The 551,418-nt window shown below is 44.4% G+C and overlaps 48 protein-coding genes and 3 long non-coding RNA genes across 121 annotated transcripts in view; 27 read left to right on the forward strand and 24 right to left on the reverse strand.

The window, feature by feature from the left end:
- The first annotated feature begins 10,317 nt into the window (after window positions 1-10,317).
- ncam1a (neural cell adhesion molecule 1a) lies at window positions 10,318-100,556 on the forward strand. 17 transcript variants are annotated; one of them, XM_037270762.1, is made up of 23 exons: window positions 10,319-10,623; window positions 75,512-75,586; window positions 76,912-77,121; window positions 77,191-77,334; window positions 78,408-78,545; window positions 78,620-78,737; window positions 79,523-79,683; window positions 79,756-79,898; window positions 80,879-80,908; window positions 83,230-83,380; window positions 84,727-84,911; window positions 84,995-85,091; window positions 85,500-85,667; window positions 86,971-87,096; window positions 87,987-88,001; window positions 88,684-88,731; window positions 89,239-89,241; window positions 90,347-90,471; window positions 90,589-90,769; window positions 95,027-95,228; window positions 95,312-95,428; window positions 96,050-96,376; window positions 97,502-100,556. In XM_037270762.1, the coding sequence occupies exons 1-23, from the start codon at window positions 10,572-10,574 to the stop codon at window positions 97,608-97,610; spliced, it is 2,925 nt and encodes a 974-aa protein (XP_037126657.1). In that variant the 5' UTR covers window positions 10,319-10,571; the 3' UTR covers window positions 97,611-100,556. The 17 variants fall into 17 exon arrangements, with proteins under 17 accessions (XP_037126658.1, XP_037126657.1, XP_037126659.1 ...); XM_037270763.1 differs by lacking the exon at window positions 89,239-89,241 and having other exon boundaries at window positions 10,318-10,623; XM_037270764.1 differs by lacking the exon at window positions 87,987-88,001.
- A 2,276-nt stretch (window positions 100,557-102,832) lies between these two features.
- Window positions 102,833-104,685, forward strand: LOC119134228. Of its 2 annotated transcripts, XR_005100287.1 has the most exons (5): window positions 102,833-103,163; window positions 103,276-103,393; window positions 103,589-103,705; window positions 103,769-103,884; window positions 104,280-104,685. It is a non-coding gene; the product is annotated as an uncharacterized LOC119134228 (long non-coding RNA). The 2 variants fall into 2 exon arrangements; XR_005100288.1 differs by lacking the exon at window positions 103,589-103,705.
- A 2,612-nt stretch (window positions 104,686-107,297) lies between these two features.
- Window positions 107,298-173,551, forward strand: zbtb16a (zinc finger and BTB domain containing 16a). Its single transcript, XM_037270059.1, has 7 exons — window positions 107,298-107,548; window positions 109,208-110,497; window positions 133,668-133,765; window positions 147,688-147,774; window positions 161,956-162,126; window positions 165,726-165,896; window positions 167,477-173,551. Exons 2-7 carry the CDS (start codon window positions 109,290-109,292, stop codon window positions 167,704-167,706), a joined length of 1,965 nt encoding a protein of 654 aa, XP_037125954.1. The 5' UTR covers window positions 107,298-107,548; window positions 109,208-109,289; the 3' UTR covers window positions 167,707-173,551.
- Window positions 173,552-174,213: 662 nt separating this feature from the next.
- htr3a (5-hydroxytryptamine (serotonin) receptor 3A) lies at window positions 174,214-176,981 on the reverse strand. Its single transcript, XM_037270060.1, has 8 exons — window positions 176,904-176,981; window positions 176,629-176,789; window positions 176,496-176,540; window positions 176,306-176,415; window positions 176,040-176,209; window positions 175,736-175,896; window positions 175,351-175,561; window positions 174,214-175,262 (listed from the first exon to the last, which is right to left on the reverse strand). The coding sequence occupies exons 1-8, from the start codon at window positions 176,965-176,967 to the stop codon at window positions 174,739-174,741; spliced, it is 1,446 nt and encodes a 481-aa protein (XP_037125955.1). The 5' UTR covers window positions 176,968-176,981; the 3' UTR covers window positions 174,214-174,738.
- Window positions 176,982-177,444: 463 nt separating this feature from the next.
- On the reverse strand, window positions 177,445-179,915 carry htr3b (5-hydroxytryptamine (serotonin) receptor 3B). The gene is made up of 8 exons (XM_037270061.1): window positions 179,757-179,915; window positions 179,656-179,700; window positions 179,476-179,585; window positions 179,233-179,402; window positions 178,913-179,070; window positions 178,223-178,433; window positions 177,950-178,135; window positions 177,445-177,876 (listed from the first exon to the last, which is right to left on the reverse strand). Exons 1-8 carry the CDS (start codon window positions 179,913-179,915, stop codon window positions 177,611-177,613), a joined length of 1,305 nt encoding a protein of 434 aa, XP_037125956.1. The 3' UTR covers window positions 177,445-177,610.
- Window positions 179,916-180,788: 873 nt separating this feature from the next.
- On the forward strand, window positions 180,789-189,007 carry usp28 (ubiquitin specific peptidase 28). 2 transcript variants are annotated; one of them, XM_037270056.1, is made up of 26 exons: window positions 180,789-180,972; window positions 182,054-182,131; window positions 182,230-182,350; window positions 182,474-182,561; window positions 182,637-182,799; window positions 183,303-183,389; window positions 183,465-183,602; window positions 183,666-183,736; window positions 183,795-183,871; window positions 183,947-184,095; window positions 184,175-184,302; window positions 184,503-184,598; window positions 184,668-184,805; window positions 184,874-185,031; window positions 185,133-185,203; window positions 185,279-185,507; window positions 185,593-185,916; window positions 185,997-186,142; window positions 186,287-186,556; window positions 186,624-186,719; window positions 186,824-187,002; window positions 187,321-187,399; window positions 187,472-187,551; window positions 187,617-187,740; window positions 187,940-188,135; window positions 188,212-189,007. In XM_037270056.1, the coding sequence occupies exons 1-26, from the start codon at window positions 180,928-180,930 to the stop codon at window positions 188,385-188,387; spliced, it is 3,507 nt and encodes a 1,168-aa protein (XP_037125951.1). In that variant the 5' UTR covers window positions 180,789-180,927; the 3' UTR covers window positions 188,388-189,007. The 2 variants fall into 2 exon arrangements, with proteins under 2 accessions (XP_037125951.1, XP_037125952.1); XM_037270057.1 differs by having other exon boundaries at window positions 182,057-182,131.
- Window positions 189,008-189,571: 564 nt separating this feature from the next.
- On the forward strand, window positions 189,572-189,920 carry LOC119133869. The gene is made up of 2 exons (XR_005100208.1): window positions 189,572-189,616; window positions 189,738-189,920. It is a non-coding gene; the product is annotated as an uncharacterized LOC119133869 (long non-coding RNA).
- Window positions 189,760-194,134, reverse strand: LOC119133864 (von Willebrand factor A domain-containing protein 7-like). Its single transcript, XM_037270058.1, has 14 exons — window positions 193,796-194,134; window positions 193,162-193,434; window positions 192,994-193,087; window positions 192,789-192,923; window positions 192,534-192,720; window positions 192,289-192,464; window positions 192,095-192,207; window positions 191,905-192,021; window positions 191,514-191,838; window positions 191,260-191,412; window positions 191,084-191,176; window positions 190,736-191,007; window positions 190,369-190,668; window positions 189,760-190,301 (listed from the first exon to the last, which is right to left on the reverse strand). The coding sequence occupies exons 1-14, from the start codon at window positions 193,973-193,975 to the stop codon at window positions 189,909-189,911; spliced, it is 2,811 nt and encodes a 936-aa protein (XP_037125953.1). The 5' UTR covers window positions 193,976-194,134; the 3' UTR covers window positions 189,760-189,908.
- A 941-nt stretch (window positions 194,135-195,075) lies between these two features.
- LOC119133534 (rap1 GTPase-activating protein 2-like) lies at window positions 195,076-206,954 on the forward strand. Of its 8 annotated transcripts, XM_037269484.1 has the most exons (25): window positions 195,076-195,324; window positions 197,977-198,012; window positions 200,754-200,838; window positions 201,001-201,036; window positions 201,245-201,292; window positions 201,758-201,790; window positions 201,994-202,227; window positions 202,314-202,417; window positions 202,543-202,621; window positions 202,721-202,774; window positions 202,844-202,927; window positions 203,010-203,110; window positions 203,186-203,315; window positions 203,401-203,556; window positions 203,643-203,714; window positions 203,871-203,957; window positions 204,078-204,224; window positions 204,294-204,398; window positions 204,501-204,592; window positions 204,678-204,788; window positions 204,989-205,076; window positions 205,302-205,371; window positions 205,502-205,572; window positions 205,654-205,679; window positions 205,766-206,954. In XM_037269484.1, exons 1-24 carry the CDS (start codon window positions 195,281-195,283, stop codon window positions 205,663-205,665), a joined length of 2,079 nt encoding a protein of 692 aa, XP_037125379.1. In that variant the 5' UTR covers window positions 195,076-195,280; the 3' UTR covers window positions 205,666-205,679; window positions 205,766-206,954. The 8 variants fall into 8 exon arrangements, with proteins under 8 accessions (XP_037125379.1, XP_037125380.1, XP_037125377.1 ...); XM_037269485.1 differs by lacking the exon at window positions 201,245-201,292 and having other exon boundaries at window positions 195,078-195,324; XM_037269482.1 differs by lacking the exons at window positions 195,076-195,324; window positions 197,977-198,012 and adding an exon at window positions 198,051-198,569 and having other exon boundaries at window positions 205,657-205,679.
- Window positions 206,955-207,217: 263 nt separating this feature from the next.
- ncbp3 (nuclear cap binding subunit 3) lies at window positions 207,218-211,664 on the forward strand. Its single transcript, XM_037269487.1, has 13 exons — window positions 207,218-207,424; window positions 208,135-208,200; window positions 208,277-208,382; window positions 208,459-208,584; window positions 208,713-208,838; window positions 208,908-209,035; window positions 209,132-209,240; window positions 209,332-209,431; window positions 209,533-209,639; window positions 209,725-210,043; window positions 210,167-210,315; window positions 210,587-210,769; window positions 210,851-211,664. The coding sequence occupies exons 1-13, from the start codon at window positions 207,242-207,244 to the stop codon at window positions 211,147-211,149; spliced, it is 2,001 nt and encodes a 666-aa protein (XP_037125382.1). The 5' UTR covers window positions 207,218-207,241; the 3' UTR covers window positions 211,150-211,664.
- A 2,260-nt stretch (window positions 211,665-213,924) lies between these two features.
- pcf11 (PCF11 cleavage and polyadenylation factor subunit) lies at window positions 213,925-222,812 on the forward strand. Of its 5 annotated transcripts, XM_037269380.1 has the most exons (17): window positions 213,926-214,291; window positions 216,242-216,367; window positions 216,585-216,767; window positions 216,873-217,046; window positions 217,250-218,370; window positions 218,497-218,677; window positions 218,759-219,068; window positions 219,147-219,290; window positions 219,427-220,562; window positions 220,645-220,708; window positions 220,807-220,932; window positions 221,030-221,141; window positions 221,269-221,452; window positions 221,543-221,698; window positions 221,789-221,881; window positions 221,976-222,011; window positions 222,087-222,812. In XM_037269380.1, the coding sequence occupies exons 1-17, from the start codon at window positions 214,058-214,060 to the stop codon at window positions 222,315-222,317; spliced, it is 4,611 nt and encodes a 1,536-aa protein (XP_037125275.1). In that variant the 5' UTR covers window positions 213,926-214,057; the 3' UTR covers window positions 222,318-222,812. The 5 variants fall into 5 exon arrangements, with proteins under 5 accessions (XP_037125271.1, XP_037125273.1, XP_037125274.1 ...); XM_037269376.1 differs by having other exon boundaries at window positions 213,925-214,291; window positions 218,759-219,290; XM_037269378.1 differs by having other exon boundaries at window positions 213,925-214,291; window positions 218,759-219,290; window positions 221,033-221,141.
- Window positions 222,813-222,978: 166 nt separating this feature from the next.
- On the reverse strand, window positions 222,979-224,535 carry ccdc90b (coiled-coil domain containing 90B). The gene is made up of 8 exons (XM_037269381.1): window positions 224,165-224,535; window positions 223,950-224,053; window positions 223,752-223,853; window positions 223,634-223,675; window positions 223,504-223,575; window positions 223,394-223,447; window positions 223,196-223,310; window positions 222,979-223,125 (listed from the first exon to the last, which is right to left on the reverse strand). The coding sequence occupies exons 1-8, from the start codon at window positions 224,379-224,381 to the stop codon at window positions 223,070-223,072; spliced, it is 762 nt and encodes a 253-aa protein (XP_037125276.1). The 5' UTR covers window positions 224,382-224,535; the 3' UTR covers window positions 222,979-223,069.
- Window positions 224,536-224,570: 35 nt separating this feature from the next.
- Window positions 224,571-228,079, forward strand: alg8 (ALG8 alpha-1,3-glucosyltransferase). The gene is made up of 13 exons (XM_037269577.1): window positions 224,571-224,680; window positions 225,117-225,195; window positions 225,266-225,459; window positions 225,522-225,631; window positions 225,810-225,877; window positions 225,947-226,064; window positions 226,167-226,270; window positions 226,345-226,465; window positions 226,561-226,700; window positions 226,808-226,947; window positions 227,034-227,131; window positions 227,408-227,480; window positions 227,636-228,079. The coding sequence occupies exons 1-13, from the start codon at window positions 224,592-224,594 to the stop codon at window positions 227,862-227,864; spliced, it is 1,563 nt and encodes a 520-aa protein (XP_037125472.1). The 5' UTR covers window positions 224,571-224,591; the 3' UTR covers window positions 227,865-228,079.
- Window positions 228,080-228,536: 457 nt separating this feature from the next.
- On the forward strand, window positions 228,537-233,780 carry dpp3 (dipeptidyl-peptidase 3). The gene is made up of 19 exons (XM_037269576.1): window positions 228,537-228,634; window positions 229,225-229,390; window positions 229,598-229,742; window positions 229,842-229,931; window positions 230,061-230,198; window positions 230,285-230,359; window positions 230,645-230,735; window positions 230,808-230,938; window positions 231,016-231,146; window positions 231,236-231,294; window positions 231,370-231,564; window positions 231,644-231,756; window positions 231,834-231,926; window positions 232,028-232,090; window positions 232,271-232,395; window positions 232,487-232,607; window positions 232,681-232,860; window positions 232,993-233,155; window positions 233,310-233,780. Exons 2-19 carry the CDS (start codon window positions 229,266-229,268, stop codon window positions 233,447-233,449), a joined length of 2,178 nt encoding a protein of 725 aa, XP_037125471.1. The 5' UTR covers window positions 228,537-228,634; window positions 229,225-229,265; the 3' UTR covers window positions 233,450-233,780.
- Window positions 233,781-233,841: 61 nt separating this feature from the next.
- On the reverse strand, window positions 233,842-236,612 carry LOC119133592 (ras and Rab interactor 1-like). Of its 2 annotated transcripts, none has more exons than XM_037269578.1 (7): window positions 236,423-236,612; window positions 236,184-236,254; window positions 235,889-236,092; window positions 235,700-235,814; window positions 235,454-235,526; window positions 235,249-235,340; window positions 233,842-235,016 (listed from the first exon to the last, which is right to left on the reverse strand). In XM_037269578.1, the coding sequence occupies exons 3-7, from the start codon at window positions 236,090-236,092 to the stop codon at window positions 233,995-233,997; spliced, it is 1,506 nt and encodes a 501-aa protein (XP_037125473.1). In that variant the 5' UTR covers window positions 236,184-236,254; window positions 236,423-236,612; the 3' UTR covers window positions 233,842-233,994. The 2 variants fall into 2 exon arrangements, with proteins under 2 accessions (XP_037125473.1, XP_037125474.1); XM_037269579.1 differs by having other exon boundaries at window positions 236,184-236,251; window positions 236,402-236,612.
- Window positions 236,613-236,984: 372 nt separating this feature from the next.
- LOC119133479 (RNA-binding protein 4B-like) lies at window positions 236,985-242,472 on the forward strand. Of its 2 annotated transcripts, XM_037269363.1 has the most exons (9): window positions 236,985-237,047; window positions 238,067-238,246; window positions 238,309-238,493; window positions 238,745-238,918; window positions 239,002-239,111; window positions 239,296-239,574; window positions 239,669-239,928; window positions 240,090-240,464; window positions 241,757-242,472. In XM_037269363.1, exons 2-9 carry the CDS (start codon window positions 238,086-238,088, stop codon window positions 241,758-241,760), a joined length of 1,548 nt encoding a protein of 515 aa, XP_037125258.1. In that variant the 5' UTR covers window positions 236,985-237,047; window positions 238,067-238,085; the 3' UTR covers window positions 241,761-242,472. The 2 variants fall into 2 exon arrangements, with proteins under 2 accessions (XP_037125258.1, XP_037125257.1); XM_037269362.1 differs by lacking the exon at window positions 241,757-242,472 and having other exon boundaries at window positions 240,090-240,804.
- Window positions 242,473-244,681: 2,209 nt separating this feature from the next.
- Window positions 244,682-253,194, forward strand: LOC119133487. Its single transcript, XR_005100143.1, has 7 exons — window positions 244,682-244,961; window positions 248,376-248,474; window positions 248,906-249,189; window positions 250,275-250,371; window positions 251,727-251,840; window positions 251,916-252,019; window positions 253,087-253,194. It is a non-coding gene; the product is annotated as an uncharacterized LOC119133487 (long non-coding RNA).
- On the reverse strand, window positions 245,640-258,678 carry LOC119133478 (phosphatidylinositol-binding clathrin assembly protein-like). 6 transcript variants are annotated; one of them, XM_037269355.1, is made up of 19 exons: window positions 257,953-258,678; window positions 253,096-253,238; window positions 252,615-252,690; window positions 252,285-252,387; window positions 251,923-252,016; window positions 251,723-251,834; window positions 251,427-251,533; window positions 250,476-250,517; window positions 248,616-248,701; window positions 248,361-248,463; window positions 248,149-248,282; window positions 247,885-247,976; window positions 247,695-247,808; window positions 247,595-247,625; window positions 247,380-247,521; window positions 247,174-247,197; window positions 247,026-247,082; window positions 246,823-246,945; window positions 245,640-246,682 (listed from the first exon to the last, which is right to left on the reverse strand). In XM_037269355.1, exons 1-19 carry the CDS (start codon window positions 258,080-258,082, stop codon window positions 246,668-246,670), a joined length of 1,728 nt encoding a protein of 575 aa, XP_037125250.1. In that variant the 5' UTR covers window positions 258,083-258,678; the 3' UTR covers window positions 245,640-246,667. The 6 variants fall into 6 exon arrangements, with proteins under 6 accessions (XP_037125250.1, XP_037125254.1, XP_037125253.1 ...); XM_037269359.1 differs by having other exon boundaries at window positions 248,361-248,445; window positions 257,953-258,082; XM_037269358.1 differs by having other exon boundaries at window positions 248,361-248,457; window positions 257,953-258,082.
- Window positions 258,679-259,497: 819 nt separating this feature from the next.
- rab38c (RAB38c, member of RAS oncogene family) lies at window positions 259,498-261,547 on the reverse strand. Its single transcript, XM_037269373.1, has 4 exons — window positions 261,165-261,547; window positions 260,228-260,358; window positions 259,978-260,115; window positions 259,498-259,859 (listed from the first exon to the last, which is right to left on the reverse strand). Exons 1-4 carry the CDS (start codon window positions 261,355-261,357, stop codon window positions 259,701-259,703), a joined length of 621 nt encoding a protein of 206 aa, XP_037125268.1. The 5' UTR covers window positions 261,358-261,547; the 3' UTR covers window positions 259,498-259,700.
- A 311-nt stretch (window positions 261,548-261,858) lies between these two features.
- Window positions 261,859-265,111, forward strand: LOC119133483 (ras-related protein Rab-39B-like). The gene is made up of 5 exons (XM_037269367.1): window positions 261,859-262,119; window positions 262,337-262,392; window positions 262,853-263,074; window positions 263,334-263,604; window positions 263,689-265,111. Exons 1-5 carry the CDS (start codon window positions 261,952-261,954, stop codon window positions 263,842-263,844), a joined length of 873 nt encoding a protein of 290 aa, XP_037125262.1. The 5' UTR covers window positions 261,859-261,951; the 3' UTR covers window positions 263,845-265,111.
- Window positions 265,112-266,852: 1,741 nt separating this feature from the next.
- Window positions 266,853-278,106, reverse strand: slc7a3a (solute carrier family 7 member 3a). 2 transcript variants are annotated; one of them, XM_037269354.1, is made up of 12 exons: window positions 277,962-278,078; window positions 277,191-277,296; window positions 272,471-273,008; window positions 272,237-272,398; window positions 271,857-272,031; window positions 271,664-271,779; window positions 271,206-271,568; window positions 271,016-271,118; window positions 270,694-270,929; window positions 270,445-270,611; window positions 269,957-270,065; window positions 266,853-269,874 (listed from the first exon to the last, which is right to left on the reverse strand). In XM_037269354.1, exons 3-12 carry the CDS (start codon window positions 272,835-272,837, stop codon window positions 269,723-269,725), a joined length of 1,950 nt encoding a protein of 649 aa, XP_037125249.1. In that variant the 5' UTR covers window positions 272,838-273,008; window positions 277,191-277,296; window positions 277,962-278,078; the 3' UTR covers window positions 266,853-269,722. The 2 variants fall into 2 exon arrangements, with proteins under 2 accessions (XP_037125249.1, XP_037125248.1); XM_037269353.1 differs by lacking the exon at window positions 277,191-277,296 and having other exon boundaries at window positions 269,558-269,874; window positions 277,962-278,106.
- Window positions 278,107-280,512: 2,406 nt separating this feature from the next.
- Window positions 280,513-284,025, reverse strand: snx12 (sorting nexin 12). Of its 2 annotated transcripts, XM_037269375.1 has the most exons (6): window positions 283,645-284,025; window positions 282,797-282,892; window positions 282,604-282,728; window positions 282,326-282,416; window positions 281,941-281,951; window positions 280,513-281,126 (listed from the first exon to the last, which is right to left on the reverse strand). In XM_037269375.1, exons 1-5 carry the CDS (start codon window positions 283,807-283,809, stop codon window positions 281,946-281,948), a joined length of 483 nt encoding a protein of 160 aa, XP_037125270.1. In that variant the 5' UTR covers window positions 283,810-284,025; the 3' UTR covers window positions 280,513-281,126; window positions 281,941-281,945. The 2 variants fall into 2 exon arrangements, with proteins under 2 accessions (XP_037125270.1, XP_037125269.1); XM_037269374.1 differs by lacking the exons at window positions 280,513-281,126; window positions 281,941-281,951 and having other exon boundaries at window positions 282,006-282,416.
- Window positions 284,026-284,187: 162 nt separating this feature from the next.
- On the reverse strand, window positions 284,188-286,398 carry LOC119133481 (cytokine receptor common subunit gamma-like). Its single transcript, XM_037269366.1, has 8 exons — window positions 286,244-286,398; window positions 286,006-286,096; window positions 285,689-285,858; window positions 285,466-285,599; window positions 285,208-285,370; window positions 285,025-285,127; window positions 284,810-284,870; window positions 284,188-284,696 (listed from the first exon to the last, which is right to left on the reverse strand). Exons 1-8 carry the CDS (start codon window positions 286,305-286,307, stop codon window positions 284,598-284,600), a joined length of 885 nt encoding a protein of 294 aa, XP_037125261.1. The 5' UTR covers window positions 286,308-286,398; the 3' UTR covers window positions 284,188-284,597.
- Window positions 286,399-287,549: 1,151 nt separating this feature from the next.
- On the forward strand, window positions 287,550-294,418 carry LOC119133475 (sodium/hydrogen exchanger 6-like). Of its 2 annotated transcripts, XM_037269351.1 has the most exons (17): window positions 287,550-287,922; window positions 288,200-288,399; window positions 288,500-288,577; window positions 288,762-288,838; window positions 288,922-289,034; window positions 289,221-289,326; window positions 289,483-289,584; window positions 289,833-289,974; window positions 290,104-290,209; window positions 290,292-290,380; window positions 290,478-290,591; window positions 290,707-290,818; window positions 291,123-291,276; window positions 291,383-291,413; window positions 291,491-291,579; window positions 291,823-291,928; window positions 292,005-294,418. In XM_037269351.1, exons 1-17 carry the CDS (start codon window positions 287,643-287,645, stop codon window positions 292,305-292,307), a joined length of 2,202 nt encoding a protein of 733 aa, XP_037125246.1. In that variant the 5' UTR covers window positions 287,550-287,642; the 3' UTR covers window positions 292,308-294,418. The 2 variants fall into 2 exon arrangements, with proteins under 2 accessions (XP_037125246.1, XP_037125247.1); XM_037269352.1 differs by lacking the exon at window positions 289,483-289,584.
- A 425-nt stretch (window positions 294,419-294,843) lies between these two features.
- On the forward strand, window positions 294,844-299,986 carry LOC119133484 (four and a half LIM domains protein 1-like). 4 transcript variants are annotated; one of them, XM_037269369.1, is made up of 9 exons: window positions 294,844-294,978; window positions 295,244-295,306; window positions 296,836-297,022; window positions 297,129-297,443; window positions 298,160-298,325; window positions 298,388-298,562; window positions 298,630-298,799; window positions 298,860-299,046; window positions 299,198-299,986. In XM_037269369.1, exons 5-9 carry the CDS (start codon window positions 298,170-298,172, stop codon window positions 299,347-299,349), a joined length of 840 nt encoding a protein of 279 aa, XP_037125264.1. In that variant the 5' UTR covers window positions 294,844-294,978; window positions 295,244-295,306; window positions 296,836-297,022; window positions 297,129-297,443; window positions 298,160-298,169; the 3' UTR covers window positions 299,350-299,986. The 4 variants fall into 4 exon arrangements, with proteins under 4 accessions (XP_037125264.1, XP_037125266.1, XP_037125263.1 ...); XM_037269371.1 differs by lacking the exon at window positions 297,129-297,443 and having other exon boundaries at window positions 296,836-297,060; XM_037269368.1 differs by lacking the exons at window positions 296,836-297,022; window positions 297,129-297,443.
- A 156-nt stretch (window positions 299,987-300,142) lies between these two features.
- Window positions 300,143-304,751, reverse strand: adad2 (adenosine deaminase domain containing 2). Of its 2 annotated transcripts, XM_037269365.1 has the most exons (11): window positions 304,629-304,725; window positions 303,469-303,524; window positions 302,228-302,368; window positions 302,051-302,116; window positions 301,838-301,966; window positions 301,574-301,724; window positions 301,327-301,497; window positions 301,022-301,236; window positions 300,707-300,941; window positions 300,474-300,606; window positions 300,143-300,392 (listed from the first exon to the last, which is right to left on the reverse strand). In XM_037269365.1, exons 3-11 carry the CDS (start codon window positions 302,337-302,339, stop codon window positions 300,282-300,284), a joined length of 1,323 nt encoding a protein of 440 aa, XP_037125260.1. In that variant the 5' UTR covers window positions 302,340-302,368; window positions 303,469-303,524; window positions 304,629-304,725; the 3' UTR covers window positions 300,143-300,281. The 2 variants fall into 2 exon arrangements, with proteins under 2 accessions (XP_037125260.1, XP_037125259.1); XM_037269364.1 differs by lacking the exon at window positions 303,469-303,524 and having other exon boundaries at window positions 304,629-304,751.
- A 15,702-nt stretch (window positions 304,752-320,453) lies between these two features.
- On the forward strand, window positions 320,454-341,526 carry cpeb4b (cytoplasmic polyadenylation element binding protein 4b). Of its 3 annotated transcripts, XM_037269546.1 has the most exons (11): window positions 320,454-320,880; window positions 321,728-322,952; window positions 329,946-330,036; window positions 332,499-332,549; window positions 333,957-333,980; window positions 334,658-334,828; window positions 335,002-335,091; window positions 335,167-335,285; window positions 335,375-335,489; window positions 336,898-337,079; window positions 337,185-341,526. In XM_037269546.1, exons 2-11 carry the CDS (start codon window positions 321,777-321,779, stop codon window positions 337,410-337,412), a joined length of 2,247 nt encoding a protein of 748 aa, XP_037125441.1. In that variant the 5' UTR covers window positions 320,454-320,880; window positions 321,728-321,776; the 3' UTR covers window positions 337,413-341,526. The 3 variants fall into 3 exon arrangements, with proteins under 3 accessions (XP_037125441.1, XP_037125442.1, XP_037125443.1); XM_037269547.1 differs by lacking the exon at window positions 333,957-333,980; XM_037269548.1 differs by lacking the exons at window positions 332,499-332,549; window positions 333,957-333,980.
- Window positions 341,527-346,276: 4,750 nt separating this feature from the next.
- On the reverse strand, window positions 346,277-352,525 carry slc12a9 (solute carrier family 12 member 9). The gene is made up of 14 exons (XM_037269545.1): window positions 352,299-352,525; window positions 350,338-350,565; window positions 350,136-350,270; window positions 349,924-350,061; window positions 349,507-349,809; window positions 349,331-349,438; window positions 349,064-349,175; window positions 348,823-348,980; window positions 348,650-348,732; window positions 348,456-348,580; window positions 348,088-348,280; window positions 347,853-348,027; window positions 347,194-347,340; window positions 346,277-347,118 (listed from the first exon to the last, which is right to left on the reverse strand). The coding sequence occupies exons 2-14, from the start codon at window positions 350,543-350,545 to the stop codon at window positions 346,277-346,279; spliced, it is 2,727 nt and encodes a 908-aa protein (XP_037125440.1). The 5' UTR covers window positions 350,546-350,565; window positions 352,299-352,525.
- A 1,042-nt stretch (window positions 352,526-353,567) lies between these two features.
- On the forward strand, window positions 353,568-360,753 carry gnb2 (guanine nucleotide binding protein (G protein), beta polypeptide 2). Its single transcript, XM_037269549.1, has 11 exons — window positions 353,568-354,025; window positions 355,774-355,854; window positions 355,961-355,999; window positions 356,117-356,223; window positions 356,558-356,621; window positions 356,762-356,924; window positions 357,823-357,889; window positions 357,978-358,179; window positions 358,277-358,493; window positions 359,239-359,488; window positions 360,020-360,753. The coding sequence occupies exons 2-10, from the start codon at window positions 355,798-355,800 to the stop codon at window positions 359,343-359,345; spliced, it is 1,023 nt and encodes a 340-aa protein (XP_037125444.1). The 5' UTR covers window positions 353,568-354,025; window positions 355,774-355,797; the 3' UTR covers window positions 359,346-359,488; window positions 360,020-360,753.
- A 974-nt stretch (window positions 360,754-361,727) lies between these two features.
- Window positions 361,728-378,939, reverse strand: mink1 (misshapen-like kinase 1). Of its 2 annotated transcripts, XM_037269542.1 has the most exons (32): window positions 377,763-378,939; window positions 375,602-375,667; window positions 375,059-375,241; window positions 374,876-374,986; window positions 374,655-374,745; window positions 374,344-374,474; window positions 374,209-374,263; window positions 373,404-373,482; window positions 372,777-372,952; window positions 372,622-372,691; window positions 372,323-372,533; window positions 371,756-371,863; window positions 371,135-371,221; window positions 370,443-370,619; window positions 370,191-370,361; window positions 369,739-370,005; window positions 369,559-369,638; window positions 369,245-369,348; window positions 369,080-369,171; window positions 368,858-368,881; window positions 368,452-368,603; window positions 368,262-368,379; window positions 367,692-367,808; window positions 367,416-367,527; window positions 367,167-367,316; window positions 366,722-366,865; window positions 366,491-366,625; window positions 366,287-366,387; window positions 366,049-366,198; window positions 365,826-365,985; window positions 365,612-365,751; window positions 361,728-365,197 (listed from the first exon to the last, which is right to left on the reverse strand). In XM_037269542.1, the coding sequence occupies exons 1-32, from the start codon at window positions 377,817-377,819 to the stop codon at window positions 365,114-365,116; spliced, it is 3,903 nt and encodes a 1,300-aa protein (XP_037125437.1). In that variant the 5' UTR covers window positions 377,820-378,939; the 3' UTR covers window positions 361,728-365,113. The 2 variants fall into 2 exon arrangements, with proteins under 2 accessions (XP_037125437.1, XP_037125438.1); XM_037269543.1 differs by lacking the exon at window positions 371,135-371,221.
- Window positions 378,940-379,288: 349 nt separating this feature from the next.
- pld2 (phospholipase D2) lies at window positions 379,289-389,199 on the reverse strand. Of its 3 annotated transcripts, none has more exons than XM_037269658.1 (24): window positions 388,793-389,193; window positions 387,218-387,376; window positions 387,010-387,137; window positions 386,774-386,916; window positions 386,587-386,680; window positions 386,360-386,425; window positions 386,189-386,247; window positions 385,855-386,100; window positions 385,624-385,767; window positions 385,470-385,553; window positions 385,302-385,380; window positions 384,988-385,098; window positions 384,727-384,903; window positions 384,452-384,596; window positions 384,253-384,371; window positions 384,044-384,157; window positions 383,224-383,328; window positions 382,963-383,051; window positions 382,559-382,672; window positions 382,389-382,435; window positions 381,999-382,133; window positions 381,764-381,917; window positions 381,497-381,614; window positions 379,289-381,303 (listed from the first exon to the last, which is right to left on the reverse strand). In XM_037269658.1, exons 2-24 carry the CDS (start codon window positions 387,348-387,350, stop codon window positions 381,079-381,081), a joined length of 2,829 nt encoding a protein of 942 aa, XP_037125553.1. In that variant the 5' UTR covers window positions 387,351-387,376; window positions 388,793-389,193; the 3' UTR covers window positions 379,289-381,078. The 3 variants fall into 3 exon arrangements, 2 of the variants coding, with proteins under 2 accessions (XP_037125553.1, XP_037125552.1); XM_037269657.1 differs by having other exon boundaries at window positions 384,694-384,903; window positions 388,793-389,192; XR_005100172.1 differs by lacking the exons at window positions 379,289-381,303; window positions 381,497-381,614 and adding an exon at window positions 382,205-382,278 and having other exon boundaries at window positions 381,777-381,917; window positions 384,694-384,903; window positions 388,793-389,199.
- Window positions 389,200-389,920: 721 nt separating this feature from the next.
- Window positions 389,921-394,023, reverse strand: chrne (cholinergic receptor, nicotinic, epsilon). Of its 3 annotated transcripts, XM_037269533.1 has the most exons (13): window positions 393,758-394,023; window positions 393,335-393,431; window positions 393,064-393,197; window positions 392,905-392,949; window positions 392,693-392,802; window positions 392,463-392,618; window positions 392,273-392,373; window positions 391,997-392,197; window positions 391,661-391,775; window positions 391,444-391,558; window positions 391,074-391,281; window positions 390,866-390,999; window positions 389,921-390,765 (listed from the first exon to the last, which is right to left on the reverse strand). In XM_037269533.1, the coding sequence occupies exons 2-13, from the start codon at window positions 393,399-393,401 to the stop codon at window positions 390,598-390,600; spliced, it is 1,554 nt and encodes a 517-aa protein (XP_037125428.1). In that variant the 5' UTR covers window positions 393,402-393,431; window positions 393,758-394,023; the 3' UTR covers window positions 389,921-390,597. The 3 variants fall into 3 exon arrangements, with proteins under 3 accessions (XP_037125428.1, XP_037125429.1, XP_037125427.1); XM_037269534.1 differs by lacking the exon at window positions 393,758-394,023 and having other exon boundaries at window positions 390,866-390,996; window positions 393,335-393,527; XM_037269532.1 differs by lacking the exon at window positions 393,758-394,023 and having other exon boundaries at window positions 393,335-393,525.
- Window positions 394,024-395,514: 1,491 nt separating this feature from the next.
- gltpd2 (glycolipid transfer protein domain containing 2) lies at window positions 395,515-398,868 on the forward strand. Its single transcript, XM_037269536.1, has 4 exons — window positions 395,515-396,116; window positions 396,841-396,899; window positions 397,032-397,210; window positions 397,287-398,868. The coding sequence occupies exons 1-4, from the start codon at window positions 396,047-396,049 to the stop codon at window positions 397,876-397,878; spliced, it is 900 nt and encodes a 299-aa protein (XP_037125431.1). The 5' UTR covers window positions 395,515-396,046; the 3' UTR covers window positions 397,879-398,868.
- Window positions 398,869-399,516: 648 nt separating this feature from the next.
- On the reverse strand, window positions 399,517-406,822 carry atp1b2b (ATPase Na+/K+ transporting subunit beta 2b). 2 transcript variants are annotated; one of them, XM_037269537.1, is made up of 9 exons: window positions 406,404-406,494; window positions 403,618-403,746; window positions 403,429-403,536; window positions 403,105-403,310; window positions 402,890-402,949; window positions 402,781-402,807; window positions 402,352-402,447; window positions 402,094-402,261; window positions 399,517-400,471 (listed from the first exon to the last, which is right to left on the reverse strand). In XM_037269537.1, the coding sequence occupies exons 1-8, from the start codon at window positions 406,492-406,494 to the stop codon at window positions 402,094-402,096; spliced, it is 885 nt and encodes a 294-aa protein (XP_037125432.1). In that variant the 3' UTR covers window positions 399,517-400,471. The 2 variants fall into 2 exon arrangements, with proteins under 2 accessions (XP_037125432.1, XP_037125433.1); XM_037269538.1 differs by lacking the exon at window positions 402,781-402,807 and having other exon boundaries at window positions 399,517-402,261; window positions 406,404-406,822.
- Window positions 406,823-407,667: 845 nt separating this feature from the next.
- LOC119133447 (neuronal tyrosine-phosphorylated phosphoinositide-3-kinase adapter 1) lies at window positions 407,668-430,546 on the reverse strand. Of its 7 annotated transcripts, none has more exons than XR_005100129.1 (9): window positions 430,415-430,546; window positions 429,260-429,446; window positions 417,839-418,078; window positions 413,820-414,187; window positions 411,932-413,746; window positions 411,611-411,853; window positions 411,099-411,205; window positions 409,802-410,326; window positions 407,668-409,368 (listed from the first exon to the last, which is right to left on the reverse strand). XR_005100129.1 is itself a non-coding variant. In XM_037269300.1 (9 exons), exons 3-8 carry the CDS (start codon window positions 418,024-418,026, stop codon window positions 409,904-409,906), a joined length of 3,144 nt encoding a protein of 1,047 aa, XP_037125195.1. In that variant the 5' UTR covers window positions 418,027-418,078; window positions 429,260-429,446; window positions 430,415-430,546; the 3' UTR covers window positions 407,668-409,368; window positions 409,902-409,903. The 7 variants fall into 7 exon arrangements, 6 of the variants coding, with proteins under 6 accessions (XP_037125195.1, XP_037125194.1, XP_037125197.1 ...); XM_037269300.1 differs by having other exon boundaries at window positions 409,902-410,326; XM_037269299.1 differs by having other exon boundaries at window positions 409,865-410,326.
- mogat3b (monoacylglycerol O-acyltransferase 3b) lies at window positions 428,742-431,468 on the forward strand. 2 transcript variants are annotated; one of them, XM_037269304.1, is made up of 8 exons: window positions 428,742-428,851; window positions 429,176-429,273; window positions 429,359-429,466; window positions 429,983-430,053; window positions 430,145-430,349; window positions 430,428-430,602; window positions 430,720-430,904; window positions 430,971-431,468. In XM_037269304.1, exons 1-8 carry the CDS (start codon window positions 428,757-428,759, stop codon window positions 431,123-431,125), a joined length of 1,092 nt encoding a protein of 363 aa, XP_037125199.1. In that variant the 5' UTR covers window positions 428,742-428,756; the 3' UTR covers window positions 431,126-431,468. The 2 variants fall into 2 exon arrangements, with proteins under 2 accessions (XP_037125199.1, XP_037125200.1); XM_037269305.1 differs by having other exon boundaries at window positions 428,757-428,851; window positions 429,109-429,273.
- Window positions 431,469-431,552: 84 nt separating this feature from the next.
- On the reverse strand, window positions 431,553-437,899 carry srrt (serrate RNA effector molecule homolog (Arabidopsis)). The gene is made up of 20 exons (XM_037269303.1): window positions 437,775-437,899; window positions 437,247-437,365; window positions 436,959-437,087; window positions 436,746-436,889; window positions 436,383-436,571; window positions 434,937-435,106; window positions 434,665-434,846; window positions 434,447-434,554; window positions 434,227-434,365; window positions 433,990-434,138; window positions 433,823-433,884; window positions 433,626-433,704; window positions 433,315-433,506; window positions 433,054-433,221; window positions 432,823-432,976; window positions 432,535-432,728; window positions 432,242-432,398; window positions 432,018-432,107; window positions 431,851-431,947; window positions 431,553-431,770 (listed from the first exon to the last, which is right to left on the reverse strand). The coding sequence occupies exons 2-20, from the start codon at window positions 437,363-437,365 to the stop codon at window positions 431,695-431,697; spliced, it is 2,598 nt and encodes an 865-aa protein (XP_037125198.1). The 5' UTR covers window positions 437,775-437,899; the 3' UTR covers window positions 431,553-431,694.
- A 305-nt stretch (window positions 437,900-438,204) lies between these two features.
- rnf167 (ring finger protein 167) lies at window positions 438,205-450,303 on the reverse strand. 4 transcript variants are annotated; one of them, XM_037269247.1, is made up of 11 exons: window positions 450,168-450,303; window positions 442,194-442,272; window positions 441,674-441,796; window positions 441,491-441,568; window positions 441,212-441,349; window positions 441,049-441,136; window positions 440,888-440,978; window positions 440,654-440,759; window positions 440,429-440,522; window positions 440,266-440,346; window positions 438,205-440,003 (listed from the first exon to the last, which is right to left on the reverse strand). In XM_037269247.1, exons 3-11 carry the CDS (start codon window positions 441,773-441,775, stop codon window positions 439,582-439,584), a joined length of 1,200 nt encoding a protein of 399 aa, XP_037125142.1. In that variant the 5' UTR covers window positions 441,776-441,796; window positions 442,194-442,272; window positions 450,168-450,303; the 3' UTR covers window positions 438,205-439,581. The 4 variants fall into 4 exon arrangements, with proteins under 4 accessions (XP_037125142.1, XP_037125143.1, XP_037125145.1 ...); XM_037269248.1 differs by having other exon boundaries at window positions 450,164-450,303; XM_037269250.1 differs by lacking the exon at window positions 450,168-450,303 and adding an exon at window positions 442,453-442,595.
- LOC119133895 (olfactory receptor 52Z1-like) lies at window positions 445,127-446,113 on the forward strand. Its single transcript, XM_037270091.1, has one exon. It carries the CDS (start codon window positions 445,127-445,129, stop codon window positions 446,111-446,113), a length of 987 nt encoding a protein of 328 aa, XP_037125986.1.
- LOC119133427 (olfactory receptor 52Z1-like) lies at window positions 447,111-448,186 on the forward strand. Its single transcript, XM_037269251.1, has one exon. The coding sequence runs from the start codon at window positions 447,111-447,113 to the stop codon at window positions 448,101-448,103; it is 993 nt and encodes a 330-aa protein (XP_037125146.1). The 3' UTR covers window positions 448,104-448,186.
- Window positions 450,304-454,383: 4,080 nt separating the features above from the next.
- On the forward strand, window positions 454,384-486,787 carry LOC119133424 (Down syndrome cell adhesion molecule-like protein 1 homolog). 3 transcript variants are annotated; one of them, XM_037269244.1, is made up of 33 exons: window positions 454,384-454,584; window positions 459,520-459,840; window positions 461,271-461,417; window positions 469,798-469,944; window positions 470,037-470,315; window positions 471,093-471,368; window positions 471,446-471,742; window positions 472,363-472,635; window positions 473,106-473,390; window positions 473,477-473,596; window positions 473,671-473,847; window positions 474,335-474,534; window positions 474,767-474,863; window positions 474,956-475,084; window positions 475,172-475,339; window positions 475,418-475,488; window positions 475,949-476,189; window positions 476,956-477,141; window positions 477,690-477,845; window positions 479,097-479,236; window positions 480,580-480,733; window positions 481,182-481,299; window positions 481,390-481,553; window positions 481,624-481,722; window positions 481,923-482,111; window positions 482,202-482,489; window positions 482,709-482,864; window positions 482,954-482,984; window positions 483,088-483,206; window positions 483,295-483,447; window positions 483,524-483,724; window positions 483,799-484,110; window positions 484,291-486,787. In XM_037269244.1, exons 1-33 carry the CDS (start codon window positions 454,542-454,544, stop codon window positions 484,725-484,727), a joined length of 6,174 nt encoding a protein of 2,057 aa, XP_037125139.1. In that variant the 5' UTR covers window positions 454,384-454,541; the 3' UTR covers window positions 484,728-486,787. The 3 variants fall into 3 exon arrangements, with proteins under 3 accessions (XP_037125139.1, XP_037125140.1, XP_037125141.1); XM_037269245.1 differs by having other exon boundaries at window positions 476,956-477,102; XM_037269246.1 differs by lacking the exons at window positions 473,106-473,390; window positions 473,477-473,596; window positions 473,671-473,847; ... (20 more) ...; window positions 483,799-484,110; window positions 484,291-486,787 and having other exon boundaries at window positions 454,450-454,584; window positions 471,446-471,735; window positions 472,363-472,498.
- A 3,258-nt stretch (window positions 486,788-490,045) lies between these two features.
- On the reverse strand, window positions 490,046-492,477 carry rtn2b (reticulon 2b). The gene is made up of 7 exons (XM_037269937.1): window positions 492,319-492,477; window positions 491,929-492,136; window positions 491,665-491,803; window positions 491,509-491,578; window positions 491,283-491,329; window positions 491,135-491,193; window positions 490,046-491,061 (listed from the first exon to the last, which is right to left on the reverse strand). Exons 1-7 carry the CDS (start codon window positions 492,329-492,331, stop codon window positions 490,959-490,961), a joined length of 639 nt encoding a protein of 212 aa, XP_037125832.1. The 5' UTR covers window positions 492,332-492,477; the 3' UTR covers window positions 490,046-490,958.
- An 835-nt stretch (window positions 492,478-493,312) lies between these two features.
- On the forward strand, window positions 493,313-496,701 carry ppm1nb (protein phosphatase, Mg2+/Mn2+ dependent, 1Nb (putative)). Its single transcript, XM_037269936.1, has 6 exons — window positions 493,313-493,998; window positions 494,067-494,638; window positions 495,080-495,197; window positions 495,296-495,410; window positions 495,573-495,636; window positions 495,753-496,701. Exons 1-6 carry the CDS (start codon window positions 493,593-493,595, stop codon window positions 495,768-495,770), a joined length of 1,293 nt encoding a protein of 430 aa, XP_037125831.1. The 5' UTR covers window positions 493,313-493,592; the 3' UTR covers window positions 495,771-496,701.
- Window positions 496,702-498,149: 1,448 nt separating this feature from the next.
- Window positions 498,150-500,030, reverse strand: LOC119133573 (potassium channel subfamily K member 13). 2 transcript variants are annotated; one of them, XM_037269552.1, is made up of 3 exons: window positions 499,907-500,030; window positions 499,287-499,640; window positions 498,150-499,159 (listed from the first exon to the last, which is right to left on the reverse strand). In XM_037269552.1, the coding sequence occupies exons 2-3, from the start codon at window positions 499,624-499,626 to the stop codon at window positions 498,150-498,152; spliced, it is 1,350 nt and encodes a 449-aa protein (XP_037125447.1). In that variant the 5' UTR covers window positions 499,627-499,640; window positions 499,907-500,030. The 2 variants fall into 2 exon arrangements, with proteins under 2 accessions (XP_037125447.1, XP_037125448.1); XM_037269553.1 differs by lacking the exon at window positions 499,907-500,030 and having other exon boundaries at window positions 499,287-499,686.
- A 1,228-nt stretch (window positions 500,031-501,258) lies between these two features.
- ccdc61 (coiled-coil domain containing 61) lies at window positions 501,259-505,575 on the forward strand. Of its 2 annotated transcripts, XM_037269020.1 has the most exons (14): window positions 501,259-501,480; window positions 502,426-502,581; window positions 502,665-502,747; window positions 503,055-503,215; window positions 503,289-503,441; window positions 503,625-503,835; window positions 503,919-504,001; window positions 504,096-504,274; window positions 504,406-504,484; window positions 504,567-504,767; window positions 504,844-504,877; window positions 504,957-505,023; window positions 505,247-505,347; window positions 505,419-505,575. In XM_037269020.1, exons 2-13 carry the CDS (start codon window positions 502,434-502,436, stop codon window positions 505,339-505,341), a joined length of 1,494 nt encoding a protein of 497 aa, XP_037124915.1. In that variant the 5' UTR covers window positions 501,259-501,480; window positions 502,426-502,433; the 3' UTR covers window positions 505,342-505,347; window positions 505,419-505,575. The 2 variants fall into 2 exon arrangements, with proteins under 2 accessions (XP_037124915.1, XP_037124914.1); XM_037269019.1 differs by having other exon boundaries at window positions 505,247-505,575.
- Window positions 505,576-505,854: 279 nt separating this feature from the next.
- On the reverse strand, window positions 505,855-530,527 carry LOC119133286 (transcriptional regulator ATRX-like). Of its 4 annotated transcripts, none has more exons than XM_037268926.1 (35): window positions 530,226-530,527; window positions 528,227-528,324; window positions 528,095-528,150; window positions 527,717-527,745; window positions 527,497-527,618; window positions 527,196-527,327; window positions 527,010-527,119; window positions 526,805-526,872; window positions 525,031-526,718; window positions 524,696-524,756; window positions 521,159-521,307; window positions 520,862-521,032; window positions 520,682-520,781; window positions 511,041-511,140; window positions 510,781-510,966; window positions 510,584-510,716; window positions 510,133-510,242; window positions 509,882-510,025; window positions 509,629-509,806; window positions 509,427-509,564; window positions 509,120-509,295; window positions 508,922-509,039; window positions 508,717-508,853; window positions 508,603-508,646; window positions 508,461-508,525; window positions 508,269-508,395; window positions 508,095-508,183; window positions 507,856-507,961; window positions 507,596-507,773; window positions 507,310-507,501; window positions 507,094-507,237; window positions 506,939-507,010; window positions 506,774-506,869; window positions 506,480-506,608; window positions 505,855-506,412 (listed from the first exon to the last, which is right to left on the reverse strand). In XM_037268926.1, exons 2-35 carry the CDS (start codon window positions 528,306-528,308, stop codon window positions 506,311-506,313), a joined length of 5,532 nt encoding a protein of 1,843 aa, XP_037124821.1. In that variant the 5' UTR covers window positions 528,309-528,324; window positions 530,226-530,527; the 3' UTR covers window positions 505,855-506,310. The 4 variants fall into 4 exon arrangements, with proteins under 4 accessions (XP_037124821.1, XP_037124820.1, XP_037124818.1 ...); XM_037268925.1 differs by lacking the exon at window positions 530,226-530,527 and adding an exon at window positions 529,963-530,052; XM_037268923.1 differs by lacking the exon at window positions 530,226-530,527 and adding an exon at window positions 529,057-529,217.
- Window positions 519,624-551,418, forward strand: part of gng8 (guanine nucleotide binding protein (G protein), gamma 8) — a 757,718-nt gene continuing 725,923 nt past the window's right edge. The window contains exon 1 of the mRNA XM_037269082.1: window positions 519,624-519,807. The gene's annotated coding sequence lies outside the window, so the exon portion shown is untranslated. The remainder of the gene's footprint in view (window positions 519,808-551,418) is intronic.
- On the forward strand, window positions 529,988-538,450 carry pls3 (plastin 3 (T isoform)). Of its 2 annotated transcripts, none has more exons than XM_037268997.1 (16): window positions 529,988-530,197; window positions 533,522-533,627; window positions 533,709-533,860; window positions 534,565-534,694; window positions 534,790-534,922; window positions 535,039-535,120; window positions 535,223-535,388; window positions 535,459-535,601; window positions 535,946-536,041; window positions 536,124-536,319; window positions 536,391-536,469; window positions 536,560-536,677; window positions 536,792-536,922; window positions 537,133-537,256; window positions 537,349-537,473; window positions 537,555-538,450. In XM_037268997.1, the coding sequence occupies exons 1-16, from the start codon at window positions 530,003-530,005 to the stop codon at window positions 537,685-537,687; spliced, it is 2,109 nt and encodes a 702-aa protein (XP_037124892.1). In that variant the 5' UTR covers window positions 529,988-530,002; the 3' UTR covers window positions 537,688-538,450. The 2 variants fall into 2 exon arrangements, with proteins under 2 accessions (XP_037124892.1, XP_037124893.1); XM_037268998.1 differs by lacking the exon at window positions 529,988-530,197 and adding an exon at window positions 533,318-533,336.
- cnga2b (cyclic nucleotide gated channel subunit alpha 2b) lies at window positions 540,832-543,882 on the forward strand. Its single transcript, XM_037269001.1, has 6 exons — window positions 540,832-540,938; window positions 541,087-541,197; window positions 541,379-541,555; window positions 541,773-541,880; window positions 541,971-542,077; window positions 542,153-543,882. Exons 1-6 carry the CDS (start codon window positions 540,832-540,834, stop codon window positions 543,577-543,579), a joined length of 2,037 nt encoding a protein of 678 aa, XP_037124896.1. The 3' UTR covers window positions 543,580-543,882.
- Window positions 547,585-550,578, reverse strand: rraga (Ras-related GTP binding A). Of its 2 annotated transcripts, none has more exons than XM_037269043.1 (10): window positions 550,481-550,578; window positions 550,031-550,190; window positions 549,758-549,857; window positions 549,601-549,667; window positions 549,299-549,521; window positions 549,055-549,150; window positions 548,845-548,967; window positions 548,638-548,729; window positions 548,361-548,476; window positions 547,585-548,148 (listed from the first exon to the last, which is right to left on the reverse strand). In XM_037269043.1, exons 2-10 carry the CDS (start codon window positions 550,055-550,057, stop codon window positions 548,045-548,047), a joined length of 948 nt encoding a protein of 315 aa, XP_037124938.1. In that variant the 5' UTR covers window positions 550,058-550,190; window positions 550,481-550,578; the 3' UTR covers window positions 547,585-548,044. The 2 variants fall into 2 exon arrangements, with proteins under 2 accessions (XP_037124938.1, XP_037124937.1); XM_037269042.1 differs by having other exon boundaries at window positions 550,397-550,552.
- chmp1b (chromatin modifying protein 1B) overlaps window positions 550,896-551,418 on the reverse strand; it is a 2,895-nt gene continuing 2,372 nt past the window's right edge. The window contains exon 8 of the mRNA XM_037269079.1: window positions 550,896-551,393. Coding sequence (XP_037124974.1) covers window positions 551,349-551,393 — 45 coding nt within the window. The 3' untranslated portion in view covers window positions 550,896-551,348. The remainder of the gene's footprint in view (window positions 551,394-551,418) is intronic.

The following is a 551,418-nucleotide window of genomic DNA, read 5'->3' on the forward strand; positions in this document are numbered from 1 at the left end:
TATTATATTGCAAGTAGTTTGCAAATATGTTGTCATTTCTTCCTACTAAAAAAGGCCATTTGAAAAATGAAAAAAAAATCCATTAGCACTAGCATAAATGCTAATCAATGACAGGCTCCACAATACTTGAACACTGCAATTAACATGTAGAGCACATGTTTAATAGTTCGGAATGTCCCAACAAAATATAAATGATTGTACGGCGGACATTTAAAATCCAAACGCTGTTCTGTCATTTACCGGCGTACTGACAATATGGCTGCCAAAATGCAAGAGAACAAGGCCAAGTGGCTAATTAGCCGGAATAACGCAAATGAATGAGAAGATTCTGTCGGGTTGAGAGCTAATTGAACATTTATATGATAGCAGCCGGTGCTCACCACGCAACACCTCCACAAGGACTGGAAGCTTTTTGTTACTTTGTCGTCGCTGCTATCAAGGCACAAGCTGATGATATTTACGGAGAATCAAAATGAATTACGAGAATCGAACGCTACCAAATAAGCCAAGCCGACAATTGCCTTTCTATGTATGTGTCAAATGCGCAGTCAAAAGCCCTTTCTCATTTAATAGTATTGCTTTGCCGCCATCTTGGTGAGTTGTTGAAGTGAGTTGAGAAGCTCAGCATGGTGAGGCACTTTGTAGAAGTACTCGCACATTTTCACAAGAGCGAGAGAACACTGTACAAGTAAAAGGTCATGTAAAGAACCCCAGTCTTTATATTATTTTCAAGTATGAATTCATCGTAGGCCCGCTTTTGCGTTATAATCCAGATGGCTAGCGTACACACGCCCGGTCGTGTGTGCAGAGCTTGTTAGCCGCTTGTTTACGAGCCTTCATTCTCTTCTCTCCGGAGCAGCCGCGAGCTGGCTTCCACCTCCTGCCCCCCTGCCTCCACCACCTCGCGGGGGCTTAGCCAGATTGAGTCAGGCGGCGGGTTATCTCGGATGTGCACAGCTTTGACATAATTGCCCCCCTCATGAGCTCGCCGCTGCCGTTATTTCACACACTGAAACTCGCAAGCGCCCGCGCACGTTACTAGCGCGGCCTCACTGCCTTGCCGCATGATTTGGTGCCAATTAGCTGCCTCTCCTGGTGACGCGGCGGCAACCTCCGAATTATGACTTGTTAGCTAATTTGTCGTCAGGTATGAAAAGGCGTGAATGTCAGGTTTTCTTTTCTTTCTTACAAAGATCGTTTCAGCAAGGCCCCGGCTGGGGTGTTGGCGCAGATAGCGATCATGCTAAGCCAGGTAAAGCTCTGACGCAATGTTTTCATTTCTCATGTCACCGTTTTGGCTCATCCGCCAATGCTCAGCTTTGCCGTAAAACTCAAATGTGTAACTTTTTGCGTCAGATTGACAGACGATTGCAATTTTCTGCCTATTCCTATCCAGAAATATCTCCACATAAAAGACAATAACATGTTGAGCACATCCATTAGTTATATCTTAATGCTAATCTTAATGCTAACGCTAACACGCAGTAATGTCTTGGGCAATGTCTTAAGCATGCGACTGTTGAAGCTGAAGATTTTGGAATACAAACAGTGCAGCAACACATTTAGACAGACAATGTTATTGAATTCAGTCATGTATTTTTTTTTTTATCTGCTGCAAAGAATAACTGTGCTGAGGAATGACATCTCCCGTTTTCATGAATACCCGTCCATATGTCTATCTTATATTTGTGGCCACAATAAGAAGTAAAATGGGCAATGGCTTGATGGTGATTTGTATTCTGTGCTTTTGGCATTGTTGTCTTGTTAAAGGCAGGAAAGGACAAATCACGGCCGGAATGTAACTTAAGGTGCAAAAAGAACAAACAGCGACTTTGACAAATGGTGTCAACTCGAGCATGTTCACCTCCTCGACTCACGGGCCGAGCGGAGGAAGCCTGATGCGGGCTTCTCTGGAGACTACGTGTCCTCCTTCGGTGCTGCCATGGAAGTCCTTCGCTGACACGTCGCTACTTTTTTGTCATTGATCATTGGTGCCAAGCAGGCCATTGCGTCGATTTCATCATGCTTGCTGCACTCGCCACAAAAAAAAAATGCGGTCGTCATACTGTATGCCGAGGACATGCCAGACTTTTTCAAGGCCGTGGAAGATATCACGAAAAACTTTTTTTGCTCGCCTGTTTTTCCTTTTTTTGTTTTCCTTAATCAGCTTTTCATAATGATCGCCACCTCAGATGAAAGTACATCATGAGTTGAACATCTTTCGGCCTGTAATATTAGCAGCTATTCAATCCATACAGGAGCATCACTATAAAAAAATGAGCTCATTAAAAGATGTACCGTCTTAAAAAAAAAAAAAATCCTCAGCATTAGTAGTATTCAACTCATTAGCTCCCTTTCAAATGCCTCCTTTCAATTGGAATAATAAAGCTTCATGTTAGATTTGGGCGGCGTCGGACCGATCAATCTGACGCCATTATGAGTCTGCTCACTTTACGGCGCGTCGATTGGACCGCTCGTATAAATTCAAGGCCGGCCGTTTTGCGCGACGAGCGTCAATGAATGTGTTTAATGCAAACACTATCTGTGCTTTTGTGTGATTACGCCTTGAAATGTTGAGTTTATGAATATTAGCAAACGAGGGGTGTAAATGTTTAACGCCTCTTGCTACGGCTTTAAAAGTTGCCGTCGAAGTAAAAAAAAAATAAAAAAATTTTAGTTATACTTTTCTTTCACACTCATTTAAAGACAAATTAACCACGATAAGGAAACTACATTTAAGGCAAACAACTCACACAGTCATAAAATAAGCTAAAGAAAAAGCACGAGTTCATTTCAACAGTCCCTAATCATTTGACCATTCCTCAGCTGAATGAGAAACAGCCATAAATATAAATGCTGACTTTTTCAAACTAATGCATATCGAAGCAGCGCCATTGTCGGCGGAGCCTATAACAAAGAGGGCCGCCTTTCCTTTTTTTTATGGAAGCGAAGCACCGCAGCGCTCAGAATTAAAAATGAATTCTCAATATGCATACATCTCTTTACAAGCACGCCGTGCGGCCCTAAAACTTCATTTGGAAATATTTGTCAGCGAAGGTTGGATTTTACGAGGACACGCCATTGTTGGGCTTCTCTAAGGAATTTCTCATTTTCTTTTGTCTTGGCAGCTGGGGATGAAAAGAAGTGCTCGCTTAGGAAAGAACCAACGGAATGGAAGACAAAACAAAGGCCGAGACAGGACTGTTGGGAAGCTGAGACAAGACGAAGACCGAGACCACCGGGACCGGGATGAGACCAAAACTTCTGGGAGTCAAGAGCGAGGCCGAGACGAGCCCAAGCCGACTCCGAGATGAGACAGAGACTTTTGGGAGTCGAGACCAATTCAAGACCGAGGTTGAGACGAGTCTAAGACCGAGACCGCCAGGATCGTGACCGAACCATGACTTTTGGGATTCAAGCCCGAGACAACTGAGGACTGAGACAAAATGGAGACCATAATCCAACACGAGTCCGCTTACCGTCACCGGAAGCCCGCCAATGTTCTCGCTTCACTTCTCGTGCGCTCGGAGGAAAGGAGTGCCTTTCTCTCTCTGTGTGTTGTCTTTGGGATTTTACTCCCGAGGGACCAATTGTGGGATCTGGAGACTGGAGTTCGCTGTCATAACACTCGTACTTCATCGACCCAAAGGTATTCAACACCAAAGACAAAAAAAAATTAAGCAGAAAGTTTGAGGCGGTTGTGAAGCCATGCTGGAACGAGGAAAGAATCTGTTCTAAAAAGAAATTCTTCTGGAAATACGGTAAAATAGAAAGTCTGAAAATGTTTTCAGGAGTTTCAGGTACTGGTTCCAGATAAATATTTAGTCACATCATGGCTGTTTGTCAAGAGTGGCTCAGGTGGGAATTTGTGTTTGTGATGACAAGCTTTCCTGATAGGTCGCCGCGGTTCAACGAACGCCACCTCTATTTTCACAAGTTCCGCCTGGCCGCACTCGTGGCCGCAAGCTGCGCTTATTTGCTCTGACACCGTGTTTTGCTTAGCCAGAATACAATGCGAGTTGCCCAAACATTGTTTGATCACAGGCATCATTTTGCTCCAAAGTCGTGTCCCTCCACATTAAACCTAAAAGCAGTATTTGTAACAGGATTGCACCATCTTGAGAAGGTGTCTTAATGACACTGGACCATGTATTAGGGCTCGGGACAAAAAAAAAGCCAGTTGGAAGCGGTTACCTCTTCAAAAGGACGCCGCATCACCCCGAGCGCCGCTAATCAACTTTCATGCTCTTGCGTCGCGCGTCTGAGCTTAGCAGCTAGCAAAGATTTGGCCCGTGGGAAGACGACAGTCATGTGTTCGCAGGGCAAACACATGGCTTTGTTTTTCGGTTTGCTTTTCCGGAATAAATGCCGGCTACAATTCCAGTCAATATCTTTATTGTGAAAAGCTAAGACTACCGTATTTTCCGCACTATAAGACGCACGTAAAAACCTCAAATTTTCTCAAAAGCCGACAGTGCGCCTTATGATCAGGTGCGCCTTATATATGGACCAATATTGAGCCACTACAGCAGGCGTGGTCCAAAGTCCGGCCCGCGGGCCAATGTATAAATCTTATATATGGACAAAGTTTTAAAATGGGCCATTCATTGAAGGTGCGCCTTATAATCCAGTGCGCCTTATATATGGACGTTTTAAAATGGGCCATTCATTGAAGGTGCACCTTATAGTGCGGAAAATACGTACATCTCGACACTCGGCAGGGCTTTCAAGCCAAAACCAAAGAACAAAAAAGTGATGTAATGGCACGTGCTTGCTATGAAAGCCGAGCGTGATATACGGCCTCCGACAAAACTTTGTTCACGCAGCTCAAAAGGTAGAACATGAGTGCCACCATTTGGTCTCTGCTTGAAATGTTCTGAATCGGAATTAGAGACAGTGCAGAAATGGCCTGTCACCACAACCTAACTAATTCCCAATCTTGTTATCACGTAAAAATTCAACTCCAGGCTCGGTTGTAAAGCGCACACACATCTGCGCTCCTGTCCGGGTTAGCTTTTAACAGCCTTCGCATGACTAACTCACCCTAATTACGCCTACAGTCATGATTTTTTTTTTGGCTAGTTCTTTTGCCTCTTTTTTACCTTTTACGTTCAAATTGGACTAGACCGGGTAGTCGTCGACGATAGAAAGCTAAGAGGTATTCTTTTCTCAATATACATTATTAGACAAATATAAGATCCCGGTTTGCATAACCACCAGTTTCTGACTATTTATTATGACAAGAACACAATGTTTGACTGGATGTTGGGTGAGCATCTTGACACTTACACCGACTTGCCCCGATAAATTTCTACTAATGTCATTTGAAAAAAATATATATCAGGCGCCCGACCGAGCAGAAGTTTAAACGTCTGCCTCGGAATCCTCTCTCGGGATGAAACCTAAACACTCTCATTTGCGTACGTTTCTTGTGGAGAGTGCAGCCAGAGAGAATGAGAAGCAAAGCGAGGCGAGGCGAGGCGAGGACCACTTTGGGGAGCATTTTAAATTAGCACTGTGTTTTATTTCCCGAGCTGCTCTGTTTAGCATTAAACGAAATCCAATCTCCGCTTAGACTGCAGCAAATTAGGCACAATTAATTTCTTTCTTGTTTTTTTTTCTTTTCTTTCTTCTTTTAGTGTGTCCCGGGTATTGGGATTAGTCCAAAGCACTTTCTACTCGACACATCCTCCGTTCACCGACGCTCGCTTTTAAGTATTCCAAAAGGCAAAGCGCAAATGTCAACATGAGAGTAAGGTTGAAGGGGATGAAATCTATCGGGCCCGAGGATTGAGACGAGTCGTTTGCTCGGAGCTTGGTGTCGCATTGCTAACTACAGTTTAGCGCCTGATCCCCGTTTTCGTCAAGAACAAGGTATCGGGATCAATAAAGTATTTATCCATCTGTGCTCACCTTGTATCCTTGGAAGTGCTTGATTTGCCAATGAAGGGTAACTTTGGATCTCTTCAGATTGTGGCTTTTCTCATCTTTCCAGTCCTTGCGAGATGACCTGGAAGTGGAAAGAAAATCTTAGATTTCCAAACATTTAGCATCCTTACAAACCACTGTGAAAATTTCCCGACTCTTCGCTCGAGAGATTCCACTCTAGAGACTTCCCGCAACGTCATTTAGGGAAAGTGGAGTGGACTTCATTTCCGAGCCTTCCTCTACTTGAAAAGAAGCAGCTTTTCATCTTGCCTTGACCTGATAATGTTTTCCTCAAGATGGTTTAAAGGTCAGGAGATCTGACTTGTTTGCAAAAGGTTCGTGCACGGTTTGGTCCATGGCTTGGGAGGTTAAGGTGGGCCTGGCTGGATGTCAAAGCTGGTTCCCCTCGAGGGCCCGATTCTAACCTTCTTAATGTATACGGGTAGCTTGACTTCAGAGTGTTCCAACTGGTACTTAAAGTACAGCCAGCGTCAAACGTGTAACGCCCAGGGGACCCAATCCACATCTCGTGTCAGCGCTTTACCCAAGGGAACTGATTAAGCTTCTGACTTTGTTGCCCGGGAAACCGAAGATGTGGGAGAAAATGCCAATCCCACACAGGAAGGACCCCGTGGCTGGGATTCTTCTTGCCGGGATGAAAAGTTTAGGGGGAAAATTCCCAAGTGGCCGGCCGGCGTTGCTATTTTGTGTTTGTTTAAAGGTTGAGGCGCTTCATTTGCTTGAACCCCATTACGATGGCTAATCAATTTCAGGGTACCGTGTTTTCCGCACTATAAGGCGCACTTAAAAACCTCCAATTTTCTCAAAAGCCAACAGTGCGCCTTATAATCAGGTGCGCTTTATATATGGACCAATATTGAGCCACTACAGCAGGCGTGTCCAAAGTCCGGCCCGCGGGCCAAATGTATATATCTTACATGTGGACAAAGTTTTAAAATGGGCCATTCATTGAAGGTGCGCCTTATAATCCGGTGCCATTTACGTATATATGGACAAAGTTTTAAAATGGGCCATTCATTGAAGGTGCACCTTTTAATCCGGTGCGCCTTATAGTGCGGAAAATACGGTATTTCAGAGAACATTGCGTGCGTCTTTTTATTTTTTCTAAGGGTATTTTAAGTTTCGCTTTGGTTTAAGGGGATCATTTTAGCGCATCCGTATGTACGACCCCGGTGACGGCTCATGGCTCAATGTCGCTGACACAAATTGGTTCCAAATACCAATGGGGGGGATATACGGGAACAAAGGGACTCATTTTATGACGCCATTTCAAGCCGTTGATGATTTGGAGCAGTCCAATCCCCAAGAAAGAACAATGAACTATTTATTCCAAAGCCTGAAATCACTTCTTGACCATGTCAGCAGTCAACTTACCGCAGTGTGTGGTCAAGAAATTGAAAATCTATCTAGTTTTCTTTACTTCTTGTATTTTGAATTATAAATAACTCTGGGTCAGAAATATCTTTGCTCAAATAAAATTTCACAGCTGTCCGTGATGCATCAAACCGAAAGGAGCTTTGTGCATCAAAACGTCGTCCCTGCGAGACGGTTAACAAGTCATAAGGATTTATTGGCGGCCAGGTGCGAGAAAGCGCCGTTATTGGATGCCTGGGAGTAGCAAATGAAACGAGACTGGGCGAGTAACTTATAGTCCCCGCTGCCGAAGACATAAATGCACATTATGATCTGACAGTCGGGAGCATGGCGGGCGGGCATCATTTTAAATAAGAAGCTCTGATACGCTATTCTGTGGCGTAGAACGCGTCTTGGCCCTGGCACGTCTTGGGATCTTGTTATGAAGCACCTATGACGAAGGGGCATGCCGACGTGGAGACAAACTTGTTTGAGCTTGTTGTGTTCATTAGCCATTGCCATCACGCAAAATCTTGTCCAAGGAATTCAGACTTTGACTTTTTGCTCCTTCTTAACATTGGATTGGATTTACTGCTGACCGTTTGACCTCATTATAGTGAAGCATTTTATCAACTAATGCATGCACTGTTTTCTAATTTGACCACTCTGGCCAATTCTGCCATCTGCATCCATACTAAATATGCACAAAGAGCTCAAACAACCTCCTTTGCGAAAAGAGCAATCCGTTTCCATTCACGACCGAGAAGACAAAGCGCGGAGAGTCCTGAAAGCGCCACGCATCCAGGCTCGTGTCGTTTTAATTAGCCGTCCGCCGGGCAGGTTGGAGACACGTCACACGTGAAGCGAGACTCCCTCGGAGGCGGTTAGTTGTTAGCGACGGCGGCCCGTTTGGGTTTTCTTCTTCCCCCCTTTTGAGTCACGCCTGGCAAAGTGAATGTAATTAACCTCTGGGGAGCAGGATGGGAGGCAAGAGGCTCAAGCCCCTGATATCCAGCCTGGTGGCCTGAATAGTGAGGAAGTCACTTAGTGGGTGCAGTGGATTTCTGTGATAGCACGCGGACAAAGCCACAAAAAGACAATCTAATAGCCAATGCCTTCTGTAGAACCTCAGAAGTGCTCTGAATCTGTAATACAACATCAAATTCATTGCAGTCAGCGTTGCGAGCCCCCCCTATTGTTCTTATCACCTGAAATTGAGCCTTAGGAGCCACCGTACATTTGATAATTTAAACAAATGATAACATTGGGAACATTGATTTGAATTATTTCATATTAAACAAAATAACATATTGCTGCTTGATTATTAATGGTGGCATACTGAATGTATCCATGCAAGAAAAGTTGCTAGCTCATTGAAAAATGTAGTTGCAGCTGGACCACAGCTCCCCCAAGCGGTCACCACATACCTTTGAAATAAAGCCCGCCTGTATGAATTATTAGAATAAATACGAGATTATCCAAAACGAGGATATACAATATGTGCCTGTATGTCCATATTTTTAAATGGGCCCTAATCTTTTGAATTGTTTGCAACTCTTTCAATCATATATTACTGTTGCCTAATCCGTTCATATTACAGCAGAACAAAAAAATTAAACCACAGATAGAAAACCTTGTCCTGTACTGCTATCTAGAGGCATGATAAAAAACAACACCACCAACCAAGGACAAAAGAGACCCTCAAATGAAATTTGTCCCGCCCAAAAGTAAAACTTCAGATGTTCTATGAAGGTTTTTCCAAGTAATTAATGTCAGTATATGCCAGCATCTTTAAAATATTTAAATATATAAATAATAAATATAATAAATAAAAATAAAATAATAATAATAATAATAATAATAACAATAATAATAATAATAATATAAAAAACAAACAATGGACATTAAAACTCAAGCTTTTTTTTTTTTTTTTAACAGGATTTGAAGGCAACCTCAAGCGAAACTGCATTGTCTTCGTTCGTCCTCTAGAAGGCGCCAGTGCTATTCATTGCCGGTGAGTGACCAGCCTGAAAGGAAACAGCTGTCTCCTCCTTTCCAAACATTTGTAAACAGTGATCATTCAGCTCAATAAACACTCATCTAATCAAAGCGAAACGTTGCACTCGAGGTATTCACTGAGTCAAACTTTCAAAATGTTTGCAGCAAAGCTAAACGCTGGACACTACTGTCAAAGTGAAGTAAAAGTTCAAACATTGCATGAAAGTGTGAATTAGCGCAACAATTTTAGTGGCCAAGAGTTTCAAAGTGGCCTTGGCGGAAATTAAGGAATACAAGTGCTGGCTAATTAAGTGTTGTGCGTTATGCATTTGGTCGATTTTTTTTTAATTCTGATCAAATAATGCATTTTAGCTCTTCCCCAACCCTCTCAAAACTCACCTGGTAGTTTCCCTGGAATGTTTGAAATATTGGACATTCATATTGAAAGTCCCAACCACAATGTCCGTCATTAAACGGGAAGTCGAGCATTTGGAGTGAAGTTTATAAGGGCATGTCTTTTTTATACTGCCCTCGGGTGGCCAAAGCGTGCACACCAGGACCATCGAACTGAAGCCAAAAATTTGACAAATGTTTTCATTTTTGACATCTAAATCAACTACATTATCTTTTAAAAGATCAATATTATAGAGTGTTGCATAAGTGTTTTTTTTTATTTGAAGTTTTGAAATCTATTTTGTTGATTATATTTTATTATTACATTTTCCTTGGAGATGCCCCCTACCAATCAAATAATCAATTTTACACATATTGACATGTAAATTCTTCCTAATTACTAAATTACAACTTTGTGCTCTTGAGCGCCTCCCGTGTCGCTCCTGAACCGCAAACGGCAGTTTGCGTGAGCTCATAATCGAATTAACGGACCGTCTGCTGTCTCCTCCGCCTGCTCCGCGCACTACTTTATCAAGCGCCTCCTCCTCCTTCTCCTCCATCCTCCCTCCCCTCCTCCGTGCAATTGCATGTTGTGCAAGCGAGGGGCCACCGGGCGGAGTAATCGCGTTGGTATCAATTGAGCGCGTGAACGTGCGTGTGTTAGTGCGCGCGCGCGCGTGTGTGTGAGTGCTTCGGCTGCTGCTGCTGCTGCTGCCGCTGCTGCTGCTGCTGCCGCCGCTGCCGCTGCCGCTGCTTGTCACTCATTGTTGCGCGCACACGGGCAGCGACAAGGAGCACAGAGCGAAAGCCGCCCGCTGGCTGTTGTTGTTTACCAGTTTTTTCTAAAACCAGGAGAATATCACGAGTCCATCTTAAAGATGCTTCAAATAAGGGACATCCTCTGGGGATTCCTCTACATCGCCTGCGCAGGTGAGCTTTTTATTCTTATTATTTTTAATTGAGGTGCTGGTGCAGCATCCTCCGGAGCCACCGGCGGCCAACCGGAGGCGCGTTACCCGTCGGAGACGCGCTCGCACCAAAAGTTGCGAGGATTGAAATGAAACGTGGCAGCTTGGAATCAGTCTATCGGGCTCAAACTTGCTTTTATAGATAAATGTAGGCTCTTGGGGTTGCTGGCGCATCACCCCCTTCGCACAATTCCATTCCAAGCTGCTTTTTTTTTTTTCTTCTCCACTCTGACGTGTCAAATGCAGCATGGTGCATGGTGCACATGTTCAAAAGTTGTTTTTTCCACCTTGACTAAAAACTGTCTGGACTGTTCCTTTTTTTGTCTGTTTCCGTATTTTGTAGCTTATTTTATTTCAACACATTTCTGCGGTTGTCTCTTCCCATGTGTGGATGGGAAAGAGGTTTCTAGTTGAGAGTCCAGACAGAACCAACTGTGCTGTTTAACTCCGGTTGGAGACTGCTGAATAGTCATCGGCGTGTATACATAGCTTCCAATCCCGAGGCTCCTGTGGTTAGGGGGAGCCTTTTTTTAACCCCCCCCCCCCCAAGCCCACAAGCGCCTCAAACCTCCTCCACCTCCCCCTTACATCTGTCCTCCAGTTCTATAGGCGACCCCAAGTGTAGTTTGGAGGGCTCCCAGGGGCCTTTGGAGAGAGGAAGAATAGTTGATTTACGAGACGTCCGCCTGGTTACAAAGAGTAAAGTTAGGCATTGTCGGCACACGGTTCTGTTTCTCTTCATACGCCAACTGTTATATTTAGCCCATGTGTGCTGTCAGAAGCTGAAACCTGCAGGTTGACCAGCACTACAGCGTCGGATGAAATATTTACTGGCAAATTAGTCGATATTTTATAGCAAAAATGTGTATTTTTAGCACGGTATTTGCTGTTGATGTGTTTCCACTGGCAACTTGCAAGCATTCCGGTACCACATCTGGTCGCTCGTGGGTCAAGTAGATTTGTCATTGAAATGACAGCAATAACCATATTGCTAATGGGGTTAGCTTATAATAATAATTCAATACATTTTTATAGCGCTTTTCAAAAAACCCAGACGTATGTATGAATGAATATGGATACATATAACACATACTATGTACATACACATATTGGTATATCTGCATTCATATCCCAAAGTATATTCATTAATTACAGCACAGGTGTCAAACTCAAGGCCCGGGGGCCAGATACGGCCCACCACATCATTTTATGTGGCCCGCAAAAGACAATTGTTCGTCAAATTCGTGTGTCAGTACTAGAATTGCAAATTGTCTTCACTTTTAATAACTTTTTTTAAATATTTGACCAGTTTCTACTCGTCTGATTTGAAAACGAGTTATTTGTCAGTTTGTTTGTAGCTTTTTAACTGTATATAATATGAGGTGCTCATACATTTTATTGGGGTTGACAGTCAGAATGACCTCCGAAAGAAGCTATGACTACAATGCGGCCCGTGAAAAAACGAGTTTGACACCCCTGAATTACAGTCACATCTTAATTAAACAATTTTATAATTACCGTAACATAAATACAAATTTCTCTTAGCTGGTGCACATTAGCATTAAACTAAGGGATTCTCGTGATTATATGGTTTTCATCGTGGTTCTGGGTTCTTAAATATTCTCACTGTACAACAATTATTTGTGTTTGTTTTAGTTATGGGATTGAGGTAGTAAGCCCTTAAGTGGAAGTTGGAGTCAATTGTTGATTAGAGTTGAAAAGCCGCTTGAGGCGCTAACCTCTGCACCTTCCGTAGGCTACTGTTGTTGCGTGGGGTGGGATGAATAATGTACGCTAACCTCGCGCTCATGCGGCTTAGCGATATTCTTCCTACTTACAAATACAGTACGGCTTTTACAGGGGGGAATAATAAACAGCTTGAAGCGAGCACACTATACCTCTTTTTAGGAGGAATATTCATGAGCTTCACAACGTTTTAGAATTGACACTACTAAAAATATACATTCAGACATGTTTTTTTGCTGTCTTTAGTTTGTATCCCATGTTTTGAGGCCGGTGGCTTTGAACCACTTTTATTTATTAGCAGATCGATCAGCTCGGCTAGCGTGTCCTTTCTACACTCTGGTCGACGATATTGCGTTGCTTGGGATCTTTCAGAGCTATTTTAAGAAAGTCGCCGCAGTGCACGTAGGCTCATAAAGAAAAACAGTGAAAAGAAGCAAGAGGAAGATAATTAGATATCTGTGAGGTGATGGCGCTCTGTTGCGGCAGGCAAAGAAAGTCAAAGAAATTGATCGCATTATTTGATAGGCCGGGGTGTATTAAAAAGGCTAATGGTGGTATTACTTAGGAGAACGCTGAGCAACTTAATTGGCTTCATTGATTTCCGGTTCCTGTTTCGGTTCAGTGGTAATTAAATTTTGAGGTTGCTGAAATGACACTCAAGATAATGTACTGTATATTCACCCCAAAAAAGAAAGTCAATGCTGTTTGAGTGTCTTGACAGCATCCTGATTTCATTTTTTGTGATGTGTTGCATCACGCTGCATTTGCTTCCAGTCAAATTAGCTGAATTGACGATTAGCCACAATTTGACAAGGGCTTTCCTGTTTTGCCAGCAAATCAAAAACAATAAAGTTGATTTCGCTTCGACGAGTCGAACAAAATTGAAAATGCGGTCTTGTGTCGTGACCGGCTCTCCCTCTCTGGCTTGTGGTATTGTTGCGATTAAATGATGAGCTTTCAATTTGTCATGTCTCGGATGATTTCAGACTTCTTTGAAAAGGACTTGACTTCCATTCTGGGCGTTTTCATGTCTGAATTGTATAACTGATGAGGCAGAGAAACAAGTCCTTGTTGGCCCTAGAATGTAGTTTAATTTGAGAAAAAAAAACACATTTTCATATTTCGCCGGCGTCCAACAGGGTGCTATGTGAAACCCCTTGCTGTTTCACAAATTGCTATCACAAATCTGTTTACAGTCCTAGCTCGGCCCGCGTCAATGCCGACATTATTGCCCGTGTGAAAAATCACATTGCATTAATTTGCTTCAGTGAGAAACGATGTGTCAACTCGGCAGGATCCAGAACGTGAGAGATCTCCGCTAAATAAACATCAAATTAACAGCGCAGGCAGTCTAATATCGTTTCGTGTTTGTACTCTCTTTTCTATACTTTGTTCAAATTGGGCCACTCGAGCTCAAGTCGAGGCAAACATCATTTAGCAGAACAGCATCGGATCTTAATTGTTCCCACTCATCCGCAAAAAAGACGAGAACACAGTGAAAGTTGCTAAAGAAATTGTACAACTGCTAAATGGCAAACACATGTGACTTTAAACTACCGTGCGGTTGTTGCGTTCAAAGCCGCTATGAAAATCATATGGGCTATTTTTGAACCAAGGGGAACGGAGGGAAAAAAAGGCAGCCAAACAAGAGGAAAATTATAAGGTCCCGCTCAGAATAAATAGGAGCCTCTGGAACTTTGTCACTGCACCATCTGCGTGTAAAAGTGACACGATGAACACGCTTTTGCATCTCGCTATCAGAACATAATAAAGTTTTTGGGACGGAGGAAATACGACTGCTCAAAAATCCTCTTTGGATCCATGAAATTTTTCATTTTTATTACATTTTTTTATATCCACTTGTAAGGAAATAGCACTTCATAACATTGTATGTCATAAAAACATAAATAACAATTAACACAAATGTGAAGTTTTTGCATCATGATTTAACGCCGCACTTCTTCTACTATTATTTTAGTACTACTATGACTCAGTAAGATGTTGCAATATCAGTCATTGTGGTAGAAGATAAAGAATATATGCCTGTGAGTGTTGAACTAATGTTAGCATATCAATGGCATTTTCCATTATAATGTTAGCATTAAGCTAGCGGGGCGTTCTTAAGATAGTGTTCTATTTTGTTGTTGTTGTTGCTGTAGCTCATCTTAACAGGCGAAACAAATGTGCCAGTAATGTGTTCCAATACTTTTTGCTCACACAGTTTCAGAAATAAAAGCACTTCTTGTCTAATATTTATCATTCAATGTCTGAGCAAGTATAAAGGAAGTGGTCTGGCTGTTCCAAAACTGCATATCAGCAAACACAGTTCGGTCCGAAGCTAAATAATGCCTTCATTCTTCATCAATGCTCAGCGTATTTTTTCACACTGAATTCGTTAGTGTACCATTCATATTTGACAGTCGCTCGCTCTATTTCATCTCCTGCCACTGTTAGTCGGCGATGGGCCGGCCTTCTGCATATTAATAAGTGCGTGAATGGAGCCGTGAGCCATTTGCATTGTGGGAGCGCTATTGAAAAGTGAATGTGGGGGAAGAAGGAGCACAAAATTGATACCAAAAAGCCTCCCAGCCCGGTCTCATATGCAGAGCATTACTTCCACAGTATGAACACTATATTGAGACTCATTTTTAGGAAGAGGAAAGGACTTTCAATGTGGGTTCCGATGATGTCAAAAACACGTGCAGTCTGTATTTCAACCTATGTCGGTGGTTTACGTCTCATTAAACGTAGAGTAATTCCTAGTTCTAATTTGTACTTTATGTGCTCTTGTCGTTTAATCTTGATAAGTGCCAAGATTATGGTCCATCCTGGAAAGGACTGCGGCAAAACCACTCCGCATACGGCGGGGGGGGAAAAAAAATGAGACTCTATAGTGACAGTAAACTCCACTCACAAACTCATCTTCTCAGTGCGGCAGTAATATTAGTCTTTCTTTACTCACAATTATCCTCTTTGCAATTGGATTATTTTCATTTATAGATGCCACAAATAATTATAATGATAACACATTTTAACATCATGCTAACTTTCCAGAGTCTCTTTAATGTTGGAGCAACAAGCCATTAGCATTACGGCGGGTGTGTGTGATTGCTTCTCAAGATGGTGTCGCGATTGAGAGCCTTAGATTATCTTGTCAAGTAATCCCCAGTAATGCCTTTGCTTTGTTTTGTTTTTGCTTGCTTCCAGTGAATACGGGTTATAAAAAATAAAAAAAAGAGTTGCGGTCAATTAACGGGTTTGCTCCCTAACCAACACCACTTACAGATACGGCGTAGCGTTTCCACTCACCGCAGTGGTCCCACTTACTATTTACCAGCTGCAGAAATCAATTTTGCAATATCATTGTACAAAAGGTAGATTTGAATTTCTTTGTCAGCCAATCAGAAGCAACGTTTACGTGTTGATGATTGGCTGAGGTTAGAGTCCTTTTCTAGTGCAAGCCAATTAGAAGCAGTGTGGCAGGTGTTGTTAACGAGAAGGTAAAGGCCAACGCTTGCACAGGAGCGTTTGTGTACGTGCAAGAATGAAGAAATATGAGAGAAAACACAGCGCTGCAGTGCCAACCTGCACCAAAATAAACAATTAGCAGCCTTAACATCCAAGAGAACCAAAAACTAATGAAGAATCAAAAGTTCCACCTTGCATTTGGTCTCAGGGGGAACTTGACAAAGTGGCAGCCGATGCCGAGGACATACGATTGACACCGGGTGAGTTGAACATTTTCAAAGCACAAGTTGCCCAGTTGCCATGCAAACGGATGTGCTCACTGTCCTGCTTGAAAATTTGAATCATCTGACATATAAATTGCACAAAAATGAGCTTGTTTGGACAGCAAAGTAGTTGTGATTAAATCAAGACTAGCTGTTTGGTGGTGAATGAAAACAAAACCCAAAGTGGGCTCAACAAAATGCACTCCAGTAAGTTCTGAAAACTAAACAGTCCAGTTTTCCCAACCGTCGGCTGACCTCGGCACCTTCCAAACAAGCACCGGTTAATGATTTTATCGACCAAGTCCAAGGACTGGCTCTTTGGCTCCGAGATGAGCCGTCGCCGCGCCTTTGTACCTTTTTTCTTAACCGCCTCCTGACCCCTTGCTATGACTCACCATCATGATGTAATGCCCAGCAACCACGGGGGGGTGGGGGGGGGATCAGTCTGCTGAAATTACCCCCCGGGTCTTAAAACGCCTCAGTCTTTGTGTTGCAGATCCCCCCTCGCTCTAAACGGGTGGACTAAAATGCTGCGAGATGCACCAACTGGTTGTTTGCTGTTCTGAATTGGCAACGTGAGCACATTCTTGAGGCGAGCATCCTCTGTGGCCCCGCCGGTCTTTTTCCAAGACCGGAAAGGCACCACGGGGTCATGTGGCACGAATTTTGCCTTTCTCGCATCTTAAATTTCTCCAGCAGAAAGTTTCTTTCTGACTTCATGATATATTTGGTGGTTATTGTCCAAATGAGTAGTTTCGGCTCCCTTTCGGTATTGCCCTATCCAATAAATTCAGGTTCCTTGTCTGATATGTGATACTTTGCAAATAATTGTCAAAAATATTTTTTTTTCCTTTCCCTTGTAAAGGACATCTCCTCGTGCACTATCCTTTGTTTTAGCACAAAGATAAGAAAGCAGAAACCGGTTGTTCCGTCTCTGATATTGTGTTATCACTTATCTGTGAGACAAAGCAAGATGTCTATGTTCGGGAGCGACGCCAGTGGCACGAGCGAGATGATAATTGTCTGTTCATGTGACCTCTGGAATTTTTTTCCCTCTCGCTTGGCTCAAACTAAAAATATTTTCAGGTCTTTTTCAGTTCAGTCCCAAATTTTTGAGGTTTCCAAAAATGGAAATGAGATAATAAAGCTAGCAGTCCCGGCTTGTGTTGTAGTGTGACATTACGTGAACGCTGTCACCGGTGGGAAGGAGATAAAACGCGGCCGGGAGACGTTTTATTTGACAGGCTCTGAGGACCTTTTCCATCAAAACGTCGTGTCAGTCGTCATCTAATTAGTCGGTAGCATCCGATATGAGAAGCCTGGAAATGTGTGGTGATGAGGTCACGCCGTTGGAAATAATCGTGTTATTGGCTGGCAACAGAGTCTCCGTGATGGGAAGCACATGGCCCACAGAAAATATTTCAAGTTGCTGTTTCATGCAAGAAAACATGTCGTCTAGTAGCAGAATCCAAAATTAGTAATATCCCACATCACCCTCAGATTTTTTCTTCTTAATGTTTTCCAAACTTTCCCGAGGTACAGTGAGAACCCAACCTATTGATTTTTATTTTTTATGAAAGTCTGGCACACTAAAAAGGTCAGATTTTTAGGTGGTATCAATTGCCGACGCACAACCCATCTTCAAATCATCAGGGACTATTGATTTTTTTTTTTTTTGGTGTGCATCCTCATATGTCAGGGTGTCGAGGTTAAATATTCAATGAAGCACATGTTCCCTTTTAAATGCTCAAGCTGTCGCACTTTCAAAACGATTATTTTCCAATGGATACCAACGTCACTGTTTGTAAAGCCACTTAGAAAAATCCAGTCCAGGTTTTGCCCCAAATCACTTGGGATAGGTTCCATCTTCCTGTGATTCTGAGCAGAATTGAAAATGAATCGAAAATGTCAATCCACCCTTCATGATGTGTTCAGGGTCTGTCTGTTGCGTTTGATGGGTTGTCATTTCTAAGACTTTGACTGTTTGAGGTGCAGCGCACACACCACCCCGGGGGAGAAAGCAAATGGGCCGTGAGCTGGGCCTTGAATAAAGGTGCCTGGCCTGACTCCTTGTCAGGACACAATGTGGAGTGTTGTCAAGGGGGCTGTGCGCCAAGCGCTGGATTTATGGCTTTCTTTTCACTCGCGTGCTCTTTTCCGAGATCAAGCGCAAACTGTCCTCTAGAGGAAAACCGGCAAATAGAGTCCAGTTCCAAATTTCCTCCTGAACCGTTGAGACATTGATTTATTCCAATAGATTTTTTTGTCTTTACCCATCCTACAGGCTAAAATGAGAAGCAGCAAATCAAAGGAATTGACTATTCACGTTCACGTTAGGCTCTGCAACAAATCTGCATTGATGGCCCTTAAAGGGGAACGATGTTGCCGCTACAAAATGCTAATGTCTTATTTCCCGGTTATTTATCGACGTTAATGCGTTTTTTTTTTTTATATGGAGCCACCCTGTCTAAAATCCAATGCAATTGTTGTGAGTGATATGCAGAAAGATGTTCCTATTAATATGCATGACTGAATGAAGGACTGAGCGTCATCTGTGCGTCGCCTAATTTGTGTTTTTCACTTTTGCGGCAATGGCGAGAGAAGGCTCCGAAAATAGCGAGACTTTTTTTTTTTTTTTTAGGGGGGGTGCTACCGCTGATGTAAATGCATGAGCAGCTGTTGCCCCGCTGAAAGTTTAATAGGGTTGCAGCACAAGTAGCTTGGCTAAATTGGCGCGCCATCAATCAGGAGCGACGGCTTGCTTTGGGAAAAATTGCCGTAATTGCGCAGGCAGAGCGAGCGTAAAAGACGTGTCGACGTGCCACCCGACTTATTGCTGGCGTTTGTTAATCGAGCGTGGAAAGACTGGTTTTATTTTACGAAGTCAATGAAAGAGGCCGAACGAAGTTCACTCTTCGGTGCTCTGATTTTAGTCTGTTAGCTGTCGAGAAAAATCAAACAGTCCAACAGATTTGTGTCAACATCATGCATTATGAACAAGCTGCTCACTCCCGAATGGATACAAAAACAAAAAGAATCTTTGTGCGTAAATTTGCCAGCAATTTGCCACGGGTTACACTTTGATTCCGGTTTAACTTTCCTGGAGCGTGGCCGGGGCTCCTAGCTCTGTGTGAAATGCCCGATAGTTATTCCGCTCGACTCAGCTTGGCGTTGCCAAGCTGGCAGCGGTGCCATAGTAACCTCCCGTGGCTTTGGCCTGCTCCCATTTCCTCGGGAAGGCTCTGATCATTTTTGAATCACCTGCTTGTTTTTGGTTCAAATAGGTAGTACATCAAAATGGCTCTCGGTCACTTTGAAAATTGAAGAGGAAGCAACCCGGGAGCATTGGCTCAATATTTTTTTATTTTGCACCGACAAAAGATAGACCTATATAGGTTATTTAGTTGCATGTGTATGTCTAGTTTGGGAATGTTAGCTACACGGGAGGCGGCGGGTCCGGCGAGACGGCGAAGCTGCTGAGAAAGACCCGGTTGTTAGTCCCGCCATGCATGAGGCCACTCGCATTTGGATACAGTGGAGGCTGTCATGGGCAGCTTCCCCAAAGCATCCGCTCATTAGGGAGCGCATCTTGCTTTTGTGTGCCAACTTTAATGAGCTTTGCATTCAAACATGTCTGAGCTGCAAAGCTCGTTTGGCTTCGAGTCTTTCCTTGCCACCCTACCTGGCCGATTCCTTTGAATCTTTGTGTGGCCAACAATCTCAGGACACCGTTTATTTGTTGACACGGAGCAGCTTAATGAGTTCATTTGCCGAGATGGCTCCTCTTACTTGCCAATGGCTTTCCTGTCTTGAGGGGGGAACCTCAAATGCCAGCTTCCTCTTGGAGATAGCAGAGAGAGAGAGAGAGCGGCCTCGAAAAAAAATCAAACACCCGTCGGGTTAATAGGCGAGAGCTTGGGCAACCCGACGTTCCTTTTTAAAGCACGTCCAGTCGCGGCCTCTCCGCGTGAGTCGAGGAAAGAACTTCACAACGATATTTGGCTCCTTTAATCGCCGTCTGACTTCAACCAGGTTAAACGGAGATATCTTTGGCGAGAGGAGATATTTCCTTTTAAGATCTAAAATGTCCACTTTGTGTTGTAACTAAATGAGTCCAAAGATCATTTTTTCGGCTTTTGTAAAATGATAACCACAACTCAATAACGGCAAGGCGATGCTCGGCGGTGCTCGGTGTGCCTTTCATCCAATCGGCCCCAGTTTTAAAGTTATCTCATTAAAAGTGAGCGGCGCCGGAAAATGGGATGTCAGGGCGTGCTCGTTGGGCCGGCCGTGGTTCCTGTAACACGATCCTCGAGGGTGAGGGGGTATCTCCGCAATGACATTCCGTTTCTGGGCAACCGGGCGGCAGCTGTGCATATTTTGGTGTCAGCGGGGGGGAGGCCACTCACACAACTCTGTTTGAACAAAGTGGCCATTTTTTGTTGGATGATGTCATGTGACATCCTTTTCTCTTACCACATTTGATCTGAAGCGGGCGACTTCACTCTCGATTATCGGTGACTGACATGATTTAGTTCCAACTCCCAAAAAAAGTTTGTCGTTAGCCTTTAGAGGATCCGCACGCCTGAATTCCTTTCTCCACTTAGATGGCTAATAAGTAATCCGTGTAGCAGCACACTAATGAGATACGGCGCCCATCGATTGGTAATGAGAAGAAAATACTTATGGCCAATTATCAACAGGCATGTTTATGCGGGAACATCTTCAAAAGGGATCTCATTCTAATCCGCTCCTTAAAAGCTGACGTCTAATTTGCTTCCGACCTGCGTAGCCGCTGCTCTCCAGGAGATATTCCGGCGCCGTCGTGTTTGCAGGAAATATATTGTATATCATCGGAGGACATCTCGGGAGTCATTAGTTGTAGACTTGCTTGCGCACTCCAGAGTAGACACGAGGGGGGAGGGGGTGGATGCTCTCGACCGGTGTGGCCTCATTAATCACTCTCCTCTCCTCTTCTCGCCGCTAACTGCAGTGCCTCCTTTTGTCTGCTTTTGTTCGTCGGCTTCGGAGGCCGCGAAGTTCATTTGGCGTTGACGGCGGCACGACAAAAATGTCACCGGCTGCTTTTGGGCAGGCTTATCTTGTCTAAATTGAGATTCCATTAACCTACATACAGCGAGTTGCAAAAATATTCCTTCTTAATGGAACTTGGGGGACTCGATCCATCTCTGTAAGACAAAGTTGGTAGGTTGACCCGCCGGGACGCCAGACGTGGCACGGATCCCACGTTCCGGATGGTGAACAATGAAATTCTTATCGCGGAATTGAAAAGGTTGCGGCAAAAATGAAGTCGACAGCGGAGCCCTCCTCCATTAGACTCGGGTAGGCAACGGCACCAATTACACTGTCGCCGGTGATCACGCAACTCATAAACAAAAGCCAATTAGCTAAGAAGGGGACGGGGGTAGACGGAATTGATGGAGTGGACGCCGCTTCCGTCCTCGGAGGGACGTCGCAGATGCGCCGCTCTACATTTATGCCGGTAATCGTAAATAACGAGGCGCAACCAGCTCTACGGGTGAAGGAGGTGGCGCCAGACCGAGACGGCCTCGCCATCATGGACGCAGTGGGACCGGGAGGGCGGGAGAGGGGAGGGGAGGGGAGGGGGGGCGGCCCTGTTTTCTGCTCGGCTTCACCTGAGACAATGATGCAGGCTGGCATATTGGTGCCAAAGGGAGGCTAAAGGTGACGGCCAGCCTGGAATGTTGAAAGCTGTTCAACATATTGTAGCTTCCCAAATGGCGTTCATTGATTTTTCCGGACGACACAGGGAGCCGGGGAACATTTACGAAATGGCGACAAATCATGGAATGATTTTGCGTGTTAGTTGCCATGATTGATGGCAACAAACGGGACGTATCGGCGGTCATCCGTTTCCGACGATATCGACCTACGCCAGCGATGGCCAATGAAAACGTTTCTTTCCCGTTCACTTTATATTTCTTCTATTGTTTTCTGGCCGCTCCCGGTGTCTTCTGTATTCGTCGCCTCCGGCTGTGCGCCGTCACGCTTCCGCCACGCTTCGTTCCTTCATTAAGTTGGCTCCAATACCACGCCGCTGCGGCAAGAATGGGGAAAAAGTCTAGACGCATCGAAAAAAAAAAAAAAATTCTGATGAATCACCTTCACACCGCTGCGGAAAAGGCAGCATGGCTGACGTGGAGGCACGCGCGTGTGCATCCGCATCAATCACGTTTCCGTCAGCCATGATGGATATTTCATGTCAGAGCAAGTTCATTTAAGCCTTGCGCATTTTTAATGTCAGCTTCCTCGCTCCCTCGCCTTTCTTGTTTAGCTCTGCATATTCCTGACACTGATGTCTAAGCCCCCCCCCCCCCACCACTCATTTTGTGTTTTGTTGTGCGGCCAGGCTGGCCTGACAATCAGGCTAATAAGATAGCGTGCGCCCCTCCAAATAGCGTTTGCATAGCTGATTTTATTTTGAAATTCAAATTTTACTTCAGGGGGACATATTGAGGAAAATAAGCTTTTCAATTGCTCGTAGACAAATAGTGAAGTCTCTGGAGTGGGTGAAATTCCACTTGTGTCCAAAAATGGGTCTTTAAGCAAGCCATTTTTGGTGGAGCACATACTTAGCCAGAAATTGCATGCTGCCTTTATTACTTGTCAGCGTTTTTGACTCCAGCGCCTCATTTGTAATCGTGCTTGCAACATTTGTAATTCAAATCACCTTTTTGCATTGGAATGAACTGAAATATGAAAGCCAAAATAGTTTGAAAAACGTGAAAGCTTAGTGGAGAATGTCACCAAATATCTGCGAGAGCCCTCCGAGTGGAATTGCCACTTTTGGAAGCTGTGATTGATTCCCGCATTTATTTTTGTCAAGTTTATGGGCAGATGATTGCGCCTCTGCCAAGTTTTTTTTTCTTTTCTTTTCTGTACTCGCTGAGTAAATGTTCCAGCGCGCCCATTCCCATTATCCACAGCTAAAGGGAAGCCGTGATTAATCATCTTCGGGGATGTCCCTCCCTTTCCCTCTTAGCCTTGCCACGTCCACTCCACGTGAGCGATGGTGGCTACGCTAGGCCTTTGCTTGCTGTCACGCTCGCTTGCGGAGGTGAGAGAGTCCGGTTCACCCTGCTGCACCTTTTTCCCATTAAAAACACATTTGGTGGAACATCATCCGTTGAAAATCCTTCATTAAAGACACAACCAAAGCAGATGTGCCCTCTTGGGTTTTTTTTTTCTGCAAAAGTTGACAACGTCCCTGAAAAGATTGCTTTTGCAGCAGGAAGCTCTGAATGTGCAAATGGTTAATTTTGCACAAAGGAAGATAACAAATAGGCTATAAGCGAATGTGTGTGGTGTGTTGAGTCTCTGTGAGTCTCTTTTCAATGCAACACTGCGCTCAGTTAAACACTGGGAATCCGTTAAGTAAAAAAAGAACAACAAAAAAGGCTTAAATTGGTCCTTGGCATTTTGTGAAGGTGCGTGTGTGTGTGTGGGGGGGGGAGTGCTACCAAAAAGTTTGACGACATTCCCATGGCCAATTTTACAAACACTGGCAGAGCTAGAATTTTTTTTTTTTCTTGGCCATGGAGTGGCCATGGACATCGCTGGAGAGCCGCAAATAGAAAAAAATTACAACGCCCCTCGTATGTTCAGAAAACACTGATAATTCTGTGTTCCGTAAATGGGATGGGGAAAATACGTTAAAAAGAAAATGGAAGGGGGGAGCACTGCCCTTGCTCCGCCAGTGTTTACAGATGCTGATATCAGCTGCCAGTGGATTAATCTGTCGGGCCCTTCGTCAAACATTTATTAACTGTGAGGAAGAAACATTTGTAGGGCAACATTGCGGCCGCTTGTGAACGTGTCCGTCGAGGTGGCGAGAGTTTTACATTCACCGCGGAATGCACCTTGGGTATATTGATTGCGGGTGGAGAGGCAAACGCACAGCGGCCCCGCCCCCCCTTGAGCGTGTCGGCAGTTCATTCCGTGCTCTAAACAGTTGTTCCGTGGGGTCCCCGCACCAGGCGGGCCTCCATTAGAAGCTGTCCGCTCGGCGCCAACTGTTGCTGTAATAACGTGCTGAGAGGCGTTAGATGGCTGGCAGTTATTTTTATGAGCGGGTCATCACCAGGGTGCCCAGGACATTATTGAACTGATGGAGGAAAAATAGATTTTTTTCTTTTTATCTTTCTGGCTAGGATGTCTTATTGAGTGTACAAATGTTTTGTCAATCATGTGGACTCAAATGGCTCGGTGCAGCAAGCGGCTCGGAATCAGGCCCAGCCAGTTTGCCGCCTGAGCAGGTTTCAAATCCAGACATGTTCTTTTTCGCTTCTTTGGTTTTACACGAGTTGTTGAAGACTCGGAAAGAATGTCATTTCCTCCTAGAGAAAAGACCGTTGTTTCCCGCTCTATAAAAGTCATTTTGCCGTCGTATCAGTCGAGCCAATGCATGTGAATAGTCCGTGGCTGCTAGGCCGGAGATAAAAACGTCAAGACACGCGGGATGGAGTAGCGTCATTGTTCCTAGCGCCGAGGAATGTGGACGGAAGCTAAGAAAGTGGCGGCCGCCGATGAATGGACGCATTTCAGCCACGTATTCAACATGTCTTTTGTCAGCCGCCGTTCAAGATTGCTTTTTATTTTTTTTTTTTGCGCATAATCGCTATCGGCTTTACGAGAGATTTGAGTTGTGTCGGAGGGGGGGGTGTCATTTCATCTTCATAAAAATTGGATGGCTTTGCATCAGTTGAACAGGTGGTTTGATGCCAGAAAGATTTTCTTGCAAGGAGACGCCGAGACGCGGTTGACTTGATTAGACGTTGCGTTTCATCCGTCTGAGTTAGCGCCGGCCGACATCTGGCGCCGACTGTCAACGTCATCGCCGAGTCTCTGGATTGATTCTATCAAACATAACTTCACTAGGTTGGCAAATGAGAGCGGGCAAATAGAACCACATTCTAATCTTTTAAATCATCTTTTCAATTGGATCATTGGAATAAACAAATATAAAAGCAAACAGCCCCTGGTCATATTTGAGACCTCATCCGTCCTTGCGGGTGGGTCATTTAAGGTGCTGACTAATCTCTGCTGACCTATCTCTCTCCGGAATTTTCCATGACTCCTCTCCCCTGGTATTTGGAGAACCCGACTCCGATCCATCACGGGAACGTGGCGACTTTAAAAGCCACGCGGGTCGTGAGTTTGCCTCGGCCCGGGCACGTCCTCGACTGACACCGTTGCTCCTATTTTAAAAAAAATAAACATTGTGGGTCTATTTTCACCTGACAATTGAAGCCCCTGATGGAAAATGCACGGCAAGACGCGGTCAGCTCATTATTTGGGTTAATGCCGCACCGCAGACGGCGGCTAAGTGAAAACATGATGACCTGCCTGTTTGCATCAACAAAGCGCGGCGGGCGCCACGAAGCTGAGCTGGTCTCCCAAACCACGTAGGAGCATTTAATCATAATTATGCCTTCCACCTGCAGTCGTTGCAATTCGGACGTTCTCGAACTCCAACGTACAAAAACCCAGCCGGGTTTGAACTTATGACCGGAGGGGACAAAAATGGATGATACAATTTCCGGCCACCGGAGGCTAACAACAATTTCCTCTGGAGTGTGTCAAGTTTCAAAGATATTTTTTTTTCCACTTGAAGCTACCGTTCCAACCTAATGAATCATAGCACCGCCTCATTGATTTTTTTTTTATTTTACAACCGCTTGGGTCACGGCAACCTGTAAACTGGCCGGCATTTTTAGGGAGGCTCTTGGCACCTGAACACAACGTTCCCGAGTCTCTGTGGGCGTGTTCTTGAAGGCAAAGTGGCACGCTCCGTTAGCAATGCAACAAATCTGCGCTTGTCAGAATAAATACTGCACCTGCTTTGTTATGGCATCGCTCCCTTGTCCCGTTGTTTTTCCCCTACTTGTCACACTTTGTTTTACTTTTATTACCTGTCTGTCATTTTTATGTTGCTGCACAATGATTGAAGAGAGGAAAAAAAAAAAGTGTCAACATAACATGATTAAAAGCTTTTGGAGGAAAATGTATTATCGGCCTCTTGGGGTTCGTCCAAAATTAAAACATGACTAACACATCGGGAGATGTGTCAAGACCTTTGTACTGTCTGGAGCCATCGTCATCTTTGGCTCTGTCAAGAACCGGTTACATGGCCTCTGCCAAAAATACTTATTTTTTTCCCCTGCTCCATCTTCCTTGGCTTTAATTAATCAGGGCCAGGCTCCTACCAAGGGGCTTATTTGGCCCCAAGTCAATTTGCAGCCACCAGCTCCAAAAAGCAGCTCAAAACAGCTTGACAAAAAATTCTTTCCTCACTTCTGTTTTGTGCTACAGAGAGCAAATAATGTCAAGAATGTTGTCAGTGACATTTTGACATACAGGCCGGCCGCACTTACGGGCCACCTGATGCTAGCGCCGGAAAACAGCCACATACGGCCAAGGTGCTGATTAACAACCCGTTGGAAAAGGCACTAAGGAATGTCTAACAATGGACTGAAATCACAAGCGAGTCTGGACTTTTTTGAAGCGTGGCTACGCTGGAGGACGCGTAGCCTCGTTCCGTCGGGTCTTTGAGGAAACCCTCGTCTGCTTTTACCTCCCGATGCGGAGCAGATGTCACGGATCAAAGCGGAACCCGACACCAGACTGAACATTTCATTTGAGGAGATTTATCTCCCGCCGCTCATTAATTTGCCACCGTACGTCACGACCATGCGAGTTCCTCGCTTGCTGCCAGATGCCATTCCGCAATTTTCAACTTAAACGCTTTTCTTTGGCGCAATCCCACGTCGCGAATATCCACTAGTATGTTTCCGATTAACTTGGTTTGCGTCTAGAAGCCCCCGGTATTTATTTACACAACGTCGGATGAGAGGCGAGCGACATCTGTGAGCAATTGAGACAAAAGGAGGACATGAGCTCACATTGAAGCTGCTCTCCTACTGTAGCTGACTTTTTCGCGCTCCTGTTGGAGTGCGCCGAGAGGTCGCCGTAATTACGACCTTTGGCTACTGGAGTGCTGATGTCATGGCCGTATCCAATGTATGCTTTTGGAGGAGATGGAGATAGCCAGGCTACTCCTGTTAGTCAGGAGTCATCCGTCAACTGAAATCTAATTTGACAAGTTTTCAAATTTTAGAAGCCCTGAAGTTTTTCTTTACCTTGTTGAGGTTGTTGATCAAAGTTAAAGCTGATGTATCAGACCTCGTTGGCGCAACGTGCCGTCCGGGGTGACAGGCGTGGTGGAATTGTTATTAAATATTGGATTTTTTTTGGGGGGGGGCGAGCTATCACTTACCGACTCCTGACAGGTCACTGATGAGAATCACAAGCATTTCCTGTCTAACGCCTGCAGGGATCTGTTTCGAGTTTATGGTTGTGGAAGAAACGCAGATCGGTCTAACTTAAATTGACGGACACTGTCAAAATATGCCATTGAAGACACGTACGATTTCATTCCGGTAATATCTGCAACTCCGGGAACATCTGCCGCCAAGCTCAGTTATTTGGGAAAAAAAAAAGGTTAGTCAATGTTTGCAATGAATTTGAAAAAGAAACAAAGACCAATTACTTCGGCGAATAACAAACATCCGCCGTTGTTGTTATTCATTCCATTTGTGAAATTAATTTCACAAACATTCCAGATGGAAATGTATGAATCGCAATGATGTTCATTTGGCCCTGAACACATTTCCGAGGCGACGAGCAGAAAGCGTTGTCGGGAGACCTTTGGCGGGCGTGTGTGAAAAAGCCTCCGATCGTTTATCGGAAGACACGAGGGTCATTGCCTGCATAAAAGCCGCTAATGACATTAGAATCGAATCTGCCGACATACTGGGACCAAAGACACGGGAAGAGATAATATGAGTTCCAATTAGGCGTCTCTGAGACCGGGCCATAATGAGATTGCTGAGGTATGACTTGATTACGCTGTCATATTGGTCAAAAGAATAATTGCATTTTCTGTAATCCCCACAAGGGCGCCGGGCTGGGTTCCGAGCGGGTTGAAAGCGCCACAAACATCTGACCGTTGATGAATCGCGCAGCCCCGACGAGATCAAATCCAGCTCGGATGCCAAAAGGCGGGGAGAAAACATTTTTACAATTGAGCGGAACTGCGAATGGCGCTGGCGGCGCTTCAGAAGCTGATTGGGATGCTTTTCATATTTTTTTTCATCGACACGACTTTCTCGTCGACACGTCTCCCTTGCCTCACCTGACCTCGATTTCTTGAGCACCCGCGAGGCTTGAGGTGATTACCATTATGGGACCGTCGCTAGATTAATAATTTGACCTCCATGTTGGCTTCTTTCCCGACATTTTTATCAGACTGAATAAATTGGCCTTGAGAGCTGTTCAAGAATGTGCTTCACTAAGTTTTTTTTTTTTTTTAAACTTTGTCAAGCTCATTGTTCAGCACATGCAGTGCAAGTTGCAAAATGGAACAGCCTGTTCCATGACAGATTATCCAGCCATTTATTTTCGATACCATTCATTAACGTTGCAGGCGAGCTCTTATTTTGATCAAACGCGAAGATAATCTGTCTTCGTTCATGGAGGACGACAACATTTAGAAAAGCATGTACTGTTGGAAGGCTGAAAGATTTGGAATGAATCGTTGACCCAAAACGATTCATTGATTATCAGCATAATTAGCGGTTAACTAGATAATTGATTACTAGTCGACAAATCTACTACTACTTAATTTTATGGACACGTGTGAAATACGAGTTTCCCTTTCTTACGTTTCTTAGTTTTAATTTCATCTGACCTCCAAATTGCCCCATTTATGGTGGCAAAGCATGTCAGCAGCTCATTCAAACAAGTCCTTTAGCATTGAGGATTAGCGTCCAATTGTGAGGCCTTTTCTCCACACATTCATTTATAGCGTCATGGAGGAACACTAGGTGACCTTCTAAAAGATGCAACGGAGCGGCGGCATGCAAATGAATGGTCCGTATCTCGCCGGCGATTATAGCGCTATCTCTCTGACAAAAGGTTGCGATGTAACTCGAGACAGACGCTAATCCTTTAAGCTGACTCAAATTAAAAAAAAAAAAAAAAAGCAAACAATAGCGGTGGATTTAAGTGCCGGCTCATCCTTATGAAGCTGCTTTTTTTTTTTTTCTACTTTAAACAAGTGGCACCTTTTTAATATTCCAATCAGCGTGCCCTTTGTTGACATTATGCGCAAACATGATCTGCCTGGTGGAGGATAAAGCGCCCAGAAGAGCCATACGTTTCAGAATGACTTTAAAGGTCATCCTTAATATGTTTTTGATTGTTTTCTAAGAGACTGATTTTCAACTAATTTGTCCTTTTTCTCTTTTTCTTTTCTTTCCGGTGGACGCTCCTTGCATCCTTCTCGACAGGTGAGTACTTAATTGTAAAAAAAAAAAAAATCTTCTTACAAAATGCACACCACATTGACAGCAGAGGCCAAAATCGATCCCATTTACAAAAAAATGATTTTGTGGAGCACCAAGCTTAAGAGCACAAGGTTTTTTTGTTCGGTTTGTTTCTGGCAGAGAGTCGTGCAGCTAACCTGGGAGACTCCAGTTAGTACAGCGTTCAGCGCTCGGGTAGTTCATTAGCCAAAACACGGATGAGTATGCTCATATTGACTTTCATCACACAGAGATACTCCCCGTTTGTTGCCATGGTAACTGATAAGTCACAAATATGCATGGATGCCTTTTTGCGGATGACTGGTCGATTCTTTCCATTTTCCGTCGCCTTTTTCAGTCAATAGCTGAGCAGGACGCTAATTTGTAATTCACTGTATCGGATTTTAGGCGACACGCTAACAGGCCGAGCAGTACGAGAAGCAGTCGTATCTTTTTCACAACGTGAGTAAATAATGCGGGAATAAAACGTGACAGCTAGCACGGGGTCGCTTAAAGACCACCTTGCGACACCCAGTCAAACTCTCTCCTGCTTAGGACCTCGTAAATTTTACAAGCTCCCTTCCTTTTTTTGGTTTCAATTCCCAAATCTGGTTGCCATTAAGTTGCAGAGGCGTCTTGGATGCCGTCCAAGCCATAGGCCGCCCCCTTTTCTTCTATTTTTATATATTTTTTTGGCCTGCTGTGTCAGCTGCCCGCCACTGTGCATTCGGGACCCCCGCTTCCATGTGCCTCCATGTGGTCACCCGTCTCAAGCACGGCGAATATCAAGTGGCCTGTCTGAATGTCAGGTCGGAATTTAGCAAGCTGGGCTCGCGGGATTACATAAAGGTGATATTTTTATTTCTTTTTTTTCCTCACTTAAATTCTGCTGGAGAATTTTCTAACTCGCAGTCCCGTCAAATGCGGATGCTTTGTTGGTTACAAATTGTTTTTGACTACTTCAGCTTGATTAAATTAAATCAAAAGCAGGGATGTCTTTTTTTCAATTTTTTTAATTAAGGTGATTCTTCTCTCCACTGCTTCGGCGACCTATCTGCCGGGCGACCACCAGCAGCTGCCAAACGCTGTCGTCGTTTTCGAGTTGTAATCGCGCAGGCCGCCGGCGCAGGGCTGGCACTTGCTTTTCAAGACGCGCATCAAACGACTGGAAAGAGGGAGAGAGAATAAACTCGTGGAGATAAAACCGTTTTGGAATGCGGCTTGAAACACTTGCGGCTACACACTTTGGCATCCTGCCATGACAAACCAATAGTGGGATGATTAATGCAATGTTAATGCTCTGTTTGAGATGTGTCCTCTGAATGGACTGCACCCAAAGTAGCGTGCAAACTCAAGGCTCGGGGGCCAAATCCGGCCCGCTACATAGTTTGAATTGGCCTGCAAAAGCAAATTGTGTGCAAGATATAAAAACGTTGAGATATTGCAAACATTTTTTATTTGCTGCCTATCTCCCTTATAAAATGAAGTTTGTTGCGTGCTGTGCGCAGGTTGAAATTACGCCCGCCACCCACAAAAATAAAATAAAATAAGACATGATATTTTATGGAGTTATTGCCAATGTCCAACTTGTATTATTACCCAATTTTCTCAGGACGCGTATGTGCATTGTTGGCGCTGTGTGATAGGTCGCCGCCGAGCCCCTAAATGGAGGTATGACTGTGAGGCGCAACATATCAATCAAAAGATTCATTCTCAAAATGGAAAGCCAGAGGTATTAAGGCTAGGCCGGGGGGTTCTGCACAGCCCACCATCCTTTCGCGGCTGGAGTTCAGTCCAATCAGCGAACCTGGCGGAAAGTGAGCAATGAAATTGTTTACTCGCCACCCAAACTATTTTTGCACACCTTTGCCCTATTGATCAGCTGTGAATGATTAGGGAAAAAAATACGTCATACCTTTTTGAGCCTAGATATGCCACGATGAATGCAAACAACTAGATTGTTTCGAGGGAAAGAATGTATTTTAGTCAACTTCTGACGATGTGACTTTTCAATGTGGAAAATGTAGTCTAATTTCAAATGGTGTGACTATTGCAATGTCAACTAGCTGCGCTGTGAACAAAGGCAAGCGGCCTCGTGCAATTTTAATTTTTTTTTTTTGCTCTTGCCAAAGAGTAAATGGATTATGAATCCAAGGCTCTCGGTCTGAAATCGACCTTGGTCGAATTACATTTCATTGCTAAGGCCGCGGGTGGATAAGTGTAGTCTTTTACTCTTATCGGCTTGTTATCATCACACAGGGGAGAAAAAAAAAAAGAATTCCATCTATGTAAGGCAAGACAAAGATCATCACATACTATATGATCAACGCATGTATGATAAGTAAGAAAAGAAAAAAAGCTAGATTAGCCCTCGGCTTTATTCGTGCGAGGCTTTGCACACATCTTGGTTCTTGCATAGTAAGACTCACACAAATTCATCCACTTTTTAGGTGCTGCTGTTTTGGTTATACGACCATGCCTGATTGGGGAAGGGAGAAATACAGTCTTGGAAAAAAAAAATGGAACCAGTAAGCTGAGGCATCAATCTGATTTATTGAATGGAACATGATGTCTGGAAATGGAAAAAATGTTGAATATAAGGTTCGGGAATTGGTTATAGCAGCCAAAAGCAATGTTTGACTTAGTTGAGTCATACAGTGTCCAAGTGCACGGAATGTTTCTGTACCGAAAATTGATATGAAGGCAGGCAAACATCTCCACTGCATAACGTCAAGATATATATCTATATTTTTTCTTCTTCTAAAAAGTCAAGACCACTCTGGCTTCTTTGACTCCATTCATGCAGCTCGGGTTGCTTCTGGGGAAGAAGCGCCTCAAGTGCAGTCGAGTGGTGAACTTGTCTGCGGAACATCTGCCTTGGAGGCGGATTGGAAACAAACAAAACATGTAAGGATTCTGACTCCTCGAGGAGTTGTTTGTGGCATCCAAACGAGTGATGACTGCAAGCTTTTGGAAGATCATTCATTAAAGTTTTGAATAGGGATTTTTCTTGTTAATTAAGTGGTACTGCTACTCCCAGTACCATTAGGCAAATATTGTAACATTTATTTGTTTAGTGACAACCTGAAAACTAAAGCGTAGATATTTACCATCTAAGCATTCCATTGGATCTGCGTTTATAGGCTTTGGGAGGTGTTGCTGTTTTGGTTAGCAACATAGGTCATAATCAGAAACTTTGTATTGATGAAGCAGCATCGTATGCTAAAGAACAGAAAAATGCACTGATGAGGGTATACGCTATAATGAATTGCCTTTGGTGAAGCAGCATATGGCTCACGACTAAAGAAAAAAAATGCACTGATAAGGATAAAGAATATACACAAACAAGAATTGTCTTCGGATTATTTTGTTGTTTCAGTATTTCCGATCTGGCAACGCGGCGCCGCGGCATCTCCGGCGTGGGTGTCGACTTTAATTGTGCGGAGGCACTAATGGAAAACATCTGCCAGGGGGGCTGACAAACACAAATGTAGGATGAGTAAAGAGGAGAGAACAGTAGGGTGCGCTTATTGTATCTCTCGCCGCACGACATGATGCGGTGAATTATTAAACGTTGAGGAAATGCTTTTATCGTCAGCTACATTTGGCCATATTAGTGGGAGAAGACATCGTTGGGGATTTCATCCATACTGATTGCTCCCGGTGAACAAACAACCAAGCAGTGTCCGTGTATTACTTAGCAACAGCGTCTCCAAGCATCCCAATATGGATTCTGACTAATCCATCGACTATTATTAATCATTTTGAAAGCGTATTTGCTTCCCGCCATTGTGGCCGCAAAAGCTCCAAACAATGTAAATGTACATTGTCGGTTGATTTAACTGGAGCCGCGTGACCTTGCGGGGGCTCTCGTCGCTCCCTGTTTTTATCGTGTGGCCTTCAGGGAGGGGAAATTTAAAAAAAAAAAAAATCAAACTGCCGGGAGCCGACTGAGATTCCTTTGGCTTTGTTCTCGGTGCCAAGAAAGGCCACAATCCTCTGTTGGTCTTCATTAGTGTGGAAGAAGGGAGATCTCTTTTGGCTTTCAGGGAGCATTAACACCATCGTGCTGATGTTGAAGGTCTGCCAGCTTTGGGAGTAAGTAACAGTGGCAGACAGATGATGGAAACTCGTTAAATAATTGCATTCTACTTAGGAAGGGGTCACTTTTCATGATTCGTCGTGACTGATGGACGGACGGATATTATTGCGGGCGAGGCCGCAACCTCATTTCGCTCGTGTACAAAACAATCCCTCACACGTCGGCGGCGGCTGTGATTATTTATCCTTATAACCGATTGTGATTTTTCATTTTGATCTAAACCAAAATGAGCCAATTTGAAAAAAACAATGCTTTAATTTCATCGGGATCAGATTTTGTCCCTTTTGCTTTGAGCCGAGGCAGACGAGATGAGGCTGCCTGCCTCTGACTTTACTCGCTCCATTTAATAGCACAATGAAGCGCTGATTACCTGCCATCTGCTCTTACGGCGGAATGAACGTCATCGTTATTATAATTGTCCAACAGATACGCCGCATTACGCGCAATGAACCCCGCCCGATGTCTTGCTTTTGATCTTCTTGCGACATCTAATAAGTCGTCCTTTTCTCTTAAATTGAACTTATGCTGTGAGTTTGTGACCGAGTCAAGGCCAAAATATCGACTTCAAATCTCGCGTTTTGAAGCGTTCGTTGCATCCATGCTGATAATATGACGAGTCGATATATTAATGGAGCTGGACTAGAGATGAATACGACCTCAGAACCGGGTTTCCACCCCCACCCCCCCTTTTTTTCCCGAGGCCATACCTGTTTGTGCAATAGAAATGGTTGGGTCGAGAGAGAAAGAGTGCTCGGGCTTCCTTAATGGCTCACAGCCCGTAAACACATAAATAAACATTACAGCAAGGGATGGCGGGGGATACTTTTACGAGGGCAGGTGGTGAGAGGCTGGTTAAGTGGCGCGGAAAGCTAGTAAAACGCCAATAGTTCAGTCTTTAATCAAGTTTCGGCGGGGCGCTCAGCAGAAATCTGATTAGATGCAGACACCGGGCTGGCCGTGATGAATGCAGGCGGGGTGGGGCAAGCAGGACCCGCTTCCACTCTCCACTCACGCCCCATCCATCGCTCTCCCAAGATGCCAGCTAAGATGCTCTGCATTGATTTTTTGCCGACATGTGCCTGGATGCGCCATATGGCGCCGGCTATCAGTTGCGCCGCTGTCAGCCCCGGTAACAAAATCCCCTCAACAACTTAAGCAAGTAGATTGGCTACTTGGTTTGCTTAGCTCGGATTTCAACTCAAGTCATCATTTAGTGGAATTTATGAAGAATCACCGATAAAGAAAAGGAGAACCCAAAAAACTGAGATTGAGGGCAAAAAGAGCTGAGTATGTCCATTGGGCTAATTCTGTTAACCACAAAATATTGACGTCATTCATTTTATCGGCTCGTCTTTTAGATGGAACGTTTTCCTGTCATGGAGTTTCCGGCGATATCTGTGCCTCACTAAGAAGGCTTTGAAAATCACGCTTGTCAAGCTACTGATCTCCGTGATCTCCACGGTAACGCTCCATTGTGATGGAAAAAAGAAGGCAAGGGATAAAGCGAGACGGGCTGGCTCTCTTAGTCCACGACTAATGGGATCAAAATGGCCGACATGCGGATAATTGAGTTGGAACACGAAATCAAATTGGCCTCGTAGGCTTGTAAGTCGAATCACCGTTTATTGACCGCGCAGTGAGTAGAGCTCATCCCTCGCTTGTCCACGCAACATATGCAGCTCAAATGTAGATCTGCAGTTGCAGGGTGGGGAGGGAAGGCGTGCTGGTTTTGGGTTTAGCCGCTTAGTCGTCACTGAAGCGTGCGTGTGTGTGTGTGTGTGTGTGTGTGTGTGTGGGTGGGGGGGTGCTATTCTCTTTCATGTGCAGTGTTGTTGTTCACACACCTCGACATCCTCAACCCCTCCCACCTCCTTCCACAAGGGAGCCTGGAAACATATGTTGCAGAGTAAGGTTACATTTTAATACTTGCTCACGAGCACTTGAATAGCTTCCATTCTTCAATTCCAACCTCTTCATCGTGCATTCCCGATAAAAAAAGTATTATTTGAAATGCTGACAGCATTAATGAAATGACACAAACCTGGATTGGCTCTTCTTGTGCTTTTATTCCCCAAAGACAAAGAAGATTCACCCCAGGTTTCCCTCAATGGAAACGTCTCCCGTCCCTCCGCTTTTGTCTGGACAGCTGCGCACTGCTGTCGTCTTTTGTGCAGCTGCTGGACGCATTTGCTCTTTACTGCCGTGTAACTAAATCTGCCGAGCGCGAGCGGGAAAAGGGAAAAAAAAAATCCCCAATAACTGAATTATAGAGGTCCATCAGAGCTGCTTCCCTGCGGCTTCTGTAACGGCATAATTTGCTTACTGCAGCCGGCCGGCCAACCGACCGCGTGCGTCATGTATGACAATGGTCAGATCCTCTTGTAAATGTGTTTTAAATTGATTTGGCGGCGGTCATGCTTTCATGCCGTACTAAAAAGCACATTTAGCCTCCAGGTGTACTTTGGGATTGTTGTTTGGAGAGAGAGCGAGAGAGAGAGAGAGAGGGAATCGTGTCCATATATGGCAGTTGGTAGCAGCACTGACTCTGTTTTTACGGTCCATGATGCTCCCACACCCCTCCCCCTTAATTTATGGAGCCCCTTGAGCATATGAACCCGAGACGCATCGTGTGGCGCCGGTCTTCAATCCCTCCCAATGGATTTAAGGCGCTCTTAAGGCAAGCCGGGGGGGGGGGGGCTCGGGGAAGAGTGCATAGATCTGAATCGGGTCAAGGACAGGTCTTACTGAGGTCAACACCAAATTATCTAAAGTGAACTAGTTTCCTGAGTCATTAAGATTATTGATCAGCATATGGACAGCACTGGCTAGAAATAGAAGCATTTTGTAGCATCACTTTGAAGATAGTTTTTGGGAAAGCATAAAGGGAAGCAAATACAATCTCAAAGGACCTGAAAAAGATGCTTTGAGAACTGAGCCTGGATCTTTTGAGTTGACACTTTAGACACTGAAGTGACTGAAGTTGAGGAGTAGGACCCTAGATTTCAATCCATCTGTGTGAGATTGAAAATTGCATAACCGTCTTACTTCTGACATTAGCTATACCCTTAACCTCTATTAGAACCCGGGTCTCTTGGTTCTAACTATCCCACATATAAGCATACTGGGACCAGGAATAGATTGTGGCAGTCCAGCTCAAATGCATTTGTGGCCTGGATATGGCCCGAGGGCCAAAGGTTGTCTACCCCTAGTCTACATCATCACATCCCTCAGTTGGGAGTTATTTATTAGCCATTGGGGGAGCTAAAAAAATTGCCTTCCAGCTGTAGAAATGTTTCCTCTCTTCCGATATATGATATGTATTGGCACTTGAAATGTAGGCCCATACATCTGTTAAGAGCTTTTGTCCAGGTTTTCCATCATCTTCACCAGAAGAATTTTTTTTTAAGGAGTAGAAGGTGAGTCCAAGTAGCCACAGATTTTACTGTCTGGAGAAATGTGAAGCAGTGACGCACATTGAAAAGTGACATCACCATGGCGACGGGCTCGTAGTGATCTGGCAAGGTCTCATTTGTCTCATTCTTACAAATGAGACATGTACTTACGGCATTTTCGAGGCCACGAGCCCTTCCACTTAAACGATCTGCATGTAAATAATAATAAAAACAACATATTTTCTTACTGAAAGTTTAACTGGGGAAAGTAATGATCATCAACTTTTTAAAAGTGGTCGAATGGTAGCACAGACAAACTAGTAGCATTGATTGAAAACTGGTTGAATATAAACGTCATGATTTCCATTGCGGCTGAAGTTGGTTGAGCTTTTTGCAGGCCAAATCCAGAGAGGAGCACACGGCAAATGCCTTGGCTCCGCTTCTGTGTTGCGGCTTTTACCGACTCACTCGTATCCAAACCAGCTGTGAGGGCTCTGTCCAAAGCAGCGCTCCACTTGATCAAAAAGATTAGGGACCCCTGCAACCCGCCTACTTTGATGTATACAGCCCTGCCGGGAGGCCGCCGCCGGAGACCTTGCTCGGCTTTAAAACACTCATTTGGGATCTTTGGCTGTTATTATCTTTTTTTTTTTCCGCCATTTTCCTGCCCTCCGCGCCCACGCAGCCCGAGAGGTTCTCGAAAGATGTCATCGGTGCGCCAGACCTCGCGGTTTGGCTTATTGCACATGACGGGGTCCTGCGAGGATGAAAAGCATGAGGGAGTTGCTACGTTGACGACTTGAGCAGATGACAAAAGCCGCTGAAATGAGAAATGTCTGCGCTTCTGGATCTGCGGGAGACGCCGCATGCTTTCCTGCGCGCAAGTGTCATCTGGCAAGCCATGCGTTCATTACTGACATATTCATAAATGTCGCTGACTTAATAGACACTTTTTTGTTCACAATTCAAAAGCGCTCCCAGTTGTCCTCATAAAAGCCCAACCATGTGAAACCTTCCACTGTATTGGGGAAAGGGCTCATCCGTTACAGCTTGTAAAAACACCCAATCCAAAAAGAGAAATGCAAACTTAGCTTGTTCGTAAGCTACCATGTTAGCGCTTTCCTTTTCCGTTATGATTAGCTAGCATAAATCGGGGCTTTACAAGAACAACCGAGTTCCAAACCTAAAATAGCCGAGATGTGAATACACTCCTTGCTCGAGTAAAAACAGTCATAGATATAAATAGGTCGATACATCATGTCCCCTTTAGACGATGTGCCTAGAGCGGATGCTAGGCTAAAATCCATCTGAAAAGCTGCAGTGCAGGCCAACTTGTTTGTGTTGTGTTGTTTGGATTCCCCGCAGACACTTTCAGACTGATCGACTATTCATGGGGCATTGGCTTTTTTTCCGAGCCATCTGCATGTAGGTCACACTGCTAGCTGGTAGAACAGCGACAAAGCTTCGTGGAGTTCAGCGCGACGGATGGAAAATTAGAGAAGCGCGGTCGGAAAGTTACTTCCTAAAGACCGTCTAGATGGATTTAACAAGTCTTCTGCAGTCGGGTGTTTGCCACACAGGATGTCGTTGGATTTTTAGGGAAGCTTCCAAAGGGTCTTAGGTTTTCTCGACCCCGCGTGATAACAAATGGAGGCATCGGAGCCTTCCGACTAAATTCCCACGCTCGAGTGTCACACATTAACCTCGTTATCGTTTTCCAACAGAGTCTCCCATGTCTTCCCGCTCATTCACTTTTGTCTGGCTGCCACAGAACGAGGAGACTCCCATGTTACCCCCCCAAAAGTTCTCCCTGTGAATATGCGGCGTCAGAGGTTGCTTGGGGGTCAGTCGGGAAACCTGCGGAGGGCGCCGGACATCTCTGGGAAAGCGCTATAATAGTCTCGCTCGCTCATTGCCAAGACAATGGAGGCAATTGTCATCGGAACGTCTTGCAAATAAATCATGACGCGCCTCCCTCACATGAGCTTGTAATTGCCGCTTCTGTTTTCAACTTTTGCGCTGGGCTTATGTTCGTTTAAATGGCGACTAGATCTATGAGCCAGGGTGCGGCTTATTCTACTTGTAAATGCTAAGAAAATAATAAAATAGCCGGTGCATTCATTTGCGACATCCAAATATGCTCCACTTCCTTCCGCCCAACAAGCGAAAGCAGCGAGGAAAAGGACTTTTCAAAACGGGAAACATCCCCGAGGATAAGCATGCCCGCCAGTGCTACAAATACCTCGTTTTACTTTCATCCTCTGCGGCGTTTTCCTCTCCCGTGTAATTTATCTCGCGTTTGCAGGAGGCCGTCGACGTAACGTTTATATCCAGGACGTCCTCCGCTGGCTTTATAAAGACAATCCAGTCTTGTTCTTTTGATTTTCCTTTTGTCTTCTGCTGGAGAGCGAAACGAGCTCTTATGCAGAATTTGCGCCTGTTCCTGCTTTAATGCACGATTAGCACCGTACAATTTTAAAACTCATAAATTGGGGCACGTGTAAGTCAAGATAACACTCGACTTATTAAATGCCACTAGGTGACAATGTCGCTCTGCCCAAAATCTTCCCTCCATTACAGGCGTCTTCTGGTTTCACTTTGGTTTAAGCCCAGCGGACTGCTCGTTACCCGACATCAACAATCGTACGGGGAAATGTCAACACTAATTGCCTGTTCGGTGACCTTTTGTATTATCGTGTGAGTACGTCTTGAACAAATGGAGTGATTTACAAACTACGTGTGGAGTGGTTCCTCTCATACAAAATAGGGATATGACAATCCCACTTCAACTAAGTTTAATAAGTCACGAACTGGAATTGTATTAGTTGTTGTTGTTTTAATCAAGAATATTCTGTGGGTTTTATGATATTGTGTGTCTACGTGTGTTGCTCCAGCGTTTGTGTTCAAATAGCCATTGCTTGCAGAGGTATTGTGGCACAACGTTCGATGCTCATTGTTAGCCCGTCAATGGCTTTTTCAATTAAGCGTGTTAAGCTAGCACGGACATGAGGCAGTTTGTTGTTTAATGTGGAATTTCTGTTGTTTAATGTTTGTTGTGTAATGTTGAATTCTTTTTGTTTGTTTTTCATTGTAAGCCCTTTGCTTCCATTTGGCCCTGATCACCGATGCACATAGTTTGTCCGAAAATTAGCCAAGTGCGCGCCCGTGTCGACCGACGCTAATGGTTTTACAATGGTTGTTAGCCAGCTGTTTTGTGTACAGGCGCAAAAAAAAATTGGCTAACGTGTCAATAGGATACACCGTGGGGGATGAGCAAAAGGCTGTGAAAGCACTTTTACTCCTCAAGCCCAAAAGCAAAAAAAAAAAAAAAAGACCACACAACACCAGTGTGCACATTTGTTTTGTCTTTGTAAGCAATCCTACTGGATGTGAGTCATTTCTCCCCAAAAGTGGACTGTAACAAATTCCTTTAAGGTTCAGCTGTAAGCCATCTAAAAATAAAGACCAAGACAAAAGATTCTGGAATGGAGCAGAAACAGATGGCAGCAGCCAGCCAGTCTACAGCCTTACTTTGTAGTAAAAAGATTTTGAAAAAAGATCACCTGCTATTTAAAGATGATCACGTTTAAAATGGAATTTTTGAACCACACTGAAAAGGAAAATATTAGTGTCCAATGTTTGCCATCACATCTTTGACAGGCATCTGTCCGGAAATATCATCCCTTTATCTGATGCCTTGCAAATGTGCACCGGGATGAGCAACCGGGCTGGGGAGCAAGAGACGAGCCTCCTCCTGATAATTCCGCCCAACATGAGCAATGACGAGCTGTCAACGTGTCAACACGCGCCCTATCCATCTTTTCCCGACAAGGCCGTCGCAGATGGGAGAGTCGCGATGCTGCCCGTCGCGGCGTCCGCTCTGTGGAATTGATGTTGTTTGTACACAGTCGACTTCTCTCTGCTTAATGGCTGATTAAGTCGACACAAACGAGAGAGCCCGTGACTGATGAGGCCGACCGCGCCGCGCCAACAATGTTGGGAATAGGAAAAAGCTAGCTAGCGCGACTTGTTCCATCCATCCATCCATCCATCCATCCATCCATCCATCCATCCATCCGACGTAAGATTACGTCATCTTTGCTGGCAGCAAGGTTGTAGACTCATTTTAATTCTAAGGACCAGTATAAACTCTAAATTAAAAAAGGTCAAAATATTCTGCAAAATGTTCAAATCCTGAGTCACAGCCAAATAAGCGCTTCCCGACTTGTTTAACAGTATCAGCGGGCTTCTATTAAATGCGTTCCATATCTGACCCATGTTAAGCTCATGTAAATCCCAAAACACCAAGAATGACTTTGATGTTAAAAGGCTACAATTGAGCCGGTGAACCTTTGATACTCTCGCATTCCTTGTCTTATTCCCAAAAATCCGCAGGGGAGAGTGTTTTTTTTTTTCCACTCGGTTCCTCTGCCAAGTGCCACTGAATGCCAACCCATCGCAAAAAAACCTTGCAAATCCGTAGTCTGCTTCAAAGGTGCACTCATTTTTTGGTGGGGGGTAATATTTGCAGTCGGGAGGATATTAAACATGTTGGCTTGGCGCATTCCGTTCAACAGAAACAACAGATGAGGGTGATAAGTTCAAGTCGGACATGGATGAAAACAACTTTGCTTTTTATGGGGCGGCTTTTTGTTTTTTTGGCCTCACGCTCCAGATAAGTTTGGTTTGTAGCTCATCAAGCGTGTGATTGTGCCTGGCTTTTGTTCATAGCGGACCTTCACTAAGTTCTTAAACGCAAGCTGCCCTGTTCTGTCTAAACAGATTGAAATAGTGCGGTTAAAAGATAGCAAATGATTCCACCCTTGGAATCTAGTCCCATTGGGAAATCCTGTTGGTTTGGTTGGTGGGAATAACCTTCAGGGTAGCTCTCAAAATAACCTTTTGAGGGTTTTCAAAGAGTAAAAATACACAAAACCTTCCCCCCTGCAGCACCTTCTAGTGTTGGTAAATTTACTGAGCCATCTGTAATTTCTATCATGAGCCAACCCACGAAAAAATTTATTTACACAAATCTGAAAAGACACAGGACATTTCACTTTGAGCGACATTTTGGTTGGTCCTGCACGGTGGTGATGTTTGATGAGCCTCCAAAAAAGCACAAGGAAGCGCAAGATGGTTGCTTGTAAGCGCAATATAGCGTTCTTGATTGACATTCAATCTGAAACAAAAGCACTCCAGAGTGTACTTGGAATAAGTGCAATATGCGCAGCGATAGAAGGGCAAGCCGAGCTCGCTTTGAATGAAACTGGTGCCTTCCATGAGACTGCGCTGTAAAAACGTACTTATTAAATGTGACCTGTAAACGTAAAGGAAATGCTTGAAAAGGCGTCAAGTGCGCAGTGGGGATATAAGTGGCTGAGATTTGATGCTAATCACTTGAATAGTGTGGAGGAAAAAAAACAGGCTGATTTCTCAATGAGGTGGAAAAGTCGAGCCATACTGTAACTAGTCCTGACCTAGATTATGCTGAGTTTAACCTTGCTGCTGTGAATTAAAAAAGAAAACAAAGATATTTTCTCCAGTGAGGTTAGCTGGTCGTACTTAGCAACGGTAGCTAAAGGAAAAGGTCAACTCCCTTCTAGTCTGAGCTATGGGACATGCTAGGTGCTTCTCAATGGCGCTCGCTTAATGGTGATTAATGACTTCACCTGGCGGGACACCCAAAGGCTAAAGGAAATCAGTCGCCAGTAAACTCAGCGGCAGTTCATGAAAAAGCCCAAAGCTTTTCATCAAGCTCCCGTCATGGATTTGTTCTTTACGTGTTGCCACTGCAAAGTCGCCTAATGGAAAGACTGGAAAAACAGTTGCGTTGAATCACGGGCCAGTTTTCCGCCTCGTCTCCGGGGAGTCATTGGCCGAAGTAAATGGCTAACCGGCGCGCTAGCACTTACGGCTTTGGCTACTCTGTCATTTAAAGTACATCTGCGCGGCAAGGCGAACACAATTACAGCTCTTTTGCATCCTTTCGGACGAGTGTCCAAGGATAGCAATTTCACTAACGCACTTCAATTTTTTTTTTTTTTCCATGTGTGGCTTCTTCTCTTCTCCCTCCTTGCTGTATACAGGTAAGATACATATCTTTTCAAATGATACCTTTAAAACATTAACTTGCAGTTTGTGCTCAAAGTTTTGGGCCAACGTTTTGTTTTGACATTTTTAGCCCACTCCAGGAAGTACAAAACGTAGGTAGGTGCAAAAAACAAGATCAATATATCCCAGATTTTTATTCAAGGTTATGATTTGGATGTGTTGGACCTCGCCAGGAGTTATAAGTCTGTTTGTGACCCGCCTCGACCCACTTGTTTGTCCTCCTTTTCGCTGACTCTCACAAGGTTAGATTGAAATTCAGGTGAGGTCTTTCTTCTTTCGAGGCAGAGGATTCATTGTCTCCGGTCGAGCGGCTCGTCGGTATTCGCGGAGGGGGGTCGAGACCGCCGTCGCCGGCGTAATAATCCGAAAGGCTTATTGCATTGTCCTCGTCCGTCCTCCACCCCCGATCCATAAATCATACATGCGACTCTATCGCTTTGCCGTAGCTGTTTTTTTTTTGTTTTTTTTAACAAGCATGCCATTGCAGTCAATGAAGCGGAAGCAAAGTGGCGACTTTGTGGCAGGCAGGGCAGGTTAGAGGAAATTCAGACATCAAGCCATTTCCACTGCTTTGGCGGGAAGTATGCGCCATTCATTCCGCAGATGTCGGAAGTGCCTTAGATTGAATTATGTGTGGGACTTGATACGTTACATTCCATCTCCGGCCTAACATATATATTTGATATGAGGAAGGACTGAATTCTGGAGACGGTGAGGTCGATGCCGCGCTGCCATAAATATTCCAAGCGTGAAAAATCAACCAGCATACCTGACCTAGTGTGCTTGTCACAAGAAGTTTGCAAAACAGCTGCTTGACGTGCCACACGGTCATTAGTAGAGGAAGGCATTCGTTGGTAGATGTCCACCCGGGGGCCCGAGCACGTCGGCCTCGCACGCACGCCAGCGAGCTCAACATCCGTTATTGCACACCGGAGGGGAGAGGAGTCTTACGCCGATCCAGCGTCAGCGTTTTTGGAGCTTAATAGCTCAGGTGTTTGGAAAGCGGGTCTCAAAGTGCATGTTTTGACGAAGGGGAACGAGCGCTGTTAAAGAATATTCTGTGGACTTTGATTATTGTGTTGCGTTGTATCTGGAAGGAGATTCTTGATTTCAAGGGATATATCATCGTGCGTGTTGGCCGTCTGGAGGGCTCCCAACATGATCAAAATTTAAATCTGAATTGTGGAAAAACTATATTTGGCTTGGTTTGATGTTAGCTTGCTAGCTAATCCAAACAAATGTGTACTGCTAATTTATGGACGATTACAGTATTTTCCGCACTATAAGGCGCACCGGATTATAAGGCGCACCTTCAATGAATGGCCCATTTTAAAACTTTGTCCATATATAAGATATATACATTTGGCCCGTGGGCCGGACTTTGGACACGCCTGCTGCAGTGGCTCAATATTGGTCCATATATAAGGCGCACCTGATTATAAGGCGCACTGTCGGCTTTTGAGAAAATTTGAGGTTTTTGGGTGCGCCCTATAGTGCGGAAAATACGGTATATAGTTTTCTTCGTGCCTTCAGTCCTGCAAAATGCATGAAAATGGCTTGTCTCCTTTGTTTCTTTTCAAGCGCCAACTATCACAATGCCAAGATCAGAAGGTGTTTGTGTGCCCTTGAAAAATTGATGACACAAACCGCGAGAAGGAATCTATTCACCGAGCGAGTGCGGGGGGATTTGTTGCCCTCCTCGGGAATGATTTTTAGCCAGGTAGGTAGCGGGATAAATTTAGCTTTGTAGGGAGAAATCTCAATGATTCACTGTAAAGTAGCAGCGGCGGCGCCGATGCTTTGTTTGTCACGGCTTCCCGCATGAGGTAATCGGGCCCAGTTGATCTCCCTTCATAAATCTTAAATAAATCATTTTCGTTTATGCATACAAGCCCCTTTTCTTCTCACCCCTCTGGGTTTTATTGACGCAGCTTGTGGATAGCTGCCTTTGTTGCAAGGTTGAATTTGGCATGCAGATGAAAAAAAAGAATCAGTCTTGAGCTCTGGAAAAGGTCAGCGAGTGTTTTGATGTTTGACGGCAATGTGTGCGAATAACCCCTACCTGTCCTCGGTGAGCTGCTCTCTCACGCATTTCTATAGTCATAAATATGCAGCTCAAGACACCGTGGAAGATCAAACTTCAAAGAAAACAAAGAAGAAAAAAAAGTGTTATTTGTGTACGGGAATGAAAACGCAATACTTTCATATAAGTTCAGTATGCCTCGATAACAAATTTAGTTATATGAAACTCTGTCAAGGGATTTATTTAGCATTTTTTACATTATTTTTCCATGTGGCGCTGATATAAGTTTTTTTTTTAGGGTTGCCTTAGGTTACGATCATTAAAACGGCTTTAAATGAGGCACTCAATCTTGAGTTTGAATGACAAAAGTGTATTAATTGGTATGGTAGGTGCCGATTATTTGTTCGAGGTGCGTTGCGTCAGCTTCCTGCGTTAACAGGTGACTGGCGAGCTGCCATATTGTTGGCTGCGTTTGTGAAACGTGCGATGTTCTTCACGCTTTAATGAGCACTTCTTTTGCCTTTAACTTTTCCTCTGTTCTTTGTCTGCACTCACTTCCCTCCTCTTCACTTCCTCGTCCCAGTTTTGGATCAGAAGGTGGTGCCAAGCTCCAACAATGCTTTAATAAAAGGGATAGTTTGAGGCGCATGGAGAGAAGTGCATAAAGCTTCTTTTTTTGGGAGGTTTTTTTTGGGGGGCACCCCCACCGTTCTTCCCCCGGCTCGTTTGTCGCGCCTCGTTTGTTTTGTGGTGAGAGAGAGTTCACAGCTTTCACAGAAGCGCAGGATGTGAGGCGATAGTTAGTTTGCGTCGCGTTCTGGCTGCCGTCTGATGAGATTTAACAATGACCTTCTCGCTGGTGTGTGGCCTCAACGCGACTGATAAATGCGCTAAAATTATCCTTGGACTTCAAGCGTGTTTTTGCTTGTTTAGCATTGATATTTCCGTCCCAAGGGAATGCCTTTGAAAAGTTGAAATGTGGTTTATGAAAAATACACAGGTATGAAATTTGATGATATTTGATCTCTTCTGTTCAGATGTTTTGCTTATATTGAACCTGTTTTTGTCCAAGGGCAACATGGTGCCATAATAGTCGACACGAGCCATTAAGGCCTTTTAGGGACTCCGAGTTCCTGGTGAGTGATGTCATCAATTATATGGAAGGGAAGTGCCGCTGCTTTCGACTATCTGCGGCCATATTGTCATTCTGCACGTGTAGTGTCGTCATCGCCAAGGAAACGAGGAAATCTGTTGATGACATTTATGGGGATCATTTGTCGTGTTTGTGTGTGTCTGTGTGTGTGTGTGAGAGAGAGATGACGAACGGCGTCTAATTGTCTCAGTAGCTCACCTCACCTCACCGGGGCACCTGGCATGGCAACGGTGAACCAAAACAATTCATCACCAGGGGAATTTAGGACTTGAAAGTAACGCTTTTCAAATTGTTCATGCGTGGTTAACTGAAGTCAGCTGTTATTTGACCACATAAAAGTGAGACGTTGATCCGGCAGTTAACAAATCAAACGTGTCGACTTAAAATCCAGATAAGGTTTTCTTGCAAAAGTGAGATTCCCTCTCTTGCCTGTCATCATTCAGTCGCGACAAGTCTGCTGCGAGTTTGTGAGAGGATTAAGTTGTGTTTCTAAAGGGCCCGTCAGTCTCGGATCTTAAAAGCAGGCATAAGCCAGACATTAAAAAAAATACAAACAAATTCTCGCATTGTTTTATTATTATATTATAAATTATTATATATTATCCACCGTATTTTCCAGACTATGAGGCGCACCTAAAAACCTAAAATTTTCTCAAAAGCCAACAGTGTGCCTAATAGTCCTGTGCGCCTTATATATGGACCAAATTCCTAAATTTAAACCGGCCCGAAGCATTGTGTCATGAAATCAAAATAATGAAATGAAAAAAAAATTGGCGAATGATTTGATTTGGATTAAAAATCTGACATGATGCATTAAGGGTGCGCCTTATAGTCCGGTGCACCTTATATAAGGACAAAGTTTTAAAATGGGCCATTCATTGAAGGTGCGCCTTATAGTCCGGTGCGCCTTATAGTCCGGAAAATACGGTATATATGATTATGGGACTTCATTTTAGTTAGCGGCTCATTTTTGCACTGCTCCGGCAAACGCTAGAAGAAAGCAAAATGCCAAGCATCCTGGTGAGGCATAACTTGTGAAAAACAAAGAAACAAACAAAATAAAAGCTATATTGTACCTGTTTTCCCTCATGATAACCTCGCCGGCTCTCAGACGTATAGCCAGCGTGACAACGCGAAGCCCATTTCCTTTTCAATTGTTTTCTCAGTGCACCAAAAGAAAGGCGGCAGATTGCGTCGGCCCGCCACTCGTTCACCTTAGGAACCTGAGCTGCGCTCGCTTGCTCGGCTTGGAAAATAGATGTTTAACATAGCTAAGGGCGGTCGGGCGTTTTGAAACCCCCGTAGAAGGTGGCAAATAACCAGAAAGTGACGCAAGTGCTGAAAAGATGAAGTTTGCCGAGCCACGGGTGGTGGCATTTTCAAACATTTCAGAATAAAAATAACCACAGGCTGCTGGGTCCGTCACCCTTTTTTTTTTGCTTTTTAGAAAGGTAATGGCAAACTTTAAGTGGCTCTTTATGGAGATGACATAAGAAAGCAACATTTGAGGATAGGTGGAAACATGTGCCTGATGTATGAAGCTTAAAAGCGCCTCCTGACCTTGGATCCATTCATTCCATATGACACCAATTTCATAAGCCGTTAGTGTCTGTAAAAAAATGGAGCGAGAGCCGTTTAGCTGAGTCACCGAACTGCCGCCGTGCTTCGCTGGTCTTTTATGGTCTTAGTCTGCTGTGTATCACGCTGAGATGTTTGGAGTGACCTTATTTAGCAAGAAACAGCTAAGAGTCAGATACAGTAATAATTTTGTTAAATTGATAGCATCACGAAAAATATCAGAACGTAATATACGAGCGGTTTGTTAGCAAGATCTACACGACTGAATCATGAATAAATAACATTAAAAATCGGGTTGTTTTTTTTCCTCAACCTTGATGATATGTTTGTTTCATTTTACCGCCGCACTTTGATTCAATCGCTCGGGGAAAACACACTTGAAGCCATTCTAATTGGAGTCATGTATCACGGCCTCATTCATGAACACAATTAAAGGTGCCATTGTTGACTTTTGTTGGCACACCGTCCAGGGATTTGATGTTCTTTCCGATCATGGCGTATCCGGAGCGATTACCATCAAATGTAACGCTTGGGTATTTGCGGCAGAAAAGAAATTTGATGTATTCAAGGCGCACCTTGACACACGCGGAGGCTTAGTTGTCATGGTAACGGGCAGATACTCTGGCAGGTTAAATAACTACGTGTCGAGCTAAAAACAAGAGCTGGAAAGCAGTTGTCTTGGCAGGTTGGAAGAAGGGTGGCCGGATTTGATATGATAGACGGCGGGCACGCAACATGTGTTCTTCATAAACTCATGAGGCGGACTGGACGCTTGCCAAAACGCGTTAAGAGTGTGTCTTTGGTTTTTACAAGGGAGGTGATGATGACTAAGTGATGTCCAGTTTGCTGTCCTCCAAGACCTTTTGGCTCACTTTGAGTGTGCGGCCCCGTCTGCGTCTTTTGCCACTTTCGCCATTAACATTATTTGTTTTCTTCATCTGGAATTTGTTCAGTTTAGATTTGTAATTCACTGACTTCATAGTTAGCAGAGTTGAAAAATTTAATTATGTGATTTATTTACCGTATTTTCCGGACTACAAGGCGCACCTAAAAACCTAAAATTTTCTCAAAAGCCGACAGTGCGCCTTATAGTCCGGTGCGTCTTTATATATGGACCAAATTCCTAAATTTAAACTGGCCCGAAGCATTGTGTCATGAAATCAATCATAAGTGGCCCGCTGAAGACTATGAATCATGAATCAAAAAGACTATGGATCATTATTTTGTGATTATAAAGTAATTTGTTGCGTCTGAAGTTGAAATAAAAAAGATAAAATGGAGAATGATTTGATTTGGATTAAAAATCTGACATGATGCATTAATGGGTTATAGTCCGGTGCGCCTTATATAAGGACAACGTTTTAAAATGGGCCATTCATTGAAGGTGGTCCGGTTCATTTTATAGTCCGGAAAATACGGTACTCAAGTGTAGGTCAAAAACAAAATATATATATTATGCCACTCATACTTTTCTGACCTTTACCGGTTTCACTTGACAGAAGACACGTCGATGCTCCCTCCTGCGGTTCGCCGTGCCTCCTGCTGATAGATATACGTCGAACATTAAAAGCCCCCCCTCCCTCTGAGCTTTTCTCAGCTGGCAAAGGAGCTCTTAAGTGGGTCACTATCAGCCATTGGTTCCAGACGTGGCGCTTCAGCTGGACACAGTCCATTTGGCAAATGAAATTGTGTCGAGGCGCAAGCGTACGTCTCGCCAGCCCGTCGGAGCAGATCCAACGCTAATTGCATCGTTTTATTTAAGAGGAAGTGATCATCAGCGTCCTGGCTGGGTGTTGAAATCTCACCCGAGTGGAAATATTGACAACCATTTCCCGAATAACATGAGGTAAAAAAATAGTGAACACCTTTGACGGGTGCGTTTATCGTTGATACCGTTTCCGTGAAACCGATACGAAGGCCGACATGTTTTAAGAAATATGTAACATAGATGAAATGGCTTGTTTAGTGAATATACAAAATAGCTAGCGCGGCGTTAACCACAAAGCATGAAATCGTTTAAAAGCCAAAGTTTGAAAATGAGCCACATGCTGCTTCACAAAGACATTACCTGCTCCGCAGCCCCTTAGATGTTTATGAAAGGCAGTTTGCGAACGTGACTCAAATGTAAGGAAGTGAGTTGCACACTTGAGTAAACATCCATATCGCACAGCCACCTACACTGAATTAGCAGTAATTACGAGTCGGCGTCAATACCCGAGGCTGTCAAGGCAAACAAATGCGCCGTATCGACCGACCCACTGGGGCTCCACCTCTCGCGTGCTTTTATTGTTTTCTTTGGGAATATGGAAACAAATAATCACTCTTCCTCCATTCGTGACAGCCTGGAGATGGGAGGCTCACATTTGGAAGCAAATCGTAGCCGCTTAGGTAATTAGGGCAACTGGCAAAAAAAACCAAGGTTGGAACAGTTTCAGGAGGTAATCAACATTGAATTGAAGACTGGAAATTAAATGTTTCCACAACCTTGCTCATTTTTTTTTTGTGAATCATGAGATTAAAACCGACAAATTTGGCGGAAAACTGAGGCAAAGCTAAAATCACCTTTGTACATCTTGCCTAGGATAGATGGCTAATATTTAGGCCCAAAAACCTTTCAAACCTAAAGCTGAGAACCTCAATCTCGCACTTTTGAAAGAATACAATTGTTTTTTGTACCATTTTTGAAGTTCAGCCAATTTACAGGTCAGTGGCAAGGCAGAGGGAAAAAAAAAAAGTGTAGTGCCATAAAAACTTTCAAACACATCAGAGTACCTCAAATAGCTCCAAAGTGCACTTTTGATGGGAGAAAGGATTATTTTAATTTCGGGCCTCTTTCAGGTCTGCCTAAAAACAGCCAATCTGTCCACATTCGTCGGCAATTTTGCACAAACCTGTGGATCGGTAAAGCCAATGGAAACAATTTTAATGAGGCGATCCTTTCATCGTAAGAAAAATGACAAACAGCGATTCCCAGAGAACCATCTCAGCACCTGGAGCTCTAATAACTTGGATTTATATAGCGCCTTTCAAGGACGCACGCCTACATGGATTAGCGCGCCACACACATCAATTCAATAGCAACCTTCATTGAAGCGCTAAATCTTGCAACCACCTGAAGTCGACTTGACATTCACGTATCCCTTCCTCGGAACGGCAAAATAATATCGTTTGCTGACTCTAAGCGCTCGCAGGTTCGCTATTTATTTCTTCGGGAGCCGAGGAAACTGCAACGGCGGCGCATTCATCTTTTTCAGACGCGGCTAATAAGATGTAGTGAAACCTCCGGCGCGGAAACGACGGCGGATGTTATCAGCGCGCCGCACAAACACCTCTCCGGTCCTGTAAGAGTGTTGAATTATATGGTGGATGCAAGATGGAGAATTGGAGGGAAGACCCATTCCTCTATCTTGGAATGTGGACTCTTGCAGCTGCCACAGGTTACTGAGGTTCACGTGAACATGCTCCCAACATGTTCCTAATTCCCTCTCCTGTTGTTTATGCTCATAGAGGTCAGCACTGAATTTAGCAACCATTATGAAGATGACTCATTAGCATTTTGACACCATTGACAAAAATATATGAATACAGGTCAATCCGTTCAAGATGCTACGATGAATCGATCGCTTTTGTACGATTTTTGAGGCTCTGCTTTTGTATTTGCCAAATCCGACAAAAGTACGGGAATTTATATCGGCATCTCTTAAGATACTCTCCTGGCGGAGCTTCATCTGATAACGCCGGTGTATTACCATAACATTGCTTGAATCAGAAACATGAAGTTGGCCAAGTCGGTCAAAAAAAAAAAAAAAAGCTCCTGTGAAACGAAGAGGCTGGGAAATGCCGGAGGTGTGTTGCGTTTGTGTGCCGTTCACCCAGTGGCGTTTATTTTTCATAGTGGGCGAGATAGCTTTTGTTTCCTGCTGGCTGTGCGTTTATTTGCACGAGTCCACCAAGGCTTCGTAGTCACTCTTTGCCTCCTTCCGTGTTTGTCTTGGCCTGGACCCACCCTCTTCCACCAGGGCCGGAGTTACAATATGGCCAACGTGGGCAATGGCAAATATGATAAGGGACAAAAAATTGTTGTACGGTTCCAGGAAAGTAAAATCTTATTGACTGTGAAGGCTATATTCTGTTTCCTACTTCCCTTCCCAACTGATTATTTGTTTAGATAGCCTCTCATCTCCACACGCGTGTACATTTTTCTACCTTTAATGGTTGCCGAGCGGAAAAAGTGCTAAGTCATTGCAGAAGGCGGCAAAGTGTATTTCTCCTGAACGCTCATTATGGAGGCTGCAGCTTGAACGCTGACTCAGCACCTTTCCTGACAACATTCTTTACCATTTGGACGTTAATTCATTGTCAGGGATCTTAAAAATTAGCTTTTTTTTAAATGAGGACACAAGGCTCCAATCCGAATATTTTCGGAATGATCTCTCAGGAAACGAGCGGCAAAAGCGCCGTTGTCCTTGCTAAACTAAAGCAATCGTGACCTGAACAATGAAGCGCTCTTTAGTGTTTTTGCCCACATTTATTTGGTTTCGTGACAAGCGACAAATGACTCCACAGTAGTCGATATCTGCAAATTCCTTATCTTCCCTTCCTCTTTTGTCCACTGTTGACTTTTCCAGACGTAGGGAAAGGAGCTGTCAAGGGAGTGTGCGTTACGGTCAAAAGCCTTCAGCCTGAGTCGTGGCTCTCATCATTCAGCTATGCGCCATTTGCATAAGCAAAATGTGCCAGAGAAAGCCCAGTCTGCATTAACAATCTCGAGATGGAACGTGGCATTCCCTGGCAGGACGGAGGGAAAAGGAAAAAAAAAAAAAAAACTCCATCCAATCCATCACTCACTCGAGTCGTTTGAATTTGGTCAAGCGTGAAACATTAATATTGTTCTAAGAAGCGAAGCGCTGCTTTTGCCGTCGTCGCAAGGAAAAATTTCCCGTCTGTTCTTTCTTCACTGCTAGTCAGCGCTAATAATGGTGCCTTGAGATACCAAAAGAGTGTTTCTGTTTCCGTTTACCATCAAACTAACCATGAAATAAATAAAATTGGGTATTTCAAACAACCACTTATTACAGTTGCAACGCTCACAAATATCCCAGCTTCTACAAAACCATTTTCACATTTCTTCGTCACAACTTGTCTAGTGTCAAGTCTGATAAAACAAACACATATTTACTTGCGAGAGGATGACAAATAATCTGTTGCCGCTCTTTTTAATCACCATTTAAATCATCTCCCCCGCTGCCGCGATCCGCCGCTGCGGTCCTGTCGTTTTCCCTTTTATTTTTTGTTTTTGTGCGGCCTATCCCGTTTGCAGTCTGCACCTTCGCGGTCGTACATCACTTTTATGGCGCCCGCGTTGTCTGATAAGCTACCCGGCGCGTTGCCATGACAACGTCACATAAGGGGTTTGACGGAGGGTTACACCTGCAGCCTCGCTCCAACTGACGGTCATGAGGCTGCAGGGCAAATAAGTCCTTCTTCGGCACTGCATGTTGAATAAAAGTGCAAGATGGCATTCATGCCGTAAGAGTACTGGGTCATCATAAAGATGCTTGATGACATTTTTCCTCCACGTCTATATTTTATCTCACCGGGCTACATTATTATTATTTTCTAGATCATTAATACCCCTGCCAGGCAGGATATCAGTCCTTTTCATTAATTTGCTTGTGTGTGACTTACTGGCTGTAGTTTTGTAATTATGGGCTGCTACTTTGACTTCATTCCATGACCTCAAGACGTTTAGCTCACAACTCGCCGGCTCGTAAGATTTGCTATATGACCATTTTTAATCAGAGATTTCAGCAAGTTAAAAAATGCCCCATTCTGGTTGCAGTTCAAAAAACAAATTAAAGCCTTGGTTGGAGTTTTTGTCTTGAAACTTTGTAAAGCAGCATGTGGCTCATCATCTCTTCAAACGAGCATCTTGGACGGACGGCCATGTGTTTGTGTCAAATTGACACACCAAGGGTTTACATTGTTTCCAAGCCTGATGGACAGAGACTTGGGGAGAGCCCGTGTCCAACTCGGCACTTACGATGGCCGAAGAAGCAGAAAGCCAGATGGCGCATTGTGGAGTGCCTGAGAGAGCCATTTGACCAGCGTCTTGTGTTTCTTCTTCTCCCCCGGCACAAAAAGCTGCGCAGGAGATAAAGCCAGGCCGAGGGGTCGACGAGTTGACGTACTGCCGATTCACCCGGACGACATCGGTGTTAGCCACAGGAATGTGACCGAGCTGGAAGATGCCTCGGGGGCTTTTGTTTGCGTAAATAAGCGTGACGTGTCGACGGGTCCGACACCAAAGATAAACGAACAGCATGTAGACGCTGAAACGATTCTTCTAGCGTCCACCGGTCGTCGGGCGACTGCGGGTGCTTTATGGTCACATCACGTCAACCAGTTTGGCTAGCTTATCTCCTTTTACGCACAACCAGTCTGGACAACCACACCAAAACTGTTGAGGAACCATTTGGATCTTCTTCTGTGCTGCGCCCCCCCCCAGCTACGAGCATACTTCGCCCTCCCACGCCACCAAGCTGCTCCTCAGATATGTGTAAGCGTGGAAAACGTATGCCCGTGTCATCGGCTCTTTGCCAAGCAGCTTCTTTGTTACACCTCGTAAATACTCAGTGAAAACGAGGTTGCGGTTTACGTGGCAAAGCGTAAGCGCGACACCTTCGGCAGGCCCGTAAATCCCCGCTAATAATCACACCGAGTTTATTTTGAAACGCTCCACTTCCTCCGTACTAATCCTGTGCTGATGAAATGAAGTCTTTTCATTTATCGTTTGGCCAATTTGATGTCATGCTCTTCATCACACGCAAGTATTGAAAAAAAAAATAATAGACCCGATCAATAAGTCATCATCGGAACATGATAGCTTCAGTCCGCAAACAGGAGTTCATTTTTCACGCCGCTAAATGTGTCTTGTTTGTAAATACAGAAAAAAATATTTCTTTTAAAATGTCAAAGCTTTTTATGTATGATCATAGGAATGGATTAATTATGCAAATACAGATCCCACCCACTATTTATTTCCAACTAATGTTCTAGGCCCAACTTTTCAAACCCAACCACCTTTTTTTTCCCCCAGTTTCACAAACTTCAGGATGTATTACTTTTTGGACAAGCCTTTTCAATAATCCATCACTGCCTCTTTTCAAAGAAGCACTTTCCTTATGTAAATTTGATGTCTCGGAATTTGAGAATATCCAAGATTGACTGTCCTAATTGGGAATTTTTATACATGGCGTGTCAATTCAACAATCCCAGGCATTGCAGAATTGTCCTGTCTACCAATGACCTCACTGAAAATGACAATATTGCGCGGTCGATCAGTTAGCATGCTAGGTATCACCATGTTGGTGGCTCTACCCCATCACCCATCTACTGGTCGCAGGTCCATCGATCATCTTTTTCTGCCAGTATTCCGGATGTTACGACTTGTCCTCCAGTCACTCTGTGACAAGAGAAGTCTTGTTTTACAACAGGCAACTTCCCTTTAGGGCTTGTTGTCTGTTTTTGACAAAGTACCTCCGCTGGTATTTGCCCGAGGTTGTCTCTCACTTGGATATAGTTGTCAGGCCATTAGTCACAACATATAAAAGCTTCCCCGGTTTGGTCAGAAGCTTCAGACAGCTTCTTTTAGTGAATGGAAATTCATGGTCCCAACTTTTTCCTTGTTTCGAGTTCTTGGATCGCTCGCCCATCCAAGTAGGTTAACATCTAGGCTCTGATCAAATTGGATATTCGTATGGCCACGTAAGAAAAACATTTGAAGGACTCTTCCTGGATTATTCTGATTAATAAAACAATTTTCTGTGGCCCCCATACAGATTAGGCAAGCCATTGTGTGTTTTGGTCCCAAAATAAAAAGGCATATTCAAAGAAAGTGGCACATACAAATAAATGCAAAAAAAGCTTTAATATCATTCTCAAGAGAGGATGAAGGAACAGAGGAGGATATGAGCGGAAGCGAGAACAATACCACCCACAGATAAATGTCATAATGACAAAATAAATCTCTTCATTCAACTGGAAGAAGGCTGGTCAGTGATCCGATCCAACACACGTGTAGGAAGACACGATGACTGGCGTGTCGCTGATAGCGCCGTGTGCACGCGCTATTGTCCCAAAATCTAAAAATGGTGGACTCTGCTTCTTGTAAAGTCGACTGGGATTGGCTACTTGCTACCCTAACGAAGACAACACTTCTGGAGACCTGATTATTTGTATGTCCATCCCTGGACAAGGATATGAAACCAGTTCTGTCACCAGCCATTATACCTTGTGCGATATGGCTTAGTAATGATCCATAAACGGAAAGAGCCGAGCTTCTCCGTAATGGATCTGTGTATCTATTTCAGGCACCGTTGGCCACGTCCCCCCCTGTTTATCATTGAAGCCGGCCGGTCGGCTACATTTGGGTGTGAAAACGCCGACTCAATCACCTGCGCCGGAGACGGCGGCGCTGTCACGGCTGGCTGCCGATCCGTCTATGGAAATGTGCCAATGCTGCATTGGTTGTTTGCCTGTCTGACACAGCGGCTCCCTCCAGCGTCATTCATATTCATGAGCGAGACCTTGGATCGCTCCCGGGACTCGTCCCTGTCGACTCAGGCTCCCTTCCTGCACTTCAACTCGTGACAAGATGACATCTCGCCCTCTATCCCCCCGGTGATATGAACACCCACTCAGACAATTCCAGAAATATAATCAACAGGTCCATAAATGTATTTTGGAGAAGGCCATATCTACTGCATACCGCAGGGTTGCTGTAAACCCGGGATTATGCACTCACTTTTGCAAACGTCTGTTTGGTTTTCCTCTTCACATCCCCAAATTTGTCACATAGATCTAGAATCTTCTGTACTTCCGTCTCAGTTTTTAGGAGATGAGAAACTAAGGGCTAGTCCGCTATTCGCGCTAATAGCAAAAGGGAGGCTCTGTCTGATTTGTCCGCCCCCACCCTACTGGCAACAGAACAGTCCTGCGGGTTTGACGCAATAGTCTTGGCTACAACAATTAAATTGGTTAGATCCTGCACCAAATCAGCATGATAAGTTGTCCTGTTACAAATCACGGTTGGAGATACCTCATTATGATGGCTGATGTTTCGAGAAACTCCAACACCCTGCGGTGGTTTGGATGGCATCCTGCAACGAAGCAGGCTGTTTTTGGGCTAACGCAGGAACTATCGTTAAAAAAGATGGAAACACAAGAAAGCGTCTTTTCAAATGAATGGGCTCCAATTATTGCCTGGGAGGGGGAGGGAAAAAAAGAATGTGTGATATTAAAAGGCCAATCAAGAAGACTGTGGCAAAATTGTCGAGTTAAATTATTCAGGGAGACATTACTCATCAGAGAGCGGGATTTTGAATAATGCAAGCGGTTATGACTTCAAATAAGCTGTGCGCAGCTGTACGCCATTCAAAAGTTCCCGTTCATAAGTCAGGGAATCGGTAATTGCTCGTAATGGCACTTTTCTCCCAGAAGAAAATGCAGACAAAACAATCAATAAAATTACAATGAAATACCAAGTGTGAAGAGACTGGAGTGTGCTTAAAGTGCGGCTCACGGACATTTTAGCCTCGTACCTGTTTTATGTCATTAAAAAAATTATAAAATGCTGGTTTGGAGTGCAGTACAACAAAGGCCTTTAATAAAATAAATTATTGTCAGGAAGCAGCCAAGGCATTAGCTATTTTAAATGGCAGTTGAACTTGTAATTTCCTACATGAATGCTTAGAATTTTTTTTTCCCCTTTGCTATTTCACTCGAATGCTGGCATCGAGCAGATTTTTTATTTTTTTTTACTGGTCTCGCTTGAGGGGGCCAAGTTAATGCCCAAAATGAGAGTATGTCTATAGAACAGCACATTTATATTATATATTAGTTTGTATGTATTATCTTGGTATAAAAACATTTCCAAATTAATTTCTGGATAAAACAATATGTCCCATAATCAGGCCGTTGCTCTCCTCTGCATGTGAGTTAGTCAGCTGTTCAGTTTTATCAATGAGGACCGAAGGCCGGCAATAGTTACACTGACGGAACTTTGAAAGTCATGCCCAAAAGCAATATTCCACACAGTCAGCAATAGTTCAAATGAAAGATAAAGTGGGTTGAATATCGATCCTTGCGGCGCCCCGTGGGGCCTTCTGACCCTCCAACATGATTTCCAGTGGGAACAAAATGGCTTCTAAAATGCCTACGACATCCATTTCTGCAGTAACGCTGTCTTCCGAGCTAAAACAAAAATATGCTCACTTGAAAGATTTTGGGATAGTAACCCTCCCCTTGGAAAACATACTGTAAAAAGCGAACTCCCCGACTGTAAAAACTGTTTCTACTCAAACATAAAAAATCTTTACAAGGTTGTACTGAAATTTCAAGTCTGAGAGAGAAATGTATCATCAGTTTGATTTGACTTTTGGGTTCAGCTGAGATTCCGGAACAACGCCGTTTGACTTGTGCCTGTGTTTACAGATATGAGGGTAAACAAATATGTTCCGGGGCTGATTTGTCTTTGGGGCGATGCATTAAGAAACAAAATGGGGTCGTTTTCATTTCTAATTTGAAACATTTGCCATTTAACGCAATTAGCTTTGCCATTTGCCACAGCTTGCTAGTTTTAGTCACAGTCGTTTTCAAATGACGGTTATATGAAGACAAATTTGATATCTGCTTTTAATCGGTGTTTAATATTCAGTACTGCAGCGTAACCTTTAACACCACTGTGTTCAGAAAGCCACTATCGGAAGTCGTACGAGGATTCCGTCTGACCTCTTTGTGACTCGAGCTGGCAAAACAGGTTTCAGATGAACTTGTGGTTTTTCATCCGCATCATTTTGTTTTGAGTTGTGGAGATACATAATTATTGTAGCTGGTTGGAGGAGAAAAAGGCTTTAAAACCGGACCTCTTGCCCTTTTGCGGCTTTGAAAGAAAACTTGCCGTCCTGAAATGAACCGTCTGTGGTGGTTTGTCGATCGTCCGAAAAAGTTTTTTGTTTTTAACAGCTTTGCTTTTTTTTGTTTCTTCCATGTGTGCCCGCCGTCCTTTGCGACCTCTTCATATCACCATGAAGGTAAGAACTTGCCTTTCATAACTGCTGATGTTTTTGAAACACTTTTAATAAGCTGCATAGGAGGAAAACGACACTCTTCTGTCTTCCCGTTTCCCTTCCTGCGGCACTTTACGAAACCGCACGCACATGTGTGATCCGTTAGAAAAATGTCACAACTGAAGTGACTTTTTATTCCGCGAGTTGTTGTCAGAAAAAAATCTGTCATACATCAGTTGTTTTCATTCCTTGAACACTTAGCGTTAGCATTAAGATCAACCGGAAAGCTAAAATGTGGCATAAATAGCCTGAAGCCACTTTTGAAGCAATGTTTAAGATTTGCCTACTCTTATCTCAAAGCGCCACTCTATAGTTCTCTCCCGAAACCAAACTCGTGCGCTGGACTGATTTGAGCGTGGCAGCAATTAGGGATCACATCCGCCGAGTTTTTTTTTCTTGAGATGATTCAGAAGCACTGATCCTTGTGATGCTTGAGTTTTTCGAGAGTTGGGATAAACGGGAGGGGGCCTGGTGTGATGTCTGATGTCGTTGCTTTGATACGCTTTGCATTTAGGAGATAAGGACTTATTGGGTGCAGCATTCAATTAAGAAGTGACAGAGTGCGACCTTATCAGCTTTCATATGACAGAGTCCTCTAAAGATGCTAAAAGGCCTCTGGGGCCACACTATGGTGTACTTGCTCTCCAATGATTGAGGCATTGAATCTTTTTTTTCTTTTCTTACCTCCAGTGAAAGAAATTGTACTTTTAACCTCTAGCATCCAGTTTTGGTCCCGTTCAAGAGCCCGGCTTTCAATGACCTCTGCGATTGCATAACAAGTTGTCATTATTATGAAACAAAACAGATTCAATTGGGCGCACGCGAGAATGCCACGCAGAAAGAAAAAACAAAAGCACACAGAACGCAAGGGAAAAAAGGAATAGGATTTTCTTTGTGACTTATCTCCCAAGAGCTTCCACAGCAATACAAAATCTAATCTGCGCTGTTTTTTTTTTTCTTTTGTGTGTGTGCGTGTAGGCTTTGTTTTCCCTGGTGACTGTCGTTTTTCTTTGTGACTCACTCACGTAGCTCCAATTCCAGGAAATAAAGCCCAAGGAGATGTTGGCACTAGAAGTCTCCAGATTCACATGTGAAGCGGGAAAAAAAACATTTGTGAGACAAATAAATTTAACGTGAACGTTGTAATTGGATGAGGAAAAGAAACACACAAGCAACATTGTCATTTTAACCGCCGCCGCTCACTCAAATGATGGCTTTGTTCTCGTAAAATAGTTTTTTCGTTTAGTTTCGTAAAACACAGCATTTCAAAACTTCTTCACGTTTTAGTCCATCATGACTTTTCTTATAAAGTTACCAAAACAATGGTGGTTTGATGTTCAATAGCTTCCTGTTAATATGAAAGAACATTTGAAATTTTTACATGAAAGAAATCATAATGTTAGGACTGCTCAAAATTGTTCCTTTATTCCTGTAATGTTACATTTTTGCGGTTAAAAAAAACAATGCTGCCAATTTTGTGTAATCATCCCCTAAAACAAAAATATTTAAGTGCATCCGTGCGCAAAACTTGGTATTGATGTCTAGACAAGTCTGTCATTTGGCCTCCTTATCACTCCTTTTAGGTCACTTGGCCCTCCTGCTATCAGCAGCGGCCTTTTGAGCGCGCAGATAAACCGAGCGTGGCGGCGTCTGTTGCAGTTCCGAAAGCATCCCGCGCCTCATCGTCATTCCTCAGGAGTGTGTGGCAACAGCATGTTTTTTTTTTTCTGGCATTTCTTTGTGTCAAGTCAGCGCAGTGACCACAGCGACTGGAATGTTATGTGTTCCCAATGAGACGTTACAGTTTGAAAGCTGCGGCTGCAGATTTTTTCACTCATGCTCGCGGTCCAGGGCTGTTTAAAGTTAGGACCTCCCCCAGGGTTGTTTCTTTTCATGCTTGATTGACTGTTGAGTCCAATGATGCAAAAAAAAATCATTCTGTGAGGTTGCTGCGTCACATTTATTTTGGTCATTCTTAAGGAAGAAATGTTTTCTTGCTTTCTCGCCGTCTCCTTGACATTCAACAGATGCTCGGCAGGGTGGCGGAAGTGTGCTAAAAATAATTGTGTGTGCGTGTCGGTGATAATGTCCATGCGTGTGCTTGCGTGCGTGTTGCCTATCGGTGCTGAAAAGTGGCCGGCCGTCATTACCGTCTGACGGAGGTCAGCATGAAGGGGCTTTCCAATCTTCTTTCTCGCGCTCCTGCCATCTTTGTTTATGTAAGCCCGCCCCCAAGATTGAATAGGCTCAGTTTAGGTAGCGTTCCATTTGAAATTAATTTATGGACTTTGCGTCCAAATGATGGATTTGATGACAATTCAAAGTCTGTCAAGAGAATTACGCAACAGTGAGCAGCAAGCAAACTTGCAGTTGAGTTACTCCATCCTGAAAGATGTTATGACACATCAGCAAAACAAGGCCAAAAAATATATGCAAGTATGGCACAATCAATATGTATCCCGCCTCCGGGCAGCGGCGTAAACTGCACACTCTATTTTTTTGTTTTTTGTTTTAGTACACTATAAACTTTGTCTATGAATCACGCCCTTACACTTTAAGAGACCAAATAAGGATTCCTTTTAGTTTTGCTGCGTGTTTTATTTACCGCGCGTAGCTCGTCGCTAGCCAAACCCTGCGAGGTCGTAAACGGGACCCCGCGTCGCTCTGCAAAACAACACTCGAGTGTCCTTGTCGGCGTCTCCACCTGCCTCAGTATTAGTCCCCCCCCCCCCCCCCCTGTCGGCTCCTAGCGTCCTATTGGAGGAGAGGCGGGCGTTACCATGGCAACTGCAGCCAGCGGACTGCGCGAGAAGGGCCTGGTGGCTGCTAATGCGTGTGTAGGTGTCTGAAAGACGATGCCTCGCCCGTGCCTGAATGAAAGTGTTGATTAGCGGAAACGGGGATGACATCATTCCATTGTCGGAACGCAAATGGATGAGTGAGGACCACCTCAGCGGTCTGGCGAATCATCTTCTCGACTTGGGTCTGTGCCACTGCGGCAAGTCGTACTCCCCAATGTTTACGCTTTGTGACACGTGAAGTGGTTGGAGTGCAGTTTACGCCAGGAAATAACTGTCTACCTGTATATGTGCTCCTCTTGCATAATTTCACGGTGGAACAGAAGAGCCACTTGGTTCAACGCTTTTACTTTCCAATGGGGAGCTCCGGCTGGAAAGCTGAGCGTTTTTCTTCAGATAAATCTTTGGATCTTAATCAAAACTCTGCCAACGGTCACCTTGACCTCCTCTCTGGAGGCGCCATCAAAGAAACAGGCTCTACCAAGTCCCGGAACCGACCTGCCGCAAAACAAATGATGACACCCCGTGTAGCGTTTATTCATCGCTTTCCTTGCGCAAAGAATCAAAAGGCCAGATTCCCCCCCCCACGGCTTTCCGTTTGGGATCTTTCGCACGTTCCGTGCAATTGTTCTGATGAATAATTCTGTTTCCGCTTCAACTTGAAAATTTAAGGATGTTCTCGCTCATCCACGGCCGACTCGGTTTACGCTTCTGTGGCGCTCGTGCATGAAAGCAGGCGGTGGGAGTGAGCGTTTTAGAGCCGGCGTCCCTCAGGGCCTCGGCGGTTGGCATCGAGCCTTGTAGCTCAGCGCCTCTCCAATGAGAAGCTCCTCTGATCTCAACTTGTAGCAGGATCCTTTCGTGGTGCGTGACGACTTTCATGTCAAAAAGCTTGGCGGCTGTCTTCGCGGCTGATTTATATTTGATCCAAGATCATTATATAATGAAGTATCCGGTGTGCTTTCGATTTGTTGCTTGTGCGTCATTTAAACGACAACTGAATAAGATCTGAAAGCAGATGCAATCTACAAGCAACACCGGAATTTCCATGTAACCTTCAAAATGTTCTTGCCGTAAGCAATCAATTTGCGAGCTGGGAGAAAGCGACCTTTGCTCCATTGTTTGTTCCAATCTTGCCGTTTGTATTAAAGCATTGACGCCGAACGAACACGGCCCTGCTACCCCGTGGATTTATTTTTAATTACCGTAAGTCGTCGTGGCCACGTCACGCACAAAGTCCTACGCGTCGCCGGTTGGGGAATGCTTGTAACGCCTGGTTTTGTTGCGCCGTGCTTTCCCATAGTCTCCCAACGCCCGCCACGCGTTTATGAAATCGTCAAGCGGAACGTTAGCGCTACAAGCGAGGGCTCTCGGCGGAGCCGTTAATTGGACACCGGCTCGTTAGGCAGCGATAACGTTCAAATGTGTCAACTATTGTTAATATGCTGATGTTTTGGAGGGGATTTATTATATGAAGTTGTGATTGGGAACAGGAGCCGCTTGTAAACAAGACCACGGTTTACTTGACTTCCTTTCGCCTCCCGTCCAAAACGTTGCCGCTGACACGCCAATCAAAGAGGAAAATGCTTCGGCTTTGGGCGCCAAATGTTTTCAAGCCACGAGACCAAAGAACGTCAAGCCGCAGGGATGCCGGCGTCCTTTGCAGCCGACCAAACCCAATAAGCCATCAAAGTGTGCTTTTGATACTTTTAATTTCTTTCTTGGCATTGAAATATATGATGTTTTTTAAAAAATAAAATGGTCTACATGAGCCCGAAGGGAGTCGACGTGTTCATTTCCTTTCTGTCTTTCTATGCACACGCGCATAATTGGTATAGAGAGGGTCGGCATGGAAAAAAAAAAAAAAAAAGAGCTATATCTCAGATTAATTCCTGTCAGCTGTGGCAGTGGAAATAAATGGCTTTGGGAATTGGGGCTGTGCTCGGCGCACGCAAGGAACCAAGCTAAATTTAGCCACCTTTGGAAAAAAGCGGGAGATGGCGGAGGAGGCCACAAAACGGGCACTGGTGGGTAAAAATGGAGCACCCGCCTGCTGCTGGGATGTTGACAGGGTGCGAGATGCCCAAAAGATCCACTTGGAGCTTTCTTAATCCGAGGCAATCGAGTCGTCCCGATGACTGCACCAAAATAGAAGCGTGTTGGATTACATGACTGGCGGATGTCACGTTCGTGGAAATGGATCAAGTATTGTGTCGTAAGCGTAAAACGATTTGTGTTTGACCTTCCTTCTTCTGTATGGAAGTACGGCAATACCAAAACTAAAATAAAAAATCGAAAAAGAACCCTAAAAACTTTAAAAAAAAGAAAGATATCGCTTCAATGGTAGTACTTTTTAGATGTAAAAAATAATAAAATGGAGTTTTATAAGCATTTTTGTTTATTTCTTTAATTAAGGATTTTTAAAAAAAAATTATTTTGTCCATCAAATGAGTCCGTATGGAATCATTTGGTGCCAATTCAGCAGCAGACGTCTACAATTTTCGACCTCGGCCTCTGAAATGGCGGCTTGTGTACATCACGCGCCCCGAGGGAAACCTCCTGTCAGTCTACGAGCTTGTCCTTATTGAGCGTGCCAAAATGTGAGGTCAACAAACACCTTGCCGCCAACGTATATAAATCAGACCGAGTCCAACACAACAATCGCGGCGTAGTAACACGCCTTGAAAGTAAATCAGCGCCAGCTATTCTTTAGTGCGCCGCCGGGCCGGACAAAGTGACACATTTGCAAAGTTCCAGCCTGTCTTTCTTTTGTTTCTCTTTTGCCTCTCATGTAGTCAAAGTGTCTTTTGTGCAAAGGTTGCACAATTTGAATAGCGAAAATAAGATGTTGCCACTTTGTATTTTCTACCTCTTGCGCCAAAAGAAAAGCCTTTTTTTCTTTTCTTTTATTCTTTCTCCAGCACAATTGAGACGTGTCTACGTTTCGAAAAAGAAGCCAATCATTAATCAGGAGTTGACTCTTGAGTGCAGAAGTTTCTTTTTGTTAAGTTATGGTGAGCAGCAATTTGAAAGGAAACCCAACTGCAAGTGGAAGCTTATTTTCTTCCACATTCGTACTTAGTTATTGCATCCCTAACCTTACCCGCCCCCAACCTGCCCCCCTTTCCCAAGGGCAAACGGCATCCCAACTGTTGTTATCTGCATGGCGAGGCCATGATAGCAAAGCCGCTCGCGTCTTTGGTGATAACGCCGCTCGGCTGAGACGGGCGAGGTCACCCGGGACTGCGGGCCCGCCATTGAAGAGATAAAATGGGCCTTCCCTCCGCTCTCAAAGGAGGGACGTAGTTAATGCATACATCATTGGACAGGCCCATAAATAGAGCTCTGAGCCACCTTTTTGATGGCTTTATTTTATTTCTTAGGTGGCTAACCGTCACCACTCAACCAAGTACCATACTCATGACTGACATTAGAATTCAATAGATTTGTTTCTAAATTACAAATATATATTTTTGGCTAAAATGATGCACAGCGGAGTTACTTATTCCAAATTATCACCAGGCCCAAGTCTGTGAGCTCACAATGCTAGTTGGTGCCTCTAGTGGTAAAACAAAGACCAAGAAAAAATATGACATAATTCGAACGTGAGGTTATATTGGTCACGGGCCGTGCACTTTGTATGTGCTTCAATTACTTTTTTTAGTGACCTCATCTAACAATGATGCAATGTGCTTTGTCTCTTTCTGCAGATGCGCATTCTATATGTACCGCTTGTCCGCACGGGAATTCTATTCAGCCTAGTTTCGACTGCTCGTCCTCATTTTTTTCCAAGGGCAAACTTTCCACCACAATCCAGCAGCAGCAGTGTGCTGCAGTCACCGCTCCTCATTCTATTTCTATCTATTTGGACTTATATGTCCATCTATACATTATTGAAGCATTTGAGAAGTCGGAGGAGTGGGAAAAATGCTACAAGCGAGAAGTCCCTGCATGAAGCAGGAAGACAGATGTGGTTTTTTTTTAACCATATTCCGTTCAGGTGTATGAATAATATATGCACAGGCGTTATATACTCTCTGTCTGGTGGTGCTTGCCGAGGGAAGAGGGTTGTGTGGGAGGGGGAGGGGGCGGGGTGCGCAAGATAGGGATCATCAGTATGCCAAGTGTGTCACTGGAAAGACGCCCTCCACTGAAAGATTGAATTTTGCAGTGAAAACAAGACAGAGAAAAGCCATCAGATTTCGATGGACACTGGAGTGAATTAATGTCGTGTCTCGATGCTCTGGCTTTTCTGATCTAGTACTTTGTTTAACGGATACACGTTTTATGACCCCTTGTTCTATGCAATTTAAATATAATACCAATGTATTTAAATAACCTACCTGTGACGCTTCCGTCGAAATACTCAAAGAATCAAGGATGATAGGATACCGTGTACATCCCATTTTTGTTTTATAATTAACTCAATGTTTTAGTGAAAATGAGACACGCATACTGTTCGGCCAATGGGAAGTCATGCTTTTGTTACCATAACAACCATGTGATCAGCCTGAGCCTTGTGACTTGATTGGCATTTGCATATTTTTGACGACCAATATAATACATTGAAGAAAACAATACACCCTACAAAATGCTGGACCGACCCGGTTTTGCAAAAACAAAAAACCATCAACCCAAATTGATGTATTGTATCATTTTTAATCCAAATTGTTTTTTTTTAACTCAGCCTATCTGGAAAAAGCATTAAGACCCTCCCGCAGCACAGGATAAACGCTTTGGATAATCTTTCCGAAGCATCCAACTGTTGAGCCCTTGATGACTTTAATTGCAAGGGAGGTGAAATGCTCAAACCAGTAAATGTATAGCACGCTTAACTGAATCTCATCTGGCAAAGACAAAGTGTCCTGATAGGCATTGCGCCAGATAAATTCCTGTAAGGGGCAGAATGAAGTCCAGTTCAAATTGAATTTGTCGGAAACGAGGTCCAGCGTATCTCCGACCGACCGACCTGATAACATTCCCCGGGCATCCGTTGTGCCGGAGATGTTCTTCCGACCAAGAGTAGGCGTGTGTTATCCTTTAACCCGTCTTCCTAATCGTTGGGCGGCGGTGAGGGAGGAAAGAAAGTGGAGCGAAAATACAGGCTCGGTAATCTATAATAAGCGTGAATGACTTTACATTCATGTATTTCACGAGGAACGCACACTGCCGTGTCGTCACCGCAGGTGAGAGCTCACGGCTGAGGTTAAGACACGCTGGGCACAATTTCCCGGAGTAAGAACGATAAGCTTACGATAAGCTTCAAATTGTGCTGCCGCACCATTGAAGGATTATCCGGCGGTAACTAAAGAATGTCGACGGTTATAGTTGACCATGAGTCTCCATTCAAGCGACAAAAATGGCCTGGAAGGCTGCAGGAGGAATCCACGGGCGATATAGTGACAAATGCGTCCCGTGGATGAGAAGCGTGAAGATAATGACGCTGACTGTCCGGATGGAAGCTTGAGAAATACCTGAGATTGAAGAGGAAATGTTGCATGCAAATCCGTACTGTACCTTTTCTAACACTGATGGATATTTGTGCAGAAAATCAGTCAGGCTGCTTTTTATTGCAGTAGAATACCTTAAAGGGGACATCTTATGGACAATTGGCTATTTAATGGCTTGTAAACAAATAGTCGAGTCTCTGGAGCGCCTGTCCACCTATCAGGTGTGAAATTGCACAACCAAGTTCATCTTTTGTGAGCTGCCCGTTTCCATAAATGCATGTGTAAACAAGCCATTGTGAATTTGTACCAGCTGCATACATTTTGCGCAGGATCATAGAATCGAGTCATTTTGAAAGACCAGATTGCTTTGGCAAAGTTAACTTCCTTGGACTCAAGATAGTGTGGCTTTCTTCTGTTATTGATTTTTCTCGGCGGTTTAACGGCGCCCTGACGGCTGGCCTGCACGCATCCCGGGGTATCCCTTTATGTTGACGTGTGGGGGTGCCCCCTTCATCCGAAACCTCCTCCGGCCAATCGTCCATCACCGCTGTGCGGGACAGAGCAGTAAAACTCCAACTCCGGTAGAGGAGGGGCTGTTGAAAAGGAGAATTTCTCCTCTAGATTAGTGTCGCACCGGCACATTATTAAAGCTCCGCTGATCCCATTGCACCGCTGAGAATCACCGCAGAACATGAATTCGCTCAGGAAATCAAGAAGCGATGGCGGCAATCCTCCGAGTTAACAAAGCCTTTAATAAAGAAAGCAGACGATGACACTTTTTATTGAATATTTCAGCAGGCAACCCACGGGAAGACAACCTGGATTTCAAATCCCGGCAAGCGTACGCAAGCGTTGATATTCCCCGCCGGTGGCCCTCTTGCTCAGCTAGCAACGCTAACGAGGCCAGTTAGCGGTTGTAACTTTCGTCGAGGCCTATTGCGGCCAATAAATGTGTCACGGAGTGACGCCGTGGGAGAGACGTGACTGGGATTCAGAGTCGATGTTGGGGTCTGTGTTCGCTCGCGTGGTACGAACATCACTGTTGTGTCGCTACGCTATTATCATCATCAGCATTAGCTTAATACTAGCTTAATTATCTTTTCATTATTTACGCGTCAAACCTTCAAAGTCATACCGCAACTTCTTCTGCCTGCCTTTGTCTAAAATTGGCTTTTTACCAAAATTGGATGCTATTTATGCCCCATCGTGACAGCAGAAATGAAAGATAATAATGGGTTGATTTCGACCTACGATAACATTGATGCGAGGGCTCCCAACAAGCCGACCCCAACTTCATTTGGAGGGTGTCTGCGGGGTTGCAATTTACTGACATGCACCTTGGTTCCTCAGCCAAAGGTGTCTCCTATCCCGCCAGAGCCAGTGTGAGAAGCACAAAAACGTTTTCAGACTATAAAAGCAATTGCGTGGAGAAAAATAAGATTGGAAAGGATTTAAGGGTAGCCTCTGCGCCGTGTCCAATCCTGTCTGCAGGCTCAGGTTGATTCGCTGGACCATGTCAGCTGAGCACCGGCTGTCTCCGCCGCATACCATATGTAACGAGGCAAAAGTGGAAAAGCCCAATCTGCTCGAGTTGGAGTCACAAGTGATAAAAGACTTCCTCATCTCGGAACTGGCCTGTTCCAAAATTTAGCGGGCGTCCTCAAACACCATCAGTGACTGAGACAGACAACAAAGCATCACAGAAAACTAATTCAACGCTGCATAGCATATTAAGAGATCCATTTCTTAAGGTAATTGAAGACTCGAAGGTGTCATTGGATAGATGAATCACAAAGATGGCAAGTCTTTATGCATGGTCGGGGAACGCCAAGCAGACAAAGTAGGTTATTAAGAAATGATTTAAAAGCTGCCAAAGTCGTGGCAAGTCGACTGCAGGCTGGCATTTTGTTCCAAACATTTTTTATCGCTCTTGTCCTCATGACAGCGGAGCTGAAGGACTCAGCATTTCTTGTTTTCACTTTTTAAGTCCCTATTGACAATTTTTTCCAATGCAGCGTGTGGTATCCCAAAATGAAAAACGATTCATCCAAGGACAAGACCAGCATTCGATAAAAGGCCGACTCACATCGGTGCGTTGGGGTGACAAAAGCCTCAACGCTTTTTTGCTTTTTAACGTTGTGATGCAGATTTTGGCTTTTGGAATTGTTTGATGGAGGGACGCCGGTCGATGGACTTAAAGCAAGCAGCCTCTCAGATTGAGTTCATTGTGTTGGCCCTATCTGCTCTTCAAGATAGCCGGCTGAAATTGAATCCACATTTGTCGAGTGCCTGTCCACCTGTGCGCAAAGGCATACCAGACTCGTGTCTGGATGGAATTGCCTTTTGGAAGACGAGGCGGGCGATAACCACTTGACTTGTGAGTCGGGGGGGAATATCCGAGACGCCTGCGGAGTGGACGAGTAGGAGGGAGAGAATGTGCCGACTGATTCCTCACTTCAGCTCCTTTGGTACACTCCAAGTTGCTCGGTCAGATGAGAATCCCGTAGGTAAGCCCTTCACCGACACTAGCGACCATTTTAGTCAAGGATATCCAAGATTCTTTACCACTGCAGATAATAATTTCAAATACCGTCTTGTCTGTTGTCTGACCATAAAATAGGATTAAAGATATAAAAGGACCAATGTTGTCGGAAACTGGCAGGCAGACAAAAAAATTGACAAAGTGGGGGATCTTGGTCTTTAGGTGCGCTTTAGCTCCCGAGTCGGTCTACCAGCGGCCCGGGGATCGATAGCGGTCGCAATCACGGCATCGACCGGTGGCAGGGCTGTAAACGGGATGCAGTTGTTAAGATGTGAAGGCGCTGAAATACACTCGACGCCACGTCATAAACACACCTCCGATTTTGTAGCTGGACGGCGGTTTCATCATTGGAAACTGTAGTCAGTGGTTCTTTGAAAGTTAGCTAACTTCAAAAATATTCAAGTTGACCAAGTTGCCCAGTTCGGGAAATGTTTCTGCCTTGATAAAAGCATTGAAGAGACAATTGGGACTTGTTTGAAAAAGTCTCTAATATGTCCTCTTTAATTATTTAGAGGGAACATGAAGTGACTCCAGATAAGGCGATCGAGGGTGGGCTCCTGATATTGGATTTGCCTCCATTAGTATGCCCGGCGTCATGGCTCCACAGTGATTAGCGAGGTTTTGAGATGCAGGGTGCACTCAGGTCAGAGGAAGAGGGGCGGCTCTCGCTCTTTTGGCCTCGTTAGTTAATTACGCCACAGTCTGGCGATCGCTCGCGCGAGCGGAATACGCGAGTGATCGGCGTGTGTCGGGTCGGCCCCCGAAACCACAAACTTGGAAGGGAATATCAAATGTACGTCTAGCAGAAATGTGCCCATAGGTAGCCGATTCCTTGCTGTTGACTTTTGAAATGTCAAAGCCAAATAGGGCCTCTTTGATGGAGTCTAATGGAGGTCGTGATCAGTTCTAACAGCTGCCGAGACGTTTCGTTTAACGCTACGACTGAGTCTGTAGTGCGAGGTCACGCAAAGTAGGAGCAGCTTGAAGTCTGGCCCGGACGTCTCCTCTCGAAGGTACCTGTTTGCGTTTTCCCGATAATAATCCAACCTCACTCGGGGGTCTCTGTCCCCTTCTAATAGACTTTAATTGGAAGGAACATTCAGGTCAGGTTAGAGTTTGACTCGCAAAGCGATAATGAAGGTTTACGAGCGGGTCGGCCATGTTGGAATACTGCCGAGAACAATAACTGCAAATGCCTCGGAATCTCAATAATGTACTACAGACTCCCTTATGACCACAACCATCTGTCCAAACAAGTGGTCGGTCTATCGAGGCGCCGCTGCAACGGATCGTTGGCCCACGTTCACCAGCGTTTCAAACGCTACGAGAAAATCACATGCAGCGAGCTGTTTTGGTTGCGTCAAATCTTCTGAAATACCGAAAGGGGTTAAAGATAAACATACGAAACTCTTGACTTCTACTGGAGACTTTTGTGTTCCTTCCACTTGTAATATCTCTAGATGACAAGTAACGAGGTTGTCGGGTTTGGGGAGTGATGGCAACAGCTGTAATCCCCGCAAAGCCGCGGCTGCTGAATGACTGAAGGCTGCGAAGAGTTCGAGGAGCTTAGGAGCCGACGCGCCTGTGTCGATTTGATTAAGGCGGCCGACACCCGCACCCGGGACTTGGAAAAAGGCCGCTTAGTGTTTTGTGCCTCGTCTGCGACTACAGCAGGTTAATGATAAGTGGTGGAGATAGCTTTAGGATGTGTTCTGAAAGGCTCATTTATTTCACGCCGGCGACACAAATTGTGTGGGCATCGTTCTCAGTGCTTGTTGGAATAATTAAAGGAAAAATTTTTCCGCCATATTTTCACTTGCAAATCTCCAGTGTATTCCTAATTGTTTGATGTCAAAGTCTTATTATCGTATTTGCCGGACTATAAGGCGCACCGGACTATAAGGCGCACCTTCAATGAATGGCCCATTTTAAAACTTTGTCCTTATATAAGGCGCACTGGACTATAAGGCCCATCATTAATGCATCATGTCAGATTTCTAATCCAAATCAAATCATTCTCCATTTTATCTTTTTTATTTCAACTTCAGACGCAACAAATTACTTTATAATCACAAAATAGTGATCCATAGTCTTTTTGATTCATGATTCATAGTCTTCAGCGGGCCACTTATGATTGATTTCATGACACAATGCTTCGGGCCAGTTTAAATTTAGGAATTTGGTCCATATATAAGGTGCATCGGACTATAAGGCGCACTGTCGGCTTTTGAGAAAATTTTAGGTATTTAGATGCGCCTTATAGTCCGGAAAATACGGTAACTCATTCGATGCCATTGTTGATGACGCAGAAAGCCTGACTGGTAAAATATCGCTTGTTCAATGAGTTCCCAATAAAATAACTGCTAACCACACTAGCAGTTGATTTAGACAAAGTGCACTTGCAATGACCCATCTTGAGGTTTTGCCACTTGGGAGAAAAATGGTGTGAATCCAAACTTGCTCCAGCACATATATCTTGTTATGCGATTACAGAAGACAACCTGCAACATAAATTGTATTGCGGGGCTTGACATGTGTAAGACGTATGCTCGGCGTTCACTCTGCTGTCACTCATGGCTACGAATGTCATGCCTCAGTTCACTTAGGCTGTTAAAAGAGAGACAAAATAGCTTCGGGTGTGCCTTTCAACCATTTTTCAACTGGTGAGACACGGGCGGCGGGCCGGGAATGCTTTTGTGTCTAGTAGTGCGAGTAGAACTAAAATTCTACTGGCTTTGGAGCATGTTTGGCTAAGAACACTTTTTTTTTTTTTTTTTTTTTAATCGAGTCTCCAAGATGAAGCTCTCAAGGTCTAAATTTCAAACGAAGCCTCTCGAAGTCTTTGTTACAAAATATTAATATTAATATTTGTTACAAAAGACTTCCATTTTAGAAAAATCATCCAAATTGTTGTCAATTCTGACTATTAGCACAAATGGTGTAAATGTTCAGTGCCTTGCTCAAGGGCCCTTAGGAAGCAATTTAACACGATGAAAAAGACACACACAAACATTTCGAGGCAGCGATTACAGCTTGACAATTGATGTAAATGGAAAAGTGGACCCAAACCGAAGGGTGCAAAGATTATAAGAAATCAGACAAGAAAACTAGCACGCCACTCGACAATCATTTTGCGGTCTCAAGGGTTGAGTGGGAGCCCACCTTCACTTCAAGCTCTACTTTCATCCCCTTCATTACAGAGCATATGAGGTGAATGTTTTTATTAAGGAGATTCCCAGAAGGGATTCATGAATAGATATTGCTCAGACTTGCGCTGATTCTCACTCGCAAGGTCATACATGCACATTGAATGGATCACAACATCCTTGCATTGCGTCCCTTTTATGTCCATTTCTAGCCAGGTAGCTTAGTTGCTTGCTTGGTTGTAGGACCCTAGACGGTTTCTTGGTTTTGCAGTCGCACTTTTCAATCAAGTCAGGCGGCAATATTTTTTTGTAGAAAACAAAAAAGCCAAAACATTTCTTCCCCCAGCTGAACATCCAATGGCGCTTGTGTTGCGAGCAGACGTGAACTGAGTGCAAGCTTGGCGAAATGATGTCTGCGCTTCCCCGCGGAGTGCGTTTTGCCCTCCGTGCATGCTAAGCATCGCTAGGCGACGAGTAGCCTCCTTGTGTCGGCACCGAATGCCAAACTGGGTTTGGATTTGTCTGTTTAACTTCTCATCACCTTCAAATTTTGAACCACATTGTTGCGAAAGCCCCCCCATAGCTAAATCGGTCTTATATTTTGAATAATTCTTTGAAGCAGTATCTTACAATTCATACCACGAGTCTAAATAATTGTTTTGTTTGTTCCGCTGAGAGCACATTTGATCAAGTTAAACAGCACGTTGTCTTACTTTTCTAGGGTCGTGCAAGGTGATGGAAGTGAGTTAACAGTATCTGTGGGAGGGAAAGCACCGCAGGCTATCGGCTTTCGTCTTTCTTGGCTTTTCTTTTCTTTTTTAAAAAAAGTCTCACACGGGTTTGACACACGAGCCTCGGCGGCCTCCTTTGTTCCTCAGAGGAGGAGAGCGAGTGGCTATTTCGAGGACCCGGAGTGAGAAAATGGTTGAAGGAAAAGCAATTCTTCTCACACCGCCTTGGACTTGTTTTTGTTGCTTTTAGCACGGTAGATGTAATCAGTGGGATTGTCTTGGAGGGGGTTCACGGTATCTACGCGAGGTTACGAAATGGACACCGTGTTTTCTTTCTATCTACCTCCAACCTGGAAAAGCAAACGGTGCGCCGGGGTTTAGCACCGCAGCAACCACTGGGAGTGAACGTTCGTCCGGTGAAGTCAATGTCCCACACAAGACGAGGCAATCGTGGAGATTTGTGGCTGATACAAATATCCTTTTATTTTAGAATTGCCCAATCAAATGCTCTCACCGGAACCACGCGGCCCACGAGCTGTAGGTTTTACACCCCCTCTCATAACAGCAGAATCATATTTTAGTCAAGAAGCGACGCCTGGCTCGAGGATCTCATCATGTCAGGATCGCAGCGGGAGTCCTTGGGAAGCGTTTGCACAAATCTCCCGGTGAGAATCCAAACAGACTCCCTCCTGCTTGTGTGATGTGCCGACATAGCCGAGGCTCAGCGGGATTTTTCAGATTAGAGCAGGGATCACAATTCAGCACACACCACTCAATTAAGAGAAGTATAAACCTTTGTGAAATAATCGTGGGAATAAATATCAATTCCGTCATGATTTACACATTATCAAAATAACTGGAATCCATTTCTTAAAATGTACCATTTTTCTATGTTTTGGTAGCTGCGATAAAAAAGACCTGTTAAAGAAAACTCTTTAATTTAGCATCTCACACCGTCCAAATGATCCGATGAAAGAGAAAAGTGTCTTGGAATAACTCGAGTCAGCTCTCTTGTATTGATACAGAGAGAAAAATCAATCGTCGCGGCTAAAAATACTTGCAAGACAGATGCTGCGCTTCTTCTTCATCTGGGCGGTGGGGAGCTTGGCTTTGGGCAAGGTCGCCGGTTTTATGAACAGTTTGTGATGAGTGCAGCGGGTGAGCGCTGTCGCCTCTTGTTTGTTTTTTCGGCAGCGCTAAGGCGAAACGCAAACCAGCGCCAGTGCACTCGCCACTTGACCTCAAGATGAAATCATTTGAAAATGGAAATAACCCACGCTGGCTATGAGTAGACAAAATCCCGCTATTTACCCGATATCGACTCCAATCGATACGGTTTTCGATGAATTGATGTTTGAGACTTCCGCTGTACAGTTTCTTATCTTTCCAGTTATTGACTTGACAGTTATGGTACGATGGGTGGATGCGATGCACGCCTGAAGTGAGAAGTCGCTGAACTCAAACAAAGCAAGAATCTCACTCCTCCATTTTCTCGGGTCAAGGTGGCCTTCATGTCTGCGCAAGCGAGCAACATAATAGAGTTTACAAGCGGAGCGAGACCACCCCCTCCTCAGCGAGGTCCCGGCCCGTTTGTTTATGTCTGCGTCGCATTCGGATAGCCGCGGTCGACGTACTCCGAGATGGATATCGGCCAACTGAATAAGAGCTCACCAATGTTCTTGGATTGTAAATTGCTACGCTAATCTGCTACTCAATATGATATGCATGCTTTTTGTTTTGTTCATCTGTGACGTTCCTTTTTATTGACGTTGGATATATTGTGTTTGTGTCCCCCCCGCCCGACCCCTGCAGTTGCTATCCAGGTGCAGGTCACTCCAACACACAGAGAGATCAGCGTGGGAGAGTCCAAGTTTTTCCTCTGTGAAGGTAAGCTAGCACCTGGAGATGGGACGGACAAACTGGGCGTTGGGTTTTTGGTCTGTTTGAGGTTGGTGGGTTATTACCGACGCCGCAGTCCGTCAGGGGATTAAAAGAGAAACATTTGGTTGTTGGGGTTCCACTTGATGTTTTTCCAAACTGCATTTTTGTTTCAATACTCAGCCGTTTGCAATACTGCCGGCAAAAAAAAGTATTTGGTTCCGAGTGCCTGCTTACTAGTCAGGCATTTTACACCACCTGAGCCGGAGGTGCTGCGTTCCAAGGCAATCTTTTTTTTTTCTGGTCATCTCCTGCTGGGACTGTTTCCCAAGCAAATCTTATCACTTTACCTCAACTCTTGCTTTTGGCTTCCGTCAAATATGTTCGTCTTTCCCAGTAGGAAAGGAAAATGACTTTGGCGCCAGTTTTCCTAAGCTCTGAAAATGCAGGCGGAGGATTCAGTCTTTGCAAAATGGCACAAACTTCTTATTTGTAGCTTTCATGCAGAGGCGTGATGGTCGAAGCGCCATTCATTCACAGTTGCAGATTCACGCAATTATATCTCCGGCGATGTCATAAAAATTGCCATCAACACAAAGAGGAGTGAATAGCCTTCTTCACGTGCGAGTGCTTTTTCCAACATCTTATTGGGGGGGGCTGAAATGTACTACCCAAACACCATTGGCCACTTTCAAACAGTAAATGGTAAATCGTTTGCACTTATATAGCATTTTTATTTACCCAGCTGGTCCCCAAAGTGCTTTCCAAAAGTATTTACAGTAATATATATCCCGTATTTTCCGCACTATAAGGCGCACCGGATTATAAGGCGCACCTTCAATGAATGGCCCATTTTAAAACTTTGTTCAAATAGAAGGGGCATTGGATTATAAGGCACACAGAATAAATAAGTCAACGTTGCTCAAACGTTAATGCAATCACAATATATTAACACTCGAAATTGTGAGAACAATAACAATACTATAACAATACTATATAATAACTCAACGTTGCTCAAATGTTAATATCACACAACACACAAACTAAACACGTCAAGCTTACTTTAATAAATTAGTCCTCATCCACGAATCCATATTGGTCCATATATAAGGCGCACCGGATTATAAGGTGCACTGTCGGCTTTTGAGAAAATTTGAGGTTTTTAGGTGCGCATTATAGTGCGGAAAATACGGTACAACGGTATTCCTGGTAAATGTCGCGTCACAGTGTCCTTTGAGACGGAACTCATCAAATGAATGTAATCCAGTCAGCTAGTTTGAAATCTACTTGTTTGGACTTGTGGATGAAATAAAATCCCGGGATCATTTTCTCAGTTGTGGGAGACGCTAAAGACATAGACTGGTTTGCCCCCAACGGAGAAAAGATCCTGCCCAACAACCCCAACATCCAAGTGAGCCGCAACGACGAAACCACCTCCACGCTCACCATTTACCACGCCGACGTGGACCACGCCGGCATCTATAAATGCGTGGCCAAGAACGGTGACAAGGAGGCCCAGGCCACAGTCCAAGTCAAGATCTTTCGTAAGTGGACCGAACCTTTAGATTTTGCCATCGGATCCCGACTTTACTTTTTTTTTTTCTCCCTTACAGAAAAGATTACCTTCAAGAATGTTCCCAGCCCGCAGGAGTTCAACGAGGGCGACGACGCCGACATTGTCTGCGATGTGGTCGGTTCGCCGGTGCCCTTCATTATTTGGAAGCATAAAGGTGCCAGAATCCAGGCCAACAAAGACGGTGAGATGATGGCAACTAAAATCCCAGTGTGTCACCAAAAAATTGCAAAACCTGAACCACACTGGTCCTTAGCTCCTTCTTCTTCGAATATTGTTTTTCCCTCGCCAGTTCTGCCAGCCGTCACTCAGAACGAAAACCCGTTTCTTCTAAAACATCCTGGATAATGCATGAATGTGAATATTTGATTCCTCTCACCAGGCAGATAGAGTTGACTAGTGTCAAAAAGTAAAGATATCTGGAGGGAATTTGAGCTTTCCGTCTACCCGAGCGAGAGCAGAAATCAAACATAATGTCAGACTTCCTCGCCCGTCACTATCAGAAACACGCAGCGGATCCTTTCAGGTCGTCAGTTTGATCCGCCTCGGCGTGAGCGGCATTATTGAAGGTGATTTTGCCGCAGTCGAGCGGAAAGTCTGAAAAGTCAAGTCGGATTTTCCCGCCATCGCGTGTCAGAAACACAGCGGTGTCACGATTCACTTTTGAAGGTACTGAAAAACACTCCAATGAGTTCTACTTGCCAAACAACAATAAGATAAAAGCGACGACTAAGTCGTCCCCGCCAGAAGAGTACTCTTTAACTTCTTCCAATGGAACAAACGCTAATTTGATGTGACACCGAAGCGCTCACGGAATTTACCCGTCGGACGAGCGACGTGTGAGAAAGGCTACCTGGTTTCACTTACTGCAGTTCAGTTCATTATGTGGCGTTAATGGCCGCTTTAATCGGAGGCGGGAACGGGTTGTCGAGCCGCTCGCAGCGCCCCTTTTTAAAAGCGCTTCCTCCATTACCTAGCATAATTGAGCCTTTTCAATTTGGCTTCCGCCGTCTCCCGTCGAAGCGTTTCAAACTCCTCGTTTTCTACTTTGAAGATGGACGAGTAATTAAAGTTGCAGTTTTGTGTTCGCCGTGGCTTTACAAAGAACATAAAGATTTTACTTTCCCTTAAGGGTCAAATTAAAATGATTGCTCACAATATTGCTGTCCAATAAAAACATATTTTTTCCAATAAAATGAAAACAGATCGGGAAATGGGAAATGATAGCAGCTGTTTTTTGCTTCCTTGCCGTTTCAGTGCGATACAACATTATGGAAAACGGCCACCTGCTAATCCGCGGCATCAAGAAAATCGACGAGGGAGCGTACAACTGCGAGGCCCGTGTCATGGAGACCGGAGAGATCAACTTCAAAATGATCAACGTCATCGTGAACGGTGAGACTTTTCCGACCAGCCTGCCGCTCACAAATCTTCTAATTCGTGGTTTTGTGACTGTCGTGTGTTTTCAGTCCTGCCCACCATCCGCGCCAGGCAGTCGGAGGTCAACGGTACCGCCGACATGGGCGGGTCTATCCTCTTGGCTTGTGATGCCGACGGCTACCCCGAACCGATCGTCACGTGGGCCCAGTACGTTTGACCTCTGGCCGCATTATGGAGGAGATGCTTGTTTTTAAATATCAACTTCCGAATTGTCTTTAAATTGGTTCAGGTGCCACACGAGCAACTCAGTTAACTCAGTCACCAGTCAATCGGTTCACTTCTTTGTCTGAACAAAAGGGATTCATCTAGTTCGAGGGAGTCTTCGTGTTTACAAGACCTATCTGAAGAGATTTGGTATTTTTTTAGCAACACAGAAACACAAAATCAGACTCCTCTTTTTTCGGCAGCGCTAGTTGATGGATGTGCTCTCACTCGCCCTGTTTTCCACCTGATGTGTTGGTGAGGATGATGATGATGAAGGTGCCTCAGCCACAGGAGGGTTGAGGTGGGAAGTTAAGTTACGTGAGGAGAAAACTGAGGGCTAAGCCATTTTTTTTTTCTCGATGGCTGTCGGCAAGGCTGTTGTGACTTTTTCAGGGTGGGGGGCTAAAGACGTTAGAGCAGAGGTGCCTCAGGTGAGTAGAAATATAAAACTAAGATTGATACCAATGGCTACCAACAGATGGTGGACTCCTCAGTACTTAAATGGAAATATGTGTAATTGTATTTTAAATTGAAAAAAAAAGCTTATTCTGTCAAATTGTTGAGTCTTTTTATGGCATGAATCAAGACAAAGCCTGAAAAAAAAAATGCATTTTTGTCAAAGCCAAAAGATCCATTTTCCACGTTCCCTTGTGATAGGAAGTCAGGTTTGTCTTTCATTCCCATTTTCTCTCTTTTTTTTTTTTTTTTTCCTCCTTCCCGGTCGGCAGCAACAACGTCATCCTTGAGTCGGGCGATAAGTACAGTCTGACTGAGGATGGCTCCGAGCTGGTGATTAAAGATGTCATCAAAGTGGATGAAGGAGATTACACCTGCATTGCCAGGAACAAGGCGGGCGAGATGAGCCAGGAAGTCAGTCTCAATGTGTTTGGTAAGAAAAAAAAAAATGTGTGTGTGTGTGGCTCACAATGTAATTATTAATGGTTTGTTTTTTTCCAACTAGTGCAAGCTAAGATTACTTACCTGAACAACCAGACGGCGACCGAGTTCGACGATGAAGTCACCCTGACCTGCGAAGCCTCGGGAGACCCAACGCCCTCCATCTCCTGGAGCTTCCAAAACAGGATGTTCTCCGAAGGGGAGCAGGTAATGATGGAGAGCAAGGTGCTAATTAGTGCCGGGATCAACACTGACAAAAAAATATTCTCTCCAATTCTATACAGTATACTGTTTATATGATTTTTTTATTTTTATAAAAACAAATTCTCCTCTTGATGAATGATACAGTCAGAGATTACCCTTTATTGTTGAGCTTGTACGACCACACGGCATCACACCGAGTCGTGTCGAACGTTATATTGCCTGATTAAAACCGAAACCAGAGCCGCTTGCGTCATTTGCTTAATGAAATTCGACTCTCGCACTATCATTTCCAAGCAGTTTAACCTCGTAAAGGGTACAAGTTAGACTTTACTGCTTTTTAATCGTTCCTGTTAGAAGATTAAATCCAGGGAAATTGACAAAAAAAAGAAAGCCCTGGATGAGCCTTAAAATATTGAGTCAAAGTTATTGCAGTGGTAAGAATACGACGCTAAAAATTGAGTAACCTTGGTGGCATTTTGTTAACAATGAAGCCCAACCAATTACCGTGAGCGCAAGGAGTTTTTCTTTTAGCACAAAATAGGACAGGAAAATGTATCTGTTACATTTGTCAAATGTAATTATTTCTTTTTCTGGTCAAATTTTGACTTCTCATAAAATAATGTGAAAGGCTGGACGCATCTCATGTAAAGAATGAGGTCATTTAATCTTCTAAAATTTCTTTCCAGGCACTCGACAGGTGCTATTTCTTTTTCCGGACTCTTAATTAGTGAAATCCACCGCTACGTTACATGTCAACGGGGGGGCGTCTGTCAGAAAACAATTCAAGCGGCACGCATTTTTGTTCTAATGGCACAGTAGGCGAATCATTTTTCAGCACAGCGGGTCATTTCGAAGAAGTAGTCATTTCACCTTTGATACCCAATTTTGAGCATCATGTGACTCAGCCCCCCCCCCCCCCCTCCATGTGTGACGACTTTACGAAAGCCCCACCGTGTCGTTGTTTTTGTGTTTGTCCTTTCTAGGCTTCGTGGACGCGACCTGACCAATATGAGGTATGGCGACTAAAAAAAATTAGCCGTAGTTGCACGGGCCCCCAGACTTAACACGCTAGCACACCACCCTCAAGTGTTTCCACTCAAGTCACTTGAAGCGTGCGTGCTGTTTCACGGCCACTAACTGTGTTCACATTAGTCACGTAGCACACTTAATGTCATTCGTTTAGTGGACTTTCTTTAGCTTTTTGTCCTCTTTTCAAGGGTTTTATTATTTGGTTGTGCAACGGTCTGATGAGGTAATTGAGGGGTTGACGCCCGTCCATTGGCGTAACTACCGTTTGCTGTGCCTTTATATAAAAAAAATAGCAAGAGAGCAGAAAGCACATCTGGCACACCAGTCGATGTTCACTTAAGAAGCCTTATCATTATGTGAAATTATTTGCACTTAATTGGAACACAGCATTGAATAACAACCTTGGAGAATGAGCCGCAAGCTGCGTCGCTAAGGGCAAATACATGATTAGAGTCTCGATAATTTTGTTTGTTGGCCTGTTAGCGAGCAGACTGCTTCCTGGTTCTCAGAGGACCATGCCACTCTGATTGGACTGTACCAACTATATTTGGTTCTGCACCAAAATGGAATTGGTTCTTCTGTGGACACGGACTTAAAATTTCTATTCCTTCTTTTAGTGGGATAGTCGTTAATAGAAACTGTAAGTTTTTTTACGATTTTAGTTCATGAAATTGAAAAAGGAAAATTGCTGCTATTTGTTTTTGGTCCCAGTTTGGCAAATTTAGACGATCAGTCGAGTAGATTTAGACATCAAGAAGTTGCCCTTTGCCAGTAGATGAGTGTTGATACTGGGGGAAAAGAAAGAAGTGTCTTGACCTTTCCAGTCTGCACTGTTCTCACCATGTTCTTATCTCGACAGGGCAGGCGGCATTCAAGCCACCATTGAAATCATGTTTTCAATCCCAATGTTTCCAATCCGCTGGACCTTCAGAAACGGCCGTGTAGAACTGTAACTCTGTCAGATAGTTAGCTGCTAGGGGTGTAAATCGCGGGTTTTGTCACGATACGATATCATATCGATACAAAGGATCACGATACGATTATTGCCGATATCTTAAAGCCTGCTGTGATTCATTCACGATACATCACGATATAGTGCTCCACGATCGATATTTTTATTTATTTTTTTAAAATAAAAAATATAGAACAATATCCTGATTTATAACAATTCATACGCAAAATCAACAAGGTACTGCAAACTCTTTATTTAGGAAATTACAAGAGTATTGTAGTATACAAAGTGCTTATTTTAACACTGAACTTTATCAAATTCCGATATTTTTTCTCATATAAGTAAAGAAAAATGAATATTCTTTCTTTTTTTGTAATACCATTAACTTTAAAGTGCATTACTGAACTATTATTTACAATAATTTTAATTGTCCGTTGAGCCATCTTTTCTTTGGAATCCAAAGTGCTTCCAAACGAATGACTTGAAGCCCAAAGGGGAGCGAATCTCCTCGTCTTCTTGGACACTAGCCATAGCACCAGCCCAGGAGCCGCGTAGTTGTCGGCTCCCCTTTCACGTGCCTGCTCTGCTCACAACACAACACTGCTCCCGGAAAGAGGAAGCAAGCAACAATGAACTGGATTTCAAAATAAAGTCGCGTCTAATGTCCGAGGTCAAACACGGCGATATAAATCGATGTTTACGTTTAGCATCGATGCCAATAAATCGTAGAGCATCATATCGATTAATCGATGTGTATCGATGAATCGTTACACCCCTATTAGCTGCACCTCCGAAGAAAATCACCTATTGATCTCTCATCCATCGCATTGGCATTGATCTCGTACCATCTTTAGCCGGGGTGCGCCAATAGCGCTGCTCCAAGGCCGAACGCGTCTACGAGATCATCAATCAAAAGGCGCTGGCGAGCGTCGCTGTAAAGTCTCGAAGTGGCGTTTGTGGTTAAAGGATGGAGCCGACAATCAGTCGACCGGGGGCCGATCGTCGAAACCTGCCCCGAGCTACCGTTAATGTCGACACCATTCAGGCAGTGTGGATGAATTACAGTTCTCCTGAATTCTACTTAATGATGCTGTGCTTGCTCCTTTCATCCATTCATAACATCTTACATCATCCACCAAAAAGAAGCCCACCAATTAACCACTTCACCGAAAAATCGTAATTTGTGTTCACTTGCACCAATTTCTCAGTTGTGTTTGTTCTAACAGTCCACGTTTAACGTCCAGTATTTCTGTCTTTCCAGGAGAGTGCTTACTCTGCATGGTTTTCCCGATCAGAATCGATGCGCGATCTGGTTTTCACAATCGATTTCCTTTTGTCTCTTCTCGCTCGCAGAGCCACGATGGAAACATCGTGGTCCGTAGCCACGCCCGGGTGTCCTCCCTCCACTTGAAAAACGTCGACTTCACATACGCCGGGGAATACCTGTGCACTGCCAGCAACTCCATCGGTCAGGACAACCAGCCTGTGTACCTGGAGGTTCGCTGTAAGTCTTCCTGACCCAAAAATTCTCTGCCAATCTAAAGATCCAAAGTGATCTGAGGCCGAGATTTCGCTTCAAGTAGTCGCAATCCGAGACTTTTACAAACATTGAGGACTTAGAGACAGCCATTCCCAATCTTTACTGAGGCATCAAGACTTTGCTGCTCTTCCGCACGGTTGGTTCTCCTTTATTGATGGAAGGACTCTTCCAATTTAGAATGAAACGGTCATCAGATCAAAGCTAGGCACTGAGTCGCAATCCTGAAACATTCTTGGATTATTATGCAGAGGAGGAGCGAGAGCCCAATTGATTTTAGATAACACCGGCACAAGATGTAGCTGAGCTTAAAGATTAAATCTCTACATGGGTCCTTTTCATCAGTCACAATTCTCAACTAGTGTTTCTAAGGACTGTGTGGCACAAGAACACCATTGATGCTAATTGTACAAGTCAAGATCTTGAATGGCCTGGGTTATTTCTATATTTCTAAGGAGGAACCCTATGGAATAGTGTCCAAAACCACCCCTTGATTGTTCTTCCACAGCAGAGCAAGCATTTGCTGAGGTAAAAAATGATTATCATTTTGGTTTTTCATCCAGCAGACTGTCAGGAATGATCTTAGGTCTACGTCAATGAGAGCTCCGGACAGATTAACTGGAGTCGAGGGTGGAATACCTCAAATATCATGGCGGACTGAGTTCAGGCGCTGACATTCTTTACCCGTGATACCTCATCAATTGGGAATCTTCCACGATGAGCTACGGCGAAATGGAGTTTGACAGCATCCAGGCAACTTTTCGGGGTCTCCCCCTCCCGCCTCCTCCATTGTTGTTTGCAGCGGTTGGCAGACAAATCAATAAGACTCGCAACAGCTCACTGAAATCAGCCGAGCGTTTCTTTTTTGCCATCAGGAGAAAGCTCAAAGCTGTTGGCCTTTATTTAAACTTGAGCTCCCCACGTGACTTGCATGTCAAACCTTTTGCCACGCAGGTGAATAGACGCTGATCTTCGACAGACGGGACTGGTCTATTTCCCCTCGGCTGGATAACAATAGCTTTGCTTTAACAACATAAATGACCATTCATTTGGGGACAATTTCTTGGATGGTTTTCAGTCTGGTAACCACAACAAACGCTGCTGGGTGTCCTGAGGGAAATGAAAAATGCGCAATAAAAGACTCAGCATGGTCACATTTGGCTCAGTGAACTCCGCTCACCCTGTGGATTGTTCACGCAAACAATGATTGGAGTGCTATAGTTTCTTTATTGAAGCACTTAGTATTTTCCTTCGAGTCGTAGAACCGAATAGGTTCCGGGTTAGCCGGCGCTAACTGTGGTGTGAAATTGCAGACGCACCAAAGATTCTGGGGGTGGTGGCGGTGTACACGTGGGAGGGGAACCCGGCCAACATCAGCTGCGGGGTGGAAGCCCACCCCGGGGCGTCTGTCACCTGGTTCCGAGATGGCCTCCAGGTGCCCTCTGTCAACACCAGCAACGTGAAGATCTACAGCACGCAGAGTAGCAGCTACCTGGAGGTAACACTTTGGACAACATCTCTCTGTCTTAGGATACAATTCAGTTGTCAAATGTTTGATTTGTTTTGGAATGGTCCGTTCAGGTGTCCCCTGAATCTCAGAGTGACTTTGGAAGCTACAACTGCACGGCAACCAATGCGATGGGGACAGAGTCCAAGGAGTTCATCCTCATCCAAGCAGGTTTGGGTTTTTATCACTTGACAAACGAGAGGATCTGGTTTAGAGAAGTTCCGGCTTGCTGGGTGCTCTTCTTGCTTTCATCCAGCTCCTGAGGTTTACTCATGTAACCCAAAAATGTACCTGAATGTTAACCTTTTTGACCCTTTTGCCTTCGAGTCCAACTATCTGTTTCCTTGACATGACACAGATACGGAATGTGGTTGACGCTGAGATGTTGCCACCTTAGGAGCTCTTATCAGAGCTACAATGGAAGCCAGACACTCTGTGTGTAATAATAGTCAGGACTCGGGTGTCAAGTTTTAATACTCGACCCCGTCTTTTCCATGTTAATGTTCTGTACATTCAAAACCGACCCGGAGTGGAGGTACAAAGTCGACCCAGTGTTGATCCCGAAATTTTCCATTGCAGAAGTGCCATCGCCACCAGAGATCCAACGGCTTGAGCCTTTCTCCAGCTCGGCTGCGGTGGAGTTCGACGAGCCTGTCTCATTCGGAGGTGTGCCCATCATAAAATATCGATTACAATGGCGCTCGGACGGCCAGGATTGGACCGGAAGGGACTACGATGCCACAGAAGGTGAAACAAATCATTTTGATCGATTAATTGACAATGCGCAAGCGTGGTTGCTAGGCAACACCGATCGACGCTCGCTCACGTTTCTGTCCACGCATCCGCTCTCAACTACGGTCAGCCCGAACTTGATGCGAAGCACACGGTCAATGCTTCCCTTCCATCAGCTTTTTTGCGGACAAACAAAAAGTCAGATTCTTTGACGTGACAGAAGGAGGGGCAGATACCGCTCGAGCTATCACCAGGAGCTAATCCAAACATGACAGAGCTGCACGCGGCCCGACGTCTGACCGAGAGCGAGCCTGAAATGACAGTCGGCTTCGGGCCCCAGATAATAGCCCCGTCCCGTCGAGATGCTGCAGCGCTGACATATCTGAATGCTTTCTGTCCCGTTTTGCCGCATGGGGCGTATCTGTCAGCGGATTTGCTTGCCGGTTGCTGTCATCTCACGGTCCGAGAGCCGCCTGTCATGTAAACTGATGCGCGAAGGGATGCACTTTGCATTTCCCTGTCGCATGTGCTCAACATTCATCGGTAAATTCAGGAATAAGACAAAACGGCAAAAAAACATCCAGCCCTTTAATTAAATCAATAAAGCCCCGCCTGGTTGGCGCTTAGAAGTCATAAAACCCACTTTGGGTGAAGAAAAGGCTGACCAAAACAGACATAAAACCCGAGAGCTGCATTTGCGTCAGCTCTTGTCACGTCCCTAAAAATTGTACTTGTAATAAAAACTTTTACCAGAACAGACACTTCCAATGAAGAAATAAATTCACTACAGATCAGCAATTGTTGGCCCACACTGATTTAAGTTACCTCTGATTCCATTTTTGACCCAAAACAGCAGCACCTACTGGGAAAAAAAAAGTCTTCACTTTTGTGAGATGAGCCAAAGTGTATCGTTGGTGCTGGCATGCTCTTGCTGATAAAAAGCAGGACTGCCATCACATGTTTAAAAAAAGTACTGCCACATGTTGAGATGGAGGCCAAATCCCACACAAGAGCCATCCTTAAATAATAACGCTTTGGGTGTCTCAGTCAAACCTCATGAAAGAGTGATTTCAAAATTTGAAATTCAAAATCATCTTTGCCTCTTGGCTGAATGAATTGCACAGTGTATAAATAAACACTGGCTTGACTGTTAACAACAATAACAACTGATGCTAATCCCTCCCGTGTCAATAATGTGCGTCTCGTTATTTTGTCGTCGGAGCATGTTCCCACGGGCAAATAAACTTCATCGAAAACATTTCATAATGGTTGCTGTTGGAAGTTTGTTTCATGTAAATGGCAATTTTCCCTCCGACAGACTTGACCGAGTTCACCATCGGAGGCCTGACGCCTGACACCAACTACGAGGTCAAGATGTCCGCCATCAACGGCAAAGGCGAAGGCGAGAACAGCGCCGTCGTCAAATTCAAGACCGGACCCATCCGTACGTACCTCCAAAATCATGAAACCTTTTGAAAATGGACCGAAGCTTTCACCGCACATTGAATCTAAAAGTATTCAAAGGGAATGTTATTCTTCACAAAGTCACGTACGACACGAAGTTTAGTCATTTCGTTCGCGGTGACGAGATGAGCCTTTGATGACCTTTCCGATCAATTATTTGATAAGGTTGTGCGCCTGTCCATGAATCTCTTTATCGCGAGAATGCTGTAATTGTTTTGTCTTACGAGCTAAATGAAACCAAATGAAATACGCCCACTTTACTGGTCGTGTTTGCGTTGTCGCTAGCAAGTTGTCCGTTTAATTACAATGGCTTTGCATATTTTTGCTAACAGTAGGGCTTATTTGCTTACTTCAAAAAATAAAAATAAAAAAAAAATCACCACGACCGCAAAAACAGACAGAATTGACAAGTCGCTCCTGGTTTGTTTGGCTTAATCTACAGTCATTTGCATTTATAATGCGAAAACTACCATCATATATTTGTCTTTGTATCTATGGGCGCTAACACGTATCTAAAGCGCACACATACAGCCACCCACACGGATCTTAACATATTGATCCACGAGTGAGTTTTCCCAGGCCCCCTTCAGGGCTCATAAATAAATGTCGGACTCTTTGTTTTAAATCCATACCAGCCCTCCCTCCATCCGTCCGTCCGTTCGTCTCCTCGACACCTTACTTTACGAGATTTTCCCACCACTTTGCGGTAATGCCGAGTAAAAAGCATCCCGCTCCGAGTCATCCTCCTAAAAGCCTCTTTTGGGAGTTTTCTCATTTTCATTGTTTCTGTTTCTTCTTTCTTTTTGTTTGTTTGTGTCCGTCTCTTTTCCGGTTGTTTCCGTCTCTTATGTTTTCCATCGGAGCTCTCAGGCCTTTTATTCACACGTAAGTTTCCCCTGTCTGTCTGTCCGTCCGCTTTCTTTTCCCCGCTTTTGAACGAAGTCTTTTTTTTCTTTAAATGACATTCCGTTCCTTTTCTCTAAAGGCCGTGCGCTAGATTGAATCTGTAGCTTAGCTTGTATTTCTCCCTTTTAACATCTCTTCCTGTCGTTCAGTAAATTGCAAATTGGGCTTGAGCAAGGTCGTTAAATGAGGTACACGCTACTGGGAACCGAGGTGTATTATCATAAGGAAATCAATGAGGTACTTACTGGTCGTAATGTTAAAGGCCGGACATCTTTGCATTTAAATCTCCCCCGCAAGGATTACGCTTTAAAGAGCTCCAAGTCTCACAAATCTTTCTTGCGCTTGTTAGCACTGGTAGGAGTGCACTTTTATTTTTAGTCCTCTTAATGTTATGTTTACTCCGATGAGATGCACATTTGGTTGGATCAAAGTCCTTGGCTCAAATATGCATAGTACAAAAAGTGGCCTTGCCTTTATCAATTCCCGCTTTTTGTTGCAAATGTGGCTACCGAAAATGTTAAACGTTATTTGTCATTTATTAATTTGTGGATTTAGCTATTTTTTTGTTTTGTTGCTATTTCAAATGAGCCACAACATGCTAAAAGTACAAGATTCTCTATCGCAGTGTAGCAAATGGACAATGTGTTCCACCATTTTTCAGCATCATCAGAGGCTCCGCCCCTTATCGTTACCACCGTTACGGCGCTTAGTGAGTATGCCACCGTGCTCGTTACTGTTTGCTTGCTAACTAGCTTCGCGTTGGTTTGGAGAGTTGTCTTAGTATCAAATGGGCCGGTATAGTGGTGGATTTACTAACTGCATATTAGAAACGTGTGGCATGGAATTTATGCATTATTATTCCAATCAAACTGAGCATATTTCCTCAAACAGTGGTCGTCGAATTTAAAGCATTAGCGCAAGTCACCAGAACAGTTCTTCTTAATTTAATTTAAGCTTTTATTTAAGCTTCATTTGTGTTGAAAAAAAATATTTTGTGTGTGTGTGTGTGTGTGTTCATTATGTGTGCAACATTGTTTCTGTTTTTTACGTTAACATTTTCATCATTTCCATAAATGTTTTCCTTTTTGTACCCCCCCCCCCCCCTTCCCTCCCATGCCCCGCCCCCATATTGACCACGTCGACCAATCATGTGACATGTGACTTTGACATGTGGCTCTTGCATGGTGCTGATGATGTCTCCATCACCGTCCAACAGAAGGTAACTTTTGTTCATTATTTGCAGACCGTTAAGGAGCACATTTTAGTCGACGAGGCCATTTCAGCGTCATTTGTAATCGCTCATTCGCGTCTAAGGTTTGATTACTTGATAGATCGTCACCGCATCGACTTTTTTTGTCACGATTTTAGAGTGTGACCTTGATAAAAGTGCATTTTTTTTCAGGTTGAGTTAGTTCTTTGAAAGCAGACATGTTATTTATTTATTTATTCATTGCTGTTTTATTAATGACTCATTTGAAATTGCCGGTAATGTCGCACGATATACTATATAATCATCCCATCGTTAAAAAAATGATTCTAAAATTTGCTTAAAAAATGTTTGATTTTTGCTTGTTTTGTTGCTCAATTGATTTATGTTGCAAAATATTTTATGAATTTTGTTGGAACACAATTACCCCATTGTGCTCCCCCCGCCCGATAACCCTTAATTGTTTACATTTTTTTAAATTTCCTATTCCTTGCGAATCGTATTTGATTGGCCAACCAATGACGCCAGTGCTGCATGCAAGTCGATGCCTTGTTCCTCTTCTCCCGCTTCCTCTTCTCTTCTATTTTGATTCTCACGGAAAACCCTGTTTGTGTGTCATCACTGCCATGTCTTATCCATCCCCATAAATCACAAAAATATGTTTCAGAATGAGTGCCTATGGTATCATTTACACGGTGCCCCGAGTACCATGAACCTTTTTTTCTTCTTCGCCTTCTATTTCCCCTTACAATTCTCTTTGTCACTTTGAGCATCTGAAAACAACACCAACAAAAGAAGCAACATGACTTCTGTACAACAATACTGTGTGCCTGGCCTGCCCGTCACCCTTTTGAGCCGCTTCGCTAACATTCCCGTCACGCTAACCGGAATGCGCACCCTGGAATTTAAAATGTCACTAACACCGATATTGCATTTCCTAACCATTTTCGAGCGGCTGTTTATTAACCGCCATAGGCAAACATTCCAATATTGATCAGATGTGAGAGGTGGAGGCTTGCAATATAGGACATTTCAAGTGAGATTGAGACTTTTATATTAAGCGTGACATTTATTCAGGCTTAATGAGCGTCTGTTTACTCTCATTTACTCTTCGTAGGGGAACCCAGCACCCCGAAATTGGAGGCCATGGTTCAAAATCAGGGCAACGCTCTTAAGGTCAACTGGATCATGCAGGACGATGGCGGCTCCCCCATTAATCATTACCTGGTCCGATACAAGGCCGTAAGTCTTTTCCAGTTGCCTCGTTTGCACTATTTTGCAGCATTCATCCAAAATCCATCACGTTTTCTTTTTTCGAGCGAGCTAACCACTAGAAAATGTTGCCGCTTCCTTCCTCAGAAGCACGTGTCGGACTGGAAACCCGAGATCCGCATGCCGCGCAGCAGCGAGTACGTGGTGTTGAGCGGGCTGGACTGGAATACCGAGTACGAGATCCGGATTGTGGCGGTCAACCAGAAGGGCAAATCCGAGCCCGGCATCCTGTCCTTTAGAACGGCCACAGAACCCACCACCATGCCAGGTACGCTAGTCTTTATCCCTCGCTCGAGACACACATTCACACACTCACACACACAAACAGCAGGCATTAATTCGGGGTAGGGCTTTTATTATTTACATTTATTTATTATTATTTATTTTTTTAAAACCATGGCCAACGCCATTACCTTTTTTTTTAAACATCGAACGAATCAGGCCTTTATTATTATTATTATTATTTCCATTTTTTCAATGGTTTGGCTGTTCTTATTTGATTGCTCGGTATTTGTTTTATTTGCATAAGTGCATTTATAATATCATGCTATATTTCCTCCAAATGTCTCTTAAATGTCAAATTTTATTTGCCGATCAATATGAAAGAACATGCTTTCACAATTAATATTTGAGCAGCACCGCTACTGAATTGAAAATACGATGATGACATCATGCAGGGGTATCTAATATATTGTCTGTGGAGGTTATATGGAGAGCATAGTGTTTGGGTTGGTATTTAGAATGTAGATTCTTCAGCGATACCTTCACCAAAGAGAAGTGGATTTGCATTTCAGAAGGCACCTCACGGTGGCCAGGCTAAGCAAGATAACCATTGAGTAAATAGCGCAAGAAGGTTTTCGCAACTGCAGCGCTCGGCATCACGCTAATCTACGGTCAAATCGTCCAGGCAGGCTCAGCCAGCGATATAGCGAGAACATTTTTTTTTATCTCCATTAAAGGCTCTACTCCAGCAGTCACGGTGTTGCTGTTGCGCAATAATGTTACCGTTGGTCCACTTCCCCGCCACAATGCACCACAGACTTGGAAAAGTCTTGAGAAAAACAAAAAATAAATTTCGCCCATCCTCGCCCCAAAGTCTTATTTTTCTTCATTTCTATGGGAAGAGCTTTTCATGTCATGGCCTCATTTCAAAACAATCCGGCTTTTTTGGTCTCATCAAAAAGCAAATATGCACTTGGCTGATGTGAAGTGATCATGTTGAGTGTTTTATTGAAAATGAATTTTAAACTAATGATGCTTGCGTTTGATACCAAGGACCATGATAAAAAAATAATAATAATGGCATATTGAATCTCAATTACTATATTGAATTAGATTTTACAGTCTTTTCACCAGGGCCCCACTATTTCCACTCATGCTTGCCATAAACCATCTGCCTTGCTAACTAACATGCTATGGCTTCTTTTCTTTTTTTTACTCCTTAAATCTCTTCTAACCTTTCAGGGTTTGTATTTCTGTATTTCTGACTTTGTTTTTTTTCCTATTTCTCCCCCCCTCCCCCCTTTCTCTTCACTCCTCTCCCCCCCTTGTTGTTTCCACCCTCTTCTCGTTGTGTCTCTTGTCTTGTCTTTGTCTTGTCCTGTCCGGCCGGGGGCAATGGTGGGGGGGGGTCGGGTCACCTGTGGACATTTGTCATCCGCACCCATCACTGGCGTTTCTTGTACTTTTGTGGCACTTGAATTGCGGCCTTTTGGAAATCTCCGCAGCGACGCTGGGTTGCCATTGCGCAACGTACAGTTTGGCAGCTCTTCTGCTCTCCACTTCGCTGGCTGCGCTCTGGCTCTGGTAAAACTGATTTCATCCGAGGAGAAGGGAGGAAAGGAAAACCCGTTTGTTGGCTTTGACAAAGACCCCCCACCTCCCCCCTTTTACGCTTTTATGCCTTTTTGAGCCTTGCGCAGCCACAAACAAGATTGAAACAAGATGACGAGTCCAATGTTGCTTTTCCGATGATTATTATTATTTTGACAGGGTGCTGCTCTGTACGTGCATCAATTTTCTTTGGCGGGATTATGAGTGGGCTGATTCTTTTTTTTTCTGTTCCGTTTTCTTATTGTATTGTATATGAATATATGGAAGGACTTTCTATATCAGGGGTGTCCAAAGTGCTTCCAATTTTGGCCCCTTTGCTTATATTTTTAATTAGCCCATCATTGCAAAATCAGTTTTGCTTTGTTGCATCTAGAATGAAAAGCTGAAAACCTTTTTTTTTTTTCTCGATCAATCACACAATTGTGTAATAAATTCAATTGCTCCCGCATGTTTACTAAACGTTTTGGACACCCCTGGTCCAAAGTTGGGGATGGGCATAAGAATGGATTTATTGACCATTAGCAATCCCGTCGCTATTGATTGTGGCTTGAACATTTTGCAGTCTTAAGTTGGGAAGCTGATCTGCAGCCACAAAATGGCAGCTCACATCAAAACAGGAATGAAAAAAAAAAAGTTTTTAAAGCATTTCCCCTCTTCTGGAATGCCCATCCCTAGTTGCTTTTATTTTGCAAGTCGGATAACGGGTGGCGTTGAGTTAGGAATACGTAACACATTCATAATGCCTTAAAGTGAACTTGAGAGTCACATGATTGTGTGATTGTGCAGTAGTTGGACTGACGCCGAGAGGCTTTTATTTCTTCTTCTTCTTCTCTTGGCCGGAGAGCATGAAGAGAGCATGACGCATAGCACCCACCCCCCGGTCAAGCATTATGAATGTGTTTAAAGCAGGAGGAATACACTCCAAATTAGAACATTAAATCAATTCTGCTGCACTTATTTGTTCTCCCCACATTTTGACAAAAACGCCTTGAAAGGAAAATGAATGGAATTTGTGTGTACATAATCTTTTCAGAATGAAATCCCAGAAATCAGCTGTTATTTTCACTCGTTTTGTCTTTATACAAGAAATGTCTCGGGGGTCGAAAATCCGTGCATCGTTATGAAAAAGACGAAAAGGAGCATCGTTTTGGATTATGTGAAATGTTTTTTGGTTTGAAGACATTTTTGTAAGTACATATCTGTGTGTGTTTCAATGTAAGCGTTGTTGGGGTGGTGGAAATAAAGTGTGTCTGTTTTTCTTTCACCAAAGAAATTTGATTTTTGTCAGCTGGAGTGTAGAATGCGTCGGTCAAAGTTGAAACCACAAAGGGTTTTTGTGGCGGGCAGCATTATTTTATGTATTTATGTTATTGTTCCCCCTGGGTTACGCTGACAAGCAATTAGCTGCGCGAGGGCACACGATACAAAAATGCATGTGACAACTGAGCGCTAGGGAAACCCGTGTACATTTTTCCTTTAATCAAACAGATGCGCCCGGTGATTGTTTCCTCAGCCTCGCTAATTAAAACATGGCACCCGCTAATGAAAAGAGGACGGGGGGCTCGGGTATCTGCTTCCCTCCGGATGCTCATCAATCATTTAGCGCCGGTTTTCAGACAACCGCCTTCGCCCAAAACCGACAACGGTTTGATGCGGTAAAAACCACGTCGGCGGTTATCATCCCTTGTGGTCAAGGTGACTACGACAGCTTGCCTGGAAAATCTTTGCTTATTTTTTCTCTTGGAATTTGTTCATGCGCATTTTTCCATGCAAACGGCAAAATTAAAGTCGCAATAGCATTTGGGTCTTTTGTCTGCTGTCCTTGCGTCTTTCTGCATGCGAGTCGTTTTCCTTCTTGGTTTCCACACTCTGTCTGTCCTCTCTCCAGGTCTCCTTCCTCGGTGAGAGGACGTCGCGTGGCTCAGGTCCACCTGGAAAGTCGCCTGACGTCCTCCCAGCCGTCTCCTCTATCCGCTGTCACTCATTTTATCGTTGGGCCATCCTGTCTTTCCATACACTCAACTTCTACTTTCCAAATCTGCTGGGGGTTCATTAACATTCAAAGTGATGTCAAAGCAGCCCGCTGGACTACCTGGATAGAAGTAGTGAAAGGAAAATCATTAGCTGTCACTCCAAGGCGTCGTCCAGTCATGTAAAGCGTCATCTTAGTGCTGTATCGATTGCTTTTTTGGCAAAAGGTTTTTAGCGCAGCTGAGGCTTATCGCACGCCACGAGCTGACAAGCACCGGGAAGAGAAATGTCTGCGTTGTCCATCGTGACACTTCCTGATTTATGCTCCCCCGACATCCACCGCCGCCACATCTATTTCTGAACGTACGCCGCATGATTTATTGCGCCTGTTAAAATGTAAATGAAACGCCTTGGCGGGTTGGGGGGGGGGGGGAGCATTGTTGTGTTTACCAGGCAGTGCAAAGCGAGGCCTCGGTGTCCAATTAGAAATCAATTGAGCATGTGTTGCCGGAAAATGTATTTGGAGGAAAAGTGGAAAAGAGGTGTTATCATTCATGGTGACAGGAGCGCAGGCCATGTAAATCGTTAGCCACCGCCATGCCGGTGACCTTCCTTAAAGGCATTCTGCAAATAGAATGAAGCCCCGGTATTGGTCAATCAAAAAAGATGTGTGAATGATTGACAGAATTTCTCATCGGTCCTTCCCTCCTCACCTTTCCAGGCGCCTCGGGCTCCGGCCTGAGCACGGGCGCCATCGTGGGCATCCTCATCGTGGTCTTCTTCGTGCTGCTGGTGGCCGTGGACGTCACTTGCTACTTCCTCAACAAGTGCGGCGTCCTCATGTGCATCGCCATCAACTTCTGCGGGAAGGCTGGCCCCGGAGCCAAGAGCAAGGACATGGAGGAGGGCAAGGCTGCCTTCACGTGAGTCCTGAAAAAAAAAACAATTAAGCTAGAGGTTCTATCGAGGAAGAAGGCTGACCAGTTCTTGTTTCTTGTACCAACAGGAAGGATGAGTCCAAGGAGCCCATTGTGGAGGTGAGAACGGAGGAAGAGCCAACACAGAACCAAGAGGGAGTCGGACCCACCGAGCCAAATGAGACCACGCCTCTGACAGAACCTGAGTGAGTATAAACGTTGACTTGGCGACCGCCATCTTGGTAAAGAAAAAAAAGAAAACTGTTTTGTGAAAATAATGTCAAAATTCTCAGTATCCAAAGTAGCATTTTGTTGTTCCAATAGCATTGTGTATAAAAAAAAAAATCATGAATGTTCCAAGATTTGAACGTACTTCAAAATTAAGGCTACATTTTATGGCACCAGTTCTAACAAAAAATTTTCATGTTTGACAAAAGTTAATACACAGTTAAAAAAATAAAAATAAAGGAATCACTTCACTGGTTCTTTTATCTCAAACAAATTATTTTAGGTGCATTACCTGACATGTTTCGGCTTGTACTTCCGCCTTCATCAAAATAATTTTCAAACAATTCAGGAATATTTTGCACAAAATGAAATTAGCTTTATCATCGTCACCCCTGACATTTGCTTCATTTTGTTTCGCCCTACAAGTGGTTTCTGGCTTGTTTTTATCCTCCTCACATTTGGATTGTGTCGATCTTTGTGTTTGACTGCAGCACAGTATGGCTCACTCACCCCAAACTCTCCCTCCTCTTCCCCCTTCTTTATTTTCTCACCTTTCTGCCGGTGCTACCATCCCTCACCTTTAACCCCCCCCGAAACAGGCCCGCTGCCGCCGATGCCGCCTCCCCAGCAGCACCGCTCCTTTCCAATGCTACTAATTCGCTCGCCGAGAGCTTTAGTCCGCCCAAAGACAACCCCCCGAAAAGCAGCCCGTCCGCACAGTCAGGCACGGTCGAAAGCCAGACCCCACTGGTAGACCTGAGCGACACACCTAAAGCTGTCCCCGTCTCGGAGCCGGTCAGGGCCAACGGCGAGGGGCCGCAGAAGCAGTGCGAGGCCCCCAACAGACCCCCGACTCAAATCGATGGCTCGACTAAGGACGCACCTCACTCCCCCAGCAGAGATGCCACCACACGCCCCCAAAATGAGTATGAATGTCTGATGTATATTTAATATAGATATGTATGTATGTACGTATGTGTGTGTGTGTGTGTGTGTGTGTGTGTGTGTGTGTGTGTGTGTGTGTGTGTGTGTGTGTGTGTGTGTGTGTGTGTGTGTGTGTGTGTGTGTGTGTGTGTGTGTGCGTGCGTGTGTGTGTGTGTGTGTGTGTGTGTGTGCGTGCGTGCGTGTGTGTGTGTGTGTGTGTGTGTGCGTGTGTGTGTGTGTGTGTGTGTGTATATATATCAAATGCATGTATTATTATTTTTATTTTTTCTCAGCTTTCTATGACCCAAACTAACATTCTGAAATTTTGTTTCATTAGTTGAATTTATGTCATAATGCTAACCGGCGCTAAATGAATTGCACTATGCTAATTACGCTATGCCAATTACAGTAAAGTGTTTGTTTGAAAATCACTTTCAGGCATTACATATAAAACAATCCATTGAAAAATAAAGATCTTGCTTTTCCAATATTTTTGGAGGGGACACCAAACTAAGCTGGTTCTGAGTGCAATGATGGGCTGCCCCCTATTGTTCAAATTGAAAGTAAACCTTGATTTCGATCAGTATTCATCTGCCAGATATGGCCTTTCTATCTCTCTTCATTCCTGCAAACAAGTAAGATATATTGAATGAAAGCCTGTAATTAATTTTAAATGGCTATATTTTTAGAACCCTTTCAAGCTATTTTCGAGGCACGTTATTCCCAACAGAATGCTGACCTCATTTTTCTTTTTTTTTCCTCTCCTCTTAATCCGACAGAGTTCCGCGTCAGCTGTTATTTTCAGCTTTTCTCCAAGCGTACGCCAACAACAAGGGCATTCTAACGGCGTGTCGGTCCAGACGGCCCGCTAATCCTCTTGTTAGTTTGTGTAGTTTGCGTTGTAGGTCAGCTCTTTTTGCCTTTCATTGTGTCTCCCGTGTCTTCATTTGCACGGCAGCCGTCATGGCCACCGCTGTCATTCCGATGCATGGCCCCGCCCGGGATCGGCGGCCTGATCCCATTATGTGTGAAACTCGCTTCCGAAAGGAGGGCGAGAGAAACCCAATTTACCTCAAAAGGCTTTGACAAAAGCTAACAGAAGCCTCCCTTGTGTTGTGTCTTTGCAGTGGCAAAACCAAGGACGACGTCAAGACGGAGGCCAACAACACCGCGGCCGAGGTGAAGACGGTCCCCAACGAGGCGCCCCAGACCAACGGCAACGAGAGCAAAGCGTAATCGGGTAGACCGGGAGGGGTCTGGGCTTGGCTTTTGAGGGTCTGAGCAGGTGGGAGGGGGGTGTGGGGGGTGGGTTAAGGGTCACAGTCACTGAAACCTTGACTAAATTTTCACACGGCGAGCCCCGCCGTCCCAACGGTATAGGAAAACGGTAAAGCAGTCACAAAACGGGGCGGGGCGTCTTGTCTTTTAGTGTCTTTGGGCCAACAAAATGTAAAGACTTTGATGCACATGCATTTAAAAGAAACATTTTTAGTCTACTGTCCTGTGGCAACACACACTCCATGTGTGGGCGCCACGCTGAAATGGGGCCTTAGAGAGAAAGTAAAACATTTACAGGAATGAGATCAATTTTACAAAAGTAAGTCGGAATCTAAAAAAAATATATGGCATTGTAGTTTACAGGAAAGAAAAATATCTTATGGAAAGTAGTGTTCATTTTCACACCAAAAAAAATCTTGCAACATTAAGAATTTTCAGCATTGAAAAAAAAAAAACATTCCGTTCAATTTTTCTCTGATTATTGTGACCTAAATTTCGTAACATTGCAACTTTCTCTGGCGTTTTCACGATAATTTACGATTCAATTTTTCTCTTCTGTGTGGCTCTCTAATGCTCCTTCGTACCATCTCAAATACGGACGGGATTTGACTCTGTTGGACTGTAGCTTTATTTCACAAATAACTGCCTTCAAGTGAAAAAAACAAAAAAACACTTTTGTTGCATTGGCACCGTTTGTGTGACTTGGCCCTTTTGTTGTTGTGTTCATGAATTAATATGCGGGACATTATTGCCTATTTAGCTTTTTTTTTTTGTCAAGTGTTTGTCGGATTTAGCCATTCTGTTAGCATGCCAATTTTTGGGTTGCGTTTTTTTGCAAAGTTACTGTATTTCTGTACATGTTGCTGTCATTGGGTTCTTATTGTGATAATGTTATTATATGATTTTTTTTTCTCGAGGATTCCATCAAAGTATGACTCCAGTCTAAAATGACATTACGCAAAACCTTTCCAACGTTGGAATTATACAATCATTTTTTTCCATTTTTGTCATTTTTATCGCATGAGCCTCGACCGCCAATTCGTCTTCTGGTTCCAAACTTAAATTTGCTTGGGTTATCTCCTCTGATGCACGCTATTAACGTTTGCTAATTTCGTTATTTGTTGTTTTTCTACATGCCTGCAGTGATGTGACGTGTATTTTATGATTAGGTGGTTGACAAAATCTTCACATACAGTGTATTGTTTTTAAAAGCCACTAACATTTTTGTTGTGTAAAACATGCGAAATAATCTGTTATGAGACATTTGATCAATTTAGAGTTAAAACAAAAACAAATTTAAAAAAAATAAAATAAAAACAGCTATATTTAGTCATACACTTGAGCAGTGAAATCACAAAATTTTTAACTTGATCTATAGGTACCATTTTAATTAAAAACATTAAAAAGCAAACAAATACAGTTCAATGAAAGTCCATTTTGTTTTCCCATTTAGTTTTTTTAATGTGTTTTATTTTGTTTTCCAACAACAACAAACAAGCAAGCAAACAAAGACAGTGTTTGTTAAAAATGGGAAAAAAAGTGGTGGCATACCTAAAAACAAATAGCATCACGTCATAAGAAAACAGACAAGACAAAAATTTGGTTGCTGAAAGGGAAATTGGTATCAATCTGCACAGTTTAAAGATATAAACAACCACCCAAAAAAAACTTTTTGGTTGTTTTTGGACAAGAAAAATGTTGAATTCTTGGGTTTCAATAGATTGCAAATCATCACATGACAAAATTTGTAAATTTGTTCTTTGCGTGCAAACAGTGTTTGATGTCATCTTTAACTAATTACATTTTGTAATTAAAACTATTTATTGAATATTAACAATAGCTAGCATAATTTTCAACAAGCGCACAAAAACAAAATGGGGAGAAAAAAATGTTTTGGACCAGAAAGAAAAAAGATTTTGAGATGCGTGGTTTTGGTCAACAGCAACGAAACACGTTATCGCAAAGAAATTGGCTGGAAACTGAGCGTCTCCAAAAACTGTTAGCTTAGCCGTGCTATTTCATGGTCTGTCAAGCCTAGCTGGCCTTTTCCTGTGCGCGCTCCACCTGTTTGGCCTTGTAAAAACATTTAGGTTTTTGTAAATGAGTATTTGTTATTTTGTACAGAGTTGCTCCTTCTCAGACTGCAACTGTGAATGTGCAAGTCCATTGTGGCTTTTGCTTCCCCCACACACACACAGACACACACACACCCTCCTTCATAGAGTTAGCATTTTTAGCATACGTAGCCATGCATTACACACTCGTAGATGTGAGCAAACTGGAAACGACACAGTGCCTTTGAATACGACCACAATTGCGTGCATTTCTCGCCATCTTTTTTTTTTTTTAGTTAATTTAATATTTGTTGACCTTCTTAAAATAATAGATGCATCTTTGTATATGTGATGGGTTTTTGACACTGTTCTATGTTTCAGGTCTTTCTTTTTTCCAACTATACATTTACTGCATTACACTTAGAGGTGTCTCTGAATAAATTACAATATTGTGGAAAAGTGACTTTATTTCAGTAGCTCCATATAAATAGAAAATCTGACAAAAAGACCATTGAAAGCCTTTCAGACACAACCATTACTTTTTTCTGGAAATAAATGTACATCGGGTCCATTTAAGTGACTCTGAACAGGACCAAGATGCAATGCTCATTTCTGCTCAGGTCTTTTTTTTTTTTTTTAATCTTCTCCACTTTTGTCCAACATGTACGTAAAAAACTCTAAAACGATATTATTATCATTGCAGCCAGGCTTCATCTGTGTGTTTGTATTCATAGTCTTGGTTCTGGCCAAGCCTTGTGTCATTTGTCTCCCGAGTGGCTCATTTTCGCTTCACATAAGCTCTGAAATGTCAATGAAGGAAATAAAAGAAAATGAATGAATTAAAATAATGGGGAAAAAAATTGCAAAGTATGAGTGATTTATTTATATATGCATGCATTTTGTGTGGTGATTTTTGTTTGTTTAATATAAGCAAAATTGGGCAATATACAAGTAGATTGTCCTTGTGGTGTAGTTATGCTTGTTGACCACCAACAGGCAGCAGAGTTCCTAATTTCCCCCCAAACTAAATACTTCCGAATCCAAAAACGAAATTATTAAAATGATTACAAAATAAAATCAAAAGGTTATACACCATTATGAATATGCTCCAAATAAACTCAATGATGCTCACCTAATATAAACGTCAACGTGGATTGACCCTATGACGTGATGTGCGACTGCGCATGGGAGCGACTGGCTTTTTTTTTTTTTTAATTTAAAAAAAAAATGTAATTCTCCAGTTTCCCCAAAAGATGGCAGCCTAATTCAATTTAACGCGTGGACCTGCACAAGTTCTTTCGGGAAAAAGTTGAATAAGATTTGAATGAAAAGAAGAAAATTGAACATGTACGCGCCCACTGGCCACTTTATTAGGTACACCCGCACAATCTGTTGCCTTAACCAGGAGTAATATTTCGAAATTCAGCAGGTGTCTGCATGTACAATGTGTATATATTTATGGATAGATGTCCTAAAATATTTCTATATATGCTTCTCACTCCCTTTGGTGTAAATTTTACTCCATCTTGAGTGGGCGTGAAAAGTAATCTGATTTCAGTTGTATTCTTTCTTCCTTTTTTGTTGGTATTTGCCACCAGCCTCCACCTCTGCACACAGCAGATTAGTGGGGTCCTTTACAGAGCCCTCCCCCCAACTCCCCTAAACAATGGTCCAGTGTGGTCCGAGACTGATTTTTGGCGCAGATAAGCCAACTGGCCCACTAGGCAGGCCCGCGTGCTTTGGGGTTTTTGACTTGTCTGACCTTTAGATGTTGCAGGAGACTTTTTCTTTCCCTTTTTAAAACTAGTCATCTGTGACTTGGAATTGAGGGCATTACAGTCTTCTGAGCGCTATTATGACCCCCCCCCCCTCTCAAAATAAAAAATATGATGCAACTATTGGAAGACGTGTTGTTCTGCTGTCGCTTCTGCTTTTTATCAAGAAGATTTTTTTCTGAAATTCTGGGGCCTGTTGGCCATGTGCAGGCCAGAAACATGGCTTGGCTACAACAAAAAATAAAGGAAATGATTAAATAAATAAACTGGATTGCTGTAAAAATCAAAATCACGTTTCCACACTATTGATGAGGCCCAATGGGCAAAATGTACTAAAACCAAAGAAACAAAAAAACTGTTCATTCAGCTGGATGTGCTTTCATACTTGTGGGTAATTTGTGGCCTGTTATTCATCAAATAATAATATTTATATAATAATAATAATATATCATACCTATACATATTTGGTTAGTTTGCATGTATTTGTGATGCATTTATGTTTTCATTATCTCATTTGTTCATTCATTCATTTTTGTCAGAATACTTTTTTTTTACATATTTTTAGATACATTAATTTGAAACATGCATTTATTGATTCAGTCATTCATTCCTTTATTTACACATGTCACATTGATGTAATTTATTTTTCTATACATTTATTCTATCCAAATTTATTTATCTCTTCTTTGTTTATTTTTTCCATTGATTTAAGTTCTGATTTTAGAATTATTTATTGTCACACAATGGGTTTTTTTTCATTTCAGACCTGAATCAGGCACGCCAATGTGCCATTTTGGTGTGGAAACACATCAGGCCTGCTCATCTTTGGCGGAGGTCCTGTGCAGAGCACTTAATCCAAAGCGAAATGGCAAACAAATGAGTATTTTTTTTTAATCTAACATTTGATTTCCTAGAAAAAATTCACTGTATTTGTCTTCTCATTGTTATTGTTGATGTTATCCCGCAACGCAGATCTTTGAAGACGCGCTGGCACCAGATGACTCGGCAAGACCACAAACATGGCCGTGGAACGAGGGACAACAAGCAAACCACCCGACGTGCGTTTAATTGATACGATGTGCTCCCGACGACAGCTGCGGCGCACTCGCAATTTGACCAAGCACATTCCGTTGGATTTATTTGATTGTTTCCCAAGCCGTTTCTGCCTTCTTCTTTATTCAAGCAGCCAAACATTCTTTTGCGGAACACTCAGATTTTTCACAACACATGCCAGCCATCACCAAAACAAACACAAACAATGCATTTGCCAGCAGAGGGATAAATGAAATTTATGTCATCGTAACCCATCGGTGTTGTGGCGCTATAACCCTTGGTTACAGCAAACACAAACCTAAACAGTTACTCGCTGCATCCTCTTTAATCCTGATTTTTACGCCGACAGAAAGATGTAGGCTTATTCTAGGCCGCGAGTTCAGTCACGTCACGCTCCGCTTTGGCTTTTTGATGCTACTTTTCGATCAGAAGAGTTGGGTGCGGTATCCTTCAAAGAAATAACTTCCCACATTACTTCTAAAGAAAGAAAAAAGAAATAGTGGCGCTAAATGAAAAGCCTGGGCTCACAGCTTGCAGCCGCAGCTGCCGGCATTGTTGCCCGCCAGGCTCGCCTGGCCGAAGAACAGACGAGAGAGAACGCGAGGCGGCCGAGCGGGTCCGCGCGGCAGGTAACCGACTTGAAACAGCTGCAATTACCACTAAACACCTTTTCCAAACACCATCTGACTCCACAAGGTAATCTGTTTATCCGTAGTTTTTGGGTGCCCGCTTTTTTCTCAGATCTCTCCATCCAAGCATCCTGGATGAATAAGCTGCAGGCGGCTTGATGGTCCGCCTCGCTTTAATGAAGATCACACATTGTCTGAGAGCCACCCCGGGCTATTGATCCTCAACCAAAGTAAGAATCAAAAAGAAAAACACGTCAAGCCTAAAAAAGCTGCATGCCACTTACACAAATTTCAATTAAGCCCTCGGCTGTGTTTACATTGCAATGCACTCTAACATTTAAGCCATTCACCCTTCATTCAGTATGTTTTTAGCTTTTTTTTTGGTTCACTCTTCTGTAATCATGGCTTGGTTTCAACAAAAACAGCCCCCTGTGTGTTAAAATGTCAAGCAGAATAGTGGCCCTGATGCTAATGATTGCCATTTATCGAAGGAGTACCTCAGGGAGCCGTTCTAGAGCCACCCACAAGTAATTTAAGGAAAGGTAAATTGACGACTATTCATCAAAAAGAATAGTTGCGATCTTGACGTTTTGTGTTTGTTACAGTTGCCGCTTGACGCTAGCCAGAAGGAAGCTGGCGAGAGAAAGGGTAGCGATGCGCTAACGGATTAGCTGCCATCCAGCGGCCATCCTGCGGCGAGACGGCCTTGGAAGACTGCGAGGTGATTACTCTGTGCTTTACCATCGCTCCACTGCTTTTGCACTTTTCCCTCTGATCGGCACACCAACGTGCTAAATGTGTTTCTTGGAGCACCAGTTGGGCAAATTGCAAGTCGGAGCCGGTCGAGAGCGAGCGTATATACTGAAATAACAAAAAGTTCAAAGGAAATACACAGAAGACGACTCAGTGAGTTCTGCTCATTCCGCTCCACTGGCATCCTTCTCGTTGTGTGTAGCAGGAGGTGAAGCTACTTAGGAATGTTACCTTGGTTGTTTTCCTGTACAATTTCCCACAAAATTGTGATCAAAATGATTTGGTACATGGCCTAATTTTAGAACTTGAACGAATTGAACTCTCCAAATGACACATTCTCTCCCTTTATCTGTGTTTTTTCAGCGCATTCCTTCAGCCTCCATCTCACCTTGCAGGCCTTTGCGGACTCATTACGGCGATGCCAGATTAATGCCGGTACGCAGGCGAGCGGCGCACTAAACGGAGTCTATCTGCGGGGGCTTTTTGCCCCTTCCAATGTGTCCGCGCAATCTCCCGTGCAGGGGAAGAGGCTATTAGGCGACGGACGGGCGGGCGGGCTCTTCGAGAAAAGGATGGAGCGAATCAAAGCCGGGGAAATTGAACACAGGTAGACAAATACGCTCACACTAGAGCCAAATAGAGGAGCTTTGAAGATCACCATCTGTATTTTTTTTTCTTCCTTTTTTTAACAAGCCAGCATGTGAGGCTTCACATCTTATTAAGGAGCAAAGTGAAGCGTTAAAATGCATTCCAATGGGTCTTTTCCACAATGCAAAGCAATTTATAATATAAATATATGAGGTGGTTAAAGTTACTTTAGAATGAATAAATGTTTTAATGTACTATGCATCTTGTTGTATGTATTATAAAACGTTATTTTCTAGCTTGACCAGACAGAAAAAGGCAGGAAATTCCTTTTCTAATGTCTGTAAATGATTGTCTTGAAAGCATCCAGTCTCCCTAAGTAAAGCAAGTGGTTGTTGTGGACTCTGAGTCTTGAAGGTGCGGCGAAAGTCCTTGGCGTGTCCCAAAGACCTTATCAGATCCACTTTCCATCTGATAGCAATAATGAATGTGGCTCCCCAAATCCCCAATGTCCGCAAAAGGAGACGCTTAAAATACGGTAAAAGCACAAGCTCAATTGGCAGTGCCAAAACTCACTTTTGCTATCTTAAATAAGATCCCAAAATTGTGTGTGTGGAGGGGGGGGGGGGCACTGCCCCCTTCTGTACTGTGCCACTGGCCATTTCTATTCAAGCGTACAGTGAAATGCTTGCGGGGTCAATGCGTGCCACGTCCAATTTCACCGGACATGGGAGAACATTGATCTCCTATCAGCGGCTGGCAGGATGTCCCACCTTGCACTTACGGCGGCCACCTTGAAATGAAGAAGTCAACGGGCGGCGGCCGACCAATAAGACCCTTGGCTCAACGCGGACATTTTACCTATTAACGTCATTGCGCGTTTCTTGTGAATTGTCTGAACCAATTTGAAATTTAAATTTCATCGTGAGTAACACCTAGTAAAAAAAAGTTGAGTATTTATTTGGCCAATCAGATTTGAGCAGATTTGGGGAAACGTCCTCAAGCTCAGGGTTTTGATTTTTGTCTTTGAGCGCAAGCACATGCCTTGGACAAAAACCCAAAAAAAAGCACTTCCAGAGCAAAATCCTGCGCAGGTCAGGTCAGAGGTGAGGGTCAGAGGTCAAAGAGGCGGGGCCTCACTGCCCCCGTGCCCCCCCCCCTCAGACCAGAGGTTTACACAAGTGTAAAAAGAGTCCATTCAGTGTGGCTGGCTTTCACAAAGGTCCACTGTGTGGGGGCCAGGACACCCCCACTGCAAAGCTCCGGCAACCCCCCACACATACACAAACCTCCTCCATACACATGCCTGCACATAATGGGGTGGACGGGGGGGGCTGTTTTTTGGTCAACACTCAGCAACATGGAGATGTTAACCGCAAATGCATGATGGCCCTGATTTAATGCACAATTTCATCTTTGCTTGAGTCCTCAGTTGACCTTTGTAGCAGAAAGGATCAACTGTGGCACCACATAAGATGCAATTCATTCCATGATTTTTTTTAAAATATTGGCAAGCAAATGTAACATCCATTGCTGCCTTATATTGAGCAATAATAATAAATTTGGGGGAATGATTCAACTATTAACTTTTTTCTGCAGTTCAAAAGTGATGCAAATCAGTTCCCTCGTTCAACGTAAAATGTGTGTGTGTAGAAATTTGCATTGGAGTCACGTAAGGCGCCAATCATGAGCTCCAATTCCTCAATCTGACACATAATGTTCTTTGTGTCTAATCTGACACAAGCCCCCAAACTTTCTCCAGTCGCTGTCTGGCTAACTCCTTGTTATTATATCAAAGTGTGCCCATGATCTGGTTCTTCTTCTTCTTTTTTTTTTTTTAATAATTTCGCCCTCCCTCATCTTCCTTCTTCCCCCCTCGGTAAAACGGCGGATTATAAACAGATTAAGGGAGTGCCTTTTTCTTTATCCCCGGCTAAGCCTGCGCAGCACGCAGCTCAAAGGTAATGAAGCACTCTGTGATCCGTGCCCGGATGAATCTAAAGATTCCCAGAGCACAACTGTAAGGCAGTCTGACGGAAATTGGATTTTTACCAACCTCCCCCCCCCCCCACGCTTCAAACCCAGCCAGCCTGTCAAAGGTGGCTCAAGAACCTGTTGACTGAAACATTGGAGATAATGCATCATTTTTTTCTTTTGGGCCTATTGCATCTCCAGATCAAAGGTGAGGGGGCTCACGCCGAGTGACGGTCTGCAGGCTGCACCTTCCTCGCGCAGATAGAGCCCACGCAGCGGCGGCGGCGGCGTCTATCAGCCGCTGGAGTGTCGATGTGCGTCTGAGATAGCCAGGCCATTCAAGTCATCATCTTGTCTACACGTAGTTCCACTTGGGCCGATCGAAAGAAAGGCTCCCGTCGGAGAACCTGGTCAGCTATAGAATTGACATTTCCTGCTTCCAGTTAAGGAAACATCTTGGCCCAGGTCATCCGAGACGGAAGAGGAAATGGACAGAGGTCTCCATGGCAATGTTGTGCCACAGGCCCCCAGCGAGCCCAAGGCAAGGCAAAGTGTGTCTCCAGCACACAATGGGATCTCCAACTCCAAGGTGACTTTGCTGTGTGGTCTCACCCACATTTCCCACCAATCTTCCAACTTTTCCTCCCACTCCAAAAAAAATATCAAAACAAACCCCCAAAATGCTCATTTTAATAACGCGAGATCTCCTAACCTGACGAGATGCGCACGTTCTGTATTAATGATGGAGGGGGCGTGGCTTAGTCGCGCCTTTCACCCGACTGCGTGCGTGCATGACACACACAAGACATACAGACACATGTGGACATGAGACAGCCCCCTAGGTGTCTCACTTTCTCGCCGTTTGCGCTGCTTGGTCTGCAGCCTGACGTCAGCGCCGCCCGCGTTGATTCGCTCCGGCGAGACAAGGGAAGGAGTTAGTGCGTGTTCCCAGAGAAGCACCAGCGCGAGAGAGAGAACCACGGAGCGAACGGGGCTTTACTATGCTCCACAAGCCCGCCTGCCCCCTCTGTTTGTCCGCCTGCACTCCGGACTCCGTGACACGTTAACTTCAGGTGAGTTCTGCGGCTGACACGCACCGACCTTAGCAGCACCGTTCATATTTTTTTTATTTTGATTATTAATAGTCGTCATTTTAAGCCCTTCCACGCACTTTCACGTTCTGGTGCACCTTTCGAGTCCTCGTTCAACCTTGCCGAGTTGTTGACGTGCATGGCATGGAGAACCCGCTACCTTTGGATGAAAGGTTCGCAAAGTTGACCCAATTTCGAAATGGTTAACTTAACCGCAAAAGCACCGGCGACAAGCAGAACGCACCTGGAGGAGTTTTAGTGACGTTGTGGCATCATCTATTTTATTTCATTTTTTCATTTAAAGGCGCTTAATTCTATTTTCTTCTTTCGAGACGGCCCGATATCAATTAAAGTAATTGACAGCTGTCGGTAAATTGTTTGGCGTCATGACATCGGTGACCACCTGTGCGCCAAATGAAGCGGACTTTTTTTTTTTTTTTTTCTCCCCGGAGCGTGTGTTGGAATACCGAATGCATATTTGTCACACTCACATGATCGCATCGATTTGTTTGGTTGGGCTTAAAGGGGGGGGGGGGGGGGGGGGTTATCGCGTATGTTCAAATGCAAGTGTTGTGTCTGCGCTGTCTAGACATACGGCGCGCGTCTTTTTTTTTTTTTTCTTCCGTCTCTGTGTTATTAATAACATAACGTGCGTGATAAAAGAGCACCATTAAGTGCGCGCACACGCGCAGGAGCGCAACAAGCGTTTACGGAAGGGTGGCTGGCGTTGGGGTGGTCGTAAATTGGACGCTATTGGCAAAGCTGTAATACAGATAATGTCGCGAATGACCTCCGTTGACTGACTGGGAGGGAGAGAGAGAGGGCGAGAGCGAGACTGTCGGTTTTGTCATCGCGTCTCGTCTCCTGTTTCAAATCGATGCCATCCGTGTACAGTAGTACTATTTATTCAATGCTCATTTGTGCGAACAAAAGCTGAGAGCACATAGATTGGGATTCTGTGCACATGATGCGGTGCATGATGCTGTGCACATGATGCAATTAGTGGCGTTTGGAAGAATGGTTGCAGGGCTGTGCCTAACCCCCCCCACACACACACACACACACACACACTTTTAAATGCCTGACACTATATACAGTGCAGATCATCACTTGAACGTCACTTCCTATGAACTGTGGGAGCTCAACATGTTGCCCACGTGACTGGTGGCTCATTTTTGGATGTTTTAGTGCCGCAGCATTGTGTGGCGCTTTTCCTCTCTCTTCCCAGCCATTTCTGGCCGCCGCTCCATCACCATCCACCCCCCCTCCCGGTTTGTGATGGGAATACTGAACGAGATGGCTATTTAATTTCCGAAAAGGCCGCTTTGGCGCTCTTTTGTGAGGCTGCCTGTTTAACCGGTCAGCTAAACGAATGAAGACGTGTGGGCTTGTTTCTTGTTTTTTTTTCCTCCCCTCTCTGTCTTCGCATGACATATGTCGGCCTGATTGGTATGCAGGGCGAGCCAGGCAGACTGCTCACAAATTGTCTCTTTTCACAAATCTACAGTCGGTGCCCAAGTTCCTTTAGCATCCCCGCGGGGGACGTTAGGATTGAAAAGACCGCAAGGACTTCCTACTTGTCATTCAAAAGTCTTTGATGATGTTTTCGATTTTTAGAAGGACCTTTGTTCCTCGTTGCAGGTTTCATCCGGTCGCTAAAACCACTGCCGAGCGGGGGGAAGGCTAGCCTCATGAGTCGGCCCGGTGGACTTGCATCGACGTCATGGATTTAACAAAGATGGGTACGATCCAGCTGCAGAACCCCAACCACCCCACAGCGCTCCTGCACAAGGCCAACCAGATGCGCCTGGCGGGGACGCTATGCGACGTGGTCATCATGGTGGACAGCCAGGAGTTCCACGCCCACCGGACGGTGTTGGCCTGCACTAGCAAAATGTTTGAGATCCTCTTCCACCGCAGCAGCCAGCATTACACCCTGGACTTTCTCTCGCCAAAGACCTTCCAACAGATTTTGGACTACGCTTACACTGCCACGCTTCAGGCCAAAGTGGAGGACTTGGACGATTTACTGTACGCGGCGGAGATCCTGGAGATCGAGTATTTGGAGGAGCAATGCCTCAAGATCCTGGAGACCATCCAGTCGTCGGACGAGAACGACGCCGAGGCCGGCGTCAACGACGGCAGCGCCGAGGAGGACGACGAGCGCAAAGGCCAGAACGGGGTCAAGAGCGCCCAAAAGCATTCCATGGAGAGTCTCTACCTGTCGGGTGCCATGTCCGGCATGGTGGACCAGAGTCCCTCCGTCTCCACGTCCTTCGGCGTCTCCAACCTGAGCCCCACCAAGGCCGCGGTGGACAGCCTGATGAGCATCGGGCAGAGCCTGCTTCAGCAAGGCTTCGGGGGCCAGCACGCCAACGCCCACCACCTGGTGAGCGAGATCAAGACGGAAATGATGCAGGTGGACGCGGGCGGCAACGGCCACGAAAGCGGCGAGTCGGGCGCCTCCAGCAACGGCGAGCGAAGCGGCGAGGAGCGCAATCGAGACGGGCCGGGCACGCCCACCAGGAGCAGCGTGATCACCAGCGCCCGTGAGCTGCACTACGTCCGCGACGACGGCATGGGCGACCCTCAAGCCGACGTGGGCCACATGGGGCTAGAAGCCATGGCCGGGATGGCCGAGAAGCACCTGGCGTCCCTCTACTCGCTCCCGGTCAACCACAAAGGCGAGCACGCCATCATGTCCATGCCCGTCTCCATGGCCTCAGCCCTGCCCATGTCGCCGGCCTTGGCCATGTCGGTGGACTTCAGCGCTTACGGCGGCCTGCTCCCCCAGAGCTTCATCCAGAGGGAGTTCTTCAGCAAGCTGGGCGAGCTGGCGGTGGGCATCAAACCCGACGGCAGGAGCCAGCACGAACGCTGCAACGTGTGCGGTGCGGAACTTCCCGATAACGACGCCGTGGAGCAGCACAGGTAGGACCGCTTTGTTTCATTCTGTGCTCTTCTTGCGCTCTTGATAGCTTTCTTGGCCGGAGTGCTATTTACCGCCGGATCATTGTTGTAAGCGGCTAGTGGCGTCCTGTCGGCTTGTTTTTGTCCTATCGCAAACAACGTTTTAGCGAGGGCCATCCAGGAAATGGACGCTAGACCCTGAGAGCTTTTAAGGAGGTACTCCCGGGACAGTGTAGCGCTAGCGTGACACTGCTGCCGTCTCAAGGTCTGCGGCCATTTGCCATCATTTGATTTTTATTTATTTTTTTCTTGCCGTGTCTTTCCTCAATGTTTGCGCAAATCAATGATAATGCCACAGCGGTTAAAGTTCACTTAAGGATTTGAACTCCGTCACCTCACCTCTCGAATGAATTCCCCCTCCCTCCGGCTTTCGTGGTATGTCGCTTCACTACTGTTACCGTAGAGAGGAAGAATTTCTTCAAGCAAAAGTTTTGTCGGAGTGAAAGTCAGAGCAACTTTCCGTCACGTCTACCTGTGTTGGCGTTAAGCGACTTTTAAACAAGCTTTCCAAACTACAAATGGAGTCCAGGCGCGTTTAAAGTAAGACAGACGGCCGGATGGACGGCGGCGGCGGCCGCCTTGAGAAAAGCTTGCCTGCCTGCCGTGTGGAGCCTTGCTTGTGTTTCAAGAGGAATTTCGTCAATTGCGGCGAGCTGGGAAATCTCGTATCAAAGGAGATTTCCACACAGTTTCGTGCATTGATCTGGCGGCGCCTCTGCCCCGCAGCATACTAATGGCGTCATTTAGACGCACCGTTGAGACAGCCCAAAATCAAAATGTTGCATCACACGCTTGGGGGAGAAAAAAAAAAAACACACACAGACACTCCTCGGTTCCTCGGCAAGATGTTTTATTTCAGGCGAGCGGGAGTCGTGTTGCCTTTGACTAATTACGCATCATTTCCCCGCTGCCACCGTGTCGGGGTCACCGCCGCCTCGGCAACAAACTCGCAGAGTTCACTCGGCGCGGGCGGGTCACGTCAAACACCGGCGGGATTGTTTCCAGATGTGGCTGGCGCAGGTCACCGGTGTGAGCTGACGCCATCCGCCCGTATATTTACAAGTTGAGCCAGAAAGAAGGCAACGTTTCCTGTTGGGATTCAGTTGCCACTCACACGCTGCTTTATATCAAACAAATAGTCATTTGGAATTTCAAACGCTCTCTGCAACTTGGGCCGTAGTTCCTTTTCCGTGAATTTCGCTCTGTGAAAGGAGTCGAGCGAGCCGTTTATTGGGGAAAAATGAATGCAAGGAGCTTTGTCATAAGAGAAATATTGCCGATATGGTCCCTAGTGTGCAACAAGTAGCTTGGTCCCCTCTCGTGCAAATGAGCCGTAATGAGCGTAGCGCAGGTGAGAGTTTCCAGAAAGCAATCAGCGCTTGAAATTCCCCAAATATGGCCAGCCGGCGAGGCGGGCCACTTTGAGATGAGATGAGATGAGGATTTCCTGCTCCTCTCTTTGTGTTTGCTTGTTTGTTCTCGCTATTCCTATTATTGCTTATTTGATTCAGCGGCGGTGGAAATAATCACGTTCGCATTAACGGCTGCACTCTCATGCTTTGCTGTTCATTACTTCTCGGCGGCGGCATTGGTGGCGGTGCTCGCTCTTCCGTTTTCTGTCCTTGTGTGGAGGGCGCGCCAATAACCCGCTGCTCCAGGTGTTTAACCAGCGAGCCCGTGGCTCTTATCGGTATCGGCATATCACAGTGGGAGGGGAAGGTGGGGCGGGGGGGACGTAACCCCCTGGTATCTCTCCGAGCGTAGATTGAGTCCAGATAAAGGCGTGCAGTTTGCAGCAGGTGATAATGTTGTATGCACATGCGTGCTCTTCCCGTGCAAGGCAACAACTGACCAGTCACCTCTTCCTGCTTAGTATTTGCTCGCCATTCTTTAGCCACCTGAGTGGATCGTACGTATGTCTATGAAGGAGCCGTTCAAAATCACACCGTGAGCGGCGAGAACCCCCAGGCAAGAGCCGAGGTCCCCCTCGTCCTCCCGATCCGGGGCTGTAAAGGAGCCGCGTTGACCCGCGGCGAAGCCACGGCCGCTCCCGAGCCAAAACCTCTGGCTGCAGCCCAATTATAGAGCGACTTTAAAAGGCTCCGCTTGAACGGTAAAGATTTACACCGCCATCGCTCTGATCTCAGACCTGTGCTCTTACCCGACTGTCAGGATAGGGAGATGTATCGATTAGAGACTTGACACGAAGGGGAGGGGGCCAAGGGGGGCTTGCATCTTGTCAAAGCAACAACACACAGGCACTCAAATGTCCGGTTTTCTTTTTTCGGAGTGTGCTCGCCATGTTAATTCCTCGGCGGCGGCAACGGCGGCGGTGATGCTCCTATGGAATCGGAGGAAAGCAGGGGGGCTGAGGCAATGATCTAATCGGCAGGCTGATTAGATCACCTCCCTCCTGAGATAAGCGGTGGAAGGAGGCGCTTGCGCAATAAAAGTAAGCAGCTTGACCCGATGCGGCCAGCCGCCACAGACATAGCCTCGGCCGGCGTGGCGGGGGGCTACAACACACAGAGGCCCTCATCTTTTTGTCTCTGTGGGGGCCGTGCGGTCTGCAGGGATGGATAAGGAAAACAAACTGTCCTGGGCCTTGCGCGTGTCCACTTTGGTGTGGTAGAGTTCGGAACGGGAGCTCTCGGGAAGTGCTAATTACAGCGTGTTATCAGATGACGTGCAAATGCGTTATCGGTCTTAAACGTTCTGATGTCTATCCACTACCCCCTCCCCAAAAAAAAGCTGTCTTGTTTTGGCACCAATCAAAGGAAGCTCGCCGTCTGCATTTAGTAGTGTGTTCTTTTGCTGTTATTCAACTCCCGCAAGACATCTGTATCAAGGTTTTCCACTTTAGAAAACACACGAAAGAATTACAGCCTCCGAGATGAATAGGTTTTACTTAAGAGTTCATAGAACCTTGGACCTGCTCCGCTCCGGGTTCTAATCCCATCAATATCCCATTAGCATCCCCTCTCTGGGTCCCCGCCACATAAAAGGAAACGTGCCGCCTTCCCTCCCTCTCTGATTCTGTCACTCTGGCAGACCATAGAGAGGATCTCCACAATGAGTAAATGTGGAAGAGCCAGAGGGCTAAACCGAGTGTGCTCACAAATATCCTCTGTGTGTGGAGGAGAAAAAAAACAAAAAAAAACTAGGGAGGGCCCCCAGCCTCCCTGGGAAGTATCAAACCGGAGGCCCGAGCGAGCAGCCTGCAGTGAGAGCTTCTAATTAGCCTCTTTGTTGCTACTTGAATGGCTCGCTAGCGACTGGCAAAAGGGGCCCCAGTGGAGTGATAGCGGCACGCTAAGAAGCTAGTCATAAAAATTAGCCCATTCTCTCCGCCGTCACCTGTTGCAAAAGCGCTCTCAGGTAAGAAAGTGAGGCCAGCTAATCCGCCAGTGGTTTGCGGAGCGTCCGGAAAGCGGCTGGATGCTAAATCAGCCTTTGCCGCTCTGCGCCATCGTAGAGGTCAGGTAGGGGCCCGCAACCAAATCTTAGAGACTTTGTATAATTCATGACAATAGTAAGAAGGTAGATATCGAAAAAGGTCCTTCCCGTCCGTGTATGACGACGACTTGTGGCGAGCATCGGAGCGCTTGCTTTCTCTCTCAGGCCGGCCGGTCCTACACTGAGCTGTAATCCAGGAGGGATCAGTTGGGTAAATCACGGCCGGAAGCTTAAAACCATAATTGATTGATGTATTTGCAAATGCATAGGATTTTTTTTTTTGTTGCATCGCATATGACGTTGACCTCCTGGAAATATTTGACAAAAATCCGCAAAAACTATAGGGGCGGAACTAGGATATTGCGAGTATGCAAGCGCTTGCGTGATTTGAAGTTGCCCCAATTCTGGATGCAGAGAAAATGAAGCTCCCCCTATAATATGCACAAAGTGTTGCTTGATCGAAACGCAGTACGACCCAACCCTGGTTTTTGGATTAGCGATGAAAAGATGTTGTTTTTTTTTAGCAACTGTGGCTTAGTTTTGGAAATTGCTTGAATGTGACACTTGCTGGGTCCTGTCTCTCACGCTCTCAGCCATCTTCAAGGTCTCCCTTGACCGCTTCCAGATTGTTTTTGTGTTTGTCTGTTTGTCCCTGGGCGAGAATGGGCTAGTAAAAAGGAGGCGGCGGTAGTGTTGGGGGGGTGCAGAAGCCATTCCATTTTGTGGACAGATCGCCCGAGCCGGTGGCTTTGGCATGTCATGACTCAAGCAGCATCATTTCTGTCACTGCTGTCTAGCCGCCGACCTTACAAATGATGCCGTATACTCGCCACCATATGCCATTAGGCGTGCAGTAAAGCAGGAGCGATGCCACCCCCCCTCTCCCCCAAACCCCGCCACACTTTTCCGTCACTACTTTCCACCTTTGGGAAAGGAAAAGCAGATTACAGCGTCCATTCTGGCCGGCTGATGATTCTTTTCCCTTGTTGTCCACCCCCTCCGACACCGCTTGCGTTTTACAGAGTGCCGCTAGCGGCGGCGGAGGGAGGCTTTCCCTCAGCAGGTGTTTGGGTGCTTATCGGCCACGTCTTGCGCCCCTTATCTCCGGCCCTCAGCTTCCTGCATCCTCTCACTCGCATGCCTCCGAGCGGGGATATATTTCACTTAGCCTCTGACCCGAAACCTCCCTCACCGTGTCTTTTCGTCTCTCCGCCCGGTGCAGACGCAACCGGTTACCTGTTTTGCACTTTAGTCGTTAGTTTGCAAGAAGCGCCCCCACATTGTTGTGAATCATACCAATGGCTGGGGATCACTCACAAATATCTTGAAAGCATCTTTCTTTTTCGACATAATTGGAAAAATAGAGCTCTTCGCAATGATTCTTTGCCAGCGCCAATTCAAAGCTGAAGTTATCACTTTGCATTATTCCATGGTGTGTTTATCCCACTTTTGGGCAAACCGATTGGTCCCGAGCCTTAGCCACGCCTCACAATTTTGGCCTCCCACGCCCCTCGCCGGGGACAAAGGCTAAAGTGTCTTAGGACGAGGTTGCGCTCCCCTTCGGAGGGGGTTGACCCCCTCGGAGAGCCTAACGGGGAGCCTTCTTTTTTTCCTTCCTAATCCCCCATTCTGAGCTGGCCCAGTGGGGAAGAGAGCCCGCTGCCTAACGCCCAAAGGGGGCTCTATTGTCAGCATCGGGCTCCGTTACAGTACGCCGGACACAAGGCCGGGTCTCGTCGGGGCCGACCCTGGACCTGTTTACAGTATGGCTTTTCATTGGCCGGGTGAAACGGGAACCCGCCGTGGATGAGAGTCCGGAGAGCTATTTGAAGCGACGACCACTGTTTGTGTTCAGTCAGGCCTCCAGTTTGGGTCAAAGAGCACGGAGGGTTCCAACAGGGGGTGGGGGGGGCAGCAGGGGTTACAGACCTGACTTTTGTCTGTGTGTGTAGGGGGGGGGGGGTACGTTGCGGCTTGGTAGCGAAACATCCATACATTGATCATCTAAAGTGCCGAGTGAGTCATTTGAAACCAACCTCACGACAGTTACAGCAGTTTCTCATCACCTAAACAACAAAGAAGAACTTGAATGGACTTGTTTGGCCAACACCTTAATCAGTTCTCCCTCTTCACAAAGTCCAGTTGAAATTTTGCAACACCTGTTTCTGTATGTATATCATGGAACGCTCATGTCACGTTTATTTTCTGACTGAATCTTCTTCTGTGTGCCTGATTACACTACCCATCAAGTAAAACCTGTTTGAGAACGAAGCACAAAAGGCTCTCAGGCTGTTTCGATGAGTTGACACCTAAAGCCATAATTGAACGGCAAGACAACTTGGCTGGGATGTGCCCCGGATTGATCGACAAAACTGGACCCTCTATTGCAGGGATTCCCAAATTGCGTCATGCGTTTTTTAACTCGATTGCATGTTGAACGGGCTCGTGTGTATCAGAACTTTTGGATGGCTAATCTTGCTGTAATCTTAGTGTCAACCTTCCATCGTGGCCTAGCGAGTCGCCGGGATTGAGGGGAACCGCCCGCCAAGACGTGCCATAAACACAGCAGCCGGAACACATTTTATTATTTTTACTGGGACAATGACGCTAGGGGTGAGAGGTCAGCAGGCAAGAACTTTACAGATGAAGCAGGCTTCAGTTGTTGGAGGGGGGTGGTCCCCCCCTCCGCCACCCACCTCTCACCTCTATTGTCCAGCCGAAACACAAAGGCGGCTGTCAAAGTGTCCGGTGGGCAGCGCTTTGACCCAACCAGCCAAAAATGTAACATAATCCTGAATGATTATCAAATAAATCTTCTTGCTGCTTAAGCAAGGCGGTGGCATATGTCCTCAGGGACCTGACCCCTTCTGGACCCCCGCAGGTTCGATCGCTACCCTCTGGCTGACAGTTCATAACCGACAGCTTTTTGTCATAGCTCGACTGTACTCTGAGACTTCTTTTGTAGTTTTGCGAATAATTTCATTGTGTACAATACCTTGTGAGAACGCATCTTCAATTTGATCGCATCTGTGAGAATAATAAAGACGCTCTTGTACTGTGTTTCCAATGCCGATCAGGATTTGCAAGCGAAGTGCAGTCACGGGTGCGGTACACCGTGCAGAGACGCGGCGACCGGCCTGGTCCAAGTGCTCCGGGTAAAGCGGGGGGTGGACATGGTGCAGCTTTCACATGGCCCTGAGGTCCTGACCCCCACCTTTGTTGGCCATATTCAACCCCCCCGTCCGCCCTCTTCTTAGCGAGGCCCGAAAGCCTTTGAGCAGAGCCCTCGACCCCCTGCCGAGCGCACCCCTTCAGCACATTAATAGTGGCACTGGAACTAATTGCCCAAACTTAGATGTGCTTTAGAACCTCCGATTGCCTCAGCTGCCAGCGCCGACACAAACATATCCACCGCCTCCCGAATCGGTCGCTTTCACAACACTCCACCCCAAACAGAATTAAACTTTCAAAAGAAGAATCGGGTAAAATGACCGTCTTGTACGCCCAAACGGCTGCCGTCCATCGGCGCTCGGTCTTTTCGGCTTTGTGTAGTAGTAAAGCGCCTGCCCTGTCTTTTTCGGAAGGGCGGAGCGCCGCACATGGGATCCCCGCCACCATTCCACCGTGCCAGTAATTGTCCCGATGGCCCATATTTGCCCTAGTTCCCTGCAGCCGTGCCTTCTTGAGACTGTGCATGCGCGGCGTCTAGTGCCAGACTGTGGCACTTCGCACCGTAGTGTCTGCCGTCTACTCGGCTGCCCTGGCTATCGCGCCTGTTCAAAGAGGCAAGAAGGCCTCTAAGGCCGTTTTATGATTTTATTGGCTTGGGAAGAAGCGTTCTTGTCAAGGTGTCAGACCGTTAGCTCCGTTAAGACCGCACAGTCACGTGGTGAAGAGGACTCCAACTGGATTAAGACCTGTACAATGCAATGTGCGCGCCGATTGGGAATACTTGCCATCTGATTTAGGACATTTCTGTACACGGTTTCCTTTGCGGCCACGATTCCAGTTTGCTGCTCGGTTCTAAAAACAGGTCGCCTGTGATTTCCCACCGCTTACATAAACCTGCGTAAAGCTGCAGGCTGCAGCCGGGGAAAGTCCTTGTAAACGTCTTTCATTGGCACTAAAAGTACTCGGCTAATGACTTTTTTGGTTAATCCGGCGAGGGCGGCGGAGTGCGCGTCGTCGCACGCACGATTCGTTTGCTTATTTGACTTGCCACCAGCGAGAATAATCAGGCTAATAAGAACACACTTTACTTTGTTTAGAACAATTCGTTGCTCTCGTGACCTCGTTTTTGCTTGTGTACTTAAGCTTGCTGGTAAAGTTGTCAATTCAGTTATGATCACCGTTGACCTTGAGGATTTGCATTTCGAATCATTGTTTTCTGCACCGATAATGACGCAAATACCACACGTGCGGGTTCGAACGGCGCCTCGGGCCGTCTCGCTTGTCAGAAGGCAGAAATGTGATCCACTCCGCCACCGTTCCTGCAGAAAAGGGTTATCCATAAATTAAATCAGCGAATGGGGTGCTGTGTTGAATATAAAATATGAATCCTCAAATTTGAAAATCCTCCATCAAACGTAACACCTCGTTGCACTTGAACCCAAACAAGATGAAGAAATATGACGCAAGGGGGCGGCCCGGCGCAGCAACGCCTTTGTCTGCATAATGTCAGATTAGTTGCGATTCAACTTGTCGGCCATATCAACTTTTTAAGCGCTACGACTGATCGATCAAAGGTTCCCTGTAAACGCAGTCTGAATAAATCCAGCCTTTTTTTTTTTTCTATTTCACCACATCCACGTTGGCATTGATTCCTAACAATCTCCCCTGAGCATCACGCCGAAGAATAAACTCTCCTAGCGTCAGATAATCCGACAGATGTGCACGGCCGGCTCCCGCCCGCGTCTTAGAGGCGCAATGACGAAGACTGAACTTTATCCTCTTGTAGCCACAATACACGGCGACGCTGCACAAACATTACAATGCAAACATGCTAATCCCGACAGGGACTTTACGTCAATGGTTGACGTTTTTCATGAGCGTGCGCTTTTCCTGACATGGACGGACGCGGTCGGTAGATCAGATCAGATTGGAAGTAGCATAAGTGATGGTCTACCTACTTGTCAATTGGTGTCAGTGCTGATGATGAAGTGAACAGATTTGGGGATTCAGATCCATGTCAACCGTAATCTACTGTGGATTTAAAACAAAAGATCCGGTTACGCAATCCATTGTCTGATACAACGTGTGGATATTGTCAGGGACAGCAAAATGTCCCATATGATACGAGAAGAAACATAAATGTGGCACCTACATGAATTTGATGAAATGAAAAGTTGTATTTGTCGCAGTAGCAAGGTGAGGTTTCCACTCAGAAGACAAAAGTTGTTTCACTTGGAAAAGGGCTCTCGTAAGCGGCAGCCTAACAGCGACCCTGGCGTAATACAGCGCGAATAAAGCGCCACGACGTTGCATTTGTTAACACGGCAGTCTTGAACGCATTCTCACCACACGTCTTTTTTCTGAACTCGATAGAAAGCAAACTCCTTCAGCGGCAAAGTGCCATTTTGACGCTGTTAAAACGAGATTTGCCTTTTGTTCACGCTACCTGAGGCATCCTTGAATGTAGTATTTTATTCAGCAGCGTCATCATTCTATACTCCAGTCCGGTGCGTGAAAAACCTTGGGGAGAAGAAAAAAAAAAAGTTTTAAAGTACATTGTCACTCACGGCCTTGGAGTCCAGAAACCCAAATCAGAAAATTGGAGTACGTGCATAATTGCGGCGCGATAAAGCGTTTCCTCATATGTCATGTTTACGCTTTGTGTCGCTTTCCTCAACTGCATCACGCTACTAATTAAAGCCGTCCGGTGCCAGAAGGCAAGAATGGGTCCCAGCTATATGGTGCGTGGTCCTCTTTTTATTATTACTATTGACAAGAATGAATACAGAGAAACTGGTTTTGTTTCTACCGTTGCTTTTAGTGTAAAGCAGGGGTGTCAAACTCGTTTTTTTCGCGGGCCGCATTGTAGTCATAGCTTCTTTCGGAGGGCCATTATGACTCAACCCAAATAAATGTAGGAGCACCTCACATTATATACAGTAAAAGCTACAAAACAAACTGACAAATAACTTGTTTTCAAATCAGACGAGTAAAAACTGGTCAATTATTTAAAAAAAGATATTAAAAGTGAATACAATTTGTAATTCTAGTAATGACACAGGAATTTGATGCACAATTTGTCTTCGCGGGCCACATAAAATGATGTGGCGGGCCGTATCTGGCCCCCGGGCCTTGAGTTTGACACCTGTGGTTTAAGGTGTGTTTGTTTGCGTGCCAGCAGCAACTTCCTGCTTTGCGGTTTTTGATCTTATTCAGCATATGGCGCAATGTGCTCAGGCTTGCCATTAAGGAAGTGATTGTGTCACACAGGAAACAGAGCATCCCTCATTCGAGCAACTCTTCGTTTATTCTTAGAACATCAGCGGCAAGTTTACTCGGATTCACCCTAGGGAGGAAGTGAAAACTACATTGTGGCCATTTTACCGATGTTCGAGATAATTTCGATGGACCGATGTAATGGCGCGGTTACATCACGCTTGGGTCGGACACCCTTTAATTTTTGGGTGCTGCTGTTTTGGTTGGCAATAATGTTCAAATGAGCTCAGTTTGGAAAAGCCAGCAATTGCATGAAAATTGATTGAGCTTTTTGGAGTTTTGTCTTGTGGTGTGCCATCTTCTCGTGACTGGCTCACATTCATTCAGCACTTTTGGATATGTGGCAATAATGTTTCCGTTTCTGGCATTTGAGAAATGTTGACACGAGCTTAAACAGTGCACCTCTTGTTTTACTTGCACTCGGCTTGCACTGCTTTGTATGCCACTTTTGGCAGGCACCTGCCTTCCAGACGCAAAATCAAATGGCGCAGTTGAGCTCGGGTTTTACAAAGCACATTGCGTGCGCTCCCCAAAGCCCAAAAAGAACAATGTGGCAAATTAGCGCAACTGGCACTCCATCAGTTTCCGCATCTGTTTCCACGTGTTTTGCACGTGCAAAACTTTTGTGTGAGCCCAACTGCCAGTGTTAATCATATGTACGGTCCAGTATGCGGTAAAATGTTGGTCTCCAGCAGCTCTCTCCGAGCTGGAGATAAGCCATGAACTCGTATGCAAACGTTTAGCCCCTCCCCCTTCGCACACATTAGCAATCAACGGCCACTTCCTTCAGAACCGGACTGACATGTTTGGAATGGATGCTTTTGCCCATGCCCATTGTCTGGCGCTCAAGCCTCGCGTCGTTTTCGGACAAAGGTCATTCATGGCGACAGCATAAAGCTCTGGCCATTAGCGCTTGATGAATGACCTGGCCTACCGGTCAAGCCTTGACCTCCCCCCCCCCCCTCTGTGTTCTAATCTACTCCTTGCGAGGTGAAGATTCCAGTTGGTCAAGCTTTACTGTATGTGTTTGCCCACCAAGCGCTATTCGACGCCGCACAAATTTGCCGAAACACACATGCGTGCAAACACGCACACAGGATGCTCTCGGTCCTTATCTCTGCTGCTTTTAGGACAGCTGTTGAGTGCAAGAGGCTGACCTCTGACCCCTCCCCACCCAGCGCCTCCTTCCCACCAAACACTAGTACAACCGGCACGACAACCCCCAACCAACCCTCAATAAATTCCTTCCCCCTTTTTGCAAGCGTCTGCGCACCCGCTTTTAGCTTTCAATTTGTCTTGAAAACTCTCCCAACTTATTGATCACAATAGTTTTATTGGTGCTTATTTCATATGGAAGGCAAAAGTGGATATTTAGTTCTCTTGTAGCAGCCCAGCCCCCTCTTAACTGTCTGAAAACGTGTAGGGGAGGGGGGGTCTTCAGGCGAGGACCTGACAAGAGGGTCTTTACCTACTTTTCATCTCCGCTGAAACTTCTCTTTTTACCTTAACCCATTTGTTCTTCCACGTTTTGGGTTTCCGCCCAGGGGGCTCTCTCTCTTGTCTACGCACAAGAAACAAATGTAATAGAGGAATGAACGGCGTCTGGCCAGGTGACACTTAGTAATACCAGAAAGTCCAGTTTGCACCTCAATCAATCCGCCTTTTTTTTTTTTTTCTTCATTTTAACTGCTTTCAGTTGTGGTTGTGCAGTTTTCAAAACTCGAACATTCAATTATGACAAAATGTTAGTGATACCGACGGATCAATCGACCTTTAGTTGACTTTAGGGAGTTCTCTTAACAGACGTTGCGTAATCGGCAAAGACACACAAACGAGGTGTCGCTTGAATAATAATGTTGCTAATACTGGAAAGTTGACTTAGCACATCAATCGATCAATGTTTGTCTAATTTAAATGCTTTTGAATATAATCTGCAAGTCTGAATATGAGCATGTTCTCATTTTAAGTATGAAGAAGAGTGAAAATGTTAGAAGATTGAATTAATCAATGGTTTGAGTTGAGGGGCTTTTTGGTGCACAGCCCGAAGTTTGGCTGCACTTTTAGTTCAAACATTTAAAGCCTCAGGTTTTTTTTTCTACCTATAAAAAAAAAAAAAAAAAATGCAATTGGAAATCAATTTGTATTTGAAGCACAAAGTAGAAATGCAAAGAAAACAGCACTCTTGACAATTGTGCCAGCTCCCGCCGGACACATTGATTGATGAATTAGCGACGCCCTTATTAGCGAATTGACCGTCTCTCTTGGTGATCAAACACGCCTGCTCTTATTAGACCTTGCTGAACATTTGGCTTGTTCCCAGAATTGAACTCGGCTCCCGCTTTCTTGAAAATGTGCACGTCAAACTCGCAGGCCTCAATTGGCTTTTTGTAGACAATTACGATTTCTTGGCGTATCCTTTTTTTTTTTTTTATTACATCAGTTACCACAGAGCACCAGCAGTCAAAGAAGCTAAAATTTGGAATAGTTCGAAGTCCAAAAAGAAGCCATGTTGCCGCTTGGGCCACACGGTGATTGGAAGCAGAACCCAAATTACAAATAATCGGCCCCTTGACCTTTCGCCAAACGATACCTCGGGCGTTTGCATTGTACGGGCATCCTGTGGTGACCCCGTTAACCCTCGCCCGACCCGGGAAGGAAGTAGCCGCCAATCATGCACTCGGAGTCCAAGTGACGCCTGATGGCTATCTTGGTCCTGCAAGGGTTGGGCTGTGGTGGACTGAGGACGGACCTGTATGGTTGCCGCCTCTGTCCACATGCTTTTCATAGCTTCTGCTTGCAATCAGTCACAATTCAAGCAGAGAGATTCGACCAAATGTACTCGGCGTGTTCTGGTGTTCCGAATATTATTGATTATTTTCTACCAGTAGTGAATTGGGTTTATTTGATTGGTTTTAAATCTTGATGCGTTTCTGTCCTTGAAATAGAACATCAGATTCATCACCGGCCTCAAAACAAAACTGGTTTGCAACAAGCAAGAGCAAATTGTATTATAAAGCACGATTTGTAAATGGGCTCCACCTTAGCGTAAATGTCGGGGGGGAGACGGGGGTCTGCGCTCGCTCCCTCCCTCCCTGATCTGTCGGCACGTATCCGCCGCTCAATCGCTCTCGCTGGGGCCGCGGCGGCTTCCCTAACAGCTCAGTATGGCTCTTCCATTAATCAAAGACACTTCCAGTGTCCCATTACAGAAACACTGCTACTCGGCCTGTCTTGAGCTGACAGCTCACCAATTCATCTTCTCTGAGGACAAAAAAAAAAAAAAAAAAAACAAAGGTAAAAAAGGGGGGTGGGGGGGCATTGTGGCATACCGTGGCTTTTACCTGTTCAAGCGCCGGGCTGTTAAGAGCTCGGGAAGACCCCTCTGAAATTGTTTTCTCTAGGTCAGGCAAACAACAAAAACGGTAAATTGCTTGTCTGGGCTTAAACGCGCCTGGGGGGGAGGTGTGTGTGTGTGTTTACGGCAAGGCAACCGGGGGGACAGGCGGAATAAGAAGATGGAGATGTGTTTGTTAAGAGGCGCGCCTTTGAATGACGCCCCCGGTGCGCTTTTAGCCAAACGACCCCAACGCTGTCGTGACACCTGGGCGGAGTGTCTCGCTAAGTACGCTAGCTTGCCGGCTCTCAGCACAAGCGTTTCTTTCGACAATGGATGGGGCGAGGCAATTTTATTTGAATAGCGCATTTTGCTTCATATGGTTCAAGTACAAGCAGCAAAATCATTTCAAAACGTGAAAAGTCCGGCCAATTTAGCAGCTGCTCCAATCAACATGTGCTCAATCTGTGAACAAGATGGCTGCCCAGTTTGATTTCCTTTCCCCCACTGGAAAAAACAAAACCGTTTTATAACCACCCAGTGTGGTGGAATGGTTTTCATTAAGATCAAATATTTGTTTGTTTTTTTCTGTTTCTGTTCGAACATGAAAGGACAGTGTGGGCTGCATGCTTTTTTTTTTTTTTCTTTCTCTTTTTCCCATTCCTCCCATCTCCATTTGATTGGCATAATGGGGCAAAGGCCGGTTGGCACAAAGCTGTTCCGAGGGGCAAATGGAGACATTATTACTTAACGTGTGTGTGTGTGTGTGTGTGTGTGTTGCGGCCCCACCGGGCTATTAATTACCTTCTCTGTAACGTTGCATCTGCCGCGACGGGGCCGCCGAGCAGCTTGCCAACATGAGCGCTCCCTCGCGTCCGTCTCCGCAGACCTCAGCTGCACTCTCACTGGAAGCCTTATTGGATTGCATCTACATGTATGATTGATTCAGCACCTCAAACACACACACACACGCATATTTAGACAGAGTATAAAAAAAAAAAAAAAAAAGAAGCAATCCCAGCTGGCACATAGTGAACAAAGCATGAACCTCGCTAAGATGCTCACTCTGTTCGAGACAGTTGGGACATTTTGTGCAGCAGATGTTTGATTTGCAATTTTGGAAGCAAAGCAAAAAAAAAAAAAAAAAAAAAGCTTTTTTTTTTTTTCTTCTGTCAAAGTGGCAACAGACTGCATGAGAAGCACATTTTGATTGGATGTCAGCAAAGACAAAAAGCCCAGTGGTGAGTGTCAGACTTTCCACCCAACAAAAAACAAATTTGGATACTGTAGACATGAAAGTGTATTACCGACTAAGAAATGGTGAAAATTGATAGACTAATCTTTCTCTAGGAGTAAATTTGTGTGGCAACGTTGCTTTGTCTGTATGTGCCCTGCCACCCTAAGAAAGAAAAATTGTTTTGTTATTTTTGGGCCAGCGGCTAGAACAGATGAACGTGATTTCTATTCATTTCAACGGTGTGCTCCTTTTGAGCGTGCGTGACAATACAACTCACGAGTCTGTACTTTGAAACGCACCTATAAGCGGCCAGGCTATTTTGCAAAGCACGGCGTGCGATTTTGCGGCCTCCCGGCAGATGTTCTGATGAGCTTCCAACTTTCCGACCAGTGAGCGTGACAGTGGGAATGAACATGAATCACTAAATCGAAATCATGGAGAGGAAAGCTTTGTTTTCCCCATTAATTATTAAAAGGCGCTTTTGTAAAAGTGACACATTTTGGCACATGGGAATCATGATTAATATTATGCAACAATAGTCACAATAAACTACAGTGAAAATTCAAAGTGGCTGAGTGTGAGCTCATACAATTTTGAATTCTGACCACAATAAGAAGGGAAACAAGAACAATGTGTTGTAATGTCATTTAAAATCAACATTATAAGTGCCAAGTATTGGTTTGTAGCATCATAACGCCACAACATTGATGCTAGTTTCATTCGCTTGTCTATCACGTTTTCTATTGTTTGTTGGCAACAAGCTAATGGCGATGCGTGGCGATGAACAATTGTAAACTCAAATGTTTCGCCTTGGCCGCCCTGTTGCTGCCGCAGCGATGCTCCTCGGCGACACATATAACGAGTCCACCGCCGTTCCACCTCCTAATGAAAGCGTTCCGCAAGCATTTAAAGCTACATTAACGTCCCGTTGGAATGAGCCACTACATTATCCGTCATGTAGTCCGTCACGGTGGCGGCGGTGGGCGTGCGAGTGTGACGCTCGCTCTCACTGCCTCGGCCTCGACACCCAGACGCTACTTTTCCAATGCTGCGAGCCGGCGGCCAAAGAGCTGTCAGCACATATTTTACCCTTTCACTCGCTTGCTCTTGTAGTTTCCGTTTTTGTTCACCCCCCCCCTCCTGCAGCTGTGTAACCTCATGTTGTGTGTAAGTGTGTGTGTGTGTACATACCATAATAGTGGCACGGCTCCAGCGCGAGGCTTTAAAAAGCGTTTATGTTGGGTATTATTAGATTTGACTTGCATCTGCTGCCGTGTTAAAGAGACGCAGTACATTAGAAAGAGGCTTGCGGTGAAAAGCTCCCCTGGCGTCTCGCCAGCGAGGCCTTCGTTCACACGTGCTGAAAACCGCGCCAATTTCAGTAGCTACAGTGTCATGGCGGGACATATGCAATATGAAGAAAAAATATATATATATATATATTCTTTAATAATTTTCACATATGTTGTTCAAATTGAAATTGTTCAAACACGTTTTTAAATTCCATAGGCACTTGGATCATCCATGTGGCTGTGGTGTTACTTGTAAACAATGATTTTCTGCACACAAATAGTGCAGCAACACCTGTAGACAGAAAATAAAGTAACCAGAAACATTTTTTGGTCTCAATCACTGCGAGTGATATGTTTGAAGCATTGTTTTCGATTCTCAAATTGTTTCTATTTCCGTTTGGCGCATTTTCTAGTCATGATGGCGTTTTTCTCACACCTCATAGCAGAGTTGTTGATGACACAGTTTCACTTAACAAGACGCTCATTTCTGAGGTGTTTGCTGGGAAGTACTTTTCAGAACACAAAGGTTTCTAGTGTTTGATGTCGGAGGGTAAATTGTGGATGACGTACGGTTTCTCTCCTCCTCGTTCTTTTTTTCAGAAAATGAGAAAAGACCGTTTTTTTGCGAGCCAGTATATTCTTTTTACCAAGCGACCGATTCAAACGCTGCGTTTTGTGGCCAAATCCAAATTTCTCACATGACCATCAAGGCTGATTCAAAGCGACAAATTCTCAGCACGGACCGCCCCTTCCATTCAGCGGCTGCCGCTCAGCCGTCACACCTGCTTGCCCAACTTCCCCGCCTACATACATTCGGATGCCGCCGAGGAGGGGAGGGGGGGAGCATGGCGACAAGAAAGCGCATCGTTTAGGTAGGTCAGGAGAAGAGTAGAAACTCAAAAGGAATAAAAACAAAGTGCCGTTATGTCATATCCACAGACGGCAGGTTTGGGAAGCTCCGGGGAGGATGGGCGTGCTGCTGCTGCTGCTGCTAGAAATAGGAGCAATTGTCACACTTCATTAGCTTTGCCAAGACTGTGCCAGTCACATTGAATCATTCCCACCGGGATCAACACTTTTATTCCAAATGAAACATCAATAAAGAAACAGTTGTGGAAGATTCGGAATCTGTCAGCTCAGGGTAGCTTTTTTTAGACAATATTATCTCCCCATCTTTTTTTTTTCAACACATATTTTTGTAAATCTATCCTGGTTGCGTAATGCTTTGAGAGACCTGCCCGAAAACATAAAAAACAAAAATTCAGATGACAATTCCAGACAAGTAAGCGTGTTTGCATGGGCAACGAGACACCGACGTGGTCGGAATGTTGAGCGACGGCCAGTCGACATCTGGGAAGCGGCACAAGCAAGGCTTATTGTATTTTAGTTTTTTTTTTACCAAATATTTCGTGATTAAAATGATATGAGGTTGAATTGGTCACTTGCAGGATGCCTACAAGTTTATTTTTTTGTATCTGAGTCATAAATGTGTTGACTTGATTTGGCGAGTGATGCAACAAGGTGAAATGCAAATCTTCCATCTGCGGCGCTTCCATCTTTACGACTCGGCAGATTTTGAAGCCATTACTGTGTTTAACTCCGATTAGCGCAGCTTTTGCCGCCTTTTTTCTTCGTCGTCTTCATTTATAATTGAAAGAGATTGTTGCACATCCCTATCAAATGGCCAACTGTGCAGAATTTATTTTGAATGACGAAACATGAATGTTCAAATGAATGCAAGAATATACAATTTTTTAAAAGTCGAATTCAACTAAACTGTCCTCGGCGGTACTTTTGAGCAACGCTTGTGGTAAAGTGGCATTCAAACTAAAATAATCTAGCACACCGCAAACTGTCAGGTTATTTTTAAATCCTATGGCGCTCCCCCTCCCACTTCTGCCGCCTTTGACTCTTGTTTTGACACTGCGCCTTTAGGGAATCTCCCCAGACAAAACTTTTCCACCAAGGTCAAAACTTTGATGTGCCGTCATTTTCATCTTACCTAGGCACCGCAATCTGCATTTAGCGCGTCTTCTTCTTTTTTTTCCCCCTCTCTCTCTCTCTCTCTGTCTCCCATCTCGCCTGTGTTTTATTGATGTAACAGGTGCTTAGCGCGACAGACAGCGGCAGTCAAAATAATGTGCTGTGTTTGGCTTTCAGGCTGCCAGCTAAACTTAGACATCTTTGAGGTTTTTCTGCCACTTGATGGAAGGTGATGCCACTGCATTATGCATGAGGCGAGAAGGGAACACTTTGTCTGGCTGCTTTTTATAGGCGCTTCCCTTCCACACACACAGAAATATATATATATATATATACGTATATATATATATATATACGTGTATATATATATATATATATATGTATATATATATATATATATATATATACACACATTTCTATACATGCCAGAGTTTCTCAGATCAGACAAAATGTGCGGAGGCAACATGAAAAATTGCAGCTCTGGTACTTCAAGTCAGCGAGGTTTGGCTTTAACAAAACTATTTTTTATACATGTGGCGTCTTACTTACTGGCGTATCTTTTAAGGTCTCAAAATGGAAAATCTGGGCCAATTTTTTTTTTCATCTATCTTTATTTAACCATCCTTTTTGAAAAAGAGCAACTTTTTCATACATTGCTCATGAATCAGTGTGAAACTGGCATATTACAGTAACTTTGTTGGATTTCTATATAAAAAAGAAGTTGGAGGGGTTGCCCCATGCCTCCCCCTACAGTTCTAGTTAAGTGTAATTGATCTTATTTGATCACAAACTGATCAGATCAAAGTAAGAGTAAATGGCAACTCTAATTTGAGGGAATTTTTAATAAAGTTGCAATTTTTTTTTTCTTTTTAAATCTTAATTTGACATTCTTTTTATTATCTTTAATATTTAAAATCAGTGACAGTGGAGGAGGCTTGTTTAGTGTTTGAAATGAATAAAGCAGCATCTTGTGTTTCTCTGACCTCCCTTGGCCTGGAGGCTTCCGGAATTTGTGCTTGTGGGGTGGCACAAAGTCATTGATATGTACGGGAGGACTCTGAGGGGATAAACAGCGGCGTTACGACAGCCCGCCTGATATATTTTGACTGAGCGCAGACACAGGAAATTGGGAGCAGGGTAAAATGATAGAAAAGGAGCGGGTTTTTTTTTTTGTTTTTTTTTACCGATTCTCCAGACAGCCACAAAATGGAGCCATGTAAATGTTAGCGACTGCGTGTCTGCAACAAATCGATGAGGTTTCACTTTTGTCCCTGTTCTTTTGTATCATTAAGTGCGGCCTATAATTGAGTTACATTCAGACAGCTTTTTTTTTTCCCCCCCTAGGATGCTAATTGGTCATCCACCCCTAATGGACCAGAAAAAAAAATAAACCTCTTAAAACTAATAATCAATAATGGGCAATACTGCAATCAGACGTTAGCATTAGCATCTAAATCACGGGTGTCAAACTTATTTTTGTCGCGGGCCGCATCATAGTCATGGTTTCCTTCAAAGGGCCATTGAATTTGCCAACCCAAATAAATGTCTGAATGTCTCAAATTATATATAGTGTACGGTACTCAACAAACTAGTGAATGACTAGATGAATAACTAGTTTTCAAAACAGAGACTAAGAAAAACTGTTAACATATTTTAAACATATGAATGGTAATAAAAATTGCTAGCAATAGATCTATTTTTTAAAAGTGAAAACAATTAGTCATTTTAATATTGACATACGAATTTGATGTACAATTTGTCTTCGCGGGCCACATAAAATGATGTGGCGGGCCGTATCTGGCCCCCGGGCCTTGAGTTTGACACTGGTGATCTAAATCCATGATAATTTCAAATAGATTGTAATGCTCAATGACAAAATGTGTGTAATCAGGTGAAGGATTGTTGCCGCAAGCGAGATATCAGCAATGTCAAAATAGACTTAAATCCACTTTGTACATGTTTTTCGCTAGGAAGTGTGTCAAATCTTCAGTTTGATGTCATTCTTATTTTGTAAGCTAATTTTGCGATGGCTTAAAAACAATCATTCTAAGAAGAAGGCCTTTTTTCGGGGGACGGTAGAAGAAGAAAAGAAGTCATTTTCCTTCCAGAATGCTAACATCCCTAAAGCACGAGTTCCATTCTTGCCGCAATTATGCTTTCTTTTTCTTCTGGGCCGCCGAATGAATTAACAAACAAGTAGGCCGGTGCGCCGCAGCAGCCTGGCTTCAATTTACCGCCTCTTATCAATTGGCTGGCTACCCTTTTATCTTTTAGTGTTTTCTTCTTCTCTCCATCTCAAGCCGCACATCCCTCTGTTCTGTTTTCTCTCTCTTTCTCGCTCTCTCTCTACCGCAGCTTTTTATTTACGAACGTCGTTCCAGGTAGTTTTATCGCTGCCTTCAAGGAAGCGCCGGATGCGGGAGAAAAATAAGAGGATGGACGGAAGATAGAGAGCAACACTTTCAAGGCCGCGACAAGAGAGGGGCAAAAAAGGCTTGGCAATCACATCAGACTTTTTGCCGGCTCAAATTTAGGCAGGAGTGCTACTTGTATTGTTTTGTTTTTTGACCCCTTCTTTGTGTGCATCCTAGCGAGCCGTTTTGTTTACCGCTCTAACGTGAAAAAATTACCAGCCACGGGTCCTTTTATTTATTTCACCCACAGCGGCAGTGATATACGACCAGACGAGTCCACCGGCAAAATTGGGAGACAGGCAAAAAAAAAAAAAATACCAAGGGGTGGCAAGCTGTTACGACTCCATAACGCAATTCGCATTTGGAGCGCCGGCGTTTTAGTTTTACGAGAACGTGATTAGCATATGTTTTGTTGACATCAATTTGAAATTTACGGCGCTTGTCAAAAGTGAGTGTCGGACAAAGTCGATTATTAAGCTGGCAAATGGCCTGAGAGAGTTTTATGTGAACTTCCCTAATGGCTGCAGTCAGTCTGTTTCAAATCACCCGCACGCGCACACACAAACACTAATCATGCATTTCAGAAAGCCGGCACTTAGAAAAGCGACTGGAGCGTGCGTGCATGCGGGCGGGCGTATATCTCTGAGCAGAATCATGAGCTGTGACAATTTACTATCCTTTTACATCTCGTTAAACTTTGCCGCGGTGATCAATCGCGTGACGCGGCGGTGGCGATGGATGATGCTCCAGTCTGTAAGCGGATATAAAATGCTTGTTAAAAGTTGGCCAAGTGTGTGAAGTGGGACTAAACAAATCTCACGACGCACTGTATGAAACCTTTTATCCGACCGGCAGTCAAAATGGAGACTGTGCAGGCTGATCGCTTCGAAAAGGTTTTTGCCATTTTTAAATGTGACTATCTAATTTGAAGTCGAGTCGAATTTGACACAATAGACTTGGCCGGCGACACACACACATTGATGCATGGCACGGTTCCCAATTGGAGTGGCCTTAATAAGACCATCCATACCTTATCAGTTGTGTGTCTGGGCGACACAATAGTCAGATTGAGAGGCCACACAAAAGGCCTTTGAAAGGCTTTGTGCGTCTTGTGTGTTGCGCTTTACCGCTTAAGTGTGTTTTTTTCTTATCTTGGCAAAAGTGTGTACTTCACCTATGATCCTTAACGCGGGGGAGAGGGAGGGGGGAAAAAAAAATCCGTCCTTTGTCCGCTGCCTTTTGTCCAGCACGTCGCTCGTTGGCGAATTCGTGTTGTGCCGACGGACATTTTGTCAAAGGGAATGGCAGTCATTTGGATTCAATCTGTCTTAAGACTTTGACATCCGTCGGGCTCCTTTTAAGATGGATGAACTCCACCAGAGTTCCAAATTGTAAACTACACAAACATGGATTGCTTTCTGTCTATTTAAGGCCTTCCTCTCTCTCTCTTAATGAACCTGCCTAATGGTGACATCATGATTTCTCTTTGAAAGAACAACATTCCGTACGGGACAAGCATGACACGGCGTGCCTTGCGGTACACCACAACATGCCATTCAAAAAAGGGAGCAGAGCGTTTTCTTGATGAATGTTAGCATGATGCTATGCCGGACGGCAAATAAACCCAACCCATCTTGTTGTCGGAGGAAATGACTTCCAGTACAGGAGCTGCTGTACAGCCTGACGGGATAAGGTCACGCACCTTGGCAACGTAGCCTAGCCTCACTAGATTGCTATCGATTTGTCCAATTACGCGTATGAGCGACTGGTGCCCGGATACAATCGTTCCCGTTCCTTTCGTCCTTAGTCCCTGAATCTCGTCGAGGCCGAAAAATTGCGCCTTTTCCACGAACACGGAACGGTTATGCTTCTGAGCCGCGTGTCAGTTCACCGAAGTCGAAGTGTGTCCATTTGCATTCGACGCGTGACATCCATCAGTCATGTTTTTTGGAGCGGCACCACCACCGCCTGCTTGGGTTTGGTTGAAAGACGGCAAGATGGATGGCTGTCATCTCCCCACCCGAGCTGAGTGCATCGCTTATCAAGGGCGTTGCTTGTCCTCGGGAATTTGCCGGGGTGATGGCTCACCGGAAGGAGCCCGCCACTTCATTTTTAGTTGACATTTTGTCTGGGAAGGCGCTCGCCAGCCGCAACGGGTACATCCGACGAAGCGCTGTACCCAAAAATGGGAAGATCATCCAGATGAAATCTATAAATTAGCCTTTTAACAGCACGTAGCAGACGCAATGATCTTCTCAGTCGTCATCCCGACTCCTCGCCGTCGTCTCCAATATGACGACGCTGAAAGAGTCAAGTGATCAGACTTTGCTACGGTTTATCTTAAAGGATCAAGTCTCGAATGTGTTAACTGCGCCGATAATCAAAGCTGTGTGTGTGCGCGAGGTGTTTTTGAAGATCTCTCCGGACTGGAGGCGACTGTGTGGCAATTGGTGTCACCTTAATTGCTTTAGAGCACTTTCAGATATCTCTCAAGAGTTTTACTGGCTTTGTTCCAAGCCCCAGGCAGGCAGGCTCTTTGAGAGTTTCCTAACGGAGCCCCTTTGGCGACTTTGTGTGTTGTCACATGTTATTTAGTTAGCTAACCTTCAAGGCCTTCTCGATCAAATATTGACCCCTGGTCGCGTCTGACCTTGGGAGCTTAAACTGTTACAGCTTAACGCCGACGCTGCCGCCTATCGGATTCCTCTCGTGGGCGTCAAGAGCGCTAATCAAAAGTGGCCCGGAGAAGTGTTGAATAAATCTTTTCCGTTTGGCTTTATGGCTCCTTTGCCATCTGCAGCTCGTTGGATGTGGGGAGTTAATAACGCCTGGTGTTATTTACAGCGCACACTTGGGGGGGGGGGGGGGGTCGCTGCGGGAAAGCTAGCTAGCTCGCCATCGCGGAAGCATCCCATGTCGCCCGAGGTGAGGTCCTGACGAATTTTTGCTCTTTGTGCTTGCTCCACAGGAAGATGCACAGCGGAATGAAGACCTATGGCTGTGAGTTGTGCGGGAAGAGCTTCCTGGACAGCCTCCGTCTCCGCATGCATCTGCTCTCTCATTCAGGTAAGCAAATCAAAGCGAGCTAAAGGCCGCGACTGCTGGAACTTTGAGTCCAACTTTGGCACATTTTATGATGGGCCTTCAAAAGAAAGCAAAGCACGTCATAATTTAGCCAAAGTTGTGGTAGGCACATTTTGACTGTCAACAGGTGAAGGATGAAGCGCACATGGTGTCGTTTTTTTAGTCTCAACCGGCAGCGTGTTAGGGCAAACTTTTCTTTTCAGCCAGCCAGCTAGCAGCAAGCTGAGTTTTTCTGCTGATGAAAAAGGCGCGAACGGCGCAGACAGACGACAGTTAGGGAAGATTCTTTGATAGTTTTTCTTGTATACTTTTCTCTGACTCTCGCTCTTTTTTCCGCCTCCACCGTTTTCTGACTTTCAAGGCTTTTTCTCGTCTCCATTTTTACTCTCTGTGTAATGATGACACTTTGCCGAGTCCCAAATGCCGCCGCCGCCGCCATCATCATCCTTCAAGCTCGCTTCACAGGCGACAGAATATCAGAGCGATGAAGTGGGTGAGCGGAGGAGCTCTTTGGTATGCGACGCCTGTTGTGGCTGTTTCACCAAGCAACACCGCCGCTCGCTCACTCGCTCGCTGTCTTCTCCCTCCCGCCTCGCCTCGTCGCGCCCCTCCCCTCCCCGCCGCTCTCTCTTTGTGTCTGTCTAGGTCGGTCTGTCCGTCTTTCCGTCTGTCTCCATCTTCTCGCTTACCCGTCTGGTTGTGGCTAAACGATGCCCGTCTATCTGCCTCTCTGCCTTTGGGCCCGTCTGCTTTCCTGCCCGTCTGTCTGTCTACCTGTCTGTCTGTGTTTGTCTGTGTGCACGCACAGGTTGTTTGTAGACATTTGGCCGGTGTCCCGTCTGGGCTGCGTGCCACCGCTGAGAGGGAGGAGAGGTTACAGTACAGTATGTACAGTCTACCGTGTGCCAGCTTGTTTTGATTTTTTTTTTCTTTCTTCCACTCCCGGCTTGTTCTGTCTGCGCTCGTAATGTTATTGAGTTATAACGTCCACCTGAGAGTTTGCGTTTTATCTGGGGACTAATTCTAGTTGCAGAGCTTGCAAAATGTCTCCACTTGTTGAAGAGATTAGCTTTGCATGATGACTGTCACCACTTGTTAGTGTGAACCTGCAAAGTTCTCCAAATGTTCCACAACTCTTCCTTCATTTGGCCCCTGGTTGTACTCACCACCACCACAAAAAACAAACTAGTGCCTGAAAAGATTCACGTTAAAGCTAATAGATAAAACGTTCAAACTTTTAGCAGCATTTGTAATGTTTGGCAAACTGTTTGCGACTTCCTCGGCTTCTGCCAAACTAAGTCAGTGTTGAAATGTTCCATAAATATTCCTTTTGTTTTGTTTGGTTGGCAAAATAACCTTTTTTTTTTCTCTTTTCTCCAAACCACACTAACCAGATCCTTATTTGGTTTTATTCAGTGTTACATAATAAGATCAGCAGATTGTCTGCTGGCAACAACCAGAGAGACCAAATGGCATTAGAACGCCAGAGTACTTCAACATGGGCCATGAGGGATCCCATTAGTCTTCAATTTGTCGATAACTTAAGATTTTATCGTTTGGTTTATCCTGAATTTACGAGATTTTAAAAATAATGTAAAAAAAAAAAAAGAATTTGAATATTATTTTACTAAATGTATATGAATATTATGTATTGTAGTGAAATCAGGAGGCTTCAAAAAGAGGTTGAATTCTACTTTCTCAAAAAAAGAAGATACGTCTTTGTCTGACACTTCCACGGCCGTCGGTCTGTCTCACTTTTACGCGCTTGTGGCGGTGGCAGCGGCTCGGCATTTCTGGCACGCCGCCGCGCCGCTCTTCTCTTCCCTCACGCTGATGACGACACATTTGTGCCGGCAGGTCTGGATGTTCTGCCAGCATACCAGAATTTATGATCGCTCGCAGATGTGAGTCCAGGAACACACTGTACTGTACCCAAACCCAGAAATTAATGAAACTTGTCTGCCTTCCAGGCCACAAATTCAGAAATGTGTGTATGTGTGTGAGCGAGTGAGAGAGTGAGGCCGAGTGGCGGGGGAAAGAAAAGTCCATCTATTAAAAGCAAGTTGCGGAAAAAGAAATAGTTCCAAAGAAAAATGAAAGTACAGCCAGAGGGCAGTTTGTACGTTGGCTTTTTTTGGGGAAGGAGGTGCTGCATTTGATAAGGCATTTGCGCACACACACGCCAAAAAGTACGAGATGTTTTCCCCCCGGGCATACATTGCTTCTTCCGACGATACACAAAGTGATTTAAAATGAACACATTTCCAATAACTTACATTTTCAAGATTTTTAAAGCAAGGTGCCCACGTAGTAATGAATAAGATTTGACTATTTTCACGTGAAGACCGTCACAGCACAGCATATTCCAGCCCCCTCTCGGCTCATCAGTGCGGCACTAATACTCGAATCTCTGCAGAGGATGAAGAATAGCTGCAAGTATTGTTTGTTGGATTTTCTATCGATACGTGCAGCTGCCTAGTTCAGTTTGTTGTTTAACGGGATGTGGCGCCGCTTTCAGCATTAGCCTTAAGCTAGCGCACAGCTAAGCTTTATGGATGTTAGTGTTGTGACGATAAATGCAATAATTGTTGTTGATTTTTGACGGGAGCTGATGTAGCTTTAAATCTTTTTTTGGGGGGGAAGGTTGCTAAGTAGCAAGCAGGCCTTTGCCTGGTTTAATGGGCCTGATTTGGTATTCCGCACTGATGCCAGGTCTTATTTTTGTATGCGAGACAAGTTTTTTGGATGAAGAGTGATTGCCCAAACATCTGCGTGTCAACCAAAGGCTCTCTCTCCCCCCCTTCTCATTTTTTGCATCTCTTTCTCTCTTTTCAGTTTTTTTTTTGGGTTCGATACTGAGCGGGGTTTTTTATGTGTCCTCGCTGTACAGTACACTGTGTGCCTTCTGCTCAAAACAAGAACACAAGTCGATTAAATTTTGGATTCGCTTCATCATCCCTCCCTCCGTCAGCCCAGCTGCTTTGTTGTTGTCAATGTCTAATGTGTGTGTGTGCGAGTGTGCGTGCGTGTGTGTGCACGTGTGTGTGTGCGTGCGGTCAAAGTCAATTATTGCCAAAAGCTTGCCAATTAATTCGAATGATACTGACTATATAGAAGGCACACAACAGCAAACAGAAATGCAAGCAGACAGGACGGGAAGCAAATTCCCGAGTCATTTCTTTGGCCGCCATTTTCCCCAAAACAAAAAAAAGTTACGGAATAGTTAGGAAATGACTCAAGCCCAGCAAATGCCACAGTGGATCAAACCTCATTTGCATAAAGTAAGTGGCCGTTTTGATGAAAGGTGGTGGAGAAAGTGGCATTCGCCTCAAAATGTGAAATGTCTCTCCGAAAATCAGCCTCTGGAAAGAAAATAGTGGCAAACAATTGGGTGGCTGATTTTCTTGTTCTTGTTTCAAACAACCATGGGTCGGCCGTAGTAATGGCACATTACATCAAGAAACAATGCTAGAGTGACTTCCTGTTCTTTTGTGAGATGCCCTGGCCTGGATAGACGTCCCTTGAGTTTGGGGCTTTTTTAGACGAGTGTGCATGTGTGCGCGTGTGTCTGTGTGTCTTGCATCGGCACAACACAAATCCATACTAGCCACGGGCTCCTCGCCAATCTATTTTCTGCTCAGCTGGTTTTAAATGAAGTTATTATGACTCATTAAAATGCCCACAAGCTTGTGGAAGTTGGCCAATTACCATTTAAATTTAGCCTCCTGCTCCCGCAAACCTTATCTGAGTCCCCGTACTCGCCGACCGGCCGGCCGCTCGGCTCTCATCACCACGGTCGCCGCCGCTGCATCTTCCTTTCTCGCTCTCTCTTTCTTTCTTTTCACGGAGTGTGTGTGTGTGTGTGTGCATTTGTCATGCATGCAGAAATGGCATTAAATAACCTCCAAACATTCACCGGCGCAAACCCTTAGAGGGAAGGTTATGCCGATTGAATGATCCAAGGAAATGTAGTTTGTGCTTATCATAACAAAGGGACAAGTACAACCAGAACACAAAAAGCTGGAGAATTAAAGTAATTCATTACTGCTTACTATTTTCCATAACATTATGGAACGCCACTCGAGTAAAGTCTTTCATGAGAAATGCAAAACGTATTGCTAAACCTTTGTAAAACTTCAACATTTCACCGAACAAAGTCAGTGTCGTTGGACATTAACACAGGCAAGTCGTTGACATTTATTTTGATGAGCGAGCGAAGGAGCCGCAGGCCTGCCCGGTGTCACATGTCCGGCGTCTCTTGTAAACTTGCCACATAGGTTGTCATCGTCGCATGGCTTGGAGGGGGAAAAAAAAAAAACCTGCCTGGAAGCTGGCTCACAGTTGAAGCTTGTCCCTGTAATGATATAACTCACTGTCATACCTCCTCCACATCCTCACCCACACACACACACACAAAGGCGCGCTATATGTATTAGATTGTCGACATGGCCGTTTTCTTGTAATGAAGCTCCGGCATGCGCTGACACGGCCACAAATGCGAGGCGCTCGTGTTTGACAAGTCTCCCATTGTGCGGTGACATGGCACATGCTGTCGGGATTGCATGCCCGTCACCTATGGATGAGCATAGCCACGGAATTTTAGTTCAGCGGAAAATGTTGAAGATATTATGTTTTGTCTGAATATTCCATTATTTTCAGTCGGATACCAACATTTTATGATGCTACTTTTTTTTTTTAAGGAAGTACCGAACCTAGGTACCGATAGCGGCCTTATTTCAAGCTTTTACCACCTAAGCCGATACCAGTATCAGCCGCCCTCTTGTGGCCATTTTACGATTAGGAACTAGAAATTAGAAGAATAGAAAATTGCCATTCATTAAGGAAAATTGATTTATTAGCATGTATAGGTCTTTCTTTCAAATGATCTTGCACTGGGGGGTTAGCTTTCAAAAGTACTATTGGTATCGATACTTGGTATCGGTAGTAATTTTGTACTCCTACTGGTGTCGGTCTGGAAAAAGTGGTATCAAACATGCCTAGTTTTGTTGTAATTTTTGAAACATCTTTTTGACAGTGACTTCCACTGTGTCAGCTTGACTAACTGTTTTTTCTTTTAATCATTTTGCATGCTAAAATCCGTTTCCAATTTTGACCGAAATGGCCTGAATGCGAATCCCAGTTGTGACAGCAAACGGCGATAAAAGTAAATATTCTCCCAGGCGCTTCCTTATGATCCCGTTATGTAAGCCGCTCGATCGCTCTGGGAAACTTCCTCGATCAATTTTCGCAGCGCAGATTAGACCGCTTATGAATTCCATTCTCCTTTTTGAAACGCTCTTTATTTGTTTTGGGGGGGGGGGGGGAGCAAAGATCTGCCTGTGGCACTTTCATGTGAGGGAAAAGTGAAAGGAAACGACGACGATATGAAGATAAAAGCGCTCCCATAGCCATCTGGAAGTAGCTAGGACACATAAGGATCGCTTTTATGCCACTAATTCCACTGGGAGGCGCGACATAAAAGACGGTACCGCCGATATCCTGTTATAACTGTTGAAAACAAGCAAGTGGCCGCAGAATACTAATACGCTGGCTTGCTCTGTCACAAGGACGCACGCTTTAATGTGGCCCTAAACAGCCTCTCTTGAAGGCTTTTTTTTTGGGAGCCTTAAGAAAGGGGAGCCAGGCGGCTTTTTATGCATTTGCAGCTCTGAATGGAGCAAGGGGGGGGCAACCTGTGGCTTATGGGCCAGACAAAACATTTAAAGCCAAGCAAAAACCATGTAAAAAAAACATGACAATTGATGTTATAAATAATCTTTGAACATAAAGTGTGGTGTATAGACAGAAAATAGAACAATAAAAAAACATGGATTCTTTATCCTCTGTGAAGAAAAGAAAGTGGCATTCCGGCAGCTTAAACACAAGTTGTGTCGCATAAAATAAATTGAGTGCACGGAGTAAATAATCCTTAAATGACCATATAAAATCAACTTTAATTTTCTATTTTTTTTTTTTCCTCTTTCCTTTTCCCCTGCATGTTAATCCGGGTAAAGTAACAGCAGGGGGGAGAGAGAAAAAAAAATCCCTACTCAGGACATGTTGAACCCTCTGAACCATGGAGTCACCCACCGTTTGGCCTAGTTCTGCATCAGCTGATCGTAGACACACACTCACACACTCAAACATACACACGCTGCGCACGCTGCGCTCTAGCATGCTTTTGGCTGCCCGCCAAGGCCTGTCATCGCTTCTACAGTATCACTTCTGCTGTATTTATATCCAGAGGCCCGTGCTGCAAGTTGCAAGGCGCAAAAGAGGATGTGGAAAGTGTTTGAGCTGCAGGTTGCACTTCCTCGTGCAAGCTTACAAGAAGCTTGACTTTATTGAGAGCCGCTTATGGTGTCATGTGCTAAGTCAATGAGTTGACTTTCAAAAGACCAGCCCCCCACAGGACCTTTGAAAAACACATATAGCGTGCAGATCACTTGGAAATCGTACTCCAGCAGCTGCACAATCAAAGTGTCGTTTCAAAACATTTTTGTCTCTATATTAACTGGCGTACGCAACATTCCGCGTCGAGTTCATTTCGGAAGGGTCAAGTCAAATAAAGACAAATATTGCCATATGATCATAAAAGCAAGTTAATGATTGAACATCCTAAAGCAATAACGCTAAATCATTTACCCAGCTCTTATTATCTTTTTCAAGTGCAACAAGTCCAGAAAAACTTGCAAATGGCAAATTTCAAGAATGAACCAAATGAATGAAGTGCAGATGTCACTTTTTTGAAATTCCAAATGGTGAAATGTTAACTGCCATGGAAACAGTGAATGAGGCTGCCAAATTTCGAACCTGAACTTAATTTGAAAAAAGCGTTGGTATATCTAAATTGAAGGTTCCCACCGAGAAAATACAATCCTCCCTTCCCCCTAACTTTAAGATGACTTCATGGAAAAGGACTCAGCATGGCGTCCTAACACGAGCTTGATGACGACAGCTGAATAGTTTCCCTCGATTAGATCTGATTTGAGTGTTTGAAAGGCGCACGTGTTCCCTTTTTATGTGGAACACTGTGAAACAGCGGATGCCCAACAAAACAAACATGCACCTGAGAGCTGTAAAAAATACAAAAGGCGCTTTTGACAGATTTGCGCTCTTCCCTCACTTTTATCACCCGAGTGTACAACGGGAAAATGTACAGCTCACTTTGCTCTTAGGCGGGCCCCGTGACTGCGGCGGCGGCCTTAATAAACTCTGTGTTGCGGTGCCTTTGACAATGTGTGACTTGAAAGCGGGAAATAATGGGCCCTAAACAGTAAATCTTTACAGGTTATTGAGCGGGCTAGGTGAGGGACTTGTCGCTAATAATGGCGAGTCGTTGCGAGGGGCTCGCTGCTGTCTGACCGCATTACTTCTCGGCTGCTTTGACCGTTTCGTTTCACTGTATACAAAAAAAAAAAAAAAGTAACAGTACTTGGTGCTTTGGTCTCCTCAGTGTCGGCCAAGAATGCTCCAGCAAACAAAGCTGTGAAAGCCTCGTGAGAGGTTTTTAATGAGCGCCAGCCAGGAAGCTCTTGTTACACCGCTAAAAGTCCCCCAAGCTGGCAACCCAACCTCCCTGCTACTGTCTCCCATCGGCCAAGTGAATTTATTCTAAACATTCTAAAGGCCTGACCCCCACCCCACCCCCAAGCCAACTGAGTTTTCCCCACCTCATCTTTTGCTCTGTTTAAGACGCATTAACGGGCCCGTAAAGGTGATGCCGCATACCCGCCCAGCCCAACCGGCCAGCTGCCGGGTTGAGAAACATTCTGCGGCGGTCACGCTGGGAAGCAAAGTTCACAAATTGGTCAGGAGGCTCGGGTAGAACCAGGTGTGCAAAATATATTTGCCAGCTCAGCGCGAAGCAACTAGTCGATGTGTCAAAATCGTATTTTCACGTGAGCCTCGCTGAAAATTTCCAAAAATATGCGGGCATGTAAAAAAAAATGCCATTCATGTGCGCACACGTATTCCCTGGGAAGCCCACCCACCCTGGTGCGGCCCGCTTCTATTAATACCAGCGGGCCCCGGGGCCACGAGGGCGCCTAACTTACTTCCTGCCCTTCACACCAGGACAGCCCCGGCCGGGGGTGCTTTGGTTTTAGCTTGCTCTCCGCGTCCAGCTCTTGTTTCCTCCCTTCCTTCACATACACAACAATAAACACGCGCAGGCGTGTTCGCGTACGACAGCAGTTGTGTGCAAAAGGGGGGGGGGGGCGGGGCTGGAAAGCTGAGCTGAAAACACATGGCACCTTTCACCTTTCGTCAGGCCCAGCAGATATTGAAGCGGGGGTTGGAACATTTGCTCAGTGTCTGGCAAGCAGTACCTCCACGCACTTTATCTTTTACAACTTGGACTGGATTTATTTTGTCCTCTTTGCTCAGGTCGGTCAGGTTAGCAGGAGACGTTCCAGTCAGGTCCCAAATGCAACATAATACTCAAACATAGCAGGCCATTTAACGACTTTAAACATTCTGCTTTGTGGTGCTTTGATTTTTCAAGCTTAGCATTGTTCATCTTACATTGAAGTTTGGTAGCAATCAGATCAAATCTTTGTCAGACTCTCAAAAGTAGTCAAAATGACCGGAAAATGACAGTCAACCAAAATGGCCGACTTCCCGTCTTTTCGTGCACAGGTTCTCTTTGAGTGATGAATATGGCCACCAAATATTGTGTTGATGAAAATCCAAATTCGAAAAAGACATTTGAAGCAAGTTTTCAGAGCGGCCCTGAGATGCCCCTGAGGGCTGCAAATCTCTGGAAACGGTTGCGCCATTCAGCGAAAAGCCTAATAGTGCGTGGGTGTGTGTCTTATACGAAAAACAAATTGGTTTCCAGGCAAACTGGATTAAGAGCCATCATTTAAAAGAACAAGGGCTCGTCGCAATCGGATGTCATCCATTTTTGAACACGGCCTCCCATACAAATGCATGAGTCAATATTTGTGTGGAGACATCCCCATGCCTGGCGCAACAGACTGTAAAGCTGTCAGCAGCGACCTGAATATTCCGTCTGAGTGGCGCTTTCCCTTTGATTTCTTCTTCCTCTCAGCGCCGACAAGTCATCCAAGCGCGTTTGTGCCGCTTTTGACGGGCTCGTCTCCGCCACCCCCTCCCCCCCTCCCTCCCCCTCCCGCCCTGGAAACGATCCCCCTCCCCAACAGATTATTTCCACTTATCTATTACACTGTTTGCTCCCAACATTTCATTGGTGACTGATGGTTATCTGTCGGCGAAGGGAAAGGAGCTTTCCTGTAGATTTGCCTTTAATAAGCTCGTCCTTGCAGAAGTTATTTACTCCAGCTCAGCAAACATTTAGTTCAGTCTGTTTGGGCCACTGCTTGTCTGCTTACCACACACACACACACACACACACATGCTGTTTACACTATTAAAAGTCACTGGCTGTGATATTACTTGTCCAGTCGGCGTAATTAGCCTTTTTTTCATTTCCTACTTAGCCTTGCCGCCTTCCCAAACTGGACTGCCGAGCCCGTCCTCCTTTGCATGGGTAGCGGGTCACAAAAGTGTTTTTCTCAAAAGCTAGCAAGAAAGTGAAAAAATGAGTTCAAAATTGGCCTTGGGTGAAAAATTGGAGGGTTGGAAAACCATAAAGACAAAAAAAAATATGTTTGGAAATAAAGCATGTGTAGCGATCAATGCAGAAGCAGAAGAGAAATCTCGTTTGTGTAGAAATGACAACACACACGAGCGTGGAACGCTAACTCAGACGATGGCAGCGGAATGTTTGCCATGGCCTACTTTGCATCGCTACAAGCGGCGACAGGCTCCCTCGCTCTGATGTTTAATTCATCTTTGATGAAAGATTCCGTTTGGACTGGCACTCGCTCCCCAAGGAGGGCAACTGTTGCAAACAATCGTACCTGTGACGCCAACTAGGTTGGAACAACAAGTGGCAAATGGTGCCGTGCTGTGTCTGTCTCACACACACACACACACACACATACACAAAATCTCCAACCTTAAATAGCACGAGGCTGCGGAATGCACGCGCTAGCAATCAGGACAATGCTCTATTGCGGCGGGAATTTGACGTGACTCCTCACATTGTCATGTTTCCTATCCAGTTCTCACAGAACAGTTGCAGAGCTTACCAGGCAACCAAAAAAAAAAGCATACAAGAATCATAAAAAGTTTGCTCAGTTTGCACAAACAAAGTCCTTCGCTAATCGTGGCGCGGGTTAACCGCACCGAAAAACGCTGACTGGTAATTTAGCGGCCAAAGTCGTCGGAAGACGTTATATCACTCCGTGGGCCCGATGGCCTTGTTCTCCTTTTTTGAGGCAGATTTTTATGAAATAACAACAGAGCTCGCTTGTGCAACAGCTCTTTGAGGAGGAAGTGAAACAGGAAGTGGTTTTTCACGCCGCTCGACAACACCTGATCGTCACTGCGTTCCGACCGCGCGTGCGGAAGAGCAGCTAGCCGAGCGTGTGCTTTGTGTACTTTCAAAATACCACGATCATGAGCATCCCAAAATGTGTAACATTATTCACAGTTTGAAGAAAGCCTGCAGTTGAATGTAGGAAAATAAAAACAAACTTACTTTGTTACAGAGTGGTATCGCCAACTACTGGCCTGGCGTGCATATTACGTATTACATGAATCAGTTTTAACATTCTTGCGTCCCTCCCACTCCCTCCGTGTCTTGCTCACTGAAGGTTAAGTGGCTAAAAAAATCATTTGGGTATATTTTGGCAAATATAAAGGTTTTGAAAATGGAATTCGATTATTCAAATGAAAATGTAGGCATAAAAAGCTTAATTGAATTTTAGATCATCCACCAACCAACTCCTTTCAATTTGATAGTCTGCCATCTCTCTTCCTGAAGACAGGCAATCGAATGAATTGAGAATACATCCACACGTTGTCTATATGGACACGTAATGTTGTTTTTCCTCTTTCATTCTCAGCTTGCTTAGAAGTGATGAATTCAAGTTGATCAATGTGCCCGCCCGCATTAGAGAGAAAGGAGGAAATGGGGGATTCATTGGCCCTCAGCGGCCATGAGATCAACCTGTGTGATTGCACCGCACCGCTTTCAGGTGTCAACTTTGTGTGAGAAGAGAGAATTAATCAGGTTTGAAAAAAATAAAACAGAAGAGAAAAAATGGCAGCCGGGGCTTTCCAGAGGCACGACGTCTATGGTATTGTAAAAGCCAGGTCATTTGTAGTAAATCAGTTTGGCTTTTAAAAGCCAGACCCAGTCTAGCGGGAGGCCACGAGGCATGTGCTAAATGGCCCAGGCACGGCACGGGGCGGGCGGGAGGTACTTTAGTGCGGGCCGTGCCCCCTGCGTGTGCCACCCGCCCATAAATTACGTCCACCCACCCGCCCAGTGCCTGCCTTCAAGGAGGATCAACTTGTGCGAGGTCACGGCAGGGCACCAAGGAAGGGGGCAGAGAGGGTGAAGCCAAGGTACACACCGCCCGGGCCAAGCGCTCGCTTGTCACTTTTTAGCCCGCTAGGCGCTAACGGCGGCATTAGCGACTTTCACTGCCAAATGAAAGCGATAAATCTCCAGATCCCCTTTTGATGGCTAGCCGGCCAACTCTTACGACGTGAACTAAGGGGGTGCACATCAGCCGTTATCCATGTCTGGAGTGTTCTATAGCGCAGCCAACAAAAGGGGGGACCATCCTTCTGCTGTCGGAATGATTGAAAGGAAACACGCTAAAATGGGCTACGATCTGGACCCCAACAATGAGTATCTGATGGCTCAAAAGCGTAACTTATTCTCCCCTGGTACCGATTGTGGGTCGGGATGGCCGAGTAGCGATACGCGTATCGTATCGGGATCGTATTCCAGTCTATCGGCCGTCCCAAAGCGCCCTCTTGTGGCCGTTGTCATTGTGCTAGCAAGAGGCGGTATCGGAAGGAGCTGCACGAGTCTGAAGTTGTTGCTCCGGTTTCGGTTTTGGCGTGACGATTTAGTTTTGTCCTAGTTTCTACTGTTGTGCGTGACAGGATGTTATTTGAGTTCTAATTCATGCTAACGTGTTCCTGATGTAGCGTTGATTAAGTTTGTAATCATTGTGCGCGTGAAAAGAGCTCGACTGTGACACGTCTCCATTTTATGGGACTAGCTCAAAGTAAGTTAGCGCTATTGACGTCGGCGCGCTCAAGCAGATGCACGTGCGCTGCGTCATTTGACTAGCGTCCCTCCCACTCCCTCCGTGTCTTGCTCACTGAAGGTTAAGTGGCTGTTAATCCGCCATATGCTAGCTAACGATGCCGCTTGAATATGCTGTTAGCGTAACATCGTTGTTCTTTTTCTCGGGGATTCAAATGGAAATAAACACAAATGAAAGCAAAACGCGCCACTTTTCATGAGGTCACATTTGACGAGAAGGCCACGCTCACTTTTACTGCATGCTCGCTGTCTTTTTTTTTTCTTTCTCTTTTTTTCTTTTTGCATAACTTGTTGCATAAGCACTCTCTTCTGGCAGGCACACCGTGTCATGTACGTTCTGTGTCATTTCTGCTTTTTTCGCTCGGCACTCGTTACAGTACAGGCCGTTCCCACATGTCACCGCCGGCCGTTGCAAAAGAACCCAAAATATGCTTTCCCGCCCCTCATACGTTCTCATTTTCTATCTCTCTCTCTCTGTTTTTCTTTTTGGTCATCTAAGAATCGCCTTCCTGTTTTCATTGCGCTCTCGCTCTCTCTGGAGGTGTCGTAACCCGGTCGGCCTTGCCAAGAACAAACCGAGAGATGGGCTCGCGCTGGACACACACACACACACACACACACTGACATAGGCGTGCAAACACAAGCACCAGATGTTGGCTTGGTGCATGTGTTTGATGTGTGATGCGTATGGCATGTACAGTATGCCGTGCCAAAGCCCGTAAAAGCATAATTAGCCTGTGCCGCGGCGATGTACGAACATTTATTGCTCCAAAAGGTTGTACACACTCTAGATACACTAAATGAACGTGACACGTCGCAGCCTGGCCTGCCTTGCCTGGAGGCAGCACACTAAAGTGTTTGTATTAAGAACAGCACAACAAGAAAAGTGGCAGTTTATAAAGAGCCACTCTGATTTCAATACGTGCTTCAAAATAATTGAGCCAAATGGAATTTCGTATGGGTGGCATTGATCGCCGCCGTACGTTTTGAAAAAGGAGAGCACGTGTTCAAACGAACCCATTTATCCGTCATCTTCATGGTGTTGCTTCAACTTGCCTCATCAGGGCTCACTCGTGTGATTCGTTTGGCGCAGTTTGAATGTAAATGTGCTTCCTGATTTAGAATTGAAATGAATGCATATTTCCAATCAGTAATATTGGAAAAAATATTGTGAGCGTTTCACAATTGACTCACTGAGCTGAAGTAATATTAGCCATTTGTCGAAGAGTATAAAGAATATTAGTTAGTTAGAATATTACAATAGTCATTGTAAGATCTGTCTACGTGTGTTGCTCCACCTTTTGTGTTCAATTGCTTGAAGGGGAGCCGATGCTAATTGTTAGCTTGTTTTTTGCACGGTTTGATAGCACGAGGCTAAATGAAACGACATCAAGCCTTTCTGTGTTTAGCGGTTACTTCAAAGTTACCGATCTCCGCCCAACCGACCTGCCAAATTCTCGGCGGTCGCAGCATCGTGTAAATTCCCAAGGGCTCGCTCACAGACACATTTTCAGAAATCGGCAGCTCACATAAGAGTTACTTAGTCGTTTAATTTCCAACAGAAGGCATTTCAGAGTCAACTCTTTCTTTCCAAGCAGTTGAAACGCCGAATTTGTCACTCTTAAGATTTCAGCATAAGACAAAAAGGGGATCTTCTCTTTTGTGGCATTTTCCATTGCAACTGCTGTGTTGTGTTGCCTGGCCGTGCAATAAAGGTCCACTCTCCTCTTGTGTTTTTGCCCTCCAGCTGGCGAGAAGGCCATCGTCTGCGACCAGTGCGGCGCTCAATTCCAGACGGAAGAGTCCCTGGAGGCTCACCGGCAGATCCACACCGGTAGGTACAAAAACAACACGGCTCGCCGCTATCCGCTATTCCGATATTTTCTTTTTGACAACGGGGCCACGTCGGCCAATCTCGCCAGAGTCCGTGATGGACGGCGTGATGGCAGCGTGCCCGATTAGCCCTAAATCACAACAGACTCAGCGGTAATCAACATAGTCCGCAAAAGTTGGCAGGCCCCAAGCCCGGTGTTGTTTATCTCCCTGCCCCTTTCTCGCTACGGAGATGGGAAGACGGCGTGCCTGCCAAGTTGGAAATAGGAGGAAGTAAATCCTCCTCCTTGGGCAGATGTGAGGTGTTTAATTTAGACAGACAGGATAGTCTCCCATGTCCGTTGCTGTTAAATAGACCCGATGGTGAGCCAGTCTTTGGCCTTTGGAAATGATGGTGTGATATCAAATATCCTGACAATGTTTACAATTGTGATTGGAGTGGTTTTGAAATTTCACTCGGCAGCGATGGCGTGCAAGCAATGGCGGGCCCAATCAAGCCACCGTTCATTTTACTCTCGACGCGCACGCCAGGAGTTTGCCGAAATAGACACTCATCATTATCATGGTCGCCAGTGGCGGCTCGCTGCCCTTTGGCCGACTTCTTCGTCAACTTTGCGGCCGGCCGTTTTCCTCCAGAATATCTCGAGAGCCGAGGGCAGAGTCCTCACAGCCAATCGGCGCAGCCAATGGAAAGGCCAGGTTAAACCAGGCTAATAATCCGCCAGCCATAAAAGCGGAAAGGAAAGGAGAGCTCTAAATATAGTCTTTCCAGTCTGGAACCAATGAAAGCCATTTTAAATCGGGGGGGGGGCACTTTCTTTCATACATGTCGAGGCTAATAAGCTCAGCATGCAAGCGTGTCTGTGTCAAGTATGACGAAGCACTTTCACGCCCGTTTAGTTTAGTTGCCCGGTTAGCGCCGCCAAATCTCATGCCACCAATTTGCTTATTCAGACGCGTCACCAGAGCACCGCTAGCGCTGTCACGTGACGCGACGCCCTCTCCACAACAGTGTCGGGCCTCGCCGACGTGCCACGTTGAATGGCCGCTGTTGTGGCGCCATCAGCTGCACGCAGCCTGACTCGACCTCGAAAGAAAAAAAAAAAAACACGGGACGGTTTGGAGCTCGCGGACGCATTCCTGAAGCGGTCGTCATTCCCGGCGAAAACATCACGTGGCGTTTATTTCCGTCGTAGCAAATAAACAGCAAATATTCTCCTTCTCTGCAAATCATGGAAAATAATTCAACGAGTCCAAGAATATCTGAAGTGAATCTCTGCCCCTAAACTGGGACTTTTGTAAGCAAACATTCTCCCAGGCGGTGGAGGCGGCTTTCATCCTCCAAAGCAAAATAAAGCCCCGCTGCTGTCATATTTCCAACTCCAAGCATATTTACTCTCTGTCTTGTTTATGAGCGCGCGCTTTGGCTGTTATGCAATATATGCAGCCAGGGCTAATTTTAGCAGCTTTTTTTTTTTTTTCTCTTTTTCTGGGACTGTCAACCAGCAAACCGTGGGGAGGGTGGATGTTTTGGTGGCTGGATGCTTTCACTCTGCGCTCGTCTGAAGCGAACATGCGTCGGGGAACTCTGTTGATTACAGTCACCGGAGTGGCTTCGAGCAACGCTGTAAATCAAACAAATAATATAGCGACAAAATAAAGTGGTTCGTGAAGTTTGGTTGGCATGTCTGTTATGAGTAGACCTACAAAAAAAAGTCTTGAACAAATGCCACCAAAAAAAAAAAAAACTGCCATTTTGGTTTGAAATGGCCATTTTGGGGTCAAAGTTCAATGGTGTTTTGAACATTTAGCACTTAGCATTGACTCCATCTGTTACTATAAGATGCCATTGCCTAAAAAGATCACAAGCTCGTGTGTGTGTGTTGAAGTAACAAGTAGACTCGCTTTGTTGAAGATTGCAGCTTTCACTGGCGCGACTTGTAATTTGCATGGAAATGCGCCGCCGCGAGTGAGCGAAAGAAGGCCGCGTCACAAAATGAGCAGTTACTCGACACGGCGGCGGGCAACCGCCACTCCCGTGCAACCGCGAGTCGGCGGCCTCGACAGGCCTTTGTCGCTCAAGACCCTTCGTACATGAATCATCTACTCCGGCGATGACGGCAAAGAATGGGAGAAGGGGGGGGAGGGGGGTCCCGCTTCATCGCCTCTCGATTTATTTATTTATTTTTTTGTCTCCCGCCCCGTCCTTTTTAAGCCTCGTAATACGGGTGGAAAATATGCAAAGCGCCTCGCGGGCAACGGCAGTGGGAGCGCAGCGTGATTCCAGAGTAAACACTTTCTTTTCTCAAGCCAGGAATAGTTTGGCTGCACTGAGGCGGCAGGGAGAGATGAAGGAGAACATGCGGCGAGGAGCTGCAACAACCAGGTCCCGAGCGACCATCCCATAAGCGCCGGCCGCTCGCGTCTTGTCAAGCCGATGCGGCCGACGGCAAAGTCGCGGGCGGGCGTCAAAAGTGCCTCCCGTCACACCGGCCTGGCATCTGCTTAGCATCGACTTAATTGTGATGTTATTAAGTTGTCAGGGAGCATTAGGCTTGCCTTGCGCAAAGCAAACACACACACACAAGGAGACTTCGGACATTGTCGTTAGACATTTAGTTTGCTCCTTTAACGCACGTCACAAAGAATCCAAATGACTATTATTATTTATTTAGATTTTAATCTCTGCAGCCCTGACAATCACACACAAAAAAATTAAAATGCACGCTAGTCATGCATTGCGCAATAGAAATGAACCAAATGACTAGAATTCAGGGGTGAGTTGCCACATAAAATGATGTGACGGGCCGGATCTGGCCCCCAGGCCTTGAGTTTGACACCTGTGCTATAATTGATCCTGTCAAAAACAAAGTCTTGTTTTCACTTCATTTGGAATGTTTTTTTTTCCCCTCCTTCACCTGTTTTTTTCTTCTGTTCATCCTACCCTTCTTGACTTGGGAAATAATCAGAGTGGGCTGAGACTCCATCGCACGCCGCTAAATGAAATCAAGTGGTGCTACCTTGACTACAGTCACTTCTCTCGCGACGAGACGCCTCCTCTTTCCTGCGCAAACAAATTTTCCCCCCGATAAGATCTAAATGAGTTTTTCCAAGGCGGAGGAAAAGCGCTGATTGATGCCACGTGGAACCGAGAGATGCGCGTAAACCAGAAATTATGCGTAAATGAGAGTTGCCATCGAGGGCTTTCCTTGAGAAACGAACTGAGCGGCACAGGCCCATTGAGGCTGGCGGCACCGCCGTGCCAAAGCTTGTCCGGGAGGGAGTCGCTATTCTTATAAGTGGGTGGGATCCGCTAACAAATTGGGATGGGACGGCGGCGGCGGCACACAGCCAGAAAGAGCAATAAAAGCGTGGGGCCCGGGCGGCCAAGGGGATTATGGCCTCCCGACGGCAGCTATAAAATGGAAGTCAGCAGGACACGGCGCAAATCTGGCCGGCCAATATCCTCAGCGGCCCCCACCTCATCAGCATTTGCATCTTGTTTTGGACAAAAGCGACATCCAAATAGTTTTCTTTGTAAATACGTGTGAATGTAGCGAGACGGCACGGCACGACGACACTTTCGCCCCGTTATTCCAAGTAAATCTGGTAATTACGTCGGCAGTTGTTCGTCGACGTCTTAAGAGTGTTAAAATATCAACGGGCCTTTTTTTTCCCTCCCATTTACAGTGCAAATACTAGCCTTTCGATTAGCGCGCTGACAATAGCAGCTAGTCTTTGAGTCTTTATTATTCCTGAATTGTGAAGCAAGATTAGCGGGATTGCATCCAACCTCTCACCCCAAACAAAAGAAGCCTCGCGTCCGGTTGCCTAGTTACACCGTGCAGCTTTCGCTCATTTACTTCCAATAGCCTCGATAGTGATGCTGTGACGCCGTGCGTTCCCGGTGACGTCCGTCCAAACTTCCGAACCGTTCTTGGGTATGTCGTGCTGAGGGACATTTAGTTGAGCCTCCTCCTCTTTGGTTATTTGCTAGCGGTGGCAAAAGGTCAGCAGGCGTGTTTGCTCAGGTGCGTTGCGAGGAGGGAATCTCCAGGTCACCTGATTAGATGACATTCTTGCTCCACACTGCTCTTTGGTGTCTTTGGGATGCCACCTGGACCGCTTTCATCGCCGGCCGCTCTCGTTCCTTCTCGTTTTACTAAACGTGGAGGCGTCCAAAATCTTACCTTGTGTAGGTACTATTTTAGTGGGGGTTTTTTTTGGTTTGTTTTGGGCATATCTTTCTTTTTTTCTATTTTTATTCTCTTGTCCGCAGTAAAGAGGCAGCAAATTCATCGGTGCCCCAAAATGGAACCCTGTGGAACACCATACCAGAGTTGAGCCAGCATGGGAGCCTAGTTTTATCAAAAGAATTATTTCCATATGAAATAGTGTCGTTTTTGAGATCAAACTAAATCGCATTCAAATATTTTTCTCGGTGAGTCTGTTATATCCAGTGGTAGCCTCCATACCCTCGCTGCTAATTGTGGGCTCATCAAAGCAATTACAAGGGACATTTACAAGTGGCGTGCTAAATATTTATCTTTATTAGAGATGATAAGATGTTGCGTGGGCGTTCATTAATAATTAATGCCCGTCTATTTGGGCGGCCATGTCTTATCTGACTCCAGAGGCCGAGTGTTCGCAGTCACACTTGATTTGGAGTTAAACATTGTCAAAGGACCAAACGATCGCCTTTGCGTCGTCGGGGTGCGCGCGCGTGTGCGTGTTCACGCTGCTACGACATTGTGTGGGCGGCCATCGTCGTAACGCGCTGACCTTCATTTGTAATCGCTGCGCTCTAATGTGAAAATTGTCTCTCAGAAATTAATTTAGCATTTAATTATGTATGCGTACGCATATGCTAGTGCCGAGAGCGCGCGAGGTCACCAGCCAGATGTTCGCCGCTTCGCAAATGTGCGGGCTGACCTTGAGCAACTGGGGAAACAAAAGCATGGGTCGCCTAATGCGTCTTTGAGTTGACATCATTAACGGTTTAAGTTGAAGGAATTTAAAGATGAAGGCAAGTTTTGCAAAGACTAGAAAGCATTTCTTCTTGGGCGCTGCAAAGGTGCTATTTTCTTGAAAACATTGAAGTTAATTCATTTGGATTTGGAAATTTCCAAATTATTTATAGTAAAATAACTCAAGTTGCCATATACACCTACCAGGCTGCTGGCCAAAAAAAAAAACATTTCCAGGCGTGGAATGTTTAGGGGTGGATGCCCCTACCCACCCGTCCGTAAGTATCCTCTTACAGTCCCGGCCGGCCGGCTCTGATTGATTTGGGGTGAGGGAGGAGCCTTTCTGGGGCTTTAGAGGTCAGGGGTCAGCTCTTCTGCAAATCTGCTTCCTATTGTACAGTGGAAACACCAGGAGACCAGTGTCACATCACCCCCTACTCACCCCGCACCTCCCTGCCTCCCCTCCCTCCCTCTCGCCCTCTGCCTGGGAAAATAGAGGAGGCGTCAATTAAAACTATTCTCTGGTTGGCTTCACTTCTCTCCGTCTTCTCAAGCCGCTCTTTAAAGCGCAAATTCTTTGGGTTGCAATGCAAAGCGCTCAAAAGCGTTTGTTAGGGTTTCTCCTTTCGGAATCAAACTAATGCTAATGGAGCATGTGCGCCGCTGTGGAAACGCTTTTTAATGAATAGCTTAAGTAAGCAATTAGGGCCACACAATATCAGTGGAATACCTAACTCGTGGCAATTAGCGCCTTTAATAGATGGCCGCACATCAACAAGTTTTTGTCCAAAAATGCCCTGTTCTCACTCAATACCAATTTTCATCAATGCAAACAAATACGTCCGTATTGGGCCAAAGCAGCAGGCGGCGCTCTAACCGCAAAGCCGAAAGAAAGCGTCACAAGCACATTTTAGCTTAAAAACCAAGCTCAAATAAACTCTCTCAAAACCCCTCTTCGAAATTTACACAATTCATGTTCTACTTTTGCTCTATAAATTTCAAATTAAACCAATGTCGGATCGTTTTAGAAAATATATAGATTAATAAATGTAATAGAAATTTCTTTAATTTAACAAAATGCAAAACAGTCATTTTAATAGAAAAAATAAATCATGTTTGTGAGGTTTAGATGAGAAAACATTTTTGATTGAAGGTCTCGTTGAGGCAAAGCATCACTCCACCGACCGTTCAGCTCTTTGAAATGTGCTCTTTGCAAAAGCTTTGAAACGCAGGGATAACCTTGCAATTTGGAAAATGTGGCCGGTCCTTGGCCCTCGGGGGCCCAAAGCCTTTGTGGTCACAGGGCCGGGATTACACTTTAACCTCCATCACCGCCAGCCTGCAGCCACCCGCCCCCCCCCCCGCCCCTGAGGTCAGGTGAAAGGCCAGGAATCCTAAACACGCTGCTGAAGAAGAGGAAGAAGAAGAGAGAAAGTCTGTTTTTAAAATGGCTGCGTTTCATTTGGACGCCGCTTTGGGGCTTTTGTGCTTTATTGATTAGCATCGGGGGGGGGCTCCTACCTACTTAATGTACGACTTAAGAAAGAAGCTCCCAAATTGCTTTTATTTGGTTGACATTGTTTTATATGATCACAATGAAGTTTCATTAAAGCAGTAAGTCCTGCAGACTTGATTCTATAAAGCTTTATCCATTGCAGGCATACGTAATTTAAAGATTTTTTTTTTATCTTCTTCAAAACAATGAATTGAGGCATCGCTAAAAATGTATTTATTTATGTTTTTCACGCTTGACTGGGGTTGTACTGTTCCACATTGTAATTTACTTCTCGGGCCATCAGTTAAGCAACTGTCTGTCTGTTTGCGTTGCGCTGTCGTAAAGAGCTAACTTATTTCTAAAGGACTTTTTCTACGCCCATAAAAAAGTCAACCATTCTTTTGCTTGTAATCTTCAGGGCAAATGTTAGAATTTTCAGATAAGGCCAACACGCTAGTAAAAACACAAGGACCCCTTTGACAAGGACCTGTCAGGCGCTATAAATCTTTGCTACTGCTAAGGGGGGGAAAAATTAGTAAGTTGCAAACTTTAGCTATTGAGTTAGCATTGCTAAATGGGCTAGTTTGTTAGCTAGTACACTCGAGCAACATTTGATGATACTTGGAGCTTAATTCCAAACATTTTATGATGCCCAAAATAAAAATAGTAGCTATGTCTTATACTAGGTTTAAACAACGCTAGGCCTCCCTACATGCTAATGTCTGCATCTGGAGAATGGTTTTATTTTTACCACCGATTGTTTCTTTGCCAGGTGTACATAAGCAATGGTCGCGGCGGCCGCCCGAGAAAAAGCCGATTTATTGCGTCTCGTCTGGGTCGTGGAGCTAGCGGTCCCTCACTCCCACGCTAAGCTATAATTTGCCAAGCTACGTCCCCGGAGAAATATGGCCCCGAGACAGAGAAAGGCTTTGAGGAACTCGCAGTCAGTTACTTGGAGTTTTCAGATGTAGTTTGTTTTTTTATGTATTTATTTGTACTACAGATGAGTGACAATTGATTGAATTTATTAAGAATGAAAACAAAAGTACTGTACTAGCTGCCCATGTTGGATGTGTGCCTTAAAGGGGCGTGGCCTAATGAGTAGCATCTTAATCTGGACCAGGCTTGTGTCTGTGTGGGCGCTTAGCAATGAGTTTTTTTTGTTTGTTTTTTTAAGGTGCTGCTATATATCCTGGCATTCCTTCCTGGTGCTATTCCCATACTGGAATGTGCATTTAAAAAAATAAAAAAAAATGTCACCCCCAAGCCCTTTTGCCTCAAACACCTGACCCTCTAAACTACTTTCTAATCTCCATTCTCAGCCATTAAGCGCGTGCGAGGCGGCCAACATTGTTTCTGTTATAGCATATAAGAGGCTTTTTTTCTTCCCCCACTGCTTTCCCCCCCCCTTTCCCTGTCCTCCCCTCCCATGTGAACTGCCTGTCAACTCCTGCTCAAGAGGTCATGTGAGGACTCCCGTCTCCGCGGTGCCCCCAGCTGGTCGGAGGCAGCACTGTCACACAGCTGTGTATCACATGCTCCCCACCCCATCCCCAGATGTGTGTGTTTGTGGGTGGGTGTGTGTCGCGGCGCCGCTCGCTCTTTACTCAGAGTTGACTTTATGGGCTCGTTGAGCGCGGATGGGCACTATCGTGGCCGTTATATGATTATCTGGCGCTAATCCACGTGGTTGGAAGAGTCCTGCAGGAGCAATTGAGCGCAGTCTTATCTGCATTTTTTGCCAATTTTTCGGGCCGGCGAGCTTAAACGTGACTGGCTTTATTTGAACTCATCATTTAGGCTGGATTTAAAGTGCAGGGCCAAGTGCATCCATTCCAATTTGAGCTTTTTCCACGTCGCTTTCCAATGACTCATAAGAGCTACACCTTTTTTCTGCCCAAACGATTGGACATTCTACAAGTGACGATTTGCAATATGACCGCATTTTCTTTTTTTTTTCCCCATTCATATTTATTCATTCATTTTTATATTTGACATCTGTTAGTGAGCATTTCCTCTTTTTGATTTCCTAAAGCCTATTTTGATGGACACGCCGGTGAGGTCGATAATAATAAATGAAAAGCGTTTTTTTTTTTTTCTTCTTCTTCTTCTTTTTCCTGGAGCCGCACAGTCGTCCACCATTTTGGCTCCAAGGTCACAGCTGGCTGATCCGGGCTTTATTGCCTCCATTGAGCAGCCGCTAATGAAACGGCCTTTAAGGCTAATGTTGTTGACTGCAAACGTACGTAAACACCACACATCATCGAATGTGGGCTTTTATGGAGGCGCCGGATGCACCTGAATGCCTCTTTCATAACTCTGAGATCACGTTTCATCCCGCGCTGACTTTTTTTTTTTTTTATGACTCATCGAGCAGATGTTACGCAGGGATGAAAAGACTTTGGATGCTCATTGCTCTGTCTTCATTAGCCGAAAGAGGTCTGAAGAGAATATGGCTCGCATTTCCCTTTGCATACTGAGCGCTGTTCCTGATATTTTGAATCCTCAATTGGGCCACATGCATCAAAATCAATGTTAATCCAGATTACGACTCTTTTTCCTCATGAATCACTTTGTCTTCAATGTTCCTTGTGGTTTCCTCTCGTAAGGCGACTTGAGAAGCATCGCGTGGCCTTTTGTAGCTGATCTTATTTTTTTTTGATTACTTTGAAAGTACACTCGGATGGCTCCTCCTTCTGCTGTCTTTAACAGCCCTCATCCTTTTTTTGTTCCCAAGACCCCCAACAGCCCCCCCCCCCCCATCCATTGAAGGAACAAAAAAAAAAACAAGCACCCATCCTGTCCGGCGTGTCAGTGTCGGACAGTACAGCGAGCGAGGTGCTAAAAGCCTTTTGTCCACCAGGAAAGACTAAGTCAGCGGCTTCAGTGATTTGGGGGGGGGGGTCAGGGCTCATTTTCTATGTGTGTGTGTGTGTACAGGTCGAAGGAGCAAAGAGCCCGTGACTAATGTGAGTTGCGCCCCACACTCACCATACACCCCTGTTTTTTTTTTTTTTCCTTTTTACACTGTCCAGATGGCCAGTGAGGAGAATCAATGCTAGGAAGGCCAGGACAGATTTAGGATTTCTTTACAGGGCGTCAGGGTGAAGGTGGAGGTTATCCTTGGTCGATGGCTGCCGCTCACTAAGCTTTAGATTTATATATACAAAGCAATGAATAGAAAAGGGTAGGAATCGTGAAAAGGGACACACACGCTGGCCCCTCGACTCATTACTGGTGACAGAGTGTATTATTGAAACCTTGACTTTTATTTTTTAAAACCACGCTCAAATGGTAAATGACATTATTGGCAGATTCCAACAAGTCCAGAGCCAGCAACCTCACCCCGTCTTATTTGTGTACAAGCCATTAAAAAGTCAATTTGCTGTAATCTGTTACCTTAAATGTGCACTCAGTGGCCGTAGCACTCAGCGTGGGTTCTCAAGCGTCAAATACAGAAAATATGAGCGTTATGTTTGATTTCGTTTTTTTTTATCTTGAAATATGCCGCTCTTGTAAGTCATTAGATTGCGGGCAGTGGGCGGCTTTTTGATGAATAAAAGATAAGAAACGGCGGCGCAGGAAACAAACAAAACGTGCGTGGCGGCAAATTTGCGTCGGAGCCAAGTCCAGACAGAGAGGCCTCTCTGTTCCCCCGCTCGCTATGAATCTGCCCTATCTCATTCCCCGCCGCTAATTCCAATTTAATTGCCAGTAGCCCGAAGCCTCCTCAATAGGAGTAACAAATGGTTTGATTCTGTAGACTTCATCAGAGCGCATTTTAAATGCGACACAGTAACCTGGCGCGAATGCCAATGAAGCCTGGCGAGGAGCTCCTCTGTTTACTAATTATCCTTTTTCTTACTCCCAGCCACACTGCACAAGTTGTCTGATTAAATCGGATTTGTGGGGATTGGAAGGTGTGGAGGGGGGGAAGAGAGGAGATGGGGGTGTGGGGGTGTTACAGCGGCGATGTTGGCCGGCGGCTGGCTTGATGGGATGGATTGGACAACGAGCGCGCTCCGTCTTTGTAAATGATCTGCGATTGGGCGGCGAGAGTCCAGGGCGGCCATGTCGCAGTGAATCATGTTAAAAGACCTCCGCCGCTCACGCTGACGTTAATTCCTAGCATGCATCCTTTATGATCTTTACAGTCTGCGTCGCGGCAGTGGGACACACACAAACACCGGCCACAATTTATACCCACTGCAGTACAGCATGGCTCCAAGGCGGGAATGTATTTAACTGCAGCTGTGTGCCATTAACATATATGTACCTATGTAATTCACAATGGACATTGTAAACGTTGGACCGCCGCGACCGAACTTGACCATCGGGAACAAATGACAGTCGACAATTCAAATCGCTGCGACGGGAAAATTGCTAGCTAGCGCCCACGCCGCCTTTGCTTACTTTTCACCGACCCAGAAAAACACGGATTGTCACGCAAGAAGCGATTTCCCTTTCCCTGACAATTCAAAGGAAAGGCCAGAGATAAAGAATGATCCCTGGGTAATGTGTATTTTATCAACAGAGAGTCTCCACGCTTGGCTTTTTAGTCACAGTACAGAAAAATGGTGCCAAAGACCAAATTTGATTGTGAAATGACGGAAGCGCTGGCCATGTGCCCACTTTTCTATAAGAAGGCAAGGCTCCAGTCAGATGGCGTGACCGCGCAAATAAAAAAGACGAGCTGTCAAGCCAATGGCCGGTGGAGCCGCCATATGGCCGTGATGACATTATCTGCGGGTAATTAATATGGCATCTCGCCTGGCATCTGGCGACATTAATCTCGATGTGCGTCTTCCGGCGTCGGCACTCAATCCGAGCATCGGCGCTCAATCCGACCGCCCTCGCCTTTCCCCAACCAACGCCCGACGTTGAGTTATCGCCAGCTGACGAAAAGCGCCACACTTTTCTTGGATTTCCCGCGCGAATGGCTGCAGAGACTCACCCGAGCGATTGTGTTGAAATTGTGTTGTATATAAAACATGCAGGGGACTGTGTGTGCGTGTGTGTGTGTGTGTGTGTTTATTGTTGTTTACAATGCTACTTAGCGGGGATTACGGCTTTTTCTTTAAGTAGCTGTTAAACACAGATCACATTTACTTCAGCAATAAAATGTCCAATTAGATTGCTTTTCACTAATTTATGCTGCACGCTGTCCACATTCCAGCTTATTTAAAAGTAATCATGTCTTATACTGCCCGTGATTAGCATACAATTAATTGCTGCATTTGGAAATGCATTTTTTTGCCGCCATTTATCTTGCCGTTATCTATAAACCGCGCGGCGTCATACTGAGAGCGACTTTGAATATTTGGATCCACTCAAGTAATAAGTCATTAGGAAAGTAGTACTATTACAACTATTTGGAAGTGAAAAAGGTTTTCATCAAAAATGTCAATTGTTTGCCCAAAATCAAGCTGCTTGTACAGTGCATTCATAAGTAATGACGTAATAGATGATCCATCCATACGTGTCGGTCGGGTCCTATCAAAGTGCAGCGTCGTATCGATCACTATTGATGAGCGAGCCGAGCGGTCACTCAGGCCCGTGCTAATGACCTGTGATTGAACACCTTGTGCTGAGGTCCCGCAACTGGCCGCCTCATTAACTTTGGCAGCTCTCCGGTTCGACTGGCTGCATTGCGGCTCCGACCGAACCGCAGAACGCCGCCGGACGGCTGTCTGTGCTTCATGTTAATGGTGGATTGAAAAGCATAAAGGGTGAGCTCCTGTTCATTATTTGAGGTTTTTTTGCCACAGCTAAAGCAAGAAAAATAGTGATGTGCAGCAATAATATCATGTAATAATATATATAATGTCTAAATACCATCTTTTGACAAGTGGGGCCACATGGAACATATTACGTAATGTTTTTGACTTGACTTCCCCTTTAATCAGACAGCGAGGTCATACGTTTCATATTTTAGCGCCGCTAGCCGGTCGCTGTTAGCCGGTCCGCCCGCTGTCACCTCCCATTGGGGAGTATTCCTCTCCATTACCGCCCCCCCCCACTTAAATAACAGCAGCCCTGCCACTCCGCTCAGCGCCATTAAGGATGCGCCGGCACCGCCATGGCCAGGCAGGGGCCTGCCCGGGCTTCTTTATAAATAGATGTGCGAGACAGAGCGAGAGGCTGGTTAGGGGAGCTAAATTATTCCAAAACAGCCAAACAGGACTGAGGCGAAAACACACACAGACACACACACACAGCAGCAAGCGCCACCTTCAGTGCTTCTTCTCAGGTGTCATTCAGGCTGACTCAATTTTACACTGTAATGGACCTTCTGGGTCAACTACTTTTCTCCCGCCTTTTCTTCTTTTATCTCTTCACAGCTCTCTTCATCCATCAGAGGCACACACACCCTCGCAGCGTCGCCGGCAGTATAGTCTGTAGTACTTAATTTTCTCTAATCAAGGTGTGCATTGCAGTTGCGCCAACTCTTCTTTACGCCGATGTGTTTCAAGCCAAAATGGTTTGAGGGTTTTTTAAAACCTCGCAGTTGTGCAAGAGCGACTTTACGCTATTGTAAACTCGCATCTGATAATCCTATAATGAACGTGCAACCTTTTTTTTTTTTTGATGACGCCCATAAAAGGAAAATCAATGTCATAAAAGTCTTGTTTATGAGACGTTTTCCTGCACAAGTGATCAGAGTATTTTAATTGCGGTGATTTTGTTCTCGGTGCAGTGTGTTGATATCCAGCAGCGGAATGTCGGCCATATTTGTTGAGGTACATCCGCCATGTTTTTGGTTCATGTTACGTTTTAGCCGGCATATTTGGGAAGACTGTTTATTATAGCTAATGTTTATTAATGCATGTTAGCATCAAGCTAGCTAACTTTGGTATCACAAAATCTTACCAAAGTCATTCAAAACCTTACCAAAATCTTCATTAGCGCTAGCTAATGTGTGTTAACGCATGTTAGCATAAAGCTAGCTAACTTTGGTATCACAAAATCTTGCGGTTTAGTTGAACATTAAAAACAAATTAATTCTCTTGGTTTTGTGGCTTTTTTTGGGGCCGGAATTGCTGTGTTCCAATTGATGTAATGAAAAGTGACGTGCCCCCCCCAGCCTCCATCCGCGAGACAGTAATAGATCCAACAAGGAGGCCGATGTTGGCCCCTTTTGCCTGCTGCCGCGCTGCTTATGAACATGAGGCAGCATGGCGCTCTTGATAGATTTTTAAATTAGTGTCAGCTTGGCCCCAAAGATGCATTATCGACTGATTAAATAGAAAGCGGCCAAGTCCTTCCCTCGAGTTTCAACCGGGCCAGGTAATTGAAAAAGTGTAAAGACAAGTGTGTTCAAGCGTCTTTGCGATGTGTTGTGTTTGTCGTCTCGCAGCCGTGTGCTCTTTATCTCAGCTGGAGAAGAGAGAAACAGTCGAGAGAGGATTGAAGTATTGCGTGGAAGATCTTTATCCCAGCACGCTCAATGCGTTGCCAGTGAAGTGTTTTGTTTTTTTCCTGGCCTAACTACAGCGCAGTACACAGTCCGGCTGCAAAAATGCTCCATTCAGGCGTCATAATACACAACCAGGAATCGTCACAAACGAGTTTTTCCTCTTCAAGTGAAGGCCAGTGTCATCAAGTGAAAAGAAAAAACATATTGCGCTGGTATCAAGATACTACGCTATCTATTCAAGGCCCAATGGTACAAACTCCAGGGGTTGATGAAAAAGTGACTAATGGCTATTTGTGTGTGCAGGCTCCGACATGGCCATCTTCTGCCTGCTGTGCGGCAAACGTTTCCAGATGCAGACGGCGTTACAGCAGCACATGGAGGTCCACGCCGGCGTGCGTAGCTACATCTGCAGCGAATGCAACCGAACCTTCCCCAGCCACACGGCGCTCAAGCGCCACCTGCGCTCGCATACAGGTCAGTGAAGGCACCGCGCAGGCAATTTGAAACGCCTCGTTATTTTGGATTCTCTCAAACGTCGGCGATTAACCACGATTTTGAGACGGCCTTGTAGGTGCGGAATATGCGGATTCATTGTACACGAATGAATAAGATCAATGGTTGCAAAACTAGAAACACGCACCGTAACCTCTATGGCCGTGTGCATCCTCGTGAGAGAAGCTAGACGGGACTAAAAATAGCTTACAGTAAGTAAAAAGCCGTGTTTTATTTGGGATGGGCGCTTGCTGAGCGGAGCGGGCGCTCCTCCATTCATCTTCATTCAGGTCAGCAGTCAAATCGGTTCTGCGGCGATAGTGACTTATTTTATTCATTTGCGCGGCGCTGGAGTGCGCTGAGACCACAGCGGGATGTTAATGACACGTGGCCAAATGGACGGATATGAACACATGGAAATGAATTCCATTCCAGTGGTGGCGGGCGGGCGGATGGATGCCCCCCCCACGCCACCCTCGCTCCCACCTGCTCCGCCTCCCTCGCTCTCTCCTTCCCCCGCGTCAGCAGCTTGTCTGCGACCTTAAATAACAGTCTCACTGTCACGGCTGATTTAGCTCACCAGCGCTCCGGATAAATATTTGAAAGGAAAAGGCGGTGAGATGTGAGCAGTCGGCCTCCGTTTGCGAGTCGGACCAATCGGATGAGTTGGGAGGGGGGGGGGTGATGCTGTACAGTACCTGCCCGCCCAGCCGGCGCGAATGTCGCTAGGAATGGTTGGTCGGGTGTTAAATCACAAACGAGAGCGTCGCTTAAATATGACTATGTTCGGGGAGGAGGAAACGGGGATTAGGAAATGGGAAATGGGACCTCCTCGTTTACCCCCGACGGGAAATGAATGCGCCGTTCCCTGCATCATCTTATGCACGGTTTGAAGGGGAAGAAGAAGAAAATGATTATTGTGGTAACACGAGAGCATAACGCTCTCATAGTATATTTGATCATATGCTCATTTAGCTCATTTATATCAGGAGCTCGAAAATCCTCACGCGTCGATTGATATGCATTGGAAAACAAATCGCAATATATCACAATGGGATTTGACGAGAATGTTCATCTCTTGACTTAATGTGACAAATCGTACAAAGACCTGTTTTTTTTTTTCTTTGTTTGTTTATTTGCCGGACGCGTGCTTCATTTACCTGTCTGCCGCCGCCTTATCTCGGCAACGCAGCCCAGAGCCGCCACACTGGAGCTGCGTCAAAGACGTGCAATTTAATGGTGTTTATTTCAGCATCTTAATCTGACCATCTTTATTCTCCTCCAACCACCTGCACGCTCTCCAGCGCGCGCACACACACACACATACACACACGTGGCTTTATTTGCTCTTTTTGTAGGTTTACTGCATGTATGCACAGTGCATTAAAGGTTCAAGTGCACACGCTCAATTATACAGTGTTGGCAGCTGTGCCTTCTCTTAAAACACACACACACACACACACTCGGCAGCAGACCTTCATTAATATTCCATTGTTGTTCACTGTCTGTGCCCAAGTGTGTGTATGTGTATGAGACAATTTGCCGGGGGTTTTTTTGTGTTCGCAGCTGTATTTGAGTGAGCAAATAAAATTGGCTGTGGCCGTGCATCCTTGATTTAAAACCGATAGAATGAACACAAACCAGCGCCCGCCCGCCCCCATTCAATGGTGCCCTCGGGCATCGCCACCCTCAGCACTCCTTTGGGGTGTCACATGAGTGTGCGTGTTGGCAAGGGGACGCAGGTGGCGATGCCCAGGGGCACCCAAGGGTCCAGTGGCCATGTGATGCGGTTCCACCTCACTGTGTTGGGCTCTTCTCATCTGTGGCCTCCCTGCTGCTGCTGGAAGCAAAGAATCACTCTCCAATGTTCTCATTTTCTTTTCCAACGGTAGCGGGACAAATTAGCATTAGCATGAATGTCCACGTCTGATTATGGATGTATTACAAAAGATTCACTTATTTCAATTTGATTTTATACTTGAAGTCCAGGCATTTAAAAATTTGTCTTTAACGTCCTTTTAAAGAAACATTTTTGTTTGCTTTTTGGTGTGCGCGTTGCATGAAGTATGATTTGTCCGCCGAGCCCAGACGGAATGCTCGTTATTGTCCTCACGTACTTATCTCTTCTGGTACACGATATCCGCTTGTAAGTAATCACGGCTTTCAAATGCGGCGGCACACTAAATCCCAGTTGTTGTTGTTGTTTTTTTTAAAAGAATCCAAAAGTGAGTTTTTCGAGCGTGTCCCGATAAAGTTTACAGACATAACAAAAGAAAACAAATCGCGATTAAAGTCAGAGAGAATAGCGTTCGGGTCAGCGGCACCCCGCTGCGTTTGCTGGAAATGAGATTTTCTATCGGATAGTAAACGATGAAGTGACACCTTATGAACGATAGCAGCGTCTAAAACACACACACACACTCTTGCTGGTTATTGCTTTGAACAGAAAAACAAGACAGTCTTGCTATACAGTATGTTAGCATACCAACTGCAACTATCTTAGCAATTTTAGCTACCTTGTTCAAATTGGATTCATTCTGTACTTGTTTTTTCTGTGGGCTGAAATGACCTTTGCCTAGCATAGCATCTGCTAAAATGTTAGCATTTCCTCATTTTTCGACCTGTCCTACCTTTCAACTCAACAGCATCTGAGTTTAGTAACGTCTCTAGTGAGCATACTCTTTGCTCTGCTCTGGGTGGGGATTTATTCCTGAAAATGTTACAGGATGGAATTAGGCGTCAACAAACCAATGAGCTTTGCCGTCTTGCGTATTAGCATCCCGCTCACTTGCTGCGATCAGAGGGCCTAATTAAAGGCGGCTGAATGCCAGGCGCATTGTTATTCTGCCGGCGTGGCGTGGCACGGTGCGGCGCGGCGCAGCCGCCGGGCTCGTTGATGGATGGCCATCTCCTCCGTGGCGGAAGACGCCCCTCGGCGTACAGCAGGAGGCGCTGATAACTTCATGCGGACAAATAAGGAGTGTCACATTTATTGATCCTCAACGCACACACACGCCGCCCCCATCCCTTCCCCCCTCCATCTCTCACACGCTCGTCACATTACGGGCAAGCTCGTTGCTTTGAAAGCGTCGTCTCCCGTGACAAGTGCGGCGCAGCCTGAATGTGATCAGCATTTAAAGTGCGTCTCTCATCCGGCTGACTGTCTACGCGCAACAGCATGCCGTCTGCGTACAATAAGACCTTAAATAACGTAACGCACGGGGTGGGTGAGATTGTCTCTTAGCAGCGGGCATAACGAGAAATGCAATTTATTCGGCGGCACGTCGCCGCTCGGACAGGCAGGTAATGAAAGGCATAGGTCATTGATGGAGACGTAAAGCTGCAGCGTTGCTGTGAAATGCATTCAGAAATAGCTACTGGAGAATGTGACAGGAGGTGCTTGTACAGTGGCTCTCAAAAGTCTACACACCCCTGTTGAGAGGCCAGTTTTTGATGCAAATTTGCCCCACTGTTGTCACATTTTGTCATGTTAAGAATACATTTTTTGAAGGTTTTCTATTGTTGGGGCACCTGTGTTTTGTGAGTTGATGTAACGTGCCTCATACCTGACCACTTTGCAGCCGGGGACCACCCGTACGAATGCGAGTTCTGCGGGAGCTGTTTCCGCGACGAGAGCACGCTGAAGGGCCACAAGCGCATCCACACGGGGGAGAAGCCCTACGAATGTAACGGCTGCGGCAAGAAGTTCAGCCTCAAGCACCAGCTGGAGACCCACTACCGCGTGCACACAGGTAAACACACGCCAATCACTTGTATTGTTTACATTTGGGTTGGGCATTTAGCAAACCGAGTCGATGCCAAGCTTGTGCCGGTTGAGAGCTTTTTGCCCTGTATTCCCCTACTAAATGGAAATCCAGAACAAGTTAGCAGATATGAAGTAGCACAGCATACCGAAAGGTGTTTCTCACATTGATCACGTTGATCATTTGAAGCTCAGTTGACCGACGGCTCGACTATATTTGTGGACGCTTTTGTTCACGTCGGAACTTTTGCTAACCAAAAGAGCAGCACCTCGCGAAGCACACAAATAGTCTTTTGGTAGTAGAAATGATGGACAAGCGTGCCGCAATATTAATTTGGTCCCTAAAACTTCTTTTAATCCGGCACCTCTATCTGGATGTCATTAGACGATGCGTGTGTCCCTACTGCTGAGTGGGAATGAGCTTTTCCGCTAATGCATTCATTGTCACACATTGTGGCTGCAGCACATGATGTGCTACTCACACGCACGCACACGGCAGAGCAGAGCAGAGCAGATGCATATCTTTGTTGCCGCGCTACAGTAAATGAATGTCTCCAAAGACTGCCTATTGATCGCGGTATATTTAGAGCCCCATAAAGATGTTGACACTGTGATAAGCTAGCCTGCGCCGCCAAAGGGAGCTCAGCTAAGACTGATCGGCGAAGCCCATCGGGACACTTGTGCTTCCTTGCTGTTTCCCTCGCACACGAATTCGGTATTTCAAGGGTTTTCAAACTATTTGATCCCGGGACCCTCTTACAGACATTTTTCATCCTAAATTGTAAATAATGGAAATTAAAATGTGCAATAATGTAAACAAGCGACTTTAAAAACTACAGCTGGCCCAGCTCGAATTGACACGCACGGCACACGCGCCCATCTCCCTTTCAATAAGACACACTATCAAGGCAGGCTCTCCAATAATTGGCTCCCACCTCCACACGCATCCAACTCCTTTTTTGTAGAGGGGGCTGCGCAGTGGGGGAGCTCGAACGCCAGATAACGAGAAGGAGCGACAAGCTCGCCGTCAAAGGCCACCTCACATAAAAGGCAGCCGCTTGATGAATCATCGACAAGCGGCGCGGAGCCTGCCTCCCCTCCCTCCGCAAATGCCGATGCCGGATCAATAGCGCCGGGGGAAGGGGGCATTTGCAATTCATTATTAGCCGCTTATGTGAGGCCACCTTGTTTACAGTGCGGTTATCGATATTAGCAGCCGTCGGGCTGGCCCACGTGTATTTACGCTTATTGGCTTCCTTGGCACGGTCAAGGTCAAGCAGGGGAGGCGGGCGACGTCTGGGACGGCAGCGACCTGATCATTTGCCCCCCCCCCCTCTCTCCCAATGCTTCTGGCAAAAGGTCGCCATTTACATGTCTTAGATTGGATCGTCCCCCCCGACATCGCTCACATCAACGTTAGCTCACTTGGCATCATTAGCGCGCAGTTAGCGTTGTTAGCATGAACTATGCGTTCCGGTAGGTATTGCACTCCACAGTCTCGGCCCGTTTTCTCGACACGCTCGGATATTCGACGAGTCAGTACAGGAGAGCCTTGTACTTTTTCCTCAGGTGAGAAGCCATTCGAGTGCAAGCTGTGCCACCAACGATCCAGGGACTACTCGGCCATGATCAAGCACCTGCGCACCCACAACGGCGCCTCGCCCTACCAATGCACCATCTGCCTGGAGTACTGCCCCAGCCTGTCGGCCATGCAGAAGCACATGAAGGGCCACAAGCCCGAAGACATCCCTCCGGACTGGCGCATCGAGAAGACCTACCTGTACCTCTGCTACGTCTAAACGCAGGAAGGTATTGGGGAAGGAGGGAGGGAAGGAAGGAAGGATGGGGCGGGTAGAAGGGGAATGTAGTTTGAAGGCGCTAGGCCAAGCTGTGCAAAAGGACGAAAGACCGATTAGCGTCTTTTCTTGCAAAAGCGATGACAAAAGAAGGGTCCTCCCGGAGAGACGTCAAAGTCTGTTCGTTCGGAATCACCGGGTGGGTCAAATGCGCATTGTGTTCCTTTCTTTATTTCTTTCAGTTGTTCAGGTCGCCTCGTGACGGAAGCACGAGAGCTGCAGGGAAAGTATTGCTGCTACAGCGTTGACAGATTCTCAAGGGCTATCGGACCCAGACAAAATAGCATTTGGTAGAATCTCGAAGCATGTGACATAACGGATGTTTTGTTTTGTCACTTCTTTTGCTTTCCCCTACCAATCTCCACACAAATTCAGGTCACGTGATGATGATGATGCCAATGTGAGGAAGAAAACTTAACACTTTGTGTTTGTGGTCGTTGCTGTTGCAACTGATACGAATGGAGACCTCTGCCAAGGACAGCCAAAGCCCCATTTGGATCACTACCAAATTGTGTACATACATACCAGATAGCCACCATTTTTGAAAATCTACCGCTAGCAATGTTGGTGAGACGCCAAAATGAAATGGCTTCTTCCTTTTTGTATCTTTCTGAGCTTATATCTTAAATCGTTTTTGTGTCATGGCGCTAACGAGACAAACGACCAAACAATCCCCAACTGGATCACTGTTGTTGATGCAGGCGCTCCAAATCTGCTCAAAAGCCTTCTTGGTAGTCTCGCTAATGCACCTCCTTTAGCGAGAATGGCACTTAATCGAGTAGCCCGACATTTGCCCAATTTTGATTATCCGCTGAGAAATGAATGCAAATTCCAAAAAGTGGCCGCCCATTCAAAACAAGAATACCTGGAGCAGCATTGAAATTGATTTTGTTCTTTTTTGTTTTGTTGGAACACGCAGACCTCTGGCAAGGCCAAGAAAGCCCTGGCTATTATTGGTTGGTCACCAAAATAGATGGAGCTTCAAAAAAAAAGCATTGTATGCCCAGCAATGTATTCACTTCTTCCTTCTTGGTGTGGCGCTAACGAGAATGCACACTTGAGAAAATTCCCAAAAAGTGTCCTTAGTATAAGAATTGTTGGGTATGCACAGAAATTGGACAATTGGAGCCTTGCCCCACGACTCCAGCAAAAATGCCCACCGAGTACTTGAACGTCGACAGGTCGTGTCGATTTTTTTTTTTTTTTCCCCGGGATAGCCCCTGAGAATCTTCAGCCGGTCGGAATATGCAGTAGATGACGAATCGGGAGCGCTAAAAACAAAGGATGAACCTAAATGATCAGTTGGGTGGGAGGGGGAGGGGCTTCACATTGCTGCTTTTTTTGGGGAGGCCGTCAGTCTTCCCGGTCCGGGTGTCGAAAGACTGACTTATATTTTTGTCCCGCTCTGCATCATCATCGATCAATGTATCGCCGCAATTACGACAACAGTTTCTGTTTGATATCAGTCCCGCTATATATTCACATTAATCACAGCAATACACCGCCGCCATCCGCGTATACTCTCATTTATCTCACACTAACCACAAAAAAAATGTCAGACTTGGGAAAGAAAAACGGCTGCTCTCGAAGTAGTGAATGTCGGAAATAGGCCGGCGCCATCTCAACACGTGAATGTGAAAAGACTTGCACGCCAAGCTTGGCTGGGGAATTTGGGAGCCCGAAAACGCCGACCGCCCGGCCCGGTGAAGGAAAGTCACTGTTATCCGAGGAAGCGAAAGCGGGAATTGTCAACTGGAGTATTCGGGTGATTGCCGAAGAGGGGCGGGACCAATAGGGCGATGGAAACGTGGACTCTTTTCTCTGTGGTTTCATCTCCTCGTTTTCACTTCATACTTGAATTACCTCATTTTGTGACCTCATGTTTTTTTCTTGTTTTTTGTTAACCCTGTGTTTTGTTAGCGTCGCGAGTCGGAAAGATGCATTGCACAGCGTGACGAAGCTGTTTGTGTGTGTGTGAGCGTGTGCGTGTGCATGAGCGTGTGTGTGCGCACGCAGACACACATTTCAAAAGTGCCGCGGCAGCGATGAGATTTAGTTTGTGCGTGCTACCAAATTTGGTATTATTACTATTAACCGCGCTTGTTGGAGTCAGCAGGTTGGTCTTTTTTATTTGATTTGTTTGTCTTTTTTTTGTGTGTGTTTGTTTGTTAAAAAAAAAGCTACCTCTCTTAAGTTCATGTTTTGGCAAAAGCACATTTTTTCATCATTGCTACTTCATCTCACGCTTACGTTTTTTTGTTCCTCCAATTTGAGTCGCCGGATTTCCTCAAATAGCGGCCCCCTCTCAAATCATTGTGGTTGAACTTAACTAATGCCTTCCCGCCAGTCGACACTGCCCTTGTACAAGTCAGGGAGGGTGAAGTCGGAAGTCAGTTTAGCTCGCTCTGTTGCTAACCAAAACAGCAGCCGCTACCAAGTTGCATTTTTGGATGAATGAAAATGTGGGGTCATCATTGGTCCATGTTTATTTGTTATTTGCTTTTATTTTTTTTATGTAAAAGCCTCATCCCTACACCCACGCATTTGCTTTTTTTTTTAACGCAATGCTTACTTGATGCATTTTGTTTACTGGCTCCCACATTTACTCACTTTTTTTATCTAATACGAGTTTTTTTTTGTTTGTTTGCATATTCATGTTTTTCACCTGATTTTAACTCCCAATTATTTGTTGTGTTGGTTTTTATACCTAATCTCCCACTTATTTGTGTTTTTAGTTTACCTAATGCCCTTTTTTTTTTTGTATTTATCCAATTTATCCAAACTTCACTTATTTGACTTTTTCACCCATTCACCGCTTATTTGCCATTTTTTGATGATGTTGTTTATTCACTTTTGCCTGATTGCCACTTTGTCATGTTTTTTTAATTTCCCTGATCTTCTGCTTATTCATGGTTTTAATTTACTGGCTACCCCGCTTATTGGCTTTTTTTTTTTTTTTACCTGGGCCACTATATGAGGAAATACGGTCATTTTAAAGCAAAAAAAAACTGTCAAAAAATCACCATCGTCGAGATTGATGGGATGAATGGGGACGTAGTCCGAGAGAACGTTTTGGGATGGAAGAAAATAATACAAAAAAAGCAATTTTGAAGCCTTAAGTGATGCGCAAAATGAGGAGGAAGATAAGAGGAAAGCACTATTGCTTCGTGGGTTCAAAAACGAACGTAGACACTTGAACATATGTGAATAGACTTGTAGTTTTGTAATGTGAACGGTGGATCAAATGGTGCTGGAGGTCTTTTCTGGGTTAGGGTTTTTTGCAGCGTGCGATGGACAATTGGACGTTTAGTAATCATCAACAAACAAAAAAAAAAGTCAAAAAATGAATTCCTGAACAAGATTCAACGGAGGTGATTTGATATTAAAAAAAAAGTAACAAATTGTGATATTTTTGTATTGCGTGTCAGTCCTGTCTATTTTTTTGTGGAGAGTCTGAGCAGGGCACACATTGGTCTTTTTTTTTTTTTTTTTTTTTGCTTTTGTTTTGTTTTCTCTGGGTGTAATTCTTGCCTTGCTCCTCTTTGATATCGTGTGAACATATTGTAATAATAATGATAATAATAATAAGTGTTGCTTTCTGGATGTCAATTACATTGTAGGTGAAGGACAAAAAAAATCTTACCGCCAACTTTATTTGGGATGACAACAACGACAAAACAAAAAAAAACGAGAGTACTTGTCACTCACCATTCTAGCAATCAAACTTGACCGTGGGCTTGTTATTATTATTATTTTTTTGTATTATTTGTTTTGTACTTGAAAAGAGTAAAAGAGAAGGGATGGCACGTCCCGTAACACTGTGAGCCGAGAGGTTTGGGGATTTTTGTTTCTTACCCCCCACGACATCACCTGCAAATATCAACAGCAAAACAATCTCACAAATCAATCGTTACCCACAATGCAACACTTACCCGTCAAGTCAATGACGTCATTGTCCTTTGAATGTTTTCTCCTTTTCCTGTGCGCTTGACAGAGTGTGTAGCTATGCGTGTGTGTGCGTACTCGTGGAAAAATGCACTAAATCAGATACAAAACTTCTATTCTATGCCACTGTTTTTTTTTTCTTTCTATGTTGGAAAATGATGTAACTCTATATACTCGTTGGCATCAATATCGTTCTTCCCTCAGTGTTCCGCTACGATGTTTTTTCCCGTACTGTTTGTGTGCCTAAACATGGAAATTGTTGGGGGGGAGACGTGCTCCGTTTCTGTATTTTCGGATAAAAGATTTTGCCAAAAAAACTGGAAAAAAAATGTTGTCTGCCAGCAGCCATGGGATGTCATGATACACATATTTCTTTCTTCAGAATTCGAGGGCTATTGATTTGATAGTTTAATTTGATTTTCATTCCTTTTTTTTTTTTGTTAAACAGCAACAGGTTTGCTGACATTAAAAGAAAATTTATCAGGAAAAAAAATATATCAATGGACTGTTGACACCATCTTTTCTTGCCCTTAATTCAACCATGACCTCATTGTGGCACCTTGACATACAAGTGGCCCAAAATATTTTTTTACACTCTATTTGATTATGTCATTACTGTATATTTTTATAATGTCCAGTAATATTGAGTTCTATTTTTCTTGTTTATAAAAATTGGAAGCAAGAACAGATTAAGTGAAATTCCATTCATTTCAGTGGGAAAAGACGATTTGAGATACGCGTGTTTTGAGTAAATAAGCATTGTATCTCAAGGTAACGCTGTACTTTTGATTGATTATTATTTTTTTCTTCTTCTTCCTCCAACATGATGCTTTTAGGGCGCGTGGGTAAAAAAAAAAGTGGCACTCATGGCATCCCTGGAGCAGGCACTTGTACGTGTGTGTGTTTTTGGTGTGGTGTTCCTTCTCGCCATTTCACGCCCATGTGCCATCAAGGTCTCCACGTATGTTTAAAAGAATATTGACAACATGTAAAAAAGAAAAAAAAAGCACCAAGTTATTTTATTTTTATCCAAGCACTGAGGACCAACAACTTTGCTCCGTTCGGACCAAGCGTAACAATTTTCTTTTTAAGCATAAAAAAGCTTTTTTTTATTGGTTGTTTCTTTTCCATTTTGGTGGCAACACAAGTGCCAGTCCAGAAGTCGCTCTGTATTATTAAGAAATTTAAAGATGATAGTGTTTCTTTTTTTATTATTTTAATGATGATGATGATTTGAATTGCTATAGTTTTTGTCTACCTCAGCACCCAATCTTAGCCTAATCTTAGAAGGTGCCCAATTATTTTTTAGTTTTTCTTTTGTTTTGTTTTTTGGTTTTTTTTGTTCTCTTCTCGTTTTATTTTTTGTTCTTATCATTGAAAATTGCATTAGAGCTTTGCAAAAAATGAAAAATGTCCTTTGTCTTTTCCAACGACAATGTGCGATTTTTTTTTTCCACAACTCCCCACTGTGGCAACATGTTTTCATATGTCTCGCCACCGTCTGTTAATATTGAGGTTACGTTTTGTTTTTGGATTCATTTCCATGTAGAATCAGACGCATCACTTTGTAACATTTCAGTGTTCTCTGATGGAGTGTGAAAAAAAAATGAAATAAACATTTAATGCTGCAGGTCCTTCCATGTTGTCACTAAAGTCGTCAATGTTGTGCCTTTTTGATCGTGGAAAAAAATATTAAAGAATTTTTTCTTTGGGGTTTTACATCCTACTAACAGTATATTGTCTTTTTGTAGTGAGTGGATTGATTTTGTTTGTTTTTTATTTATGGGTTTCATTATAAAAAATCAATTGTACACACAGGAAATAAACAATGGACTTTATGTCAGTTGTCTTTGTACTCTCACTGGCTTTTTTTCCCTTAATTTTACACCAACCATTGTTTTTAATTATCTATACATTCCTCCTAATCACAATTACAAAAGTAAAGTCTATTTTTTGTATTATTTTTCAAACTCGGGGTACTACTAAAGAATGGATTAAAAAGAATACAATAAAGTAGATCAAATGATTTATAAATGATTGCAAAATGTTCTTACATTCTGTAAAAATAGTTGGAAATCTTTGTTGTAGTACATAGCTGAGTAAATGTAGAATTTTGATCGTTTTCCTGTTTCATTTCAAATGTGTTTATTTGTTAGAATAGTTTGATTCCAAGCACATGCGCAGTCTGCGCCGAGCACGCCGGTGGAAGGCGACAAAAAGGGAAATGGCGCCACCTGTTGGAGTAAAACAACTCTAGCCGTACTTCGCTCTGTTGATTTTCATGTAGCCCGCAATTAATTGTTGGTGATTTTACAGGTGAGTCATGTCATTTATACAATTTAAGTGTTGTTATTAAGCTGCTTAGCAACTATGCTACCTGACGGACTGACTGTTATCTTCATTTTCTGTCGTTTTGACAGGGAGTGGGGGGAAATTGTTCACTGCTCATACTTGAATGTTATTGGGGCTAATGAGGAAGGAAGGGAGGAAGGAAGGAACAAAAGGGAGTAAGTCTGCGTCATTTAATATTTTGAGGTAAGCCATCAACTTTGGTCTGGACCTTTGATGCTCATTCTAAGGTTAACATTAATTTCATTGAATTTGGTGAAAAGAATGTTCGTTTGTTTTTCACAAAACCGTAAAATACTTTTATCAAATGACGACAAGCTGGTGAGTTGAAACTGCTGTGTAACGACATATAAAGCACACTAAAATCAGTTTATTTCATTGAAAGTCATCTGGACTAAAATCATTAAGGAGCCAGCCAGGACTTCAACGGAGAAATGCACAGCGACAGCGCCGCTCTCTGGCTGGGGGAGGGAACTACAACGTCGTCAGCAGCCTATCGCGACCACGGTAAGAGAGCATCGTGGTCATGACACACTTGATAAATAATTTGGCCGTTGATAATGTGACTTCCTAAATAATGTATGGGGGAGGCATTGCGATTTCATAAATGAGTGACAAGTGGATAAAGCGGCTGCCTCCAAACTCCTTTTCTCTTTGCCACGGAGCCCAAACATTCTGGCGTCAGGCCACTTGCCACACGGACCACAGCGTGCCTAGCGTAATGCTGTAGGCCACCACGGCCAGCAGGTAGACTCTGAAAAGCATTACGTCCAGAACATAGCCCACCTGCAGCCACTCCTTGGCCACCTCGTTGCCGTGATCTCGTTTCTCCAGGAAGTTGCGTATGGCCGTCACCTCTTGCAGGATGTCACTCACCACGGGATCCCTGTGGGGGGGCAGGCCCCGAGCCAGCGCGGCGGCTTCCCTCTGGTGCCGCCGGCCAATCTCGCAGGTGTGACGGAGCGCCCGGTTCTCGCCCTTGTAGTCGTCGTCATCGTCCATATCCGAGGCCTGAGGGGACAGTCTGGAGCACAGCCGGTGCTTCTTGCGGATGCAGAAGAGGACCGGAGCTCTCTCCAGAACAAAGTACCTCAGCCAGTGGGGCACAGGGGGCTGTAGGTCCTGCTTGTGGACCAGACGCACGATCAACACTGTTTCCGTCAGGCTGATCACCAGGAGGGCCATGCAAACGACAAAATACACGCCTACGGCACAGGCCGGACGGACGAGATGGGTCAGTCGGACAGACGAACGGGGCCCCCCCCCCCACCCCGCGGGGCGGCGAGCGCTCACCTATCAGCGGCGTTCCGATGGCGGTGGCGGGCAGAGTGTCGGATACGATGATGAGGAAGACCGAGTATCCCAGCAGCAGGGTGATCTTGAAAGAAACTCTCTCACCGCTGTCAGGTGGCAGATAGAAGCCCACGATGTCCATCACCATGAGGAAGATGCTCGGCAGCAACAGGTTGACCGTGTAGAATAACGGACGGCGCCGGATCACCACCTGTCGACATGCTTTGCTTTGGTTTCATCCAAACGACGGCCCGGGGGCCATTTCTAGCCCGCTGTCTGTTATCGAGCAGCCCGTAGCGTAACCTTTCGCTTTCTACTAACGCGCTGGATGCTTTGCCTGGGTGAGGCCGCAGTGGCGCGCCTCTGTCTGATTCGCTGGACTCACGTGGAACTTCATCTCGGCGTAGTAGTCGTCGTCGTCCACGCTGAAGATTTTGTAGTTGGACAGAATGTGCAGCAGCTCCCACTCTCCTTGGTTCATAAAGACGCTCTTGTCCTCCCTCAACTCCTCGGGGCTGCGCATCAACGTGATGTTGATGTCGTCAACTGCCGACGGAACATAATATCAGTGGCGGCGTGAGAGCATCAAGGCAACGTCTCGCCCCAACAGCAGGGGTGGACAGAACACGGAGCCCCAAGCCCGAGCCTTTTTAATGAACTGCAATCCGAACGAGTGCGTGGGCCCATACTTGTGTGGAGCCAGCTCTGGAAGGTCAGGCTGCATTTCTGGACATCAAAAGGGAAGTTGTAGATGTTGAGCGTGCAGGCGGTGACCACCTGGATGGGTTTGTAGTTGCGCACCAGTCCGTCGTGGCTCACGTAGACGTACGGGATGTCGGGGGACTTCCCCACGTCCACGCTGCGTGTCGGGATGACAGACGGCGCAAATTTCGACAACATTTCTGGCAAGGCTCCAAAAGACGAGCAAACGAGCGAGCGGACGGACGAAGCTCACAACTCATTGATGAGGATATCCGGCACCCAGATGTTGGCAGTCGGGAGAGAAACTTGTTTGACCTGGTCAAAGTCTTGGGGATTCCAGACGAGGAATTCATCCGTCCATGACTTGAAGATTCAAGAATAGCACAAGCGTCACAAAAATCTATATCTATATAGAAGCTGGTAAACAGCAGAGCCACCTTTACCTGTCTGTACCACACGTACGTCGTCAAGACCTGGTTCTTCTCATCCTGTTGAAACAGGTGAAAGGGGGAAATGATAAAAACAAAAAAACTGATGTTCAAAATATTCAATTTACCAGTTTCCGTCAATCCTCACCACATTGAGGATGGAATAGACCATCAGGTCGATGGCCACCAGGGTGGACGTCCGCCAGTCTTTTACCGGTCGCACCCCTTTCTTGTAGCCGGCGCTCAAAAACTCAGAGAGGCGCACCAATGTGGCGTTGGCCAAGCGGCCGCCGCCGCCCACTCGCTTGGCTGAAATATTTGCAAGCGTTCACTCAGCGGTTTGCATTTGCTGCCATTTGATTGGATACCACTGAGCTGAGCGACAATAATGTCAACATATGTCTGCCAAAGGAGAATGCTTACCTGTGCACGTCCTTTGAATAAGGAAGAAGAGAAGCATGGCAGAGCAGGCTGATGTGGCTCTCATAGCGGGTCCGTCCTGTTGTGAAAATGTGCTTAGCGTGTCCCCATTTGGCCCGGCTCTCTGAGAGGCCCCTCCTACCTGCCCAAAATGTATGCCGTCATCAGCCGTCTTAGCTAATGGAGCTTTAAAAATTGCATTAATATAGACCTTTCCACTGTGGCGCACTTTTCATATTCTCATCCTGACTATTAGGACGCCACCAGGGAGGAGGGGGGGATAGGAGACGCAGCCATCGCCCAACTCGGAATGCTTTTTATTGATCTGTTTTGTGGCGGCAGTGGCGGGGATGAAAGTACGTCGCTCCCCTGGGTGCCACCGGCTCATTATGCACTATCGCTTAGTACATTTCCACGGCTGGGAAATCATTACAACGGCTTTGCCTCCCTCCCTCCCTCCCTCCCTCCGTCATCTTCTGTCTCTGTTATATTTTGCGTGCCGCCGAGTTGCGTTACACCCAAGAGCACAAGGAAACATAGGCATGACAGATATGTTTTATTGAGAAAGCAACACTCGAGCAGGTTAGGAGCAAGTTTGATGAGCGTGCTTGGAGAGCAAATTGTTGAAGTTCTTGTTCTCTAAATCTCTAGGGATTGGCATCACTTGTGTTGTTTTCTATTTTGGAGCACAAAGAACCTCACGCGTGTGGTCAGGCGAAGCTCCAGCTGGCCCAAAACAGCAGCAGGGTCCCGGCGTACACGGCCAGAATGATCAGGTAGAGGCGGAAGAGGAAGCGGTCCACTTTGGAGCAGAGCGCCAGCCATTGGGACTGAGCCCAAGACTCTGAGGTCTCCTGGGAAAAGGCCAGACGGATGGAAACCAGCTCCCTGAGGAGATGCTCCAAGCTGCAAGGATTTGCCCCGATGTCGGCGGGCGGGCCCGGCTCCTCTTCCGGCGAGGGCTCAAACTCCAAATCTAGGAAGCAGATCCAAAAAGGCTCAACGACGTGCTCGCAGAACCACAACACAAAATCTGGAAATCTTTCTACCTTCGGAACGGTCGAGCCGGTCCAGGCTCACAGCGGAGCTCTCGGAGAGGCCGTACTTGTCCAGCAGGCAGGCCGACGCCGACATTTCCCGGACCTCCTTTTGGCTGTGGTGGAGCAGCTTGACCACCAGGATGGACTTGATCAGGCTGAGCATGAGCAGCGCCATGCACACGGCAAAGAACACACCTTGCGCCGCAAAGAAGTTGGGTGGGGTTTTTGGTTAAGGTCATAGGGAACGACTATGATGGAAGAGAAACGTAGCGCTTTTCCTGCCTATGAGCGGCGTGGCCACGGCGGTGGCGGGCAGCTCATCCATCAGGTTGACTCTGAAGAGAGTGTAGCCCAGCAGTGTGCTGATTTTGAAGCCGATGCGGGTACCGCTGCTCACGGGCAAGTAGAAACTCATCACATCCACCATCATGAGGAAGATGCTGGGGATGAGGAGGCCCACTACGTACAGCAGGGGGCGCCTTCGGATCAACACCTGCGGGGGGCACAAAGCCAAGTTTGCTTCAAAATGGACGCCACAAGCAGAAAACAAGATAGTGACTAGCTTTGTGTGCAGTGTCACATGTTAAATGTGTTTGTTTCCCCAAAATGATCTCATATAGTGGCTGAAGTTGTCCTTCATCAAACAGCCCTGGGCTGGCTCCTTTGAGCTGCATGAATGAATAGCAGCAGCAGCCATGCCTGGCCGGCGGGTGGGTGGGCGCTCGCTCCACCTGCAAGGGGGCTGCCTATGCATGGGGCCATTTGCCTCGCCGCTAACAAGACGCTCATTGATCAGTCAGCCGCTGAGACAGTCTCATTATGGTCCTTCGCCCTTTGCCTGTCTATCAGAGGCTCTCTTCTTCTCGCAAACAGCCCCAGCCTCATCAGCTGCCATTAGCTGGCTAGACCCGTCCGTCCGTTTGTCCACAAATGTCACATGCGGCCAATATGACAGATACAAAGTTGGCGCACATGGAAACAGACGTGGGCGTAGTCGGCGCGGTCCTGCTGGAGGCGCCAATAGCGCGCCGGTATGGACAGCAGCTCCCACTCGCCATCGTTCATGAACTGCCGCCGATCGTTAGCGATGGCCTCCTCGCTGCGCCACAGAGCCAAGTCGATTTCCTTCACTGCACGGAGGAAGCGATCAACAGTGGACAGCGTTAATCACGCACTAGAAACAATCGCGCTTTTGTTCATTTTGCACGCTCAGACTGTATGCACAACACGGTGCCGCCCGTCCGGCCCGCTTGAACTTTGGCGTCTTTACAGACAAGGGAAAGCCCGCCCACCGGAATGTAGCCAGCTGCGGAAGGTGAGGCTGCAATTCTGCTTGTCGAAAGGGAAGGCAAACATCTCCAGGCTGCAGGCCAGGACCACCTGCATGGGCCGATAGTTCTTGACGCACCCCGACGCGTTGACGTAGACGTACGGGATGGGCGGCGACCTTCCCTCGGCCACGCTGCACGCAGATCCACCCCGACAAACGTCAGTACGTATCATTAGATCATTTCGTGTCATCGATGTCGACCTACAGTTCATTGACGATAATATCGGGTATCCAGATGGCGTCGGATGACAGCGAAATCTCGTTGATCCCGTCAAATTGGTCCGGGTCCCAAACGAGAAACTCATCCGTCCAGATCTAAATAAGCACACATGAGAGTTTTTTTTGGAAAGCGTTGTCATTCATGTTACGATGAGACGAAACTCACCTGTCGGTACCAAATACTCGCTGTAATACTCTGCGTTTTGGAATCCTGAAATGCAAGCAGGCTTAGTCTTTTTGAAAGGCTACCGTGGAAAGTAAACTTACCACATCAAGGACAGACTGCAAGATGAAGTCGACGAAAACGGTGGTCACGCTGGTCCAGTTCTGAACGGGACGAACCCCGCGGTCGTAATTCCTCAGCAAGGCTCTCGTCAGCTGATTCAACGCCGATCTTTTTGGCTTCTCCGGAATACTTTGAGCCATGTGGCCGCCCACAAGCGACACTGATGAAGTTTGAACAATCGCGGTCGTGAACTGACACCATCGCTTCTACTTGATCTTGAAGATGTTTTAGTCCACGTGCATGCGGTGTGACCGTCTTTCAAAATATTGCAGTTAAAGATTAGCGTGAGATTAGTTATTTTTTTCTTTTTTAAAGCTACTGTATTTCAATGAAAAGAAGAGCATCTTACCTGTCAACAGTAGCAAGCAAATGACAGACATTGAGCTGGAATTCCTTTTCTTCTCTCTTCTTTTTCGTCTTCTTTAATGGCAAAATATCCTGAGTGGGATCAAAGAGGAGCTCGATTTGGAGTGAAGAGCCAGAACACACACAGGGCTAGTGTAGACATTTTTTTTTACGATATTGATCTTCACCAACCCGAGTAAGCTGATACCGTCCATAGAATGATGAAACACACGAAACAAGATGCGCCCTCAGAGACAGACTATCGTCAACATCAATTAAATACAAATGTTTGTTTTTTTTATGTATATTTTTTTTGTCATTTTAACAAAAGCAGAAGAGAAGTCTTATTATACCATTACGACTTTTCGCTGGCTTTCTTTGTTCGACTAACATAAAATTAATGACTAAAAAAAAGGAGGGGGGGTGATAGGATTCTGACTTTTCTTCTCAGAATTCTGACTTTAAAGTGAGAATTCATAAAGTCAGAATTCTGACTTGGGAATTCTCACTTTAAAGTCAGAATTCTGACTTTATTCTCAGAATTCTGACCACTTTAAAGTCAGAATTCTGGGAATCCTCTTCCGTAAATGACAGACTGGACAAGTGATGGGGAAAGCAAATGATTGACGTCGTTGCTGTGTCCCTCAACACGCCTCCTTGTCAATCACGTCGCGGCTGCGCGCACGCCGCCGGGCCGAGCACGCGCGCGTCGCTTGGCGCTCTCCGCGTGTGACAGATGGCGTGCCAGTGACTCCGCACCCGGGGCTGAAATTCGAAAACGGCAAGAAATTTGGTTGCGATTTTGCGATGAGAATCGAAGAGAGCGAAAATGGAGAGAACTCAGCCAACTCGGTGAGCGCAAAAACAAAAAAAATGGACGACGTGAGTGGAATTAACACAAGTGACATATGAGCGTGAAAGGCCCTAACTAACTGGACTTGTGTTACTAACCCTAACGCCGAAATCTCGACGTGGTTAAAGTTGAATTTTTCCTCTAATTATATTGAGAATCAACATAAGACAAAAAAAAGATAGCGCTTGCATTTATTTTATTATTTTTTTTGTGGATTTAATATAAACAAGTATTGGACATGAAGTGACATATTTTTTTCAAACGAGTTATGACATACTGCATTTGAGACCTATTTTGGTGATTTCTCATTTGTCCTTTTAGGGTGTTGTGTTCTAAGTGACGTGCACTGTCTAATTCTGACATATTTTGACAGTTAGTCCTCCGGCAAGTAAACAAATCTTTTCAATTCATCTTGTGTGGAAAGCAATGGGAAGTCGTCAATTTGTTGTTGTTGTTCCCCCCCCAACACTGATAGTATTCAAATGTAAAACTATTCCTCTGTGTCCTCAAACCTGTCATTTATTTATTTATTCAAACTGTGTGTGTGTGTGTGTATATGTTTGTGCGAGAGTGAGTCACAGTGGCTTTGTGATGTGGTCCGGTGGCATGCCGAGCAGAATGATAAACAGAAGCCTGTCCTATCCATGTCAGCATCTTAAAATAGAGGCAAAGCGAGGGCTCTCCGATATACCCGGGACACCATATAAGTCTGGTCCCCCTGCTCTGGGCTTTGTGTGTGTTTGTGTGTGTGCGACGCGTGCACCTGTTTTTGTACTGACAGGCTTTATATAGCGTGGCATCCCGCCCGCCTGCCCTCGCGCAACTCACTGAGCTGCCTCCGTCCGCTTTGTATTGAAACGCTTCATGTGTCCACAAGGTGAAAACACGCCTGGTGCTCGGTTCAAATTGTCCTCACTCGCCATGGGTTGATGACAATGACTTGATGGCCGCTCGCCGTCTTGGCCTCGTATGACGACGACCGCTCGGCATTTGGCGTCGCATCCTCGAGGGCTCTCCTGATTGGAACCTGAAAAGCTCAGATTGGTCAATGACGTGCATCTATTGTTTTTGTTTGGACAGCAGACCGAGATGCTGATCAACCAGCTGAGGGAGATCACCGGGGTCCAAGATCCTCACCTTCTCTGCAGAGCCTTAAAAGTAAGGCAAAGAAGTCCGATCGAGTGTGGCGTGTGCGTGCGTGTTGATATCTAGAGTACGTTTGCGGCCTTTATCTTTTCCCACCTTATCTCCTGAAGGCCGGTCGGGGTGACATCGGACACGCCGTCGGTCTCCTGACAAGTCAGCCGGTGGAGGTTGGGGATGGCGGAGAGCCGCAAGAGTTGGGGACACCCACGGTGGCCTGGGAAGGACACAAAGGTGGTATACACAGCCTTCTTTATTAGCTTTCCAGATTTGGTTCGTTGCAAAACGATTCCTTTTGGTCCAGTAGAACAGAGGCCAAGTGTCGAATCTCCATGAGAAAGATTTTCTTTTCTTCAGGCGTCCACGCAGATGAACTCCAAACCGCCATCGAGCTGAGCCTGCAGGAGTCCCACAAGGCTCAGGAAGAGGAGCGAGAGTTCCATCGGTACTGCCCTTTACATTATTAGGAATGCCTTTTATGCAAGTTGGCAATCACATTCACGACGGACGCCTCGGGCAGGGCTCTGGAGGCCAGCGCCGAGGAGAACCCGGCCAGGGGTAAGAAGAAGAGATGCGAGGCCCACAGCGACATGAGCAACCCCGCCGACTGGATCCGCAAGGACGACTGGCCCGTGGGACTTCGCAACGTGGGAAACACCTGCTGGTTCAGCGCCGTCATCCAGGTGAACGCGAGCGGCGTGCTTTCAACTCCCTAGCGCCGTGGCATTTTCCGACTAGCGACGCTAATAGCATCAAGTGCTTTTTTGTTTTCATCGCGCCGACTATTGTCGATTCAACCTAGCGGCGAATACGAGCTCGGCGGTGAAATGAAATTATGCCAATTGAATCTGATCGCCGGAGTCACTCTTCAGCGCTCAGCGGCTCCATTAAACTTCCCGCTCAAATATTATCAGGAGACACATGAGTGCTCAATTTCATTTTAGTGACACATAAGACAAACTGTTCCCTCAGAGGAAGCACGCATGGAAAGTACTTAGTGCTTATTTCGGGGGAATGGAAAGTGAAATCAAAGCTTAGAAAGCACGCTTATATCGGTGAGAGTCTTTTTTTTTTTTTTTTTTTTTTCCCCCCCCCCCACAAGCGAGTAAGCAGGGTTCAAATCATGGCGGAGGGAATAAGCGCATGCAAGGTGCCATGAATGCCGACTTGTTTTTTCACCTTGCAGTCCCTCTTCCACCTGCCCGTGTTTAAAAGGCTGGTGCTCGACTACCGCCTCTCTGAGCAAATCCTGGACAGGTGTAAGAGCCACACGGTGAGCATCGGCGGCGGCGGATAAGAAAAAAACGGACAGACGGAAAGCAGGTGAACGCTGAATTTGTGCCCACAGGACAAGCGGAACATTGCCTTCATGCAGGAGTTGCGCTGCCTCTTCGCCCTCATGGTGGGCTCCATGCGCAGCTTCGTGGACCCCTCTGCCGCCGTGGAGCTCCTGCGAGAGGCTTTTCGGACCAGCGAGGCCCAGCAGGTACAAGCCGTACGCGAGCCAGGACCATGAGATTTTGGATACTGACCCCCCCTTCACATTCAGGATGTGAGCGAGTTCTCCCACAAGCTTCTGGACTGGTTAGAAGACGCCTTCCAGCTGGCTGCCAGCGGAGAGTAAGTTCTACAAGAGAACCAGCCGCAAATACCATATTGATTTTGCTTTTGCTTCCAGCAACGCTACCGACAAGCAAAACAACCCCATGGTCCAACTTTTCTACGGCACCTTTGTGACCCAGCGCAAGCACCAAGGTACCTGCGTCGGTCTTGGTGAGCTGAGCGATACGCAGCGTTCGCTGGCTCAGCCTGCATGTTTGTTGACTGCAGGTCAAGTTGTATGCAACACGGAGCAGTTTGGCCAGTATCCTTTGCAAGTCAACGGCTTCAATAATCTGGACGAGTGCCTGGAAGGAGCCATGGTGGAGAGGGACATCGAGGCGCTCCATGCCCAACACGGCGAGCCGGCTGGCCGAGAGGTGGGTCGCCTTCAAATCCTTTTTTTCTGTCCTGATCACGATTTGAGGTGTGTGTTTTTGTTTTGGGCTCTTTTTGCAGAGATGGTTCAAAAAACTGCCACCCGTGCTGACATTTGAACTGTCCAGATTTGAATTCAACACGCAGCTCGGCCGCCCCGAGAAAATACACAAGAAATTGGAGTTCCCGCAAATCATCTACATGGATAGGTGAGCGCTTGCCAATGGAAGGGAAGAACTATAGATCATAAAGAATAATACATGATAATATAATATGATAATATATACATATAATAAATCATACAAATAAATATAATCAATTCAACTCCAAAAAAGTCCAAAAGTCATGACAAATTACCAGTCACAGTTGTAATAGTGTAAGGGATTTTTGCTGACATGGTATTTACCAGATATCTTCACCAAAACCTGACATGTACGCACGAGAGGCGAGGAGAAGTGAAAAAAGTGAAGGAGCAGCTCGCAGATCTTCAACAGAAACTGGAATGGTAGCGTACAGAGAGCCCGCTGTTGAATGGCCTCCTGCGCTTGCTGTGACCAAACGTGTTTCCGTGTAGCTATCAACGCTACGGCTCGGGCCCCAACAAGTACCCTCTGGCCGACATGCTGCAGTTTGTGTTGGAGTTTGCCTCCAGCAAACCCGCCGCACTTTCGCCGGTCCTTCCTTCATCGGCCACGGACGCCGGCCGAGAGGACGGGTGAGCTTGGAGCGCAGATGATGCGATGGAAAAGTTCTGTTTGGTGAATGGGATTGATGGTCTTCCCTCAGTGAGGCGGCAGAGGAGGAGGGGGGCTCCCAGCGCATTCCCAAGACCTGCAGCCAGCACTGCCCCCCGGCCAATGACGTCTCCGAGGAGGAGCTGCGCTTTGTTCAGGGCTGCCTCCAGCGGTGGAGGACGGACGTGGAGAAGGACATCCACGGTACGGGAGGGAGGGAACCTTTCGTTCTGGTGGGCCAATATTCCAAGCGCTCGCTCCTCTGGATTCATTCCCACCTTGCTCGTGTTGTTTGGGCGCCGCAGAGCTAAAGGCCAACATCGAGAGACTCAGTCAGACGCTGGAGGGCATGTACTCAGACAACAGCCTCTGCCAGGTGATCTTTCCTCAAGTCCCGCGTCGCTTTCACCCATGGTTTGTTTTAAGATGACGTTGTCATGTCCATACTTAGGTGCCCTACAGACTCCACGCGGTGCTGGTCCACGAGGGCCAGGCCTCAGCAGGCCACTACTGGGCGTACATTTACGACCACGCCAACCAGCGCTGGATGAAGTGCAACGACATCACCGTCACCGAGTCCTCGTGGGAGGAGCTGGAACGAGATTCTTTTGGCGGCACGACCAACGCTAGCGCCTACTGTCTCATGTACATCGATGACAGGCTGCCCCATCTTATTAGCGGTACAGGAGCGCCACCTGAGCTCTTTGTTTCATTTCAACACAAAGGTACCTTCTCAAAGTCCAATAACGGCCGCTTTCCGTTCAGAGCGCGCGGACGACGAGACGGGCCAGGTGCTGCGCGGCATGGACTCCCTGCCGACAGTCCTGAGACGCTTCGTGCAACAGGACAACCGCTGGTTCCAGCAGGAGCTCAGCGAGTGGGAGGAGCAACTCCGCCAGGCAGCGGCGCCTCCGGGCGAGTCGGACGAGCTCCCGGAAGCCGAGCCTCAGCCCCCGGAAGCCGGCGCCGACCGCGACCCTCAGCCCTCGGTGCCTATCGAACCCGTGCCGCAGGCCCAGGGAGCCGCTGCTGCTTCGCAAGCGGAAGCTCGGAGCCATCCAGAGCCTGACGCTGCAGGCCCGCTTGAAGGTCTTGAGGGGCTTTGGAAATATGTATATATTAGCAATATGAATTCATTCAAAGGAAATAATTGTCCCTACCCTGAAAAGAATTAGACGCAGCAACAGCAGCCGCAGCCCTTCCGAGCTCAGACTGCCAACCAGATGACGGCGAGCCCGACAACAGCGACATGGTGGAACCCGAGCGGTGTTCTGACGTCGCCGCCGTCGCAGCTGAGAGAGAGCCTCAAAGTCAGGTGGGTGGAAAGCACCTGTTTCCCCACTCTCCCCCTCCCTCCCAGCTTTGTCAAACACGGGTCACGTATTTCAAGTGCCGTAGATGTTACAGTGATGTGAGGGGCATGTAGGATTCACAATGATGTTGCTCTGCTCTGCGCCAGAGTCCCGAAGTTGAGCTCAACGCTAACCATTCGCTGCCAGACCTCTCCGTGAACAACGAAGACGCGCAGGAGAAGGAGGAAGAAGTGGAGGAAACGGCTCGAGGTGACGTCGAGGCCTCCTCGGAGGAAGCTCCTCGCCGCCAATCCGATCAGGAGCAGCCCATGCCAGCGGCGGGGCGGCGGCAGGCCCAGAACGAGGTGTCCGAGGTGGAGATCCCCAACGTGGGCAGGATCATGGTGAGGGCGGACGCTGACGGATACAATGAAGAGGTAAGTAAGCAAGCAATGCGTCAAAAAGGGATGACAAATCAAACTTGGCTTGTCACCTGCCCAACAGATGATGTTGACCCCAGCCATGCAGGGCATCATTCTCGCCATTGCAAAGGCCAGACAAGCATTCGACTCAGAGGGTCCCGAGGCCGGACTCATCAAGGTGGCTAGCTCACTCGCTCGCTGGCTAACGCTCTTTTTGTTTGGAACTTCTCTTTTCACTTTATGGACGGTTGAAAATGGCTTTGGCTTCCCTCCACCAACCAGGCCTTCCACGAGGAGTACTCCCGCTTGTATGAGCTCTCCCAGGAGGAGACCACGCCGCGGGAGGACGCGCGCCTGCAGCACGCCCTTGTTTACTTCTTCCAGAACAAAGCGCCCAAACGCGTCATCGAGAGGACGCTGCTCGAGCAGTTCACTGACCGCAACCTGAGCTACGATGAGAGGTGACATAGTTTGTGTGGGCATTTTTTCCCCCTACGATTATTGCATTTAACATCACTTATATTATTTAAAGTTGGAAATTCCAAAATCCGACCTAATTCCAAGCATGGGAAATTTGTACTTTTGAAAGCTAAAGAAATGGAGCGAGATGGGCACGGAATACTATCGACGTAGATTTATTGAGGCAAAAAAAAAAACATTTTCATCAACTCAACTCAATACGGAATGTGAATACCGCCATCTAGTGGCCAGATGAAGGTAACTGGTGCAACCTCCTGAATTTCCAATGATTCAACCTGCGCCCAATGTTGGTTTGGCAGAGCCATCGGCATCATGAGGGAAGCTCGAGCCAAGCTGCGCCTCATCAAGCCCGAGGACATGGACATGGATGAGTACCTGGTACTTTCATGCCAATCTTGCTCAGCAATTTGTCTACTTTGATTGACGTGTTCTAAATTCGAAATCCAACAGCAGTGGCACGACGACTACAGAACGTTCCGGACTGTCTTTGTCTACCTGCTGACCGGACTGGAGCACTACCAGCACGGCAAGTAAGTGTTCCGCATCGCTGAACAGCTTCCACAAAGCCTGATTTTTTTTTTTTTCTGCATTCCAGAATGCGCGAGGCTCTGACCTACCTGGCTCACGCCTACGACGCCAACGCCGCCCTGCTGGCGAGCGGAGAGAAACGCGGCGTGGACACGTCTCTGATTGCACTGTACAGGAGAAAGTGCCTCACGGTGAGTGGTTCCAGGTTGCTCAATTTCAATGATAGGAATCCCGCTTCTAGAAATATCCTTTATTACTCAATACATGGCCGAGGTATCGGGTCCGACTCGATATCAGACAACATTCAAATCAAGCGACTTCCACTGGAGTGCAGAATTTCTTTTTATCCTTGTTTCAAGAATTGTGAGGTCCTTTCCGTACTCCTCTCAGAGCTTGAACGAAAGGGCCACGCGGCTCTTTGCCAGCGGTGACGAGAGCAAGGTGGAGGACAGCGTGGCCATCATGGACGAAGCGGTCATCCCCTGCCTGCACCTGATGAGCCGCGAGGTGTCGTCGCAGGAGGACCGCGACACCATGGAGAGCATCCGCAGTCAGTGGTGCTGCTGCCTGGGCCAGGACATGGACGGTAGCTAGACCAGTCTCAGCACTTTTATCTCAGAGACGAGACGGCCTTCCGAGCTTTGGCCTTTTTTCCTCTGCAGACTCACTCCAGATGAAACTGGGCGAATTCCTGCCACGGGTCCTGGACTGCTCCACCCAGACGGTGGTCCTCAAAGACCCCCCCAAGGTCCACGTCAACCAAGCTCATGACCTGTGCAGCCGCCTGGCCGCCGTCATGGAGTCCATCTGCAACACCGCCGTGGTGGCTGTCAAGTAACCAAAGTCGCCCGACGGACTTTTGATAGCCAACCGACCGCCGGCTTGACACTCGCGCGTCATTTCTTGTAATGTGTGTCGCTAGCCGTTAGCCGTGTTAGCAAGTAGCCATTTTGACACGGGATAGTAGTACAAGGGAGGAAGAAGACTCGGATTTGGATCAGTCCTGTCTTGAAGCACTTAATCACTTGTTCATTTTGCCCATGAAGCGTAGTTCAGCACAAAGACGTTCCCCGTGCAGGAAGTGACACGAGTGGGATGACGCACGACAGCAACACGTTTGTAATAATAATGCCCATTTGCATTTGTTTTTCTATATACGTATGTATTTTGTATTTTTACAGACTTTGGTAAGTGGCCGTATGCATGTAGATGAAAGTCAAGAGAGCTAGCGAGGGATGTGATTTGAAGGAAGTGCAATAGAGTCATTCGAAACGCCGGACTCCAAGGAGCAAACACGGTGTATGGAAAAAGCCACACGTGATGGCTGGCGGGGGGGGGGGGGTACATGGATGACATGAAACCTCAACAATGCTCTCAAGTCCAAAAACAACACGTTTCTGTCACGTGCCACCGATACCATTGCGTCGGGCTCGTCCTCAATAAATGTTAGAAATGTGATGTTCTCGTCTTTGCAAATGATTTCACAGCTTCTCGATACAGAGCCAGTAAAGTCGACAGTGCAGCGTGTTGGACAAACGAATGACTATCCATTTTTGATAATGATTTCGACATACTTCACTCAGAAAGTACATCCACAATAAGAAATATCGCCACATCTCTGACAGTGTCACTGAAAAGCATTTTCATGATCCAAGCGGCACACCTGCCTTGCTGCTTGATCAAATACTTGATAAGGAGTTTGGTTAAATGATTGCCATTTGGTCGTAAATAGTAAAAGGGGGGAAAGTTTTCAATCTGCAGCAAAAATAAAAAAATAAAAAATATATATGTATGTATATATATATATATATATATTTTGTTTTTGTTTTTTATTATACACACGAATGTGTGCCTGTGTGTTTAGGGTTGGTCGTGAACATTTTTCCTCCACAGGTTATTCACAAGTTTTAATGTGGCTTCAGTAGTTATCAGGCACTTTTTCACAGCTTATTTACTACTGCGATAAACATTTCCATCAAATTACCAGCATGTTGTTGTGGGACATAGAGCAAAGCAGTCCTTGTGTAGATTTGCTGTATATGTCAAAGTTGTGCATGACTGGAAAAAGTATTGATTATGGCACAAAAAAACAGTTTTCTTAATAGATTGTTTCCACATAATCTCGAAATTACCAACATTTGAACCTGCAGTATTGGATGTTGGCCACTAGGGCAAGACATTACATTAGTATTGATTATGGCACAAAAAAGCAGTTTTCTTAATAGATTGTTTCCACATAATCTTGAAATTACCAACATTTGAACCTGCAGTATTGGATGTTGGCCACTAGGGCAAGACATTACATTAGCACGATTAAAAATTGCATTGCTGCAATTGGCGACGCTTTTGCGACGAGACTTCAGAACATGTTCAGGTTCTCCGGAAATCCGAGCACCAGGGTGAGCACAGCGCAACCGAGGGCTGTCTGAGTGAGGAAAGAGGCCACGCAGCCGGAGCTTGTGGTAAAGGCGTTGAAGGAGCACATGTCCGCATTGCCCACGTTGTCCACCACCAGCAGCTCCACATCGGGCGAATCGCAAAATCCCTCATAGGTGGCCAGGATGTCGTTCTGGTTTTCGGTGTCCGGTGTGAGGGTCAGCGTGCCGTTGCCTTGCGTGAGGTTGACCCGCTCCACGCCCGTCCCTTCGGCGCCGTCGCTCACCTTCAGCGACAGCTCCCACGGGTTTGCGCTGGTGTTGACGCAGTTGACGATGCGCAGCACCTGGCACACGGGAGCCGTGAAGTCCGAAACCTGCCAGGAGACACCAAGCGGTCAGATAATGTTATCCGAGCGTAATGTGACAGGCAAGGCCACCAACTGGATTCAGGACGGAAATTCTGAGGATGGCATAGTTGATGTCGTCGCCTCCGGGGGCCTCCGCTTCAATGACGAGGGTGACGGTGGTGCCTGACGGTGTGTTGAGTGGCACAGCGAGCATCACGGTGCCGTTGGCGCTCAGTCCCGGCGGCTCCACCAGGAGAACGTTCGGAGCGCTGGCTGTGTAGAGCGGGTTGTTGGTGGTCGCCCGGATCGTGATATTCCCTCCAGTTTCTTTGGCGGTCACGGTAAAAGGCACAGAGAACTCCGTCCCGGGGACGAGGTTTCGCTCGGCATCAACCTAAACGCAGACGACGTCGACCATATTGTCGTGTGATGTGCCAGAAGTTAGCCGAGCGAGCGCTCACCTTGATAGTTAAATTGGACGCCCGAAAGCTGGTCGCCGACTCCCTTTGGAAAGGAAAGACTCCTCCCGTTGTGGCGTTCACCTCGTTTCCCTTTACACGCACCACAAACGGCACAGATGGAATATTGTCGACCCGAACCAGGAAGTTGCCGCCTTCCTGCGACTCCACGTTTCCCGGGACCTCCAGCGATCCCGCTGACTCAACCAGAGTGACCTCCATCACATCCGCAGTGTTGCTCCCCGTAAGCATCACCAGCAAACCTCCGTTGGTGCCTTCAAACAGAAGCCAAGCCTCATTAGGAAAACCGGCCTTCTTGCGGTTAGCATCAGGCCGCAAAATTTCTCTTACCCGCCAATGGACGTGAGTCGAGAACATCAAACGTGTTTGATGGGGAGGGGACGAACTCCGCAAAGTCAAACAGGAAGTCAAGGGGACTCTGACCTTTAAAGTCAAAGGAGTCACCAAACAAATGCACCTTTATTATCGTCTTTTCTGTCCATTTCCGTTGGCGGCCGAGCACTCACCTGTGGCCCTCAGTGTGTACGGATTTGTTGCCTCCACCATCACTTGCCACGTTCCCACTTGAGGCCTCAGCTGCCAACTTTCCAAGTTTCCCACCGACGTGAAAGACGAGGTCAATTGGTCCGCCTCCGCGTTGCGCAGATTGACCTCACGGCCTGCAAAGACCAAGCGGAAGGTACGTTTGCTCTCGTCAGTGCCTTTAAACATCTGAGGTCTTAACGTGACTATGATTGCCTGTCTCGAGTTTGTGTCTCACCCTCAGGATCCACCAGCATGACATTAGCTGGATTTCCCGTGATGAAAAGTCGGACATTGCTGGTTGTCCCGTCAATCACAACACTGAAGTTTGCGTTCTCTCCTGGAGTCCTGGAGGCTCGCACGAGTGTCACCACAGTTGAGTTGGACATTTGCCCGATGATGCTGGTAGCCTCCAAGAGTTGGTCCTTGTCCACTTCTATGACCAGACCTCCAGCGGCATCGCTTAGATCTTTGTACACCTGAGCGTCCGAGTCTGCAATCCTGGTATTCCGCCTACGCCGCCGCCGAGTGTTCGCCGGTGTTCCTGTGATCAGGAAGTACACCTGGATGGAAAAAAAAACGTCGGTGAGGGTCTCGGAACGGCACGAGATGAGACCGTGTGCACCCACCACAGATTGAGTCCGCTCAATGTTAGCGATGACAGTGGACTTCAACTGTTCATCTTTGGCCGGGGCGTCTGTGAAGAGGAAGATGTCCGAGCTCCGGGGAGCGTTCGTCAATGCCAACTTGAAAAATAGGATTGTTGTGCTCAGCATTTAGGCTTCATTACATGTTGGGAAGTGAAGATGAATCTTCTACCTGGAGCCCTGAGAGACTCAACTCCCCTTCATCTCCTCCACCGCTTGCCATCAGATCATCCACAATGTCCTTGAAGACTTCTGGGTCACTCGTTCTCATCACCGGCCCGAATTCTGAACCCAACCGAGAGAGCGTTCCTTGTCTTTTAGTTAGGGTAAAAAATAAAATAAAATACTTCCAGTCCGCAACCTGACCTGGATCGTTGAAGGGCACGAGAATGTAGGACAAAGGTTGGTTGTCAGTTTCCACTTGGCTGTCGATGAAGGTGGAAGTCGCCGTGCGCACGGCCGCGATATCATCGCTCATACTCTGCGTGGTGTCGATCACCAAACAAAGAGCTTTGCCGGTTCCTCTGGACACGCCCAACATTCTGATTAAGGAAATACGTACAAGCTTGACACGGCACCTGAATGTCAGCAATCTGTGTCTGTGTGCGTACTGGAGGAAAGGTTCATCTCCTGCCGCTCGTCGAACGTCCTCCAGGATCTCGCTGGTCGCCGACGTGGCCAGACGGGCCGCTTCTGAGTGGAGGAAGCCGTGCTCTGAATCGGTCGTGTCTTTGTTGATCCCGCCGGTGGGCTCGATCCTGCTGGTCACGTCCACGGCTCCTCCGTGGCTGCACTTTCCTGTCCGAGAAATGACGGTGCACATCAAACGGGCCGTACGCAATTCACAAAATTCAGGATTCTCTTACCGCTGGGCTTGGTGTCGATCAATGGAATGAGTCCAAAATATCCCGTGGTCAGAACCTGCTCGCTGATGATGTCCTCCAGGATGTTGTTTCTGCAGTCGTCGCCATCGCAGCTGCGACATGTCGCCCTGCTCTCGTCTGCCGGAACGGAAACCTTCATAAAGAGCTGCGCTTCTTTCTGTGAATGGCCATCTCCTTTTTTGCCTACCTGCTAAGTTGCCGATGCTGGTGTCGGATCTGAGAAGGTTAGAGTTGGGAAAGCTCATGCCGATCTCCACCCAGTTACTGTGGCTGTAAAAGTCCTTCAAGTTCAAGACAAACAAAACAAGTTAGCTTAACGACAAGTTAGCTTAACCACAAGTCAAACAAGGAGAACCTGAAGCGTGTGTAGGGTCTCTCCCAGGTTTTCCCGGGCCGCTTCAAAGTTCTCCTCCTTATTGTTGGCCTTGACCGTCTGCAGGCCGGTGGTGATGATGTTCCGACCGCTGACGAAGGTCTCGTCGTCAAAGTGGAAGCTGGGGTTGACCGCTTCGACCAGGTCCACGCGTATGTTGCGCAACGTGATGGACCTGATGGCTTGCTCGTAGCTCCTGATGGAGTTTCCGGCCCTGCAAGCGGCTGCCACGCCTGTGGCGGTAAACGGCTGCGGCTACACGCACACACACACACACACGAGTCCCGCCGTCATTCACTTGTACACTTGATGTTGTCTGGCAGACTGAAAGGACTCTTAAATTCTGCCTCTGGGCTTTGTTGACGTAAACAAGGGGGAGGGATTTTGTCACTCCTATTTCTACAGCTGATCTCTTCCAAAAAAAAAATTGTATTTCCATACTTTGGCTGTACAATTTATTTTATTTTGCCCAGAGTAAGCTCCAACGTCTTCCAGCTGGCCAGAGAACCGATGACTTGGTCTTATTTTCCAACATCAAGAAACAAAACCTACGATCCTTGACAGACTAAAGACACACAAACACAAAAATAGCGTGGAACAGAAAAAGGAATCTCACGGGAAAGGCGAAGTCGCTGCCCTCAGCTTCGGCCAGCGCTAGGCACACCTGCACGGTGACGTTCAAAATGGCTTCTTCTGTGATCTCTTGGTGACTCTTCGAACTTCCTGGCAGAATCCCGAATCCTTGAGCTCCACTTTGAAGCAGCAGGATGACCCAAACCGCCAAAGCGGGCGACATGTCTTCTCAACCTTGTCCTCAAAAAGGAAAGACGTTTTGCTGAATCACTCGGAAGCCGCTGAACCTTGTCGTCTTCTTTTTGTTTCAGAGTTAAAAGTGGATCCTGGTGAAACGGATGCTGCTTCTCTGCTCAATTTTGGAGGAATGGCAACAGCGGGTAATATGCGGGAAAAAGGTTCAACCTGTTCAACCTGTTGGTTGTGCTATGACATCATGAGCCAGTACGCTAAAGGTGAAATATTTTACCGTTGCTTAAGGCCTTGGAATGTCATCATGATCTGATTAATTATTTGCCTGAAGGAAAAAACCCTTATTATACATGTTTGTTTATTTATTTCATACTAAAAAAACCTTACTATACCTGGTCCTTTAAAAAATATATTATAATATTATGGTCTTTTTTTTTTTTACTAAAAAAAGCCTTCCTTATATATGGTCCTTTTAATATATATAATATTTTTTAAATAATGTGAATATTCATATTCATGGTAATTTTTTTTTTACTAAGAAAACCTTATTAGACATGGTCTTTTTTTTTTTTAAAGCCCTGATATTCACTGTCGTTTTTTTTGTTACAAAGAAAGTCTTACTATACATGGCCATTTAAAAAAAAAAAGCCTTACTGTTTTTTTTTTACTTGCGTAATCCAAAAACAAGTCTTCTATACAGTCAATGACGACTAATATTTCATGTTTTGAGCAAGTACGCCAAGCATCCTCAGTCACTCTCATTTGACATAAGATGGAATGTGATTGATTAATTCTGAACACAGCCACAACTAAGGGGGGGTGTAGACTTTTAATAGCCAGGGCTTTGGCTGCATCTTATGACTTAATATGGCATTTCAGAAAGACTAAGTGAGGTTTTTTTTAAATCTGGAGATAGGTTCCACTTTACACTGTGCAAAAACATTCAAACCAACCTTATATAAGCAAAAAATTGTGTTATTTATATCTACATGAAAAGTTTTCACAGCATCACTGCTGCTATTCTGCTTCGTCAGGGCGGGCCGAGAGAGAGGAAATGCTTCCACTTGACTCTTTGTGTCTCTCCCCCCCTCCCTCCCCTTCTCCATCTCTCTCTCTCTCTCGCGCTCTCTCTCGTTCTCTCCAGGCTGCGTGCAGTGAATTGAAGTGAAAGAAGGAAACATTAACGGCGGGTGGGGAAAAAGGAGGTGGCGTGAAAGACGGTGTCTCTCATAGTATTTATAGCCGACGGGATGAGGAGATAGGACGAGACAAGGTAGGGAGGGAGCAACCAGACACAATAAGAGAAGAAGAAGAAGAAGAGGAGGACAAAGAGACGATGCTGAGGAGGAAGAGGAGCGTGTCGTTCGGAGGCTTCGGCTGGTGAGTGAAGCGTTTCAGGGCCTGTTTTGTTGCTCACTTTGCTCACACACGTGTAAAGGTCTTTGAGTTCATTTCCAGGCTGAGTTGTGCTGCAGTGACATCACTATGACATCACAACACCAGCATGGCAGCGGATGCTCTTGGGATGGGTACGCCTCACATCCATCCCAATTGCATTCGCTTCATTTGTTGTGTTGCACAAACTTAGGCTCTAAAATGTGTCCAATTATTTGATTTCTTCAATTTCTCGTTTTTTTTTTTTTTTTGTTCTTCTATTTTTATTTTGTCTCTTATTGTTGATTCATGTACACTAGGATTAGCTCGCTTAATAGGCCACCTGTCATAAAGACAGAATTGTGAAGCCCGCTAATGCGGACTCTTTCGATTTCAGCAAGCTGTCATCCTTTTATTATTAGGAACAGAAATGAGGATTTGGAACTAAGACCATTTCTGCAAGTCAAAAAATAAAAATGCACATATTACCACATTTTGTAAAGCACAATTACACAATGCCTTCATAATGCTCATTTCTAGATAGCAAGGATGTTTAAATAAACGTAGGCGGATTTATTTCACCCAGCGGCGTGTTGTTAGCCGCAGCTGCTTTGTGGGCGACTTTGCATGTTCACGAGGACACAACAAAGTGTAAATTTACAACTTTGAGGAATAATTGGTGTGTTTACCAAAGTGTTCTATTGACAGCTTTGACCACGGGAACAAAATAAAGCTGCCGTTAATGAACAACTTGCAGTGACAGAATGTTACTTTACATTTTTCCAATACAAAGTCCTGTTTTGGGATGGCTCCTTTCCTTCTACACCTCCTTCTACCCACTTTTCCATTCGTCGGTTCCCTCCATTCGATGAAAATACCGAGCGGTTTCCTCTCAGCGCACCTCGTCTACTTGGGCAGAGCAGAGGTAATAGAGTTGCATTATTGAATAATGCAAGAGCGGCTCCAGGGAAACTGCTCACATGAAATAGTCCATTTGCAATAAAAGTCCGGGTCAATTTTAAAATATTCTACAACACTTTATTGAGTTTGAATCAGGTTGTGAGCATGTGCTTAGTGGAATGTGTTGTACATTCAAATACATGCAAATAGTTCAGCCATCGCAGTTTCACTTAGAAATTGGTCGCTGGCCCTAAGGAAGATGAACGATTATTTCAACCATCCCCTCCGGCCCCCCTCTCTGCACGGCCCTGAGTTTGAATTTAGCATTTGAGTTTGGTCAAGAGGTGGACAAGTGACCAGCCGATTGCAGGGCCAAAGAGCTTGTGTCTTGTCAATGTGAAACTTAAATGTTAATGTGTACAGCCGAGTTAAATATCCAACGCTAAAGAGCATTTGTGGGATTTCGACAGTCTATGGAAACTTGGAAAATGTCACGCATGATTTTTTTAGTGCCATTCCTGTGCAAAGTCCACTTGAATCACAGTCTGGACACCAAAGGCGCTTATATATTACCAACACATCAATCAAAATGATGAGACTTTTTTTTCCATCACAACATAGCTAGCTAGCGATAGATAAATAGATAAATAAATAAATAGATAAATAGATAAATAGATAAATAGATAAATAAATAAATAAATAAATAAATAGATAGACAGATAGACAGATAGATAGATAGATAGATAGATAGATAGATAGATAGATAGATAGATAGATAGATAGATAGATAGATAGATAGATAGATAGATAGATAGATAGATCACAGGTGTCAAACTCAAGGCCCGGGGACCAGATACGGCCCGCCACATCATTTTATGTGGCCCGCGAAGACATAGATAGATCACAGGTGTCAAACTCAAGGCCCGGGGACCAGATACGGCCCGCCACATCATTTTATGTGGCCCGCGAAGACATAGATAGATCACAGGTGTCAAACTCAAGGCCCGGGGACCAGATACGGCCCGCCACATCATTTTATGTGGCCCGCGAAGACAAATTGTGCATCAAATTCGTGTGTCATTACTAGAATTGCAAATTGTCTTCACTTTTAATAATCTTTTTTTTTTAAATATTTGACCAGTTTTTACTCGTCTGATTTGAAAACGAGTTATTTGTCAGTTTGTTTTGTAGCTTTTACTGTATATAATGAGGTGCTCATACATTTAATTAGGTTGACAGTCATAATGGCCCTCCAAAAGAAGCTATGACTACAATGCGGCCTGAGAAAAACAAGAGTTTGACACCCCTGAGATAGATAGATAGATAGATAGATAGATAGATAGATAGATAGATAGATAGATAGATAGATAGATAGATAGATAGATAGATAGATAGATAGATAGATAGATAGATAGATAGATAGATAGATAGATAGATAGATAGATAGATAGATAGATAGATAGATAGGAATATGAAAAGAAACCCTAGCAACCACATTGGAAGAAAGAGCAGACATCTTGTTTTGTTTCCTTGCTTGCTTTTAACCTCTCCATCACCATGTGATTTAGCGGAGGGCAGCACTTTAATAAATAGTGCTTTTTTTTATTGCCGTTCGCCTCCACAATCACACCTCTCCTCCACTCGGCTGCTAAGGTTAATCGAGTATGTGTGGATGTTAATATGTCCTTCACACCTCACATCACTATTTGAGTGTTTGAGTGCAATTTACCTTAACTGCGTGTCTTTTTCGCTGCGCAGGATTGACAAGTCTTCCGTCAGCGCCCTGAGAGCTCGGTGAGTGACATGTTATCTAACAAGAAATACTGTAAACACAACATAAATTGGAGTCTATAAAGTGTTTTTTAGATGTCATATGTACTCATAAAAAGTCATTTGAAGCAATAAAGCACATCTGCTAGTAGGCAGGCTTGCATCACCGCTCCCTTTTTCTTCTTTTTTTTTTAGCTCTTTGCAATTCAGCCTGCGAACACACGTCTCAGTGCGTGTTTTGATTTTTAATTTTTTTTAAAAGAGCCAATATAAACCCGGTTGGCTCTAAGCACAAACATTATTGTGTTTTATTTTCTCCCGCATATAGTATTGCCCTTGCAGATGTGGAAATTTATTTGCTCTCATGTGAGCACATTGCTTTTTTTTTTAAATCCCTATCCGCTTGTAAATGATGGATGTGATGTCATAAATTGTAACCAGTCACTTAGAGAAAGCAATAGAGAGAGTGGGAGAGAGAGAGAGAGTGAGCGAGTGAGAGAGAGAGAGAGAGGGATGCTGCATCTCATCAGAGTGGGATGCTCAGTTACCGACGGCAACGGAACAATGCTGCAGGACCGCTGGTGAGTCTGGCATTAGTCCTCATCTCCCATCTGTGAATGTGTGTTGTACATTTGACACAAAATAGCTCATGTTTGTGTGTTTTTGTAGTGTGTTTAAGTGCGTGTCCTAAAAAACATTAAAAGCGCTCATCAGTCACATCTTGCATCATCTTAATGCCCGGGACATAAAAATGACATTTGCTCATCCTACCACTGCAATATATGAAACATTTAAGATAAAACATAACAACTTCAGAGTGTGTGTGTTGCTAAAGGGCACACAGACCACCTGCTCAACTACAAAGCAGTGAGTTTTTTCCCCCTCCTGCTTCTGTTGTTATTTTGGATTTTATGTATTTGTTGTCTTCTTCATCTCATTGTTATTCTTGTCGTTGTTGAGCGAAGTCAATAATTTCGCAATCAATCTACCGAAAGATAAACACTAACGGCATGTCTGAGGAGGATGCCCCTGCAGGTGGAGCAGATTTACTATGTGTTTTTGCATGTGTGTGTGTGTGTGTGTGTGTGTGTGTGTGTGTGTGGCTATGCTCCAAAAGTGACATAAGTCTGCGTGCACGTGTGCACGCACATGTGATGCCAGACTAATTTGAGGAGCAAAATGCATAAAAAAAAAAAAAAGCAAAAACATTGGACATAAAATAACACATTTGCTTTTGCAGGTAAAGAGTGAGAGTGAACGTTTTTAAATGTTTAGGTTGCTTCGTAGGATGGGTATCCACACCAAAGTTGTTTTTTTGGGGGGCAGGTGGGGGGGGGGGGGTTAGTCCTGGACACATTGTTGTTTGTGATATTGCAAAAAGGTCGTGATCTATGTTAAGTGGCCTACGGGAACATTTTGACATCACGTTACCGTGTTAGCTCACTCGGACATGACAGGATCAGATGTGACTCGCAGCTGTCCACAGACTTAATGAGAAATGACTTGAACATAAATACACACGTTGTATGTGTCACACTAAAGACACCTCTGAGGAGTTTGGTAGAGACTGGATCAATCTTTTTTTTTTTCCTAGACCAAATTAAATTAGGTCATAGCACCCGCTCAATGCGGAAGTGTACCTAATGAAGTGTCTGGTGTTTGAATGACACAAAGACCATCCTGTCCTTTCTCTTTTTCTATTACACAACAGACACACACAGACAGAGGCCCTCACCATGTGTGACCTTTTCTCTCTCAGCAGGTCTTATGTCTCCATGGTCGCATCACAGTGACCTTTTTGTTTGCTCGTCTCTTCATTTTTTTGAAGTCTACATGACCAAATTCAGTATGTAACGGTCTTGTTTTGCCAAAAACTTTCATTTCAAAATTGTGCAAAGACAGAATATCTTGTTTTTATTCGACGTTGTTTTTAATCCTGTTCTGGTTCTTTTTATTTAAATTTTTTTTTTCCATGTACGTCATTTTCATTGTGTCCGTTGTCTGAACCCACTGAAGGCTGTTGACCTCTCTGCTCGGCCACCAGCTGCTCCATTTTTTCCCCTTGAAAACTTCTGCAATTTTTCAGTAAAGGATTAGAATTTCACAGTAGGGTGAGCGTTTCAAAGCAGGCTTCCAAATTAGGCTGAGTGATTCAAAGTAAGAATCTAAATTAGGTTTAAGGTTTCAAAACCAGCTCAATGGTGCATTACTCAAAAAGACATCAGTAAGTCAAGGCCAATTTGTGACATTTGACGGCAGTTATTTCCACAAATAACGTTTTTCTTGCTTACAATCCAATCAGCTTTTTCCTGGAAAAAAATAAGTTGTGATCAAATCTGACCGATTGTAAAGGTCGGACAAATGACCCGTAAAAAAAAACACAATTTCAATCCTGGGAAATCGCAATTAGGAAGCGTCCAACCTGACACTGCCTGAGAAAATGGATGGTCCTTCTGGCTGGTTGGAGGAGATGATTACGCTTTTGTGTGTGTGTTTGTGTGTGTGTGTGCGCTATGAAGTCATCCACATTTGACTCTCTGGGCAGATTGAAGCTCTATCTTTAGAGACACACTCATTGCTCTACTGGGACAAGTATAACGATGGTGTGTGACGCGCTGAAGAAATCAGGACAATAGAAAAGTGCTTTTTTTTTCTTACTAACTCCTAACTGTGACTAATTACTGTTTACTTATAAATGCGCTCTAAATACTATTTTGTTGAGAAGGGTTGAGCTAAGCTAACTAAGCATCTGATGGTTATTCCAGCAAACAGGAGCTCCAGGCCGCCTCCAATGGTGCCGACGCCGACTGCCCCCCCTCGCCTCCCCGCACGGCACCGCCCACCACCAAGGTAAATCGTTCCCTCATGTTCCATGATTACAAATCTGTACATAAAACAAAAGGAGTTGAGGCCACTGTTTGTGTCGTATCAGTTACCATGGTTACCGGCCCCAGATGACCATCACTAAATTAAAAGAATGACAGTAATATTGATCCTGTTGTGTGTCCGCAGTCGGCCCATTTCTTTGACACGTTGGACAAGATGGAGGTAAGTGCTTGGAACTTGGTCATGTGATCCATTTCCCTAGTCGGAATTTGCAAGGCACTTGGTTCAGTGCATAAAGTCAAACAAGGTCAAAAAAAAAAAAAACGCTGTCAGTTTTTATTTAAAAATCCTCAGTGGCTTGCCATTGTGATCAAAAAGCGACGGGGGGCAGCGAGCTTTGGCTAAAAAAAAGCTGTCGTGTGTGATGCAGCAGGTTCCAGAAGCTGCTGAGATGAAGGCCGTCCCTCCGAGGCAGAAGGCACGTTAGTCTGTCCTCAAGTCCGTCGCCATCTTTTCATTTGCCCATTTGTCGCACATTTTGTCTCATCAACATCGGGATAAAATTTTTTAATGTTTGTAGGACTACAAGAATAATAGACAGCGTGTTACATCCTGTGTCCCATCTCATCATGTGACTATTAGAAGCCAAATATTATTTCAGCCACGAAGAACTAAAGTGGGCAATTCGGAGTCAAATTTTATTTTTATCAGCTTTCAGGAAAATTGATGAACGTTTGGATAAACTTCAATCTGGAAGATAAAAAAAGAAAAACTGTATCCAGAATTAATCATTGCTATGCAAATCAAGATATAAATCCCTGAGAATTTATGAGAGCCATAAAACTTTATCCTGCAAAAAGGAGAAAAATGGAGTTAGCCCACTGTAGTTCTCAGTGGCTCGTTAATTTGGGCGACTAAATGTAACAGCACTTTCTTTAAACAGGATGACTACATCCCTTATCCAAGGATCGAAGAGGTGAGTCAATCATTATGAAACAAAATTAATCAAAATAAATACAAAGTGAAAGCGTGCAATTTAAATAACCAATTGCAGGGGTGGAAAGAAATGTCTCAATATATTTGGAGTCTTGATTCAAGAACGTGTGTGTGGCCCCGGGCCGTACTTTGACCACCCCTGTTTTAGCCAAATAATTTTTGTGGCAAACTTTGTGTGTGCAGGTGTTAGAGAAGGGCGAACCGTACCCACAGATCATCCTCCCCCAGTTTGGAGGTTACTGGATCGAGGAACCTGAGGAACCTCCCCCGCCTGCGCCTCCCCCTGCCACCCAGGAGGCCAGCAAGGATGACGAGCAAGGAGAAGGAGAAGAGGCCCAAGATAACGCAAACTGTGGCTATCGCCTGGAGGAGACCAACGAGGCCGCACGTGCGTACAGGAAGTACTTCTTGGGCAAGGTGAGTCTCCTGTATTCTCCAATAAACAAAGGGGAACTTTTTCTTTTTTTTTTTTTACGTGACTCTTTTCTCTCTTTCCTTTATAGGAGCATTTAAATTTCTCTTGCCCGTCCAGCAGCGTTGGAAACGTGTTGTTGTCTGTTAGGCATGAAGAAGAGAATCAGCAAGAACATCTCCACGTCATCATCAGGTACATCCACAAATCAAGTAATGATCCTAGGTGTGTACTGAACACTAGATGGACAAAAGTATTGAGACATTTTGGCACTTGACAGTGAGTAGTGAGTGTAAGATTGTGTTTTGGTGCATCTTCAGGTCCCGAGTGAAGACAATCTATCAGCGCCTGTCAGTGACAGAGCTGCCTGATATACCAAGTGTACAAGAGCTGACTAAGGTTCACACACACACACACACACACACACACACACACACACACACACACACACACACGTCTTCATTTGTCGTCTTCATGTGTTTTTTCTTAATCTTGCAGCTGCTGTGTGACGACGCAGCTGGTCTCCGTTTCAGTCCCGTCCTTTACCCGAAGGTAAAGCTTGATTGATTCATAATTGACAGGACTGAGGATTTTATTCTCTTTTGTGTTTGTCTCTCAAAGGCGTCTCAGCTAATTGTCAACTATGACGAACATGAGGTCAACAACACGTTCAAGTTTGGAGTTATTTTCCAACGCTTTGGACAGGTGAAAACACGCATGCGTGAGATTCTGTTCACTTAGTCAGCACAAATTGTTTCGAATTAATAGCAGTGTGTATGTGGGTCAGGTGTCCGAGGAGGAGCTGTTCAGGAACAATGAGGAAACGCCAGCGTTCCAAGAGTTTCTGCAGCTCCTCGGCGACACTGTGGACCTGCAAGACTTTAAAGGGTCATTAGCATGGGCAGAATTTCACACGTGTAAAAGTACAGCTACATGATTGTTTTGGCTTTGCTCCTGTCACAGGTTTCGGGGGGGTCTGGATGTGTCTCACGGCCAGACTGGTTCTCAGTCTGTGTACACGGTCCACAAACAGCAGGAAGTCATGTTCCACGTTTCCACCAAGCTGCCCTTCACGGAGGGAGACACCCAGCAGGTAGACATCCATGTTCTAAAATTGCTGACTTAAGTCTGAGTCAAGTCATGTGACTGCAGCCTGACTGTGTTTGAACCACCTTCAGCTCCAGAGGAAGCGTCACATAGGCAACGACATCGTAGCCCTGGTTTTCCAGGAGGAGGCCACCCCCTTTGTGCCAGACATGATCGCCTCCAACTTTTTACACGCCTTTGTCACAGTCCAGGTGGAGGAACCCTGCTCGGAGAATACCAGCTATAAGGTACAGTCAAGGCCCACATCATATTGAAGTTTTTCCATGCCATAAAATTGAATTTATTCTTTGACAATATTGCATATGATTGACAGGTGTCTGTTACAGCACGAGAGGATGTACCACCTTTTGGACCGCCTCTCCCAAATCCAGCTGTTTTTAAGAAGGTAAGAATAGGAAAAGATATGCATTTAACTTTAAAAAGGGCACTCCTGTCGAGCCAGCTTGGGCAAGATCCAGCCCACCGGAGAACTAATGAGGACAATGTATATAGAAAATGCACAAGGATAATTTGAACTGCTAACACCTTGGCTGTCATTCAGGGTCCAGAGTTTCGGGAGTTTCTACTCACTAAACTCATCAATGCAGAGCTGGCCTGTTACAAGAGCATCCGTTTTTCCCGACTGGAGGTAATCCAATAGGAAAAAAAAACAATAAATAAAGCAGGACGGTCAGTTTCTTGTACCGGTGGTGTTCCACAGGGCTCCTTTCTAGATCCTCACTCAATTTCCATTTTTTCGCTGTCTTAGGAGCGGACAAGGGCCGCACTGCTGGATACCCTCCACGACGAGCTACAGAGACGCTCCCAGAGAATGCTGGGATTGACATCTACTCTTGATGAGGAGGCTCGGGCTGAAAATGGACATGCTCACGGAGGTCTGCTGGAATCCATCAAGGTAACTTGAAATGTTGGATTTGTACCGTCCTTCCTTCCAATGTTTAGTATTCACTTCTGTCTATTTCAGAGGGCTATGCGCGGGAGAAGCGTCTCCATGGAGACAATGTCAAGAGGTGGCGGGGGGCTGCCCACCAGTTTGAGTGGTGGGGGGTTGGCACATATCAGTGCTGAGGTGAGCACAGGTTGTCTTTTCTGCAGGGTTTGTGAATCCTTGTTGTATCAAATAATATTAATATCTGTCTAATTATATGTGTTTATTATATTTAATCTCCAGGGTAGTGTAAAATCTCCAGTCAAACGCCGTTCGGGTCTGTTCCCTCGATTGTTGAGTATTGACAGCCAAACAGATAAGCACGGCCAGAGAGGGTAACCACCGACTTTGAAAGTATTTTCATACGTACATCAGCTCACAAAAATATCACTGAAGTCTTTCCACTGTAAACTTTGGTTGAATCAGTTTCCTCGGTGACCAGAGGATCTTTGATGGTTGCCAGCCCATGTTAGAGGTGAAGTCAGAGCTGCCGTCCAATCCCAGCTCTCCAGAGGCGGGGCAACGAGACAGGTATGTGTGTGTGTGTGCGTGTGTGCGTGTGTGCGTGCGTGCGTGCGTGCGTGCGTGCGTGCGTGCGTGCGTGCGTGCGTGCGTGCGTGTGTGTGTGTGTGTGTGTGTGAACCTATTAAAATGTCTGTTTTGCATAATGCGCCATCTGTTTCTTGTTTGCATGATTTTTTTCACTGATTTCTGTTCTTCTTAATTTGCAGAATTTGCATGAAAAAGGATAACAGCAAAATTTCCAGATCCACCTCCAGCACGTGTAGCTTCAGTCTCCCCGCAGACGACACTCACCTGGTGAGACACACTTTCCGCTTCTTAAGCACTCTTCTAGTTTATGTCGAAGCCAGCAGGATGAATAAATGAGGCGGATGACACAAAAACAAGTCATTTTGCTGACTGGGCTAAAATAATGAGACAGATTCTGTATTCCCAACTGCCACAGTCTGGAATGGAAGACCTTGTATTTGAGTATACAAAGGGAGCAAGCATTTCATGCACGACTTTTGTCTCATTTGTCTGCAGTTTGCCCAGGCTGTGACAGTAGAAGGTCAAGGTTCAAGTCCGCTCACCGTCTGTCGAAGCCCCACAGGTTGACAGCTTGACAAAACTTTTTCGCTATGTCTCTCGTTTATTGTGCATTCTTGCATGTGATCTCTGACATCTACTTTGTTCCTTCCTTCTTATGTCACTGTGGTCTTTTTTTTTTTGGCACCTTTCAGAATTAAAAAACAAAAACTCACCGAGATCCAACCTGAAGTTTCGTTTCGACAAGCTGAGTCACTCAGCTGCGGTAAGTCTGACTTTTGTGGTCATCTGCTGCTTGCTTGAGTTTGATTTTGTGTTAACGCTAGCACCTCATCTGTGTTGTTAGCAGGGACATTAGACTGCAAGGAAAAGGTACACATTAAATTCAACTGTGAGCATTATCTTTTTGATCTAATAGTGTCTGAATCATGAATTTGATTAATCCGGTGGAATATTAGAAAATCGGGTGGCTTCATAAGCCGACGTCACTGAGGAGAACGACGATGCAGCACCAAGACTTTTGCTACGTGGATTCAATCATTGCCAACTGGTCTCTCCATCACTTGATTATGATCGGCTCACATATTGTGATTCACCACGGAATGCACGGTGAGTGAATGTGTCAGCTGAGTGGAAATAATCCCAATGATGTCACAGCGCCATCACCGGCGAGTAACTGTTTACCAAAGGGAGAGGCACACTAACTGAGTCCTGGGAAATGCAGAAAAATGTTATGCCAAGATCAGCTAATTGCATCATTTTGCTCCGTTTGTTTTCAAGAACGCCCAAATACTGCAGTATCCGCACCTTCAAATTTGATTTGTTTAAGTGAAATGTCTGTTTAAGCATTTACTAAACGACGGTAGCAGTAAAACTGCCCTAGATGGAATTGAATTGAATAATCAGGGAAAGATCCAAATGAGGGTGTAAAATGAAAAATTTATTTTTGTGTAGAATATGATTGACTAAAATTGACATGCAATAATATGACTTATTTTTGTCGCTCATAAATGAAGTATAGTTCCTGGAACAAGACTTGCAATCTCACATTTGAACATTTCTACGGCTAAATCAGCTTGTTTGACACTTTGTTGAAACTACAAGATGGACTGCCATTTCAAGCAAAAAACAAAAGGGTGATAGAAATGATGTTGCACTAGAAAAAAAAGCGCTTCTCCCCTCTGTAGGGGTATAAACCAGGGGGTCCTCAAACTTTTGGGGTCAAGAATGTGAAAGAGCTAAAAATATGTAGTATTCTTTTATTGGGGTGCCGGTCCCTACAGTTACGTATGAACTTTTTAAAATGATCTGATTTACCCAATAATTTACTACAAAATATTTTGTGGGTTACCCCAGTTTGAGAACCACTGGTCTGAACATCAACCATGTACAAAACTCTGTTTTTGCACTGAAAGCACAACTTTCCTTATGTTCATGCATCCTCTTCCAAGCATTTCAGTGTATCAAAAGGATGATCAAATGTAGCATGTTTGTTTCTGTCCTGTGTCCCTTCGTTATAAGTTGTGCGTTTCTTTCAATAAAAAGTTCATTTTTGTTTCCATGAATCCAAAGTGCACTGTAAAGAAGCAAAATGTAAAATAGCTACACATCAAGGAAACAAATGTCAATAAAGCACCATTAAAATGAGTTATTGTTGTGACATCTGTGCTGTGCCTGTACAATAACAGGCAGAATAATTAAATACTTTTACAAAAGATGGCGGAGGTACTATAAATTTATGTTTATCTATTGCATTCATACGTCAACATTTGGGGTGTGTGCTGGGGGTCAGTTGTAAATAAAATATACCACTCCATACCAGTTGGTGGCGGTAAATGATCAATAAGCGATTTGCAAACCGCTACAAAACAACAAATAGAAGAAGTAGAACAGCCAATCACGACAGTAGTTAGCCGTTTCTTCGCAGCGGTGTCATGGCGGCGACGCGCAGCTCGCGGCTGGCGGTGAAATCGGACAGCGGCTCTGACCGCTCCGACTCAGAGTCGGACTCTGAGTCCGAAAAGGGTGCCCGCGAAGCCGAACCCATGGAGGTGGAGCAGAGCGAGCTGGAGGCTGAAGACATCTCCATCAACCGATCGGTGAAGCCTCTGCTGCCGGTAGGTTGTCCCGTGTTGGGCCTCACCAGACACGGCGCTGGCGTCTTCTGCATCCCGGGGAACTGTGAAGGGATACCCGGGGGGTGGTAACAATAAATCGACCTCGGCCCGGGGAAAACTGTTGGGAACATCATTTTCATCCTTTCACTGTCGGGTTTTAAGTCACTTTTAAACACGGCTGGCTGAATTAAGTCAGGCGTTTCTGTCACTTGTTGCCTGTTCGCGCTACCCTGTGGCGTTGCCTCCAAACTCGCTTCGGCAACGTGCACTTTAAACATTCGACGCATGTTGAAAAGCATAAGCGCTTAATATTTTCTGACACCGTTAGATAATTCCGTTGTGTTGTTCGACGTCTATTCATTCGGCTTATTCACAATCAGTTTTATTGTTTGCATGTTTTAAAGGCTTTGTCATGGTCGTTGCTTTCCATTCATCGCTTGCCCTTTGGGAGAAACAAATTAATTTATCCACATGAGTCAGTGATTGAGAATCTAATCTTTTGATTTTGTGTGTTTACGCAAATTTTCATTTGTACTTTTCAAGGTCAGTGGTTTGTATGTAATGTCTTATCCACACCTCGCACATCTAGTCCGGATTGTTCTTACTGCATTGTTTGGGTTCAGATGTCTGTCTCTCATTGATTTAAAGAGTTCTGATCCAGTTCAATTCCACAAAGTTTTGCCACAAGTGGTGATTTGCCCTTTTCGCAGGATACGGGCAGGCGCTATGAGAACAAAGCAGGAGCATTCATCACTGGGATTGATGTCAATTCAAAGGTTAAAAAAAATGAATCCGCCACATGAATTCTCTGCTGTTACACGTTGAAGGACTCATTGATTGTATTCCCACCAGGAGGCGATTGAGAGGAAAGAGAAGCGAGCGAGGCGTTTCCATTTCCATGGGGAGGTGAGCACCACTCAGCGGAACATTTTCCTGGATAAAGATGCCGTTAAGAAAGGTAAGAGGAGACGCAGACTGCAAAAGGATCATTTTTGTGGTTTTAATGGCTATCGTATGTGCTCTCGTGTCTTCAGCCATCCCCAAAGTGCGTATGGAGGCCGTCCACATCATGGGTGTTGATGACATGAGCACACAGGACATCTTTGGGTACTTTAAGGAATATCCCCCTGCGCACATTGAGTGGATTGACGACACTTCCTGTGAGCATTTGCACTCCACTCCAGTACATTTTTCCCTTTAGAATAGGTGTTTTTATTGTATACAAACAATAAAAAGTCAATTGTCTGTGATATGAACCCTTTAAATAAATACCAGTTGGTCTCCCCAGGCAATGTGGTTTGGCTCGATGACAACACGGCCATCAGGGCGTTCATCAACACCAGTCGCATGCCCGACCCACACGATGTCATCACAAATACGGAGAGCGACACCCAGACGGACAAGCCCAGCAAAAGTCAGTAAAGGAACAAATGAATCTCTGACAGGGTCAGGTTAAATGTCTTCACGAGAGTTTTGATCGCAGGTCGTCGAGGGTCAGATGACGGCGACGAAGAAGAAGAGGCGGAGGTGGATGATGAGGTGAAGAAGAGCAACGAGGAAAGCGTGAAAGACAGCGAAGGGGAAGAGGAACACGCGTTGGAGGCTGGTCAGGTACATAATAATAATAAATGTTTTTATTAATCGAAATTTGAAAGGGGAGCACCAAACTAATGGCGTCCATGAATATTTCTGTTGATTTGTCGTCAGGGGAACGACTTGTCACGGGCCGAGAGAGAATCGCTGCTGAAGAATGACTTGCGTCCTGCCATCAAGCCCTTTAAAGGAAACAAGATCCTTCTTCGCTTTGCCACCGAAGGTCTCCTCCCAGACAGCTGCATCTGCACCACCATGTGAGTAAGCGTAGGTGGTCCAACTAAAATGGGACCTTTTTTCATATTCTACTTCAGATGACAAGAAGGAGCTGGGTGCCGCCCGGCGCAGTCGGTACTACATGAAGTATGGAAATCCCAACTACGGAGGCATGAGGGGAATTCTCAGCAACTCCTGGTGGGTCAACGCCCCTCGTCGCTCCCTTTGAAATTACAGTGGCAACTAAGCCCTGTCACCACCCGCAAAAAGTACACAATTGCCTTTCTTATTTTCCTCAGGAAGAGAAGGTTCCACAACCGGCGCGGCCAGCGAGACGGCAAGAGCAAGAAACCTCTCATTGGAGACAGCATGGGACACACTCCACCATACACACATCGACATTCCGGTAAGGAAAAAAAAGCCTTTAGGTCAGGACTTATTTGTATAAAGAAACTAACCTGGAAAAACACCACGACTTTTCACAAATGCAGCCGACCTGGTCAACCTGCCCGAGGAGCCCATCAAGGAGGAGGAGGAGGAAGAGGACGAGGAAGACTACGGCGACGAGGACATGGACTCGGATGACCGAGTGGTAGAGTTCAAAGAGAAAGGAAACAAGGTCGCCCCGTCCTCGCGGCCTCAACTGACCGGGCCCCGGAGCAGGCTGCAGCGCTCGCCGTCCCCGTGGTCTGAATCGGACGAGATGGACTACGATCTGGAGCTGAAAATGATCTCAACGCCATCGCCTAAAAAGAGCAAGAAGATGACCATGTACGCAGATGAGCTGGAAGGGCAGCTGAAGAGCATCAGGTGTGAATTGCAGATTTATGTTTTGATGGTAGTAAAATTACTTAATGTTGCCACAGTTTCCTCAATCTCTCCTCACTGTTGTTCATGTCAGCCCGTGCTGTTCCATTGTCTTGTCCTGAGCAGAAACAGGGTAGGAGGGTCGGCATCACAAAGCAGAGCCAAGTCTCCGTCACCCACCAAGGTGACTGACGTGCGTCAGCTGCTCGAGGAGAAGAGACAGGGGCTGTCTCAGCATAGACAGCACCCCCCAGCAGTCAACAGCGGGAAAACAGGTGAGCCTCATTCCTGGTTTTAGTGTATTAGGGATCAAGCCCTGCTGCGAATAGCGAAAATCCGTAAGGATTGACACATTCCAAAAAGGTTTAGAACTGCCTGTAGATACCACCAGCATTAGTTTTTTCTGAAACATAATTGCTTGGGACCAAGATAACACCAAAGAGGTACTTTTTTTTTCATGTAGTGTGTCCTTCACGATAGACAGGAGTTTGCTGTCATTCCATGGCACGCTAACGGCCATTTATTACACTCTTGCTGTTTTTATAGATGTCCGACAGCGGCTTGGGAAGAGGCGCTACTCACCCGAAAGGGGCCGCTCCGACTCTCCCGTCTCCCCGAGAGATACGCCTCCCCCCGCCAGAGAAGCAGTCAGTGACGTGCACCGTCGACTGGGCGTTGCCAGCGGGGACAGAGGCCACTCATCCAAGTCATCCAAAGACAGAAAGACAAGTAAGTCCGTCACTGAATTCAATTCATCTGTTTTCTGTAGCACTTGTTCTAATAATTTTTTATTCCAATCCCTGTGCGCAGGCAACCTATGGAGCCGACTGGGCGACAAAGAGGAAAAGACGGGAAGTCGCGAGCCTGAGCCAAGGGGCGGGTCGTCTGGGATGTTCTCGTCTTCGCGCCGCAGCAGGAGACGCCGAGGTAGCAGAACGGAGAAGGAAGGCGTGGAAGAGGATGACTCCACGCTGCAGAAGGTGTGGGGCGCCATGATCAAGAAGAAGCAGGAGCGTCTCAGCCACAAGATGAAGAAGAGCCGGCTGGACAACCTGCCGTCGTTGCAGATTGAGATCAGCCGGGACAGCAGCGAGGACTCGGACGCTTGAGACAAATGTACTTTTTAATGATCATCATGATTTCATCTTTGGCACATAGTCATTATAGTTCCTGGATGGATCACTGGGAGGATCTCCTTGGCACCACATGCTATGGAATGTCCAACTGGCTCACCTGTGTCACGTGCTTTCTCTTAAAATAGAGCGTCCAAAATTTGCTTTTGGGTGACATTCAACATTACTTTTGTATTTTGAATTCTGTTTCTTTTTTGAAGAACTCTGTACAGGTAACATGGAACAATGTCGTTTTAAAGACAAGACCATCCCCCAGCAATGTTTTTTTTTTTATGACAGGAGGTTAATCAGCAAACACTTTGATAAGTAATCACTTTAAATGTCATGTGAAGCTTCTCAAAGGGGACCTAGTGTTTAATTTTATAATCATTAATTTGTCGTGTGTGTCCGTGGAACAGCAACAAGGCCAGTTGTAGACCTAATACACATGAGGCCAGCCATGCAATTAAAAAAAAATCATGAATAAAACCTCAAATGAACTGTTACAAAAAGCCCAAAATACTTAAACTAGTGATGTGCAGTCCAGTTCTTTTAAGTGAACTGAATCTTTAGAATCGGTTCACTCAAAAGATTCGTTCAAACGGATTGTTCAACGAATCGTCCCCCCAACACACACACTGATCCTTTTTTTTTTTTTTTTTTTTCCAACTTCAATAACACAACTAAGCAATACACCAGACAAAAAACAATCTAGTGAACACACGGTAATGTCGGCAACGCACGCATTTTTCTCTATACTACAACATCCCGTGGGAACAACATATACATCAAACAATACAACTACACCCCCCCCCCCCCCCCCCAAAATAAATATATAGTAATTGGCTCGGGTAATTCACACATTTCTTTCTGTAATACAACACCTACACTAGTGTTGGCTCGTGAGTGAACGATTCGTTCAAAGGAACGGATCCTTTCAGTGAACGAGAGTGACCGAATCACTTCCTAAAGTGATTCGTTCTTTTTCAGTTCATATGACTTCAACCAGTAGGTGTCAGTAATGCCCATTGAAGCTGGTGCCACCTCGCCGTCAAACATAACGAAGAAGAAACTTCCCGTTCACGAACGCATTTCCAGTTCATCGCGAGAACGGATCGGTGAGGGAACGAATCCTGACTTTCCCGTTCGCGAACGAGTCAATGGGTCAACTGCCTTCCTTCCTGTGCATCAACGGATCAGTCAGTGAACGTGTTGCGTCTCCCTCCTGGCGTGAACTATGTAAGCCAGAATGTCGATTTACGATTTGCCAAGGAAAGAAAGAACCACTCACTGAAACACCACTTCTTTTACGCGCGTTTTCTCCAAGCTAACGGCTTACTTTATTGCATGAAGGGATGCGCCGTTATGCAACAACGGGGAGATTCTGCTTCTCTTTGGGTAATCTTGATTTTATAACACTTATAGTAGTTTTTAAATAACGTGTATGCATATACACGCCTAAATATTGTTATCCAATAGATCTACTGTAATTTCACATTGAATTGCTGGTTTGAAATTTACTTTTAATATTATTTTTAATAAACATTTATGTTAAAACTTGTCTGGTGTTTTATTCCTTGTTTTTATATTCGCCAATTAAAACATGAAAATCAGACATTTGGTTAACTGCTTTATATGACAATATGTGTAGGTACACCTCATGGACACTTTAATAGGTACACTACACGAGGTAAAAGAATAAAGTGTTAATTGCACAATCAAGTATATTCTCCCATCTGGGATCGAACCAAGTTCTTACCGAGCAAGAGCCCGTGTCACTAACCAGTCAGCTATTTCGACCTGGCAGCCCAAGGTCGTCTGTACTCGTCAGTCCATAGTTCACGCCAGGAGGGAGGCACCACGTTCACTGACTGATCCGTTGATGCACAGGAAGGAAGGCAGTTGACCCATTGACTCGTTCGCGAACGGGAAAGTCACGATTCATTCCCTCACTGATCCGTTCCCTCACTGATCCGTTCTCGCGATGAACTGGAAATGCAAATCACTCATTGGTTCACTCACAGATTTGTTCGTTGGTGAACGGGAAATGCAATTCACGACTCGTTCGTGAACGGGAAGTTACGTCATTTTCTTCTTCGTTTTGTTTTACGGCGAGGTGGCACCAGCTTCAATGGGCATTACCGACACCTACTGGTTGAAGTCATATGAACTGAAAAAATCACTTTAGGAAGTGATTCGTTCACTCTCGTTCACTGAAAATATTAGTTCTTTTGAACAAAACGTTCACTCACGAGCCAACACTAGCATAAATTTAGCCAATTGAAATTATGCACGTAAAGTTTTGTTTTTCCCATTCAATGATTTATGAGGTTGGCATGTGGTGACAATCACCTGACGGGCGTTTTTTCGCTCTTTCTGTCAATAGGGGGCAGCGTGCCGTTTCATCCGTGGGAAACAACTACAGTTGCTATACTTGTTAGAGCAACGTTAACAACCAATACAGAGAAAGGCCAAATATTACGACTCATTTCGCTATACGATAATGAGGTGGAACATTTCGCTAGACGATAACGAGGTGGAACATTTGTTCTTGTGCCCTTTTGTTTTTCATTTTGTAAATATTTTACTTCCATGTGGCGTCGACACTCATTGCGTAACCGTTAAACTCGCACCGCTTCTCGCCACTGTGATTGGCTATTCTTTGTGTCTGTTACCGAGGGAGCCAATGGCAATATAACATTTGCTTCCGTTTAAATACAACGAGCCAATAGCATTGCGCTGACGCGTTTTGTGTTGGTGACGTATAAAGCCCTTTAGTCCCCAACGCCATTTTCTTGTCGGCGTCAGCGGGGACAAGACGGCCCTCTAACGCCGCTCAAAAACGGTCAAAACTATTAGATTCACCGTGAGATTACGCGAGGAATCCGACTCGCCACATGAGTTAATGAACTGTCTGCTCCTCAATGCATACGCTCACAACGAAGTTGGTGTAGCTATCCCCCGCTCGAAGATGGACGACGGCGCGGCGAGGGAAGTTGCCTGCCGAGAGTATCAGTCTTCGCTAGAAGACCTCACGTTCAACAGCAAGCCACACATCAACATGCTGACCATTCTGGCCGAGGAAAACGTCAACTTCGCCAAGGATATCGTCGCGATAATTGAAGCACAAATAAGCAAGGTTTTTATGATAAGAATTTTCTTTTTGATTTAACTGATTGATTGTTTGTGTCGGTGTATGGTAGCCGCTTGCTATCTTAAACATGGCGTCGGGCGTTAGTTATCCACAACATGTCGTTTCACCTTCGCTTTTGTTTGGTTACGTCTCTGTTAGCAACGCCAGAATACAAACAATTAATTCTATGTAGTTATAATTATAAAAGTAAAATTACAGTCATACTTGGTGTGTTACTGATGAAGTTTATCGAAGGTTTCTCAGTCATGACTCCCTCGTGCTACTTAAGTGAAGCAAAGTCCACCATAAAAAATATTCTATAAAAGAAATGTTTTCGACGATAATTGTTTGTACTAATGCCTACAGTGACATTTAATGCCGTCCTGTTGTTTCACTTGGCAATTCAGGCCAAGTTTATTCGACATTTTCTAACGTTAACAGGCCTCAATATGTAACGTCGTCAAACAGGAAGTCGGTGTGCAGAAATTAAGAGGCGGGGCGTGTATTACGATTCCTATATTGTGTTAAATATAATTTACGACCAGAATTTAGTCTTGGCGTGCAATTCGGGCCGATTTAAACGGTCATTTTTTTAAAAATGTAGGCCTCCGCGTCAAGTAAGAAGTTATATTTCCCTAAAATTAATAATAGCTGAATTTAAACGTCCTACTACTATATTGTACAATATATACACTGCATTTCCAAGCTTAAGCATATTGTCAAGCGAGAAGCCAGTGTCCATCTGTCTGCTTAGTAAGCGTAATATAATGGTAATATAAAAATGAATAGATTCTGTGCTTTATTGATTTGCTATTAATTTAGTACTGACACATTCCAAGTTGTTGCTCGTGTAGACTTGAGGTCCATATAGTCTAGTGTGCGACCTCCATTTGGGATAATCAGCTTCGACCTTGAGCTCAGTACAGAACAGTGATTACCCAATGCAGCAAAGTAAATACGTATTATTCCAATAGATGTTTGTTTTTTATGGTGGATTTCTGCTTCTTTAGTTGTTGTGTATTTGTTTGAACGTTCACTGTGTTCTCGCAGTCCAGAAATAAAAACCTGCTCCTTGAGACCACAGTGTTTTTTTTCCTCCCTTCCCTCAGTCTTAATGTGACAAATGGAGTAAGACTTAGCTGGACAACAAATGTGGGCTTCTAGTTAAGTAAAATTTATTCGGCAGTGCGCCTAAGTGCTCATTGTTTGCATTTTGCCGCATGACGCAACACATTTCGACCACGTTACCCCCTGCTTCTATCCGGAAGTGAATTTTGAAACTGTTGAAAGTTGACTGGCTAAAATGTTTAATAATAAAAAATGTGAAATGTGCTTTTTGTCATTTTTTTATTTCCCAGTGTAAATTATTGGTGCAAGTCTGGTTCCCTGTTCCTGACAAAGTTGAGCCTGACTGGCACGCTGTTAAAAAAGATCATTCCACAGATGCTGCGTGGTTAAGTTATAGACTCGTTTGAAAGCAGCAGTTTTCAAAAGCCTCCTCAAAAAAATTAAATGTTTTTTAAGGGTTATTGTGACATGGGTGGATTTTTTTTTTTTAATGACCCCAGAACAAAGTGACGAGTTTTGGGTGCCAAGACTTTCGCCGAGGGTAAAGTACAGAGAGTGGTTGGTTCATGGGAAAAACACTCTCTGGAGGGGAACTGGCTTAAGGAAGCTACGTAATTTTTAAACCCCCCTAACCCCCCCCTTTCTGGACATTTTCCCTCATTGACTCTGACGTGAATCCTCTTGGACTGGTTGAGGATGTTTTTAACTTGAGGATGATGCCACGTGGATCTTCACCTTTTCCCTTTTTTCCCCCCCACATCTGGACTTAACCTGTCAAAACATTTTTTGAGGGGCTCTTTTTGCTTCTGTTGAGCATTTTGCATTTGTAGTGAAATGTTTTTTAACCCCTGTTGTGTTCTAAACTTGTCGAGTTTTCTATCGCTCTAGGCCCCAGCAGCCGAGAAGCTTCCAGTTTTGTACTTAGTGGATTCCATAGTGAAGAATGTTGGAGGAGAGTACGTCGCTGTGTTTGCTAAAAACCTAATCACTTCATTTATATGTGTCTTTGAAAAGGTACAGTTGTTCTTGATGCCTTTTTACATTTCTTTAAACTCAGTCACTTGTAGCAGCCACACTTGTTGCTTGCTTTAACGTGTAGTCTCTTGCTATATTGTGCTTTATTAGTGTTCTGCAGTAAAAAATTAGTGATTGGTTAAGCATTGGACAATTTTGTTATTGATCTTAACACTTTCTGAGTAGCTGTGGACCAAGCAATACACTTTGTTTGTAGGTGGATGAGAACACCAGAAAGAGTTTGTTCAAGTTACGATCGACATGGGATGAAGTGTTCCCTCTGAAGAAACTGTACGCGCTTGACGTGCGGGTCAACTCCGTGGATCCGGCGTGGCCAATCAAGCCTCTGCCGCCAACAGTCAATGCCAGCATTCACGTCAACCCAAAGTTTTTAAAACAGGTGTGTAGTTAGAAAGGTTTAGCATTTTTAGCAACTCGTCATACCTGGAGGACTTTGTTCTTTAAACTCAAAACGTGTCATTTCTGTCCGCTATTCGGAATGTAGTCTGAGGAGACCCCTCCACGGCCTACCCCCTCCCAACCGCCTCCGCCGATAATCCAACCCAGTTTGACCCAAGAGCAGCGGATCAGACAGCAACTATTGGCCAAGCAGAAGCAGCTTCTTGAGCTTCAGCAGAAGAAGATTGAGCTGGAACTGGAGCAGACCAAAGCACAGCTGGTAGGCAAAAACGTAACTGGATTTGCAAAAGTTCATAATTTTGTGTTCATAGCTGTAATCTGTCCTAGTATTTTGTTTGTTCCTTGTAAAGTTGGCCTGAGTAGGGAATACATGTTATGTTAGACAGGTTTTTGCTAAAGGTCTTTGCCACATGTTTGCTTTTGTTCAATGTGAGTTAGTTCCAATAAAATATTGTGTTGCAGGCTGGAGGATTTTCTATACTACCAAACTCCCCTCTCGCGGCATCCCCGAAGCCAGTTGGCCAGCCCACCCCTGTGGTTCGACCCCTGATTGCTCCCCAGCCCCCAAGTGACCCAAAGTTACCCACTAGAGACCCACGTCTGAACCGCACAGGACCCCCAGTTGTCTCTAAAAGCAAAGAGCAACCTGCTGGGAAAAGGGAAGTCCCTCCTGCCATAGTAACCCCTGTTTTCACGCCAGAAAAACCAGCAGCAGAAAAACCGTTCCATTCACAAAAGGTATGGACTCCCAAAAAGGAGGAGAAGCCCAACATAAAGTCTCCTCCAATGATTAAAAATGTCCAGAGTAAAAACAAGCAGGCTGAGGTTGAGAACCTAAAGTCTGCAGACAACTCAAAGAAAGACCCCCGGTTGAAGAAACGTCCCCTGGACAAGGCCGAAGATGACAAAGTGGACGAGCAGAAGGAGAAGAAAAAATGTGGCGACAAACGAGACGAGCCGACGCGGGTGCCCGAGCTGCCAAAAGCCTACAGAGGAAGGCTGCAGAACGGCTTGGGGATCAAGCGTGAAAGCAGCGTGTCTGCGGAGAAGATCGGCGGCAATGCCCGGACACACGCCAGGAAACGCACACACTCAAGGTCCAGATCCCGCTCTCCCTCCTCGCCAAAGAGGAAAGGCAGGAGGTCGTCACCCAAGAGCAGAACCAGGAGTACCTCCTTGTCCCCGTCACGCAAGGCAGGTAAATCCAGGAGGGCCAAGGGTGATGAGCCACTGCACGTAAAGAATATGCGGGATGAGCGACCGGCGGCCAAGAAGGACCAGGCGGAGAGCAGGCGCTCCAAGACGCCGGTGGACGATCGTCCCTCCAAGACTCCGGCGGACGATCGCACTTCCAAGACTTCGGTGGATGAACGGCGGTCCAAGACTCCGGGGGACGACCGGCGGTCCAAGACTCCGGCGGACGACCGGCGGTCCAAGACCCTGGGGGACGACCGACGCTCGAAGACTCCTGCGGACGACCGGCGGTCCAAGTCCAGAGACTCACCACGGAACCAGGATGGAGGCAGCAAACAGGCCAAAGATGCTCCTTCACGCTGGCGGAGTGGCTGGGATGAGAACAAAAAGTGAGTCGTTCATATATTTTAATGTTTCGCATTCATCTCGATCGTGGTCAGCTCTCCTGTTAAGTAACGGACATTTGACACCCCCCTTCCAACTGTACTTTTTCCTAACAAAACTGTATGTCTTAGCACTTCCAGTCTTAAGCCAGGAGACTCTCATGACAAGCTTGGACCACAGAGGCATAAAACCTATAGCACTCCAACACGGCCCACCACCCCTCGTACCCCGAAACATCGTCTCAGTGTGGATGCCAACCTTCAGATACCCGAAGTCCTCAACACCGCAACTAAGAAAGACCTGCTCAGAATGGTATGTCTGCTCAACAAATATGAACTCTTTCGACTGAGAACTGTAATATCTGATTTTGACGGCATTGGTTGATATCTGCAGGCAAGCAAGAGCCTGGAGAGCGGTGAAATTTCGCAGGAGGACTTCCTGAACATGGCTCACAAGATCAAGAACTTCTTCCAGTATCAGGAGGAGAAGCAACAGCATCCAGAAAGTTGGGACCCTGCCGCCAACTTTCCTGGCAAGAAGACATTGATGGCCTCGCCTCCCGAGTCCTTTGACCAGGCTCAGTTGACGTACTTTGAGCACAAGTCCAAGCTAAAGAAGACACAGGTAGCTCATCGCTCCTCCGGGGAAGGCTGGGACGGTCTCGAGGAATGCGAAGGGCCAGGCCGGGCACCGCGGGAATTGGGTGAGGCAACGATCAATCGGCCAGCAGCCAGAATATTATTATGCATGTGTCACTCTAAAGTTGTTTGTTCATTAACAGACGAGAGGAGAAGCTTAGAACGCGAAGAATCCCGACCGCCGTTGGCACCAATGATAGAGGAGTACAACCACGGCAAAGAGTTCCCCGCCCTTAAATCTCTGCCAGGTCTTCGATTCAGGAGGAGGGCTGACCCCAGAGAGTCCAGTGAGTCTACACCATACTTTGATCACATTGTGCTGGACTGGTTCCATCATTCAAGTTGGAACAGTCAAAGTGGAAGGCAAAGAAGCAGTTGACGAGTTAATGTAACTCATCTCCGATTCATTTTGTTTATTTCCAGGTGAAAGAGAGTGGAACTCGCCCTTGACTGAGCGTCAATGCGAGGAGCACAAGAGCGGCTACGACGCTCCGCGGCGGTACGTCCCGTCAGCAGAGTCTAGGCACCAGGACCCTCGGCATCTGGACGGACCCTCCCACCCCGGCGCTCTGGTTCCCAGGAACTGTCCGAGCCCATCTGCTCTGGAAACTCCACTCCCCATGTTTGAGCGTGAACGCCTGTCGCCGCTTCACCAGAAGGACATGGCCGACATGAGCCCTGCGCCGCGCTTTGAGAGTCCAAACAGCGAACACTCTGATGATGGGCCGCTCCCTTCTGAAGTTCCCCTCGCCCCTCAATCGATCCTCCAGGGTCCTGTGCTTGGTGCATTGTTGTCTAATATTCATCAGTTGAGTAATTCCCCTGGACACACCCCTCCCCACGAAGGAGGCCCCCCACCTCCCCGGTTTGATGCTCCCGGACACATGGGCCCATCGAGAGCGCACCCGCCAGGCTGGTACAATGAGCCGTCCCACTTTGAGGGTCCGCACCAAGGTATGCCCCTTCATCACAACATGCCAGAGAGGTTTAACGGACCACACGTACCACAGGGATCATTGATGAGCACGGACAATATGGGCCGCTTTGACGGTCCTTTGGGCCCCACAAGGTTTGACGGACCAGGACCTGGAAACTTTGACAATCCAGTCCAGTGCTTTGACAACAACCTGGGACCCGGTCCTGTACCAATGGCCTTCCAGTCGCAGCAGCGACCAATACCCTTTGAAAACCCCGGAATGCGTCTGGAAGGTTCTGCTGGTCCAATGTGTTTTGAGGGACCCGGCCAGCCGGGACCCCGCTTTGACATGCCTCTCTTTGAGGGCCAGCAGGGTCCCCCCAGGTTTCCACCTCAAATCAACATCCCCATGCGTCCCATGCCCCCTCCCATGTACGACAACAACCTCCAGCCTGCGCAAAACTTCGCAATGGCCCCGCAAGCGTTCCCGGAGCCCATCAACCCTCAATTCCACCCTGCACCGATGGGTTTCCCCACGCAGCCCGCGGCTAACTTCAACATGCTGCCCGGGCCTCCGTTCAGCCAGCCGGGCTCCGCCCCATTCTTCAACCCCACTGTTGCTTCCGGTAACATGCAGCAGCCGGTGAGTGCAGTTCAGTTTGATTTCGGTGGGACAATTTGAACCGCAAACGAAATTGACAGTTCTTGCTTGTTGGTTCTCTCAGGTGAATGTGTTGAACATGAACCAGCCTTTCTTGCCTCAGAACGCAGCGCCTTTTGCACAGCCAGGTGAGATGGCAATGTTGTTTTTCACATTTGTTGTATTGAGATGCTAAGAAGTCAAATACTACCCCACAGTGTATCTGACATGTTTTTGTTCCCCCCAGCAGCTCCCCAATTGCCCCCTGCAGAGAACCACTTTGGTCAAGTCGACGTCAACGACTTGCTTTCTAAACTCATCTCCACCGGCATCATCAAAGGGTCACAGCCCGACCCGACAGCCTCCACCACCGGTCGGTGCACCTTTCTTTGTGGCACATTTTGACCACTGCTATATTAGGAACGCCCATCAATTTGTTAATATTGAGTTTGTCTTTTGTTCCCGCACAGCGGAGTTATCTTCAGCAGCACCAGAGGCGCCTCATGTCGAGGAGGAAGAAGAGGAGGAGGTCGAGGATGATTTCCCCGACCTCACCAACTTCAAGCTCGACGACATGAAACAGTGAGTTTTGTGACAATTGTTCTCAGACAAGTCTTTATGTGCTACTGAGAACTCCTTAGCTTTTTTTTTTCCTTCGATATCTAGCAGTCTTTCAGTAGGTTAACTCACTGACGCTTTTCATTGTCAGACGTTATGAGAGCGTGGTGACCAAGCTGTACTCGGGGAACCAGTGCTGCCTGTGCAGCATGAGGTTCACCGTTGCGCAGACCGACCTGTACGCCGACCACCTGGACTGGCACTTCAGGCAGAACCATGCCGGCAAGGTGGCTGGCAAAAAGATCACGCATCGCCGCTGGTATTATGGCCTCAGGGTAAGAAATCAGATGCTTTTTTTTTTTCCTCTTCAGCTTTTAATGGGAAAGCGTGGCGTCATTGTGTCATGTTCTCTCTTTTTTTGCCAGGACTGGGTCGAGTTTGAGGAGATCGCCGACTTGGAGGAACGGGCCAAGAGCCTGTTCTTTGAGAAGGAGAGCGAGGAGGAGGTTCAGAAGAGCCAGGCAGCGGCCAAAGAGAAGGAGTTCCAGAGCGTCAAGGCCGCCAAAGACCAAGTCGCAGAGGTGGGTTCCCCCTTCTTACATTACCCCAATTTGTATGCAAATTTGTCACTGCTGTGGTAAAAACGTCTGTAAACATCTCGACCGAACCAGTTGTGCGAGATCTGCCAGGAGCCTTTCGAGACATACTGGGTGGAGGAAGAGGAGGACTGGTTCCTCAAAAACGCCATCAGGGTTGATGATAAGGTGTGTGACTTTTTGCAGTGGATGTTTCATTTTTTGATACCATTTAAACTACCCGCTGACTCATCACTTTCTGCCAACGTTTCTCTCAACACAGAACTTCCATCCTTCCTGCTTCGAGGATTATAAAAATGTGAGTATCAGGGATGACGTCACCCCAAAAATATAAGTTTGGTGTTGTCTTACCCGCCTCTGTCATCCCCCTCAGACATCTTCGTACATGGACATGACGCCGTCGCCCAACAAGGTGCTGAGCGAACACCCGCTCGGCAGCTTTATAAAGGCAGAGGAAGACGAGGTTCCTCAGTCATGCGCTGTCGCCGCCTCGATCAAGCAGGAAGCTGATTCCGAGGAGGACGAAGGAGAGCGCGATGTGAAGACAGAGGAAAAAGAGGAGCCTCTTTTAACTGACGTGCAATCAGAAGAGAAGAGACTGTGAGTAGCTTATGGGCTGCGCTTTTTCTTTGTTTTGAAGGAAAAAGTTTTTGGTTGGTCGGCGATTAACTTGAATACATTTTGGTATTTGTGCCGAGTACGTCACACTGTTGCTTTGAAATGTTTCCTTTTCGGGCTCAATGTGTAAATGGTTTAATTTATACATTAAAGTATTTTTGGAATCTCTGGCGTACCAGTGATTTGAATGGAACTGGTGTCACCTTGTTCCTATAACTCCTCATTTGGATGATTTGATGACGGGCAGTTGCAGGGGTTGAGTTGTTTGTGGCCGCGATGAAGGTAAGCGTCAATCTTATTGATCCATGGAAGAGCACCTGATCAAAACAAACTTGCGGGGCACTTATTGTTTTTTTTTTGTTTTGTTTGGTGACATTTTTGGGTGTAGTTTCAATAAAGGTTCAGAAACTTTTTTTGTGTGATTGCTCTTTGGTTTAATTGTTCTGCTTTAACGTTAAAAATAAAGTTAATCTGAATTTAAGTGTTTTTGTCTCATCATTATGCAAGCATACTCAAATTGACACTTGATCATATGGGGTGAAAAAATACTAATTAAGTGCAACTCTGTGCCTTGTTTAAGAAAATAAAATTTACTGATCAAAATCAGAAGATAATTTTTCTGACAAAACAAATGAGTTAACTCGTGGTTCACGTCTTGACATGTACATGTTTACTTGACGATAAAAATAGAAATCAGCAGATTTAAAAGCACTTTCTCCGGCCGGCACAAAGAACGCGTCACCTCCACAGCCGGTAAACCCCCAGAGCGATGGCCAGGCAGGAAAACACAGTCGCTATGGAAACACAAAACACAGGGTTTATACAGGCTTTCAAATAACACAGAGTCCCATTGAGAATTGGTACCTGCGAGGTAGCGAATGGTCTCCAGTTTGAGTGACTCCAAGACCGTTTTAAGCGAAGCCACCCGCAGGTCCATCTTCTTGCTGGTCTCCATGTTGTCATGTTCTAGCTCGGTTCTCTAAAGCACACGTCAACATACAACAGGCATGTCAAACATGCTCGCCACATTGGCTGATGAAAGAAGTTTTAATTTGCTTTTACCTTTTGGTGGAACTCTGTGTTGGTCTCCATCAGTTTTCTTTCCTGCTCTGTGAACTGATACGGCACAGAGAGTTCAGTTTAGTTAAGTACACGCACACTCGCACTCTCACCATGTCAGAAACGCGGCTTCTCTCCAGGTTGATATCCAATTTGGTCTCCGCTCGGACTTTCTCGCTCTCCTCCTGAAATCAGACAGTTTATTTACTCACTCACAGACAAACACGTCAACCATAATCTCACCTTTAGTCGGTTCTGCAGATGCTCCAGTTCTCTCTTCATCTTCTGCAAGGAAACAAGTGAGCGTTTTATGCAAAATCCACCAAACATCTCATGGAATCCATCTGCTCCTTTGTCATACTATGTTCTCAGAGCGCAGGTTAGCAAAGTCGCTCTTCTCCAGAATCACCATGTCCTTCCTGATGGCGTCCAAGTGGGCCATGATCTGCTGCAGTGCGATTTCCTGCGACGAGATATTTATTTTCTCAATTATCAGCCACAGAGCTACCAGGAGAGTAATTGCAAGACCTTGTCAACAACCGAGTTCCTCTTTCCCCACCTGATGCGACTTGGTCACCATGTCTTTGTAGACAATGTCCATGTTGGCCGTCGTTAACATCACCAGAGCGGAGACGATCAGCTCGGCCTGGCGTTTCTCCAAACCTGGAGTGTGATGACAACCATAGAACAATAAATGAGACTGGCATTAATCAATTCCAATAACATCTTTCCATTTTCCACAATGACAAAGTCGTTAATAAGTAGTTCCCTCACCACTACTCGCCAACTCCATCACCATGGCGTGGGAGTCGAACGTAAGCTTTCGCTGCTCCAGAGGAGTTAATTCAACCTTTCTCACGTCAAACGTCGCCACCGGGGTGCCAACATGGAGATCTGCCGCACAAATACGAACATCAGTGGCTGGAGAGAGGGCCAAGGACCTCCACCTTTGGAGCCGCCCCAGCGTCCAGCGCCGCAACAATGTATTCATCCGGCTACCGTTTTGACTGTCAAAATGATATGAAAATAGAAGTATTGAAATTAAAAGCGACACTTTCTTGTTTGATGGTCAAAGTGATATGAAAATAGAAGTATTCAAATGAAAAGCGACACTTCCTGGTTTCATGACAACCCGGATGTACAAATGTACAGTACGCTTGTTGTCAATAAAGTTCTTAATTCAAAAACAACACGAGCGGTCATGGTGGCCGCCGTTGTGGCCAGGGGAAGCTGGTTTCCAGCGTTAGCTCTGAGGGTTTCCCTCTTCAAAGCTCTGTTTATCAACGCCTAGTGAGTCGAAATATTTATTGACGAAGACATTTGATGTTTTTTAGTCTATTTGATCCATACGATGGTTTAAAACTGCTCCTATATACTCTGTTAACATCCGCCTAACAGACTGACTGCCTCAAGATTATTAACATTAGCTGTATGATTTTGTTTTCTTAGATTATAATTTTATGTTCAGTGTACACTGCACAGTAGATTTTTTATGATCAAATACTGACACATACAGAGTATGCTGATTCAAACTTAACGTCTTGTTTTCAAATGTGTGCTACGTAGCTTCAGTCACAAGATGTCGCTGTTTCACCTTTTGATAGGTTAGAATGTGTACGTAAGTCGGAACGCATCGTACAACTTCACTAGCCTGGGTTTTACTATTTTATTCGGGCTTTAATTGCATGGCCACTGTGTTTGATTATTTTTCTATTTGTGTGTGCAGTCATTCCACAGACTTTGAGGTGCACAGGAACTGGTTGGCCATCACACACAGCTTGCCGGTGTCCAGGTGGTACCATGAGGTGCGTTTAAAACAATTTTCTGTCCTTCTAAATGTTGCTCCAGGGACTTAATTTGCACTCTTTCTTTCAGAATACATCAGAGTGGACGCTGGACTACCCACCGCTTTTCGCCTGGTTTGAGTTCGGCCTTTCCCATGTCGCTCGGCACTTTGACAACAAGATGTTGTCGGTGGACAACCTAAACTACGCCAGTCCGGCTACCGTCCTCTTCCAGAGACTCTCGGTCATCTTCACAGACCTGCTTTTTATCTACGCCGCCAGAGAGTGAGTGCAGCTACCATCACCACCCGTGTAAATCTGTGTAACAATTTGTGCAATGTGTGTAGATGCTGCAGGTGCGTTCGTGATCGGAAAGGAGCACGGGACATCTTTAATCAGCCGGCTTTTGTCCTGGCTGTGCTGCTGATCTGGAACTTTGGCCTTCTCATTGTTGACCGTATCCTTCAGCTCAGATTGCTGGTGGAGAATACCACAGCCTTGAAGTTGACATTAATTCTCAAAAAAAAAAGGGGTGGCAGTAAGTCTGTCCAGATGTCAGGGGGTGAAACAAGGTGAGGGACTGGTTCCACATGAGTTGTGGAAGTTACTCCTGTTTCCTTAAGGGCCTTCCTCAGACATTCATTTTCAATACAATGGCTTCCTCTTTGGTTTTCTTTTGCTGTCCATCGCCAAACACCTGCAGGTAAAGACTCAAACGATTTCCGGCTCTGTCGGGTCCACGCGCTGAACCTCGTCTTTCTGTCTTCAACAGTCTCAGCACCTGCAGGGGGCGCTGCTTTTTGCCATCCTCCTCAACCTGAAGCACATCTACCTGTACGTGGCTCCGGCCTACGGCATCTTCCTGCTGAGGAGCTACTGCTTTACACACGGTGACCATGACACAAAGGCTTGAAACATTCAATCCACACAGGCTGATTTATAAAAACCAAAATGTGCTGAACAACCGCCATTGTTTGTGTTTTTGTCTGAAGATGGCTCCATAAGATGGCGGAGCTTCAGCCCGCTTCGCCTGCTCGCTCTCGGCAGCATTGTGGTTTCTGTGTGCGCGCTTTCCTTTGGCCCGTTTATTACTATGGTGAGTGGACCTTAATAAGGACACAAAAATAGATGGCCAAACTTAAGAATCACTGTTTTTTGTGCCCATTGCAGGGTCAGCTTCCTCAGGTACTGTCCCGCCTCTTCCCCTTCAAACGAGGACTCTGTCACGCCTACTGGGCTCCAAACGTGTGGGCCCTCTACAACATCCTAGATAAAAGCCTAGCCACGCTGGGTAAGAATAAAAATGCAGCGCATTCTTGTTTTCTGTTGCACTGGTTCACTGGGAATCCACAATGAAGATTTTAAAATAATGAACATTGTTGACAGGAGTTCGTTTGAAGCTTCTGAAAGAGACGACACTCCCTCGGGCCTCCATGACGGGCGGGTTGGTTCAAGAATTCCAACACTCTGTTCTTCCTTCTGTCACTCCGTCTGTCACACTCATCTGCACTCTGCTGTCCATCCTGGTCTGTGCTATTATTATTATTGTTATTGCCCACAGAAATAACAATCATGGTTTCAAATTACTGGCTCTCCCTGACGCCTTTGTGCATTTGCCTGAAACTCTATTTAGCCGGCATTGGCGTCCATCTGGCGCCGTCCTCGCGGCGCTCGTGGGTTTTTACGCTGCCTGCTGCTGTGCGCGCTCGCCTCCTTTGCCTTCGGCTGGCACGTCCACGAGAAAGCCATCCTCATCGCCATCGTGCCTCTCAGGTCTGGGATTGACTCCTTGTTTTTGTCTATGCTGAATACTAGTTTGTCATTTTGAAATGTTCTTTACTTTTTCTCCTTTGACATAGTCTGCTGGCAGTCGAGAGCAGAGAGGACGCTGGGATCTTCTTGCTTCTCAGCACAGCGGGTCATTACTCGCTCTTTCCCTTGCTCTTCACCCCGGCAGGTACAGTGCGAGACAAAATTAAGTACAAGTATTAAGTATGCTGTGCTTTTATGAAGTGGAGTGCTATGGACATTTTTTGTTGCTGTTTTGGGAGGCCTAGGACAAATTAATAGCATTTGTATTCATTTCAATGGCAAAGGATGATTAGAGGTTTTTGAACTAATTAAAGTTTTAGGTCAAGGCACCACTTTATTTTGATATCAACCCTCTCTGTAATAATTGTATCACCTGTGTTGCAACCGTAAAGTGATACAAAAACATCTTTTTTATTGGCAGAGCTGCTCATCAAATTTGCACTGATGCTGATATTCACCATCTTCTCTTTTGCTGCTCTGGGGAGACTCCACAGGTGCAAGAAACTCACCCCATTCCCTTTCCTCCATGCTTTTATAGCAGTAACATCAACATGAGTTGATATTGTTAGTTATTATTAGCACAGAAATACAGTACATCATGCACGAGGCTTTATGTCGGATATGTTGCTGTACCGTTGTCTCATTTCAGTGGGCAGGGGTCCTTGCTTCACCCCCTGGAGGTGGTCTACCTCTCAGGTCTAGTTGTAGTGGCCGTCGCTTGCGAGCTCGTCTTTCCTTTGACGCCATGGCAACAGAAGCTGCCCTTCCTCCCGCTGCTGGCCACGTCCGTTTACACCGCATTGGGCGTCTGCTACTCCTTCTTACGTCTCTACGTGACGCTGCTGCGACAAGACAGTGAAAAGTCCAAACAGCTATGAAACACTGTGTCGCGGGTTTCCATTCCTGCGCTGAAGTTTGTCAGGCAACCAGCAGGAATGCAAGAACTGTTTACCTTCAAGGGATCAATAAAGTTTCTGTTTTGCATCTTGCACTGGTTCTAACAAGTCAGATACAAAGTCAGTGCGTGTTTTTCGGCGATTTTAACCTGTTAAACTGTTAGTTACAAGTTCAACAGTGACTTCTATCCAAACTAGAAAATGGGGGGTTCGAATTGGGGTTTCAAACTTGGTTTAGGGTTTCAGGGCAGGGATTCAAAAATGCCATTGTAGGTTTTTTTAATGACTAACTATAGTAAGAAATTATAAAAGAAAGTATACGTCCAGTGAGGCTTTTAAAAATGACCTCGTATAGTAAGACTTTTAATTTGAATGGCCTGTCACGCAGTGATTGGTCATATTTGCTGCCCATCACAATGTTGGAGATCTGATAGGTAGAGAGGCAGGCCATGATAATATGCTCTCTGTCAAATCATTGATTGAACATGTTTTCTACTTCATGAATATATAATATTTATAATCTTGTCTTTTGTATATTTGGGGGAAATAATATTATGTAATCGCCTTCCTCGATGTTTGCTATGAGACGAATATAAAAGACCGGTAGTGCCATTACGTGATTGGTCAGTGTTTTCGTCGTCATAATTCTACAAGCTGTGATAGGTCAAGAGGCGGGGCTGAGGAAATAGCCAGGAAGTGTGCAGCGTGAGACTGCACTCTGACATGAGCCGGAGCTGTCGACGTTAAACAAGGTAACCCGTTGTTGCTTTCAATAATTCATTGTTAACTCTCCACAAGAAAGGATTCAACATTTATTAAGTTCATAAATACAGGTTGTGACTTGAGTTCCAGTTCGTTGAAGTAGTACTTCCATTTTACGAAGTAAAAGCACGTAAGCAATCGGCAATTAATTATGCTAGTAGTTCTACGATGTTTGCTCTAGCAGCTGGCGATTAAACCTTCTTCCAGTATACGATTACTGTACACCAAATGCATAACACTTAATAATAATAATAATTTCCATTGAATAACTTGGAACGTGATCGGCGGATGGCGGCCGAATTAGTTTGCACACGCGTCAATTTGTACCTTTCAGTTTCGACTCCCACTTTCCCCCCTCACTGTCAAATTGAAACTGAAAGAAGTAATGACTTCTTCCTCTAGTCTTTTCTTCCTATTTATATTGTTTTCTACACTATTAACCATTCATGAATTAGTCTGTAAAGACCATGGATTGCATCAGAATCAATGGAAACATATTGCATTTGTGTATAAATGACAGAAAATAACCACTTTATCTAAATGTCTGTTCTCACTGTTTCTTTTCCCCACTTCCTTCCAGAGTTGAGTTATTTCTTATCAGTGATACCCTCGCACTCAAAGATGGTGGACTCTCAGTACTTCCTACCAAATGACATCGGCATCTCTGCTCTCGACTGTGCCGAGGCTTTTCGCTTGCTCTCCCCGCAAGAGAAGATGTATGCCCACTACCTGTCACGCGCTTCTTGGTACGACTTCGCCGTCCTCTCGGGCCGGGGGGGAGCAGCTGATGTATTGATTACGTGCGTCGTTGCGGGGCTTAGAGACCAAGCCCTGATGAGAACAGCGAGAGGTTAATGGGGGCAGATGGGGAATTGTGATTAGGTGTGGGTAAGGTGTGCAATAAATCAAATTCATTTAAATGTCAAATAAATCAACCAATGCTTGTGTCTTAGGTATGGAGGCCTTGCTGTGCTCCTGCAAACATCCCCGGAGTCGCCTGTCATCTTCGTCCTTCTGCAGAGGATCTTCCGAAAGCAGTCACCTGCGCAGCTGCAAGCTGTAGCAACAGCGGCTGGACTGACCTCAGAGGAGTACCAAGTATGTCCTCTTTATGTATTTATTTTTTTATTACCATGGTTTCTATTCACACATTTGTTGTGCATCAAGTATCACTTTTTGTGTCCTGTTTGTTTTCAGGCCTTCTTGGTGTATGCAGCAGGTCTCTACGCCAACATGGGAAACTACAAGTCTTTTGGAGATTCCAAGTTTGTCCCTAATTTGCCAAAGGTACAAATATTTTGGATCTGTTATAGAGCCACATAAAACTGCTGCTACAAATGTCTCCTTCATGTTATGCTTGGCCACTGCTTTTATTTAATTTTATGTTATTTTTTACCAAATCTTAATTTCAATCAGGAAAAGATGGACGCTCTAGTGAGGGCCAGCAAGGCTTTTCGTGATGACCCTGCTGAGATTGGTGCTCTGTGGGACAGTTGCTCATGTCTCATCTACTCCCTGAAGGACAAACAGAAACAACTGGGCCTTGGCGACAAGGTGGGCACTTATAGCCTTTCAAACGCAGACTCCGAGCAAAATGTTGTTGGTGATCATACTGCAGCTCATGTCTTGTCACACTTCAGGGAATTACCACCTACTTCTCCGGGAACTGCAGTTTGGAAGATGCTGAGCTGGCCCAGAAGTTCCTTGACTCCAAGGTAAGCCTGACTCACATTGGGATTTAAATTGCACTGCAGCTAGCAAATATTTGTTTTGAATGTAGTATCCTACCCAATTAATTAATTGGATACAAATCTGTATATTAAACAATTCCACACATGATATTGATTTTGATGCAACAAATATTACAGTGCTCTTTATAATGGAAACACTTGTGGGGCCAGATTAAAAATAAAACAAGTGGGTCTTTTCCCATCTCTGGTACAAACCAAGCTAATTTCCTTTTCTGTCCGATATGCTTACCTCTCACTTGTGTTCTTCAGAAACTGTCTGCTTACAACACCCGGCTGTTCAAAAGTCAAAATGGCGAGAAAACCTGCTACGAGGTTCGCTTGGCCTCCGCTGTGAAAAAAGGTCAGTCGTGAAACGGGATAACTCAAAAGGTATATGCAGGAGATGGCATTAACGCACACGATTGCTGCACAGACTGCACGGTGGATGGAGAGTGTGAGTCCTGCTGCGGGTGCTTTGACTTTGAGGGCAAAGAGTTCTCAGTGAAAAGGGGGGACTACGCCCCACTTATGGAGAGGGTCTGTTATTATCTTCAGAAGGCTCAGGTGAGTGAGAGGATTGATTTGTTTTTCAAACAACGGCGGTTGATTTCAAATTGGTTGCCGGTTCAATTGAAACCCAGGACCACGCCGCCAACGAGAACCAGAAGAAGATGCTCGAGCAGTACAGGCAGAGCTTCACCTTGGGCTCGGTGGAAGCCCACAAGGAAGGCTCGCGCTACTGGATTAAAGACAAGGGACCGATTGTGGAGAGGTGAGGCCACGTAATGGAGTAGAATTCATTTCTGACTCATTCAGGTTCCGCTTATAATCTGTTGGACGTCCCCCCCACCCTCTTCTCAGCTACATCGGCTTTATCGAAAGCTACAGGGACCCCTTTGGCTCACGAGGAGAGTTTGAAGGTAGCTTGCCGGTGAACTTTCTGGATTTTTGTTTTGCTGCCATTCTTAACATGCTTCTCGCCGCGTCTGCTTTAGGTTTCGTGGCGGTCGTGAACAAGGCTATGAGCGAGCGCTTCGCCAAACTCGTAGGCTCGGCCGAAGTGCTGCTCCCTGAGCTTCCCTGGCCGAAGGAATTTGAGAAAGACACTTTCCTCAAACCGGACTTCACTTCCCTCGACGTCCTCACCTTTGCTGGCAGCGGCATTCCAGCTGGCATCAACATTCCCAACTGTACGTCTGCTAACATGTCAAGATTTTTCTGGGTTCATTATTGCACTAAAAAAATACGTGCATGTTTTTCTCAAACTAGATGATGACATCAGGCAGTCTGAGGGCTTTAAAAACGTTTCCCTTGGAAATGTTCTGGCCGTGGCTTACTCTACAGATAAAGAGAAATTAACATTCTTGGAGGAAGACGACAAGGTGAGGCAACCAGGATGACCACTCGGTCACAATCCACACTTTCAAATTTTGAATTTGGGTGTCCTTGTGTGTGCCAGGATTTGTTTGTCAAGTGGAAGAGTCCATCGTTTGAGGTGCAAGTCGGCCTTCATGAATTGTTGGGCCACGGAAGTGGCAAGTTGTTTGTCCAGGTCTGTCAACAAGATGAATAGTAATGATTTGTGACAAAATATGACATTGGCCTGTTTGCTGTAATTGGCTATGAAATGTTGTTGTGTGGCTTCCTCTACAGGACAACAAGGGCAAGTTCAACTTTGACCAAAACAAAGTGATCAACCCAGAAACGGGCAAACCGGTGAGTCTGTCTTCCACTTGTGGATAAAATCCAATATGTATCGGAGATCTGTGTTATTTGAAATATTCATGGAAATGCAGCAGCCTTTGTGTGATATACATTCTGCAATTTGTACATAAATTGAATGTTTACTTTAGGTGCAGAGCTGCAGTTCCTCATGATGTGTGCGTGTATTTTTAGGTTTCTAGTTGGTACCAGGACAGCGAGACATGGGACAGTAAATTCTCAACCCTTGCCTCCTCTTATGAAGAATGCAGAGCAGAGTGTGTGGGACTCTACCTGTCGCTCATTAAGGACGTGCTTAGGTGGGTGATGTGATTGTTGCTATTTTTATTTTTTTTTTGCTAAGCTTAAGGAATCTTTTCAATGTTAGCCACTGCAATTTTTGTGCTGCAGTATTTTCGGGCATGAGGGCCAGGACGCTGACGACGTGGTCTATGTGAACTGGCTGAGCATGGTGCGAGGCGGACTGCTGGGCCTGGAGTTCTACACGCCTGAGAGCAAGAGCTGGAGACAAGTGAGCTATCAATGAACCTTGCGGTCCTCCAAGATGACAGGATCAAATACAAAACGTGGCTTTCTTGTCCCAGGCTCACATGCAGGCACGTTTTGTGATCCTGCGCGTGTTGCTTGAGGCCGGTAAGGGTCTGGTGGGCCTGAAGGAGGTCACCGGGGCCGACGGCAAACCAGACGCTCGCATCACACTAGACCGAAGCAAGATCCGCACCGTCGGCAAGGACGCCATCCATAAGTTCCTTTGTAAACTGCAGGTATTTATTCCAAAGTCCATACATGGAAACAGAAAAGTCTTCCATTACTCTTGAGTAGAGCGATTAAGAATGACTATTTCCATAATGTATTATTTTTAAACATGCTTTTATCCCGCATTCTCCATCTTGCAGGTCTTCAAGTCGACAGCTGATGTGGACAAAGGGCGAGCCCTCTATGAGGGCTACTCCACCGTGAGCGAGAGCGGCGCCCACAACTTCCTGCGCCTTCGTGAAACGGCGTTGCTGCGGAAGGAGGATCGCAAGATGTTTGTCCAAGCCAACACCAGAATCAGTGGTATGTTCTCACCCCGCAGCAGAGGACCATGTATTAGCATCGCACTCGCATTGTGGGAATATAAGAAAACCCCAGCTGTTTAGTTTACAGGGTTGTTTTCTGCACCCCGCGCCAAAAAACACTGACTTGGTTTTCGTACTTTGTGCTTTTCCAGAGGAGAGTGTCGAGCTGGTCCAGTTTGAAGGCAGTGCATCAGGCTTGATCCAATCCTTCATTGAGCGCTTTGACGACAACGACAAACTTGACGCTGACCTCTTGGCATTGAGCAAAATGGATTCTTCCTGTTGGTGTTGATATGGAGGATGAGGTTTCTCAGTTTTGGGGCTTCTTCAAGTCTTCATTCACCAAATCGTAGAGTCACAAAATTAGAACAGAGCTACTGTAAACTGAACCTCAGCATTGGTCCTGAGTTTTCAAATTGCTGACACATCCTGTATGTACTTACTGGCATACAACAAAACTTGAAATAATGACAGTCCAAAACATGTTGACCTAGCTTTAATTTTCCATGTTTAGACTATTAAAATACTGCCATAGCTTGTTAATTTTGGACAAATGTCAAAACAATGAAATGCATTTTTTCAGAAAATATGATCTGCAAAAATAAAACATTTGATAAAACTTACTGAACGTGTAATCCTTTCGAAACAATTCGTTATAGACTGTACACAATGAAATAGTATGGCTTTTTTTTTTTGTCCATACAATACTCAAATCTAGGACCTCAGATCTGTAAGGTGTACACTAGTGCACCCAAAATCGTTTTAATAGAAACAGTTTACAGAATGTTATTCACTTCACTCATATAACCAAACTGTACATTATTTTAAGCAATTTTTTTAAGATGCTGTTTGCTGGACTCCATCATTGCCTGGTGTTGGCATATCTACCGCCCCCTCAAGGCTACTGAAGGAACTGCAGCTATCGGTGTCATCCAAAGAGGCAAATTCCATTTCTTTGTTTAATTCTTCCACACAGTCATCCTCATCTTCCTGCTCCACCCTGGATTCCATCGCTGATGTTTTACTGGCATTTACCAGATGAGACAAGGAAGGTGAGAAAAAAGGTGACAGAGAGAAGGGCACCTTGGGAGAGGAAGCTGGGGACTGATAGGGGGAAGCAGTGAGTGGAGCCCTGGGCGAAACAGATGGGAATTGATATTGCGTTGAGGTGGTTGGACAAGTGCGTGGGGCGGAAGACAGTTTGGGAGGAAGTGGCGGTACGGATTCAGCTGGATAGGGAGAGAGTGAGGGAGACACGGAGGATGTGATTGCTGAGGATGGCTGCATGTAGTCGGGGTCATCGGAAGGATGCTCCTCCAATGTCGGGAGCTTGGCCTCTACTTGTTCCTCCACTGCTTGTGGTGATTGGCAGTCCTGGCTTGCAGGTGTTGTCAAGGTTCGGGCTTTACATTTTCTTCTGGTCTTGGGCATAAGTGGGGGCGGGGGCGGCGGAGCGAGCGGGGGCAACATCAGGGTGGATGTCTCGGTGGACACCCGCACCTTGAAGCTGCGTTTCATCAAGCGCCGCTTTGATAACATGCTGTCAGACTGAAGGAAAAGAGGATTGATGAAGCACAGCGCGCCAAGGCCCGAGCCACAGTCCAGTTCCCTGGGGCTGCGTGTCTCAATAGGACAAAATTCGCGGAACAGGACTGAATTCGGATCCGATTTTTGGTCACATTCGGCGATAGTCGTCTGGTTGTCGGGTTGTGTGGTGGGAGCAGGCGGAGCTGAAGAGACTGGTTGTGCAGGAGCGTCAGGTTGGGCTGAGACAGAAGAGTCTGGAGTCTTCCCTTTGCTCGTCTGGGTCTTCGGGGGCTCCCGCGGCCCCCGCACATTGAGGTGAGAGCTCCAGAATTCTAGTGAAGAAATTGTTGGTGCTTTATTTACAGAAATTAGAAATCAGTCCACAACCTTTCATGCTGCAGCAAGAATTAAAAATATATATATTTCCAGGCCGCTTTATCATCGAATTAAGCTGCTTCCAAACAAAATGGCCGCCTATTCAATATAGAGCATGCTCCCTTTAATTTCCTGTCGATTGGCGAAACCGGTATTGAGGTGAAAAATATATATTTTTGTGAAACCAACCTATTCCCATGTGAGAGATGGACTCCAGCTCTTTGTGGGAAGTTGCTTTAGCGATGGCTTCAGGAAGCTCCAGAGGAAAGGGTAATACATCTCTGGTACAAAAGTATCATAAGTTCCTATTAATTCTTTTAAAAAAAAATACACTCGTATATTATGTTGGCCATATGACCAAGCGAACCATAGCAGAATGTAAAATGATCTTTACCTGCTGACACAATAGAATGAAACCAGTCTCGGAAGGTCTGGAAAGCTGATCGCTGATGTTTCCAGAGACAGAGCTGAGATTGACAAGTAAACTGTGGTCAACATCTCAACATGGTGGAAAGCCCCCTAAAATAATTACATTCTGACAAAATGGACCCCAACAATAATCATAGACCCGGAACACTTCCCAAACAACAGCTTGGAAGTCAACCAGCATCTGATATCATTCTTAATTGGAACAACTTACTTGAATGTTCCTCCCTGATTCCAAACTGTTGCACAAAGGATGGCACGCTGTCATCCACCAGACGCACGCACAACACATTCCTCTGAGACGTGCGAGACCTTCGCACCAGGAACGTCTGCAAGACAATGCACGATTGGACTATCCGGTGTAGAAAAAGAAGCAAGCAGCTGTTTTTTCCAAGTGTCTGACCCCAGGAGGTTCCCTCTGCAGAATGTGCAGGGCGGTGGCGGGGTTGATTGACAACTGCATCCAGACGGGCACCGTCAACAAGAGTCGGTCCAAGACGCTGACATTCTTCAGAGACCCGCCTCCTCGCTGGTGGCCCGTGAACTTGCGCTCTGACCCCTGGGTAGGCTCTGGAAAATCATACAGAGGCTCCTCTTGCTGCGCCATCTACAAAAAAATGGAATGTGGGTGTCAGTTTTGAATAAATGCATACCATTGTGACAACAGTGGATTTTACAACAGGAAGCACTGCACACACCTGCGTGATAAATCCTGGACCTTGTCAGCAAGTTCAGACTTGGTTCAAGTGCAGACGGAGCTCATGAGGAGCTGTGAAAATAAATGCGGAAAGTAAATTGTAACCTCCCACAGGCACATGGAATTCGCAACAGCACTACATTATGTAACATGAGTGAAGTATGTACAGTAGCCGATCCATATTTCACCATCTTCATCTAAGGTACCCTTCAAACTTACCGACAACAGGAATGTTTTTACCTGGCTGCTCGTTTCCACACGTTTTATTTGCTTTGGATGACACATGCTCCTATTATTGTTGTTATGACATGCATATTTATAAACGTCCAGGGAAAATAACACTTTGGCCTGCCATAACGAGTGCTCCAAAGTCCAGAGTTTGTCTTCTACTTTTCCTCCTCCTACTTCTCTTCCTTTTCTTCTTCATTTCCTTCTTATTCGGTAGCTCCTCCCATCTCACCTGGCAACACCTGGAAATATTCGTTGAGTGGAATAACATAAAATAATTAATAGTGTTGAAATGAAATGCATTAACGTACGCTACGGTTTGAGATAAAGATAGAGATAATGTATCTTAAAACATGTTTTCGTACTCTGGTTGTGACGTCAAAGCACTCCGTTTCCAAGATAAAAAAAAATGGCGTTAAACGTGGTTTTTTAAAACTTGTTTTGTCAACTAATGACATATAGTATTATTATTTGTATTACATATATATTTTATTTTAAATGTTATTTTAAATTCATTTGTATAATTGATAAATACGTCACTGGGATCCTGTATTGAGGGGAAAGTGCGCCCCCTGTTGATCTAAAGAATATCGAGCCGGATATGCTATTTGAAATACAGCTCCGGGAACCGCGTTGGGTAAGGAGTTCTTCAGCTAAATGCTAAGCTCAAATCGTTGTTCTTCCCCGCCTTTTTCGTTTGAAATAGTGGCACCGCGGAGTTTGCTCGTGGAAACCGAGTTGTTATATCACTTCTGTGATTCCGGTTAGGGTAAACACGCGAAAGAGGCTTCACGTAGTCCTCTCTGACGTCGTTATATCGCGAGCAGAACTACGCTAGCTTAGCTAGTAGCATCAGCCACATTCTACAAGATGTCGTTTCCAGCCGACGCGTCACTGGCCTTACTTCCTTCGTGATATTCTAATGTTTAGTTTCCCAGTTTGACACAACTAGGGTTTATTAGTGTGTGCACCTAGTTAACGGTATATTTGGTCCACGTTTTTTTCAATGACGTGAAGCAGCTAGCAGGTTTATTTGCTCAGCTAATGTACCTGTTAGCCAAGTCAATTCGCTCCGATAGAACCTTGGCTTACCTTTTGAAATAATTTCACGTGGCAGTGAAAGTGATAGACGTCATAGTTGTAATAGGCAAATGAAACAGTCATTAGCTGTAGTCAAATGAAGTGGATCTCAAACTTTTTTTTGTTGTTGCTAAGTGCCAGGTTAAATATTTACCTGTACAGAGGTCTCCAAGTACGGCCATCATGGGCAACTCTTGTAGCGCTAAATTTATAAAATATATTAAGTATTATCATAAGACATTGTGCTTAAGTTTGATTGCACATAAGTCAAACCAATATTGTTACTACTCATTCTGTATTGATATGGTAGGTTTTCTGCCTCTTCCTGGGTCGAGCGCATCCACTCATTTTGCCCCCTTTTATAAGTTTATAAATTTGGGCAACTTGGTAGCTAATTTGAAATTTGTAGTTGCTGGCACTGTCGAACACACGTGCTGACTTGTCTCTCAGAAAAGATGTTGGATTGGTTGACCTGGCTTTACTGACATCACCAATGTGATCAACATAACGGGCACCCTTGAGTTGATTAATTCAGAATTCCAACAATGCTGACACCTACATCACTTTTTCTTGCAGATGCCTGCTTGTTACAGAGATGAGTGGCGACAACGTCAAGTTGTTTGTGGGAAACCTTCCTCTAGATGCGACTCAAGATGAGATCAATAAACTCTTTGCTCCTTACGGGGAAATCAACACCTGCTCCTTGCTCAGACAGTATGCCTTTGTTACCCTGAAGGGAGAAGGTGCTGCGGACAGGTATGATCACAGTGGAATATTCCCTCAAATACTGGTTCTTTAATACCCCCTCCCCCCAACAGGGCCATACGGTATCTTGATGGCAAGGAGTACCGAGGCAGGCCCCTTGTGGTGGAGGAGTCACGCGCACGTCCCCCCAACTCCACCAAAGTGTTTGTGGGAAACTTGAGCGCCACATGCTCTGCCGATGACCTGCACGGCCTCTTCTCAACATTCGGGAGAGTTTTAGATTGTGACAAAGTCAAAGGTGACATTCTCAATCACTCCAATGCAAATAAATACACCTCACTCGTGTCAGTATTAAGTGTAGGCAATAGTATGTGCTTTTTTTATGTTTGGGTAAACGTTAAGGTGGGTTGTACACTGCTTGGTTCAAGTAACACAATTGCTATGGAAGGAAATCATGAAAAAAACGTGTGACTATGCTTCAGACATGCAGTGGAATCATCACGATCTGTTTTCTTCTGATAACTCAACAACATTCTCTGTCCTCAACAGCCCGATTATGTTCAAATGTGGGCTATGCATTTGTACATATGGAAAGGAAAGAGGAGGCCATGGCAGCCATCGACGCGCTCAATGGGACCATTTTCAAGGGCCGTCAGCTGGCTGTAGAGCTCTCCAAAGCTCAACCTTTAGTCAACCAGCTTATGTCGTCTGGGAACTCAGTCGGTATGTTTTTCTTTTCTTTTTTTTTTTTTTTTAAAAGGTTTAACATGACGTCAACATGCTAACCGCTCCTTTCTTGCTTGCAGGTGGTAGAGAGGGTCTCCTTCCTCGGCCAGCAGGCTCCATGGAGCATCACCAGAGTCACGCTGCTGTGCTCGCGGCAGCTGCAGCAGCCGCTGCCGGACTTCCAATACAAGTATGTGAATATTAGGGATGAAATGCTTTATTTAAAAAAAAAAAAAAAAAAATCATTCACAATTTCTAAAAGTCAACAGTATGATTTGAAATGTTAATTGTGGCTGATATCGTGTTGAGTGTGACATGCTTTGTGAGCATCCCTTAACACATACTTTGCATTTTCCCATTTTCTCTCTCTGCAGGTTCAACAAAGCGTCCATAACTCGTTTTACAACACCACATCCTTCGATCCCACCTATGCTGCCCTGAAAGGCATTACAAGTTCTAAAGGCGCAGACGGTGTCATATACGGTGCTCTCGCTAGTCAGGTGTACGGATCTGTCGCTGACCAGGTATACCAGGACATGGCCAATCACATTCCTGTTCCCACCGCCGCAGAGGACTACGAGGTTCAAAGCGGGCCGGACCCAACAACACTTTTTGAGGCTGCAAGAGCCAAGTTTTTCCAGGAGGGACAGAAGGTCTTTAGATTTAGTAACTACAGATAATCACATCGTGCATGTTTTTGGGGGGGTTTAAGTGTGTGCTTTTTCCACCCCCCCCCCTTTGGTTCAGGTTCTGGCCGAGCAGCAGGCAGGGAGAAAAACAACAACAACAGCACCTACCAATACAACAACGACAACAACCACGGGCAGTCCAGAAACAGAGCGGGACCGCAGCCCGATCAGAGGGAACCGGACGCCTTTGCTTCCGGACCCATCTCCCGGTTCCTTTGCTCAAAATCGCACCAAACGCCGAGCTCTCCTGCCGACGCCGCCCGGGGTCGCTGAAGACCCCGCCACTGGACCTGCCGAAGGGGCCGATCCTGTCGCGAGGTGAACAACCATCCAACCAATCTGCATTCTGTGTTTCCTGTGTGGCTTCAGCCATTAATCAAATAATTGAATCACCAAAAAAGCTTTGCAGGGATCATCAGCTCTTACAGCCAGTGTTTCTTGCTTCTTTGTGATGCATCCATCTTGAATTGTAACTGCAGGTCCTACTCAGAATATTACCAGCAGATGCATCAGTACCAACAGTACCAGCAGCAGTACCAGCAACAGTACCAGTACCTCCAGTACGCCTACACCAATCCTCCTCCGCCCCCTCCTCCACCGGCCTCCGCAGATTCCACCGACTCGGTCCCGCCGCCTCCCGGCACGTACACGACGGCGCCGGCTTACTCGGCCACCCAAGACTATGGACCCCCGGGCACCTACGAACCCCCCTCCAATTACAACACGTCGCAGAGCTACTCCGGCAGCTACGACGCCTCGGCCGCCTACGATGCATCGGGAGGCTACGGGGCGGCGGGAGCGTACGATACATCCGGAGCTTACGCAGCAGCGGGAAGCTACTCCGCATCCTCACCGTATGAGCAGACAGCCGCACACGGGCAACCCACGCCCCAGCGCAATGATTACCCTTACAACACGCCAGAACCCCCGTATCGATAGTCCCGCCCCCCTTCCTCCAACACACCCACCCACCCCCACACACACACACACACATGCACACACACACACCTTCCATACTGTAGATCGGTGTGTGTGTGTGTGTGAACATGAATACTTGGCTAAGGGGCAGCTTAAGGGAGAAGTAACGCAGGCAGCAAGGTTGTTATTTGAGTGAAGCATTTTGGCTAACCACGTCCCTATCTGGCTGGAATTCCACCTAACAATGAATGCCATCCAAACTTTAAAAAAAAAAAACGACACCCTCGAGTTTTTGAAGAGACACTGTTGAATCAGGGTTTTGTCTTGGCAGTTATGTAAGCTTGACCGCAAATGTGAGGCACGGATTCTGTCTGTCTTTGAAGCCAGGAAACCGGCCAGTTTTCAAGATGTTTTTATCAGGAGTAACTCCAGCATTGTAACGGTAGCCTTGGAGCTCAGTCAACTCGTTCAAAGCTTTCCAGCCTCACTATTATGTTGCCTAGTTCCAGTGTTGAGGGTCAAAATCGTTTGTTTCTTCTTGAGTCAATATTAAACCATATTTTGGATATTTTCTCAGGCTGTAGTTACGTAGATTTTTTTTTTTTTTTTGTATGTAGACAATTCAATAAGCCAAAGCTCAATTTTACCCAATTGTGTTCCGACATTCTCCAGTAACACTTCAACGCTACTTTTAATACCTGACATCGGTTTTGTTTGAGGAGCATGTAAATACTTCTAGCCTTCTTTTAATACTTTGAGCACCTGCGAAATTGGAGAGATGGGAGGGGGATGGATGCTGAGTTGTACAACAAGTTTGTATAGAAGCAGGTGAAGATTTTTAGGCGCTTTACGGTGTTCCACAGATTAAATTAGTGCAGGGTTTCCCAAATTTGGGAATGATTTTGTTTGAATTGAGATTTACTTGTTGATATGAAGTCAGATGAGTGAGGACTCTTTAAATTTTTTCCCTTTTGAATCTGAGCAGAACCATACAAGAATCTATATGGCTTTTTAGTCCCCTGGGAAAGCACACAAACATCTATATTTGGATTCCACATATGAATAATCCCAATCCACATCTTTAGCTCAAATCGTCGCTCACTACTCGAGCGCTAGTCTCACTCACGCGCACACATGCCACAATATTCCAGCTTCTCCATGTTGTTAGTTGCATGCCATGTTGTTGCTGCTGCTCCAGCCACCTTCTTCCTCTTGCTGATTATTGCAGCTAGAGTGGGAGGGAGCCAAACTCTGAGCCCTTGCCCTGGACGTACGCCACGCGCCGCTGTAGCGCGGGATGGGGGAAAACGGCAGCGTTAGGCCCCCCCGAAAACCGCTGTGGACGATGGGGGGTGGCCCCTCCCCACTAAGGTAAACACTCAGACCACACACTCCTGCCCCGGCCGCCCCGAAAAAACACGCGTCACACGGTTTTGCAGACATTCTGACGCACACACATCGACGTCCGGATCTGTTTTCAGGAAATTCCTCACCTCAGTTTCACCCTTTTGGATGTTCTGTTTTGTTTTTTTGCCCCTGTCCACTTCTGCCAAACTCATCCTCATACATTTCCTCCCCTGAAGACCATACATGTATGATCTTCGAAGATGGTGTTGAAGCAGGCGCATCGATAGCTGAGGTCACCTCGTTAGGTTTGCCTTTTTTTTTTTTTCTTTCCCCCACTCCACTGTGGCCACATTAGGGTTAAGTGCCTTGTTTTGAAGGTCACACCGATAGCCCCCCCCCACCCAATAGAGAGGCCGACACCAAGCTGGCGCAGGATCGGTTGCTGGTTCAAAGCTCCACTCGCCCTCAAGTCCCCCTCTCAATCGTCACCGCGACAATTTTCAATGCCACTCTCAACCTGTATGAGGTTTTCCTTTCTTTTAAATGACATTTTGTCCCGTGTTCTTTTGAAATGTTTAATTATCAATAAAAAAAAAATCAACGGTCTATCTTTACTTGTGTGAATGCTTTTGTTTAGTGCGTGACTTGCGTTAGGAGTCCCCCCCCCCCCCCCAAAAAAAAAATAAATAAAACTTGACAGTTAAAGCATTAGATGATGTTTTATTCCATTACCTTCCAAATACATCAGCTCTTGTTTCAAACCTGCCAAGTAATTTTTTTTATGCAAATGAGAAGGGAGTAAAATTGAGTTTCATGCCCTCACAAACAGACGGAAATGTCAATGGAGACAGTCAAAGCAGTCTACACAGATGCTTATTTATACTGAGGTAAGAATTCTAGGACATCAATGTTCTTCAATTGACAAAGCAGCATGAAACTACATGTACATTGTCTTGTGACATTTCTTTCATGCTGGTTTTGGTAGACTCCTGTTATGCAAAAAAAAAAAAAAAAAACAACTGTTAAAGAATTGAATTTCAACCTGAAAAAAGTCCTTCCTAGAGCTCAAACTAGCCACGTCTGTCCTTTGTGCCAATGCTGTGTTAATGAGTTTTTTTTTTCCAGCGCTACAATTTCTATGGGTGAACATTTTACAGTGGGTCGTCGCATTTATCACACTGTGGAAAAACCTCTAGTGAGCAAATCAGCATTGTATCTATATTTCCGGGATTACGTGGGGTCAAATTTTTTTTGCCCTGGTTTCTGAGGGATTTATTATTTGTAAAACACTTGCCGTGTGCTCCAGCTAACAGACTTGTAGCTCTTGTCTCTCTTTCAGGAAATGGCAGAGCAAAGGAACGAGAGCGTAAACCTGACAAGGTAATCTGTTACAAAAATAAAATTTATAGAGGCCCATCGAGATCTGTACACTTGCATGACCTGCCGTGTTTGAACTGTGTGCAAAGGATCTGTTCACTTGTATGACCTGCTGTGTGCAAAGGTTCCGTACGCTCCTATGACCTTTGCTTAAAACTGCGAAAGTAAAAGTTGAGGCTTCTCGTGCATCTCGCCCTGCTTTGACGTAATCAGGGCCGAGAGGGACAGGGAACATTTTAATATCAGCCGATGGGCAAACAGACAGGACGAGACTGGGCAAAACACGTTAAGATACACCGCACAATGTGGACCAGACTCAACACACGTATTACAGTACTTTGACTTTCATCCGCAAAAACCTCCACGTGCTGCTGCTGCTGCTGCTGGCATTAGTATGAAAAAAGAGCGAGCGTTCAAACACACAAACATTGGAAAATAGCAAGGCTTTAATAAAGACCGCAATGTCCGGCTAGCTACAATGGGGACTGGGGGGTAACAATTGACATTCATGGAGTTTTACAAAGACTGTAACTGGGCTTGAAGTTCTTTGCGGGTTTACTTACGTGGTTTGCATTTCGGCATGCAAGGCGGCCTTCAAACCGTTACAGACCCCCTTACGTTGTAAAACTGTTGATTTATGAATGTCAATTCATGGGAAGTTAAAAAAAAATACAAAATAAATCAAGTGAAGGTTCTCACCATGGTCATGCTTTTACCGGGCACACAAGCCAATAAAAAGACGACAATCATGCAAAACAACGCAAAAACTTTCATCTCCCAAAATAAGCAAACACACTAAAATAAGATATGTTTCGAGTTCTGCTCTTCCGTTGACTTAGAAGAAAGCTGCGCTTTTGATGATGACTTTGGTGCAAAAAAAAATGTTCCTGTTTCAAAGAGGGCAGACCCTGTCCTGCCCTCTTCCTTGATGAAGACACTCTTGGTGTGTAGACCAGTTGTGATAGTTGAACTCAGACCCCCTTTTCCTCCAGACACAAACAAACGTGACGTAACATCGACCCCTAAATCCCAACAGCCCCCCCCCCCCCCCTCCCGACTATGACACCTTGAAAAACACCACCATTCAAACACAGACACGGCAATACATCGGTCTCACATACAGTACGTCATCCAAACACGTCTAAAAACATACATGAACAGCATCGCCTATATACAGAGGACAACCAGTCGGCGCTCGACTGAGAAAAATAAGCCCCTGGAACACAGTGATGAAATCGAGAGAAAATAAATTTTGTCCAAATGTCAGTTTTTTTCAGTCTCACTTTGCAAGGATGTCGACTTCACGGATTTTGTGTTGTCGTTGCAGAGTTCCTTGAGCCACCTTCAGACCGCTGTGTTGCACGCACCTTTTCCCACCTCGACGCCTCCAACCCGAGGTGCGTTCCGAGCACGTGTAGAAAAACAACCGCTGATTGATTATTGCCCCGTTCGACTGTACTGTACATCCCAGCAATGAGTTTTAGTTCTATGTTTTTGTGCAGTCAAAAGATTTTTGTGCTATAACGATGATTGCTCATGACCTCGTTCACATTTAACGTCTCGTTACAGCCTCTCGTCTCGGGCTGTCTGAACTCATCTATCGTCGGCGAGGGCCCCGATCGACAGACGTTCGACGTATCTCGCTGACCTTTAGACGTCCTGCGCGTCAATGTTAACGCTACGCTAATGAGCCTGTCTTCCATGCCACGGTAATTACCCTTGTCTCGTTTCTCTGCAGTGTTAAAACACTTTTCTTCCTCGGTATCAGAAAGGACATCATTGCGCACCTTTGGGTGCCTTGGACCTTTTTTGGATCGGAGACAGTCTAACTGGAGCTCCGTGCATTCGTCTTTATAAAAAGAGCGTTACTGTACATAATCCTAATGCGGACATGAGGGATACGACGTGAATTTTTTTTTTTTTTTACATGATATTGCACAACCGTAGAGCAGAAACCCTTCAAATAGTACCAGAGTTTAGATTACATCCAAATTTTGCAATTCCTGGCTCAGTGCTTTTTTTGTCAGTAGTTCCAGTGCCGTTGGCAAACATGGTCTTGAAACCACATACCGAAACAGAAACATTCTAAGTGTGTCCGAAAAGCTCCAGGACAGGTGTCCCGACTGATTTATTAAAGAAATGCATATTCCAGAATAAATCTGAAAATAACTAAAAGTCAATTATGTGGCCTGGCCCCTGTGAGGTCCAAGCATAATTCAAGTGAGGGGGAGGCAGTGCCCCTGCAGTTCCCCCCCTCTAGCTCTGCCAGTGTGGTTATCTCAAAGAGGAAAATATTTCATTTGGATTTGAAATACATGTTGTGACACCAGTCTTGGAACTTTACAGACACCTCGTAACAGTGATTGACAAACGTTAGCCATGTCTCGTTGACCTTTGCACATCCTATGCATAAATGTCAGCCTTTTTTCTTCATATCAGTAAGGACATCATTTCATCACATCACTTGGGGGCCTTTGATCATTTGGCATGGGAGACCATTGAATTGGCGCTCAGTGCATTTGTGTACATAAAAACTGTTACTGTACATAATTCTGTTGTCGGCATGACTGGCACAACACCACAAAACAAAAGATATGATTTTTGCATGATATTGCACTGCCACAAAATGAAGAGCAAGTAGTAAAAGCTTTTTGATTACATCCACATTTTGCAATTCCTGGGTGTGGCTCAGTGTGATTTTTGACAGCAGTTCCAGTGCAGTTGGAAAACACGGTCCTGACATTAGGTACCAAAAGAGAACTCATACACACACACACACACACACACACACACACACACACACACACACAAGCATGCCCCACCCACCCCACTCCCACACCAAGTTAGTCGTATGTATAGTTGGCAAACGAGAACAAATTTGGCTACAAAACAATGATGCGGAACACCGACATGTAAAAACGTTTACAAAAATCTGACGCTATCCGACATCAGGTTGATGGTTGACCCAATCGGTACAAGACGATAAAAATCTCCTGCGCGGGACACACACATACACCCACAACCTTGGCAAAGGTCACATGGAGTAAAGTGTCAGCATACCATCCCGTTTGTTTAACTCCGGGACAGGGAGGGTCGAATTGGAGGTCTAACTGGTGGGGAAATCGGGTCAGGAGGTGGCGATGGAGCAGCTTCAGCGGCCGTAGCGTCATCACAGGTCGTTTTCGGCAAATCAAAGGATGTGAGGTGTGAGTGGAATATCGGGTGCTAAGCTTCTGGCGCCTCTGGGCGTTTATTTTTGGGGGGACCGGTTGGCACAGGGTTTGGGAAGCGAGGAGGGATGTGCGTTGGTTGTTTTTTTCCTCCCTATGTGTCCCCTCTTCTCTTCCTTCGCCATCCTTCTGTTGTCTTCCTCTGTGGCGCTCTCAGCTCTGCTGCCATGGTTACAGCAGCGTCTCTACATGAAGTGCATCTGCAGTCAAAGGATGGTGATAAATTGAGGGTGAGCGAGTTCATCAACAACTTATCAAATGTTAAGCAATTCATTGACGGCCATTGCTGGATGAAGGTCGAATCTTACGATTGTGAGGTATCTTTGCTACTGTTCAGTACCTGCGTCCCCGGGATGGGTCCGAAGGGATTAGTGGGTCTCAGGACCGGCTGGTTGTACATAACAGGCTGCGGGGGCATCATGGGAACACCCCCCATGTGATGGCTCATTTGAGGGGGGAGCTGCTTACAGATTGCAGGGGGGAAAAAAAAAAAGGTTAAAAGTACATCATGTCAGATCATACAAAGTTGATTCATTGTGTTACCATTCCATAGACAGGCACTTGGGGGGTTGTCATAGGAAAAGCTACTGGAGCTGGAGCCTGTAAGGAAAGATAACAACCCCCCCGTTTAAATCTCTTAATATAAAGGCAGATGCATAACATGGATTGATGAAGTGCCTTGGGTACTTACATAGCCGGTGTAGATCACTCCATTCTTCGGAGGCAAAACAAAATACAATGTTATTCGGACCGTACAGTTCACAAATCCTAATTTTCCTTGAAATCAAAATCAGCAAAAGGCTGCATTGTCAGATACCTCTGAAAGATTATACTGACAAATGATCCTAACGTTGGTTTAAATGCACGTAATTTCTTAACATGGCCGTTGCGCGTTACCATCTGAGGGACAGGCATGGGAGCCGGAGCCATGGGATGAGGAGAGTGAGTCCAGTTTGTGCTGGTGCACATAGTTTTGGTCTGCCAGCCGCTCCCCCCTGTCGGCTTCTTCTCCACCAGCTGACTCCACTGCAGCTCAGGCCTGTTGCGCACAAACATGCACTTAAGAGACCTACGGATGATTAAAAAGCAGTCCGCCGGCCCCGCCACCTCACCTTTTGGCTTGCGTCCCCCCAAATTGCAAGTCTAAGAGGAGTAAAGCAAATTAGCGCCAAGTAAGTAACCTCTATGTAAAGTCATCAAGCTAATACTCACTCCCGACGAGGTTGGCTAATGAAGAGTCCAAATCGCTGGGGAGCATCTTACCAGAGTGCAGCGGGGCTCCGGGGTTGTGAATCTGAGTGGGCGGGATCGGCTTGAGCAAGTCACCTAAGAAAGTCGCCATGGTTGTTATCAGAAAAGAATTGTGTTGTTGTCGTTTTTGCACTGTACATCTGCACTGTACCTCCCCAGGCGTTGTTGGGCACAGTGTGTGTGGTCTGAAGGGGGGCAAAGTGGGGCTGCAAGGTGAACAGCTCACCGGTCAAGTTTGGCACACTGCAAAAAAGACACAAAAAGCTAAATTATCTAGTCTGGCATGTGGTGGCTTATTTAAGGGTGGGGGTCGTGCCCCCAGTGCCACCGCTCTACCTCCGCCACTGCTGATCAAATGTTCCATGCATGAATTCTAAACTGAGAGGTTGACGTATTTCTTCTCATAGGAACTCACTGGTTGTTGACGGCTACAAGGGGCGAGCTGGAGAACAGGTCCGTGGCTCCCCCGCTGCTGTTGGCACTGCCCACCGATTGGGTGCCGGGCGACGCGTTGGGCGTCTGGATATCGATCATCTTATGACCGTCGTCCTGCACGTACAAAGTGGCGATGCGGTGGCTATCGTGCGCATGCTAATCGAGGGAAAGCTAACGTGAAACATTTCTCACCTTGTGTTGCTGCAGTCTGTTGTCGTCGGTCTTGTCATCCATTCGACTGAGGGAGATCCCGGTACTGGAGAGGGACGACACCGTGCTGGACAGAGTGCTGGATCTTACGGTATGGTAACACACACGTACATAAAACACATTACAGTGGCACCACAATTTGTCTCGTGGGTGAGATTGTAACTAAAATGAAAGTGCCCCCCCCCCCCCCCTTCTATACTGTAAGACATCATTTTAAATCTAAATCCGCAATCGTACCTGCTGGCAGTGGAGAGGTCTTTGAGCTTCCGGCCTTCCAGAGAAGCTAAATGTTGCTCCAGAGCCTCCAGGAGCGAGTTGGGAGCCTGAGGAGGAAGGAGGTTGAATGTCGGGAAGCAGACATATTAGAATTCTCAGCAAAGTGGTTTCAAAAGTGGGACATTATCACTCCTGTTTCTCATCATCCTGCTCATCACCCACACACACAAAGCAGCACATTTCCCTCAAATTGAAAAACGGATCTACTCTACGACAGCTCTTTTTTTCTTTTTTTTTGTTGCTTTCATCAGGTTTGGTTGTCCGGCATGCACAGATCAGCTCCGTCATGCAGATCCACAACTATCACACCTCTATTCCATGCAGACTGCCAGCACCAAGGTCCTTTATAATCAACACAAGCACTACACAAATCACAGTCCAGAACATCAAGAGTTACCCCTTGGATTCCACTGTCAAATCCAATCCAATCCAATTTGCTCTTTCATTGTGGAAAGTGCAGCAATTTGACAGCACCGAAAACCAAGGAAGCTAACTTTGAAATGAAAACGTCTGATGAGGAAAAAAAAAAAAACAGGTATGCATACTGAGCATACTGTGATCTTTTTCCTCCAAACATTTTTTAAATTTTCATTTCATCACAGTGCACACATATTCAGACACAACAGGCAAAGAAAATAAATGTCTTGTATACTTATTTTTAAAAGGGGAAAGGGGGAAAAAGACAGTAACGTGAATTCTGGATGTCCTTCTCCAGAGAATACGCTATGGAAGTTTCAAAGTAAAAACAGACACATACAATTTCTAGTGCTCAGTCGAGGCGTGTCGTTGAATAGGCGCGTATAAGGTCTTCATAAGCACTACAAACACGGCGGGGTGCTTTAAAAATTAATCACTTCCCAATTTGTCCAAACGAGAAATAAATCCGTAAAGGCTTTTGGCTGTGATATGCAGTGCTGATGAGGACATTATGTGCGCCTGTCCAAGGCGTATTTGCGGAAAACCTACGTCATTAAACCATTCGCTGCTCTCCCCACAGCTAATGCAAAGTGACCTGATTCTCTAATGGACTCAGTTGTTCTCTTTGAGTGTGTGTTGTTTAACGAAGAAGAAGAAGAAAAAAAAAAAACATGGCGTCTTTAATCCTAACATCTCAAAAACCCCGCTTATGGAGGAATACACCATATGGCCAAAAGTATTGAGACACCCAATTTTTGCATTTTAAAGTGATGACTGCATTTTTTTTTTAAACAAATCATTCAATGAATTTAGTTGACATTACATTTCTTTGTTGACTAACTGGGACACATCACATGGTTGGACTGCTTTATAGGGAGTTCAAACTTAGTTCACCAACCTTTCAAGGCATTCCGGACGCTTTTGTGCTTATTTACCGAGCCACCAAATCACGCGTGTTAAGTTGTGCAAAGTTCAAATAAATATACAAAAGAATGGCATAGAAATATTTATAATAAATATTAAATCTTTTTAATACAAAAATACTTTTTCCCAAATGGTGTATCTGACAGATGAAGAAAAAAAAAAAGAAGCCAGCTTAAAAAATGTTGCTTCAAACCACAAAGAGAATGTAATTTTCTTTGAAATGATTTGTCGCTCGTTTGTGTAAATTGTGCCTTTTTTTGTGCTTTCTCTTCTCTCTAGAAGTAAGTTGAAATGTAAAGGGGGAGGAAAAAAAGGAGACGTGGAAGGCGAAGTGATGAAGAGAGAGGGCCAGCTGCAGTGTGGGCAGGTCTGTAGGGTGAGTAGGGAACGGGAGCGCTTTAGAATGAAGCGTTATGGGATCGATCGGATGGATTTTTCGACGCTGCTCGATTGGCGGCTTGTGATGAGATGCGGACTGACCTGTGTGAGATCGGGGCTGTCGCCCTGATCTATCCCAACTTGCTGTGTCACAAAAAAGGAGGGGGGAGGAGAGGGGGAATGGGAGGAAGGAGGGAGGGAGGCAAAATAAAAATGAACCAAATGTCGTAACAAAACCAGGAGTAGAGCAAACAGACTGCAGGGTTTTTTTTTTTTAAAGAGGGTATGGAGGGATAAAGGTGAGCGGAGGAGGAAGAGGAGGAGGAGGGAGAAAGAAGAATCAAACCCGAGCATTCATTACTCCATGCAGAGGCTGAAACAAATAGAAGACAACACGGGGGGGAGAGGGGGAGGGCGCATGCACACGCCTACAAACACCTAAATACACACACACACACGCACATACACACAAATACATGTGCACATACACGCTATTTAAAATGAATGCTGCAAGGCGAGACAACAGGTCACGTGACATCAACTAATGTTGACTTTGAACGCTAAGAGGAGGGAAGGAACATACACACGCATACACACACATTGAAGTTAAGACATGATTGGCTCCTTCAAGTCAACGTTAGTCTACTTCTCAAACCGACTTCCGAAATGGGAGCAAAAAAGCAAGCGGTGAGGATGCCTTTTAAGCGCAAGGACTAGCTAAGTTACCAAAGAAAGAGAAGACAGAAGGATAGAAAGGTCAAAGAGGCTTGGGCATGCAGTGCAGGCTTTTGAAACAGGCAGCGCTCCAGGGCGTCCTCCAGTGGACGCTCAGTGCTATTGTCCCTCTGACTCAGCTGTTACTAGCTGACCCGATAACTCTCTCCCTGTGACTTCCAGGTTATCTTAATGTTCTTATGATTCACCTGGTAGATAAATATCCTGAAGAAAAAAAAAAAATTCTAAACCGGCGTCCATTCCCGCCCTCTCGTCCTCGTCCGTCCCCGCGCTCCTTATAGCCTACCTCGGAGGACCCCGCCCCGTCCCAAACGTTACCTCGGCCACTTTGAGAAACTCGGACAGTTTGGTCATCCTGTTGAGGAAGGTCTTGTAGAGCTCCAGCGCCTCTTTGCACTGGTTCTTCTTCATGTCAAAGTACTTCTCTGCGTAGGGAGGGTGACAAAATGAGCACGGTTACACCATGTCAACAATAAAGGAGACGTGTTGTGCAATCCCCCCGCCCATGATTTAGGACTATCTCATTAGGACAGACATATTTAGAAATGTTCCACCTTGGCTCAGGTAGGACACAATTGTCCAATGTCTACGTGTTGACTGTGTGTACTTTTCACCCAGCATGTTGATGACGCCCTCGTTGTACGCGGCAAACAACCGTATGGAGTCTTTGAAGAGCAGCATGAAGGCAGTGTTGATGACGCCGTTGCTCAGCTCGTTGGAGTTGGGCTGCAGGTCAAAGTGCACGCACGTACGCTTTAGTGAAGCCGAACACCGCACCTGATGATGATGCCCGCTGTTTTGTCTTAGGTGCTACCTGAAAATCCAGCAGTGCGTCCAGCTGGTTCTGAATGATCGGCAGCGTCTTAATCAGCTTATCCGTGTTCATGGTGCGCATCACGCCGTCGACCCTGGTAACAAACGCGGACACGCGTTAGCTTGCACCCGGTTTACATCGCAATTAAAGGTGACATTGCCTAGTTTGAAGGGGTGGTCCTATCTTATGCAAATGAGCCACTGCTGACCCCGCCTCCTCTATTGTAGTAACAATTCCAAGTACAGCTTTTGTTACCTTGACAACCGGGGGGCGGAGCTAGCAACTAGCAAGCTAATGATCTAACTAACGAAGATGCACGCGGTCATTATTGGGCTTATGTTTACGGTAATTGAGTGTATTACCCTCGCTTCATCTTGGTGAAGTCCACCGCCGCTAACCGGAACGACATGGCTTTTTCGTTCAGGTAGCGACTGTAGCGTCTGATGAAGGTGGACATGTTGTATCCTGAAGGGAGGGGTGGGCAAGTTGTATTTGTATTAGTTAAGTCATCCAAGCACAGCACTCAGTTTTTGTGTACCCCGCTAAAATCTAATCAAATAGTGATTGATTAGGTGTCCCAATATTTTTGTTGCCGCAGACTTATTGCCAGCGTTACAGTGCCGGGAAGAGACAGGAAGTCATTCAATGGGCAGAACAGCTCTGCTGAGTCAAAGGGGGGGGTCATAAATCACCTTGTAGCGCGGCCTTATCTAGAAAGTTGTTGAGGTTGAAGAGCGTGTTTCTGGAGGCGACGTACTGCATCAGTCTCTGGGGTGGGGAGAGAGAGAAAAGAGGAGAGGGAAGAGTCGACGACGTGCTCGTGTTCCACGTCGTTACGTCTGTCGCAGACAGGAGTTTATGAGCGAGAGGTATCATTTGTCCACATAAAGACCTCAACTCTTCTGAATGACTTTTAAGGATGTGGACCTAATAAAAGACTCGCTAAGTCAAATTGGCCCCAATGCACTCAAAGTCTTGCACCAGCAAATACAATATCTGCATTCATTAACCCTGCAGTGTGACATTATTTGCAATAGCATATCTGACATTGAAATATAGTCCTTGGCACCGAGGATCTACGCCAGAGCTCTACTTTTATACGAGACAGAGCTTCAGTTCCATTCCTATGGTGGCCACTGACTTGTGTTTGTGTGTGTCGTTCAGCGTCCTCACCTCGTTGCCGTACATCATGAGGTGATGCGTGGCGATAAGTGCCTTGAAGACCACGATCCAGCTGTTGCTAGCCGTGCGCTCCAGCAGCGTGTCCGCCAGGTGAGGGATGCTGACATTCAGCTCGTTGGTGCAGTGGATCAGGTCTGCGTGGTCGAGTACAAAAGATCAGAACGACTTTATTTTACAACAGCCTACTTTGCAGTCGAGACACACGTGGCTAATAAAAATATTCGGCAGTATGTGCAACTGTGTATGTAAGCAGTTATAAGTAACTGCTTATATATACAGTGCAATAGAAAGAATGTGAATAGTCACTAGCATGTATGCAAGTGAGCAGGATTGTCTGCGATCACAACAAAGGAGTGTTGAATAGACACGCAAAGATTGACGAGTACTGGAAATGAGCACGGCTGACATTTACGAGCCTTTAAGCTCCACCTCTTTCTAACTGGTAGCTACCGTGAAAGAGATAAACGGGTCGCGTGCCAAAACTGTCGTTTATGAGGGGAGTGCGCTGATGTATACGTCCATAGAGGTTCAATACAAGACGACAGATCGATGAGCGAATCATTGTTCAACAGTAGTCAAGGTACAGGTGGAGGACGAATTCATTGGCTGGCCGTAACTCGGAGGCTCTCGTCAATAGAAAATCCCGGCAGAAGATGGAGAGTTACACTCTAAAGTCGATCCAGCGGCGGCACTCAATCAACATGCCTCTGCGCATAATGTGAGGAAATGAATAGGCCTGCGATGAATAATTAACCTCATTTTTTTCTCCCTCCCGTGGAGATGAAAAGGAAACAAAACCCGAGCTGACTCCTCACGTCTCGCCCTCTCGAGACGTCCATCCGGCATGTGTATGCAAAGGCAAAATGACGGAATGAGTGCCTGAAACATGCTTATTCTGATTCGACTCTGTATAGAAATGCACTGGTGCATTTAAGTGGGCACTTGAATACTGACAATAAGGCCGAATCGAAACATTTTCCCCTCTCACGATCAAAGTCTACAAAGGCCCAATTGTCGTATCACCGAACGATTGTCCTGCGCCATTATCCTCTGGTGGGGCGTGTTTACTGTTAAGAGCCATTTTCCTTCATCTGTTCAGAAATTGGACTATAATTATAATTGTTAAATGTCTTTAATATTCATACAAATGTCATGCATGTGTTTGACGCTGATTTGGGATCACCAAAAACTGCGCCTTGTCAGAGAAGCTAGGCTAACTGTTAGCTTATCTAGAAAAGCACACTATGCTAGCTAATCTATCCACCTAATCTATGTACAAGCCATAAAAAGTCAATTTACATAATGTTTCTTCTTCAAATGTCATTTTTATATTATTTCTTTACATGCAAATCACGACAGCGATGTTTGATTTATCTATTCAAACGACAACATTGAGCTGTATCACGCTGTGCACTGAGCGGTCACTCCGCGCTTGATGACATAGTCGCATCGAATCCCGCTTCTGTCGCCCATATGAGCAGTCGCGGCTTAATGAAATCCCATTTACTCGGCGTGACGTGCTCATCATTCGCCACGCTTTGTAAATAGTTGAAATAGTCACAGAGACCGCCCCACTCGGCTCCTATCTCTTTGTCAAGGTCACGACACCAAAGGCGGTGATAATGAGAGCCCGCTTTGACTGGCTTAATGAGCAGCAAAAACAATGAATCACGGTTTTAGTGCAATGTGTCACCCGGCCTGGCGAGGGTGGGTCCGTAACATCTGGACTGTAAAAAAAAAAAAGTCCCTTGGTCGTCACTGAATTTAAATTTACATACACAATGCAACATTTGACTGCACTAAAACTCATGATTTGGAAACACAAATGATGAACTCTCCTATAAAAAAAAACAAAAAATAAAAAAGGTTGCCCAGCCACAGTGAAGTCTGGGCAGTGTAGTTGCTAATGGCTAACACTAGCATCAAGTGCTAGCTTCCTGGCCTTTGACAAGTGGTGTCAGACAAAGATACAAACTGGAAGTTAGGGATGATTGTGTGGCTAATTCCAGTTTACTTGACTGCTACACTAACATTAGCAACTAGTCCTCTCTGTTAGCAAGCAATTAGCCACCAACTCGCTAACGGAATGCATGTCACGTGTTTGTAAAGGCTTTATTGCTGCTAACTGTAACACATTCCTTTACATTTGTTTTGCATTTTCTTTGGCTTTTTGTGAAATATATCCCAAAAATGTATAAAAATAGATACTACTAAAAATTAAGCTGAAGAGACTGAGTGCTAGCCACTGCCAGCTACGCTGCAATTCCTTATCCAGAGTTGCGTTTTTCTGTCACAATTACACGGCATTAACAATTCCATTCTTTCTACGCTTGTGCCTTTTACATTTTGCCATGTTTTTTTTTGCGTATTTTTTTCCCTGCAAAAAATTAATATAACATAATGTTTTGGGTTGTGGTGAGCCCTTGTTAGCACAGAGGAACACACAATCATCACATGGCAAAGTCAGGACCAAGAGTCAGAGATGCGCAACAACTAGTCCACTTTACTTCCAGGAACAGTGTTTTATTTTTCATTACCACAGCGGCTACTGGTTTTTACCCTTGTACATCCATTAAGAACATTAAACTGTTACTCAGAATTGCTTGTACAGTTAACAAAAAAAACGTTCCGCTGCATTGTTTGCTCTCGTCTGCAGCAAAAGGTTGTGTGTTTTTTTTTTTTTTTTAATCCCCCTCGACAAGAAGCCAGCGTCTCATTATTTTCATCCCCATTGATTCCGTTCCATTTGCGGGCGAGAGCGATTCTTTAGCAGAAGCAAGTATGCGTCTCCTCTTTATGATCCCATTTAACGAGGCGAGCTGAGCGGGAGCAGACTCGTCTCATGAATTGTTGCTCAAAGACACAAAGACTGCCTCGTCGGGGGGCTTCCTTTACATTCACCGTGATGTACGGCGGCCCGTCGAGGGGCTCAAACCCACGCAGCCGCCTCATTGCAAACACACCTCTTTCCCGTGTCCTTGCTTGACCTTAAAAGCCCATCGAATGGAAACGAGAAAACAAAAGAGTGCGTTGAGCCAAGCGTGCAGTCCCTACTTAAAGCTTCTCTACCCTCTCACGGTCAGAATTAGTCAGATCACAAGCCAAAAAGCTCACGTAGCCTCTTGCTGGCTCGTTTAATCAGAAAAATCGCCATTTTTCAAACCGTTTGGACGCCGCCCCGGTGATGAAACATCCTCTGAAAAGCTCCTTGTGGCTGCGGTGACATTTACTGTTTTGAAGGTGGATGGCCTTGTGTTGTTTAGTAACTGCAGGGCCACTAAGCTAGCGGTCGAAACAACAATAAAGGACTGAATCCAATGAGTGTGGATTCACTTTAGCAGTTCATTTCATTACGGATGGAATAGAAAAATCACTTACTCGATTTTTCTATCATGTCACTGGACACAACATGAGGTACAACTTTAGGTGTAGCTACCCCATTTTTCATGTCAATATTGCACAGTATACGTCAAATGGACACCGTCTCAATTACTCGTCAGGGCTTCCATTCATATGAGTCAAATAAACGCCTCCCTCAAATAGATCCCTTCCGACCTCAGGAGACGAACTGTAACTCCAATTACAGTTCACAGTATAGCTAACTGCTGACACCATTTGGACTGCGTTGCTAACCAAAATAGCAGCACTAATCCAATCATATTTCTCAGAATAAACACCTTCTTGAATTAAACAGATGCCTTCCTTTTCCAATCACACACCTACCAAATTATGTCCTTGAGACAAAATAACCACCCCCACTAAAATGGACACCTCCCTTTTTGCATCAAGAAAAGAAAATGTAACTAAATATTGCTAACACACAAACTAGTCAACTGCAAATGACAAATTAAACAGTCACGTCTCTTGGAAAAGTAAATGCCTCAATCAAATATATGCCTCCATTTTCTCATCCAGATAAAACGAAAGTCGTGTTTGATAATTAAATCACTCACACAAAGTAATTTGCTATTTAAACTATGTTTCTGACCCAAACAGCATCATTGAAGCATGTCTTTCAGATAAGATGGATACATAGGCCACCACTTATAAAATAACAACACTCGCAAGGAGTTGTCATATGATAACACGCACCAGGCCGCACCCCTTAAAGGCATATACACTAAAGTACAACGGCATGTGCTTTATTTACACATTTTAAAACATTTTTTTTTTCCCTGATTGTGTGCCCTGCGATTGGCTGGCAACCAGTTCAGGGTGTCCCCCGCCTACTGCCTCAAGTCAGCTGGGACAGGCTCCAGCGCTCCCGCGACCCTCGTGAGGATGAGCCATTCAGATGATGGATGGATGTTTTCACATTCATTATTTTGAATAATTAAAAACACAACATCATTTTTTTCCATACAGACATATTCATGAAATTTCAATTCATGTCAATGAAGTCTGCCTTACCTATACCTTTTTTTTTTTTTTTTTTTTTTTAAGGCGTGCGTGCTTGATATATTACCTGTGCACTCCATTTGATTTATTACAGGGCCAAAAAACGCCTTCTAACCTAGTGATCCCTATATGTGGCTGGAACCCCCCCCACACACACACACCAATGCAAGCATAGGCAATTAGTAGTGTGCAGATAAGGACACCACACACACATACGCACACATGCATAAATGATAGTAATGCACCAGTGGACAGTGAACTTGAATGTGAAGAAAGGGAAATGCTGCAGGATTTCATGATATTGCATTTAGGCCTCATAGATTACAGTTAGTGGATGAATAGTGGGTAATTAAAAGAGAAATACGAAGGGTAAAAGGCGTGTTTTTTGTCTGTGAAGCGTGCGTGCACTGATGGCATTTTGTGTGCGTGTGTGTGTGTGGTTTCACCTACAGTCAAGGTGCTTCTTCTTGGGTCCGCTCACTTCGTGCGTCGTGGCCTTGCACACGGCTTTGCTGATGGCCGAGCCGCTCATGCTGTGCTGCGCGGCGGCGATCCGGTCCGTCAGAGTCGGCCCGGACATGGTGGAGGAGGAGCGGCTTCGGCTGGAGCCTGTAGGAGGTGACGGGGATGGGGGGGAGTCGTAGTAGAGGACGATCAAAATGTCTTTAGTGGAGGGGAGGAGGTGGTGGGTAATGCCCTCTGCGAGGATCGGCCGTGTCTGCGAGGGGAGGATGATGAGAAGAAGGAGGAAGAGGGCAACGAGCAGCGACGAGTCATACGTTCGCTTAAAAAAAAGAAAAAAAAGAAAAGAAACAAAACTACCTTCGCCTTAATAGGAAGGCATTTGGATGCGTAAATGAAACAAAGCTGAACGCCGGAACGTCCCGAGTGTCCCTGAACGCACCTCAGCCGATGCTGATGAGAGTGCGAATCAGGCTCGCGAGAAGAAAAAGAAAAATCACCAATTCAACATAAAATCGTCCATGATTCAACTGGCCTCCGTCAAAATACGACAAAGGGACATTTTTAGACTTCTTCCTCGCGTGTCCTCTCAAATCTCAATGTCTCGCCGCATGAACAACGTTCCCTTTCTGCAGCCGGTCTTCGTACAAAAGCCTGAATTCCTCTATAGAGGTCGCCCCATAGGCTGGTGATGCGCGTGTGCGCGTGCGTGCGTGTGTCAGTCAAACTTGTGTGCAAAATGGCAGTGCGATGAATCAGGTGACTAAAAAACGAGACTGAGATTGGGCCACTTCTCGAGTCAAGGGAGGGAATCTTAAAGCAGAAGGCATTAAAAAAAGGATTTATTCTTTTTTTTAAGGCACCAGCTGGTTCTTCATCACCTCAGTGCACCCGGCCAATGAAATAGGGACAAATGGGGAAACAAATGCGCTTTTACTGTACATGATACATTTGATTATGACAAATTTTCCTACAATGACTGCAAAATATGTTCACTGCTCCACATCCAGACTGCAAATGAATGTTACATGTTCAACACCTCCATTGGCTAATTTAATAATCCATAACTATGACACAACAGTTAATATGGGGGCTCAGTTTCTGACAAATATTCAAAAATATTCGAGTGTGCAGGTATTTCATGTGATCATTTAAAAAGTAAGTTTTGCACATGCCCCCTTTTTTTAAGGAATGAAATTTAAAAAAAAAGTACATTACCTTTTGGTATTTTGCATGAAATTATGTTGTAAAAACACCTATGTCCTTATGAGAGGCTGTTTACGTTGCTGCTGTTTTGGTTAGCAACATGGTTCACATGCGCTCAACTGGCTGACTAATAGAGAGATTTCAAGGGATTGCACGGGTGTACCTAATGAAAAGTCCAGTGGGTGTGTTTTCGCAGTCGTCACGAATGACAAAAGAACAACGGTGGCAACATAAGTAGGGCAGCATTAAGTCGATTGGATTGCACGTGCAATGTGGCGTATCGAGTGAATAGTTACTCGTGTGTTGCATCACAGAACTTAAACGGGATTGAACAAAATCAGCATGCCATGAACATGTGTTTAATAATTAATTCCTCTCATTATAAAACAACACTTTCACATAATTTACTACTTAGGCAGACACCTTTCATATTTTTCACATTCAGTTAAATGCTGAATAGATTCTTTTTAGAGCTGCTATAGTCCCTGATCCACTTCCTGCTTGTCTGTGATTGGCCAGGACGTGTCTCGTCATTTGGGACATGACGAACAGCTGAGGTGCTCCTTGGTGGCATTGGCGTATCCCGACAGGAGCAGCGTGGCGGGCTCTCGCTCGGTCGGGGGACTCTCCTCGTTGCCCAGGATGTGCTCCACCAGGCAGTGAGCGGCCTCCTCGATGTTGCTGTTTTCCTAAAGTAGGGCAAATCATCAAGCCATCTCTCCACTGTCTGCATTAAGGTCAAAGGTGAGTTTGAGCCAACTGACTTTAGGACAGAATTGGGCTACACTCTTGTCACAACACGCATACCTTGGCCGAGGTCTGGAACCAGCCGACAAAACCGTTGTCTCTGCAGAAGGCGTCCAGTCGGGGTTGCAGGCATGACTCTTGGTCAGCTTTATTGGCCAAGAGCACGGCGGGAACGGGCTTCCCGTGGCTCAGCGTCACCTTTGCACAAAGACAGGATTGAAAGGTACAAAATATATCCTCATGTCACTTTCATGGCTTTGGGCGTGCTGTTCCAGTCAAATTTGACTCCTTTTGACATTGGGGTACTGACCTTTGAGTCCAGGTCGTCCTTCCACTTGAGCACGGCGTCAAATGTGGACGCTCGCGTGCTGTCGAAGACCACCAGCGCTCCCACCGCTTCTCGGTAGTAGACGCGTGTCATGTTGCCGTAGCGCTCCTGTCCTACGACACAACATTTATGACTATGCAGCGATAAAATGACAAGCCGACTAGAACAGTTGATCTTTATTTAGCGTTAGATTTGCACTATGTCTGTGAATTGTTTCTTAAATCATAGCCAGGCTACGTTTTTATGATGGCAGCAAAGAGAAAAAAAAACGCTTGTTTTGATTCCATGGCAGGCATCATGTGAGTGTCGTTTTCCGCATGGGAGTCGCTGGCCACATTCCACAAGCAGGCAACAAATGACAAGCATCGGGAGGGGCCGTGATACACACACACACACACACACACACACGGTCTTTTAGTACATGACTTGGATGTTTCCATGGAGATAGGATTGCCATAATATTTGTAGAAAATACAGTAAATGAACACAATTTTGTGTGCAATAATCTGCTTTTAATGTGCTCTAGTCAGCAATGTCCTTGTGATTGGAAAAACATGCTAAAACCAGTTCAGTGTTTCACACTCAACTCAACTTTATTTATAGGTCAACATAGCAAAGCATGCAGTTAGGCAATTGTCATATAATTCATGTCGTTATAGTAATCAGCCCATTTTTTTATTTAAAGAAATGTAAAAAACGTTTAAATGACAAATTTCTATTAGCCACACAATATAACTTGGAAGATTGCCTCCATAAATCCTGGCCAAGGTGTACACACCAGAAGAAGCAGACCAAATAATAAATAAATAATGTTTTTATGATGTACCAAATGGTACGGTGCTATTTCCCTATTTAAAAGACAGTTCTGTGAAAAGTGGACTTAACTTTGCTTGTGTATATATTTTTAGTGGGTCCTCACCGGCAATGTCCCAGAGCTGCAGTCGGACGACGGTATCCCGGTCCCACTGGAGCACCTTGAGGGCGAAGTCGACGCCGATGGTGGCGCGGTAGTGTTGCGAGAAGATGTGGTGCACGTAGCGCTTGATGATGGATGTTTTACCCACGCCCAGGTCCCCGATCACCAACACCTTGAATAGGAGCTCACGCTGCATGGCTCCCCCCCAGAGAAAACTCCCTAAAAAGTTCTCAAACTATTCAGCTTACTAGGAAAGGCTACAAAACCAAAACGTTTTGTGGTCATTTAGGCCAAACGTGTGGATTCCCACCACTTACTGGAGAGGAGCATGAGGAATTTTGACCTCTGTGGTCCTCTGTGGACCTCCCACTCCCATGCGACTCTTGCCTGGGAGCGACTCCCGCTGCATTCAAGTGCTTGACTGAGGCGTGGGATTTTGAACATCGGAAACGTTCATGTTTTGACTTTTTATTTAAATGTTCAATTTAAAATTAAACAAAAAATGTATGTATATAAAATGTGTGGAAATTAAGTGGAATTATGAACCAACTATTTAATTAATCATGTGATTAAGTTAGCAATAAATTAATAATCTATTCTCATGTATTTTGCGTGTATCATTTATATTTATTTGTATTTAATTTTTAATTGCAATCCATCTGATTTGAGCTTATTGTAGCTATAAACTATGCGTTGTAAATGCTCTTCATAATAAGTATTATTAAAAGTACTTCATCAAGTGACACAAAATAGTGGATGTTATAGCAAAAACCCAAATGGGAATCCCATTATGGGATCAAATGTGAGTAAAATGCCTGTAGTCATAAAGGAAAAATTGGAAATATTCGACGACAGCGAATGCGTCACTTCCGCCGATTTGGGCTTCGTCGAAATGCGTGCACTTACGGTAAATGCAAATGTAAACGGTGCTGATGAGGGCGAGCGGATGCTGGCGTATGCGAGTGTGTGATGCCGTCGTGTTTGTCCTCGTCGCCGTCGTTTCATCCCAAAAAGCAACGCAAATACTCGCCGGACAGTCTTTGTGCTTAAGACTCCATTGGCCGATCCATTTATTTATTTATTTGATTTAAAACGTGAATCATCGCGATGCACAGCTGGTAAACAAAAAGTGTTTTTTCCCCCCTCCTCTCCTCCCTTTGGGCTTGTTTTTGAAAGCATCATCGTCGAAATGGGGCTTGGCTTTTACGCATATTGAGCTCTCGGCTTCAAGGTAAGTCAGTGGATACTCGCATTGATTGGATTGATGATGTATGTTCGTGCAGTAGCTGGATGCTAACGGGGATTGTGAAGGTAAAGGCCTGCGACAGCTCGGGGTGTGGAATCTGAGGCTTGCGGGCCACACATGGCCAGCAAAACACCTGATGCGGACCCAGATGCAGTATTTAAAAACAAGCCCTGTGCAAACGAGGAAAAAACATTTACCTGACAAGTGGAGTTTTTTCTACTAAAATATTTACTTAACTACTTGAGATAAATAAATTGCAATTAGATATATTTTGCCTCACCAATTACCTAACAGATTACGTTAAAATTTATTCTATATGTAAGTAGCTTATTACAAGCCTTTTCTCTATTAATTTTTGCATTTAAAAAAAAAATGACAACAGTAAAGTTAGCCCAGTGTCAGTTCACAGTGGCTGAATCGTGACTGGGTTGTGCTTTCCTGACAGACTTGACATGGACACAATTTGGCTTTACCAGTTCCGTCTGATCGTGATCGGCGACTCCACGGTGGGCAAGTCGTGTTTGATCCGCAGGTTCACAGAGGGCCACTTTGCCCACGTGTCGGACCCAACTGTGGGTGTGGACTTCTTCTCGCGCCTGCTAGAGATTGAGCCAGGCAAGAGGGTCAAGCTCCAAATTTGGGACACTGCGGGCCAGGAGAGGTTCAGGTAACCTTAGCTATACTTGATAAAGATATACAGTAAAAACATTTAATAGTATTTCAAGAACTAAACAATTAAATTAAGAAGTTCAACTTGTAAGTCAAGGAACCAGAGCACTTTTATGCAAGTCAGTACTTGGCAATAAATGAATGGGAGTCCGACAGGGTTCAATTCCAAGTCCACTTTTGCTTACTTTTCATAAGACTATTTAATCTGTTGTAGCATCGTTTTGTCAGGATAGGATACTGATTATTACCTCCCCCAGGTCCATCACCAGAGCATACTACCGCAACTCAGTGGGCGGGCTCCTGCTCTTCGACATCACCAACCGCCGCTCATTCCAGAACGTGCACAGCTGGCTGGAGGAGGCGCAGAGTCACGTCCAGCCGCATAGCATTGTCTTCCTTCTGGTGGGTCACAAGTGCGACCTCGAGCCCCAGCGTCAGGTGAGCCGGCAGGAGGCTGAGAAGCTGGCGGCGGCCTTCGGGATGAACTACGTGGAGACGTCGGCACGTGACGCCATCAACGTGGAGACGGTTTGTTCAGCTTTTTACGTGGCGTTTGCCCTCTCTAGTTCTCAGTGGCGCCATTCTGTCTACAAACGTTTTTGTCTCCTGAAGGCATTCATGGATCTGACGAGGCAGATCTTCGAGCTAGTGCGTGGCGGCGATATCAAGATCCAAGACGGCTGGGAGGGCGTCAAGAGCGGACTGGTCCCCAACACGGTACACTCCTCAGAGGAGGTCACCAAGGCAGGTCGCCAGTGTCTCTGCTGAGCTCATTTCTTTTGGACTCCATCTTTGGGAGATGGGCCTTCTCTTTGTCTGTGACTACATGGCGGGGCCCCACTCTTTCTTAAATGATTTCCATGTTGCAGTAGCACGCTTTAACTTGTCATGTGTCGACTACTTGCTCGGTGCAAAACACACTTTGTTCTCTCAATGAAAAGCACAAGAAGCCCCCTCGTGTTGTTCACCATGTTTTGACATGCACATTTACACTTAGGCAGTTAGTGATGACTACTGACACAACCAATAGAAATTAGACAGACTCTTCACCCCAAAGTGGAGACACAAATACACAAAACTACATCATGTATATACCACTTTCGATCACTGCCCATTGCAACAATAAATATTAGAGCCCAAATGATATGAATGCCATTTCTGTTATTTGGCAGAATGAAATTCAGATAACTGATCAATCAGACAATTTAAAACATAATGAATAGAGAATCGTTGGGGGGATTGCTTAATGCTTACAATAAATGGATGATTTAAAGGCTAAACATTTGACTGTTTTACAATACTTCATCTTGTAATATTTAACATTACAGCAGAGAGAAATAGCCAATTCTTTGTAGATATAGGAAAAAGAAAAATCGATTTGGTTTTTATTTTCCTTGTCACGATTTGAACTTCATATTGTGCTGTTGAGGATCTTGTCAAGTCATTCATTTGATTATTTTTCATGTTGCCCAATACTCCTAAATGCTCCTTAATACATCTTTTTGGCTTCGTATGGATGGTCATAAATGCATCCACTTTCACTCAGTGGTTTTCAATCTAATTGCTGAGGTGAGTCTATTTTGAGTGCCTTTTAGAGGAACGAAGCTTGTGTCCATCTGTGTTTTATTATTCATGTACAGTGGGTATAGAAAGTCTACACACCCCTTAAAAGCGCATTAGAAGAGCTGAACTTTATCTTGGGTCTCTCAGAAACATGTTAAATAGTGGGCACCTGTGTGCTGGATTTGGTTTGATTGTGACTAATTAATTCCAAACGCAGCCACATTCCCACTTACAAGAGGGTATGGACATTTCTAAAACCACGTCATTATTTATTTTGACTTCCCCTCTTGAATAAAATGGAGTCAGAAAGGTTATAGGTCATATTATTGGCAGAGAACGTTTTTTTCTGTATATTTGAGCAGGCGTGAGTAGACTTATTATATCCACTATAAGTAACAAATGTGTAACATGATTCATTTGAACGGTGGCTTCGTGCACGTCATCTATAATAAATAAGTGGAACTATCCAAAAGGATTTGAATGTCATTGGAGGTGGCGGCCAATAGAGGGAGCACTGATGCAAGTTCACAAAAAACGTAATTTTCCATGCAAATACTGGCTATTTGTTTTACTATTTACGTATCTTTAGTTATTCATTTTTTTTTACGTGTTTGTCGGACAAATACTGAAATTATGTGACAAATACAAACATGATTTAGAGCAGGGGTCCCCAACCCCCGGTACCGGGCCGCCAAGCTGCACAGATTTTTTTTTTTTTTTTTTAATCGACGATCAATTAATTCAGGTCAAGACGCTCGTCCCGGTCACGTGACATGTTTCCCCAGTCGAGCTAGCAAAAATGAGTAAAAATTTATTTTGAGAAATGTAAAAAACGTGGCGATTCTCTCCCAATTCCATCCGTCGGTGCAGCTGTGTCTCTTGACACAGGTTAATTCAGCTCAAAACACTCGTCTCAGTCACGTGACATGTCACCTCAGTCGAGCCCGCGAAGCAAACAAATATGAGCAAGAAATAGAGATGTTTGGAAAAAAAGCCCAATGAGGAGACGGAAGAGGCTACGACTTCTAAGAAAGAGTCCTACTGCAAATATGGATTTATCGCCGCCACAGGTGACTCTGACGCGCCAAGCAAGCCTACTCTGCATATGTGGCGACTGGCGACTACTCTAATTTCTGCATTTTTCAACCGATTCAACCCATTCCAACTTTCAACTGTTCATCATTTTTCTACCTATTCCACAACTTCCCACTTACCAAATATTCCAAACTTTCAATTTTGAAATTCACCACAATTTCTCCAAATTTTCTTCATTTCTCAAGTAATTCAACTCGTTTCAACATCATTCGGCAGCATTCCCCGAAGAAGTTATTCATAGTTTTCGCCTTCACACGCAATTTCTCCAGAAATTGCATTTTCTAGTTATAAATGTATTATTTATTTATAGAAATTTATGATTTATTTATATAAAGGCCGGTCCGCGAAAATATTTCTGACACGTAACCAAAGGTTGGGGACCACTGATTTAGAGCAGTGGTCCCCAACCACCGGGCCGCGGACCGGTACCGGTCCGTGGGTTACTTGGTACCGGGCCGCCAAGCCGCACAGAAAAAAAAAATAATTAGCGACGATCAATTAATTCAGGTCAAGACACTCGTCCCGGTCACGTGACATGTTTCCCCAGTCGAGCCCGCAAAGCTAATATGTGGCGACAGGCTAACTAACCAGGCAATGAAGTATTCAAAACTGCTTCAACACATGGAGACCAAGCATCCTGCAATAAAAGACAAACCTTAATCACTTCGGGTGTCATTGTCTCTGATTACATCTAGATGGGACCGGCTCGTTTCTGAGAAACAAACTCAGTGCTCCCACTAATTCAACGTAATGGTGAGTTTTATTTTTGTCATTTGTACTTGTTTTTATGTCAGTCGTATCATTTTATTTCATCGTATTTATATATTTATTATAAATGTATTATTTCTTTATTTATATAAATGTATTATTTATTTATATAAATGCCGGTCCGCGAAAATATTTCTGACATGTAACCGGTCCGTGGCGCAAAAAAGGTTGGGGACCACTGATTTAGAGGACAATTTAAGCACCAATCTTTGAGAAAAAAATTTTTTGTTTGGTTTTCAAGAAAGCCTTCAACTTTTATGAGATACTTTTATGTTAGTGCAGTTGGTCGGTCCCCTTAATTAATTTTGTTATCCGATATGTATTCCCCGCTTAACACAAACAGCATGAAAAAAGGATTTTTCTTTTTTATTAAAACAAAGTACAGCCTGGTTTATTTATACATAACAGCTATATGTACATTTTGGAAACAAGACACAAAATGAAACAGACCATTGTTGTTAAGATCAAAAAATCGATTAAAGACAAATTGTTTTGAAAGGCACTAGGGCTGGATGTAACGTTATGATGAGCAGACGCATATGCCTCATATGATTTTGATATTTTTTCTTGAAAAAAAAAAATCCCTACCAGCCTTGGTGCTTTCCATCCAACAGATGATTATTTTGAGGCACTTCTTATTCCCCCCACAATTATTCAGAAGCATTAATCATGGTAGGTGGGTGGATTGGGGTTCTAATTGACAGCATTTGACAAATATACTTTTACACAAATACTGTACGTACAATACACAGTAAAGCACATTAATTATGCTGGGGGACATTTTTAGAATCACATGACATTATAGACAAACTTTTAAGAGGTCGATATTCTTTTTCAAAAGATGACAGTAGTAGTTCATTTTGGTCAGAAAGGCTGATTACTTCAATGGCAAAACAATAATGAAAACAAAGTCGCAAAAAAAACACACACAGGGGTGGGCAAACCTTTTTCTAGCGGGCCATTTTACTTACGAAGGCCTACATTCAGAAAATATAATAAGACAATCACATACAATTAATAAAATTTATGAAAAGAAAATCAATTTAAAAAAAAAGTAGTTTTACAAGGAAAAAGGGCATAATTTTACGAGAATAGTCAAGCATTTTAACAGGAAAACTCCAGTACCAGAAAAAGTTGGAATCTTACAAGAATAAATTCATCAAAAGTGCTAAGTCAAAAAGTTACTATATTTTTGAGAGAGAAAAAAAAAAGTCAAACTTTACAAGTCATGGTGGCGTCCAGGAAAAAAAAATTTTACAACCATGAGGTCCATGTTGGGAAAATAATTTAACATTGTCGTAATATTATAAAAATAAAGTTATCCTCAAAATTTGATAACATATCAAAGCCATTTTTTTTAGAATAAATGCTATGTGACAATATTGTCTTATGTGATTTTTTTTTAACCATACTATCATAAAAATACTCCCTAAGGTACTGGCCTTGTGAGACTCCAAACTTTCTTGTAAAATGACTTTCTCTTTCTTAATATTAATGTGTCCATTTCATTTCAAGGATCTTGCTTTGCTTTACTAATGCATGGGATGCGATAAATTACATTATGTACACAGGTTGCCCACCCCAGTGTAAAACTTGTCAGTATTTAAGTTAACTGAGCTAAAGCATTTCAATCCACTCATCCCAAACATGACTGATGTACACATTTAAATAAGGCGCTCTACTAAAGAGACAGAAGACTACATCTTAACAGACAAAGCTGCCAAGTTTCAATCAAAACTAAACCGCGAATGACAATACATCTGCCACGATATAAAGCCACGAAGCGCTATCTTGACAAAATTCCTACATACTCAATTGATTAGTCAATGACTTCACCAAGTGCCCCTCACATCTGCAATGACTTCATTGGTGTGGATAAAGGCGGTTTAAAAAAAAAAAAAAATGGAGTGGAACCTCCAAAGCCAACTGAGACTTCAGCTTTAAATGCAGTTCTGCTTTTTCTTTGGCTTTGAAAAGGGTAAAAACCACAATTAATAAAAAAATCAATTCGTTTTCCAGTGCTGTACTCAAACAATAACAATAAACATTACATTTCTAGTCAGACGTCTTAGGGTGAATTTTACTTTTATTTCACTGTGCGTATGAAATTTTAGCAAGTTAAAACATTGACCGTAGGAGTTAAAAATGTATCATGAGGCGAGAACAAATAAATTATTAATTAAAAGTAGACGTGAACCGTTATCCTAAACTTTAAAGTCAGTGAGAAATATTGCCATGCCATTGGCTAAGTTGTCATTCATTAGATTTTGGAAAAGCTGAACGTGTCACAACTTAAGAGGTTCCACTGCACACTCAACACGTTAACAAGAAGTTCAAGTTTTGTTGTCAAAAACAAATTGTCATATTAGAACTACAAAGTCAGCCTAGGTCACAATTATGAAGGGTCCACTGAATGTCAATGAGAAGTTCGATTAATTTGCTGTAAGTTCAAAAAGTTCCAACGTTCTCACCAGCTCACTTGACTTTTTAAGTTAGAGCAAGTCAAGCGACGTGACAACTTTGGCCGTTCTGTTTTGTTGTCGGTAACACATCTACAATATTTGACACTGGAACTTGAAAAGCTGACCGGACTCACAACTTTGCAGGGTACGAGTTTCAAGTTTGCTAGTAACAAGTTTGCTAGTAACAATTTGTCAATTGATGGTGCGCACGAGTAAAAAATTTGCGGAAAAGTCAACTATTCAAAAGTAAATAGGAAAAACGTTTGAGGTGTCATGTAGCTAGCATCAACATGGATAGTGTTCCATTATTGACCTTTCAGCATTTAGGTCCCAAACAGGACGTTAAGCCTGTTTAGTTTCGGAACTACCCTGTTTACACATACATACACACACACGCACACACAGCAGACACAAAGCAACAGGCTGGTGCAATCTAGTGTACGCGGACAAGAAGTTGACATTTGCCAGCGTAGCGTCACAAGCGCTAATCATCATCTCCACTAATGGAGACGAGGGAGGACGAGGATCTTGCGTCAATGTAGAAGAGCGATGCGGCTAGCTACACGCACAGGCGACGTATAGAAGAAAAAAAAAAAAAAAGAACCGGCGTCTGTCACAGTGTCCGAAACATCGCGTTATTATTGGCATCTTGTGTGACGAGAGGCAAAAGCCTCGCCTCCCTTTCGGGCAACGTTCCAAAGTCCACGTGCACGCTGGCAAAGCGCAACTCCCTCCGTTCTCCAGGACCGCGTGTGCGGCTATAAGGGGCTGTTGGCCCCCTCCACGTCGCTGTCGATGGGGGCTCCCACGTAAATGGGGCTCTTGGACTCCAGCTCCGGCTCGTATTTGCGAGGCGATGGGCGGTTAGCGCTGCTGTTGGGTATGCCGTAGAAGAAGTAGATGGCGAAACCTGGAGGCAAGGAGAGCAGGTGTTAGGAAGTCTCGCGGTTGACCCGAGCTGTTTTGCGCCAACCCTGTCTCTTCAAACGTACCAATGACCATCCAGACGGTGAAGCGCCACCACGTGGCCTTGTCCAACTGCATCATGAGGTAGATGTTGACGAAAACGCTGAACAGGGGCAACCAAGGGAGGAGAGGAACCTTAAACCAAAAATAACATTATTATGTAGAAGTGTTACAATGTGGAATTAAAAATAGGCATATTTGCTTTTCAGTTAATTAGTCATGATCTATTTCATTATTTCTACCTGCATTGCAGTGTTGATTTAAATTTGATTAATTGCTCAGCCCTAAAGCCCAAGGAGTAATAGAATACTTTTGTGTGCCCGATTGTTTTGGACGGAAAATTTCCTGACCCAAAAGGACTGTTTTGGAAAATAGTGGCTCATCATGTGGATGTGTATACAAGTCATGTGATGCCTTGTTGCGGTGACTCAATTGTCTGTGTTGCTCAATGAGGTGTAGGACAAAAACAAGAGGGAAGGACTGTTTTTGTGAGATTAGCAGCGGGCTTTTTTACCTTGAAAGTCAGAGCTTCTTTGCTCTCGGGCTGCCTGCAGATGATGATAAGGCAGCCGATGCACAGCAGAGTCAAAATAACACAAGACGCCACCACAACGCCGTTGCCGACCAGCAGCTCCGGTAGAAAGTTGGCCAGGATGATGCACAGGATGGTGATGAAGACGGCTGCGCGCCCACACACAGCGGCACCGTTAAGATACTAAATAAGCCGTTGGCGTTCTTGCATAGCGCGCCGTTGTGTACTCACAGATGATGGCGGTGGTCACATAGACGATTTTGCCCGAGATGATCGTGGGGTTCTTTGAGCCGGGGCTGAGCAGCATCTTGTAGGTAAAAGCTTGGCTTAAGGGCTTCTCCTCACTCTCAGTGTACTCGTCGCCGCTGTCCACGCCGCCCACGCCGCCCACGCCGCCCACGGTCCCTTTCTCGCCTTCCATCAGCTTCTCTGTCTGGCTGGATGACCGCAATGTGCCTGGCTGGTACCTGAAGGAAGACGATTTATTTAGACCAAAGCATGAGGCGCCCAAAAGTAACGATTCAATTGAAACATGTTGGACTGGGTTTCCTACCTGAGAATGAGAACACAAATAGCCACCAGCGAATACGCCAACAACGTTCCGATGGACATGAGGTCGACCAGAGCGGCAAGGTCAAACAGGAAGGCCATCAGAGCTGTGGAGAGAAACACCAGACTGATCAGCTAAGGCAATAGTAGCTCAGTAAAAAAGGAAATACGCTTTTTGGAGCAAGGCGGTTTACCGGCGACAATGCCAGAAACGATGGTGGCCAGCACGGGCGTTTTGGTGCGAGCATTTATCCTGGACAGCGTGCGGAACAACAGCCCGTCCTCCGCCATGGCGTAGATGACGCGGGGCATGGGGAACATGGAGCCCAGCAGGCTGGTAGACAGAGCGCACAGCGAGCCCACGGCCACGATGTAGCGGGCCGGGGCCCAGTCCACGTAGGTGAAGGCCTCGGGCAGAGGGCTCTGGGTGTTCAGTTGGTAGTAGGGCATCATCAAGGTGAGAGCGGCCGACACGCCGAAGTAGGCGACGAAGCAAATGAGCAGCGAGGCCACGATGCCGATGGGGATATCACGCATGGGGTTCTTGGCCTCCTCACCTGCATAAGACAAACGCAGAGAATAGTGAGCAGAACTGACAACCATTAGGACACAATGTCCCAAGCTAGCCACTATTTGAGGAAGTCCGACGTACTTGTGGTGGCGATGCAGTCAAAGCCGACAAAAGCGTAGAAGCAGGTAGCGGCACCGGAGAGAACGCCGGCAAGGCCGAATGGAGCAAAACCGCCAGTCCCGAATTCTTTCTCGACACTAGATGATATTCAGAGGAAAGCACAGTTGAATACACAAAGTTGAAGACACACAATTTCAGAGCGCGCACTACTTACTTGCTGTTGTTGCTTTCGTTCCGGAACGTAGTGTAGTTCTCCAGCGTGAGGTTCCAGTTGGCCGCGTCGCCCTTTACGAAACCCGAGATAATGACGAAGCCCAGCACCACCAGGTTGATGCCGGTGAAAATCTTGTTGACCAGCGCCGACTCGCTCACACCAAAGGCCAGCAGGCCTGCACAGAGCAGACGAGAGCGTTCACACCGAGAAGATCATTGGCAGTGAGTGGGCCCAAGTGTGTGAATGTCATCAAACCACCAAGAAGTGACAACATTCTGCCCATGTCCTCACTACTTTGACATCCCACACTAGGTGCAACAATAGTTTTTATTTGTCCAGTGGCCCAGATCATTTGTATTTGTCAAACAAAGCTGACTCACCGGTGAGCAGGAGCACCAAGATGAGCGCAAACAGGTCAGGGTACTCAGCCAACACTTGGCCGGGCACCTTCATTGTCATGGCGGCTTTGAAGAAGTCCGAGATCTTTTGCTCCACTAGGTTGTCGAAAGTGGAGCTCCACGCACGAGCCACGCTCGCCGTACCTGCGACCGATTGTGAAGGGCAAAGGTTAGTCGGTTAGGAGTGTTCTCATTTTGTATTTGCGTTGGACTCACCAATCACATAGGAAAGTATGAGATTCCAGCCGGTGATGAAGGCCCAAATCTCCCCCACCGTCACGTAGCTGTAGAGGTACGCAGAGCCCGTCTTGGGGACGCGAGCGCCGAACTCAGCGTAGCACAGGCCCGCCAACATTGAAGACAGAGCGGCTATGAGGAAGCAGAGGACGATGGCGGGCCCGGCCTTCTCACGGGCCACCTCGCCGGCTAGCACGTAGACGCCGGCGCCCAGGGTGGAGCCCACCCCCAAGGCGATGAGGTCCAGCGTGGACAGGCAGCGGGCGAAGCGGGTCTCCTCGCTGGTTAAGTCCAGCACGCGGCGACGCAGCAACTTGTTGCCAAATTGGGACAGCTTGTTCGCCATTTTTGCTGTAAAAACGCGTGGGCGCTATTTGACTTGGTCCCTTCTCGATGTGGGTGCGATTGACTCGAGGCGTGGAACTGGAGAAACTTTACGCAGATGGCAGATCTGTTGATGATTGGTCCGTCGGCGTGGGCGTGTTTGAGAATAAGGCAGGGCGCAGTATTTGGCAGCCTGTGAGGAGAAGAAAACAAGTTCACTATTCAGGAACTGCCAAAGTTTCTCAGCGTTTGGCAGCAGGCGGTACATATTATTGCAGCCTTTCCATTCCGGCCGAAAGCTGTTGCCGCGGCGACATGCACTCGGTTTCTTGTACTTTACCAACGACAAATGCTCTCTCACTAGCTACTGGACTGGTTTCACACAAATCGCACTAATAACATGATTCTCGAGTGACCAAAGTTTTTTTTTTTTTTTTAATACTTTGTCAGCATTTAAGGAGAGCCACAGTTGCCGACACGCTTTCAAATGTTTACTGAACAGTCAACTGGGAAAGTATAAACCCATGCACGCTGCTTTTGTTATCTCAGTAAGCTTGAGATTCGCAGAACTCGGTCGGGAAGCACATGGTTTAATATCTGCGAGCTAATATCAACAGTGGAGAAGAAAACAGCAGCTGGATGAGACAAAGTAGCAGCCCGGAGAGAAGCTGGATGAAAAAACAAATAACTCGCCTTTTGAAACATATTAAGTTCCATCGCACGGACCCCTAGAACAGGTGATAGTATTATGGGTGGGTGTAGATTTTGGCTAACCAGGTCACGTTTTATCCCTTGTGCTGTTTAACTACAATCAAGAGAGCGTGACGGTCCCCTGCATAAAAGTCAAACAAAAACAGTTGGCGATAACACGCAACCATGCGCCTTTCTGTTTACAATAGGGGGTTCGGCCATCACCTGATGTACCAACACGGCTCTGACGTGGACTGACGCAGGGGCACGGCCCACATGTGTGCAATACTATTCTCTCCACAGACACCTTCAAGTTCCTGGGAACCACAATCTCTCGGGACCTGAAATGGACCGGCCACATAGACTCTGTCCGGAAGAAGGCCCAGCAGAGGCTGTACTTCCTGAGACAGCTCAAGAAGTTCAACCTGCCGCGAGAGCTTCTGAAGACCTTCTACACTGCCATCATCCAGTCTGTCCTCTGCACCTCCATCACTGTCTGGTTTGGATCAGCCTCCAAACAAGACAAGCACAGACTGCAACGGACAATCAGGACTGCAGAAAAGATCATTGGAATCAACCTCCCTTCTATCCAAGACTTGTACCTGTCCAGGACCAGGAAACGTGCAAGGAACATCTCTACAGACCCTTCTCACCCAGGTTGCAGTCTGTTTGAACTACTCCCCTCCGGACGGCGTTATAGAGCTCGGTACGCCAAAACCAGCAGACACCGAGACAGCTTCTTCCCCCAGGCTGTTGCTCTGATGAACTCACACCACTCATAGAGTCTCAGAGGCATTACTGTGCAATAACATCCTGCTCTTCACACCTTTTGAATTTGTCTACACTGTTTTTGCCATTATTCACATGTCCTGAGTGTTGTTAGTCACCTATATGTTGAACAGAGGGTGTGTTTTACCGAAGTCAAATTCCTTGTTTGGCACGCTCAAACATGGCGAATAAATACTCTTGAATCTTGAATGAGCGGACTGCAAGGTAATGACCGCGCTGGAATGTTCCGGGTGGGTACGTCAACCCAAGCTTGCAGCGGTGTGTAATTTGAGGCGTTGCCTTCTCTATTTATGTCCCCCTTCATGCAAATTAGGAAAAGAGCAAGTTTGGAGAGACGTCCTTTGAGGGAGATTCATTAAAAAAAAAAAAATGCAAATTAGGAAAAGAGCAAGTTTGGAGAGACGTCCTTTGAGGGAGATTCATTAAAAAAAAAAAATGCAATAAAGGTGACAAAATCAATCGATTAATCAGCAGCTAATCGATTATCAAAATAAGACAATTTATATGAAAAAATTAAACAATATTGACGATTTAATAATTGATTATATGCTCCCAATTTAGTTTTTAGTACACAATTAGAAGTGCGACTCTAAAACAGGTTAGGTATGGTTGCTACACTTCCTCATTCAGCAGATGGTTGCAGGACTACATCATTTGTATTATATTGCAAACTGCCCCAGCGTCAAGTAGTTTGACTAAAACAATAACGAACAAAAATAATCAGTCACACCTTAGAATGAAGATAGCTAGCCAAAGTAGTTGTCGTACAAGTAGTGTGGTTATTTTGCAGATATGATCACGCGAAATTCCATTTTAACACAAAATGGAGGGCAGGAAAGGTTGGGCCCTACCTGAGCCGCTAATCTTCTCATTGTGCTTTGAATTTGCCACAGGTTGTGCCAAGGTGCAGCTTTTTACGACGCAGAAATGGACAAACTCACTTCCTGCAGCCGAGTGTCATTTTCCTCATGCTATTAAAAGCATTAATGAAGAATCAGAACTTTCATCCACACAAACAATCCGACATTTTTACAATGTGGCAACAGCTGCCGTGGACTCTAAGAGGATTAGGTAGAAAAGCAACAAACAACTTAACCGAATTAACCTGTACACAACTCGCATTGTAAATATCATGTGTCTTGTCACATTCCACAACACACGTACACATCTATGTCTGCATTAGCAAACTGGCAACATAACCGCTACTAAATTCAGTATTTTTTCCATTCAGATTTGGTTTTCTATTGTAAAATGAGCGGCTTAGCGCAATTAAAGTTTGGAAACATCTATCGTTAATGATTGGATAACTTTTTTTTTTTTAATTACTACGGCATTCGTCTAATCCAAAGACTAGTGCTAAAAGAACACCGTGTTCAGTAGCTTGCAAGACTAAATAGCCATTGAGAAGCACTAACGTGACCTTGCATAACCCTGGAAAGTGTATTAGAACACGGCTGGTTATGCAAACACACACACTCTCCCAGCCCACCCTTTGAGCCACAATGTATGTTTGTATGTGTAAGGAACGCTACAGCTTATCGTAAAGGATCTGACGTGTTTGCATAAGAGGGCGCTCGCCTTTTGAACTTGTGTACGTGCGGACCACTCGACCCCCGAGCCCGAACCGGGCGACCCTTTAAGTCACCTGGCTGGAAGCAAGAACGGCTGCCAAAAAAAAAAAGTAAATAGTGAACTCGCAGGGAGATGGAATGTGCCAAGCGGGAATCTGCTCATTTTCCCACGAGCAATGATCCAGGAAAAAAAATAGTAAACGAGTTGAAAAAAAATTCACCTCTCCAAGAAATTGTATCCAATCGTTGTTTGAAAACATTGTCTCCATTTTGACTCTCAAAATCTGTTAATAATCCAGTGAAGTAGACTTTAAAGTAGACAAAATCCATTACTGAGCTCTCTTTGTCGTACTATAATAACCAAGAGTTGAGGTGTCGAATTAATCAATTAATTGACCACTATTTAACAATAGAGTAGTCATTTAAAGCTATTTTTTTTTTTTAAATTGTCCAAATCTTTAAAAACAAAGCCGCAACGCAATCTTATGTGCCCAATACTACAACTACTACAACATCTTAACTTTACTAACCATTAACTGACTTTATCAAGCCAGCGTGAGTCATCGACAATGTTTGAGATATGACCTTAGAATCGTCTTTAAATGTAGAATGTAAAATGGCTGCTTGTTGATCATGAAAAAAATATTTTCAGGGCACTTAGAAGGTGTGGTGTGCATTCTTCCTGTTGCAAAACCTCCAAGGCGGTTCCTGTACAACTTCACCTTCCACCAATCATACGATGCAAGTATAAACCTGCTAATTACCACAATCTAATATTTTTTGAAAACGTTCAAATTAACAAACAGTTCCGACTTTGAACTTTGTCATAAAGCTTTGAAATGCGTCTACAGAGCCCACCTAGGGCGTTGCATCACAATAACTCATTCATGGGCATAAAACCTCCTGGCTTAATTGTAAATTCCAATCATACAAAATAATGGTACATCAAATCACAAAATGCACTAGTGTTGATTGATACATTTACAGGCTCCAATTATAGCGTCCGTGTAATCTTCTGTGTAATTATCAGTTATCAACGAGGGCACGTTCCACAACCTCCATACCACCATATCAAGACACCTTACTGAGAGGTGGAAATGACGATAAAATATTAATTCTGATCTATTTTACTCTTATTTCCGTGCTAGTTATTTGAGTACATTGTGGTTGAGCGCAGGCTGATGCAACACACGCGTGGTAACTACCCTAGATCATCGTGGCAACATTCAAGGAAAGGATGACTCACTTTTAAGGCAAACAAATTGTTAAGATATATGTCGAACTAGTTTGCTTGATCGTAAAAAGAAGGAATCTGCTTTACTTACGCTATTTGACGCGCCGTGAGGGTAGTTAGGAGCGTCTGTCACCGACAAAACAGCAGCTGCTAGGCTACGTGGCTTCGTCCGACTCCGGTTCTGAATGTTGCTTTCACTGTTTCCATAAAACGTCGTAATTTGCAAAAGTTCAATTCAGAACACGGCCCGAAATCTAACACTTTTTAAATTCATTATTGTTTCATGAATATGGAATGTTGCTATAGATAGCAGGATGCTACGCTACTCTTATTCACGATACAGCGCTATTTAGTTCGCCAATCTTCTGACAGAACTGTAAGATCATATAGTAAAGGGAGGTCCGTGAAGAGCATCACCGTAATTCCACGCCTTACTAGGAATCGTGCGTGTCGTACCATAACAATGAATGAAACACAAGACTAAAATAGCGTATGCAAGTTGAATCGTGCGTCTAAACATAAAAACACACACATTCTTCCAATATAAAAAAAAAAAAAAGCAGCTTTATTTGGAACTCTTTTCAAAGGCACCGACGTCATCCGATTAACCGCTTAAAATGTAAAATAAAGCAGCAAGGCGAACGACGTAACGCTTACTAAAACTGTGGGCAAAGTCAACGTTAATTCTTATTGTTGTATTTAAATAACCATCGCAATAACGTTTTTGAACAATTAGGGGCGCCATTTATGGAGAAAAGCGAATGGAAGGATTGCATCAGTCGACTCGGGTGACCGCCAAAAATAAGTAGAGAGCTTCCACAATGTCGAAGTCACGTTTTTGAAAAGTAATAAAGTTTATTACCGTGAACACCGCTTGGATCAAAGTCCAGAGAAGCTGGCAAAAAGCAGAACGTCTTGCTTGCTTGCTGATGAATTATCTCGCTCCGTAGCTCCGGGAACGTGCTTTTGATCTGCTTGAAAGTGGGCGGAGGGCATGCGTGTATGTGTGTGTGTACGTGTGTAAACAAAGTGACGTCACACGGGATGGCCCTTCCCATTCATTGTCCGAAGCCTAAACATATTCAAAGCCTGAAAATACTCTGAAAAAGAAACAGACCTGCTAACTTCTAGGAAAGGCAAGGCAGCTTTATTTGTATCGCACATTTTATAAACAAGCTAACTCAATTTGCTTCGCATAATTGCATCATAAGAACTAAATGCGGCTTTGAACTCTGGGCTCACCTAATTTGGGATCTAAACCACTCAGTAGCAAAATCTTACAATCTATTCTACAGCTGACTGGGAGCCAGTATAAAGCTTTTAGGATTGGACGAATATGCTCTGATCTCATTCTGGTCAGAACTCGAGCTGCAATGTTCATCAGAAAGTGTTGTCTGATGCTTTTCTGAGTGAGTCCACTATGCAGCCTTGTGTTGAACTATTTTTGTAAATCATCAGCAGTCAGTTCTATTAAAAGGGACATGTATTTTGGATTAAAATAGTCATGAAAATCAATCGAGACTGCAGTTTCCCTTGTGGCATGAATTGAAGACAACGAGATGAAAGAAACAATCCGACCTTGCAATCAAAAGAGAAAGTTGTGACATTTGTCGCTGTGTTATTGCGAAAGTCAACGGTGTACACACCCATGTGTTAGCAATACTGGGTCATTTGGCGGTGAGGCCTCCACTTTTGTTTTAGTTTGCTTCGCACCATCTGCAAGGCTAATTTAATTGACTTTCAGGACGAGCTAACTTGACATCCAACGGGTTCCTAAATCGAAATGTTCTCCCCCCACACCGTGGTTTGAGCAACGCCCCTTTTGTCCTTGCCCGGCCTCGCTGCTCTTTCGATTTATTTCCACTTTATCAAGCTAAACCCGCAATAGGTGTCTCTACAAACACGGACGTCATTGCAGAGCGCTAACCAAACACGACCTAATCTGTGCCTTGGACCGCTGTGCCCATCATGCATGTCCGCTTTCATTTCTCAGGACATCAAAGCTGCTTTGTGTTGCAGGTTACTGTCCTAATTTGACGGGGAAGGTCGGCCCACTATCATTACTCGAGACTTTCAAGACAGTTTTATGTAGAACCTCTGAAGTGAAATGAGCAAGAATTTGGAATTAAATCAACATTTTCAAAAAGTCACAGAAGAGGACCTTGACAAATATTGGCATAGTAAATCGCAATAATATTTTTCAAAATCTTTCCGATTTATGCACAAGTGTGTTGACTTGAGATTATTCTTTGGATTCTTTGACTCTTTCCCCATCAACTCTCAAACAGATGGTTAATATAATTGTTGTAAATAAGACGGACTGCGTTCTGACATAGTATGTATGATTATTATTGGTTAGTTAAAAACAATTCCTCTCTGGTTTGAATGGAGAGGATACAATGAAATCAAAGACAATTCAATGCATGTGCAATGTAAACAATTGGAACCAAGTTACAGAATCATGACTTATGTGAAGCCAGATTTGGCTGTAATGTTTAGAATTCCTATAGTCCATTGTGTCCAATTATAGTCATGTCAAGATCTACATCACAAGATCACTATTTCTGGGACGACTTTAATCCACCTGCGGCCAGCCAGAATGCCCCCTTTGCCGCTTAATCCCCTACTGCGAGGAGAGCAACAACAGGAAAAAGGGCTTTGGGATTCGTGTGTAGTGAAACAAAAAGGCTGTGTTGTACATCAACTAAAGCTCGAGCTTGTACTTATTGTCACGCTTCCTGCTTGCCACACACACTTTATTCCTTTGATTGGCCAAAACACAAAAGTGAGATGTTTTGTTTTGAGACTTTTGAGTTTACGCAAAAAAAAAATGACGCAACCACTTTCTGTAAAAGTTAGTAAACCGAAGTTGAGTAAGGACCTTAGTGTATTTTTTGTTGTCAGCGAAAACTGTAGCTTGCTGAGGTTGATTTTGTGTATTATCCAGCGTCCAGACGGCCAATTAAGTCAACTTTTTTTTTTAATTAACTTACTGTATATTTTTCACAGCCTGACAACAGACCACAATTTTGTGTTGTTTCCATTCATCTTACAGGGTAGAGATTTTGCAAGCATTGTCAACTTTTGAGTTATGGTGCAAGCTGCAATTAACTTCGGCTAAGTTCTAATTGATGTTTTTGAGGGTTGAATCCTGTTGATTATCACATTCTGTCACCATCTAGTTTTATTTCTAACAGACTATGTATGATAATACATGTGATTAATAGTCTCCCAATCCCATTTTGCGTGTCGACGATCCATTACAGCGATTCACATTGATAGAAGTAGGTCATCCGCCAGCGTGAAGCCTCTCATCACACGGCTCCCACGACACGTTTTCAACTCAAAATGGAACTTTGCGCCGTTCACTGACTTTTTTTCCCTCCCTAGACTGAAAGGATTTGTAGACGTAACACAGCAGGCAGCAGGAAATTTAATAGTCGGACGGAAAAATAACAAGAGGAATTCCTCAGTACTCATTGTAGAACTGGAATGATAACATACACTTCACAATCATCTTTATGGAATTGAGGGAAAAAAAGAAAATAAGCCGAGACATCTTACTCGAGATCTGATGACTATTTCAAACGATTCAAATGCGTATGATGAACCTCACAGTGCTCGTATTTGCTTGCTTAACTTATGATTTGCATAAACTGGTAGTGTGACAATTTAGGCGCGATGACATCACTGTGAGTGACCCTGACTAAAAGCGCACACAGATTAAACAAGTCAGCGTTTTCTTTGCGATGCTACATCTTGCTTCACTTTGGGAGGTTATCTTACTAGCGACCAAAAAGCAAATACGAAGCGCACAAGTTGAACGCTTGTCTGAAGCATTTTGTGGCGGTAAATATTCATCATCAGGGAAAAAAATAAAACATTGTCATTCACTAAGTAATGTACATAAGAGGAATTACAGAGAGAGACAACAAACGATTTACACAATGGGAGCAATATTTGGGTAGTTTCCTCCACCGGCTTGAAACTGACAAGCTGTAGAAATAAATGGAGAAGGTACAGGCGTCTGTTTGGATAGTGGAGAGAGAGAAAACAAAACAAACCACAAAGTCAAACACGAGAAGTGCTTTCGTCTGGGTTGACACTGCGGGTCAAGTGGCCAAATATAAAGAGAATATTGTTTGTACTGTCCGAAAATACAATACAAAGTGTTTAAAAGAGAACAAAGGTGCAGTTGTGTATTCTTTATCCTCTGTGCGGAATCTCTGATATTAGTGCTGTATTGATGAGCAGTATATGTCTCTCTCATACTGCCCCCAGCTGGCCAAAGTGGACACATCAGAAGGAAAGGATTGCGCAAATTCCCGGAAGATGGCGAAATCTAAGTTGTGAATAAGAGGAAATGTTGACCCTTCCAATGTGCTGACTCTGACTTCCAAGCAGGTGAGGTTGACTTACTGAATTTTTGTCATAATATTTTTGTCTTTGATCTGCTTGGTGAAATTATTACTTGTATATTATACTAAAATGTGAAATTACATGGTCCCTCACGGATAGCTTTGTGTCGTGGCATCACAAAAAAGTCAAAACAGTCATTTTCTTGTCCACGGTACAGACAAGAAAATGAAGGCTTTACTCATTAATATGAAAATGCAGCATTTAGCCAACAACAGAAATTATTCATCAGCATGATTGCAACACAAAAATAATCAAAGAAGCGTGCAGGTTTAGCATGCACCTGCTTATATTAGTGCAGTTAATTTTGACAAACTTGGTTAGGAGAGTTTTCCGTTAATGAGGGATGTACAATTATGCTCCTTAGCAATAGTTAAAAAAAGCTCATGCAACTGAATTGAGAATTGTAAATAAAGTAAACTTACTTCACTCATACCTAAGACAAAACAGAAAAAAATCACAAAACAGCATCAGAAATTGCATGAGACACTTTGACATTAATCTACTTTATTCACATTATATTACAATCATGATTTTATGACACTCACGGGCGAAAATAGCACACGTAGCGTGTTGTAGTTTGTATTTCACTGTCCAATGAAAAACTACTGTCAGCTTGTAGTTGTAAAACAAAAGCGCACGCAAAAGACAAGTCACAAAGATGCACGGCGGAAGAACATGCTCTGAAATAGAGAGTGTTTTGACTTGATAATGAGAGAGAGAGAAAAGTCCATTCTACATCCCAGAGGAGATTAATTAAAGCCCCACCACCCAACAGCCCCCGACCCCTCGGTAAGCCTAGTGTCGTACTTTTCCGGGAATGTAGTTCCGGTCAATCTCGGCCTCTTGCAAGAACATGTGCAGACAGCGCTCATTCTGGGCCAAAGGGTGACCTGCAATTCTAGAGAAACACACACACACCGCATGCTTCAGTTTTAATATTGCATAACCTATTACAGTAGCACACATTTCTACATATGTGATATGGTTGTGCAAATTTAAAATATTGGACACAATGGGGCCTTCAGAGCCTTTTCATTTCAAGATATTACTGTGAGCATTTATTAGAATTGAACTCATTTATTGACCTGTTGATGAATTGCTCCAAACCCACTCGCCGCTCCTCAATGAACGACTCCTCAAAAAGCCCTTCGTCGTTGCGGAACGGCAACTGTCTCTTCAGGGCTTTACCCGGGAGATGTGATACTACAATCTGATGAAAAATGAATACAGATCAATTAAAAATAGAATCTGCAACCAACGCTCATTAGCCTCACTCACCTTGCTATCTCTCTCCAGCTCATTCTTTAACCACTCAAAGTCACTGTATCGTCTGGTTACACAAGAATCCTTAAGTTTGAAAATGGGAAGGTTGGTCTGCGTAAAGGATGAAGGACACATCTGTCAGTGACTTGCACAGACGACATGTGACCTAGTAAATATTCTACAATGCAAGGGCAGCAAAAATTGCTTCCTATCCGTTGAAATTTGGCTGATGTTGAGAGTCCACTTGGAGGAGGCCGTACTCAACAGAAACGAAAAATAACTGCACTGTATATAAAATACTTGAATAAATAAAGATCTATAGCTATTAATCAAGTTGTATCGCTGTTAACGTCAGTCAGCTAAACTTATTGACGTCAATCGCTACAAGCTCAACTTTAACATTCGTTGCAAAACGGATGCAATGTCTTTTGAATATACAAGATCAGTGTTAATTGTATAACCTACAAGTAAAAGTGCACGGGAATAACTTAAAATGACCACAATATCACAGTGTTAGCTGTTCACGGTTAGCATAGCCTAGCAGTTTTCGCTACAAGACGCATTTTCGTGCCGTTCAAATTATGTTCAATAAAATTAAATGCTGCTTCAACAGTTCCCTCGATGTGGCATTAGTGAACAAAGTTGTTTTACCCTGTGTAGTTTTAAGTATATTTAATACACGTCAAGCGACGACACAGTCCTCCGGCTCAACCACATACTAGGCCTCAAACAATCTCCGGCACTCGAGTTCCGCTGTAGCCAAGATGAGGCACCAATCCCGGCGTCACAGCCCGGTTGCTTCGAGTCGAACCACGTTAACATGTTGGCTAAAAGCTTTTTCGACAGTCATACCAAACACATACCCGCGTCCGAACTGTATAGGTTGTGTACCGATGCCGCCCGACTCCGACGATCTGTGGATCATAAACGTCTATTTCCAGAAAATTGCTGGGTGGACCATATGCGTCCGTGAGCTCCTGGGGCTTGGAATTTAGCCGGCGAGTGTCAGCAACCGAAGCCTCTGACATGTTGTCGGGCTGCAGTTGTTGTTGTGCAATTGCAAAAAAATAAAAGGGGTCAAACTGAAAAGTGGATGCGCAAATGTGCAAATATCACGTAGATACATTAATTAAATGCGGTGGTTGACGGGTTCAGCTAAGGAACTAGCCGATGAGCGTCTCCTTTAGCTGGGGACAGCCACCCTGCGCCCCACCCTTCTAGAAACAGGAAGATATGTATGTTGCCTTAATTCCCTGCTCTGTTGGACACCACCAATTGAGGACAACTGGACTGGGCCTGGACTTCCCGTGCCGAGCGTTCACTGCGACAGAGATAAAACATTGGATGACTTCTGTTGCATGCAAGTTAAAATGCAAGATTGTACAAAACGATCAAAAGGGCAAAACTTTCAGAAAAAGTTGTTTTTATTCCAGATAAATGTACATTAAAGGGGAAGTCAACTCCAAGGTGAGGTTATCCATTTGCAATCAAGTTACTAAGCAAAATAACAGCATATAAGAACATTTAGTGACAGATTTTGCAAGTGCTGTCTGTGTGGTCAGATTTCACTTTAGTTTTCTCCTAATCTGAATTTAATAATTTGTTTGATACCCGTTTTACTGACCAAACTGCTTCCAAAAGGTCGTGGTGAAACCCTAAACCAATAAGGTGGTAAAAGAAACTTAACTCCAGAATAACAAGACAAGGTAGAGAGAGTGGATGTGGACGAGCAACAGGAAGTTTCCCGTTTGTCTGTTTGGATTGTGTCAAAGAGGGACTAGAGGTGGACCTGTTGGATCTCGGGCTGTCAGACCGGTCACTGGGGGACCTGGCGGTACTCTCGAACTGGACAGGCTTGCTCATGGTAGTTTGCCTTGAAGCCTTCTTTAAGGCCTTTGGAGATTTGAAGCCAAGGCTTTAGAAAAAAAAACAACCCAAATGTTTAACAATATTTTCTATAAACCTTGCTTATAGTATTCCATCGAATAATAGATTTAAATTTAAACTGGGAAACCGGTCGCTCCTTACCTCAATGTCTTGAGGAATCAGGGATGGCTTGGGTACTACATGAATGAAGATGATTCTGAACCTAAGATAATTTTGGAGATCATCACATCAACAACAGATTACAAATATTCTTTGTTTTTATAGAATTGTGCTTGTTGCACCATAATTTGTACCATTACTTTTGTTAGACAGAACCTTGTCGTCAGACAGGAGCGCACAGACGTGGTCTGACTCACCTCTCGTAACGCAGTAACAGGACGACCATCAGGATGAGGATAACGGGAGCCAGAACGAACACAATTATCCAGACAAACATGGAACCGTCACCTTGGTCACTCTCTGGGACAAGAAGAAAAATAAGTTGGTAAATTAGATTATTCGAATGCCCCCTGAAATTGTTCAGGGAATATTATTATTACCTGTGCCATTGTTTGAGCCCCACATCACAGAATCACTCCAGTCGCTCCAGCCAGAAGCTCCGCATACTTCATGCAATTTGCTTCTCACCTGAAGCTCATACTGGGATCGACTGGAGGGCAAGTTGATGCAATAATTTTGCTTCCCTCGATTGACTCTATCTGGCTGCGGAATGCATAAAGTATTTCAAATGGAACGCTAGCGCAGATCTCAAAGAAAATGTACCAAGACGGACTCTGATGTGACGTCAGGTAACTTACAACCCACTCCTTGTAATTGATCCTGTAGCGAACCTCATTTTCCACACATGATGGAAGCGTCTGATTCCAATAGAACCACAAATTCCAGTCGGATCCATTCTGAACAGTCAGGTTGGTTGGCGGATTTAACTTCACTGCGGGCAAGTCAAAATGATTTATTATTTTGGGTTGAAAAAAAAATGAAGGACAAATGTTCCCCTAAAATGTGCAACAATTCCAGTACCTTTGCTTTTAAGATAATCGCTCTTCGGAAAAGTGTGGTTGCCATGCACCAGTTGCATGTAGAAAGTGAGAAACCTGTTGGTTATGTCACCATACGGCTGAATGCAGCCAATTTTTAGACTGTTGTTTGTTATGTACTTCTCACATTCTCTGACTGCTTCATCATGAAACCTGTGTAAGAAAAATCAAAAGTATCCAGTTGCTGTCTTAATTATTTTACAGATTGTCATTGAAAACTAAGCACGTATTTATCTGGCACCCGCTTGATTAAAAGGAAGAGAAATTCATCTCAAGTCATAGCGTTTCATTTGAACTAACCAGCTGCGGAAGGTGTAATTGACTTTAGGGTTGCCATGTTTGTTCCAGGTACATTTCACAGACTCCAAATGCAAAACAACACAGTCGACATCTGCGAGACAAGACAAACACAGGAAAAGCAAGTGCGGTAAAACCTTATGGTTTCTGTGAGTCCCCTCAGGAAAATTGCAAAGAGTACAAACAAACTGCAGACTAAGTCAAATTAGCTTTCATTGAATAGAACATCAAATGTTCTTACCTGGGGGTTCTTCGGCAAAGCCAGGACCTACCAGAACGAGAAGTAACAACAATTTATGTAACATCGTGGCGCTTAAGAGCGTGGATGCTTTCAGATGCGGCTCGTTGATTACATCTGAGAGCAATGTGTCACATTTGGGTTTTTCCTGCCCTTGACTTTGGTGGGTTATGCTTCCTGTCAGCGGAAACTGTCGAGTTATCGACTACATGAGCACCTTATGAAAGATCACAAAATAATAATTACAGCTTGGCTCAACAATATTAGGATTGTAAGCCTAAATGTAAATATTATCCTTGCCAATAGAGACACAGTGGATTTAGTATTCAAATATTTAAGATTAAGCCCATATTTGTATGCAGGTTTTGCTCTTTTTGTTTGTTTTCTGAAGTTCTGACGGCATGAGGAAGTCACTGATTGGGTGTATCATGTCTGGTAGCACTTTCCATCATGTGTGCAACTGCAGCTTTTGCTTTTGTTTCCTCCCTGTGAAAGCAACATTGAGGATTTTAACGTACACCCAAATGTGAGTGAAGTGGATATAAAACACATATTATTAAAAAAGAATCTAAATAAGCCAATTTCTAAAAAGATTGATCTTGCCATACCATTCATTGTGTTCAGCATCTAATGTCTTCACAGCAAATAACAGATTCATAGTTTTAATCATATGTGGTCATATCATACACATCAGTTTCATTAGACTAATATTTGTTTATTATTTTATTAATTGTAATTTGCATTCACTTAAAGATGCACTGGCGCCTGTCATTTTTGTCTGAGCACGTTTTATTAAGTACATACATGACATTTTTATTTTATTTATTTTATATTAATTTTAATCAGAGATAGTTTTATCTGTCCCTAAACGTATTTTGATTCAAATGGTCAATTTATTGTGTTTATATACAGTAATCCCTCGTTGATCGCGGATAATTGGTTCCAAAAACCACCCGCGATAAGTGAAATCCGCGAAGTACGGTCACAAGAAGTATTGGGCAGGCTAACGAGTAAGCGGAAAGATGCTAATTCGCGATCGTGCTAACATGCGAAAACGGACTTCTAAAGGAATGTAAACGAACATTTAGAGCAATATTACATTGTCCTAAAGGTTAACACATGTTTCCTCAATTTAGAAGTTTTATTTTCACTTTTAAACGTTTTTTTTTTTAATTGGGGAAAACAAATCCGCGATGTAGTGAAGCCGCAATAAACGAAACGCGAAAAAGTGAGGGATCACTGTAGTAGTAATTATAATACTGTACTACGTGTATTTATTAATCTTATTTTGAATAACCGGAAATTCTTTTATTTTGACACCAGCCCGGAATTTGACTCAGTTTGTTGTGGTCTGTCACGGGGATATTGCGCTTCGCCAGCTACTACAAACATTAGCGATACTATGGCGTCCACGCAAATAATACCCCTTGTTCACGTTAAATCCCCGACGGCGTTGTGGTCGCTGCCGTTCGCGTTGCTATCCTTCGTCCTCGTCGGGAGAGGCGAGGGCAACGCAATGGATAACGTCGTAACAGAGAGGCTGGCTGAAGAAAGCCACCGCCAAGACAGTGCCAACCTGCTCATATTCATCATGCTGCTAACGCTCACTATTCTCACTATATGGCTCTTCAAGCACAGGCGCTTTCGGTTCCTCCACGAAACGGGACTCGCCATGATCTATGGTAAGAGCACTAGCCTCGAGCAAATCACCCGTGGACACTGTGTAGCATCCATGCTAACTAGCTGACTGGATGCTTAATGATGGCGTTGGTTGCACAATTTGACATCTTACAGTACAGCCGCTTCTCGACAGTAACATTGACAATAAGTAATATGGTGGTAACTGAGCGTGTGCGTAAAGATTCCCCAAGTTGCCCACTAGATGGCAGCAAAGCATTAATAGATTCATATAGAAACAATGACCACCACCTAATTGTTTCTTTTTCTCCTCCTTGAAAGGCCTTCTGGTGGGTGTGATACTCCGGTTCGGCGTCCACGTGCCCCCGAGTATGAGCGACGTGGTGCAGGGTTGCGCGGTGAACGCCAGTCCTGCCACCCTGCTGGTGAACGTCAGCGGGCGATTTTACGAGTACACCCTAAAGGGCGAAGTCAGCCGAAGCAAAGGCCACCAAGTGCAGGACGACGAGATGTTGAGAAAGGCAAGCCGAGACCTCGTCATTATTTATTCAATTTTTTTTCTGATTGTTGTCTTATCATTTATGGAACGACTAAAGCATCATTTATTCTCCATTTTCTCAGGTTACTTTTGACCCAGAAGTCTTTTTCAACATCTTACTACCCCCGATCATCTTCCATGCAGGCTACAGTCTAAAACGGGTAAGGCGATCTAAAGAACACTTAATATTCAAAGTTAACTGTGCTAGAGAAGAGGCCCACTGTTGGGACATACTGGATGATCAGGAAACCAATCACAATTGTTTAATTTGTTTTAAGATTTGATTGGGGGCTCTAGTTCAATAGTTCCTATACGTTCATAAATGTTTGTCTTGGTCTGTCCCAGAGACATTTTTTCCGCAACATTGGCTCCATCCTGGCCTACGCTTTCCTGGGAACTGTCATATCTTGCTTTATTATTGGGTAAGTGATCCAATCAGATTCATCTACTTTAATTACAATGAGCTTTCCTGAAGGGTCTGAAGGGTTCGTGTAATGTCCCCCAGGCTCATCATGTACGGATTTGTGTCCTTCATGAAAGTGGTGGGCCAGCTCGGGGGAGATTTTTACTTCACCGACTGTCTCTTCTTTGGGGCCATCGTGTCAGCGACAGACCCAGGTACAACATGGACATTGGGGAAAAAAAAATTGTGAGATCTTTTGAAGCATTATCCAGCTGAATGATTTTTCTTATCGGCCCTCAGAGTCAATCAAGATGCTTGTTTAACTTCTTTGTGGCTTTCATTTTTGTCCCAAAAGTACTCACGGTATCAGTATTTGCAAATCCCTTGTCTTTGTGTTGCAGTGACAGTGCTGGCCATTTTCAACGATCTGAAGGTAGACGTGGACCTGTATGCTTTACTTTTTGGGGAAAGCGTGCTCAATGACGCCGTGGCCATCGTCCTCTCGTCGTAAGTTTTCTTGAAAACCCGCCGAAGAATCAACACAAACTCCCATAATCCCTCCGCGGATCGGCCGATGTCACTAACACAAGTCCCTGTCGTTCCATTGCTGGCCTTCCATTCCTCCATCTGTCATTCATCACCTACCCGTACGTATGCATGCAGTGTTCTTCTCCGTTTGGAGAAGCAAAGTAGGCGGGGGGCTCGAATTGTGCGTCCCGAGGGCGAGGAGGAATGGCTGGAGAAGAACCAGACAGTTATTCCTCGGTGGGTGGTTGGACTTTGTGTTTGATTGTGGTGGCGTATTGGGAATCCACAAAGTGACTCATAACACATTTCCTCAAAAAATACAAAAGAGGGGGTTTATTTTTGAAGTCACAGTGTGGATGTAAATCACATCTTATCAGACATTCATGGCTTCAGGTTCCTTGTCATCCGCTGGGTCCCGCCCCGCTGTTTTTTTTTCTTTTTTCTTCTAACGGTGTGTATGTTTATGCCGTCCGTTCGGCCCTCAGCTCCATTGTGGCTTACCAGCCGACGGGGGACAACAGCCACAGCTTTGAAGCCACGGCCATGCTCAAATCCTTCGGCATCTTCCTTGGTGTCTTCAGCGGATCGTTTGCTCTCGGCGTGGCCACCGGTGTGGTGACAGCGCTCATATCCTTCGCGTTATCTGATTATTGCATCCTTGGTGTCCTGTTTGTTCGGTTATTGTACTTTGGGTTTATTTTTAGTAAGCGTTGCACATTATCATCTGATTACTGTTTTCTCTTAACTTTTCATCACGTGACCAAGTTTACCAAGCTGAGGGACTTCCCCTTGTTGGAGACGGCGCTGTTTTTCCTCATGTCCTGGAGCACTTTCCTGTTGGCCGAGGCGTGCGGCTTTACCGGTGACACATTCACGTCGTTAGAATTGAATCGTATTCATATCGCGCTCAACTGGCTCGTCACGTTCTGAACGTTTGAATCCAGGCGTGGTCGCCGTGCTGTTCTGCGGGATGACTCAGGCTCACTACACCTATAACAATCTCTCTCGTGACTCACAGGATCGAACCAAACAGGTACGCGCCAACTGCGACACGTCAGTCGCCAAAGAATGCCAACAGAGTCGCCCGTGACGCCGTAACCTGTTCTTAACATGTGCTTATCACAACACAGTTGTTTGAGCTGCTCAACTTTCTGGCGGAGAACTTCATCTTCTCCTACATGGGCCTGACGCTCTTCTCCTTTCAATCGCACGTCTTCAACCCTCTGTTCATCATCGGGGCCTTTGTATCCTTCACTTGCATCATTCTCAAAGAGGTCTTGGCTATTCATTTGAAATGTGTGTTCCTATCATGGAATAGAATCTCCCAGGTCTTTGCCCTTGACCAAAATCTTACTCTAGGTAGCAGTGTTCTTGGGCAGGGCGGCAAACATTTACCCATTGTCCTTCCTGCTCAACCTTGGCCGCAAGAACAAGATTGGTTCCAATTTCCAGCACGTCATGATGTTTGCAGGTACGCTGTATGAGGCAAAGGCTCATGATCTGCCTCTTTCCTCCAGCAGGGGGAAGTGTTGTTGAAGGTATAATATGACAGGATGGTCCAAAAAACACATTTCAAGTGTGTATTGAGCACAATTTCCAAATGATTCATTTACATAATTTCTGTATTTTTAATTTTGATACATTATCAGTGTTTGTGGGTTGAATATTTTGAGACTTTTTGTGAGAGTTCTTCTTGCTTTTAAACGGCAATGTTCTCATTTTTTTTTAGATGCACTGATCTGCTGTATTTCTAAACTTCGTCTCGTCCCTTCTAGGACTGCGCGGGGCGATGACATTTGCCCTGTCCATCCGCGACACGGCCACCTATGCCCGCCAGATGATGTTCTCTACCACCTTGCTGATTGTCTTCTTCACCGTGTGGCTCTGCGGAGGCGGCACCATGCCTATGTTGTCCTTCATGAGTATTCCGTGAGGGCCATAACTGAATTCACCCTACCACCTGTTTACATACATTATATATATGTGATTTTCATAATTCCAAAGTCCCACTCCTGTCTTTTTTTGCTCTCCTCAGTGTGGGTGTGGACTCTGATCAAGACCACTCAGTATGTATCCCACGTTAAAATGTGTTGGTTTTCCTTTGTTAAATGAAAAAAATGTAAGCAAATGTTCCGCCTGACAGAGTTCAGGAATGCTGGATGACTCACAGAGGAGGAACACAAAGCATGAGAGCGCCTGGCCATTCAGGATCTGGTACAACTTTGATCGCAAGTATCCTTTAATGTGAATGGGAACTCTAGGATTTTAATTTTAGAGGGAGCATAAATTGAAACGGTAAGGGCCTAAAATTGATCCCTGCGGCACACCTCGTGTTATTTCATGGATTTTTGAGGCGCAGGGATCTTAGCTTATCAGAAATGGGGTTAGTTAACATGCTCTTGTTTAGGTAGCAATCTTCTGGATAATTTGAACTTTTTCAAAAATGTTCACGGTCCTTGACACATTTTTGCGCAGCTACCTGAAACCCCTCTTGACCCACAGTGGCCCCCCTCTCACTGCCACCCTGCCCGCCTGTTGCGGACCCCTAGCACGGTGTCTCACCAGCCCGCAAGCATACGAGGTTTGAATGTCAACATCATTAACACATTTGAATAAGCGCGTCCTCAGAAGGTTCTTAAAATGACTGATCGCACTAGAACGAGGGGCCGCTCCACGACGACGACTCCGACTTCATCCTGAACGACGGCAGCGTCAGCTCCATGTACGCCGACGTCACAGTCAGCACGGACGGCTCGAGCTCCAGCGGCATTAAGCGCCACCGTCCGTCCGCCGCCGACGAGGGCCTGGATCACGATTTAGCGCTGGCTGAGCATGAGGTGGCCATCCGGGGCACCCGCCTGGTCCTACCGATGAATGACCCGGCCGATCCGCCGACTACTGTAACCCTGCCCCCGCCGCCCTCCCCGCCCCGCTCAGACCCCCGTAGGCACAGACTGTAAAACAAGGTTAGCCCTGCCGGGATGCATTTGTTTGTCGTTATCATAGAAAATCCCACCCAGGTTGATTTTTGCCTCCCATTACTCGGGCAGTGGCAATATTCACGTGACCGTACTGTATTTTCTGCAGGCTATTTATTTGGAAATTCCCAACTACAGTCTATGACTGTTTCATTGTAGTCGTGTAGCTTTTCTTATTTTCTGCCCATACCTATTCAGCACCTTTTCCAACACACCAATGAGATGCAGCAATGCAATCCAAGTTGTTTTGTCAAGTATTGAGGCTTGGTTAAGCACTGGAGACATTTCTTGCTGTGGATTCACAGCAAGAAATTTCTCCTCTTGGCGAGGCTCGCTTACAAAGTGGCTATTTTTACAAGACTACAGACATTTGATGGTTTTCAATTGGACTGATTCTGCACTTTTTTTTCCCCCCATTACAGCCCTGCTTATTGGCAATAACTATTCTCACAGTCACTCTCTACCTGGCTGGGAACTGAATGGTCTTCTATGCTGCTGAATTATTTTCACAGACCAAACATCTGTTCTCCTGCTATTAAGAAAGCATGACTAATCCACTTAGTAATGCAAAAAAAAAAAAAAACACACAGCCCGCACAAACTTTTACGGTCACGTAATTACAGCCGCTAAACTCTTCACGACTGGAATAATTATCTGCTTTCACTGTTTCTCGTCGCTTAAAATCTTCTCGTGGACAGGTACGTGAGGGGCTTTGCGAGGAGTACTCGGTGACTGTAGGCGTGAACGTGAACATACCACGCGCAAGGTCAGGTACTATCGAGATATACACGCTGGATGACAAGTCGGCGGTACATTAAGAGTAAGGCTAAACTACTGACAACTTATACACTTCTGTCAAGACATTTTAGCACCACCCGTGTGCTTGACTCATGGATTTATTTATTTATTTGTTTGTCTCATGATATGACATTTCTTTATTACGATTTGTTTTTAAAAGTAGGACAGCTCAGTGGCGAGACGCACCCCGACCGATTCATCCTATGTGAGCTGTGCTGTCCAAACGTAGGTGAGGGCGATTGTCGAGTTTCCATTCCGAAACTTTAACCGTGTGTGTGTGTAAATTTTTTTGTGTGATGTAGCAAGATGCTTCTTACGACGAGCGCTTCCCATGTGAACGTCATTTACAAGCTTGTGACTGGAAAAAACAACTAGATTAAAAAAAAAAGCACTAATCTGACTGATGCACCGCCACGCACACAGACAAAAACGCACACACTGCCATGTCTTTGGTATGAGGGCATGCTGAACTATTGTGAATTCAAGTGCCTAAAATGTAAATTGAACTCCTGAGTGTAGATTTGTACATTCAATTTGTCCAGTCAGGTGATCATTTTGATGGGCGCTTGATGCGCCGATTGATGTTGACTAAGAACAATGCAGTTGGTTGAATTCATTTTTAGGTGTAACTGAGATAAATAATAGATCATCAGAACTACTAGCAACAGTGGAAGGTTTACTGAATTGTAGCATATACGGTACCTGCATAATGGTGGAATCTCCAAAGTTAAACGAAGTAGGAAAATTACCAAAATGTTGCGTTGAACTTGGGAGGTTCCACTGCAGCAATGCGAAAGGATCCCACCTATTCATTCGTTTGCTTTTTGCACATAGGCATCTCTGTAGGTTGGTAGACTAAAACCGGTACTGTCATCTTTGTGCTGGTCAACACCGTAAGAGTGTCTTTAATATACCCACATAACTATTTAATCCCTCAAACTGTTTTTGTCCTTATTTTGTTTGAAGCAGTATTCAGGTTTTCTACACAATCATCCACACAATTTGGATTGTGTGTAACTTTGTGTTGATGATTTAATTTATATGGTACTTTTGTTGCAGCGATCACACACAAATTAAATACCAGTATATTTTGAAGAGCTATGAAGAGCTTTTGTAGAGATTAAACACTCACGTTTGTGAGCATGGAAGAAATGTTGATATGTGTTGATAAGAAATGTGATCTAAAATGATGAAAATATTTAACTGACTTCTTCCTTCCTGTTCTGTCATTCTATATTTTTGGTCTCTTGTCTGGCAAGTTGCAAATGTACCAGAAATAAATGTCAAGGACTGCACTTTGTTTCTTCTTGTCCTGTGAGTGTATTTTGATGCAGTGAGGTAAACATTTAACACAATGTGCTTGCATTTTTTTTAGCTGAATAAGTTCCTTAAAATATAAAATATCCATGCATATTTCAATATAAGGCAGTGCAGCTCACTACATCCACATTGCAGGTTGGACCTCAACGGGGTTACGAATTTGTCGGACTGCAGCTTATTCTAAAAAAGTGAGTACGCACATGTTTGTGCTTATTCTCAAATGAGTGGTTAATCAAAAAAAATCTCATTTGAGTTTGTTATTTCTTTTTTTTCCGGAGGGGGGCGCGATTTATATCACTTCGTGCGTTTTTTTTTTTTTTTTAACTTCTGTAGAAGGAAGCCTAATTTTATTTTATTTTGAAGCTTGACACCAACATCCGGTCTCTGCTTGGTTGTTGATGTCTAGCAGACAGACGACGCCAACTAGACGTGTTTACGCTGAAGCCGGAGGTGCGAAGTTAACACTGGGGGGACTCGCTCCTCGACACCCACGGCAAGACGTGCATCCTCGGCTGCGCGAATCAACCTTGACTCGGTAAGATAGAGGACCAGAAAAAACAAACACGTTCTTGTCGAAACTTGTGACTTAACTCACGATGTAATTTACTAGAAAAATGTGCGCTACTTATCAACGTAAATGTTTTGATTGATGTGCGTGACATTATCAATTCATAAAGAAATTAGAGCAATTCGCCACATGTAGAGTATCTGGAAATAATGTTGTGCTTCCTGATTATAATAGTGTTGATGAAAAGAATATTAATAATGTGTCTTTGTTACCCCCCCCCCCCCCCCCCCAGACTTGCCTTGCAAAAATCTCCAAAATTTAAAGGGAATCAAAAGTTGCATGGGGCGTTGTCTCTGTAAGTATTTCTGCAAGTGTGTGTGTGTGTGTGTGTGTGTTTGACATTTTGAAGCCATGCAATCTGTTTCCAGTTAGCAAGTTTCCTCCTCTTCTCATTCACTGATCGAAGTGTTGAGGCCAAGAAAATGCTCACAAAGGTCAATTAACATTCCTGTACAGCAATTTATTATTGTGCCCTTGACAGAGGATAATATTTGGGGAGACTAATCAAGGGTCAATCATATTAACCATGCAAATGAAAAATTCAAAAGTATTTTTTAGAGAGACATGGGCGAACGAATTGCGTTCCACAGCTTGTGGCCATATTCCTTCTAACTGTAGAGAAGCAACAGTGATCCTGTATTCACTTTAAGCCCTGAAGCTGATGCTCTTTTTTTTTTTTTGGAAAGCACGGAACGGTAAACTGCATCACTGCCTCGTAAAACTTTATCCACTTTCTCAGGCTTCACGCCAGCGAACGTTTAAACGAGTCTGTCTTGTTTTAAGGGGCTTTTATTGTAAAGTGGCAATGGTGATGATGGGACCAGGTCAAGGTTAAGCACATTTTCCGCACTTTTAAAGAGCAATTTTCAAGTTGTTCAGAATAACTGCAAAAAAGCAGGCAGGGTTGATTATAGTTCTGTATTTTCTTTTGGGATATATTGTTCACTCTGCTGCTTGTTCGCTCCCACCTCAGAACTCAAGATAACTGTTCCAATGTTACATGTACACCGCACGTTCAAACTCTCCCAAACATTCTTCAACTAAATAAAGCTTTTCCACAGACCGTAAAAATCGCTGCCTCGGATCACTTAAGTTGTTTTGCAGCCCTTACTGACATTTTCTCCAAGACTTGTTCTTGACCACGCGGGCGCATACAGCTTTCTGCTTTGATGCTTAAATCATCTGCTGCCTAAAAGAGGACATTTTGTTTTTTTAGTTCTTTTGTTTGGCGCCAGAATTTAGCGTGCAGCTTTTGGATTGCGATTTATCTCGATTCTCTTGCATAGTTTGAAATCCCTCAAGACAGTCGTTTAAGTCACATGCAGTCTGTCATGATGTTTGAAAGGCCTTTTTTTTTGTTTGCGTTCTGGTGCTGCTGAGGCTTCGAAGGGTGTCTGGAACGAATGTTGTCGATAATCTCCTAAAAGGAAATTGCTAATAGACAGCTGGTAAAGTCTTTGCCTCTACACTGCCTTCTTCCCTTACTCCACTTTCTGGAATTTGTCTTGCTGGTGACAAATATAGCAGTTTGTGGCAAAGAAATGTTGAGTCAAGCGTGCTATTAAATATTGTGTGATAGTTGTTGGTTGAGTAAGGCTAGGAAGCAGGGTACCGCTGTGTAATTAATTTAAGAAAATAAAGGCCTCCTCACTTGGAGTTGCATAAATAATCGTCAAAACCTTCTCTTTGCTGCAATACAGTAGTAATATATATTTTTTTAAATGATAAAAAATTGGCATTTGTGACAGTGTTTCTTATTTGCCCGCGGACGTTTACTGTGCCAACACTCTTGCGACGGAGACTTCCTGTTTCTGTGTGTTCCAGCACATTCTTGCCCGATAAGCTCATGCCAACACGCGGGCCCGACGCAGATGTCGTGCAGACGAATGTGAAAAATCCGTTCGGTGTCAGATGGCTCGGGGTGGGTGTGAATTCATTGTCGTCGTAATCTATGGAGACGGGCGCCCTTGTGGCGCAGACATGAGGACAAACATCCTTCCAAGTCCAACATGTATCCTGTATCAATATTTAGAGCCTTTACATGCCCAAGTAGGAACAGTCAGCCATATTGTTTTCTTCCCACATAACACGCTTTACGCTCCTTAAATACAAACCAGGACCACACATGATGGCAAACTCACTTGGAGCTTTTTATTAACACTTAACTGCGCATGATAATGATAGCTATCTGTTCTAAAAACAAGGTGTATTATGACAAGAGGGGCAGGAAAAGAGTTGAGACACGTTGGCTTACGTCACCCAAACGAGATTTATTTTTCCCTCCGAATTCCAGCTTGGCTTCCTGTTAGCGAACAATTCCCATCAGATAGGTATCTTATTATTATGCTATTGTTGTTCTGTCAACCTGTGATTGCTGTTTAGCGGGGAAAGAAAACAACAGGTAGCAGCTCCAGAAGCAGGAAGTTTATTTTGTAAGTGGATGGGAAAGGCTCCTTTTTAAACTATGTGCTGACAGTGGAGAAACATATCATTTACTTTGGAGTGTAAATTGGAACAACGGCCAGAAAATTCAAATAAGCACAGAGCATTCCAGCACACTGTTCCTGCACTTGAAATGACCTTGTTGGACACAATTCAATTCCACACCCTCTTCATCCGTTCACTTACTGTTTCTGTCTCAGGAGGCGCACCCAACAGCATTCCATTTAATTGGTGACTTTAAGAACTCAGCGTAGCATATTATTTGTGTGTGTTTCCTTGTTTTTACTGTCATAAATCACGCGTGAAACAAATGTTTGGAAATTGTAAACAAAAAATATCAAAAGTAAGCAAAAAGGGGGCAATTTATGGGGGGGGGGGGGCAATATTCAAATGTCTGTCAAATACCATAATAGACTGCTCGTGTTCAGTACAAAGGTCTTTGTCGCCCTCTAGTGGCGGTTATTCAAGATGTGACCTGTTTTAACTGTTAATGTGCATTAAGTAATAAAATATCATTTCTTGATACGGGCTAGAAATACGAAAAATAAAAACAGAATTTATGATTTAATCTTACTGCACAAGTGAACAAGTTGCTCAATATTGTTTCTTGCCTCCATTTGTGAGTAATTAATGTAGTTTTAAATTGTGACTGAGATCCTGATCTGACCAAAGATTGTTTCATTTATTTATTTTTTTGTCACTTCAGAGACTGAAAAATGTCAGCCAGCGTGCAGTGTTCCTACTGTCGCGAAGACCTCGGCGGCAGGAGATTTGTGCGCAACGAGGGCCGGCCTACGTGCGTGCGCTGCCACACCAAGTTCTGCGCCAACAGCTGCGCCGAGTGCCACCGACCCATCTCCGTGGAATCCAAAGTAGTCACACATGCTCGCATTCATACAATACGGCACCAGGATGTGACACTGGTTCTCATCAGGAGCTGAACCACAAGGGTCGCTACTGGCACGAGGACTGCTTCCGATGCGCAAAGTGCTACAAGCCGCTGGCCAAGGAGCCGTTCACCACCAAGGATGAACGCATCCTGTGTGGCAAGTGCTGCTCCAGAGAAGAAGCTCCACGCTGCCACACCTGCTATAAACCCATACTTGCTGGTTAGAACACAGTGTTTTGCATTGCTTATTAGCAATAAGCTCACATGTGTGTCACCATCATCTCCAGGCACGGAGAGCGTGGAGTACAAAGGCAACTCATTCCACGACGAGTGTTTCACTTGCTGCCACTGCAAGCGACCAATGGCTTCGCAGAGCTTCATCGCCAAAGAGAGCGACGTCTACTGCAGCCCTTGCTACGACAGCAAGTTTGCAAAAATCTGCGTCTCCTGCAAAAAGGTAATTTAGGGAAACAGAAGAATTGGCGATACAAACTGACGTACTTTGATTCGTCTGTAGCCGATCATGACCGGAGGAGTCAACTACCAGGGGCAGCCCTGGCACGGTCACTGTTTCGTGTGTAGCTCCTGCTCAAAGCCTCTGGCTGGGTCCAGCTTCACCACGCACAAGGACCAGGCCTTCTGCGTGGACTGCTACAAGAGCACCGTGGCTAAGAAATGCAGCGGCTGCCAAATGGCCATCACAGGTTCTTTTTTCTTTTTGCTTCCATTCAAATTTGACATACCTGTGGTTTGGTATTCACGTTTTTTTTCTTTTCATGGGCCAATTATAATGTGTCACCTTTTTGCAAATATGGGATGTTACAGAATTTTGAGATCGTTTTCCTCTCCACTCAGGTTTTGGCAAAGGGGTGAACGTGGTGAGCTATGACGGAGCCTCCTGGCACGAATACTGCTTCAACTGTAAGCAGTGCTCTCTCAGTCTGGCTAACAAGCCCTTCATAGCTAAGGGCCGGGACATCCTGTGCTCCGACTGCGGTGACAAGTAGAAAACTAAATCCCTCAATTCCTCAGAATGGTCCTCAATGCTGATAAAGATGTTTCAATGACTGCCCCATTGACATATTGTTTAGAGTCGTTTAGAGTCGCCGGTTTCCACCCCCCGTGCCCAATCAAGTTATCCAGACTCAGCCACAGTCCCTCGTGAGCATGGTGACCTCCGTGCCTGGCTGGAGGACCCCACAGCAGACATCCAACACTCAACCCGGCGTCATCCGCACCAGACACGGAAATTGGCTGTTCCTCATCGTGGGTAATTTGTATCATGCATCGCTATTGTTCTTTGTTTCTGCTAAGTCCCACAAAGGAGCCTGCAATTATGAACACATGAGCATCAGGACCAGGGAGGAGTCTGTTGCCAGGCAACTGGTGACAAGACATTGTTCCTATCAAGCGTAGAAACACAGTTGTAATGTAAACTCCCAATTTCACATTGGACATTGAATTATGTTGCTTTTTAACTGAATTGATAACTGAATCTTTAGTGTGTAATTGCATTTTTCAGAATTATTACTGTACGAGAGACATTTGTAACTCAATTTTTACCAACATGTATTATGGTTCAAATGCCCTACAATATTAGACTTTCTAATACTGTACATAAATAAATTCCATTCTCCAATTGAATGGATCTTGTGCTGTTCCTTTTGGCCATATCTGCACTGTACCTTGACACTTTCTTGTAAAGTTCACTGCCACCATCTAGTGGTGGCGTACTGTAAGCTCGCTCATGTCAAAATATTGATTACAAGGCAAAGCAAAAAAAAAAAAAAGCAGACTTTAGGGTATATTTTGAACAATTTCTTTCCAACAAAAACACTTAACAAAAATTTGGATTGTAAATTTGAGAACAAAAATATCTGAACAGTTCCCCCCTGCCCCCCAAACAGAACTTGAATGCCTAAACATGAAGGAGAACCGTTCAGGCGCTAAAGATGTCCACCTCCTTTTTGGCATTCCAGGGGCCGCTGCGGTTGCTTAGGAAGTGCTGCTTGATTAGCTTCTTTACAGTCTGGTAGACGCTTGCGTCCACCTGAAGCGCACACACAAACAAATACATCCACATGAAGGAGCTTAAAGCTTTAGAGCTCAGCAGACACGCTTTGAGACCCACCTTGACGCTGTGATAGGTGGGCCGATCCAGCAAGCAGCTGAGTCCGCCCAGCTGAGCTGCTTTACGGAAGTAACTGTAGAGTGCTCTCTTGCACAGCCTGCTGGAGAAGCCGGGCCCGCTTACCGACGGGGAACTGCAAGGAAAAGTAAGTCAAGATTTGTGAAAAAATACTAATCAAATTGTGAGCATCATCTTGTTTCCATTTCTTTCCAACAAATTGACATGAGATGTACCGGTGGTCAATGAAGCCTTTCCTGCTGTCAACCACTTCAATGTCTTTGTCTCCAAGGCACCAGTTGATGCTGAGGACATCGTGCTGCGGCGACTCCTCAATGGGCTTAACCTCTTCGCAGCACAGGAACCTGGTGTCATATTTCTTGTAGAACGGTGGCAGGATGTCCTCCCAGCCGTTGCCCAGGCATTCATTGATAAAGTCCGACAAGTAGTCGGTGTACACCTTCTGGCCACCTTCGACGACATGACAACTTCAGAACACAACCCCTACTAGACTCGATGATGACGTATCAACCTAGTGTTGCTAGAATTACCGAGCACCATGCTTGTGATGTAAAGTGGCTGGATGAAGTGGCTCAGCAGAGCGCCCTGCACACCCACAAAGGTCCAGAGACACAGCTTGTCTGTGCCCGAAATGCAGCACACTTTGGCCGCCCAGTGGTTCGGCTCAAGTACGGTAGCGGGCACCAGTGAACCCTTGGCGTTATAATACAGCTTTAGGGGGGTCCAATTGTTGAGGTAGGAGCCCCTTAAGATGGCAACAAATGAGCTTGTCATTTACTTGGTAGTAGGTCATACTAGAGACAGGTATGCGTCCATTGTCTGAACACATTGGCACCTCATGTAGACGTTTTTGGCAGCTCCTTCAGGACACTGATTGGTGTAAAGGTGCAGGCTGGTCTTGGCTTTGAGCTGAAGCTGCGGCCCGGCTCCACAACTCTCTAATATGCATGCTTCCTTGGCCCGCGGGTCGGTGTCAAAGAAGAGCAGAAGCTGCTTGTAGAGGAACCTGAAGACAAAGATGGGATCTCAAACATAGAGTTTGTAGGCGTGAAGGTGGCTTATGATAATGCCAGTCAGCGCACCTCTGGAGTGCCCGCCTGGCAATGATTATGGCGTGACAGTCGTGCACCATCGTCCCGTTGAAAACAAGCCAACCGGTGCAGCTGAAGCAACCGGTTCCCAACGCCACCACCTGGTAAGAATCACATGCACGCCCCGATGTGTCTGTCACTTCTGTGGGGGGGAAAAAAACAAGTTAATTTGGGGAGATTCTGTTTACACTCGGTTGTATTTTTTCCTAAAGTTTAATTTGATGGGCTTAACAGACACTACAAAGCGAAACGTAACTCTCACGAGGACAAACGCCGCCATGTGGCTCTTGCAAGCTTGGAAATCCGGACTCATCTTCAAAAGGCTGTCGAATTTGTTGCTGCTTAATACCGTCACGTACTTTTTGTGGAAATCTGTATCCCAAACTAAACCATAGCAAGTGTGAACAATTTCAACAGGAAAACAAAACATGATGCAGGCCATGAGCCCGTTTTTAACAGGCGCTGAACCTGGTGAAGAAGATGGCGTTTCTATGGCTGTTTCACTGGAATCCTTGTCAATGACAGCAGAGTTGTCTTAAAACAAATACACAAAGATTATTGATAAAGAAATAATCGAACAGGATACGAGGGCTGATGTAGTACAGTTTCAAAGACAGCTTGACAAGTACATTATGAATGCATAACCTTTTACAACCCCTGAGTCCAGGATCTCCTCCACAGTGATGTCTTCCTCCAATGTTATGTCTTCCTCCAATGTTATGTCTTCCTCCGGTAGCAAACTGTAAGCATGGGACATTCTGGCGCTGGGATGTAATCCTCAAATAACTATGGAAAATAACAGCGAAATTCGGTAAACGTCATCAAAAAGCACCTGCGGGCGGTTGCACTTCCAATTAGCGGCACCCCTCGTACTGCGTACATGTGCTTCTATCTTGCTGTAGAGAAGGTAAATAACAATTTGTTTATTACTCCATGTGCATTTTCAGATTGTTACCCGTTACTAATAAACTAGAAAAGTAATGAAGTATAAATATTAACAGCGTTATAATAATACCCGTCGAAGTTTCCTAGCATCCATTACACATCCGAAAACTATTATTCGTATTCGTTTTATTCCAACGCATTGTCTCAAAAATTATATTAAATATGATAAATAATACAGAAAAAAATTACTCACAAGTTCACAACTTTTTGTCGTACGTTGTTCACAATATGTGGCGTCGACAAATAGTTGAACAGTAAAGAGAAAAGAACCCGGAAAGATAATTGTTCGTCCGCGAGTAAACGTCTTCCTGATTGGTTCAATGTTTACCGCGATCTCCAGGGACCAATTAGGCATCATCTTACTCACAGGAAAAAAAAAAATACTTAACAGATTTAAAGTTTCGTCGATATTTTTAGCACTAGTGTCCTTGAGTCAACTCTGCACTAATCTATGAGTTTTATTATGTTTTGATGGTCTACTAAAATTTTCAATGTACATTTACAGTAAACTGGGCCCTCTGTTTTACTGTTCAACATCAATACAATTGTAATGACATTTGAACATGTAGCATGCTTTCATTTACTTGCTCTATTCAAGCTAGGACTCAAACCCAAAATCCAAAAACTGTGAGGCAGACATGCCACCCATGCTACACTGTTTTTTTGCAAATAAATCTCAACTCAAATCTGTATCGGTGCTCCAAAGAATTGAGATGAAATGAAAAGGTGGCACTTGTCATTGTTTATGTATGGATGCAGTAAATAAGCAAATAGATACAGAACGGTTTGGGGAGTTCTATGAATATCAAATTGTGAAGATGAATCCTTCACACACGAGGACACGTGAGCAATCACTGTCGCATAAGTGCAAAGCATTATTTGCACTTTTGATATGTTCCCTTGATTATTATGAAATTCAATACTATTTTGCTCCTGCTTACCTTAAGAGAGCCAAATGGGGCCTTGTAGAGTGTGTGTGTTTGTGAAATCACTCCTGCTGAGACACAATGGAAAACTTCCCTAGTGTCATCCTCGCCTTGTCTTGTCTCTCGTTTCTATTTCTACCCCTTCGCCCCCTCCCCATTTTTGTCTTATGATTTCACACCCACGCAGCCGCTTACGGCTCACAGATTTCCCACTTTTTATTCCTTAAAAAAAAAAAAAAAAAAAACGGCGAGGACACTGTCCCCTGTGTCCTCGTGTTTAATTTGTTCTTTTTTCTCTCCATTTATTGTCACAGCTTTTTGTGTTGGAAGATGGCAGAGAGGAAAACTGTGATAGTGTTTTTAAGTCAGCATATGTTGTGAGTGAGAGAGGCCGCGTGTTGCACATGTGAAAGTAAACACTGCTTGCATGATGAGCGTTTTCCCGGCAAATCACAGCATTAAGTGGTGTTACAGGAAAACAATGGATTTGTGTCAATCTCTCTTTTGTGTCAACTTTTTGTTTTTTGTGTGGCTGGACTGGATCAGTGGTATCTCTATTTATTTCAGTGGCAAAAGATGATGTGAAATGCTCTTAACTCAAATGTCCTGCGTCCTCTTCTTTTTACTATCCCCGTCTCTGCTAATCTTTTAAGACGGGAGGATACAGAACACTATGGCCGCCTGCTCTTACCCTGTGGATGCAGCTTCATACATCTTTAAAGATGAGAGGGAGGCTCCACTTTCTCACGCCTCGTAGGACGAGGAAGGAGAGAGCGAGAGAGCACACGCCGACGTGCCTAACCCACACACTGAGTCGTGAAGAATCACCCTTTGTCTCACTTCTTTCCCCGCCTCTCCTGCATCGTGAGGTACTCCCCGAATATCGTGCCACTCTGGACGAATCTCATCAGGATAATAATTATTCACACGCAAACATCTGCCTTTCCTTCTGTTGACCTTCCGTTTTGCTTTTTAGCCATATACGTCTATATATGGTACATCTGAAATTCTAAATATGGCTAGCAATATTGTGAAACGTGTGTGTGTGTGTGTGTATATATATATGTGTGTGTATACTGTTAACGTAAGTGTGTATATCCATCCATCCATCCATCCAGACTTTAAATATTTAACGATCATATTCCTGCCAATGCTAACACATATGTAACGCTTACCACAAAGCTCCTTTTCCCTCATTAACATCTTTAACTGCGCCGCTCACGCCTGTCCTGTAACATCACCGTCTTTGCTCCCATGCGTGATGAGGCTCATATACCGCCTTCTGACACATGCTGAGCTATAAATAACCTTTCGCGTTTGCGGCAAACGTGTTCCGTTACTTTAACATGAATGAATTACATAGCTGTGTGCAACGACTGCCTCTGATTAACCTCAGAATAAGGAATGTAGTCCTAAATAATGTTGTCTACGTGGCACTCATAATAGTTTGTTGCAGAGGATAAAGACTTTATGACTTTATGCAGTGTTATTGTCTGTTTACGTGTGTTGCTTCATAGTTTGTGTTCAAATATCTCTTGCTTAAAAGTAACACCGCAATAATGGTGTTATTTCGCGTTAGCACGGCCATTTAGTTTCCGATCATTTTGTTAGCATTAAGTGAAGGGACAAAAGTCTTAACGATGAGTTTGTTTTAACGACACAATGTGTATGCCACCTTAAAAACGTTTGGAGGCACTATTGGAAATAAACGTATCGTCTTACATTACAGAACAGTGGAAATCTCTCATGCGAATGCAGAACAGATTTGCCTTGCATGTGAAAATGTCGGGGGGAGGGGGAGGAGCGCCCCGTCGTCATCGCAGCAGGGGGGAAGACGCAGCGTGCATTTTCACATCGGCGAGGGTGCGAAAAATAGACTTTTCAAGGGCCTCAGCGGAAATGGTTCAGTTGGTACACTTAGTCAACCATGGGAGGCTGGGCCATATGTTAATTAAACATTAAAAAGTTGCATCTTTTATGATGGATGGAAATTGAAGAAGAAAAAAAAAAGACTCCCATGTTTCAAAATAGGGATGTGTACGAGTGTGTTCATGCACACGGGGTCTTTCCCCACAGCGGTGCCGTTTCTCTCTCAGGTGCCACTGGTTACCATGGCAGCAACATCCGCTCTCTTCCTTCACCCCCCCCTTGCCTTCTGTTGCTCTCCTCCCAGCATCCTCTCTCTTTCTTTCTTGTTCTCGCCATCTTCTGCCGACCTCATTCTCTCGTGCCGCACCAACAAACAGGCCAGCGACCTTTTCTTCTTTTTCCTTTTCTTTTTTCGTTACGTGGCACATTAACCAGGATTTCCCTCCTCCGGTGGGAGGACTCATGGCAGGCGGCTATGAAAACGTCAAACACAGTGAACCGAGTGGAAAATTATAAGTCACATTTGTCATTAAGCTCAAGATGACATCCACTACACGCTGTGCCCCAAATAAAAATGTGTTTACTTTAGTTTGAGTTTTTGCTCATGTTGTTTCTCCTTTCCAAACACTGACTGGTTTAATAATTTGTGTAGGTTAAGATTGAACAGAAAAACACTTATGAGGACATTTTGACGATTTAGGCTTGTTTTTATTTGGACTTGGATGCTTCGTGTGCGTCCGCACCAAGCCAGCTGTACAAACATGACTACCATACTGTGCGTGTGTGTCAGCCAGGCCAGTGGGTGATCAATATGGACTGTAAGTGATGAGTATAATGTGCCTCTGTCTGTCAAGGGACATCGAAGAAGTAATGCGGCCTGCGTGAGGGAGATTTATTGCTATATGACCCCCTGTGAGTGTGTAACCGTGTGTTGTTTGGTTCCATTGCAGGGCCGCATGTGGAGGGTGTGGATTGTGGGCAGACTCCCCAGCCTCTGCGCTGGATGTACGATAACGATAATCCAATTGAACTGGCGGGACTGGCCTGTGGGATTCACTGCTTGTGGGTAAGTGTATTTGTGTGTGTGTGTGTGTAACCCGATCGCCTCAGGTCTTGAATGAATAAGAGATTAAGGTGTGCACCATGGCGTGTGCATGTTAGTGCGTTTTTATTGACTTTTACTCATCCTTTTCTTGCTGTTGCTCTTTTATTTGTATTTATTATATTGTTATGTCATATCATTATTATATTATCTGATGAACAAATGAATAAAAAAAAAAAAATCATCTTCCCTCACCATTCACTCGTGTACTCCCCCCCCTACTTGGCGTGGCGGGTCGTTGGCAGGCGGCACTTTTCTCCGGGCCAAGCGCAAACAAATGGCAGCCTCCCTCAGCGTGGTGCTGTGACACGCACATGCAGTGAAACACACACACACACACACACACACACACACACACACACACACAGTTTGCCATGCACGCATAGGCTACGTATGAAGGATTCATGACCACACACAGATGGAAGTATTGTGAAATGCACTCCACAAACTGTGCGGCGTTATTAGCATAACCCTGTTTCAACGTGAATCCAGAGCCACGCTCTCGCCCGCATCTCCCAGCGGAGATGGCGCCGTGGCCTGCTTTCACTCCAACAGGGCGGAATCAGGATGCATTCAAGCCAACTAGTCCCAGATTGGGCGCTCGTGGTGACGACGTAATGAGCCGAGAGCAATATGTCGCCTGCTTGCCTCCCCGTTTTGCAACCCGGAGCAAAGCCCGACTGCGCTCGCTCATGTGTCTCCCTTAAGTCGACAAAGGCTGCTCATCACAAACCTCACTCACATCTCCACAGAATTTGATTAATGATCCCCGGCGGTGCGCTGCCATCTAAATAAAACAGCCATCTATCTGTACTAGTTGGAGATGTTTGCATGGAAAAGGAGCCGAGAGGTCAAATCAGGAGGGGGTTGGATGAAGGAGCATGCGATTATGAAGTGGGGAGGGCGATCGTTTGAATATGCAAAGAGAGGAAGAAAACAGAATTTGCATGCCAGTTTGTGTCGCAACGTGGCATCGGATTCCTTCAGCACACGCTCTGGCCTGGATTGAATTTGCCCCCGCTCTGGTTTAAATGCAGCTAGTATATTAAAAGTTTGTGCACCTCAGGATATTAGTGGCACCTTGAGATACACGTAAAGTTTGCTGTCCAATAAAATGTTAAACAACTAGCCCATTTTACCCGAAGAACGCTCTTGCTAGCTTAATGCTAACTCATAGTGAAAATCCCCACTGGTGGTCTAACACAACTTTGATAGCTGAGTGGTGTTATAACTCTTGAGGGGACGGACGGATATTTGAGCACAAATGCTGGAGACGAACATGATCGTAGGCATATATACTTTATCCTCTGGATTTAAATGAACACCGCAAAATGACTTTTGATAGAGAAAAAATATTGACTGCGCTCCTTTTCACTTTCATCATTCGTTTATAGTGTGTGTGTGCTGTTCCTCGGAGGAGGCTGATTGCTTTCCAGCAAATTCCACAGACACGTCAGGCCTAAGTATGAGCAGGGATTTAAAGACAGAAATCTACTATAGTGATAGTACTGATGAAATATCAGTGTAATCTCAGCAGAGATACTTTGGGATCAGAGGAAAAAAAAAAACCTCACCAGAATTGGAATAGATATGTAATGGAGCATTTCTAATCCAATTTTGACCTGGTCATCTGTCTTGTTTTTCTCTCCTCGCTTTGCAGCACACGTTGCCAGGATATTAGGCCTCGCCTGTGTGCCGCAGCAGACACTGGCGATGTCGGGCTTCATCCGTCGCGCTTTCGCCGCATCCTCTCAAAGCTATTTATGGCAAACACGCTGAGACTGACGCTGGCTTTGAAGGAGGGTGTGTGTATACATATGTGTGTGTGTGGGAGGGTTTAGAAGAGGTGGGGTGCAGGGATGGCCTTCAGAGGAAGACTCTTCTATTACTGTTGATCAATGTGGATGGGGGTGAGATTTGATCAAATTGAATGATCGCAGGTGATGGCCAAGCAATTCTGACCAAAGAATGTCAGAGACCTTTGAAGACATCAGTACAACTGACTGTTCATTTTGCATGCGAGCAACTATACATCCCCGGTGGCGTTGAGAGCTACATATAGTCGGGGTCAGACAGCATTTCTCTTCATCACCAGTCGGCGTGTCTCGTGGCTAGCATGTCACGTTAGCGTCAGCGCTCCAGCCAGCCATGCATGTGCCTTGGCCTGCCCTGCAATGGGAACGGCACTATCAGCACTTTGTCTCCTCTCGCTTGTTTGGAGGTTGATGGTGGCAATGCGTGTGCGTGTGCATTTGGGGTGGGTGACTGTGGGCTCAAATGTTAACCAAACACACCCGCCTACTCCTCCATCTTGGCTTCTCTGCTCTGCTGCTCCGTTGGTGACTTTGTGTGCAGCCGGCAGTCCCAAAAAGCTTCATCAGCTAAATTACTGGAAGTTAGCTGTCTCTGTCAATTAAGTCTTCACATGGCTAGCCTTGCGGAGTTTACTTCCTTTACATCCCCCCCGTTTTGTCATCTTTCATTTTCGCCCATTGACATCTCTCCCTTTCATTTACATACATATGTGGCTAATTACATTATCTATACATCACTCTGCACTTCCTCTACTGCTGTTTGCAGGGCGGGCCTTTGGTGCATTTCTCTTTAGTTACTCAGCAAAAGTTTGGGGGGGAAATAAGAGTCACAGGACAAGGGGACCCGAAGGTTATTGGATGAGAAATCACACTGCTCTCATCAACACCATCGGGCTCATCCAGCTTCCTCCCTATGTCAGGCTTATTTTTCAAGCTGTTAACTGTCATCCAGTTTACGTTTACTGTCAAACTAAACATTTACTAAAGACATTCCCACTTTGTGTTTTGAAAACAAGTCTTTGCCATAGGAAAGTCTATTTAGCGTAAACAATGCTTAACGCCATTGACATGCTAATTGTTAGCATCAATATCCTAGCAACGGATATTTGAAACACAGTTTACACGTAGGCAGATGATTTTGCATTACTCACAGGCATATATTCTTTATCCTCCGCAAAAAATGAGTAGTACTGTTTATGAATAGTTTTGTCACCTCAAAGCACCTCTATCATGTATTTTTACAGACTGTGAATCACATATGAGCCGCTTTCCGAGGGCACTTTATCAAATCAGGCTCGCAGATGGCTTTGTTTCCAAGACAACGCCATGCTCATTATCAGTCGTCATTATTGAGTTAACGCACTCTGCTGGGCGTTTTTTTTTTCTTTTTTTTTTTCGTCAAGTGTTAATAATTCGCTGCAAGACGACACCGGCTTCACGCCATCAGTCACACGAGTGTCTTGTTTACAAGAGAAGGTTCAATTAGTGCGACTCGGGTCTTTTACGAGGCTCATTTCTCATTTGCCGACCACGTTTGCCGCTCTGTGTGTGGTACACGCTTATCGCTGCGTACATGCAGATGTGACCCAGTGAGAGAGTGAGTCACATTGATAAGGTCACATGGGCTGCCGCTGCTAGAGGTCCGACTGGTTTCGCATAGCAATCCTTTGACTTTGTATGCGCCGCTTAAGAAATAATCCGTTGCGTCAATTCTTATTCAGAAATTTTGTACGGGCCTCTGAGGACTTTATGAAAACTGACGTGGATGGCCTGATAAAAAAATGCTCTCCCTGTAGTGTGCATGCTAGGCCAGTAACCAGCTATATTATATTTATATATTATTTTTCTATTATATTTATATATTATTTTTCTATTATATTTATATATTATTTTTTCATTATATTTATATATTTTAAATACACTATTATATTATATTACAGTTCAGTTCCTTTGCCCTGTGAATATCTTTGGAACTCTTTCCACCACTGCAAACTACAACCACAAAAAAGCACATATAGTTTAATTCTATTCTGACAGTGTCAATTAACCTGAACATTATTGTTACTTTTGCTTTGGCTGATGAGTGTACGTTGTCATTCATCCATCTTTAATGGGCATTGTTTCTATTATTGCATGCGTGTGTGTGTGCATGCCTTTGTCGCTGCCCTCAGCTGCTCTCGTGCATTCCCAATGGAGCAGCAGTAACAACAGGGGATCATAAACAGCAGCTGTGCCTGGATAGGCCAAACAGTGCACCCCACCAGCCCGCTGAACTTCGACAACATTCTCCAAGATCACTTGAGAGAAATTCCAAGCTCACACCTTGATTTATTTATTTATTTATTTTTTGTGGATGCTTTGCAGCTTCCCACATTAGAAATACAGGACTTCATACCACCATCATGTTATGGGTGGTCAATTAAAGATGGACATTTAACTCCACATTCTGGAATAGGAAAATCATTCTCTGAATGTTCTGAACTCCTGTTTCACTGTTGTATTGTGCAGAATGAATGCCTGAATGAGTTGTGCCATCGCATAGCATCATTGACTTCTTTCTGTGAAAAAAAAAAAAAGTATCCTCAATCACGGAAATTCAATTAATGACAGAGAAAAGCAAATGAAAACAGAAAGCCTAGTGGCGTTGACAGAACGGCATTAACTATCCTACCCTCTTTAACCGTATACATGCAGCTTTAATGTTTGTTCCTATGGTAACAGTAACCAGAGACACCATGTTGGTGTTCAATCACATAGGGAGGTCAGCCATTGTTCTTGCCAATCAGATCATCTATCACACCCACTCGGTGACCTGAAATTTCATACACGTCCCATTTGGGTGGCCAAACACCAGATCACAGTTGAGTTTAACATTGGAGACCTGGCTTATAACGTTCTCATTTGTAAAAGAAATCAATACAAATAATTGTTTGATGTAATAGTGTACACACCACTTTCATCACTAAATGTTGTCACACTAAAGCAAGTATAGAATAGTTTCAGGTACAAAGTGTTGGTGAAATTGGTACCTGTATCTCAAAGCAAATGACTTGTGGGGTTCCCCATGGGTCAATCCTGGGACCGCTATTGTTCACTGTGCAGCCAATTTACAGCAAGTCAGGCCTCTCATATCTCAAGGCACCCCTGTACTATCTAGCGCTAATCACCTCAATAATTGAAAAATATTGTATTAGCTGGTTGTATTCCTATTGATATTCAATCACAAAGAGAATAGGCAGACAAAAGTGGAAAAATTAACGAGATAAAGTAACGCCGCAGTCTGTTTAATACGTCCTCTTCTAATTTTTGCCAACAAACTGGTACTCTGATCACATTTATCTGTAGTGCTGCACCATGGTGAGCTTTCCTTCCACCTTGAGGCTATTTTTACTTTGAAACAGTCTGCATTATTTATGCATAAAAATCCAACCCTAGAATACGACTGACCTATTTGTATTTTGTTCGGGTGCCAAAAGCTCTCAAAGTCTTTGTTGTTTTCACCTTAATCAGACAACTTCTTCTTCCAGCTATTGTCTTTTTTTCCTTATCCTTATTTCCCTCCTTGACATCCAGGCACCGTTGGTTGCTATGGTGAGGGTGTGGGTGCAAAAATGGAGGACAGCGATTGTAAAAGTACCACAGACAGAAGGATGTGGGCTTGGCAAAAAAATGGAAAAAAAGGCAGCAGCATACCGACTGAAGATATCGAAGGTCAAGGTTCTTTCATCTTATTACTGGACCTTCAATAATCTAATACATGAAGAAGCAAGCTAACAACAGCCGTGTCACATGTCTCATCTGTTGATGATTCAGCGCTGCCATCAAGTTTGTCTCCATGGAGCGTGACACCTCCGATGTAACCTCCACGTCAGCGCTCCACGTTGTCATGGTAATTCCATCATTTAGTTTTGCCTTTAGAGAGAGGCACCACACAGACCCTTTTCCGATCAGCGGCCATTTTGGCTTTTAGAAAGTCCATGGTGGGCCCTACTCAACGTTAGAAAGAAACATCATGGGATGATGTATTTTGAAACAAGAGCAGTCGACAAGTTTAGAGAAAGCAATAGCCATCACCTCTCTAGTTTGGTGTTTAGTGGAGGTAACAAAATTAAGATTGTTTCTGCAGTTTGGTCATCCCTAACAAAACGCTCCTTATGAACTGCTATAACAAAGGCTTCAAAGTGGGAGCAGGCATGGTCATTGGTTTATTGTCTTCACAGAGAGGTGGTACAAGAAACAACAATAGCGCATTGTGTGTGAGGGCTGAAATTTGGAAAGTGGTACGTTGCACTTTTTTTTTCCAAGTGTTAGCAGCTGGATCACCAGGGGAACTCTTCCAGTCCTCAAATTGGAGGAAAAAATTGTACATAGATACAATTGGTTCTTTTCTGTGTACCTGCCTACGAATCGCATGTGAAATTAAATAGAGCAAAATAAAAATCTTTTATCAGCTTGAATCTGAAAATGTGCCCGTGAGCGAGCCAACCATGACATGATCAGCCAGGCTGCCTGAAGATCCGAAGCCACTTTCATATTTTTTGAGCACATTTACATCAGAAACTTACTCATTTAGAAACACTCCTCATTGATACCCTTCTGCAAATGATCTTATCTATTGTTTCTAGTCCGTCTCGGTGCGTGTGTGAGTGCATCAATGCTCTCCTGTTTCTGCTGGCTAAATGGCTTCCTCCGACTTGGCAGAGCTCACTTTAGACCTAGCTGTGCATCTCAATGAGGCCTGCTGCAGTGTGAGTCAAAGCATGTCAACGCCGAGGGAGCATTCACGCCAGGGGCTAAGGTGTATTTAAGACGTATGTTTGGGGTAATGTTTATCAGCTCAGAGGTCGTCCGAGGCTGTCCGTGTTGAAAAATAGCCCATTTTGGTCCCAAGTGGTCTGCATGGCCAATGTCATTATGGGTAATTACCAGGCTGAAAAAAATGGCCACGGTGACTCAGTGTTTGTGAGATGTGGCAGTGAAAGTGTGCGTGCGAGTCGCTGTGTGTGATGGAAACTGGAATATTCCACAACACTGCGGTTTGTGTGTCCATGTCACATATGCTCTTAGTTGTCTGTAGTATGTGCAATCCAGAAAGATCCAGAGTTGTGCACTATCATGGTAAATATGAATTGAACACTTAATGCATCTCGTCATTCGTAGACATGAAATGGTGTGATCGCTAACGCTAGCTGCTAGCTAGCTAGTCAGACGAAACGACGGGAGTAACTGCCACCATGCAGCTATCGCCTCTCAAGCATTGATTCAGTTTTTAAACCCCCTTTACGGAAGAACATATGGTTCCTTGTCCCATATAAGAGTACACATGTGGCTTGTTATCTATTATTTATTAGCTCAGCAAATGACGGCTGTGTAAAACAAAATGGTGTGCCAAAGCGCAAAGCTGAGCGGAGTCTCAAAGCCACAAAAGGCACATGAACAGCAAACGCCGCATGCTACGTATGCACTACACTGATACCCCCCCCGTGCAAACAAAATCCAAATAGATCGAGATGAACGCAGGATCCAAATGAATAGTGAACAGAGGTGAAGATGAGGTGGCTGCCTCGTCGAGGTGGCCGCGGTTGACTTGGCAACCGAATCTCTGGGGCTGCTGAGCTCGCAACACACTGATCTTGCATTCAATTTTGTGCAGAAACTTGTATATTTTTTGTCCTGTTAATATAATGTTGAGTAACTGTCAGAGTAAAGAGCAGTCGAGGAAATTATTAGCGTTTCAAATTTTGTGTCCTGTGCCGTGCCATTACAGGAAAGATCATAGCAGAGGTTGTTTGTGGAATCTCTCAAATATTTAAAAATAGAGCTCATTATCTATATTTATTTATATCATTCATATTTTGTTGCTTATTTTAAAAAAATTAAAAAACTAAAAATTGTATGATTGACATCAAATTAAATAATATGCCATGATTCGTTTTTTTAGTAGGTCATGTTGAGACTGCTGGCACTGGTTAAACAGCATTACTCAGCATATTTAAGATGAATAGAGGCTATGAAGGTGCACCCGCATTTCAGCTATATTATTATTATTCATAAGGATGTTCTTGTATGATGCAGCTTTTCGCTCCTCCATCTCCCCTCCTCATCTTCCTCCTCTTCTTTCTATCCCCCCGCCTCCTTGACACCACCATCCTCATCCTCCTTTCCCTACGTGAGCTTTTGCTTCTTTCGTCTGCATTTTGTTGCGCATACATGACCCCGGGGAGCTGGCGATGCAGTAGAACACATCTGACAGATTCGATATGTCCTTGGCTACAATTTCAGGGAAAACTGCACCCGTTTGGCCCCTCGTGCTATCCATCAGAATGGAGATCGAGTTAGTGAGGAAGTGTGCGGCAGGAGGAAAAGCCATCACACCAATCAAACATCCAGCTCGACTCCATCAAAGTCCTCATTGGAACATTGTTGGAGCCTAGCTTGCAGGTGTGTGTGTCTTTGTGTGTGCCTGTGCGTGTGCACGCAGGCTTCTCTGATATCAGCGACTGCTCGTGTGTGTGTGTGTGTGTGCGTGTGTGAGAGCTTGTAAATGTTTGATGGGTTTTGATCCAACCATCTGTCCACTACTGCTGCATGGCTGAGACAAAAGGGAGCAATGATGCACAGAGGTCCGGTTACATGAAAGGCTGCCAATGACTGAAAAAGAATATCTCATGTTAGCATGTTCCCATATGAGCATCATCTTAAAAATGATTATGTGTGACTTCTGCTGTGAGTTTTAAGAAGAGGAAGCCTATAGCAAATACAGAACAGCGGTGTCTTTGGATTCGAGCGACTTGCAAGCGCTAATTCAACTCGTGTCGCAATAAGCAGCAGTTTGCCAAAGAGTAAATCATTTAAAAAAAATACTTCAAATTGTTGAATGCCATCCCCACTTCAAGTTTACTGTCAAGCCAAAGATAAAACAAACTGAATTACAGCCGGTGTGTTTTATTCAACCAAACAACTACCTCAATAATGGCCTCACTAGCTTAATGCTAACATACAATTTGAAATGCTGACGATTAGCATTAGCGGTATCGATACATCCCTGTACAGCCGTATCTAGTGAAGTTTAGTGGATAATCACATATGCTAAACAGCCTTATATGGATTTTTAGGGAACTGTATTGATAGGATGTCATGACATTTCAATGCATATATCACCTGGGCCTCACGCATGATTAATGCCGAGCTTGTCGGGGCACATACGTGTCACGCTTCTGGTGTGTTTGTAGGATGCTGAGTGCGTGCAAGAAATACATGAGTGGGCTGGAGGTGTGGCCCCTTGACACACCACCCCACCACCCCAACCCTGGTCCATCGCCATCTGACCGCATTGATCATGTCGGTGCTGTACTTGAATCAATGGTTCTCAATAGCAAAAGGCCCAGAGTGTGAAGTCTTCAAACTGCGGTCAATAATCTCAAGCGACCACGGTGTGGCCCAGAAAGGTACACATGCGGGGGTTGGAGGATCAATCCCTTACAAGGACCCCTCCCTCCCTCACTCTGTTTTTGTTGCTCGTCGCACACGAGAAAGGTCATTGTGCTTGACAATAATGCTAACGCAGCTCATGAGCAATCATCACCAGCAGCACCAAATAGGATTAATGAAATCCTGCGGAGCAGTGATGGTGAACCGGCAGCCTGTAGGCCACGTACAGTTTCATACAAATGAGCATGCCATTTGAAAAACAAATTAAACTTACTTTGGTATTGTGAAATCGAAGAATTGTCTGATCGCTTAATGCTAACATGAAAATGTCATTGACATGCTAACGATTAGCATTGATTGGGGCGATTTTAGAACCCTTTAAAGGCGAAGTCGTGTCTAAAATTATCTTGTTTAATCGTAGTATTCTGATTAATATTACCAACATAAAATAACAATCTCACAGGCATATATTCTTTATCCTCTACCAACATCATACTGAGTCATTCTTCAGTTTATTCTACATGGCAGAATTATACTACACACTAACGAATTGAATTGCAGCATTAATTCATGATAGACAAACTCTTTTAATTCTTTCACATTCTATTTTAGCATATTAGGAGATGTCATTTTGACTGTCATGCACGTAAAAATGCATACACGCATCGAACGCTGCGGGAGGTGCAGCTGCGTGCTCTGATAAGCGACACTAGCAGCTCCACCTCAAGGTTAACGTGATCTTTCAACACCATTAGCCGAACAGTCAACATATCACATATATGCATACATATGCATGATGTCTTGATAAACACACGAACATGACACACATTTCATCAAACACACAAACACACGAGTAACACTTTAAGGAGGACCGTGCATTATTGATGAGACCACATGCTCCGTACATTTATTGGGGTGGTGGGCGGCTCCGGTCCGCTTGACTCAGCATTCCTCTGCCGATTGGTCTTTTTTTTTTTTTTTTCTTTTTAGCCTATGTCAGCATTTTGCATGTCTGTGAGGGCGTGCCTGCGTGTGTGTGTTTATCTGCGGACACACACAGGAAAAAGACAACAATGGCAAGACAAACCCAGACACACAAATAGATGGTTGGATAGGCAGATGGTTTGGCAGGTGGAGAATTTTTTTTCACATATTGTTTTGATTTGGAGATAGAAAGTATGTACCTTTTAAGATATATGATAGATTATTCAAATATTTTGTGTGGATTAATGTGATATACAATGGTTGTGAAAAGTCTAATTGTTTCAAATCATTGTCAAAAAAGACTTCTGCAGAAAAGCAAAAAAAAAAAAAACATCCTTTAACACTAGGGGTGTGTAAACTTTTTCTAAACACTGTACATTTATGTCCTTTTCCAAATGCAGAGAGGCGCTCATCAAAAAGCCAAGTGGGACACGACCAAATTTGGGAATGTTGACGTAGAGTTGCCCAACCAGCTGCTGCGGCTCCTTCTAGTCTGTCAGCCAGCCAGACTCATCAGCCGTGGACAAGTGCCCAGAAGGTAAATGAAACCACTCCTGTGTTTCAGGCACAATACCTCGATTGATTTCACACAGCGCAGTCTTGAATTATAAACACACACGCACCTACCGACATATGCAAATCAAGTGTCTGTCATCCGAGATAGTCAGGATGCTACTACGTAAAAAACATGGACTATACGTATCTTTATTATATATATATAAGTCATCGCAAATAATGAATGCTAGTAGGCCAAACTGGAATCACCATGGCAACAAGAAATCCTCACATTGCAGTGACACATCTACAGCACGAGATGCCGCGGGAATGTGGCAAAAAGACATAGTTGGAGACAATCCTACTTTTTTTTTTGATCGCTTGCGTACCCTTGACCCAATTTCCACACATCAGACAAAATAAGCGCTTTGTGCAGTTCTTTGGTAGAAAATGATCGCCCAAATCCAATGAATGCTATTTTCCAGTGCAGCTCATACAGTCTTAAAGACCTTGTAGAGAGAATTCAGCTATTATTGTGACAAGGCTCAAGCCAGTTCGCTCGCAAGCTAGCTAGCTGGTGGCTAGCACTTATTGTGGCAATGTGGAAAGCCCCACGCCGGAGTTGAAGCTATTTGATTGACAGTTGCATGTTGAGCAAGGTGCATGCACCCGCCACACCCGCGCCATTTGAGAGTGGAGTCAATGGCTTGATTTGCTACAAATCTTTTTAAAGACTTTTTTTTTTTAATCATTCATATTTGACAGGATTGTTAGCAACACTCTTTTCTGTGGTGTGTCCAATTTACAAAACATTTTTAGTCTCATTTTACAGGGACTTTAATTAAACACCGACAATATTTCTTCGGCTTGACCTTTTCTACATGCTATCAGAGCTGCTAACTGACGAAAGTATTTGCCGTTTTTTTTTTCTCAACCCATATCCAAACATTGTGTTTGGAAATATTTGGTTAGGACGTGCACACGTGCACGCAGACACACTCGTAGACACACACACATACGGTATGTACGTACACACACACTCACACACCCGTGCATACACATAGAGACCCCCAGCTGCTGTGTTCATGTAATTTATTACCCCTCCTGAACCCAGTGGAGTCATGAAATCACCCCGGTCTTTGTGACACACACACACACACACACATACGCACACAGAGTCCCTGAGTCTTCCTCAAACAGTGGTCCCGGCCCGCTACACTCGACTCGAGACCTCTTTGGGTTAATTAGAATGGCATCCCAAGGGAGAGAACACCAGGTTGGAATAATGTACTGGAAGGATGAATGCGTGTAAAAGGTCCTCTAGTCTGGTAGGAAAATGGAACACAGAAGGCTGCAGTGCTTTGATAGCAATCCTGACCAACTGTATTGTCAAAATATATTTTAAGGATATGAATATAAGGATAAAGTCGAAATGCTTAGTGAGTAAAGTAGTTTTCAGTCACACAAAAAGTAGTTTGTATTCTGTATGTGGCGCCTCAAAACCCGATATATAGGGTCGCAGTTTTCTCTGTAGACGTGCAACTATGACTCGCCAACTGTCATTTTCTCGAGATGCTCGGGCCATGCGGTTTGGTACACGGCGTGCCAAAGTCTATTAATGGGACGTCATTCAGCTCTCCAGCCATGAGAACTATCCGGTATTCACACCCAACCAATTGCTGTTAGGTCAAGCGGTTCCCCACATGCTAACTTCCAAATCATTTGGGATCAGGGAAGAACATGCTAACATGCTAAGAAAACGATTACGATTGAAATATTGTTGTGCATATACAATACATGTGCACGTAGGGCTTGTCGTCTCGCACACTGGGAGCAATCGGGCCTTAATTATGCCTAAGGTAGAGGCAATGAATTTTTTAATGGATTCAATGTTTTATTCATAGCACCTATCCAATCTTGGATATGGCAGAGTGCACGAGGGACTGCGGTCAAGAAGCGAGCACCTTGCGATATCTGTCATGCACGCAAACGTGGATGATTTTATAGTTGGCTCTGTATGGACAATGTGTGTTTGTTTTGAGTGAGTTAAAAGAGGGATGGGTGTTGTTTCCTGACAGAGACCAGTAAGACCAGTTCTGCTGTCCTAGAAATCCATTTCCCATAGACACGGTAACACCCTGCTAAATGTTCACGATGAAACCCATTAGCAATAATTAATCTCAAATTCTCAGCAGAGGCGACTTGTAATTAGTTGCATTTATTCCACTACATTTACTCAAATTACTTATTGACAGTACTTGTCAGGGTAGTTTTACTACTGGATTACACCGGCTAACCCTGCCAATACGCACTCATCGTTTCTGTACACATTGTTTAATGCAGTACACAATGCTTCGCTTAATTTATCACCCTCTCCCAGCTGGATCAGAGGTGACTTGATTTATTAGATTGCCATTTGTAGACTGACAAGAGTCAAAGCTTCGCGATGACCTCCAGGTGATAATGACCAAACAGTGGGGGTAGATAAAAGGACATGGCGAGGGTGGACGTGTGAAAAACGACAGGCCAGTCAAAGAAAAACTCCTGATCAGTTAGCCCAGGTTGTCTTAATAACATGTATGACGTCAACTATATTCCGTGATATTTATCTATGCATCGAACAAATCTCAGTGCAGCTTTGCTTACCTATTGGCTTTGGCAGTAATAAAGTGATCCCTTGTGACATAAGTCACCCAAATGTCATGCTTTGAGATATGAGCAGTTGATCAGCTAATGCTAACAGACAATGAGAAAACTTCAAAGGCACATGGACTAACAATTAGCATCGGTGTTGCAGTGTTCCCCTATTTGCAGCGGATATTGGAACACAAATAGTGCTGCAACACAGCCATATATTCTTTATCCTCTGAGAAGAACGACTGATTTTACTGACGAACTGAGAAGCTGAGAGAGGAGTTAAACATCCAGAACAGTATATGACTGAAGGAGGAAGTGTCAGAAAAAACTGTTTATTATTCATAGTTGTATTTAATTGTCATTATTGGATGTTTTTATAGTGTGAGTGTAATATTATAGAGTGCTATAGCACCACAGTGTATGTCAACATGACCGTCTAGTGTGAAGATATATTTATTGGTAGAAAACAGGTCACGCTGGGAAAAAAAAGACGTCAATCTGATCATTTGTGTCCTCTGCGCATCATAGCTGTATTGTTCCTGTGTGAAGCTTAAAGGGTGGTAGGCGGAGTCAGGACACGACTGCCGGTTCTGCGACCAATCGAACGCCGAGGTGTGGCTCTAAAGGGCGTGGTCTGGGCTAAGGAGGCGGAGCCAGAAGCGGAAGTGTGTTTCGGCTGATCCCTCACTGTCATTCGGCCACGGTCGGCTTCAGGAGAAGGGGGGCAAGCCAAAGCTCACTCACACACAAGGACTCAGGCTGGATAAAAATACTGAAGCCAAGCTTAAAATGAAACCGACCGAATAAGGCTCGCGACACTTAACGCACCCGAGCGCATTTGACGAGTTGCCAAGGAAGCCCCTTCGGATGACACGGTCCACATTTGAGGCAAAGCGGTGTCATTGAGCAGGCAGGACACGTCAAGAGAAGGGAGGAGAGAGAGGAAAAAAAGCTGACCGACTGCACTGTACGACTCAAGCTATTAAATCGCCTCCACCGGCCTTAAGACATCCTTTCAAGGACACCAGCCTGCTGTCAAGCCGACGGAAGGTTCCCGACAAAGACATCGCCGAGGTCGGAGGTGGTGATCACAAGGTGAAGGGGGGAAATATAGACGTTTTATATTAGCCAGCTAGCGGCTCGTGCTAGCAGTTAAAAGCTAGCTTGCTATGGCTAGTAACCGATATTAGCTACTTGGCTAACTAGTTTTTACCGGTTACCTGTCGCCTCACAGTCTTTTCTTTTTGTCTGTCGTCTTTGTCGTATATAGAAAAGCGCACAAGACGCATCTTTATGGTGCGTATTTCGTGAAACGCTCGCGTATTGCTCCTCGCCGATGAAAGCGCAGAGACTCTTGACAGCTGTCAAACAAGGTCGTGCGGGTTTTTTGGTGTGTGTGTTTTGTGGAACATTCCTTCCCCCTGCCCCCTCGACGTCGATTAGTCTTTAAAACGTCACGTCACGCCGTTTGTGTGTTCTCTTCTTTTTTTGGCCCCACGCCGCGCACAAATCCATGGCGTGTCAGTCGCTTTTTGCGTCAAGTCCAAACGTCTCCGAAATAGCGATCGTGTACCCCGGCCCTTCGTCACATCGCAGCACGTATGGCTTACACGCATTTGAGGGGGTGCTGCCGGCGACTCAGCTGTCCGTGGACGAGTTGGGCAGCGTCACGGGGTTATAATTAGACCGGTGGACATGTCCAACGTTAACCGTGTGCTTTGCCCACAGCTTGGTCGAACGCTGGTGTTCACTGCTCGAGAATGGGGTCATTGGGGAGGGAGTTGATTCGCATTTTTCTAGGAAATCTGTGAATGGATTAAACGGGTCCAATAGAGGGAAAGATCATTTCTGCTCTGTAAATGCCAGTCCCTAAATTAGTTCATGTATATTGGTTGCTAATAACTGCGTGACAAGCTATCCTGTCTGTGCGCTCTCTCAACAGGACCAAACGATCACGGGATACTATTTGTGTGTGTGGGGGGAGCAAACAAATGGGGGATTACGGGTTCGGAGTCCTGGTTCAAAACAACACTGGCAACAAGTCTGCGTTCCCGGTCCGAATCCACCCGCATCTGCAGCCCCCACACCACCACCAAAATGTGTCGCAGAGCCCCGCTGCGTTTATAAACAGCACCGCCGCCGCGGGGAATGGCACCACGGCGGGCTCTCCCTGGCTCTTCCCTGCCTCGGTCACCCACGGGAGCGTGCAAGACGAAATCATGGGCGGGCCCGAGAAGCCCAAAGTGCAGCAGCAACAAGAAATGCAAGAAACGCAAGAAAAGCAGCTGTCACCCGGGAGTCACCAGGAGGGCGGTGGTGGCGGAATAATTTCAGAACTGGAAAAAGGCCGGTCGGAGGACGGCAAGACGGACAGCGGCTCGCCTGATGGAAGCACCGGGAAAGAGAAGCAGATCCGCCTTGAGTCTCCTGTTCTGACGGGCTTTGATTACCAGGAGACATCCGGCCTGGGCGGCCCGGTCCAGTCCAATACCACTTCGTCGTCGCTCACCAGCTTCAACAACTGGTCGGCGGCCATCCCGCCGGCGCCGTCGACCATCATCAACGAGGATGTCAGCTTTTTCAACCCGGCCTCCGCCAACAATGGCACGCTGCTGTTCCAGAACTTCTCCCATCATGTTAGCCCGGGCTTCGGCGGCAACTTCTCCCCTCAAATAGGACCGGCCGCCGCCCTTTCGCAGCACCACCCGGCCCCGCCGCCACACCCCCACTTCCAGCACCCCCACAACCAACACCAGCAGCACCGACGCTCGCCTGCCTCCCCGCACCCTCCTCCGCCCTTTCCGCACAGGAATCCGCCCTTCAACCAGTTGCCACATTTGTCCAACAGCCTGAGCAAGCCCCCGTCCCCATGGGGCCCGGCCAACTACCAGAGCCCCTCTCCCTCCCCGGGTTCCTCTACCTCCTGGAGTCCAGGCGGTGGCTACGGAAGCGGCGGCGGTGGCTGGGGCGGATCTCAGGGCCGAGATTATCGCCGAGGTCTCAACGGCGGCATGACGCCCATCAACTCCATCTCGCCACTGAAGAAGACCTTCCTCAACAACCACGTGGCGTCCCAGAAGTACCCTCGCAACAATCCCGCTGGCTTCAACCCCAAGTCCTGGATGGATGACGGTGTCGGCCGCAGTGATAACATCTTCCCTTTCCAGGTATGTGGTACTCTTTATTGCGGGGTCTGACGTACGACATTTTGTGGTCACAACTGAGTTAGAAAATACATTATTACGCTTTTTCATTTTAATGGCTGAGTTTTTCTATACAAACATTTACTGTAATTGTTACAGTTTGAGGTTACAATTTTTTTATAAAAATATTCGCTATATTTGTCATGTTAATATTTCAGCGTAACGCAGGTATGGCTGTTTCCGGGTTCTGCGGAACTCTGTAAACCGAGGACCCCCCTGTACATATTGTACGTCCTATTCATCCGCTTTCCTGCGTGGCGTCACGGGCTGGAGGCTAATCCTAGCTGGCTTAGGGTCAGCTATGTGAACCTCGACACTACAAATACATTCCCATGAATACGTTTATGCTGTTTAATTGAGATCTACCGCTAATGTCGATGCAAAACATAATTAAACAGCACACCACCCTTTACTATTAATTCGTCACTGTAAAGGTGGTATTGCTGCTATTTTTAGACGTGGGGGCTCGCAGGTGGGCATGGATTTACAAGGCTCTCCTCTTGACGCGTGAGCTTATAAATCAGTATATATATTTTTTTGCTTGCTTTGCTGCAAGTCTGTGATGATGACTAATGTGTTCGTGTCACTGCAACATTGCAGTGTGCCACATATGCGTGCCGAGGGGGTTGGGGTGGGTGGGGTTGGGGGCTGGTATCAAGGATGGAGTGAAGGTTGCAGAAAAAGATGAGAGGTTTCAAATTGCAAAAACAGCAATTGTTGATTTGCGTCAAAGAAAAGAATAGCGTCGCTGTGGGTGGGGAATTCTGCGCAAGGTCTCAATATCTTACACCCTGAAATGGAGCCTAATGATTTTCTTCGATTGCCTGTTTATTAATGAACCAGGATGTGTCTGTCTGCCAGTACGCTACCGACAAAATGGCCTCATGACGCATTCAAACTGATTTGTAATAGCTGGGATACGAGCGTGCAAATAATTGCGTTACCACATGAGGAAAAAGGCCTGACAGGATTGACGGGAAAAGGGTAAAGGGAGCACGGCGCTAAATTCATTGTATTGACCCAGCTGGAGATTGATTGCGTAGGTCATCACAAGGGTGGGGGGGGGCGGCATGCAGGCGAGGGATGACGGCTACCGTAGGCTCAGCTCGACCTCGTGACCTCCCTAAGTACTGTACGCAGCCTCTGCCCTTTTTGCGTTTGTGTTCTTTTCCTCCATACATGCAAATAAACTTGTCATTCACGTATTTGGATGCATTCAAATCAATATCGTTATTTGATGTTCTTAGAATGTGCGCAGTGACTTCCTTTGTTGACTTAGCTGCCAGCAGCCTACACTAATTGGTCTTAAAGACCACCATCTGGCGCAAGTCGAATTGTATTCAAATGTAATTATACACGTAGTGTTGTAACCCCCGGCCTATTCATGAGCCTCGCAAATTTTTTTTCTATAATATACGTAACTGTCGTCCTCTTCTAAGGCGCCATGTTATCGGAGGAATAGTTAGCATCGGCTTTAGCGTGCACAAAAGCATGATGAAAGATTCCAAAATTGTAACATTTCTTTATCGGTTTCGTTTTCTTTGTGTTCTTTGTGTTTGTTTTTTGACGTTATAATAGACGGGAACCTGTGATTGCGAAGACCAAAAGTGGAACTTATTGTGACAGCGGTTCACATGTCTCTGGTTGCGCAGAACAATACGGCTATAATGACAGGAAGCCAAGATCAGTAATAAGGGAAATTGTATTTGCCGGGCTTTTAAAGAGGCAAAATCATAGTTTGGAAACAGATTGTGCGTGTTGGCCTTTGAGATTGCGCACCCCTGTAGTAATGCGTGGTGACTCACAGCGTACCTTGGGCCAAACTGTAAGGACATTGTTATGACATGTCTCAACATGCCCGTGGCCTATCTTATTTTATTGTCCAGAACCAGAAATTAAAGCAGAAATTATGCAAGTAAAACCCACTAACAGTATAAAGAACACGCAATGCAGTAGTTACCCTTCCCTCAGCCATATGAAGAAGCGCAATTGTTGTCACATGTACTTGCCATAAATTCCTCCCTGACCAGAAATTATTTAGCTTGGTCTAATTTTTTATTATGATAAAAATGAGATATTCTTAACTGGGTTGTTTCGATGTTCATATTATCTGCATGTCTGTATCAAGTCGACAGAATGAGGAAGTGTCGCCACACCGCTTTTCTTTCCCTTGAGACGTTTCCGTTTTTTGCATCAAGACAGCAGATCCACCATTTTGTACGAAGATTTCCGATGGGTTTGTTTTTGGATTATTTTTGTTTGGGGAGTCCATATGTTTGTTCGTGGCCGTTCATCCCAAAGTAACAGGAAGAGCCACGCAGGGCACGCCATGTTCCAGCACTGTAGCGCAGGCTGCAGTAAGCGGGGATGCTGCTGTATTAGAGCAGCTTTAGTATTCGGGCTGGGCTGATGGCCAGCTAGCAGTACTCATGCTAATAGCTAACCGGCCATTCCGTCATTGCAGAGCTTTTTCTCCCTCCTTCAAAATGTGACTTTTTTGTAAAATTCTAACCTAATTCTTTTCTCCCAGCACCTCACTCCTTTAAGCCTGAAGGCCAAAGATATGCTCTTGTGTCAGGTGTTGTGTCGTCGCCGTAAGCCAAGACAGGATGTTGTTTTAAGAGAACCACCTGGACAAATGTTAAAGCGCTGTTTGTAAAGAGTTGACATCAGCTATTGTGCATTTGCAACCCTCATTCATCCCCTGCTCAATTCACAATTGTTAGGAAGGACGTCCAATCAATATAAGAGGTTGTTGAGCAATTAGAAAAGACCAAATTAGACGGACTAAACAGTTTTGTTTGGTCAGGGGTCAGAGAAACTTTAATGCCAATCGGGAGCTATTTCAGTTTTTATAGTTCTCAGTCCTAAGTGCAAATGTATGCAAAAATAAGATACGCTTAAAAAAAATAACGATAATAATAAAAGTTCATATTAAATTTGAACAATTCTCCTTGTGCCAATCTTGTTTCAGACTGTAGACTGCTTCCATATAAGGAGAAGCTTAGCCGTTATCTTAGTGGAACTGAAACAAGTGGGTAGATTGTTTTTCTTTTGGAAGAATGCACAAAAAACTTTAGTCTGATTTTAAAACAGTTATTTTGTGTAACAATCTTCTACTTATAACAGTTGTAGTCCTAACAAATGTTTCATGTCAGCTAGCATTGGCTATCAAGCAAGCTTCTAGCACTAGCAGCTAATAGCAACAGGTGACTCCCGTGTCCCTTAGCAGCCAACCACTTGGCACCTAGCTTGCAGCGAACAAACAGTTTGTGCCTGGAGCATGATGACATTGATGATTTTGTGTGACTATTGAGGCATATTTTACTTTAAAAATGCCTCATCCTGCTCATTTGTTTATAACCAGTTGTCAGCTGGCGCTACCGGCAAACAATAAATGGCAACTCCCATGTCTGAAGCATAGTAGTGCTTTGAGGCATATTTTTTGACTAAAACCAAATTGTCTTACTTTTGAGGCATGTGGTACATCTCCCGTTATCTCTTGAATGAACTGGGAGTTATGTCAAACGCACAATGTAGTTTTTCTCGACACATCGAACCAATTAGACCACCATCTCACTTCCTGATTGAAACTACATTCAGTAGAAGCCGGGTGTGGGTTGAAACAAAAAAAAAACCTTCATTAGAGACAGCTTTTCATCCTTTGCCCATGACATGTGCATGCAAATTCTCGTGCACGTCTCTACATGCACTAATTCTGACTGAGCCATTAAGCTGCAGAAGCCCGAGGTTTCAGTCATTACCCCTGCTCTTTGTCACGTTGGTGCTAAATGAGAGAAATGTTTTTAAACTAATGAGGGGCCCAAGCGGGGCTGCACACAGCATACACTGTTGCCATCATACAGCTTTGTTGCGCCCTTCGCACACCCTTGACACATACTCTGAAAGTGTGCGTGCGTGTGTGTGTGTGCACGTGCACATCTACTGCTGCATAGGCCCGACGTGGCTCATGTGTCCGAACAAGACAAGGCAGTTGACTATATTGAAGAAAGGGTCTTCTGCTACGTCGAAGGTCAACCACAGTCCATTCCATGACATTGGTCGACATTTAATTGATTTACAAAAGTGATTTCCCCGTCCACTCATCTATTTTCTATGCTGCTTATCCTCATTAGGGTCAAGCAGGGCGGGGGTTGTGGTCAGCTGGAGCCTATCCCAGATGACTTTAGGCGAGAGGTGGGCCACACACTGGACTGGTTGCCAGCCAACCCCAGGGCACATTTTGACAAACAGCCTTTTACACTCACCGATTGACAAGTTAGTCTTCAATGGCTCGAACATGCTAGCGTGAGATGCTAACACAGCAGTCTGTCTACCTCTTCAATCAGTGCTCTTTTTCAAACGACAGAAACAGTCATAATATGTCCAAATCAGGTCCAATTAGTCAATTAATCCTATCAAGCCCCCCCCCCCCCCTCACCCAAAAAAAAAAAAAAAATGCAGTTCTGTGGCTTAACTTTAGTCATCCACATGACTACTGGCGTTCATCTCCTATCATATCAAAACACACGCAAACGCCGGACAAAAGTACTTGGAGGTAGCTCGGTATTAAGTTCAGATGCTTGCATACAATGAAGTCATTTCGGCGTAATCCCCTCAGTAATCCCCAAGCAACGAAGCGTTCTGTTTCTCTTAATTCTTATTGCACCTCGGGTGCACACATGCGCAACAATTCCAACATTCAGCTAACAACTGCTAATAAGTTGTTTCTGACAGTTTGGCTTATTTCATGTCGCAGCGGGGCTTTGAAATATTTTGGCTTGCCGCAGCCATATTCACAAGCATCAAAAGATCAGACCGCTTCCCCTTCCTGCCCTCCTGGTAAGGCAGGCAGAGAGAAAAGACCTTTCCTTTGCCTTGTACTCTTTCCATCTCTCCATCATCCCCTTCTTTCATCTGCCTCTGCCTTCTCGGCTTCGGCCTTCCTTTCCCTCCTTGTTGTCGACGACGTGATTAGGAACACAATGATCAGAGGTGAAAGGGGCAACTTCCCGGCATTTTACACGGAGACGTAGAGGTCCGACAAATGTGCTCAGTCCGCCGTTCTAAACAGCGCAATGGCGTCTTCAGTTTACTACAGTTCTGTTTCCAAAGACATAAGCCATCACTAACCTGCTATGCTAACACAGAAGTCATAATTACAGTAAATATTTGTTTTTGCATGTCCTAAACGAACGACGTCAGTCAGCCCATCCTGCATGCAATGAACTCGTTTGTGGAGCGGCGTGAAAGTAAATCGCGGGCACGCCCAGTCACTGCGAGACAGGCAACCATTACCACGATGACATTTACCACGTTGACATTCACACAGTCACAAAAACCACGCTGCCTTCTGTGAAGTCTGACGAGTGAACCACTACACCACCCAAGTGGTGGTAGAGCGAAATCGGAGGGTTGGCGGTTCGAATCCAGCTCTGTCCGAGTCACGTGTCGTTGTGTCCTTGGGCAAGACACCTTGCCTCAGGGACTACAGATGAAAAATAGCCCCTTGGCTAATTCTGGTGCATCTACAGAAATGTTCATTGATGTACACTGTCCCTGTCAAATAAACAAATCAAAACAAAAGCAATAAATAAATAAATCTGTGACACTGGAATCATTTCTTCTTTTACAATTCATTCACTTATAGTTCAAAAATGAAACAACTTAGGTTACACATTACAAATCAAGCTCCATCTAATGTACAATCTTGTTTCGGATTTTCTTGTCGTTGACCGTGCGATATCTACCGACCCCAAAGTCCAATATAGTGAGCTGCATTTGAAAAACTAAATACAGTGTTTGTTTTGTGTTTTCAAAATGTGACATTGTGACTACTGCTGGGATTTTTTTTTAACCAGCTTTGATCTCGAGTCATCCAACCAATCTCTCTTGCTGATAAGGGTAGTTATTGAATTTGGGGAATGTAACAGAATAAAGTATGTCAAAATAAAACCGAAAGACCCGCGGTCGTGTGTGTTTTTTGTGACCACGCCAACATGTGACCTCGCATATAGTCGCTGGTCTAGGACTGAACTGTGAGCTTTTCTTCGCGAGGTGCCTTTGCTCTGCTCTCGCATTGTCCCGTGTAGAATGTGGCGCCACCGACGTGTGAGCGGCACCAATTGAGAACATAGCAACAATGTGGTGACCTTGCAGATTACTTGCAACTTGGTCAACTTCATGAAATGTCATCATCGCTAAGATACTGTTGTTGATTGTACAGTCATGCTTTACTTTGACAAGTCACGTCTAACACACCAACGATTTAGAAAACTATTTCATAAATCAAGAAAATAGAAATCTGAAAGAAATAATTCCAAATAGAAGTAATTCTTGCAAGTATAAACCTGTTGAGACTGGTTCAGACAAGCAGCCAGCACAGATTCCGACTAACCCCATTCCTGATAATAGGGAACGCCACTAATTTATTAGTTGTGACCGACCAGTCAAACCATCATGACTAAGCAATTTCTAGTCCCCTCACTGAAAATTGACATTTACAAGTCACAGAGCTTTTTTTTTTTTATGCCTTTTGATAGAGTCGAAAGTCAAGTCTTATCATATCAATGTTTACCTTGACTACACTCAATTTTCACGATAAGTGTTTTTATTATGCCAAACACGGAAGAAAATGTTGTTGTCAAGCAAATGTTTGCCTGTTTGATTGATGGTCATTAAAATCCATTACAGTATTTGCGTTTGAGGAAATCCTTGCTTGGAGTTTGTTCCTTCATGTTTTGAACATGTGCACATATTTGTGTGCTCATGCGTACACAAAGAACAATTCTCACTATGGTTGGTATGCGACTGTTTAAAGTTCCAAAGCTTGTCGCCTTGCAACCCGCCTCCGCTCCTTTTACCGCCAACCTAAAACAATATTTTACAACATGACGTTAACGACGCTTTTCTACTTTTTGTCCTTCACTTAAGATGTTCCTTCTTTCTCTTGTTTAGGAGCGCACCAGGTCGTTTGACAGCTTCAACATGAACACTTTGGAGAGCTCCCTGATCGACATCATGCGGGCCGAGCAGGACAACCTGAAAGGTAAACACAGTCAGTGGCCTGACGACAAGCCCTCATTGTGGTGTCACAGACGTAATCGACACGAATATCCCCGGAAACCACGAGACTTATGTAACATAAAAGGACCCACAAAAAAAGTCTCCAAGCGTGTAATGAACAGGAAGTCTGCCATTTTGGGCAAAAGCAAGGGCTCGTACTTTCATGAAAGTGACCCATAGAAAATTGGCAAAGATTAAATTCTAACCGACTTGAGTTATTGATTACCAGGGAGCAACCAATGAATGTTGTTACGCAACAGCAGAAATAGGTTACTGCATGTAGCACGCTTTTTATTTTCCTCTTGGAAATGACCGGAATTGCATATGACCAGGACAAGGCTGCTATTGATTTTTGGCCAGATACATGTTGTAACGAGTTCACGTATTGATACTTAGTTGTCAAGACATTAGTGCCGTGGGGCAAAAAGCTTAATCCTCGAAAATACTGCACAATCAGGTTTTTCCTGCGAGGTCATCACTCCTGAATGAAATAGAGTTTCTTCTCGAGCTAATTGTTAGGCACAAATTTCAATCATAGTCCCCAGCAACCATAAAGCCCAAGTGTGTTTCCCCCCCCCCCCACTTGAACAATGCTGAAATGAACTCCACAAGACATTACACCTCTTATTTATTTTGGCCTCATACCCACCGTGCTCAGCGAGCTCCAGCTGCGCTCTTAATGTTGTGCTGTCAAAGCTTTCGTAAATCTTGTCTTAATAATGTGAGGACACCTTTTTGGCCGCTTTGGCACAGATGGATCGCCTTAAAGCTTGTCAAGTATCCGTACAAAATGTTGACGTCCGACCGCCATAATAATCATGTGAGCTGTCAGCGCGCTTGTGCTCGTCCATATTTGCTTAATAGTTGTCATTTGGGCAGGAAGTGTTGGATTTCGAGGTCAACCGGCTTTGAGGTCCCCCTCTCCAAAGTAACTTTGTGTTTGGTTAGGAATGCAGCAGAAGCACATTTGCTCTCATTTGATGGCCTCTGTTATCTTGAGGCATCCTCATCTCATTTTCTCTACGACAGTGGCTCTTTCTCTGCTGCTTTCACATGATGCATCACGCCAGATCCAACCTCACCGCCTCATGTTCTGCAAACTGTTGCTCAATTTGTTTCGCCTTTGCCGCAATTACATCTACGATTTGACGACGTCTGGAAAGCTTAACACTATAAAGTTCATTTAAACTACTGAGACTTTTCTCAAAAAGTGCCGTGCCTTCTCCCCTTGCAAAGCAAATTGCGGACGTCATGTATTCCCCCACATTTGTCACTCGCATCATAATTGTGAACAAAGGTTGAGAAATAAAAAAAGGAGATAAAATGTGGGGCTGTATTTTCGTGGCTTTGCATAGCTTCCAGCATTGTCTTGACTGACAGAAAGGATCCCTCTGTTCTGCCGTCTCACCATGCATCCACGCAGGCATGCACGCAGATATACACTAACATGTTTGTGTGCGTGTGTTTCACCATGTAAAGCAGCGGCACTTGAGGAGGGTTCACGCGACGGGCACACCCTACCCTTTTGACGCGCGAGTGTTTTTTGTGCTCGACCGCATGCTCCCATGATACAGTTGTACTCGCGTGTATGTTTCATACAGGGGTTAGTTTTATTCTAGCATGTAGTTGAGCTTCAACAGGTTGGACTGAGGTTAAAAGAAACATCTGTCGAAACTGAGGGCGTTCTGTCCTGATGTAGATCTGGTTTTATGCGCGGCATCTTTTGCATACAGCCGGGCGCCTTAACCGCACTGTGGGGGAGGGGCCTCCGCACTTGCATGTGACAGAGGCGTCGGAATGCACCAATCACAGGGCACTCGCTGTCCGCACAACAATGCTTGTATTATTTCAGCCTTTTCATCTCATTATCCCCCCACCAGTGTAGAAAGCAGGGCTTGCATAACTTTGAAGCTTGTTTGGCATCAGAACGGGCGCATTTTGAGTGGTGTTTGTGAGCCTGGCAAGTGGGACATGGATGGCGATGAGCAAGGGAGGGGGTCGAGAGAGACGTGTTGGTGTCCCACAGATGTAGGCTGTAATGTGGAAGCAACTGTCGGTGTGCTCGGAACCACCGCAGCCAAAGCGTAGGCACGCCTAATGAACGCCGAAGCAGCCGTTTTCAAATTGGCAACTTGAGGACAAATTGTGCTTTTCTACTGGAAAGCTTTCCTTCAAATTGGCACGCAATTTGTTTAGTAAAATTGCTGGTTGTATTCTAAAGTGAATTCATTAGTTCCCGGATCAAATTGTTGCTATCATGTCATCTTTTAACAACAATACAGACCATTTTGTGAATTAAATGTCATACTTAGCACTGTTCTGGTTAGCTTCAAGTGCCAATCTATCAACCAATACAGTTTTGACACTGGCTCAACATTTTAACGTGTCATAATCAGCACTCATGATGTTAAATATGATGTCTCGAATATGTGTCTCCCTGTGCAGGTCGTCTGGGGTTCCCTCATCCAGGCGGGGACAACCCGCTGCCCCTCAATGGTACGTATGTCGACCCACCTCAGGTTTTGGTTTTCATGGGCGTGTCGACATTTGAAATGAGGCCTTCCAATATTCCCGGGTGATCCAAATGTCACTTGACAGCAAGGCCCATCATGCAGATCTAAAAACAGCACCTCAGATAAACCCATCAAAAAACATTGAAGCCACAAATGCTCACATATAAAAACTGACACGGCCCCTGATAGGACGATATTTGTCACTTAAACTATGTTGAAAACCCAAAAGGTCAAATAAAGCAAGTCATGATGTGTCATGCAGCAGTTGAATATTTAGCTACCTCCACACTAAATGTCTGGTCACGTGGTCCGGAGCTGTCATGGAGCCCTGAGACAGATGGTGCCACCGGATAGGCAGGCCTTGCAGTCTATGACCCCCACCCCCCCCCCCTCCCCCCCACACACCCCACCCCCTTTGCAGCTTTTTTTTTTTTTGCTTCTGCATCTTTCCAATCTATTTTTCCCCTCCTGCACACGCTCATCTTTTTATAGAACTCATTTCAATCTGCTTCCTTCTTTTTGCTCTCTCAGTCTGTGCTCCTCTCCCTCCCTCCCTCCGACTTCTTTGACCTTCCCCCGGAGTTAATGTCCATCTGGGTTGGGAAGTTCACTGTGGGAGCCGAGAGATTAGCGCTCGTGTGTATCCCGGCCGGCCTCTTCATCCTCTCTGTCGCTACTCGTTTTAGATGGCTCGGTGCTGCAATCTCTGCGGCGTTACACGACGCTATTGTGCTTTCAAAACGTGTCTGATAAGCGCCGTTTTGTCCCTCGAACTCTGGAGACGCAAGAGTCACGTAGCAAGCATCAACTTGATAACGATGACATCTTTCAATGAAACCTTCACTGCCAGTCAAAGATTTGGACATGAGAAACCATGGTGAAACATCGTACTGCTCGTGTCAACAAATTCCAATGTTCTGGAAAAACTTTCTCGTCTGTTCCTGTGTTTTATTTGTGCACTTTCTGTGATTCCTTCAGATCCCACAAGATGGCGTCAAAGCTTTGGCTGAAAGAAAATTAGTCATTGGTGTTAAGAATGTATTGAAGTTCTGCAGCTCAGGACAAATTGAAATTATTCACATTATGGCAACATTTGTTTTGAAATGAAACCAAGCAAGCAGTTAGCAACTAGCATCTTGCCTGATGTGGTTCCACTTTGGAGAGGGATTCATTGTCATATTTCTTGATGAATGCATGTAAATGTCTGTATTTGTGCCCTGCGATCGGCAATACGCATCAAGCCGATTGGGCCGCTTTAGCTAATGAATCAATAAAACGGGCGGCTAGCTGGGTATCCTTTCCACTGTCACACAAGTACTTGGCATAATTTGTTGCTGTAATGTACTGTGCATCCTCGATAATCACCCTCTTTTTTTGACTTGACATGCAGCCAGGAGTTATAGCAGGAGACGAGGTAACAACATGGTCACGGACCCATCAAGTCCACGCTGTCCATCTCTTGATTGCTTTGTGACGTGACGTGTGACGTTTTGCATCAAGCCTCATTTGCGTTCTCAGTGATCCGCCATCTGCATGATTGTCCGAGCGTCCAAATTTCTCCTTACATTATAATTTTGTTTGCAGTCTTATGTCGGAGGACATTTATGCACACGCGTCTTGCAGCTTGTTAGCATTTAGCTGCTATTTAATGAGGCACAGAAACACACACATGCTCACGCCACAGTGCAGCGCACTCTGTAAGCTGTGGCTGAGCTAACTCCCTGGCATAAATCTTTATAAAGCAGCTCAGGGCAGGTTGTATTGGAGCAGGCATAGGCAAGGGAGGGCTTAACCCCGACAACACACCACACGCGCACACACGCAATCCTCCCAGGCAACTTTGATGTCTTGCCTGTGCATCGGTAGTGTAGTGAGTATGCAGAAAAACCTGTTTGCTGTTGTTTTTATTGAGGACGCGACAGTAACCCCTCCACCTGTATTTTGTTCTGAAATACCTTTGGCATGCTTTTCAATGTTTTAGTAATAAAGTGAAACCGCTGGCAGATGGCGGCGTTGATATTAAAGACGACGGATGTCAGATTAAAAGCGTTGTTGCTCCTCAGGAACTCAAGCCCTCCTCTTTTCTTCTAGGCCATTCCTCCCTCTTTCCCATGGAGGACGGCTTCCCTGATGACGAGCGTGGCGATCAGGGTCTGGCAGGCCTGGGATCTCCACACTGCTTTCCTCACCAGAATGGCGAACGCGTGGAACGCTACTCGCGCAAGGTCTTTGTGGGAGGATTGCCCCCAGATATAGACGAAGGTATACTCGCATCGGACGTGTTGGATTTTTGGGCCGTCTAAGCAGTTCTGTGAAGTGACAAGTCACGATTCGATTTTCTTGTTTAAGTAAATCTATAAAATTTCCATGTAAGCGCTTCAAAATGTAAAAAAATCTGAATCAGACCATAAAATCCATGTCTTGTTTTGTTCTAGATGAGATAACTGCCAGTTTCCGGCGTTTTGGTCACCTGTTTGTCGACTGGCCCCATAAAGCCGAGAGCAAGTCTTATTTCCCTCCAAAAGGTAAGTTGAAATGAACAGCAGTGGTCGGTCGGGACTGGTGCGTTTGAACTTTTTGCTCTTCTGACTTGTGCGCAGGCTACGCTTTCCTGCTCTTCCAGGACGAGAGCTCCGTGCAGGCTCTGATCGACGCCTGCATCGAGGAGGACGGCAAGCTGTACCTGTGCGTCTCCAGCCCCACCATCAAAGACAAGCCGGTCAGTGGGCGCTCTCCGCAAACATCTGCTAGCTTTGCTCACCTTGTCTACCAAAGTTTATGCAACGTGTTGACTTTTGTGTGTGACAGGTCCAAATCCGCCCGTGGAACTTGAACGACAGCGATTTTGTGATGGACGGATCTCAGCCTTTGGACCCTAGGAAAACTATTTTTGTTGGAGGTGTCCCTCGCCCGCTCCGTGCAGGTGGGCTTACCCGTCTGGCAACTCTTCATTTGCCCCACCCCTAGCATCCTAGCTTGCTAGCATTCCTGACTTCACACTTGTCAGGTTTCTGTCAGTTAACAACAAACAGACGATGACTCTTGTGTTTGCTGCCCCGGAGACGGCGTGTGCTTTCATGTGACTGCTTGGCTCCTTTTAATTGCTGAAAAAGAGTCAAATGTTGCCAGTGGTTACGTTGGGGTTTGTGAAAGAGTCAAGTGACAGTGCCCGAGGTTGAATTATGCATGTAATACTAGATAGCTAAAAATGAAAGCTTGTGTAAAGGTAACATTTCACGTAAAAGGAAAATTGATGAACCCACAAATTAAACTAACTTTATCCAAAAACTACTTTGAGTAAATATCATGGAGTAAATGTTGCAGTTAACTTGTATGAGCGCATTCATTTTTAGCCTCGCAGCCTCTTTTGTATCCTGCAGAACCGGATGAGGTGTTAAGCCATTTCATTTATAGACACGTCTTTGCTTTTAGCATGTTTACAGGTAGCATTAGCATAGATAGTTTGCTTAAGTCTTGCTATTCAATGTACACTTCTATTTGCTAGTAGTCGCCTGCTAGACTGTCCAGACAATAATAGTTATTCCCAAACACCAGTTTTGCTCCACAAAAAAAAGGGTTCTTCCCCAAAAGTGTCTTCCTGTTCACGTCTCGTGATTCTTGTGTTCAAGGAGACAGCGACGTCACATGTTTGGTGTGACGCATTTTCATTTGGACGACACAAACCGAACCATGTTTACAGAGCCTTGATATGGTTTGGATCAGAGAGCCATCTACTGGTGTGAAAGCAATCCCTATGGTTCCCCTCCCCCAAAAAATGACTTTAATTTAAATAAAAGGGCTTAAATTTGATTTTAAGAGATTTGACCCAAGCATCAAATGATTTTAATTTTCCTGCACCACTTTTGAAGCTGTTATAAAACGCGAATGACGCGCAGATGTATGCGCACTATGTCCTGCTTTCCCCGTCTTAGCTCCAACCCGTTTTAGTCTCGCTCTTCATGTTTAACTCGGCTTTGATCAGTGCGATCTCGCCGCTTTATCCCCCCTCATGTGTTCCGACATTTGCTTAATTGCTTCGCTGCCAGTCTTTGAAATGTCAGCTGTAAGCAAACGCTCGCTGGTGTTGACACGTGACCGACCGGCTTGTTTGGCCGCGACGCTCACACTCAGCGTGCCGCAGTTGCTGAAATCAGCTTTCACCTTCACACTTCCCCTCGGCTCTCCGTGGCAACTATTGGATTTAATATTCTGATTGTGTGTACTGTGCTGTGTTCTTGCACTGATGGCGTGTCTATTACAGAGTGTGGAAGTCTTGTTCATTTCATTTGTCAGCATCCAAATTCTTAAACAATGCCGTTTCTCGTTTGTAGTGGAGCTGGCCATGATCATGGACCGCCTGTACGGCGGCGTCTGCTACGCCGGCATCGACACAGATCCTGAGCTGAAGTACCCGAAAGGAGCTGGGCGGGTCGCCTTCTCTAATCAGCAGAGCTACATTGCTGCTATCAGTGCTCGCTTTGTGCAGCTGCAGCATGGCGAAATCGATAAACGGGTTTGTAGAAAGAAATGTGACCTTGTCTCACTTTTTCTTTTTTTTTTTTTTACAATTTGTTGTGCACCAACTGTCTTATGATGCAATTCCCTTTTCCGCCAACAGGTGGAAGTGAAGCCATACGTGCTGGACGACCAGCTGTGCGACGAGTGCCAGGGCACTCGCTGCGGCGGCAAGTTTGCGCCGTTCTTCTGCGCCAACGTCACCTGCCTGCAGTACTACTGCGAGTACTGCTGGGCAGCCATCCACTCGCGCGCCGGCCGCGAGTTTCACAAGCCGCTGGTGAAGGAAGGCGGCGACCGGCCGCGTCACATCTCGTTCCGCTGGAACTGAGCGGCAGTGGCGGACAGTAGGGGGAGCAGGATGGCAAGGTAGTGCAGGAGTCGCAAAATCATTTAATGAATAAATGCACTTTTCTGTTGCTGATTCCTTTTTGCTCAACATTTTTTAGTTAATATTTATATTTTCAAAAGAAAAAACAGGATTTATATCAAGTATGTCCAGCAAGGAAATAGTGTAACCTGTTTTGTTTTATTTTTTTAAATGATTGTTTGCCCCCCTCCCCCCCCCCCCCCCCAAAAATATAGGAAAGTTGAAGTGTGCGATGGTACTCTGCTAATCAATTGGCGTGCTTTCCTTTGTGTATATATATATAGATTTTTTTATAAAAGCCCCCCAAACAATTACCTTTTGATTTGACATTTTGTAGCAGAGCTCACTTTCGATTTTCCCAAGACGCAATCTGAGGCTGGAGTAAATATGAATTGAAGAAAAAAAAAAAGGTGTCGCTAAAGAAGAGTGCACTTCTTTCACATTCTAGAATATACCAGTATACACTTAGTTGATAACCAAAGCTGTTTTATTTGCTAGCGGCACACAACAGAGAAGCCCTGAAAGCCAAACTCTCTTTCTCTCTCTCTCTCTTTCTCTCTCTCAGAAAAAGATCTCCACACATAATAATTTCGATCTCCATCTTGACATGCAAAAACTAATACCTCAAACTCAGCTGCTAATGTGCCGGATGCAGTTAAAAAAAAAAAAAAGTCACGAACGCCTGCCCGTGTTGTTGTTTTTCCGGGCGGAGCTACGATGTTACTCGCACACTTTTTGTACTCGCTAGCTTCGTCGTCCCCTTGTTTATTTTGTAACGGAAACCTACGCGGTCGTGAGCAGAGTGCATTATGGGAATGTATGGCAATGGGGAGGCTCCGGGCCCCCCCTCTCTCCCCCTCCTCACTTTTCCATCCAGAATCCGACCATATTAAAAGAAACATCACAAAGCTCAGTTCAATTTAAATATGGCCTCCAGCTTCCCTCCATCTAGCCAAGCTAATCCTACTCAGCATGTTTTGAAAGCATAACTGAAGATCGTCTGCGACTATTCACACACACTTGAAAGGCGCCCCCCCCCCCCCCCCCCCTCCTAAGTCCAGCAGGTTGGGGAACCAAAGACTGGCTGTGCAGTAGTGGGTCGCACTGTAGCTCATTTCCTCTTTAGAAGCCCCCACCCCAGAGAACCAAAGATTGGCCTTAAAAAAAAAAGAAAACAGTAGTGCAGTAGAAGCCCATCGGCAGCAAATGGCGTCATTAGAAAGACTTACTCCTTGCCCCACCACCCCCTAAAAATGTGCACATTCATTTATGCAGTGGAAAGTGAGAATTTTTGACAAAATCCTCCCATTTTAGTAGTGGAGGAGTGCAGAGAAAACTTGATTTTGCTCATGAGTGAGGCTCCTCATATGGCTTTTTGCACCTGGGATATTTTCAAACACTTTGTGAAGAATTTGCTGTTCAAAATGAGATAGTGAGAAAATTATTTTAATACACGGCCTGCTGATTTTTTTGAAACAGTGTTTTCTAGCTAAATTATTTTGTCATGCACATTTAAGCATTTATTATGCACTACTTTTCTAAATATCTGTTCCCCCCTCCCCTCCTCCTTTTAGTTCCGGCAGTCATTTTAGGCACATTTTTCACAAATATGGGGAAACTCCTTTTTGCAATACCTCAATTTTTTCACATTGTGAAAGGTAGCTTTTGTACTTTTGTTACTGAGAGATCTGCATATATGGAAATGTTCATTTTAAAGAAGAAGAGAAAAAAAAAACACAAAAGAGCGGCGCGATTTCAAGAGATATATTATTCTTTTCAATTATGCTTTTTATACATTTCAGTGCTAAGGACTCTATGTGCGACGTCACATCTGCCGAGGAGAGACCAAAGTGTATCCACTCTCTTGGTCTTCTTAGCTTTTCCTACACGCGATGTTTCCACTCGGTGATGACTAGTAATTCTAATAGCATGGCGAGAAATCATTTAAAAAGACAAAAAAAAAATTGTGATCTTAAAACTCGTTGTTAAACGTGACCTTTGGTCTCCGCACTCGCCTTATTTCCTCAAATAGTGGCCGCTCTCCTGCTGAACGCTGTTGAAAGTCTTGCTAAACAAAACAGCAGCACGTACTGAGGCATATAAACAGTCTCAAGTACAAAAAGTAAATAAAGATGAGTAGTTAGACACCTCCATGTCCGAATCCATATTTTGGTAAATAAAGGCCGCCTCCAAGATACAGTTGAATAAAGTCCCCATAATAGATCTTTCTAAATAAAAGCCTCGCCCCTATTAGACGCATCCCGAAAGCGACAGTGAAATCCGGGCGCAATGTTCAACGCCTCTCCCAACCTGAAGTTGAGTAAATGCCTCCCCACAATCTGCACTTAAGTAAATAAAGACCTCCCCACTAGTCGACATCTCTTGGCCACTATATGAGGAAATCTGGTCTAGGGGGAGAATGCAAAAAGATGAGGTTGGAGCCTCAAAGCTCAAACTCGTATGACAAGAATGTGTGTGGCGGCCGTGGCTCAGGCAGTAGAGCGGGTTGGTCAGAAACCGGAGGGTCGGCGGTCCGAACCCAGCTCAGTCCGAGCCACGTGTCGTTGTGTCCTTGGGCAAGACACTTCACACACCTTGCCTCAGGGACTACAGATGACAAATAGCCCCTTGGCTAATTTTGGTGCATCTACAGAAATCTTCATTGATGTACATTGTCCCTGTCAAATAAACAAAATAAAAGAATGGATGTTTGGTGTTTAGATATTTTAATATTTGAAGAAAAAAATATAAATATATATATAGTATCTATATTCTTGAACTTGCCAACTAGCACCTATTGTAATCCTTAGCATGCATGACGACAAAAAAAATGCGTGGAAATGAGGTGAATTAGCTCGGAAATTAACTGTTGTGGTGTGCACCAAATGTTTCTGAACTAGACGTCGTTAAGGAGAACCCCCGACCTCAACCCCCTTCCCATCCTTTCTGTCCTCACTCCCTTACATATTGGCAGACCTCAGCAGGGATGCGCGTAACACAAAAGCGAATAGGCGAGCGTGAACGTTCCGAACTCAAGCATCCTACTAGAACACTGTTAAAATTATTTAAAAAAAAATGTGGATATAAAAAAAAAAAAAATGAAGACTTGACCTACATGGAGGAAGGGGAGCTTAAAGACTTGAATGTGGTTAAAAAGAAAAGAATTAAAAAAAAACAATGTTGCAAGTTAACTTTCAAGTTTTATGTGCAATACTTCTTTTGAACCTTTTTCCAGACGAAAGACTCTTTGCAATGTAATTCTTTCAAATGCCATTTTTAATTATTGCAGACATTTAATTAAAGAAGATGTTAATATGTTTTTTCAGTCATTTTCTACTGTTTAATGTAATCCTTTTCATGCTGGTGTTTGTAAAAAAAAAAGAAAGAAATGAAATCCAACTATTTGTACTAATATAAATAATTGAAGTTATTTTTAAAACATTTAAAATAAGGTTTTTGTGCTCATTTGCTTATTTGGTTTATTTTAAGCTACTGTGATTGATTGCATTGTAATTACTAGGTCAACAATGTATTTAGCTCTTTATTGGTATATTTTTAATTGGAATGTATAATTGATTTTTATAATTTTGATCAGATTTTTGTTATATTTTTGAGGTGAAGCTTTTAATATGTTAAAGTGTCTAGTTTTTACTAATTGCTATATTGTGCTCCACAATATATGGTTCACATTTTCTGAAGGAAAATAAATATTTAAATATTTGTCTGTTAATGTTACTTAATGGCAAGATTTCAATAGTTTTTAACTGTGTATGGGAAGGTTTGTTGTATTTATTAATAGCATTTTTTTTTTTTTACTTCAGATACCACCTTAATTTTTATTGTCATTTCACTTTATAAGTTCCTATTTTTGTATTTTCCTTTCTAATGATTAAGTTATGTAATACGGATATGTCCATATTTCTAGGAGTTGGTCTGTAGAAGTGCTAGTGAAACGAAAAAGAAAAATCTAATGTTATTTAATTGTTTGCGGCCAACTATTTATATAACAGTATGCATAATTTTTCAATATTTGTAATGTGAAATGTTGAATGAAATAAATCTTAACTGTGATGAATAGGTTTGTGTGCATTGTGCTTCTTCGGAATCGGACCCGCACCTAGTTAGTGATGTGCATTACAGTTCTTTTAAGTGAACTAAATCTTGAGAATCAGTTCTCTCAAAAGATTCGTCTAAACGAATCGTTCCCCACACGCACACGCGCACACACGCACACGCGCACAATGGCAACAGTCACTCACTCGGTCGTGAACAGGAAATTACGTCACTGACTCGTAAAGTCCCTCCTCCGTCTATCACTCGCTGCTGATTGGTCGTTCGCGAAGATTCACGAGTGAGTGACAGACAGTAGTGCTGCTATCTCAGCCGACACACGTTATGCTGACGATGTATTTGTTGGCTTGTAGTTGATGGTGTTATTATACCGAATGTGTTTGAGTAAAAGGGTGGTTGATCTGTGACGTCACACGGACACTCCATTAGGTACGCCGCCATTTTCAGGTGTACCTAATAACAGGCCACTTCATTAGGGAAAAATCATGGCCAAAGATTAACTGAAAGTGAAAAGTGCCACACCCGCCCTCACCCCCACTTTCTGATTGGCTGGTTGATCTGTGACGTCACACGGACACTCCATTAGGTACACCACCATTTTTAGGTGTGCCTAATAACAGGCCACTTCATTAGGGAAATATCATGGTCAAAGGTCACAGGTGTCAAGCTCTAGTCCTCGGGGCCGCATTCCAACATGTTTTCCAAGTGACCCTCGTTAAGCGCACCTGCGTGAAAAGTTTTTGGTCATTTTCACGTTCCGCAGGAGCTAGAACTTTTCACACAGGTGCACTTAACGAGGGAATCCCACGGACACTCCATTAGGTACACCGCCATTTTCAAGTGTACCTAACAACCGGCCACTTTATTAGGGAAATATCATGGTCAAAGGTCACAGGTGTCAAGCTCTAGTCCTCGGGGCCGCATTCCAACATGTTTTCCAAGTGACCCTCATTAAGCGCACCTGCGTGAAAAGTTTTAGCTCCTTTCACGTTCCGCAGGAGCTAAAACTTTTCACGCAGGTGCACTTAACGAGGGAATCACACGGACACTCCATTAGGTACACCGCCATTTTCAAGTGTACCTAACAACCGGCCACTTTATTAGGGAAATATCATGGTCAAAGGTCACAGGTGTCAAGCTCTAGTCCTCGGGGCCGCATTCCAACATGTTTTCCAAGTGACCCTCGTTAAGCGCACCTGCGTGAAAAGTTTTAGCTCCTTTCACGTTCCGCAGGAGCTAAAACTTTTCACGCAGGTGCACTTAACGAGGGAATCACACGGACACTCCATTAGGTACACCGCCATTTTCAAGTGTACTAACAACCGGCCACTTTATTAGGGAAATATCATGGTCAAAGGTCACAGGTGTCAAGCTCTAGTCCTCGGGGCCGCATTCCAACATGTTTTCCAAGTGACCCTCGTTAAGCGCACCTGCGTGAAAAGTTTTAGCTCCTTTCACGTTCCGCAGGAGCTAAAACTTTTCACGCAGGTGCACTTAACGAGGGAATCACACGGACACTCCATTAGGTACACCGCCATTTTCAAGTGTACCTAACAACCGGCCACTTTATTAGGGAAATATCATGGTCAAAGGTCACAGGTGTCAAGCTCTAGTCCTCGGGGCCGCATTCCAACATGTTTTCCAAGTGACCCTCGTTAAGCGCACCTGCGTGAAAAGTTTTAGCTCCTTTCACGTTCCGCAGGAGCTAAAACTTTTCACGCAGGTGCACTTAACGAGGGAATCACACGGACACTCCATTAGGTACACCGCCATTTTCAAGTGTACCTAACAACCGGCCACTTTATTAGGGAAATATCATGGTCAAAGGTCACAGGTGTCAAGCTCTAGTCCTCGGGGCCGCATTCCAACATGTTTTCCAAGTGACCCTCGTTAAGCGCACCTGCGTGAAAAGTTTTAGCTCCTTTCACGTTCCGCAGGAGCTAAAACTTTTCACGCAGGTGCACTTAACAAGGGAATCACACGGACACTCCATTAGGTACACCGCCATTTTCAAGTGTACCTAACAACCGGCCACTTTATTAGGGAAATATCATGGTCAAAGGTCACAGGTGTCAAGCTCTAGTCCTCGGGGCCGCATTCCAACATGTTTTCCAAGTGACTCTCGTTAAGCGCACCTGCGTGAAAAGTTTTAGCTCCTTTCACGTTCCGCAGGAGCTAAAACTTTTCACGCAGGTGCACTTAACGAGGGAATCACACGGACACTCCATTAGGTACACCGCCATTTTCAAGTGTACTAACAACCGGCCACTTTATTAGGGAAATATCATGGTCAAAGGTCACAGGTGTCAAGCTCTAGTCCTCGGGGCCGCATTCCAACATGTTTTCCAAGTGACCCTCGTTAAGCGCACCTGCGTGAAAAGTTTTAGCTCCTTTCACGTTCCGCAGGAGCTAAAACTTTTCACGCAGGTGCACTTAACGAGGGAATCACACGGACACTCCATTAGGTACACCGCCATTTTCAAGTGTACCTAACAACCGGCCACTTTATTAGGGAAATATCATGGTCAAAGGTCACAGGTGTCAAGCTCTAGTCCTCGGGGCCGCATTCCAACATGTTTTCCAAGTGACCCTCGTTAAGCGCACCTGCGTGAAAAGTTTTAGCTCCTTTCACGTTCCGCAGGAGCTAAAACTTTTCACGCAGGTGCACTTAACGAGGGAATCCCACGGACACTCCATTAGGTACACCGCCATTTTCAAGTGTACCTAATAACAGGCCACTACATTAGGGAAATATCATGGTCAAAGGTCACAGGTGTCAAGCTCTAGTCCTCGGGGCCGCATTCCAACATGTTTTCCAAGATTCCCTCGTTAAGCGCACCTGCGTGAAAAGTTTTTGGTCATTTTCATGTTCTGCAGGAGCTAAAACCTTTCACGCAGGTGCACTTAACGAGGTCACTCCTGAGGCCACTTCATTAGGGAAAAATCATGGCCAAAGCTTAACTGAAAGTGAAAAGTGCCACACCCGCCCTCACCCCCACCTCCTGATTGGCTGGTTGATCTGTGAAGTCACACGGACACTCCATTAGGTACACCACCATTTTCAGGTGTACCTAATAACTTTATGCATTTTGTACATGTCAAGAATGTGTATTTGACTACTTGCTCTTTATTTTGGGGGACACCAACACATATACACAATGTAAAACACATACATATTGTCATATAAAGCAGTTAACCAAATGTCACATTTTTATGTTTTTATGCCCAAAAAAATAAAAACAAGGAATAAAACACCAGACAAGTTTTAACATAAATGTTTATTAAAATAATAATAATACAAGCAAATTTCAAACCAGCAATCTAATGTGAAATTGCAGTATATATATTGGATAACAATATAGGCATACAATATGCATACACGTTATTTAAAAACTACTGTGTTATAGAATAAAGATTACCCAAAGAGAAGCATAAACTCCCCGCTGTTGCATAACGGCGCATCAATGCAATAAAGTTAGTCGTTAGCTTGGAGAAAACGAGCACAAAAGAAATGGTGTTTCAGTGTGTGGTTCTTTCTTTCCTTGGCAAATCGTTTATCTACATTCTGGCTCACGTTCATTCGCTGAATTGTTCACGCAAGGAGCCGCAACACGTTCACTGACTGATCCGTTGATGCACGGGAAGGTAGTTCACTCAATGACTCGTTCCCTCACCGATTCGTTCTCGCGATGAATGGGAAATACAATTCACGACTCGTTCGTGAACGGGAAGTTACGTCATTTTCTTCGTTTTGTTTTATGGCGAGGTGGCACCAGCTTCAATGGGCATTACCGAATGAAGTCGTGAACTGAAAAAAGAACGAATCACTTTAGGAAGTGATTCGCTCACTCTCGTTCACTGAAAAGATGTGTTCTTTTGAACGAATCGTTCACTCACGAGCCAACACTACTAACCAGTGCACCACCGTGCTGCCCACACTGAAACGCTGATGAGGCAATTTCTTGTTTGTAGTGCAGTAACACGCAGTGTCAAACACAATGGATAACACACACAAATTGCATTAACTTCGTTGCTGAGGTTACAATAACTGAGTAACATTTCACTTTGTTGAACAATGTTGATGAAATTTGAGCCATAATTGGTACTGGTCTCATCAGTACTGAATTAGAATGTTTTGTATCAAGAAAACAATGCAAACAAAACACTCACTTTTTTGCAAGAGATTAGTCTTGCGAAAAAATAAATACATTAAAACAGACACCATTATAATATTGTCTTTTAAATACCACAAAATTATGAATGACATCCCTGAAAATGTGGCTATTTTTAGACAAAGGTCCCATATTGGTCATAATTGTAGTTTTGTTTTCAAGGCTCTTCAATACCTTCAACCTGAACTTGAAGACTGTACTGTACTGTTAGACCGGTAAACATTGTTTTAATCACCAAAGCAGTTTGAGTGCATGAAAATCGTAACATATCCTATGGCAATGTGAATTAATCAAGTATTTACACTTGACTGACAGTAACAGACACAGATTCAAATATACAGTGTCATACACCCACCGGACACTCCAATTTGGTTTACCTGTACAAAAATTACATACATTGTTAAATGCAAAACAAGGACCACTGAGAACACAAAGCATTATTATTTTGTAAGTGCTGAATGTTTAAGCCGTTGTTTGTATTGGACCACATGATATGGCTCAAATGAAGTGTGTGTTGAGTGCATGCTTTGTTGAAGCATTGCGTCCATGTGTAACCAGTGCTTGGAAGCAGTCAGGAAAGACTTAAAGGTCCGTGTACGTGACCGGGGTGACGCCATGGATGAGGAGCGTTGGACCCAAACCGCTGGTCACCGCTTCCAGCTGGGCCAAGTATGTCTGGGAATGGCTGTGATGAGCGGGCGGCCGCGGCAAATAGAGGAAACGGACAGCAGCTTGAGAACTGTGTTCCGTCAACATAGAGTTCACCGCTGACAGGAAGTGGTCAGAGAGGATGTGGCTCTGTTCCTCGACATCCTCGGTACCCGTCTGAGCGTGGTGTTGCACCACCGAGTCCCACGGGACGATCTTGATGGACGCTCTGATCCGAAGCTTCTTTAGCAACTCTCGAAAGGTCTCTTCGTTTACCACCCATCCCTGGTCGCTCGACTCGGTCTCCACGTTGAGGAAGATCCTCATTCTGGCGTGGCGCCACTTGTTGGACATGTTGAGCACGCAGGCCATCTGCAACAAAAAAAGGCTGCACACGTCCTGATAATCGCGACAGCCCGGCTGCAGCAGGTTGAGAGGCCACACGTCGATGGTCCGCTCCGAACCGTCCACTTTGCTTTGCTTCCCTTCGCCCTCCAAGTGGAAGAAATATCGGCCCAGGCATACGTTCTTGTTCATTTTGATGGCGTCGGAAATTATCCCTACGTACTCTTCTAGGGAGAGCCAGCGAGGGCTCTCCACGTGTCGGACGGGAGGGAAATGGGCCTGGAGTGAAGGTAGGTCAACCCCAAAGTTATATTCGCCGTCTGTGCCTTGTCCTGCTGATGTGCCACAAAAGGCGGCGTCTTGGAGGAAGAAGTCCTCGGGGGTGCAGCTGTCATAGAAACCCAAAATCAGAGTGTTGGGCTTCATGCCGCCTGGAAGAGAAACACAAACATTGCAGAGTGAATACTGCGCACAACTCTCTGCTATTTGTCATCTCCTTTTCTTACCGAGGCCTGTGATGCGTAGAAGATGCTGCGTTCCTTGTCTGACGGACGGCGAGAGAGTCAGGTCTACAAAGGCCTTCACCCCGAGCTTGTCCACTAAGCTCAGCCAGAAGTTGTATTGCTGCTGCACGGGGTCTGATGGCAGAGAATCTGAAAGACAGACAAAATCTTGATTCATTATCACGGAGGCTGACCACGAGCAGAGACTCTCTCACAGAGACCCTAACCCCAACCCAAGTTCCAGGCCGAGGAAGATCTGAACATCCGTGTGGTTGTGTGTGACTCTTGAGAAGCTACAGGCACCCATCACAACTACCCCTGATTGCCACTAGGGGGCATGAGACGTGAAAGAAAGACTACTGTACAGCAAAGGGAAACGTCTGAATCTACACGACAAATGAGCATTGTATTTATGAAATCATTTACACAATGCATCATTTGCTTATTGTCATCAGGGTGACCTTCATCATCTCAAAATAGACAAGGCCGAGTTAACCGTAAAGAAAACAGGAAGTGAATGAATGGTACACACTGTTACGAGTTATTGTGATGGAGGATTGGCTGAGTGTGCGTGTGCATGGTAGGAGGGGCTGTTTGCGGAAAAGATAAGAATCAGTTAACGCTGTTAGCTGCAGCTGTCCCACACAGACCATTCCCATTACCCAGATCTCCAAGCTGCACGTGGCCCAGCACATACAGTCCTCCCTTTTTCAGCTGGTTGACAAAAAGGATGAGCTGGCAGGAGGAACGCGGATTGGCGACCATCAACAACACCTGGGGCCTCCAGAACTTCACGTGGTCCTTCCTCACATCCAGCATCAGTAGATACTTGCGCACCTACAACCACAATGGAAAGTGAGAAAGTTAAGAGCGAGGCGCCATGGGTGTGGATGGTACCTGATGGAAGATGAGAGCCTGGCTGATGTAGCCCCAGCTACTGGTGGGAGAGCGGTAATGGAGGAAAAGCAGCAGAACCAAAAGGAGGACGATACTGCCCGATGAGTAGACGGGGTTGATGACGAACATCATGACTAAACAGCTCAGGATCCCCAGCAGACACGTGTGCCAGGAGAAAAACTGGAAGGTTGGCCTGTAAAAAAACAAAAAGACAAATAGAAGTCTGTTTTGATCATTTGCCATCAACCATCAATTTGACTATATATTTTCAGGCCAACACTTTTGGGAAACTTGGCAATATAAAATGACTGCAGACGATTATTTCAGGAAAATGGCAGACTGGCTTCCCTGTAGTCTACATTGAGTACCTGAAATTTGGGGCCGACGCCCACTCGAGAGCCAAGCAGGCCAGGTCAACAGCTGCGTAGGCAAGCAAGTAAAAAACCGTCACCAAGCTGGCAACGGCATTGAGCTGGCCTGCAAACACCACACACTGCAACGCAAACGCACAAGCAAGTTATAACAATGAGTCAAAAAAAAAGACATTAGAGAGCCCACTAACCTGGGCCAGCCCCCACGTATAGACCACCGCCATCCACGGGTTCCCCGATCTGGTGGTGATAGTGGCAGGTGCTAATGGCAAACCTGAAAAGAAAAAAAGAAAGAAATATCTGCTTAGAAAATAATGAATTTGGATAAAATTGGTGCAGTCTTCTTGGTGAGCTTAGGTCGTACCAAAGAGATGGTCCACAGCAAGAGCATGCAGAATGCGGGATGCTCCTATCATGGAGCACATTGCAGCAAAGAGAGCACCACAGTATATCCCAATAGTCACAAAAGGTGGCCAGATGTTAATTCTTTGGAGGAAACCATAATCCTGAATCAGAAGAGTTCTACAGAGAGAGGAAAAAAATCCATCATAATTTACAACAGCAGTGACGTGGAATGAAATCCAAGTTTGGCTTCAGTTTCCCACCTGTCACAAGTGGCACTGACCAAGAGGAAGAAAAGGATGTAGACAATGAAGGTGTAAATGACGGCCACGATGGTTCCTTTAGGGATGGACACACTGGGAGTTTCCAGGTCTCCTTCAGTGACAACAACAATCTAGAAGTTAGTGTTGATGTACAAGTATTGGTACTCGTTTAAGAAATGATCCGATACCATAACACCCGATACCACTTGACTAGTGCGCCATATATTACACTGGTATCATATATATATATATATATATATTTATAACCTGACATGTTGGCTCCGGCCATGATTCCAGTGCAGCTGGTGAACATAACGGCGAACACGGTGGCGAACGACATGACCGAGTTGGTGCTGTAGTCCAACGAGTAACCAGCTGCGGGGCAAGAGTGTGAGACGCGCATGTCAACATTTGAAAAGAGTAAAACACCTTCAAATACTCACAGCCCAGGTTGTTCTTTAGCGTTGTCACGTTAAAGCTTGTGTAGCTAGCGTTGTAACGTCGCGTCTGATTGTCAGGCCCCGTGTGACTGATGACAAAATCCAGAGGCTTAACGGCCAAAGCGCTGATGAAGATGGACAGCAGCGATACGCTGACCAGCAGCAGGATGCCGAAGGCCATCCGGGAGTAGATGTGGGCGCCCACCAGACACACCAGCAGACACAGCAGGAGGACCGCCGAAGAGTAGAGCACAGTGTACCAGTAGCCTTGAGGGAGCACGCGCAAGCCTTCGGACATGGACGTTTCTGAAAAGAAAACAAGAATGCAAAGGCTCTTCAACGATACGTGTAAATCCTTTCAAATGTTACAGATAACTGAAAAATAATAAGCCATGGCCAAAATAACAACACAAATCCTACCGGCATCCACGCCAAACACATCAAGAATAGCCTCCACCAAACCAAGAACGTATTCTCCACACGCAAAGACTTTTGCTAAGAAGAACATCAAGCCAATACTGCCTCCGAACTCAGGGCCCAGCGATCGACTGATCATGTCTGATGAATGGAGTCAAGCTTTTTGAGACACAAGAGGCTCGGCACAGAAATACAATTTGAAGAAAGAAGGATACAGTAGGCGCCGCCCCCCTGTATGGCCCCGTTGGTGGAAATTGCGCAGATGGATAGGATGGTGAGCGCGATGATGAAGTAGGCAACCATCACCATCAGAAGGCCTTGGAGGAGCCCGGCGTGGCCAACAACAAAACCTAAAAAGAGGAGCTCAAGTCAACCAAAGTACACACAAATATTGCCGCTGAGGTTTTCGCAGCTCACCCGTTCTCAGAAACAACACGATGCTGAACATGGAGAGGATGGTCGGCACCATCACGCCGAAAAACGTGTTGAGCTTTCGGGGCTCTTTACTCGGCATCGCTGACGTGGCGTCAGGGGGCGTGTCCGGTACGGTGCCGCATGTCGCCGCCGCCGCCATGGTCATACCGCACACCCCTGAAGAGACGAGGGGGGTGCGCTCGTTTGACATGCTCGCTTCCTCACTTGGCCCTGTGGAACAGAAATCAGTTCGATGAAAATAAGCAAGAATCCAGATTTTGAAAACAAATAATGTTAAGAGCATCTTGTGGAGGCTGCTAACTTAGACATGTGAAAACTAGTTTATGAAGAATGTGCCACACCACTGGCACAATATTCCTTACGTATCATCTGCTTGTCATTTTCTAACATTGGACCACAATACTACATGATACATTTAACAAAAAAAAGTTTTGTATAATGTGATCTAGTTTCCTTAAAATTACTGACCCACAGTTTGTCACATGTTCAGTGCTTCCCGAAAAAGACAATCAGTTACATTATGACCACTCCGTGACTTATTACATATGATTAGGCTCATTTGAGCATGTTTAAATGCACGTAATATGTCATTTTATTCAACTAAAATGTTCATGTCTTCAAAGTGTCGGATTAAGAAAGTTAACTAACTAACTAACATCCTGTGACAGTCACCTGATTTTAAAATGCATTTGACAAGTCATGTTACTCCTTCACAATCAATTTGATCCACATTTTGTTCTTATTTCCAGCCTGGGTGGACAGCAGAAAGTATTTGCTTCCATGAAGCGCAGCCAAGATGAAACAATTCCACACTCGCATGAATGGCCAGCCAGCCTGTGATATTTGTGACGCGTTGCGCTAATAAAGAAAAACTGCTCACACCTCAGCTTGGTATTTGGAGCCAGCTGACTCACAGCTTCGTGTCTCGTTTGACATTAAAAGAGCTTGGCGGTGTGTATTTCTTTCTTTCTTTCTTTCTTCCTTTTTTTGATGTGATGCAATGCAAGCCCCCCCCCCCCCCTACCCCCTCAATTGCTCAAGCAGCAACTGTAATGACACCAGACATGAAACTTCTCTTCTACTTGAATTTTTTTGACATCATTCAAATAGTAAAGCAGGCCTGGAGTAAAGTCTCTCCTGGTTTGTTCTTCATATTTTGGGGGCCCAGTATGCAGACTTTACCATTTATAGAATCATATGCATCATTTTATAAAAGGTCCTTGCCTTAGGTCACCTACATGAGAGAAGCATTCAGAGAAAGAAAGAAATAAAGCACACATACAAGGGTTTCATGTGATAAGTACTAATTATATCTGAGCTTTTAATTGGCCCAAAGCTAAAGAGGAGTAATTAGCTAAGTATCTTTATTTTGTTGGGACAATGGTCCCCCACTTTTTAAATCACATGATGACATCATTATTCTGTGATGGACCCAGAATTGGGAACCACTGTTGTCGTGGCACAGAAGTGAGTCATAGAAAACATGCCAAAGTGGGATGCAACTATTTTCATGCACGGTAGTTACTGATATTGATTTGTAAAAGTTTAAATTGTTTGTATTGTTGCTGATGCTAAAAATAAAGATGCCGTCCAGATGTTGATACAAAGCACCTACAGAGGCCATCTGGTGGTCCCTCTGCCTTAGTTTGTAGCGCGTTCAAGTACAGTATCGATTCTTTCACATTTACGCAGAACGGTGGCGGATTCGAACGCTAAAAAGTTGACATTTGAAGAGGAATTGCGAGTAGTGCTCCCTTGCTAGTGTTGTTATGGAGTCAGGAAGTGAAAGCAGCTCGGCGGCACACCGCGTAAAATCATTCAAACCCGAAACAAAACTGCATCATCAAAAAGTGACATTGAAACGTCCACAATGGAAGTACATTTGGGCTCGTGCAAGCGAGCATTGACCAGCTTAATTCCTCGGCGAGGATTCTCAGACTTACCGCGACCGTCCCTGGGTAAACAGTAGCCCACTTCCGGCGTGTAAACGTCCACGTTTTGTGTCCGCCTTAGGTCCACTTGGCGCTGGCTGTTGCCGTCCCGGGCCGGTGATCGGCGCCGAGCTGAGAGCTGGGGCCTGTGCAGGAAGATGCCCAATAACAACACGGCGGCATGACACGCCTGGTTGCTCGAAACTGTCACGAGAGAGGGGAAAACAGACCATGTGACTAACTAAAGGGGTGGGAGAACGCCTCCACTTTTTTAAAGCCTCAAAACAAGAGCGACGCTACTTTTCAACGTTAGCCACGCCCCTCCCTTTACGTCCTAACCAGAACACACACGCAAACGTATTTCATTATTCACCCTAACCATACAGAAATATTTATTTATTATATTGTATATATATATATCATATTTACTTATTTTATTAATTTATTACAACACAGTAAAAATAAATTCGTATGTGTTAAGTTGCATATGTTTCGCACACCAGGGGGCGTTGTTGTAAAGCTCAAATAGAAGATTGCAAGGGCTCTACTGGTCACATGATAAGGTACAGTAGCATGGCCAAATGCAGCCCTCGGCAAAACCTGCCCAGCGGGCCGCAAAGGGCCCACTCTGATCTTGAATATCACGTAAAAAACTGGGTGGCTTGAAACAAAGGCGCTCTATGCTGAGTTATTTAACTATGGAAGACCATTAAAAAAAATAACTAGATCTCTGAAATGTCATCCAAATTCCTCCAATATGACACCTACCATATGATAAACCAGTAGAGGAAAATGCAGATTAAAACTTTGTTAGTTCATGTGCTTGTACTGGAATAAAAACTAGAACAGTTACAGTTAGAGGCAATTAACCCCAGTGGGCCCGGGCAGCTGATGTGACCACAAATTGAAGTCTGTCTGGAAGGCCATTTACTGTATATGTATTACAGCATTATCCTGATTTTCAAACGGGAAATAACATTTAAAGGGTGTGTCAAACATGCAGTTGTTGGTTGAATATTTGCAGATCCCTTTGCTGCGCAGCGGCTTAACCTCGTGATATCTGCCCGCTCCCTTATAATTAGAAAGAGAGAAAGAAAGAAAAAAAACTACTCGCAAAAACGACACGGCTGATTATTGCCTGGTCGGAAACAAACAAAAAACATGGTTTTGTTATCTCATTACGAGACGCTTTTTGCAGGTTTGCTTTTCTATTGTACATTAGTCGAGTGATGAAGGGGAAGGAGGGGTGAGGGGGTGCGAAGAGGAGGGAGGAGGAGGAGGAGGAAACCACTGAGAGAGGAAGGAAATGAAGATCACGTCACGAAGAGCAAAATCGGAGTAAAAAAAACGAGCGAGTGCTATTTGACGCTCCTTGGCTTGACGCGAGCGTGAACCGGAGTGGAGCTTATCTATAACCAACATGTTGACGTGGACTTGTTCGGCGTGAAAAAGGGGGAAAAACCGCTACGCAACAGCTGTAGATTTTTTTTGCTCTCTTTTTTTCTTGTGTGGAAATGTGTGAAGACCTCCTCCTCTTCCTCCTCCGTGTGCCTGCCCACTGACGCCTCTTCGTGTGCATCTTTCTCTGCATATTTCCTTTTTTTAGGACATATATAAAGCAACGCGAGAGAAAATAGTTCTTGTTAAAACAGCGGGATATCTATATATATTTAAATTGATTCATTAAAGGGAGTTGGCTTTTTCCACGACAATCAGAGGAGCATCGGTGGAATTAACAGGTAGCCACAAATCATTAAAGTGCATAGGCCAGTTTTCAATGTGTAAGATGGCTGGGTGATGATGATGATGATGACGACGACGACGATGATGATGATGGTGCTCTAACCATCTGCATTGAAAAACATCTTGTTGCTATGACTGCCTCCATAGGCCTGTTGTCCATTTTGAATGAAGTGTGGAGCATTCTCCCTCTTCCCGTGCTTTCCGTTTTGCTTTCGTGTTGACTGTGGCAAGAATCTGGGCCTCACTATCCCTGACATTACACTTCATGTTCGCTGTGGGCTCTCCTCCAGCTGCAGATGTAACCATGGTGTGCAAGTCAAAGGGGTGGGGCAGCGTGCTCTTAGCTAAAAAAAAAATGCCCTGAGCGGATCATGCATCCATACAAAGATGCCAATAGTAAAAAAAAAAGAAGATATGTTAAAAACGGGTCATTTTGTCCTCCATTAGATGTTTGCTAGGCCTCATTTTGGTAACTGCACATCTCAGCTCTTCAATGCTTACACAAGCAGAGGTGTCAGGTGGTGACACACGTTTTTGGAATCTATTATTGGTGGTCTATAGTTTCAATTTCTGTCAAGAATTGAAGCCACATCATTGATTCAAATATGCAATTCTCAGTGTATTGTGGTGACCCCGGTTGGCCTCAAGTAAATTTATGATTTAAATCCACCTCCATTCCAAGATAGATTAACCTTGATAGTTAATAATAGTGCATCCCGGCTTGGTACACAAGTGTAACAGGTCCCCTCGGCTTTTGTGGGAGTGGTCCCTCAGCATCTTCTGCCTGCTAGTGATGCTCACTGGCTCTGTGGCATCTTAATCTGTGCAGGCACCGTTGTAAACAGATTACAGGGTTTATCCTCACTAGTAGTTAGAGATTTAAAAAAAAAAAAAAGCATGGTTTTATTTTTTTTAATCTAATATCCAGATCAGGGATGAGGAAAGCCAATCATTAGATGAACCACTCACCAGACACTTTGTTAGTTACACATAATGAAATCCAATATATAAATCTATATGATAAATTCTGCCTTTGCAAATATAACATGTTTGTCAGAGAGGTTTTAATCGATTTTAATCTAATATTTTCGTTGTCTCATTTAAGTGGGTGATGCTTGACAGTTCTACATCACTCGATAACCTTTTGTTATTATATAGGTATAGTATTATTTTTATATATAGAGCTCCTATTTATAGACTCTACAGGTATACCTAATTGGGTGTCCGGGCAGCCAAATTACGTATTTAAATGCAGAAAGGTTTACACACAAAACAAGTTATTGCCTCTGCACTACTCCACTGCAGTTGTCTATAGAGCAATGGTTCTCAAACATTTTTTCACCAAGTACAGCCTAAAAATAAATGTGGGTCTAAAGTACCTCCATCATGACTAACATTAAAACACAGGCGCATAGTAGAGCTAGTAAGTGTTCATCAAAAACAAGATTTTATTCCTAGAAAGTATGTTTTATATTATACTGTGCTTAAACACAGGTAGAAAAAAAACTGAATGATTCAAATAAAATATATCTTGAAACTGCAATGCAAAAGAATTGATCTAAAAAGTGAAATACAACTGAATGGTAGGTGGTGTTGACTCACCACTAGAGGGAGCCTGTGCACCACTTTTGAGAATCCCTGCCATATATTATTATACATGCATTGGATATCATTCAACTGTGCAAGTGTACCTGATGTTGTATCCAGCGATTGGACTCTTATGTTCTTCTTCTCCAACTAACAGGCCGCATCGAGACCAAATTCCAAAATGAGTGAGCTGGAGCAGCTTCGCCAGGAGGCCGAGCAGCTGAGGAACCAGATACGAGTATGTTGAGTATTTCTTTGAATCACAAATGGTTCTCCTTTCTACTGTAATGTATGTGCAGTGCGATGACTTGTTTCATTCATCCCTCCTTCTTGGTGTTTTACAGGATGCCAGGAAAGCATGTGGAGATTCCACCTTGACACAGGTGAGTATCACAGAATGACGAGAATATCCAATTTAGAGCACGCAGTAAAAATAAAAATAAAAAGGAGATCCTGTTGTCCTGTTTTAGAAATTTGTCTGTCCCTCGTGTGCTACCTAGATAACTGCTGGTCTGGATCCAGTGGGGCGGATACAGATGCGAACAAGACGCACCCTTCGAGGCCACCTTGCTAAGATCTATGCCATGCATTGGGGGTCAGACTCAAGGTGGGCCCAATGCTTGCTGGTTCTCACTATATTCAGTGAAATGAGTCAAATTGATTGCAACCTTGATGAAGGTCTGCGGGTCTACAGAGTGTAATTTTCATGATTATTGTTGTTTTATGAGTGTGCGCTAGATGCGTTTGTGATGATGCTCAGGGTGAAAGAAGTCATGAGATTAATCGAGCATTGCGCAAGTGTTCAATACAAAGGGGGGGAGGAGTGAATTCTGCTAAAATGTTTGTAAAAGTTAAGAAAACATTTGCAGTAATCACTGCGTTGTGCTTTGTGAGAAGCCCAAGTGAGTGCTGATCATAGGAGGTAATGTGCGTCTCTGCAGGCTTCTTGTTAGCGCCTCTCAAGATGGCAAACTGATCGTGTGGGACAGCTACACCACTAACAAGGTACACTCGCACAGTCGTAACACTTCTCCTGACATCTTCCGTCAATTCCCTACATTAGTAACAGTCTAGGTTTTTTCCTCGTTGCTATTCCACATGTTGCATTACGTGTCACCTTTTTTTTTTTTTTTCTTCCTCCCAAGATCCACGCCATCCCGCTGCGCTCCTCCTGGGTGATGACCTGCGCGTACGCCCCGTCCGGGAACTACGTGGCATGTGGAGGCCTTGATAACATCTGCTCCATCTACTGCCTGAAAACACGTGAGGGGAACGTCCGCATCAGCCGGGAACTACCTGGGCATACAGGTGAGAGAGCTTTGTCCTTAATCTGATGAACCAAGCGTACTTTGATTGGCTGGCTCGTGGAGATTTTGATTCACATGCTTTATTAATCACTGGCTGGTAATGAGGCGAGATGTTACCTCATGTCATCTAGATGTGGGGAATTGCAGCGCGTGGTTATTTCTTTAAATAGGGTCTGCTGCTTTAATAAATGATGTGGCCTAATTAATCGCTGGGTCACGTACGTACTTGCATAAATAAACGTCACACCTTCGATAAATGCCCCATTTTCTTTGCTTACTACTTTGGACACGTCTGCTGAATACACTGAAGCCACGCCCTGCTTAACTGTCAATCAAATAGCTCCACTACGGATGCTACGCAGTGCTATCCGATGTAACTGTATTAGCAATGTTTTTTTTATTCCCTAATCACATTTCAAATCCACATCTGAGGGCCAGCTAGTGGCCACCCAGTGCACAAGTAGCACATCCGCCTCATAGTTCGGAGGTTGGGCTTTCAATCTGGGCCCTGGTCTTCCTATGTACAGTTTGCGTGTCAAACGCTCCAAAAGAAGATGCATGGCAGGCTCACTGAATTGCCCAGAGGCGTAATTGTGAGTGTGAACGGTTGTTTGTCTATATGGTGGAAGTGCCCTGCCATTGGCTGGCATTGAGTTCAGGGCGTAGCCTGCCTCACAGCTAAATTCAGCTGGGATAGGCTCCAGCTCACCCGGGACCCGAAAGAGAAAAAAGCCATATGGAAAATAGATGGCTCGCTGGCTCTGATGTCAGAATTTTTCCGTCGCCTGATTGGTTGATTAGAGCAGGCCAAGTTGGACTAGCAAAAGCAGTGTGGGAGGTTTATGTGAGAGAAAGGTCAATGTTAGCTAGCATCACGTTTTCTACATGCGTTGTCTCAGGTTACCTGTCATGTTGCCGTTTCATCGACGACAATCAAATCATCACGAGTTCAGGAGACACCACCTGGTGAGTTCAATACGTTGTACACATTCCTACAACTCGTTTTTTTTTTTTTCCAATTATGGTCATCTGACCTCAATGTTTTTGCCCCAAGCGCATTGTGGGACATCGAGACGAGCCAGCAGACCACGGTGTTCTCGGGCCACACGGGCGACGTCATGAGTCTGTCTCTGGCGCCCGACCTGCGCACCTTTGTGTCGGGGGCGTGCGACGCCTCGGTCAAACTGTGGGACATCAGGGACAGCATGTGTCGACAGACCTTCACGGGACACGAGTCGGATATTAACGCTATCTGTGTGAGTGTCTGAACAATGGCGCCATGACTAGTATGACTCGAGATGATCCTTCAATGTAGTCATCCGCTTACTTCACATGAGGCGTTGTCTCCCTTAGTTCTTCCCCAACGGCAGCGCTTTTGCCACGGGCTCCGACGACGCCACCTGCAGGCTGTTTGACCTGCGTGCCGACCAGGAACTCAGTCTCTATTGCCATGACAACATCATCTGCGGAATCACCTCAGTGGCTTTCTCCCGCTCTGGCCGCCTGCTGCTGGCTGGCTACGATGACTTTAACTGCAACATCTGGGACGCCATGAAGGGAGACAGAGCAGGTGGGTGCAGAACATATTTCACAGACCTACCTGATCTTTTTTTTTTTTTTTTTAGAAAATTCAGAATTAAACTAAATACTTGTATGAAAAACACCAATGGATCATCAACCTATTGTAAAATATTATATGAATAAGTACGGCAATGCTACTAGCGTTTTGTTTGTAACCAAAAAATGACCATTACAGTCAATGTTCATATGAAAAACATTTCTGGGCTGTAAATATTCATACTATAGTAGTAGTGTGCCACGTAAAAAAATATTCTTACGTTAGTACTTTAAAAAAATAAAAGAAGAAAACCTACACACATTCCAATGAAAATTGTTCATAATTTGAAAAGTAATGAAAATAATAAACAGCTCTCCTTGCTGGCCACAAAAATATACCGTAGAGTGTAAGCCTGGATTCCCGCTTGATAAACTCAAATGAATATACTGTAATAGATTAAAACTAAATGAGGAATTGAATCTGAACCCAAGGAAAGTTGCAAATAATCATAGTCATAAAAATTCTTGCGTTAAATAAATTATTTGGGGCAAAATGGCGGTAAATAATTTGCCTTTAGACAATAAAGTCTTTCATTTTTACACATTTACAGCGTTATTTTGGTGTCAGATTGCGAAGTACCGTAAAACACAAGGCCCGCTGTGTTCTGTGTGGGGTTAAGACGTCTCAGCTCGAGTCTGGAGAGCAAAACATTTGAACGTTAACAAGTCTCCTTTTGTCTCTGCCGACCCTCCTCCAGGAGTCTTGGCCGGCCATGACAATCGTGTGAGCTGTCTGGGTGTGACTGATGATGGCATGGCTGTGTCCACCGGGTCCTGGGACAGCTTCCTTAAGATCTGGAACTAAAGGAAGACACACACACGCACACACTTCCTGGAACACAAGTGTTCGCACTGTATGTAAGGTCCAACAAAGTGCAACAAGTGTAGGCTACATAAGACATAGTATGAAGACTTAGTCACACACACACACACACACACACACACACACACACACACACACACACACACACACACACACACACACACACACACACACACACACACACACACACACACACACACACACACACACACACACACACACACACACACACACACACACACACACACACACACACACACACACACACACACACACACACACACACACACACACACACACACACACACACACACACACACACCACACACACACACACACACACACACACACACACACACACACACACACACACACACACACACACACACACACACACACACACACACACACACACACACACACACACACACACACACACACACACACACACACACACACACACACACACACACACACACACACACACACACACACACACACACACACACACACACACACACACACACACACACACACACACACACACACACACACACACACACACACACACACACACACACACACACACACACACACACACACACACACACACACACACACACACACACACACACACACACACACACACACACACTCGTGCTACCTTCAGCTGACTCAAGTGCAAAAACTGCAGCTGCGAGGTTACACAAACACACACGCACAACACAGTGTATGATAATTTAAAAAGAGTTAAAAAAACAACAAAAAAAACAACACAATGTGACCAAATTTAAATCTCCAGCTTTCTTATATTAAAAGGAAAAACACACAACTATGACCTGAAGCCTTTTAAAATGTTACACCCCCCCCACCCCGCCCCTGAGAGACACAGCTCAGAAGACGTCAAAAGGACAATTCTGTCTTTGTTTACAATGAAGTCCAAAATGCACTTAAGACGAATACTACTCTACTGTGTACTTTTGTCTCAGTGCCACTTGTGTTGCTTTTCGGGAGAATGTGGAAAAGAATCAGTGATATTGTGAGAAAAGAAAAAAAAAAAAAAGTCAGAAAAGTGGTTCCAAAAAAAGTGTCTTCAAATTAAAACATGTTTTTGTTTTTTATAGCTATACCCCATATTCAGTGCTTCCTTTTTTTTTTTTTTTAGTTCTTTTTACACTTAATTTGTCCATGTTCTTCCCTTGTGCCTCAGATACACTTAAAGGATTATAACTAGAAAATATTGATAAGGGGAAAAGTAACTTGAGAACATGGCTAAAAAGTAAAAGCATTGAGATGAGTCTGAATGGAGCAGGAGCCAGTATTCAAACTTTAATCTGAATATCACGATGGTAAAATTGTACATAATATTAATAAATATCCTCTTCTGCCAGTGAACGGGGTCTTTTTTGAAGCACTGTTGGTGCAAATATATTTGTGTCATACTTGCACAATGGTTTTTATTATGTTTTAAAGGTCATTGAATGTGGATGACCTAAATTTTGATAGGCTGCTTTTGGAAGTCAGATGTTTATAGGCACAATGCTCAGAGCTATGGTAGAATACAAAAGCCTTAAGAGTACAGTAGAAAAACTGAATACCAAGGAAACGAAAATTGATCAAAAACAAATACAGTACCACAGGGTTCATTTTGGCACTATTGTAGCTCATTCGGCATTTTTCATTTTTAAACTAAAAGCATAGAATTTGCTTCAACGCATCTCGAATCTAAGCAGTGGTACTTTATCAACACGGTGGATTGTAGTGCCGCTTTGTGGCGAAATACGGCAATGCACTCTGCCACAAATGATCAACCCGGTCTCTAGTGGTTTAACCCCATTGTCATAAGCAAGAATGAGATTTTATTCCGAAAAAATCAATTTAATAAGCCACTGTAACATGCAGTTTGAACTAACAGTACTCTTAGAACATTTTAAAAAGTACTTTTCCATTAAAGTGTATTGCGAGTAAATTCAAAGCTAAATACAACTGAACTGTATTTGGACAGTGCTTCTTTGTTCACATACCTGAGAGGGAGCCCACAGTAGAATCACAGCCGGACATTTTAAGTCAGAGTTTCCCAACCTTCAGTCAGCCAAAAGCACAAATCTCCAAATCACTTTTTTCAACGCAGGCTAATTGAACCTTCTGCCATCTAGATTCTAGATGAAGAACAAATATTTGTATGTCACAGTTAGTTGCTGCCATAGATAAACAAAGATTCATTAATTGCAGTAAACGAATGATGAAAGCAATTAAGACCTTTCCCGGACACACTGGTTGGGAATTGCAGATTGAGTGAATCAAAAGCATGACAAACCAAATACATTTCCGTAAAGAGTACAGTTCAATAAGATTAGACAAATGTGAGATGAAGAGATTTTTATTCTGTATCAGACATGAACACAATCTTTTTAAAGTTTTAAAGAGCTTATGAAATACACTCTTCTCACAAATAAGAAACACCTGCAAACTAAAACACTGCAATGTTTACCGAAATTAAAAAAAACTAAACATTGAGTCTAATGTTCAAAGGTCTCGAGTTTTGGGGCTGTACTGTTATTGATTTGCTTCACAAGCTCCTGTACAGTCGATGCCTTCATCCACTTCTCTATTCTGTTTAATTCATAAAGGCAATTGTGGGATTTCGTTCAAGATTGAGCATCACAGTTACTGATTGTGAAAAGCTAACACAGAAAAGCCAGAATCGCCCAAAAAAAAAAAAAAAAAGCCCTGTAAAGCAAACCAAAAGGTAAAATGAGAGAGTGACTCACCAAGCAGCCAATGTTTTGGCTGCCAAAATGAACTGAAGCCAAACTGGGATGAATCAATCAAATGCTTGTATTGCTTTTTGCTCACACACTTAAGTGCATCCCCGACCTTCTCAATGTCACCCTGCGATGTGAGGTTTTGGAGGCTCTTGGAATGAAACTGAAGCAACATGACCAACCAGTAGTATCACTGAAGCAATAAATGAACATTTTAAAAATATATATATATCATACTTTCAATCGAATGATCAACATGAAGTTAGATTTCTTCTTTGGGAAATGAATTATTGAAAACATTCAGGTTTCACTTTAAATCATCAAATGAAACTGTAAACCAACTTTGCATTGAAATCTGATGAGGATCTATGAAAAAAAAAATCTGTTAAAAATGCACTAATTGTTAGTTTGTATAATAAAAAAAAAAAAAGAAAAAAAAAAAAAAAGACTTAAATTCTGCCCACAAAAGTCTCTGGACCACAATGGAAGAACTTAAGAGCCTGGATTTCTTTTGTAGTGCATCTTTTGTGTGCTTGATATGAAAAGTGTCACCTGCGATTGTTTGTGCATTCTAGCAGATACGTTACGCAACAGTGTTTTCATTCGGGAATGAAGCTCAATCAAAAACTGGATTTTTCCCGCTCACATTTCTTTCAACTTCAAAACCAAAAGCCTTCAAGTGACCCGGCCATGTCCATGCACTCAAAGTCCCGTCACCGCCTGAGCATATTAGCAGATGGATCCAGCAAAACATTGAAACACGTGATGACTCGCTTGTCTCCTACCTGACGACCAACTGAGAAAACAGACCGTTACACATTGTGCTTTGACTAATAGAGCGGCACACATTTTTTATAGAAATACAAATCTCTTAAATAGAAGTACATTCACTGTAATGTCTCAACCTAATTTTACATAATACATTTTTATTGTTATAAAATAGACTTCTCTAAATATAGTCAGGCTACTTTCCCCATGACTACGTTACATTAGCAACATTGAAGAGTAAAGCGCCGACTTCATATTTGCTGCGACAATTTACGAGCGGACGTCACTAGACAAAATTCACAAGTATGGCTTTTCGCTATGCCGGTTCCCACTCGCGTCTGGACTTTTCCCCAAAAACGTTTGAGCCTTACACGGCCGGACATTTAACTCTTCGTTATTGCCGATGTCTGAATTAATACTCATTGAATAGTCTCGTTTATGTGCATGTCAATACGCATATCAACAATTTAAGTGCACTTTAAGGGGCAGATAACAATCAATAATACGAGGGTCGAAATTACACCTCTTGCTCCGCAATTAATAAGCGACTTGGGGGCGAGGCTTAAACCCAACCTACTGTATAATAGCTTCTATCATTGTCGTCCCAACTCCAAGGCACTGCTTAAACTGTAAACATGGCAGGTTGGTAAAATAACCGCAGAAATCACACATGGCAACAAACCAATGTGAAATGTAGGCCATGGCACACAACTATAATTAAGAAACACAATCTTCAAAAAAAAGGGGAAAACAACTTTGATACACTATTATACTTCAATGGCTGACATGCACACTCGAGTTTCCGCTCGAGCTATTGTACATTGATATATATATATATTTGTATATCTATCACTTTTGGCTTGACGATACATCAACATCTCGTGAGCCCACAATGTGCCATAGCGCGACAACGCCATCCTTCCGACGCCAACAAATCCCTGCTGTCAAAGGCTCCTGCAGTATTTCTATTGCAAACCAGTGTCACCGTACGCATAACGGAGAAGAGCGTTTTCGTTATCTTGGGGGTTAAAGAGTCTTCTCAACTTAGCAAGATCACTTCCTTTGGCTTGTATTCATTAGCCCCCATGTAGCAGTGTATACAGTATCATGACCTTCAGCCATGCACACAAAGAAATCCATTCTCGGTTCTAACGCTAAAATGTCGGCTTTCTATCAGCTCAGAACAAATATTAGCCGCGGCGCACTGCGGCTCATAACAGACCCACGCGACGACTTGAGAATTTTAGAGTAGAAGAGCCCGCTGCGCCCCTTTTAACACAATCAGCCACATACGCTAACACACTCTCCTCAAACAATGGCTGCACAACACTGAAATATAATTACAGTAGAGCAAAATCAAGAATACCAGTAATTCAAAATCACTACAGATAAATATCAAATTGGTTGTAAATCTCTGAAAAATGGTAGGTACAAGTTTGACGAGGCTGATTTGTTTGCCTCGGCGGAAGAAAAGAAACAAAAAAGCAACAAAAGACATTTCACAGTACTGTCTGCCGCAGAGTACTGCTCAGTTATGATAACTTTTCGAAGCGAACGAGAGCTAATCTGCAATGACTGAGACACGCGCAAAAGCGGGAATGCCAGATTTGCTCGAACTTTGGATGAGCTGGCCCAAATCTTCCTTTTAAGCCTCTATGAAATTTGGGAGCCTTAAGCCACAGCAGATGGGTGTGCCGGCATCCTCTGAGTCGGCCGCGCAACCAATGACGGCAAACCGGAGGAGACCTGCAGATGATTTGTGCTATTTACAGCTCAACTTGAACATACAGTGTTGGTAAATAACGCTTTCTGCACCTGGCGAGCCATCCGGGAATTTACAGTACAGTACTTCACAATGAGGAACTAAGCAGTTGCCGATACTCCACCAATTAAGGGAAGTCAGGACAAGAATCAAAACAGTACAAATAAATGCTAGAAACATCAGTGACTTTTTGTAATGGGTACAGTGTGAGAAATTATTATTGAGGCCATGAAGCTGATCTGAAAAAATTTAAAGACTCCTTTTGAGAATTTTTTATCAGAGCGCACGTGCGGTTTGTTTTGTTTTTATCCGTGAGTTATCAGTGTGTCTGCGTGCATACGTGTATATAAAAACGAATGCGAATGAGCATGCTCGCCTGTGTGTGTAAGACAATGTCAGATGCGCTTCCATCTCCAGATCCTGCTGGCTCCGCTCAGAGCGAAGCTGCTCATCCTTCACCAGTTCATGATGCAGTTTCTATTCAAGGTCATGAAGTACACCTGGCTGCTGCCTCCCGACCGCACTGAGGCAAAGAATACCTGAGGACACGAAGAGAGAAAAGGAGTGAAGGAAAGCTTTTGTTGGTGTTGTCACTCGCGCTTCATTCTCAAGTACAAGTACATATGCTTGTGTAACAAAGCCACATTGAGATTTGCCTTTGTTGATAACTTGGTAAAATGCAAAAAATAAATGCACAAACAAGTTTCCCATATTCCCTTTTTCTTTAGTCTTTCTAAACTCAATTAACTTACATACTTCGACGTAACAGAATGGTTTGAATTGGACAATCAGTTGCACGCCCTCTAGCGGACATCCTATTCAAATGCACCTCCACAGCTTCACTAATGTGAAAGACTCACAACAAATTTAAATTACACAGCTGATTTTTTTTTTTAATCTGCAGTAACAAATGTTTGTATCTTGTTACATTCCACCACATTTTTTTTTCTTGCCTTGTCGTTCCTCTCACACAGGAACTTAAGCCTCTGAGCTCTCTTGTGCATGAAGACGCCATCCAAGTGGCCAGTCTCCACTGAGCGAATCTCAATGGCTTTCTCTCCCCAGCCCATGATCTGATTGGAGCAGATGTGAGCTGCAACCAAAAATGGCAACACAGAGTTAATAACTCATCGGATTCCGGCTGGCGAGTCCATTTTGATCCCGTACCGACAGACGTCGGCATTTCGCCCCACTGCAGGACCACATCCTTGATGATGCGACCATACGTGTTGACATAGACGCCCTCATCCTCGTAGCACAGAAGCATCTCCATGCCGTCGGAACTGGGCAGGAACACGATGGCGTGCGGCGTCACGTGGCTCTGGATCTGTTTGGGGGACCAAAGTCAAATCTCCCAGCCCGGTGCATTTCAAAACACTGCACAACTTACATGGACGGGGATGTAAATGTCATAGTTGTTTCCGGAGTCCACGTCGATGGCGTGGAAGCCGGCACAGGAGCCGTAGATGACCTTTAACCGCTGACCCTCCTCCACTGTCAGGTCCACAAGGACTGGCCTGTGTGGCAGGTCTGCAAAGGACTGGTTAAGGGGAGAAGGCGGTTTGCCGGAAGTAAATACACATGACAAAAAGATCATCTTAAATACTTGAGCGACTTGCTCGTACTACCTTGAAGGCCATGAATTTGTGATAAGGCTTGGGCGCCCAAGCATACACTTCCACGGCATTCTTCAAAGCAATCACAAGGAACTTTATCCTCTCGTATTTCACTAGAAGGGACAATCACGAGGACACGTGATATGGCGTACTTTCTATCAATAATTCAGCCGGCCAAGCGCATTTGTCACAAGCAATAATAAGTCTGCCACTCACCAACTTTGTAGTGCACGCAGCCCTCCATCTCGCCCACAGTGGTCCAGCCTTGCTTCTTCTCCACTTCGGGGTCATTGTGGAGGATCTTATTCCTCAGCCAGGCCAGGTAGTAGACACGCACCTTGTTTTTCTTGCCTTCAGAGGAACAGTAGGAGTTGGACTGTTGACTGACATAACCGACGCACGACGACTAACTGGTCACAACCAAATTCCATGAGCAGCGATACAGACCTGAAATGGTGATGAGCAGATTGAGGCCCTCCAAAACATCCATCTGCTGGAACCGGCGCGAGTTGATGAGTGGATAAACTTTGCCCTGTCCACTGCGGTCCAGCAATTTCAAACCATTCTCTGTCCCCACCAACAGGTTCACACCTAAAGAGACACATTATGTTCAGTTACTATAAAAAAAAAATCTTTGGAGTGCCATTCATCACCATTTGCAGATACTGTATCAGAACATGAGAACGCTTAATCAGGAGAGATGCTACTTATGCTAAACAGCTTTTTAGGAAAAGGTCAAAGGAGCTTGAATAGATTTGAATAAAAATTCTTTGATAATACAAGCAGATGCCCTTTAATGTCTCATGGAGTCTTTCTGAGCAACGATTTCCACAAGATTTTCTCTTCTGAATAATCCATAACGGCATTATCAGTGTTCGGGTATCCTCCTCACCCCAAAGCGCCGCACACAGGATCTCAGAGTTGAACCTCTTCTTGTACTTTCGGATCTCAGGTGTGTCAGTAGGGGGGCGTGTGTTGGTGGGATTCACGTTCACCATGGAACCCTTCCTGACCTCCATCTTCAGCTGTTCAAACCTTGAGCCTATAACATGATGAGGATGATTTGATTAAGTATTTGGCAAATAACGTTCCAATAATAAATCACTTCGATGGTAGCGCAATATAAAACCTTCTGACTCACTTGTAACAGAAATGTTATCCCCGGTACCTCCCGGTGTCTGGTACATTCCAAGATCCACAAAGGTGGTGAAGGAGGACTTGCCAGGTGCCTTGACCAAACATCTGGACTGATACTGGTGGAGAAGAAAGGATGGAGAAGCACAATTTATATAACGTTTGCATTGATAAACCCAGAATTAAAATAGCTCTAATCACCAAACTTGGTGTCGTTAAATCACACGTTCTATGTGAAGTAGAAAGATAACGCAAATAAATAAATACTTTGCGTCCCTCTTACATCATACACAGAGTCCTTCCCAGGGGAGGAGTGAGTGGCGGAATCAGTGGGGGAGTGTGAGGGCTGCACCACATCTGGTAAGTTAGTGTAGCCATTGTGGCTCCGCTTCTCAGGGGTCTTTCAGATACAAAAAAAAAAATAAAAAAATACACATCAATTTTTTATACATATCAAATGTGGAATTACATAATATTGTGCACAGAGCTATACATTTGTATGTGCTCCCATTTTTCATGTACACCAAGTGCCTATCGTTCGAAATGATCATTTTCATTTGTGTTTCTGTGCAATTTTTTTTTCTCGATACTTTTTGGTATATTATTCTGAATTATTTATAGTGGAGCAGCGACATGAGGTAGCTTGCGTGGTCAATGGCGTTTTAATTCTGTGGTCTAACGACACGCAAAAAGGCTGTTAAATGCTGCCATGGTTTCTGCCTACCCCGTTTTACATTTACATCAAACGGCCCACGTCATCAAACATGTCTTGCGTTTGATGTGAATCCCATGGCCTATTTTATCTAGCTCACTTTGCATTTCCAGCTTCATTACACATCCAAAATGACCTCACCCTTTGTACCAACATGGTCTGATCTCCATAACCTCCAGCTTGCTCTCCTTCTGCCTCCTCGCCCTCAACTTCATGAACCACCATGGTGTTGACCGAATCCGTGTCTGCGTCCCTGTGGCTGAAATCAAGAGGGTTCACTCATTTTTTTCCGCCTCCATTTTCCCCGCCGCCTATGTAATGACATTATTACCGATCAGATGGACTTTCATCCTCTTCAGCTCCTTCTCCGTTTTCGCTCTCCTCACTACTCTCACTACTCTCTGAGGAGGAGGAGTAATCATTGGCCTTGACTGGAGGCCTGGGTTGTTCTTCAGCACGCTCTTTGGCAAAGAGGCCGTGATCCTGCAATGCATATCACAATTCATTTGTATGCAGAAATAACGGATGACTGCACGTGAGAATAAAAAAATGAAGATCCCCTGATGATATTTTATGAAGTTCAAGGTCTTTAATTTCAAACGTTCAGCATAACAATAATCCAACACAAAAAAAGAAAAAAATCCTTTATGTGTGATCAAACATGCAACTCGGGCTTTTGCAACCCGTGAACACAGATGAATGAAAAGACAGAACATGCGTACACACTCGCTACTAACCTCTCCTATAGCTCTCTTGTAACTCTACAATTGTCAACACGGATTTAGGGAAGAGGTACAGCATGATGGGGAACAAGTCAAAAAGGAACGTTTCGGTTAGGAGAAAATGACCGATTAAGTGTTAATATTCAGCGCAATTTTTTTTTTAATGACAAAATTTAAGAAGTATTTTACTGGCACCAAAACAACGTTAAAATTAGCGGGCGACATGGTCTGACTTACAGCAGGACGCCCTGGGCGAGAAGAGGTGCGAGACTCCCCTGGCTTGTGACGACTATCCTGGGATAGAATGGGCGACTCCATCTTGGAGGTACCTGAAAACGACAGTAGGTCAAATAGTTCCCACTTGAGGAAGTACAGATGGTCTTGGGGGACAGAAGGACTCACTGAGGATGCGATGCCTTTCCAACGAGCCCGTCTGCGGGAGATCAGATATGATGCCAATATTATCGCCTCTCTCCCAGCGATCGTTTCGGCTGAGATCCGGATTACTGCGCAGACGAAGCCATTAGTCTCACACATCCATAAAACCTCGCAAAAGAAATTCAAATTTTTTTTTTATGCGTGAATGATGAGACCTAGTCAAGAACTCCAAATAGATGATCGGATGACCACACGGGGTATAAAAGTGGTGAAACAAAAGTGAATGGCTTTCTTTTTTGTATCTCTTTAAAATGCTAAAATTTTGAATATTTTGCTACCTGGCTCTCACTGGATGCCTGATGCCAGAAGTCAGGTTGGTGTTGAGAGCTGTTGCAATTGATGCTGTTCTCTGGGGAATCTGAGGATTGAAATTCATCAGAATTTTGCAAGATACTATATCACATTGAATTAAAGTCTTCATTGTTAGTCCAGAGTCCACTGCAGTCAATCCATCTCACCTTGGGTGGGAGTTCCACATCTGGCAAGCGGATCCAGGGCCCATGATCCTCCCTGATTTGGTGCATCAGTGGCGCGGGGGTCTCAGACGTAGGGTCTGAGTTCTGACGCACTAGCTCTCTGGAGTGGATGGGTCGGGGCGTGGGGGCGAGGGAGGGGTCCTGGGTAGGGAATGCGGACATGGTCTTAGTAGGCTGGTCGCAGAGAGACTGGGAGCGTGGGACAGGGGCGGCGTAAGGCTTTAGTGGAACCAAGTGAGCCATCTGCAACTTTTGGGTGGCAGGAGGAGCACAGGATGATGGAGTAGGCCCAGAAAAGAGCGCAATCCCAGTTAAAAGGCCAAAGATGTGAGGGGAAGAAGGAAAAGGTTGGCGTTAAAAGGCAGCAGATGAAGTGTAAAGTAGTTTCGGATAGATGAAGAAAGCTCTCGCCTTAAACAATCGCTATCACCAACCTTGCCCTGCCCCCCTTGAGGTTCAACGGGCCTCTGCATCGGGGGCGTCTGAGCAGACTGGGCCGCTCCAGACGGGCCGATTGAGTCCGAGCGTGACTGGATGGCCGTGTCAGAGACGGTGGTACAGATTTTCGGAGAGCCCTGTCTGTTGAGCTTGCTTCGCTCCTCCACCTGGTGCCAAGAATGAGAGCGAAGGATGAGAGTAGCGGTCGACAGCAGGTTTCGGGCACATGTAGTTTGGAACGGCTGTACCTCACGGGCCCATGTGGGTTTATTATTGGGCTCCAAGTTTTTGTTGTAGTGGTAGAGTTGGGGCTTCCTTTCCTGTTGCTGTTGCTGCAGCGACACCAAGTAAGCATGCTCCTGTTGAAGCTGCCTCTGCAGCCGCTCTGACTGACGCTGCTCCTCCAGCTGCTTACGTTTGTACTCCTGAGCAAATAAACACACTGCGGTCAGCATGCTGAGACGAGAGTGATTGCATTGCACTGATTGCATTGACTGGCAGAGGTTGCACATTTTTAGCTACCCACGGGTGACTTTTACGCATCTTCAACTAGCTGACAAAAGAAGTTTCTTTGGCTTCACATTTAACGTGGTGCAACTGCAAGTCAGTCAACGTATTTTTTTTTATTGTGAGTTATAAGCTGCGTGCGTCACTGAAATGTTTGACGGTCATCTCGAAGGGATGAAAATAAATTCAACCATGAGGCACTTGCCAAGCATACTCGCATTTACTGTATAGTCAGTCTGAAGGCATTTGAGATAGATATTTTAACAATCTGCAGAACGGCCTTCTTGCTTGCTGCAGAGATAACCTAAGATTAAAAGTCAAATGTCTTATGCAGCACGGACATCAAAAAATAGCGCTGTGAACTTAATAAGGTGTCCAGTGAGTGTGTCGTCTACTTGAACCCAAAAATGAGAAGCCAATCATGGCGATTTACCATAAGCAATGCCTGCTCCTGAAGCAGCTGCTGCTGGAGGATTTCGAGCTGCCGTTGCTCTTCTTCTAACTTATGTCTTATAAACTCCTGAGGAGAGGCGAGGGAGAAGGGAGGACAGGAATAAAAGGTGCAAAAGGAGAAGGCAAATATGAGAGGAGGGGGAGAGGACGCAATCATAGAACAGTTATGTAAGCATACGCCAAACAACAGGATCCATTCAACAATTTGAACACAAAATGCCGTTTGGCAAATCAAACAAGAAAACTCAAAGCAAGCATTCGATATTTGATCAATGCTGAGAGAACTTGATAATAGCCAAAGACTGATTGATATTAGTCACACGAACAGAACATAAGCGTGACGGGCTCGTGATTGTGATTTGACACCAGACAATTTCAGATGGGAGACAGGAAATGGAAAAAAAAAAAAAAAAAAAGAACAGACCAACACACAGAGAGCTCACCCACAGAACTCATCCCTGAATAAATACACTATTTTGAACCCTTGCTGCTATGGCAACCTACTCATGGAATTTCACCACTCGCAGAGTGTTGCTGCACGACACGCCCACACTTGGCCTCGATTGGCTGACTGTGGCGGTTGTCCCCTGTGGTTGGTTACCTGCTCTCTTTCGGCCAGTCTTCTATCTTCCTCCCGTCTCATATCGTCAAGTCTCCGATGGGGACCTTTTTCTTGCTGCCTCACCATCTCTCGCTCCTTTCTCTGTTGCTGAGACAGAAAGAGGGGGGGGGGGTTGACAGGAAAAAGAGAAATGATCACAGGGGCAAAGTTATATACGCGAATTGATGATGGATTGCCGTCTTATGAGTGAAACCACCCACATATTTTGCACAGAGTTAGGGAAAGAACTAAAGGGAATGGACAACAGAATAGAGACGGAGTCATTCTGTCAACTACACACATGCAGATGCACACAAAAGGACATCTAGTGCATTCGTCATCTTATAAAGCTAAAAAATGATTTATGTTTGACTGGAGGGAAATGAAATACCGCCAAATTGTTTGTTGTTGGCAGTTGAACACAGAAAGGCTCAACCCCACTGCGTTGGTTTTTACCAGAAATCATAATGTGTTCATTTACAATATGGTCAATTGCTGTAAGTGGCAGTCAGCGAAGTGAAGATTTAGGGCATCCATTTCAGCGGTGGTCAAAATGTGGTGAGCTACCTCTTCCAGTCGTCGCCGCTGCTCTTTTTGCTCTTCAATGCGTTTCTGTCTGTCGTGCAGCAATTGCCTCTTGTGCTCCTCAGGGTCCCGGCGCTGAGCGGCCAATTGGGCCTGCTGTCTCTTGTGAGCCTCCGACCGCTCCTTGTTCTCTTGTTGGAGACGCTGGAAGTCCCGACGGAGGGTGGACTCTCCGGGCACGTTGAGGATTGAGCTGGCGATCAAGTAGGGAAATGGGAATGAGACAAGCGGGCTTTTGTTATTGCACGGCATGCTTGAACATTTTAGATAGCAAGAAATACCTCGACTCTCTGTCATCGCTTCGATTCTCATCGTCTTCATCGCTGCCGCTGTACTCGTACTCCGTCTCCTCTGTGATGACGATCAGAATAAAGGTCAAGGATGCAAGATTGTCAATATCACAGTCAGGTCAGCAGTCAGTTGTTCCTCTACTGACCTTTCTCTCCCCTTTTTTTGCGCGTCCGGTCAATGTGGTCTTTGAGTTGAATCCGGACCTGCCGCTCGGTGGGCTGGTCCCTGATGAAGGAGTGCTTGAGCAGCTGCTCTGTGGATGGTCGGCTGGGATACGTCTTCACGAGGCAGGCCTCGATAAAGTCAATAAATTTCTTGGACCTGAGCGAAATGGGAAGAGTGCTAAGCGATTGGGATTCATTGCCAGCCGGCTATCTTCGAATTCACCAATCATCGAGCATAGTCAATCTTGTTAGTTACTTTTGGAGAGGTACTTGCTTAATAATTCAGGTCAATTTAGACCATGCAGAATGTCAATATTTTTTGGGGTGGGCAGAAACATTCCACTGTGTTGATTAATTAGCAGATGACATATTTCGCAATTACATATGACGCTTGCCAAATTATTACATAACATACGATGAACTATGCTCTTAGTAACGCATCGCTATTTTCCATTACCTTTCTTTCGTATACTAAAGAAACATTTGAAAGTATAGTGTTGCCCCTGATACTGAATACTGCTGGAAAACCTTTTTTTTTTTTAATTCTTCCTGGTGTCTGGTACAATATGCAGATTTGTCAAAATGGCAACCGAGAGCATTTAACTCACCACTTTTTGGATTTAAGTTTAGGAGGGGGATTCCGGGGAATCAGGAAGAGGGCTCTCATTGGATGCATGTCACACAGTGCTACAGAGACCAAATCAAAGACGTGTTAGCATGTACATAATCCCAAAAACCTCATCAATTACCATGGAAAATGAAGAGGAGGCTAATCATGATTTTTCACATTTTCCAGCGCAAAGTGGCTTGAGAATAATAAACGCAAAGGTTCTTTGTGTCCTACAACATGGGCACAGCTGGTGTTATCCAATCTTTCCCAATGCCTCGGGCTTATTGTTATACTGAATGTAAGAGCAAGCAACGTGAGTCATGTTGTTCCCGGCGTAGGTAGGTAGCTTGCTAAACCTGACTGGTAAGCTTTTAAGTTTCACAGTACAGTATCCAGGCTATCCAGGCTAGCTGTGGAGAAAAAAATGTACACAGCTTTGACGTTTGTGCTCAAATCTTATCAAGCACGACGTCCTGAAAATTAGACAAGTGAGGTCCATCAGTCTTGCTGTGAAGACTGTTGGACATGAACCGTTTTAACCAGATCTGTGATTAAATGCCCGAGCAAGCTCTTCCCGCAAAGCAGAGCGGAGAGATCTGTGTAATCAGCCTCCACAGGCGGCGTGGTGTGCCAGCTCACGACTTCACTCGCTTGATTACAGTGAGTCAGCTGTCCATCTGAAGACCGACAAAACTGCCGGAGCAAGACTCATTCATGGAGGGAGAGACAACTGAGCTCCCCGCGACTCCATCACGTAGGAAAAGCGCGGCTGCAAGCCCTATAAAGAATTCACTTTGACTTACGCGGCGCTCCTTCGGCCATTTCGATGGCGGTGATTCCCAAGGACCAGATGTCGCTCTGGAAAAGAACCAAGATGACACTTGAGCCTGGCCTTAAGTCGTCACGCAAGCGCGCACATACTACACAGCTGTTGTTACCCTGTAGTCGTAGGTGGAGTCGGGGTTCTCGTCGCAGGCGATGACCTCCGGCGCCATCCAGTAAGGCGTACCGATGAAGGTGTTTCTACGGCCCACGGTTCTGTCTAACTGAGCGCTGACTCCAAAATCAACTGGACACAAAGGGTGAGGAATTTCCCAAGTTCGGTTACAAGCTATTAAGCGGTGTTCTTTTTGTTCAGCTGCCTAAAGCGCCAAAGAAAGTTTTAGAAAATACCACCACATTAGTCACCCCCCCTCTTTTTCGAAATGAAATCCGATATGCATAATTTGGCAAGCACTTTCAAGCATACCGAGTTTGACCTCTGCATTCTCTGTGAGAAGAACATTCTGGCCCTTGATGTCTCTATGGATGACTTTATGGGTGTGCAGGTGGGAAAGGCCCTGGACACAAACAAATAGGAAGAGCACAAAATATATGTTAAAGTCTGGAACGGGGGAAAAAAAAACAACAACACTTCCTAACGCTGAATGGTGTCAAAGTCAGTCTCTGATTCCCACGTCTGTTTCTCACCCTTAGGATTTCTCTGCAGATGTACGCGATCCAGTCCTCCTTCAGAGAGCTGCCCTTTGTGTTTTTCACCAAGTCGGTCACCGAGCCGGCGCCGCAGAACTCCATCACCAACTGCAAATGTATACAAATCTTTTTTTAGCGAGCCCCCCGATGGCACGGCTGTGCAAGTCATAAACAACAGACCCAAAGCTGGTCATCGTGTCCTGGTGGACTCTTCTTGACGAAGGCACCGTAATACGTGGCTATGTTGCGGTGGTGACTGTATTTTTTCAGCATGTTGATTTCAGCTTTGATTTCCTCCTCTTCCTCCTCCGTAACATCCATCACCTTGATGGCCGCGAGCTGGCCCGTCTTAACATGGCGGCCCTGATTTGAACAACACGATAAGACGATACTAAACATCAAACATGGCATTTTTTTTCAGCCCAAGTCATGGCAAATAAATCACCGTGGAAGTAATTGCGCTTTATCAGCGAGTATAGTAGCTTAGTGCCAAAGGCAATTTTACATTTCACAATGAGGGCTGACATTTTACAGAGCCAGAATACAAGAAACTTTATCGCAAATATTTTTGCAGGGTGGGAGCAGGAATGGGGAATTGGTTTCTAAAGTCTTCACCATGAAGCAAACACTTTTTTTCTTACACTGTGCTACTATATAGTTAACCTCACTTGGTTTATTGTACTCATGATAATAATATTTTTTTTTTTTTACATCACATCTCACCTTGTATACTTGCCCATATGTCCCATTGCCGACCACCTCAACCAGCTCAAAGATTCCAGCTGGATCCTGCGGAAATGCACATTCACAACGTTCAAAAAACATCAAGAAACAGACACACACTTACATTTTCCATCGGTGCAAAATTCTCAGCAGTAACCATTGGATTAAATGTATTTAATATTCGTCACCATAACATACTTAGATAATCACAGTCATTTTTCATTGACTGGATGTGTTGTTGAGATGAAATTTTATTCAACACAGATATAAAAAAAAAAAAAAACTTCAAGATGGCGTCACTAGTGTGAGCACAAATCAGCAAACACACAAAAATGTGATTGAACCATCCAAGTCACAAATTAAAACCTGCACAATTCTATTGATTATTTTGCATTCAATTTTAAAGTGCCTGTTTTATTAAACATGGCATTATTGTGCAAAATTGGATTTATAATTGCTTGTAAACAAATGGTTGCGTCTCTAGAGTGCTTGCCTAACCATTGAGTGTGAAATTAAACAACCAAGGGCATCTTTTGTGATTTGCCTATTCCTGAAAATGAGCCATTTCAAATTGTCTCCAATAAGAAAACGTTGCTCCATTTGTTGCTAGTCACCTTTTCTTTAATAGGTAAAGTATCTCTCCTCTAACAGGCTGAGGTTCACTTCTAAATCTAAAGCAAATAGTTCTTTCTCTGTAAAAACTTCTACTGAGGAGAAAAAAAAAACTCTTCAGCATTAGCACTTGGCCAAATCATTTGAAATGTGTCTTGAAATTCACAGTGCATTTAATTTGCATTCAAATCGCCTGATCTCAATTTTCTTGCCACCCACCGACAAAAAAAAAAAAAAATTCACACGAGCTTTAAATAGAGTACAGCAGTGCAAGCACATATACGAACATAGTGACAGCACAAATACGGATGCTAACATGGAACATGGCCACTTGTGATTTCCTTGATTTGGGCACTTAAAGTTGCTGACCACAAATTTCAGTGCCACTAATGACTATGTTGCTCTCAATTCAATGCCCAGCTCCCTCCCGAGGGAACCGGAGGAAAAGTGACAAGCACATTCGCCTCCATGCTATTTCAATATGGCGTTAAAATGTGTGGGTGAGACTGCTGCTGAGGGTTTTAGAATGTAAAGCATGACCCGTCCTGCTTTCATCTGTTTCCAATGACGGGGTTTCTGCCTCCGACAACACGAGGAGAAATTCCTTTGAGACAGGAAACAAAAAATAGTACACGTACTTTGATAGATAGCAGGATATAACTCAAACAAACATTCCTGACTGATGAAAATATGGTAGGTACAATGTAGACTAAACAAGAGGAACCATAGTAGACACAGGAGAGAGACACATAGAGGAAAATAATGTAATGATTGAGTGGGTGGACAAAGGCAAAGGCGCCAGTCACCCACGTCCAGCACAGAGAGTAGGATGAGAGGAACGGAGTGATAGAAGAGGAGGGGTACAGTTCTGCTCAAGGAGCAGCGCCGGAAGCACAGACACTGCAAAACAAATTGTGGGCAATGACTGCAAAAACGCAGGGAAGCGTTAAATCCAATGGCTCTCTGCTGGTGAGCGTTACAAGGGTGCTTGCCAGAATCATGAAAAAAAAAAAACTGCATTGCTGATCACTTTGGCATATTCAGGGATGTAGCCAGTAATCTTTCCAACACCTCATAAAAGGTTTAAGTAGTTGGTCCTGACGATACTAAGGGATGCACAACTTCAGATGGTTTTAGCCATTGTTAATGTGATTCAAGTCGACGACATTTTTTTTCCTTTTGAGGAGACAATGACATTCCTGGTCCAGTCTGCCAAACACTTTTGGGCAGGCAACACTTGGGCAACACAGGCATCCTGTTGGGCGGAAAACTCAAGCCTTCGAAATAAAAGCATGCTTGTGTAACAACATGGTTGCACCATAATGTGGGTCAAAGACTATTTTCAAAATCCTGCTCCAGTCCTCTCCAAACCCTTCCTAACTAACCACAGGAGTCCATTCAGACATGGAAGACAAGATGCATCAAACCAGCTGTCCTAGATTTGGTACCTTCCTTAGCCAGAATGTGAGGAAACACGAAGCCAAACCAAACAAGGATTTGAGTATGCAGGACTCTTCTAGCACCAACAGTTCAATACTTGTGTACTCACCCTCAGAGCTGCCAGGTCGATGTCATCCAGGCTTCGCGTGGGGGCGTTTTCAGACATGGCTGGCCAAACTTGCAACGTTAGCTTATCAAGTTAGCCAGATTTTTCACAAGGAGCACTTTGAAGGTGTGAAGGTGGCACCGTTGGTGATCTTAAATGGCCGCAATAGACAGTCCAATTTGCGAAAATTGTTGCAGCACTCAGATGAGCAAACACATCGCAGTTTCGAGCTCGCAGCTGGTTCGGTCGCGTCAACTCTCCAAATCTCGTCTTGAGGAATGAAATAATAGCACGACCGATTTAAAAGATATCATTTATTTCTACAAACTTTTACTCTAATTCGGCCACAGGCGCCCTTCGACGAACTGGCAGCTTTTCCAAGCAGTGCACCTCCACTGTTGAACACCTTGCTGCGTTCATTTCAACAAGATGTCTTCGATTTTAAATAACAAGCCAGCTGCGGTGTCATGGGAGGCATTCCGAAAAATGGCAACAATGTATTAACGGAGTAAAAAGGAAAATAAATTGCCAAAATACGCAATGTTTTTTTTCAAGCGAACGCAACGTGATGGCGCCCGTTCCTTCAGTACCGCACCAGAACCGCCTATCAAACTGGCACTAATATTTTAAGTAACTATCCCCGAAGGTATTGTTATAAGAGTCTTTCGAATGGGTCCGCGGTTGTTCAACTTCCGAAATAATCCCAAATTCGGCGTTGCGAAGAGACAGGTGGGCGCAATCAAATGCTCTTTGACTGGTTAGCTAATGCGGCTAAAACAGCAGGCTAAACAGTCTCGTCTGCAATAAACTTTGCTTCTTCTTTCATTTTCTATGTTGACAGTCGCGCCCACCGATGCCAACCTTTCCGGAAAAACACAGTCAGGCGGGCGGTGTGTTCTGGACTAAACCCCGCAACACTTAATCTAAACCGGGCCCTCGACTCTTTAAAGTTGCGCGTCGCGTCCGTGTCCACCATCCAGATTGGAGCACTCGGGAGTTGTAAATCCAACACTGCGGTATATCGTGCCCAACCTCAAAACGGCGTCTGACGAGCAAACTTGTTATTTCGCCATGTTTTGCTTCCAAGCGCCCCCTCCCACTCCAAGCCTCGCTATGTGCAGTATAGATTGAGCGTTTGCTGGTTTGCGTCGACGATTGGCTGCGCACTAAAACTCCTCAAGTCTCTGTGGGTGGCTACGGCATGTTATCAGGGACAAACGAAAGCAATGCGTGTGACGTCATAACGATGCACATGTTTTTCTGCGGTTGGATGCGTTTCCCTTGTTTTTATATTTTATAATCACAGCACATCACTCCAAATATGCGAAAATATTTTTACACAGATTGACCTCCCGCCACCCGGAAGATCATTTGGTGGTTCTGCTTGTCACTATACGAAAACATTTAAAATAGAAAAAAAATCTATAAAATGAACCATTTGACTCAATATAAAAAAAAAAACGGCTCTGAAAGACATTAAACGAATCAACAAAGGTTAAAACTATAAAAGAAAACAATTTCAAACAAAATCACTGAGATTTTTTTTATTCATCTCATCTGAGATTTACATACATAAAGCATATAATAAGAAAAGCACAGTAGTGATACATTTGTGAAATCTGGGAGTGAAAAATTGTGATTAGTGCAATGAAATAACCGCCATGGAAAATATTTTTAATAAGGTCACTTGTCAGTATATCACAGCCACGTATGAGGAAGACAAACAAACATTGTACCCATAAGACTGGCACTATTGAGGTGCTTCACAAAGAACGACACTCGTGGGTGTTGTCTTGTGTTTATGGTGGTAATGATTCAGGCACTTCATAATGCAGGTCCGTCCAATATTGCTGGCGTTCTTTGAGGTTTGTGCACATCAATTGAGATTTAGTATCATAAAAATATACATAGCGGGCATTTTGCAGACACTTACTATACAGTTACTGTAAATAAGGAAACCGTGGCTACTACTTAATCTGCTTTCAGTAACAGTGAGAGGTAGCCAAACAAGGCTCAAATGCAGACACATCTGGGTGAAAATTACACAATGTGGAAGGCATTTTAAAAAGGAGTTGTTATTTCCACCACTACAATCACAATTTGTCTACAAACACTAAGAAGCATCATTGAGTGTGTGTGTGTGGAGGTATTACAGTGTTTCTTAATCAGCAACTGGAATTTCTCTTGGACTTATGCTGTGAGACTTTTCTAGATTGGTCAATAATATTTTCCTAACAACATGGCATCAACAACTACATTTTTAAATATCGCACTTCTGTTGCCACATGCTTCACTACATGAATTTACTTACAAAGATGATTTAGAGCAATGTTATGCTAATTGTGACATACTACTACTCTGTACGGTGATCAACGTTATGCAAATATGTCTTCGTACATTAAATGAGCGCACTGGTAATGCGCAAGGCAGTTGGACACAGAATTGTGGAATCCAAAGAGGAATAAAGTGGTTCAATAATTACTCAAAGTGAAAGAGATTGTGGAATGTCCAAGATGAATTTATCCTCTTTTAGCCATTCCCAGGGGCAGCCATCTTGCTGTCGACTGAAAATGACATCACGGTTGATGATGTCATATTCAGTTGACAGCAAGTGGCAAAATGGCCGCCACCCTGAGATGGAATTTTGCTGCTTACCTCACATTCCATAAACACAATATTAATCAGAATGCCATGTTTAGACTAGTGGGGCAGTACGGAACATAATATTGAAAGAAAATGGGGACTTGGCCATTAAAACAAGTAAGAGTACATCAGCAAGCATCTTTAAAAATAAAATAAAAGAAATTGCACTTGCATTAATGGAAAAATCAGATTCCCATTTGTATCATCCAGTCGCTTTCTCAGATAATAGCCTGCCGTTTCTTTGTGTCCATCACCATAACAACCACACATTTTATGACAGATTTGCTGGCACTGCAGTGAGAGGTGAAGCCTCGGAGGGGAGGGGGGAGAGAGAGAGAGAGAGAGAGTGAGAGGGTGGGAGAGAGAGAGGGAGAGATAGAGAAAGAAGCAGGGAAGACCCACCCATCTAAAAAATCGTGCTCCAATGAATGTACAGTACACTGTGTACCCAAATCATGTGAGCTAAAAGCAGAGCAAAGAAACTGGCCAATTGATATCAAATAATCTCACGTTGTGTCAGTCATAAAATCTACAGTACATTTCAGTGGTCAATATGAACAAGGTCAAAAAGTTAAAGTTATCCTCATCACTGAACTGCCAAAATTCACTGCGAGTCTGACGTACAGAACGTTAGCTATAACTGTTACCTGGTTGGTCTGAACAGGCTGCACCGCAGCTACGTCCACAGCCCGACGGGGGCCATGCCCTCTCGGGTACTCAGCGGAGGCAGCAGATTCTCCTCGCACATGAACTTCAAGGGGAAGTGGACCAGCAGTCCTTGGACCGCTTTGAGCTCCTCCTTGGCCTTTTCGGGGTCTGTGTCACTCAGGCGCTCCTTGCTGGTGTACTCCTTCAGTTCTTGCATGTTGTGGACAGAATCACATGGTAGGCAGCAGAAGACCTGTAACCCGGCAGGAGATTGGCACACAAGGTTAAGAGCGTGAGAAGGGAGAATTAAATTATATTTCCTGCTGGTGTATTGGGACTGTAAATTAATGATAGCAAATCATAATATTGATATTATATCCTGCTCCCAGTTGAAAGGGGCCACAAGAGACATTTTTGTTTTCAAACATTGAAGGTTTCATTGACACCTTGTTGTAAATAGTAGCATTCAGTTTGGCAGCAGAATTCCACACCATGAAGAACAAGTCATCGCTGATTGGATCATCAATATTGATGTTGGGGTCCGAAGCGGCTCCAACGAGTACACTGAACGAAAAAAGATACGGGTTACCAAAATAGGAACGAAATACACGTGGTGATGTATTGTTAATAAGTACTTGCAAACTGAAAATAGCCATTTTCTTTCAGATTAAAACTCCAAGGCTATGCAGTCGTTTTTTTCTGAAGCATCTGACCTGAAGCACTCTTTGCGTAGCGCGAGTGTAAGGGGTCCTGCTTCGTACTCCTCCCCTCCCATGACGGATGGGATCCTCTCTTCATCTTCCACAAACACTGCCAGCTCGCTGTCTCGGCTCCCCAGCATGCTGCGATCGTTGATGTTCGCTGAGCCTGGGATCAAAGTGGAGTGTAGATAAACAGACTTTAAAGATAAATTCCAGCAATGTGGCAAAAATAAAAGCTGGGGCTCACCAATGATATAGCAGCGGTCATCTGCAATGAGGGTCTTGCTGTGAACGTAGATGAGCTCGGTGACGAGCGACTGGGAGAGCTCCGCCTTTGTTCTCAAGCCACAGACGGTGATGTACTCTGTCCACTTGTCCTCCACTGGAAAGCAAAACACAATCACGTTGACTTTTTGATCCAAGGCTCCAACAAATTCCCACTTGAATACATACTGTATTTAGAATGAATGTCAAGCAGGTGAGGAATGAAAATGGAGACAGACTGGGTAGATACCTAAGACCAGTGCCTTCGTTTAAAGGGGCAACACAAAAGAAAGAGAAAGAGGTTACAAGCGGAAAGGTGCATGATTTGAGATGGATTCAAGGAATCGGAATGGACGAAGATATGAACACTCACTTTCACTCAGTCTTGACAAGATGGACTGTTCCCCCCGGCATATCGTCCTATGACATTAAAAATCAGTTCAGACTGGGTGTTTGAAGGACTCAAAATTTCTTAAAAAAGACACATCTTTGAGCAACTTGAATTCAGAATATGAGATAAATAAGAAATAAAAATGCTCTTACCTGTAAGTGAAGTGAAGAATGGCTTTGATCGCATTTCCACCTCCAGTAGTGATGTCGCCCTCAAATCCGGGTAAAAGTGGGATCACCACAAATACTCGATATTTCTTCTGCTCTCTGTAAGAAAAACATAAATTCACAACAAAAAACAAACTCCCAGAAAAATAAAAACAATACCCCAAAGATATCTGGCCTGGCACCTGGAAGAGGTCCTAATATATTTCAAGAGGGAGGCGGGCAGTTCCCCCATACCCCCCTTAGCTCCGCCAGTGGTACCCTCACAATCTCAGTACTTATTTTACATGCTTCATTTCTGTTTTATAAAACACTGACAAAATAATTATTTAACATGTTTTCCTACAGTATCTGCTTGGTTTTACATCCAAATCTAAGTTTCTGCCACAGACCTGTAAGCGCGAAGAATCCGGTTCACAATGGCATCGCCGATTCCATTGTAGACCGTCTTGCCATCGGCGCAGCTGATGAAGAACTGGTTCTGAAAGCAGATGGCGGCTCAGTGAGAGGCGAAGACTAAAACAGGTAGCTTGCCGGCAGGTGGGGTCGCATTCATACTAAGGACGCGTCAAGATTGGACTCATGCAGTCTGTCACCAGCGTGAAATTAATGAGTCGTAACAATGCTGCTTTGGGAGCCATTACTTTTGTTACCTCAATGTAAATATAGTGCTGGCTGCTCTCAATGGTGTGGATGTAAGCGTTGAGGATTGAGTTCTCACAAGTACCAGTAGACCAACGATCTGCAGAACGCAACACCTGCGGGGAAAAAAATATTTTCTTAGAGAGCCATTGCACTTTGCGATATTGTGATGTTGTAGTCGGTCATGGCAGCTGTTCAAACAAAATAAAGCGCAGCCCTAGTTCAAGGTTACTGGATCCTGAAAACAGTTGAAACATTATCCGAAACCTGTGCTCGATACTTGTAGTGAGGTTCGAGTTTCAGGCAAACATCCACAACGCAATAAATAACTGACACATAGTCAACAACCTCCTCTTTAATGCTACCCGCCTAATTTAGCTCTTGTAAAATGAATGCTAGCGCGAGCGTTACTCAAAAGGTTTTCCCAGTTCGCACGTGCGGCAAATCCTGTTAAAAATGCAACTTATCGGATTGCTTTTGTTTGTCATGGGCTTTCTTTGTGAAGTTTTATGAATGGCAATTCCCCCAGAAAAATTGACAGCGTACATTTAAAACTCGATGGCAAAGTGTGGGAACAAGTTTCCCCGCATGGGCCGGAAAGAATGCGTGCATAGGATAAAGTATGGATTTGCGAGGGCTTAAAAGCCACAATGCAAAAACAACCGAACGAGTGATGGAGAGTGACATGCAAGAAAGGAACGGAAGGAGAGCTCCTTCAACAAAGAGGCAGCTCTGGATGAGCTATGTGGATGCTTTAAAATGACAGCAGCCTTAATAAAAATGATGACTTGGTTGGCAAAACCAATTTATCAATGCGAGCAAATACTTTACCTGCACTTTGGCCTTCTTGGAGCCAGGCACGGTGAAAGACAGATCGTCAGCAGAGCAACGAGATTTGGGGAGAAGGTAGGGGTAAAAGTCATCCTTGTACTTGATTTTGAAGATCTACAAAGCAAAGAAAAGCCCGGTTGTTTTGACCTTCTTAAAATCAACATCCCATGATGTCACAATTTTGTGGAGTAACGTTTCCTGGATTTGACCTTAGTGAAGTTCCAACGCTGGATGAAATGACGGGCCACATCCCTGGCTGCTTTGCCGTGAAGAGCCGCGGACAGATCGCGCCACGGCATGCGGGGAACTTTTGTCCGATCGATGTTATCTGGGGGAAGAAAAAAAAAAAAGGAGATTCTTTTAGTTCAGTCCAGAGCGCCGTGAGTTCCTTTGGTGTGGAGCTTTAACCTTCAAAAGGTCTGTCCAGCTGGACCCAGTCTTTCTTAATGAAGTTGCTGTAGTCTTTGCCGAGCCACAGTTTGGTGTTGCCCGTCAGGTCCACAAGCTCCCGCGTTGGCTTATCGGATGCTTTCGGACTCGCCGAACCATTCTCCTGGTGGACACGATCAGTTAGTGCAAACAGGAAGCATCAGGAACTAAATGTTCCATCACCCGCTAAAGCCCAAAAAGATCCTTTGGCACATTCTTACATCCGTCTCTCCTTGTGGCTCTGTCTCGGTCACCTTTTCAGCGGTGTCCGTCGAGCCAAGGTCAGTGAGCCGGTACTGGCTGTCGTCCCACCTCCCAAAGGCCAGGTCGATTCCACCGACAAAGGCTACAGTTTGGTCGATGGCCACCATCTTTTCATGGTGAGCCCATAGAACCACCACAGATGACACATGGTCAGGATGTCTCATTACCTGTTGGAGGGGGAAAAAAAATGTATATTAAAATATGTATATTTTTCTCTCTTATCTCTAAAATCGGGTCAAGAGATAACCGACCTTGATATTTGGGTGCAGATCCATAAGAGTCCTTTTACTGTGCTCGCTATTGATGCCAAGTGCGAGCTCTACTTCTTTGTAAAGCATAACACACACTCTGACTCCTTGTTCCTATAGAGGAACAAAATGAAACAAGTATCAGTATAAAAATGTATCAAGACAGAAAACAACTGAAGACTAATAATAGCAGCTATTGACAGTATGATGGATTTTGTTTATTAGCTAAAAGTTGTTAATAAAAAGTGAAAGGAAAACATTTAGTTATTAAGAGTTTATGATAGATAAACAAAAATTCAGAATGAAATAAAACCCACAGCTTTGCGATTGAGCACTTCATCCAAGCGCCAGACGTTATCAGTCGCTGGTCTCTTCAGGAACACTTCAGGGCTGAGCCTGTTATCATTTATAAAAAAAAAAATAAAAAAAAATAATATGAGTACAACCACCTCAAAAAGTAAATCATAAAAAGAACAAGCACTTACCACCAGTCTGTGATAAAAATTTCCTCTTTTGCTTGCTCCAGGGCATCAGCAAGGTCGGCAAAATAGTCTCTCCCATTGACATACCTTTAAAAATGACAAGTTCCCCAAAAATGATACTCGCATTCGGCTCAAGGATTCAAATTACACAAGCTACCATTTAGTTAGCGTGTTGTCCCGTGGCGGAGCAAATCCCCCGAAGCGTTGAACTTTGAGAAAATGGCAGGTTTCAGCTAGCCGGTTGATTTCATGACTCCACCAGTGTGCTTGTCTATAACTACTGCATTTGATGATCAAGTTCCTGAAAGCAGCAAGTGGGAAACGTGTCACGACATCACCAGAGTCAAAAAGGATGCGCATTCCATCAGCAAACACGAAGAAGATTTACCGAGTGAAGTTCTCGATGCATACTCCATATTTCGTGTCTGTGTATGCACGGCCCACTTTGACGTTGAACTCGGGGTCGAAGAGCAAAACAAAGTTGATGCGCCCCTTTTCTCGGTTCATGTACATCAGGAAAGAATCTTTCACCACCAGCCAGCGCCGTGACCAGCGGAAGCAAATCTGATGGTGGCCGATGCAATTCAAACCTTGCACGCGGTGACCCCCTGACTTCTTGAAGATGGGCCCTTCCCTAAGCACACACACGCACACAAAACATTACCCTGCTTTCCATGACCATCACTGGAACACAAATACAGTAATCTAAGGACTCCGCTTACAAGCCTTTGGGCCCGAGATCCGGGACAAAGGAGAGAGCACTGACTGAGAGGAACTCCAACTTGAGGGACGAAAAAAAAAAAAAAAAAGAAGAAGAAAACACAGCAATGAGTTAGTCAACATCACATGATTACACTGCATGTCTGGCTTTTTTTTTTTTTTTTAGCTTTTACCATGCTGCGGTCACTCCTACAGAACATATTCTCCAGCAGATCATTTAGGTACTCTTCAAGGTATTTCTGCACCAGAGGAAAAAAGGTGTCATCAGACACACACAATTTTTTTTTTCATAATATTCGACCGTCAAAACGCATTCATTGACATTGACAACGGCTATAGACGTCAAAGGTCCTCCTGGGTTAGCAATGAATGAGTGTAATATGACTTTTTTCCCCGATACCATTTTGCTGGAAGTCCTTCTGGTCCGTTGATTTCCGCGTAGGCTGGGCATTTCTTCAGACATGGCCCTCATCTGTTGCCTGTCCTTTGCAAACCTGGAAGTGACATTTGATTACTCACACAAAAACGTCCGACATTTTTAGGCTTCAGAACAACCTGGAACTCTGTCAAGGTTGATTCGCGCTTACTTTCCCAAAGGCAGAAAATGATACATCATGCGGTGGTTGTAAAGATCTCGATGCAGCTCTTGGAAGTGCTTGTACTTTCTCTTTACTGTCCAGTGGAACTGACCATGAGTTAGTATCACTGTGTACAAGGTGCCCACATGGACCTACAGAAATGAAATAAATTCCCATAAACATTGATATCATTGTACAAATCATAATGTAATAGACTAAAAATTGACATAACACAAATACTGCACCTTGGAGCGAGTAGTGTATCTCTCGGTGTTATCCACTCGACATGTGATAGGGACGCCAGGTATTAAATACGGTATACCCTCTTCCTTTAATTCTGGAAGATGATGTATCACGCTAAAAGGACGGCCATCTGTTTGGGAAAAAAATTGAATTATAACGTCTTCAGAGGAAGCAGTTGATTTGTTCCATAGACACTTAATAATTTCTTACCTGCGGTAGATAAGAGCTTGTCAATCTCGTCATGGCCCAGAATGCGAATGTCACGAGAGAAGCGTCTTTTCTCAAGGATTTGGGCTTCAGAGGCCTGAGAGGGAGGCTCAACGTCATCCTCCGGAGTGGCCATTTTGGTTGCAAGTACCAGCGACACCGCTGTAACGAAAAGCGTTAAAGAATTCATCACCCGGTCAGTGACTGGGGTTCAGGGAAAATGCACAATAGTTCCATAGTGGAGCTTTGTGACAGAGGCCGCTGTGAGAAACTGCAAATGCTTTGAAGGAGGAAATGGAACTCAGTTTTGTCTGTTTTCTGTGTGAGGTCTGGTGCCGGAAAAAAAGCTTAACATGTTGGATTGACGGGTCAACTGACAGTCACCGAGAGAAATGGTCATAAACTGACTGAAAATAAGATAATGGCGTGCCTGCACCACATATAATAGGAGTTTGCCAGACGATGAATGCGGGTTTGTGAGGTAAATTTCATTTTGAAGGAGAACGGCAGAGCGTGATCACGCAAGAGGTCATTAGAGTTCAGCTTCGTTTCCCAGAGGTCTGCAACAGCATCGCTGACGTCAAAAGCGGTTATATGCTGCTTGGATCGTCAGTGCTGAGGGTTAAAAAAGGAAAGGCTGCAGCTAGCAGTAAGAGTGAATGAGTGTGAAGGCTTTTGTATTTTGTGTGTGGGCGGGTGAATGTTTCCCGGGAAACAGGCAAAGGAAAGGGAGGGCATGCGAGTGAAAAAGAGAGAAAGTGAGATGGGGGAGGGCAATGAAATATTAGGCATTACATTGCAGTAGATTGAGTTGTTGTCTATCAATAATGAAAGGTCAAATGAGGCAAATGGAAGTTTTAAAGGCACTTTGTAGGCCAGTACTTTACCTCCTGCCATCTAAACCTGTTGTTCTCAAACATTTTGCAATACGTTTCACCTTGAAAAAATATTCAGACACTAGTCTAATAGGTCAAAAGGTTCATAGAACTTTTCCTCTAGGGCTGAAGAATGAATCACATTCAAATTGACATAATGTAGAATGAAATTTTAAATGTGAAAACATGAAAATTGCAAAAGTCATTTATAGTGTCAAGAAAAGTTAAGTCCACATGTTTACACGAGTGTGTCATGAAACATGACAAGCCATTGATTATTTTTTCCGTAATTATATTATCTGGGGAAAAAATCGTTTAGTCAGGCAACAAAAACATTGAATTGGTCGGCGAAGAATGAGTTGGTAGAAGTTCCACCCCTTGATTTAGAACGCAATCCCACAATTTGCAGACCGTATGGAAGGTAAATTCTTCCTAAACTTGTCAGTAAATGTTACATATAGTTGCCGGTGAACTTGCAAATCCCAGAATCTATCTGACGATGGTCTCCACCCATCTGCATTTCCGACAGCGCCACATTTCCGAAGAAAGTCAAATGCACTTTATAATCGGGCGCCAGTGACCGACTGCATTCACACAAGTTTCCATTCAACAATCAAATATGTGCATATTTGAATCGGCAATAATGCGACATATCGATGCGTCGAACTCAGGCCCAGCGGTGCCATCGCTTTTTAATACTCACTCTCAGCTCAGACAGAAACAGCAGCTCAGCATACTCGCCTCCTAAACATCCACAACGATCTCAACTTTAGCGTGCGTTCACACGTAAAACTATGACATCACCGCGGTCCAGCATTTCATTCAAGACTTCTACACTGTCCCCAGTCATGTACGTTTAGTACACTTTAGTCCCCTCCCTTTTGGCGTCCATTCTAATAAGGACAGCACCCCGGGGAGAGGAGGGCAAGGGAGGAAGCCGCATACGGGATTTGTTGACAGATTCAAGTTCAACTAGCTGTGTCATGCTAGCACCAAGAAAGCCACAATTTCACGTTGTGGCATAATCACGAGGATTACATGCGTATATCATGAGGGATAAATGGTTTACCGACGGGAATAACATTTATGACAGTTGCTCGGTGCAAGCCACAACTAGTCTGCAGCAAGCTGTCACGCATGCCCCGAGGAATGTGTGATCCGTGACGGAAGATAAAAGAAAGGTGCGGCTTCCTTGCAGAAGCGTAGTCACGCAAAGTATCGCGAGATTTCCCAAGTGGTCAGACCAGACACCACATGAAACCTTGAACTCGAGTCAAACCAGATTAATTTTTTTAATGTTAACAAAGCAATTGTAATATATATTGCATTTAAATACATTTCTATTTATTTGAATCCTTTCAAATCTATTCATGTAGTTTTGAGTGCCTTCAGGGATTAGGGGCAGCAAATTGATATTACATTTTACTCAGGCCACTGTCAGGCATGAGGAAAACCTGTCTGTTGAATGTACTTGCAGTTCTATTTATGGCCACTGAGGGGAGTCCAATACACAAAAAATGTCTACGACTGTACTACCAACCCTAATGAACCACAATGAAGTTGGGACGTTGTAAAAAATTTAAATAAAACCAGAATACTACACAATGATTTGCAAACCCTATTCAACTCATCCAATTGAACACACTACAAAGACAAGATATGTAATGTGCAAATTAATGAACATATGATTCAACATCTACCACCCCAAAAAAAGAACTGGAATGGGGAAAATTGACCGTCTTGTCTTTGTAGTGTATTCAATTGAATATAGGCTGAAAAGGAGTTTGAAATGTGCATGTGTTACAAACGTACTTCAGCACGTCATAATGCGTATACTGTATTCAATTATTTATTTAGAAAACATATGACACAGTGACATCAAGACATTAGCTCCCCCGGAGTCTGTCTTCCTCCTACAAGGCATCCTGATAAATAAGTTATGATAAGAACAAAAAAGGCTTAGATGATTTTCCTGGCTTAATTTTCCACACCCATGTTCTTCAAATAAGACATAGTAGCTACTAGAAAGAAAAACTCAACCTTTATCAGAGATGTTTGCAATGTGTTGACTCACTAAAGGCACACCCAAACAAGGCAACATTATGATACAGTCTGAAGAAGAAAAAAAAAACCTTTGCCTCAAACCTCCCCATGTTCCACCTCATACAATATTAAGTATGAATTCCTTTCATTCACACGGCAGGTCCAGTCGCCACCTAAAACTTGCATAATGTGTATGATGATGAAATGATTTCAAACATTTGAATGAGTTCTGACCCACCTTTTTAAGTGTATGTCTAAATAATTACCACCGAGATGAAGATCTGGGTTGCAAGTCTGCCTGGAATCTCAGGGCCTGTGCTGTGATGAGATGCAATGTCACATCTTGGAGCAAATTGGATTCAAGCCATGAGGAGAACACACCCATCAGCCTCACACACAGCGTGAAGTACACTGAACTTTGGGAAGTCTCAGGCGATTTGATTTATTGATTTCCTTTTTTTTTTTTCATTTCGGGGCATATTTGTTGTTCTCTCCAGGAAATGGCCATTCGGGCGCCCTGTTGAAGTGTCCTGTTAGGAAGATGCCCACTGTGCCGATGATGAAGAGAAGAATGGCGGCCCAGAAGCACACCTTGTCGATCATCTTCCCGATCAGTACCCAACTTTCAATTTCCTTTATTTGGAATCAAAATAAGATGAATTTCAAGTAAATGAGGAAACATGACAGAGGGAATCATGTGATGACCATGTGAGAAAAAAAAAAAAACACTTACTGAGCCAATGTTGTTTTGTTGTCTTGTGGTCTCTGCAATGAAATTGCATGCGTCCACACATTGCTTTATCTCAGGCGCAGCTTGAGCTAAACTCTTGTACAGATTGGCCGTAGTGTTGGCATCAACGCCATCTACTAAAGGAGAAGCAGACATCCACATTTTAGAAAAACATTTGAAAGCCACCTTGCGTGTGAGAGGGATGTCTCACCATTGGGTTGCATCAGCGCATGCTTCTCTTTTTGTTTGTCAAACATCATCTCACTGCGAGGCTGTTTGAGCACATACTCCTCCGCTCTCTGCATGAGGCCGAAGGAGTCTCGTTTTCGATCTCTCACGTTGTTCACCTCTGATGTCACCTCGGTGTCGTCCAGCAGAGGCGACATGCCGAGGAATCGGGGCACTGTCTCCAGAAACAACTGAAAGAGGAAGGAGTGGAATAGTTGACGCCATTCAGGTGATGTATGGTCTTTCATACAAGTCATTTAGCATTTTTTCCGTTCATCCTTTCACATTAAATACAGAGTGTGATAACTTCTGCCACCTTTGGTCATTAGGTCACAATGGATGCACGAACTTACATGCTTGATTTGGTGGGACATGGTGTGTGTGCTGGGGCTGCGCAGGGAGAAGTTTAACACCACAATTTGATTGGTAGCAATGAGCGTGGTGACACACATAACAAAGATGATGTACCTAAGGATGAAGAACACGGAAAATGCGCATAAAGACAAGCAGAAGAATTTTGGGGAAGGATATTCGAGTCAAAATATCATTTGAAGTCTGACACTGACTTACTTGCCAAGGAGGGGGACAGAAAGTGATGTCTCCGGGACCTTCTGAGCAATAAGGAAGAGGAAAACAGTCTGGGCCAGTAAGACTGAGATGGACACTGTGAGTTTTTGTCCTCCAGCTGTGCAAGAGTAATGAGAATGTGGTCACAGCTCTAAAAGATCTCAATGTGTTCACATTGATTGGCAAAAGTCTCAATATTTGTTATGGAGTTCCTCAGGGGTCAGCCTTATGCCCACTAGTAATCTCTGGAATGGAGCTAATGATCCATTTTTAAGCAAATTATTCTGTATTATGTCGTCGATCTCAGAGGGATGTAAAAGAAGTGATGACCTCGCTTACCTTGTGCAGGTAGGAAGTATGCTAAAACAACCAATGATGAGATGAGGGAGCAGGGCAGGATGATGTTGATCACGTAGAAAAGGGGCTTTCTCTGGATGACCAGGTTAAAACTGATCTCCTGATACTCCAGGTCCTCAGGGGAGTATCGTGTGTTTATCAACTTCCTGGCTGGACGATGGACAATGGCCCACTCGCCATTCTCTAAGTAGTAAAAACATATAGGATTATACCTCCTTGGATAAAACAGTGTGTGAATCTTGAATGTAATTCGTTTACCAGTGAAAGCCTCAGGGTCAATGTCCACCCATTCAATTCTTTCGCCTGTTTCTCCAGCAGCTAAAATTAGGTCCACTTCATTGGCACTATATGTTTGTGATCTGACAACATTGAAAAAAAAAGAATCAGATACGGATAATTAGCTGAACAGTCCCTGGATTTGTTTGAATGAATTCTATTCTTAGCTTACCTGAATACTAGTGTACAATTTTGATAATCAAAAGGGAAGTAGGTAATCTCGATGGCACAGGTGCTGCGATAGATAGCAGGAGGGAGCCAATATATGGAACCATCGTTTGAAATCAATACGTTGGCGTAGTAAGCCACATCAAACTTGCCATCGATGCTGCACAAACAAGACACAACAAATCGTTTCATAAGGAAATTGGAGGCGCGGGAATGTGAGCGGATTCCACGTACTTGTTTTCGAGGACAATATCAGGGAGCCACACAATTTTGCAAGGGATGCGGATGACATCGATGCCGTGGTGTTCGGATGCATTCCAAGCGAGACGGTAATCAACCCATTGCTGTGGAGGACATTTGAGATCACGTGACGACAGTTACAACGAGTGGAGGAGTCAATCGCCAGCCAGGGAATGAAACAAAAACAAAGGAAATATTGAACTCACAATTTCAATCCAGACATTGGTTGTAAGAGTCTCTTCCTTTTCGTTCTGTAGAACAAAGCCCAAAAATATATTCAGGGCAATTCATGCTTTAAGCCCGCCATCCTATTTTTAATGTGCGGCGGCAGGGCTTTGCTGCAACAGACGGTCGAGAGCTCTCACCAGAGAGATCAGGTTGGTGAGGGTCAGCTTGATTTGAACCTCCACCTTGTCCTCAGGATGAACCACGGGGCGAATGTTCTTGTTATAGCTTTTGAACAATTCTCCGATCAGTTGCGTCTCTTCGTTACCCTGAACTGAAAAGCAGAAAACGCGGCGAGATATATATCTGCCGTACTTTCGGAAATCCCATCTACCGATTGCATGCGACGGATGGAAGATGAATCACCGACAAATGGGTTGCTACAAACGGTGTGACAAATGTGATGCTTACCTTGCAAAACAACAATCCCGAGAAGAATCCCAATCCCAAAGCATTGCTTCAAACTGCATGCTGCCATCGTGCTCCAGGACCTCCTCTTTGTGGCGAGCTGTATTGGAGCATAAAGTGTACGAGTGAAAGCAAGAGTAAAGACGGGGAGGAAGAGCCCTAAATCCCCCTCAGCGAACCCCTCGACTGTGCCCACCCCGGCTGTCGCTATCTGTGGACTCAGATTACGCAGCAGCTGACCACTAAACCAGGATGTCAAGTCACAGTCCAGTCACCCACAATAATAATCATTATGATCATTAGACAGCAACTAGACGAGGTGAGGCCGGCTCTCCAAATTGCAATTGCAAAAATGTCTTTGACACAATTGAACACCTGTTGCCATTCTGCAGTTCTGAGGTAAGTTTAGTTCCGGTTAGCTCTTACCTCCTCGTCACAGCATGTGATGACTCTGAATGAATGCGATTATTTTTTCTCCAAGGGTCAATTTGGGGTCTCAAGCCAACACCTTGTTGAGTGCGAGGATCGGACTTAGCCGGAAAGGGTGTTGCGGGAAGGTGAACAGGTGACGGGGTCGTGCAGGCCTGCTCGGCTCCGTGCTATGTATCCGGTGTATTAATACACACACACAAGAGCCCGGCTACTTTGGTCGTCGAGAGGATCCAGTGGTGAGACAGTGTCTGCGGACCACAGAGTAAGGGTTTAGAGGACTTGGAAGCAGACAATAGTCATAAAAGCCAGAACCTTTACTATTCACATTAGAATCCAACAAAAGTAGAACTTCAAAACATTGCACATTCAATCCCTGAGACAACACTTGCTATTATAATTAGTGCTGTGAGTAATCTAAGTCGTGTCACTCTGCGGCGACAAGGACAAGAGACGCATATTTGGAATGTGCCATGTGAGTTGCACACTATGTGATGTACTTCTAAATATACAGTTAGTGCAACAGAGATGAGCTTCCTTAAGGTAACTGGAGATTACGCAAGGCTCATTACATGTCTGGTGCTAACAGAGACACAAGAAAGGTTGCATCTGTCCAAGAGCTCAACAATATTCATTTCAAGTCGGCCATGATGAGCGGGGCAAACTTGTTTTCTCAAACAAATGTGGAAAAATTGGAGTAGGCCAACAACTTGTGACATAGTTTGAAAGTGGCTTATGTTAAACAGCTTATTAGTCCCTTTCCACCAAAATATCCATACTCAGCATTCCAAAGGATCTTGGAGACTTCTGGCACAATCTACAGCAATCTTATAGCACTGGATAAGCGCTCATAAAAACTTCCAAAATGTGTTCCCGATTTTGGTCTTAGGGTCAGTCACCTTTGACCTTCTAAATGTTGCTCTCGATGAATGGACATAAATTCCCACAGATCTACTCAAACAAGTTGCGAGTTCGCACAGCTGCGGGGGCGACTGGATATCATTTCAACTTTTGCGTACTTACTATCTGGTGTCCATAGTAAATAATTACACAGAAACAAAATCGCAACCACTCTTCTGACTTCTGCTGGATGTTTTGAAACTTGAGATGTTTTTCCTCACTCGAGCAATGCTGTGCCGCCACAGGGTGGTGTAAAACCTTGTTGGGGAAATCACACAAGTGCCCCTTTCTCGTCTGACTGAACCTCCACACATATTCCCCCTAGCGCTTTTGAACCCCATGTTCTAACTTAACAGTGTGGGCGCGACGGCCGACTCCTTCCCAGCGTATGTTTATTGCTTACACAGAATGTAAATCACAGCAGTTGCTTAGCAGAGTAGAACAGCTCGGCTCTTCTTAGTGGGTCACATGTTTCCCTCCCCGGGATTCGGTCTCCCCTCGTCCATGACCGCCTTTTTCAGATGGGATTGGCCATTGGTGGCGTGGAATAAAAGCCGCATGACCAGCCGGCCCCTCCCATACATATCATGAATGCTTTCACTTCTTTCCCGCTCGTCAACTGAGAAATGCCATTGTAAAGCCCTTCTTGAGCTAAATGTCTGCTCACATTGCCCCAGTCAAGAAAGACACAAAGCCGGGTGATAAAGATAATTTCCTCACAGAAAGATGAGATTTGGAAGAGCATAAGTGATCACCCCCCCCGTAGCCACAATTTCATTGACACATGTGGCTTGAGATGCACACGGGTTGTCGTGAATGACTGAGAGAGGAGGTGGGAGAGAGAGTGAGAATAGGGAGGGTGTTGGTGGGAGGAGAGACACAAGCTGACCAGGAATATAGCACACATAGTGTAGGAGATGCACGTGGAGGAAGAAGAAGAAGGAGGAGGAGGGTTACTGGCGGACACGCCGCGTTGGCTCCCTATTATCACCCAACCACTGCTAATCTGGGAGTGATCTCTGGACCCTCTCTCGCGTTGAGCAACAGCAGATTGAAGGCTCATTGAGACACGTGAATGAAAGGGAATGAGAGGGGGAAAAAAGAAACTGCAGGCGGGGATTTGCGGGACGACAAAACCCGGCGGCGCCACTTGTTCGCTCGGAGATGGAGGCACAATGGTAGAGACAACTTTTTGATTTAAGGCTTTGGGGTGGGCAATGAAAGGTTTAAGGGCAAAGGGTGGGGTGGTGGGCTTTGGAGGCAAAGGGGTCTGGTCAAGAAAGTGATTGTGGTGACAGGCGGTGCAAGGGACAAGGACTCATGTGAGACACGGAGGAATTAAAAGAGAAAAGACAGCGAGGGGGAGCAAATAAATTGGACTTCAATATGGGTGTGAAGAGCAAGGCTGCCTTGGCTATCCTGCTCCTGCTGCTCTTCCTCGGCACTCTCTGGCTCCGTGAGTATTTTTTTTCTCTCTCTCCCTTATATTATATTGTACGTATAATAAATCCATACAACCCCACACTTGTGGGGAATGTATATGGTCTAAATGAGTAATGTGTCACATGTTGCAGAGGTCGTAAAGAGCAAGCATGGCTCCACGCACATGCTCGCCCGATACCATAATGAATTTGAAATTAAAGGATTTGATTTGGCTTGCAAGGGTTGACTGACTGATACTTGTTTGGGGGCAAAGAGCCTATTTGTTCACTTAGGTCAAAATAGATGCCAAGAATCCCGCTAAACCGGGAAAAGATGTGCCAATATTGTATTGTGATAAGAAAAACTGATACATAAATCATTAACTTATAGTTCATTTTCTCTACGTTACATCTAGAGAAAAAAGCAGACCTAGTGACCTCTTTTTTTTTCTAATGTGGGAGGCTGACGCCTGGCAGTGTGACAGGTTTGGAGGCTGAACTTTTTGAATGCAGATGACTCGGCTGCTGAGGTCGCCCACGGAATTGTAACTCAATGGCAGCTTTTGTGAAGTTGGCAAAAAAATGCCAGGCACTGTGACAAGTAAACTTGTCCCTCCTTGCTTGGAAGGTCTTTAAAAGAATGATGGAAAATTATGATTTCTATAGCAAAAGATTTTAAAACATTATAGACACGCTATTGTTCTGTTTTAAGTAAAAAATGTTTTTTTTAAATTTTCATTTTTCTTGTCTCCAATGCAGATGGGGGTTTGGATTATCACTGGGATGCTTGTCTAAAAGGCTACAATCAAGTGAATGAGGTACATTGTTGTAATTAAAAGAGGAAGTCGTGACCATATTTAGCTCATAATTCTTTTGGTTGATTTGACCGAATTGAACTGGCTTTCTTTGTTTTGTGTCATTTGACCGTAACCCCCTTCCCCTCCCCCTAGCCACACCAGCTGTCCAACAGCAGCGCCTCCAAAGAGTCCGAGGGCCCCCAAGTACTGGAGGAGTGCCCCGGACAGACCTTCCAGGTGTCCCTGCTACTCACCCACCTGCTGGCGTCGCCGGCCTTCACCTCTGACGTGCTGCTGCAGCCTTATCTCTCCAGCTGGGATGAGCTTGTGAAGTAAGAACAAAAGATAAAGATGTTACAGTGTTGTGAAACAATGATTCATTTATGATGATTGTGACGTGTCTTGCAGGTTTATGAATGCTTTAGGCCCCATGGTTGGCCTGATATCTAAAGAGATAGAAACCAAAACCTCGATTATCCGGGAACTGGCTCTACTAGCCGAGGCTAGCCCCGAAGCAGAGGTGAACCCGGACTCTGAAAACACAGTGAGCCCGGAGGCCGGAGTGAAGACTTCTGGTGCTTACCACTCAGTGCGATCCATGATCTGGGTGGAGTTGAAACGAGGTTTAGTGGATTTCAAGCAGCAGACGGACTCTGGATGCCGGACTCTTCTGCGACTGCACCGAGCTCTGCTTTGGCTCAAGCTGTTTCTCGAAAAGCTGGCGGAGATCCCCGTGGCGGGCCGGCTGAAGAGCCCATCGGACCTGTGCCGCGAGGCCTACAAGGTCACCCTGGCCAACCACCACACCTGGTTTGTGCGTAGGGCGGCCGAGCTGGCCTTCATCGCCATGCCCGAGAGGGGTTTCTTCTTAAGGCTCATGTGTGTGCAGAACCAGGAGGAGCTAAGCGCAGTTCTGGGACGGGTGGTCCGGGTCATCGGAGTGGTCTATGACAGGACCCAGAAAGCTTTGGAGGACAATGACATGCTGGATTTGCCATAAAAGAAAAAAAAAGGCCTGATCAGATAGAAGCAGTTACCATATTGAACATTGTGGCTTCTTGGGCATCAAAGGTAGTCAAAATGTAAATGAACATACAGTATTACAACTCAAGAAAATGGTTCCATATGTGCCCTTAGACGCTTTTTAAAGAGGAAGTCAAAAATATGTTCTATACACCACCACATATTGTGCTAAGAATAAGAACATCATGACTTACCCTTTAAGGCAGCTAATGATGCACCTGACCTTTCAAGTGCCTTAACGTTGCTGTCATTCCAATGATGGCCAGCAGGTGGCCACTGCAGGGAGCAAGATTCACTCAAAAACGTCACGAAAAGATTATTCACGGCCACTGGTTGAGAATCACTGACTTGAACGATTAACTCTGCAAACAATTTGCGAATGAGTTTAAGGTCCACGTTGGCAGCATGAAGTCTGGGATAATACATAACTTATTGATTGGGCAGGGGTGCGACATTTAAAGGACCAAAGAAGCAATTTCCTCACACTATTTTTATGGCAGCTGCGCATAAAATGTGGCAACTTGCCTCTTAATATCATTCTTAGTTTTTTTATGTAAAATCTAAAAACTTGCCTCTTAATATCATTCTTAGTTTTTTATGTAACCCTATCTTTTCCATTGTATTGCCAGCCTTTTCTGGAAGCGTTTGTAAAATAGATAATGAAGAAAAGTGCAAGCATGGAAAATTCAACAGTATTCTATTTATAGATTTAAAGCAGAGTTGAAGTAAATTAACAAAATAACATGTGAATCCAACCTAACTGCCTTGATTTTTACCAGCAATTGTATTTCCTGGAGTTAGCGCACTACCTCAAAATGTATCTTGGACGAATTTACCACTGGGACCTTACACCTGTGATTGAAAGCTAATTTATATGCTGGACAAATTTGGTGCTTCACTCTGACTGAACTGTGAGGTATTAATGCATCAGTATTACATGAATTTATCCTCAATAAAAAAATGAAGGTGCCAGTTTGTCTACATTACTTTTTGTTGAATAAAATGATGATCACACAAATGTTCATTAATTTGGTTTAGAAATTCTTGGGGAGCGGCCCAAACGCAAACCACTGTGCTGGTCTTGATGAGACTATTTTAAACCCACAAATACCTGCCAGGTAATCCGTCCAGTCGCTCTTTTCCTTCTGTGTGCGCTCTCTTTCTAAGAAGACAGCCACAGGGTGGACAAAGGTGAGCAGAGTTCAGAGGAGACCTGTAGTGAGACTTGGGAGAGAAAATATATCTCTGGGTGTGTTTAGATATTTAGCATGTAAAATAAAAAATATATTTATGCTTTGGATGTCAATAAAAAAGTCACTGTGATTACGGAAAATATGAAAAAATGGTCCTTGACCTTTGACCTGCTGCGTGTAACTAACCCCTCACTTACCTCATTTACAACACTTAATGGCTCACACTATTACGACATAATGGCTAAAGGGTTACAAGTATCTACCAACCTGTCTGGTCGGAATACTGCTATTGTGTGCTGGGAGGATTACAGTCAATGGGATTACATTAGATTACACCGACCCAATGATGTTTGGCATTTGGGGATCCTTTTTTTTCCGCTGCAGTTCCTCTGCAACTTGAAAAAGAGCTCAGAGGCCACACCTTTGAGGTTTGGTTCCCTTAAATGACATTTATTAATTCTCTATCTTGTTTTGCAGTAAACATGAGCAAAAATATACATACAGTCAGAGCAAAAAATACAAATCCGGAATAGAATTATCATCCAGTTTGGGCAACAAAACTGAGCGGATTCTTGTCTTTAAACCACATTCCGGGATATAGGTCATTTTATATGAGGGTCATATAAGGAAAGAGGGGAGAGATTTATTTATCATAATTATTTCTTCTTAAAAATATCTTTAGTATACTTCTATCAATATTTTTTGGCTGGAACACATCGTGTCTTTGTTCGGGAAAAATTGACGCACACTTCTCACTTCTCATTCATTGCAAATCTGAAAATGACGGGGCATGATGGGTGCAAAAGGTGGAAATATCACACACACACAAAAAATACAAAAACAAACGAGCGAGCTTTGGCGACCAAATTTGATGAATTAATGATGAAACCCATCCGTGTGTGTCTCCAGGAACACGATACAAACCGAGTTGATACATTCTCTAAATTTTACAACAAAAATAGCCGGTCACAAAGAATACTTTATCGGTTGTTGCCTTTTGACGCCTTGCTTTTGCACACATTTCGATTTTCCGAAAATCCCATGGCCACACGGACAGTATTGCTTTCTGAAGACATCTCCAAATGAACAACGGGACTCGATAAAAGGAGATGAAGAAAATAACCTGGACACTGGCAACAACACGCTCTGTCCACCAGGAGGCACTGTTATGTCTTTGTAAAACACTTGTGCGTATTCCTATTATGTAAGAGTAGATCTTTTTATAACACAGCTCCTTTATGTACTCACATGACTCCTACTGTATCTCTGCAGCACATCTTTGCTCCGATCTTTGATCTCTAACACGGTGTTGCTAAAAGAAAACTGAAAGTGGAATGAGGGTCTTTGGTCGAAGAACTCATCTTCACATGCAGATGGCTAAAGAAAGAAAATTTTAGTTAGTCTTGTGTAATTTAAAGGCTGTTAGTTGAAGAATTAGAAAATGCACTGATAAATCTAGGAAATGAATGAGTGGCGATCGATTCAACTATTTTGGAGGCGATGGCGAGGAGGAGCAACAAAGTAGGGCAAGGAAATTCATCGTGCAGGCTCGGGATTAGCCCACCAGATTAAGAGATTAGAGTGAAATTAAGTGTTGCGGCAACTTCAGAGAAGCGTGCGTGCGAATACAGCGAAAAATCGGGGGGGGGGGAGAAAAATTTTGAGATTATATCTAATCCGGTGATTTATTCACATTTGTCGCATTACAACAGCTGGATTATATTTGGGTAAATGATTGCAACGTCTCGATTTATGATCATTTAGGACAAACACTTTTAAAAAGTGTCTTCATATTGGTGCAATAACGCAATAAGATTATAACGCCCCTCATTTTAAACGTAGTTAATGTCCTTTTTGTTTAATAATGGAAGGAAGACCTAGTAAAACGTGAACAATCGATGGATGCCGATCGCGATGCTAATGCGGAATTCATCAGCACTAAACAATGGGATCAATCATTCCTAATATACGGATTTCATGAATATTGCACAACGCATGCAACTTTCCCGACCCATGGTATGAAATATGTCAACGTACAGAACATACACTGAAGCCACAAACACACTTAAAGGTTTGAAACTCTTCCTCTTCATTTTAGATGATTTTCTGAACCACACGCTAATTGTGTGTGATTTTCATCATGGTGGTCCCTCCTGGTGGTCAGTGGTCTCACAGAACTTTTTTTTTTGTTTCACACTGAGCAAAGAGTGGGGATATAAGGGACTCCTACCCTCATAGCACACTAAAGACAATACACACATGCAAAATGGCTTCATCTCAGCATCCACCCGTCGTCGGATTATTCTTTTGAGTGCAGCAAGTTAGGCTGAGGGATGGGCACAGTGATTGTTTAAGAATTCAATGGGTTGATTGATACACATCTGGAAGCATTTGTTGCTAAAAAAATAAAATAAAAATTGAAGTGCCAGCAGAAGAGCCGATGATTGATTTCTAAGAAGTCTGCAGCCTGAAGAGCCTGTCTTTGTATTATAAAAAAAAAAAAAAAACAGAATCAATTCATTGATTCTCATATGCCCATCCCTAGCCCAGCTCCGAGGTTACGATATCATCGAAATAAAATTGCAGATTGCACATTTTGTATTGGTGTATAGAGGAACACTATTATTGAGGCAGCGAGATAGGAGCAGCGATACATTGGTGTTACTGGTCCTTGCAAACTTTTAAAAACACGCGTTACATCCTTCATATCCCCTTTTCGTTTGTCATGCAGTATAAATAGACGTCACCTTAAATTAATTTACAGAAACAAATTTGTCTCCAAGCTGACGGACAGAAATAATTACAGGATTGCCACTCTTGATTCTTGCATGATCTCAAACCACGTCCACCCTGTCTTTAATTTTGAGGGGGGGGGGGGGGGGGGGGTTGTAAACGGAACCCAAAAAGGGTGGCAATGCTGCAATTGTTTTCCGTGCATGTGCAATGTTGCAGAGCATGACGTTGTCAGAGGTGGAAAAAAAAAAAAAAGGCTTGAGAACCTAGTTAGCAGTGTTGATCCTCAGCTTGAAAGACACTCGTCCGGCAAACTTGTCTCTTTCGCTTCCGATGGGAATGTTGTTGGCGGTGATCTTGCATTCGATGTTGATGTCTTGGTTGACGGTGATGTTAAGGAACTTGACGGCAACCAAAGGCTGCGAGTAGTTCACCTGGGATGAAAATGAAGGACGAGGCAAGTTCACGCTCAAGTACAGGTATTCACAATACGACCAAAAAAAAAATCACGCAGGATATCTTACCTGAGCTTTCTTGCCATAGTAAGGATAGTACATAAGGTTGAAAGTGCCATTGGACGGAAAATACAACATTTGTCCAATTTTGTCCGTGTCTTCTCTCTGTGGGGGTGAAACAATTTCATGCGTTAAAAATGCCGCTTGGTGTATAGGCAAGCGGGGAGGTGAGCCTCATTAATCTCCTACTTCTCTTCAAATCTCATTACCCGACACGCCCACCCGTCTCTTTTGATGGTCGATAAAACGTGCCCGCACACACCAACTAAATTATATACTACACACACACACAAAATCATCTAACAGAGCCACAAATTGAATTTTCCTATCCACGTAAATGGCTTTCTCTGACTCAAGTTGGGAAGGAGATTTGGTAGCTACAGTCTACTGCTAGGTGGAATTGAATCCTAGACTAGAAAACATGGGACTCAATCTTACCCATTCATTTTTGCCAACTTTGTACCTCTGAGAGTGGGCACATTTACGAGAAAAAAGTTGAAAGAGTGTCATAGCTGTGAGCAGTATCACGCGAACTATTCTGGGTTACCTTTGCGCCACAGGTGATAAAAGGATTCTGTCCGTCCTTCCCTGGCAACATTCCAATCACCTGGAGGGAACAAAACACAAGCCTGATTTAAAAATAACAGCGATGTTGCCGTCTTTTTTTTTTTTAACCGGGAATTTTTTTTCCCTCATGCCCGATCGCAGGCACTCCATGTTGCCTGGCAACAGCATCCCTTTCCTCCCTCTCCTCTTTCATACCCGATTCATCTTGATAATGATGCATGGCTTTCCCTCCTGGTAGCCATAGTAACGGTCATCGAGTCCCGAGCAGTCCTTCAGAAAGTCGCGTTTGAATTGACAGGAGCGCTTGGGGTTGTTCTTCACATCGCCGCTATCCTCCTGCAAGAAGTACTGGTCTGGTTTACATTCGTCGTTTTTCTGCTCCTGGGTGGTGCTGTTGTAGGCTGCGGAGGAAAGCCAGGACTTGAAATTTGTGCGCAGGGCGATTTTTCTTATAAAGTGTTGGATGCAGATATTAAAGGTTTGTGATTAGGTTGCGGCAGTAAGTTTTCTTGGACATACGTTCCAGGAACTTGTCCAGGGCCTGAGCGTACATGTCCCAGCTCTCGGTTTTCTGGATGTTGTAGACAATCTCAAAAGCCTCACCGGATTTGGGTCTAATCACCATCCCTGCGAGCGGTAGAAGAAAAGCAAGAGTAATCATGACACTGTGACTCCACGTAGCTTTTATCAGCGAATCTGATAGCGCACCTGGCGTGGTGAGCCTGTCTTGCCAGGTCGGCTTGTGGTCATCCAAAGTCTGCAGCATGACGTACATGGTAAGCGCAAACAGGCCGGCCAGGAAGATGTAGAAAACTAAATAGAAGAGAAAGATGAGACCTGCAAAACAAGAAGAGGACACCATTAAGGAGTATAAGTGAAGGCCGGCGAGTCTCAGAAAAGGAGGGATGCGCCGATGTGGGAGTGGTCACAGGAAACTCCCCAGTTCTAAAACATTCAACCTGTTGCTACTGTGCATTTATTAATCTTACTATTGTTTTCATTTTCATCAATAAAGTAGCTAGTTCACCTATGTTTCCCCATATCGCTTTCACTCACATTCATAATACTGATAAAACGTTATGTGGTTGGTCCCGGACCACTGAAAGGTGTTAATGAAACAGAGATGGAACAGTCGCTTGCCAAGCAATTTCATTATGGAGCTGCACTGCAGAGAAGGGAACACCGCACTGACCGAGGGAGGCGGGGGGGGGGGGCGGATTATACCGGAGGTCTTTTAATTAATTGAACACTGCGAGGAAGACTGTAGCCAGACAGTATGTGTCCATGTATCAGAAAAGCAACCATAAAGCATTGGAGCAACAAGATGACATTTCCTAGCACTTAAGTGGCCCCGAAATAAGATTCACATTCTTCGGAAACTGCGAGTTATTAAAATAAATCCGTCTATTTTTGCTTGTTATTGAGTTTGCTCCAGTGGAACTTGACTCAATGTACTGAAAAAGCCTCTGCGTGTAGCTGAGCATAATGAGCCCTCCATCCATCCATCCTCTTTTCTACTCCTTTGGAAGCATCTGTCTGTGACATTCTTAAAAATAGCACATTTTCAACGCCGACACCTGGGGCCCGCGCAGGGTAGCAGCTGACCCCTGTGCCCCCCAGCGTGCAGCCTCTCTGGATCTGTCAGCAGGCTGCTTCTGCATCAGCTCACTGGAATCCGCAACAAAATGTCGAGGCAAGGATGCTCAATAGGGGATTCTGCTAGATGCATATAGCAATGCCTGATTCATTATTTGCATTAGGAGTGTGAAGGGGGGCGGGGGATATTAGATACAGTAAGGGCTAGCTCGTTAAATATATATTAATGACATTAAAGTGTGAAACGGTGTGAAGGATAAAGATGTCATCAAAGACAGCGTTCAAGTTTCCACACTGACATCCAATAAACGCAAATATAACAGCAGCTCAGGAGGAAACGGCGCGTGTGGGTCAAGTCTTTGTCGAGAGGTCGTTGGGTTTACAGTCTGCACTCTACGATGACGATATGCAGAATTAATGAGTATCGTGTTGCTGTTCAATGGCTCTTTGAACCAGCTGATCAAACAAACGACCTGAATCTGAGATGGGATGCTTTTTGTGCACTTTTCTATAAAGAAAACCCCCCAAAAAAACACCGGCTTTATTCTTGTCGTCCGTCCTCGGCCTTTTTTGGGGGGGGGGGGGGGGGCAGCTGCAACATAACATTGATTCAAATCAAGGATGCTGCAGTAACCATGATTAAGTCTCCAGGAGGGATTTGCGTCTCTAATAAAAGACGATTCTATTCTTCAGGGTGTGATACGATTCAATTTTAAAGTAAAATGATCTGATTCGATTCTGTGGGATTGCGATTCGATAAGGGACGGCTCAGATCGAGAGGGTATGATCCAATGAGTTTGTTGCAACTCTGAACGGATGCCCGTGGAAAAAAAAAAAGGAAAAGCAGCTAAGGAGCATTGAATGAAACATGTGCGTGGTCGGAAGCATGCAAAATGTGAAAAGCTAAGTCTAGGTGCTCTCCATGTAGTAGCTAACCACCAAAATAGCTCAATTAGGCGGCCTTAAGCGAGCGCAGCTTAAAAAGGTCTCCAGACCTTAATGCACCTGGGACACACTGAGCTGGATTAACCGGCACAGTGCCGGAAGATTCCAACAAACGGAAGCCACAATAATTCCTACGTCAATCCAGGAATTGTAGTCAGAAATTGGATTTGATAAAGAGACTGATCCTTATTTAACCACTTTGAACTCATGGTGCTGTTATTTAAAAAAAAAAAAAAAAAAAAAAAAAGGTGATGCCAAAGCAATCATTAGATTAGGTTTAAATCCCTCACATTGGGCAGGGTCAAAGTGGAGGTTGTACAAATAGCATTTGGCACTTGGCTTTACTCAGATTATAATTTTCCAATGTCATTTAAATGCAGTGCAAAGTTTCACACAGACTGCTGGCATGATTTTATTTACTTGTAGTTTTATCATTTCCTCTCCTCAATTCAGTCTGATCATGAATCTTTAATCAACTCAAAGTCACTTTTTCAGGGTTGGACACCTGCTAACAAATGATCACGTCGCCCTAAAAGCATCACTGCTGTCCAACTTCATCCGACTGGGAGTGAGTCGTCCCCGAATGAACCACGACGTGCACTCTTTGCAACAAGCCTGAAACCTGTTCCTTGGCAAAGCGTGCAGCCTGACCGTCCAACCACATTGAAATCTTGTAAAATATTTACCAGATGCACCATATGCCTCCACCCTTATGCTCAAGCGCATTGCGCAATGGAAGCGCTGCTATAAATTAATAAATAAAGGAAAGGAAAAATAACTGCCGGCTTGTGCAGGCGGCTGCTTTCTTTTCACATCAGTGCATCAGAGTGAGATGAACGGCCGCTTGACTCTCCAACTTAGCAAATTAAAAGCTGCAGGAAGACATCAGACATTGAATGTGTTGCTGCAAGGCTCCATGTTTTTGCTGCATTGCTGGACAGTACAGTACTCACCCCAGCTGCTGGCTGTCCTGCCCAGAAACTCCCTTGTCCTCGGGTTCCATATATACTCCTTCCACTGGCCCTTTTCCGCATCCTTTGCCATTTTACTGTAAAAGAGAAGGCCTCTAAAAAAACCTCAAGAGTAAAAAACGTGCCCTAATGCAATGGGAATCCAATTAGCCAATGAGGAAAGGAGCCCTTTTTCAAGTGATGGGGAGCTGAAAATGAGAGCAAATTGGTGGAAAATAAGAGAAGCCTATCTAGGGATGGAGAAGGGGAGACTAAAAGTGAGAGGTAGCCGGGTCCGAGTGAGTGCCCTCCCCCCCAGCTCTTGTCTTCATGCCGCAGAGTTTTGATGAGTGCTGCAGAAATCTAGAGATCCTGCGGTAAAGCGCACCCCCGCCCTCTTCGCTCAGCCTCCATCCGCTCCCACCAAGCTTCCAACCTCCCCTCCCTCCCCCCTTCTTTAGCTCGGGCCATAGCCAATCAGCTGCAGCTCCCGCGGCCCCCTCCCCTCCACTCAACCGGCCTGCCACGTGAAATGACAAGCCTGCGAGCAAATGGTCGGCAGCAAGGTCGGCGCTGATTGGTCGAGTCTATAAATCGTCAGAAAAAGAATACAGTCGACCTTCGCCTACTCACGGTGTGCCGTCCGCGGATTCGCCTATTTAAAGATTTTTTTTTTTTTTTTTTTAAATAATATTTCTTAAAAATACTTGAGTACCGCATCGTACCACTTGGTGCTGCTTTTCAATAGTTTTTAAGGTTGAACAAATTTTGTAAATAAACTTCATCGTTCTAAGTAGTAATAGTTAATGGTGACAGTAAGTTTGTTTTACTTCCAGTTTTTCTCCTCATATAATCTTTGAGGCCTATTCAAGGCTGTAAGAGGAGGAGGGGAGGATCTGAATGATAGCCCAAAAAGAACGGGAGCCCAGATTTTTGCCTGAACCCAGGGGATCGAATGACCTTTAACCTCAACATGCAGGAAGGAAATAAATAGGCCAATCATGTCATGTGCAACATTTCTCAGAATATCTACTATTTATGATCACATGAATATAAATATGTAGCAAATTGTTGTACTTGATAAAATATTGATGGATACGCACCATATGCAATCCGGAGTGTACAGTGTGCCCCCATTTGGAAGATTTGGGTACTGCAACATGTGCTGCAGCAGTGCAGGGGAGGGAACACAATGTCCGTTTTCAACTCACACTACATACAAAAGGCGGCAAAAGATTAATAGAATAAAAATGTACATTTTGTTGTGTAAAGTTCATTATATAAAATTTATTTGAATGACAATATCAATGCAAATATAGCACTACAGTGATTTCCAAGGTACACCGTATCTTACCATATCAATATAGTATGGCACTCATATAATGGCCACTTGTTTTAGTAGACACACAAACCCAACAGCTTTTGTAAACTAGTTCCGGAAACGGTCCCAATGTTCGTTATTAGTCAGTGGAAAAGGAACCGTAGTAAGGTGATTTGTTGGTATTTGAAATCAAAATTGGGCACAATATATCTTTTTTTTTTTTTTTTTTTTTTTTTTTAGTGTAAAGAGTCTCTACATGCATTGCACTTGCCCATTTCCTTCAACCTGGCTTGTTTGTTTGAAAATGGATGCCAATCGTCGAAAAAGAAAACAAAAAAACATGCGCAGGTGAAACTACAACCAAAAAGGCCAAGCAGTGACTCTCCAACACTTAGGTAGGTCTTCTTCTCACGGGGTTACATTTTGGTGCTAACTATCAAAAACAACAACCATCAAGAGACATTCAAACGCCTTGTACTTTTACAGAAGGGCTCACTTTTCAAAATGTCCAGTTCACGTGGCTATGCGAGATTCAAAAAAAAAAAAAAAAAAAGTGACAATAAGCACAAGAATATGAACCGTGTTGCCTCATGGCGAAACCGTGTAGAATTAAATGGACAACATCGGATAGCAGCAAGGTGATGTGACAAGCTGTTGAACTCTCTGTCCACAAATGGTTATTGTATATAAAAAAAAAAAGCATAAATGAAACGAATCTTAAAGGGAGTCTTGCATAACTAAATTGTTGGGCTGCGCCTTCAATTCAAGGACTTTTACTGTTTATTAGAACTCTAAGTAATGCAAGGACTGGCTGCAGCAGATAAAATACTCCTAGAAAAAAAAGAAGTGAACAAAGTTTTATACAGTTTATGCTACATCATATGTCTGGATTACAAGTATGAAAATGGAAATAATTGCTACATTTTCAATACACTTGTACATGTCTATTTACAGTACATTAGGGTTTGATTTGTGTTGTGCAGATTGTTCCAGCATCTGTTTGACTTGATTAACACTCACGATCCTATTCGTTGTACCTCATCGGACAGCAGTCTGATTCAATGAGCGTCACCCATAATCTTTTTTTTTTTTTTTGTACCCTCTCATTTGTACTGAAACACGATTCGACAGGCCACCGGCGCGCCGCGAACAAAACAAAACAAAAAAAAATCTTTATACAACCACATGTTACCATAGTGAAATTCTGCTGTTATGTAAAATTCAAAGATGATCATCTCTACACAGGATTTGTACAGGACTGTATGTCTATTGTGACATGCAGAGAATGACACAGTAAATATGACTCATTCAAGTCTTAAGATATGTACGTTTATAGGCTAGAAGTTGACGCGAGTTATGTCAGCCCCTCCCCCCCACACACACTGGGAGCATATTGCTATAAAATTGCAAAACATAACGTAGAGAAAGTAAGTTGATTTACAAATATTATGCAAACAGATATAGTAGGTAGCTTTTACACGTCGGCGATTATTTGCATCCACGACAACAATCTACTGATACCGAGACAATTTTCAAGAAACACTTGAATGACTTCACAATTGAGTCCTACCTGTACTCACCCCATAAAACATGTCATGTTGGGCTCGTGTTGCTTTTCTCCGACTGGTGCCTTTGTGTAATTCCTCTCTGTGCATTGGAGAGAAAAAAAAAAATCTATGTGTCAAGTAGTCAGGAGGAAATTTGGCAATTTTGATCTCACCCTATCAAGCTATCATCCTCAGGAGAGAGAAGAATGAGAAATTTGTTGGCAATTAGAACCAGAAGGAAATGTTTTTTTTCTTTTTTTTTTTTATAAATGACGAGTGGGAACATGACGGGGCAGGGATTGTGGAACAGAGTTCAAGAAGGGAGCACGGGCAGGATAGAAAGTCGAGAGAGCGGTAGGAGTAAGCTGGGAATGGTGGGCTGGCGGCGAAGACCAAGACCAAAGAGGGAAGACTTGCAGATAGTTGGAGTGATAGCAGATGACGCGAGAAAGAAGAGGATGATTCGCCGAAAGGGAAAGAAGATTGGAATCCCTGTTTATCTTGTACGCCTTCAGCGTCGCAGCCGTTCTCACTTTTGACCCCTCCCCGTCACCAAGTGGCGCACCCATTACATAAAAGGCCGACCCCGCACCTACTCTGGTCTAATGATACAACTGGCGGCGATGTCCTCACTGTCAGATAGCCGTGTCCCACACCACAGCCTGCGGCCTTTGGCAGGGCGGCGTGCCAGTCTTGCGGGGCTCGGGTGTCCGTCTCCAGCTGGGGAGGATGGGCATGCTGTCCTGCTTGCACAGGCTTTTATCCGGGCGCCTGTGAGCTTTAATCTCCTTGCAGAGGCAGCGTTTGCGCTCGATGACTTCCAGCAACTTGCCGTCCCTCTGGGTCTGCGCGGCGGATGAGGCAGCGCCGGCGCCGGGCTGACCCTGCGCCAGCTGGGCCAGCTGCTGGAACTGCAGCTGCAGATGGTGCTGTTGCTGAAGCTGCTGGAGCTGCTGCTTCAAGTGCAACTGCTGCTGGTGGAGCTGCTGCTGCTGCTGACGAGACACGCCGGGACTGCTGGCACTGCAGGCGGCTTGAGGCTGTGACAGGCCGTGCAGCTATGGACACGATGAAAAGAAAAGGAATCAGTCAACGTAACTTCTAGCGCATGTCGTTTTGCCACCGAGGGCCACGTACAGACAAATACGAGAGATTGACCACAATTCAAGCAGCCGGATCAAATTTAAAATGAAGAAACAGAAACGTTTTTGTATGAATAAGACAAATAAAACCCTAGGTGGTATCTTGAAATATTGAACTTTGATTTTTTTATATAAAAACAGTTGGTAACATACTATATTTTCAATAAAACATTTTTTAGAAGTTATCATTTAAAAAAAAATACAAATCATAAAATCAAATCAATCAAACTCTGACTCCAACCGACAAGACACTGCACAGCTGCAGTTCTTCTCAAGATCCACCAGGATGTAGCACCACATCATCTGTTCTTCCTGAGCGAGCGCCAAGCAGACAGTCTCTGCAGCACTCAACGTGCGTCAGCACTTACTATGCAGCCGGAATCCGGCTAAAGATGCTGCGGGAAAACTGCAGATCACCACAGCAAAGCAGCGCGTTAGCCCCGCCGCTATTTTTCCAAGCATCCAGACGCTTACGTGGGAGCCTGCGTCATGTACCTGCTCTTATTGTTCTGTGCCAGACCAGAACATTATTCTGCTCAGTGGGCATATCTAAGAGCTATAAATAGACCTGCTGTCTCCAAAAGGAGGGGAGGTAATAATGAGGACAATATTAATGTTCACTCTGAAATGAGCTCTGAATGGAGTGAGTTAATAGAGTCGAGAGGAATATGGCGGGCCGGCCCTGCACCTGATTGAGGGCTTCTCGCGCTGGTAGACTGCTCTGCCTCTGGACGTCTCCTCCGCCCACCTGTCTCACTCCGGCAGCGGACGAAGAACGGCCCAGTCGCCCCACTTCTGCAAAAGCACCATTGTTACACGGCGTGCCTGCTAATGAGAACTGTGGAACATCACCTTTTTTTTTCTCCAACACATGCGGGTGTGAATGTTTGGCTCTAATCAAATGGGCTGTACATTGTGTTCTACATTTATGCGAAGGTAAACACCTTCATGGAGATAGCATCATTTGGAACTTGACAAATTTGGCCTTTTGCTTAGTTGCAGTGGAATGAATATTGTCTGAAAAAATATGCCGGTAAAATTGAAACATCAAGGCCTTGCTTGAAAATGCACTGAATGACAAAGACGCTCCTCAGAGCTATTGGCTTTTACGACAGATGAAAGATTTGCTACTTGTTCAGTTCTCCGTGAAATGATGCCGGTGTAAAGCTTCCGGATGTTACGATGAGGAACATGACCCACCTCCGTTGCGACAGGCAGGGAACGTCTGACAGGGAAGCGGCATCCCGATTCTGGGCAGGGCTCTGAATCCCGGGTTGCTGTCCGCACCAAGCAGTGACTCACAGTGACCGAGGGTCCGACTGGCGGCGCCACTGTAGTGCACCGGGATGCTTGAGGGACCCCCTCGGAATCCAATTCCAGATTCTTCCTTGTCCATCCTCAATAAGGCATCGGCACTGCCGTTCCAACTTCGACCTTCTTCTTCTGGCGTGGGAAGGGAGAGAGTGACAGAGAGTTTAAAGAGTGCTACGCTGCATCTACTGTACGGTAGAAGTGACTTACTTTCAGTTTCTCTGCTCCCATGGCTGAAGGACAATTTCCTCTGCATGGGCCAGGAAGCGCCTTCGTCGCCCGCAAAGCCGGCGCTACTGTCCCAGGGCATGAAGCCAGCTTTGGAATAGAACGATGAAGAACCTTCGCCGGTCTTGGATCCGCCCTCGCCGACACCCGTGAGGCTGGAGGGCTGCTGCAAGGACGGCGTGTGGGAGCTTCCTCTCAAGCTCTCGTAAGCTGGCGGTCTGCGGAAGCCTCCGGAAGGGTACGTCCACAGCAGGGGGCTGTCGGAGGACGGCGGCTTGTATGCCGGTAGGCCGTGTGGGGTGTGAGAGCGCAAATGAGGACGAGAATGAGGCCGATGGGACGATGAGAGCGGCGTCGGAGTGGAGCTGGTGCTGCCTTGAGATGTTTGGCTTTTTGTGGAAGGAAGAAGATCCAGTTGCAAGGAGTGTGGACCGCTATCCCGGTCCCGATCACGGTCCCGATCACGGTCCCGATCACGGTCCCGATCACGGTCCCGCTCACGGTCCCGCTCACGGTCCCGGTCCCGATCACGGTCCCGATCACGGTCCCGGTCCTTATCTCGCTCTTTGTCCTTGTCTCGACCTCTCTCCCGGTCTCTGTCCCTGTCCTTGTCTCTGTCCTTGTCCTTCTCCCCTTTGTCTGCCTTCAAGAGGAAGCTCACAGACTTTCCTTCCTTGCCCGTGCTCGATGTTTGGGTCTGCACGGTGGCCTGGGTGGAGGTGTGAGAGCTGCTCTTGAGAGGAGCTGGGGAGTCCCCTCTCTCGGGCTTGCGATAGTGATGGTAGTGGGAGGGTCGATGGTGCGGGTGGTGGTGGTGGTGATGGGAGAAAGGTGATGTCGACTTGGAGGACGGGGGCAGTGGCGTTGAGTGACTCCGAGCTCTGAGTCCCGGAGCGGGTCCCAACTGGGAATCTCTGCTGTGTTTCTCTTGCGGCGTTACACTCCCTCCTGACGGCTCTTTGGAGCCCGATGTTGGAACGTTCGAGGATGTTGAGGAGGAGGACGAGGTGCCGGCTTGAGTAGTCACGCTGGACGTCTGAGTCCCAATTTTGGAGGAGGTCGAGGAACCCTTGCTTTGGACCCCCACCCCGCTGGACGCCGCTGCCGGTTGAGGGAAAGCCAGCAGCGGGGGTCGGTGCTGGAGGAGATTTGGGAAAGGGGCGGGGATCTTCGTGTTGGATTCTTGCTCACATTTACTCCCTTGCAGCAGGTAGGGGGTCGGCGCTCGTGGCGTGTGGGGGCTGGTGGATAGGACCTGGGGGACGGGGGTGGAGGACGCGGAGGATGGTAGCGGGGACGAATGAGAGATGGAGACACTAGCTTTGGGTTTAGAATAGGACGGAGAGGATGAGGAGGGTCGCGGCAGTGACGAGGAGCTGCTGGATGGCGACGGGGTGACGTGGTAATGCTTTGAACTTTTCATCTTCTCGTGTTTGCTCGGCGGGTGTCTCTGAGATTCTCGGTTCTCTTGGTGCGGGTATTTCATCTCTTCGTAGATGGCCTCGCTCTGGTCCGAGTCCGAATCGGGCGTGGTGGCTACGGGGGTGACGGGGTGGGGGGTGGCGGTCTGGCTCTCTCGGGTAAACACTTGACCCACCATCTCTATGTAGACCGGCTCATCGTCCCCCTCTCCGGTTTGGATCTGAGAGTCTGCTCCCTGGAAGGGGAGGGAGGCGGCAGAATGAGGCACACGTGGAGGAAGTGGGTCGAAGGAGAGCTGGGTGCTGGGACTTCTCTTGGGTTTCAAAGGAGGCACCTTTTTGGAGCCAATGTCTCCAGAGTCGGACTTCTTCATGGCTGCAGGGGGGCAGAACAACATGTTAGGAAAAGATCATTGCCAGAGGGAAAAAAAACCTCTCCCGCTTCCAACCATTTTTTTTCTCTGAGTGCTTGGCCTGCGAGTGCGAGGGCGGCGGAGGCGGCGGTGTCTCGGGAGGGCCTCTGCTGTCAGCTGATGAGGAGCTGAGCCGAGTGCTCGGGTGGCGTTTGGGTTTGACTGGCGGGCATCGGCCCCCGTGCTGCGATTGGGTGTCGGAGTAATCACCGTTCTCGAGACTTGCATCCCCGGCGCCGACCGCGTGGCAGGACTGCGAGCGCGGCGCCATGGCTGAGGCACACGAGTGAGGGGAAAGGTCCTGGGAGGCCGGCATGGTCATGAAGCCCATCCGGAAGTGGCGACGGAACGACGCCAAGTCTCGGACTTTGCCGACAGTCGCCGAGGGGTCGTTTTGAGACGAACTGCAGTTTTGTCCAAAAAAAGGGAAGGAGGGGGGGAGAAAAAAAAAAAGCATGAACAAATCAACAAAACATTCTTTTCCTCCACGTTGTTTTATTGACTCCCCCGTCTTTCTGCTCTTCAAAGCAACAGCGCTGCCTGCGGGGCTTTTCAGTACAAAACGGAAGACCCTAGAGTCATCTCCATCTTTCACACTTATGTCTTTTCCCATCTCGCGCTCTCTACATTTACTCTGCTCTCAAATGCACTTAATTAGGAAATCAATTCCCCTGTCAAAACAGACTGACGGAATTCACGCACTGTCCTTTATACTCTCAACCCACATCTGTTTTCCGCTCTCAGCCATCACCATGGAAACCATTGTTGCGCATTTGATGGTTTCTCTCTGAAATTGCAGAATCATTACCGCCACCAGCTCCCAAAACAATAAATAAAAGTGAAGGACATCAGACAAAATGTGCAATGGCTGCTGCTTTTTTGTTTTTGACTGACAGCACTGTCTGACTTTTTACTCGAGCATCATTGGGCCGAGACAACCGCATGGGGTTTTATTCAATTATCTTGACACTTTATTCTTTCCAACATTTCCGTGTAAATTGACTCCTCATGAGGGAAGAACAGACTAATTGCATGGCAACAATATATCCCACTTACTCCTTTGGAAATGTACCATGAAAGGTGTAGAGTTGCTAAAATAATCTCAAATCCATTTTGATCACATTTCGACAGGTGGGGCACATCTGGATGTCCACAACTGTGCCAGCAGTATCACAGTTTCTATATATACTGCATGGATAGGGGTCACGGTGATGCAGTGAAAGACAGAGGAAGACAACTGGAGCTGACAATATGCGCTCAGCATCGTCGCCGCATTCCAGTCACGGAGAACACAACTCCTCTTTTGCCATCGTGATACAGTCACCATATATGCCTTTGGATTTCTCTGTACTTCCACATACTTGCGGCTCCTCACATTGGACACCGAGAGCCTACTACTAAGCCAAATTTAGACCAGAAGAGCAGCTGAGCCATTCCTTCAGGCACTGTCGAGTGCATTTTTTTTCCCTCCCCCTAGAAGAAGCTTACAACATCCCGGAACCAAAACCCTCTGTTTCAGCAAATCATGCTGAATTTCTTTAGGCAGTGTCACAAGAATTCATTCTTCCTACCGCTGTGAATAAAGTTAAAGATTGACTTTGTGGGCACTAAAGATTTTCAATGCTCCAGTCAGAAACTAGACCTAAACCCAGTTGGAGTGATCGAAAATGGTCCTCCAAATCTGACATATTTAAATAAATAAATGTGTCTCCACCACTCGGGAAATTTAAATCGTATTTTCTTTCAAACGTTGCAATAACATGGAAAGCCTTTGGTGGCTGTTGTGACCGCAACCTGTAACGAGTTCAAGCTTGTTCATTCAGAACGCATTTATTACTCGGGAGCTATTTAACAAGGCAGCAATAACATGATTTCATCAAAGGGCAAATTATATGATGTGTGCTCTTCTTATCGCAAAGACATCTTCATCCCGAGCCATTAATCATAAACATTTAATGCTTTATCTGGATTCGAAATTAATATTCCCACATAAATGTCCCATTAGACTCAGTGTGCAAATAAAAAGCCTCAATGAAATGTGCTAATTTTGTAACCTTTGACCCAGTCACGTGGCAAGAAACACGTGTGCAGTCAAAACACGATGAGGTCATCGCCCGCTCATTAGGACTACGCTGACGAAGATGTTGCCGGGGGAAATACAGCCTAGCTCATGGTGCCCCGAGCAACCCCCCCCCCTGCCCCTCCCCTTTCTAATCCACCTTTCTGGGCCAATATTCACGAGTGAATCGTCTTCAAACAAATGACTGAGTGCAAATGTTCTCTTGGAGATGAAAACACGCACCAAAGTGTCAGAGCAATCCGTCAACGTCTAGTGGAAATTTTAGGTTAAGGTTGGGTGCTGACATTGAATGTGCGAGCGTCCTCATTGTGACAGACCTCAGCGACACATCTGACACAACACATGACACTTTAATTGATGGCCTTAACTTATGGCTTGTATCCTGTGTGGCAGAACACTTGTGATTCATTTTCTGTCACCGGCGCGACTGAAAGCGCATAATGTTTCTGCTCTGTATCTTTAATGTTGGTGACAACATGGTTAGTCGTGATTTCTTGCACAGCGGCACGCTTCACGTCAGGTGAAATGAAGATGCTAAATTGAAAGCAGCAATAACTGAGGCGGTAAGATCACATATGACAATTTCAGAATTGGAAAGAAAAAAATATATATTAAGAAAATCTAAAATAATCGTGTATGTGGTTTGGGGCAAATCCTGTCTCCAAATAATATTTTACAATTTTTTTTAAAAGATGTACTGAAACGTCAGCTTTTAAAGCTTGATCGTTAAAGAAAGAAAATAAACACTGCTGTGGTCTTCCTGCCACAGGGAGGGGGGAAAAAAACTTTCCTAACTCACCCACTTACAATTCTTTATCTTCCGCTTCATAAATGGGATTCCTCTCCCGAGGCGTTCCAGATCTCAAACTGTCTATCTTCGCCCTCTTCATATCGACTTATTTGTGCCTCCTTCACTCCCGCTGGCACCGCAGTCTGCCAATGTTTCACCCAAGTTTCATCCTCATGTCCCTGCACCACTTCATCTCCGACCAGGTCCGATTTGAACTCAACGGCCGTCATGTCCCCCTCTCACCTTTACTGCTGCGGCTTTGTGCATCTGGGCTTTCATCTCTCATCACCTCGTCATTTCCAACATAACTGTCCCGCAGGAAGCACGACACATCACTAGTCAACGAGTTAAACGATGTGTCTGTGTGCCGTAAACACAGCCTCCAACAATGAACAGAAACACACTTGCTAGCAACGTGACTCACATCTCCCTCACAAGCTTGCACACACTGTTCAAAAGCTGCATTGTCGCCAATAACGTGTGACTCAAAGTGTGACGGCGACGCCGTGCTGTCACCTGATTCAAAGTGCGCGTGAACTTACTTTCACCTAATTAGTTCTCTTTAATGCCTGCTTGTGTTACAATGCCCCTGTCAACACACATTTGAATCAATCACATCCTGGTCAACTACCTCTCTGGAACACTGCCTTTGTTTCTCAAGATGGAGAGCAGCGCGGTGCAATAGAAGTGAGCAAGTCGGCCTTGGAGTTCTCAGGTTCAGGTCCGGAATTGAGATTCCAACCCGGAACTTTAGAAGTGTGAGGCAGATAGGATAACCACTAGGGGTCCCAGCTCAGGAATTGTATTTATCGAGAAAAATATTTGTTTTTGTGGCTTTTGAAGCATGAATTTTTCAGTGTGTGTGTTTTTGGACCCCCTGAGATATCCTTGCCCCCAAAAAAAATCCTAGCTTCGCCAGTGTCCATAGAAAATAACTCATTCACTGCCAGGCCGGTTAAAATGGATCGTTGATGTCTATAGCCGCCAATGGCAGTGAATGAGTTAACTAAAGACTGCTCCTATGCAAATGTCGAACCATAATAACTTTATCAGCTGTGCTCGGAATAAAGATGTGGGAATCCGAGTCTTTGAAGCTGACAAAGAGGCTTATCCCCCCCCCACCCCCACTGAACCGAACCCTGATGTAATCCTACAAATTCAGCGTCGGTATGCCGCTCCGCTCACCTTTTCTTGCTTCCATTTTGGTCCCTCTGCCTCCAATCCAAACGGCTCTTCCGATACAGCAGATTCATGTCGCCGCGGGGTCGTTCCACCTCGCAGCCAATCACAGCGCAGTGCAGCCGCTTACTTCGCCTCTCTATGTCACGCAGGAAATGCTCGACTGCCACATCCTGGGCAGAGCCAGAGCTCATGGTACGCAAGGAGGCCCGAGATGACGACACGTGTTGTTGTCACAAGGCGCACCTGAATAAAAAGAAAATAATGGGTGTCATTTAAAAAGTCAAGGAAGAATTTTGACACATGCTAAATCCACACACCAAATCAAAATGCCAATTTTAAATCCAAATCTATCATATTATTCCAAGTGACAGTTCTCAAAAGTAGACGCACTGTACAATACGGGAAGAGAATCGTAGCTGGCGTTTTGTTTACCTCCGCCTCTTGTATATCACATGGAAACTATTTATACTTTCATTACCAAGTTATGAATATTTGAGTAAGCATGATAACTCAGCTGCAGCGCGTCTCTGGCTGCGGGCCCTGGGATGGCCTAGCTGAGGCTGTCTGCCAAGCAGACAGTAATGCGGATTGTCATATGTGGCGCATGCACAGCTTCCTCCTCACGCTCGCCCTATGAGTAGTCAGCCTTGTTGTGGGGCAGATAACGGGAGGGCCCGCTCGTGTTTCCACGCCGCTGTATGGGAATGCATCATGCAACTGGCTAAGAAAAGCACAGCTGTCAGCTGATGCATGTTTGTTTTGTCCTCACAAATGGAAACTTGAAGGATTTCACTGCCCCTGGCTTTTTAGAGCGCCACAGATTCATCAGTCACTTTGTGTGAGCTGTATTATCTGTAAAAACAATCTATTCTTTTTTTTTTTTAAAGTCTCTACTTTTCCTTGCAGTGTCGCTGTGCACGGTTCTTTTGATGATGATAAAAAAAATGAAATAAAAGACAAGTTAAGTGGTTCGTAAATCACTTTTGAGCATTTACAATGTGGCGATTCTTTTGCGTGCGACTCCACTATGAATGCAAGCAGCATGAAATAAAGTCTAGACTATTCATCATCTTTACATTTTTTTCTGCTATGACAAATGCTGTTGTGTGACGGATCCATTTGCGAGCGACTTTGAAGCAGTTTCTATCTTGGGCAATGTGAGCTCATAAGAATTTCATAGAAAACATTACAAAAGCCGGTCATTCGTAATAAAGTGCTTCTGACTACAAGGTAACCACTGGAAACATGCAAAGACTGAGAACGATGTAATAGTACATTGTGGGGATTTAGCGTTAAAACCAGGATAAGAAAATGAAGCTTCAAGATGATTCATGAAGCAGTCGTGGTGTTTATCGGGCCCTGAAGCCCGCCGAGTTTTGTTGCGACGTGTAATTCTTTTTGTCAAGGCCCAGTGTGTCATGCAGCGTGTCAGCGCGACGTCTGCTATTCTTGTATCCCCCTGCCCTGACCACAACCCCGCCGCCATGCTTGCTGACTCAATGTTAATTAGGTTAGGGAACTGCAAGTGAAGCTTGGTCTTTTGTTAAAGGGGGCTTTGATTTGAGTTTCTGGGATCACGGCGGCTGAGCGGGCGGCTCTGCAATTGTGGTTGTTAAATGCTGCCAGTTGGTGTGCAATTAGCTCAACGAAGGAATCAGGAGGAAAATCTCCTGAAATTAAAAAAATAAAGATGAAGGCCGAACGAAAGCATTACAGTATGTGGACAATACTGTACATGAATCAATAGCTTTTATTATTTTATCGTTATTTTTTCAGGTCATCTGCAGGGTCAGGAGATGCTTGAATTCCTCTGATTAGAACCAGAAGGCAGATGGCAACATGATTCATAGAAGTGGAGCTGCATGCAATTCAGCAAACAACTCATTCATGCACATAAGCAATCAGATCACACACATACACGCGCGCGCACGCTAACACACAAATCACAAATATTTGCCAAGCGCACATGCACACGGGGCGATATAGCTGCCTTGAAGAGGACCAGAGTAGAAGAATTGAAAGGAAAGACATTTCAACAATTGTTGAGGAGCCAGTGAGAATATTCGAGTGATTTGTTAACTATTGACCTGGATCATGACATTGTTCTGAAGCTCATAAAACAAAATATTAACCCACAGTACACCGTAAGGCCTTTATTGTGTTTTACATTACGCGTCGATGTAAAAAGACAAGTAATGTGGATGCTTTAAAGTTTTTTCACAGCCAATGAAGTGATGGCAGCTGAATATAAAGTTAACGAGGGAAGAAGATTTGGAAATGTAAAACATTGTTTACAGGACAATTCATTCATTCGTTTGTCTAGAGTGAAGTTTTACAGCAATCGCTCTCATCTCGGTGTCGTGCGGCCTCGCACCTCAGCCGGTGGGCCGGCGCAAGAGGTGGTCTGCAGTGGAGCCACGCCACACTGCAAACTGCAAAGGCGGGGAGCATATGTATATGCAAATCCTAAATGAAATTTCTCTGAGATGTGCGATACCTTTGTGCTCCAACGAGCTCATTTTATTACTGAACGCTTGCTTCCTCCGAGGCTGGGAAATAACATTCATGGCTTTTATTGCATTCAAATGTTTATTACTTTTGCAAGGCTTCGCCAAGTGATTTAATGTACATGTTCAATTGCGGTCGAAAATAATTAGCAAATAACTGTGATTAAACTATTGGTTGTCTTTTAGAAGTTTATTGAGGATGTAGCTTGAGACTCTTATGACTATGTCCTCGCATAATGGCGGGGCGTTTACTTCATGAACGCAGTAGCAAGCATCAATTAGGTGTGAGACATTTATTAGAAGGGCGGCAAATGTAGAAATTGATTGCTAAAATAATCTCTGCTACGATTTCTTGTTACGCCACTGACACTTGATTTCTGTTCAACCCACGAGATGGTACAGATTGTCTTGCGTGCCGATAATTATGAATTACCTTTGTCAAATAAAAGGGAAATATACTCATACTGTACTTGACATTTATTTCAGTCAAGCTTCACATCGCAACCTCACTGCCAAATTCGCCCAAGCCAGACACAATGCCGATGCTCAGTCTGGAGTTTGAATCGAAAGGGAGGGAGGGAGGGAGGGAGAGCAACAGAGAGGATGCAGCAGCATTCAGGAGAAGACTCAGCGGCTTAAAACCCACAGCCAAAAAGAGGGAGCAAAGCCGCGGGGAAGGGATGGGAGGGGTGGAAAAATGAGGGGAAACATGGAACCACTGGGGTAAAATACAGGCTAAACAATGCAGATCAGGTTCAAAATGACTAGACAGACGGCAGACAATATTGAGAGGGAATAAATAAAAAAATAAAAAAAAGAGGAATAAGCAAATGAGAGAAAAAGAGCGACTGGTCTACCAGAATGGGGGAGGGAGGTGCAATCAAGCCTCTCACACTAGTCGCTGTGTGTGGTCTCTTAGCAACACTGTCAGCCATGCATCTCCTTCCCAGCCACTGAATATGCACAAAGCGGGACGACATCCTCGTCATACATTACGACGTGAAAACTTCCCCTGCCTTAATTGCATTAGAACATCCTCAGTAAACAAATTTTTTTTTAAAAAAAACCTGCAAGGGAAACGGAGATACACTTCAATCCAGAGATAGCATCTGTAACCCATAGCAACCACTACCTCACTGTTAATGACTACTCAGCTATGCTGTCGGCGCAGCACCTGTACATGAGGTATGTTCAAAAGTGACATTCAAAAATGGCTGTATGTCATGTTACCTTCACTGCCCCGATGCGAAACATTTCCACACCTGTAACTGCGCTGATAGTAAGATTTTATCGTCTTTTCAAGATATATTCCTTGATGTGTGCGCCGGCTACGCTAATGTCCCCTGGAGATCACACGTCTTGAGATGGCTCCTCTCAAGAAAAGTGTTTTCAAGTAATCTGGCCCACATTGCTTCATAAAAAAGAAACCTGACAGCCTGGTGTGTTGGAATAAAAAGAAAAGCAGCTGCAAAATATGAATGGGCAGATTTTTCCTGATGCAATCGGCTGGCGGGAGCTTCTGGAGCAATGAGGAACGCTCTGATGAAAACCAACCAATAAACTCAAAAGCAAAGTCTTCTTTTAAAAAAAAAAAAGCACCACAAACCACTGTTATTATATTCGGTATGTTTAGCTTCAGAATTATCAATCTTTCTGGTCACAGTATATAAATGAAATTGTCAAAAATATTGCCCTGACGAACCAATAACAAAGCCCTTCAAAGTTCCTTTTTGCTTGCGTAACAATTTCTTTACAAAACTCGATGAATGGTATAGAATTTGGAGTTGAATGGAAAATTGACACCTGATTTTGACCTTCATTCAGACTCGGATATAAATATACTTCAAGTATCAGTCAGGCTGAAAGCATTACATTCACAACACAATGCAGTTGACACTTGAGCTCGTAAAGTTACAAAAGAATGTTTCAAGATCCACCATGTTGTATAAAAATTGAATGCATGTCTTTTTTTCCTACGCAATTGTCACATGAATGTCAAAATCTCTCTACACTAATTAAACAATTTCGCCGCGTTTACTTTTAGCGCTTCTGCTCATCAAATCATCCGTGATCCATCTGTTAATTGGGAGGGGATACAAGCGTAACACCGAAGGCCTTCTGCGTCACGTTAGAATAGCAAGTTGGATTCTCCATCCCTCTAATTGTACAAACTAAAAGGGCGATAAATATTTCATGGGCTGCAAAAAGAAGAAATCAGACAAAAAGCTTTTTCTGCCGTAGCTAAACAGTCCACATTAGCCCCTCCCGATCTTACCCCTGGGCCATCGGGATGCTGACGTAAACTGCGAGAATGTTTCTATCAGTTCAGTACTTTATGAATCATTGAAGTGTTTTCATCTAAACAAATGCACGTTATTGCTTGGAAGCCGCCAGCTAACAAAGCGTCATGGAGGTGGGAAAAAAAAGTAGCGTTTTTAAAACACGCGCCACGCGCGCCATGTTTACTTTCTGTGTCGCACGAGGAAATGTTGTTAAAATGTCACATTGTATCACAGAGAAGGCAAAGCAGCTTGAGCTTGGGCAGACCTTGCCATGAGGCAGGCGGCGGGCGATCAGGGAGAGGCTGAGTTAAGAAAAGAGGCCAATGAATTTAGAAGAAAAGACGTTTTAGGGGTCTAACAATATGTGTCGATTCTTCTGTCAAGGTTTCACAAACTGCTTCGCTCACTCTTATTTTACATTGCTCGGAATCCGATTTTGATCCTGACAGCCGCAGTTTAAATTCCAGCATCTCGCCTGATGATTCGACAATATCCTCACACCACCTGCCAGCCCCAATCTCATTTAAAATTCCGCCACAATTAAGAAAATCCCAACAGCCCAAAGCAAAACAACGATCAGCTGAGCATCGCTGCAAACGTCTCAGCACGGCGGCTTTGGTTCGTCTTCATTCATCCCGTTCATCGTGCTTGGCGTCACGCTGCGATTCGGGCTACATTCCCGTACTTCACTGGAAAGCAACAAACATGTTTCAATATGTCATGTTTATCTTTGTAAAAAATGTATACGGTGTGATTTAGGCACTTGATAGAGAATAGAGCATCACAGCTTTTCACATTTATAAGATGCAACTGGGGCTCCTCCGAAAAACAAACTTGTCAGCATTATATCATCGTGCCCTTAAATAAACATGAACACGTCCCTGAACAACATCATCATCACTCCTAGCTTCTAACACAAGACTAACTTTTAAGTCAAATCCAGATGACTTTTTGGTGTTGATTAGTGTCGGTGTGATTAGCTCAGCAAGTCTGTTCTCAATTCTCAAGCTCAAAAATCCTCCACAAAAATATATGAGTGAGAGGATAATCTTGGAGGAAGCTAACATGCTAAATTGGAAAAAAGAAGAACGAAACCGGAAGTATTTCAACCCAGGCTGGATTGTGTCGAAAAGTATTCAAAATAATAACAATCCATAAATCCAATTGAATTAATCCAAAAACAGAGTGAGACCAACATTCTAAATAGCTCCGAATAAATCAGGCATTAAATAAAGGCACACATCGAGCTAATGCGTCTTTAAAACACTTGAGTCATAAACCTTCCGACAGTGACAAGATCACAGCTTCACAATTCATTAATAGTAAAAGAAAACACTCCAAATATAAAGAACACTAAACAAGATGAAAGTGAGCAGTGGCTCATAAAAGAAAAAAAAAGACATCTCAATTGACTTTTATGTGCTGCATGGAGATAAATCCAGATGAAGTCAAGAGTGTTTTCTCTCTCTCGCACTTATTTCTTTTTCCCCCTAACCCATTTCCACTGGGCACTTTCTACCGACACTGGAGAATCCTGCAAAAGGCTTTCAGGGCTTCACTTTGGGGGTAAAAAAACGTCAAAGTCTATCACATATTTAGTCAATTCGCAGGAGAGCGTGGCCCTAAAGCTTGCATGTACTCTGCGGTTCACGCAAAGTTAAAGCTGCGCAACTGTTTGATTTTGTTGGACAAAAATGTAATAGTCAAAATCTTTGGCACTGATATGCTTCACTGAACAAAAACCCAACATTTTCTTTTAATAACCGTAATTATTTTGGCAAAATAGAGGTCCAAAAAGTTTAAATTTTCTATTTTTAGGCGTTATTTTGTATTTGCCCCTCGCATAGGTGGATTTTTGCCAGTGAGTAAATGTCTTCATTACACTTTGGCATTTCTATAAAAGGAGACGCAAGATTCAAATTGAAATCTGTCTATAAATGTGTCTTGTGTGTCACTTTGTGGGTTTTTTTACGCATTCGATATCACATTAGTAATATTCAGAGTATAGTAAACATGTCACGCGAGCTCTAGTTTACAAATCGCAATCATCAAAGTGATTTTCATTTGCATAAAAAGATTGTGACTTTTACGAGGAGAAAATGCAGCCCATAAATATATTAACTCAATACCTCGGCTGTAAATACCCATATCAATAGATTACTGAAAGAAAACCATTATTAGATTTACACAATGTAATTTACCTCACATGTAAAATGGCCAGCATATGTTAGGACACACATTTTTGTCCTGCACATACATGCACACACAAAATATGACCAAAAAGGGATGAAAAGTTTAGCTTTTCTTTCTCGAGTGGACACAACCTGCGCCACTTTTTTTTTTTAACAAGCCCAGTTGTTCTGAGTAAAGATATTCAAACAATACATTTGGGATTTGTGCTTTGACTGTGAAGACAACAATTTTACCATAGCTGGAGGTGCAAGATATACCAAAGTACTGTGTACACGACAAAAACAAGGAATTGTGAAGCTGAGAGAAGATGGGAAATCAATCGAGTCCATAGATCAAGAAAAAAAAAGTAGCGGTTGACACCAAAAAACGGTTTACGAGCTGTAAAGAAAGACCCTAAACCAACTTACTGACATCAGCAACACATTCCAGAAACAAAAGTGACTGATAGGCTAAAGATGAACACTAAACAAAGAGTGAGAATGCTAAAGTTTGACAAAAAAGTAAATCCGATGAAAAAGTCTACAACCCTCATTCAAATGCCAGATTCTTGTGATATAAAAAAAAAAAAAAAAGACACTAAAATAAAATCAATGAAAAACTCTTAATTCAATTATTTTTCAAACTCATTCACCTCTACATTATGCAGCCCAAACAGACAACCTCGGAAATGCTGCTTTGAGAGGTTCCACTCGAGCTTGTCTTTTAAAATACAGACACTTGGATTCAGCACTGTAAATCCTCAAGGACAAGAGCTTTCGATACAGCACCTCCGTTGACGCATCCACAGACTCAGTGTGGGATCACCAGACAGACTGCCCTCTGCCTCACAGCTCCAAAAGCACATGTGTGAACACAGCCATGCCCCCAGTGACCCCCCCCCCCCCACACACACACACACACACTCCAAAAAATCACATCCCCTCTCTCTTCCAATAACATGATGGACAGCACCTGCGCGTAGACACAAACACACCCCATTTTATCTGAGCCTAATTATATTCTTAGTTTAAATTAAGCCTCAAGGTCAAAGTGAGAGTGACGGATCCAACACACCAGAGTCCTCTGCTGTCATACTCCAATGTGATTCGCTAATGCATATAACAAAAGAAATGTCTACGCAGCTCAGGTAAAAAGCAGCTTTATGTGTTTTATGTCTTTACGACACCAAGTAGATTTGTTTTAAGGTAAGTGACTTATACTAAGCCTGGTCAACTGTCACACCCGTGTGTGTAGGAGGGGGGGGGGCAACAGTGCTGCTGCTGACACTCACGTGCAACCCAAAAGCACACTACAAGGCTGTATATCATTTTCACAAATATACAAAATAAATAAGCCTGCTGCAACAGTAGATTCCTGCGTATCAATCATTTGGTGTGCCTCCAAACGTTCTGTTCATTTTACACGCGCAAACATCCTTACCTGGCTACGCGCACGCGCACACACGCGCTCGCAAGCACACAGCTACATCGCCTTATCACAATCAAAGTGACTATCTGCACCCATACATAAAATAACATCCTGACACGTTTATATCATGCGTAAACATGCAGATGTTTGCCGTCGCGGGCCTTGCGGAATGAGCCGAGCGCGTGCACGCTGTCGCTCACGCGCGCACATAGGCTGCTTGGTGTTTGATTCGCGCACGCTCGGGCATCACCGCTCAGCTGACGGAGGGAGCTTGTTTTGGGGGTGAAATATTCATAAGGGGGGTTGTCACGACTTCGCTTCTTTAAAGTGCGCGCCGCTAGGGCTCCACATGCTTCATCTGTTTTTAAAAAAAAATGGTAGTGAAGACTATCATAATAAAGGCCTGATATTCAGCGAGGCGGGCTTCAAGGTTGAATAGCACTCGGACTAGCTCGCTGTCAAGCTGATGTTTGTGCCAAAATAAGCTTAAAACGGGATAATGGTTCAAAAAGCACACATCAGGCCCCTGTCGGTGTTGCGACGCGTCCGCCGCAGCAGCCACGCGAGGCTGCGTGTGCGCATCCCATTTCCCGCCGCTGAATCGAGCGCATTTTTGACGACGACATCACGCAAGCGAGTGATTTATGGCGCAAATAAGATGCCATCATTGAAGGTGAGGACCTACCTTGGTGTTAAAGCCGATGGCTGGCACAGAAGCTGACTGCCCCAAAGCCAAGCGGCTGCCGGATGAGACAACAACAAAACCACGCCGGTTGTTGATGACACAGCTGTCCTGCTAAGGCACCGTCGAGAGGGCGTGAAAAATCCCTCCCAAGATGTGTCAACCGAGGCTGGGTTTAAAAATCGCCTTTTTAAAAGTATATCTCCCGATTGACGTCTCTCTCTTGACGTGGGAGCTCTTTCATTTTTTTAGGATAAACAGCGCGGCTCGGCGCAGCCTCCTGATTGGGAAGCATCGTGCAATTCAATGCGACGTTGGAGGGGGAGAGGGGTGGGGGGGGTCCTGTGGTATAAAAAAAACACGCGTCCTTCAGTGTTTTGGGCGAAAATGTGCAGGAAGAGGGAGGAGGATGAGTAGGGATGGAGAGAGGAAGAAATTAAAAAGACGTCAAAACATTTTTTTTGCGTGTATGCCACTGTTCACACGTCGGGCACCCTCGCTGTGCTCCATATATTTACATCATCATCGTGCTTCATGAGAGCTTACTCGCCAGTTGTAACGCGCTTATAGCAGCCATCACTCAGCTATTAAGTAGAAAAGCATTCAGTCAATTCCATGCTGATTTATGGATTGTCCTTTAGTCTGACACAACAAACAGCATTGAAGTATCGTATTGCGATTACTATCACTGTGTTTCTGTAAAGTGAAACCAAAAGATCAATTTGGAGGTGTGTGAGGTAAGTGTTACGTCTGCATAAAAAAAAATAGAGAAATGTGGACTGGAAACACAAGGCTGGTGCAGGGAGAACACGCCCCCCCCCCCCCCCCCCCCCTTGAAGTCTACTAGAGAAATGCACTAAAAAAAGTCACAAAATTAGGTACCACTGCACAATCTAGTGCGATCCGATGAAAGAATTGTATGAAACTAGTTTTGCAAAAAAATGTAAGTATTAATGTGAAGCGCTTTTACAAAGTGCCATTTGTGAAGGTGTACCTAATGTAATGGCTGCACACTAGTAATTTATTGTGTCTCACAAAGATCTTTGGACCTTCTACGCTAAGCTCAGAGTTCATAACTGTATCAAAGTAAAGCGTGAGCCCAATAAACATACATTGCCAGGCCATAAATTAGATATACAAAATTCAAAACTACACTTATGCTCCTGTAAATATACTACACTGAAGATGAAAGTTACTTCCTGCAAGCCACTGCAACACACATCCATCTTGGCTGTTCAATTATTTTGTGTTTAACTTCAGGCTAGCAAAACAAAGCAAAAAAATAACGCGCAAAGCTCAGGAAAAGGAATGATGGCTGAAAACGTCCATTATTTTGCTGGCAGATGGCAAATCCACCCAAGGCTCCTGTGAGATGTGACGTTAAAAGCTCCTTCACGCCTACCGTGCGCCCACACAGGCGTTTAGACGGCGACAAAAGCATCGACGGGATTAATAACTCAATGATGACTGCATTTAAATGAGGTGAGGCCGCTTGCTTGTTCCCTAATGGGTCAGACTTTTACCGTTTTGATAGCATTTTTACTTACAATTTTATTTCAACCAATTTCAACTGAGCCCGCCCTCAACATTGCTTCCTCCACTGGTCGTATTTATAAGTGGCAAGGCATCAAGAGTATTCTGTAACCTTTTTGTCTGAACCACTTTGAAGTTGGAAGATAACTACCAAGTGTGGAATTTAGTGACCGGGGAGCAAAATGACAAATCATGAAATGTCGACATGACTGAGGTGGAGAACAACATCAAAGTACGATTAGGAAACTTTATCTCATGCGCCGATTGCTTGTGTGACGAAACACCAGGAGGAGTGGATTTGTTTATCAGGAGTTTTCATGCGATCGGGTCAAAGTGCAAAGTTGCTTGATGCAAGTTTGTCGCTTTGCTCCCATGTACATCCTTTCAAAATGACGACAAAAGCAGTGACCAGGTAAAGATTCATGACAGTCATTTCCATTCATGTGCTTTGTTGATTTACAATTGTAAATTCGATTGATTTATGACTTAATGTGTCCTAAGCTTCTTTTCTCTTTAATGTATAGCAAATTATTTTGATAGTCACACACAAGCGTTACGTCGCGTGCCACATGTGCTCTTTTATGAAATGAAAGCCACTCATCCAACTTGGATTCACTACAATAACACTTTACATTTTGAATGCACTTACCATCCGTTTGTTATATTCAGATGTGAGGCAAAAGAGATTTTGACTTGAAAGTGTTTCCTGTGGTGAACTTGAAAGAGACGCTAACAGCCCACAGGTTGCCGGCATGTCGACGCCAAAATCTCAAACTAAGGACTTTATAGAGGACTTGAGTGTTCTGCAATGGGTACTGACCTTTCTCTTCTTAGGTATGTTTCCCTCGTCGACACATTTTTGTTTTTGTTGATGCATGCTTGCATTGCTGGTTAACTTGAGTTCACATCCTGTCTTCAGGGGTTTCTTCCATCATCTTGATGGTGGCTCTGATGTTTACATCATTGTGGCTCTTTCCCACTCTGTACTTCATATGGCTCGTGATTGACTGGCAGACGCCAGAGAAAGGTAAATGGAAAGGACTGAGTTAGATTGTATCTATAGCATATTAGCCTGAATAAAAGAATAACGCACTTTACACAAACGGTATTACTAAGCCATTTTAAGTCAGATTTTGCCATTTACAATTTGTAATTCTAATATTGGACGTCTCTGCATAGAAAAAATATCAATGAGATTATAGAGAAAAAATATATATATAATATTGTCCCTACATATGCCTTGCGGATTGAAGTCGTTATAGACGAAAGGGGAGAGATTCATAAAAATTCAGACCGAGCTACCAAGTTGTTAACAGGATAAAACATTAAGATTTGTAGCTCTTGTAAATTCACTGACTCATGGATTTATAGCATTTTTCAAAAGAGCAATTCATTTGCATGGTATCTTGGGATCAACTGTATTCTTATTACAAGCCTATTTTTTTTTCTCCTGGCAACGGGCATCTCACGGCATTCCCGATTTGTGGTTTTAAGTATGCAACTGGTTCAAGTAGAACATGTATAATAAAACGTTGTCTATCAGGAGGCAGAAGAAACCCATCTGTGAGGAGGTGGAAGGTTTGGGAACACTACAGAAACTATTTTCCAATCAAGGTGAAACTTCTCTTTGCATTTGTTTTTTATGCGCATTCAACACAAAATGTTTGAGTTAAACGTGGCCACCTGGGTTAATTGTCTTGTTTAGCTAGTGAAGACGGCTGAGCTGAATCCAAACAAAAACTACATCCTCGGCTGTCATCCGCATGGTGTCATGAGCATGGGAGCCTTTGCCTGCTTCAACATAGAATGCTGCGGCTTCACCGATGCTTTTCCTGGAATGTACGTCTCCCTGGCCGTATTGGCCGGACTCTTCCGGATCCCTTTCTTGAGGGACTACCTCATGGCAGCGGGTACTTAATATCACGATTGATTGTGTCGCTCTATAAATAAAACTGAATGATGCTTATAGTCTTACTTTGTTTGAACAGGCCTGTGTCCAGTCAGCAAGCCAAGCCTTGGCTACCTTCTGTCCAAGAGTGGCACAGGAAATGCTGTGGTGATTGTGATAGGGGGCGCTGCTGAGTCCCTGGCCTCCCATCCTGGAGTGCATACAGTTTTTGTGAAGCAGAGGAAAGGCTTTGTCAGGCTCGCACTTGAGTATGGGTAAGGGGGAAAGAAGAAAAAAAAAAAAAAAAAAAAAGACACGGTCATGTTGGTACTCACCTGTGAGTATCGTTTTTTTTTTTTTGTATGTCAATAACATACGCTCACATTCCTCAGGGCTGACTTGGTGCCTGTTTACTCCTTCGGGGAAACCGAGCTCTACCAGCAGGTTACGTTCCCAGAGGGCTCATTGGGTCGAAGGTTACAGGACCTGTTCAAAAAGATCATGGGCTTCGGCCCTTGTTTGTTCATCGGTGAGCGCTGGGCATTGCTGCCCTCCAGGACTCCCATCACTACAGTGGGTGAGTGTTGATTTCCCGGAAGTGCAACTGCACTCATTTCATTTTAACCCTTACCGTCGTTTGCAGTGGGAAGTCCCATCCATGTGCCCCAGCGCATCAAGCCAACCGAGGAGGAGGTCGATCATTATCATAAACTGTACATGGATGGCCTGTCAAATTTATTCCATGAGCACAAGGTCAGCTGTGGACTATCAGAGAGTCACAAGCTTTGTATAATTTAAAGGTTTCACTTTATGACCTGCTTCAACAGACAAGGTGAACCCAAGTGTTTAAAATGAAGAAAATGTAAATGTATAATTTAACTCCGTGACGTTTTTTTTACAACATAGGTCAAATGTGACTTTTGACCCAATGACCACTTTAAGTCAACTGTTGCTGGGTTTAAACACTGTTCACAATGAGAAGTTCCCATTTGTAGTTTATATTTTACCCACTAGAGGGCACCCTTGAATCACCACGACAGCATTTGTAAGCAAGGTTAGGGGGTTTGCCAACCATGTCAACCATTTGAAAAAAGCGTCACAATACATTACAGTGTCTTATTAAATCAAAAGGCGCAACAAATCATGTTTTGACTCACTCAAAGATCTAATGATTCAGCGTTGATCTTTGTTGCGCCCAGCTTTAGTCCTTGAATGCAGACAAATGTTAGGAGATGAGCTTTATTGAGTAACAAGTGTACATCAGAGGTTCTTTATACTTGCCCAATCATTACAAGATGAAACGTTAACTAAAACGCTACAGTACGTGTGGGCAAGAAATGAGCACTAACAAGGACCAAGGAAACCTTCTAAAAGAAGTCCATATCATCTGGTGCATCCAGGTCCCGATATTCAATGATGTTTCGTGGATCGCCCCGTGACATTCTGAAAATAGGCAAGGGCAAAAAAAAGACCCAAAATGAAGAATCCATGGGATCAAAGACATGACAGAGTGTCGATGTTACCTGTTGCGTGGTTTCCCGAGATACCCGCCTTGTCCACGGAAGTTGTCGTAGTTGCCCCGCCCACCTCCAAAATGGTTGGGGGGGTAAGGGGGTGCGCCTGCAATTAGGGATGGAATTAGGCATCAATATCCACAAATAACTACTAGTCACGCCATTTAGGAACATACCACCATAACCCATGAGTGGGGGGCGAGGCTGCGCAAAGCCCATTGGACCCTGGGGACCTTGAGGAGAAAACGGCAATGGAGAAAGCAATCCTGTAGTAAAATGACAATGAGGAAAAATAAAAGATCTCATAATGTTGGAAGATTGTCAGACGATCCTTTCATTCAGTCCCCCTTTATGAGCAATATTGGAATCGGAAGTGATCAGTCAACCGCCGACAGCCCACCTTGGCCCGGAGGTGGAAGAGGAGGAAGTTTCATCTCCGGCAGAGACGGCCTCTTGGCATCCATCAGGAAATTGTTGAAAAATGCTACCTCTTTTTTCACCTCGTCAATTTTGTCCCCATGTTTGTTCAGTATATGTTTTCTCACAAACTCTGGACCCTGATGAACGAGAACTGGAATTATTGTATGCACTGAATGTGGTAACTCGGCAACTGGGTAGGTATGTTTTTTTGAATGTAGCCAACATCCATGTTCATCCAGAGAAGACACTTGCGAGCAGAACACAAAATGTTACCTTAAACTTCTTGCCGCTAAGCGGGCAGAGCCACTTGTCCTTTCCAAGCTCCTGCGTGTTGGCAGAAATAAACTTCTCCATCTCCTCAACGGGGTCTTTGCGGCCCATCTTTAGCGCCTCTTCCTCAGACAGGGTTTCTTTTATGCTATACAAAGTGCTCAGCTTCTCCTCCAACACCTTTTGCCATTGTTGCACTAGTTGAGACATGGGGAAGATTGCGGTTGATGTGGTTACATGCTAAATAAAAGAGCACTATACATGTGATGCGACACAAGAGCACTGGCTGACCTTCTCCATGCGATATGCGGTTGGGAGGGACGGGCCCGCGAACGTGGATCATGCCGCAGCGGTTCGGCATCTCGTCCTCACTCGGGTATTCACAGGCATTGTAGTAATCAATGGAATGCACAATGCGCAGATACAAAATCAAACGATCCAGAACCTGAGCAAAGAAAGAATGTTACATGGAATCAACTACATTTAAAATAAAATGACAAGCCTTCAGTGTTCCAAGCAAACCTTGGCAAGTTTCTCATCCTTCTCCACAGTCATCTCTGTCGAGTGGCCCTCCTTGACATTCTCGTCTTGCTCCATCCCGCCAGAGGAGCCCAGCAGCTCCTCCTCTTCAGCGCTCACCTCCTCTATTAGGTAATCGGTGATGTTCTTCAAGATGGGATTTTGAGTCTTCTGAATTGACAATGACAATTTCAAGGAATTACTAAGGCAATCTGGCATCTCTTGACAAATATGTGTGCGTCGTAAAAAACACACGGTAATTACTTCGGTGCTTTGGCTTTCTTCTTGTGGCGGATTGCACCACAGTTCGCCTTTCTCGTCCAGGGAGTGAATGAGTTTGGCGGCCATTTTGATGTCGTTGCGAACCACCTGCTTGTGCTGAGTGATGCCGTTCACGTTGCGCACCCTCCGTGCAAGGTCCCTGTTCACGCTAGGGGCCAACTCACAGTCGCGTGGCTGTCAAAGGAGACAGTGGAGATCCTTAATGTGCCAATATGGGTCTCCGTCTCAGACCTGGTTCGCTGCAGCCTGACGATACAGCGACTGGAATCGCGGATAGCGTTCGATTTACTTACACGGATGTTCTGAAGATTCCAGCAGACCTCTTTAATATTGACACTGCGGTCAAAAGTCACCCAGCAGCGTCTGTAAAACCTGCAAAAGCAATTAGCTGAGTTTGAAATGAACATTTTTTTGCTTTGTACTCGGAGCCACAATTGGATAGCAAACAAACTGGTGAACAAGTCACGAGAGCGCTTAAGTATAAACTAACCTCCGTTCTGGATGGGGGTCAGCTAGGCAGACGCGCAGGAAGCCAGGGTAGCGGCGACACAACTACATGTGGATTTAAAAAAAAAAAAAAGGTTAGAAGAATTTGCTGAAAGGAAATGAGTCAGTCAAGAGTCATGCGTGTAGCTTAGCCTCATTTGATCAACTCACAGCTACTATCTCTGCCTTGGAAATGGTGGGGGCGATGCTCCTCATGAAGAGCGAGCAAGTCTTGTGGAGAGGTCGTGGTCTAGGAGTGTCATCTTTAACTTTTTTCTCCACTTTCTTCTCCTCTACAGCATTCTGTTTCGGTTGCTCCTCTAAACCGTTAGATGAGAGAACACAGATTGTTGATAGGAGTGCGTGTGGTATAAATCTTAAAATGCTTCTCACGATGGGATTTTGCACCTCCGCCTTCCTCCTCCTTGTCTTCCACCTCTTTCTTTTCAGAGCAAATCGAGTTTGAATCAGATTCAGAGTCAGAGTCGCTTTCAGAAGCGCTGGCTTCGTCGTCGCTGTCTCCGCTGCGCTTGCGTTTTCTCCTTGGCTGGGGAAAATCAAAGTAAGAGTGACAGAGGACGTGAGGTCATGTGGGTCTGTTCTGTTTAATGGGGAAGGTGACACAAACCTTTTTGGGTTCAGGTATTTCTTCTTTGATGGCTTCTTTCTGTCCCTCCTCTTTGACATCATCAGCCGCTGTAGCCATCTTCTCAGTGGAGACCGAGTTGCTCTCATCCTTTGAGACAGTTTGACAGTCAACATTAGGCCCATTTTGAAATACAACATTTCAATAATTAATTTCGCCACATTTAGATCCAAATGGCAGCAACCGAAAATCAAACCTACTTTCTCATTCTTCTTGTCTTTTGCCACTGACGGTTTGCCGTCACCGTCAATGTTCCTGTGATGGTTGCCCTTGGGAGGCTCGGTTCCACCAGATGCCGATTTCTCCCTTTCTTCCTCCTCCTCAGCAGGCAATTCCAAGATGCGGAGATCGTGGTCTGTCCCTCCTTCCATCTTTATCACAGCTGCAAGCAGGCAACAGGGGCAATTGTTAAAGTCCCAACACAGATTTGTCATCCTGCAAAAACACTGGCGGCGTTTGACAGAATCCTCACCCGCATCCAGGACCTTGATGATCGCTGGAGTCTGTTCAATGTCCAACGAGAGGTTATCAAACCAACCGTTCTCCATCAGAAACATGAAGACATTCAGGCGGCTGTTCAGGGCTCTCAATGCCTCCGACCTAAGTCGACTGGCCTCGTCTGGGTGGTACTTGGATCTGAACCTGTGTCCAGAGTTTTGGGGTCCACGAAACAGCAGGGAAGGGAATGGTGAGGGTGGGATGTATGGGATGCAGAAATTAGAAAGCACAAAGTTACACTCAAGTCCCAATGGTACAATGGCAAATCATTCGTAATCATCATTTGTGGGAAATTTGGAAAATGCTAAATTAAAATCAGTAGCTAGAAATATACAAGATGGATTAATACAATCCTTGTTTAAAGTTTTACATGTTGAGACTGATCATCATGGCTTATTGATAAACTAGGTAAAAAAGTTGGAGATCAACTCACCACAACAGAAGAAAATTACAGCACAAAATGAAAACAAATAAAAACATTCACACACTGAAATGTTCATTGAGTGAACTACAGTTACCTTGTGCTCTGCCACTTTATTAACAAAATAAATACAGAGAGGTCTCCTCTGTAAGAATGGGCTCCACTTCACCACATTTGGTGTTTCTGTATAAACGTATCGAGTTTAAGGATTCAATTTGATCCAAATAGAAAAAGAAAATGGTGGAGGAAAAAGCCGAAAACAAGAAAACTCCTAGCGCGGGAGACTAGTTGCCCTGTCTGTCTAAAAGCCCTGGTACTGTGTGTCTAAGAGCAACTGCATTGTGCGCAGTGCATGCCCTTGCTGTCTAAGTCGGATTCTTGCAGACTTCCACTTTTTCTTGAGAAAGACACGCCGTGGCAGTGGGGACGAGGGGAAGAAAATGGTTATGGTCAAAACACAACAAATTTGCATGAAGCCTGTAGAACAAGTATAATCAGCATTATCAGGAAAACTGGGAAAAAACTTGGAATAATTTGAAAATCAACCCAAGTTTTCTGAACACGCTTGTTCGGAATGGGATGCTTAACCGGTGTTAATGGAAAGAAATTTGTCCATGTTTGATCGACTGTTTTCCAACATTTACTATTTCGAGCATCAACTGCAACCAATTCTACAATTTGGGTTGATTTTCAAACAAGTCAAAAGTTAAATTGTGGGACTGTTCCTACACTGTGGGTGCAACGCCAAACAAAGAAATACGCTATTAAATTACAAAGCGCTAGGCTATGCAACGGTAATGTAAATTCTTCATGCATCATCAACATTAACTTTACAGTAAAGCACCCACAACAGGACCAGGCCAACTCGATATAAATCAAATCTATCAACGGTGATCACGATTAGCAGACTTAATGGCGATTCTACCAATGCAAGATATTAATTACAACTATCAAGACTGACAATTCGGGAACTGGAAGACAAGAGAATTCAGACCGTACCACTCTTCATCTTTATGAGCCAAAAAGAAGTCCTGCATCTGTTGCCGGCGGTAGTCAAGCTTGTACTCGTTGTAGCGCTTGACCGCTTCGGTCTCATCTACAGAATCATCCAGTGAAACCAGGAACTCCTTAAAACTCTTCATGATTGGTGGGGGTGGACCAAAATCCATCTCATGGACATTCCCGAGCCTGAGCAACGACAAGAGAATCCTTGCAAGTGGCTTAATGGGCAGAACATCAATAATATGTCTCGAGTATTATTTTTATTGCTGCTTTGAAGTAACTCTATAGCTGTGAAAACAGGTTGATGACAAGTGCGAACCAAATCTGAAAAGTTCCTTCAGTACCATTCAAGTCTCTCACCTAGCTTGAATTGGAATACCGTGATGAGGCTGCATGAGGTGCATGTCTGGGTGTGCCCACTGCTGTGGTGGACCATAACTGGGCCCCCCTCCTCCGTAGATCATGTCGTAGCCGCCACGGTAGGGATCTCCACCGTGGTCATCCCTGTCAGGTTAGAATACTTAAGTAATGAAGAAAATGACATGCAAATTTCTAATGAGGAATGGAATTTACCAGTCTCTTCTCATGCGTTTCTGCTGGGGACTCATGTCGTGTCTGGGAGGGGTGAATCTCTCCCTGCGACCTCTGTCGTAATCCCGATAATCTCCGCGGTTTCTCCGTTCCCTGCCCCTGTCCCACTCTCTGGCAAATGGAAGCCAATCAAAAGGATGAAAGGTACATGGAAAATATTAAGGAGTAAATTGATAACTTAAAATGGTGAACGTTAGAATGAATATAAGTACTATTAGTTTAGGTCAGCCATATCACTATGTTGCGTGAGTCTAAACATATTTGACTTACCTGTCATTCCACTCATCTCTATGTCTGTCTTCCCTCTCTCTGGAACGGTCGTAGTCACTTCTTTCCCGTCTGAATTTGTCCCTCCTTCTGCGATCATACTCATCGTCACTGTCTCCCATCTTCATTATGAGAAACGTAAAAAGTAGACAAATTAATGATTAAACGACGTGAGCGTTGAGACACAAGGACAAACCCATCATTGAGTCAGACGTCGCGGTAAGCGCAGCTAAATTAGCATGCTATGCTAACACAGCCCTTTGTCGTTAGCAAAGAGTGCATTTCATGTCAGAATTTTAAGTTATTTAAAATAATGTAAAGTAGTACCACGAGTAAAATAATAAATTAGTAGCTTAAAACTGGTCGAAAACGAATAACACAGCTGCTTTAATTACGTTACCGAGGCTGATATCGAGCATGCGCTCTAAGGTTAGATTAGCCGGCAAAGAAATTGGGGAAAAAATATTTCATTTAGCGTCCAGCATTATTGGAGCCATGTGTGAAAGAGTTGATGAAAATGAAAATATATACCTCTTAAAGCGTATTGTTATTACTATTTGGCACGCTTGCTTGTCCACGGTGTCTTCAAGTCCCCGGTAGTGTTCTTTGGGTAGGTTTTTCTGGAATTAAAAAGAATTATCTTTCTTAGTAAGGAGTACATTATCGCCGCCTGTCGTCTGGAGTGTAAACTGCCGTTTCGTATTACGCATGGACATATTTTCAAGTACCGAGCAGCCTCTCCATATTTTGGCTGAAATAATTTGTCAAAAAAAATATTAAGAGCAATTGGTGTCGCAATTAACGGCGCAAATGCCCTGAAAAACGAGGATTCAAAAGAATTATGATTACCGATGGACTGCAATAAAAATTCTAAATTCAAAAAGAAAACCTTTTTTTCATGGTTGTTAATTGGTAGTTGCAATCATATGGTTCTGTTAAAAAACGACAATAATCACACTCGAAATTGTATAGACTTTTAATTTAATCTTCCATTAATCAGTCAGTAAATTGGTGTGTCCCATTGACTAACATCCTCAGCATCATAATATTTTCATCAATCATTGTACTTTACATTTTAAATGTATTGAAGTCTGACAAGTACACATTGCAAAAGACAGTAAGTGTGGGATATGAATACATCTGTTAAATTTATGTATTAAAAGGAAAGTGCATATATAACAGATTACAGCCTTGGGAGCAAACAAGAATGATCAAACCAGTATTTAAACATGTCAGTCATTTAAAAATCTGAATTTTGTGTTTTAGGATAGGGGGACAAACTAATAATGTACAAATCCACAAAATCAACCATCGAAAACAAATTAAATAGACCTGCCCCTTTTAAATATATTCCAGCTGTTACTATGATCTCCGAAAGCAGAAAATGTGTATTTACACAGAGAACCGAACCAGTTTTAAAGTGTTCTTAAAAATTGCTTTTAATTTTAAGTTTGAAATTTGACAGCCTACAGTCCTCCCAGATGTAGGGGAATATGACACTAAATAGCTTGTGTGTGTAAATTAAGTTTGACTAACACTATCCATTACTCACACTTACAGAAGCGAAGGACCTCTGCTTCATTTAAAAGAAAATTGCTTTGCTGTACAAAGAAAATACAAAACCTACGAGTGTGAGCTTTTAGTTTCTAAACATAAAACACATGTACATGTAGGCCAAATTAAGGCAATGTGTCTGTTCTATGCTAATTCCACTGACTTAAAATAGTTCTTCATTTAGACCGTTCAAGCACACTGGAATTACAAAAATAGTAAGAGGTGGGACGAAGAAACTGCATACGTTTACAAATGGCCTCACCCAAGGAAAAATGTTGTCATACGTGTTACCATTACAGTATTGTCCCTCATGACTCACAAGGGCGGTCATGGTTTTCTTTGCAAGTGAGCAGTTTGGCTTTTTCTCTTCTGTGCGAGTGTGCAACAAAAGTTGACATAAAACAATGTACTGTATTTGATAATGGTAAAAAAAAAAAAAATAGTTGGAACATAGGCACACTGCACAGAATGATTATATTTAAACTTGTGGTTTTGATCATGAACGATATAAACGTTGCAGAACAGCCTAACTATATCTAGTGCATATATTTGGTGTGAGCAAGAAAATACGACACGGACTAACGCAAAAAGAAATTGAGATTCAGACAAGAGCGGGTGTCAGTGCTCAGCAATCTGTGATTATTGCCCTGTTAGATCACATGATAGAAAACAGGAAAAATAAAAGTACTGCCATAACTTTTTAGTTGTGAGCTAAACAACAAAAAGCGCAAAGGTTGTGACAGAAAGGCCCTTTTTGTATGAAGTCAGATCGACGTTCCAGCCATTAGATGTGCACTGTGCCCCTACCAATCAACTGAGCGGTGTCATCGTCAACATGGTGCCGCTCATCTTCTGTGTCATTGGTTTCTGAGTCTGTGTCCTCCTGGGGAGAATAATAACCTTCGTAACCCAGGACGGGGGAGTCGTCGTCAACCGGCGAGGCGATGCACTGAGCGGTGGTCATCGTGGTGGCGGAATACACCCCCGGACTCCCAGAAGGGGAGCCCTGGTTGGATGCGCGAAGCAGAGGGGTGCGCTCCGAGTCGGCTTCACCCTCCGTTCCTTCTTCTACGCCCTGACCTCCGGTGTCCTCCTCAGATTCGGACTCGGAGTGCTCGGGGTTGTTGCGGGTGACACGCTGTTTGCACACAGGGCACGTCTTCTTGGTCTGGGTCAACCACGGGTCCACGCACTTACTGTGATAGGCTGAAGAGAAATATTTAGTTTAAGAGAGCCTTACAGAATGACATGATGGCACCACATTACGTCCTTTCCCGAATGTCAACAACTAAAATTCCCAATCCATAATTGTCTTGACCCAGCATTTAATTAACCTAAAATAGGGATTAAACACACATAATATGCAAATCTATCCAAGTAAATTTAGGCATGTGTCAATAACTAAATCACTGTATATCCAGTCTATAGAATCACTCTATACACAATGTGGTTCATATAATAAAATTACCATGTGAACAGGGTAAAACCCGTAGTTTGTCTCCTTCTTCATACTCGTCTAAGCAGATGGCACACACATCATAGTCATCCCCTGAAATAAGAAGTAAATACTTATAAAACATTATTTAAAAATAAAAATCACCCAACATATTTACACTTTTTTTTTTTCTTACCTTTAGTGAATTTGTGAGTAGGAATCCGCTTCAGTTGTTCCTTGGACAAGCGGTTTTTCCTCAGCCTTTTTCGATGCTGTGTACAGCGTATAACCTGAAAAACAACATTTTACAGGTGCTGTGTAAATTCCTGCAGAAATTGCACATTTGTGTTCAGACAAAACGTGTGTGACAGGTTTATTGACTTCAAATATGCAGGAGTGAGAAAATAGTCACTAAACTCACCAAGATAATTAACATCACCAGGATGATCATGACAATCACTCCGGTGAAGGGAATAAGGTAGTATGAGAGTGGGAAAGCAAACTCTGGCTTGAGAATCACATAGGCTCTGCAAATTCATCGTAATAGGAAATTAAAAACCAAACACTGCTTTGAGAGCTCAAAAGAAACATTGCAAGCAATATTGTGCATTTCAAATGTGACCCTTGCAACAGTTTTTCATTTTGCAATCTGTACCCTTGCTCTGGAATGATGAAATTCTTGAGAACTTGTGAGGCATAGTAGCTGGTAAACACTGAGGGGATGTCAATCTCCTCTGCGATAGTACCTAAAAAAAAAGCAAGACAGACTGAGAAATGATAAGATTCCTTAACGTGATTATCCGTTACACTACTTACCATTGCTGTAGTTCATATTGAGCAGAAAATCAGAGTACATGTTGTGAACAATAGCAGCACTGTAGCCAGCTTGCTGCGCATGCAGGACCTTTAAAAAGTGTCCCCTCTCATTAATTCAACCCGGTGACATAAAGATGCAGATAAGACTTGAACCATTACTGACCTTCCGATCAAAATTACAATCATAGCGTCTGATGAGAGCTATGAATTTAGTGATGTTGGCATCATAAAACGGCGGCAACGGAGGGGGAGGCTCAATTGTGGCACAGCCGTTAAGAGGCCGGGACTCCACTAAGACTCCCTGTGAGATCAAGACAAACATATTAAAGCGTTGTTTCCTAAACATTATTGTAGTCAATGAATAATTTCAGAGCAGTGGAATATTTCACGCAAGACACTTGATCATCTCTCATGACACATCAATGTTCCCAAATTTCTTCACCATGATTCCTTCCTTTGGAAGTGGCGATCCAAACAAAGCAGGTAGATCCTCAAACAGCATGGTCATATTTCTATAATGCTGCCAAAACATAAAAAAACACACACACAAGATTACATCCAGATACTTTTCATGGATCATACATAAGCAACGGCGTGTGTCCAGATGCAGAACAGCATTACTTACAGCATAGATATATGCATGTGTGGGCAAGGGCGCTATGCAGCAGAAAGTGATGGAAAGGAGTGTTATATGCACCCCCATCCACCACCCACCTTGCTGAAGCATCCTCGGATGGGTACGGTTGCACTATAAACATGGAAATGAGAGGGGGAACTCGTTTTAGAGAATAAGTAAATTCAAGCAAAAAATAATAATAATCGATCAGTCTTAATATCATCCCGGAGTATGGTTGTCAGCTTGTATTTAAATTACTTGTACATCATATAAAATATTTTTAACTATACATTATTCGTCAATTGCTAAACAATTTTCACACATACTGTGATGCACGCTTGTAATCACTTGACGTAATAATCGCGTGTGACCGCCAACAGGAAGTGCACAACTATTTATAAATCCAATTGTAATCGTTTCAATATTGAACTCGCCAGGTTAACAAAATCGGTCAAACATTCGCATAATCCATGTCAATGTTCACCGAAACAGGATAAGTACTTAGCATTGTAGCTAGTCAGCGACTTACCACGATAACTTGTTAATGAAGCGGCGCCTTGAAAATGGGTCCCAGGTTTCCTCTTTTTTTCTCCCCTCCTCACATGTCACTGTGTAAAATTATTTTTATTTAGCAATCTGGCAAAACGAGGTCTTGTCCGTGTACGGAAAACGATAGCCAAGAAGGATTAGCACTAGCTGATGAGCGACTTGTTTTGGTAAATGTTCGACAACGCTTAAATCCTCTTCACGACAGAGTAGCCTGTGTCTAAGAAACAGAACTTACGCACGTAACAGGTGAGGGGGAAATACAGTTGGATGATTTGTTGGTTTATCTGTAAAGGCGACAAAATTGCTCAGTTGTCTGAAGTTGCGTTCACAGGTTTGTTTGTTTGTTATTGCGGGCTGGCTTCTGCCTGGCCTCTTCTTTGTGTTAGCATAACTGACTCACACCAGCATCGTGCACCACAGCGCGACGAGCGGATATATGCGGTATCGCAAGACAACGACACGACTTTGTAAAATGTGAAACTCCTCCATCCATTATCTGAATCACTTTCCCTCACATTTTGAAACATATATCAAAAGAGCTGCTGGAACAAGGTGGAGGGAATCATCTGCACTTATATTGTATCATCTTGTTTTATATCAATGAATGCATATCAATGAATGAATGCACAGGGCAAAGGTCATTTTTTGTACTTTTTTTACAGATAATCCAAAAGGACACAATTCAATCAAGCGGTGATGATCAATGTAAAATTTTACTCCATGTCAACAAAAAAATCACAAAATGCCACCGTATTTAATATTAAGATCATAATGTATCTTGAAGATCATATTGTTGCAGATGAGTAAATAAGAGTCATGTTCCACACAGCAATGTCTTGATGTTCTCTTCATGGACTGCATGGCTCCACTCATAGAAAATGAGACACGCAGCATCTACAAATTAGAAAGACAAATAACATTTTATCATTCATAAATAAATACAACGCTACAGTTTTTGTGATCTTGAAGTGCATCACTCACAGGAAGCCTTTCCCGCAACCTAGAGGTCCAAAGAATAGCTCTGTTGGTAGACAAACCTTTCTACAAATGCCTTTCAAGGTGGGGCATGACCATGGAAAGGAAGCGGCCTCATTAACTACAACTGAAATCACACAGATGAACAATAGTGGAGACAAGATCCAAATGTATGGTGACAAAAGCAAACAAATAGGAGGATACCAGCACATACCATTCAGCAGTAAGACAAGCAAGAGGGTCCAAATCACCACACGACAGCAAGACATTGTGATTCCTACTTTCTGTTGCTTGGAAATGAGCATTAGGCAGGGTTTGCTCCGATTTTGGTCCAAGGGGAGGAACGACAGTAATAAGAAGCAGCAAACTGACCATTTGAGCAAATGATAAGGATGCCTTGAGAACATACTTTTGTTAATCCAATTTAAAGAAACAAGACAGCAAGCCAACGTAACTAAAAGATGTCATGAGACAAACATTACCAAGACGCCAAAACATTTTCCCCCCTGATTTTAAAATTTGATTATCTTTTCTGTGGAAAACATAATAGCTGGGTATTTTCAGGAGTCTTTTTTTTTTCGCTGAAAATCTTGCCATTCTAAAATGCAATAAAAGCTATTGGTGATCACAATTATTTTCCTTGGTACAAAGATTACTGGCCTTTGGAGACAGTTTCATCAATGTTACATCAGTATTCTCCAAAGGGAGCTCAACTTTGTTTTCAACCCGTCCATCAGCTTGATTCTCCAGGCACTGCTCAACACACGAGGGACTAATTGCCTTCAAGAAGAGTGGAAACAGCAGACTAATAGGTACTAATGAGCATGTTTAAACTGTATCATGTGGGGACAAAACAACACGTCATCTGACACAGTATCACTGTGTGTGTGTGTGTGTGTGTCTGTGTGTGCGTGTGTGTTTGTTTTAAACCTCATTTGATACTTAAGTTACGTGATTTGGCCATTTAGAAACAACACAATATTTACTTAAAAGGAAAGTCCAACACAAATTTTCTTTACAATATGTTGTATACACCCCACTAATGTAAACACAGCATTTGTGATTAATATCACATTTGTGGAACATGATTCAAGTATCAAAATCCATATTTTTATCAGTCTTTAGGGGCAGCCATTTTGCCGCTTGCTGTCGACTGAAAATGACATCACAGCAAGTTCTCAGTGTAACAACCAATCACTGCTCAGCTGTTTTCTGTTTTCTTTAACACTATCTCTTTAATTTTTATTCATTAAAAGCAATTGTGGCTTTAGTATCTTGCTCAAGGACGCTTAGTCACAAAACCACAACCTTCGGCTTGGGAGACAACCACTCGAGTGTCCGACAAATGCTGCTGTCAGATTAAACTCAAGGATGTCCATTCATCTGTCCTCCATTCATTCTTCTCTGTACCGTTGTGTTGGGGCCTACCCCATTTTATTTTAGTTGAGTAGCAGGGTACACCCTGAACTGGTCATCAGACAATCATTACGTAGCCTACTGGTTCTTAAAAAATATTTGATTAAATTGCGAATTTTCCTACTATAGATATTATTGTGTGTGATCAGAGCTCAGTTTTTTCTACATCATTAATATTTAGTCACGTATATTTGATTTTATTTATTTATTTAAGTGTCATTTGAGCAGAGCAACACTATGTTCATGTGAACCAGTAAAACTGTCACATAGGACTTGTCAAGGGAGCCTGAGGGGGAGGGGGGGGTGACCATAGAAACAAGAATCTGACCAAGAACATCCAAACGAAGCCCATCTGTATGCTTAAAAAGACGCTCGTGCACGGTACGAACTCAGGTGCGTGGAGCGCAAGACCTCATCACAGGTACTATGACAATATATGAAAGTTACTGCAATCTATTTATGCTGCAATATAATTGTTTGCTTTTCATGTCTTATCACAATTCCTCATTGATTCCTTTCAGGATGAAGAACACCACGACCCTAACGTTCACCATGACGGCCTTCGCGACCCTGGAGAACCACAAACACGTGTTCTTTACTCTCTTCTTCTTCCTCTATATTGTCACTATCTTCCTCAATTTACTCCTGATCAGCACCATCCACCAATGCAAACAGCTGCACCAGCCTATGAATATTTTTGCATCTATGTTATGTTTCAACGAAATCTACGGTAGTAGCGCGTTGCTGCTTCCGGTTATGAGCATCCTTTTGTCGAAGACGCATGCAATCAGCGTCAACGCGTGCCTCGCTCAAGTCTTCTTCTTGCATACATTTGCAGCTTCCGAGTTGTGCATACTCGCTCTCATGGGTTACGACCGATATGTTGCCATCTGTTTCCCTCTTCACTATCACACCATCATGACTCCTTCCAGGATCTACAAACTGATTGCAGTTGTGGGCCTTTATCCGTTTGTTGTATTTTCTTCTTATTTTAGTCTCACACTGCGGCTGAGTTTTTGTGGGAGATTCATACCCAAGCTATACTGTGTCAATATGGAATTAGTCAAAAATGCATGTTCAAATGCATCCCTCATAAGTATTGTTGGGCTTGGGCTTGTTGTGTTGTTTTTGTTCCCTCAGCTAATTATGATTATTTTCTCCTATGCACAGATAATCAGAGTTTGTAAAAAATTATCTAAAGACTCCCAGGTTCTTGCACTTAAAACATGCGTGCCACATTTATGTTCTGTTTTAAACTATAGCATTGCGTCCCTGTTTGAAATTGTTCAGACTAGGTTTGATATGAGTTATGTTCCGATTGAAGCGCGGATCTTCTTGTCAATGTATTTCGCCATCATTCCACCTGTCACCAACCCGCTGCTATACGGACTCGGAACGTACCTTGTTCGAGTTCAGGTTATAAAACTGTGTGTTAAATATAAACTCCTTCCATTAAAATTTGCAAAAAGGATCATTCCAACCGAGACTTTTACTGCGAGCAAGCAATAAATGTTTTTTTTTTATGAATTGTATCATGCCTGATGTGGTTATGTAAGATTTTTTTTAATTAGTACTACAATTTGTTGTTATATTTGTTTGTTTGTGTAGACATCTTTTGAGTCACTAATCAAGTTGTGTTTTAACTCATTGGGATTAAATCAATCTTTATTTCCTTAAACCAGTTTAAAAGTAAAAGTGGCCTATCTAAACTGAAATTGATTTTAGATTCAACTCGTGCGTTCATACTTATTTTACTTGTTTTATTGATTTTATGCACAAATTTCTTCATGAATAAGACACCGGTCGATATATTCAAAGTTTATGATCAAGAATAAATAAAGGTGCGATTAAAATTGCATTTTATCTGTCTTCTTTGTTTTTATAGTTCAAACTGAATGTTCTGCACATCAAGTAAAAATATTACTATATATATACTATATATATAACTTATTTTTTATGAGACGCTGCCAACAATGATACAAGTTTCACAACAGAAAACTTGCCAGCTAAAATCCCAAAACACCTCGTTGATTATGAAAGTAAGTTCTGGCGACAGTGAATGTTGCAAACACTTATCGCATTAGATTATACCAAATACAAAACAATATCTCGTGGTTAAAAATGAAAACAAACTAAGTAATAAGTAAGTCCCAACCAATCAAATTGATAGGTAGCAAACACACACTGTACAAAGAAAACATAAACAAAGAACAGTGGAGGAAGGACGCATCGAGGGAGTTTGGGGATAGCAAACTAGTGTGACCATAGCAACAAGAATCCAACAATGTCCCCGGAACAACAAAGCAAGCCCACCTCGAGTAAGCTTAAAAAGATGCCCTCGCACCTGCCTGATGCCTGATGAGCTCAGGCGCTCGGAGCGGAAGATACCAACTCGCACAGGTACTCTCAACCAATATTTAGAATCGACTGCGGTCGACTGAGCTTCTGCTGTATTTATCATGAAATGTTTACGTGATCGGCATTTCTCATTTTGGTTCCTTTCAGGATGGAGAACACGACGCTAACGTTCACCCTGACTGCATTTGCCTCTCTGCAGAAATACAAGCACGTGTGGTTTCTTTTTTTCTTCACGCTTTATGTTACTGCCATGTTCCTTAATTTACTCTTGGTCAGCGTTATTCACCAAAACAATCAGTTGCATCAGCCTATGAATATTTTTGCATGTATATTATGTATCAACGAGATCTGCGTCTGCACCGCGTTACTGATTCCAGTGATGATCTTCCTCCTGTCAAAGACGCACGAGATCAGCGTCAACTGGTGCATTACTCAGCTTTTCTTCCTGCACTCGTATGCGACTTCTGAGTTTACGATACTCGCGCTTATGGGTTACGACCGCTATGTCGCCATCTGTTACCCGCTCCACTATCACGCCATTATGACCCAGTCAAAGGTCAACAAACTGGTTGCATTTCTGGGGCTCTATCCATTCATTCCATATGCATGTTTTTACTCTACCACTCTGCAGCTGAGTTTTTGTGGCAAAGAGATAGTAAAAATGTACTGTCTCAACATGGAACTTCTCAAAAACGCATGTTCAGTTCCATCCTATCAGAGTATCTTGGGCCTTGCGCTTGTACCCGTGATGAACGGCCCTCAGCTGATCATGATTTTTTACTCCTATGTTCAAATATTAAGAGTTACAAATAAAGTGTCAAAACGTTGTCAAGTTAGTGCTCTTAAGACGTGCTTACCGCATTTATGTTCCATTTGCAATTTTAGCATAGGCGCCTTTTTTGAAATTGCCCAGAACAGGATCGATATGAGTCATGTTGCGATCGAGGCACGGATCTTCTTGTCAATGTATTTTGCTGTCATTCCGCCTGTCGCCAACCCGCTGCTATACGGGCTCGGGACATCTCTTGTTCGAGTTCAGATTATCAAACTGTGCATTAGATACAAGATCCTGCCATCAAAGAAAGCAAAGAAGGTAATTCCAACTGAGACTTTGACTTCTAACAAGCACTGTGTGTGTTAACTCAATGATTCAACATTTATGTCCACAATCCGGAATAAACGTAAAAGTACACTATCAAAATGGAAATAATGATTTTCAGATGCAACTCACGCATTCTTTTTGATTTACTTTTACTTCTCGTAATAAACAGCGTGTAAATATCATAAAGCGAAAACTTCTTTGTGATTAATTGTGGTAAATACCACATATAACGCCTGTCACTATATCTTTGATGTTTATGATCCAGAGTAATTAAATAAATATTTGATTAAAACTGTCTTCTTCATTTGTAATTTTCAAACTGAATATGCGCACAATTTAATAACTTTCCACGTATGTGGTGCTGCAAAGGAAGAATCATATAAAAGAAATTGGAATATATATAAATATTAATATGGAACCCTTCTGACAGAAACGGATCCACATTTTACTTATCGGGACAAAAACTTATCATAGCTAACATACGAGAAATACCTCATTGATTATGATGATTATCTGTTATTTAAGAGAGCATAACATATATTATGCTCATTAGTAGACTGTCAATGCCTTTGGGAGCAATTAGGAACCTTTTAATTAGGACGATGAGACCCGATCTAGTGAACGGACAACACTTGGAGGAAATGTTTGTGTAATGGTGATTAACAAATGATAAATTATGTTAGCATTGAATTAATCTCAGGGCAAGAAGGAAATGAAAAAGAACTAATGTCTTTTAGGTGCATTGATGCTGAGCTACATTGTTGGTTTTAAATGAATTTTAAGCAGTTCCTCACGGATCTGAAGTGCAAAAGAAAGAGAGTAAGTGTTAACAGTGATGGATGTGTGAACAGGGTGTGGATGTTGATTGTGATGCAGGAGGTCCTATTGTGTGGTCGGACCGTTCAAACTTACAGTAAAACCTGTTTAGCTGGTTTGCAGGCCAGGGGTTCTCCACAGGACGGGGGGATGGTCTCCTGAAGCCCGTGGTGCTCTGCAGGCCTCATCAGGGTTGGTAGAGAGGTGTCTGTCCATGTCACAATCTACATCAGTAATCAGGCCCAAAGATGTACATTGTAAAAGACATCTTCTTTCTATAGGCAAAAACCCCACAAAACCGTTGAAATACTTCCGTTTTTTTTTTCTTTTTAATTTACAATGTTAATTACTATCATCTGCCGCCACCTAGTGGAATAAATGCAATCTAAAATAAAGAACAAAATTATAGAAAGAATAATCTGCAAAATAGCAGGAAAAATATACATAGAATTAAACCCAACATGTAATCACTAATCCCATCTTTGTAAAACGAACAATATTTGTAACATTCACTCGACAAATTATTTATTTGAGTGTCGCATCACTCACGTGCATTTTTTCTTTCTTCACTAATAACATGTATTTATTCTAAGAGTGTTCCCTAGTTGTTCCATTACTATTTACAGCCATGACTAAATACATCCATACAGTTTACCCACCAACAACTTTAAGAGAAATGTTTGACTTTGTAGGCTCCTAATCATGCAAACCATTAAACCAAGACCATTAACCAGTAAAACTGTCACGCAGGACCTGTCAAGGGAGCCTGGGTGGAGGAGGGGGTTTGGGGGGTGACCATAGTAACAAGAATTTGACCATGCAAGAACAGCAAACCAAGCCCATTTTGTGTAAGCATAAAAAGACGCTCGTGCACGGCACAAGCTCAGGAGCGTGGAGCGGAAGACGCAATCTCAGGTATTCCAAACTGTGACGAAACATGATCATATATAACAATCTTTTTAATGCAATCCATGTCAATGTTCACCGAAACAGGATAAGTACTTAGCATTGTAGCTAGTCAACGACTTACCACGATAACTTGTTACTGAAGCGGCACCTTGAAAATGGGTCCCAGGTTTCCTCTTTTTTTCCCCTCCTCACATGTCACTGTGTAAAATTATTTCTATTTAGCAATATGGCAAAACGAGGTCTTGTCCGTGTACGGAAAACGATAGCCAAGAAGGATTAGCACTAGCTGATGAGCGACTTGTTTTGGTAAATGTTCGACAACGCTTGGATCCTCTTCACGACAGAGTAGCCTGTGTCTAAGAAACAGAACTTACGCACGTAACAGGTGAGGGAAAATACAGTTGGATGATTTGTTGGTTTATCTGTAAAGGCGACAGAATTGCTCAGTTGTCTGAAGTTGCGTTCACAGGTTTGTTTGTTTGTTATTGCGGGCTGGCTTCTGCCTGGCCTCTTCTTTGCGTTAGCATAACTGACTCACACCAGCATCGTGCACCACAGCGCGACTAGCGAATATATGCGGTATCGCAAGACAACGACACGACTTTGTAAAATTTGAAATTCCTCCACCCATTATCTGAATCACTTTCCCTGACATTTTGAAACGTATATCAAAAGAGCTGCTGGAACAAGGTGGAGGGAATATCTGCACTTATATTGTATCATCTTGTTTTATATCAATGAATGCATATCAATGAATGAATGCACAGGGCAAAGGTCATTTTTTTGTACTTTTTTTTACAGTTAATCAAAAAGAACACAATTCAATCAAGCGGTGATGATCAATGTAAAATTTTACTCCATGTCAACAAAAAAATCACAAAATGCAGATTTACAAACGTACTGTATGACGCTAAGGCACTGACTCACAAGTCAGATTTACATGCATACATGGTTGTTATCCCATTCTTGATTAAATGTAATAACATTTTAAACACACCACTGTACATTTAAACACACCACTGCAGTATTCTTACCTTTACTTGTAAATGAAGTCCATTCTCCTGTCCTTCTGGATGAAGATCTCGATGACAGGGAAAGCAATAAAGTCGATTTTTGGCAGCACAACCACAAAGCCAGTCTTTTTTAGAATACCAATCCTTTTGAAACGAACGTGTTGGAGTCCGTCCCGGGAGGCCCGTAGTTTGAATTAATCCTCGCAAATCTGGCGTTGGTCTTCCCTTACTTATGGTTTCTTGCTTTGACTGAAAGTCAAGTTTTAAAAAATTTATATCCTCCATTGTCAGGGAAAACAAAGCCAAATAGCAACGCGTTAGCACCGAATGTTGTTGTTTTTCTTTTCTTTTTCTTCTTCTTAATTTACTCTCGCATTTACTCGTGACGTGAACTATTAGCCGGAGGCTCACTATCGCCCCATCTTCGCGGCAAAGGTACTGGCTGCCTCAAGGCTCGTATTTTCACCCGCTGACTGCAAGCAAGCACGCGCCGTTTGCACGCGCTCAGTACAGTGTGTGAGTGGTGCACACTCTCACACGCACGCCCTGAGCGGCACAACCTGTCACTGCCGCAGCCGCCATGATTCTCGTTGTTATTTGAACAAGAAATACAGCTATTTTGACTATGAAAATGATCCAAATGTATAGGAAACACACCAAAATTGCATTAAAAGCATAGACCACAGGACAGATATTATATTATGTTTTATTATATTATTCATTTTTTACCAACTTATGGTGACAGCTGAGGAAACCATGTTGAGCCCTTTACTGCCCCTGGTGGCAAGGTGAGGCACTGCCTCACCTGCCTCCTATGAGTGCACGTCCCTGAATACAACGCTACAGTTTTTGTGATCTTGAAGTGCATCACTCACAGGAAGCCTTTCCCGCAACCTACAGGTCCAAAGAATAGCTCTGTTGGTAGACAAACCTTTCTACAAATGCCTTTCAAGTTGGGGCATGACCATGGAAAGGAAGCGGCCTCATTAACTACAACTGAAATCACACAGATGAACAATAGTGAAGACAAAATCCAAATGTATGGTGACAAAAGCAAACAAATAGGAGGATACCAGCACATACCATTCAGCAGTAAGACAAGCAAGAGGGTCCAAATCACCACACGACAGCAAGACATTGTGATTCCTACTTTCTGTTGCTTGGAAATGAGGATTAGGCAGGGTTTGCTCAGATTTTGGTCCAAGGGGAGGAACAACAGTAATAAGAAGCAGCAAACTGACCATTTGAGCAAATGATAAGGATGCCTTGAGAACATACTTTTGTTAATCCAATTTAAAGAAACAAGACAGCAAGTCAACGTGACTAAAAGATGTCATGAGACAAACATTACCAAGACGCCAAAACATTTTCCCCCCTGATTTTAAAATTGGATTATCTTTTCTGTGGAAAAAATAATCGCTGGGTATTTTCAGGAGTCTTTTTTTTCTCAGAAAATCTTGCCATTCCAAATGAGGCAAGACGCAGCCAGAGAGTGTCAAGTTACAGTCAGCGCGGTAGGAGTTGGAAGAAGCAGTAAAAACTCCACCAAACTCGTCGTAATGACCCGTGATATAACTAATGATTAACGACAACTCAAATAATAGTTAATATAACATTCATATTATATGTTCCCCCCCCCTGAGAGATTGCCACCTTATTGTGGTCAGGGGGTTTGCGTGCCTCAGTGACCCTAAGAGCAATACCAGCAGAAGTTTTAATCTTCAGGTGGGACACCCAAGCTGGACAGGTCTTAGTGTAGAGGCCTGACAGAGTGCAATCCACTTCTCCAGGTTGAGATCTGGACACACAGCTAACAACTGCCGTGAAGAAAACACTAACAGTGTTAAAAATGTGTAAAAAAAAAAAAAAAAACAACATGCCCCCTTCACATTTCTGACTGCCCCCTCTTATGTGCATTCCTAGAACCGGCCCTGCTTCAAGCAGTCTTTTCCTATAGGTAAGAAAAGTAACACGTGATAACTATGGAATACGTCACTACATGAATGCGCGTGGAGTTAATTGTTTAATGAACCGAAAAAAGTCAATGGCTGGACCTCAGACTAATTAGCACTGTGTAGCACTTGATTGACTTTTTTAAGGCTTTACCTGACGGAACCTTTACTAGCCTAGCATAGCTGGCTAACAAAGATATTTTTTCTTATGCCTCAATCCCACTAATCACACGTTAGTCACTCTGGTGTGCAACTCTGAACAAAGCACACGCCATTAACCGGTTTGCATTAAGTTTGCACAACAAAGTTGCATTATTTTTGGCGGGTTTTGTGCATTAAAAACGGGCTGCATGTTATATTATATTCAACCAGCAGGCGTCAGCAGTGTGTTAAATTTCTGCACAGATATCCGCTGCTATTGGATGCGTTGCAGAACGGTTTATGAGAGTACACAACACAGTTTAACTTGGAAGTTTCAGTTTACAGTTAAAAAAAAAAAAAAGACTCGGCACATCAGCAAACTACAATGTCACTCAAAATGTCTTGTCTCGTTACTCAGGAATTTACATTACAGGCCCCCTGCCTGTTGAACATGAACTTTTGCTGTTGTGAATAACAGGTGGACACACAAGTGAATTGAACATTCTGCCATCTAGTGGAAGGGCGTTAACTGCTCTGTCACGTTAATCGTTGGCATATCAACAAAAATACATTAGTGAACAAATAATAGATCTCAGACTATAGTTACGTGAACTTAAATAATTTCGCACTGCATATCTGATGAGAAATATAGGTGGCTGTAGATAGAATCGTGACAATATTAACTTAGCAAAATGGTTAAAAAAAGTAAAGGGTGGTAACTTAAGTTTTTAAGTTTAACAATTTTCATAATGAAATTTCATTATGAAAATTGTAAACCATCGTTTGAATTTGTTTGAATTAAAAAAAAATGCGACCATGCAGCAATAACGTACACAATCCTACATTGCACCTCATGAAATGTTTTTTGTTACATCTTGTTCGTTTTCAGTACAACTTAAAATGTATTATTTAATAAGCTGGATCTGATCTATAACCCCCTTTTTTTTTTTAAATTTAAGTAAACTGTAGAGACTTTCACATCTTGTGTTTAGATGCTAAAAAAAAACTAAATTTTAGCTCTACCTTCTGTCACAGCCCCCCCATCCACCCAACCGATGCTTGAGCGCACAGCTGCGCTCCATTCTCATTGCGTTCTGCAGAGGAAAAACAATATGATATGAATGTAACAGAAGTCCAGATACTCGAAATAGATTCCAAAAAACACACACGCATATACAAAAAGGGGTAACGTTCGTCCCACAGCGCTTCGATTCCAATGTGTTGCGCATCTTGTCTGGTCCACATTGCGCAAAGGGTCATCCTGCGCTCTCAGGTAGGCGCGCTCCCCTGGGTGCCAAGCAATCCAGACCCTAAATTTGGGTCACGGATGGACCAAGACGAGTCCCATATGTATCCCCTCCGCCGGACCACTCGTCCACTGGAGGAAGGTGGATGTTGGATTTGTTCACGGCGCTAGTCCCGCGAAGAGAGGAGGGACTTGGGCGGGGCTGAGGCTCTTCTCCTTTCTCATCCATTCTTAGTGGGGCGGCAGGGCTGGAGAGACCTCCGGGGAACACAGTCGCCAGTCCAGCACGGAGACCCACCTGGCCCCCCAAAAAAGAAAAAAATTAGGGAAAATAAACCCCTGCGCCTCACGCTCGCCAGGATTGCAAATATCTCCCAAAAATATACCTGCTATTTATGGCATGTGGCTTGTAACTTTACTCCTGCTGTACTCTCTCCAAGAAGGTAAGACAAATTCCATATTGTCATTTAGTGAGTATGATAGTTTCTAAGTTGATCTAACGGCGACCATCGATCGAAAATATTGTAAATGCATTCATTCGCAATGTGATGCGAGGCTGCCGCTTTGAGGCGTCGTCTAATTAATAGAAAATATTCATGCTTATTTTTAAGACACAAATGCAAAGGACGGCTCAAATGCGCATGTTTTTAAGAAAGTGATGCTAAAAAGTGTGTTTTTGTGCGAGATGTGCGCTTTCGAGCTCGGGCCCGTGACGCCTGGATTGTTTTTCGCATTACCAGTTGGGATATGAATATGTAAAATGGCTGAATGGAGAGAATGAGGTGCAAATACAGCGAGAGGTGGAAAACATGCAAATCATGCACATCTTTCAATCGATCCCGTCTATTGCAACGAATTGCACCCCGAATTTTGCGCTCTTTAAAGTTTTCACAAGGCACGCGTGTGGTTTCTATCGATTCATTTCCCACTCATTGTGCATATTTTGCTAATTGCAGCTGTTTTGATAAGGCCGTGTCCAATCGCTCCTCCACAAAACGAGCCATTTCCTTCAGGATATTTTCGGCACTTTCATTATTTTTTGTAATTAGCGACAATTTATTGCTATGAGTAATTTGATTAACAAAAGGCATTTCCCCGACAACGGCCCTTTTGGCTAAATTAGGATAAAGCCGCATAAAGGCCCTAATTGGTGCAATTAGCCGCTTTGACATTCAGCTTTGAAATTGATTTGTAAACGTAAAGGGGTTGATTTCAGTACATTTATTTTTTTTCTTTCTTCCCTGTGAAATAAATCCCCCATCCTGCTGCCAAGTTGATCCTCTTCTATTAAAGTGCTTTATAATCTGGACACATCTGCATCGAAAATTGCAGAAATTAAGCACCCTTTGCACATCCGGGCCTTTGTATCAACGAATGTGTGACATTTTTAAATTAAAATGTGGAAGCCATACGTCTGCTTTCTAAACAAACACAAATTCGAGTTTTTTTTGGTCTTTATTCTTTATTAATTTATTGCAATTAGTCGTTCCCTCCCTTATTTGTAATTTTTATTTTCTTAAAGCCACTATAGCGAATCTCCTCTTTATTTATTTATCAACTTGAAGAAGGAATTAATGAAGTCACGGTGCGCCCTTCGTGCATGTGAATTTACGCAAATGAGGGTGTCCACACTCAGGGGAGGGGAGGTGGGCCAGATTGCACACTTGCCCGGTCATGTTCCTCACTAATGGAGCACCTGGACCCCCAGACGTGTTCGCGCGCCTGGCGGGGTGTGCGCCCCTTTTGCGCGCGCCCGTGTGTGCGTGTGTGTCGCGTGCGTAATGGCGCGCAGAATTAAGAGAACGGGACACCCTTGTTGTGCTTGCTCTAAACATATGGCTCTTACGCATTATGCATACACAAGCGGAAATGCAAAGTTTGTCACTTTTTGCCTTGGAATATACGCGCTCAAGTACAAATAAAAAAAATATGGGAGCGGAAGGAAAAAGGCACCCGCGTTTAGCAGGCAGTGTAATTAACGAGAATTGGTTAAAAGACTCAATTAAAGCACAATGCCGGTATTTCTCGACCAATTTGGAATATTCTATAAAGGTTGGGAGCTTTCAGTCCAATTTTTTTATTATATCCGCACGGAATGGATTCTGAGCAATTTAACGTCCAGCGGCCTGCCAAGTGCGGGCCTTCTTTTGAGGCTCCTATTAAAAGGCGAGCCGTTCAAAATAAAGCAAAAAAACGTGAATTTGATCTATCTCACGAAGCAATAAGGCGATCCTTCACCCATGTGTCCCCCATATGCAGCTCAACCTCCGCAAATAGAAATATGCTAAATTGGCCCTCCCTTCCCTGCAGTCCAATTCCCAGTGCTGTCTTTGCAAGGCTGCACAATTAAAGCTGCATGGTGAGCAGTAGGCACCGCTCAATGACAGAGCTGCCGGCTCCACTGGGTGACATTATTAAGGCAGCTTCCCATTTGCACAATTCCATTTTAAAAAATATTGATGCAATGTACAAGATTGTAAAAATAAAATGCATGTGGACCGCTCTGGATGTACATGATGATTTCAAATAAGCAAGTGTGATGCATTTGCATCAATGTAGCCTTGCTCTTCAGAATCACAAATTCTCATTTTGACTGTGAACAACTATTAGTTTATTGCTGCAAAGTTGAGATGTGAAAGTCACTGCAGGCATCCATAATCGCATTTCTAAGATGATGGCAAGTTAAGGAACAGAAGCAGAACTCAAAAGAAACCGCAGTGGTCGACTGGCGTATTTTTTGGGGTAGATTCATTCGGCAAATGTCAAATTCATGAAGCAAGTGGTTGTTTTTGTTCGATCTCCATCGCTCCCCTCCGCCATCGTTTCCTCCTCTCGCAGCAACTCCCCTCCCTCTCTTTCCCTCATCACTAGGCAGAATTAAAGGCTGGGGGGAGGGGCCGTTTATGCAGACTGTGCTGGGACTTGTGATCCACAGATTTGATATTCACATTAGGAGAGAAACTGGCTGCTTTGATGTGAGGGGGGGGGGGGGGAGATCCCAGGGGACTGCTGAAGTAGCACACTTTTCTTTTTCCACTGACACAGCACAGGCCGGGGGTGGCTGGGTGGGATGATGTTGGCGGAGGGCGTAGCAGATTGTTTGGGACAGGCCGTGCATAAAGACAGTAGGTGGGAACTACCATATCCCTCCGTTGATTAGATGTAACCCCAAGCGCATCCCCCGCCCACTTACACGAGACCCCCGAGGATTAGCTACAAGCTTACACCTACCTTTATCTCCTGACATCCCCCCAATATTCAATTCACACCCCTTGTGACAGTCCCCGTGCACTTTTCCCTCCTCCGCTTCAGTTTTCTCCACATGATACCCCATTTGTCAAAAACCACAACTTTAGAAGTTACTTTTTACTTGCCATTGGGAAGAATACCCATCACCCAATTTGATAGAGACGGCTGTCAAATTAATGCAGATGGATGGCGATAATAGAGGAACACACGTTACTACACGTCTGGTTGGGCACAGGGGTGCGAAGGCACATGTATGTTGAAACACCGGTGGCGGCTCTGGGCTTTGTTTACCACCTCTTTCCATTCCAGTTGTGTGTGAGTGTTGCATGGTGCATACTCACATCCTGCTGAAGCGCAGATCAGCTGCATTATGCATGATGAAACCTTGCATAGGTTATGACTTCTACCTCTACAACATACATATTCATGCGGCGCTCTGGCAGGATGTATAAAATAGCGGCTGCGGCTCTGACAGCCCGTGCAGTACTCGACTGTCGGCGCCGGGCTTTCTTTCGGACTGCAATAAGTACGGAATTTTTCCAGTATTTACACGTCTTACTTTCTTTTTGTTTGGGAGTCAAAAAATATTCAAAACTTTGTAGAGGGATGAGCTAAAAAAAGACCCTTTTATATTTTTCTCATGCTAAAATCCCCAAATGTTTATCACCTTGACAACACATAGTGACTTTTGCTTTTGTTTGTGCAGTTGCGTGGTGCCTGCGCTGAATTTGAGTGGCGGGAGTTTGCGCTGATCCTGTTTCTGTTCCTGCTCCATCAGTCCCCCTAGTGCTCCCCAGCCTTGTGTGCCCGGCGGGCCCCCGGGCATGTAATCCACAACCAGAGCCCACTCCTCCCTCCCCCAAGCTCTCAGGGTGACCCCCGCACTCCTCTACTTTAGCCCTGTCCCCTGATTGGGAGATTATAGATATTGCAATCTTTAATATGGCTTTATGCTCAGGGGCCATTATCAGTAATCTGCAGTGGGGAGGGAGTCTGACCTGGATTTTTTTTTTTTCTGCTCGCCATTGGGCTGTCAGTCACATTTCATATACCATCTGTAACATTCTGCCCAGTTTGATCAATCTCAAGCTTCGGGGCACTCTCACTTGTGATTGTGATTTTTCCTTTCACCTCAAGATGGTAAAGTTAGTAGCAGCGGTGGTGACAGTGTTGATCTACAAGCGTCACTTGTGTTGAGCAGGTGTTTAACCCATTTTGTTATAGTACAGCCATTTTTAGCTTTCATGGAGTTATTTGGGTTAAATCATAACCCAGCGGACGTTTTTACGGCAACTACCTTCAACTTTTATGTTCCTCACATTAATCTCGTGCAGACAGACTTTTATGTATCCTGAATAGATGAAAGGATCTGGTATAAAAGCACTGTTAGACTATATTAACTATACTATACCGTAAGAATATATCGTGACTTTATTGTTACAGACAAAATAAGACCTACTATATGGCAGTTTTGCCAGTATTGAATTGTCTAGAAAAAAATTAAAGTTGTGACCCACCCCAAAAATGTATGTGGTTTAATACGCTATATAAAACAAATTCTATTAGGTAAACATATATTTTTGAAAAGAAAATTATATTCTAATACAACATGGTCACCGTAAAAATTAGACTAAAGACATAGCAAGACATTTATATGTCTATCCTTGTAGTTTTTCCTCACTTAATCTTTTCTATGGTGACCCCAAATTTTCCAGACCCCCTTCCTCCATCTTTCCTCTCACTCTTAGTTCTCTGAATGTGTTGCATGCGAGTGCCAATGAGGAGCAGTCCTGTATGTCGGTCTCTCTGTGTGCGTGCATTTGTGTGTGTGTTAAATATGTAAGGAGATTAAACCGACTTAAATCTGCGTCTGGCATAGAAATTCCAATCACATAACCTATCATCAGTGTTCTCTCGCTTCCTCTTTGTTTGTGTAAGCGTACAACTGTATTGAGGTAGCAGGCTCCGCCCCCTTCCCCATCTACCTTATTCACCACGGGCTTTGGCCCAAATCCCTGGCTTTCTGCATCACGTGACGAATGTTTGCAGCTGGACATTTGACGTACATTTGTTCCGGTTTATTTTGCGATACATTTGCCTGATGTCCTGTTTTCTCTTTGCCCCTTCAGTACACAGTGAGGATGTGAGCTCTACCAGGCTGTACTTTGTGAACGCTTCCCTGCAGAGGGTAACCTACTCCAGCTCGGTGGGGGTGTCCCTACCCTGTCCAGCAGGGGGCACCCCCAGTGCCATTCTGCGCTGGTACCTGGCCACCGGCGACGACATCTACGACGTGCCCCACATCCGCCACGTGTACGCCAATGGCACCTTGCAACTGTACTCCTTCTTGCCCTCCGCCTACAACAGTTACATCCATGACAATGACTACTTCTGCACTGCCGAGAACCAGGCGGGCAAGATCCGCAGCCCCAACATCCGCATCAAAGCTGGTGAGTTGGTTGACTAGTTGGGTAGGAGGGGTGAGTCCCCGGAGGTCAAAATGAGACTCTGCATGATGAGTAGAGTGGATGTGATTAGCAGCGGAAATAAAAGACTAGTTCACTCACAGGATCACCTGGCCCAAAATAGTCCGTCTGAACCCAAATCCAGAATGACCTAGAACATAATAAACAGAGCACAACGATTTGACGGAAGCACGTGACATTATCCCGATGTAACGCGTCAAAAAACACAGAAGATAAGAAGCACCTTAAATGTGTTGATTCTGTGATCCAAATTAAATTTGACAAAAAGTGTCACGACTGATTTGAGTTTACTGTCATTGCATTAGCAAAAATAACTTTTGCATTTGCTGTTTGCAGGAGAGAAATATTGCAGGTCGGGTGATTCAATTCAATTGTCTATTTTTGGAAAATCTGACCAGACGCAGCTTCTGTGCTGTCATTTATTCCCTCTTCTCTCCTTCCTCTCCACCCAAGTTCTCCAAACTGCCCTCCCGTGTCAAACTAAATATAGCCACAGCACACTTCTTTAATTATCTCTCATTAACAACCCTAATTGGTGCTTTTCATTGATTAGACCGCGTGCCGCTGCGTTAATAAGCCAGATCTCATCTCTTGTAAAATCGCACATTTGGGGATTGCAGAACTACAAATTGAGATTCCCAAGAAGAGATTGAAATTACTCAACAAATAGTAACCTCAAATCACCGCCAGAGTAAATCTGGATGATATAGTAGTTGCACCGCGTCTGTTCTCTACGGTTCATTCAGGCCAGCCACCCCCCCCCCCCCCCCTGCACTTCCCTCCTGCCGTCAACATCTGCTTTCATATTCTGCCTCCCAACACCAAGCAGATCTAATACTCATATTCATTCTAATACTAATACTAGCGCCAAGTTGTGGATTTGAGCCAGGACCCTGAGCTGCATGCCAGCCGGGCGTTGCCGTCATTCCCTCATGACCCAAAAGCCTGGCTGCAGGAGACGAGGGATTAGCGAGAACCAAACATCCCGTAGCCTCTGTTGGGCCCTGGTGTCTCTTGAACAGGTTGCAGAGGAACTTAGTGGGGGTCTCATATTTGGATCTAAAAAAAAAGTGATGTAAATTATCATAAAATCCCTTCCAACAACAACATATGCTAGTTCTGATTGCATAGTAAAGTAATCCAACACCAGTTCCTTAGCAACCTTTTGGCAGTTCCAAGCTCCGTTTTTGCTAATGAACTTCTGCTCATGCAACATATTGAGGGGGGGAAGTTGGCAGCATAACGTTCTGAACAAAAATGATTTATTGTTCATAATGATAATAAAAAACATCCAGTGATTATCTTGTCTAATGCAAGCTATTAATGTTGCGCGCTTGGACCTAATCAAACAAAGCTCAAAACCAGGCAAACATATTTTGTGTGTACGTGTGTAGTTTTCAGGGAGCCCTACACTGTGCGGGTGGCGGACCAGCGCTCGATGCGGGGCAACGTAGCCGTGTTCAAGTGCCTCATCCCCACTGCCGTGCAGGAGTACGTCAGCGTCGTATCCTGGGAGAGAGACACGGTCTCTATCGTCCCAGGTAAGACATTGCTTTTTTTTTATATCTGCCGGCAGATGTTTTGTATGTCATTGTAGGAATCAGGATGGTTTTGATCTAGTTTGTGTCGGTGCATGACAGTTGACGTATGTTGACTTTTTTGTGTTTTCTGTCTGCTCACTGTTCTGGATCACTGAGCTGGCCTTCCAGCTTGAACCCCCCCCCTCCCCCTCTTTACTCAGCCTCCTCTGGGCAGACATTTTCTTTTCTCCGTTTACATCTCATTGATACAAATGTCAAATCTTGACGATAACTGTAATTGACATTCCCGACTTTACGTATAGTTTCTTTCGTCGGGTCTTGGGCTTACTATTATGCACTTGAAGAAAGGAGTTGGATGGACATCATCTACATGTGAGGAGAAAAAAAACTGTAGTGTCAAGCCTTTTATGTTTTTTTCTATTTCCATGATGTGTCTTTTATTATGTGATCATAGCTCTTGAAAAATGTGTCAGGCTACGATATGTGCAAGTGCAATGGTGGAATGATAGAGGGAAAGGAAAATGAAGCAAGGAGGCTAGTAGGGCAAGAATGGCCTCAGGTTCCGGCAGATGGTGTTTTATATCTTATGTATGCAAAGTCCAACATTGTATCTCATAAACAGGCGTCAGGGTTTTGTTTAGTACTTGACATGAGGACAAGCACAAAAAAAATATACATATGCAGGCATATATGGCCTTAGCTGTCGTTGGGTATTTTTATTTATTTTGTAAACAATCCGTGGATGCATTGAAATGTTTGTATCTGGATAACTAACATCTGATTTGATTGTGAACTTCAAGATGCTTTCCGTGTTTGGTATGGCGTCACGAGGCTGCCGTGTGTATGTATGGCTATATAGGTCACTTGATGAGCAGTGAGTGTGAAGATCAGATGCTGAACATGATGAGCTGCTCACTGAACTCGACACTCGCCTCTGTACAAACGCTAGACGGCACAAACGCTGCGAGCCCTCACAGTGAAGCCCGTTCAACCTTGACCCTCTTTTGATCCGCGCATGCCAATCAAACATTAAATCCATGCAACAAATAAACCCAGTCACCTGTCAGTTGGAAAACAATGACCTTGCTTTCATAGAACTAGTCAACGAAAAGGAAAAAAAATTGGCCCAATGCTTGAGTTGATGACATAACACCATGCGGCCTTGCCCTCCCGAGCCCAACCGATTCCATTCTGACAGTCGCACATGTCCCCCATCTGTTTGTGTGTGTGTCTGTGTGTATATATTAATGTGTATGTGTTTTACATTTCTGCCTGTGTCCCACTTTCCTATCCAGCCAGAACATTATAAGGGGGTTTTAAGAGGGGAGGGGCGGGGGGTGCAGGCAGACTGACCTAGTTCCCTTTCACTTGCCCGTCCCGGTACCGTCATTGGTGTGAAGTCTTGGACAAGTGTGTTTGTGCCCACATAAGGAACAATTGGAGACATGATCTGAAGGAGAGTTGGAGTAGTGACATAGAGATGAAGAGTTAGTGGACGGGCCTAAAAAAAAAAAATCACCATGAGCACAGATTTAAACTGTCAGAGTAACCAGCAGAGAACTAATGAGTGGCTCCGATGCATCCAGACTGGACCAGCAGATGGCTGTGGCCACATGGATGGCCCACAGAAGATGCCCAACTCGGCTTCCACCTAGTATAATCTTGTCAAATTGAATCATAGTTTAACGTCGATGGGTAAAACGAAGCCACGTCTGGATCCTAATGGGTGTCGCTGAGTGGCAAGGTCACTTACAGGCTACATTACTGATCAATTCTCGGCCCCTGGCGTCCTTGTTGGGTGTCAGCCGGTTCAAACCACACGCTCTCGCACACACGAGGGTGCACACATGGTTTATTTGAAATCAAGCTAAGCAAGGCTCAATGACGAATCTAAACTGATCAGTTTCGTAGTTGCGTCACTTTGATCTCTGCTGTGTCATATGTACCGTATTTTCCGGACTATAAGGCACACCGGATCATAAGGCGCACCTTCAATGAATGGCCCATTTTAAAACTTTGTCCTTATATAAGGCGCACCGGACTATAAGGCGCACCATTAATGCATCATGTCAGATTTTTAATCCAAATCAAATCATTCTCCATTTTATCTTTTTTATTTCAACTTCAGACACAACAAATTACTTTATAATCACAAAATAATGATCCATAGTCTTTTTGAGTCATGACTCATAGTCGTCAGCGGGCCACTTATGATTGATTTCATGACACAATGCTTCGGGCCAGTTTAGATTTAGGAATTTGGTCCATATATAAGGCGCACCGGACTATAAGGCGCACTGTCGGCTTTTGAGAAGGTTTTAGGTCTTTAGGTGCGCCTTATAGTCCGGAAAATACGGTACTGCAGTGCTGTTTTTATTCTAGTAATTAAATGTCTTCTTAAGACTCCACTCAGGTGTCTGTTACTAAATCTGAGCTTGCGCCCACAGAGCAAAGAATACATAAATAGAAAACGCTTGTCTGAGACACCACGTACTCATGTAAACACTGGTCCGACAAATGCATTCATTTCTAGGGAGAACAAATGTACAAGCCTCCCCACGCACACTTTGAATGTGACACAATAAAACCATTTCCAGATTTGACACGAACCCGCCTGAAAAGGGAAAAGCCATTAAACATTAACCTGGGCTACATTAAAGCTGCGCTCGCGCGTACGATTGTGTAGCGCTCAGCTCGCCGTGGGGTGACGGTGGGAGGCTGGGGAGCACATGGCCTCCCCAGGGCTCATGGGACACAACCTCATTGACTGCCCCCCCCCCCTTCCCAAACTGTCCAGTGATATCACGTTTCCTCACTCTCTCTTCCATCCCTTCAATGATCCTGCCACTGCTGCCCCATGTGGCACACAGCAGGGTGTGTAAGGAGGGGGGGCACATCGTGCAGCTGATATCATGTAGCCAAACATGCAATAAAACCTCCATGCAAGGAAGGAAATTGCAAGATGGCGCCAGTTTGGACGCTCACGTACAATCCGACCGCATGACAGTGTTTTGCAGTTTGCTCACTTCAATGAGTGCTTCCCTCTCTTTTGTACGTGTAATTTCGTCCCATTTACCTCAGTGAGAGTGAGGCAGGAGCAGATGGGCTGCTGGCAGCCATCTTTTACTCAGTTAGCTTGAGTAGGCACGTGGAAGAGTGTGTTAATTAGCACAAGCGTGTGTGTGTGTGCGTGCATGTGTGTGTGCGCGCGAGGGCCACAATAGGCATAATTATTTCTGCTTGAGAGGCCAGTTTTAGGGGGGGCGGGTGCTGAGTTGGGGGGGGGGGGGCTGAGACGGAGAACAACAATGTCCCAAATGCACAAATGCTTTGTGTGTGTTCAGGAGAGGGCTGACAAGTGTCGGCTATTATTGACTATTTACACACTACGACACACGCCTGCTCACGTGCACTTAACACGGAACACTCTGCATGGCCTGCCGTGTAACACACATGGCGTATGAGCATGTTTGTCGAGCATCGCCGTATCAGTGTCAATCAGTGTAAGAGGGAGAGATGGGAAAGTCCCCGAGAGCACATCACTCTGACACAAATCTGGCCACCATCTCCGCCTTCAAGCCAGACTTAGTGACAATACATCTGACAGAGGGAGACTTACTCCATATTAGGTCCGATTTATTGATTTTAACTTTTTTATTTTTTATTTGTCATAGCCCCAATTAAGGTTAAATCATTTTCGAAGTATTCTGGAGTCACTATCACAAATGAAAGCGTGTGCCAAGGCTTAGTGCGAATAAGTGAAAGGAGATCTCTTGCCTGGATTGGTTTAAGAAATAAGATTTAAGTCAAGAGCTTTTAACCCTTTTCCTCTGTTGCTTTGTTTAGGTTAGCGAGAGACGGATTAGTGCCGGGAGATTACAGCACGTTTTTCCAAGAAATTGTCTTTAAGGAAACATTTAAATGTCCAGTTTGTTTCTCAGTGTTTGGTAGGCCACAATAGTCTATTTTCTTTTAATCCCCACCAATCCTTTCATAACACAACATTTCAAAATGATTTCTGTTTCAAGTTTTAAGGCCATGTTTTTGTCCTTTTCACATGATTGTATCATATATGTAACACGGCTTAGTGACAGTCTTGTCAAGATAAATGTTTGTACTATAGAAACATTCAAAAAATACATTGCAAATAAGTAATTATATTTGTCACGATAGCCAAAATGAGGTCTGTATTTCTCGTGGTGACGGGGTCACGCACAGACATAATCAAGAATCAAATGTGATCCCTGGTGGCCCTCCAAGTGTCATGTTCCGACATGACCTGGCAATCAGACCTATTGATCCGACGCACTGTTTGCTGAGCAATCACACACAGTCCCCACACCAACACGAGAATGAACTAATTCCGAGTGGCTCACAAGCTCTGTTTGATGGGGTTAACTAAAGTCAAGGCTTTATTGTGCGCTGGGGTCTTGCTGGAACAGTAGCGTTTAAAAAAAAAACAGACTTGTTGTGGACAACCGGAGCTCAAGGTCATGCTCAGATGTAGCAATGAGCAACTTTAAAGAGTCGAGTGACTCTTCAAACGTCACATTGGGGTTATTTGCTTACTTTGCTGCCTGGGATTTCGACGAGCCTCTCTGGTAAACACGGGCGTGTACATGCCTTTGCACGTGTGTATGTGTGTGTGACGAGTTAAGCCCCGTCTCTCTCCATGCTGGGCAGTGACACTCCTCTGCCACCAGCACTCTAATGCTTGGGTGGGGGTGGGGGGGGGGTGCTGGTTGCAGACCAGGCAACCCACTCAGTGCTGCTAATGCAGCTCACGGCCTCAGGCCATGGGCTAAGCTGAAGTGCACCTCACCACACACACACCATATATTCAACAATATTGTTTATCTACAGCTGAAGCAAAACAACTTGGTAGGGGGATTGGAATTGTCCACTTTTTTTTTGTGTGCATATTTTTGGGTGGAACAGGCAGGCTCCTTTCATGAATTAACACTCTAAAGCTCAGTTTGGAGTCAGAGGTGTGTGTATCCAGGAGGTGAACCGAGGTTAGCATATTTCTACAAACTGCGGTGGATTGGGATGTGTGTGTGTGTGTGTGAGTGACTTTCCCTCTCTCGGGACCCTCATTATCACGCCTGTCCCAGATGTCACCAAGCACATGAAACACACATCATGAATAATGGAGTGCTATTTCTACATCTTCCTCCACCTCGGCCCCTCGTTTTCCTCTGATGCCTCGTCCCGCTCGCGGCCCGCTTCTTCTTTTCCGGGATGGTCCGTTTAGTTTTACGCAGCGTCGTGCGCCTGGAGATGCATTCATGGAGGGCGACGTGGCTCGGCAGCGCGGGGTTGTATCTATGGAAACTACATCCTTTGCATGAGAAGACTTTTACGAGGGACCCCGTTGAGCATCTCACATGCACTCCCTAGCCACCCATCCCCCAGTGTTTACCGTTTAAAGTCACACAGGGCAATTTGGGACGCGGCGGTCGGTGGAGCGGAAGAGACGTGGTCCCATCGCAATGGAAACTGGACTTTTAGTCTGTCTGCTCCACCCCTCCTCTCCTCTCCCACCATTCTTCTTCTTGACCTTTGTGTCCTCTTGTCTTGTTGGTGCACGCGACTGTCCGGCATTAGCCACGGCAAAGAGAGGCCATGATTGAAAGCTGAGGTAAGCAGTCAGAATTGCTCAGGAAAGGCCACAGCAGTTTGGATTAGACATTGAAGCGTGGCTTTTTAATGAAAACACCACAGAGATGCCCGTCCAGAAAACGAACGGCGAGGAAGCGAGAAGGAAAAGAGTGATATTGCTCATGCGGCGTGGGCTTAACTGGCAGCGTGACTTCTGCCCCGTCTGAGCGGCTCGGTCGCCTGAACAAAGTCTCTTTCATGGAGGAGATGCGGCGGGGTGGGCCCCCGACGCACGATGGCTTGTTAAGCATTACTCGGGCCTGCTTTGAATGCGAAGTGAAGGAGTTAAGAGGACGCCATTCATGGAGGTTAAGTGCCAAAGAGAATAAAAGCTAGACAAGTGTATATATTTAATTGGCGGACACCTGCTTGTGCGATGCAGTGTAGAGCGAGCGAGCGAGCAATGTTAGGGTGTGCACTTTGATGCAACACCCCTTTTTTTTTTTGGCATAAGGTTTGAAAGGAAGACACGGGCTGGTTCCTCCTCCGCGATTTTCATTGCTCTTTCTCTTTGCCATTCTTCCCCTTGAATATTTCTTCCAATGGAGCAGCTTCCGCTACAATTGCTCACAACTAAGCATTATATTTTTGTGCCTATTGAGAAACACACTTTGTCCTATTTTTAAAAGCCGGGTTGTGATGACTTTGTGTGAGTTGATACCAGCACCACAGAGAGTTATTCCAGAATTGTTTCCTCCTCTTCTTCCCATGACAGTCGCAATTCTTTGATCCATTCCTCCTCCCATCTAGTTTCACCTTCTTTTGGATTCTTCTCTGCGACAGAATGCAGTTCTCTAACGTCAAAGTTGGGCTTTTAAACTCTTTGGTTGTCATCCAATTACAATTGGAAAGGAAACACTGTTTTGCTTGTCCGCTGCAGGTTCATTTGTATGCTCGGATGGGTTGCTGTTCCATAAATATGAGAGGCTAAACAGTAACAATGAGTAAAATTAGTGAAGTATTGGACAAGAATGTTCATTTAAACCGTGTTTATGAATTGATTTTCATTTTCAAATCGCCGCTTACTTCGATTGGCTACAAAAACAGCCAGAGTTATTTTTAGCAACTACATAATGACCGTGTTTTTTTTTTTTTCTCTCTCAGATTTGTTATTTCGACTCCCTTTTTACCATCGTCATTTTTCTGCAGCTCGGCAACACGGTTTCATCTCTGACTAGGCTAACGTTGTGCTTTCATAATTTGCTAAAATGACGCGGAATGAGTGTGGCAGTGAGGAGACCCTAGCAACAGGGACACGATGAAGAACGTGTGAAGGAGGGTGCGTTGGGGAAAGATGCAGAACATCAATAAATAATGGGCCCGCTGAGGAGGTGGAAATATAGGCCTCGTTATCTTTGCGCCGACGCCTTCATTTGCATGGGGGAAAAATGTGGCTGCTGCTAACCTGCTCATGCTCACACCCATTGCACACGCAGTCATGGACCAAAATGGCCTACCGTATGCATCCTATTTATTAGCAGTGTGGGGGTATTTTTTTTCCCCCTCCCTCCCACATTTATAATTTCATCTTGGATTACAGTCTTTATTATTTGTCACAGCTCTGTCTCAGAGCTCGTAGACATGTTGTCATATTAGGAAAGTGAACTTTTATGTCACAGCAGTGGCTTGTCAGGGAAATACAATTGGGAATTGAATCCGGTATTCTCATTTTTCCATCTCTTTCAATACAGCAATAGAACCAAAAATAGAAACTATTGTTTGTGATTTTTTTTTTTTTTTAATTTGATCAGAAAATAGTCTGCATTTTTTTCACACTCGAATGAATGAAAGCTCACAATCCAATATTGGATATTATGTTCACTTTCAAAAATCTCCATCCAATATGAATAGAAATTTCAACATTTGCCCGCCGGAAAGTCTTTCTTTCCACTAATGGGTTGTATTGAGACTCAAATGGACCTCATGCAAAATTCCAACAATGTCAGCTCTCCTGGAGGCAGTATAGCCTCTTTCTGGATGAACACACTTTTTATAGAGCCATTTATGTTGAAGAAAAATGTCTGCAGTAAACCAAAACAAGCCTTAATAGTGCTGAGTTCGAATCGCGACCTTTTTTTGTCGTATGCAAGCATGTGCACTTTTAACGGACATTGGCTCTGTTTCTTGTTAGCTTGTCAAGTAAGCATGAATAAAAGCTGAGGGAGCACAGTGATTTGTTAATTAATATTTTACTCCGTCTGCCACTCTGCTCGGAGACCGCGAGGAGGAGACTGCGTCACCGAGACGGATCAAATGAAGGAAATGACTAATGAGAGTCTACTATAAGATAGATGGATTTTACACTAACCACTCGTCCGAGACGGACGGTGTCAGTAAGGGAAATCATGTGATTGAATCAGCAGCTAGGATGAATTCAGTGTGCGGCAAAGGACGGAAATTGCGCTTTTGACACATCCCGCTGATCTCGCCGTCGCTCGGCTTGTGTCGGAGTGTTTTGACAAGCCACTTGTCACTGCAGTGGGAGTAGCGCTTTTAAAGTACTCATTATCCTGTAAGACTTCTTTGCAGGGGGGCAAACAAAGGCGGCGGTGAAATTGCAGCCTGCGTCTTCTCGCAGAGTCACACGAAATATACAACGCAAACATGTAGTCAATAAATCCGCCATACTGGCTCCATCAACCAATACAGTAAAGATTGTTGATGAAACACAAATGTTGTTAAATACTCAAATGAGAATTGAAGTTCTCTTTTCTTCCAGGTAACAGGTTCTTGCTGACCTCCTTTGGAGCTCTGTACATCTCAGATGTCCAGAAGGAGGATGCCCTCTCCACCTACCGCTGCATTACCAGGCATAAATACAGCGGGGAGACGCGCCAAAGCAATGGAGCCAGGCTCTCTGTCATGGGTCAGATAGGATCTTCTGAATTTCTCCCACAACCTCACAGCTTCAATCAATTGATCTCGGCATGTCTTTCTGGTTTCATTCCAAATCTCCAGACCCCAATGAGTCCTCGCCCACCATCCTGGACAGTTTTCAAGCAGGGGAGGTGTACGCGGGCCAGAGTATAGAGCTCCCCTGCATAGCGGGAGGTTACCCCAGCCCGACTGTGCGTTGGCTGAAAGATGGCCGCCCGCTGCCCTCGGACGCCCGCTGGACACGCCGTTTGACGGGGCTGACCATCAGCGACCTGCGACTGGAGGACAGCGGCAGCTACGCATGTGAAGTCACCAACAGCTTTGGCTCCAAGGAAGTGTCTGGACAGCTTCACATAATAGGTGTGTGAGCTCTACACACACACACACGCACACACACACCAACTGACAGACTACCACACTCTCTCCTCTAGCTGGCAGACAATCCCATTCACACACTCCTCTCCTTTTTGGTTTCAGGGCCACATACTGTGTGAGTGTCTGTAACAAACATGTGAGAGCAACTGTACATGCTGCCCCAACATGTCACTTTTCAAAATGGGCGACAGCGATGTAATTTACTGAGACTGAAGCCATAACACAGCTGCCAGCCCAACTCAGCATCACTGAGGAGGAGGAGGGTGAGCAAGATGGTGGTAGAGAGTAGAGACCAGGGGTCAGAGACAAGATGAGTAGACATCGCACTAGAATGACATGAGCGGCAAAGTAACACCATAATAATCATGTAGGACAGAGAGGTAAAAGTGTCTAAGCGTACGGATAAACAAAAGCCAGACGCCATCCTCTCGCTCGCTGTTCAGCTTTGCCACTGGGCACATCATGGCAGCACACTCTGTGACTCTGACAGGATGGGGTGGGCTGTGTGTGTGTGTGTGTGTTGCTTGGAAGGCACAGCAATGCCCCCTAGCACACACCACCAGCTGCCTTATTGCTCACTGACATTTTGCACACACACACACAAGTGGACATCCATGTGAAGCGATATCTCCAGCTGCTTTTTTAATGAGCGCGTCCGGCCGATTGAGTCACCGCTGCTGATTGTGCTCTGGCTCCTCTGCGGAAGGAATTCTACACTGTATTCGGAATTCTGTGTTACTTTGCGTGACGTCCTTCTTTCAGATCCACTTCGAGTGACCTTATCCCCCAAGAACCTGAAAACCGGAATTAGCAGCACACTCTTCTTCACCTGCACTGTGGAAGGTTCTCCAGAATACACCATCAACTGGTACCGGAACACGGAACCCATCTTCCCCGATCAGCACATCTCCATCCAGGGTCAACACAACGACACACTGCAGATCACTGCGGCGCAAAAGTTCCACTCTGGGGCCTACCAGTGCTTTGCTTCCCGCAAGGGCCACACGTCTCAGGACTTTTCCATCATTCTGCTGGAGGGTATGTTGGAAGGGGACGCCAATGATGATGTCCAGCGTGTCATCAAATCGTTCATAGTTGTCTGTTTTTGTCGTCAGACGGTACCCCACGCATTGTGACGTCCTTCAGCGAGAAGGTGGTGAACCCCGGCGAGCCTTTCTCCCTGGTGTGTGAGGCCAAAGGAGCGCCGCCGCCCTCCATCACCTGGACGCTAGACGACGAACCCGTGGTGCGAGACTCCATCTACAAGACCAGCCAGTACACCCAGTCCGACGGCCTGACCGTGTCCCACGTCAACGTCAGCAACCCGCTCATCCGAAACGGGGGAGTTTATCGTTGCGTCGCACGCAACTCGGCCGGCAGCGCCGAGTACCAAGCGCGCATAAACGTAAGAGGTGCCTGTCTGCTTTTCAATATAAATGCACTCTACACTTCATTCTATACAAATACATTACACCTAGTGAAGAAAATGAAAAAATATGTGTAGACACTGATACCTTGACTTATGGGTGCCCCAACCTTGGGGTTTTTCAATTTCATTTTTTTATTTTATTTATTTATTTTTATTTTTGACCATTTTGGCTCTACATTCTCGCGTCAGCTGTATTTCTTTAAGCACTACAACAGGGTTATAATAATTGTTCAATTTTCATTATAGTAACTATTTATTTCAAAAACGGATCTAATAAATGAGTAAATTGAGTTGCGAGATTGGTCACGGAGAAAATCAAACTTGTAAGTCAAGGTACCACCGTCTGCTCATCAATTTGTGGTATAGATAATAACGAAAACAAATACAAATACCCTCAGTCACTTTTAGCAAAGGGAGCAAAACTAACCTCCCTGTAACCTCTCAACTTACCCCAATCACTCTGTCCATCGACCTTTATCGCTTCACCTTCTGTTTCCATGGCCGTTCCATCTCTCTGCCACGACCTCCCTCACCTCATCGGCCCGTCTTTCCGACCACTGTGTCCGCCCCGCCACCCCCTCCCTCTTTTCCCCGTGTCTCCAGGTCCACCCCGAATCAGACCCATGCGAGACATGACGGCAGTGGCTGGCAGGAACACGTACATTACGTGCCGTGTCATTGGGTACCCTTACTACTCCATTAAGTGGCTGAAGGACGGCATGCAGCTGCCCGATAATCACCGCCAAGTGTTGTTTGACAATGGCACCCTGCGGCTAACGGACGTGCAGAAGGGCGCCGACGAGGGCACCTACCTTTGTAGTGTTCTGATCCAGCCCCAGGTGTCAATCAACCAGACTGTGCATGTTTCTGTTAAAGGTAAGTGGAAGGAATCTGTTCAAGCGGTCAACTTACAACATCTAGGTCACATTATACAGTACTATTGTCCCAAAAAAAACTCGCTACATTTTTTGCAGGCCGTACCAGTTACATATTTTGTGTTTTAGTCGACTTATGGACTCAATTTGACTATGGGAGGGGTAACGATGGTGGCCGGGCAGCTACAGAGGTGTTTATGTGCCTGTGCCTGCGTGTGTCTGATTTAATTAGATGAATAATAATGAAGCCCAGATTAAATCCCCCAGATGTCTCAGCTGTAGTACCGCCGCGCCAACCTCTATTACTATGGCAACGGAACGACTTCCTCCTGCCAATTGGATCCTAACCAGAGTGGCTCTACAGGAGATGGGGGGGTGCAAATGGGGGAGCCCTACTGGCCAATGACCTTCTCTCACCATAGCTGCCACTCTTTCACATCATTTGTCAAGAGTTCCTCTCTCTCCCCCTAGTGCCACCTCTCATCCAGCCCTTCGACATCCCCTCTACCTCAGTGGGGAAGCTCATCTACATAGCCTGCGTGGTGTCATCCGGGGACATGCCCATACGTATCACCTGGCACAAAGACGGCCAGCTCATTGTGCCAGGGCCCACCTCCGGCGTTGCGATCGAGACCAAAGAGTTCATGAGCTCCCTCCAAATTTCCAAGGTGACATTAAAACACAACGGAAACTACACTTGCATCGCCAGCAACGCCGCCGCCACCGTCAGCTGGGAGCGACAGCTGATTGTTACCGGTGAGGCACTAATATATATATATATATACGTATATATAGCTGAAACCGCTGAAACTATAAGTTGAGTCCGACTTTGTGTTTCTCAGTGCCACCGCGTTTTGTGGTGCAACCAAACAACCAGGACTGCATCTACGGCAAAGCTGGAGTTCTCAACTGCTCGGTGGAGGGTTACCCACCTCCAAAAGTCATGTGGAAACACGCTAAAGGTCAAACATAATGACAGCATCTCCGCGCTCAGATAAATAAGAGTCCACGTAAAAAAAGGTGTTATGTCACGCAGGTGTCGGAAACCCCCAGCAGTACCATCCGGTCCCTCTCACCGGTCGCATCCAGATCATGTCCAACGGGTCGCTGCTTATCCGACATGTGCTGGAGGATGACCGCGGGTACTACCTGTGTCAGGCCTCTAACGGAGTGGGCTCAGACATCAGTAAGAGCATGATCCTCACTGTCAAGAGTAAGTGGCAATTATTTTATCTGTTTACTTTTTTTTTTTTAATCTGGTGGGAAATCAACTGGATGCATTTTTTTGCCTCAGGCTAGTACGTATACCGTGGACCAAACTTAATCAAATCCTCCGTCCCTAACTGGGGGTAGATTTACTCTTGAATGATGTGTTCCAATCGCCAGTCATTGTACTGCCCAATGTTTGTGGAAAAGGACTGATGAATTAGTGATGAAAACAAAACCACAAGAACCCCTATAATCAATAATCCATGTCTGAGCGGAGGAGAGAATCGAAGCAGGGGTGTGGAATGAGGCAGGCGCAAAAGATGCAGCCAGCGGGGCTTAAAGCGTGAAATGCAAGAGGAAGGGAAGATATGGAGATGGTTCTACTATTTGTAATCCCTCCTCCATTTCCATTACCTCTTCCCTGCTCCCTTGTCTCATTATGCCATGTAATGCTATTTGTCATACTGACACGGCTCTGCCGTTCTTCTCAGTCCCCGCGATGATCACCAGCCACCCCAACACCACCATGGCCAGGAAGGGCCAGACCAAGGAGCTGAACTGCACAGCTCGAGGCGAGCAGCCCATCATCATCCGTTGGGAAAGAGGCGACACGGTCATCGACGCCGAGAGAAACCCCCGTTATTCCATCACCATCAACAAAAAGGGAGATGAAGTCATCTCCACCCTAAAGGTCAAATATTGAGCGCGATGTACATGACATGTCTGATGTCTTTATGGCCGTGTAGCTGAGGAAGAAGAAGAATTACTTGTGTTATTTAAAATAATTAAAAACATAAATAATTCAGATGGGGACGTAAAAAGTGATTAAATTCTACAAAGACATTTGGGCAACCTTTGTGCTACTTGCTAGTCTATCATTTTGATCTGACATTTGAGCTGGTTATCCTTTTTCTTGCTTACAGCTGAACCCAGCAGACAGAGGAGATTCTGTCTTCTTCTCTTGTCACGCCATAAATTCCTACGGAGAAGGTCGAGGACTCATCCAACTCACTGTGCAAGGTAACGTGTTTCAAACTTGACTCGTATGTTTGGATCAGAGATCCAATGGAGACATCTGATCTTACAAATTCTGTATTCACGTACACTCGCAGAACCGCCAGATCCCCCTGAACTGGAAGTAAGAGAGGTGAAGGATAGAAGTATGAACCTACGCTGGATCCAAAGGTTTGACGGGAATAGCATCATCACAAGCTATGACATTGAGTACAAGAACAAGTCAGGTAGCTAGCCCAAAACCTTCCAGACATGTTTTAATGATCTGTCTCGTTCCAAAAAAACATAAAAATCCCGATCTCTTCACTTGTCAGACTCGTGGGACCACATGTACACAACCAGGAACATCTCACCCACCAACAACCAAGCCAATATTGTCGAGCTGCACCCGGCTTGCGTGTACAGCATCCGCATGTATTCCTACAACAAGATTGGCCGGAGCCTTCCAAGCAAAGAGCTAACAATCAGTACCGAAGAAGCACGTGAGTCTTCTTTCTCGTGTGGAAAAAAGTTTCAGAATTGTGACATTCATAATTTATGCGATGCCTTGCCTTCAATAGCACCTGATGGACCACCAATGGATGTGATCCTGCAACCTATGACATCACAGAGCATTCGGGTCACATGGAGGGTAAATTACTGACAATATCAGAAAATATGTGCCAGTTATGCCAAGGGATTGTTTCAAAGCGCTGACTTAGCATCCAATCCGATTGCTCACCGTATGTCTCTGCTTGGACGATATCTGGGGATTGCTCGACTTTGCAGTGATGTAATAATAATAATGGCAGTGAAATAATATTGCAGATGCGTGTCGTATTTCAGCTCTTGTTAACGTCTTTTCTGGGGCAACGCGTAGTTATTTCGATTCTCGTAGCGTTACTATTGTGTTATTTGTGCGCTCAAGTGCAAATCAGTGGGAAGCACATTACCCTGTAATCATGCTAAACAAACATGCTATATTCAGCCACCGCCCCCAAAAATGCGAAACTAAATATACTGTCATTTTACCTTCCTTGTATGTCCAAGTAAAAAAATAAAATAAACACGTAGATCAGTCCATTTGAACGTTCTCAACACATCTCTTCAAGGCACCGAAGAAGGAGCTGCAGAACGGTGTCATCCGCGGCTATCAGATTGGCTACCGAGAAAACGGCCCAGGCAGCAATGGCCAATACAGCATTGTGGAAATGAAAGCTACCGGTGACAGTGAAGTATACACCCTGGACAACCTCAAGAAGTTTGCCCAGTACGGAGTGGTGGTCCAGGCTTTCAACAGAGCTGGAACGGGGCCTTCTAGTACGGAGATCAATGCAACCACGCTGGAAGACGGTAAGGAAGATGTTTATGATGACAAAATAGTTGCATTAAAGCCACAATGGAACAATAACATAAAAACTGCTAACGTGGATTTGCACACACAGGAACACTAAAAATTTGTAGCACCCCCACCTCCCACCCCACGAGCCTTTCTCCTTTAATTAGCACCCTCGTTAGGCTGGTTGAAGCCGAGGGAGGAACGAGGAACCTTATTATACTCCCTTCTCACCTTCTCTTTGTCATTGTCTCACTGCTTTTTGGTTCAATCTGGGTCAAATATTTTCCTTGGCTTTTATTATTCTCCGATGATTCTCTCATTGGGCCGTACTGCTGCTTTCCTTTTGTGTCGATGCCTTGATGGTGTTTTTGTAATCGCCCAGACAGGTTGGATGGATCTGTCACCTCAAGTGCAATTACGTTGAAGATGAACATCGGCGCTTCTCTCGATTTTATCCTCCGCATCTCGTTCACCCCACCCGACTCATTTGCATTCGAACCCCCTTGAGGTGTAGCTACTTTACTATTGGCTCATATCTCTCCCACCCACTCTCATCACAGAGACCTCTCCTCCATGTTCTTCTCCTCCATTTCTAGAACAAGGAGCCATTGAGAGCTCATTTGACAGATTTATTCCTGCCTGTGGCTTGCAGGGTTGAAGTTCTTCAAATGTCAGCAGACTAGCTCAATCCGTCTGCCCGTTTTAACGATAGCAATGACCCGCGCGGCTGCAGCCCTAAGCTAAAAATTCACCTATTTGCTGTGTGTGTGTGTATCCCAGTACCCAGTGAACCGCCGCAGAACGTACGAGCCATCTCGGTCACGTCAGACGAGGCGGTGATCACGTGGGCGGAGCCTCCACGGCTGACGCTGCACGGTGTGCTGAAAGGCTACCGGGTTGTGTTTTGGTCCCTCTTCCCCGACGGAGGTGGGTGCTGTGGGGGCCGGGCCCAATGGCCAATGCAGAGTAATTATCATCTATATCATTCTAAACTTCACCAAATAGCCCCCCCCCCCCTCACTGTTGATGTCGTTGACGTGTGTGTACCCCATAAAGCACTTCCTCTTTCTTGTTTTTGTTGTTGTTATAGTTAAATATGTTTGTGTGTTAATGCCCTATACTGTATGCTCTATGTGCTTGACGTAGTAGTGTTTATGTTAGTGTGTATTTTAGTGCGGCAATATTTTAGATGCAATTTAAAATTCTAAAATGTGTCAATACTTTTGTTACAATTGTTGTTTTGTACCTGTAGATGTCGTGTGATTTATGTTTGTGTACACTGAACCTCCACTTTTAACTTCTCAACTCACTTCAACATAGCTCCTGTATGTCAAGATGGCGCCAAAGTTTTACTTTTATTGCTTTGGCCTGAAAAGAAAATCAGTAAATAATGCAGAATATTGTTGCAAAAAAAAAAATCATAAAGGCCAAACTATGTGGAGGTTCACTGTCGTGATTAATAAGCAAAATACAGACTGTGTATTGAATTATTTCAATCGTTCAAAAATTCTCAGAGTGGGGAGAGATGCAGAACATCACCACCACACGTGAGCAGGTGGAGCTGCGAGGACTGGAGAAATTCACAAATTACAGTGTTCAAGTGCTAGCGTATACACAAGCTGGCGACGGAGTCCGCAGCAACGTGCTGTACATCCAAACTCGTGAAGATCGTAAGTCCGCACACACACAAGAAATTTACATACATTTATGCTGGGTGTATCTCAAACCCATGACAAAAGCTGCTTGATGCTAGCAAGCTCCATTAGTGGTGCTAATGAGAATTAAGAGGCTTTGGGCTGAGCGAGGCCTGATGGGAGGGGCTGGGTCTTCTTTCTCTCTCCCAGCGTATAGCACACAGGAATCAACCATCATCCCGGGCCTGCATCCGTTCCGTCAGCCTCCTTGCTGTAGGCAGAAGGATTAACTCCTCTTGGATTAGAATGAATTAATTTTGTGCTTACACCATTGGAGGCGGGATTATCTGTAGAGGAAGGGGCATGGGTGGCAAACAAGGGTTGAAGATGGGGAGATATACAGAAACATCATGCGGCTTATTGTGTGTCTTGAAGTCTCCTTGTGTCTTTTTGTGTCACCCCCCCGCCCCTCCCTTATCAGAACAACGGATCACAATGCACCAATCATGTTTCCTGCGCTTCTTATCGCAACACGGCGCCACACAGGGTGGACTGCAGAATTCTCGGCGGATTCTGGGCACCAGATTGGGATTGAACTCACTTCATTTACGACAATGCGCATTCCCATCCTCAGCAAGCTATCCAACGCTTCACCCTTGCCTCGCTTGTAAAAGCTACCCTGTTACATCCCGTCTGAGTAGCGAGTGGCTGAATAGCGGGATCAGAGAGGCCTACGTTTGGGGGGGAAGAAATCGCTGATGGATTTACAGAGGCTTGCAGTGCCTGCCTTTTTTTTCGTAGCCCTGAGATGAGGCCCACTGTCAGACACACCAAATATTTATGTCAGCAGTTGAATAGGTTTGACACCGTGAACCCTGCGCTCTATAGTTTAGGGGACAAAAAAAGCCTCACTCTCACGCTGTCCACTGCTTTTGTGTGTTTACTGTAAAGTGCACATTGCATTTTAAACTCCTCGAGTCTTTGGCTCGATTACTTGCAATCGAGCGTATTAAGCTTTACGTGCAGTGTCAAGCTGAAGTGGCTGACGGAGGATCAGATATTAGTGTCTAATCTGTTTGGAGGCTTGCGAGTTAGGGAGAACTGCTGACCAACGTCTAAATGGACATATGTCACGCCTTGCCGCGTAAAGACACTGCCTGTCCGTCCGGAGCAGCTTAGCAAGGGATAAGACTAAAAAGCTGCAAACAAACCTGATCACCCAACACACTTGTGAATATTTCCATTTGATGCTTGGCCTGCTAACCCCGCCGCCATGTTTTTTTGTAGTTCCCGGTCCACCGGCTGGCATCAAGGCAGTTCCATCCTCTCTGAGCAGCGTGGTGGTGTCCTGGTTGCCTCCCCAGAAACCTAATGGTGTCATCCGCAAGTACACCATTTACTGCTCCAGCCCGGGTTCTGGACAGCCGGTAAGCCAGTCAAAAGAAAATATCAAAACGCGTTTGGGACGATATGAAAAATTTGCAAGCTCGATCGCGGATTGAAACGATGTTCTTAAACGAACCCTCAGAAATGCGGGTGTGTTTGTACGTGTGCCTTTTTTGTCACTCTTTCATTGTGTTTGCGCCGTCGCCTTATTTCCTGCCCTCCCAGATGAACAGATGAGGTTGTCTTGGCAACGTGATGAGACGTAGATATGCAAATGAGGCCGAGAACAAGCTCACACATGCACAGTGCCGCATCACAGAGGCACACAGACATCACATTCAGCCATTTGCTATTTATACCACCCGTGCGTGGCATTTCACTTTTGGTTCTATCACGTGCGCACACGCATCACACCGTGAATTCTGACACCTCTCACTTTGTTGTTATTCAAAACTGATTCTCCATTTCTGTGCACGAGCGCAATGTAAATGAGCACGGGGCTGGGAGACGGGGAAGGAGGGAGGGAGGGCGGCTGAAAGAAAGACACCATTAGAGGTAGGCAGAGACCGAGGGGAAATAGGGGGGGAGTGGGGGGAGAGTGACAGACGGGCGGGGAAGGAGGAGGGAGCAGAGGAGGGTATCAGTCACATCGAGATGAGAGTGCTTTTGTCCGTCTTTTCATTATCTCCCCGTATCACTCCCTGGATCACCACAACACGGCCGCTATTCTGGTGGAATGTTCGCACCCCCTTCGCACACGCGTCCTCCGTCCTCGTGTCCCTCCGCCCTCTCACTGATTTAGACAGCGAGGGAAAGAGGCGAAAGCTAATTCGGAAAGAGCCTAAAGATGAGCAGTGAAGAGATGAGCAGATTAACCAGACACAACAAGAGATTGACTTGAGAGAATGCAGTGGACGTACGGGAGTTTGCCTGCCGGCTGACTCGAGTGTAAAAATCATTTTAAAGATTAAGCCCAAATAGTGGAAATAATTCAAATAGTTCTAATTAAATGATCACTATGGTGTGTATATAAAAAAATATAGACGTATATCAGAAATATCTTGTTGTGAACACTTTTTTAAGGCCGAATGAAGAAATCTAACATGAAATACGATCAAGGTCATTTTTTGAAATTTGTCCCATCATATTAAGAATCTGAATTAGCTTTTATGCTGAATCCACAAATGACAGAATATCGACATTTTTTCAACTGAACAGATTTTGAGAATAACCATAGATGATTAGATTGGTGGGAAAAAAAAAAATAAGAGGCTTTTTATTTGTAAAAGGAGAAGCTATACAGGAAAAAGGGTGAAAAGTATGATTGGCAGAAGTGAACCCAATTAGTCTGCAATCCTCTAACGCAAGACTCTGTCCGTCTCAGGCGCCCAGTGAGTACGAGGCCAACCCAGAAATGCTCTTCTACCACATCACGCACCTGAGCCGAGGCAAACAATACCACATCTGGGCCGCTGCCGTCACCACCGCCGGCCGGGGCAACGTGAGCTCAAAGGTCATAGTGGAGCCGGCCGGGAAAGGTGAGTCACCAAGAAGGCGAGCCTCGTAAAAGGTTACACAAGCCAACGATGGCTATTAAACAGCAACATGATCTCCTGTTCACACATCACTTTCATCACCTGCCCGCCTCCTGGCTCTGCCTGCGCCCTCCGCTATTGATTGACAGCCATAGTATTGATTGAGTGCCAGCTACGTTGTTGTTAATTATGTGGTGATGAACAGGGTCTATCTAGTCCAGAGTAAAACGGCCCTTGGGAACCGAGGTAGCAGGCCAGAATCAATAGAGGGACCATCTATGGCTCGAAGATAGACCGGGGAAAGTACGAGGTCATGCATAAAGGCCTCCCTCTCAGACAAACTGGGCCAGTTGTAAAGCAAACAAAAGATGGGGGAGGGGGTAGGACGCACTATTTGGGTGTATCTGTCAAGCAAACACTTTGTGTGATGTCTTTGTGTCTCGCTTTGTAGTCCCAGCCAAAATCTTGTCCTTTGGGGGAACGGTGACCACGCCCTGGATGAAGGAAGTACGTCTGCCCTGCAAGTCTGTGGGGGAGCCGGCTCCCACCATCAAATGGACCAAAGACAGGTCAGCTCATCCTAGACAACTGTCAGAAGAAACATTTCAATATCGGATGCAGAGAATGACAATAAAACTTGCTAACATCTCATTTGCCAGTGAGGACTCGGCCATTCCGGTGACCGCTGACAGTCAGCGGCAGATCTTCTCCAACGGCACACTCGTGCTGCGTTCAGTCAAAGCAGAAGATTCGGGCTACTACACGTGTACGGCCACCAACACGCTTGGTTTTGACACCATCATTGTCAATCTCGTAGTGCAAGGTAAGCAAAACGTGATCCATATGTTGTTTCTGCTCAGTTGTGAAGTCACCGCTGACGTGTTTCTCTCTAGTTCCTCCAGACCAGCCTCGCCTGACTGTCTCCACCACTTCCACCTCCTCCATCACCCTGGCTTGGATCCCAGGGGACAACGGTGGAAGTTCCATCAGAGGTATGGCAACAACATCTGCATCATGCCGCTGTCACAGATTTTGGAAAACACATTATCATGTCAACAGCTTTTGAAATAACCAGAGGCAATCTAAATGCAAATGACTGCTGCCCCCTGGTGGTCAACAGATATAACCGCGGATTATTTTCCCCACTTTTGTGCCTTCTGCCCTAACTGAAAGCTTTGGTCTGATCGCGTAGGCTTTGTGCTGCAGTATTCAGTGGACAACACAGAAGAGTGGAGGGACGTTTTTATCAGTTCCAGCGAACGTTCCTTCAGATTGGACAATCTACGCTGTGGAACGTGGTACAAGGTCAAGCTGGCAGCAAAGAACAGTGTGGGCTCAGGGCGCATCAGTGAGATTATTGAAGCCAAAACACACGGAAGAGGTGAGGGACCAACCGGTTGTCTGCAATGGAAATTTTAGTTCTCGTCGCGCACCTCCTGATCATCTCAATGGCTGCTCTCGCTTCCCACAGAGCCCGTGTTCAACAAGGACCAGCCGCTGCTCACCCACATCAACTCGACCCACGCAGGCCTCAACCTGCAGGGTTGGACCAGCGGCGGCTGCCCCATCACTGATATGATGCTGGACTTCAGGCCCAAAGGCACATGGGCTTGGCAGAGCCTCAAAGCCAACTCCACCACTCAGCTATTCCTCAGTGAGCTACGGGAGGCAACCTGGTATGAGCTCAAAATGAAGGCCTGCAACAGTGCCGGCTGCGGCAACCAGAGTTCCCAGTTTGCCACCACCGATTACGATGGAAGTAAGCGTAACTCAAAGTCATCATCTGGTTCATCGTGAGCCCCGACAAGTAGCAAAACATACTCACTGGTGCATACTTTGCTAAGTGTACTCGGGTACTTAAGTCAAAGCAAAATAGTCTTGATTGTTTCTCGCCACTTCAAATAGAATGAGAAATTCTCGCACTGCCTTCACAATTTTAAAAAGACAAAGTCTTGATTGCATGTCTTGCCTCCAACAGGTACAATCCCTCCCATCAAATCCGCCCGCGGCGAGGGTGACGATGTGAAAAAGTTGTTTTCCATCGGCTCTCCTGTCATCCTGGTCACCATCGGCGTTGCCCTGCTCTTCATTATCCGCAAGAAGCGTAAAGAGAAAAGACTGAAACGACTTCGAGGTAAGATGAACGTGTTGACGAGAAAAACACGCTGTAAAAAATGACCTGCTGTTATGTCTTCCTCCTTCCTTGTTTTTGCTTATTTCTAGATGCCAAGAGCCTCGCCGAGATGCTCATCAGGTGAGATGAAGATTTTATTTCATTAGTTCTTCATAAGCCAACAGAATCTGCAAAGTACTCGGTCATGAGCAATTATTTTTTTTATTTTTTTTTGTGTGTGCAGTAAGAACAATCGGAGTATTGACACTCCTGTGAAGGGCCCGCCGCAGGGGCCACGGCTCCACATTGACATTCCTCGTGTGCAGCTGCTCATTGAGGACAAGGAAGGCATCAAACAAATCGGTCCGACATCCATCCATTTTGTTTATCAGTCTGTGCAGACTGACTTTTTTTCCGCTCCTAACTTTCTTTCATGATGTGTTTCTCAAAGGAGAGGACAAAGCTGCGGTGCCAGTGACAGACACAGAGTTCAGCCAATCAGTCAACCCGCAAAACTTCTGCACAGGCGTCTCTCTTCACCATCAAGCCCTCATCCAAAATTCCGGACCTTTGATTGACATGTCCGATATCCGACCCGGCACGAGTAAGGCGGACGAAACTCGATGAAGTGTTTAAAACAAAAACCTGTCAGCGTGCATAACGACCGAACCGTGTTTCAGACCCCGTTTCCAGAAAGAGCATCAAATCCGCTCACAGCTCCAGAAATAGATACTCAAGCCAGTGGACGCTCAGCCGACCCAGTCAGAGCCAGTCCACGGCTTCCGCACGAACTCTGACCTCGGACTGGCGGACCATGGGCTCTCACGGGATCACCGCCACTGAGAGCGACAGCTACAGCGCCAGCCTTTCTCAAGACACAGGCGAGACGCGTTAGGACATTTTTAACAGCGCCTCTAAACGCCGCTATTGACCAAATCTTTCTTTGCGTTGACAGATAAGGGGCGTAACAGCATGGTGTCTACGGAGAGCGCCTCGTCCACCTACGAGGAGCTGGCCAGGGCGTACGAGCACGCCAAGCTAGAGGAGCATCTGCAGCACGCCAAGTTCACCATCACGGAGTGCTTCATCTCCGACAGCTCTTCTGACCAAATGACCACAGGCACCAACGACCCGGCCGACAGCATGACCTCGCTGAGCACGCCGTCCGAGCCGGGCATCTGCCGCTTCACCGCCTCGCCGCCCAAACCGCAGGACTACGACCGTGGTAAAAATGTAGCTGTGCCCATTCCTCATCGCGCAAACAAAAGTAAGTTGAGATCCTCTACTCGTGTATTTCAGCAGAATATTCTCCCTTCACTTATGATGAAATTATGTTGAAGTGAATTGAGAAGCTTCATTTAGACAAAAGTAGGGCCATGGAAAAGAATTCTACGTTTGCCTAAGGTCAGAAGAGTCTCCCACCTTAACACCGTGTTGCTTTTCTCAGGTGAATTCTGCAACCTCCCCCTTTACATGAAGACGGATCCCTTCTTCCGCAAGCAAGGGGAGTTGCACGATCCGTGCCCGGCCGTGCCCCCGCGGGAGGCGTCCATCCGCAGCTTGACGCAGCGTGCGTATCACACGCAGGGGCGCCACAAGACTCTAGACTCTGCCAAGCAGCAGGCGCTGACGCTGGGCCACTCGGGACTGGGCAGCTTGGGCGCCAGCTCGGGCACGGCCACCTTGCCCCAGAGGACTCTCACCATGCCCAGCTCCAACGTGGCGGCTACCGCCTCCACGTCCAGCACGAGCAGCAACCCCACCAACAGCAGCAACAAGATGGGAGGCTCCAGAGACTCGCTGCTGGAGAGCAGCTCCTCCGCGCTGGGCCGGCTGCAGAAACAAAGCGCGGGGGCTTACTCCAAGTCCTACACACTGGTTTAGTCCAATCGGTGCCAGCCTCCCCGCTCCCCCCTCAGCCGGGGGCTCAAAGGTCACGTATTTTGTACCCGACTCCAACTGAAGGTCCGCTGCCCTTCCCATAGGTGTCCTCCTAGACGGCTAACTTTGCTTTTGAATCTCCACGAGGGACTCTCAAAAAGAACTACTAACACCAACTAACAGTTACGGCCGGCTGATGCTGGGTTCTGGAGGTTCGCAGCCAAATGTATTGATTATTTGTGTGGAGCAAAAAGATCTGAGTCCATGACGCCGAGGACTACGTGTCTCATACACACACACATGCTGAAGTTGTTTGAATATTACTGACCATTTGGAGGACTTCCAGTTCAGTTTATTATTCTTATGCTATCGTTTACCCTTTGTATGTTTCTCTAATAATGATTGGCAATTGTCCTCTAAAAGAAGATATAACACTTTATATAGCGCATTTTACTTCTCCATTATCTCAACATGTATCGCGCTCTGAGAGTATATTGTCAAGTCAGGTCGACCCAAATGAACCATTTGCTCTTACCCCGCATTGCAAATAGAGAATGTTTGCTATTTAAAAAGATTTAACATATTTTTTCTATATAGGTATATTGACATCTCATTGAAAAGATGATAAAACATAAATTCTATGTACTACGGCTGTGTAGTATTATTTACAGAAGTCAGTTATATATACCAGACAGTCAAATTTAAGAAGAATGAGACAATCGCTCAATCATGAAAAAAAAATTAATACATTTAATAAAGTTTGAGTACAGAAAGAATTAAAGTTAAGTATGAATGTGCTGAATGAATATGAAATAATGGTGTCAATAAGAGGAAATGGGAAAAGCAAAATATACTCATTGTTTAATATTATTATTGTTGTATTGGGTGACTGGATGATTGGCACTCCAGTTGAAGTCAGTCTTTGCATTTTATGCGCATTTCATGAATAAAATCACTCCCGAACTTCAGCCCAGTGTCTGTAACCAGCAGCTACTGCTGTCGTCATGGCAACCAAGCTCCCCATTAAGCCTAGTAGAAGGAATCTCAGTAATGATGTGAACGAGATAAAATATTCTAACGTTGGAAAATGTTTGTCAGTCAAGTTAGCAAATCATCAGTCTATGAATATCCTTCTTGATGTCCCGTCTGAGGTACTGTAAACGTTCCACAAATGTGTACATTCACACAAGAAGCTACTGGAATGTCCCTCTGAAGCATCTCCGTGATAGCTTTATATTTTATTTTCTATGTTTGTGTCAAGGAGAGTTGATTTGTTGTTTTGTCTGAGTTTGTTTGGGCTTTCATGAAAATGTCGATTCTAAAGTCATGTACGTGGCCTGTCCGCCAAAACAAATCAGGGACTCGTAGCTCTTTTGGTCACGCAAACTGCTATTACAATATGTACATAAAAAGTGGAGTGGGGTGTGAATGTCGGAGTAATGCATTCCCCTTTGACACCCCCCCCCCCCCAACCCCCACATGGATGAAATCAAGTTAAAATATCCTTACCCCACAACCATATTAGATGCAGCATCTGCTACCTTTGTCAGTGTTGTTTATAGATGAAGTCTTGTACATAAAACACAGTTTTGTATGAAGAGCTATTTTCGTCAGAATGGTTAAGGGGACATGTCACGGTTGAATCCTCCAGTTTCAAGAATTGAAATAAGAGTCAAACATATGGTATATTACTTCTGAATGGGCAAAACATTTTTCTTTCCCCTTCATGTTTTGATACTAATTTGTCAATTTTTTAATTCTTTTTTTAAGGTCTTTGATGTTGTCATTTGTCCCATTTTTTAAAATCATCATTTTGTATTTTGTTGATCCTCTAAAAAGAAGTCATTGCATGCTTGCTAAAAGGGAAACATTTGAAGGAACATATGTATGAAAATCAAAAATGTCCCAAAAAAAAAAAGAAATCTTGAGGGTATCCCAAACATTTGTTTGAGTTGCTTGTTACAGCAATTGCTTGTGTTCAAAAGTACATTTTCTATGAAAAGAACGCAAAAACTAAAAAGATCATTCTAACACCTTGTGCAATAAAGCTATCTTTCATACGTCATGGTTTCTGTGCCGTTACTGATCTTATGAACTGTTCACAATCATTTCATTTATGACGTCATCAAAAACCTTTCTGGATGTGAAAAGTTCAATGTGCATCAATACAATAGAAAACATCACATTTTGAACACATGGCCCAAGACATGCTCAGAAGGGGTAGTATTAATACTACTACTAATTAGGTTAGTACTAAGTTAGGGTGACCAGATTTGGGTTGCTGAAAAAGAGGACACCTTCTCATATTTCCGAGGACGGGTCCGGAGAGATTTTCTTTTTAATGACAACGTGTCTGTAAATCAATTGCATTTATTGGTGAATAATACAGAACAACAAGGCAACAACAAGGCAAAATATTTTGCTTTATTTCAGATTAGGCTAAGGATAGAGCAGGGGTGTCGAACTCCAGTCCTCGGGGGCCGCGTTCCAACATGTTTTCCCTCGTTAAGTGCACCTGTGTGAAAAGTTGGGCTCCTGCAGAAGGTGAAAATGAACCGATCTTTTCACGCAGGTGTGTTTAACGAGGGTAACTTGGAAAACATATTGGAACGCGGCCCCCGAGGACTGGAGTTCGACACTCCTGGGTTAAAGTGTTAACACAAAATCAAAGAGCACATGAGCAGTTTAAGTTTACAAGGGATGCCCCCTCCATTGCTACACTCGATGTTTTTGTCATGACTACCAAAAAAACAATTTGAAAATTTCCCGTGGAGATGGCCGATTGATATAAAACTTGGTTTGGTGATCAGGAGACACGGGTTCGATACCCGAACTATGCTTTATTTAACACGGTTCTCCTTAACAAAAGGCAAAAGCTTTATCAACCACACTATTGAGAACATACGTGTATAAGTTCCGTTGTCCTATATATTCTGCACTTTATTCACCACGTGAAATAGGCAAAACTACTTTGAAATATTTGCTTGTGGTCCAGGCGACCCGGGTTCCGCTCTAAGCTGTATTTAGAAGATTTAACAGTCATTCGTGAGGTTCGAACACGAGTCTCCTGAACTAAAGGCAAAACATTTAGCACCTCGGCCACTCATCATAGTAGGGAACTGATCCGAATGATTGTATTTATTCATTACTTTGGATTCCAGCCTTGAACTCCAGTCCTCGGGGGCCGCGTTCCAACATGTTCCCAAGATTCCCTCGTTAAGTGCACCCAGAGGCGTAGCCAAGCCGGGGCGAGCCGGGGCGGCGCCCCGGTTAGGACTCCCTGCGCCCCGGTTGAAAAAAATCAAGCTTTTTCGATTCTTCATTTTCATGCCGTTTTTTTCTTTCGGTCTTGCGCAAATGTGCTTGCGCTATTCTATGTGCGCGATGTTATCCATTCACCGTTTGCCTCCCGGACCCGGATGTTGTTTTAGCGATCAGCGAACGGCGTGGGTGATGTTCGATTTTTTTTCCTGTGGGCGTGCGCCCCTACTGGAAAAATTCCTGGCTACGCCTCTGAGTGCACCTGTGTGAAAAGTTAGGCTCCTGCAGAACGTGAAAATGAACCGATCTTTTCACGCAGGTGTGTTTAACGAGGGTAACTTGGAAAACATATTGGAACGCGGCCCCCGAGGACTGGAGTTCGACACTTCTGGGTCAGTGTTAACACAAAATCAAAGAGCGCATGAGCAGTTTAAGCTTACCACTTCAGAAGGGTTGCCCCCTCCATTCTGCTACACTAGATGTTTTTGTCATAACTACAAAAAAGATTTTTCGAAAATTTCCCGTGGAGAAACACCACACACCACTGTACATTTAAACACACCACTGCAGTATTCTTACCTTTACTTGTAAATGAAGTCCATTCTCCTGTCCTTCTGGACGAAGATCTCGATGACAGGGAAAGCAATAAAGTCGATTTTTGGCAGCACAACCACAAAGCCAGTCTTTTTTAGAATACCAATCCTTTTGAAACGAACGTGTTGGAGTCCGTCCCGGGAGGCCCGTAGTTTGAATTAATCCTCGCAAATCTGGCGTTGGTCTTCCCTTACTTATGGTTTCTTGCTTTGACTGAAAGTCAAGTTTTAAAAAATGTATATCCTCCATTGTCAGGGAAAACAAAGCCAAATAGCAACGCGTTAGCACCGAATGTTGTTGTTTTTCTTTTCTTTTTCTTCTTCTTAATTTACTCTCGCATTTACTCGTGACGTGAACTATTAGCCGGAGGCTCACTATCGCCCCATCTTCGCGGCAAAGGTACTGGCTGCCTCAAGGCTCGTATTTTCACCCGCTGACTGCAAGCAAGCACGCGCCGTTTGCACGCGCTCAGTACAGTGTGTGAGTGGTGCACACTCTCACACGCACGCCCTGAGCGGCACAACCTGTCACTGCCGCAGCCTCCATGATTCTCGTCTCCCGTTGTTATTTGAACAAGAAATACAGCTATTTTGACTATGAAAATGATCCAAATGTATAGGAAACACACCAAAATTGCATTAAAAGCATAGACCACAGGACAGATATTATATTATGTTTTATTATATTCTTCATTTTTTATCAACTTATGGTGACAGCTGAGGAAACCATGTTGAGCCCTTTACTGCCCCTGGTGGCAAGGTGAGGCACTGCCTCACCTGCCTCCTATGAGTGCACGTGCCTGGTTTGTATTTATTCATTACTTTGGATTCCAGCTTTGACGTTTGATAAATACATCAGTGGACGAGTGATTGTAAGGTGCACTGATAGTCGAACGGATTGCGACATAATCATCAGTGTGACCTCCTGGGTTTGAGTTCAGCATTGACTCCCCCGTCGACATTTACCAATCTCGTCTGCACATGATCATTTCCACCAATGTAAGAACTTGTTTTCTCCGAGCTTCTGTTAGGTTTTTTTTTCTTCCTTTTTTTTAATGACATCACCTGAACCCAAAATGGCAGCATTCCTGCTTTAATATATCCATATACTATACCAGTCTTTGGAAGCATGAATTGATTCATGAGACGTTTGCAGGTCTACCCTACTTTGAAACCCTAACCCGACCTAGTTTGAAACCCTAGCCATAGCTTTAAACCCATGTTTGCTTTAAACCATCCTTTGAAACCGTAACTCCACTAAAGATGAAGACTTGCTCGTGGAATCGGGAACATTGGGAACTGTCGTCCTCTTCTGGTCAAAATGAGAAATGCTGCCAGAATCCAAAACGAATACACGAGTCGTTTTTTGATTTGTGTCATGCACTTTTCATCATCACGCGACAGGACAGCAATTTTTTTTTTTATCACCGATGTAATTCTACAGCAGAAATTTAAATTGGAATCCAGTTGATACTTTTCGTTGCTTTTTATTTCAGTAATTAGGACAACAGCCAAGAATAAAAGATAAAAAGAGTAACGTACGTGTTTTCAAAGTTGATGCTTCATAAATGACTTGTATAAAAAGGGTCTGTGCTGTACTCAACACAAAAAGATTCCTGACATTTTGGCTGATGCAGCAGAGATGGTTTGGCATTTTTCTGTGAAATGTAGTGTGTGTGAAGTTTATAATTGTATTACATTTCACAGCCGCTATGAAATAACAAACAGACAGATACCTTTGCGTAAGTGTTGAGACACCTCATTTTGATACTTTGTGGAAGAACATAATACATTGCATGTCAGGGTTAACATCGGTGACCTCACAAATGTTCTCCTTCATGCATGGACAAAGACTCCATAAAACACACTAACATTTTGCAGAAAGTATTCCCAGAAGAGTGAAATTTTGTTATAGCAGTAAAAAAAAAAAAGAGCGTGAGAGAGCAAGACTATTTTTTTTCATTGTCTCTTGTAAGAATAACAGCGCAATCCTTTTTTTTCATTAGCTCATTAAGACATTTGAGTTTGTCGGCAGGTGAGGTTTATCAAAGTTCGATTCGACTACCGTAATAAATTCTGAAAAAGCCACAAAACTTCATTTTGCCTCTTAACAGGAACACAGTGCTTGTGCTAATATAAAAATAGACCTTTCGCCACAAAAAAAAAACTGTGATCTTATGTGTGTGCTGTCTCTGACTGAAGCAGTTTGCCCACACAAAGTATCTTGTTGAAATAAAATTCTCTCCTCACACATGTCCTCCTAAAGAATAGCAGCTTTGTTTCAGCTGTCAGCATCGATTAGAAAAACCATGGTGGACTCATGGAGGATGCGACACCACCACTGTCATTTTGACACATTTAAACATCTGGCGTGTGTTTGTTACTTTGCCTTCACTTTCTGTTTGGAGGATGGCGTAGGGGCAGGTTTGGAGGCGGCGGCTTGTGCGCGAGCCGATTGGACTGTATCGTGCACCCAGAGGCACCTGACACAAGACACATGATATTAGTATGTTGTAAGGAGGGATAGACAATTAATTTTGCGACAATATTACTTACCAGGTATTGATTTTCTTCTCAAAAGCTTTGCAAAATCTGACAATCTTCCTTATCCTCACCTGGCATAATATTAGGTGGATCTATTTAAAATATTTCTACAACAAAGACGAGTATATATCCAATAAGATACATATGTTCTAAATCTTACCTGCTGTTTTTTGTAGAGCAGAGGAAAGGAAAAAAGAACAATGACAGCTGCAACACACACAAAAAAAATAATACGTAAGATGTGACTACCAAGATTCCACGGAAAGCCTTAAGCAAACTGGTCGTGGTTTTGATGAGAAGCTTTTTGTTTTCTTTTTCTTCAAATTGAGGTGTTTTCATGTTATTGGTTGGTATTGATTCAAAAAATATCTATTTTCTGAACTCACCAGTTATGACCAGAGTCAGCCCAGCGGTGAGAACGCCGACATAAGTTAGCAGATACAGCAGCAACACAAACTGGGAAAAACAAAAACACGGCAAAACTGTAATTGATAAAGCGCTAAGTGTTTTGTGTGTTTTGTAATATTTTCGTATTTTCTCACCTTAAGTGAGTCAATCACGTTGTCAATGAAAAGAAGACGTTTAAGCTCTGTGACAGCGAATGCAATTAACAGCACCACCTCCTCCACCAGCATCACCGTCTCCTTGTCTGTCAAAGAGCTGTCATAGTCCAGATATGACCTGGAAATACATTTACAAACATCATGATTTTAAAGATAAACAAAAATACATGTCAATATTTTTTTTAAAAAGTGAACTTGATGCTTTCCTCTAACTTGACAGCCAATCAAAGCAATGTGACTCACTGAAAAGGGTGCAGGCCGGGATTCCAGCGCAGCAGCTCCAGCAGTTTGTAGTAGAGGCGCAGGGGGAAGGTGACGCACATGACACCCAAACAAATGTGAGAGAGTAGAGTGATGGCGCTCAGCTGGAACAGGCTAGCCAGACACACCACCAAGCCGGTGAACACCACACCGGTCCTGCTCGTGCTCCTCCAGTAGACCAGGTCTATCACTACGCAAACATTCGGAAATTTTGAACCGCATTCAATAAAGCACACACTCAATAAAATGCAACTGGAGCATTCTAAAGTGACGTAATAAATCAGCTTGCATTTCCTCGCGCACATGCCAGCCCGACTGACTGACAGCGTGAGCGCTCTTAACTTCAAAGTGTGTCACCATTTGTTTCCTTACGTTTGCTGGCCATTTCAGCGGAGGTCCTGCTCACTCTCCACTCTTTCCTTCTTGTTGGCTGTCCACCGCCGCAGGCTTTTTTTGGCTACCCCCGCTTTGTCAGCAATATAAGGACGCTGTGGCCTAATTTTATCTCGTATTGGATGGCCCCACTTTGGATATACACACGCACACACAAATTGGCAACTTGAGACATCAGCATGTACTCATCCCTCAGCTTTCAGACACTCCTGTGCCCCCGGGCTAGTTGGTGGCCTACTGAAGGCCGTCGCAGACAACATTCATCTGAAGCAACTCAAATTTGTTCATAATACAAACTGTCGCTGTCAAGATTGTCTGCATGCCAACTGCGCCAAGTAAAACTGGATGCATGCAACTTGATATGGTTTGAACTAGGAATTACAATCCCCTGTTAAATAACTGGGAAATGTTTGTTGCAAGACTGAACATCACTACATAACAGTCCCGTGAAAATACGCCCACTAGTGGCTGTGAACTAGTCGTCACATCCTTCAAACTCATCACTTAAAATGATCTCCAGTCCAGAATATAGCGCTTGAAATGAATTCATACGACGAATGAAATACATTTAATAGAATATCTAATAACAGGAATAAGACATTTACATATTTATGGGATCATCATAGGATAGTAAAAAGTTGTGTAACGATCCATCAATTCCTCCACTTTTTCGCAGGGATGTAAGTGACGGACAAGATTCACACTCACATTTCACACTATCACTAAGTGGGAACGCCATCCATGCTGTTCGCATGAAAACCTCGCCTTTTTCCCTTTTTGAGTTTTTCCTTTCCTCTCTCACTCAAGCACACTGCCGCCCCATAATCCACCATGCCGTGAGCCTCTAATCCAACCTGATCAAAGGTTGGCTTTATCACAAAGTGGGAGGATCCGCAGTGCCCACAGGAAGACGCTGAGAAAGGCTGCGCTCCAATATGATAGTGACAGCTAGAGGCAAGCTGGGGATTGGTGCACAGAAATAGCCGACCAATCCCGGAGCAGGCAGAGCTAACATAACAAGGCAAAGAGGCTGGCCTTGAAAGAAAATAAGCAGAGGAAAGGGTAAAATTGCAGCAGAGGAGGATGGGTGGAGGAGAGAGCGGCACTCAGTGACGTCTCCAGAACGGAGAGGAGATGAACGAGAGAGGTGAGAACATCCATCGGATGAGGCCGCCATGCACTGAGAAGAAGCCGCAGCCGCAGCAAGAGCAGCAGCAGGCCTCGCCATCAGCTGTCAACACAACATCTGAAGCATGAGGACGTCGAGGAAAGGGAGCGTAGAGATGCCTGCGTTTGTGCGGCAGCTGGTCAAAGAGACAGAGAAGAGGGTCAGCTCTTTCTTCAAGGGGGGCCGGGGAGGAGCGGCTGAAGGGGAGCAGACCGGGGAGGGCGAGAAGGAGGAGGTCATTCCCAGCCCCTACTTGGACCGGCCGGTGTTGGACAAGCTGGCGGAGGAAGGCTGCGCCCGTTGGGGGCTCACCTATGCCCTGGGGAGCATGCAAGGCTGGAGAACCAACATGGAGGACTACCACAACTGCGTGCCTCAGCTAGGAGGAGAGCTGGCCGACTGGAGCTTCTTCGCCGTCTTCGATGGACATGCGGGTAGCACAGCGGCACAGCACTGCTCGCAGCACCTTCTGGGTCACATCCTGGCTACAGGTGAGGTGCACATGTTCGGGAAGGATTCAAATAAATTCCCATTTCATGAGTTGTGTCTGTTTTGACAGGTGGCCTTGGGCACGAGGACGACCCTGACAGGGTAAAAGGGGCTCTAACCGAAGGCTTCTTGCAAACAGACAAGCATCTCCACGCCGTGGCCCGTCGAGAAGGATGGGAGAGAGGCGGCACCACCGCAGTGTCCGCCCTCATCTCGCCCTACAACATCTACTTTGCCAACTGCGGGGACTCGAGGGCCGTGTTGTGTCGCTCGGGTCAGGTTTGCTTCTCCACCGAGGACCACAAACCTTACAGTCCTCTGGAGAAGGAGCGCATTGAAAGCGCCGGAGGATCTGTGTCCCTCCAACGTATCAATGGCTCATTGGCTGTCTCCCGAGCCCTGGGTGACTTTAGCTACAAGGCGGCGGAGAACAGGTCGCCCAACGAGCAGATGGTCTCGCCCGAGCCGGAGGTGTGCGTGGTGGAACGTTCGCCAGCCGACGAGTTCCTGGTGCTTGCCTGCGATGGAGTGTGGGACACGATCAGCAATGAGGAGCTTTGCGCCTTCATCCACAACCGCCTGCTCGTGTGCACCGACCTGAGGGATGTCTGCTCACAGGTCATTGACCTTTGCCTCTATAAGGTCAGAACCACTCTACTTCATTTTTATTGAATTGTCCCTTTTAGTGCAATTTGGTTTGTAGCATCTTAGACTGACAAGCATAATGAACCTAAACTAAAAAAACAACAATGACATGAATTGAACATTTTGTCATTTGTGTGCTTGTCAGCGATAAGTAGAGAACCATAGTGGAATAAAGATGCCGTCTGCTTGACTGTCATATCTATCATGTCACCATTACATAACAATAATAACACTCCAAGGAGGAAATGCACTAACCTCAAAATGTCAGATTTTCTTCTTCGTTGCGTGCACATTATTCTGCTTCACTGCAGCAGCTATGTGCAAAAAAAACCAAAATAATAATAATAAAACTTCACTGGCCTGTGATGCTTTGAATGGTGATGTGGCTTGGGTCAAAGTTTAACACTTATCCAATATGGATGTCACTCTCCACCACAGGGCAGTCTTGACAACATCAGCATCATTCTGCTGTGCTTCCCTGGAGCTCCTCAGTTGTCCACGGAAGCGTTACACCAGGAGGCCGAACTGGAGGATCTCCTGGAGTCAAAAGTAGCAGGTACAGAATGAGTTCTTCCATGCCTCCTAATGAAGATAAATACTCAAGGTGTCAAAGTCATGAGAAGGATTTTGCGTTATATGTCTCCTACTTAACAGAGATTTATGATGAGCTGTGTGCCAGAGGAGAGGATCCTGATTTGCTGGCGGTCCTCACAATCCTCGCATCTACCGTAATCCCCGGATTACCGCCAGGGGGAGGCATACAGAGCAAGTGAGAGCCAGTTTGAATGTGTGAGCGACACTTACAGACGGTTCTTAGTTTATGATGGCATTCCGGCCTTGCAACTTGCATTACTTTAAAAGAATAGATACAAGAATGCTCATGTAAAGTGACAAATGAAAAATTGACAAAGTGGGTTTGTCTGTGTTACAGAAGGAACTGCATTATCTCTGCTTACTACCAACAGAGAGAGATGCATAATCCTACAGTACCAAATGTAAGTGTAAATCAATTATTATTATTATAAATCCTAATTCATCAAAATAAATCTTTAATAATTTTCAGTAGGCATTCTTACAAAGGCGTATGACATAGGTTTTTCTGTCCAACCAGGAAACGGAAGGGTCCTGAAGAGGCCGACCGGATTGTGTCGATGAACGAATTATAATTAATGTCTATATCAACTGTTTTATTCATGTTTCTAAATGGACAAAAAGGGAGTTAGTGAACAGTGTCTGTTTACATCATTTTAGCGAGCAGCACTTTGTCGTCACAAATACAATGCAAAAGTAGAGTATAGTAAAGCCTGAGACATTCTATATTTGTACAATTATTACATATATGACATTTTGTAAGATCTACTCGGCGACAATCGCCCCAGCAACAAAGTTCTGCCTCATAGACAAATAAAAGCCTGTAAAAACTGAATATCAGCAAATGTGTATTAAGGGTGTGAGAATGGGAGTATTTTATAGTCGGAGTGTCACTAAATTCAAAAGCTTAGGAGAAAATGCACAATTTGATTAATGTACCTACTTTAGCCTAAATTTAGCATAAGGTCCATTTGTTCCAACAGGAAATGCTAATAATGCTAGTTTATTAGCTTTTGAAAAAGCACAAAAATTCCCTTGTTCAGCATTGTTGTCAAGGAAATAAACAAGTCTAATAATGTGAAGGGAGAAAAAAATACATTTCACATTTAATACTTTGAGGGATTGTACTTTGGTTAGATAGTTTAACTCAAGAAGAAATTGCATAACACAAATAGGGGGAAATATTTATTATGATTATTATTTCTGTATCGTTTTTTTTTTTTACAGGATTCTTAATGAAACGTATCTGAAAACATCCTCGATATTTTGCATGTGAAATGCATTTTCTCCCCCAAGCATGTTGGACTACTTTGTACTGCCTTATCCTCTTTTTATTGATCAGAATGGTCAATAATCAGGTTGGGTCATTCTATTATCATTGTCAGTGTGCAACTTTGTCTATCTAGATATTATATGTTACCAATAAAATGTTTTTCAAAATGAAATAAAGATTATTTGAACAAGTGTGACCACTGGCATTTTTTATTACCATGCAAATAGTTTTGGTGATCAACTCTGGTATAGACTAAAAGGTTCCAAGTGATGAATGCCTGTATGTTTTTTTCATGAATATATGTTTATGAATATATGAATATATGTCTATGCTACTTCTTTGCTTTCTTCCACGCAAACATATGAGTGGAGGAGCCAACAGGACAAGAACAGCCCTCTTAAATCATCAGCGGTCCGACATCAAGTGGTCCTTCACGGCTGCTTTCATCTGATTGCTTTTGTATGAGCCAATCACTTCAGGACATCAAACCAATCTTGACTGTGGTATTGAATGCTTTAAATTACTTTCATGTTTTTACTCCTCAAAGTAAAATGTGACCATGTCTAGACTCTATGAAGACAATCTGTAATGAATACATAGATCCGAAAACATTGTTTAGAATATTTCTACTCTCTGAATTGAGTTATTCACTTGGGGATATTAAGAGTATAGCAATGCAGTGCAACCCATTGGGGCTGAACAATTAATCGAATTTGAAAATACGAATACATTTAAAAAATCCAAATAAAGGACTGACTGCAAGTCAAAGTTGGTTAATTAGCAACTCTAATCGAAGACCATAAATAAACTCTATTTCATATTAGATCTAGTTTCATTTGGATTTATTTCACATAAGCCTATATCCTAAAAAACAAAACAAAACTATGTAAAGTAAATCTGGTAGTTTATTGTAATATAGAATAATTTATTGCTTATGTTTTTCAAAAAATATACATGAGAAGAGGACCTTGAAAAATAATCCCATATTAATCACTCTATTAAAGACCCAAAAAAATTGCAATTAGATTATTTTTCAAAATGGTCCAGGGCTGTGGACTCGGGGACTCGGACGGACTCGGTCATTTTTGCCGGACTCGGTGCTGATTTTGACCGAGTCCACCGAGTCCGACAATAAAAAAAATACGTTCAATTTTATTTTCATCATGCTGCTGAGAATGCGCGTAGGAATACTGTCCACAGCCCTGCTTACGATCAAGTTTGAAAAAGAACTTGACAGCATTGAGCGCCGCCGGCTGGGACTACGGGGGCCCATTAGGCTAATGTTTACATTATGTACCAATGTCAAGGACTATTATGTCACCCAGCTTATATCATTGATGTGTTTCGATAGTTGTGGGGTCGTCACTAATTATTTGTGTTTAGATAAATGTCTGAGCTATAATGGTGTAATTAATGATTAAAACTTGAAAGTATCTGTTTATTGTATTCGTTTATATGTTTAATAAAGACAAAGCCATCACAAAACTGTTGTAATTACTTAGATTTTGATCTAAATTAGCCTTGAATAAAGACTAAGCAGTCACATGAATTAACAGAAAAAATGGACAGCCGGACTCGGACTCGTGGTCAAGAGGCCGGACTCGGACTCGGAGCAAAACTCCGACCGAGTCCACAGCCCTGGTCCTACCTATCCACACTGGTTTCCTGCAGACGGTTATTCATAAAGGCCAAAGCACCTACTCCCTCCGAAAATCCATTCTGGTGGCCATAACTCTGCCGCGGCCCCTGGTGAGCGGTTTCGCTCAGTTGCTTCTGCAGAATTGCCAAAGACACCTTATTGGGAACCATGAACTCATTGACAGAAATCATTTCTCCCGACATCCGGCGGCCTACGTGCACCCCGTCCGTTACCACGCCGCCGTCCGTCTCGCTGTTGTACACGGTCTCCACCGAGCCGTCTGCGTAACGCTGCGTCCCTGCGGGACAGTGCGACGGCAGCGGCTGGACTGTGTTGCGCTTCGATCGTTCTTGCCCAAAGGGTGCCGGCTGATGCCTCCGATTGTGCTTTCTGTCGTGCGGGCAGTGGCAGCAGAGCCACCAGCATCCGGTTGCGGAACAAGAGCAGAGCCGACGGTCCCCGGGACACAGCAACTTTTCCAAGATCCAGTTAAGAGTCTGTTTGATGATGATGGAAATGACATTAAAGAGTGAATAAATACAACAAACTCCCATGAGGATGAAAAGGCAGTTTCCGAGCCGGTAGGCCTCCTGAGATTCATAGCGCAGCCTCTGGCTGCTTACCAGGTCCCCGAAGCCGATGGTACTGAAGGCCACAAAGCAGAAATACAGAGAGTCCACATAGCTCCAGTTCTCCATGGAACAGTAGAGTGTAGAGGCACTGCATGCAATCACTACTGAGGCCAGTCCAAGAATCAGCATCACATAATAGACGGAAGGCTTCCAGCCTTCGAGGCTGTCCTCCTCCCCGGACGGCTCCTGCCTGCTAGACATGTCGCCGACTCCGCCGAAACGAAGGCGACGTTCATGACACCAGCGCATGATGTAGGCCAGCATGGTGATGATCCTCTCCAAGAAGAGGTTGAAAAAGAGGATGGTCGAAGCGCAGCCAATCAGACCGTAAAAGATTAAGAAGATCTTTCCTGCTATAGTCGCTGGTGTGGTCATACCAAACCCTAGGAAAAAAAATATTGAGAGGTTTCAAGTAAGCCATGAGGAGAACCTGTACAGTTAGGAGTCAATACATTTGCTCTAAACAAGTACATACTAAGTTCCCAGCAAACGATTTCTCACAAAGCTTACCAATCGTGGAGACCACTGTACCAACAAAGTAAAACGCTCCAGAAAAGTCCCAGCGAGGCCTTAATGCGTCCACTCGTATCCCTGCTCCAATGGCCTCCTCGTACTGCCGCAGCAAGGTGTGCAGGGCCCTCGGGTGGACGCTGTATCGGCGGGTGAAGTTATCCAGCTGCTGGCGCCACAGGCGGCGGACACGGAGCTCAAATGGGTGCTCCAGGACGGAGAAGATGGCGGCCCCGCACAGGAGGTAGAGGAAAATGAGTGCAGCGAGAAGAAAGAAACGAGCGTTGTCTTGGTTGATGGGTGCTTTGGGGAGGCAGGCCGCAGTCTTCCTCTGAGCCATGACCCCTACAATTACTAAAAAACGACACAAATGTACACAAACACGGAATGCACGTCATTTTCTTTAATGCAAAAAAACGCTAAAAAAGGGTGAATGTAGTAAATGATGATAAAAATGATTAGCAAATTGCAATACATTTGATGTTGTCTATGAATCTATTAGGATTATCTACGATTAGAATCATTTACAAATATATTATTTTTAAATACACATTATGCAAAATACAACAAGTCACAAAAAAATTCAAATTCCTTTTTACTAATGATAAAATGAGTCCTACTTGGTCAGGTTGACAGCAGAGTCCCTCTCCCCGAGTGCGGCTGCCGTGCATCTGTTGAATGATGACCACCAAGATGAAGCCGCTTCAGTTTTTTTTTGTGTGTGTGTGTGTGTGTGTGTGTGTGTGTGTGCGCAAGCAGCACTGACTCAACGATGCTTCATTCGTCGCGCACTGACATTTTTTGCCCACGCACACTATCTGTCGACGACCCCACCTTGTTTGGTTGTGTCCCCCATATACAAAGTGTCCACAATGCCGCTGCTGTTTTAATTTTGTTGATTTGTTCAGAAAGGGGCCTTTGTCAAACTATTCCCACCAAGTTGTATCTTGGTCGCTAAAACCCTGATTAGTAAACAAACCAGCAGATAAATGTGTCTCAAGATTTTGGTCTGTATGAGATCCAGCCTGGGTGCACTTCTGCTTCGGGAACCTCTGATGGCTTTTTGTTGTTGCTGGAGACTGTGTGGGAGGTGTTTGTAGTCTGGCCCTCCCTTTAATCTTGCATGGAAGCGGAGCTAAGGGCAAAGCTTTCGTCACTTGGCTCTCTGATGTCTGAGTGGCTGTTGGAGGCAGGTGCAGACTCATGCCTGTCACATAGAATATTGCAATATGTGGAATTATAATCCTGCCATATTAATTATAGTCCCAAAAAAAATTACAACTAAAAAAAGTGCATCGTTTGTGTAACAGTGTGAGATTTCTGAAAATTTGTCAATTGCAGTTTTTTTGCTGAACTGAACTGGAGGTATTTCTGATATTTTGTTATCATATTAGAGTGGCAAAAGTATTAGAAATGATATTATATTAGAGTGTAGGCATCACTAAATTTGTCATTTTCAGGGATTAGAGATTCTTTAACACACAAATGTACTTCATCTCGAACGCCACGTCCCAACTGCTCCACACTTCTCCTGAGGGTTGAGCAACATCTCTATGGAAACCGGCCCTTCATAGCAACATGCAAAAGGCGCGCTGACCTTGACCAGCAGCTGCAATTCTTCAGCAAAAAAATCATCTATTTTGATTATTTAGTGCTTATCCTCATTACAGGTGTTATATTGTTGTTTTTGTTGGAAATTTTGCTCGGGATCAGCAAAATGTTCTTTTCATTTCATAAAATTATATTGTCTCATATTTTGCTGATATTTTTTTACTAAACAGTACTGTATGTATTTTGACGTTTACTATACATTTGCAAGTGTCATAAAAATATGATCAAAATTGATTTAAAAGATGTATCGAAAGTAAGCGTCTTCTCGGGTGATGACACTGGCAGGTCTTCACCTCTAGAGAGAAGCAACGAGCCGGGGATGGCAAAACGAAGCGGAAAAAGGAGTGCTACTTCAGCGAATCAAACAGAAGAAGAAGAATTAAACGTTTCCCGGTAGTTGAAGCGCCTCGGGTCTTCCTTTAGGTGGCTCACAGTTTTTTTTGGACCCGGAGCAAAGTACCAAGAAAGCAGAGTTCAATGCCATTTAATTGTATCGTCATCCAGTCAACACACCGTGATGTTTTCCCAACATTAGCCGTTTACGGACGACTAGCGACTTCAAGACGCACCGTTGAAACTAAAGGTAAACGATGTGCAATGTTCCCTGCAAATAAAGTGACGCGTTTCACACATCAATTTGCAAAGCTGCACAGGAAGCTTGCATTGTTGTTGCTGTTATCAGAACCTGCGTGTTAGCTAGCTAAAGCTAACGATCGGGAGATATCATTGCCAAAATGGTCAAGCGGTCTATTTGAATCAATCTCAAGAGACCCGCCTACGGTTCAAGCGACCGATCCCAAAAATGGAACCACGGTGTCGCATCGCACTAGTAAAGCAAGCAAATTGAACAAATTGACATGTTTACTATTTGTGTGCATGGTAACTACGGTAAAAGATTAGCAGTGTCACTGATTTCCTTTGCTTTCACTGTAGAAAATGATGCTAAGCGGGAACTGCATGCTTGCACAGACCCAATATAAACAGAAAGTATGTTGTTGTTCTTATTTGCGTGTAATTAAAAGACTGTCCTTAATACGTTTTGATTTAACAACTTTTTTCATTCAAATAAAATAATTTGACGCATGTGTTTGACTCACCAGCGTCCCCTAGTGGAGTGTTTTGGTAAAAGCAGCATCGCGTGCCCTCCAGCTGTTCAATTCGAAACTGTTTTTTTTAGCCAAGACACATATTATACATATGTTACAGCTGCCCCAATCTCACGGCACACCAACGAGCAAATATGTCACAAAATTTGCTGAAATGACAATGCGCTGTACTTAATTTACTCATAAATACAAATATAGTCTGTCAGAGTGAAGTCTGGGCTTGTCTAGTTGTACAAATTATTATATTGTGTGAATAGGGCCAATTTCATCAAAGTCACACCTCAGCAAAAACAAAACAAAAAAATCCCCGAGTTTATTGTATCACTGATTCAGCGGTTACAAATGATTATATTTAAGTCTTATTGGGTTATTTTTCACTGCAAGGCACTTATTGATTGAAATTGGTTGTCCCTTTGTTACAGACTGAAAAATGGAGGAGGGCTTGGAGGTGATGGAGAATATTGTGTTCCGAGGAGTGGAATTTGCCGTGAAGGTGGAAGTGGATAAGGGCGTGCTGCTGGTGGAAATTTCAGATTCAAAGACGGCAGATCAGTGGAAGGGAGAATTTGATCCGCCGTGTAAGTTGTCAGATATCAATCAAAGATGGCATGTACATGTTTAAGTCACATTCCTCATGTTGCATCCTTCCTGTTTTTTTCAGACATCGAAGACCTCACACGCAAAACGGGCAACTTCAAACAGTTCCCCATTTTTTGTAGCATGTTGGAATCCGCCGTGAGAAAGGTATGTTGGCAAACAAAGCTCAACATAGGTGGCTTGCGAGTCAATAGAAGAATGTAAACGGACAGGAAGACGCTTCGGGCAGCATGAGCCGCAGCGGACACTGGAGCGAAAAATTGGAAGATTCCCATGCTATCTTGTTGCCTCTCTCCAGGCAGAGAGGTCAGAGGGAGGCGGGAACATAAATGAAGGAATGTTTCGATGCATTTAAGTTATGGATATCAAAATAAATGTCTGCAACCCATCCACACTGGCTTATGTCAAGACGGGATTATTAATGTGTACGTGGTTTATGAATGCTTTTCTGCAGACAAGTGATTCTGTCACACTCGACTTGTTGACCTATGCGGACCTGGAGCTTCTGCGGAACAGGAAAGCCGGAGTGGTCGGTCGCCCTCGGGGCCATCCGCAGTCGTCTGCTCTTACCGCCAAACGTTACCTTATTCTCATCTACACGGTGGAGTTTGACAGGTTTGGTTGCCCTTGGTGATTTGGTTTTGTTTTTCTTTTGGATTGTGCGCACCGCTGACTTGTTTCTTTGTAGGATACACTACCCTTTACCGCTGCCATACATCGGAAAGCCGGATCCGGCCGCCTTGCAGAAGGAGATCAGGAGCCTTAGGGCGGAGCTAAGCGCGCTCACCTCTCAAGGAGTTGGCAAGTCTGCGGAGCTCGAAATCCAACGCTTACGAGCGGAGTAAGTGCTCTTTGTCATTTTGAGTTTCCAATGGGAATACTGTATTTGAGAACAGAACTGGAAATGACAGTTTAACACTACACCATGGAACTCTCCAGCGAGATTTCTCATGGGAAGTTGCTGGCTATTGACCAGACATGATGTGTGTGAGGTGACGTCACACTGCTAATCTTATCTCCCAAGGCTAGCTCTGATGAAGGAGGAGAAAGAGGCCATCGCCAAAGTCCTGGAGCGATTGCAGCTCAGCGGAAGCGTTCCTACGCCCGGCGGTCCTCAAGACTGGAGGGCTCGGGACGTGGTGAGGACCTTGGAGGAGCAGCTGCTCAAGGAGAGGGCCAAGAGTCAGCGCTCGGCCACCAAACGATGCCAGGAGCAGCAACTGCTGATGGAGCAGGTGGCGTGCTTGTGGACTCTGTCTTGAGTTTGTTGTTAACACTGTCACGCTTTTAACGCTTTGCCTCCCTCCCGCCCTTCAAGCTGGATGAACTGAGGGCCTCGGAGTGCACGCTCCGCCTTCATGTCAAAAGTCTGACTAATGAACTGGCTCTGCTACGCAGAAGGTGTGACTTTGAATGAAATAATGGTCATATTGATAAGTCGGGTTGGGCCGCCACTGGTTCTTTATGAATCGTCCTCACTCACCTGTATTTGTAGCAGAGGGACGCCCACTTCCGCATGTGGGGAGATCTATCGTTCGCACAACCCTGTCAGGGGTCGCTCGGGATCCAGAGAACGCAGAGGCGACAGAGTGCAAAGGTCAACGGAAAGAGGGAGACGAGCAGACTCGACAGGGACGCGTTCTGTCGTACGAAGGCCGTCACCTTCTCCCGCTGGTGTGAACTTTGACCTCTGTAACAAAGTGGTGAAAGTGTGATTATTTCATCAATGAAAACATGTATTCCCTAAAATGTATAGTGACAAACATGTTTTGGTCCTGTCGGTTAATTGACTGACTTACTTTCAGGGTCTCGAGCACCTCGTTTTGATCCAACTGCTTACATCCAGGACAAACAGCGCCGACTAAGAGAATCCGAACTCAAAAAGTAAGTTTCTCTCCCAAATCTGCAAATGATAGCAATACTTTAAAAACAATTATTAGTCATGACCGTGTCTCGTGCTTGTCAGACAGTTAAAGGTGCGGCGGGACTTAATGATGTCACCATCACTGATACCTGAACGAGGCCGTTCCCGCTCCAGAGAGGCTTGTCCTCAGTTGAGTCGCACCGGCAGCCGAGGAAGGAGTTTGTCTATAGAGCGGCAAAGAAGCAGGAACTCCTCCGAGAGCTCCTTAGTGGATATGGAGGAGATGACCAAAGCGCTGCTCAGGTGAACTTCCTCCATGTGAACCAAGTGTGCACTGTCCACATCACATGATCTCATCTAATGTACTTACGCTCAACAGAGGAAGAAAACAGACATTCAATGGCCCCAGTACGGTGAGTGAGGTGACGTTCGTGTCTCTTTACGGTCATTGGTGACCTCTTGAATATGTAACGTGTTTGTCACGGTTTACAGTCCAGAGGGAACCTGATAGCCGGCAAGCCCTTAAGCAGCACTCCAACATACAGGATGAAGGACAGAGGTAATGTATGTTAGCATGAAACCTGCAGAGAGAGCACGGCAATCTTGATTCAAATTCAGCTTCACAAATATCAGAACCTATTTATTCAGCTTGTTCGGTATCCACATGCAATTTCTCCCAAATTTGCATTTTCTAGTTTAATATATGCTGTACAATATTTATGAGTGTGACCGTCCGTATTCATGTGTGCACATTTATTCTACTGTCACGCACCACTCGTCAGAGAGCTCCATCGACACAGGCGCGGAGCTGTCGGAAATAGACGCCAGGCTTCAGGCCCTGCAGGAGTACATGAGGGACTTGGACACAGGACATTGACAGATGGTGCAGCTTGCAGCGCAACAAAGCTCATGTGTTGGACTTATGAACTGAGCAGCGTTTTTTTTATTTCTTAGTCCTCTGCATGGACCAGAAGCATTCCAGACAGGACCTCAAACTTCAGGAAATGAAAACAATCACTGTAAAATTCAAGAATATTTTTACATGAGTGTTTTCAATATTTTTATTAATTTAAAATATCGCTGTGAATAAATGTGGTTGTATTCTAAACAAGTGCATTTAAGTAAATGTGTGCTGACTGCAATTTTGGGTGCCAGGGAACTAAGTTAAAGCAGGGTGAGGAGTGTCATTTAGACAAAAGTAGTGTTTTGCCACCATCTTCGTGCCCTAAGTTAAGTGCATAATGGGGTTTTCCTTAGACCGAAGTAGTGGTTTGCTGCCATCTTGTGGCATCTTTGAGCAATTGTAACACCCCACTACAGCACCCACGTTTAGGTCAAAGTATCGCACGTACCTTTTTCTTTGTTGTTTCATAGAGTATTCTTAGTCAAGTATTTTCCTCTGTTTTTTTTTTTCTTTATCTTTATTGATCCTCCTTGAGGGAAGTACACTTCTTCAGTTACTCCATTGACAGTGCAAAAAAACAAAGCTAAAATGCACATCGCGCAAATATAGAAAACTTTTAAATAGCCATAGAAAATAAAGTATAGTCAGTGTTTATCCTCGTCCTGCTTATTGAAATGTTAATACTCGTCATAACACTGAGGGAAAGTTCTGACTTGCAATTTATTACACAATTAATTATTGTTGCTCTTACAAAAAAAACCCACTAGTTTCCCAAAACAGTTAAGGCATGTACTGGTGGAAATCCTCACTTGTAAGAACCTGATGCAAATGACCGAGTTGGTCATACTAAAGTGCTGATTGAAGAGAACTTCAACAACAAAATTTGACATTTTAACCACATAATGAAAACATGGCACATAAGCCAAGCTTTTACCACTTCCTTCAGTTACTTGTTGATGTTTGCTGATTTTCAGCAGATGGAGTCGCCCCCTGTAGCTCTTGATTGCGTCGCTCGCTCAAAATGGTCTGGATGTGCAATGTGAGCTGGAATAAAACCATGGTGGGCATTAATTGTTTCTATAGCAACACATCAAACCCCATTTTAACTTACTAATCGCTGCTCTTCAAGAACTTCTGTATAATGGGCCTTTCTCCGCTCCAGCTCCTTTGCGTCAGCTTGTTTCCACTGCCCGGCCTTCGTCTTGATCACCTCCAAGGGTATTTGTGGATTTTGGCGCCACTGGAATACAAGTAACAATAAGTACAGGAATTTGTAAGAAAAGTATTCTGAAGGATTTTTATTTTGCCCTAAAATCCAAACATTTGTTACGTGTAATATGGAGTCAGCCAGATCATTTTCACGTTCCTAATCGTTATTACTATTACAAAAATTGCAGTGCCTTACCACATGTACAATGTACTCCTCAAGGGGATGTGACATCATACCCTGCATGGCCTGGAAGGCGGCCGCTAAATTTTCTCTGCTTTTGTTCAGCAAGTGCTGCAAGCACAATATGTTGTATTCAGTCAAATGCAAAAGAGCACTGGCCGAAAGATTCCGCATATTTACCATCAGCTCTTCATTGGTCCTCATATTCAAGGTGTCCAAACTGATTTTCACTGGGGCGCTGGCTGTGTGGGACTGATATAAAAACACACTGGTATTAAGATGGGGATGTGCGTATGTGTGCGAAGCTGCTGCTGGCTCAGTGTACGGCTCATTACCTCAGCCTGATACTCAGCCCAGGCATCTTTACGTTCTGCTTCAGTGAGCTCCTCCTCTTGTTTATGGTCCAGCAGAGATGCATGCTCATGGTAGCTGACTATTTGGTCTTTGCACTTCTCCAGAAGCATCGCCAGAACCTGATCCTAACAACACATAAATGTATGACAATTATTCACGAGTCAACAAACCACATCTGAGTTCTAATGGTTCGTTACCTTTGGCAAGTCAGAGGTCTTCCGCTTAGTTTTCCTGGATTGAGGCTCGTCCAGTAAATCTGGCTCAAACGTGTAAAGTTCAGTGAGCTCGGAAAGGGTGAAGTGTCTCTCGATCTGTTGCTGATCCACCACTCGGTAGGACAAAGACTGCTTCGTCACTTGGCGATCATAAATCTTCTCCTCCATTGTGCCCTACACACCAACATAGACGAAGGTTTATCATTTATCTGCCACGTACTTTTCTGTCATTGTTGTTCTTGAAGTGGCATGTGACCAGTGAGCTCACCTGTGCCAAGAAGCGATACACAAACACTTGCTTGACCTGGCCGAAGCGGTACACTCTGTAGATGCTTTGAATATCGTGAGAAGGATTCCACGAGGCGTCAAAGATGATCACCCTGTTGGCAGCCACCAGGTTGATGCCCAGCGAGCCGGCCCTTGTTGAGATCAGAAACAAGCGGCCACTAAAGGGAGAAAGGATTGTGTCAAACTCATCTCATCATACAGTTTGTTCTAGTAAATGGAAAGAAAAGAGTCCAACTCTACCGTGTATTAGAAGACTGATTGAAACAATTTGACCATTTTGTACGTAATGCAGCGGAGGTAGAGCCATCGAGACGGTAGTAATCCATGTTTTTAGTCCAGCTTCTCTCTACGTAAAAAAACGGGGAAGATTTACTGGAAAGGTTTTTTTTGACTGGAGGACAACTTCCCAGTACCAATAAAGCTTTATAAAATAACAAACATCGACTGACTCGGGCAGATACTGCTGAAATCAACAATACCTTCAGGTGACTCCTTTCTTCTTCGGTGAGAAGCTGCCAGGAAACTCTCAATCAGGTCTAACGAGACCAGAGACTGACTGAACAGAAGCCTGAATGGAAAAAAAAAAGAAAAAAGAAATTGTCTGGCTTTGCATTTAGGAGCGGTGATGAGATCAATGGAGGGAAAAGACATACACTTTGTCGTTCAAGGCTTCAGCCATCTTCAGGATCTCAAATAAGAGCACTAATTTCCCAGAGTGCTCCAGGATTTCGGCATCGTTTTGAGACAACATATTTTTGAACCAGCACGGGTCTGCAAGGGTTACATGAGGACAGTGTTTGTGATTTGCCGTTGTAATGATTCTGACAATAAATTACCCTCAGTACCTTTTGATGCAACATTTGCTACAGTGGTTTGGGCTGGGTCAATGGTATTGCTGTTGCTTGGTCCGCCGCTATGGCAAAGAAAAGGACTTTAGTAGGTTTATTTATTTCAGCAGCATTTGAGGGTGGATTCACTCAGTATTACCTTTCCATGAGTGGAGCGTTGGTATTCTTCTTTGCCAACTCTCTCTATCATTAAAAAACAGTTATCTTCAACATTTCATCCAAAATGGTGATATCTTGAGATTGATTTTCTTACACTGTGCTTTTTTTCTTTGGTATTATAGCTGAGTTGAAGGCACCAAGGATGCGTCCAAACCCGACCGAGGACCTGAAAATCCTTAAACAGGTTTGCGCCGACCTTCATTTTTGCAGTGCCGATAACGTTGCCCAAGCCTGAGGAACCAATAATTGTGACTACACAATAGTATGGGGGGGGGATCATCTCCATCACAACTACTCACCACTGACATGCTGCAGGTAGTGGCTGTACAGCTTATACTGAAGTGGAGACACCCTGACTGCCACCACATACTCGTGTTTGGGAGGCAGAAACTCAGCCAGCTCGGAGTAATCCCTCCTCTACAGGAAAAGGAATACAAATGTAGTAATTGCTGAGGCAATGGGAAAAGATAGTAATAAAAAAAAAACCTGGTTCTTACTTGCACACATCTGGCCAGCATTGCATGGAGGACGTGCGCGCGCCTCTTCATGATTCGAACATCTTTGGGTGTGGAGTCGGCGCATTGGCCATTCTGGATGGGGTTGACGAAGCGGTTTCGGAATTCCCCCAGTGAGCCCAGAAGGTTCTTCTTGATGAAATTTACCATGCAGTGGTCTGTAGGGACGATGTGAAAGGGGTGTCAGTTTTCATTCTAGAAAGTAGGACTTGGTGTTGAGGCCTTAAAGTCTCAGAGAGATATGAGCAAGTACTGAATGTGTCGCATTAGCGTAGCGATGCCAACTTACACTCGACCAAGTTGTTCTGCAACGGCGTGCCAGTTAGCACCACTCTCCGCCGCGTCTTTACGGCACCCATGGCTTTAGAAATGTTGGAGCACTCGTTGCGCAGAATGTGCCCTTCATCACATATCACAAAGTCTGGTCCTGTTGACAAACCAGCCTCAGAGAAAGCATGTTGAAGGATCCTGAAAAGTGCAAAGTACTCTACCTGGATCCACCAGTAGGCTTTTAAGCTGCTGCTTTAACCTGCTGTCGCTCAGTTTGGTGGATAGCGACAGGTTTCGGAACATTTCGTAGCCCATAATCATCACACCTCCAGTCGTGTGCCAGCTCTGAATTGCTTGTAGTCGTGTGAGAATATTTTTTTTGGTGGCCAGTTCAGTAACCTGTAATTTGTATTTTTCAACATTAACCAAATGAGGATGCATGTTTTGTCACTGTACGTGTGTGTAATCCCATACCTTCACTATGTCTTTCCCTAACTCTTTTTGCCATTTGTTGAACTCGCAAACCCAGTTGAGCACAGTGTTGAGAGGACACACCACCAAGGCCGTTTTAAAATGTAAGACTTTCGACCGCAATACCGTGTGCAGGAAGGCAACAACCTAAAAATAGGTAAGTGGAGAAAAGAAGGAACAAACAGTCATAAACGAATTGTGAGAAAAATTAAAGGAGACATTTCTTTTAAACTTTACTATCAATGGATCAATACCTGCAGGGTCTTTCCCAGGCCCATACAATGAGCCAAGATGCAACCTGTTCCTGGACTGGAGTTGGCCTTCTTCACTGACTCACAGCAGTTGTCCCAAATGAATTGGAGTCCTGTTGATGAGGACAGAGAGAATGAAAAAGGTTGGGGGGAAAAATAAAATAAAACAAAATAACTGTATGAAACATGCATTCAAATTCCAACTGGTAAAGCACTTGTCAAATAAAAAAAAACGTTTTCTGTGTGAAAACTGTGCCACAAGAGGGCGTTAGTCGCCTCAAAGTGATACATTAACTCTATTAATTTTTATTTTTTTTTAATCCAGTAGAGTACATTTCTGAAGTCCCGCCCAGTTGTATATTTGCATTTGAAATTGAGGTAAACACACAGTAGAAAAGTGCAAGTGAAACAATAAAGAACGATTCAATGTGTGCACGTGTGAGTGTCCACTCACCGTCCACTTGGTGAGGCTTGAGATTAATTACTAGGTTCCTGTGCACCTGGACTAGCGGTGTCTTGGTCCCCTCATCCTGATCCAGAATTAACTTGGTGGTGACGGACTCCTGAGAATGATCTATGACAATTGCCTGAAGGCAACGCTGGACTGTCAGTCTTGAATGCTTGCCTTTATACTTGATGCGTGTGCACTACCTCTCGACGCTCCTCCATCAGCTGCTCCCTACTTGCTAGTCGTCTACATCTCTCTTCCTCCTCCCGTAGCGCTTCCTGGGTTTCAGACCGGAGATTGTCGTCTTGGATGATTCGGCGGATTTTTTTGCGTCCTTTGGGTGTGCCCTGACTGCTGTTAAAATCACCCTCAGTGTTATCTTGTTCATTCTGCGGCAATAGAAGTCAGCAACATCAGACTTCAAACTTCTTGCAAGTGATGGTGATTGGTCATTGCTAGTTACCTCATCGCTGCTAGTGTCAGACAACAAAATGCAGGTCACCGGGGTCTTGCTAACAAACGGAGACGGCCGAAGGGTCTCCTCCTTGACTTTAGGTGGTGAACTGGAAAAAGAAAATGAAACGGGTTACACACCTGCAGTACATCTATGAAGTGTCCATCCATCCATTTTCGATACTAAAATATTTGGTCGTTGATTGAGCTCTTCGGATGGGGAGGGCCGGCTGGCCCTACTCCTCCCGTGCTTTTAAAGGTTCTTTTCTAGGAAACTCTATTCCTTAAATAGACGTTTTTTTGGGTCACGCACGGAAGCACAAATATGGTTTTTATTTTTATTATATTTTTATTTGCTTGGCTAAAATATATTCTGTAACCGCTTAAAGCAATATTATCACACAATTAGAACAAGATGCCCACCAATATAAGAATAGGGGTGTGTTAAAAGTTGTTTGAAAGGTTGAAATAAATGTGTTTCTATTTTCTTTTATTTTATTTTATTTGCTTGGCTGAAATATATTCTGTAACAGCTTAAAGCAATATTATCACACAATTAGAAAAAGGGGCCCACCACGATGTGGTGTGTTAAAAAATGTTTAAAAGATTACCGTTTTTTTCCGTGTATAATGCGCAAAATTTAACTAATTTATTGTCCTAAAATCTGGGGTGCGCATTATACATGGGTACAATTTTTTTTTAATTTTTATTTTTTTAATTTTTATTTTTTTATTTTTTATTTTTTTAAGAAAATCATGGTACAACAAAACCAACAACAGGACTGACCGACAATAGTGTGTTTGTACTGTGCTCTGGTCATTTCGTCAAAGAAGGGATAATAGTCCTCTTCTCTTCTTGACTGACAATGAATGTGATAGTTTAATACAATCAGCAAATAACAAAATGCGTATTACAGGTAATATTTTATTTCACAACACTTTGCCTTGTTCCTTTCGTCTCTGCTGTTCACTTCAAACACGCTCCATACGAACGCAATGCTCTCGTATCAGACGCTTGCTCGATCACCTGCTCGTTTGCTGTCACAATGTACCCTACACAAATCCGAAACATTTGTTGCGGCTCCGAGTCACGACGAGGGGCAAGTTTTGGTTTCCAAGGGTGTTTTTATTCCTCTTCAACGTCTCTCCCATACAGAGCCGCCTTTTTCACATGTCCGCACGTCACTTTCCTCTCTTTTCATCTGATCGCGGTGGTGCCTTTACGGGCAGTCGGAGAAATCAACGGCAACAAAAAAAAATACATCCAGCCTAGTTAAGACCATACCAAAGACTATAAAAATGGGACCCATTGCCTCCCTGCGTGTGTGACGATCATTGGGACTTAAAAAAAAAAAAGAAAAAAAAAAAAAAATTGGGTGCGTATTATACATGGGTACAGGCTTTTTTCCAGCATCAACATGCCATTTTTAGGGTGCGTATTATACATGGGGGCGCATTATACACGGAAAACAACGGTAGTTAAATTTTGCGCATTATACATGGGAAAAAACGGTAATTTAACTCGGGTGGTTAGCGTACGGACGAGTCCCTTCACCCCCGGCTTATTGAACCCGTTAACGGGGAGCCGGTGCCACTTTAATAAAGTGCGCGTTTGACATTTTAAGATTTATTAATAGATGTTTGCTCGCAGCTCCAAAACGAACCTGTGTGGAGTTTTTTCAGTTTTTCTTTCTTCCCAGGAACTGTCATAATTCCGCTCCCTGATACAAACAAATGTCAGAACGGCCTTGAGTGACAAAAACAGTCTCTTTAAGGAATAGAGTTTCCTAGAAAAGAACCTTTAAAAGCACGGGAGGAGTAGGGCCAGCCGGCCCTCCCCGTCCGAAAAGCCCAGCATAAAGAGAAGTGTCGGTTCAGCGTTGGACAGAAGGTGTGGATCAAGTCGAGAGACCTGAACAGCAACACTGCAGTGAAGACCAAGTACGACTGTTCAGACATAGTCAGTGAGGTTTTGGATAAAAACACAGTACGACTAAAGAAGAAAGGAATCCAGGGGGTTGAACAGCTGAAGCCGTTACCGGTTGACCAAGCAAAGAAGTAACTCAGAAGATATATGGCAACCGACTACGGAGCCTTCCCGGCCTTCGTGCGCTTGGCCGCACACAAAGGTGCGGTCATCGTGAGACGGACGCCTAATGGGATTCAAACCGGAAGGGCCCTAGATCTAGTGAAATTGGCCAAGCGGGGTGGCACTCCCGTTGGACCGGAACATTTTCGCTGGACATGGGTCGACGAAGCATGTGTCATTTGTTTGACACCCAACCTGTTGCCTACTAGGTGGTCAGGAGTAGGTTTCACGATGCCACCAATTCTGACCACCGACGTAAGGGACTTGGAGTTTGCCCAGATGAACGAGGACAAGCTCCCGGTCAAAGTGCTGGATGCCATGGTGTGCCACCGTTGTCGAATCACCATTTTACCAAGAATGGTGGTCTTTTCACAGTGGGAAACCGGACCGACCACGGATGCACGGGCTCGACAAATTGCCACGTGTACATGCGTTTGGGACGGCGGTGTCCTGACATATTGTCCCATGTGTTTGAGTCGCATGGCAACAGAAAAATTATTGAAAGTAGGAGAAGCAGAAGGATGGCAGATCACCAAAGCCATGACCCCCCTGGCGACCCTCTATCCAGTTTTGGGGGGAGCAGCTTGGCCTGCATATGATCACAAACAGGACATGAAGAATTTTTATGCAGCCTTGGGCTATTGTTGGCCCTGGCCGCGGCCAGCTGGCCGGCCTGCCCTCGGCCGTTACACAGACAAGGCCGATCCAATGGCCTTGTTTGTTCGTGCATCGATTATTCCAGTGGGGGGGAGAGTAGGATTGGGAGACCTGCTTGACGGACCTTGGAAGCCAATGACATGGGCCCGGGCAATAGCCCAGATAGTGGCGTACAAGTACGCACCGTTGGTCGCAGTGGGGGCAGCCCCTACAGAGACCAACCCAGCTGTGAGCAATATGTATTGCTACCGAAGTGTTTTGGACACAAGTAACAAAGGATTTCAGTATGTGATAAAGAGGGGGATATTTTGTTTGGCACCTGGAAACAAAGTCGGATCAGGCCTTTTAGTAAATGAGGGTGAGGCAGCACTAGTAGGAATTACAGTAAAAATGGCAATTATTCCCTATGAAGGAATATATTCGCTAGGAGTCAAATTGGAAGCCACCAGGCTTAGCCATTTTTCCGCCAGGGTCCGGGCTATTCTCAGAGATCCAAGACAGGCACGAGAGGAACAAGTCCTGTTTCCTCTCAACAACGAAAGAGAGGAACGGGAGCAAGTCCTGATTCCACTCTGCGAAGCAAGAGGGGAACAGGAAGCCACAGCAGCGGCAGGGGGACCTCAGGAAACGGTTGAAGAAATAAATGACCTGGATCTGCCGGAGAGAAGTGAGCGGGAGAAAGGCCCGGAGCAGGAGTTGGGTTTGTAAATGGGACAAGACAAACCAAGCGCAGCATCAGTGCTTGTGATATTAAGTATTTTAGGGCGCCCGGAAATTTTGCTAATTGTGTGAAGGCGAATATGTTATTCTACACCATTTACTTTATTATTATTGTGTGAAGGCGAAGGCCACTTACCAAAAATTCCAAATTTGAAATTCAACCAAATTCTCCAAAATTTCGTTTTTCTACTCTAATTTCTACATTCTTCAACCGATTCAACCCATTCCAACTTTCAACTGTTCATCTTTTGCCTACCTATTCCACAACTTCCCACTTACCAAAAATTCCTAATTTGAAATTCAACCAACTTCTCCAAAATTTCGTTTTTCTACTCTAATTTCTACATTTTTCAACCGATTCAACCCATTCCAACTTTCAACTGTTCATCTTTTGCCTACCTATTCCACAACTTTCCACTTACCAAAAATTCCAAATTTGAAATTCAACCAAATTCTCCAAAATTTCGTTTTTCTACTCTAATTTCTACATTTTTCAACCGATTCAACCCATTCCAACTTTCAGCTGTTCATCTTTTGCCTACCTATTCCACAACTTCCCACTTACCAAAAATTCCAAATTTGAAATTCAACCAAATTCTCCAAAATTTCGTTTTTCTACTCTAATTTCTACATTTTTCAACCGATTCAACCCATTCCAACTTTCAACCTTTTGCCTACCTATTCCACAACTTCCCACTTACCAAAAATTCAAAATTTGAAATTCAACCAAATTCTCCAAAATTTCGTTTTTCTACTCTAATTTCTACATTTTTCAACCGATTCAACCCATTCCAACTTTCAACTGTTCATCTTTTGCTTACCTATTCCACAACTTCCCACTTACCAAAAATTCCAAATTTGAAATTCAACCAAATTCTCCAAAATTTCGTTTTTCTACTCTAATTTCTACATTTCTCAACCGATTCAACCCATTCCAACTTTCAACCTTTTGCCTACCTATTCCACAACTTCCCACTTACCAAAAATTCAAAATTTGAAATTCAACCAAATTCTCCAATATTTCGTTTTTCTACTCTAATTTCTACATTTTTCAACCGATTCAACCCATTCCAACTTTCAACTGTTCATCTTTTGCTTACCTATTCCACAACTTCCCACTTACCAAAAATTCCACATTTGAAATTCAACCAAATTCTCCAAAATTTCGTTTTTCTACTCTAATTTCTACATTTCTCAACCGATTCAACCCATTCCAACTTTCAACTGTTCATCTTTTGCCTACCTATTCCACAACTTCCCACTTACCAAAAATTCCAAATTTGAAATTCAACCAAATTCTCCAAAATGTCGTTTTTCTACTCTAATTTCTACATTTTTCAACCGATTCCACCCATTCCAACTTTCAACTGTTCATCTTTTGCCGACCTATTCCACAACTTCCCACTTACCAAATATTCCAAACTTTCAATTTTGAAATTCACCACAAATTCTCCAAATTTTCTACATTTCTCAAGTAATTCAACACGTTTCAACATCATTCGGCAGCATTCCCCGAAGAAGTTATTCATACATTTCGCCTTCACACGCAATTTCTCCAGAAATTGCAAATTCTAGTTTAACAATAGGTTTGATTTGCAAAATCAAACAAGAGGAAAAAACTGTTAAAAGAAATTGGATTTTCAAGGAGGGTGATGAGCACGCAGAATGGTACAGTAATGCTTCGTGTGTCCCATTGCCCGAATCTAAAGGTGGTTATTGGGAAAAGGGTAGTAGGAAGCCGGAGGAATTTTCATTCCCAGCTCCGATGAAAAACTTATCCCGGATGGGAACCGTGTTGGAGTTGTTTGGATTTGGTTTGTGAAACATCACAAAGTTATTCAAAAAGTAAGCGTCGCCTTAACCGGGTACGACGAGATTTGCCCGACAAAAAGAAGTCGGCATTTTGGGATTGCCAGAGGGTTTTTAGTAGGCTAGATTCGTGTTATTTTAACGTGGGACAATTTTGGATCTTTTTGTGGTCTATATGCACGGCCGAGTATATATCGACCCGAAAACGCCCAGAGGCAACGCTGAAATTGTACTACTTTTTTTATGGACTGCTTTAGAAGTGGTATCAATCTTTTTTTATTACCGTTTTTTTTCCATGTATAATGCGCCCCCATGTATAATACGCACCCTAAAAATGGCATGTCGATGCTGGAAAAAAGCCTGTACCCATGTATAATACGCACCCAAATTTTGATTTTTTTTTTTTTTTTTTTTTAAAGTCCCAATGATCGTCACACACGCGTCTGGGTGTGGTGAAATTTGTCCTCTGCATTTGACCCATCCCCGTGTGATTTTGATCCATCCTTTGGGGGAGAGGGGAGCAGTGAGCAGCAGCGGCGCCGCGCTCGGGAATCATTTGGTGATCTAACCCCCCAATTCCAACCCTTAATGCTGAGTGCCAAGCAGGGAGGCAATGGGTCCCATTTTTATAGTCTTTGGTATGACCCGGCCGGGTTACTTAAGTCCGTAAACATAAAATTATTTCAGAAAAAAGATCATCTTTGGGAACAACCGGATGTTATTCTGCCGGTCAGTATCACTGCGCATGCAGTAGCAAACTCGATAGCGAAGAAATATGTGAGACTCTCAATGGGATCACCAATATTTGAGTGATGTTCCAGTTATTTATCACAATTATTTATTATTATAATAATAATATATATAATAATTATTTATTTATTATTCACAATTGTCATGGTGATCTTTCTGGTGATTTCTTAACTAGGCTGGATGTATTTTTTTTGTTGGCGTTGATTTCTCCGACTGCCCAGAAAGGCACCACCGCGATCAGTTAGGTTAAAATGAAAAGAGAGGAAAGTGACGTTGTAAAGAACCATCCGTGACAAGATTTTCTTCAAAAATTGTTGTACCATGATTTTCTTCACAAAAAAAAAAAAAGAAAAAAATAATAATAATTAAAAGAAATTGTATTAGAAGCAGTGTTAGTAATAGGGATGGCCGTGCATGTAATAGGGACAGTATCACGACTTGACCGAAATGTTCGCTCCTCTGTCACGTGGAAGTGGCGCACAGCCAAACTCGTGCTCTGGTGCGTAATATGGGGGTTATTGTCGGTGTTAATTTGGATCCAAATAGTGGACCAGTTTGTGATGATAACATGGTTTTTCACATACTCAGTTTTTTTCCCTCTCCCGCCTCATAAGGCTAGAGTGGAGCGGCCGGGAAGCCCCCCTATTGTACGCCAAGGGGCGGGTAGAGGGTTTATGATTTGATATATATGATAAGATATGTTACATTTGTGCTTCCATGTGTTCCAGATTGTACACCGTGTTGCGGATGCACTAAAATGCATCCTATGCGGATTGACCCATATGAAATTGGCCTGGGTGGTCGGAAAAGCTTATGTGGGGAACTGTTGTTACCCGGCCTGCTTTAATGTAGCTTGGCTAGTCCCGGACAGTATCTATGTGAAGGAGGGGGAGCAGTACAGCTTGGACCATCTCGGATGGGAGGGATATGCGGATTTAATGTCCACCGCAATTCTGCTCGAAACATCTAGAGGACCCGTATCTGCATGTACGGTTCTCCTGGAGGAAGCTGGGGATGCTCACGGCACCATTTGGCCCCTAACCCACATGACGTGGCGTCAACAGAACGGCGCTCGATGTGTCACATCACATTCGCAGTGTGGCCGCTGCTTGACCGTAAGTCCGGCTCACCGGCTGCTGCCTGCTGACTTTTACACAAACCCACATACAGGGTACGGCTCGCTTCAAGGTGTGGAGCAGCCCAACGGAGCCCCGGTGGGGCTTGTCCGGCCTGCACGTCGGAACCGGTGTTTTGGACATTGGTCCCTAGATGGGACCTTTGTTGAGTGCAGAGTACCATGCAGAGACTGCTTGGGACGTCAAGCTCCTGGCGGCATCCGTCAGCGTGATAATTCTGGCTACGGCGACGACTCTCCCCCCAATTCACCTGCTGGCCCCCCACGGGGAGCAAGCCCTCTAGACGTGGATGCAGCTCCGTCTGAGCCTGAGGACGACGTCGAGGCTCGTGAAGGGCGCGGAGGAGAGGCTGACGATGAGAATGAGGAAACAGACGCCGACGGTGTTGCTGCAGGGAATTCAACACCTCCAGTGCTGAGATCCGCGTTGGAAGTTCATGCTGACGACGACGATGATTCCGACCGCTTGTCCCGCCTGATCAGCGCCCTTGCAGAGATCGCCAGACAAGGAGATGCGGCAGTGGCCTGCCCTACATCTACGACCGCTGAGATTGTGAATATCTCCGACGATGAAATGACTGATTAGCTCCCGATATGGGTTGAGGACAGGGACATTTATTACCTGCTTCTCAATCCAATGGGGCCGTGTCATGTAACATGAGTGTGGGGAGGAACAAATGGTGCAAAAAGTGAGTATGGATTGCTCCCAGGAATAAATTGGCGAAGCTGACATTCCAAATTTTAGCAGCAGATGGTGCAAAATTTAAGTTGAGAAGTATTGAATAAATTGGCAAAGCTGAAATTCCAAAATTTTCCAAGAGATGGTGCCAAACCGTTAGAGGGGACCAAAGATGGGCAAGACCAGCTGAACTAGCAAAAATAGAAGACACGGGGTCGGTTTTTTGGGTCACGCACGGAAGCACAAATATGGTTTTTATTTTTATTATCTTTTTATTTGCTTGGCTAAAATATATTCTGTAACCGCTTAAAGCAATATTATCACACAATTAGAACAAGATGCCCACCAATATAAGAATAGTGGTGTGTTAAAAGTTGTTTGAAAGGTTGAAATAAATGTGTTTTTATTTTATTTTATTTGCTTGGCTGAAATATATTCTGTAACAGCTTAAAGCAATATTATCACACAATTAGAAAAAGGGGCCCACCACGATGTGGTGTGTTAAAAAATGTTTAAAAGATTAATTCAAGGGTTTTGATTTTTGATTTTATGGTTGAGTAAAGTGTAACTTTGAAGTATTATTTTTAGAAAAGGAGAAGTGAAGAAAAGAGGAAGTAAGGTAGTTGCCAGGGTTTCGGCCGTATTTTGGTGGAAGATAGAGAGTGGGGCGGAAACAGCTGCCCAAAAACAGCAGGTACATGTGCGTGGGAAACTGGTCAGTGTAGAGGCCAGCGAAAGGAGGGGGGGGGGCAGAGAAGTCTATAAAAAGGTCGCCATAGACATCTACGGGGCTCTCTCCCGGACCGCGTTCATACGTGAAGAAGCCCGTATGAGTTTCAAGACTTTTTCTAAAGCCTTCGAGATCTTTGTGTGAGACGCAAGATTGCTGGCCTGGATTAACTTGGATTTACTCAAAAGAATTGGACTGGACAACTTTGCGTGAGGAGCTAGATGAGGGGACGACTCTTTCTGTATTTCCGCGAGGGGAGGGAGACAGTCATCGGGTAGTCGGTCCTCTCGAGGCCAAACTAGTTTCCAAATTGGATTTTTAGAAATAAGATCGAACTGATCACTCGACTTTATTTCCACCAAAAAATAACCCAATTGGTTGCTACCTTTTCCCTCTTTTCTGATTTATTTTTTTGCAATCAAAAAGTACTCCGGGATTGAATGATTTTATTCGCAAGTGTATCAGTGAGTGGGATTGTTCAGTTTCTGGAGGATTGAGATTTGTGATTTTATTTCATGCTTCTTCAATAAAAGTGTTTTATATACTCATTTAATTTGGTGTGCGCTAATTTGTATGATATACGTATGCAATCGATTGTTTGTGGTTGGTTTGATAATTCGATTTATTAACGGGAGATTATTATGGTGTGTAATCATACCATAATAAATAAAAAGAACGAAGGTGTTTAAATTAGATATATTTAATTTGAGAGTAGAATTAAAAGTAGTTTAAATGTCCGTCGGGCACGGGCCAGTTCCTATTTTGTCGGGCCGCGTCAAAGCTACGTTGGATGATTTTGAGGAATTAATTTGCCTTCAAAATTAATTGCAGGATAATTATAATTCGATTAAATCATTTTGATTCGTATTAAGTAAGATATTATTTTGTTGAAAACGATCGAGTTGGTGGAAGCACTCCCACGGTTAAGAGTTTATTTATGAATTAGTTATTAATTTATTAGTTTAAATTATTATTAATTTAACTCGGGTGGTTAGCGTACGGACGAGTCCCTTCACCCCCGGCTTATTGAACCCGTTAACGGGGAGCCGGTGCCCCTTTAATAAAGTGCGCGTTTGACAATACCTTTCCAGGTTCTCTTCATCCTCTGAATCACTCAGCTCCTCGCTCATTGCAGATACTTGCGTGTCCGATGAGTTATCAGTAACTTCGCTCTCATCATTAGCTGGACATAAAGTAGCGACACATTAAGAAAATTCCAAGATGAGCCACAAAGGAAGTGCTCCATGTATGAGGTGTCCTTACAGCTCAGCTCCTTGGGGACGACTCTCCTCTTCCTGTCTGCCTTCCGTGCTTTATTCCCTAACGGTGCCTTGTCACTTCCTGTGCCCTCATCCAAGGTGAGTTTGTGGCGCAGCAAGGGGTGCTGCCTCAAGTTGGAGCCATCAGTGCCAGCGTCAGATGACAACTTTTGCCCTGTAGCAGACATTTGAATGATGACGTAACCAACGGGAGGTTTGGACTTCCAAGCTTTCAACAAGCCTAAGGGGGTTGTGTTTATCTGGATGAAATGCACACGGCGATTTTACAGGGCACACTCACCATCTTCTCCACATTCTTCACTGACTTCTTTAAAATCCTTTTCAGCCTCAGAAGACGACTCATCGTCCTGTGTTTCCTCATCTGCTGATAACTCATCAAGCGATGACAAGTTGGCATTGATTTGGGCCAAAAGTATGTTCTTAGCGAGTCTTTTAAAAAGTAGAAAAGAAGGACAAGGTACCACAAATTCATTTCATGATAAGTGACATCAGCTTCAGCTGGAAAATTACATATTACATGGCTAGATAAATATTGCAAATCAGTCCAAGTCAGTATAACCGATGAGAAAGCCAAACAAGTATCAAAACAAGAATGCAAAGCTGGAAAGGTGATAGTTTGACAGGTAAAACAGCAGAAAAGACTGATCAGACATTTTAAAGAGGAAACATTTATTAGACCAAGCAAGTTGTACGCACAGATGCCACCAAAACACAAAGACACTCTTGGTGTATGCCCTTGTAGGGTCGAAATGTGTTTCTTTTTATTACATCATTATTCCCTTTCGTATTTTTTTTTCTTTAACCTCATATTACACTATTGACAAATATAAAGACACAAGGCAATTAATTACCCATTATTGGAAGAAAAAAGAAAATAGACTTGGTCTCGGGAAGACTTTTTACAAGAAGATAACGGGTATATGGTATTTTTATTATTCACCCAGACGGCATTTGGAGGATTAATCACTGATGACAGACCTCAAAAGACATGGTTTTGTGCACGTTCTGTAGACTAAAAATAGTCCAGGACATTTCAAGATGACAAATTAAGATTTGAGGAGAAAGAAAGGGTCCAGGCCCAACCCCTCATTAGTTAAAGACAGATTAGAAGGGTAAAATGACTGTTGATCCAAAACCTGTTCATTAATATCATTTACAACTACAACATATAAATACCGACTGTACATGTAAAGTCATGTAACAAAGTATCTCCCCTACACTATACAACACGGGAAGCAGAATTCTAGAGTCTCTAAATCATCCTGTTTATGACCCACATTGAAAATGATAACGACTATGATCTTGAAATAAGGTAAATCAACCCCGAATGAAACACAAAGTGTTGGGCTTCTTCCAGATTTGAGCTTAATTGTCCATCCCATGTCAAATCTCTCAAAAAATCCCAACCATGCTTACACAAGCCTCAAATCTAAAAGTAGGTCAGACACGAGTCACTACAGGGAAGGGAGCAGCCGTCTTCACTGCTACTAAATCCAACGTGTTAAAACCGGGATGTGTTAAGTGTAGCAGCAATTGAAATTGGGAGTGCTTAGTCAGCACTGCTGAAGTATTTGACATGTTTTGTCCAATGCGATCTCCACATTCTTGCTGACCATTTTACTAGCGAGTCAAAAAAAAAAAAAAAAAAGCCACAAACTAGAACTTAATGAGTCGAGGGCTACAAAATCCCACATTTAAGACATTCCTTCCTAACAGCACTGCAATCACTGCTGTGCTGTCAGAAAATCCGACCTGGAGAGAAAAACACGAGAAACAAACATGGGTGTCATTAAAAAAGCGACATAATCGGAATTTGGGTGCTTGTTGTTGTTTCACAGCCCACTCTCAATTCTCAGATGTACATCATTGTTCGTTGTACTTGGAAGTACATTTATTCGAAAGACAAATTAGAGAACCGCGACTGCCTTCTCTGCAGTGCGAATTGGAGGGGAGTCAAAGTCCTCCATTTAAAGAAGCTACGCAATTCAACTTTAGAAAATGGTCAGCAGTAATGTTTATCTGCGCATAGAAAGTGGGGTAAAACATACAAAACCGCTAATAAAGGTTGGGGGGGAGGAAAAAGCTACGGTAAATTGAAACATGACTGGTGGCTTATTCTGAGATCCGGATGCAGACGCTACCCACAGATTGCAATCATATTTGCCTCACTAGCACATCAACACACTCTTTCCAGCTACTTTGTTTTCTTTTTTTCCCTACAGGAGACCTACAGGGAAAAGCCCCTTTGAGTTAAATGTTGGCTTCAGTTTCAACAGTATGAGCTCACACCGCTCCTGAGGGCTTGGCCTTGAATGCAGTTATTCCAACTAGTATGGTGAGAGATCTCACAAAACCTCAGTAGAACAAGGACTGCTGCTTGATTGGTACTAGTGAAAAGAGAATTACTTAGCCTTAAACCAAATTTGTCAGCACTCAATAAGTCTCTTCATTTTTAAATTTGCTGGGATGTTCCTTACACTACTGATTGAGAAATAATGAATGATGGTAAGCATGACTGTTAAGTGTACAAAATGTTAAATCAAAAGATAGCATAAGTAGAGCATTGCTCTCAAGGTGGTGGAAGTCAAACGTCATTAGAAAACACAATATGCTTTTGTTGGCCAGTGCTCTTTTTGGTGGAGCTTTTTTTTGTAGAGCAGGCCCTTAAAAAAAAGAGAGTATTATGTCATAATAAAATTTATTGTTCATTATGTTGGCAAATACCAGAGGCTTAATGTCAAGCCCTAAAATGTTAAACTAATTAACAATCAAAAAGGTCAATTGACATGCACCACAAATCACATCTTTCAAATGTGATTTGTGTCTACAAAATCTTGCATGAATCATTGTTGTTTTCAACGGTTTTTTTCCCCACAGTTATTTATAGGACAAAATTATGGGCACCATAAAAGCCTAAAATATAGTAGATATTCAAGTGGATTTTTACATCCTAAAATGAAGTTTTGAAAATAAAACTTCAACACAAACCAATGGAAAGGCAGCTTGATTAAGATAGGTTATATTTCACGTCATTAAACAAGGCCTGTCAAAAGAGAATGAAATGACCTGGACAAAGGAGAATATTCACAGGCATCTTCATTGAGTGAAATACTTTTAAAATTGTATATGTAGTAACCTAAAATTAAACACTAAAAACGATAATTTACGAATCTGTGAGTGGTCGAAATTCAGAACAATGAAGGTGAAGCATTTCCGTTTTATTCTTGCCAACAATGCTCTCAAAAGCATGTTGTAAACGTTTAGATTTTATTTTTTTTTTAAACAGATGATTTAGAATAAACCAATCTGACGATTAAATTCAGACAGGCAAGATTTAAACTTCCTACTTCACCTTTGGAAGTATGTCACATTTGCATCAGTTCAAAGTGCTGCACAGAACTTTGTCGTGTCGCAAATTAGCAACCCAGGCTAGCAGGCTTGAGTCTGTTACTCGGTTAAAATAATTTCACAGCATATAAACTTGTCTGTCACACATGAACAAGTTGGACTGTAAGGCAGTTCCTCCTTTAGGACATTTGGCTACAAGTATTTTGCTTCGGTTTATATCAAAAAGATAAACATTTGAATAAATCTTAACGTAAAGAAAACAGCCCTATGTCTTTTCTATTAGAATGTGTATTTGATTTCCGGCGCTCTACTGCAGCTACGTTTTGGCCGCGCGTGAAAAGACCGCAACTGACTCTTGATGGCATTGGAGCTGGTGCTTTTAGCGGCGGCTTTGCTTCTCGGACTTGCAGTCTTTCTCCCAAACCTGGGCTGTTTTACACACTCTACTTCCAGGTTTTTAGAACCATACCTATTTTCGGGGTCGTCCTCATCCCCTGCTGCCCAGGTGGGCCCAGCTTCATCCTGATTGCCTGTAAATTTTTGAAGAAAAAAAAATATATATATATATATATATTACGATAACGAATGGGAGTGTGAATGCTTATCGGTCTATGTGTCCTGCAATGGACTAGCTCAAAGTCAGCGACGATATGCCTGCAAGCCTCGCGAGAATTTGAGTTTTTGTCACTTGTATCATATCGTTTAAGCACACTTGTAACGCTGATTAACCATGTTATCCGATAACTAGAAACACTACCATGTTTTGCCAATGGTGAGTGGAACTGTGCGCATTGTCAGACTTACCAGAAAATGGATGAAAAGTTGCTGACTTCCCATCTTCTGTGATTGCTTTCATCTTATGATCATCGGCGTCACTCTCGGAGTCCTCGTCATCCTCGCTTGACGACGACGAGGTCACAATTACTTCCTGGAGAGTGTGAGTCTTGTGCTTTCTGACCTCCGTTATACCCCGCTGTCGAGCACACCCTTCCGTTTCGCTCTTGACAAGATGCGACTTGCCGATGGGCCTGAGGGTCTTCGGGTGCTGCTTTTGATTCTGCAGGTCTTGATCGTCACTGGAGGAATCCGTGCCCAGTTCCCGTTGAATCTTCGCAATGGAGTCCGACTCGGACGAACGGTCCAGCAGTTTACGTTTGCGGCGAATCCTCTCGGGGGATATCGGGGTGTTCTTTGTGAGCCAGAGGAGACGCTTTTTGGCCATTTTGCCAGATGCTGGACTCTCGTCATCGTTGTCCTCGTCTTCAGCGTCACTTTGTTGATAGTCTGAGCTTTGAGTCATTGCTACTCGTTCAAGAAGCACGGCAGGTATTTCATCGGAGTCAGAGTCATCTCTGGTCTGGCTTTGTTCTTTAGTGGTTTGGGCAGCCGCTGAGCTGGGCTGTGCCTCGTTTTCCGAATCGCTCTCGCTGTCTGCTGTGGAGACAGCCGGTTTAGCCTTGACGTCGCTTGGACGACGCAATGGTGTGGTCTTGACACGGGGGGACCTCCGATTGCTCTGCTCCTCTTCGAGGTGGAGTAGTGTGCTTGGGTGGTCTACAGTCAATTTGCTGTCAGCAACAGCCATCTCTTCATTACCGGACACATCGTTTCCATTCATCTTCTCTTCAGCCATGTCTTTGGAAAGGAGCTGTGCATTTGAGCAGGGCTCCTGTGCTAGAGGTACTGCTCTAAGTTTGACCACTAGTTTTTTGGTCATTTTGAGACTACTTTGAGGAGACTGCACGTCTATCGTCCGCAGATTCTGCACGTGCTCACTCGTGCTCTCGCTGAGGACTTCCTTTTCCAGATGTTCATCAGACAGCTTCGGCAAGTTATTCAAGCTTCCTTCACTGGAGATCTTTGCATCTGCTTCAGTGGCAGGTGGGGCCTCAACGTTATCGTTTAGTAACTCTTCCCAACAGCTGGAAACGTCCAAGTCGCTGAATTCTTCTTTAATGCTTTCCTCGAGTGCCGCAAGAGACGCCCGCGTGGATTTCACCACTGACAAATATGACTTCAAATAGAGGCTTCGAACACCTTGCTTAACCTTTGTGGCGGTATGAATGAAATGAAGAAAGCTCGTGTTCACATTGTTTGCAGAGTCCACTAAATGTTTCACCTTAGCGGTCATATCCTTGGAGACATTTAAAGTGTTGTAGTTGAACACAACAGTACCATCCATACCACTATGATCCCGTTTAGGAAAGGGGGGGATTTGAGGTAGAGGCAGGTCCCCATATACTTCCGATTTCCCTGGCTCGGCTCGGTTTCTCTTGCGGTGTTGTTGCCACAGAGGCTCCATGTTCTCCAAGACGTTGTCGCAGGTCATCACAAGGCCAAAAAGGGGCTCAGGGTTACACACATAGCAGTACCACTCACTTGCCAAGATGCTAGAGAGCTCTTTTCGCCCCAAATTTCTCAGGATGCACTTCTTGCAAAAGGCATTACTGCAGAAATCACAGCAGATAAGGTTGCCCCCTTCTGCACACCAACTATATGAGAAATAACAAAAGATCAGAAGGTCAATTTTAAACATAACACACAAAATAAAGTGTTTGGTTTCCCATTTGAATCTTACCGACACTGGTCATCCATTCCATTTCCATCTTTGCTGATGTCGTCACTCGAGTAATATTTGGAGCATGACTGTTAAACCAAGACATTAGATAAAAAATTATTTATGTAGTCTTGCAACATTTGGAGCTCTTTAAAAACTCCTGAATCCGGATGGACATGGTAAGATATAAAGGAAGCGCAAAAAATAAAATTAATTCCTGACTCACTTTGCAAATAAGCACTTTGAGAACTGGGTGGCGAATAAGAGAATCTCTCTGGAAGTGGTTTACTTGACGACCACAAGCAGTGCAACTGACAATTTCCAAATGATCAACCCCTGTAAAAGGTAACAACATTGTTAGCTACAAAGATGCGTTCCCATAGCTTGCGACATTTGTTGCAATTTTGTTCACCAGCACTTGAGTGACCTCCACGTCTTCTTGAAAATTCTTTCCGGAACACGTTACTTTTACGGCTGCGGAACTCAGGACCCCTGAAGTCATCTCTGCCGTTATCTACGGGTTCAGGTCTGACCAAAACAGTGCCTGGACAAATCATTGCAATCATTACATTGTAACATCAGATTAGATATGACAGAACTTTACATTGGTCATAACTGAAGTGTCATTGGATTTTACAGGTAGAACTTACAACAAACTGCGTTGAATTGAAAACTAGTGTGTCTTTAAGTAATGTGGCAAAAATAAAACGTACCTTTTGGAAGGCAAGTGGTATCTGGGTAACCATTTGCACTAAAGGGGAAATCTACATTGTCACTGTCATTTGAGTCAGCAGACTCATCCAAGCCTGAATGCTTTATAACAACAGAAGGTTTCCTGAAATGATATTGGGGGAAAAATGTAAGTATTTTACATCAAAACCCTGTTCCTCTTATTTTTGTCATGCGCTGAGCATGTAGTTCTTCTAAAATCACCTTCTGGAGAATTTTGAGTCCACCAGTGCCTGCGAAGAGAATGACACTTTTATGTTGCAGTTGTAATTATTGCGTGGTAATTTGCATTTTGCCACAATTAATAACCAATAGTAGTGACCAATAATTAACAACATTCATTAGATGTGCATTGCATTGGTTCACCTGCTTGAGACAAAACACTTAAAAAAAAAAACAATTGACTTTATTTTGTTTTAAGAAAGGATGGTACATTTTTAATTGTTTTTTTTACACTTTCTGTATATTGACCTTTTATTGGTATCCATGTGAACTGTTTTGTACATTGAAAAAAAAAAAAAATTCTATTTCAATACATTTAATGTGAATTGCTTAACCAGTTACTACTGCAGGTTCCATTACCTCCATCACAGAGGGGGCTGCTGATTTTTCCACTGAACGATTTCTGTTTGTAACATCTGCAAATGTAGGACATAAAATGTCAACAAACTTTTTGAACAATGTTAAGCAATGATAAATGGGTCGTGTTGTTACCATGAGATTCAGGTGTGTCATTGCTGTCCTCGTGTGTAGAATGGGCCAGGTATTCGTGCAGCTTGGTGATCAATACATTCATTTTGCTTGTCGTAGCACTGCAGACAAGAGAAAGGCGTTATCTATACGTCTGTTTGAAGACTAAATGCCCAAATATCATGCTGTCAATAAAGTTAAACATTATAAAATGTGTACACGTTTAGCTAACTGTTTTGTTTTGTTTTTTAAATGAGTCACTAATGTTGCGTTTTGTTTAAGACGTCCGTCGTCGAGCAAGGAAAACAAAGATGTGGAGTAATAGTTATTTGCAAGGTCTTGGGTTGTTTTAAGGCAGTCAGTACACAATGCATTTCAGCAGATGAAACAACAACCTCATGGTTCCGGTCAGAAGCCAAGCAGGAATAAGGAAGAGAAGAAGAGCGAGGAGAAAAGAAGGAAAAACATATCCTCATAAGGCAGACATTTGTTCTGTTATCTTCTGAAGGTCCTGTTGTCTACGGAATGTTTTGTATCTATGTGTCATGAAGTTACTGAGCTGTGCCTTATGAGTAAAGGTGAATTACCAGCAGCTCTGTGTCCTCTGTGCGCTGATTGAGCAACTACGGTTCTATAAATCAATGAGTATTTACACATCGATTGGTATGATAAAGTATACAAGTTGGTATAAACTGAAGAGTATGCACACATTGCTGTTGCTCCCTCTTCACTAGCAATATTCGGAAAGGAGCGTTTTTCACGTCAGACTGACTGCTAGCATTTGTAGCTAAATTAGCAGGTCGCTATTCGCCGTTCCTGTTAAAAAGTACAACGGAGTGGTGTCTCCTATTTACCTCAACATGTCTGCGACATTTGGATCAATCGTCAACGTCCTTGGTTTTAAGCATACATAAAACGGGAAGGGTGCTCTTATTTTGAGGACACATCGTACGCCAATAAAAGAAAAAAAACGGGCATTTCCCCGTTCGTTTTGGAATAGCGAATTTGCTTGCTAAGGGTTTTACTACTTTACGCCCCCTGTTGGTTTGGCGTAAAAGTCAGCGCAAATAAAATTGGACAGGAAATAAAGTTTGAACTAATAATTGCGTTGTCTTACAAGTCATTAGTTTATGGTAACGCACATCTATGTATGTAAGTGATCCACTGAGTTTTTGTTATATTGCAGGAAAGTGATTTAAATATGATGGCTAATAAATTACATTCACTTTTCTAAATTGTCTAAAAATACCATAGTTTTAACCATTATTAATTTACACGGTTTCGTAACATTTGTAACAGTGCTAGGGGAAATCATGGACAAGAGTAACTTGAAAAATAAGGGAAAAAATGAATTAGGGAATCTCTTCAGCGATCTGCAATACCCATTTTAAATTACCGAAATAACAAACGAGACACCAAAACAACAAACAAATCAGTGAATCATAACAAAAACTGGAAACATGGGTCACTAACAAAAAAAATAGGGAAAATGTATACTTTAGGTGAATACAACTGAGATTTATTGTTTTAAAAGGAAATATTGCATCACTAACATGAAAGAGTCCAATTGTTTGTGACGTCATCTACTTTAAAGCGGTCAATAGACACTTTACGTACATTAAAGAAACAAAGAGCCCGTTCATTCACATTTGGGATAAGATTTTAAGAGTATCACTTCACTTCCCCACGCGACAAAGGTAAATAGGGTAATTAGCCTCGTTAGCTTAACAATAATCACCGAGAATTCAACGAGCACTCACACTTAGTTCTATTATAGAGAGCCTGCCAAGGATTACGATCATGTCGGCCTTTACGAAAATGAGCGAGTCGGTAAATAGCCGATCGCCGCCACAGCATCCTCCATTCAGCAATCCAGCGGGCGGTGACGCCACAGCAGGGCGGGACAAGAATTCCAACTACGGGCTACTTTGCACTCGACGTGGAGAAGACAGCACTGCGAGCTGGACGAAGTCTGGAATTTCAGGCGAACCGAGAGTGAGTATCGATTTCCTGTCGAACTTACTCTTGTTACTACGTTCAGTTGAATGTACGTCTTTGATGTGTCCATCTTCCTCGTCACGTCCCGGCGAGGAGCGCTGGATACGCTGGAACAAGACTCGTTCGCCGTCTGTTAACTTGAATCTTGTCTGCTAGCAGCCTAGCTTTGGCTGCTCTTTTATTTTTATACAAATCTGCTTATCCAACATCTACAATTTACTCTCAACTCTTTGATCCAGTCCTGTTAGCCTTAAACTTGTCTTGAAAATTTTAAGATCGCATTTCGGAGACCTTGCAAAAAGGTGGTTTTAAAGTGACATTTTTTTAAATCGTGAAATAAACTGCACGACAGCTAAAACAAAAACAACAAAAAAACGTTTATGCAAATTAAGCACCCGTGCACGCACATGCAATACATTTAAATAATTAAAAATACATCCCGCATGTATTTTTGTGTGCGCGTGGACGTACAGTTTCCCTGATGACAGACCTGCCTTATGTCTTTTTTTTTTTTTTTTTTAACAAATGTTCCATAATGCTGGCATTATACCAGGAAATGATTCACTGGGGATGTGCCGCTCCCTCATGTACACATTTCTGTCATATCAGATTCTCCAATGTACATTACTCAAAATTGTTTGTAAAAGTCAATGATTTTACTATACAGAAATGCCATGTAAAGTTAAGTGTTTTACCAGGTGTGATGCGGCTTGTCTAGTGTTAATGCCTTCCTATTACTGGTGTCAGGACTCTAAATCATTAGTCATGATGTCAGAAGTGGAAAAAAAAAAAAAAGTGTTGCTTGCACTTCCATTTTGGGCAAATAAAATAGCTGGTTTTTCCTGATTGGAATTTGTCCTTGAATGTGTGGCATTACTGCTTTACATAAAGTTTTCCCTGCACAAAACCACGTGGGCACTGTGTGCTGTAGATGGGATGTTGTCTTTGTTAAGGCAAACCAGACAATCAAGGAAGAGGGTGTGACTTGTGTGGCCCGTGTGTACGTGAAACAGGTCGACCCACTTTCTGTGCCGTGAGCCTCAAAACGGCTACCTTCACCTTCTGCTTGATGCTTGTTTATACCGTTGTGCACTTTTGTCACTTTCCCAGTAAAGTATTTTAAGTGCACGCTGCTTAAGTAACATTCTTCCCCGAAAGGGCGGAAAAGTTGAGTATTTCCATAGCTTGTTATCTCGTGGGTGTTAACCCACCATTGAATGGGACTCCTTGCCCAATTTGTTAATCGCCCTGCGATTCATTGGTGGTCATAATAGAGGCGTATTCTGTTTTTACTTGTCATGACCCTCAACAGAATAGGCCGTATTGAACATTTACAAACAATGCTGGGAGGTCAGAAGTTGGAGAACATAAAAAAACAGCATTTATCTTCTAAAGGGCACAGCGTGAACAAATACTTCAAAAAAATCATCTGTTAGGTGTGTCGCTTTATCCGTGGTTGAAAAAGCCGCCCGATTCCAAACTTTCCAACCCGTCCAGTAGCATTCCTAAGTGATGGCTGCTGAGAGCCGTGCTCTTTTTTTTTTTTCCCCCACCGCACCTACATCCTTTCATTGACTACTAAGCAGTGACCTTAACAAAACAAAGCAACTTGTTCCAGTTCGAAAGCTGAGCTGTTTCATTTGACCATGTTGATTGATTTGCCTTGCATAGATGATGTCACATCTGTTTAGCTTCTCCACACAGCACTTGTGACACCGTACCGTACCCGTCCGTCAATGAATGTGGCCGGACCCTATCTTTAGCCACGCGCCATGAAAAGGAAGTGGCGTAGCATACCGCACGCTCATAAGATTCTGAGTCAGTTGGACGCACATGTTACAAGCTTTTTGGCTCCGGCGTTCAAATCTGTCTGTGTTCTTACAGACTGTTGGGTGTGTTGGGTACTAACTTGACCACACATGGGAAGGCCGCCAGTCTATTTGTGCGCTTCGCAGTTTCTACGTAACCTCGTGAACGAAGCACAGGGCGGAGCACTACTCCTCTTAATCAAAACTGGGAGTGAGTCTTTAAATGGCTTTATAGACTACATTATAATCCAATGAGCCTATTTGGACCATCATATGTTGCCCTCGTTCTCCAAACCTGAGGGCAGCTGCCTCGAAACGACAACTGTCCGAGTCTCATTGAAGGCCACGGTTTCATGAGGCGATTACAAACGCTCTTTTCTTCTCCGCCACCAGCTTCGCGGCTCACATTTGTCCATCGCCATCTGTGATCGCGCTCTGCGTACTTAACCCCCTCTTCTGTTTCCCCTCGGCCTCTGTCGAGGGTGTGCGACAAGGGCCGGCAAATGAGGTAATGTGTGTCGGCCCTTGTTGTGGCCTCAGACCCGTTTCACAGCCTTCTGGGGAGGTTAAATTTAGCAACGCGGTTATTTTCCTAATCGTTTTCGGGTTGGGTCTTGCCCAGATTTAGTAGCATTTTGCAGAAGAAAAAACATTCTGTTTTTCAAGTAATGTAAGCAGACTTATCAAAATGATGCTTGTGCTAATCTCTTGAGACCACATGGCTGCCGTTCATCACCTTTCATGAAGACGTTAATGGTTTGGTTAATGGTTTTCTCTCGAACAAGAGGAAGTTAAGTCATTCAGTCCATTGTTTGCTAAATAGAAACTTCAAGAGTGCAAAACAAACACTTCTGCGGCTATCAGGAACAATCCATATGCTCCAATGATCTTTTCACCATTTCTCACAATTTAAGTATTGTTGACACAACTGTGGTAGTGCAAAAAACTGAAATAACTTTGCCTGGTATTTCTGACTAAGACGTCTTGAAAAGTCACTAGTCTGGATTTTGAATCAGGAAACAAGAACCCCGTTCTGTCTGGAAATGTTGAGGTTGTCACTGCAGTTTCAGCTTCATCTTTTGTTTTGTGAACACTTGTGTTGGCAAGGAATGCCGCCATACCGGTTTGGCCTCGCAGAGGCATCACACCCTCCTCGCCAAGCTGCGCAAGGCCCCTTGTGCATTCCTTGGCTTTTGCACTCAGGAAGGAGCTACTGAAAGGGATGCCTTACTTTCTGGGATTTTAGGAGATGGTGACTGTCTCGGAGGAGTTTGGAAATATGTTTCGGAAAACAAAATACAATGTTTCAGAGAGTTTGGATGACTTGAGTGAGTCATGTTATTGGATCGTTTCTTTTCCCACAGTTTGTCCGCAGGGCTTCTGTATTCTGGCTGCCCGAACAAAAGACCCTAAAATATTCAGTCATTTTTAGAGTGCTTGGACAAAATCAAAACTTTAGCAAGCCATAAAGGGCTACTTGTGAGTCTGAATGTTCCTTTTATTTCCACTGCAGGCCGACCTTTTGCTGACTGACCATCCTCAGGTCAATCACACAAACATGTCTGGAAAGATATCAAAAGAGGAACTGGAGGAAATACGGGAAATGTTCGGGAAGATTGGTGAGTGGATTAGTGTCGAATATGAATCTAGTATTGCCGTCGTCCTATTTGCATGACATTTTGTGTCTTCCTTTCCTGTAGATCTGGACCATGACGGCTACATCAATGATTATGAACTCCATGAACTTCTCAGAGAGACTGGACATCCGCAGCCAGGTTATAAGGTCCGGGAAATCATCCAGCAACTTGATCGCAACAACGACAACAAGATCAGCTTCAATGAGTACATTGCGGTAAGTCAAGCCTAATATGTTTTTGGGGGTTCCGACCGCTTGTGTGCTCACGGATGATAAAAGTGTCACACGACTTCAAAGATCTTATTGAATCAGCCTTTTCCGATGCTGCTCACAGTAGTGATTCATACCAAAAATATAGCCTCAGTCACACCAGATGGCTTGTTTAACAGTTTGTTGACCCAAAGTGTGTGTGTGGAAAGGTTAGTCAGCATGTGTGTCTTTTTATAGCATCTGCTTCCGCTGAATGATGCTATTGACATTTTGTGCTTAGTCTGTTGATTTCCAGAGATGAGTCACAATTTGACAAAGTCTTCACCCACCACCTATAAATACAATACAGAAAGAGCAACATAAGCGATTTTGTCCGTTTTTGCACAACACGTGTGAAGTTAGATGTTGACATGACAATGATGAGCCATTCCAGCTATGCTGCTGCGTCTGCAAAGTGACCTTAGTTGCGCTAGCTTAAAGACAACAAAGATTGCAAAAAAAAATAACGGCTCTCTTTAATAAGCTGCAACAAGTATGTTTGGACAAATTACGTGGAAAGTAATTCCAAAAATAATTATTGAGGTCGAGCAGCTCTTTCATTGAGTCCAATTTATTTGCTAAGCAGGAGAAGCAGCAATACTTAAAAACGTGTCAAATGCCATGTATTTGAAGTTCCTGAGTAGTCATCGTCCCCTTTTGTCTTGTGTCAGATTGTGAACGAGCTGAAGGGCAGCCAAATCGCAAAAACCTTCCGTAAAGCCATCAACCGAAAAGAAGGAATCCTTGCCATCGGAGGCACATCGGAGCTGTCAAGTGAAGGAACACAACACTCCTTCTCTGGTGAGAAGCACTTCCTTGAGATAATTAGCATTCGCTTCCGTCTCCGCGTGTCACCACTGATATTTACCTTACGTCCATCTGCTGCACCTTGACAGAGGAGGAACGATTTGCTTTTGCCAAATGGATCAACAGTGCTCTGGAAAACGACCCTGACTGTCAGCATGTCCTGCCCATGGATCTCAACACCGACTCTCTGTTCACATCCGTAGCCGACGGTATCCTCCTCTGGTGAGACTTTCTGCTTTCTTTTCAAGGCAGCAACTAAATTGTCCGTGTGACTACAAAAAAAAAAAGTCAGATGTGAAATGTCAAATACCAATGTGTGATTGTTTTATGATATGCAGCAAAATGATCAACCAATCAGTGCCGGACACCATTGACGAGAGGACCATCAACAAGAAGAAGCTCACACCTTTCACTATACAGGTCAGCGAATCCTTTTCTTTCCGGGTTATTATTTCTGGCCACATTGAACATAATTTGGGTGCAGATTTGAGTCTTATGAAGTCCTGTCATTGATTGTTACAGGAGAATCTTAACTTGGCGCTGAACTCCGCCTCAGCTATCGGCTGCCACGTTGTCAACATCGGCGCGTTAGACTTGAAGGCGGGGAAGCCCCACCTGGTGCTGGGCCTGCTCTGGCAGATCATCAAGATCGGCTTGTTTGCCGACATCGAGCTGAGCAGAAATGAAGGTAAAGGTTACGGCGTACGTGTGAAGCTTTTCCCGCATTTGCTTAGCCCACCGTTGGCGCCTTCCGACAGCTTTGGCAGCGCTGCTGAGGGAGGGCGAGACACTGGAGGACCTGATGAAGTTGTCTCCCGAAGAACTCTTGCTCCGCTGGGCCAACTTCCATCTGGAGAACGCTGGCCAGCCGAAGATCAAAAACTTCAGCTCTGACATCAAGGTAGGCGGGAACGCAAAAAGGTCACTGACACAAAGTCTATCCGCAGAGTAGGCCAAACAATGTTTGCGCACGCAGAACTGTAATATCCGCCTGCACGGCCCCTAAAATAGGACTCAATTGGTTAGGAAACCTTCTGGTGCTCTTTGGCTGACGGCCAACTGAATATGTAAGATAAACTGCACAGCACACAAGCAGGCTCTCCTCTAGAGAAGGCCGGACCAAAATTAGTGTCATAATATTTCAACCAGTATGTATAAACTGCCACTGGTTTAATATTTCACATATTCATGTCCAATGAAAAGTATGTTTTTTTTTTTTTCTTGTGTGTGTGTGTGGTTCTCCAGGACTCCAGGGCCTACTTCCACCTCCTCAACCAGATTGCTCCAAAGGGGGACAAAGAAGGCCAGCAGGCCATAGACATCAACATGTCGGGCTTCGGCGTAAGTGCAGCGAGTGCAACTGAGGTAACGCTCAGCAACGCAATCGGTGTCTCTGATGAGGACGTGTGTGCTCGCCATGCAGGAGAGAGACGACATGAGGAGGGCAGAAGCTATGCTGACGCAGGCCGACCGGCTCGGCTGTCGACAGTTCGTCACGGCGGCTGACGTAGTCAGCGGCAACCCCAAACTCAATCTGGCCTTTGTGGCCAATCTGTTTAACAAATACCCTGCTTTGACCAAACCCGAGAACCAGGACATCGACTGGAACCTACTGGAAGGTGACTCGGGAGGGACGGCGAATGAATAAAATATCAAACGAACACTAATGGTTTTTTTTTTTGCTGGCTAGGTGAAACACGAGAGGAGCGGACATTCCGAAACTGGATGAACTCCCTGGGCGTGAACCCAACTGTCAATCATCTTTACGTGTAAGTATCACACCAGTGTCTTTACACTCGTGTTCATGTTTCCACAAATAGTTTTATTCTTCTGAATTAATATACCGTGTTGTTTTGCAGAGACCTGCAAGATGCCATTATTATCCTGCAGCTCTACGAGAAGATTAAAGTCGATGTTGATTGGAACAACAAAGTCAACAGGCCTCCATACCCCAAACTGGGAACCAACATGAAGAAGGTCAATGTTGATTCCTTTTTTTTTTTTTTTTTTTTTTTTTTTTTTTTTAAACCCGCTCATCCGTGACTTACAAATACACTCGCATGTTGGACTTGAATGTCTTCTTACAACCAGTTGGAGAACTGTAACTACGCCGTGGAACTTGGCAAATTCGCCAAGTTCTCCCTGGTGGGCATCGGCGGGCAGGACTTGAACGACGGCAACGCCACGCTGACCCTGGCGGTGGTGTGGCAGCTGATGAGAAGGTGAAAACATCCACAGTGCATTTTTTTTTGCTCAGCAAGGACGGAGAAATGACACATTGAATGTTTGTGTGCAAAGCGGCGGGCGCACATTCCCACGAGTGTGTCACAAAGACTGATTGTTTACGTCGTTAGTTAGCTCAACAACACAGCGGTTATGGCTGCCTGGTAAAATCTAAAAAGTCAACGTTAACACGCAGTCCTGTGTTGTAGGTACACTCTGAACGTACTGGAGGACCTGGGTCATGGAGAGAAGGTCAATGATGAGATCATTGTGAAATGGGTCAACAAAACATTAGCGGAAGCTGGAAAGAGGAGCAAGATTTCAAGCTTCAAGGTAGAATTTTTGTATTCATTATTAATAGTCATTTTAGTGTGTGCGATGTGATAGTAAATTGACCAAATTGTGCTTTTCTGGGTGGTGATCAGGACAAGGAGATCAGCAACAGTTTGGCAGTACTGGAGCTGATTGACGCCATCCAGCCCAACAGCATCAACTACGACCTGGTGAAAACGGGACACCTCTCTGAAGATGACAAGCAGGAGAATGCCAAGTATGTTTTTTTCAGATCTGTATTTTTATGGAGCTTTTCTTGAAGTGAATTATGCTTCAATCGTGTCTCTCGTTTCTTCAGATACGCCGTTTCCATGGCGCGAAAGATCGGAGCACGTGTCTACGCCCTCCCCGAGGACCTTGTGGAGGTCAAGCCCAAAATGGTGATGACTGTCTTTGCTTGCCTGATGGGTCGGGGGATGAAGCGAGTCTAGAGAAGATCATTGTGACACTTGTTACGCCCGCCTGAAGGACTATTGTTTAGAAGGTTGAAAAATCATCCAAATTGCAAGATATCGCTCCCTCTTTGAAAGACTGGAGGTGCTTAATGAAGAATGCCGCGCTGTTATTTAAAATGCCACGCTTGGTAAATATCAAATGGACCATGTTTTACTGACGACAACTCGCAGTAAGTACCCTTGATAAATGTGTTGTTTTGTCTTTTTTTTTTTTTTTTTTCTTTCTATGCATATTCCAGCTGAAAGGTTTACTTATTTACTTACTGGCGCTGATTGTCCCACACATTCCTCAGGACAGGAGGGTTATCTGGAAGACACCCCAAAATTCATTCATGCATGCCTCATTCACTTTACATATCAGTATACAGAAGCCATACGGTCAAACCATAGTGACGACCACTCTGTATATGCTGCCCGTATTTTTTATTTTATTTTATTTTTTTTGTGGGACCATTGTGTGAGGTAATATGCTGGTCAGAGCTGGGCTTCTGTTGTTGTTGTTGTTGTTATTATATTTGGTCTTTTCTGATGCAGAGCAGGTCGTCTGGGCTCTCCGCTGTGCCTTCTTGTCTCAAAGGCGAACCTTTTGAGCTTTCGCACTTCTTTTGCATTCAACTGTTACCAAATATAAACTGAAACCTTTACTATGACGATGGCCGAATTGTATTTGGCCATGTGGTCATGTCGACTCCAAAGTGCTTTATCTTGTGTAACAATAAATATGAATTTGAAAACTGAAGGCTTGATGGTTTTTATTGCTGCCCACTTCCTTTTTTTATCTACCGGTTGATACTTCTCCATTTCTGCAAATATTTTTTGACCTACACTTGGATCAAAAACAGAACAAGTAATTTGCTTTGTTAGTTTTCATTGTTGTTTTTTTATAGACTGCACACAAAGGTAGAGTGGTGACAGATTGATGTGTACACAGTTCAGTGGCCTGAGTGTCAGGCAGAAATGAAGTCCTCTGGGCTGAAGGTCTCTGAGGGAGAGAAAAACATTTCACGCATTTGGTTTTGATTCAGATGAATGATGAAGCTAAACTGTGATGAAGCTAAACTGTCTCCTGTGGATTCTATCTTTTGTTTTAAGCTTCATTAAAAAAATGATTTTCTTACCTTCCAGCATTTATTAAACAAAAACCTTCTTGGTGCCAGAACTGTTCATTAGTGGCCATTTAGCATGAATAGTTGCAGAAAAAAAGATATTAGGTCATATCTGTGATGTTCTGAAAAGCTGCCAGGTTATTATTGCATTCCTCACGACTACACTGTGCTGCTTCCAAAACAGGCAGTTTGCTTCTCAAGAAGTTTGTCCTTGAGCTGAAGTGAGTTTGAAATGCATCACTGTTATGTTTGAAGAAAATCCTTCTGGCTTTCTCAGACAAACATTTTTTTCAAAGGATGTGTATTTTACCTGCTTTCTCTCTCTCTCTCTCTCTCTCTTCAACATGTGCAGATTCCCCCCGCCCTTTATCGGCTGCTGCATCAACCTTGCTACCTCTGTGTCAAGTGGACACACTTAAAAAGGAGAAGGTGGAGGAGGTCAGGTTATTTTACGTGTTTGCATTTGTTGGATTTAATTTCTCTGCTGCAGAGATGTACTCTGTTATTGTGTCTGTGTGAGGTCATCATAGACTAACAAAGTCAGCAAAGGTAGGATTGTTTATTTTGCACACAAAAATTAAGAAATATTTATATAAATAGATGGATTTGTACTAAACTATGATTTTTGCATGTATCATTATTTTTATTATTTTGTATACAACTATTTTTTGCTACTTAGTGGAAAATAATGTCCATCCATCCATTGTAAACAAAAATGTAATTCTGAATCATGCTGCATTAAATTTGGGAATCTTTTGCCTGCTCCAACATCGAGTCTAATTAGTGCAATACTGTCACTATTTACTCTAAAATGTATGTTTTCCAGCATTTAGGAAGTCACGCTGTTATTTCATCTGTACAAGTCATTAAAAAGAGCTGTGATGCAGCATAGGTGACACACACACGGTTACCAAAGTGACACAGATCGCATGGGAGAGCAGCTGATTTGCTCTCAGAGCTTCAAGACGCCTCTGTGTGTTTTCATTAATGATCCACCAATTAGTCACACGGTAGTAACAGACATCTAAATACCTGTCAGAGTTTTGGAGGCTGCACACTTTCTGTGCTGTCCGTCACTCATCCTCATAAGGATGCAAGCAGCTGCTTTTCCATCTCAAGTTGCCCCTTTCCACTTGCATCAGTCGCCATGTGCGGGACTATGGCAGACACCCACGGTCCCCTGACTGGATCCTGACGCACATGCCATGAACTAGCAACGCACTACATACCTTGAGTGTGTGTGTTTGCGTGTGTTTTGATATCACAAGAGATACACTAGAGCAGGGGTGTCAAACTCATTTTTTTCACAGGCCGCATTGTAGTCATAGCTTCTTTCGGAGGGCCATTATGACTGTCAACCCAAATAAATGTATGAGCACCTCATATACAGTAAAAGCTACAAAACAAACTGACAAATAACTTGTTTTCAAATCAGACGAGTGAAAACTGGTCAAATATTACGCACAAAAAAAAAGATATTATTAAAAGTGAAGACAATTTGCAATTCTAGTAATGACACGAATTTGATGCACAATTTGTCTTCGCGGGCCACATAACTTAGACTTAGACTTAGACTTAGACAAACTTTATAGTCATTTTGTCAACACTGGGTGTACACAAAACGAAATTACGTTGCATACGGCTTTCAACAATGTAGTGATATTGCGGCTGGTTAAAAAGTGACATTCTATATAAAAATATGAAATAAGATAAGTATAAAGTACAAAGTGCAGCAGTGATAAAGTATGTAAACAGTGCAGGAGACAAAAAACATGACGTGGCAGGCCGTATCTGGCCCCCGGGCCTTGAGTTTGACACCTGTGCACTAGAGCTTGCTTTCTTCTTATTGAGAAATCTCTCTCTGCTCCGTGTTCTTTCCCTAACACACCTGTAAGACATTTCTGGGAGATGTAGTGCCAGGATTGGCGGCCATTTTGTTCTGTAGTACCGCTTTCAGCATCCCTCCGTCACGTCCTCACGTAATGCCACGGTGTGTATTTGTACCTTGGCAGGGATGAAGATGACGGGCCACACGCCCGAAAGTGATCGGTTGCCCCACAACCTGTCAGTCAAGACCAACTTGGAGGAGGAGCTTGAGAGAGCTGAGAGTATTCTAAACAGGTGAGAAGATTTTTAAAGCTATTTAGGTCATTTGTCCCATCGTGAGCTACCTACAATTGAATAAACGTTTCGATATTATACTCTTTATCCTAATCATCACAATACATTCATGAAATGGCTTTTTAAAATTTCCCAACTCATGTCCCAGGGTTCCATCCATCTGCGACGACACATCCTCAGAGCTCCAAAGGGTCGCTGCTCTCGACCCTCGTGGCGGCACTTCCAGAAACTCTTTTCAAAGGAATGGAGCCGTCTCAAGGTAAAAAAAAATCAAACAACAAAGGTATTCACATTTTTAAGGTTAGTTTTACTGAATTGTGCAAATTACTGAAAATTCTATCAGGTAAAACTCGACATTATTTTACATTCCTGTAACTGCTTTGTACAATGCTCCTAGTACTACTACAAATGCTACAGTGTCCACTACTGCCACATGTCAGAATGGTGAGCCTGGTGGTGAGATTGAGGGAATGGGCTCACAGAAGCTTAGTCCAAGAGCAGGAAAGACCGGACTCCTTCCTGGAACGCTTCAGAGGCCCGGAGCTCCGAAACGTCCCCAGCCGCATAAGCAACATACAAACGGATGCCAATGGCAATAATACCAAAGGGATCCTGAGGTATGTCACAACAAAGTCCAGGGTGCCGTTGCCCTCTCGCCCAAAGTCAGCTGGGATAAGCTGAGCTCAGGCTCAACTGAAAATGGATGCATGTCTGATGAATTGTAATAATAACAAAAACATGGTCACACTGGAATCAGCCAGCGCGCCTCTCATGTTCTTCTTTTATTTGATGTTTAATTTGGGCTATTTCAAATAAAATTGAATTTGCCTCAAGGAAAAAATGGCATGTTTTTGTGGTGTCCCCGTCCGACGACGCCTACTACCGCTGGTTATTTGTCATCACCGCAGCAGTGCTCTACAATTGGTTCCTTGTTGTGGCGAGGTAATAACAGGCAAAATATGTTTAGGGATAAAAACAAGGGATGGTTCAACCTCAATGGATCCTTTTTTTTTCTTCTGTTTGAATCCACAGGGCATGTTTTGATAGATTGCAGGTGGCTAATTACATCTGCTGGCTGGTGCTGGACTACCTCTCTGACATTGTGTACGTCATGGACACTTGTGTACGACTTCGCACAGGTGACATGTTTTTAAATGCAATATCAGTCCTTGCATTACAAGTGTCTGACATATTTCTACTCTGTTTGAATCTAGGCTTCCTGGAGCAAGGCCTCCTGGTGAAGGACCACGTCAAGCTCAGGGACAGCTACATGCGTACGTTGCAATTCAAGCTGGACGTGGTGTCCATCCTGCCCACCGATCTGGCCTACTTCTCCACCGGCATCCACACACCTCAGCTGAGGTTCAACCGCCTGCTGCGCTTCCCGCGGATGTTTGAGTTCTTCGACCGCACCGAGACACGCACCAACTACCCCAACATCTTCCGCATCTGCAACCTGGTGCTCTACATCCTGGTCATCATTCACTGGAACGCTTGCATCTATTACGCAATCTCCAAGTCTTTAGGTTTGGGCTCAGACACTTGGGTGTTCCCAAACGCCTCCAAACCGGAGTATTCCTCTCTAACTCGGACTTACGTGTACTGTCTCTACTGGTCCACTCTCACTCTCACCACTATTGGAGAGATGCCTGCACCGGTGCGAGACGAAGAGTACCTTTTTGTGGTTTTTGATTTTCTTGTCGGCGTCCTGATCTTTGCCACTATTGTGGGAAATGTCGGTTCTATGATAGCCAACATGAACGCCACCCGTGCCGAGTTCCAGGCTCGGATCGACGCCATTAAACATTACATGCACTTCCGCAAAGTCAGCAGAGAATTGGAGACTCGTGTCATCAAGTGGTTCGACTACCTCTGGATCAACAAGAAAGCTGTGGATGAGCAAGAGGTGCTCAAGAACCTGCCCAACAAACTGCGAGCTGAAATCGCTATCAATGTCCACCTGGAGACCTTGAAGAAAGTGCGCATCTTTCAAGACTGTGAGGCGGGACTGCTGGTGGAACTTGTACTCAAACTCCGCCCACAGGTCTTCAGTCCTGGAGACTACATCTGCAGGAAAGGTGACATCGGGAAGGAGATGTACATCATCAAAGAGGGGAAACTTGCTGTGGTGGGAGATGACGGTGTGACGCAATTTGCCCTCCTCCTCGCCGGGAGCTGCTTTGGAGAAATCAGCATTTTGAACATTAAAGGAAGCAAAATGGGCAACCGTCGGACCGCCAACATTCGCAGTCTGGGATACTCGGATCTGTTCTGCCTCTCAAAGGACGACTTGATGGAGGCCGTGACAGAGTATCCAGACGCTCGGACGGTTCTGGAGGAGAGGGGCCGCGAGATCCTGATAAAGGAAGGGATGCTGGAGCACGATGCAGAGGGTGGCGGGCTGCAGAGGGAAGACACGGAAGAGAAGGTAGAGCGGCTGGAGTCTTCCCTCGACACCCTTCGTACACGCTTTTCACGGCTTCTCTGCGAATACACGGACACTCAACAGAGGCTGAAGCAACGCATCACGTTGCTGGAGCGGCGGATGAATCAAACGGACTCCGGAGCAGACGCCAACGCCAGTTTGGAGCCAACGGTCTTACAAAATCAAACCAAATTTATGCACCAAAGTTCATTCTAAGCCCCAAATGAATACAGCATTCTTTGTCATGAAGAGTGGACAGGATAATAGAATGTAAACACCTCTTGTTTGCTTGCATCAGCAGAGGGATTTTGATCAAGACAAGTGGTGCTCTGGCCCTGAACACCTCATCTGTTACCGGTTGGGCCTTTGGGAACAAAGTCCAAGGAGAGCTGCTGGAAGGTTACTTGATGAGTTCACAAGCACAATTATCTTTCCAGGTCTTAAAAGCATAACTTGTTTTACAATTCAAGATTATGGCCACGTTAACCCACATGTTATGCTGCATGACAATTTGACTTGTTTAATAAATAATAAAAAAATAAATATTTTAAGAGTAGTTTTTGGGTCTGAAACAGGCGCTCACATTCTCCTTACGTGCAAGGAACATTTTCTTAACGTCCATTGATTTTCTTTTGGCCGTAATTCCAAAGGGTGTTTGGTGTAACACCCAACACGCAACACTGCTCATAACAAATATTTTCAGTTGGACCTTGTGGCCCTATAAAATGGTAGAAGGAATTATAAACAGTTGAGAATACTCATCATATTAGTTTAACTCAAAATCTTCAGCAGAAAAAACAACATTCAAGTGAACAGCAGGGATAATAAAACAATGGGCATGATTTGTGTTTGGCAAGGAGTATTGTTGTCTAATAGAAGTTCCCTCCCTGGACAAAATGACTGCGGAATTTCCACTAAACTCAGCCTTGGCATTCCAGGATGCCAGTCAGCCTTACGAGTGGTGGTGATAAGCACAGCAGCAACAATGCATAATCGGCAGCAGTCGAGAGGTAACAGAGTGCATGTTCCCTGCGCTCTGCAGGGCCTGGGTGCAACCTCTACAAGTGTATATGGCAAAATATTATAAAGGTAAATGTTATCAAATTGTATGCACGATGTGATGTTGTCGTTGCAAAGAAAAATTACACTTTTCTACCGGTTGTCAAACAGCACTTTTGTTTCCGTTTGAATTGAGCTTTTTCGGTTACCGTACTCAGCCAATGAGCGAGTCTCGCTGTGGTTTGAGTGAGTACAGTAATCCCTCGTTTATCGTGGATAATTGGTTAAAAAAAAAAACACCCGCGATAAGGGAAATCCACGAAGTACGGTCACCAACAAGAAGTACTGGGTAGGCTAACGAGTTAGCGGAAAGATGCTAATTCGCGACCGTGCTAACACGCGAAAACGGACTTCTAAAGGAATGTAAACGAACATTTGGAGCAATACTACATTGACCTAAAGGTTAGACACGTTTCCTCAATTTAGAAGTTTTATTTTGACTTTTAAATGTTTTTTTTAATTTGGAAAAAAAAAATCCGTGATGTATTGAAGCCGTGATAAACGAAACGCGAAGTAGCGAGGGATCACTGATTGGTTACCAAATGTGTTGCTTTTTTTCTCAAAAGGTTTTATAGTTCTTTTTAATTATTATTAAAGGTTGTGCATTATTTAAAATGAAGTACATAATATATTTTAAGATGAATAATTGTGAGAGTGAAGTGGTATTTTCACAAGGAATACCCTTAGAGGAGCAGTTTGTTGCCTGTTGCAGTAGTTTGACTCTGACCAATTCTGAACTACTCAGTATTTGGGCACATCAACAGAGTCTTTTCAGTCTGAGGACTGAAGACTTGCTTGAGCTGCTGATTGAAAAGGTGTCTTTGTTGCTCATTGCATGTAAGGTACGAAGGGAAAGTTAGGAGCCGATTGCTTGACTTGAATCTTTTTTTTTTTTTTTTTATGTGTAAAAGTATGTTACTCATGGCTTTTCTGCACTTGTTTGACAAGGTCAGGGAGCGTTGGGGCCCAAAGGTGCAGCTGACAGCCATATGGGACTCAGGGCAACCTGCAAGTGGACACATGAGTACACAGTTTTGTGCGCTTGAGAAGCTCATGTGCAATGTCACATTACACCACAAGGTGGCAGCGAATTCACCCACCTCCCTCACTGAACTTCAAACTTTTGCTTCATGTACTGCCCAAAACTGGGAACCTCACATCGGCAACAGACATCCTCACGCACTTCGGGACATGTTTTTCAATGACATTGATGTGGGCCAAGTTGATTAAGAATAATTCAAATCGCCATTTTGAACTAACTTGGTTTGTATCAGTGCCATTGATAAACATGTCCACAAGTAATAATAAACATTTTATTTATAAGGCGCCTTTCAGGACACTCAAGGTAGCCGCACAGACATAAAAACAATTCAACAAAGGACATTCTAAAAAAGCCAAAAGCCAAGTGTGCGATTATGTTGTGCAGTACATGGCACTTAGTTTTTGTCCTAGTGAAAGATGGTTGAATGTGCCACTTGCATACCTGAGGTCATCAAGTACTTAAGCTGCTTCCATCCACACCCTATTCTTAATGTCTGCTTGCAACTCGAATTGGTACCACACAAACTTTGACTGCGCAAATGATTTCAATCTCCTTTTCTGTCCAATAAATAGTTGAAGTGAAAGTCGAGTCTCTGTGCTTTATTAGCAAATCTGTCCTCCTGTGGACAGAAATGAGACAATCAGATGTACTCATTAAAAGCGTTAACAAATGAATCCACTTTAAACGCACAAAAAGTCCCAATTTGAAGAGTCATACCTGGAGACGGAGAGTAAACAATTAACACGCACATGCATTAAAATACGTTTGATTCATTCCGTTTAAATGTGAATTTAGGCTAGTTTTGTTTACTTTCCTTCGACCTATACGGCGCTGTAGTCCAGATGTGTCCAAATTTGATAGTTAGCATTACCTGCACCCTGCCTGCTTTCTGTTAGCAAGGTGCACCTTGACGCTGAAAGGGAAACAACAAGGATGAGTTTTAAAAGACTAAGAAAAAGTGAAGACACAAGTTGTCGAAGATGACATGGTGGAAAAGCGTGCGGAGCGGCATGCGGACGTGGCCGCGCTGCAAAGAGTTGTGTCGTTTGGCCCGAATTATATAGGGTTCCGGTGATGACGTCATTAATAAAAATAAAAAAAAGTTTAAAAAAAAGGGGGGTGGGCAACAGAAGCTCTTGGAAAACAAGTTACATTGGGGTAAATGATAAAATGATAAAAGATGTGTGGGATGTGCTGGTATTGACGAATGCGTCAAAGCTGACCATTAAGATCCACCATGTAGTTGCTAAAGTTTTTGTTTTGTGTTCAGGAGAACCGAATTCGAGTCCCGCTATGCTCAGTTGATCTTAAATAAAGCATAGTTTAGTTTAGTGTCTTGAACACCAGACCAAGTCTTATACCATTCGGCCATTTAAACAAAGAGATTTCAAAATTTTTATTTGTAGTCATGCAAAAAGGAAAGAAATGAAATGGTGAGGCCATCACTTGTGGTCAATTTAAATTGTTCATGTGCCCCTGGATTTTGTGATTCCCCATCCAACCAAATTTTTGTGGCAATTTAAATGGCTGTGCACAGCTTGCTTGCTTTGCAGGTTGAGTATGTTGAGGCACTATTGACATTTATTGCAGATTATAACATTTAATATTCAAATATTGAGTTTAAAAAATATATATTTGGAGATGTGAGGTCGAACATGTAAAGCACTGAACATCATTTGGATTTTCAGTGGTGGGTGAGGTTTTGGTGAGGCGGCTCGGTGGCGCACTGGGTAGCACGTCCGCCTCACAGTTAGGAGGGTGCGGGTTCGATTCCACCTCCGGCCCTCCCTGTGTGGAGTTTGCATGTTCTCCCCGGGCCCGCGTGGGTTTTCTCCGGGCACTCCGGTTTCCTCCCACATCCCAAAAACATGCTTGGTAGGCCGATTGAAGACTCCAAATTGTCCCTAGGTGTGTGTGCGAGTGCAAATGGTTGTTTGTCTCTGTGTGCCCTGCAATCGGCTGGCAACCGGTTCAGGGTGTCCCCCGCCTACTGCCCGTTGACCGCTGGGATAGGCTCCAGCACTCCCGCGACCCCCGTGGGGACTAAGCGGTTCAGAAAATGGATGGATGGGTGAGGTTTTGTGCTCAAGTAGCCTCAGGATACAATCAAACACACACACTTGATATTTCTGAATAAAACTATATTGCTTGCATTTTCCAAGAACAGCACACATACTGCACACATATTGGAGCAGTAGCTGTTGCATTTCATACTGAAAGGGGGAGGAAAAAAAACAAAACAAAATCCCCCTGATAACTGGGGTTTTCAGTATACAATAGTGAGGTTCATAATATCCCTCTTCAGAGTAAACATCTTTCCATTCTTTAATAGGTCACAGGAGAAACAATTAATCGACGAGGAAAAAAAAAAAAAAAACCCCAAGAAACAAAAAAAAAAAAAAAAACTGACGCTGCTCAATACTTAATGACCAGGAAACAAAATCCTCATATTAAGTGTGATTGAATGTGAGGACATAATGAGGCAAGGATGTAAGGCTCCTTGTGTTTTGGAAAAGAGCTGCGCAGACATTTGGGAGCTGATTGGCTGAGAGGGTCCGCCAGGACAAACCAACATAGCGGCTAGCGCATTCGCATGTGCAGGCTGTGCTTGGGTCCGTCCACTCGTTCCAACTTCTCAAAGTGTTTCCTAGCATTGCGGATATTGATGAGGGTGGCTGCAGAGGCTGTTGAAAATGAAGATCATGTCATTCAGTAAGTAATTTAAAACATCATTAATTTTTTTAAATAAAATAATAGCAAAAGTTTTGAAAGTTGAAAATGCCATAAAAGCAAAACATCTAAGACAGTGTTACTCTTTTAGATGCTGACTGAAGCTAAGTCTAATTTTTGTTTGATTTCCACATTTTGGTACATGTATGATTCATTCAGTACTTACGAATCGACGGGTCTGACATGATGACCATGACGTATGTGTTGGAGGTGAAGACGTCAATGAAGGCTGCAAAGTTGGAGTTCCTCACTTCCATGCTCTGGAAAGAGGCTGCCAGTTTACTAAAATAAAAGGAATTAAACGTCAGTCGAATGACCGCTGACCCGAGCATTTGAGTTTGGCTTTTTCCCGATTAGGTGGGAATGAGAGTGCCACTGCCACGTACTGCACTTTATCGTGGTACACCAAAAATAAAAAATAAAACAGCCATCTATGAACTTACCTACAGCTGAGTTTGAACTGTTTGATAATGTTACTAATCTTCTCAAAGCGGTGAGCATCCCGCTGTTCTTTGCACTGGTAGTGGGAGATCACCTGCAATGAAAATATTGTACCCCAAAAAAAAGGTGGGGGGAGGCAGAATGTAGAGTAGGTATGGATGCATGCATTGCGCATGGTTGCTGTTTTGTGTTAGACGAGTAGCTCTCACCAGGAAAGTGGCTCTCTCAAAGAGAAGGACTTCATCTGCCTCAATAATCTGCGCAAAGTTTCTCAGGTTGGTCTCAAGTTGCTGGACATTCGGGATAAGCTGGTACACAATGCTGGACCACGCCTGTTGGAATGCACATTTAATCATTTGGTCCAGCATTGGTAAGAAGTATCACAGAAAAAAATCGCACAACCGGTCATGCGGGCAAACCTTGTAGAGGGTTTCATCCCAGATGGATGTCCTGAAGCATGTGCAAGCTAAAGGTCGGGACAGTCTCTTTAAGTCCTCCTCTCGCTCCTTAAAGATCTGTCAGGTCATGTACGCAACCACATCAAAATTATTATAGTGAAGAAAAATGAATGGGTTAAAATCGAAAAACAAAAATTCCAAACTATTATCACCCTGACAGAGTTGCATTCCCCCTATCAGTCTTTTTACCATCCTTCCCCCTTACCAAGTCTCTCTGGTCCTCCTGCACGAGATCCATTTTATGCACGAGGCAGAAGACTTTAGCATCGGGGGAGTTCTGTAGGATGGCTTCCAGACACGACTGGTAGTAATGCATGTCTTTCTCCAGCTCGCGGCTCTCCACATCAAATACATAAATAAGCACTTCCACATTCCTAAAGATGTTGTCCCTCTGGCTGGTGAAGTAGTTCTCCATGAAAGTGTCTTGTCTGGGGGAAGAAAGGAAGTGTGTGTTCCAACATTTATCAATGAGAAGATGGCAAAACAAACAAAACATATCTACTTTACCCTCCACAATCCCAAAGGTTTAGAACAAGGTTGCCAAGAAATCGCACGTGGGAGTGTTCCACATCAACTGCAGTTCACAAAATAAGTGGAAAGGGATTGATTAAAGAAACAGGCAGAATTAGAAAGAAGACAAATCAACTCTTTTGGATGTTGTTACTTGTTGCTCCAAGGCGACGCGTGTCTCGGGCTATGTAGTTGGCAAAGATGATTGATCTCATACTGGTCTTTCCCGACCCACTTTTCCCCATCAATAACACCTAAAAATAAGACAATTAACAGATCACTGATACGAAACCAGTGAATTATAATATGAATGGCCACCAAAGAACTACTCTGATTTTTATTAGTATTAAGGCTCATTCATTTCATTAATTTGATTTCATTAAAAACTCAAATGCATTTTTTCTGTACGTCACCAAGTGCAACCAACCTTTTTCTTCATGGCTGAACTGGACATCCCCTTTAGAAGACACGACGGAGGTTTGCACCGAGCTGCAGATCAGGTGACTTCTTGTGCCCAGCTCTCCTCTTCCTCGCCCTCAGCTTAGACACAAATCGCCACTGCGTGTTCACTTTTGCCAGAGCCACAGCTAAAAACCACCCACAAAATTACACACCATCACAACGTGAAATCAGAAGTTCTAAATGATTATCTAACTTCATCCAAGTCCACTTTCCGTCCCGTAATAATATCCAAGCTAAAGCTAAATCGGCTAGCAAAACATACGGTGGTGATTTATGCCATGTAGCTTAGCCGCTAGCTAAGAAAAACTCAACTAGAATTAGAGTAGCTTACCCAAACTGGACAGAAAGTTTAGTTGTGTTTAACCGAGAGCACACATAGGTTATTGGAATTAAGGAATCCGGGCGTGTACATTACTTGATGGATCAGGTAGAGACAAGAGTTGAGATATCAGCTGCTTCCTGTTTACGCCACAGTCACATGACAAGATTTACGCTCACTGATGAAGCTGCAAAAAATGCGTCATTTCCGGTTGCGTAACAATTTTGATTTTCCTCATCTAAAATGATATACGCTGGATAATTACCTGTGTACGGTAAAAATATGCTCTTTGCCATTAGCTCAAGTAAAAATATTTTCCTTAAAAAATGAAAATCTGTCACTTTTTCCCCAAAATGTAATAAACACCTGTGATGCAGTGACATCTCAATCACGATTGATATTCAGTCGGGATGAGTTTCAGCTAACCCTTGACCCTTAAAAAAATTATATAATCGTGACAGTATAATAAATAGTTTCACATCAGAATGGCGTTGAAGAATTTATTTAAAAGACAAGTATTATTATAAAAGTTTATTGTTTATAATCTGCAAACTGAAGCCCCAAACCAAATGATCAGTAGCTTACCACACAAGGCCTCGTCATCAGTAAGGGATAAGCAATGTCTCTCACGCAGCAATACAAGAATAACAAGTCATACAGTACACGAAGAACAAAAGACTTTCGCGGACCAGCGTTTATTCACTGCAATTCTCTGGCATTGGCCTCTATATCATGGTAAAATATACCACACCATTTACTTGTTTGCAAGTTCTTCAGTGGGAACGTTTTAGAATAACCTTACATATGGACATTTTCCAAAACCAACAAATCCAAAATTTTTAATTTCTCTAAGTTATAGGAGAAATTCACCAATGTAAAGAGGAGAAAGAGATATGGTGAAAATAATATTAATGTAGTGCATGGACAGGTCTCTGTGGTACGTCGCTCCCACAGCACTTGTCCTTCACATTTGTTCTCGGAGTCTGGCCAGCCTTTGAGACAGCTCGTCCTTTTGATGACAACGAGCAAAGCAT

Source organism: Syngnathus acus, chromosome 14, assembly GCF_901709675.1.
Source record: "Syngnathus acus chromosome 14, fSynAcu1.2, whole genome shotgun sequence".
Classification (NCBI taxonomy): Eukaryota; Metazoa; Chordata; class Actinopteri; order Syngnathiformes; family Syngnathidae; genus Syngnathus; species Syngnathus acus.

Coding starts and splice junctions, on each gene's coding strand:
- ncam1a (XM_037270762.1), top strand. CDS start 10,572: ATGCTTCAAATAAGGGACATCCTCTGGGGATTCCTCTACATCGCCTGC. Junction 78,738..79,522: donor CCGATCGTCACGTGGGCCCA/GTACGTTTGACC, acceptor CCCGGTCGGCAG/CAACAACGTCATCCTTGAGT. Junction 79,899..80,878: donor TGTTCTCCGAAGGGGAGCAG/GTAATGATGGAG, acceptor TGTCCTTTCTAG/GCTTCGTGGACGCGACCTGA.
- zbtb16a (XM_037270059.1), top strand. CDS start 109,290: ATGGATTTAACAAAGATGGGTACGATCCAGCTGCAGAACCCCAACCAC. Junction 162,127..165,725: donor CCACCTGCGCTCGCATACAG/GTCAGTGAAGGC, acceptor ACCACTTTGCAG/CCGGGGACCACCCGTACGAA. Junction 165,897..167,476: donor CCACTACCGCGTGCACACAG/GTAAACACACGC, acceptor CTTTTTCCTCAG/GTGAGAAGCCATTCGAGTGC.
- htr3a (XM_037270060.1), bottom strand. CDS start 176,967: ATGAGAGCCACATCAGCCTGCTCTGCCATGCTTCTCTTCTTCCTTATT. Junction 175,562..175,735: donor ACGCCGAGATGAAGTTCCAC/GTGAGTCCAGCG, acceptor GCATGTCGACAG/GTGGTGATCCGGCGCCGTCC. Junction 175,263..175,350: donor CATCGGAACGCCGCTGATAG/GTGAGCGCTCGC, acceptor CCTGTGCCGTAG/GCGTGTATTTTGTCGTTTGC.
- htr3b (XM_037270061.1), bottom strand. CDS start 179,915: ATGGCTCAAAGTATTCCGGAGAAGCCAAAAAGATCGGCGTTGAATCAG. Junction 178,434..178,912: donor ACGCCCACGTCTGTTTCCAT/GTGCGCCAACTT, acceptor TGCCCCCCGCAG/GTGTTGATCCGAAGGCGCCC. Junction 177,877..177,949: donor CCGGCTCGACCGTTCCGAAG/GTAGAAAGATTT, acceptor TCTGCTTCCTAG/ATTTGGAGTTTGAGCCCTCG.
- usp28 (XM_037270056.1), top strand. CDS start 180,928: ATGAGAATCGAAGAGAGCGAAAATGGAGAGAACTCAGCCAACTCG. Junction 184,806..184,873: donor ACGGACGCCGGCCGAGAGGA/CGGGTGAGCTTG, acceptor TTGATGGTCTTC/CCTCAGTGAGGCGGCAGAGG. Junction 186,557..186,623: donor CTGACGGATACAATGAAGAG/GTAAGTAAGCAA, acceptor CCTGCCCAACAG/ATGATGTTGACCCCAGCCAT.
- LOC119133864 (XM_037270058.1), bottom strand. CDS start 193,975: ATGTCGCCCGCTTTGGCGGTTTGGGTCATCCTGCTGCTTCAAAGTGGA. Junction 191,839..191,904: donor TTGAGCGGACTCAATCTGTG/GTGGGTGCACAC, acceptor TTTTCCATCCAG/GTGTACTTCCTGATCACAGG. Junction 190,302..190,368: donor GAATTTCCGTCCTGAATCCA/GTTGGTGGCCTT, acceptor GTCTCCTGGCAG/GTTTCGGACTTCACGGCTCC.
- LOC119133534 (XM_037269478.1), top strand. CDS start 198,331: ATGTGGAAATTTATTTGCTCTCATGTGAGCACATTGCTTTTTTTTTTA. Junction 202,928..203,009: donor TTTTCCAACGCTTTGGACAG/GTGAAAACACGC, acceptor TATGTGGGTCAG/GTGTCCGAGGAGGAGCTGTT. Junction 205,372..205,501: donor CGTCTGTCGAAGCCCCACAG/GTTGACAGCTTG, acceptor GGCACCTTTCAG/AATTAAAAAACAAAAACTCA.
- ncbp3 (XM_037269487.1), top strand. CDS start 207,242: ATGGCGGCGACGCGCAGCTCGCGGCTGGCGGTGAAATCGGACAGCGGC. Junction 209,036..209,131: donor ACGCGTTGGAGGCTGGTCAG/GTACATAATAAT, acceptor ATTTGTCGTCAG/GGGAACGACTTGTCACGGGC. Junction 210,770..210,850: donor ATCCAAAGACAGAAAGACAA/GTAAGTCCGTCA, acceptor CCCTGTGCGCAG/GCAACCTATGGAGCCGACTG.
- pcf11 (XM_037269376.1), top strand. CDS start 214,058: ATGAACTGTCTGCTCCTCAATGCATACGCTCACAACGAAGTTGGTGTA. Junction 219,291..219,426: donor GGCTGACCCCAGAGAGTCCA/GTGAGTCTACAC, acceptor GTTTATTTCCAG/GTGAAAGAGAGTGGAACTCG. Junction 221,699..221,788: donor CCAAAGACCAAGTCGCAGAG/GTGGGTTCCCCC, acceptor CGACCGAACCAG/TTGTGCGAGATCTGCCAGGA.
- ccdc90b (XM_037269381.1), bottom strand. CDS start 224,381: ATGAATACATTGTTGCGGCGCTGGACGCTGGGGCGGCTCCAAAGGTGG. Junction 223,576..223,633: donor ATCTGCAGAACCGACTAAAG/GTGAGATTATGG, acceptor GTCTGATTTCAG/GAGGAGAGCGAGAAAGTCCG. Junction 223,311..223,393: donor ACACAGAGTTCCACCAAAAG/GTAAAAGCAAAT, acceptor CGTGTGCTTTAG/AGAACCGAGCTAGAACATGA.
- alg8 (XM_037269577.1), top strand. CDS start 224,592: ATGGTGGCCGCCGTTGTGGCCAGGGGAAGCTGGTTTCCAGCGTTAGCT. Junction 226,065..226,166: donor GAGCTACTGCTTTACACACG/GTGACCATGACA, acceptor TTTTGTCTGAAG/ATGGCTCCATAAGATGGCGG. Junction 226,701..226,807: donor GCACTCTGCTGTCCATCCTG/GTCTGTGCTATT, acceptor AACTCTATTTAG/CCGGCATTGGCGTCCATCTG.
- dpp3 (XM_037269576.1), top strand. CDS start 229,266: ATGGTGGACTCTCAGTACTTCCTACCAAATGACATCGGCATCTCTGCT. Junction 229,743..229,841: donor TGACCTCAGAGGAGTACCAA/GTATGTCCTCTT, acceptor GTTTGTTTTCAG/GCCTTCTTGGTGTATGCAGC. Junction 232,861..232,992: donor AGTTCCTTTGTAAACTGCAG/GTATTTATTCCA, acceptor TCCATCTTGCAG/GTCTTCAAGTCGACAGCTGA.
- LOC119133592 (XM_037269578.1), bottom strand. CDS start 236,092: ATGGCGCAGCAAGAGGAGCCTCTGTATGATTTTCCAGAGCCTACCCAG. Junction 235,527..235,699: donor AATCAGGGAGGAACATTCAA/GTAAGTTGTTCC, acceptor TGTCAATCTCAG/CTCTGTCTCTGGAAACATCA. Junction 235,341..235,453: donor TCATTCTATTGTGTCAGCAG/GTAAAGATCATT, acceptor CTTTTGTACCAG/AGATGTATTACCCTTTCCTC.
- LOC119133479 (XM_037269362.1), top strand. CDS start 238,086: ATGAGTGGCGACAACGTCAAGTTGTTTGTGGGAAACCTTCCTCTAGAT. Junction 238,494..238,744: donor AGATTGTGACAAAGTCAAAG/GTGACATTCTCA, acceptor TGTCCTCAACAG/CCCGATTATGTTCAAATGTG. Junction 239,575..239,668: donor TTTTCCAGGAGGGACAGAAG/GTCTTTAGATTT, acceptor CCTTTGGTTCAG/GTTCTGGCCGAGCAGCAGGC.
- LOC119133478 (XM_037269355.1), bottom strand. CDS start 258,082: ATGTCCGGGCCGACTCTGACGGACCGGATCGCCGCCGCGCAGCACAGC. Junction 252,691..253,095: donor TCATGATGTACGGCAACGAG/GTGAGGACGCTG, acceptor TCCCCACCCCAG/AGACTGATGCAGTACGTCGC. Junction 250,518..251,426: donor AGTTTCTCAAAGTGGCCGAG/GTAACGTTTGGG, acceptor TTTGTGACACAG/CAAGTTGGGATAGATCAGGG.
- rab38c (XM_037269373.1), bottom strand. CDS start 261,357: ATGCAGCGTGAGCTCCTATTCAAGGTGTTGGTGATCGGGGACCTGGGC. Junction 260,116..260,227: donor AGGACGACCTGGACTCAAAG/GTCAGTACCCCA, acceptor CTTTGTGCAAAG/GTGACGCTGAGCCACGGGAA. Junction 259,860..259,977: donor GGTTCCAGACCTCGGCCAAG/GTATGCGTGTTG, acceptor GCCCTACTTTAG/GAAAACAGCAACATCGAGGA.
- LOC119133483 (XM_037269367.1), top strand. CDS start 261,952: ATGGGATCAAATGTGAGTAAAATGCCTGTAGTCATAAAGGAAAAATTG. Junction 262,120..262,336: donor GCGAGCGGATGCTGGCGTAT/GCGAGTGTGTGA, acceptor TTGTTTTTGAAA/GCATCATCGTCGAAATGGGG. Junction 263,605..263,688: donor ACGCCATCAACGTGGAGACG/GTTTGTTCAGCT, acceptor TGTCTCCTGAAG/GCATTCATGGATCTGACGAG.
- slc7a3a (XM_037269354.1), bottom strand. CDS start 272,837: ATGGCGAACAAGCTGTCCCAATTTGGCAACAAGTTGCTGCGTCGCCGC. Junction 271,780..271,856: donor AACGAAAGCAACAACAGCAA/GTAAGTAGTGCG, acceptor AATATCATCTAG/TGTCGAGAAAGAATTCGGGA. Junction 270,930..271,015: donor ATTTGTGTTCTCATTCTCAG/GTAGGAAACCCA, acceptor GTCTTCCTTCAG/GTACCAGCCAGGCACATTGC.
- snx12 (XM_037269374.1), bottom strand. CDS start 283,809: ATGTCAGAGGCTTCGGTTGCTGACACTCGCCGGCTAAATTCCAAGCCC. Junction 282,729..282,796: donor AGCTGGAGAGAGATAGCAAG/GTGAGTGAGGCT, acceptor ATTTTTCATCAG/ATTGTAGTATCACATCTCCC. Junction 282,417..282,603: donor TTGGAGCAATTCATCAACAG/GTCAATAAATGA, acceptor GTGTTTCTCTAG/AATTGCAGGTCACCCTTTGG.
- LOC119133481 (XM_037269366.1), bottom strand. CDS start 286,307: ATGTTACATAAATTGTTGTTACTTCTCGTTCTGGTAGGTCCTGGCTTT. Junction 286,097..286,243: donor CTTTGCCGAAGAACCCCCAG/GTAAGAACATTT, acceptor CTTGTCTCGCAG/ATGTCGACTGTGTTGTTTTG. Junction 284,697..284,809: donor TGATTCCTCAAGACATTGAG/GTAAGGAGCGAC, acceptor TTTTTTCTAAAG/CCTTGGCTTCAAATCTCCAA.
- LOC119133475 (XM_037269351.1), top strand. CDS start 287,643: ATGGCGTCCACGCAAATAATACCCCTTGTTCACGTTAAATCCCCGACG. Junction 289,975..290,103: donor CCGGTGTGGTGACAGCGCTC/ATATCCTTCGCG, acceptor ACTTTTCATCAC/GTGACCAAGTTTACCAAGCT. Junction 290,210..290,291: donor CGAGGCGTGCGGCTTTACCG/GTGACACATTCA, acceptor GTTTGAATCCAG/GCGTGGTCGCCGTGCTGTTC.
- LOC119133484 (XM_037269371.1), top strand. CDS start 298,170: ATGTCAGCCAGCGTGCAGTGTTCCTACTGTCGCGAAGACCTCGGCGGC. Junction 298,326..298,387: donor CCATCTCCGTGGAATCCAAA/GTAGTCACACAT, acceptor GGTTCTCATCAG/GAGCTGAACCACAAGGGTCG. Junction 298,800..298,859: donor TCTGCGTCTCCTGCAAAAAG/GTAATTTAGGGA, acceptor ATTCGTCTGTAG/CCGATCATGACCGGAGGAGT.
- adad2 (XM_037269364.1), bottom strand. CDS start 302,339: ATGTCCCATGCTTACAGTTTGCTACCGGAGGAAGACATAACATTGGAG. Junction 302,117..302,227: donor GGACTCAGGGGTTGTAAAAG/GTTATGCATTCA, acceptor ATTTGTTTTAAG/ACAACTCTGCTGTCATTGAC. Junction 301,967..302,050: donor AACGCCATCTTCTTCACCAG/GTTCAGCGCCTG, acceptor GCTATGGTTTAG/TTTGGGATACAGATTTCCAC.
- cpeb4b (XM_037269546.1), top strand. CDS start 321,777: ATGGGGGATTACGGGTTCGGAGTCCTGGTTCAAAACAACACTGGCAAC. Junction 330,037..332,498: donor CGAGCAGGACAACCTGAAAG/GTAAACACAGTC, acceptor CTCCCTGTGCAG/GTCGTCTGGGGTTCCCTCAT. Junction 335,092..335,166: donor GTCTTATTTCCCTCCAAAAG/GTAAGTTGAAAT, acceptor ACTTGTGCGCAG/GCTACGCTTTCCTGCTCTTC.
- slc12a9 (XM_037269545.1), bottom strand. CDS start 350,545: ATGTCAAACGAGCGCACCCCCCTCGTCTCTTCAGGGGTGTGCGGTATG. Junction 349,176..349,330: donor GGCCGGAGCCAACATGTCAG/GTTATAAATATA, acceptor TTGTCACTGAAG/GAGACCTGGAAACTCCCAGT. Junction 348,581..348,649: donor ATACGTGGGGGCTGGCCCAG/GTTAGTGGGCTC, acceptor TTTGCGTTGCAG/TGTGTGGTGTTTGCAGGCCA.
- gnb2 (XM_037269549.1), top strand. CDS start 355,798: ATGAGTGAGCTGGAGCAGCTTCGCCAGGAGGCCGAGCAGCTGAGGAAC. Junction 356,000..356,116: donor GAGATTCCACCTTGACACAG/GTGAGTATCACA, acceptor TGTGCTACCTAG/ATAACTGCTGGTCTGGATCC. Junction 356,925..357,822: donor GGAACTACCTGGGCATACAG/GTGAGAGAGCTT, acceptor GCGTTGTCTCAG/GTTACCTGTCATGTTGCCGT.
- mink1 (XM_037269542.1), bottom strand. CDS start 377,819: ATGTCTGAAAACGCCCCCACGCGAAGCCTGGATGACATCGACCTGGCA. Junction 370,006..370,190: donor CTCAAGGGGGGCAGGGCAAG/GTTGGTGATAGC, acceptor GCCACCCAAAAG/TTGCAGATGGCTCACTTGGT. Junction 368,604..368,857: donor ACAAGAGAGCTATAGGAGAG/GTTAGTAGCGAG, acceptor TATGCATTGCAG/GATCACGGCCTCTTTGCCAA.
- pld2 (XM_037269657.1), bottom strand. CDS start 387,350: ATGGCCACTCCGGAGGATGACGTTGAGCCTCCCTCTCAGGCCTCTGAA. Junction 385,554..385,623: donor GACAACACGCTAACTAAATG/GTAGCTTGTGTA, acceptor TCATTTTTAAAG/GTATGTCAATGGGAGAGACT. Junction 382,673..382,962: donor CGGATTCTTCGCGCTTACAG/GTCTGTGGCAGA, acceptor TTTTTCTTACAG/AGAGCAGAAGAAATATCGAG.
- chrne (XM_037269533.1), bottom strand. CDS start 393,401: ATGGCAGCATGCAGTTTGAAGCAATGCTTTGGGATTGGGATTCTTCTC. Junction 391,559..391,660: donor TCTGTCCCCCTCCTTGGCAA/GTAAGTCAGTGT, acceptor CTTCATCCTTAG/GTACATCATCTTTGTTATGT. Junction 391,000..391,073: donor TGCGCTGATGCAACCCAATG/GTGAGACATCCC, acceptor CTTCTCCTTTAG/TAGATGGCGTTGATGCCAAC.
- gltpd2 (XM_037269536.1), top strand. CDS start 396,047: ATGGGTGTGAAGAGCAAGGCTGCCTTGGCTATCCTGCTCCTGCTGCTC. Junction 396,117..396,840: donor CCTCGGCACTCTCTGGCTCC/GTGAGTATTTTT, acceptor TCTCCAATGCAG/ATGGGGGTTTGGATTATCAC. Junction 397,211..397,286: donor AGCTGGGATGAGCTTGTGAA/GTAAGAACAAAA, acceptor CGTGTCTTGCAG/GTTTATGAATGCTTTAGGCC.
- atp1b2b (XM_037269537.1), bottom strand. CDS start 406,494: ATGGCAAAGGATGCGGAAAAGGGCCAGTGGAAGGAGTATATATGGAAC. Junction 403,537..403,617: donor AGACAGGCTCACCACGCCAG/GTGCGCTATCAG, acceptor TACCGCTCGCAG/GGATGGTGATTAGACCCAAA. Junction 403,311..403,428: donor CCTGGACAAGTTCCTGGAAC/GTATGTCCAAGA, acceptor TTTCCTCCGCAG/CCTACAACAGCACCACCCAG.
- LOC119133447 (XM_037269300.1), bottom strand. CDS start 418,026: ATGAGCTCTGGCTCTGCCCAGGATGTGGCAGTCGAGCATTTCCTGCGT. Junction 414,188..417,838: donor CAAAATGGAAGCAAGAAAAG/GTGAGCGGAGCG, acceptor ACAAAACTGCAG/TTCGTCTCAAAACGACCCCT. Junction 413,747..413,819: donor GCACTCAGAGAAAAAAAATG/GTTGGAAGCGGG, acceptor GCCCCCCTGCAG/CCATGAAGAAGTCCGACTCT.
- mogat3b (XM_037269304.1), top strand. CDS start 428,757: ATGCGATCGGGTCAAAGTGCAAAGTTGCTTGATGCAAGTTTGTCGCTT. Junction 429,467..429,982: donor CTGGCAGACGCCAGAGAAAG/GTAAATGGAAAG, acceptor GTTGTCTATCAG/GAGGCAGAAGAAACCCATCT. Junction 430,603..430,719: donor AGGCTCGCACTTGAGTATGG/GTAAGGGGGAAA, acceptor CACATTCCTCAG/GGCTGACTTGGTGCCTGTTT.
- srrt (XM_037269303.1), bottom strand. CDS start 437,365: ATGGGAGACAGTGACGATGAGTATGATCGCAGAAGGAGGGACAAATTC. Junction 434,139..434,226: donor CAAGGAGGAGGAAGGCGGAG/GTGCAAAATCCC, acceptor CTAACGGTTTAG/AGGAGCAACCGAAACAGAAT. Junction 432,729..432,822: donor CCGCATATCGCATGGAGAAG/GTCAGCCAGTGC, acceptor TGTCTCAACTAG/TGCAACAATGGCAAAAGGTG.
- rnf167 (XM_037269247.1), bottom strand. CDS start 441,775: ATGCTTCAGCAAGGTGGGTGGTGGATGGGGGTGCATATAACACTCCTT. Junction 441,137..441,211: donor ATTGTAATTTTGATCGGAAG/GTCAGTAATGGT, acceptor CACTTTTTAAAG/GTCCTGCATGCGCAGCAAGC. Junction 440,004..440,265: donor GGTTTTACCCTGTTCACATG/GTAATTTTATTA, acceptor ATTTCTCTTCAG/CCTATCACAGTAAGTGCGTG.
- LOC119133895 (XM_037270091.1), top strand. CDS start 445,127: ATGAAGAACACCACGACCCTAACGTTCACCATGACGGCCTTCGCGACC.
- LOC119133427 (XM_037269251.1), top strand. CDS start 447,111: ATGGAGAACACGACGCTAACGTTCACCCTGACTGCATTTGCCTCTCTG.
- LOC119133424 (XM_037269244.1), top strand. CDS start 454,542: ATGTGGCTTGTAACTTTACTCCTGCTGTACTCTCTCCAAGAAG. Junction 473,391..473,476: donor GCGACAGCTGATTGTTACCG/GTGAGGCACTAA, acceptor TGTGTTTCTCAG/TGCCACCGCGTTTTGTGGTG. Junction 481,554..481,623: donor TGTCAATCTCGTAGTGCAAG/GTAAGCAAAACG, acceptor GTTTCTCTCTAG/TTCCTCCAGACCAGCCTCGC.
- rtn2b (XM_037269937.1), bottom strand. Junction 491,804..491,928: donor CCCGGCCTGCACCCTTTTCA/GTGAGTCACATT, acceptor ATGTATTTCCAG/GTCATATCTGGACTATGACA. Junction 491,330..491,508: donor GCTGACTCTGGTCATAACTG/GTGAGTTCAGAA, acceptor TGTGTGTTGCAG/CTGTCATTGTTCTTTTTTCC.
- ppm1nb (XM_037269936.1), top strand. CDS start 493,593: ATGAGGACGTCGAGGAAAGGGAGCGTAGAGATGCCTGCGTTTGTGCGG. Junction 495,198..495,295: donor CCTGGAGTCAAAAGTAGCAG/GTACAGAATGAG, acceptor CCTACTTAACAG/AGATTTATGATGAGCTGTGT. Junction 495,411..495,572: donor GGGGGAGGCATACAGAGCAA/GTGAGAGCCAGT, acceptor TCTGTGTTACAG/AAGGAACTGCATTATCTCTG.
- LOC119133573 (XM_037269552.1), bottom strand. CDS start 499,626: ATGGCTCAGAGGAAGACTGCGGCCTGCCTCCCCAAAGCACCCATCAAC. Junction 499,160..499,286: donor TACAGTGGTCTCCACGATTG/GTAAGCTTTGTG, acceptor TTTTTTTCCTAG/GGTTTGGTATGACCACACCA.
- ccdc61 (XM_037269019.1), top strand. CDS start 502,434: ATGGAGGAGGGCTTGGAGGTGATGGAGAATATTGTGTTCCGAGGAGTG. Junction 502,582..502,664: donor GGGAGAATTTGATCCGCCGT/GTAAGTTGTCAG, acceptor TGTTTTTTTCAG/ACATCGAAGACCTCACACGC. Junction 502,748..503,054: donor TGGAATCCGCCGTGAGAAAG/GTATGTTGGCAA, acceptor GCTTTTCTGCAG/ACAAGTGATTCTGTCACACT.
- LOC119133286 (XM_037268923.1), bottom strand. Junction 526,719..526,804: donor GGAATGGATGACCAGTGTCG/GTAAGATTCAAA, acceptor TTTCTCATATAG/TTGGTGTGCAGAAGGGGGCA. Junction 508,526..508,602: donor AACGCTCCACTCATGGAAAG/GTAATACTGAGT, acceptor TTGCCATAGCGG/CGGACCAAGCAACAGCAATA.
- pls3 (XM_037268997.1), top strand. CDS start 530,003: ATGTCGGCCTTTACGAAAATGAGCGAGTCGGTAAATAGCCGATCGCCG. Junction 535,602..535,945: donor ACTTCAGCTCTGACATCAAG/GTAGGCGGGAAC, acceptor GTGGTTCTCCAG/GACTCCAGGGCCTACTTCCA. Junction 536,678..536,791: donor TGGGAACCAACATGAAGAAG/GTCAATGTTGAT, acceptor TCTTACAACCAG/TTGGAGAACTGTAACTACGC.
- cnga2b (XM_037269001.1), top strand. CDS start 540,832: ATGAAGATGACGGGCCACACGCCCGAAAGTGATCGGTTGCCCCACAAC. Junction 540,939..541,086: donor GCTGAGAGTATTCTAAACAG/GTGAGAAGATTT, acceptor CTCATGTCCCAG/GGTTCCATCCATCTGCGACG. Junction 541,556..541,772: donor AATACCAAAGGGATCCTGAG/GTATGTCACAAC, acceptor ATTTGCCTCAAG/GAAAAAATGGCATGTTTTTG.
- rraga (XM_037269043.1), bottom strand. CDS start 550,057: ATGTCCAGTTCAGCCATGAAGAAAAAG. Junction 549,668..549,757: donor GCGTCGCCTTGGAGCAACAA/GTAACAACATCC, acceptor TGTGAACTGCAG/TTGATGTGGAACACTCCCAC. Junction 549,151..549,298: donor AGGAGGACCAGAGAGACTTG/GTAAGGGGGAAG, acceptor ATGACCTGACAG/ATCTTTAAGGAGCGAGAGGA.